The 481986-nt window shown below is 40.7% G+C and overlaps 21 protein-coding genes and 1 non-coding gene across 45 annotated transcripts; 13 read left to right on the top strand and 9 right to left on the bottom strand.

The window, feature by feature from the left end:
* The first annotated feature begins 26008 nt into the window (after positions 1-26008).
* shank3a (SH3 and multiple ankyrin repeat domains 3a) lies at positions 26009-197922 on the top strand. 2 transcript variants are annotated; one of them, XM_071501330.1, is made up of 29 exons: positions 26047-26135; positions 26684-26763; positions 27610-27700; positions 34320-34406; positions 52342-52466; positions 53095-53549; positions 84918-85121; positions 89978-90049; positions 113226-113334; positions 113909-114060; positions 114719-114886; positions 117463-117579; positions 124223-124300; positions 124804-124870; positions 125774-126003; positions 126205-126374; positions 134951-135132; positions 153974-154087; positions 172895-172970; positions 175461-175543; positions 176610-176734; positions 176892-177027; positions 183013-183093; positions 183272-183295; positions 183687-183814; positions 184065-184170; positions 184895-185421; positions 185518-187628; positions 192808-197922. In XM_071501330.1, the coding sequence occupies exons 6-29, from the start codon at positions 53244-53246 to the stop codon at positions 193376-193378; spliced, it is 5937 nt and encodes a 1978-aa protein (XP_071357431.1). In that variant the 5' UTR covers positions 26047-26135; positions 26684-26763; positions 27610-27700; positions 34320-34406; positions 52342-52466; positions 53095-53243; the 3' UTR covers positions 193379-197922. The 2 variants fall into 2 exon arrangements, with proteins under 2 accessions (XP_071357432.1, XP_071357431.1); XM_071501331.1 differs by lacking the exons at positions 26684-26763; positions 183272-183295 and having other exon boundaries at positions 26009-26135.
* A 49-nt stretch (positions 197923-197971) lies between these two features.
* rabl2 (RAB, member of RAS oncogene family-like 2) lies at positions 197972-201804 on the bottom strand. Its single transcript, XM_071501341.1, has 8 exons — positions 201079-201804; positions 200916-200945; positions 200653-200732; positions 200434-200513; positions 199968-200079; positions 199662-199759; positions 199350-199433; positions 197972-199068 (listed from the first exon to the last, which is right to left on the bottom strand). Exons 1-8 carry the CDS (start codon positions 201183-201185, stop codon positions 199000-199002), a joined length of 660 nt encoding a protein of 219 aa, XP_071357442.1. The 5' UTR covers positions 201186-201804; the 3' UTR covers positions 197972-198999.
* Positions 201805-203057: 1253 nt separating this feature from the next.
* Positions 203058-205559, bottom strand: cimap1b (ciliary microtubule associated protein 1B). Its single transcript, XM_071501332.1, has 7 exons — positions 205405-205559; positions 204508-204622; positions 204210-204413; positions 203918-204019; positions 203699-203820; positions 203454-203594; positions 203058-203362 (listed from the first exon to the last, which is right to left on the bottom strand). Exons 2-7 carry the CDS (start codon positions 204617-204619, stop codon positions 203270-203272), a joined length of 774 nt encoding a protein of 257 aa, XP_071357433.1. The 5' UTR covers positions 204620-204622; positions 205405-205559; the 3' UTR covers positions 203058-203269.
* A 752-nt stretch (positions 205560-206311) lies between these two features.
* LOC139627164 (protein tyrosine phosphatase domain-containing protein 1) lies at positions 206312-210802 on the bottom strand. 2 transcript variants are annotated; one of them, XM_071487869.1, is made up of 13 exons: positions 210659-210802; positions 210196-210387; positions 210012-210092; positions 209699-209817; positions 209259-209396; positions 208853-209124; positions 208457-208759; positions 208100-208345; positions 207897-208013; positions 207713-207814; positions 206986-207066; positions 206763-206873; positions 206312-206641 (listed from the first exon to the last, which is right to left on the bottom strand). In XM_071487869.1, exons 2-13 carry the CDS (start codon positions 210384-210386, stop codon positions 206519-206521), a joined length of 1884 nt encoding a protein of 627 aa, XP_071343970.1. In that variant the 5' UTR covers position 210387; positions 210659-210802; the 3' UTR covers positions 206312-206518. The 2 variants fall into 2 exon arrangements, with proteins under 2 accessions (XP_071343970.1, XP_071343977.1); XM_071487876.1 differs by having other exon boundaries at positions 208466-208759; positions 210659-210785.
* A 4791-nt stretch (positions 210803-215593) lies between these two features.
* LOC139634685 (ADP-ribosylation factor 4-like) lies at positions 215594-220387 on the bottom strand. The gene is made up of 6 exons (XM_071501323.1): positions 220013-220387; positions 219005-219085; positions 218768-218877; positions 218158-218229; positions 217154-217279; positions 215594-217036 (listed from the first exon to the last, which is right to left on the bottom strand). The coding sequence occupies exons 1-6, from the start codon at positions 220077-220079 to the stop codon at positions 216950-216952; spliced, it is 543 nt and encodes a 180-aa protein (XP_071357424.1). The 5' UTR covers positions 220080-220387; the 3' UTR covers positions 215594-216949.
* A 187-nt stretch (positions 220388-220574) lies between these two features.
* On the top strand, positions 220575-226748 carry LOC139634676 (transmembrane protein 116). Of its 2 annotated transcripts, none has more exons than XM_071501304.1 (12): positions 220575-221040; positions 221171-221214; positions 221940-222003; positions 222256-222387; positions 223635-223739; positions 223836-223885; positions 224009-224134; positions 224257-224302; positions 224525-224596; positions 224723-224876; positions 224967-225049; positions 225152-226748. In XM_071501304.1, exons 1-12 carry the CDS (start codon positions 221008-221010, stop codon positions 225302-225304), a joined length of 1062 nt encoding a protein of 353 aa, XP_071357405.1. In that variant the 5' UTR covers positions 220575-221007; the 3' UTR covers positions 225305-226748. The 2 variants fall into 2 exon arrangements, with proteins under 2 accessions (XP_071357405.1, XP_071357413.1); XM_071501312.1 differs by having other exon boundaries at positions 220575-221035; positions 225152-226747.
* A 50-nt stretch (positions 226749-226798) lies between these two features.
* neto2b (neuropilin (NRP) and tolloid (TLL)-like 2b) lies at positions 226799-234889 on the bottom strand. Its single transcript, XM_071501289.1, has 12 exons — positions 234494-234889; positions 233053-233109; positions 232693-232851; positions 231751-231999; positions 231502-231549; positions 231211-231338; positions 230273-230374; positions 229886-230012; positions 229386-229499; positions 228764-228894; positions 228594-228686; positions 226799-228494 (listed from the first exon to the last, which is right to left on the bottom strand). Exons 1-12 carry the CDS (start codon positions 234501-234503, stop codon positions 228045-228047), a joined length of 1668 nt encoding a protein of 555 aa, XP_071357390.1. The 5' UTR covers positions 234504-234889; the 3' UTR covers positions 226799-228044.
* A 7943-nt stretch (positions 234890-242832) lies between these two features.
* On the top strand, positions 242833-245234 carry LOC139634662 (uncharacterized). The gene is made up of 3 exons (XM_071501277.1): positions 242833-243090; positions 243181-243283; positions 244248-245234. The coding sequence occupies exons 1-3, from the start codon at positions 242990-242992 to the stop codon at positions 244620-244622; spliced, it is 579 nt and encodes a 192-aa protein (XP_071357378.1). The 5' UTR covers positions 242833-242989; the 3' UTR covers positions 244623-245234.
* A 1374-nt stretch (positions 245235-246608) lies between these two features.
* LOC139634658 (uncharacterized) lies at positions 246609-249264 on the top strand. Its single transcript, XM_071501265.1, has 2 exons — positions 246609-246759; positions 247728-249264. Exon 2 carries the CDS (start codon positions 247735-247737, stop codon positions 248683-248685), a length of 951 nt encoding a protein of 316 aa, XP_071357366.1. The 5' UTR covers positions 246609-246759; positions 247728-247734; the 3' UTR covers positions 248686-249264.
* Positions 249265-251457: 2193 nt separating this feature from the next.
* On the bottom strand, positions 251458-261627 carry terb1 (telomere repeat binding bouquet formation protein 1). 2 transcript variants are annotated; one of them, XM_071501214.1, is made up of 20 exons: positions 260968-261627; positions 260692-260802; positions 260398-260529; positions 259785-259916; positions 259473-259533; positions 259206-259324; positions 258937-259065; positions 258679-258831; positions 258452-258583; positions 258117-258242; positions 257316-257452; positions 256834-257219; positions 256665-256735; positions 256462-256557; positions 255928-256164; positions 254666-254752; positions 254270-254335; positions 253059-253135; positions 251894-252049; positions 251458-251788 (listed from the first exon to the last, which is right to left on the bottom strand). In XM_071501214.1, exons 1-20 carry the CDS (start codon positions 261002-261004, stop codon positions 251756-251758), a joined length of 2478 nt encoding a protein of 825 aa, XP_071357315.1. In that variant the 5' UTR covers positions 261005-261627; the 3' UTR covers positions 251458-251755. The 2 variants fall into 2 exon arrangements, with proteins under 2 accessions (XP_071357315.1, XP_071357318.1); XM_071501217.1 differs by having other exon boundaries at positions 256462-256539; positions 260968-261626.
* Positions 261597-265786, top strand: pdp2 (putative pyruvate dehydrogenase phosphatase isoenzyme 2). Of its 2 annotated transcripts, none has more exons than XM_071501241.1 (9): positions 261597-261739; positions 262151-262283; positions 262402-262617; positions 262804-262923; positions 263001-263287; positions 263410-263515; positions 263600-263836; positions 263923-264222; positions 264369-265786. In XM_071501241.1, exons 2-9 carry the CDS (start codon positions 262203-262205, stop codon positions 264642-264644), a joined length of 1623 nt encoding a protein of 540 aa, XP_071357342.1. In that variant the 5' UTR covers positions 261597-261739; positions 262151-262202; the 3' UTR covers positions 264645-265786. The 2 variants fall into 2 exon arrangements, with proteins under 2 accessions (XP_071357342.1, XP_071357350.1); XM_071501249.1 differs by having other exon boundaries at positions 261598-261739; positions 262435-262617.
* Positions 265787-266269: 483 nt separating this feature from the next.
* Positions 266270-271758, top strand: LOC139634643 (B-cadherin). The gene is made up of 15 exons (XM_071501230.1): positions 266270-266617; positions 267084-267176; positions 267272-267421; positions 267522-267677; positions 267775-267916; positions 268009-268181; positions 268272-268400; positions 268492-268677; positions 268776-269020; positions 269137-269279; positions 269391-269615; positions 269702-269926; positions 270019-270152; positions 270867-271010; positions 271165-271758. The coding sequence occupies exons 1-15, from the start codon at positions 266564-266566 to the stop codon at positions 271414-271416; spliced, it is 2451 nt and encodes an 816-aa protein (XP_071357331.1). The 5' UTR covers positions 266270-266563; the 3' UTR covers positions 271417-271758.
* Positions 271759-272633: 875 nt separating this feature from the next.
* tmem253 (transmembrane protein 253) lies at positions 272634-274731 on the top strand. Its single transcript, XM_071487858.1, has 7 exons — positions 272634-272784; positions 272911-273072; positions 273172-273282; positions 273359-273415; positions 273508-273618; positions 273843-273989; positions 274272-274731. The coding sequence occupies exons 2-7, from the start codon at positions 272911-272913 to the stop codon at positions 274323-274325; spliced, it is 642 nt and encodes a 213-aa protein (XP_071343959.1). The 5' UTR covers positions 272634-272784; the 3' UTR covers positions 274326-274731.
* Positions 274732-276235: 1504 nt separating this feature from the next.
* Positions 276236-359682, bottom strand: frmd4a (FERM domain containing 4A). 10 transcript variants are annotated; one of them, XM_071501202.1, is made up of 25 exons: positions 335123-335578; positions 311398-311463; positions 306610-306704; positions 304535-304627; positions 301465-301549; positions 298269-298325; positions 297818-297840; positions 295262-295345; positions 295080-295145; positions 294929-294986; positions 294605-294691; positions 289992-290068; positions 288888-289026; positions 288585-288726; positions 286712-286845; positions 286490-286612; positions 284795-285026; positions 284496-284552; positions 284132-284369; positions 283649-283807; positions 283053-283385; positions 282355-282935; positions 281026-281128; positions 280475-280546; positions 276236-279869 (listed from the first exon to the last, which is right to left on the bottom strand). In XM_071501202.1, exons 1-24 carry the CDS (start codon positions 335213-335215, stop codon positions 280477-280479), a joined length of 3195 nt encoding a protein of 1064 aa, XP_071357303.1. In that variant the 5' UTR covers positions 335216-335578; the 3' UTR covers positions 276236-279869; positions 280475-280476. The 10 variants fall into 10 exon arrangements, with proteins under 10 accessions (XP_071357303.1, XP_071357262.1, XP_071357271.1 ...); XM_071501161.1 differs by having other exon boundaries at positions 288888-289030; positions 289993-290068; XM_071501170.1 differs by lacking the exons at positions 280475-280546; positions 335123-335578 and adding an exon at positions 359226-359682 and having other exon boundaries at positions 288888-289030; positions 289993-290068.
* Positions 281347-281419, top strand: trnam-cau (transfer RNA methionine (anticodon CAU)). The gene has a single exon. It is a non-coding gene; the product is annotated as a tRNA-Met (tRNA).
* A 22656-nt stretch (positions 359683-382338) lies between the features above and the next one.
* Positions 382339-385549, top strand: LOC139634561 (receptor-interacting serine/threonine-protein kinase 3-like). 4 transcript variants are annotated; one of them, XM_071501107.1, is made up of 12 exons: positions 382339-382490; positions 382710-382885; positions 383015-383327; positions 383433-383584; positions 383675-383724; positions 383989-384147; positions 384319-384392; positions 384506-384557; positions 384669-384727; positions 384927-384972; positions 385093-385335; positions 385425-385549. In XM_071501107.1, the coding sequence occupies exons 2-12, from the start codon at positions 382737-382739 to the stop codon at positions 385430-385432; spliced, it is 1305 nt and encodes a 434-aa protein (XP_071357208.1). In that variant the 5' UTR covers positions 382339-382490; positions 382710-382736; the 3' UTR covers positions 385433-385549. The 4 variants fall into 4 exon arrangements, with proteins under 4 accessions (XP_071357208.1, XP_071357192.1, XP_071357218.1 ...); XM_071501091.1 differs by having other exon boundaries at positions 385093-385549; XM_071501117.1 differs by lacking the exon at positions 385425-385549 and having other exon boundaries at positions 384669-384765; positions 385093-385230.
* A 4123-nt stretch (positions 385550-389672) lies between these two features.
* Positions 389673-392878, top strand: LOC139634552 (receptor-interacting serine/threonine-protein kinase 3-like). 4 transcript variants are annotated; one of them, XM_071501052.1, is made up of 12 exons: positions 389673-389821; positions 390157-390216; positions 390346-390658; positions 390763-390914; positions 391005-391054; positions 391319-391477; positions 391649-391722; positions 391836-391887; positions 391999-392057; positions 392257-392302; positions 392423-392665; positions 392754-392878. In XM_071501052.1, the coding sequence occupies exons 1-12, from the start codon at positions 389700-389702 to the stop codon at positions 392759-392761; spliced, it is 1338 nt and encodes a 445-aa protein (XP_071357153.1). In that variant the 5' UTR covers positions 389673-389699; the 3' UTR covers positions 392762-392878. The 4 variants fall into 4 exon arrangements, 3 of the variants coding, with proteins under 3 accessions (XP_071357153.1, XP_071357175.1, XP_071357164.1); XR_011693987.1 differs by having other exon boundaries at positions 389688-389821; positions 390041-390216; positions 391999-392095; XM_071501063.1 differs by having other exon boundaries at positions 389688-389821; positions 390041-390216.
* An 838-nt stretch (positions 392879-393716) lies between these two features.
* impdh1a (IMP (inosine 5'-monophosphate) dehydrogenase 1a) lies at positions 393717-401607 on the top strand. 2 transcript variants are annotated; one of them, XM_071501037.1, is made up of 17 exons: positions 393717-394710; positions 395383-395481; positions 396101-396149; positions 396806-396907; positions 397077-397151; positions 397298-397504; positions 397596-397683; positions 397787-397986; positions 398154-398244; positions 398356-398451; positions 398604-398747; positions 399051-399192; positions 399297-399440; positions 399530-399613; positions 399892-399908; positions 400030-400944; positions 401009-401607. In XM_071501037.1, exons 1-16 carry the CDS (start codon positions 394475-394477, stop codon positions 400131-400133), a joined length of 1878 nt encoding a protein of 625 aa, XP_071357138.1. In that variant the 5' UTR covers positions 393717-394474; the 3' UTR covers positions 400134-400944; positions 401009-401607. The 2 variants fall into 2 exon arrangements, with proteins under 2 accessions (XP_071357138.1, XP_071357144.1); XM_071501043.1 differs by lacking the exon at positions 399892-399908 and having other exon boundaries at positions 393776-394710.
* Positions 401608-402427: 820 nt separating this feature from the next.
* On the bottom strand, positions 402428-406953 carry prrt4a (proline rich transmembrane protein 4a). The gene is made up of 2 exons (XM_071501023.1): positions 406037-406953; positions 402428-404649 (listed from the first exon to the last, which is right to left on the bottom strand). The coding sequence occupies exons 1-2, from the start codon at positions 406863-406865 to the stop codon at positions 402548-402550; spliced, it is 2931 nt and encodes a 976-aa protein (XP_071357124.1). The 5' UTR covers positions 406866-406953; the 3' UTR covers positions 402428-402547.
* Positions 406954-409920: 2967 nt separating this feature from the next.
* On the top strand, positions 409921-414623 carry LOC139634524 (transmembrane protein 53). Of its 2 annotated transcripts, none has more exons than XM_071501011.1 (4): positions 409921-410195; positions 410744-411010; positions 411921-412161; positions 412315-414623. In XM_071501011.1, the coding sequence occupies exons 2-4, from the start codon at positions 410774-410776 to the stop codon at positions 412674-412676; spliced, it is 840 nt and encodes a 279-aa protein (XP_071357112.1). In that variant the 5' UTR covers positions 409921-410195; positions 410744-410773; the 3' UTR covers positions 412677-414623. The 2 variants fall into 2 exon arrangements, with proteins under 2 accessions (XP_071357112.1, XP_071357104.1); XM_071501003.1 differs by having other exon boundaries at positions 409923-410195; positions 411915-412161.
* Positions 414624-415048: 425 nt separating this feature from the next.
* On the top strand, positions 415049-423512 carry rbm28 (RNA binding motif protein 28). 2 transcript variants are annotated; one of them, XM_071500973.1, is made up of 20 exons: positions 415049-415416; positions 415714-415860; positions 415944-416050; positions 416195-416270; positions 416396-416488; positions 416617-416688; positions 416848-416953; positions 417040-417284; positions 417386-417452; positions 417594-417703; positions 417794-417867; positions 418008-418143; positions 418448-418512; positions 418644-418802; positions 418976-419125; positions 419229-419303; positions 419394-419523; positions 419864-420002; positions 420651-420765; positions 422869-423512. In XM_071500973.1, exons 1-20 carry the CDS (start codon positions 415299-415301, stop codon positions 423007-423009), a joined length of 2325 nt encoding a protein of 774 aa, XP_071357074.1. In that variant the 5' UTR covers positions 415049-415298; the 3' UTR covers positions 423010-423512. The 2 variants fall into 2 exon arrangements, with proteins under 2 accessions (XP_071357074.1, XP_071357082.1); XM_071500981.1 differs by having other exon boundaries at positions 415071-415416; positions 419397-419523; positions 422869-423141.
* Positions 423513-424123: 611 nt separating this feature from the next.
* lepa (leptin a) lies at positions 424124-425621 on the bottom strand. The gene is made up of 3 exons (XM_071500991.1): positions 425502-425621; positions 424687-424876; positions 424124-424598 (listed from the first exon to the last, which is right to left on the bottom strand). The coding sequence occupies exons 2-3, from the start codon at positions 424834-424836 to the stop codon at positions 424263-424265; spliced, it is 486 nt and encodes a 161-aa protein (XP_071357092.1). The 5' UTR covers positions 424837-424876; positions 425502-425621; the 3' UTR covers positions 424124-424262.
* Positions 425622-481986: the final 56365 nt, after the last annotated feature.

Genomic DNA, 481986 nt, shown 5'->3' with positions numbered 1-481986 from the left:
GCACCAACTCCTGTGATCTAGTTGGCGTGTCCCTGCGCGGTCCCTGCTTTCTTATGATGGACTACTGGCGGTAAGCATGACCTGCCCTTGCAACCATTTCCTCAACAACTGCCTGGTAATATTATAAAGAAAGGCAGTCTGAGTGGCCCTTGTGCCTGCTGCCATCCTCCAACTACCCTCCGGCTGTCATCTGCTGCCACCCTGGCAATGCTGCTTCCATAAGTGATTTATTATTTCTCAGACTGACTCCTGTATCACCCCTGCTCTCGTCATGCAGACAGACGGACCTGAGAGATACACATAGATGACACAGAGAGGAACAGGCCTTCACACAGTAAGATGACACACTGTATATATACCAAAATGAAGTTTCTGCTGCATTTGTTGCAATATGAGATAACTGATGTATGCTAAGAGCTAAGCCAAAATATTCAGATTAGAGTTGGACAAGATGAACTCCCGAGATGTGTAAGGATGTTAAGATCTGTCATCTCAGCTGGTCCATCTACTGTTCCGCTCACCTTGGCTCAGTGTGTCCTCAGGGACAGAAAACTCTCTGCTTTGATTGTAAACAGCTCCGTCTGAATTTATAATCATCTGGCATGAGTGTATAATCACAAAGACCAGTTCCCCACATCTACATTTCCATATTCATGCAAATGCTGCTGTCAAAAGTAAATGGTAATTTTTTTCATTTTCAGATTTGAATATTTGCATTGTCATCATTTGTAATTGGAACAGATATAGCCAATCCACTAAGCTACACCATACTCCCCCCTATCTTCTTGTGATTGATTAAAAAGAGAAACAGAGCAATGTTTGGATATAATAAATTCTGACTTAAAGTACTCAGGTTGACACTTTCTTTTTCTGCACTCATTCATACCACTGTGGAAAACCATATTTAAATCTATTCACATATAAGCTTTATCACTCATCACACAGAACAAACTGATGTCAACCACTGATGAATGTGAACAGAATGTATTTCACAGTGGAAGATGTGAACAGGATTGTTAGACCCTTCATTAGCAGCTTCAGTGCTTTAGTCAGTTATAGTATGTGACCGGATCATTCCTAACAACTTTGGAGCCACAAGCAGTAATGAATGCAAAACGCATGAGCTGACTTAATGATTATTTTCCCATTTGAAAGTTTATCTTGATCCGCTGTTGGTAGACGTTGCTTCCTCTGCAGCTCGTCCTGGGCACTGAGCAGATCTGATAAGAAGGTTAGAATCAATAATATGCAAACAAACGAAACGGTAAGAGGCTTCAAACATCAGTCATTTTGCACGTGTGACTCACAGTTTGCAGAGACACAGTGTCGTCACCTAAACAATTTTTTTAGAAATGTTTGCAAATGGAAAAAAAGGAAAAACTTAAATATCACACTGTATTAAGTATTCAGACCCTTTGCTATGACACTTAAAATTTAGCTGACTCCATTTTCTCTTGATCATATTTGAGATGTTTCTACATCCAATTGATTGGACATGATTTGGAAAGCACACATCTGTCTATACAGTCTTCTTCTGGAGGTCACGTAGAATTGAGGCAAGACCTTTCAATCATAGTTTCATCAGACCAGAGAATCTTGTTTCTAAGTCCTTTAGGAGAGGTGAGGCTGCTGTCAGGTCCCACCCCTGTCAAGTGCAGATTGGTGGAGTGCTGCAGTGATGGTTGTCCCTCTGGAAGTTTCTCCCATCTCCACACAGGATCTCTGGAGCTCATCCAGAGTGACGATCAGGTTCTTAGTCACCTAAGAACCTCACCAACAACCTTCTCCCCTGATTGCTCAGTTTGGCCTGGCAGCCAGCTCTGGGAAGATTCCTGGTTGTTCCACAATTCCATTTAAGATTTATGGAGGACACTGTGCTCCTGGAATCCCTCAATGCAGCAGAAATGTTTTTGTAGTCTTCCCCAGATCTGTGCCCCGACACAATCCTGTCTCTGAGCTCTGCAGGCTGTTCCTTCAACCTCGTGGCTTGGTTTTTGCTCTGATGTTCATTGTGAGCTGTGAGACCTGTGTGTGCTTTCCAAATCATGTCCAATCAATTGAATTTAGCACAGGTGCACTCCAATCAAGGTGTAGAAACACCTCAAAGATGAAGAGAATTCGGAGGCACCTGAGCTAAATTTCAAGCTTCATAGCCAAGGCTCTGAATACTTATGACCATCTGACATTTCAGTTTTTCCTTTTTATTAAATTTGCCAAAAATTCAAAAATTCAATTTTAACAATGCCATTATGGGGTATTGAGTGTAGATTGATGTTTTTTCTTGAATTTAGCATAAGGCTGCAACAACAAAATGTAAAGAAACTGAAGGGGTGTGAACACTTTCCAAATGCACTGTACATTGCTCAAAAACGCCATACGGGTTAAATTAACATGGTACCATTTTGATTCAGCTGCATAATGAGACTTGAACAGTGGCATACAGTATCATTCATCCTCCTTGTTACCATCTCCAGTGCCAGATTGCTTTAAGCTTTAATCACATAGAATTCATTTGGTGAGGAGGCAGGGAAGGGCTGTAAATGAATTAACAAGTGTAGCCATACAAAGTGTCTAATTACAGTTTTGACTCTGAATTAGCTTGGCACGCTATTAACCATGTCAGTTTGAGGAGTGACTCTTCACAGTGCTGAATCTCACTCTATGTCAGATGGGTATTTAAGCTATCACACTGCATATCAGTTCTCATACAACAATGTTCCTGGGGTTAGCCTCAGAGCAGATCTAGATCCTTGAATCAATTACTTCTTCAATGCCCACAAACCCAGATCCCATTTCTCTGTGTCACGCTCGATAAAAGCTATTCCCTGCCTTTCTACACTGTCCGTCTCTCAGTGCTGAAGCTGCTTCTCATTTGTCTCCTAGATTTTTAAAGCTCTGGCTATTTCACATTTTGTGAAGTGACTCAGAGCTCCGGTGTGGAGACAACTCCTGTGGTTGTGAATGTCATACTTCACCTGCCATCACATTCACAAGCTGAACTCACCTTCCTCCTGACTGCAGAAAACTAAGAAACACAGTTGATAAATAAAAGAAATCCACATGATAGTAGCACCAAAAATGAACTGTAATCTTTCTGTAATTGAATTTGACTTAAGACACTCTGCTGACATCTCTTCAGCACTTCACCACTGAGAAGCTAAACAAGAGCAATTCTGGTTAAAGTGCTCAAACACCTTAATGTTTCATCTCACAATGAACATAATCTAGCAAAATCAAACTCCATTGCTACATTGCCCTAGATGTTCACTCAACAACTCCTCATCACAGTGAGTTTAAAATGCCTTTACTACTTTTCTGCATTTGAAATAAATTGTCTCTTATTTATGTACAAAAAGTCTGTTTAGATATGCTAATGTTTAACAATTTCAAACAGAAATGATCAATTGCTGTCATTGCCAGAGACTGCTGTTACCCAATACACACACAACACACATCTTCCTCTCTTCTGGGTGAGGAGGCTAGTGCTATGTTTTCCATGATGAAAAGGCTGCATCTACTTTCCTGAGTCTCACGCGGTCCCTGGTGGTTATGTACATCAAATCCTCACAGTCAAGAAAATAAATCTGTCAAACAAAATAAAATTGTTAACAAAAGGAAACAATTGCACATGGGGATAAAGGTGTGTCAGTATAAACACACACACAAAAGAAAAACAATTTTATATTCAAGAGGTCCATTGAGAGTGGTGAGGTAAGTGTTGTGTTGGTTTAAAGTGGATTAAGGAAAGGCATAGCAGAACTAACAGAACTATAACTTAATCTGGATGTATTAATAATCACTGAAGGAGTCCTTAACACTAGTGCATGGATATTACTATGTATTTCACAGGGGAGGCAGAAAATATTATAGCTATGAGTATGTTAATCTATGCTGGCTGTGTTTTGACATCCCACCAACTGTTCTCCTATTGCTGCCTTCTGTCTGTATGGACAGCGCTTGACACTGATAAGCTGAAATCAGCGGCGGCTTTCCTTGAAGGTGACCCTCATCAGATTTAGTCAGCATTGTTCCGTTTCACCATGAATATGTAAATTGTCTTTTTTGGCTCCATTTGAGGTGAGATCAATTTGAATTGGCTTGCAGACTGTTAAATACCCAGAAATCTCATTGACATGAGTGACAGCCGCTGCCCTTCTCAGGTGGGAGAGTGAGGGGAATATTAGGACAGTTGAGCAAGCATATGTAAGTGTGTGTGTGTGCGTGTGTGTGTGTGTGTGTGTGTGTGTGTGTGAGTGTGAGTCTACCAATAAAGATGTCACGCCACAGCTTGAGAGTGGTAATTATCAGAAGTAAATCCTTATCCCCTTAATTCAGGTCTGGTAAATTGCCAACCACAGTTACAGAATTTTGCTGACTTTCAATGCAGAAAAAAAAAAAAAAACACAGGGCGCAGATATTTACTGCACAGTTGAGATAAACAATGGCTGGATTCCTCTCAGGCACACACAGACACACACGCACAAACACACACACAAACACACACACACACACCCACGCACACACACACAGAACACTCCTCAATTATTAATGTAGGTGTAGATTACCCTTGCAGAGAGGGAGAGTTTACACACAGGTAAAAACTGATCTGTTTCACTCTATCTGCCCCATTTCCTATTCCTGCTTTCATCCCCATCAGACCCCCTCAGCCATATCATCCCCTTTGACTCCCCAAGAGGACGTCTGAATCTGCCTCACGATGAAACATGCACATGCACACACGCAAACACACATTGGTATCTAATGACAGACCCGTTGCTGAAAGGCTTGCCTCCTTCCTTTTCTCACAGAGGAGGTATTCAACCCCCCTCCTCTGTCTGGTCTGTTCTAGCCTGGCTAAGATCACCTCAGCGTGACTCAGTTAAGTCTGTTCATCTCCGTTTGAATGGTCAGGTATTGTTTCACCAGCCAGGATCCTCTTACCATGGACAACAAAGAAAGGCCGCTATACACACACACACACACACACACACACACACACACAGGGGAACAGAGCACAGTTTTTGGGTGAACAGCCTGAGAGCAGCAGTCACATTTTCCCCAAACATTCTCCCTAGACTTTCAGAGGAGCAGATGCAGCGTCTTCATGGTGGTTGGAGTTTCCTGCTTCTTCATAACAGAATTCTTCTTTAATTTTGTTCTTTTAAGAAAACTTGTTGGTGGGATTAGCAGTGCTTTCTTCCTGCTTTTTGGGATCATCTCTTCAGGTAGGACAGAGCAAATTAAAATTTTTTTTTCAAACTAAAACATCCCAAAGTGCAGACGGACTTGCATTGTTTTAAGCAATGGTCTTACATGATGTGCATCACTCTCAAAGGTATTTTAATGGACTTAAATACCTCACATTAGCATTGGAACTGTTATAATCCCTTTATTGTATTTTGTATTTCCAGTAAATGCTGACTGGATGAACGATTTAGCTCCATTGCACCAGCAACAAGCTGAAATGGGGAAATCTCTTTTTGAATTTCATCTCCTGATTAATAGTCTGTTTTCACTGGGTCCAAAGTTTGTTTGGAAGAGTTCCTTTTTTTTGTTCTTGAGATGGGTCATAACTGTTGCGGGCCTGCAAAGCGGTGGCATATTTCACGGTACATGATATTCAGCTATACAAATGAACGTAACCTGACATTTACCTTTCATTGACATGTACATCTTAGGCAACAACAGACAATGTTATTCAGAAGGTTGAAACAACAGGTGAGTATGCTGCAATTCCTAAAGCATTACTAAAACACAAATATCTAGAGGCTGAAAATACCAGTATAACAATGTCAAGAGTTCCGGATACATGTGCACATTCTCACAAGTCTACAATATTCAAGTAACTTCAATAAAGGAAGCAGCAGAATAATAAAATATCACTAGGTAATAACACCAGAAGAAAACATACGATCCCCCACAAACAAAAACCGCAATATCCCAGCGTCATTATTAAATTAAAGACACCAAAAGAAAAAAGAAAAAAAGACACAGTGTGAGGAACAGAATGTGAACTGAAGTTTATTTTGTTCTAGTCACAATCACAAGGAAGTACAATAGATAAGAAAGCTATAAGGAGGAAGAAGAGCTTCTCTATGACTTCCCCTCCATAAAAGTTGCCCTGAGGACTTAGAGCTTAGAGCCTCACTAGCCCAAGTTTTAGTATCTTTAATAAGGGCCTTTGGCTGCTGTTAACCTCTCATGCTAAATTTGATATTACCTTTAATAAATCTGGGACAAATTAAAATAACACCTTATATTAAAAATACATCTTAGGTTGAGAGATGTGATGAGAATTTCACAAGTTTTCCTCTCAACAAGCTGCACCTTTGTGCTTCAGGATTGCCCATTAAGAAGCCTCAGCTGGTGAAAGTGTTTATGTGTACTGGAAAAGTGAGTGGATCTTCTCTGTATCCTCTCCTGGTGGCCTCGACATGCTCTGTGCCTCTTTTCTCCTTTTATCACCGCTGCCCTCAGGGTTTCTCTTCACCCTCCTCAACTCCTCCATCTGTTTCAATTAGGCAGAGTGCAGGGTGGAGCTCTGGGGTCGATCACACAGGCAAAGAGGTGCACCTACAGTATAGCACACAGCTGACAAACAGGAGACACTCTGTGCCTGTCAGGGGTTGCACTGTCACAGGTGAGAGTGTGAGGCTGTCATGGCTGTAAGGAACCATGGAACCATTTGGGCACATCGCAACAGGCAGTCAGTCACAATCAGACCATCGGAGACACAACACAAGCATACGAATGCACATGCATTATCCACCAACCCTCACCTCCCCTCACCTGCTTATCTTTTCCACCCTCACCCAGCTCCCTCTCACGCAGATTGGACTTCCCTGCTGCATCATTGTGTGCTGTGCATGCATGAGACTGTGTGTTTGTGCTTTTCCTCACCTTGGATTAGCAGTGGATGTGCCTTCCTGAGGTTCATTCTGGTGTTCAGTGCTGCTGAGTACAGTGAACCCTGATAAGAGCTACTGGGGAACATTACTTTACCTTTGCACACTATGTTTCTGGTGAGTGAGCCAAGTTTGTCTTACTTTACAGCATTCATCTTCTTGTGCTGGATGTTGTGTTAATTTAATTCGATAAAATATTACATTTGGTGCATTTCTGTTCCCTGGTGTAGTGGAATTAACTAACTGTACAATGTGAGAAGACATCTGGTATGCAGACCTATTCTACATTCATAACATGTACAAATTAAGTGCTTTGTTTATAAAGAAGGGGAGTGCTGCAGAGTATGTTAAACAATGTGGTGTGCTGGCTGCAGAATTTAAAGAGCTTAATTCCAGGTCTGTTAATGTCTTGTGTAAATGTCTCAAATTAAGTACAAGGAAGACTAAAAAAATCTGAGCTCTGAGTAGATGTGTATTTAATGTGTGTATAATGCTCATACATGCTTCACTTTTTCAGTGAAGAACAACTATAATTGATATAATTAAACATACACAGTGATGTAACTGATGGACTATGGTAATTTAATGAGGTGACCAAGGAGAAGTGAGATGCCACCTTTGGTGCCCCAATGGCTTATTGCAGTAGAAACAGTAATTATTAATTTACTTTTCAGTGTGAACATTCTTTAATTAGTATGAGGCTACACCGTATTTCACAACTTAAATAACTTTAATACATTAAATCTAGACATTGTTTCTCAAGGAGCTTCAAGAAATCACAATGTTAACAAGTTGCTGTCTACATACTGTGTTATGTGCAGTCTTTGGTCATTCCTAGATGTATATCTTCATAATTAAATAAAAATGAATGGTTGCTTTTTTGGCCACTTGTGGGCAGTTCTCCAAACTGTAAACACAACAGTGCCATATTATCATTTTGTAAAGTTGCTGTGGCAAATGTGTTGCCTTTTTACATCCAGCAGATATGGAGCAATATTAACACACATGTGGATTTTTGACCAACTGATGGTGACAACTCTTTTAGCTGTGCTCTTCTGCGTTCCCCACATAGGTGCAAGCTTTGTCCTGTCTGTCTGGTGGTGTTGGGCAGGGAGTGTACAGAGCTTTTTCACTGAAAACAGCTGCTTAAAACACTGATGAGCATAGTGAGCTGCCATAAAACCAAAACAATAAACTGTAAGATGTTAGAATACTGTTGAAATGAGCTGTGGGGGTGTCACTACGAACATCCCTAACATTACATGTATCCACTTCATTCTTTGTTATATTGATGACAAAATTGAGCTTTAAATAATAGAAATATGCTCATCTTACCTCTTCTGTCCACTGAAATGGTTCTAATTTTTGGGAAATTTGCTTTTTTACTTTCTTGCTCAGAGTTTGAGAAGAAGATTGATGTCTGTATGCTAAACATGAAGTTACAGCCAGGAGACAGTTAGTTTAGCATGTCATTAAGACTGGAAACAGTGGGAAACAGCCTTGTTTATCTAAAAAGGAATCTGAACACTATTCAATACTTTGTTCATTTCCAGCATACTTCTTTTCAGCCAACAAAAATTGTGTTAGCCACTAGCAGCTGCTCAACCACAGTAAGGATTTGATTTGGCTCCTCACTCATTACTTGACAGAGATCATTGGCCTTTCTTTCTACCAGGTGAGGTTGTATGACTTTTAAAGCTCTCAAGTCATGAGAGTTCAGAGAATCCTTAACCTATTAAATTCCTACTTAGTCTTTTGAACTGTTGAAAGATGAATTGGCATTACTTTCAGAGATGTATCGGACTTAGGGTCAGATCATGTTAATTCTGAGCAGTTTTATAATTGTACATACATCCTGTCTGCGAGTCATTTCAGGCTTGACTCTTCATCAGGCTGCTCTCAGCAAGGCTCCCAGGCTGCTGCAATGTAGTCATGGAGGTGATCAAAAGCTTTTAAATCTGTACATTTGTGTGCCCTGCAAATAAGTGTCCCAGCCTCCTAACAACAAAGGGCTCTCTTTGACCCACATGCTCTATCACTGAAATAAAACAGCAGACCTCTACATTCTTGATTGACCTAATGAATGGCAATCAGGTCAGCCAATGGCGCAACAGTATTGAGGGCCTTGAGGGATGAGTGATAGAGGATGTGATACCAGCAGAACAGAGGCAGATGCTCTTTTGACTCTCTGTCAGATACAGCAAGAGATGCTAATGACATTCTCCCTCAAGCACTGAGGAGATATGTGAGAGAAACACTAATGACTCTCTATCTCTCTGGTCACTAGCAAGCCGGCAGACAGCTTGTTAAATCTCACAGCAGAGTAACAAGATGTTATTCAGAAAGTTTGGCGGCAACCACATAGAGAAAATGTCTGGCAATTAAAAGCATATGTGCAATTAACAAGGTCTATGATGAGGTCTTGAAAAAGTTGTACAGAGGCATCCCCGATGTGTGTTTCCCCTTTAGCACCTGGCAACCTCATGTCTGCTTTCTGTCAATAGCCTTACCCTCATCTACTGTATATCATTTCAGAATTAGTTTAACTTTGGGAATTTTGCTGTCTCGTTGAGGGCTAAACAAGAAGATCAAAGCTTATGTGTGTATGCTAAATATGAAGCTACATCCTGGAGATGGTTAGCTTAGTTTAGCATAGAGACTACAACAGAGGGAAACACCAAGCTTGGCTCTGTCCAAAGTTAACAAAATCCACCTACCAGCATCTCTGAAGCTCACTTATTCACGTATAATATTTTGTTTGTTTCCATTTTGTTTAGCTCCCACAAAAAAAGTGTTAAAAGGTATCCCTACTTACTTGATTTTCCTCTGGTTGCCTGGAAACCCTTTTCCAGTCTTTATGCTAAGCTATCCTGCCTGTAAATTCATATTTAGTGCACACTCATGAGAATGGTATCAAACTTCATCTAACACTCTGCATTAAAGCAAATGCGCATATTTTCAAAAATGTCAAACTATTCCTTTAAAGTGATATCAATAAGGAAGTGCATCCTGCACTGTGTTCTGTATTCTGCACTTCTATATTTCAACAAAGGAGAATGTCTTTTCAGCTTTTGCTACCTCCCAAACTAATATCTGTCACTGCTAATGGTGGAAGGCGGAGTAATTGGCTATATTACAGTCTCCTCCTCTGAGAATCCTTCCATGATTAAGAAAATAATCATGCCCCAGTGTGTGATACAGATACACATGCAGGCTCACACACACACACACACACACACACACACACACTCAGTCATAAGAGGTTATAGGATGTAATAGAGAAATAACTAATTTTTAAACTGTTATTCAAAGATGTACAGACATCCATCTGACTCGTGTTTTACTTCATTCTGCGTGCTTGTGACTTTGTGCAGTTTACACAACCTTATTATTCTCTATTGCAAAGCAAGTAGGTAATCAAAAAGTTAAAAACAAAGCTGTTACATCTGGGAAAAAAACAACTACTGGATGGCTTTGCAATATGACAACCCCCTCCTCTCTGGAGAAGATTTCAGCATCATAAAAAAAAACCCCACATGCTTTTATCTAATATCTTTCCAGGTTTTTCCATCTATTTTCTCAGTTCAACCATAAGCAATTAGACTTCACAAAGAGGAATTTCCCTCTCTGTCTGATATGGTGTTTCTCTCTCCAGACATGAAGCTTGTAGTGAATTCTGAGGCCTCTGATTCATCCCTCATTGGCTGAGAAATGTCTATGAGCGGAGCCACCACAGAGAATGATTGACTGTTTGTCTCTAACCCCCCATCAAGGATGAGAGGAGCACTTTGGGGCAATAGTCAGACTCATCTGTCACTTTCAGGCCCCTTCTTTGTCTCTCTCTCCTATGTGTCATTCACTTCTGTTGCAGAAGTTCATTGGACTTACGGTCTATCATTTTAGGAGGTTAAACACCATGTGTGTGTTCACAAAAGCTCCGGTATTTGTTTTACATTGTTTTGATCTTCACGAGAAGTGAAATCAGACACTGACCCTGAAATTCTCCCCAGCTGGATATTTCAACTATTGCTATATTACAACAACAAGTTGAGGTATTGTTGGAAACAGACGATCCAGGGTTGTACAGGTGGTCACACTGCATTGGTATTAAATCTGAAAACAAACTGTAAGTGCACTGTGATTGATGTGTATTGTTTGTTTGAGAGATGTAATGAGGCAAATTAGACTCTCCTTCAAAGTTGTGTTTGTCATTGTGTTCAAAATTTGATCTATTTTCATAAGAACTGGGTCACCACAGAGAAGACTTGCAAGACACTGACCTCAAAACATACTTTGAGGAGATTTGCATAGACTTGAGTTGACATTTAGCCTCTTCTTTCAGCAGATGGTATCTGATTACATTAATTTTCCTCTGTCTACAGACGTGATATAATCTTCTCTTGAATGTGACACCCCACAGAAGCTCACAGGGTTTAGAGTTCAGTGTTTTGATTTAGTCATTTAAATAATTCAACATGCAGATTAAAGGTGGGACAAATTATTAAACAGCAGCACATCATGATATGGTCTCTTGTAGTACATTATCTTATACAGTGTCACCAGTATCATGATCAGGATGGAAAAAGTATTCATATCTTTTAATTAGAGGACGTAGCAATATAACAATATAAAATTTATGAGGGGTAAATATTCTGCATTCACTCTAACATTTAAATAAGAGCAGAAGTATTAACAGCAATTAATGCACTTAAATATATAAAAGTACTTAATAGGCAGCAGAATGGTGTTACGTTATTATATATTATATTATTTTGTCATTATTAATGAGTTAAGATGTGGCAGCATTTTATCATCATAGCTGGTGGCACAGGAGATTATTTTATACAGTCTATGTACTGTTGAATGGTTTAATCAGTAACCATGACTAAAATATTATGGAATGATTCTGGGTTTTCTGTGTTAAGTCAAAGTTTTACTTTACTTACAAGAAGACGTTTCAGTTTAGTCTTAGCTGTTAATAACTAACAAAACTAACAAACTAAACAAAAATTGAAAACATTTTACTTTCCACACTCTTTTTCATCACATAATGCAGATATCTGAATTCCACTGTTATTTATCATAGGTTATGTATCACTCTAATATGGTGTGGCTGCACTGTGGTTCCCACTTGTAATGCTGATTATAATGTTGTTGGTTTATGGGTTTGTTTTTGCAGGGTCATGTGAGTACTGAATCCCAGCAGCTCTGGTGGTTAACACATGAAGGTCATGTCAGAGCCTCTCAGCTGTGTTTTGAGGTGTTTAGTGTCTCTGCTCTATGGTTCACCCCTCCTGCTGATCTAATTGTCACCGTAATGGCAGTGCTGACTTTGCCGCAGGCTTTGCTGTCTCCCTCATTTTAACTGTTGTTTCATGTCTTATTTCTCCTTTGGTTGTGTGTGTCTGCCCTCTATCCCTCTATCTTCAAGAACTGATTGGGCATTTAACATTATCATGACCTCAAAAATACACTCAAGTAAAGCGTTGCTTCTCTACATGTTGTTATGGTCTTTATTTAATGTTTAGGCATCCTTTTCCAGCCACTGTAGACATGATGTGGTAGTGTTGTTACTGATGAGCTACTCTTTCAATATTTCACATATGAGCCTGATGAACCATAACTAACCATAACATAATCATAACATAACTAATACCATAACTGCTGGTAGATGAGATGTTTGCTTACATCTAATAATTGTGCGTGCAGATCAATAGAACAAGAGGTTTAATAAAGCCATGGATTAGTTTGTAATGTAATTCTCTTGTAACAACTGCAACATTATATTTCACTGAGTTTGTCACATAGGAATGTGCATTACGATTAAATGTCTATTATTGGGTAACTCTATGTTGTTGTCATGATTTTAATTGAATGTAATGTTCTCAATCTGTGAACTCTCGCATGTTTCATGGTACTTGAGTGGCATGGGCAGGGTTGTACTGTAAAAACAAATAACCGTGTTTCCTCCCCTTAGGTTTATTGAACACAAAGTTTATACCTTGTAACACTAGTTCTTTGAATACAGAGTGTCAAACGATAAAAGATGTTGGGTGTTGAACATGGCTAGATGGCTCTAATGTTAAAGATCCTTCTTGGTACAGGCTTTGTTAATTGTCATCTTACCGTCCACGGTGAGTTGAGGAGCAGCCAAACATCAGCTGTGCTGCCAGAGCACAAGTGAAAATATACAACCATAGCTTTATTTTATGCAGGTTTTACCCTCTAATGGCCTATATGGGCTTAAGAGGGTGAAGTGAGATGCTTGTACTGCCTGCTGTGACACAGGGTTGTATGTTGGATTATGTAAATATGTGGGCTGTTATCTTTCTGTTAGCGTGCAATGGCATTTCACACACCTTTGTACCTCAGGAGTCTGTTAAGTGGAATATCTGTGCAGCAGATTTGTGTAGTTGTAACATAGATGACACCCAGTCTGGTCACCATCTACTGTTTGTTTTATGTGTCTGGGATCACAGTTAGCACTAGGGGTATGGGAGGGGCATGCTGTGGACTACTGCTGGTCTACCCCCCCTTCTTCTGCATAATAGAAAATAGGTGAGGAGTGATCGTTTGTCCCTGCCTGGTTTGTTATGTCCAAATGTAATAGCACCTATACTTCTTCAGTTCAGAGCTGAAGATGGCTCTTGGATTTGTGGCAACACATCTTTAACTCTGCAGATTCAATTTAGTGGATAAAATCATTTTGACTTTGCGTTGTACCATTTGGGTGAGTATGATTAATCCATCTGTGACAGGTTGTGTTGTGTTCTGTTCATTCATTATAATCACTTACAGACCTGTTGAGTGCTCTTTGTGATTGGATCTTACAGCAATGGCACTGTTGAACCAGCTTTGACTTACTGACCTACTGCACCATGGTCTAAGGTGTCTGAGGCTTGTGTGACAGGCTTGCATGAAAGAGCTGAGGCCTCAAATAAAGCTTTGCACAAAGCACTTCACCTATGCTCAAGGCTACAATATCTAACATTGTTGTTTTCAAACAGTTAACTTTTTCATCCATCCATCCATTGCACTCTTATTAGCAGCCCCTAGCACTCAGCAGTGGTTAACTCAATTAAGTAGCTCCATTATAATCAGTGAGAGCTGAAACAGAAGCCTGAGTTATCACAGAGCTGATGGAGGGCTCGGTCGCAGCTATAACCTGGCCTCTGTGGGATTGGACTCAGAGATGGAAAAAGGCACAGTTGGACAGTGATTGAGGAGCTGCAATTTACATGCTCCAGAGATGTGGAACAAGGTCCCACAGCTTCTGCTCCCAGGGTTTTTGCACATAGAAATAGGGCAGAGAGTGTTTGTCTGCTAGGCTACAACACAGACACACACATTAGTAAACACTTAGAATCAGATCTGTTGGATGGAGAGGATAGACAGCCAGGTACCCTTAGAAAGAGGCAGAGGAACAGGCTGGCAGGCAGACAGCAGTCATGCACAAATGTGCGTGCAAACACACACCGAGTGAAGTAAATGCAATTACAGAGAACTGCAGGGGAGCATATGAAACAATACGGTTGTTACACTTTCAATATCAGCAATATCAACAAATGGCTTAGCCATTACAAATGGAAGAAAATGACTATAATAATATGAATTTGATGATTGTAGTCTCTCTCTGACACATATTACATTTCTGATTGAACTGCTGTGTTTTGTTTTAATATAAATTGGCCTAACCTAATTAACAGTGTTGAAGCTGAGTTCTGACGGTTTATCTTTGAAGTCTTGCCCTCTGCATACAGTTAGAAAAATGCGTCTCATCTGTGGAGCAGCTCCCTCTCTCTGCTCTGTGCCTTGGTAACACGTTCACTCTGATCACGATTCAGCTGTTGGCCAAAAACAAAGAAAACAGAGAAACTCATTACCGCTTTTCTACCCTTCCAGTTGGATTTTCTTCCAAGGGGGAGGCTGCAAAAAGTTTCAGAAATAAATACAGCACACACAGCATGCGTGAGTCTGTCTGTGTGCATGCATGACTGAGTCATGCTTAGTCCTGTCTCATAAGACTTCATCTGACGTAGTTATGGGTGTTGGTCTGGTCTAAATATAGATTCCCCTTAATTCCTTTCACAGTTTTCAGCAAAAGATTTTTAAACATGTACATTTGTCTCTGCAGTTGTGTTGTGGCCATTGATTTCTGAAACTATTTTCATATCTAGATATTAACAGGTTGACATATGTATGCTAAGTGCGTAGCTTTCGATCCTGAAATCCATATTGGGGCAAGACTAACACAGTCCAACCATCCTGATTAATCTCTCACATCCCTCAGATGTATTTCTCTTTATCAGATCTGGACCCAAGTTGTGCCCTCATTGTCTCTCTGCTTTGCCAGAAGTGACCACTGGATAGGCATAGATGGGCAGAGGTCTCATAACCTACCAACTCATCACTGGGCAGAGGTCCAGGCAACCCCTTTAGAGTGAGCAGATCTCTATCTTCTCTTCTCCTAGCTCCCAATGGCTCAACACCACCAAACTGTCAGCTAATAGCTATTTGAGGCCAGAGTCGAAGCTGTGAGGCAGGCTGATAGGAGGAGTAATTAGTGCTCGGCACCACACTTTGGTAGAATTCTTCATCTATAAGGGTGTGTGTGTGTGAATAAAAAAGAGAAAGTAAGATAAAGAAGACAGACAGAGGGGAAGAGAGATGGCTTGTCCTTGTGGAGTCACTGTGCCCCCACTACAATAGACAAAGCGCTTGCATGTAAGGGTGGTTTCCAGACCTCATTAGCAAAATGCCTTCCTGTGGGGTAAAGGTTACAAATCAGAATTCAGACCAGGGTGTCTGTAAGTTTATAGGTAACGTGCAATTATGATGGATGCTGTAAGGGTTAGGACTTTGAAAGTGAATGTATAAGAATAGGATCCTATTGTGTACATATATAAGTTTGTGTGTTCAGTCAGTCTGTCTTCCTATTGACCTCAGTATGTGGTTTTCTTTTCAGAACAGATGCTCCTGGGAAACTTTTGGTGTGTGTGTAGGTCAGTGCTTGTTGTATCTTTTATTAAGTGTGTCCCTCAGTCTGTTTCTGTCCTCTGAATGTCCTGCACAACATTTGTTACTTAGTGACAGCACTGGACAGTGAGGTCAGAGCACAGCGGCCACTGAAAACTTAATGCTGTTAAATACTTTTGGAAGTCCTATACTGGGATAGGACTAATTATACTTGGTGATGTGATTTGTTGCAAAGATCTTTTGCAGTTTTAATCCCATGGAAATATGTAGATCCCTAAAGTAAAATTTCCAGAACAAATGACCAAGCCCATGCTGGTGATGACTGAAGCCCTGTGCTAAAGCTGTGTCATTATAATTTCATCTGTATTTTGATTTTGAATCATAGTTTCTTTTACTTCTTTCACATTACTATCTTTGTCTATGGTTATGAAAATTGGAATAATAGTCACTCTGATCAAGGTTATGAAATTGTTTTCATCAAGGTTATGCATTTTCTGCACAACAACATCTAGTTTTCCCCTCACCACATCAGATAGTAACTTACTTATTGTTGGAGTCAAAAAGACACCCAGACACGTGCTCTAAAGACCCACACTGACTGGCAACACACAATCAAATAGAACTAGTTTCCGACATTGTGCTGTTTTTCTGAGTTCCTATGAACTAAATTAGTCCAGGAAGTAAAAATCATTGTACTTTGTCCTATCACAGTTAATGACATTAAGGTCGCCTGGTTTCAAGGGAGGCTTAGCAGCAGCAGTTTGATTTCCCTGTTGAAGTGGAGACCCTCGAGAATCTTTCACCCTGGAAAACCAGTGAAGAGAAACGCCTCAATAATCATACTTTGACTGGAGCTTTAATCCCCAAACATCTGACACAATTACACCTATTAACACAGGTAATTAAACTCCAAAAAGCACACACACATGCCCCTCATGTATTCTGTGAGCACATGAGTTGAGAGTAAGGCATGTACACGCATGTTTGTGATAGCTGGTTTAATACTATGAGTGAGCAGGCGTCTGTCATGATCAAGTTAATTATAAACTACTTTTATCATGACATGAAGGTTTTTTCTAAAGACATGGGAGTTTTATAACATGCAAGATGATATAGAAACTGCTATCATAAAGGATTTTGAATCTATATTTTACTAGGAAAATATATATCTTTAGAGAAAAATCTCTAAATGCAGCAACACAAAGTCAACACACAACAAACAAACAGCCAGATGAGGAAGATGTGCATGGAGGGCTATCTGAGCTCAATTAATGTCAGCTGGAGTTTGGAGCTGGATTACTGATGCGTTTCTTGCCTCTTGACAAACAGGTGAGTCAAAGAGAGGTGAGAACAGGAAAGGAATACAGAGTGATGGACAGGAGGGGAAAAGGAGGAAATGGAGAAAGGAGGTATGTCAAATCTGGTGCATTGGAAGTGATCTTGGCAGGAAACCTAAGTTACCATAGCGACCTGGTGAAAGCTCTGCAGCAAGAAAGAGCGACAGAGAGAAAGAGTGGAACAGAGAACAGACCTTGAGGTACTGTGTCTCTCACTGTCTTTGTGGTTGATTGCAATATTTGAAACATTGCTCTTATTTAAATGCCAGGTATAAATACAGGTAATTATCACAAGTGCACAGTCAACTCTATCAATACTGAATACTTATAATTGACATAGTTCATGGAGTATTCACCTTAATGAGCAGGGAAATTCAGGCTTCTGCAATTACCTCATCTCTTTCACTATTGAAACCCAGTCAGGTTAATCATAGAACCTGTTAGGATTGTCAGTGCCCAGCTCCACAGTTGGACAATTGCCAGTTGAAAGGATACGAAGCAGAACCACAGATCCATTTACATCAGTGAGCTCTTTGTAATGCGGCTGCTAATTGGTCATCTTTCCTGGGCTGGACTGCTGGGACTGACTCCCGACTTTAATAAGCTTACTCACCAGCATGAAGATTCAGACAGGGGCTCTGCCACACACAACCCAGTGCAAAACACACACACACACACACACACACACACACACACACACACACACACACACACACACACACACACACACATATAGTCATAACAAATATGCACTAGTAATGTGAACACATGACAGCTATAAGAGGACATAGCGCTGTGCAGCCATGCCAACCCTCAAGCACAAACACACACACAGATACACAGGGGAAGTGTCAGAGGATGGGTTTATCTTTCGATGTAAAAGGACCTGCTGGGATTATTCAGAGCTTGATATCCATCTCCCCAAAGCTGCAACAAAAGGCAGGACAAGATTACCAAAACTGCCACATCTAGTCCTTAACTCCTCAAGATGAGTCTTCCTCACATTCTCTTCATCTCTGTTTCTACACTACACTACACTTGGTAGGCTGTTTCTTTTTCAAGTGAATCAGAAAGTGGTCACAAACACCACAGCCATTTTCCTACAATTACAGTTCCCTTTAACACCTCTTAGCAGATTTGAGGCATCTGAGCCTGTGAGAAACTCCTGGTTAAGTCATTTGTTGACATTAGCAGGACATTTGTCTTTAGCAGACACTGATGGACAAATGGGAGTCATTGATTTCCTCTCTTACATCCTGGGTGTCTAGACTCATTCCTGGTTGGTGTTTCTCTCTCTCTCTCTCTCTCTCTCTCTCTCTCCCTCTCTCTTGCTCCACAATCCTCTACAAATGTCAAGCAAAGACATTCCTTGGCCAGTCCCCCCCTCCCCTTATCACCCAGGATTTCTGTGTGTGTGTGTGTGTGTGTGTGTGTGTGTGTCATTGTGTTTGAGTGTGTCTCTGTGTTTGCATGTGTGACTTTGTCTGTGTATCTCTGGGTTGACATTGCTGAAGGGTTGCTTTGTTTAGACGTTCTGGAGAAGCTTAGGAAATGTCACTCAAACTCTAGATAGTACAACGTGACTCACAGCCATCACATTTCTCTACCATCTTACATGAAGTCACCTTTTTACCCACGCGAGGGTGGATGGGTAATAAATCAGTCCATGTTCAATCCCTCTCTACATGTTTCATCCCATTAGGAGAGATTGCCTCTGTTCACCACACACACACACATACATAGATCTGAAGCTCTGTGTGTGTCTGTGTGCGAGTGGGTGTGTGCGCGCCTGTGCGGTGTGTGTTTGTCTTTGGGCCGTGTTATCTGGCACCATGTGTGAAGGAGATTAAACATTTCCCACAAAAATCTCATTCCTCTACTCTGCTCTTTTCCTATGCAATTGTCACCATCGCAACAACTCAAACAGTGCTGTTAAGTCCCAGGGAGGGTATCCAGCCTGTGCCTGTGGGTCTGTGTACACAGGGGTGTGTGTGTATGAGTGTTGGCTTGTCAGCTGAGGGCTACTAGAAGTGGTGAGAGCTTGTTTCTTTCTGCTGCAAGTGATAGCCTTATTTCCATATGGGGATCTCTACAATTATTGATTTAATATTTTCCTGACAGTTGCATGGTATCCACAGTGCCATTATGTGTGTGTGTGTGCAAGTGAAAGTATTATTACAAAGCAGTGGGCCGCTTGTACAGATGTGAAATTGTCTGACAAAACCTTTCTTCTATGTCGCTCTTAGAAATGCTGTGGGGTCGCCATGGTTACCAGCAGGCATGCTTCTCTCTGTTACCTTCAGATGAACAAGATTTTCCCAAGTGGATAAATCAACAGAAAACACTGTTTGATATACTGACCTAAAACATTTATAACAATGTCGACTCATTTTCACTATGTTCACATCCCTTTCTTGTTATTTTTTAAAGCCCATAAAACTGTAACAGAAGCTGTTTGCATTCAGATTTTCACTGTCTGAGGCTCAAGTAATCCTGGATTCTCATCCAGCCAAATAACTTTATCAAGTGTTGTGTCACTGACCACTGTCAACTATCCATTTCAGGCAAAAAGAATAATACATTTAAAAGCTTTAACAGCTCAAAAATTCTTTGATTCCCAAAGTTCTGAGGACATGTTTGCTTTTATGTAGATATAATGATTGATGAAAACAAAATAAAAAACACTCAAATGGTAAGTGCAAGGAAGAAAACTGTAGGTCATCAACATGTAATAACACAAATACCATATAAAGCAATGTTTAATTCAGGATGAATGAAGGATCCACACAAAACCTGAGTCATCTGCTGTCCCTGATTCATAAAACATGCACACACAGACACACACGTACAGCAAGACAGAGAAAACAGGGAGAAGGGACAATGGATAATTGGCAGCTTCTCTTTCATGAGCAAGTGTTTGTTTTTATGTCAATTAACAAAACAAGGGTTCAGCTTAATGAGGCTAATGAGGAAGCACCTCATTTGGCTCTGCTAGTTAAACGATCTGTCAGTGGAGGAACAAAGCACACTTACAGTACACACATGCACTATGGGGTCTTATAAAATAGTCCGTAGAGAAGTTTTGATCGGAGGCTAAACTGAGTTCATATTTGTAATTTGTATGATTGACTGAAAGAAATTACTTAAACCTAAATGTGACAAATGGAAATTTTCCAATAGTGTGTAGTAAACACTTTGAAATGGTTAGAGCAGAAACTTGTTTAAGCCAAAGAAAATATATTTAATAAGCATCATACACCACCTAGTTAGACCAATCAACTTGATTATTTTAATTATTAATCAGTCCAAGTCATCATAACTAATGATGACTGTAATCAGAGTCTGTTTCATGGCTGATGATGAGTACACTCCATTTCCATTATCATTATCATGGGTATGGTTGTCAGTGTAATCTACCCCATAGCGATGCGTTGAAGTTTGATGATGCTGATAAGGCTAATCAGCCATTATTACTGGTGTAGTGACAGTGTGTGTGTCCATGTTCGTATGTGTTCATACGTAAGTGAATTGGAATGTGCGGTTGAGTATGTGTTAGCATGCATATTAGCCTTGTTAAATGACATAGGTGCCAGCCACGTCAGAGTTAGTTCAGTTCAGCTCTTCCAGCGGAAGTGGGTTCGTTGAGACAAACTGTGCAGTAAACTGTAAACACTGCTGCAGCTATGCTCCAGTGAGTGACATAAACGGCTTCAAAAAGAGTTCAACTCAGAACATAATGTGTAATAATCTCCATCAGTCCTCATCAAAGGCACAGTTCAGTTCGTGTAAGATTTCATTTTGCTTCTAAGTTGTATATTAAGAATGTTTGGATTGTTCATCTGGTGGAAAAAAGAAACATGATATTCAACCTGAGTCCTATGTTGACTTACAGTTTAAGTCTCAGTGCATTTTTTCCATCAACTTTTCATTGTCATTATGTAGTTGCCATTTGTTTTGAACAAAGTGACATGAAATGTATTTGACTTGGGAAAGGTTCATTGAAGCAAAATAGCTTTTCTTCACAAAGTGACGCGTTTAAACAATTGATTGATTCCATTCCTAATAACTAAAAGCCCCAAAGGCAGCATTTGACTAGACATTTAACACAAAACAAAATTCCCCACATGCTGTTTTTGTTGGTTTTTAAATAACTGTAACAGCAAAAGGACCACATGACCTGATATTGTCTGTCTATCTGTCTATTGTCTGTAATACAGCTCCAAATTGTGAAAAGTCTCTTTACGCTAGGTAGCTCTGTGGTTTTTGTTGAACCCACAACCTCTTAAATGGGTGTCCTTCACTAATGGCTAACCATATTCCCAGGTCGCTACAGCTATTTGCAGAGCAAATCCTTGATGGTGGGCTAGAGACTGAAGCCCATTCAAATGTGTGATAGCAGGTGTTCCAGGTTGTAGTCATGGTGGTTTGTTTTTGCCTTTCTGTTTGATTACTGCTCCTGTATTCTGCATGGCTGAACACTGAGCCACACAGCAGCGCCGGCTATCTATCTTTCAGCAAAACACACACACACACACGCAGACACAGACACACACACACACACACTGCACACACACACACACACACACACACTGCACACACACACACACACACACACTGCACATACACACAAATACAAGCACAGTGAAACAAAGTAAAGTCAAATTTTTTTTACACCACCAGCTGTTCACACCCATCAAAACTGGCTATCACTGCAGTGCGTCTGAGAAAAGGTGGACACAAAGTAGAATCTCTTTAACATTAATTAACCAACCAACATATAAATATGAATTGACACTAAAGACAGATGCGGCTGTTTAAACATTGACATACACCCCATACTGCAGGTCAGTAAATGGTTTACTTGGCCCTTGTGGCCCCAAAGGCAGTTTAGAGAGTGGGCACTTTGTCTGGTTCTGACCTTCACTTATCAGGTTGTTTATTCACCCAGGACTCCACACATTCCAGCTTGGCAGCAGGGATGTGGGAACAGTTGATGATGGATTAACAGAGGAAGACACTAAGATTGGTTTAAAGTCAGAAGATGAACTCTGTGATTTGGTTCATTATGCTTCCCTCCCCAAACTCTCACATCCTCTCCTGCTCTCTCCCTCCCTCTTTAACTCTTCTCCCTTGAGCCTTTTGTTATTTTCCTCAAATTTTATGTAACAAATTTTTCATATTTATCAGCCTTTTATCGATATCCACAACCATATATCTACACAAATCCAGAGCCCTATCTTTCTGGCAATCATTTTATCTGTCTTTTTATTCCTGTGTTTTCTTTCCATTATCTGCTCAATTTTTCTCCATTTTTACAAACAATTAATCAATCTCCCCCTGCCAGGTGCAAGTCATCCATCTCTCTATCTCTACACCCTTCTCTTGCTCATCTGCACGCTGGTCTGTCTTTACGCGCTTTGTCTCTTTCTCTATTCATTAATTCTTTTTCTCTCTGTCTCCTCAGCGGCTGTGTGTGGAATATAAACTTCACAGAGGAGTCATGTGATGTTGTGATTCCCCTGTTTACTGTGATCATTGTGTCTAGTTATCTTGCATATGCTTGTTTCTATTGAGCCTGGCAACAGCTGATCAATATACTTCGTATGGATGCTCGTCACTGACATTATCCTTCTAAGTGGGCATACACTCAGAGATCAATAACAATGATCTTGCTTCATTTACATCTAGAGCCCATTCACAAAACAACTCATAGAGACAGTAATCCTCAGTAATCCTAATGTAAATTTGCTATAAATGTACTTGTATTGTTTAACAGTATAAAAATAGATGTACCCCAACTATTAAAACATGATATTCCTCCAGAGTCAGAATCAGTATCAGGTTTGTTGCCAAGTAGGTTTTCACATATAAGGAAATTGCTTTGGTGTTTTGGGGCATAACAATAAACATAGTAAGAAGACAACATGCAAAGAAAGATAAAGCAAAAGCAAATACTGCAGGTTAGAAAACCTATAAATAAATTTTAATAATTTTTTAATAAAATATTTGCAATATAAATGTGAAAAATATTGTAAAAAAAATATGAATATAATACAAATGTGTACAGCGTACAAAATTAATGGGGGAATGTGCAATGGCTGCAGTATGAAAAACAAAAACATGCATGAGAAATGTGCAAGTAATCCAATAAAGGATGTATAAAGACCCACAGTTTTTCTAAGCTTTAATCTACCATAGTAAAACCTGCTTCTTGGAACTGTTATAGGTACATGAGAGTGTTAAATAACTTCAAATGTCTGTGATATAGCAGATTGCTTTTTTTTTACTCAGTTCACTCATTCATTGACTCTTCCTCTTTCAGCATTTTATTTACACCATCATCTCCCTTCTCAGACATCCACCTAACCTCCTCCTCACACTGCCACCATCACCTTTCTGTCTTTTACTATTGCTGTAAAAGGGCTTTTCCACAGCTTGCTGGGCAACAGTCCAGCAGAGAGAGATGGAGACAGAGAGAGGACCAAGGGAAAGAGGAAAAAGGGAGCGGAGGGGTGGGGTGGAGGTGGACTGTGGGACTGCCCAGAGGGTTGCTGCTGCCAAGGCGGCACAGACGACGGTTTGTATCTGTGTTTGTGTTAGCGGTCCCTTGTGTCAAAGCATGCAGCACAGGACTAGCTTGCCACATCACAGATCTGATGTTGAGGCTCTGCTGCCAAGGCTAACAGTGGGGCCACACAGTCATCTATCTCCACATACTAACCCACTCTCCCCTCTGCTGCCCTATGGAGCCAGAGTTGAACTGAGCACTAAAGGATACACTAATATATGACACAGAGTGCATTTCAATCATTACAATAGCCATGAGCCGTTTGAGAGGGCACTGTGTGTCTTGCCTTTATAATGTTTAAACGGCATCATATCCTCTCATAGCCGGCCTCATTACAGGCTGCCTTCAGACCCAAGGAGAATTATAATCAAAGGCAGAATCAAGCCCATCCTTTATATGCGACCCTCCAATAACCCTACATCGACATCGTATTAGTGAAGGTCAGTCATGCTCATTGTTCTGCTCTGGTAGGCAGGAAATAAGGGAATAGCAATGGCCTTTCATGCTGGGTGTGCAGACCAGCATGCATTGTTTTGTGCAGGGTGGTGCTAATGATATTAATAACATACAAAGTCTTGGCTTGTGTGCTATTTAAATCAGGTCATATATGATGAGAAGATTTGGCTTGATTCAGAAATTTCAGATGAGTGTGGATGTGGGCTTTTGGGTGCCTTTGGGGGCCTGATAGATAGGTGCTGGTTTCATCTACAAAGATTCCTGTTCATTGTTTTTGCAGAGTCTTTTAAAAGGCAAGGAAACATGAAACTATGCATAGGTGACATCTGGGACTAGCAGACTTTGGCATCAACTTAAAATGCAAAAATGCATCTTCTGCCCAGCATGTGTTCTCTTGTTTGTTGCTATCAGACACACAACACAAGCTCATAAACTCACATACACACAATCTCACATACACATTCACACACAAACACACTCATACACAGTAGCCATAATTTGCAATTTCAGAAGTGTCACAGCTTATTTTTCATAGATGGGTTGACAGCACTTGAAAGAAGGACCTGAAGAATTTTCATCCACTTTCCTTAATTTTAACTAATGCTGTAAACACTTTACTCCTTTTTGTTTTCCCCTCCAGCACTTAAGTCGATAAAGTACAAGGCATGCAGGAATATTCTTTGGCTTGTACATTCAAGTTTTTCAAGTTTCATCTGACAGGTTTGAACAAGGAGGAGATGAATGAGTTAAGCTTTTGGGAGTACTGCATATAGACGGTTATTTCATTTCTTAAAGTGAAGATAATATTTATGAATCTCTAAGAGCAAACTACCTTTAAGCACAGGGAAAATAGAATGCTAAGGCAATAGTGAAGGTAGTAATTAATTTCCCTTTTTTTATGTCAAACTCATATTTGACAAATTTGTCATTGTATTTAACTTTTCTGCACTATATGTGATGAAATCTGGTGATAGAACCACCTGATGTTAGAATAGGCTCCTGTATATATAATTTAACTGAGATAACTGCAAGTAAAAAAAAACAAAAAAACAATTTAAATTAATCCCATTTACAGGGTGGACTCCTATACCCATTTCCATCATTTAACACTGACTGTATTATTGCTAAGATATAAGAGATGATGATTTTAAGAAAAAGAAGGAAAAGCAATTGAGATCTCATTGCTGTTGTTTCTTGAGTGATTCCCTGCTTCACAGAGGCCACAAAATAAAATCTGCACACATGAACAAATAGTATATGTGAACACCTAAACATTATTTTAATTTGAGTTGAGAACAGCTGCCACTCTTCTGAGTAGCTTTTCTGCAAGATTTTAGAGCCTGGCTGCAGGGATTTGATTCTATATAGATACATATGTGTCAGGGAGACTGACCACTGACACTGGCACAGAGATGGTTTTCCAGAGTATCCCAAAGGAATTTGAAGTTTCCATGTCAGGGCTCTGGGCATGTCAAACCAATTTCTTTTTTCAGCCTCGCTTTGTGCACAGGGGCAGGAAGAGCCTTCACCGAACTGTTGCCACAACTTGTATAAGAATACTGTTGTTAAAAATACATACCGTATGTATGTTGTATCATGCAACTTTTATTTTTCTATTTCTTTAAAGGTCCTATAACACCACGATAAAGACTACACAAAAATTATGATGACGCGGTTTTGGCTGTGTTGCATGCAGCGCCTGAGTTGATTTTCAAAATAAAAGTGCCCCATCAATCGTGGATAGATAGCTTCAGCGAAACGTACCTATAGCACTTTTATTTTGATGACAGTCTGTTGCTGACCACCTGGCAGCTAACAAGCTCATCGATATCGTCTCTGAGTCTTGTCGGTGAGAGTCCTCTGCTTCTAGCAACTTCCCTAATGTTTCTTAAGGTGAAGTTCTGTGAGGGTAACGTTACTTTGGTAACATTAAATGATTGAAAATTGTAAATGTGTCCGAAAAGTTTGGAAGTATTAGTTCTCATACAGGATCGTTAATGACGACATGAGCTAAGTGGTTTCAAAGTGTAAAAAGCTATCTTAAAAAGTAAAGTATGTACTGGTTACAGCATGAAATTGCAGCTAATATTACAATTAGCACAGACCTGTACAGTGGACATTATTTTATGTCAAAGGCAGAAGGAATTAATAACATTAATGATGGCTGTATTTAATTTAGGTCTAACATTGAACTGCAGGACCATAATTAATGTTATTATGTACACCTGTGGTTTTTCTGTTATGAAGCCAGAGTGAAATAAGAGAGCACTGTAACATGTCTGTCAGGTGAAAACTTGACAAAAAAGGCTAGTGATAACAAAACCAAAACAATTAACATTCGTCTACGTGCCCCTTAGCAATAGTTTAAACTAACGTAATAAAAGCCTTGCTAAATTTAATGACAGCTGTTTTGACCAGCTGATTGTATTCACATTGTGTAGGGTCAGGATTTCCTCAGACGTTTTGCATTGTATGCAGTTCAGGATGGAGGAAGGTTGGGGTTACAATGCCCCCAAATCTTGTAAGTTAATCAAAGTATCCTAATCTTCTTCTCTATTTTTCTGTTAATGATGACACGGTAGGCTCCTTGTATGTTTCTTTTCTTCTAGTCCAAAACATTTTATAGATGCTAAAAATTGGCTTTATTTATTATTTTGTAGAATAATTGAGGTAAATGACATTAAAGAGTTGTCTATTGGGGATACAAACTCAGACCTATAATATTATGTACAACACTTTTGTCATAAGTTGTCAGTTCATCCTTTATGTTGGTATGCCTTTGTTTACTGGTATTTTACCATGTAGAGCAACGCCACTGTTAATTATTGATGAATTGGACGCAGTTCACTGTTGCATGTCAACATTATACCAAACAAACAACCACTATAGCAAAATCAGGGAGTTTATGTTAAACCTCAGGTTCAAGGGGTTTTAATGGGATCTTTTAACAATCTTTTAACACTTAAGCTAAAGCTAAAGACACATCATCATAGGACTCTTGCAGAAAATACTCTGAAAAGTATGTTTTATGGTATTCAGATGCTATGTCCTGTGCCACCTTCTGGGTTGTCAGATGAATAATAGCATTGAAGTACAATGTAGGCAGGCAGTCTTTCTGTCTATGTCTTATTAAATGGCTCAGTGCTGTGCTCTGTGATTCAGAGTTCTCCTCCGTGTTTGATATCTCATTTAGCATTCCCTGTGTGTGCAGGCCTCGTTATCGTATTCCTATGGAGTGCACTGGCATTTGACATGCAGACACCAAAGACTCTGGCAGCATTGCAGATCAACTGCCTCTCACAGCAGTGTTACCTCTCTCTGTCTCATTGTGTCTCTTCCTCTCTATCCTGTCTTGTCTCTCTCATAGATCTCAAACAGGTGATGGACCTAAGGGACCTGAGGGGCTGTCACTCGCCTAAGTCTTAATTTGATTTGAATCAAATTACTGCGTGTCAGAGGTGAGAGGGGTGTTTATCTATGTGTGGTGTTAGAGATGACAGTGATGCAAGGCATGTATGTAGGTGCTAAAAGGAGAACATTTTGACATTTGAGGTTTTTCTCATTTGCATGGAAACTTATGGCATCTGCAGCTGTTGTGGCAGATAAACATGAGCAGGACATGGCTCTGAAAGCATAAACATTTCTAAAATACATCCTCTGCTCACCAGAAGATACTGTATGATTGAAATGTTTCATCTTTTATGCAAGTCCAACTGGAATGTACCATTTACTGTCTAGTTAGGACTTTATATTTTTGTATTGTCTTGTGTGGTTATGACAGCTCTGACTGTGTTTTTTTGATGAAAGTTCATTGAAATTTGCAAAAAAAAAAAAAAAAAATACTTTGAATGTAAAAGTTCATTCTTGACCCAGCAGTAGAATTTAGAGGAGGGATCTCTCTTCTCGGACAGACAGACATGCAACATATGTTAATTAAACAGAGTACATAACAATAAAAAGGAGGATCTGAATGACAATGTTAGGTAATTTAAGTCCAAACGTACAGTACTGTAGTCCACTTACTAGCATTTTCAGGAGCTTTCAACAGAACATCCCAGGCTTCAGCAGCAGATGCTCAATTGTGATGGTAATTGCTGAGTTGTCATATAAGTTATTTTGTTTGCAGTAATAGTGTTTCCCCCAGGATTGTTTCTCAGCAGCGGCAGGATCGACCATGAGGGGTGGGGGGTTGGGGCATTGGGGTCTGTGAGGTGTACCACTTAAATATCACAAGTATGTGGCTAATTTCGAAGGTTATGTAACTATTGGTGCTACAGAGGCAAGTTTACATACAGTAGACAACTGTAACTGACCACATGTTAGAGTGACTTTATGAATAGATTCATCTTGTTAAGAATATTTCAAGCAAGCTTTCATTTCCAGGAGGCACTGTGGATGCAGTGCAAGCTGTCCATGTTTAATAAGCTGGCTTTTTAATGTTTCTTTGCAAATGCGCATCCTGAGTGACAGGCACAGAGAATGGGCTGGTAAAAACTTTATGAATTTTATGACAGTCCACTGGGATTTGTCTCAGTATGCCTGATGGCCACTCTTACTATGAAGGGTTTTGTTGTATCTTGGTGGTGCGCTGTGTATTACATTGGTGGTCAGAGTAAATATCAATAGATGATAAAAATCTATCTACCTTAATGCTAGCTAGTTAAATCTACCTATCTCTCTCTTTTTTTCTTTTTCTCCTTTTTCTCTCTCTCTCGGTCACTTTGACTGGGTGTCGCTTTATTCATTGTTTCAAAAAAGAGCTCTCTGCAGTTTTGTGTAATTGCAACTTCATGATAATGAAGTGGGATATTTGTTCTTACCCATACAATCTCAAGGGAATCAGTTTAGGCAGTGGCCCTTCATATAGTAACTGGTTGAGTACATGTAAACATTTGTTTCTGACTGTCCAAACAAATAAGTCCGGGACATCACTGTGCTACTATTGTGATGAATCACTTGGCAATAGAAAGCAGTAAACTGCACAGTTGATATTGTGACAAAATTAGTGGCTACTCCAGAAAGGGTCTAGTTGTTGCATTAATCAATAAATCATTAACTTAAAGGGGTTCAAATTGTCTCCAAAATCACTCTAAAACAAGACATAACCAATTATTGTTCTTTGTTTGCATGAGCAGACAAAATTCTCTTTGTAGTAGGGACAGAATTAGTTAAACAGCAGCATTAGCTGTTGAGGTGTTATTTATAGCCTTTGGCGTGTGTTGGGTTGAGGCCAGATGGACAGCTGTGATCCTATTACCTCTTGCCTCCAGATCCTGCATTCCCACAACATACAATACATACAACGTACAATACATCAAAAACCCAGGCTTAAGGCTTAAATATGATATGATTCAAACAAGACAACTCAAAACTGACTGACTTTTTTTTAACAAAAAATTAAACTATCATTTTCAGATTTGAAATTTAAATTTTGCATGAAACTTTGGATCGCTCCACCTGCCATGGAAAAATGCACAGAAAGAAGTGTTTTAAAGATGATGATTTAATGATGATGATAGGTAAAAACATTTAATAGTTTGAATGTTAATTAGTTGAATGTTTTACTGGCTACATAATGGAAATAATTGTCTCTTGGATGCGTTTAAAACATTTGTATCATCTCACTGTTAAATATGTATGACCACTTCATTCTTTTGGTTGGTAGAAAGGGAGACATGGTGAACTGGAGGATAAAAGCCAAGAAAGTCAAAATAATTTGTAAGCAGTGCACCTTTGGAGACATATATACCTTCAGCCAATGCTCTAATAAGGGTGACAGGATTGCAGTTTTTGTCGCCAATTCCAAGTCTGAGCTACCGATTCTGATTTTGGCTGATTCTAATTTTCTTTCAAAGAAGTATAGTTGACAGCTACACAAACATTTTGTAACTTTTCTTTAATGGACAATTCAATTGTATATTCATAATAAAACATTGACTATTAACTATCAAATAACTAGGTGTTGTGACTGGCTTAGAATCAGATAGGATTTATGTGACACCAATCACCAATCATGGTCAATCAAAGTGAAAACTGGATTAATTTGGATCTTTGCTGATTCGTTTGTATTTCAAAGGAGAATTTGTATCTAGTCTTACTGATTTTGACTAAACATTTAAAAACAATCCTCCTTAGTCACGTTTTCCTAGCTAAGGCATGTCTTTGCTCATTTTTTAGCAGCTGATAGTCCAGAGGATTCAGTGTTGGCTTTATGGAGATCAGATATGAAAGTGAAGTGGTGCTTCACCTGAGGCAACACCACTTACCTCCTCCCAAGACAGATGAAATTATGAAAATGAGGCATGATTTGTCATTAACACAACTGAATATCACTCAGACCTTGAAAATGGAGATGCATTTTACTGAGTGAAATCACACTTGAAGTATATTAATTGTCACTGTTACAGGACATGATAATGTACACACAGTAACTATAGTTCAGTCTACTTGTCACACAACTTTTGTTCAGGTATTTGAAATTTTATGAATTACTTACCCAATAAGTATGCTTCCAAATTAATTCTGGGCCGTGATTAAGCATTCCCTTTCAATGCTGAGTGTATTGCTAAAGCACATTTTAAATATGCTTTTAATGTGCTTTCTAGTATTCAGTTATTAACTTTAATTTGTAGAGTATATATATTTTTGTATTATTAAATTGGAATTTCATTTAAATTTTCCAACTCAAGCAAAGGTTAAAATATTTTAGAAAAATGTGTATTGATTCATATTCATGGTAGTCATGAAATACATATATTTGGATAACAGCATCTTAATCTGAGATAATGAATATGTTGAAACATATCAGCATGTACCATGGCAGCCATTGCCCCCAGGCATCAACCAGGACATTGCTAGCTTCATCAGACTCACCATCAGCTCTCTCAGTGTTGTTCAGCTTCAACCATCGGCTGGCATTTACATTCAGTAATTATGCAAAGTCACTTCAGTTGCTGGGTGCAGAGACTGAGGAGATGAGGGTGAGGAGATAGCAAGTACAAGGGCAGATAAGCTGGAAACTAAAAGGCCCATAGAGGCTCAGAAAGTCAAGAGTGATGAAAAGAGAGGAAGGATAATAGTTGTTACAAGTTTTAATGGACTGTTAACCAGTTATTTTGTGTTTATGTTACAGGCATAGTTTTAAGTTAAGAAGTGGATACATTGATTAATACCCCTTTAGCATTAGAGCTTAAATGTTTGTTTGCACACTTGCCTTTCTCTCCTTATGTCTTCCTGCCTTTTATTGTTTGCCTTAGTCACCATCTTCCAGAACATGCAAATTAAATCATAATTATGCAGATATTGTAGACAAGAAAGGCTGCTTTCCATCTTGCCTGGTTCACCATTGCTCCGGCACCTCTGCTTAAGAGTCTGGCTGCTTCCCCAGACTCACTATGCCTTTTTGTGACTGGCCAGCTGGTTTCAAAGTAATGTGCTAAGGTTTGATGTTAAAGAGCCATTTCTTTTCCCATGCTGGTGTAAAATCACCATCTGTCTCTGTGTCAGCTCTGATTTGTGTGGTTTCTCTTCCGCCCCTGACTGTTGAATGAATATGTTTATACATATAATTAGTATTTTATTTTTATGCTATAGCATCCTCTCAAAATAAAATATGTAGCTGTGACACTGTAGAGTCGCAAAGACAAAATCAGCAAACAAAAATTTGTTAATTGAAATACATGAACCAATATAAAAAATGTAAATGTAATGTCAAACAAAGTGCCAGCTTTTGTAACTATAAAATATTTACTGTTACTTATACAATTCACAACCATTTAGGTTTGTTTCCTTGTGCAATGGCACCCACTATACCCCACTTTGTATGTAGTTATATGTGTCGGTGCTCTATGCTCACTTTTTTCAGTCAGTCACTGTAGCACACCATCAATGTTTCACTGTCACTTGCTAATTTCCACTAACTTATGTAGTGGGATGCGTTTAGTAGGCAGGTCATCTGGCCTAAATATGTAAATATATTTTACAGTTCGCACACATCTGTTTTGAGTCAGAAATGCAAGTGAAATGCTTGCATTGTGGAGCCCTCTGTGTTTTTGTAGCTTATTGTGTAGTTATTGTGTAGTCTTTGCCTGGATATCACTGCCCTTCGGTGAGTTAATTGTGAACTGCACCTTTAATGATTTCCCTTGTATCAAAGGCTGGCTTTAGCACCCACAGATCTCCAGTTGCTAATAAAAAGAGGTCATAAACACATGGAAATACAAAGTATTTAGAATAATAATTATAAAATGCAGATATACAGCCCTTGTCTTGCAAATTGTTTCAAAAGCAGCCTCTGAGAGAAGAGATTAGCATGATTTGCATCAGCATATTGGTAGAAGAGGAAAGAGCTGCCTTTACACTAGTGGTTAATTGACTGAATTTCAAATGCATGCATCTCTCTCTCTCTCTCTCTCTCTCTCTCTCTCTCTCTCTCTCTCTCTCTCTCTCTCTCTCTCTCTCTGTGTGTGTGTTTGTGTGTCTTCCTTTATCTCTCTTTCTCCTTGTCATCCTCTGGGCTGAATTAATGAGAGATCAGTGAAAGGATGTTTACAAGATTAACAAATGCCTCAACACTTAGTCTGTGTATATCAGTATATGTCAGTGGGGGTCTGTGTTGTCCCAAAGGGGCTGCAAGGATTACACAAACATATAATTTAACTGCCCTGAATAGCACCAAACTAATCTGAAACTATTGTATCTTTAGTATGATATTATACTACACTATTATACCTGTACAAACTGAAATGAATTATATATTATGGAATGGCATTACTGGCATGACTGCAGATAGATAATTGTATGTGTTGTCCTGCCAACAGAACTAAAACTGACCCTAAATTCATTAATGTTCTGTGCTCAGCCAAGCTTATTATCATATGGTTTTGTATTCTTTTCAAAACCTCACCTTAATCACATTAGAGTGGGCAAACATGGCAAGTTTTTGGTAAATGCTGCTTGATTGTTTTTTTCTGCTGTTTCATTTCCTCTGTTTTTCACGGATTCTTCTCTCAGTCTGTCTCTCCATTTCTCCCTCTAAGCTTTTCTGGGCTTAGAAGTGATTCTTCTAAAGAACATTTTTATACAAAATCTGCCACCTCAATCTGGGACTGTTCCTTCTATGTAAATGTGAGTCACAATTGTACAAGATATTTTATTCTCTCTTTTCCAGTTTTTATGCATTGTAATTAGGCTCATGGTTAAATATTCATATCCTAAAGAATGCCCATAAAGCCAAGAAAATGCAAATACAAAGTAATATGGTGATATGAAGCAAGTTACTGCAGGTAACAGATATTGACCACCTTTCCATATCAAAACATTTCCTCCTCCTCCTGTTTCAATACAGCAACAAAGGAAGTTTCAGTATAACTACAGTATAACTATAATAAGGAGGCTGTATGCACATAGAATATTTACAGAAACACATATACATACAGCAAATGTCCCCTCAAGTTCTAGAGAGCAACAGGTAATCACCATTGGTTAAGAGTAGTGTCTATACCAGTGGGAGCTGTGTGTGTGGGTATAGTGTGGTTTACATGTGCATGTGTATTTGACTGTACAATGTGAATTGGTGTGTGTGTGTGTGGAAGAGATATGCATGTGTTTTTTGCCTCTCATTGCCAAAGGTAGAGCTTTCGGAGCAGGCTGCATGTGTGGGGCACAAAGGCATCTTCTAAAGCCTTTAGCAAAATGATGGCACATATTTTTCCCTAACAGCATTATAAACCTATATTAGCTTCTGTGGAACTCTGAATTGCTCCAACACTCTGTAAATGTGGCATACATTTCTTTGATCGTACAGTTTTGTTTGGTTTAATTGGTATTTTTTTAGATTCAGGGCCAACTCTTGTATGAATTTGCAATCCATTGTTATTGATTTGGTAATAGGTTTAGGTATCAACTAGCTGAACCTACTTGATTTACTTGAACATAGACCCCAATGTTTAACCATTATGGTTGCTATCATAACTGAGTTAATCATTTGGGAACTTGGTAACTTGGGATACACTTCATCTTACATACACATGGGTGTGTGTCTGTCCTACTTATGTCTGTGCTTTTGTATGTTCTCAGAGCCCAAGGAATTTGACCCCATACTACAGGAGGTCTGTTAATTATCCAGAGATGGAAATCAAACGTGTACATCATGATGCATATAAGGTTAGTACCAATTAACTGACCGACAAGTACCGATTGGCAAGGCCACTCATTGCTCACTTTTCATTTCGATCAACCTCTTACGATAGTGGAATCAAGCCCCTTAACCTCTCATGGGATTAGGTCTCCATGACAACCCCTCTGACTTGTGTTTTAATTTAACAAAGAATATATGGTGATAGAAAGGAGAATAAATGATGTGTGGACAGGGATGGGAGGCAGTGGAGGAAACTGAAAAATGGAGGAGAGAGGTATGCAGATGTTAAGGCATGTGTGTGGGAAGGAGGGGCACTGGGTAATGATTCTGACGACGCTCCAAAAATGACAATGCTTTGTATCAAAATTGGCAATGCAGGCACTATTCCACTGTCCCATACAGTCTTATTGAACAACATGCCAGTTAATTTAGTATACAAACAACTGTTTGGAATACAAATAGTATGAACACAGTGAATAGATATAAACATGGTAATGCGTAATAAAAAAGAAAAAAATGTTAAGTTTTTTTTTTTTTCTTTTTTACCATATCCACTTTCAAATAAACTCTGTAAGTACCATCGCATTTTCCTGAATTTGGCATCGACTTGGTACCGAAGTATTGGTGCTCATGACATTGTTAGTGGCATTTTAAAATAACTTGAAATGTGGGCTACTATGATATAGATTGAACATACGACAGTTCAGCTCATTCAGTCTGTTCAGTGTCAACACTTTAACTTTCTCATGTTATACCCTGCATGAGTATGTGAAGGTAAATACACAAAACTGCAAGATTTTTCCTAATATGTATGTTTATACTGTACGAGTGCATTTGTGGCAGCAAACATCTGTTCTGTGTGTTACACACACTGTTGCCCTAATTATTACCACCCCTGAAGGTACTCAGACATTTATGTTGTAAACATCTTGTTCAGTGGCAGGGCCAAGTACACAGTGAGGTCAATGTTTTAATGCACACTTCAGAACATGGTGCACTATGCGTTCACTTTTATCTATAATCTTAGCTTTCCAGAGTGTTTTCCTGTTCCAAATGGTGGGTGCGCTTTGTGGAGCAGGAACAGGCATCCGATGCTAGAGCTCTTAATTCACTACCCCTGAGAAATGGGGGAATCATTTTTTTCTGCTAGCTGAAGGACCGCAAGTTCACATGCAGGCAAATACCCACACTCTCTCTCTCTCACACACACACACACACACACACACACACACACACACACACACACACACACACACATACACACACAAAATACACTCACAGGCAGATGTATATAAAAACACACACAAAATAACACAGATCCCTGTGGACCTAGAAGTGGAGGTATTAGGTCATTATTGTAGCTTTAGAGAAATGAGCACTTCATCTCCAGCCCCTCTCTAGAGGCTATTGATTATCCTTCCCCCTGCAGAGTTGTGTATGTGTTGTTTTTCAGTCTCAGTGCATACTGCACCCTTAAGGAAATGTCATATAAATGTCGTTAAAATTGGGAATCTTTATCAAGTCTCTATATTCTCATATTGTTGCATCTACAGTGATTACAGGTCTCAGGACAGGAAAGTCAGGCTACCTACCTGTTCATTGGTTCACAAAGTTATAGTTAGTATGGATGATAGAATAATAATCAGAGTACTCACATGGCATAATGCAAGTCTCAGGTATCCATTCATGTCCTCAGTATATCCCAAACACATGTATTATTTCTATAACTATCATTGACTAAACAATTCTGCCTTTTTGTCAGCCACTGGCAAGGAGCCCTGCTCAGTAATAACACTCTTTGCTTAATTTGGCACTATGTGTCCAAGAGGCAGCCAATGAATGATCATCCATTAGTAAGTGACCATCAGGATAGCCAGCAAATGAGACTTACCACAGTTTAAGGCTGTAAGGCAATAGTGCCAGACGTGTATTATGTAATGTATTTGTGGGGTATTATGTGGTTTTTCAGGTACATTTTGGCCGGATGCTGTAAAAATGCAACCACATTGTCACTTTGAAACCATTCATAACATCCTCTTCTTTGTATTTTAGGTTTCCTCCCTTTTATTTCAGTGGCTGTTGCATTTAAATGTCTGGCTAATTTTGTGACTGTGTATTATTTTGTTACTCCTCCCACATCTGCCACACTGTCTGAGTAGCATGTGCTCTCCTTCATCTGTTGTCAAAGAGTCTGCCCTCTTTGCCTACGTCACTGTTGTCTCTGAGGTGCATTTGATAATAAAGTTATTTTTAACCGTGCCTATTATTTCCAACATCATAAACTATCCACCGCTCTGGGCCCACTGCCAGTACTGTCATTGCAGTGTAATAGGCAATACATCAACAAGTGTGTATGTGTATGTGTGTGTATGTGTGAGTGTGTCTTATTCAATGAGTGAGATCTCAGCATTTTAAGACATAAAGTGGGCTTGTAGGTATCTGAAATGACTAGGTGTCCCACAGTGCTCATCTTTTTATCTATGGACTACATCTAATTAATGTATGCTGAGGAAATGTGTATAAGTGGGCTGGTCAGAGATACCATGTACCTCATTTTATATACTATTTGTTATTAAACTGCTTTCAATGGCTGTATGATATTGAAAAACTCTAGGTAAATACATAAGGAGAAGTGAAGATGGTAATAGTTGTTGGTCTGGTGCTCTGTGGCATGCAGCAGCCCATGGTTCTGAGAATGAGTTTTTACACCCATTGCCCTGTGCAGTCATGTTAGATATGCTGCTTCTCTCTCTATTGCTCAGCTCCTACTGCTGTACTGTAATTACTGCACTTGGCAGACAGTCACGACACATCGACATCAGACGAATTTGGGTGTAGGGAGGGGATGAGCAACAGAGATGTGGTGGTGGGGATGGGTGTTGTGAGGGAGAAAAAGAGAACCACAGAAGGAAATATTATAGCAGTGTGAAGTTTAGTTTTAGGGTAAGCCATGCCAGTGCAAAGGCAGGTGGGCATATACTTGTAGCTGAGTGTGTGTGTGTGTGTGTGTGTGTGTGTGCACGCTCATCAGTGTGTCAGATGTGACATGGTACAGTGGGTTTTCTTTGTGATAATGTTATTACTAAATATGTAATAATACTAAATAGTTCTTGAGTGACTGAGTGTCGCCTATTCCTCTGGAGTGAGATTTTATTTTATTTTTTCCTGTGACCAACCCAACTAATTAAAGAGTTAAATATTCCTAACTCAGTGTAGTTTATAATTGTCAGTGTAAGCTTGCAAGTTTTATTGCTAAGAAAGTTTATTGCTAGTAAAATGGAAACAAATCATTGTGGACATTTGAGTGTCAAGAAGGAATTAATATGAAGGGAATAGAGGAGCACTGGGATGAGAGAAGACTCTGTGAGTTAACTTGAATTTGCACCCTTTGATATACGCCCTGCACCAGGTATTGCTGGTGTGCAGTGGCAGAAGAGGGAAATAGCCTTTTCAGAATCAATGATGCCTCTCAGAAAAGAGTTTTGCTAATGCATTGACTGCGATCAGGTTTAGGACACATTGTTTTAATGCTTGATGAAGCTGTAAAGAAATAAAGACTTTAAACAGATTAACAAGGACCTCATGGATGTAAGAACTGAATATGGTGGTCAAAAATCTAAATGCCTTGAAATTATGTGCCTCAAACAAGTAAAAATATTGATTCTGAAGACATGTGCAAAAACTGTCCTAAGAAACTGCAATCTGCTACTCTAATACAACATACAGTACATAAGGGACAAACCAAATTTATGTTTCCGGTGATAAATAGTATGAATAATGAGTAATATTCTTGTCAATTGTATGTTAATAGATGGTGGGCCTTTGTAATACTCATTATAAGCACACATAAAAGACAAGGTGAGGCTGGGGAGAATCAGTGACAGAAACATTTATGGTAGAGGGATATGGTAGGGATCCTTGAGTCAAGCTTTTAAACTGGTCCCAGTCCCTGTTTTAACATCCGTATTCAGCTGAACAGGGTTCACAAAAATATTGAGATATCTTTTGTTTCATGTTATCCAGTGAAATGCATAATGGCAGCAAGCGGGCATATTAAATAGTATTTATACTGGCAAGTCATTGACAAATAAAGGCACACAATTAAACCAAGACTGAGGCACTATCCATGAACAAACTGGATGCGCTGAAGGACTTTCAAATGATGCCTCAATGATGCCATCTCCTTTAATGATGTCTTAAAATCTTGAGCATATAAATGCCACATCTTGTTTGCATAACTGTGAAGAGGCTCACATTGAATACTATTCAAGTTTTTCATACACCAATCAACGCAGTGCACAGTGTAATTCACTTCCTCACAGTTTTTGTGATTCAATATTTTACAACCTCTTGTCACTGGAATCTATTTGTATGCAAATTAATTGTGTTACATCAGGCAACTGATGGAGGCACTAGAAACAATGCATGGTTTCAGGCATGCATGATCATGAATGTGAAGTTGATCATATCCATCACTTCACTTGTGCATCTTATTGGAAAGTATTTACAGCCGGTAAATTCAGAGTTAGAATCAGATGAGGGAGATGCCACACACCAAAAAAAAAAAACAACATTATAGGCAGGACTGCATTACATGCTGCTACATTAGGCAGCACAGTGGAAGCTAAACATGGATCAATCAACATGAGACTGGTGCATGGTTGTGTTAAGCTGACACTACAACACTGTAGTGTTAGCATGTTGAGTCAATATAGTTTTGTTTGTTTCCGGCACCTAAAGGCCCTCTTCATACTTTTTTTTCTGCAATATCTCACGACAGAATGCAATCTAGCAAATAATTATGGTATATTTCACAAATGTTATGAAATCTGGGTTATTAATTCTGGACCTGAGACTAAGACTTTTTCAGGCTTATCTGGTTTGTAACTGCCCTTTAGTAAAGTGTAGCTGGAATGGTCAACCCTTTTTTTTTTTTTGCTTCTCTTTCCATTACTCACGGTGATGGGGATGGGTTGGAGCTGAAACGCTGTGTTTCCTCCCAACCTTTATCTGTTTTTATATCAGTGAAGATGACAGAGAGGAAAAGGGGGCTAGAACTGACTAATGCATCTGCAGAGAATTTAACTACTTGAGCATCCCACAGCAAAAACCTCTTGCTGAGTTTTTTTGTTTACATGTATGTTTGCCACATACATACATTTTGAGCTAAAAGTTAACCTGGGGAATTTTGCATCTATGTGTTCAGCAGTACTTTTCACATGTTCCCATTAGCACCTAGCAAGTGCACAGAAGGATTATCTGTTGCCCCACTGGAGTAGTTGTGGATATAGTGATTTTGCTGAAGCGCAACTTCTCATATGTGAGTCAACATAGTGTGTTTTCAAACCAATTACTTGGTTATCACAACTGATAACACCAAGTTTGACAGTGTCTGCCACCACCTTGGCCAGTTGGTGTTGAGTCAGTTGCTAAAATCATACAGTGTGAGGTGTTAAATGATTCTGACCATTTACCTTCTGATCATGTTGCAGCCTCTCATCATCACATAGATCATTTTAAACATTTTTGATTTGTACGATACGAAGTGAGACAACTGATTGTGTGAGTGGTTGAAATCTTTCAGGTTGTGGTGCAGAGCCACAGCTCACCTGAAGTTCAGCTCAGCCTCTAGACAGCTCCCCATCCAATATCTAATCTGTTTGATTTCCTTTTCTGCTCAAATTGCAGCATAAATTAGCAACACAAACTATTCATCTTAAGACTTGTTTTTTGTTTGAATCTCCCGGACAATCTCCCAAACAAGATTTCGTGTTCTTGTGGGACTTGGGGGTTGCCTAGCAACACATTAATCATAGCATGCTGTCCTCTGCGTTTCCTCAGTCATTCAATGTGTGCTCCCTTGTAACTGTCAAGATAAAAAAAACTGTATGTTGGTGGAAGTAGTGTGGGATACTAAATAGCCCACACATAATGGCTTGACTCTGATGTGTCAGACTGCCACTGGACTGGATTGTGACCCAGATACAGTATGTTTCGCTCACAAATGACAAATGTAGATCGATAGTCATAAAAGCTCAGGAATAGATGGCTTAGTAATGGCTTATATCCCTGGTTTAGAGGGATCAAATGGGTTGATCTTATGAATAGTGGCCTACCTTCAGTCTCCTTCTCATTCTGTCTTTCCTTATATGTTATTTCCTAATCAATAGTTTGCCATGTAAACAATCAATAGTTGGTTAATTGTTAATAATTTATGATGTGGAATGGTATCTTTCCATTATAAAACTTTTGCTAAATCAGAGTAAATTAGGAATTTAAAGAGTGGATAAAGTAAATACCAAGTTACTTGAATTATAACAACACAAAATTATGACTTAATTTAAAAGTTTACACTCGCGTCTGCTGCTATACAACAACCAGATGAAATCCAAAGTATTAAACATGGCAAACAGTGGTGCACAATTACTTCCAACATGCTGGACAATGAAAACCATTTTTCCTTTATCAAAGGGGCTCTAGCATCAATAAGCATGAAACAGGTTACCCCAATCTCCCCACTATGGACTCTGGACTTACTGCTTTTTATGTAGATAATACGCATCCCTTATCTACACAGTGGGAGTGACTCGTGCATTGGTCACTGTAGCTAACATCAGTACAGTTGCTGGAAACACCTGCTCAGCTTGGACGGATGTCTCTGGGATGCACATACTGTTGAGCCAACTTTATCATGCTAGGAAATATTTCAGTATTTACTAGATTTGGAAAAATGTATCTATACTAAGCAGGTGGGTGTTGCTTATACAGTTAATCAGCGTTGTGTTGATCACTTTTGGGACTGCACTTATTTTTCAACAGTGCCATAGATGTTGTATGTACTGGACATGTGATTCTTCTGGGACTGACAAGGGCAGTATAATAATTGAACGAGTGCCCTAGTCTGACATCAAAGACAGACATCTGGATCCGTACACAGAATTCAGGGTTGGTGAGTTTCTGTTGTTAACTTCATATCAACAACATGTCGTCTGAATGTTCATGTCAAATGTTAGTGTTAATGTTTATGAATTGTGACAGCTGGCATATTGTGTAGCAACGCCCCTCACACAGTTTTCACAAAGTTAGCTTGTTTAGGCTAACATAGCTAAAGCTCAGTCTTAGTAGGCTACTATCAGTTCAGTCTGTCAAAATATAACGCTGACTTTTAAGTGAGTATTTTCACACCATGGGTCTGTCACCTTGTGAGTCAGTTTAAACTACTGCTTGTAAACTGGCTGTATAGAGGTGTGTGCATGTTTGTGTGTGTGTTAGCACACCAGTTTTTTGCTGTCGAATTGAATTTGGTATTGAGAATAGTGTAATTTCATTGGTATTAGTACTGGCTACCAGAATTCTGGTATCCTGATGTCCCTACTAGCAAACTACACTGCATTTTCTGATAATTACACCACACATGTTGCTCTTCTGCATTTTCAGTTAATATACTAAATTAAATGGCAATCAAGTGATAATTGATTAATGATTGACATCTCTAGAATGAACACTTTTCTTGTTTTCATCCTTCTTAGTGTTAATTTCACATTGTTATAACCCCAAAGTGATTTGTTGCTCAATTTTGCATGGATAAGAGTGCATACAAGCACACACAAAGGTAGAATGCTGTGGGGTTTAAGGGCAGCAATAGAGTAAACAACATGAAATATTTATGACTGTATGGAGGGAGGATGCCAGGTCATAGCTCCACATTGTAGTTGGAGGCATATATTATGAGTTGCAAAATATTAATTCTCCTCCATTATTATTCCATCATGACTTCTGCTGCTTCAGCAGGAATATGGTCAACACTGTCTTACATGTAACTGTCACAGTATATGCACTCTTTGTGCCTTGGGTTATCTAGCTGTTTCTGTAATTGTAGGCCATAATTTGAACTACTAAAAGATTTATGTCACTTCAGTCAGGTATTCTTTTCAGATTCACAGCATTGCAGAGTTTCTATTCTGACTGTGTCTTTTATAGTAAAATATATAGTTTTATACCACTGTGACCACTCTATCACTGCAGAGAGTCATTGGGATTACCCACCAGCCCTCCTGTTGAATCAGCAGCTACATTTTCTGACATGGTGTATATGAAAATAAAGAAGGGAGGCTTTGGGAGAAAGTGCTTTAATGAAATATACTGACTTGGAGTTACTCCCCTATCTAACTGCAATGTCTACATGAACATTCAGATTAAATAAGATGTGGTATTGCTTTTTACCCAGTGGTACATATTGCACTTTCTCTGTGAAAATTGAAGTTTTTATAAGCAGTATGTACCTTATAGAACTCATTAATGTGGCTTTTGTGATGAAAATGTACACAAGGAAAGAATAAGACAGAAAAACACAGATTCAGAGCAGATTTGAATTTATCATGATTGCTACTCAGAAAGCAGAACAGTGCTTACAGTAGCTACAATTAAAAACTCATGAGCAGCAAAGTCATGTAATTTACTGCGAGGCATCTATTTGGCAGATGATGCATCTGACAAGTTACTCCATAATCTTTCCCAATCTGTCCAGTTTGTTGTGTAGACAGTTACAATTGTTGTATTGCATAATCAAAAATATGCTGCTGCTGCCTAATTCCTTTTCAGCAATATATACCTGTCTCACGTTTGCCAATGTAAACAAACATCCAGTCTGAGGGTCATTGCTGAGCTTAGTGTAACATTTCTTGGGTTTTATATTGAATTTTATATGGTTTGCACAATTAACAAAATGTTACATCTGCTGTGGCATGGGAATATTATACAAGTAAGAATTTTGATGATTGTGATATGTCTTACAGTAAATGTTGTTTAGTGCTGTTCTGTAATTTTGCATTACATTGAAATCAACAAAACTGTACATGTATCTTGGATACTAAATCACTAATTGTTGTGGTACTTTGTATGGGTTGACATTTTCAAGCATGTTGCACTTTTGGCTGCACCCTTATTAGTGTAACATATATGACATTTTTGTCTGTAGCAGTGCATAAAAAGCACTGTTATGTACACCAAAACAGTTGCTTCCTTGTAGCTACCTATAGTTCCTCCCTTAGGTGCATCTGGAAAGTATTCACAGCGCTTCACTTTTTCCACATTTTGTTATGTTACAGCCTTATTCCAAAATGGATTAAATTCATTTTTGACCTCAAAATTCTGGTCAAAATACCCCATAGTGACAAAGTGAAAAAAGTTTGCTTGAATTTTTTGCAAATATATTAAAAATAAAAACAAAAAAAATCACATGTACATAAGTATTCACAGCCTTTGCCATGACACTCAAAATTGAGCTCAGGTGCATCCTGTTTCCACTGATCAGCCTTCAGATGTTTCCACAACTTGATTGGAGTCCACCTGTGGTAAATTCAGTTGATTGGACATGTTTTGTAAAGGCACACACCTGTCTATAGAAGGTCCCATAGTTAACAGTGCATGTCAGAGCACAAACCAAGCCATGAAGTCCAAGGAATTGTCACCAGGACTCTTCCTATAGCTGGCCACCCGGTGACCAAGAACCCGATGGTCACTCTGACAGTGCTCCGGCGTTGTTCTGCGGAGAGAGGAGAACCTTCCAGAAGGACAACCATTTCTTCAGCACTCCTGGAGTTTGCCAAAAGGCACCTGAAGGACTCTCAGACCATGAGAAACAAAATTCTCTGGTCTGATGAAACAAAGATTGAAGTCTTTGGCCTGAATGCCAAGTGTCATGTCTGGAGGAAAGCAGGCACTGCTCATCACCTGGCCAGTACCATCCCTATAGTGAAGCATGGTGGCGGCAGCATCATGCTGTTGGGATGTTTTTTGGCAGCAGGAACTGGGAGACTAGTAAGGGTTGAGGAAAGATGAATGCAGCAATGTACAGAGACATCTTTGATGATAACCTGCTCCAGAGCGCTCTGGTCCTCGGACTGGGGTGAAGGTTCATCTTCCAACAGGACAGTGACCCTAAGCACACAGCCAAAATAACAAAGGAGTGGTTTCGGGACAACTCTGTGAATGTCCGTGAGAGGCCCAGCCAGAGACCAGAGTTGAACCCGATTGAACATCTCTGGAGAGATCGGAAAATGGCTGTGGACTGACGCTCCCCATCCAACCTGATGGAGCTTGAGAGGTTCTGCAAAGAAGAATGGGAGAAACTGCCCAAAAATAGGTGTGCCAAACTTGTAGCATCATACTCAAAAAGACTTGAGGCTGTAATTGCTGCCAAGGGTGCTTCAACAAAGTACTGAGCAAACGCTGTGAATACTTATGTACATGTTATATTTTTGTTTTTTATTTTTAATAAATTTGCAAAAATTTCAAGTAAACTTTTTTCACTTTGTCATTATGGGGTATTGTGTGTAGAATTTTGAGGTAAAAAAATGAATTTAATCAATTTTGGAATAAGGCTGCAACATAACAAAATGTGGAAAAAGTGAAGCGCTGTGAATACTTTCCGGGTGCACTGTATAATAACCTTGCAAACTACTGTAGTTTGTCCACAAATGAATAGCTCGGAGCCTGGCAAGATGATTTCTAGCTTGCATATAATAACCTTGCAAGGTTATTATATCTCTTGTTTAAACTAATGTACGATCAAAACCTTTTACCACCTGTGTCACTTTACTAATTCCACAGAATGCTGACTCTCAAAAGCTCTCATTCTTCCAATTCCAGTAGTGTGTGTATAAGTAAATATTAGCTCAAAAAATTGAATGAATGTCTGTCAATATATGAGCTTGTCAAGCCAGGATAAAAGCACAAGTATTTATTTATTTATTGTACATTTTTACCAAAGGATTGCAGAACTAGGCATGTATTAGCATGGAGTATATAGATGAACATACTGCATACTCATATGACAGCCTATCAACTTGATGCTTGGCTTGATGATTCAGAATTGACAACACAGTGTTTGTCACCCTTTGTACATGTCCAAAAGGAAAAACAAAACTGGCAATACCTGGGAATAAGAGTGGGCTGAAACTGCATGTAGCAGTCCTGCGTGCTAATATGCACAAACCGTAATTCCCCGTTGTAGCACATATATGATAGCATTAATTTTTGCCTGCCACAGTGACAACCTTGACCTCCCTAGCATTCCCAACCTTCCTTTTAAGCATGGTGGTGGTGGTGTGTTGAGAGATTATGCAGTGCATGGTATGAAACTGGTCTTAATTGGCTGGCAGGCTTTATGAAGTTCTCTTTGGGGAGCCCCATTGATTATTAATAGGCAGGCTGCATCAAAGAGCCAACTGACACTTGAGCAGCAACCCTGGAAACACAGAGATCAACAGATACTGTGCATCCACAACCTTCTGTGGTCATAGAGAGAATTTATGAACTGACAGACAGATGGTGAAAGAAAGAATTGTATGTGAACAAGAGAAGGCAATAATAGAAAAATCTGTGAGGATACAGTGTGGAAATTGATTTTGGTACACAGGATTTTTTTCAGAAAGTGCGTTTGCCTGTTTTCTTCCATCCCAAATGTACCTTAGCTATATACCTATATACAACTTGTTTTTGAAACCTGTCTTCTTTGATAGATAAACTCTGAAGTCATCAAGAATGTCCAGGGCATTAACCTCACATACATTTGTTTTTTATAATTTATTTTTGTATATCATTGTTTGTATGCTAATAGAACTATATGCATGTGTCTGTAAAAGAATGTGGTACCATAAACCAGTGTCACATAGGCTCCATTGATGCATTGCCAAGAGAGAATCTTTTCTGACAGGGCGTATAAATAGCTGTGTCCTTAAATGTAACCTTTGCAGTATAGGCAAAAAAGCACATACAGTAGGTTTGCCATAACATTAAAATGTTTCTCTCTGTGACATTGTCACATTTCGAGTTCTGTCTGCAGGGGTGACAGATTGAAAAGCCATAGTAAAGGAGCTTGCCAAGCAGGATTTCCACCCTGCCAACCAAATCAAGACAAATATTGATATTATAACTCATAAACAGCATAACATTATGATTACCCTGCTGTTCAGCCTTGGAATATCACTGCAGTTTCCATGTATGTCAGCAGTGTGTGTCTGTATGAGAGAGAATAAGGGACACGTCTGCTCACTGTGTCCATGCGAACTGGATAGAGACAGTGGCTTTTGGATGTGGTGCAGCTACTGTACAGTATTGATTCCAAAAGCTTTTAGCGCATGGCTAATTTTCCATATGGGGCCTCTGCATGTGGCCACAGGGCTGTGGATGGGTCAGGCACTGTTTTGTTTACACTGAGTGGCTAATCCGTGTGAACTGTATGTGTGTGTGTGTGTGTGTGTGTATATCAAGTAGAGACAGAATTAGATTGTGCACGTGTGTATGGCTACCCCAATGAAGCATCTACTAATGTACACACACAAACATGCACTCAACTATATTTGCAGTTCTTTATTCTTCATGTAGTACTCACTACTACTACAGTTAACAAAATAACTGTGATTTTAAGTTCATTCACAATGTTGGTCAACAGATTTTCTGAATCACTCAGCATGCAGTATCCCCCTGGATCAATAACATTTGCCATCAGTGCTCAGCGATATACTTCAAGACCCTGTGATTCCTGGCTACAAGAGGTGCTATGTACTGGATTTCGTAGAGGATGACCTCTGTTAGCAGAATCAGCAAAGTTTCCCAATCTTCTATGAGAGCAGATAGTGTTGCAACTTGGTAATGCCCCACTGTTGCTGATCAATTGCACCAATCACCAGAAAAAATTCCTTGTATGTGAAAACATACTTGGCAATAAAACTGATTCTGATTCTGATTCTGATTTAGGGTGTCAAAACTTTTCCGCTTTTGATTAAGCTTTGTTCTATATACTGTACACCCTAGTCTTTTTTTGGAGATGTTAGCCCTGTTAGACATTAAGCTGCCTTGTTGCTTTCCTTGTCAATCACGTTCAACCTGCCAGCTGGACTTGTAGGAGAGCAACAGTCTTCAGTCATTAATGTCCAGGCCAAAGCAAATCCACCAGCTTCCTCTCAGTATCATTCAGAGCACTGTTAGGAGTTGTTAGCATAGCCAGATGATGCCAAAGCCACTGAGCCATCTATTACACATTCAGCATCTTCCATTATATGAGGGCTGAGAAAGCAGCCTCTTTAGTTTTGACAATGTTGCCTCTAATGCCTCAGCTACACCTTTCCAGTTCCTACAGAGTCATCCAAGTCAACTCAGGTGCACTCTAAATAGACCTTTCTGCTATCCTTGGAGACCAAATTACTGTGGAAGGGAACCCTCCTCCAGCTTCTACAGTGTCTTCCACTGATGGTTCATAGGTGGTCCAACCCAGTCTCTGGTAGCACTTTGAAAAGAGATGCTGCTTTTCAAAAGCCTTTTCCTGATGCAGGGAGATGGTACCACTGTTCTTGTATGTACTGCAAGAAAGTGTAAGTGGAGAGAGAGAAACACGCACACAAACAAATAGAAAACATAAAAAAAAAAATAGAAAACCTAAAAATCAATACAGATTAAAATTAAATTCTATGAATCTGTATCTAATTCTCACCTTGTAATATCATATTGGTCACACTCACTTTAGTCAAGTATTGTGTGACGTCTGAAATTGTTATTCATCATATTTATCTTATCCTTAAGTGAAAATGGATTTTGTTCTCTTCTGATGTCATCTCTATTGAAAGACAAATCAGCCTATTACACCTGGTAGCCTGAAAAATCCCTTCTAACATACAGGTACCACAGAACACCAAAGTAGGCAGCTAAAACCACATTCTCCCTTTTTGTTTGATGCTTGTCAGCCTTACTAATGAATTAAATGAATTACTTTAATTCAAATTCACCATAAGAGGGGGGAAGGTAGCAAGAGGTTTGAAGAAAGAATGAATGAAAATGTTTTAGGGGACAGAGAGATAAAGTGAGTATGTGTATCATCATGTGTGTGAATAAATGTGGCCCCGGGTGACTTCAGTTTGTGAGTGGCCATGACATTTGCTTTTCCAGGTGTAGAGGAGCGTGAAGCAGACTCTGATGGGGTCTGTGAACAGTTATCACATTTACTCCAGGCCACAGGCTGGTTTGTCAAAGCTGACTGTATGTAGTGTTCTCCCTCCCTTGCTTCCACCCTCTCACTGGCTCTCCCACCCTCCCTTTCTGTCGTCACTCTGCAACCCTTTCTTTTTCTTTCACGCTCCCTTTCTCTCTACTTTTTTCTTGGCCCACTGACTGTATCAGCCACATCCTCTCTGACCCTCTCTGCTTCATGCTACCTCAGCCACACTGCTTACCTTTATCTTTCTCCCTCCCTCTGCCCCAGCTTCCTTATTTCCAGTGTTGATGTCTTATAGGGAAGCAGGTAGGGCTGGCTGAAGGCTTGCAGTGGATTTCAGTAGTGCTTGTGAAGGTGCTCATGTATAGTAAAGCTCTATGGCAAAGACTTTAAAAGCCTGGTGGATGGTTCAGATACATGCATACATTGCACTGGATCCATGCACACAGTGCTATGGTCATGAATTATTCACTTTGTTTTCACTGGGCTGGAGCACAAGTGATGAGGTGAGAGGGGGCGCAGAGATCTGAGCTGAAGAGAGAGGAGGCAGTAGCTGTTAGCTGAGGCATGGGAACTAGCCTCCTTATAATTCTAGTCCACTCTCTTAATGTTCCCAAGCCATGGCAGTTAGACAGAGAATCTGGAGTGCAGTGTAAATCTGTAGGTACCCTCATAGATCTAAAAAGGTATAAGACATAACACATTACACTACACACATTATAGATGTACTGGTGAATCTTGTCACTACAAAGTTATAAGGAAAGATGGTAAATGACAATATTGAATTATCATTCAGCCCTCTGTATGCCAATATAATTTTTTTCAGACCAGAGTGAAGGTCCAGCTATTTCACTAAGATGTTGAACCACTCCCAAGTACTGGTCATTGATCAAATTTATGAAGTTTTCAGTGGCATAGCATGGAATAATACATATATATATAAAAGTAAAGTACATTTCTGAATAGATTACTCATACTGTGCACAAAATTGTAAAAACAGCTGCAACTTTTCATCACTGATTAATCTATTGACTGTGTTTTGGGTTTATAGGTTAATCAAATGGTGGAAAATAGTCACAGCAATTTTTGAGAGACCGAAAATTGAGAGACCAAGATGATGACGGTAAAAATCTTAAACCATCATTATCACTAAATATCAAATAGAGAAAAGCAAGGGATCCTCACGTATGAGAAGCTGGAAACAGAGAATGTTTAATATTTTTGCTTGATAATGACTGAGACAATTAATTGATGACTTAATCCTTTTAGTTTTCCAATCATTTCAGCTGTACTTGCAGAATTACACACTCATAATCATCCATATGCCAGAGTTATATGTCGATCTGAAACATTTTACATCCTTTAGAATAGACTGTAGAGGTCTGTGAACTGCACAGGTGAAAATCAAGGCAGATAAAAAGGTGTATTGCATATTAACCCCAAATCTTTGTTCCCTGACTTTTTTTCCTTACCATTTCTCCATCCACATAACTCGTTCCCTGTATGTAGATCTCTCCAAGTGCTTTTGCCTACACAGTTTGTCCTCGTATGATGCAAGTAGGATGAAATTTCTCCCTGGCCCTGCCCAAGCTATCTAGGGGAATCATTGTTGTTTTGGCAAGCCATATTAGGTCCCTTTACCACTTTCCCAGAACTTAATCCTTCCAACTGTGTAATCTGTTCTTATTTATTATGCACTTCATGTACTCTTATAATTCTAAATATCAATCATTTTGAAAAATTCAAGTGTTGCATTTTAGCTGCTGATATTAAATCCTTGTTAAAGTTAAATTTGTGGCTGAAACTAGTTAGGAACTGCACTGTAATTTGTTGGTAATCCATTCTGCCCAGTTTTAAAGTGTACAGAGACCCATTTAGCTAGTATAGTAAGGGCACAGAATCATAAAATGTGAATATAGAGCTACACTACAAGGTTTTGGGGATGAGGTATAAATTTTCCTTGCCCTAAAGACCTGGCAAGCCAAAGTCGCATACAGGTAGAGTGATCTGCTAAATCCTCTAATGTATTAGGGCTACCGGCCATGCTCTTTCTCAAATGCTAATGGGATTACATACTGTAGAGTGTCCAACAGTGGCAGGACGCTCACATGCAAGCCTCTGTAGTGCAGGGAAATACACACAGTTCAACGTCTGCTGGGTAAGTAGAACATCTAGCACATCATTTTCAGTGAGAAGACTGTGTGAATTAGAATGATTTAAGTCCATATATTCTTTTAAACCTGTGATGGGGTTTATATTTGTTAGCCAGATATCTTTCTGAATAATTTGTGTTTACCTCAGCTGAAAGCAAACACGTGCTACCAAATTAGCTCCTTGACATCTGCTCTGAGATGTTCCTGTTCGTTAAGTCTTTCCAGGCCTGGCCTTCAAATGTTTCTTTGCAAATGCATTTCAAATAAAGAAACCATCAGAAGAGTTAATGATGAATGAAAGGATGTTTCCTGCCTTTTTTAATCTTTACTAGTTAACCATAACTAGGTAGAATTTTTTTTAATTCACTGTAGGACTCAAAGGCAAGCAGAAGCTACCTGCAACTTTGAAGTTGGTGGTTTTCTTGTGTGTTACTCGATGCACGAGTTGACGTCAATCAATCAATACACCTCAACTGTCAATATGACAACTTTGACTTTTTGTTTTTATTGACTCTCTTGCATGACATGAGCTTTAATGATGATAGGATCTTCAAATGCTTAAAAATGTATATGAATTTCAGCTGATTTGTGCAGACAAATATTCCATTTCTCTTGGAGAAACGAAGTGGCAGTGTGTCATGCGCTTCTACAGCTCAATACCTGTGTGAGTGCAGTGAGCTCAGTCCCAGGTCACTCACGCTGCAGAACAATGGGCATAGAGAGAGGGCTGGTAGAGAGACTGACACAACAGGTCAGGTAACAGTTGCCTGACTCACCGTTGCGGCAGCCCCATGTAACTTGTGCTGGTATGCCCAATGGCTAGTCCAACAATGAAAGGGTTTTGTTGTACCTGGGTGGTGTACACATGTAGTGCGCAGGCGGTTGTAGTGATTATCAATAGGTAATAACAATTAATCTAAGTTAATGATAACTACTTAAGTCTGCCTTTCTCTCTCTTCTCTCTATCTCGCCCCCTTGTCTCTTTATCCATCTTTTCAAAATAAAAGCCCTCTGCAGAGCCACGTAATTGTGACTTCATGACATTGCAGCGGTGGCAGTAATTTTGCAGGGGTGAGCTGTCACTGCACAGTGTATATACAGGACGGAAAACAGACTTGATATCAGGGGTGTAATCAGCAGCAATGTGTGTTAACGTTCCTGCAGCCTGTATTTTTGTGGGTATCCCTTTGTGTGTCTTAGTTCAAGTGCCCACATTATCTTGTGTATCACTCATATTTTCTCTGAGGTGCTTGCTTCAAATTCCACCCTCCTGTCTTGGTCAACTTGAACAGTTATGTCATTGAGAACACAATGGAGCATAGCAATGACTTAAGCTCACAATAAATAATTTATGGACCTGCCACAAATGTTTCATGGTACATGAGAAGCATGCTTGTTAAAAGGTTGGGCTGTGTAACTGGCAGTATTCAAGTCCATAAGTATTTCTCTTACATATCTCACAGAGGTTGTTTACCCATCTCCTTTGATAAGCATTTCCACTGTTATCTTGAGGTCTTGGATTCAATAGAATATGACAGCATGAACTGAGTAGGCCAGTACTTTAAGCATGTTGGTTGGTCAACGCGAAAACAACAAATCTTTTTTCATAAAACATGACGGTCACAGACTAGAGATGAAGGTCAGATTGACATGATCTGTTTAGCTCTTAATCACGGTCCCAGTGCCAGGGGTTCACAGGGCCTTCATGATGAAACAGTGAATGAAAAAAAACAGCCCTTATGAGAATGAAGAACTCCCACAAAAACCTCCTTTCATCTATGGCAGCTTTCTCTGTCTGTGTATCACTGTGTTTACCAGGGAACCATTTGATCAGCAACACCCCCCACAGATAGATAAAGTGAAGCATGAAGGCCAAATTCTGCCCAGCATTGATCTGAACAAACAATGCCCCCCCATCCGTGCTGTCCTGACGTCACCACAGGGTCAGTACACTACAGCAAAAGCAATAGTGTGTGTGTGCAACATTGTCACAGTACAAACATTGTAGCGTCAACATGTGCAGAGTTCATTGTCATGTGTTACTGGAGAAGTTCCTACACATTTGGTTAATTAAGCATCTTAAAATATATGTAATATCAAACTAAAGTGAAAATATTAAATTGATGTCAGCAATCACATTAAATAGGTAATATTGCTGCTATTAACATTATTCGAAGTTAGTCAACAGTTAATAGTAAAGATCCAAATATATTTATGCAAATGTTGGTTAATCCTCTCTGCCAATTCTGCTGTTTGTCTAAATTTTTCTTTTATGTATTTTGTTCTATTTAAAGACTAAGTGCCTCCTTTTTAGCTAATTGCATTAGGATTATCTTTTGTACAAATTGCAGATTAAAGTTATATAATTTTACACCAGTCTATGAATATAGTTCCTGCAATCTTGCTTTATCTCTGAATCTCTTCTCAGTTTTTTTTTCCAAGTTCTTATCTTCTCTTTGTGTTTTTGCCCTCCATCTCTCTGTAATCTCCTATTACCTCCTCCTCTTTGCCCATTCCCTCTCTGCCACCCTCCTTCCCTGCCTCTCTCTCCCTCCCTCTTCTCTCTCCCAGGCGACTGATGCACGCTACAAGCTGTGTGTGCGTGTAGTGTGAGCGAGTCATTGTGTGTGTGTGTGTATGTATGCTTGTGTGTGTGTGTGTGGGCGTGGGTGTGTGTGGAGAGAGAGAGAGAGACATAGACTAAGCCCCTAACACGGAGCATGCCTCTGCGTCCGGCAGCCGGCAAACATGAGCCACCCAGCCCTCCACGGCAGGACCAGCAGCAGCAACAGCACACACACACACACACACTCACACACCCTTACACACACGCAGCAAACGGCAGCCAGGGGGCCAGCACTGACAGCGGCAGCTCCCGGGAAGAGGACAGCGGCGTTCCTGTTCCTGTCGGTGTTCCGGCTTTCCGTCCCGGTGCACAGCGGAGCAACAGTGCAAGAGCACCCATGGAGGAGCCGACAGGCAATACCGTGGTCATCCGCATTGGTATCCCAGACCTACAACAGACGGTAAGAGCTCGTTCTGTAGCCACTGCTGAAGAGAGGATAAAAGAGAGGGAAGCTGCCTCTCCCCCTGCCTCTCTGGCTGGGTGCTTTCTGCCTCTCTTCTATCTGCTTTATGGATTTTGCTTTATTTCTTTTAAACATCTTCAGTTTTCTCTCCTCTTTCTCTTTCTTTATCATCCTTTTTCATCCCATCTCTCTTCTTTCTATTTTCCCTCTCTTTCTGTTTTTGGTATGCACACTTCGTGGCTGTATTTGCTTGCTGGCTTCTGGGGGTTCCACTCCCCCCTGCCCACTGATGTCTCACTAATAAATCTACCTCTTCATTAACTGGGCTTCAGCTGACTTTGACAACTGGCCACTTAGGATGAGAGCAGGAGAGGGAGAGAGGGAGGGGAGAGGGAGAGAAAAGGCATCAGGGATGAAGAAGGCTATGAGATGCATTGTAAATCCACAGGAAGACACAAAGTAGAGAATCAAGATAGTTATACAGTGGAACAGTGGAACTTTACCTCATCTTCTGTCTCTCTGTCTCTGCTGTTGCTCTGTGCTGAGACATTCTTGTTACTAACTATCCTGTGTCTTTTTTTGTATTGCATCTGCTGAAAAAAATGCCGAACCATTAGACTGTGACATTGATCCTTTCTTCCCTTTATTTTCCTATTTTCAGTATTGACTATGCACTGTCTGTCTCTTCTGAAGTGTGTCTGTCTGTTAGCTGCAGAGGGTGGTATGGAACAGGGCACAGGTCCATATCCTAACCTTCATGTCATTCATTTTTCAAGCTCTGGTCTTGTAGATCATAAGGAATTGTTCTAGCTGTGTTTCTTTTGGCTATACCTGTTTTAAGTACTTCCTTCTTTACTGAATGCATTACTTTATGCATAAATGCAGAGAAGAAACATTTTACCCATCATTGGCTAGAGAATGAAATGGAGTGTTATCAATTCACCCAATCTCTGTCATATAACATATCTACTCTTAACAGTAGCACATATAAGGTCACGCTATTAGAGAGATACCATGTGACATTTGACAACATGTGACAACACAGCATTAAGCTTTTTATTACTAATGTGCCTCTGTGTACTCATTCCTCCTCTCCTGCTCTCAATGTCCTCTGCTAATGGTATAGCAAAATGGAGATTAAACCTTCACAGTCAGTCACTGCACAAGGTCCTCAGTTGGCTTTCTATAGGTGGCTTAGTTTTGATTCTTTCTTGAGACACCGATGACAAAGGCAAGAGGCTGTTTTTAGTTTTTGTTATTGTTGTTATTGAGTACTTGGCTGAAATGACCCATTGTATCTTAGTGAGGCTCCAGTGCTGCATGCCAGGAATAAAGACAGGAAATAAAAGGAGAGCAGTTGTAAAGAAAGCAGAGAATTCCCCAAAGGTGCTGCACAATCGCTGTCTGTGAACAAAAACGGTTTTCAGTCAAGCTCACACACTTGCACACGCACACAAAAACTCACACAAACTCACACAAACTCAGGCCCGCATGTACAAAATATATTATTTAGACACATACAAAGTTGCACTGTTTACATGCACACATATGCACACCTAAACATGCTCTTACATGCATGCACATTTGAGAGTGTGCATGTACTTACACAAACATGCAGACGTGCCCATGAATCCTAATCCCATTACCAAGGGACTTCCCTTAATGTGGTTATGTAATGTAAAGATTAGTTTCATTTTCAAGGAGTCACATGTAGTGCGATATATGGACAATGAGGCAAGAACACATATGGAGTGACATAGTGATAGACAGAATGACTAACAGAGAGAGAGCCTGAAAGTCTGACAGACAAACATAACCAGATGACAGATGGCCAGACTCTGACAGTTTGAATCTTTTATGGAGCAGTCAAAAGTGACTTGTGTGTACTCTGAGTGAGCAGGAGATTACACTAGAATAGTCTGCCTGAAGTAGGATTACACATCTCCTGCTGTGTTTCAAGCCTGGATCAGGAGAATGAAGCACCATGCAAAGATCACACCAGGCAACACTTTTCCTTTTCAGCAGGAGAGAATTGAGGAATGACAGCTCCTGTGGGGTAAAGCCAAAGTATAAAATGGCTTAACCCTCCTTTTTCCTTATTCATTGCCTGGCCGGTTATGGCAAATGTATGATATCATTGTAAATGAGATGTCCAAGACAAAACAGAGTCTTTATGAAATGTATTATTCTTAGTGTTTAGTTAGGTGGTGAAATGGAATTCTGGTGGTGGAAAAAAGTTGGACTTGGCATTGAAAATGTTTTGACTTTTGGTTGGTTAAATTTTGGCAATTCCACTTTTTTAAGAGGATTTCGTGTGTGTAGGCATATCAAATTTATGATGGGGAAATGGAATGGATTTGGTGTTGATTTAGACTAAGCAAAGTCTATTATTACATAAAAGTGTTGCTCACTCCTTGGAGCAATTTTAACTAAATAATGTGTCTCGGGAGTAGAAGACAGTAAATTAGCAGCTGATGCTGCCATTTGTTCAGTCAGACTGTTAGGCAGATTATTTGCAAAGATTGTCTTTTTTCCGTATCATGGGTATCATTTGTCATTTATCATATCCAACTCCACTAACTCTATTTCTATGATTGAAGCAAAAAGAGACAGCTTCCCAATATTGCTAATGGATGTCATTCATCTCTCAAAAAGGGAGGGAGACACTGATATAAATAGTCTGCCCCACTACTCTCTACCTGCGTTCATCCTTATTCTCCATTTGCTTTTTGTGTTGTTCGTCTTTTTGTTCACTCTCAGAAGGAATTTTGCTGTCAGAACTATAACTATGTCAAGATGGTTTTTCTACAAAATGGCAAAAATCACTATTCAGGCCAATAAGTGCCTTCCTCAGGTCTGGGTACTCTACCCGGTAAATCCACCAGTGTGATGGTTCTCTGATATTCTCTGAGCAGTTTATTTTCAGGAACAGTTTTACTAGTGTACTTATGGATGCTTCATGTTTCATTCAGGACACTGGTCTTGATGCCTACGAAACCCCTCTTTCTCTAGCTGGCATACAGTCTCTGGATGCTGAAATTTCGAAAAAATTATTTTGTATAGTACCTATCTAGAATGGCACTAGAATATACCTGGCCAATCCCAAACAATCACGTCCATCCTGCTCTTATAACACAGAAACAAAAGCAGAGCCTTTTATCAAATCGGCAACAAAAATGGGATTCTTCCCCAGCCCATGCCCCATCCCTTCACCAAGTTTTGTGCAAATCTCTTTAGTACTTTTTGTGTAATCCTGCTGACAAATAAACAAACAAACAAACCAACCAACTAGAACGTCACTCAGTACAGCGCACACATTCGCCAATGCCAAACAATCCTACACATGCCTGTGCGATCCAGATTATTATCTGGATATACACCAAATTGTATGAGGTCATAGATCTCAACACCATAAATATGTCACATCAAGATCCATACATTTCCTGAGAAAATTGACAAAAATTTTGAAAAATCTCGCAATGTTTAGGAAAATGATTTAAAAAAATTCCTGGGTCTGACCCTTTCATTTTCCATTTCCTTTATTTAGGGACAGTGTCTCCTAGGTTAATCAACATAAGTGTAAATGTGCTGGAACTGCTATTAGCAAAATATTAAGCTACTAGAAAAACAACAACAAACACTTTTGCTATATAAAGCCATGCAGCAATGGATTGAAAACATAAGTTAACAAGTTAAATTAAAACTTAACTTATTTTGTACTTATTTTAGTACAAAAAATACTGCAGAGGCAGCAGGGCAACATTAACAATGAGCCAGCTGCCCGACCTGGAAGTTTTGCAGGTCTTTTCCTTCTACTTTGATTTAGTATAGGATGACACTTGTGTTCAAATAACTGGTTGGTTAAAAAGTTCCATCCCTGGTTTCTTTGTCCTGGTTTCTTTGTTATGATATAATCAATTTACCAAGTGAATATCTGATGACAGGTAGGGCTTATGTGATGGCCTTGGATCGTGTTCGTTCCACTGAGCTGATAGAGTGCTAACTCACCTATAAAGGTAAAATGAAGATGTACCTCTATTGATACCGCATAGATGAAATTCAAATTGACACAGCAGCACAAAAGAGTATCAGTACAAGGGGAAATAAAGTAAGATTGAAACAGAATCTGAGATAAATGATAAAAATAGAAGTACTATATACATTTATAAGATAAAATAAAACTGGTATTGGGATCGCTTATCAAATCTAAGGTTCTTAATCTTAATCTTAATTGCCATCTACCCACACTATCAGTCTGAATAACATTATGATGTCATTGTTGTAGTTCCAGGTAAGCAGGGTACGAAATATGGGGGAGCCAGGGGGAGCTTGGTTCTCCTTAACAAGACGTGGGGGTGTCTCTAAAAATATTAACAGAGTCATTTTACCATGCATTTTCAAATTTTTTTGTATCTTCATCAAGATGGTTCATGTGTAAAATTCAGCTATGCTAATGTATGGATTGGCTCCTTTAAGAATAGCTCAGTGCGTAGGGTGTGATCGGTGGAGCGGGAGAGAGTGAGTGCAGTTGTTGTAAGTGACGGTGAAGCTGGCAACCGGAGCAGACTTAGAGTAAGGAGTAACTGTAGCAGGGCAAGGTATGCACAGTTTTAGCTGCTTGTCAAAAAATATTTGCTGCACTCCTCAGGACCAAAGCTGGGCCCCTGTGTCTTGCTTGCTGCACTAGAGTTTGAAGTGAAGGGGGAAGCCAACTGTAGGCTTTCCTTTAGTCAGTCCATGTTCAACATTGTTCTGCCATGGTACATAGTAAGTAGAGTGGGAACCAGCTGTTACTAACTAGTTCATCTGTGCTGCTGGTAGGGCTGACCCTGTTTGGTCAATATATTGGTTGGGTGATCTAAATGTGCACAACCAAGAATACAGTGGCTGAAAGAAAATGCTGTTTCTAGGAGCTACATGTTTGATCTAGCACCAAATTGATTATGTACAGGATTGTCGCTGTAGAAAAGATGAGTTGAGACAAAAAATTAAAATACGTTTTCTTTCTTTAAATGATTAAAAGCAAAAGCCTTGTGAGTACAGCATTGATAAATAATCACCCTTTAAGAACTTTTTAGCAAACAGATGTTTATTTACCAGTCTATTTAGCTCTGTTTTTGGTCTCTACCAGCTCCTGTGTGGCAAATAGCTGCTATAGCTGCTACCGCTGCCTCTTCTATCACACTTTCCCCACTTATTTCTCTGAAGTCATCTCTCCCCTGTGTGTGTATCTCCCTGACTCACTGACTTGAGTCGCAGTGATTGGCTAATTAGTGTCACATTAAAATAAAATAGAAACAAAATGTAATAATTCTCAATAATTCATAGGTTATAGGTCAGATACAGACCACAGTCCACCTTTTAGTGACTTCAGTTAGTGACCTAGTCACTAAATGTGAACCAATAATTAAATTTGAGTGCTGGACATCTAAACAGCTAATATAGTATGCTACAAAACTGAATTCAGCTGAGAAGCTGTATATTTAGGTATATTCTTCTCTGTAGGTTTATCACTAAAACCACCCCCTTTGATTTTGTGACATTGTTTTCACATTCACATTTCATTTGATCCATTTTTATCAAAGGGAAATGTTTAGGAAGATGTTATGTACTGGAAAAAAATGAAATAAAATTACATACTTTAGGAAAATCAAAATGTTGCTGCTGTTGTTGCAACATTAATTTGTCAGGCAGACTAAGGCTTCTTGGCTCAATTATGTATTGCAGATATTTCTTTTTTTTTAACATTTTCCTTGGTTCGGGACAGCCCTAGATACTAGCTACTTTCTTGTGATGTTAGTTTCTATATGGAGCAGATGCGAATCAACTCAAGCCCTCGTGGTGTGCCTCTTGAATGTCTGCTGCTGTGATGTTGACCAGCTTCTGCTCTGGGACATTGACTTTCAGATCTGTTACTCACTGTTGGTATATGATGATTGTTTCTCCCATATGGGCATCCCGTACTATTCAGTTTAGCTCATGCTAGGCCTCACTATAGTACTGCACTGCAGCTGGTTTTGCACTGTAAATTGTTCTTTTGACATCAAAGCATTTATTGTTTTGGCTTGTGCCTCCCTCGTATCTTTCATTAGTCTGCCTGCCAGCACTGTGAAGCTTTTGTTTAGAGGTTCCCCAAGGGCCTTCATTATGGGCATCCCATTGAATGTCTTCAGTAGCAAGACCTGTTCTTGATTTTTCTCCTTTAGTTTTCTGAAGTAACACTGCTTATGCCATATTTTCTTGTGCTTGTGGGTGACAAACAAATTATTCTCAGGTATGGTAGTAGTGCTGATTGTCTCCGCAGTACTCATTGTTTTCCAGTTGTGATAACACATTTATTTTTTCCCATTATAGAAATTTCAGTCATTCATTTATCCCCTGTCTCTGGGCTCTCTGTTGAAGTAGGTTTTTTTTAATTTTTTTTAAAATTTTTTTTTAGCAGATTTTGGTTTTATCCGGATGTCTCTGAATCTTTTTCTTGCAACTTATACTGTCAGACTGTTCTGGTTCCCCAGCATCTGATAAGGACCCTGTGTGTTTGTCTGCATATGACTGTTCCCATACCTGTAAATGTACAGCATGTATGTTTGCATGTATGTTGTATGTAGACTATATTATTTTTTCCTTACCCATTGTTTCATGTTTCATTATGTCTCACTTTGATTCATTTGATTATTTCCCTTTCTTTTTGTCTTTCTCCCGTCTGTTCTCTCTTGCCTCCCTTTTCACTGTCTTTCATCCACACTTCATGTGTTTTTCTCTGCTTCTGACTTGAGCCCTACATGCAACAGTGGCTTGACAGTTCCTCCAAATACTCTCACACACACAGATTGACATATGCAGTGTTGGATCTGTGATTGGTGGGCACCTCTCTGGAAAGCCTCTCACGTCCCAGTGTTACTATTTTTAGCTTCATTCACAGTGGCAGCATGGGCACAAGACGTGGCTAGCATACTCCTACCTCCATCTGCCCACAGCACCCATCAAGGGAGCGAAAGAGAGAGAGGGATGGAGAGAGATTTGACCCAGTGTAACACCCCATCCTCTTACTCTCATCACACTTCCCATTCATCCCTCATTCTCCCTAGTGCTCCCTCCATCTGTCCATCAGGTTCTGCCCAAAGAGAGATAACGAAGAGAGGAGGCTAAGGATAGAAATGAGGAGTGTAATTTTATGGCATATCTGAAAAAAGAGTGTGCATTTATTCCAAACTCCCATATGCTGGTACATGCTTCTACTTTCTTAAGTACATGTGTTAACAGTATTGTTGGGGAACTGGGAAAATACTTTGTGATTGTGATGTAACAATAGAATAATGCTGGGGGGACAGTGCATTTGGATACTAATCAATTAAATGATAAAACAATTAATGTTTACTAGAGGATAGGCAATTCTCATTTAACTCTGTGATTGGTTTATTGATCCACTCACCTTTTGGGTTAACTCTATTATATAGCTTCTACTTTGTTTTTTTCTTTTTTTTCTTTTCCTCTCCATTATTCCCTTGTTCTGTTGTTTTCCTGCCTTTGTTTTCCTCTTTCTGAGTCTAGTCTGAGAGGAGCCTGGGAATAGTAGGAGACATTAATATTAGCCCAAGACTGAGCTTTTGTTACAAGTCTGGTATAGATATTCATTGTATTTGTGTAGGTGAAGCACCACTCGCCATTGTGATATTGTATCTATAAGTAGAAAGGAGAGGACGTTTGATTTTAATTTGCAATCTCTTGTTTTAGGCATTGGACGGCTTGTGTGGCCACCACCAAGGGATGAGATCATCTTACTGAATAGTATTTTATGAGATATAAGCTGTCGCTCTCTATCTGTACAGTGAAATATATACAGTAGTAAACACTCTCAAAGAGCCTTTGAATTTGATCCTTGCCATCAATACAATAGCACTATACTCTCTACCTTGCTGCTAATGGGAAAAGGAGACCCCCTGGCAATTTACACACTGCCAATTTACTGCACCACAATAGTGCTCTGCTACTTTCTTCTTAACAGCAAGGGAAATATGTTCCTATTGTTTTATCTGTAGTGACATGCGTCTCTGAGCAGTAGTTTAGAGGTAAGATACAAAGGTAGAATGTCTTAGTTTTTACTCTTGCTGTCTTGTTGTGGTCAAATATAAAAATAATTACAACTTAACTGCTTTTGGTTGCAGCTACAACTCCACACCAAGCTTTATAAATAACTTAATTACACCTGTTTGCCTTCATTGGGTTTTAAATTATAGAATCCACATTCAAACATTGCATAGTCAGACTTGGTAGTGAGGCTCTCCTCTATAAGGGTAGGTTGAGACATAGTTTTAGCACTGTGGTACAATTTTCCACAGATGATGCACATTATGTTTTCATTCCCCCTGGAGCTGCCAGCTTCTCCATCATAACTTGAGTTGGTCACATGGATGCATACCGTGCATTCAAAAAAAGCTTGATAATCCATACTGGGACATTCGGGGAAAATGAAAAAGATACATTTTACTTTTACTTAATTTACATAATCTTCAAGTGTGAAGGTATAAAATTGTCATTTCTAAGTATCCCAGACTATTGGTGCATTCCAAAATGTGAAAATAACTGGTTTTACCTATGGGTTATAAACTTCTTAAATTGTTTACTCTCATCAGCAGTAATAATAAAAACATATACTTCATTTCTTTGCAAATCTCTCCGTGTGTGGGTATGGGTATGTGTGTCAACATGTTTGTGTGTCTGTGTCTCTATGAGTGTTCATATCTCTCTGGTGACTGACATAAACTGTAGATCTTGTTGGCACATTCAGTCTCGCCTGTCAACAGTAATGGAGAAGAGAACTTTAATCAATAATGGTTGTGTGTGCTAGTGTGTGTCTATGCCTGTTTAGGCATTCATAAACACAGTGCCTGAGTGAGGCAGATTGGAAGTAGAGGGCTAAAAAGAGAGTACCTGCCTTTCACATCTGACATGTTAAATGCTCCCAATTGTTAGTTTATTAGGAACACCTAGCCAAAACTAAGGCAGTCTAATACAAAAGTCCTGCAATGAATTCTATCTTCATGATTGTTATAATGTTTAGTTTTTGTTAAAGATGTGTTGAATTGTACTATTTCTATAACTGCTTTGTGCTATCTTTACAGGGGTGTCTATTATTTTGTCCATCCCATCCAAATCAATGAGATTAGGGTGAACAACAGACACACCTCTTTGTATGTTGTAACAGGTCAACAGCACCACAATCTACAGCCTCCAAAATGACCATACAATTGAATCAACACCTCATCAAAAATTGAACGTAATAGCAATCATGAAGGAAGGATTTATTGCAGTGTTGTATTAGACTGTATTAATTTTAGCTAGGTTTTCCTAATAAACTGACAACGTAGTGTATATTTAATCAACCTGTTTGTATGTTTGTGTGTCACTACTCTATGTGCACACATATATGCATCCTTCTTTTATTCCGTAGCATTTTCCTCATTACTCCAACTCCAAACTGGAGTCACTCCTGAAGTAAATCTCGAGAAGAATAGAAGAACAGCTTGTCTCTCACGTCGTACCTCTTATTCTAGTCCACTGTGGTTGTGTATCATGTTGTTAGTAGTCAGCTTATCACTATATTGGATATTGTGTGTGTGTGTGTGTGTGTGTGTGTGTGTTTGTGTGTGTGCATATCTGCATGCAGAATTGTGTGTGCACTTGTTCAGTAATTATAGATCATATTGATTATTCAAGTGGTTCCTGTGGCCAGTGTGTGTAACGGCTGAGAAGTCACACCTGTGTGCGACATGTGTGAATGTGTTATAAATTTGTGCTACCGGGTGAACATTTCACTGTTACTCAAAAATGTAAGTGCGTGTATGACACAGTGAGATGAATTTAAATGTTCACTAAAAGGAGCTCTACACTCAGCTTTATTAGGCTCAGCTAAAAACAATGCAGTCTAATAAAATTATTCCTGCAATAAATCCTACCTTCTTGAAGGTTATTATTTTCAATTTTTGTTAGCACTGTTTCAGAGAGGTGGCGTTACAGCTTATGATTATTTTGAAGACTGTAGTTTGTGGTGCAGTTGTGTTATACTGAGAAATGTTTCTAATATTTGGTTATTATAACCTCACTGATATAAAAGGGCTGGACAAAATATGAATGTAGGATTTGTCACATGGCTGTTGAGTTTGAATGTTTTAGTTTTAGTTAGATGTACCTTATAAGGTGGCAACTGACTGTACATAAGTTATTACAATCTTAGTACAATTGACGATCAACTTAATCCTATGTCCCCTGTTTTAATATTTATACACTCTATCTAAGTTGCATGTTGGCATGCAAAATAATGCAAAGATATCCATTCAGTAGTACATATTAATGATACGGATGTATTATCAAGTACTGTTATGCTCCTCTTTTATATAGCAGTAACACATATTAAGTCAGTTGTTGTAAAATGGTAAAACAAGCTTTCCGGTGAGCAGCAATAGTGCATATGAAATATGTCAAACACAGCTGTGATTGAAGCAAATGGCAGAGAGTAAATCCAGGAATGTGAAATCACATCCAAATGCATAAACTATTTATACTGTATGTGGAGATTTTTAGAAGTACCAGGGTGAAGGGTCACTTAAATTAGTAACACTCTTTGTATCCCATGAAATTATATACCTTTGTTCTCTGTTGTTTTGCATTTTATTTTGAGTTCCATTTTGTGTTATTACCAATAGAATTGATAATTTGATGAGTTTGACCTTTTACAGTTGTTCTACATTAATGACATTCAATTATCTAATGTGGGCTAGACACGTTGATGATATAATTTACTCTAAGACCAGGGAGATGCAATCTGCCTCACAAAGAGTGAAATCTGCCTGTTTCTGTTTCATTATATCTTTGCTTATAAATGTGCTAAAAGAGGGATGGTTTGTGACTGGCAGTGAGTGTCAAAACAGGGACAGAAGATAAAGAAAAATAATGTTAAAAAAAAAAGATAAGTATTTATGTATTGTGTTACTGTGTTAAACCAATTAATCATGAATTAATCATTTTAAAGATGAGAAGGACTGTTAAGAGCAAATTGTTGTGGAAAAGCACTGCAAAGATCTGATGGACAGATAGCCAGGAGACAAAGCAGGGCATCAAAACAGTGATGGACCCGACCTGTGGGCCACTCCTGGCAATGACATTTAAAAAAACAGGCTTAAAGTCAATGGAAATCACACAATCGTCATTGGCTGGTGATGTGACATTATGACATGGGTTCAGACGTGCTTTCCGCATTACTTAAGAAAACAATCCAGCCATACCACAAAAGAGTCTGCAGCTTCATGAACAAAACCACAAACAAAAATTTACACAGAAGAAATAATTTGTGTAAAACAACATAAACAGACCCAAAAGAAAAAAAGCTTGATCACTGTTAAGGTTAATGATGTTGTACCCCAGTGGCAAATGTGTCAAATTGAACGAATAATGACGTTGCCTTTAAAAACGGAAAAGGGAATTATCAATCAAATGAACTGTGGCATTGCTACACAAATGGGAAGATATAGTGATAAGTGTGTGCTCATATTCAGCAGCGGTTGAAGACATTGATACTCTCTAAAAGCTTTTACCAACAACCCTATTGGCCAGTTTGAAAATTCAGCAAGTTTCCTTGGCAACCAGCTAGGGTGCACTGCTCCTTGGCACGCCCTGAGAGTAACTGGCTGATGATATGCAAATTTAAGGAAACAGGAGCTAAAGTGAAAAGAAAGAGGTTGAGAGGTGTGATAAATCTGTCCTGTGGTAAAAAAGGTTTCCTTTTTGAAAAATCTGCTTAAAATGTATACTGTAAGTTTACTTACTGCAGACAGTACTGTGCTGCACCTGTCTGCTGTGCTTGTTAAGATGCAGGGTATTTCTCTGTGTCGTGCTTATGTAGTCCTACACAGGAGGATGCAGAGAAATGAAGTGTATACTTAAAATGCAGTGTGTGTAAGATAGACTAAGGCAGACAGACAGTTTGGCACAAAGAAAGTGTTAGACAGAGCTGCTGAAAAATATCTTTGTAGCAACACCTGTTTCTAAGTACTCTGCGTGTATTGTTGTTGTGTTGTGTACTCTACACTATGTGAGCATTTTGGTAGTCATGGAGTTCTCTCATTCTTCACTGATTGTCTCAAGTCTTTTGTAAACAATTTCCATTAGGGACAGACCCTTTAGTTCCATCTATGGTTGTGGTTCTGTAACAAGTTAACAGTTGACAGTTATAACACCGCATTCATATCTAGAAATGTCAGATTCAGTCATCCTGTGCAAGTGAAGGAGAGTTTGTAGTACAAACGAGGCCAAATGCTGAATTTGAAGTGGCTGCCGGTGGCCACTGACTGGCGATTGCAGCGTGCTTGCTCTTTACAGATTCAGGTCCAGGGTTCTCTGCAGATGAAAGATAAGGTTCCTCTGAGTGTCAGCATTTAAAGTTGCTCAATTTAAAGCTGTTAGAACTACATATCTATGAGCTCTCCCTCTTCCCCCGGCTCGAAGTCACTGATACACTCCCTCTGTTGCTCATTCTGGTCTATGCACACACACACACACACACACACACACTGCCCCTCTTTTGCACTACTACTCACTCTGTCTCTCTAGAAAGTCCAAATTCCCTGTCTGAAAGCCCTCCTGTGTTCACTCATTCACTATTTATTAAATAATAAACACTCAATAGTTTGCTCAATAGTGAGCAGTAAATTCAGATTTCAGACACTTACTTATTTACATCATTTTCTGTCATCACTGTCAGCTGTTGAATTATGCACCTGTGATGTTGGCATCTATAAAATGCGTTATATTGCATAATGGGATTGTTAGCAAAGGGTAGTGTACATGCCATGGACACTTTTTTGTTCAACTGTGGAATTTTTTAGGGCACTGATTTGCTTGGAATGGGTTGATGTGCTAACATTTACATTCATCCCCATTCATAATGGCGTCTCGCACTCTGAGACGTGATGAAAATGAGATTTCATGCTTAAAAGCTCAACCTTGGTCGTCCAAATTGTGGGAATTCTTTAAACAGAGGCCTAATAAAATGGTGCTTTGCATGCTTTGTAAAACTGAAATGGTCTACTACAGCAGTACAACTGCTATGAATGAGCAACTCAGAATAAACATCCTGGTGCTGCCTGTAATCTGTAATCTGTAATTGTCGAGACAGCAGTGCATTATTACACAATTTTGTCTGAAAATGGTTTGGTATCAGTTACAATGCTAAAGTATAGTACTCTATAGTAAATAGGGAGTGATTTCAGACACAACCAGTTTGTCCTGGAATATCTACCTTGATAACAGGTCATTGTTTCATTGAGAACTTTTAAAGTTGGCTTGAAGATAATACAGTAAATTCCAGTCTGTAACCAGGTCTGACATAATGGATGTCCACTGGCCTTCTGTGATGCCGTGACCCATCCAAAATACTCTTAGTAAATTGTTTAAATCTGAAACTAAACTATATAATTATATGCAACATTTGCCAGCAGACAGAACATGAAGAGGTGCAACTTTTATATATTTTGTCATAAATGTCAGTTAGTGTTTCCCACATATAGACTTTACCTGGGCACCTGGCCCAGGTGGATAAGATTGCTTAGTTTCAACTTTGGTAAATCTTTGTTAAATGCCTCATTTGACTCTTTTCAAACAAACTTATTTTTGGCCACACACCTGTCTAAGTGGCGTGCGCTTCAGCAACTGAGTGGGGACTAGAGGCTTCTCTGTGTAGTAGTGTCTATCGATAGCCTGTGTGAGAGACATTTAAGTAACACCAGTTGTGGCATCTACCAATTCCTGTGAGGTATTTAGGGGAGATCTGTTAAATGTAGTTAGACAAAATAAGTTTACACTCTCCCCCTGTAAACTGCATGAGTCTCTGCTTGCACATGGGTCACTCGCTGCAACACTCCCACCAGCACAAATAAATTCTCAGCCTGTGGAAAACACTGTGTCAGTCTTGTTAATCAATTTGTGAATTACTGACAATCTCTTTGGTTTACTGCTGAGATAGTGTTAAATGTAGATTACCCACACACACCTTTGCTTTCTGCTCTCTGCTTTTCTTGACAACAGCCCACTTCAACACAAATTAAACTCAACTATTCATATCAAATGGACAGCATGAATTACGCACCGTGGTCCATAATTAGGGAAACTCCAGCCTCAGCATTTTCTGTGTGAATGGAAGTGTAGTGTGTGTTCACAGTGTCTTTCAAGGTGTCTGAATCTTGATGGTAGCCCATTAATCTGAGTTAATTGAATCAATGCTGTTTTCCCCTCCTTGTCTCAGGGGTGTTGGATGGTAATAGTTCAGATATAAACCCTTGGGTGGTGTTTTCATTTTATGCTATGGGATTTGAGGATGGACTAGAAAGTCCACTGTGTAAAGACACAGTTAGTTTACTCTAGCCAGTAAGGGTTAAGATTAAAGAGAGAGACTTTCTCATGGTATTTAATTGATAATACACCATATCAAACAGATTCTGTTAAAAGTGAGCTCAGCTGTAGTATGTGATTACCAAGAGGGGTCAAACAGATGTGCGTGGATGTTGACTGTGATAGACACAAATGGAAACATGCTGCATTTATATTAGTTTGTCCATAGCCAGATGTGTCCCCATGACACGTTCACTTGTAACAGCAATGTTTCATGGTTGACTTGCTGCATACAGAGATGGGAGAGTGAGACAAAGAGAGCTGTTGTTTGTTAGCACCATAGGTGTCCAAACATATTTCACTGATACTAAATTAAATGTTCTTTAATATTGATTTTGGATTAATTTCAAAGTCTGAGTGAAAGACTTATTTAAAAAAAAAAAAAAGAAAAAGAAAAAAAATAAGATCTATGTGACAAATGTGACATATATATTGCCTACAAACTGTTAAAGCTTAGTCTAAGAAAAAGAAGTTCTTGCCTTTTTAGCACTTGACTCCAAAAAATAAGACTGAAGCATTTGGCTCTGATCCATTGCTCAGCTGTGTCACATATAGTTAATGAGCCTAAACAGGGAGGAAAGACTGTGTCTGCATTCTACACTCAAGAGAATGCCTAATAAATTTGAATTTGGGGTGGTGTAACTTTAAATTACACCACACTAAACTGTGTCTGATTTCCATTCCCCATTCTAATGTGTCACTCCAAATAAGAAGACAGTGACTGTTTCCCACTTAACACACTTGTTGTGACAAATTTAATCAGCATAATCTCAACGTTAAGGAATTTGTTCTCTGCCCAACTAATGGCCAAGTTCATTCCTCTTAAACACAGGTAATGCATCTACTTTAACAAACTTCAGCTGGAACTCTGGAACTCTGTAACTCTTGAAATGCCATTTACTTTGCTAATAAAAGGTTTTAGTCACAGCATGAAATATTACTTATACTCCACTAACAAAGCAGAATGATGAGAATCGATTACTGTTGTTATTGATGAATCTGCCTCTCAATTATTTGTTGTGTGTGCTCTGCAGTAATACACTTTCTGATGCAAAGGTGCACCTTTAAAAAACAACTTAAAAAGTGCTTTGACAACTAAGTAAAAGCAATAACAGATAAAAGACTCTGGAGGCAATATAACAACAGAAAACCATGCAGTAATGCCAGACAAAAGCAGGAAATACAGTACAATTAAAGAGAAAAGATATACAGTATACTTCAATAGGAATGAAAACAATTAGAGAGAGTAGATTCAATAAAAAAGCAATGATAAAAAATGATAACAAGGCAATAAAAAGACAACATCAAGTCTGTAAAAATGGGTTTTAAGAAGTGATTTAAGGGAAGTCCCAGATTCTGCTAGCCTTATGTCTTCCAGCAGGTCAGTCCAAAGCTGAGGGACCCTGTTGGCAAAAGCATGGTCACTTTTAGAGTTAAGCCTTGACTTTGGAATAGCCAGAGGGGCCCCACCTAAGGATCCAGGGTTGCGAGCGGGCTCATATGGGATTAACATTTCTGTTATCTAGCCTGAGGCTGGGTTTGGGCGTGCTTTAAAAGTGATCAGTAAAATCTTAAAATCATTTCTAAAATGGATGGATAGGGAGCCAATGAAGAGGAGCAAGGATAGGAGTGATGTGATATCATCCATTAAAACTAGTAAGAAGCCTAGCTCCTGCATTCTGAAGTAATTGGAGGCAGGAGAGTGACTTTTGGTTTCTGCCAGAGAGGAGGGAGTTAAAGAAGGCAAGTTCTGAAGAGAAATGCATGAATGACTCTCCAGATCAAGGTGTTAGAGTATTGATTTGATGCTGGACCCATTGATTTGATGCTGGATGCTATAAGATATGGAGAGCTGAAAGATAAAACAGTAATAGTTTATATCCTAGTGCTGAGTCTACTAACATATGCAACTGTTATCAGTCTGGACTCCTACCAAACAGAAGGATACCCAAAGAGCAGAGAACCAGAGGAGGATACGAGAAGACAGGCAGTTCATTTGGTCTGTCTGTCAAATAAACTCAAGCTTGTCCATGGTTGACAGCAAGCACAATAAGTGCAAGCACAATGAGCACATACTATAGGGAGTACAGTACAGTTGTTAAATGTATTGAATGTATGATCTTGTTTACAAGAGTACAGACACATGTTAGCTATACTAGTGATCTGTATTTTCCCTTTAGGGCATTGGTTAGGACTCTTGGTTCTCCCTACATGCAGTCAGAGGCTGAGCACTGTTAATTAGTGCATATGTCATCTGGGCAGCGACAGCCAGAGGTCTTGGGAGATGGAAACAGGGCTGTGTGAGAGTCATTACACTCCATCATCTCAGCACTCCTCTCTTCTTTGATTTCACCACTACGTTTCACTCTCCTTTCTCTTCTCTGACGATGCATCACTTCTTGCTAAAAGTCAACAACAATACCCTGTCTCTTTCTATTGTGACCGGATGCCATCTGTGCCTTTAGAGATACAATAGTCATGTCCTGACCCATGCATCATCCTTGCTTGCATAATCACAAACAAACACACATAAACAATACATCTTAATTAGTGAGGCACTTTTGGGATGTGTTTTGAATTCAGATGTGGAATGATGTAATGTGTGTTTGTGTTTGTTTCTACTTAGTCGACCTATTTGCACTTAGTTGAACTTGTGTTCACAATGGCTTGTATTTTTTATTTTCCACTCAGACAAAACAACCCATAGCCTTAACCTCTTAGTTCAAGATTCTCTCTGAGTTTAATGCATTATGTCTCATTTCTATTTCACTTCAAAACAGAATATAGGTCACTAATTGTGTTCATTATTGCTCATGAAGAACTTAAGGCCACACTTGTTGATCAGTTAGTGCAGTTAGTCAAGAACTATTAAATGTTAGCCCTGTAAGTGTAATTAGTGTGGTTCCTCACAAATTGTCTTTAGATGCATAATTAGGCAGGCACAATGCTGCCCCTTGTTTACGTTAAGTTTTTGTTCACATTCACATTACATGCAAAGTGCAGTGTTCCTCATTCCACAGACTGCAGAATTATAAGAACTGATATATTTGTTGTTTTTACAGGCATTAAGACAGACTAAGACTTTAAAACCTAGTTACCTTTACCCTCTAAATGCCCAATGATCCATGTTTAGCTTTAAGCCATCAAATCCAGTGTGGAAACAAGCCACCTTTTCTGTCTCCTCCTCCTCTCTTCATTGCCCTACCATGCTCCACAAGAGTGACCTACAGTTTTCTCTCATCTCATCCCTCAAGCCCCTACTCTCCTGTCAAGTCATTCTTCACTTGGGTCTCTAATTTAAGCAGACAAATAATCAAGGCTTGGCCTTTGATGAAAGAGTGTAAAGATGGGTGGGAGACTGAAGAGAGGAATGTTGTACCCCAGGGTGTCTGATCTCAACCGGTGTGTGAATGAGTGTGACATGGAGGGACACTGATAAAGACAAAAGGCCACACTGGCTGCACGTGTTAACAAATAGGAACACAACCAACACGTGCACTTTCACAGAAGTGAATGTGATTCAGCACTTCTACTGAAATATTGCGGCTTAAGTGGAAGCGAAAGCCTACCAGTAGATAACACAGCTTTCCTGCTGCCATTCCTCATGGTATGATGCCTCAGGTTATGTCCATGCATCATAATCTGATAAATAAATGTTTTAAATATTTTTTGTAAATAATAAATGACAGGTTGTGAATTTCTGAGTGGTTTTCTCAGTTATCACTATTTAAAATAAGCCTTTAATCACTCAGTAGCTATACTACCACTTGTATTTATCTTAACCCAGTAATTTCTTTACTCAATGAGCTAACATAACTACCGAACAATGTCTTAGGTATTGGAGATGTGATTTTTCCAGGACTGACAAGCTCAGTATAACAACCCTACATGCATCCTAGTCTGACATCAAATTTGAGAAGAAGAAGTAGTAAACGATAAAGTAAAGTAAACAATAACATGTGGAATGGCGGCAACAAATGTAGGTGCAGCAACTTCTACCATCAATCATTCAGATTTGTATTTAGGTGTTTTATCATAAAATATTTATGATAGAAACTTTGACATCATGAATGTTACTATTAATCACAAAAGTGTATTTATGCGTGTAGATCTAATTAGGAAAGGTGTTTTTTACCATGTCATGCCAAATACACCTGTGTGATTTATCTGTAAAAAGTTGCTTACACCAACTTAGAGCATAACGTTAATGGAAATTGATGTAGTTTAGTTGTATAGGTCTATATGCAATATGTCTAAAACACATGATAAGGACACAATGATGACAACCAGTTTTCAGACAAAATTCTGTATAATAAATAAATATGCTTCTGTCTGGTTGTTTTATGATCAGACAGCACCAGGATGTTGTCCTTTGAGATGCTCATTCATAGCAGTTGTGCTACTGTGGTAGGCCGTTTCAGTTTTGCAAAGCATGCAGAGCACCATTTTATTTGGCCCCTGTTTAAAGAATTGCCATACATTGGATGACCAAGGTTGAGCTTTTAAGCATGAGGTCTCATTTTCAGCCTGTCCAAAGTATGCATGATGAACGGGGATGCATGTAAACAGTGCAATGCATTCCATGCAAATGGACGAATTTACGTCACCTACGTAATCGATTGTGTCAAAGCATCGTGCTACTGTCTGCCATTTCATTTTGATCTGAATTCTATGTGTAAATTTATCCACTATAAAATGAATGTTAACATTGCAACACATTCCAAACAAATCGACTTATTTATGTTCCAGCCCGAATACTGACTACCAGATTTCTGGTAAGTCATATCCATATTTATACCTTATGGAGGTAGTGTGGAGATTTAAATTAAAAAAACCAAGGAGCTTTGACTGTTTAATTTTGTTTGATTTAAAACTGTAAATATTTCAGTATCGAAGGCTCCAAACTATCTTAGAACTAGAGGAGTGGCTTATTTTGTGGAAAGAAATTTTAATGACAATATATATTATATTCCCTGCAACCCATTTCTTAGGTTACTGTGATTTCTGTAAAAACAGAACTACTTGATTGAACCGCAAGCAGGTGCACAAACACACACACACATGCACACATACCCCTTCTCTCTCTCTTCCCCCTCCTCTCTCTCTGATTCAGTCAGTCCATTTGTTTGTCTTTTTTTTCCGCTGAACTCTCGCTCTCTCTTTCTCTCTCATGCTTTGAATGTTGTATCCAGTCTGGCTGGCTCTGCATTGCAGTTCAAAGGCACAACAGGGGAGAGGAGGAGTTTCTTTCTTAGCCTTTATTTTGACCTGTGGGACATTTTGAGGGAAGACCCTTGTTTTCAATGGCACCAAGGAATAACAACAATCAAACCTCACCTCCACTAAAGCAAACAAACTACATTTATGACATGTACCATTATCACATTATGAGGCAGAGAACTAACTAAACAGAAGACACATGGAGCAAGAGAGAGCAGGAGAGTGGGAGGGAGAGAGAGAAGCTGCCACATCTGAATAGTATACAAACAACTGAAACGCCAGTAACTGGAAATCAGACATTATGTTTACCACAGCAATAAAAGCCCTGTTAAGAAATAAAGGGTTTCTGTCTACTGAAATGCTACAAGGCTTTTAATTTAAAACTGTTAACGGTTTAAAGTGTTGAGTTTGTGTAATGCATAATACAGTAATTTTAATATGGCAAACAAGAGCGGATAAAAACAAGGCATCATACCAAAATACCGGTATGACCAATTAAACATATCAAACAGAGGGAATTAACAATGAAGTCATGCCTTGAATAAAGATTTCCTATTTGTTATTGCTACATAAAAGTTCTCTCATGCATTTTATCTCATCAACTACATTTCTGATTAAGACACTGAGCTGTGATACATTTTAGCTATTACCAATCCAGAAGAAAGATTTCTCTCTCTGAGCCTGTGTGCATGAGGAATGAGCACAGAGACCCTGCTGTTAGTAACAATGGCGGAGAGAACTAAAGTGAACAAAAGTGGTGAGGTCTTTTGCATATAAAGGTGGAAACGTGCATTCTCTCAAAACCTCTATTGAAAGTCCATCACATACAGGCGGAGACATGCACAGTTTTCGACTGCATAGTTGCGCTGCGTGAAGGCTGTAAACCTGTGTTGTAGCCATCTTCTCTTTGCGACATTCCTCCTTTGCCTCAGCTATTGACGTTGCTGCTCTTGCTGCTGTCCCGTGTGTTCCTCAACCTCTTGTGGCTTGTCCTCTACTCCTGCCATCACTACATCTTCCCAGTCTCTTTAATAGAGCAGACTGGGTGTGAAATTGTCAATGTCAATGTAACAGTAACCAAAGAAAACAACCAGTTACACAATCAGATTTTAAGATAAACCTGTGAGAAAAAATGTTATTCCACAGACCATGCAGGTTTAACGTGAACAACTGCCCTCTGCTAAGGTTAATCAAGCTAATGTTAGCTCAACATGAGGGGGAGGGTTGAGTATGAATTTGACAGTTGGCCAGTTCCTAACCATTGTTCCTTTAGGTAAAATCACAGTGTTATACCTTTGACTACAGTAAGTGGTATTTTCTATTGGAGACAGAAATATTGTGCCCCATATTGTGCCCCCATCCACTAGATTTTTTCAGTTCATTTAGGAATTTATACTGTCAATTTGCAGTCAGGAAAGATGGTGTAACCTTCCAACCTCAATTGTGTTGTTACATAAATAATAGCTACTGTATAGCCCCTGGTCCTAGCAATAGTCCTAGCCCTTAATGTCCTTAAATCTGCCCCATGTACATCTGATTTATTCCTTCCATTACTTGTGACCACTGGAGTAAGTTTCAAACTGCTGTGATTAAACGCACAGTGTGTAACTTCTGCCGCCTCCTTTTTTTTTTTTTTTTTTCTTTATTGAAAAACATTCAGGGCAACCACAACGGTGAAGCATGGAGGGCATATGATGTCTTTGACAGGTGACCAAATGAAATTGACTGTTACCATAATTAAAATCATGTATTGCTGTAGGTTTGAGAATTGCTTGAAACATTTGGGATAATGTAAGTACATAACTCAAAAATATATAACATTGGTCTAGTCATTTTTAGACATTTTAATGTGGAAAAGTTACATATTATAACATTAAGTGATTTTTTTTTGCCTTTCTTTCCCATCTTAAAAGCAAAATAGTAATGCTGTTGGATCAAACCTGATGAAAAGATGAGTCCATGACATTGGTATTATAACCAGTGCTGCTCAAATTGTGTGTTAGTCACTCCCATTACATGTTATAGCAAATTGGTTTAGTTGTTTGGTACAAAAACCAATATGAAGCAACCTTAATTCAATTCAATTCAGTTCTGTTCAATTTTATTTGTATAGCGCCAAATCATAATATACATTATCTCAAGGCACTTTACAGGGTGAGGTCAAGACCTTACTTCGTTATAGAGAAAAACCCAACAGTTCCCACAAAGAGCAAGTGTTTGGCGACAGGGGGGAGGAAAAACTCCCTTTTAACAGGAAGAAACCTCCAACAGAACTGGGCTCAGGGTGGGCGGCCATCTGCCTCGACTGGTTGGGTTTAGGAGGAGAAAAAAAAGGGGGCGTCGGGGGAGGAGAGAGGAGAAAAGAAAGAGAGAGAGAGAGACCAGGAACAGCGTTATAGGTAATAGTGTTATCATTGTCTGAACCGTGACTATGGTCTTAAAGGGAGAGGCACGTAGATGTCCAATCCAGTCTTAAAGGGAGAAACATAACCTAATGTGTTATCCTATTTTAACCAAAGTGACAATAGAATGACTGGACCCAGTGTCTCAGTTACATGTGTAGAATTGGCTATATTAAAGAAAAAAGGTAGGATCCTGTTTGAGGGGAAGATATTTAAATATCATAAGGAATTCACAACAGAAGATGATGCCTGTAAAACAAACATTCCCATTTGACTCCTGCAAGTTACTTGACAGTTCCAGTTGCAGCATTGACAGTTGGAGAGGTACAGTGATTGATTTGAAAAGATTGGCTCAACAGTAGACTGTGCAAACTGAGGCTTCAGGAAAGTTATGGTGCCAAGTTTAAGATCAGGGTGATCAATGTGGCAGAATCATCAAACATGTCAAGTGATCTAGGGCCACAATGTGATAGAAGATTGATACTAGATTGTTTACCCAAATGATTTAAAGATCCAAACAGTCTGACAAAAATCTTTCTGTGAAAAAGCAAATCAAGATTGTTTTTAGGATTTGTTTCAAATATTCTTTCCTTTCTGTGCTTTATGTTTGGGGAATTTATCCTTTCCTGTCTTGTCTAAAACCCATACAGACCAATCAAATATCTAACTTTATCTAAAACAGCCAAAATTCATGTGCAAATGTCATGTATAGTACACCTTAAACAATATTAACAGACACAGCAGAGAGACAGGATTCAACAGAGATATTTATCCTTTGTCTATGATCTCCACTGACAAATGGACCCAAAAATTACTCAAAGTAAGGTTGCGACAAAGGTCTGCACAAAACAAAGTAGTTGTAGGCTGCACAGTAACTTTTGAAATTTGGTTAAGATAGCCAATATCTAAGATGTGATAAGACAGGAGAAACTGACAGCTTAATGTTAATTAACCAACTGGCTTTTGTGTAAATGAATGTCCGTGGGGAGTTGTGGTCTGAGGAGCAGTTGCTTTGATTGTGCGATTGTGCCTGCTATGAAGTTCAGCAAGTTAGCCTGACATTGTTTGTGCAGTTATAAGCCAGTACAATGCAGTGATAACCTATTTGGCCAGACAGCTTTGCGTGCCTTGGAATATAGTGATTGAATAGTGATTTTAAATGTATCGTCGATCCAGTTTGGTCTTGAATGAAATTCAGTCGTACAGCTTTAGGTGCATATAATGTTGAACTACAAAAGTTAGCCAGCGCAGTAGGTTTGGGCGATGTTATCCATAGTCAGAACCTCCTATCATCACCCTGTGAAATTGTCAGTAGCCATCACATTATCCTAAGAGCAAGAGAGAAACAGCAACTAAAGAGCAAGTTTTGCTCGACATTCTTTTGCTCACTCTGTCTTGGATACCCTGAGTGATGACAGCAGGATGTTTGTTGTGTGTAGGTGCATGGCACACACCTGTGTGTGTGTGTGTGTGTGTGTGTGTGTGTGTGTGTGTGTGTGTGTGTGTGCACGTGCACTGGTGTTGCCAACATCAGTTCTATGTGCACAATGCTGATGTGAAACTACGGCAAGGCAAATTAAATTGACAAGGTAAATGTACTGTCTGATAATCACCAAGATGAAAACTGGAGCAAAAGAACAGGTTTAATCAATAGCTGATAAAATGAACTGTGTAATGAATTGGGCAGTAGTGGAGGTGTTTTGGCTATTTACTATACGGCTACACTACTAAATGATACTGAGATGTCTTCTAATGAAATTTGATGATTAGATATTATTTTATCTCAACATCAACCTAGTCATGAGTACTGAGATCTCGCCTAGTGTGAGTTTTGCTGTAACTGGAGATTTTTCTGGTTGGAAAATGCAGTAGTTGGTGTTGGAACTCACGACTTCTTCACTTGGGAACTTTTTCACGACAAATTGGTGGTTTCCCTGGAGACATTGTGTAGCAACTGGCTTCACTCGTCCTCTCAGCTGATCAGGGCTTTGGCAGTCAGCCAGCAGGCTTTCTCCATCTGCACCACTCTTCATTTGTATTTGTAGGTGGTCGGTTGTTTGTCTGCATCTCTTGCAGGTTGATACAAAATAAACTTCTAATTAGAGTGGTATTGGCCAAGTAACTGAAAAACTTTCAAAAATCTTTCATAACAAACTGTGATTTTTATATATATATATATTCAGAGGCACTTTCATATCCATTTTATAGTTTGATAGTGGGCAGAGTGAGAAGGGTCACATTTTGGGGTCCGTAACTTTACATGTGCTTATTATGAACTTTAATGGCTGGGTTGTCCCCTGCAGGGCCCTCTCATCTCCAGGAAATAGTTTTAATTTGAACATGCTGACAAAGCCTTGCACTACTGGGATTTTGAAGATGGTGACTGGGAATGGAGAGTTGGAGAGACTATCTGTGTAGTCCTCCTTCTCATTGTAATTCCAGAGGGGTGCTGGGGCAAGAGCCACTGCATATAGACCCTGCACACTCACACACCTGTTTTGACTCATTCTGGATGATGAGAGTTTTTCCATATACGAATCATCAAGGTCGAGGTAGTTTTGTGCTACCAGGTGCAACAAATAAAACCTTCAAGGAAGATGATAACAGTTGGTGGATTGTATTTTAATGGTCTTACAATGGTTTTATATTAATCTTGAACTGTAAATGACACCCTTTGGTCCTGGATAACTTTATAACTTGCTTTGTGCTCCACACATTCTCTAACCAGTTGAAGTACACATACAAATTATGGTACATGTAATAACTAGGTTTTAATTGAGACTATGAAAAATAGCAATTTGAGCCTATGTTGTGTAGAAAGAAGTTTCAGTATGTTGCTGTTTTCTCCACCCTCAGCTGTGTAGACACATGAGCTTGATGTCATTCTTTTACAATGCACAACTGTTAGAAAAACATGTCGACGTCGATAAAAGGAATTGATAAACTCAAAAGCATATGATTCTGATATTTCAGACAATTGTGTCTGGTTCTCAGTTGGAACCATTGGAATTGCAGTCATTAGTTTTAGCATAAGCCCTCAAAGTAATCCTTCAGTGAAACAGTTACTTGGTTTATGTCCTTAAATGAAAGTTTTACTGCTGATGCTTCATTGATTACCAGAGCAGTGTCAACACTGTACAAGCAGGTGTAATGAGATTCTGGCAGGAAAGTACACATGACTCAGTGGACAGGTAGACAGTATGCATAGTGTGAGATTTCATTCTAACGTCAGCTTTGCATTTTTATGCAGATTCAAACAAACTCCATGCACACAACACGCAATGGACAAGGAGACACAGTCAAACAGAGATTAACAATAATAACACAGACTCAAGGACCCACAATTACAAAATTTTACATCTTGTGCTGCTACCTTGAGAACTCAACAAGGTTATTTTGCACAAACGATCAACTACAACTATAGCTGATAAGAAAAATGGAATGTCACCCCATAAAGTTTGATCACATCCCCAGTTTTAGATGCGTGCTTGAAAATGCTGTGAATTGTAGTGTGTACAATAACAGGGGACACCAAGCACTCAATTTCTTGTATAATGTATTTGCACTGAAAGATGATAGTTAAGAGCACCCAAAACATATTTCAAAAACAACAAATAAATAAACACCAAGAGGATGTCTGCCATAGCCAAAATTAACAATCCAAGTCCCTTTTCTTAAAAATGCTCTTTGATCTCCCTCCCTTGTTTTGAGTCATCCCCTATCCTGATAAATAATGAACAGTACCTTACTCTCTCTGTGTGACTGTATTTTATTAGAAGCTGGACGACAAACCCTGATGGTCGGACTGTGTGTCAGGCTAATATAACAGCAGGGGCCCAAAAATGATATTTTCCTGCGTATTGTCTCTAAACAGAGAAACTATTTTGCAGACTTGGTTGTGCATTCAGTTCTATTTAGTTAAACTATCAAATGGCCAAGACCTGTAACTGACATACACGCATACAGTAAATGTGAACCCAGAAGGATTGTTGTTGTAAGATGTACGTATCTCAGCGATGGATGCATGGCAGGCCAAGCGTGTACACATTTCTCATCAACCTCACCAGATGATTTGACTGAAATAAAACCAAATGGCACCTGATACCTGCTCAAATTTTGTTAGCGTATATTTTAACCAAAACGAAAGCTTTGCAGCAAACATGACTTCAAAAGTATTTTTGCGTGCACACCAACAGTCAATTGTTTGTCAGACTCTGATAAATGAAGAGTAGAAGCAGGGGAGCAAAGTTTGTGGCATCATTGCTTTTTATTAAGCTCTTTCAATATTTTTTTTTTTTTTTTTGGTGGGACCAGCTTGTTTTGTTTTGATTCCTATGAAGTGTGTGCTGTCCCTGCTATAGAAATACTTCCCCCTCTGCTTAGTGATATAACAGTGCCCAGACTCCTGGAGGTAATAAGTTTTGTTTGAAGCCAGTATTAAACAGAGATGATGTTCACCTCAAGGAGCTTTTTTTATTTGTCACAGCTTACTCTCCACAGTGGCACTGTATTATTTTTTCTATGGATGTATCAGTTTTCACCTTCTGTAATTACTTAGTCACTTTTGAAAGTGACTTTCATAGCTCTGAGCATTTTTGATTGAGTTTAAGTTCTACACAAGGTTAATAACATACAGGGACATTTTGCCATGATTGAGCTTGTTTTATGGGTGTTTCCATAACTTATGTTTTTTAGGTGAACTTTTTAAGGGTTGACCTTCAGCTGTTGTCTTGCAAATGCAGCAAGAAATTAATTCAGGGTAAGGATGGGAGCCTTGTCATTAAAAAGCATATATGAACCAGATATCCAGTAAATATTTATCTTAAAGATGTCTTGTACCATACCAAAATCAAAACACTCAAAATGCACAAAACCAAAATTTGCACACACAGACACACATGTACAATAGAGAAGACAATTCATTAGGCTATGAAAGCTGATCAGAAGTCCATCAAGTCTTAAGATTATATTTGACACTTTTTCTCTGTAAAGTTACAGTTCTATGTATGTGTTTCTGTTTGTGCATGTCTTTGTTCATTTGTTACTGTGTGGCTGTTTGGAGAGCTCCCTGTTTGGACAAGCATGTCCCAAGTGGCCTTCTTGTTCCTAAACCTTCATTTTCTTCAAACCGCCACCATCTCTCAGTGTAATAGAAAAGACAGCTTCTTAAAGTGAAGATGCGAGCCTTTAAAGCTACACTTGATGTTAGATTTGTTACAGTGGGGGACAAATATCTTCAGTAACAGTACATTAGAAAAGTAGTAAGTGGAGGGTTGGAGTAAGTAGGTGTTGCTGCCTATGGCATCATTATACTTAAGCACAGATTAAACCCCTGTATATTTGTGTGTTACCCTCAAAATTGCTGTTTTGGTTGAATGAACCCACCCAGAAATAATTGCTGCCAGTTATGTAAATAAATTGGCTTTTATATTTAAAGCAAAACTAGAAAAAGTAGTATTAGGTCTGACTATTTGAAAAATAGGCCTATTTTATTTATTTTGACTTGTCAAAATGCTTGGATTGTGGATTATGATATAGAACTGCTTGTTACCACAACCTTTTTTCCCTTCTAGAAACTTAAGTAGACACTAACTGTGCAGCAGTTGTCTACAGTATGTAGTCTGTTTTGTGCAATTTCCAATGCAACCAGACCAACTGAGCATGATAAGTAGTACGAGCATTTATGGTTTACAGTAAATAACACAGGTTTTTTGAGGGTTGGAAGGTGATGAATTTTAGTGATGGCTGTAGTTGATGGCCTCAAACATCCTGATTACATCCCACAGTCTCAGTTTTCATTGAGAAAACTGAATTCCCAGCCTCATCTAGTCCCCTTGTCATGTTGCTACTGTTGGCCCTATTCTGCATTTTAATCTAGATGATAATCTAATAAAAACTTTTGAAATTTTAAAATGTCTTGTTTTCAACTGCTGCTGAAGAGATGCGGGCTTGGTCCTACAGAAGAAAATCCTCTGATAAATTTCAAAACTGAAACTGACATTCATTTAAAAATATTCAAGAATGATGTATAAGAAACACGTCAGGGAACACCAAGTAGAAACAGTATTTTTCAGTCAGATGCATTTTCTGCATGACTTCTGTCTGGGCTCAGTGCATTGTTTGATACTACTGAGCATTCAACCCAGGTCCATAGGCTAAGACAGCAGACTGGTACCTCTGGACCTTCCCTGGAGTGAATTTTCCCTCATTTGACCAACACAACATTCTGTGTGTTTTGGTTTATTTTACTTCATCAGCTGCTGAGATGAAATGTGGTATAGCCTATACTGCCAGGATCATTTATCACATCCCTTCTGTGATCCCTTCACAAAACTGGTTTTCACACATATCACATCCATGCTGATGATGCATAGATACTCATACAAATCCAATGGCCGTAACAAGCTCATTACACTGCATATCGGCTTAAGTAATGAAGGGGCCTGATGTCATAACACATTTGACTGTTCAACTCTGACAAACAGAGATCCTAATGATTAGAGCTAAACCTCTACCATCAAATAAAGTCACTCATTTGCTCCCCTACCCTAAGATTATGTCTGGCTTGCTTGTCTAGGTATTATTTTGGTAAAGCTTCAGGCCTGGAGTGGCATATAAATAAATTTGCTCAGTCAGGTTTTCTCTGTTAATGGATATTTCAAAAGTCTCTTAGTAATATTGTTAGTGTATACTGTAATACTGTAGAACATGCTTTGTATGTGATTACACAAACAGCTACTCTAATGCTTGTTTTCTGTTTTAATGATGTGTCAGTCAGAGCTGCCTGCATACACCTGAATCTTAGCATGTGGATTTCTTTTTATTGCTGTGAGAATTTATCAACAGTTGTGTCTGAGTGTCAGAAACATAGTGGTGCTGAACAGGACAGAGTTGAGGTTCCAAATCAATATTACAGGCAGCAGTGATTGATTTATTACTTGTGGGTTTCTCTCTCTCTCTCTCTCTCTCCCCCCCCTCTCTCTCTGTCTCTCTCTCTCTCTCTCTGCCGTCTGTAGCTCAGGCTCCACAATGTGGTAACTAGAGGGAAGTGCTCTGCCTACCAACAATAACCATAATCCTTAACACTTAGGACAAACCAGAAAACAGAATGGTAATTTATTTAAACTGTTACATTTAGTATGATATACCCACTATGTGAGCTTCATTTAACAGTTAACTAAATTTAATTTAATATCTTAATATTAGTAATTTATGGAAAGTAGACTAAGGTAATATCTTAGAGGGGGGGATTTCAGTCTGTGTATTACATATCCAGTAGTTTATAAGAGTGTAGAAGTTGACCGAGTGGATTCTATGTTTCATATTTTTACACAGGCATTTACACCAATCACAGTGTTTCCCATACATAGACCAACTGCCACAGAATGATTCTGTTTTTTTTTTTTTTTTCCCGTTGTTGTTGTTTTCCCTCTCGTCTATTCTCTCAACGTAATATCGTTCCGTTCAATCATCTCTGCATAGCGCTCTTTCTTTGTCATTCTCGGACACACACGGACACGCACAGACACAGGCACACGCACACACGCACACACGCACACACACACAGACAAGCGCGCATATGCCAGCGGTGCGCGGGAAAATCAACCAGCGCATCACTGGTGCATTCTCCCAACGGTGTCAGTGGAGCGCCACAAATTGCTACCTGGTCTGTGGGAAACACTGAATCAGCCATAAAATTATGACCACTGACAGGTTAAGTGAATAACATTGATTATCTTATTACAATGGCACCTAGTAGTGGGTGGGACAAATTAGGCAGCAAGTGAACATTTTGTCCTTGAAGTTGATGTGTTGAAAGCAGAAAAAAAAAGTGTAAGGATTTGAGTGACTTTGACAAGGGCCAAATTGTGATGACTGGGTCAGAGCATCTCCAAAGCTGCAGCTCTTGTAGGATATTAGCAGTCTGCAGTGGTCAGGACCTAACAAAAGTGGTCCAAGGAAGGAAAACTGGTGAACCAGAGACGGGGTAAAGGGTGGCTAAAGCTTATTGATGCACGTGGGGAGCGAAGTCTGGCCCGTGTTGTCCAATCCAATAGAGCTACTGTAGCTGAAATTGCTGAAAAAGTTAATTCTGGTTCTGATAGAAAGGTGTCAGAACACACAGTGCATCACAGTTTGTTGTGTATGGGTCAGGGTGCCATGCTGACCCGTGTCCACTGGCAAAAGTCCCTACAATGGGCACGTGAACATCAGAACTGGACCACGGAGCAATGGAAGAAGGTGGTCTGGTCTGATGAATCATGTTTTCTTTTACATCATGTGGCCGGGTGCGTGTGCGTTGCTTACTTGGGGAAAACATTGCACCAGGATGCACTATGGGAAGAAGGCAAGCCTGCGGAGGCAGTGTGATTCTTTGGGCAATGCTCTGCTGGGAAACCTTGGGTCCTGCCATTAATGTAGGTGTTACTTTGACATGTACCACCTACATTGTTGCTGACCAAGTACACCCCTTCACGGAATCGGTATTCCCTGATGGCAGTGGCCTCTTTCAGCAGGATAATGCACCCTGCCACACTGCGAAAAATGGCTCAAGAATGGTTTGAGGAGAACAACAACGAGTTTGAGGTGTTGACTTGGCCTCCAAATTCTCCAGATCTCAATCCAATCGAGCATCTGTGGGATGTGCTGGAAAAACAAGTTGGATCCCCCCACCTCGCAACTTACAGGACTTACAGAATCTGCTATTGTTGGCTTGGTGCCAGATACCACAGCATACCTTCAGAGGTCTATTGGTCTATCAGTCGATTGGTCTGTTGGTTGATTGGTGTATACCTGTGAACTGTTCATTTATGACTGGAGACAGAATTACTGCAGCTATTGGTATAGCAGTTACATATTGCCCAGCTTAATTTTTAGAGCATGAATATTGCACACTCATATGTGGACTCAAATTTATGGTGCTGAAATGTGTGTGTTTCTCTAAGAGCTTTTGCTTATATTACAGTTTTGTTTACTTTAGTATGATAACTACCACTAGCTCTGAGGATGACCTTTTGTGAAAAGTTACAGAAATGCTATTTGAACAATGTGAATTGCTTATTATATGAAAAGGCCTAGCTTCTCCCCTGGGCGTGACATTGGAAGTTCAATAAATGCTTTTCTGATGAAAGAGGTCCTCTTTAATATTCTAGTGCATTTCTCAGCTTCTAAATGTTATATTTATGCAAATCAGTGAAATATAACTCTTCATTCTCTTTGTTTTACTTAAATGAAGTCCACTATGTGATATTTAGAAAAATGACGTGCTTAACCTTCCCACCTTTTGCTCTTTTGTCTGCAGAAATGTATGAAATTCAATGTGGATGCTCCTATCTGGCTGTCCAAGCAGCGGATTCTGTGTACTCTTAACCAGAGCCTGAAGGATGTACTCAACTATGGCCTATTCCAGCCAGCTTACAATGGCAAGGCTGGTAAATTTCTGGATGAGGAGAGACAGCTAAGGGAATACCCATTCCCATCCATCGCTCCTGTACCTTACCTTGAGGTAAGTATGGATCATGTGTATGTATGAGGCTTTAGGGACTGTGAGCAAGAGCATGCGGAAAAAGGTGATACATGCCACTACACCATGCATAATCTATCTCATCCTCCAAATAATGATTAGAGGGTTGGGGGTGAAATTTATTTACATAAGAATAATTTACCTATCTTTTATAATTCTTGGTCAGTTTGCATATTCCAAAACTCAGATTTTTCTGTTGCTGATAAAATTATGTTAACATGTTATCTTCTTTGAAAAAGGCAAGCATTTGAACATATTCTGTAAAATATAAGTGAATTATTTCTTGAATAAACAGCACACCATCACCAAAGTTAACAAAAGCCGAGCACCAGACTCTAGCACAGGCAAACAAGTCAACTAATACATACGGATCCAACTTCTAGCCAAATGTAATCAGGTGAAGAAAACAATTCATATCCTGTTTCACTCTTAAAGACCTACTGTACAGCATTGTGGATAAGGATGGGTTGCCCTGGTACAAGTGTTACAGCAAAGAGGGTGTTGTCACACTGATGTATTATTACATGAAGCATATTGCAAAATCTGACATGCAGTGCACCTGTGGCTTTCAGGGGCTCGATGTCCCTGGGATTTTTGGCTTTGGTTACTAATCCAGTCTTGGAGAAAGACTGAACAGATATACAAATAATGTAGGAGTCAATTTCCTTAAATCATGTCAAATTACTTTGTAACAACAAGGTGGGAGTATATGCAGTCCCTCCTGTATTCAACTTAGCCATTTCAGATTGATCTTTATGGGCCAGTGTAGTGGTGTCTTGTGTAATTTTCCTCATACAAACTAAAAACATCGTATCTGTTATCATTTGTAAGTCATCTTGTAAGATATCATTATTGAAGAGTATCCACTGTAGTCTTTTTGAAGACACACACATGCAGGCTCACACAGCATGTGGGTATGGGTGTGTTCATCACTGTGCATGCAGTGTGTTTTTTCTGAACTGATGTGTCAGTCAAACCTAGCAGCAATAATACTGCGCTCAATGACAATGTGTTGTCTGCAGCAGCTGTCATCTCTCTGAGATAATTGTAGTGCTTGTCCATCATGGTTTGTGATCTGAGAGAATCACAGGCGTATACAGATGTGTTGCTGTACAGAAAGCGGTGTAAAGATGTCAGGCGGTTTTCTGACTGGCCGTCTTTATTTTCTGTAGTTTTATTATGTGTCAAGAGATGGAGAGCATAGTAAAGATTTATAATATTGATTTACTTTCTCCCTTGATCCCCAATTTAATCTCAATCCCCGATGAATTGGATGATACTGTTATTAACTACATTATTACTAATGATAGTCCCAGTTTGCTTTGGATATTGTAATACATTCATCTCTTTAATAAAAAGCATTTCTCATGTTTGTTTGTTTTTTGACTATATCAACAGGGATGAAATAAGCATATTGCAACATCATGGTAGGCCTCTTCTTATCTTATTAATATTATTGTCTTATCTCATGGGAGAAACTTCCAGAAGTACAACCTTCTGGTTTGGTTTCCTCCAGACATGACATTTAGAATTGAGGCCAAACAGACCAATCTTGCTTTCATCAGATCAGAGAGTCTTGTTTCTCACAGTCCGAGAGTCTTTTAGCAGCTTTTTGCAAACTGTGGAGAGACTTCTGTCTGGCCTGTCTGCCGTGAAGCCCAGATCAGGGGAGTGCTGCAGTGATGGTTGTCCTTCTGGAAGTTTCTCCCATCTCCACACAGGCTCTTTGGAGCTCAGTCAGAGTGACCATCAGGTCTTAGTCAACTCTCTTACCAAGGACCTTCTCCCCTGATTGCTCAGTTTGGCCTGGCAGCCAGCTCTAGGAAGATTCCTGGTTGTTCCACAATTCCATTTAAGATTTATGGAGGACATTGTGGTCCTGGAATCCCAGCAGCAGAAATGTTTTTGTAGTCTTCCTCAGATCTGTGCCCTGACACAATCCTGTCTCTGAGCTCTGCAGGCTGTTCCTTCAACCTCGTGGCTTGGTTTTTTTTTTTTCTGTGAGACCTTATATAGACAGGTGTGTGCTTTCCAAATCATGTCCAATCAATTGAATTTAGCACAGGTGCACTCCAATCAAGGTGTAGAAACATCTCAAAGATGATCAAGAGAAATGTGAGGCACCTGAGTTAAATTTCAAGCCTCATAATAAAGGGTCTGAATACTTATGACAATATGATATTTTGGTTTTCCTCAAATACATCTGTTTTCGCTTTGTCATTATGGTTTATTGAGTGTAGATTGATGAGGGGAAAAATGTTTTGTTATTTTTTAGCATAGGGCTGCAACACAACATGTGAAACATTTTAAAGGGTCTGAACACTCTCTAAATGCTATGTCATAATATTTTTTTATAAGACCTTGGTTACCCCTAACTATGGAGGATAGAGTTAGCTTCATCCACACACTAGTCATCATGAAAGCAAAACAGTGAATCATTGTCTAACAATGTGAGGTTTTTATGAACTGAACTCTTGGAATGTGAGTGAGGCCCACAAAATAAGAAAGAAGACTAGAAGGAGAAAAAATCATCCATAAAAACTGTTGCTTACAACATGCTGTGTGTTAAATATCTGAGCTGAAAGCAACGATAGAAGACAGGAGGAGTGGGGAGAAGAGAGTAGCCTTCAATGAAGTATAAAAGGTTTTTGGAGCATTTCAGATTAAAAAGCTACACTGCTTTCCTGACTGTGCATATAAACTGATTGGGCCTCACGTCACTGCCTAAAGTAGAACACAGGTTTCAAATGGTATGTACCAGTAAGACGTGGTATACAGTATGTCAACATGAGTGACCTTCCATTTACAAGTGGCACAATTTTATGCCAGAAGAACAGCAATGACATATGCCAATACTTCAAACATATGCCATCAAAACAACAGTTAAACTGTAGTCGCAACACACAAGGAAGCATATCTTTTTTGTATGAGTGTGTACCAGGGGAAGAAGTTAATTTCTGTTGTGATGTGATTTTTGTTGATATTGAGTTTCCGTTTGTTACTTGCTGTCGTACGTTTCTTTTCAATCTGAGCTATACTTGTTTTATCTGTTTAGTTTCTACCATTTTGGTTGTACTTGCAAAAGCTTACACTTAGCTCAATAGCTGTGGACTTAGCTTCAGTTTGTATATTTGTGTGTGTGCATGTGTGTGTGTGTGTGTGTGTGTGTGTGAGAGAGAGCCTGCTATTACTCTGTAGGAGCACTGTGTGTGTCATTGATTGACCAGCAGTTATTCCCTGAGGCCTGTGGTGTGTAAAGATGATTGACAGGTTTGGATTAGCAGCTCGAAACACTCTGTTCTCTCACTGATTTACCCTGTTGGTTAACACTACACATCAGTGGAGAAACAGACGCGCATGCACTAACACACACACACACACACACACACACACACACACACACACACACACACACACACACATGAATACTTGCATGCAGGAGTGCAAAAACATAAACACACACACAAACACACACAAAGAAGTGAAATACGTTGCAAGTCCAGGGCAGTGAAAGTTGTACATTCTTAAAGCTATTACAGGCCAGTCAGTGTTCATTGAAACCTGTCAATTAAACAAGCAGCTTGCATCAGACCTAGTGAATGATGTGGCTTTGAAAAAGTCAGGAAATGGTGAGAGCCCAGAGCTGTAAAGTATAGAAAACAGAAACCAAAACAGACGATTTTGCACTAGTAGTGACAGCACGTTTCGGTGGTTTTGTAGAACAAAACTCTGATGTTCATGTAATGAACACTTGGTCAGATATGTTTTCAATAAAGCATATTACTTTATTATTTATGTGTATAGTTAGAAATGGTACATTTAATCATAAGTGTTCACAACAGTGGAGCGTTGAAGAAATGAAAGAGATCATCTTAACCTGCTGTTTCTTGGAAGACATGTTCTTGTAATGTATGAATTATGTGTATAAATCATATTTGATGGTGATGGATAATATCTGTAAGATTTTCATGATTTTAGTTATGATTTTTTTTTTTTTTTGTCACTGTTTATTAAACTAATAGGTTTGAAATCAGAAGGCCTATCACACTCTTTACCTGGCTTCGGTATTACAGAAATAGCTGCTGGCTACATTGTTTGTGAGAGAATTTACTTCTATAAAAAGAGAATAATGCTTGACCAAAATGTTGTCTAAAACTGTTGGAAAGCCATCTGGTCATGGAACTTTTCAAAGGTAAATTGTAAATAGCAAATTGAATTTCTGTACATGCAAGGTTTGTTTTTTTTTTGTACCTTAGTGTAATCCAGTCACAATCCATGTTGCAACTTGGATAGTAATCAGGAGAGCTTGACCTAGATTTCCACATGCCATAATCTATATCAGAATCAAGATTGATAGCTGCAGAGATCACAACAGCTGGAAAATAGGAAACCTAAGACAAACTCATAAGAATACAGCCTACAAGTTAATCACAAGAAACCCACTTACACACAAACATGTGAACTAATATTAAAAAAACGCAACACCACATACTCATATATATTCCTCCATATCTATGTTTTAGGAATTGCTTTGAACAAAGCAATGGTTAGATTCTGCTCAAATATATATACACACACACAAGCACTTGGTACTTGACCTCAAAACCTCACTCACACAGACTCATCGCTTTCTCTGTTGTAGGACAAGCCAATATTTTATTCAAAAATGATTTGGTATAGTTAGGTCCAAGGTGCTGATACTTTGTGACAAATTAATTTGGAATGGCTTTGATAATTTACACTGTCATTAAGCAATGAAGACACAAAAAGCAAAACAAAAAGAAAGGAAAAATACTTAAACTGCCTTGCCTCTAATGTTTGTTCTTGTTGTGTTTCAGTTCCGCTATAAAAGACGTGTCTACACCCAGACTCACCTGGATGAAAAGCAGCTGTCTAAGCTTCACACCAAGGTAAGATCAAACTCCAAGCTCTGTCAACCTGATATCTAAAGCGCTTTGTCTTTGTGCAGCCTTCTACACTGAGTGAATGACACATTAAATACAATATATAAAACTTTATTTACTTATCTATCATTCATTTTTTTACCAATCCTGCATAATTGCTTCTGCCAAAATACACAGCAGGTAGCAATGTATGTTTCGTCATTGTTAGCCTAATAAAATAAGTTTGTCCTTGGTGGACAGGCAGGGTTATAGGCAGAAGACTTATAGACAGCACAGGCTATAAGGCAGTGCACACTGGCAAACAGAATCAAACATTGGCAGATGGTGGCCAAGGGCAGGCAGGTGGTTACAGACACAAATACAGAGAAGCAGAAGAAGACAAAGACTGGAACTCTGTGTCCCAATTCAGGGGCTGTATCCTTTGGAGGACATGTTCTACGAAGACTCTGCAGCTGTCACAGACTGTGAAGGCCATACTGAATTGAGATCGTCTGGCCTTTGCGTCACCAGCTTTGCCTGCTTTCACTGTTGCGTCACAAAGCACTGCTCCTGTCACCTAGCAACCTTGACAACACTTTTTTTTTTTTGTCAAAAATTTTTGCTGCCATGTTATTATGTCTCCGTGCTGGCGACAGCCAGGGCCAGTGGTATATTGTTTTTGGGTTGTCCAGCCCATCCATGTGGTTGCAATATCTTAGTAACGCCTTGATGGAACTACTTCAAATTTGGCACAAATATTCACTTGGCCTCAAGGATGAACTGACTAGATTTTAATGGTCACAGGTCAAAGGTCAAGGTTGTGGTCACCTCACAAAACACTGTTTTGGCCTTCTGAACGTGATATCTCAGTAGATAGGATCAGTTGAAGGTACTTCTTCAAATTTGGCACAAATGTCCACTTGGACTCGGATGAACTTTGATCGTCAAAGGTCAAAGGTCAAGGACATGGTGACCTCACAAAACGTGGTTTTAGCCATGTGAATGTAATATCTCCTACACCTACAGGGAATTTCCTCAAATTTGGTAGAAACATTCACTTGGACTCAAGGATAAAATTTTGGTAGTCAAGGGTCAAGGTCAGTGTGACCTCACCAAACACTTTTTAGCCATTACTCAAGACTTCACACAGCAATTATGAAAAAATTTCACACAAATGGTTAATATTTTATATGACTCTGGATAAACAGATGTAATCTGAAACCAGTCTTGAGTTGCAGAGGCATGCAACTGCAAGGCGGTAATTCTAGTTTTCATTACTGGCATGCAATGAATCTTGGAATAGCTGGGACCACAAAGGATCCACCCGTTGGAGCCCTCGTCGCACAGGTAAAGAAGGCCACATATCTTGGCTGCATTTGAAGAAGCTCTCAAAATGGGACAGCCTAGTCGCACTGCTGTGACGCACAAAGTCTTCAAATGCAGCCTCTAAAGAATGCAGCCCCTGAATTGGGCTATAGCTTTGGGCTACTGAATAGCCAAGACAATCCAGCAGACTGTGTGCTGGCAACTGTATACACTATAATTAATGAAGTAATGGGGAATGGGTGTGAAAGCAGGTGGCTAATACAAAGCATGACTGGTGGACAGGTGTAGAATGGCAGGTCTGAAGTACCAGGACATGTTAGTAAGTAGAAACAGATGCGGGCATGTGTTTTGATCTGCATGTTTGTGTGTATGTGTGTGCATATGTGGATGTAATGAGTGGAACAGACAGCAGAGAAAATTGAATGCATTTGCATCATACTCAATCAGACAGTGGGAGATTTACACTGGGGAAAATTAACAGTGTCAGTTGTATGTGTTTGTGTGTTTTGTGTGTTAGCAAGAGATAGAACAATAGTTGGGAGCTGCTGTTGGGTACAGGGCAGGAGGCGTTGTGTTTTCTTTTTGTCTATCCGTCCATCTGTATGCCCCATTCCTTGAGGGAATTTTTTTAATTTGGTACAGATGTTCACTTGGACTCATGGATAAACTGATAAGAATTTGGTGGTCAAAGATCAAGGTCACTGTAACCCCACAAAACATATTTTTGACCATAACTCCCAAATTCATGCGCTAACTATGACACAATTTAACACAAATGTGGAAAAGGATAAAATGATGAAGTGATGACATTTTATGTCCAAATGGTCAAAGGTCAACTTCACTGTGACATCATATTGTTCTGCAAAAAACACCTCTGACCATTATTCAATCCTGTATCTCAGTAACAGAGAGTGCAATTGTGACCATATTTCTTGCAACTTTGCTGGTTGGCAGAGGCATGTGCAATGTGGTAATTCTACTTTCCAATAGAATGACAGAGAAAATAACATTTCAGTTTCAATCATAAGCTGATTTTTCATTTTTCATCAAACACCATTAAAACATTCCGCATCACATGATAGTCTGATTATTAAAATACCATAAGTAAGATCACAAAGTAAGATGGTATCCGATGAGAAAAAAAGTTTATATAATTAATTCTGTGCCTAGCAAAAACTGGGCGGTTCATGATTGCTAATTAGCAAACAGTTTTTTTTGTTAAAGTATTACCAAGCAGTCTTGGAAATGTACATTTTGTGTTATTGGTGTATTGATGTCAGGTACCATCTGTGCAACTGTCACATAAATACATTTTGCTTTCTTTACTTCTTCTACAGTTTTTCAGACTATTCAGAATATAGCAAAATACTATTCTGTATACAGTAAATGAACATGGTTTGTGGCCACAGACATTGTTTATGCAGAAATTGGCATACAATAAGGCTTTTGTTTGTCCAAATTCATTGTGAGGGATTTTTCCACATTTACAGTTGTTGAACTGTCCAAAATGTGGTGTCCTTAGATTTCTGCTGAGCTTTTGGGAATTCTTTGCTGTGTCATTCAAGAACTTGAACAAAAGGAGAGAATCAGTGTGCAGGACATACATGGTTTCTTAGGAACCCTGGGAAGTTTAGGCTCATTGTTGGGTTTTCTGCTATTTTGTTCATCTGCTGTATATACAAGGACAGTGGGTGTTTTCTGCTGTGCACTTCTATTGAGAGTGTCAAAGAGAGAGTAAGTGAGAAATAGTGAATGAGAAGCAGATGCAGAAAAGCAGTCATAAGAAGGATGAGTCATGCTCTTACTCTGAGATATTGCCTCTTTTTTAACCAGTCTGGTGTGAGGTGCTGCTGTCTGCTGTGCATCATCACTATGGCAAAGTATACAAGTGGTACTCAACTGGCATACTCAGCCAAGATCAGTTCCTGCCCAGTTGCAATTTAGGTGGTAATTTCGCAATGTAAATCACCTCTAAAGAGAGAATTTGTTGTGATTGGTTAGCCTTGCAGGCCAGTAGAAGGAGAACTTGTAAAATTCTCAAATGGAAAAAAAGAGTGTGATTCTCCCAACCACTATCATTATCTCAATGAGTAGAGACCTGAATGTGTGAATGGCCTGTGAAAGGCACCATGTTGTTTTAGATATATCTTTTTTTCTTTTTGTGAGTAATGACTAATCTAGAACAGCTGTGTTATTGGGGAAAATGAGGGCGGTAAAGAGTAAGTTCTTGTCATTAGGTGACAGTCATTAGGTGATATTGTGGATATCTGTCACAATGCATGTATATATAAAATGTTGGTGTTTATATGTGTATAAAATATTTTGTACAGATGTACATTATGAATGATTGGAAAGGTCTAATTGAAATTACTATACAGTCTGTCTGCTGTAAAAGGCTATTACAGCCACTGTGTCCTCGGTTAGATTAATGTAGGAGGAATGCACCTCATCTTATGGATCTGTTCAGTTCCACAGCCACATCAAAGTTAGATAGTGGTTTGTATGTATGAAAATTTCCATCCAGAAATTACTTTTCGAACTCTGACTTAAGGTAAGAAGTATATAAATGTTTCATAGCAGTGCTTGTAATATCCTAATTATTCACTCATAAATGTTAAAGGCCTTTAACAGGTCTGTTCAGGCAGTGATATTAAAAACAAAATATTCTCTTGTGCTTGGATTGGCGAAGATTAGCATTAAGCAAGTAACATTACAAAGTAATGGGTCATTGACATTTTGCTCTCTCTCTAAATTTGCTTTTGTTGCATAATGATGTCCAGGGGTAGAGGGAAATCCTCGTATTGGTGACTCTTGTAGCCCTGGCAGTCCCGATTATCACTATTTATTGTGCAGCAAGCTGCCCTGTTAGTCAGAGGTCAAGCCATAACCTACTTTGCTAGTATGGAGCTCATTAGCTGCAGGCTAAAGTTTAAAATGAGGTCATAATTGATGGATTTTCCCATTCTTTTTTTCCCTCTTCACCTGACCCAACCAGACCTTCTCACCCTAAAACTGTCCCTGTTAACCACGCTAGGTCGCTAAATAGAACATTTACATAGTATACTTCTAGCGAAAAAAAGAGTGCATGTGTGGTGTAAGTGGTTGTCCATGTGATAGACAACGCTGCAGAATGGGTGGCTTTCTTGCAGTGGCTGTATAATAGACTGTTCAACATCTAAAACTTGATTTTACCCTTAAATTTTCCCATGGGAGAGACAAATGATTTCTTCTTGGTATGACAGTATCACAGTCATACCCTGTATATACAGTATTCCAGTACTACAGTTCAATGCAATAATGTTCCACACAAGTCATAGGGTTGTGTATATTGAGTTGTAATTTTAAGACCAGAGTACCACATTTTATGGCTTTGCAGCGCATCAAAGGGAAATGTTCTAGTTGCATATGTCATTCATTGACTTTTCACAATGACATGTTAAGTCATTATCATGATCACTGCTAGAATTTCAAATAAGTACTGTGGGCATGAACTGATGGAATTTATGAGACCCACTTTCCAGCAAATGAATGAGCAGCTACTCACAGGATCACCTTCTTCTTGCTGTCTTATTTATTAGAAATAGAGTACTAATGGTTTAGCCTGGCTCAGGGATTCATCAGTGCAAATGTATGTAAAAAATTTTAAAAATTATAGGAGGATATTTATAAAATAATATTTAGAAAGTAGGCATGTGAGATCAGATGGTTGTATGGATTGATAGAAAGATAGAAATAAAGGTATACTTTATATATAAATTTAAATAGAAGCCCTAGGCATAGGAAGAGGGTTAGTTGGAGGAAACTAGAGGAGAGGCGTATATACAGTAGTGGAGAGCATTTAGTAACGCACTATTTGGTAATGTGGTCACGGATTCCACAAAGCACACTGCCAGAATGAGGGCATTTTATATGTCTTAATATAATGAACCAGTTGAGAAATTGCATGCAATATCAAATAGTCAAATAAAATATAAAATGTTCTTGCTCTTTTGGATAAAAGTGATGTCTTGTCCAGTATGATTCACAAGCTAAACCAATGCTCACATTATACCACATATTTGTTAGTGTACATGTGTGGGAAAGCATAATTCACAAAAGGCTCCCCTGTAAAACGTATTGCAGAGTAATGCTATTCCTCCTACACTAAAGCTTTGCATTGTTGTTAGCAGCTTATGTATTTATGAATGAGAAATCCTGCATTATTTTCAGTTTACAATGAAACTGCACAGAGGATGTAGCTCATGGTAGGTGTGATATTGTTCTGAGATGCCAGATCCCACAGGGCAATCGTAGAGTGTCTAAACCCTCCTATCACTGCAGTGTTATTGCAGATACAGCCAACATTAAATGAGATGTGGAATTTCTGCATAATACACACACATGCAAACATGCATACAAACACACACAGCTGCATGGCACAGGATGAGAGGATATTTCCACTGGGGTATCCCTCACTCACAAAGCTCCCCTTATGGATAATCCCCTAAACGAAAGAGAAATGTTGTACTTTGAAGAGACAGGTAGAACAAGAACACACATACACATACACAAGCAAATACAGACATGGAACTTGAGATTTAAGAAAAAGAAATTCCGAGATGTGGAGAGGTCTCAGCTGAAAGTGATTGTGCTGTTTCCAATTTGAGATACTGTTTGTACCTCGCTGTTGTGAGTTATTATTGTATTTCTGTGTTGTGAGTTATTGTAGTGATGTTACTTGTACAAACAATTTTTGTATTTAAACATAATAATCTTTTCAGGAACACTAAAACACAAGAACATGACTGTTAGTTAATAGTCATAAAGCACCTACTTTTATGTAACACTTGATTTAGAACATTGCTGTAATAACAGAGCTTTACACCAGCTTCCTACATTATCTGTTCGGGATTTCCACACCTCCCTTTTTTCTTCCCATTTTTTTTCCTTATTTCCTCTCACTTTGGATATCCATATCTTCCATTGTTTCTACATCTCACCCTCACTACCTCTGTTTCAGTTTTCCATTCCTTTATCTCAATGCTTTTTCTCCTCCCTCTATTTTCCCTCCCTCTTCTCCCTCACTCTCTCCCCACCCTTCCTCTGTTCTCGCCAGCATCCTGCAAAATCACCCCTTACCATCTCTCCGTCTGTCTGTGCATGCACAGGAGTCAATGTCTGTGCTCGGGTGAGTGCCAGTATGAGTGACCATGTGAGTCTGCATGTGCTACTTTGACAAGAACAGATAGCGAAGGAGAAGGAGAGAGAGAACAAGAGGAGAGGAGACAAGGAGGAGGGGGACTGTATATGGCCATGTGGAGGATGTTTTGGCATTGGGACTCTAGCTGACCCACGGGAGTGCGTGTGTGACAGGGAGTGCGTCCGTCCGTGTGTGTGTATAAGATGGGATCCGCTCTGGGCAGAAGACAAGCAGCCGAGAGAAGGGAAAAAAAAACAAAAGAAGCCAGGAAGGCCAGACTCAATAGTAAGGTACCCCAATTGCTCTCATCATCTTTTTAATTTGATTTTACCGTCATCCCTGGTGGAAATGCATCTTTTTGTTCCTCTGTCTCTGTTTTTCATACTTATTACTCCCAGTAATTCAGGAACACTCCCCAACCCATCCATGTCTACCTGTCTATCCTCTCTTGCTCTCTCCCTCTTTCTCTTTCTGGCTTTCGTTCTGTTGTTATGCTCTGCTGCATGTTGGCTGTGTGAAGAGCTGGTGCAGTCTTGTCTGAAACCCTGACAGAATGCTAATGTTTTTCTCTGCACTGGTTCAGTTACTAACTGTGGGCTTGGATCAGTGCATCTGTGTCTATTTGTGTGTGTATGTGTGTGTGAGCACTTGATATGTCAGAGGATGTGTTGATGTTTGTGTCAAAATGTGGCAAGTGTGAGTGGTTGTGTTTTCTTTTTGGATATCTGAGTAAGTAGGGAAAACAATTTTTGGGTGTGCATTGTCTCTTCATGTTGTAAACATTCATGTATGCAAGTGTGTGTGGGTGCATGCGTGTATGAAAATGTGACTATGCATGCACATGACGATGTGTGCATAAGGATCTGCCAGTGGGTATCTCCAGGACAAAACTTGCCTTGTGGTCTTTACTGTCTGTTATCACAATGCTCTGCTTGTCTCACATTGCTGTCATAACCTGCTATTGATGCTCTGTGATGGAGACGCCTTCAATGTGTGTATGTTTGTATCAGAGAGAGACAAAGCTGCAAGTAGCTGCAAAGACAGCATGCAGTATCAGCCGGGGCACAGTGGGTAAACTTGTTAAGCTAAGTAACTACCACATACAGTATTTTCTGTAAACCTCCCTTGAGAGTCTCAGAGCTGGCAGTCTTAGTCAGTGAGGGCTTAGCAGCTGGCAGCTGTCAACAGTATGCCCTGTGGGCAATGTGACCTGAGCTACCACACTACTAGGCAGCCAGACCTACGCTACGAAATATCCCACACAAACATCTTTGAACTGTTCATTAGGTCAATTATTGATTCAGTATTTATTGAATTTATGGTGTGTAAAAACCCATTTTTTAGGGCTTAGCACCATGTCTTCTCTGTTGTTTTGTTACTTTTTGTTTCATCTACTTATACATTCAGCTATTGTAACAGCCATTAAAACTACAAACTGCAGTTAATTGTGATTGGTGTCATTTTGTTTTGGCCCTACCTTGTAGAGTGGGCTACTGCTCACACCCTAATGTCTGTGTCCTCTGTATGCTGCTGCTTTTCTAACACGTGTATGTTCTTTTTTGAGAAAATGGATCCATGTACTTTAAAGTTGTTATATTTTCAGCTCTTAATTTTTCACTTAAACTGAGTAGGTTGTGTAGGCTATGTATTTGTGCATGAGAGAGAGAGAGAGAGAGAGAGAGAGAGAGAGATAGTGACTGTGATTAGAATGATTAAATAGAATGAATTGATTCTGTTTTGTTCGGTATGCTCTGAAACCAGGCCATGTAGAAACTATAGCTCCAGGCTATGCATAATACACCCCAGTGAGCTCTGTGTGGGTCTCTGCTCATATGTACTGTAAACTTCATTCTTTTGGGCTTTGTTTTTGTGATTCAAGTTCAAGTATCATGTCATTGCTGAAGTAAACAGGGAGGAATACAATGTCCATAGCACCCCCTTTATCTTAAACCAGTGTTATGGCACTCTGACAGTTTGGTGACAAAAACAGTCTGAAAGTTTCACAAAGTTTTGCACTGACGTGAAAAAGGGTGACATCAAGAAATTAGCAGCTGGAGAGGTCATACATTCAGTTGAAATGTACTGTTATAGCCTTAGAAGAACCGTTGCTAATGCAGGAAATGGTTCAGTGACAACAGACAAAAAGAGTATAAAGGTTTCAGTCACATCCTCATTCCCCACTCTGTGCATCATGTCTCATACTGTATAGACATTTCTGTGGTAGATGCCAGTCATGCACACTGCAGCCCCATGTGTACACCTTGAAAAATACATCTCATTTATTTCCTATTTACAGATAATGTAAACCCAACAAAAATGCCATTTAGCTGGCACTAAGCTTCACATTCTGTCTGCAAAAATTGTGTCTGTCCGTTTCTGTCTATGTGTGTGGCAGGGACATTTTAGACACTGCTGATTTCATCCATCCATCCATTAACTGAACTGGAACTGGACTTGCTGTTCGGTCTTGATGATGTTACGCCTCATTGCCCAAGTTCATTTCACAATAAAAAAAAATAAAACATGGTATAGCTCTTGCTCCATACAGTACTGCATCACACTAGCATAAGACTCCATCATTCTAGGTCAGGCATTATGAACAGATAACTGCAGAATAGGATGCCAGCGGCATAAAATACAATGGAGTTCTAATAATTATCTGACTGAATAAATACACTACCCACATACGCCCTGTCTCCGCCTGCAGCTTACTGGCTGCCCTCTTCTGTTCTCTCTCTGCAGCCCATAGGCCCATTAGCAGCCAAGGCTCAAATGTAGGGGCGAATCGTTTTTGCTATATTTTCAATTGTTTTTATTAGACTGAGTTCCAGTTTACCTTCATTCTTTTTAGATTTGTTTCGTCCTCCGTCACTGCCTACTGCCTGTCTGTTTGTGTCCTGGTGTCAGTTTGTGTGTCTCTCTGAAAGCACATGAGTGGACCTGATTCAGCTCTTTCTTTGTCCGGACTCTTTGATTCTGATGACAGCATGCATTCCCCTCATTCTCCCTGACCACCCTGCTTACAAACACAAATACACAAAAACACATAGTATTGCATACAAGCAACAATAGAGCTCTGTTGTCTTATTTCATGTGAAAGTATTATTGTAACTTAGGCTGTACACTGACTTGTTAAGTATTACTCAACTCAAAATGTATCTGTGAAAAAAATCACCCCCTACAGAGATAAACAGTGGCTGTGAAAATTTACAGAGTTAGCTTCCACCACAGGTAGTTACAATGGATTACAAATAGAGACATGGTGGAAAAATGTACAATAATGTCCAGAGAAACTTGTCCAACCACTTATAGCATTTCAACTTCTCCACTGTCCTATGTTCAGTATTTTCCAAACATTTATAGTTGCTCTGTTGCATGAATACATATTACATGATACATCTCTCAATTATAGTCCTCATATAACATTACCTACCTTAAAAGCAGGTACGTCAGATGGCTTTCATGTTACAGTGTCTCTTAATTGTAATCCATTGTAAATGCCAGCAATTCAAGCCACATTTCAAGCCTACAGGAGTGGAGTGTAAGAACACTTTTGAATGATCTGCCTTTTGTAGAGATCTTGATAATATGTGCTCCTGTTTATGCCTGTGCCTTCTTGTTTTTGCATTAATAGGTTGACAAGTAAGCCATGCTGCCACTGTTGCCAGGAGGGTGGGTAGAAATGGTTGAGCGTACAGCAGGATGTGTTTGGGGGTCCACATACAATAAGCCTGTGCTCTGCATGTTTGTGAGTGTGTTGATGAGTGGGAAAGAGGCAGCGGGTTTTTCCTGCTTTGTTCCAGCCTTTAGCCAACCCTTTCAGAGTTAGCTCACACTGTCCTGCTGCCTGAACTGTAGTTCATCAAGAGGAATACTAGATATTATACAAAGCTAAAACATATTATCCCAGTGCGTCTGAACAGGATTACTCAGGAGACACCATGCTGCTGCGTTCAGAGAGAGCTACAAGGAGCCGGGCCACAGAGGTTAGACACAGCACACAACTGCTAAAATGACTCATGAGGTCTGGAGTAAAGGCAGGTTACTTTCACAGTGGGGCTATGCAGGTAGAGCTCTGACACTGTTCTCCTTTAGATTCCCATAGAGGAAGAAGGTTTGTGGAGCAACATGTAATTTGTAGTGTAGCAATTTGTTTGTTTACCAGCTTTGAATTATCCAGACTTCCAATTTAAAGTTTGTGGCTAGGCATGTACTTTGAATTCTGTTGTAACACAGTAGATCATATGCCATTTACATGGAAATATAATATCCATTTTGACATGTTTGTGTAATTCATTTGACACCAACAACATGATTAGTGTTTGGTTTATGAATTACTCAAATTACAGCAACAAAGAAATGACTGACTGGGTTACATGAGCAGTTCATGAAGAATGACTTGACATGTTCTTTGTAAGAGGCATTGTAAGACAATCATTTGTTGGACGGTCTCCAATTTTAATAGTTTATGTAGAGATAGTGCACATAATATGGTAACCATACTGGTATCTGCACTCTGTATCAGCAGATGACAGGGATCCAGGTAAAGATGAGCTTTAGACTAGAATGCAGCTTTTTAAATGATAAGATCAGGAACCCCCACCATAAACTAGACAAACAGAAACAAATCTTAGTTAAAGGACTCTGTGAAATATGTTTTGAGTGTGTTAATTAGCACTGGACTCTCTAAAATACTTACAAATCCCTTAAAACACAGGGAGCAGGTTATTTAAGACAGGCGTGACGATGATAATCAGAGAGGTATAAGATTGAATTGCATGTTACACAAAAAGATTTGCAGTCAATGATGTGTTGGAAGCTGATGCTATTGTAACAGCACCCCATCACTGAGTGTGTGTTTTTTGTTTACTACACTCATGCATCATGAATAATGTGTGTGTTTAGTGTGGTAAATTATGAATCAGTAAGTGTTATTTTATGTACAAGTGTGTGTGTGTGTGTGTGTGTGTGTGATTTCTTGTGTGTGAGTGCAATAAATTTAATCCTCAAGCCTCCACTGCTTTTTCATGTGGTGTTCGTCTCCCCCTAAGCTTAAAACTGTATCAAATTACTCAGAGATTTATTTTGCTGCTATACAGTAAAGGTTGAAGATTCCTCTCTCAGAAAATCCTATTTCTTGGGATCAAGTCCATATTCTGTCATACAGTCTTTTGGTCTTTTTGTAGCTCACAGCATTACACTTTAAGCCTGTTAGGTATGGATATTGGAGATTACTGAAGCCCTTGCTCTCCCAGACAAACATTCTGCAGGCTGAGGTCCAAACAGACATAGATAGAGACAGAAGTGCTTATAGACGTGCACAGATAAACCGCACAAAGCCAGAAAACCAGTCTGTGCTAACAGGCATATAATGTTAAATGTGCAATCTGCCTCTGTGTGTGTGGTTGACTGCTAAATATTTTAAGTCAGTGTGGAAACCACTATAAGATTTTTAGAAGAATGCTGCACCAAAAACATTTTTTTTGAGTACCAAACACTCATCTACTGAAAGCAACTCCTGCACCACATGTTGCCAATTCATATGCTCAGTATGTCTCATTCATTATTGTGGTAAATATGCTAAAATATGTAAAATGTGCACAGTTTGTTGTAAGCACAGTTAGCTACTTACTTATGTTGCCAAAAACCAACAAAAGCAAATATAGTTTAATTCTGTGATATTTGTAGTGCTCTCTACAGTATTTTTAGACAAAACATAGATTTCTGATGGAAGTTGTGTCAACCAACCAAATCCCTCAAGAACACAATTTTTCAAATGTAACTATACTAAAATAGAAAAAGGCAGGCTTGTAAAATATTTTTCTCCTACTCACTCCTGGCCATCTTTTTTAAATTAGTATTTGTCATGTTTCGAATTGAAAGAACATTTATAATCATTTGGTTGGGAGCGAATTGCATTTCCGTGGTGCTTGAAACACACACACACACACACACACACACACACACACACACATATATATATATATATATATATATATACTCCCATACCCTGCAATTATTAAGCTATCACAATGCGGAGTATCACAAATATATCACAGTATATCAGTACCCTACCTACTGACCAGTAGTATGTAGTTGTATTTAGTATTGACTAATATGTAGAGTGTAGTTATCTGGTGTGTTGTGCCAGGCTGGCAGTAAATTGTTTTGTTTATTGTTCATGCAGCCTGAAAACTGAGAGTTCACAGTGCTTGCCCCCTTTAACAGAAACACAGCACAATGTCTGAGCTACACTGATGAAATACATGAATACACATGTTAAACGTTAACCAATATCTTCAGCAGTTATACAGTCTAAAACAATCTCAGACAATCGCTCAGAAAGAAATACACCTAACCTCAATGGAACTAAGTTATTGTTAACATTGTGTCTGAAAAGTGTTGATTTACCTCAAGATAATGCAGTCCAGTGCAGCACTACCTAAAAATGTTACCACAGAATGAAATTATTGAAGTGAATTTAACATGTTTCAAAATAAATGAATATTGCCAGCTTCAGAAATATAGTATATATTATTCATAGGAGGACTGTAGTATAAGCTTGCAGTTTAGCTTGTACAGGTCATTATAATATTCTGTGCCCTGTATAGCACCGCCATTGAAAAATTAATGCAAAACGTAAACATGTCATCATTATTGGTGTAATATAATGTTTTACATTTATTGAGACTCAAAATAAGTGAACTATAGTGTACAATGCTAGGACAGTCAATATACCAACAGATTGGTTCCCCAAGTTGCTTGGACACCCTCTGGATTAAAGAAACAAATATATCTTTTTTTTTTAAATCCACTACCAGCTGTAGAAATTGATTGTAGAAAGATCATGCAAAAGAGCCTGAGTGGCCGCCCAAGTGTTTGATGTTATGTGCAAACTAGAGAGATTTTACATTGTCATGTATTTGATGGTAGTCAGATGTTGCTCATCCAACATGTTAAAGTTATATTTTGCTGACTTGCCAGAGGCTGTTATACTTTATTTATTCAGGGCTTTAATTTGTCATGGAATTGGAAAAAAAAAGTATCTTTGAGAATCAAAGACTTTGGCATTGTCTGACAGACAACACACATTGTTAAATTTACAGTTTTACACATTTACTCTAAATTAAGATTAACCCAGGAAGTCTTGCTAAAACTTTATGTAAAACCAGTGTTCGACAGCCAGTCAGGAGCCTGTTTGTCAGAGAGCTGTTATTTTTTGTAATTACATTGGCTCACACTCAGGGAGTGTGTACTACGGTCAGCAAGAACAAAGTCTGGGAACAGGCTAAGACCAAAACCTTATGTACTGTAACAGAATTTCAAATCATCTAAAAATAGTTGTTTGCCAGTGTGTAGTGACCCTTACTAACATATCCACACAAGACACATTTCACTGGTTTTTGATGCTGGGCTGGTATTTCAGCAAACAAGAGCTTACCTCCATTAAACCTGGGATGAACTGAAAGAAAAAAGAAAATAAAAATCTCTGATTTGAACAGACTGGATGTAAACTGCACCTGAGCCCAAACAGAATCTGACTGTAGGATTTCTAATCAAATTGAATAACCTTTGACCGTGTTACAATAAAGTACGTTTTACTCGATCTAACACCAGACTAGTAAATTACAGTATTAATATGACCACTCCTCAATGTATTTGTTGAATGTTTCTGTCTCTGTGCCTTTTATTAGCTTAAAGTTTCAAAAGAAACAAATTTTACAGAGAGTAAGAAAGACTAGATCTGTGAATAGAGTGCTGCCCTACACTGTTCTCTGTTCTTATCCTTTTTCTCTCTCTCTTCTTTCTTCTCTCTCTCTTCATGTCTTTGCACTACTCTCCTCTATTCCTTCCCCTCACGTGTCCCCATTTTCTTGTGTTTCTGCCACACCACATCATTGTGTTGCATTTTTAATGGGAACATGCTTCATACTCTGCAACAAATCCATGAATAATGGAGTAAACTGACAAATAAAACTAGCTAAGCCATTTGACTAATTTTTTTTTTTTTTTATTTACCTCTGATGGGAATAGATCTCAAAAGGGGTGACTCTGTTTTGATTACAAAAGAAGATGCATTTGACCAGTGAATGCTTCACTATATGGTCTTGGAGTGCATCTTGGTATGCTTCTGAGGTGGGAGTAAGTCACATGTGTGTCACAAGCAGCTCTTAACCTTTAAGTCTCAAGAATGCCCCAAGTTACTGTGGTAAGAATCAAACAAGACAAGTCAAATCATTGCAGTTGTCATAAAAATGTAAATTCTACTTTCAACATGAACAAAAACTGTTGCAGCTGCTCACACCTTACAGATCTTAGTGATATTTGACATTTTGTGTTAATATAGAGTCTGGATCGGTGACTGCAGCCACCCACTGCAGTAAATAATTATTTTTTTGTCTTATTATTATCTCCAACAAGAAGGTTATGTTTTCACCTGTGTCTGTTTATTTGTCAGCAAAAAGTACTGAACTGATTTGTACCAAACTTGATGGAGGGATTGGGTATAGGCTAGGGAAGGACCCGCATCCAGGAATTTTTTAAATGTGTTGGATTGTTTGGTCTTGGCAGAGGTGAGCATTCTACCGAGTGCCATTCGAGTTATTACTATTACAGTACATCTCAATGTGGAACTTCCATTGTGCTGTGTACTCTTTCCTTCTGCAGTCCAAATTTTAGTATTTTTGGATTTAGCCTCTCCCCATGAGAGCTGTTTTGGGGGCATCACACTAGAAATCACCCAATCATGTCTAAAACAAAATGTAACTTGTCTAAAAAATATCTAGAAGAATGCAAATATTTGATAAAAAAAAAAAAGTCAAATCTATTCAAGTACATGCTCCCCTTAAATTTCAGTTGGTGACTTCAGGCTAAGTCAAATTTTATCTATCTATCTATCCATCTATCTATCCATCCATCCATCCATTGTATGACAGATGCTGTTGTTAGGTAGTACATTACTAAACAGAGCGTGAGTGGGGGTATGAGAATGGAGCCAGATTCTGCATGTATCTAATAGGGAATTATGTCTCTCTTGGTTTGTGTATCTAATTAAAATGCAGTGCCCCTGCAGCGGGACGACCTCTGTACAAAGCATCTGGGAGATGGGGGTCAAGGCCTTACTCCAGCCTTTATATGAGTAACTGTCAACAAAGCGCAGACAGGCAGAGATCAGGAACACTCTGTGCCAGATAAGCGTGTTTGTGTTTGCTGATGTGACTACATACCAGAAGAGGCAGTTTTTTCTTTAAATGTGTGACTGATTGTGTCATTGCCACTGTCTGTCTGTAGAAAGTGTACCTCTGTTTCATATAATGAAAATACTTTAACTAGGATTGTATTAATAAACACGGTCTGAATCTTTAGCCCCTCAATGATGATTTTAATTAGGAATATTATGTTGTATATTCACTGATTTCCTACTTATTTATTTATTAACAGAGTGCTTGCAAGTAATTAATCAAATTAATCACAACAATTTCAGCTGTTTTGCTCATCAGTGAATCTCAGTGACACTGTTGGGTTGGGTTTATCAGACCATCAGTCAGTGTCATGGCTGTTTTCCACATCACTGTCAGTCAGGCTGAATAGACAAGTCACCTGGCATCTGAATAGGCCTCACTACACAGATATGACAGCTTGATGCTGACAGAGTGTACCTGACGAGTTGGAAGCACAAAATAGCTGCATGTGAGTCAGTTGTTGCTGCCTAACTGAGATCAGTGACAGTTTCAGAGTCAATTTGTTGGTAATTATTCGGAGCTAACCTGTGAAATGGCTAGTATGAACTCCTTCTCATGTACTTTTAACCCATTGGTGTATGTCACATGTAGGCATAGTCAATAGCCCTTGATGAGAATATGGTAATATCTTTGACCGTAACAATATGCCTGTCATCACAATACACAATCTTGGACATTACTGGCACTGACAGCAGGGCTCTGTGTTGACAGGGTAAAGCATTACTTCCACGTCCGCTTGAGGCCTATGCTCTTTCCCAACTGTTTAGGCTCTGCTCTGATCATCCTGATGTCTGACAGTCCCCAGAGCATACGCCTGACCCACTGCTCTAACTAACTGTGTTTACTGCCTAAGCAGCTGCAACACTTTAGAGCATGCGTGTATTTCACGGGCCAGCTCACATTAGCCTAGTATATGATCCTCCTGAATAAGCATTATTTTGGTGAGCATTGTAATTACGATTCATCCATGGCACACCGTACTGTAGGCCAGCTGTGAGGGACCAGGGGCTACATAGCCATGTGGTAATGAGTGTAAATATAGGGCAGTGAAAGTGTCTGACACACATACATACTGCTGTATGGATCACACATGGATGCACATGAGCTATTGAACAGGACATTAAGGGTGCACACCTCCTTTCATGAAGCTTTGGCAAAAACACTTTGTAAAAGGAGGAGAAAGACCAAGAGAGAATAGCCATAGAAAACAGACAGTGAGTAAAAGAGAGATGGGGGACAGCAATGGAGGTGGGGCGAGTCGTGTTGTCTCTGCAATTTCTGGCCTCCTACCCAGGCTTTTATCAGGTAGTGGCAGATAATCCCCCTTTACTGCTGGAGGAGAAGAGAGCCTCCTCAGTGTACTGAACTAAAAGAAGAAGCCTTTATCCTCTTTGTCCTGGTAGCTGGAGAAGCTCTACCACTCATTTTCTGCCACTGATTGATGATCCTTTACAAGGTGCTACAGAAAATTCAGGACACATATCTAAATATACAAAAAAAAGAAGTGTGTTGAGGAGAGCAGATCCTGGGTTTGTCAGGTGTAATGTGATGACAACTCCCTTCAATTCTAAGCTCTATGTACTGGGTTTAAGAGTAATAAGGCAGCATCCAATATCCAGGATGGTTCTCCAGACCCTGGCTGCTAGTCAGCTACTAGGAGGGTTAGGGTTAAGTCAACATTAATATTCGTAGTTGGAGTGCCAATTCATTACATTGCAAATATCAGATTATTTTTATTAATAATCTGTCATTATCAAATTCTTTATCAGATACTTTCCTGGAAATTCTGTAATAGCAGAAAAATTTTGTTGCTATTTGTGAAAAGTATGCACAATGACAAAAGTCATGCTTATATCAAATCTTTAGCTGAAGAGAAATTTCTGGTCATATGGAGAGCAGGTGAGGAAACCTCGTGCTAAGCATCAAACTGAATCTGCAGACTATTTTCCTGGTTTAACAAGTTGGTAGATTCCCATAGATTCTAGAAGTTGATTATTGCTGCTGTGCTGCACTGGAATGAGAGACAAACATTCATTTCTTCCTTCCTCTTTCTCTCTTTTTTTCTTGTTTTTCTTACCTCTCTTTTTTCTTGATCCAGCACAGCAGGGTCGCCCCATCCTCATGACTGTAGTGCATGTAAAGAAGCTTCAGTGCTTTTTGGGGCCAATGCGAGCAGTGCTAATGAGCAAATCTGGGTACTTCATTGTGATTTGTGGCCTTTTCTATAAAACCCAATGATAAAGCCTGCAAACTCTGAGACTGCTATTACATAAAAGAGTCACAACCTCAGCAAGTTCAGCCTCAAGCTGATAAATCATTGCAGAGGGGAAAAGGACTCACTTGGAATAAGATGTCAACAGAAATAAGAGGGGAAAACACTAATCACATGACTCTGTTGACCAGTTGATTTTACTATCAAGTAGGAGTATTTGTTGGGTGTTAAGAAATGTTGTGTAAGAATTCTGAACAGCTTGGTGATGAGCTTGTGCACATTTCAGCAGTTTTGGTAAATGGTTTTGGCAGTGTGAACATACAATTTTCCTCTCCCTCAGTAGCATTTCTATTTCAGTAGTTTCACCAAAACATTTATGGCTAGGAATAAAATGTGAGATTCAAGTGGCAATTGAGGTCTATTGCAAGACTGAGGCTTTAATGATGAGCTACATGTTGTGACAACTGTTTCAAAGTGACAGAGGAGTATTAGCTGCCTGGCAGTTTCCTGCTGTGTTGGTAATCATTATTGAATGGCTACTGAAAGGAGATAGGAAGTGTCTGCTTCTTCATTGACCAAAATTAGTATAGAATGACTAAGAGCACATCTTTCCCTCTAAAGGAAAACAGGTGGTCTTTGCTGCTTCTTTCAGAACTGTTCAGAATTCAGGATGTGTGAGGAATTACATCTATAGCTTCTTTCAAGACTGTAAATATCTTTTTTTCTTTCTTTTATCTGGGATGAGCTTCTGTCAGAGTGGCCCTCAACACTTCTGGTTTGGTAATTTACTTTCTTGTTCTCCCTGTGTGCCAACATGTGCACATAAGCATGCACAGGTATCTAGCTATTTATGTGCACATGTGTGTATTGAGCAACACAGTACCACATCTGTCTTCTTTATTTAATTGGTTCCCCTGTCTCTGTCTCTTTGTGAGGTTTGCCCTTCTTCCATGGAGAGGACTGTGGTTCCTATGATGTAGATCCCAACAGAGTCATAAGGAAAACGTGTATTTGTGTGTGTGCTTGTATATGCAGTGGTATTTATGGAGGTAACTGCAACATATGTCCAAATAAGAAAAACTGTAATCATACTGTAGAGATGTAAGAATATATACATGGATGAGACACAGCCTAGTCAGATGAAGAAGAGTTTAAAACTCATTTTAAACTGACATTGTCAAACCTGACTGATCTGCTGGACCCTGCAAGACCCCTGAAAGTGTCTTGTGGTATCTGGCACCAAGATATTAGCAGCAGCTCCCTTAAGACCTGTAAGTTGCAATGTGGAGCTGCCACAGATCAGACTGGTTCCAGCGTATCCCCACCATCCTGTCATCGGTTTGTGGTTTGTCCCTCCTTGGAATGCTGTTGGTGTTCACCAGTGCTGACCAGGAGCACCCAACGAGTCTTGCCTTTTCAAAGATGTGCCGACCCCAGTCATCTGGCCATAATGATGTTGGCCTTGTCAAAGTTGCTTACGTCTTTACACGAAATTCTCTTTACTGCCAAATTCTCCTACATCCAATGCATGAATAGACAGTTCAATTATCAATTAATATGTTGCAGACCTAGACATGGGCCATTGTCACAAGATAAGCAGCATTATTTGTTTCATCTGTAAATGGTCATTATGTTTGGCTTGTCACTGTACATGCTGGATCTTCAAAGCTGGTAATAAAAAAATTATTTGTACTTCACAAAATTTGTGGCATCATGTATTGCGCATTCAGTGACCGTGCTTAAGCAATAATTTTGCTGTTATCTGAAAATAGTTACAGTATGGTTTCAGCAGTGCATTTTCTCAACATTGAGCTCAATAGCAGCTCCACAATCACGTTCCTATTAGTGTGATTTACTGGTGTCTCTGTGTTAGTGGACTATAACATCTTACAGGAGTTAATGTGGTGGTTATAGACACAGCCAGAGAAGCTAACATGGATACAACATTTTGCTCATTATTCACCTTGTAAAGTCTTTGTAGTATATCAAGTTTACACTTCACTGTCTAACAAAACAGTTGTGTTTGTGTTTTTCAAGAGGCTGAGTGAATAATCATTTTAGTTCAATACATCTAATTTCAGGATCTTTGCTATTTATTATAATGTTTATAATGTTGTGTATATATGGTATGATGCTGTGATGATATTACTGGTCCTGGTGATATTTTCCGCCATTGGAAATTAAGGATTTATGGAACATGATTTTATGATTTACTTTGTATGTGGTCCAGTTTATCATCCACTCCTCAGCTGTTGAGTAGTTTTTACAATAGTTGAGGTTTTATTTTTGCTGACACAGTGGTTTGTATGGGAGCAATCTTTTTACCTACCTACCTGTGTGCATGATGTTGCACCTAAGTTAGTTTTTTGCTTCACGCTATGTAATCTGTCATTATAAGATTTATGAGAAAACTAGAAAACAATGTAATTCCACATTCAGACTACTATAAATGTGCACTATGATAGCCCATGAGGGGCAGTAGCCACATTCATATGAATGAAACTTTGCAAATGAATGAATGGAATGGGAAAATGGGAAAATCATTGCCAGGCCCTGCTGCAAGTGCATGCACAAACTTGCATGATGAATGGGAGATAGACCTATCTAAGTGGTTGCTGCTAAAAGTAATAGGTAATCAGTGCACAGATGGTTGAAATAAAATGAACCACTCTCATCTCTGTGCTAGTTGAGGGCTTTTCTGCAATATTTTGCTCAAGCTGGGAGCAAGACGGGGAGATTTTAATTAAGTCAGGAAGAAAGAGAATTGCAGTATCTGGAGGAGGAGGCATAAAAGAGGTACAGGGATTAAAATTTTTTATATGATTTTTTTTGTTGCCACATGATAAAATGTGGACAATTTGGAAATGTTTTGGGGCTTGAAATGTCTTAACATATCTATTAAAACTTTCTGGAAATCAGTTCATGAAAAAGTAACTTTCACTTGTTTTGCTTCTATTTCTATTAGCATTCTATTAGCATGTTAACCAGCTAGCCCTGGCCCAGTCACACTGTCTTGTCTATGTTTGATAGCTAGTCACTGTCGCATCCAGTCTGGCCTGTAGCACTGCTGACAGGCCATAACCTCTTTTATTATAAACGCAACAATGGTAAGTAAATAGTTCTTGATGGTAATGTCGGCTCTGTAGCAATAGCAAAACCTACATTTTTACAGCAAATGATTGGCCTTGCAAAAATAACAGATTGTGTTCAGAGATGCCACCACTTCTGTGCAGAGCTTTGACTTTCAGGTCTGATGTTGGTCAGACTGATTTGTTTTCAGAACATTTAGTCAGTTGTCAGTACGTCATGGTGACTTTGAAAATAAATGCTGTTCTTTTTTTTGCATTTGTGTGCATTGTGTGTGTGTGTTTTACAGAGTGAGAGAGAGACAGTGAGAGAATATTAAGAGTTTATTAAGATCCTCACCAAAACAGATAAATCATTACAAAGCCTTTTTATCAGCCCTCTGTTCAACAGGCAATAAAACACACATCAGATCCAGCTGATTACTGGCAATCATCCCCAAGCCTCTTCAAGGCATTATCCTAGGCATTATGCAGGACACACAATCACACACACACATACACACATGTACACACACGTACACACAGACATACTCAAAAAAACACAACCTTAGTGCTCTTCCCACTTGTGTACATTGGCTGTCAGGGCTGTCTTTGTATCCTATCACCATAACAACTGCCTCACAGAACATCTGAAAAAAAGGAAAAACCCAAAGTGAATTTCTCTCACTCAGTCTGACTTGGAGATGGTGAGAGTAGCAGTCGGCAGCTCCTCGCAGCATGTCAGCATGGTTTTGAGTGAACAAGGAGCGGGCTTGTAGAGACAAACGGGCTGCAGATGACTTAGTCTGAAGAGAAAGAGGGTGTGTGATATGAAATTTGGAAGGTGTTGTAGAGTGTAACCTTTCAGAACGAGGGATATACAGTATATGATGCCACATATGGTGAGTGTTAAAATAGCTGCCGTATTCTGTTTTCATCCTTGCATGTGAGTGTATATATTTATTTGTATGAATTTTGGTTTGTTATATTTGAGCCTTGAGCAAAGTAATTAAGCTGTATAAGATACAATATGTGTATGTGTGTCTGGAGGCTTTTGCACATGTGGATGTTATATAATGACTGAGACTCAGAAACCTGGAGTGCAATAGTAATGAAAGTTCTCTGTGAAGCTCATTTGGGATACTGCAGATATGTGTAATTACATCGTAAAGATACATTTTAGGCCATCATCCATGTTTTCATTGATATTTCATGTTCAAAATTAAACTATAGTATAGTAAATTAGTTTTAATTATTTCTTTTTGTCTGTACAGTACATAGTCATTGATACGTTTTGGTCTATGATGTTATGTCTCACATAGTCTAAGATAGAATGTTGCTCTGAATCTTCAGGCTGTTGTAATCCGTTATGAAATGTTAGCGCTGGTACTTTGCTGATAGCTTCATTTTTCACTCTATACTCTCGGGCTTATACCTATCAGCAGAGGTGATGAATATTTTTAATCATAAGTCACAGAGGAAATTAAGTGGATTTGTATGTGTGTAAAGATGTGTGCTTGTTTTATGAAAATGGTTTTAAACAATCAATATTAGCTCTCAGACACTGCACAATATTATAACCATTAGAGTTGAACTCAAAATGTGACATTGGCCTCAGGTTCTCTCTTTTTTTTTTTCTTTTTTTTTTTCTTTTGGCTCTCTTCTTAAAAAGAAGAGGTGTTCATTTCAGTAGTCTTGCACTGCATGGTCCATGTTTATCAGCCCAGTGTTTACCACAATGCAACTCCCCAGTAGCATTGTAAACAGTGCAACCAAGTAAATGTATCTCGTCATTGATATTTTGCTTGGTGAACATTCTTTTTGTCTGTTCGTTGTGGCTTGGGTGAAAGTTTGAAACTTTTCACATACATGACAATAGCAAGGGGCCATAAAGCTGTATTTTCTGCACCTTACTACACATTTACTTAACAGCCTTTCTGTGTCTTTTTTTGGTCCATCCTATAATAGCTTATATATCTACTGCACATGGTCCATTTGCTTGGCATGACAGAACAGAACTAAAACCTTCAAACACAGAATGAGAGAGCAGACACTTTAGCTTTCATCTCTAAACTGCATTATTAAACATCACCATCCACATGAGTCTGACATCACCCAATCACAGCTGTCTCCTCTATTTACTTCCCCATCCCCCTGTTCCCTTGTCTCCCTCTATTAGGCAAACCTGAAGAAGTTTATGGAGTATGTGCAGCAGAGGAACATTGAAAAGGTCTCAAGGTTTTTGGAAAAAGGCCTGGACCCTAACTTCCATGATCCAGACACAGGAGGTGAGGAAACTATACTAAGAAGTATCCTATCCCTACCCTACTCTAGTTAATTTATTGTCTTTTCTCAACCTTCATTTGTCTTTTCTCTTGTGCTTCCTCTCTCTCTCTCTCTCTCTCTCTCTCTCTCTCTCTCTCTGTCTGTCTTCACAAAATGACCATGTATGGATTTTCTGAAATAAGCCCTCTGCATGATGGGTAAAGCTGGATTACTCTCTATGCTAATCTCCTCATGTTTATGCAAATGTTTGTCCAGCCATAAAAGAGATTTCCCTGTTGGGTGACCTGTAGTTTGACAGAGGAGCTGTGAAGCGAGGGAAACATGAGAATAGGTTGGTTTAACACATACAGGAAGCAGCCACTTAGGTGCACCGGAGGGTGACAATCATGACAGCCAAAGCAGTTATCCAAATGCAGAGTCACTGCAAATGTAAACCCACAGTTTTTATAACTAGGCAATTTTGTCATCAGATATTGACAGCTTCAATTGTGGGATGTTCATTTCTTAGAAGAATGCACAATAATGTCACTGGAAATACACTGATTTTTGATAGGGTTTGCTGCTTGGATTTTACAGAATGTCCTTTAACGCTGGCAGCACAGCTGGAGGGCTGTGCAGAGCTCATCAAGGTGCTGAAGAGTGGAGGGGCACATCTGGACTTCAGAACAAAAGATGGCATTACTGCCCTACACAAGGCTGTGCGCAGCAAGAACCATACAGCGCTTATAGTGAGTACACAACACACACAAACAATCATAGTAGAAATCTGACTCATCTCTTTTATTTCTTTTGCTACACCAATTGTCTGCTTGTAAACTTTCCCAGTGGTAAAGGAGAGTTTGCAGGCAGGCAATCTCTGGCAGAGGGTGCTTGAGCAATTGAGCACAGAGGGTGCTTGAGCAATTACTAAATATGTTAGGCCTAATATGCCCCCTTTGAATGAGCTGGCATACTCACTGAATGGCCTTGCATGTGTCTGGTTTGAGGAGGCTTGTAACCTAAATGAAAGGGTTTACATGAGTCATATAATTGATTTCATGCTGAGCCTGAACTGTTGAAATTAGTTATTTCCTCTCAGTCATTGTCCAAATATTCAATGTTGCTGGGCCATGTAACATTTTGTTGTTGCTGTTGGTATAGTGAGTCTACAAGAGGTTGTCTTACACTACAAGAATGCCCATAACACTTGTACCCCTCACTGAGTGATAACTTTGCTGAGGATTCTGGGTTTTTTCTTGACACACCATTTACATACGGTTAAGAACAGCTGTATAATGCAGCCCCATGTACCAGTGTCTTTAACCTTCACATTGTTTGGTGATGATACTTGCAACATAATGATAGATGGGACTGTATGAAGACCTAACCACCTTCTTTTCCCAACAGACATTGTTGGACTTGGGTGCATCACCTGACTATAAAGACAGTAGGGGGTTGACTCCACTCTACCACAGTTCGATGGTAGGAGGAGACCCCTACTGCTGTGAGCTGCTGCTGCATGATCATGCACAGGTCGGCTGTGTGGATGAGAATGGCTGGCAGGAGATACACCAGGTAATACACACTTACACACACAGATAATGAAGTGATGGGTTATGTGCAGAATACAAATGCAGGTGCGAGGTAAGTGGTGTCACCTGGTTTTCAGAGTTCCATAGGATGGCAGCAAGGACACCTCTACATTTACAGGCTCTCATACATGTGTTTCTTGACTTAAGGAAGTAGAGGCCTGCAGAAATGAGGAGTCACTAGGACCTCTAAGTGAATTGATACTGTTGCTGCAGCTGTATCTAAGTCAGTGCCTGGTAGTAAAAGCGGTGGTGTGTTAAATATAGAAATAATTTCTTGACTGACGAAGCGCAAACACAGGAAAATGTGTCCATTTTACACACATACAGCCTCAAGGCATGCCGAGCTCTGTAAACATAATGGAGGCTAGTGACTACATGCTTGTGACATAAAGACACTGGAGGTTCTTGTACAGTAAATCGAACCAAACAGGCAGCTGTGGGATTCACCCCCTCTGGTACTGGCACTGAATATAACTAAGTGCAGAGGGAAAGTTGAATAGCAGCGTGTTACTGTCATCAGAGTAAGGGAATCAAGCTGATCCTAAAGTTGAGTAAACATGTAATGCAAACATTTGTGACTCCTCTCTGGAGGAAGATTTCTATCATCACTGTCATTCCACTTTATCTGTTGCCACTGTAAATGTAAAAACTAATTTGAAGTGAGAGGTGGAAAGAGGCCCATGCCAGTCAACATTTGCCTCTCACACGTTACCACCAACTTCCTCCTTTATCTTTATGTTATTTTCTTTTATTCTTTCATAGTTACTCATGCACTGGTGTAGGTCATCTCAAGGTCAGCTGTTATTGTTACTGTGATGTAACTATGAACAAACAAACACACAAAGCTTTGCTCTTACAGTATGTGGCACATAAGAAGGATTTCTGTAGATTGAGGCTGTCTCGCTTGCGTCTGTGTCCTCTTGTTTCAAAGACTGATTCCATGATGTTGAGATCAGGACTGGGGGCCAGAACATCTGTTGCAGGACTTTCTGTGCTTTTTGTTGCTGAAGATAATTTTTATAACTCTGGCTGTATATTTGGGGTCACTGTCATGCTGCAGAATGAGTTTGGGACTGATCAGATGCTTCACAATCTTTGTGCGGGTCTTTGTCAGCTATCACTGTCTGCTGCACTTGACAGCATAATATCACCATCACTGTATCCTAGAATATTCTCTATTCTATATATCTCAGTGAGCGTTGTCCCTTTGACTCCCTCTCATATCAGCCATGGACAGCTTTGTCACATTGTTACAATGTATAAAATTTATATTTTGTAGTTGTGAAAATAATCTAAATAACAAATTGGTCCTCTAATATTATTACTGACACTAAATTTACCATTTTCTTCTTTGTTTTTCTTTTTTGCTTTTTTACATGTGCCCTTTTAGTGTATGGATAGAGTAAGAGGTTTAAAGGGAAGGATTGATAGTTCAACACTGAATCAGATAATGTTTCTTTGTTTGAAAATTTAACATAGTGAACAGTAATTCAATAGTCTTTAAGCCTACAGCATTTTTCCCAATTAATTTCTTTCATTTCCTCCTTCTTGTCTCTTGTTTTTTCTTTGTTCTTTCGAGCATTAGTATTCTAGTGGTATGTATTGTGTACGATAGGGACACACTGTGGAAGGTCTAATAACCGACAACAATCCCAGCATCATTTGTGCACTGTCTCACTGCTGTCACACACTCTTAGTGAGACAGAACACAGGACGTAGAGAACAATTGTTAGGGAGAGTTAGTGTGTTTCTTTGTCAATGACAGGACAAAACCAGAGAGTGAGAGGGAGAATAGAGAGTAGAGATAGATAGATGAAAACTTTATTGCTCCCAGTTATGTGAAACGAAGAAGCTGAAAAAAGGCATCACTCCTGCCAGAATAACTTTAACTCGCAGATTTACATTTAGCCTCAGGTACTGTATGATACAAACAAGGTTTTCCCTTGCTTTTATAGACTGTTAACAACATGAAAGAGGAGACTTTTACAAAGGAAGTAGCCCAAGGAAAAACACAAGAAAAAGGTCTTACCAGTTTACATACTGTATTGCTGTATTATTAGTCTGTAACATTCAGGTGGTCTGAATGTTACAGAGACTATTGTTTTGGCTGCTTTTTGAATTTGAGCATATTCAAGCTATTCCACTGTAATCACTGCTCCAACCACATTTTGTGACAAAAAAAAAAAAAAAAGAAAGAAAAGAAAAGATAAATGGCAAAGACTGCTTATGTACACAATTATACACAATTGTGTATATTGTGTCAGTTTTCACCCTTTCTTTGTAGCGCTTGGTCTTCTTACAAAAACACAGTGCGCTGTTGACTCATTTGGCGAAACTGCACATACCTTTTAGATTTTTTGTTTAAATTCAGCATGTGTGACCTTTGTCAGACATGACCTCATTTCTTGTTCCTCCTTAGTCCATTAAATGTGACTGTAAAATATGCTGTCCTGCTCATGTACATTCTTTTTTCAGAGACACTCTGTGATTGCTCCCTCTTGACTTTGTAAGAAAACAAGCATTCATTTTGTAAAAGAGTAAATGTGTGTGTCTTTTCAGGCCTGCCGCTATGGCCATGTGCAACACCTGGAACACCTGCTGTTCTATGGAGCTGACATGAGTGCCCAGAATGCATCTGGAAACACCGCCCTGCATGTGTGTGCTCTCTACAACCAGGTAACAGTTGTCGAAAAAAAATGTCTTACGGCATGCGTGCTTGAGCATTACATGATTTACATTTAGTGCTAATGTTCAGTGCCAACACAGGGGGTAGAGTCATATTTACGTAGCAGGGTGACAAGCTGCAGGTCGGGAGGTTAAATAGCTGTGTTGCATTTACCTTCTCAAACATCATCACTGAAGTTTTTCTGAAGAATCATAGTATAAAGGTACTGTTTGGAAAGTGCATTGGCGTGGTTGGCATGTCTGTATATTTGAACTGTAGCATTATGTGTGGGCATTATGTAAGTATGTGAGCTTTTTTCTGTTTGCTTGTCTTCCAAGAGTTGTAGGAGGCAGTCATTGTGCTGCAGCCTTGAACCTATTGTCTTGCTCAAGGACACTTATGCAATATAGAGACGTACTGTATAGGGTCTAATGATTTGCAGGATAGTCTTCACAATGTTTCACCTCTTTCTGTGTGTGTGCACATGTGCACACGTGTGTACTTGAGTGGCATTTTGAAACAGAGGTAAAGGAAACCTTAGGGTTTTATCCACTGTGTTTGTTGCCTGTTGTGATAATGGACTGAAGGGGGAGACTGAAAATAAGTGATCCAAGTGGGAGTGTGGCACTAAAATGGCCAAAGTTCAGGGTTATGTTTCCCATGTGCACATTAATGCACTTTGTGTGCCTCAATTTGGATGAAAGCAGCAAACTGTTTTTGGTACGGTTTGGTATTTTTGATGCTTTGTATTTAGAATGTGACTGATGCCTTAGAGACTGGGACTGTGTGCAGTACATTACAGGATCATTGTTGAGCTGCCCTCATAAAGAAGAATCATCAGATTCAATTCTTTGTACTACAGTGACAACCTCAACCTTATTCATGAGAGCTGAGGTTCTGTTTCTAAGAATTTTCTTGTTGCTCAGCATATCTAATAGGATGAGGATGGCAGTGTTCTATATTTTCTTTTTGTCAACAAATGCCATGAAAGGACAAAAACCAATGCTTTAGTCTACTCATACTTTCCCACTTCACTGCCCAGTCTGTGGCTCTCATACTGAAAATGTCTTTCTTAAAGAAAAAAGTGGTATATAGTTGTTTTTTTTGCAATCGGTGGAACTTTGGTAAGACATATGGGCACTAAAGAAAAAAATGAAAATAAAAACATAAAAACATAAAAAATATGAATCTAACAGGATTAAGCAGTGCTTTTTTGGGGGGATTATTTTCAACTGTGAATTAATACACGTATGGTGCACTGGAATATTTATCACAGCAGAAGGTTTTTCCATGGCAAAATAAACCACAGTGCCCATGTTCATGGTGATGAAAGTTACCCAGTACAACAGTGTGGATCATTGATGTTATCATCATTTTTGTTAAAAACATATTTATGACTAGCGTTACACTTTACAGGATAAGTTCTTGTCCAGTTTGGTCTTGTTTTGGGATTTGTGTGTGTGTATGGGATTTGTCCGTTTATATTAAAATCTGAATGAATGTGTTCTGTGTAAGAGGTCACTGGGAGATGAGGGCAGTGAAGAACCAACTTACACCTGGGAAAACCATAAGTGTTGTTGTTGTTGTAATGTAGGCCTATGTGCTGCATAACCCTATTTGGTTAGAGGCTGCTTGTAGAGAAACATGTAATTGGAAGAGGCTTTTCTGCTGCTTCATTGGGAAATAGAAAGTATTGCTCAGTTCATGAACAATAAATTAGCACTTTTTCTCCTCTCTCTTTTTCGCATACAAACAAGTGAAAAATGTGTACATGGATGTGTGTGTGCATGCATACACACACACATCCATGTACGTGTGTGTGTGTGTGTGTGTGTTGTAATTTTATCTGAGTATGTGCCTAACTCCAGTCATGAGGAATGACCTGCTTCAGCTGGATTGGAACACCACGGTCTCAGGAGTGAGAGAGGGTGTTTATATGTGTGTGTATGTGTGTGTGTGTGTGTGTGTGTGTGTGTGTGTGTGTGTGTGTGTGTGTGTCACATCAATACTTAATACAAGCTGTTTGTAACACATCCACGTGACTGTAGCCATTACATGTTCCACTTCTCAGTGGAACGTGGACGAGCAGTTGTGCGTCTGTGGAGCAAGAGGAGATATAATGAAAGACAGAATGGATCAGTAGTTTACAGTAAAATTTACAGTTGTAACTTTTTGAAAGTCAACACACTGGTAATGGACCTTGCTCAAGCTCTTGTGTGTGCTACCACTGCTGAGGACGGCTGTTATCCTGCCATTGGAAACTGAACACCATGTTGATTTCATTGATCCCAGAAACAGTGCATCTTAGCAGGGCTCCAGCAGGCTCGAAACAGGCCTGGCTTGGCTTATTATGTACAATCACAGAATTGAACAGGAAACGAGTAGTCCAGTTGTAAAGATCAATGGATTCACGTGGAGAGAGAAAAGAGAGAGTGTAAGAAAGACTGATAGCTAGATGAACTCTGGAGAGATTAGATGAATGACAAGATAACATAATCAGCAACAGAATAAGTTTGATCAAAGTCCCATTCCCAGGATCTGGCTGGCCATTAAAATTTACTTAGTGGGCTTCTATCTTGGCAGATGTGGCCAGCAGCAGTGAATGAAGGCAAGGCAGGGTTTTTTTTTGCCTGGCAGACAGATTCATGAGAGGTGGTTGAATGAAATACTGAGGAAGGATACAGTAAGTAATGGCAAGTGGGGACAACACTGATGAGTGAAAGCTGATTGGAATTATCACAGTTTTTCATGCCACAGTATTTGTAGTGTCTATACTCTTGTCATATACAGTAATGAGGAAGAATTCAGCTCTGACTTTGGGTTTTTGAGCGTTAAATTATGCATTGTCTGTGCTTTAGATGTTAGTCACAATCCAGTGTAAAAACAAGCTCTACATTCAGTGGAGGATGCCAAATCTGCTCTTTCAATTCTAATGAGGAATCCTCTAATGTATAAACATGGCTATGAGAGGAACGGTCACATTCTGTCATTACTGGGGCCAGTTCACTGTGTATTCCTATGTAGCTGAAGTAATCACATCTAGCAAATAGGTGCAGGCGATATGTTGAATATGCTCAATGTGTTGTGGCTTGTTCTAAGTGGGATGTAGTAAAGGACTATATTGCAAACATTGATTGTCACATAATTTTTTTAAGCCATCAGCATAAGACTAGCTTTTGCATTTAACTTTTTTTGCTATCTCCCTCTCACAGACACAAAAATAAAAAAATTGTGCATGACGTGTATATTATATTGTATTTATTAAAGGTTCTGTAAACAATCGTAAACAAACCCCCACCCACCCACCCACCCAGCCCCCCACTTCACATTCTCAGTTAGTGATAGTGACTACCAAACACAGAATAAAAAGTGCTACTGAATAATGCTGCCCTGTGGACACAAGACCCAACATAAAACAATGTAACCACACTAGCATTGCCGTCATATGCTCCACAACTACTGTAGGGATGAAACGCAATTTTGAAAAAAACATTCAGTGACCCCTCATATCCTATGGATGGGGGCATTGTCATCCTGTTTTTCTACTCATCTTTCAGGTTTTACCTTAAATTTGTCACCTGTCTGCAGTTCCAATAGAAAAGACCAAGCAGAGACTACTAGAATCATCATACTGGTTTGATTGCATACATCAAAGGGTATAATTGATCATCTATGAAGTGCTTTAGAGAAGATTTAAAAATAACGAGATACATATTGTGTGTGGCAATAGCCAATAATATTGCAATATTATTTATAGATCATATCATGCAGCCCTACTAGCAAATGACAGTGAGGACTCATAGAATGGTTTTCTTAATGAATTCCTATATGAATCCTTGGAGAGAAGAACAAGACAGATGGCCCACACTGTAATTGGCCTCCATGTGTGCATGGCTGTGTATACTCTGTGTCTGTGCAAATGAATATGGAAAGTCACTAAATAGCAAAAATTCAGCTGATGAAGTTCTCAAACCTTCATTCATTTGATTATTTAAAAAGGCATTATATATTTGCATCAACACAAGACAGGTTAACATACATAGAAATTTAGGTCTGCCACATGGACTCTGTATATCACTATTACAGCGCTAAATGTTTAATTGAAGTAACAAAGATTCCCCAACTCCAACCTTGGTGTATTCTCCATGATTCCTTTTTACACAACCACCCCCATTCAACGGATTTCTTTAATTTCATTTGCGCACTCACCAATCTGTCTTAATAAAACATACAAAGTCAGTTAGCTTCTCACATTTTGTTTTAAATTACTTTGACAATGTTGACGACTGAGAGTGTGTATTTGTCTGTTTTTATAGCTTTTACACACATGGCTGTGCATGAAACTGGAAAATGTATGGGTGATTGGCAATTAGCTAAGCTAATAGCCGTAGGCATTTATCTATATGGGTTTTTAGCTGTTTTAGACACTTAATGGTTGAATAGGCTGTTAGCAGCAAGGGCTAGTCATGCATTATTCACCATCCACCTGCTCCATTTACAAATACCCCCATGTCTTCACCATCTATGTTTACATGGGCTTTGCAGGTTTATGCAGGTTTTCTGTGTTCAAGTTGACATCATAGTCACTATACACCCTGCTCAGGTGAGAGCAGTGATACAGTGCTTACATAGCTGCCATCTATGTGTTTTGCGAACAGGGTGCTCTACTGCATTAGTGTCAGCTTTATATAGTAAAAAGTGCAAGGTCCGTCAGGTATATCCATCTTGATGAGTAAAACCCTATGGACATTATTAACTGAACCACATGTTCAGTCAATCTGTGCATATGTGTCCCTGAATGTGTGACTCAGTGGTGACAGGAGTCACTAGAGTCATTGTTGTGATTATAGAGCCAGGCTAGTCCTGTTAATTCTGCTCTCAGTGTTAAATTACATATCGACCCTCAGCCAGCCAGTACATGGACACATAACCCTCTCTCTCAATCTATGATTGGGCTTTTTTCTGCCAGAGGCACCTGTGCTCATTTACACATAAATGTATATGATGATATTCTGACACACAAGGGAGAGAAATGTGTGGTTATGAACTAATTAGGATGTCTGTTTTAGTTGTGTTGTGTTTCTTGCATCAACTACTTTCAGCCTGTTTTTATACACATATGCTGATTTTAGTTATAGCTTAGCTATTGCTTTACAGACAGAATCTACATTAATACCTTTTATAATAACAATTGTCTTAATACACTCACTTGCATGCTTTCAGGGCATGTTTGTGTCTCTTTGTAAGGACTGTCCATCTCTTTGTCTTTAATATGTTCTTTTTTCTGCCTTTTCTTTATCTTTACTGTAATTAAAAGATGTATCTCAATAGAAACCAGGGCCAGATAGTTTGAGCTAAAATTTTTATGGGGATATAAGTTGAAGCTTGGAGAGTAACAATGTATATCAGCATGTATTTTTAACCTCAAGGTTACCTCAATTGGAAGGTTACATTATTGGTAAGAGTTATACCTTACAGTGGTTGTGCTGCCAGAGTTGCAATGTCACAAGACTATTTTTGAAGTGCAGATGGTGTGTATGTAACTGTGCTTTCTGCGCCCTCCACTGCACTTTTTTTAAACCACTTCTTACCATAAAGATAGCAAAGATGTATATTTTGTGATTTTTAGAAGCACCCCATGGAACTGGCTTGTCACATATTCATATTCATTGCTGCTCATTTTCCCCAAGAGGGAGATGTTAGCTACCAGGTAACTTTTCTTTGCATGCGTCATTAGTGAACACATCAATTTGAATCAATAGCACAAATGTATGCATTTACCATGCATGTATTTGCTTGAATTATTTTGTATATTTGCACATAATTCTGCATCCTCATTTTGATAGTATCATGTAGGAGAATGGGAGTTATGTAAAAATTGATATTTTTCAAATTTCTTCACTGTAATTATAGCTGTGCAAACATAGCAGTCGCTTCAAGTACAACACTGCTGTTAAAACAGAGAAGAGTCCATGTTTGAATAAGGATATCCTTTCAGTGACTCATCTTGAAATATCAAATTAATCCCAGAAGCTGCATAGCACAGGGCTTTCTCAAGGGGCATCCATGTTCTTTTTACACTGCCACTGGAGCTTTATCTGTCGGAGTCATTCTCAAACAGACCTCATACTCCACATTTCTTTTGGAGGTGATCAAAGAGCTGGCTTGTAATACTGCCTCTGGCAAAAACTGTGGCACTGCTTAGCCTGCTAATTGTATTCCACTCCATATTTGACTTTTTAAAACCAAACAATGTCCGAATTGTATAATCATTCATTTTTGTTTCTTTTTTCTCATTCTAATTTTTGGTCTGTTAGTGAAGCTGCCATTAATAGCTGCAGTCATTAAGTAAGATGATTTGATGCTTGTGGTAGACTTTATCTGATGTGACCTTTAATATCCCATACTGATACAACATAGCTAAATTCAGTGGCATGATCCTTTGTAAACCACCCACCTCTAATAGAGAGACCAATTAGAACCTTGAAAATGGCACCCTCGGGAGCTCCATATATCATTTTGTTGTGTGTGTGTGTGTGTGTGTATTTGTTTGTGTGCATTTGTTCATGTATATGTTGTTGCATATGGTAAAATGAGATACAATGACATTTAACACTCCTAGCCAAACACATAAATCTCTCTGTTGTCATTCAGGATAGCTGTGCACGAGTTCTCCTGTTTCGGGGGGCCAATAAAGAGATAAAGAACTACAACAGCCAGACTGCCTTTCAGGTATGTGTGGTATCCAAGAACCACTGTGTGTTAGCATGTGTATTATTGTACCTTTCATCTTTGACATGTAAGAGTTTAATGGATTGAATGACTAGGCCTAGGCCTAATGCTGCCACATTGAATATGTTGATTGCTATTAAAAACTTGAGCAGAATAACAGCTCACACCCTCTCTGGTTTACCATTGTGGCCTGTGACTGAATTCAGCCCTTCTGGTTGATGAAGTCTGTGCGAAATTGACACTGACACAGATTTCCCATGCAGATCAAAGTTCATTTGTTTGTATATTTGTTTGTTTGTGTGGTCCACACGGTGCCCAGAACATTGCCACACACACATATTTTGCACATCCACTACAACAAAGCTCTAAATGTGTAAAATATTTATTAGGAGATTGAGAGAGAGAAAAAAGAGCAAAAATTAATGGTTTTATATTCACTTATTTCAATGAGTTTTTTGTCTTTTTTTCTTTTTCCTATACTCCTGTCATTTCCCCATCTCCAGGTGGCTATTATAGCAGGAAACTTTGATCTGGCTGAAATCATAAAGGTCCACAAAGCATCAGATGTTGGTAAGTTGACAGCAGTGGTAGTATATCACCAGGCTCCCTCAGTGTTTTATTGGTTTAAATGTGACAGGGAGACATCAGATTGAAGAATGGCTGGGCATAGACAGTGGAGATGTTCAAGGAAAGTGATTATAGGTTGAATACACAGGTGTGGGGAAATGAGGGAAAGGAGATGGGAATGTAAGGGATGTGGGGGCATTTCAGGTGTTTTTTTTTGATCACTACTGAGCAGTTTCCCTCTGACATGAAATTACAGGAAAACTCTGCCATCTAGTGTATACAGGATGTAATACCTTTCTTTTTACATAATGCAATAATGCTGTTTAAGTATTTTATTCCTTTTAACTATAGAAAGGTTAGAATAGGAATCACGTATAATGTGTGAAATTTATGGTTTATTTATTCAAAATTTTACCACTCCTGTGTGCTATATGTGTGAACCTACTTTTGCACATTCACGTTTTTCATGATAAGAATATTTAATTTACAGCTACAATAAAAATCCAGTCATTTTATATATGGTTGAACAGTTTTTATTATTCAGTTTTTTGTTCTTCATTCTTCAATGGCCGATATTAAACTGTGTAAATTAATAAGACTCACTACCTTGGTTTAATATTCTCATCTTGAAGGCTTTGCTGCAGAACAATCAGCACCAGATCCAATGTCATATGATCATTTGTGTAAAAGTCTGTATATATCTGCATGAAGACATTGCAAATGGAATCACAGCCTACTGTCAGACTGGTGCAAGCTGCTAGGAAGCTTTAGCAAGCACATTTCATTGACCTTGACATATGTGTAGTTGCAGTTATTCTGTTTCTTATGCTTTCTATAGTTGCTTCATATGATATGGTGAGTCTGCTAAGAGTTGCTCTATACCTGAATATGTCTTTCTTCTCTCAGTGCCTTTCAGGGAGACTCCCTCTTACACCAACCGTCGACGTGTGATGCCTGGTCCCTTGCCCTCGCCACGGTCCTTGCTCCGCTCTGCGAGTGACAACAACCTGAATGGGGACCATGATCACATCCACAGTCAGGCCCCCCGAGAAACTCGTGGCCGTCAGGGTCACTCCCCTGTCCCCTCACTACGCAGTCTACCAGCTCTTGGGCAGCAGCACAGCAGTCTTGGAGAGGTAAGATGGAGCCACTGAATTTTTATCAGTGCCTGAAGCTGTGAGTACAGGAAGCTAGTGATGGAAAAAAATGAGGAACATAATTTGACATAATCTCATTAATGTTGTCCCTTTGTATATTTGTTCTATATGTTACATAAAGGCAACTGCAATGTTATGCACATGCATATGATTCTTGTCTCTTCTTCTGCTCTCTGTCAGAGCCGTCATGGTGAGATCCCTGACAGCAGTCTCCAAAGTACCGGCAGCTCCAGATCTTCTCATTCCCGCTCGCCTTCACTACATCACATGCATGAGGACGACAAGCCCATTCCCAGAAGGTCCCACAGCCATGGCTACCCCCACGGACACGGCCCTCGTGGAAGACTCAGGTCTGTAAGATTTGCTTTGACCTCAGCTCAACTTCATATGTTATTTCCGATATGATATGATTCCGATTGATATGTTATCAACTCAACAAATTTTATAGAGAGCTTTATAAACAAGCAAATTGTCATCCTTCTGCTCCTAATTCATGTCTCATGCTAGTTAGTCTCAGCAGTTCGTCACTTTAAATAGATAGTCTGTGATTGGCCTTGTGATTACACACATACTTTGATATTTAAACCTAATTTCAAAAAGCAAAAAGCCCCATGTGTTGTGTCTGAGTCACTTGTTAGTCACCAGGCAGCATTCTGCATCTTAGACCATCTGCTACCGTCTGCCACTGGTGATAAACATGACATAACATCAGTCACTGCAGAATCTTATTTATTTATTCATACATCAATCCCAGGCACAAATGAAAGTCATTTCATGTTGAAACTGCATCCACCCAAAAAAAGTAATCTATGTAAAGCAAAAAACTGGGAACTGATCATGAGAATGAAAGTTTTATGAAAATAAATTGGGATCAAATTTATATTGGCAGATTGAAACACTGGTCAGTACTTGTCTTTTATAATTGCATTTGGTGTAGCTGTTGTGAAGGGTATGAGGGCAATGATCGGTGCCAAGGTTTCTGTAACAAGCTAGGCAGAAATGCAGAATTTGTCCTGCTAAGATGACAGAGGGCAAATAACATGCTTCAGATCAGTGTGTGTCTGTTTGTATGTGTTAACATGCATGCATACCCACATGCATTCATGGGTGCCTTCACAGTTCAGATATGGACAGATGGAAAGGGGCTAATAATGATCACTATGGGGACCAATTGAAGACTGCCACGCTGTGTGTGTGTGTGTGTGTGTGTGTGTGTGTGTGTGTGTGTGTGTGTGTGTGCCAGTTTGTGTAAGAGAGATTGAGAGACAGTGGATATGTTCTGAAATTAGAGCTATGAGTATGTCATGGATGGACCACTCAGTTCAAAACACACAGTCATTCAATTGATACATAAATTCAGAGATGTAGCTGTGCTGCTGGGTGCGGGAACAAATCTCCTCCCTTGTACACTGAACCATTAGACAAACTGCACAGTAAACTAGGCCCCTGATCACGTCTCAGAGCAAAAGATTGAAGTGGTTAAGTGACACTTGGTTTGTTATGCTTTTTATTATGATCATATGTCAGAGCAAGATCACCTATATACAGGACACATATAATGTAATTCCACGGTGTGGGGATGCCACACACTGTGTGTGTTTGTGTGAAACAGTCTGATGTCTGACAGGGGAATTGCATTACAGACACAACACCAGCCGTCCTCTCCTCTAATACTCTCCTGTCACTTTACTCCATCCATCAAAGACTCTCTCTCTCTCTCTCTCTCTCTCTCTCTCTCTCTCTCTCTATCAGTTTCTACCTTTCATTCTGTCCTTCATACACACACACATAAACACTTACACACAGAGCCATTAATCTAAGGTTTGCTGCCAGAGAGCAGTCACCATCCTTTATTACATCATGTAACATTGACATATCACACACCATAGAAACTAAAGCTGTGAGGTGTTCAATCTGAAATTGAATTATATGAAGTGAATTTGGTTCATTACTAGATTCACACTGCAGTGTTAAATCATCCTCCTCTTTTTCTGTAATGTGTGCCTTGACAGTATGTGCATCGTCCTCTGCTACATCTGGCACTACATTGGCATAAATGTTCACTGAGAAAGATACATTTTATTGTGCTCATTTTATACCAGGTTGATTAGAAAGGGAAAACAATAGAGTTAAAAAAAACAAAAAGGACAGCAGGTTTAGTATGTCCACTGTGTCCTGGCCTAAATGACCTTCTGTACACAGGGAGTTGAGACCTTGTTCTTCTTTGCGCATTACCCTTACACCAAGTATTAAATTGAGGTGAATGTATAAAAAGCCCAAAAATGAGCAGCTGGTCTCCATGGACAGAACCTGCACCCAAGTGAGACTGATGCTGTCCTTGAATATTTTCTCTCTAATATTTCTCCCTCCCCTTCTCTGTTTCCTTCTCTGACCTTCTGTTTATGCCCATGGTAACTCTAGAGGCATCATGGGTACCAGGGGAGTGTGAAATTAGCTTGGCCGGTCAACAGCCCTCCCAACAGCAGACTCCAGCAAGTTCCTGTGGAACTTACCATCGCTTCCTCCTCCCTGGACGTGTGCAGTGCTGTCAGGGTTCAATAGCTTGGCCAGGCTTCAGCAGAAAGTTTAGATGGAGACAATAGAGAGGATATAGATAGGTCAAAGTAGCTTATTTAGACTAAATCAAGAAAGAAGAACAAAGCTTGTCAAGGCAGGTTAAAGCATAGCAGTATGGGTAACAATCACTCAACCTGATGCAGTTGACAATATAAGACATGATGCTTGGTGATAATATGATAATATGGCAGGATGCTTAGAAAATTCTGCTTTTGTCATAAAAGGTTAATGGGCTATGTAGCATGATGTGCAGTCAATGCAAAGGGATGAGTGATCATTGAGGGGACACTGTGAGTCTTAAGACCTAGTCATCAGTCTTGGTATGGAAGAAAATGTCTCAAGAAGAAGAGTAAGAAGAGATCAACTTTTATCTTTTCAATTTCAAGGGTACCACTCTTATTTTAGTTTTCATTTAGTTTCATTTAGTTTTTATTATGTAAAAAACATTATTACATGCCCTCTGACTGGTTTAGACCAGAAATGGACCTGTGAGTTTTTTTTTACATGAGTCCAATTTACTAAAGCATTGGCAGCAGAGGTTGTGTCAAAAAAAATGCAGGTCCCTGGTTGGAAAGATGTTTGCATGTCAGGATAAGCTCCTGCTGCCCTTCATCTGAAAAGTGTGGGAGGAGATTTGGACACAGCAGACCAAATCTTCATTTGAAATGAAGATTCAGTCACAACATTCGGAATCATGTTGGCATGTTGTGGTAGCTGGAGGTGTCATTAAGCAATGAACTGCCATTGCTGCTGATGTGCTGTTTCATGACCCCTCATGGGACATATACAGGCAAAAAGCCCAACAGGGGGTGTCCTGTTCCCTTCACCTTTTAATTCTCTGTTAGTAGCTGTTCTCCTCACCTCTTTTTACCTCCTACCTTTCCCTCTTTCTTTACATTAGTCATACTAGTGGCTGTTGGTGTGTAGATTATCCATGCCATCTTAACGCAGCCAAAGGACTGAGGTACATGAAGAAAAAAGGAAAGGGATAGGGTAGAGGAGGAGCCGGAGATGCAGAGTTGAGCTTCTTCTGCTTCACCTGTGGAGAATTCACATCAATGGAGGACACAGGGGAGTAGTATTGATCTGTGCACATCATAATTCTTATCCGAGGGAGATGCTGATAGGCTAACAGTGATCCGTTTGGCTTTTTATCTTCTGTCTTTGTTTAATACAGTGATGTTATCTGCACAGCCTGGCCACACACAATAAATCAGCGATACAGTCATGTCTTGCAGTATAGAAGCCTTCACAAGGATTTACAATATGTGCAACTGATTCTAAGTCTTGATCAAAATTAGAATGCATCAAACAATGTGGATGTGGTTTACAAATAGTGCAACCCTTTCCAAACATGGTGGAGGCAGTAACTGCAGTCACAGACACGTAGCATGCCAATACCACAGGTACCACAACAACTCTTTGGGATCTTCTGCCACTCATTCTGGTCCAGGTCATGGTAGCAGTTTGATAACCATGTTAGCCCCGATGTCCTTCTTTCCTGCCATATCCTCCAGCTTTTTCTCTGGGATTCCAAGACATTCCTTGGCCAGATTTGATATGTAATCCCTCCAGCATATTCTGGGTTTGCCGTGGGGTCTCGTCCATTTTGATGTGCCCATGAAGTTTTGCTCTGAGTGCCTTCTGCATATCTAAAGCCTTCACCTCATCCCTGAGGGTTAGCCCAAAAACCTTGTTAAAGAAGGTTAATTCTGCCTTCTTGTATCCATGATCTCTGTCTTTCTGGCAGTTCCCAGAGCTCATGACCATAGGTGAAAGTTGTAACGTTGATCAGCTGAGGGCCTCGCCTTCAGGCTTAGTTCCCTTTTACTATGGCAGTCTACTACCTACAACACTGTAGGTGCCAAATGGGTTACACCTGTCAATCTCTCATGCAGTCTAACCTGCACTTGTGACCATGACCACAAGATATCTCAAGGTCATGTTTCCCCATATTCCCTCCACACACCCACAAAACACCCTAAAAAAGATGCCAAAGCATACAACTATTCTCAATGTGAGCTAAGTGGTTTGTTTATCTGAACTTCCTCCCCTTTCTCAGATTGAGATGGAGTTTAGAGTTACATTTTGATCACACCAATTGACCCTTTCTTCTAACTCACTTTCTTAACTAATGCTTGATGATGATGTCTCTGCTTGGCATAAGCTTTCTGTGTACAAACAGATTCACTATTCATGACCTCAATACATTCTGTCCAATAAGCAGAGTCCGCATTCTAGTTCCTCCTTGATATCCATAAACACTCCCACACTGGGCAATCATTCATGTGCAGCAAAGCAAGGACAGGCCGATGATCATTAGGATGCAAAGTGTGATGCTGATTATGACTGAGTTTATAATGGGCTCATCTCACCTTAGGGAGCTGGGCTATTTAAGGAAAAAGCCATTTACCTGAGACAGCAGGGCAGTCATGTGAGAAAAGGCTACACTGAAGCTGCTTAGTTTGATAGCATCTGTGAAAATGGCATTTAATGACATTGGCAGTTGCATCTTGAGCGTTATGTAGGCTGTTCATAGATTTTGACATCCAAACTGAGGCAGCTAGACTCATAATTGAGCTGTTCAAATGTTAACCTGTCTGGTTTATTGATCCCAGTCAGGTATCTGATTGCTGGAATGCCCAAATTTTTGGCTTTAGGACTGATAAGGGCCACTTATCTCAAGTTTGACCAAGTCTTGAAAACACAGACATTTGCTCTTGATTTTGCACAAAATGCACTTGGTTGTTTTGTGGAACTCACAATTTAAAGATTTCAATTAAGTTGAAAATAGAAGTTGTAACCCCCACATATAGTACACTGATTAATGTAACATTTATTGTAACAGATCTTTTTTCAGCAAGATTACTCTAATGTGTGAGAAGAGAGTAAAGTAATAGACAATTGGGGCAATAAACCATGTGTTTTAAGGCAGACAAATTGACTGTTAGAGATCCAGGTTCACTTTATTGACTCATCAGTGCAGTAGGCGATGTTTTTATGCCTCGCCAGTGAGTCGGGGGCATTATGTTTTCAGGTTGTCCATCTGTCCATTCATCCATCTCAGTCTTGTGAATACAATATCTCAGTAATGACTTGCGGGGATTTCTTCAGATTTAGCACAAAGAATCACTTGTACTCAAGGATGAACTGATATGATTTTGGTGGACAAACGTTAAAGTTCAAGGTAACAGTGACCTCACATTTTTGTGAGTGCAATATGTTAGGAACATTCAGAGGAAATTTCATTTCATCTGGCACACACATTCACATGGACATGAGGATGAACTGTTTAGAATTTGGTGGTAAAAAGGTCAACTTCACTGTGACATCATAATGATCTGCAAAAACACTTCTGGCCATTGTTCAATCCTGTAACTCAGGAAGGGGAGATTGTAACTGTATTTCCTGCAACTTGGCTGGTTGGTGGAGTTCTACAGCTGTGAGGTGGTAATTCTAGTCTTTCCATTTATTGACAGTTGCCATCGTTACAGAGGCATAGCTGGTGTCCTAGGAAACGATGGAGTTTTTGTAATAGAATGCATTACAACTTTGTGTATATGTGTGTACTTGTGTGTGCATGTAATGGATCCTGCATCTGTATCCTGCAGAAGCCTCTCTCAATGAGGCACAGTGAAAGAGAAGAGAAAAAGATACAACAAAACAAAATAAGCATGAAAAAAATGTCATGCAATCTACAGCTATACACCACACACTAGATGTCTAAATCATTTGTTATTTATGCAGAAAAAAAGAAGCCACATGTTGAAATTAAATTGATATAAGGATCAAGGTATAATCCTATTATTTATCCTGAAAACAGTAACACATGAACAATAAAACAAAATGGGTACAAAAGAACACTGAGTATTTGTCATGTCCAACATGAAAAAAAAAAGAAATCCTTTAACAATTTTATAAAGCTTTCCGGTCAATATTAAAATAAAGAAAAGTTTTCTGCTAGACTCTTCTGGTGGTCTGATAAACTGTGTTACAGCCAGAATAAAATAATGTAGAGGTGAAATCGAAAATATTACCAAAAGAAATTCATGGGTGCACCATGATAGTAATGTGTGCCATGGTTACTTAGACCATGCAGTGTTAAAGATATATTTAAATCTTACATTGTTGTAATGTTGAATTGCATTTGCCAATTTTAGAGACAGACAGCAGAAACCAGCTCCGCCCCATCCCTTCTGTCTGACACATAGATAACGTGTCAACCGCACCATCATCAGTTCGGCTGCAGGGAGCTGCTGGGGTCAGGCTGTGTGCATATCCTCACAGAAGGTGTATGGAGTGGCAAAAGTGCGTGGGTGGAGGAGGCAGGTCTGAGTCATTGAACTAGATATTACTAAGAGAACTAAGAGAAGAGAAATTATTTGGCTGCTTGTGTTACTTTGACATAGCCTCATCTCCTTACTTCTCCAGCCCTTCATCCCCACCGCTTTGTGTGCTGCTGATGTTCTGTTCGGGAGCTCAGACATTAACATGCAGCAGCCATCCCGGACCCTCAGTCCCTGCGGTAATTGGAAAGCCATCAGCAAGCCGTTGTTTCGATGGAGTAGGGGACAGAGGTGGGTGAGGTGGGGGAGAGCAAGAAAAGCAATAGAGTTGGGGAGAGAAAGAGACAAACAAGGCTTAAAATGAGGAAAGGGGGAGACAGAACAATGGAGAAAGAAGGGGAAAGGGCACAGGAGGCTGGAATCAGGTGAATGAAAGAACGAAAGCTATGATGTGACTGATAACAATGTGCCGGGGGAGGAATAGCAAGAGACTGAAAGAGGATGAAAGGTAAAAAGACAGGCATTTAGTTTAGAGATTTCAAATCACTTGTTATAGTGAATGAACAGGGAATTTGTCTATATCTGTAATACACATAAACCCACTCTTAAGTAAATCAGTATTTTAAACACATACACACATACATAAATATCTTACAAATGTTTTTGATGCTTGAAAGAAAGCTTTGACAGCAAAAGCAGCAGAATGATGCTGCTGAATGCAACTTACACAGCGGCGGCAAAGTGGTGATGAATGAAGACTAGGCGGAGCTCTGCTGCTGCTGTATTAGAATTCACCACCAGAGAGAGAGGGAGAGAGAGAGAGAGAGAGAGGCAGAGAGAGAAGGAGAGAGAGTGAGTGAAGATGCAATGCGAAGATGTTAAGAAGAAGAGGGATAAGAAGGTGAAATGGAAGCAAGAGAATGAGAGAGAAGGAGGGGATTCAAGGCGAAGGGAAAGAGGGAGGAGCGATAATTAAACCAAATGGGCTGGAGCTTTTTGCCCTCCGCCCCACTGCACACAAGCATGCACACTCACACACACAGACACGCACATACACATACTCTCACAGCCTGCCTCAGGGAGCCATGGCGCATGCACGCTCGCAGGCAGACAGGCAGGAGGAGATCAATCGTTCTCTGGGACTAGTGTGTGTATGTGTATGTCAGCGATGTGTTAGTGACATGCTGGTAGTGGCGTATGCCATGCTAGTGGAGGTGCAATGTTAGTAGGAGTTGGGGGGGGCTGTCTGTGTATGTGCTTGTGTGCACGGCTAGAATGCACATAGAGGGCTTGTGGTGTGTGAGCGAGCCGTCAAAGGGGAGGGGAGCCACGGAGCGCAGCAGCAGCAGCAGTAGCAGTAGCAGTAGCACCAGCATTGCTAGAGTGTGTGTGAGCGAGTGTGTGTGTGTGAGGGGTGGAGGGGAGAGGAAAGGCAGACGCGGTGGGACTCCCAGGAGAAAGAGCGGGAGTTGTGGAGCAGACCCAGCCTCTCTCCTCCACAGCAGGAGAACCAGGACCCAAGGACAAGGCAGGATCTGTAGCCCAGCCTGGAGCAGCTGGAACTGGTGTGACACGGGGGATCTCTGTCCTTCTCTGTTGGGGGCTGCTGCTAGAGCCCCAACTCAGGATGTGTTTGACTAAGAGGGGCTTCCAGACGGATCTGAGAGACCCACACAGAGAAGAAAACAGTGCAGTCCCTCTTACCGTTAATTATTTCTGCTTCTACCTCGCTTTGGATGCAGGGGTGAGGGGAGAGATAGAAGAGAGAGAGGGTAAAAGGGAGCAGGGATATTGTCTGTGCTATTAAGGAAGGAAGAGAGGGAATAAGAAGAGGGGGGGTGGTTGGGAGGAGTGTACTCTCCTCTCATGACTCTCCCATGGAATGCTGACTATTGACTGTTGATCGGCAGGCACAGGGACTTGTTTATGAATCCCTCCCTGGCCACCATAACAGCCAGGGGGAGCCACCAGGTTGCTGTCCCGCTGACAACCATGTCGGTGACCACGGGCTTCAGCTACCAGCTCCCTGGAATCACCACAGTAACGTATGTGTTTGTTTACAGCCCCGGCTCAGTGCAGCGAGACCCAAGCCCCCCTCATCACACCCCTCCAGCGCTGACAGGCCCCCGTGGGCCCAAACGGAAACTCTACAGTGCTGTCCCGGGACGTACCTTTATTGTGGTCAAGCCCTACACACCGCAGGGGGAGGGAGAGATCCAACTCAACCGTGGAGAGAGGGTCAAAGGTAGGTTGTCTACTATCATTTGTGTTACTACCGATTTTATCCCCTCGCTTAACCTACTACTGTAACTACTACTTTGTGACACTACTGCCTCTACCCTATATTTCATAGCATGTCAGCAACTCTCAGTCATCCCTGCTGGTGATGTTTAAGATCTCCTGTGAAGTCCATGGCTACATGTAGCTTGTATGACTGTCAGAGTTGGGTTTGTCACAGAATAAAAAAGCACCAAAAGACATTCCTATGCTCTCATACTTCTCAAATACAAAGCACACCATTACTTCACTATGTTTTTCTCTGCAAAGCAGTTATGCAATCTCTCAACCTGGAAGTCATTTCAGTGTCGTTTGAGCTTGACATTGTGAATTATCATTTCATTCACTTTGTAAATGTGCTGTTCTCTGCTTTACACAGAGGTGCCGTGGCTTCGCTTTCATGTGTTTGTGTGTGTGCTTTTGTCTCCATCCATGCTTCACTCAAGACTATGACTGTAATGACGTAGAAGGTAAACTCCATAATATTCTTCTCACCCTGTATCTCTCCCATATATCTCAGAATGTCAACCACACACCTGCCATGGAGCAGTTAGTTCTTGCCCCTGTTTGAATCCACTTAAAATGTGTTTACAATCTCAGTATAAATCTGTGATTACTTCAAGGAGAGGGCATGCAAATTCAAACAGGTCCTGTGTGCTTTCCGTCATTGGTATGCATACCACTGTCCTTCCTTCTCTGTGAGAGTGCTTTTCCCTGAACGTACAACTGCTCTACTCCCTCCTCTTATCACCTGTCCACAGACACCCAGGTCCACATTGACCCCACACCCTACATTCTGTCACGTCACTTTCATCACCATGGATCAAACCCACATTAGCTTAATGGAAACGGTTCCCTCATGTCCTCAGAAAGGCTGGAGAGAGAGGGCAGCCACACTCATGCTGAGACCTCTTATGTTCCATTCAGATCTGCAGAAGCACAGGAAGTACAGCTCAAGGGTCAATTTAGAATTTCAATTTGGATTTTGTGCAAACAATCATGACACACACATGCACACACAGTCTTATCTCTTTCTTCCTCTTTCTTATTCAGTTGCTAACAACACACAAACAGTAGCTTAGACCCACTGACAAGGCCCTTTCTCTCTGCCTGGATTGATATTGAATCTTTCCTAGATGTTTTCTGTCTTCCTGCATCTCTGTACTTACACACCCTTACCTGCAGATCTCCTCCTATATGCTTTGATGCCTCTTCTTCACAGCATTGTGTGTTTGTTTTATGTAGACACTGCTGTCATTTCCACAGGAATTACTAAAACAGACGATAAACAATTCAGACTCATGATTTTGCCAAACAAAACTGAATAACTACATTGTCTGAAACTGTGATGCATACTGATGTTGACACAAATGTTATCAGAAATGTGATGACTCAACAACAGCTAGTATGCCTCCATCTACTGAATGGATCTGCTGTCATTGGCTTTTCTGTTGGCGCACCCGAATCCATAACCCTGCCACTAATGTGAACACAGTGTTTTGCCGTTCTTTCATGTTGGTCATGCAGGAAACAAGCGTACAGTCGCGTAGCTGCCAGCACCATGGCCCAGCCAAGTAAACCATCTGGCTCTGTTATGCAACACTGACCATCATAACCATCACTGTGTTGCATTCACTATGCTTCTGTAGTCTTGGGATATAAACTGAGAAATACATTACTGATGTTAACTGGTTGACTGCCTGGGCAGTTCAGATTCTGTGTGAAGGACTTGTTTTGGTGACCAAATTATGTTTAGTGCATTTTATGTAGCCCTAGGAGGGAGTGACCAGCCCTCCTGGTGCACAAAGAAGCTAGGCTTGAGAAGCAACTTCCTTTAGGGATGGATGACCCTTGGTTTGATACATAATGCATTCCATCTAATCTGCATTCATAAATGGATGAGTTGCTAATAGTAATATGACTCATTTGCAATGGAGGGCATGAGGAGGTAAGGCAAGTGACAGAGAGGGAAAAAGATACAAGTATTTATTTCTTTGTCTCCTGATTAAGGACACAAACATCTACACCTTCAGTGATGCTGATTGAGGTCAATTCTAGTTTACTTGTGTGCATATGTGACTGTGCATGTATGGGAAGTGAAAATCAACAGTGCTGTTTATGCTTTGGTACTGCTTTGGATTTCAAACATGTTGATGATTCAGTTATAGTGAGGTCATCAGCCTCTTTACCCCTCCAACCCCCCAAATACAGTGACACACACACACACACTTCACGTAACTCATACACTCATCTCTGTCCTCCTGTTAATGCTCTCGCATACTTGTTAATCACCAGTGATACCAGAGGAGCATCTTTATGATGAGATCAGACTGGGTAAATCTCACTAAGTCATCTATCTGTCTATGTTTGTGAGTGTTTCAGTGTGTGTGTGTGTGTGTGTGTGATGTGTGTAAGGATCCATAATAACAAATGTAAGCATTCGCGTATCTGTTTATTAGCTTGACTGTTGGAACCAACCAGTGGCCTGATGAGGCAGGGAATATTGTATGCTATACAAGGAAAGATATGTCACACATGTGACATTTGTAACTTAATGAAGACCATTGATTTTGTTCTAATGGGAGACCCACTGTAGCTTGCAGCAGTAGACTGTAGCACATTCTTGGTGAAGTGTGTGTGTAGCTTGGTCTTTATAAATATAAATGTTGAAAGCTTAAAAATTGCACAATATAATGACTTCTTGTTTTTTTTTTGTTTGTTTGTTCTTTTAGTAAAGGATGACTATCTGGATTCAGATGGTAAATACAGCAGAACTTAATAGCAACACTTCCTGTAGTACTTTGTTTTATGTAGTACCCACAGCAGAACTCACTGGTTCTAGACCAGTGACCATCTCACTTAACTAATACATTTGTCTTAACATGAAAGTTTTGATATTGTGATCATTATTTGGTTTTTGCTCACTGCAAGATATTTATCACAATTTGAGTAAAATTATCATCAGATCAAGCAGATTAATCAGCCTAATTTTGCATCTGAAGAATGCTTTCAACTTCTACACCCCATTCTAAGTAAACTGATGGGTCTTCTTCAATTATTTATGGTTTTTATCGCAGTGTACAATAACCAACAGACATTTACAACTCTGACTTATTTCCTGATAAGATTCCCTATAAAAGTTAGACACTGTAGCAGTAACATACATTAGTGTATTGTGTAGTGTAGTGTGGTGGAATAGCGCTAGTATCTTAACTGTGAACAGCCAAAATGTATGTGAAAATTACGCTACCTTTTTTTCAGCTGTGTATTCATTCATTTAATGCCTTATAGCTGACAGTCCATGCAATGATGAGGATAACGCTTATGACATTAGTGATGACGATGATGAACATGAAGGTAAAATGAATATCTTTCTTTTTCATTTTTAAAGAAGGATGACAAAGTGATTAAAACTGCAAATCATTAAGGAAACACAATTATTTATTATTCTGCTAACACAAGTAAATGAAGTGAATGTTGCAGTCTTGTTTTCCCTCTAGTGACTGCAACAACTGAAACTTATTTTTAAGTTCACAACGTTGATCTGCAGTGTGAGCAAGTGAAAAAGAATTTCTGAGACAGAGATCATGTGTAAGTCGAGGGAAGACTCTTAATAGTCCATAAAAGTGGACAATTGTACTTTTTCATCCTTCATATTCATTTATACTAGCACTGATAGATGCACATACAACCCCAATGTACAACAGCTAATAGCTTTAAATGTATATACTTAGTTTCAGTGAATGAATCAGATGCTAGAGTCCCAAATAGCACATGTTTTATCCAACCAGTTTGTCATCCATGATGTAGAATTGCTTGGAAAAACTCTTGTCTTCACTCAGTGATTGTCAGTCCATTGGTCTGCTGTCTGAGATCAATGTCTCTAGACAGCCATTGTCTAGACAAACAGCCCTGATGTTCACCATTTAGCAGGGTCATACACATCCAGCTCTTCAAGCACACTGTTAGTTTCAGGTAATGAGATCTGTTTGTTCTTTCTCACTCACTGACTTCCACTGGACCACAAAACTAGCATGCACTTGGTATCATGGGGTGTTTGCATGTGTGTCTGCTTTTATTGCCATTCAAAAAATGGATGTCTCTAAGATTTTCAGATCAGATTTTGTGGTTTGTATCTGTACATGTGAGTATCTGATAATGTTTACAGAGTGTGTGTGTGTGTGTGTGTGTGTGTGTGTGTGTGTGTGTGTGTGTGTGTGTGTGTGTGTGAGTGAGATGATACCTTTGGTACACTCCATTAACAGGCCCACCAGGCCCATCCCCCAACCCTCTTTTATCCCCTTTCTATACTCATTCCCCTGCTCACCCCTGTTTGTTTCTGCTCTTTCCCTTCATCGATGTAATCTGATCTCATCATTCGGATGGACATCTCTTGAATGGCCTCTTAGTGTCACCATGGTAACAAACGAGGACACATGCCACCGTAACCTGGTCAAGCTTTTTGCACACTTGTGCACACATACAGAGCTACACACAGGTACAAGACATGCATACACTTGCTCTAACTTAACACACAATCACAGCTATGAATGCAGCACAGTCCAGGAACACAAAAACAGATTCAGAGCAACAGATGTGTGTATCAACATGATGACCCCCCTCCCTCCAGGAGCTTTAACTGCACATTCTTCTCATCAACAAGGTGACACATTTAAGAGCATGCTTCTGTAACTGTGTATTACATCTCAGAGACACACACACACCACATACACCTTCTCCAAACGCCATTATAAATCTTGCAGACAGCCATGAAAATGAAACCAGCGCAAGTAACATTGAGATTAGACATTCACAAACATGATTAATGGGGTTTGGCCAAACCCAGTGTGTGCAGAATATTAACACTGCTATGGGCAGTGGAGGATACCTGGACCAGTTATACCGATACAAATACACATCCATATACAGGGTTTATTCCAGGTCTAGCTTCACACATGCTCAGAAAGCAGCTGTTACTGCTGTTATGATTTCTGGGAACACACACAGCATATATAGCTCAGCCATTTACAAATAGTGGTATACTGAATGTCTGCCATTGAACTGCAAAAGCTTTGTTGAACCCATTGTCTGACTGAATGCCTCTCTTCTTGTGTACTTAATTCTCTCCAACAATAGCTACATATATCTGCACACTGATGTGTATGTGTGTTTTAAACAAGATCATACAAATGAAGCAGTGCATACTGCATTATGTTTTTGACCACACAGCTTGCTATTAAGACTAAAATGCTTATGCATCTGTCCGTTACCAAGCAACAGGTGCTTAGTGCATTACAGCTCTGACATGTCATTTTAAGAGTGAAATAAAAATGATCAAATTATGCCTTTAGTGAGTTTCAAAAAATCCATTTGGTTCTGAGAAACAATATTCCTTCACCTGCATATTTTCCCCTTGATTTTTAGAAATATTCCTCCATTTTCTCTTCATCTGCTGCATGCAAATCAGGTTGGATGAGAGCCTGAGTGCTAAGCGTTGAATTTAGACTAAATATCACTGTTAGCTTCCCACAGTGAGCTTAGGGTGAATTAATTAGACTTCCATTCTGTCTGGTAGTAGCATGATGTCTACCGTGTGTGTCTGTATGCAAGAGTGTGTCTGTGTATATGCAAGTATCAGCATTGCTCCATTGTGATTTGCATCATAAAGTGTGTGTGTGTGGTGTGTGCACATGTGTAAATGCGTACATTGTCTGCCTGTGCGCTTTCTTTTGTGTGTGTTTGTCTTTGTGAGCATAGTGTAAGTAATTGCCTCCCACAAGTTAGATAAACAGCATCCTTCAAGTATTCAGCAACCATCTGTCCTAATATCCGAGGCACATATTGAAGAAATGTCTCTCTCACTGGCTTTTTCTTTGCCCTCAGTCTCTGTCTCTGTTTCTTCCTTTTTCTTATATACTTATGTACACATACATTCAATACACAATATCCGTTTATCTTGCCACGAGTAGCATGTACAGAATTATGCAGATTTGGTATTTTTTGTAATAGTCTCTAGTTGTGTTCCACTAATTTACTTGCACTTCATTGATGCAGTGTGAGACCTCACTTACATCACTTACCGTATTTTCCGCACTATAGGGCGCACTGGATTATAAGGCGCACTGTCAATGAATGGTCTATTTTCGAACTTTTTTCATATACAAAGCGCACCGGACTATAAGGCGCATTAAGCGAAACAAAACATTCAGATAAGTCAGTCAAACTTTATTAAACGCGTTCACAATAACTCTCAACATTGTTCAAACCTTGATGAGCGTATTCACAATAACTCCCAACCTTGTTCAGTTGTAACACGTAAAAAAAACACAGTCTGATACCGCTAAATCAAACATTAGCGTATTCACAATAACTCCTTATAGGTCCTTATACACACACACACTGTAATATTATGGTGAAGCACAGTATGTATTACTCCGCGATGCCCCTGACTACGATAGCCGTAATGCTGCAAGTGGTGCGGCTTTGTAGTTTACCAAACATTTTGACAGAGCCCGCGAGCGCCGTGTACCACACAAAATCGCTTCGAGGTCAGTAAGCACAACCAGAATTAATCCATATATAAGGCGCTCCGGATTATAAGGCGCACTGTCGTTTTTTGAGAAAATTAAAGGCTTTTAAGTGCGCCTTATAGTCCGGAAAATACGGTACACAACCTTTGAACTGTGACAGTGTATTTCATGCATTTAAAATTACTGTGCAGTATGGCAGCACTTAAAAGCATAGTTATCAAATGTTTGTGGTAATTTTGATGTTTGTGAGTGTCTGAAGAGAACCCCTGTTGACTTCTCAACATGAGCTCTTTGGCTTGTGTAAACCAGATTGCCACTGGGCAGGAGACTGTAGCACATACAGCCTCTTTAAAGTTATAATATGTAATTATATGTAATGACTAGACCTATATTAGATATATGTTTTTGAGTGGTCTACCTAAACTATCCCAAATGTTTTCATCAATTTCCAACGCTACCACAATCTGTGATTTTATTTGGCTTCATTTCATTTGGTTGCCTGTCAATGGCATCGTATCCCCTATGCACATGCGTCAGTGTTGTGGTTTGCTTGTCTGAAGCTCAAAAGGCAGGAATTGGTTATGGTTTAGGTTATGGTTTGGGTTAGGTTAGGTTGCTCACAATGAATTGAAGTCAGTGCAATGTCCTAGTACAGATAGCTATGCAAATGTGAGCGTGTGTGTGTCTATTATTGATACTGGCCAGGGTCACAAGCCTAAGGCAAGGACGTTGATGCCACAACTAACCTTCTAGCTGTCCAATCAGAGTAGCAGCGGGGTGTAAAGTCCCGCCCACACACCTACCTGCTCCCTGCTGAACACACCACCTGTTCTCCTATTACACTCTCATCCACTTTGTTTTATTTTGTTTGGTTTTTTTTGTATTAGAAACATGCCCATACGGTGCAGGATTATTCAACACAACCCTCTCATTCAAATTAGAACCCATGGTTGCCTACATACATCTAATTTACTGAGATGTAGCACCACACAAAATGCTAATTAGAAACACAGGCAGTTGTAGAGTTAATCAGTATATAAATAAACGTGAACAGGAACACCGCTGCATAAACAGGAGCCATTCACTGACGCAGATACATATTCAACAGAAACACTGATATGCTTTTGACTAACAATCACACTATCATGTACAATGTGACAAACACTTTTTGGGGTGGGCACAACGAGGGCAAGGCTGAACTGACTGAATGACTCCAGATGGTTGTTAGCAACAGGCGTTTTCTGTCCTGCACAGTGACAACCTACTTTGCAGTGACGGGTGTGAAAATCCGCATATAAAGGTCATGTCATTAGGAAGAGTAGCTTTTAACAAGTTTAAAAACCTTGTGTCTTAACCTTCTCCATATGTATGTGGAATATCCCTGAAATTAAAAACAGTCATTATCCTTGAATTCCATGACCACTCACTAAGACAACTCTCCCACGCAGCTATGTGCAATTTCAGTGAGAAGCAGTGTTTTTGTCACATAATAATATATAGTGGAGACTTGGGCTTTGAGCATGGGGGCTGGTCAGCTTATTACAGCATGTTCATTTGTCATGGCATAAACATCATCATTTATGTGACGGCCTGACTGGTCAATCAAACAATTAGGCATGTGATTAACGACTCAACAAAAAACTATCTATCACTGATCTATTAACAATCAACAGCCAATCAATGGTTGGTCTACAGCTAATCAATCACGGGTATACTCTGATGGGGGACTGGGGCGGGAGACATAATGTTTTCCAGCTGTCCGTCTGTCCATCCCCCTGCTCCATTCTCATGATCGTGTTATCTCAGTAACAACTTGAAGGAATTTCTTCATTTGGCACCAATGTCCATTTGGACTTAAGGATGAACTGATTTTGGTGGGCAAAGGTCAAAGTTCAAGGTCACTATGACCTCACATTCTTGTGAATGCGATATATCAGGAACAACCAGAGGAAATTGTATTATATCTGGATCTAACATTCATTTGGACTCAAGGATGAACTAATTTATATATATATATATATATATATATATATATATATATATATATTTTTTTTTTTTTTTTTTTTTTGCTCCTCAAAATCCAGATATGATTTTGTCATATCAGTGTATGTTAATTTCCTGGTGTGTTCATGTGTGCTAATGCATACGTGTTAATGATAATTATCATTACATTTAATATAATTTGCTCCTTTTACTGTGCCATAAGCTGATAGCTGATATTGCCCTCAAATAAGAAAAAAAAAAAAAAGAAGCAGCAGCAAAGAGAGTGGGTAACTATTAGGTAGCCTGTTCTATTTTCGCCTCCACCTGAGGGTCAATACAGAAGTAGAGAAAGAATGAGAGATGGAATAAAAGCAGGTGAGAATGCAAGAAGAGGAATGTCATGTAGCTCCCCTCAAGCCTGGGAGGGAGGGAGGGAGGGAGAAGAGAAGAGAAGAGAAGAGGGATCCCTCTGAGTCAGCCTTGGAGTCCCCCCCCCACCCCCCACTATAATTTACAACACTCCCACCCTCCTTGTATATCCTTTTTCTTTTCTGTAGCCTTCTTCCTCTGCTCCTCTCCTTCCTTTGACTTGGCTGTCATTCACAAAAAAAGCTGTTTCTCATTGTTTCCTTTTTTTTTTTTTCTTAAACTTGTCGAGCCTTTATTTCTTTCAGACTCTCTCTCTCTCCCCCTCTGACAATCTCAGTTGAATGATGATGAGCCAGAGACTGCGCCACTCCCTCGTCCTCTTCTAAGCAAAAGAAGGCCTGTGAGGCTGAACATGCACCAAACCACAGCACATATTTGACTCATAGCAGTGTGACTATCCCTCTTCTCTCTTCTTTATTGGCTCTACCTCATTTAGTCTTGTATCTACTCTGGGGTCCACTCGCCCTTTTCCACATCCCCTAATTGCCAGCTACTTCTGCTTCTCCTCCTCCTTCTCCTCCTCCTTCCATGTCCACCTCCATCCTTTTCATTAAATTCCATTTTTTTACCTATTCATCTTGTTTTTACTGCTTTTTTAACCTATATACTTCTCCAGCTATATGGCTCTACATGTCTTCTGCTCTCCCTCCAGAGAATTTGCATATATCCCTTCAAACATATGTTACAACTAATAATGACCATCCATACTGCACAGCTGTGCATAGTCAACCCCTTTCTCTTCTTTACTGTGTGTGTTGTGTTAGCATGTCTCTGGTTGTGTCAACCTTGTTTCATAAAGATACAACACTCTCTCTCTCTCTATCTCTCTCTCTATTACACTGAATTGAACCGAGGTTTAATAAAGAGTGCAGGGATCCAAATCTAATAACAGCTCCACTCTGGTTATTGGAATGCTCTCCACACTCACCTTCACGCACTTTGTTGCACGCACTTACACGCACTTACACTCACGCAACTATGCAGGCTGAGCAATATACTAACTCTTTATTCAGAAAAGACCTTACTCAGCAAGTCCGTCTTTCACATTATATTCACTTACTGTACATGGCATGCAAACCCACATCATAGTGCCATGAATTATTGTCAGTAAAAAATCATAACAGGGTTTTTTTTTCGAGAGAATAGTAGACTCCCCACATGGGAGCTGACCTAGAGGTCAGTACCACAGATGGGGTCACACTCATGTAATTATATCTGCGTAATTATTTAGAATTAAAAATACCTTGATACCTACTTTTATCAAAATACTCTACTCTTCTTAAAACAAATTTCTGATGCCGTTCAAATGCTAACACCTTTCAATACTATAGAGTTTGTTACTATGTTAAAGAGAGAAAGAAGAAACTGAGAAGCAGAGCACTGGGCATCAAGTGATTAGCAAGGGGCAACAACAGAATGGTGAAAAATTTACACTTGACTGAGTTTCATCAGACACCTGTGTGTGTGAGTGGATGCTATCAAGACTAGAGGTGTAGGTGTATGTACTACCAGGTGTATCTACACCTAATTCCCTATGCTATAATGTCTGCATTATGCAACTATGGAACATGACTGCAGAATGTGTGCAGTCCATCAGTTTAAATGCCTTTCTTTTGGATATAAAACTGCACCAATTTATGTGCGCAGGTACACCACTATTAAACAGAGACAGAAAAAATTATAAGGCGACTGACAGATTTTTTGTAGAGCTGCAGTAAGAATTGTATGCAGCACCTAGAGATACAAAGTGAAGAGGCAGGTTATCGGAACATAATGTTCAGTGAAGCAGTATAAAACCTTTCATTCAGTAGTTCAAGGTTAAGTAGTAGAATTAAATAGTTGCATAAACTCGTATCATCCACTCAGTAATTATTTACTAATAGTGACATCAGAGCTGCACAGTGTTTCCAACAGCAAATCCTGAAAGATAAATGCCAAACTGAACCAACCTTACAGCGGATTAATGCATTTTAAAAGGATTCAGGATTGGATCTCAGAAGAGGAAGAAAATGTGTAATATCTTAGTGAAAAAAAATTTAGGTTAATATTTTGGTATTGATGTAGCTACAGATATGTTATTTGGGCAACAATTTCTTCCTAGACTTAATAAATAATATGTATATGTGGCTTCAATGTGGCCTTTCGGTGTTTGGCATGCTGGATGTGTGCATATCTATGATTGCTGTTCTCTTGACCGAGGCTGATGGAATCTCAAGACGTGTTTATCCTGCTCCATTAATGTTTGTCTCAGATTCATCAGTTAAGGAAATTGACAACATACTCACAAATTTAGTCTTAATTTTATAGTTACTTGTAATTTTAAAATTTCCAAATTGCCTATAAAATTATCTAAATTTAATCAGCAGGCCCACAGAGGCTGGAAGCTATGTTATAAACACAACTTCTCCCCTCATAAAAAAAAAAAAATTCAAGAAGCACTGAGGGTAGAACCCGTCTTAGTGATAAATGGTAGTGACATTATGAATAGTAAATGCAACACATTTGTAAAATATATATATATATATATGAGATACAATCTATGAAAGACGAAAAAGAGAAAAAGCTTCTTGGAACAATATTTGTTTAAGGGATTAAAAGAAACAACGGAAAAAGCTGTTCACTCTAAAAATCAGTGGCAGAATCAGGGCCTCTTGGAGTGGATGCATGAACATCCATGAGTGGATGGGGCCTGAGCTGAACATTTGCCAGGCATTTATCTCAGAACAGTAGAAGCTGAGTCAAGGACAGCTTGCCTAGCACACTTTGGCTGAAGTTAATCACCAGTCAAAGATCCCAGGATAATCCCCAGTGCGCATGTGCAAACCTCTTTGCTTACCAAGCTCCAGCCTTTGTCAACGGGACGCAGTCACACCTACAAAAATGAAATGATAGGTACAACGGCTGGAAGTACGGCTAGCTTGCAGGGACAATACCCTGCTGTCACCACAAGTGGGCAGTAAATTACATGATGAATACAAACACGTATCAGATCCTTTATGGGATAGAAAGCTTTTCTGAGATCAGATGTAAGGAGAAATATCACTTCAAATTCAGTATTGTTCTAAATGATGTCTATTTTTAGCTTTAACTGGGCTATGTATATTCATGTTCACAACTATGTTGAGCACATGTCTGTATTGTTTGTACATTCTAATGTTTTTCAGTAAAGAAAGATTGGAAAAACTCTAACAGCATATCCAATGTGCAGAAATCCTAACATGACATTTTATGGAAATCAAGCTGTATTTTGGCTTTGGCAAGTCTTCCATGGCATCTCTCTCTGAATCAGTGTGAGTGCATCGGTGGCAGAATGCCATCAGCCTCTCTCAGTCCAGCTGCATTCTTTATTGTCTGTTTCTGCAGGCAAACACAGGATCCTGACACACTCACTGCGTGTGACAAATACACTCAGTTTATTAGGAACACCTAGCTAAAAATAATGCAGTCTAATGCAACAGTCCCACTATAAGTCCCACCTACATGAAGGTTTCAGTGTTCAGTTTTTGTCAAAACTGTGTTAAAGAGGTGTTGATTCCACTGTATGATCATTTTGGAGGATGTAGTCTCTGGGGCTATTAAACTGCATTGCGTTATGTTGACAGGTATTTCTATTATTTTGTTCACCCCATTAAAAGCAACAGACACACCTCTTTGTGTACTGTAATACAGTTCAACAGCACCACAATCTACAGTCTCGGAAATGACCATAAAGTTGAATCAACACCTCAACAAAAACTGAGCATTATAACAATCATGAAGGGAAGATTTATTGCAGGGCTGTCGTATTAGACTACTTTAGTTTTAGCTAGGTGTTCCTAATAATCTGACAACTGAGTGTATGTTTGTTTGTGTGAGTGTGTTTTGAAGTCTACTCCTTTTCTCACCAGCTATCACTCATTCATTCATTCATGAAAGCTGCCTTCTGTATGAGTGTGTGTCTGTGTGTGTGGTTGGCGGTGTACAGAGACACAAAGACGATGAAAGGAGGAGAAAGAAAATGAATGACTCAGCTCAAACCAATAGAGCGAAGCAAAGCAAGAATTAAAATGAGCTCAATTGGTCGTCACGTACACACACAGACAGACACACACACACTCAAGCAGGGATGCATTGAAGCTTGCAGACAGGGTGTGTGAAGAGTATAAATAGCTCTGCATCCTCACTGATGCTATTTTTAAACCTGGAGTCGTGACTGACTTAACCAAGGGCAAAACTCAGAGGTAATACACGCAGGCACACACACACACACACACAGAGATCAGACTTCTTGGACAGCCATGAATAACTAAGCGCTTGTCGAAACATAGCTCTTTCCCCATGTCAGTTTGTGTCCTTCTTTAGCTGGCTCCCATCTCTCTTTGTTTTTTCTTTTCTTTCTTTCTGAATGCAAGCCTCTTTTATTCACACTCTTTCCTTTTGTTTCATTCTCTAGGGCACTCTATGATGCCATTCTCCTTTCTGGTCACATTTCATGCTTCGTTTGTATGTTATTTCTATATAAGCTTAGAATTTTCTAGTAATGGCCCAGTGAGATGATGTATCTACTGTGGGAGCATGCTGTGAATTTTTATGAGGCCTTACAATACAGTATGTTGGACAGGGTTAGAAAACAAAGAAGGTCTTACTGTACGGTACGCCTAAGCAGTTACACTGTTTAATTGTCACTCTGTGTAATGTTCAGTCTGTGGAAAGATAAAAATGTGTTTTTTACTACAACAGCGCATAATATTTCATTTCTCATGCTAGCTGACTTCTGATTTGTTTGTCCAAATTTATACAAAACAGCCCCATATAGACTTCTGGACTGGACTTTGGGCTCATTAAAGATGGATTTGTGAGAGATTGAAAATGTTTGTAATTGAATAAAATTGGTTTATTACTGTATGTGTTGAGATGGACAGATGAATTAGTGTTGGACACAGCAACATCAAATCTGGACCATTGGGCAGAGTAAAAAAGTTGCTGACAGATTCAGGTCCTTTTTGCATTTTGATGATTAAAGAATCAAAATTTAGCTCAAAGAGCATCTTAACACTGTTGATGACCAAGTTCAGTGTGTCATAGCTAAAGGTTATCAACATGGTGGCTGTGTGTATGAATCCATGTCCCTCTATATTGTCTGTGGAGTGATTAGTCAGTGTGGCTGGTCTCTGTCTGTAGTGATACAGTTGAGATAGGCTAACCTCTTATTGTTCAGTAGAAAGAAAAGCTGGTGTCCAGCTGAGGTGTTAATTGCCTTATACAGTGAAGTGCTGTTTAATTAAGTCCCAATAGACCTCCATTGAGAGTATAACAGAGTGGAAAACATGGAATTTATCATTTTGCACTGAAGCAATTCTTTAAAACAATCTTCAGTCTCCATTGTTTGCATGAAGTCCCACCTGCAGTAGCTTAATATGTTTCTTTTCCAGACTGAGAGAAGCTGTCACTCATACATCTCTTCAGTATAATTATTCGTACAAAAGATATCCATTAAAGAAATAACTGCATTCTTCATTTTGACCCAGGTAACCAATTCTTGAGCTCATCTCCTATTTCCCAAAACTCAGAAAAGTAGTTCATTCAGTATGAACATCAGGTACTTGCAACCTCAATTTCTACTTCCCTTGCTTGTCCTTCTGAGTCAAAACTCTATTTCTTGTTTGTGACTTTGATTATAGATCACCCTCATGAAAATGTCATTGGGCCATAAAATCATTTCCAATGTCTAGATAGACAAAACATCTACACAGAATGCATCTCCTCACCTGTCATGACAGACTGTAATTTGGCTGTCAGAGACTGAGGAGTGCTACCCACACCTTAGTCTTAAACCACAGAAAACAATACTGTATGTACGGTAGTCACTGGCGGTGTTTAGCTCGGGACTTTTTCACATGGTAGCTGCAAAATTGAAAAATATCAAGACCAACAAAAGTTTTTGCAAGAGCATCTGAAGAGCTAATTTTTCTTGGCTCTCTGCTCCTCTGTGCAAAGTGACAAATGATCTTTCAAACATTCAGGTAGAGATACTGTCTCAGAATGTGACCAAGCAGAATGGATGAATGACTAGAGTTGTTTGTTGTTGTCACACAATGATACCAGCCCATCTCATTGTGTTAAAATGGTCCAATAGGGGTAACAACTGGATCCGTGATACAAAAGAGAAAATTTATAGTTTTTTTATGCCTTTGCACCGGCGACAGTCAGAGCTGGAGGCACATTGTTTTCTGCTTCTCTGTCTGCCAGTCCCATTTTCATGGATATGTCTCAGTACTCAACTTCTTCAAATTTGGCAAAACTTTCACTTGAACTCGGGGATGAACTGATTAAATTTTGGTGGTCAAAGGTCAAGGTCGGAGTGATGTCACAAAACACTTTTTAGCCATTACTCAGGACTTCACACAGTAATTATGACTATATTATATGACTCTGGATAAACAGGGATGCAATCTGACACTAGTCTGAGTGGTGGAGGTATACAACCACGAGGTGGTAATTCTAGTTTGTGTCTTGTAACTGTTGTGACAAATTGTATAGTGTGGCTGTTTACAGGCCTTTTCCCACTACTATGTACAACTGTAGCTCTCTTCATGGCAGCAGTCCCAAAGTGGCCTGGTTGGACTAAAACATCAACATGGCACACATATTGTAAATCCTCCTGCACAGACATGCACTGTTTGAGTTCCTTCCTGCCACTTGGCTCCTGTGAGCCCACATCTGATTCATCACAGGGACAGTTGTCATGCCAACACAGTGCTGGCAAGCACCAAAACAGAGTAGCAGTGTGAGGTAGAGGCTACTCATGCAGCAGAGAACTCTCTGTGGACATATGGAGCATGCATGGTTTGACCTGTAGAAACAGATTTACTAAAAATACATGCCATTGCTTAACACTGTAATTTAGCCAAATGCTGGCAATTTTGATGAAGGACTTCCAAGGAGTGTTGCAGTGGCAGTGAGATTTTGTTAACGTGTGTGTGTGTACTTGTACTTGCTACATAGTAAGGACCAAAAAAAGTATTTTACTAACAGAGTGAGGACATTTTGGGAAAGTGTGGACATTTTGGCCGGTCCTCACTTTTTGAGACACCTTAAAATCACATTTTGAGAGTTAAGACTAGGTTTTAGAGTTATGGTTAGAATTAGGTTTAGGTTAAGGTTTGGGTCAGGGTTAGGGTTAGGCACTCAGTTGTGATGGTTAAGGTTAGGGTAAGGGGCTAGGGAATGCATTATGTCAATGAGTGTCCTCACAAAGATAGAAGTACAGGTGTCTGTGTGTGTGTGTGTGTGTGTGTGTGTGTGTGTGTGTGTGTGTGTGCGCATGTGTGTGCACATGCATGTTTCACCAACTTTTTCTTGACTTCACTGAGAAGCAAATAATTGGCTTGATTTCAGTTTGTGCCTGCAGTATATTCAAAATTATTTGAAGAGGATGTTTGGATGTACATTATGTACGTGTGGAATACCAATAGCACACATGATGAGCAGGATACATTATTGATTGTAAAATAGTGGATTTTGCTAACAGTTACTTAGTGGTCAATTCTGTTCATTTTTTTGGGCGATGATGTCAGGGACAGGAAATGGATTAGAGGTGGGGGGGAGTGAGCGAGCGAGGGCGACCAGAAGCTCAATCAAAGGTTCCACCTTTTCTTTCATGCCTGTCAGAGGGGGACAGAGAACACAGCCGGCGCCTGTCCACTGCAGGGACACCATTACAGTATAGGCAGACACACTGACAGAGACAAAGAGGGGCAATAGAGACAATGTTCTGGAAATCATTCAGAAACAGAGAGGGAGACACAGAGAAAGATGTGTGTATAAAGAGAGGGTGGGGGAGAGAATAAAGAGACAGAGGGAGTATGTTCTCAGGAGACAGGCAGGGTAAAGTTGTGTTAAACTGAGATCAGAGAGGGGGATCAGTCCGTGTATCCTCTGTGTGCTGAGTGTCATGTTTTTTACAGCAGGGAGTCAATAAACAGCCAATCTCCCCTCTCAAACACCACTTCTCTTTTAGCTAGTGTACAATATGTTCAGTATGGCAGAGGCAAGCTGTATCAAGACTTGAACAATATTGAGCATGCTAACTTTTTAGCAATGATAAAAAATTGTCTTGCTTCAGCAGCAATGTAGGATAACAATTTGTAACAATAACTTCTTTATTGGGATAGCAACAGAGAGGAAAGTCTTACGTTTTTATTCATGAAAACTAGTAAATGTTCTGTTAAGATCCAACATTTAGGCATTAATTATATAATATGGCAGGAGAGGAGACAACAGTCAGCCAGGACAAAATCTGAAGGCATGTGCTGGGATTAATACTGTAATTTTAATGTTTCTAACAGCGTTTATTTGAACATGAGTCATCACACAGTGTGGTGACAACAGTGTACTGAGACACACTCATGCTCTGGCCTGTTTCTGTGTGTGTGTCTCAGAATCAGAATCAGAATCAGAATCAGTTTTATTGCCAAGTATGTTTTCACATACAAGGAATTTTTTCTGGTGATTGGTGCAATTGATCAGCAACAGTGGGGCTCTCTAGCCTTGTTGATAAGGCTAATAGCAGATGGGAAGAAGCTATTTTTGTGGCGAGAGGTTTTGGTCCTGAAGGACCGCAGCCTCCTGCCAGAGGGGAGTGTCTCAAAGAGTTTGTGTCCAGGGTGGGAGGAGTCAGCTACAATCTTCCCTGCACGCCTCAGAGTCCTTGAGGCGTACAGGTCTGGAGGGACGGAAGATTGCAGCCAATCACCCTCTCAGCAGAGTGGATGATACGCTGCAGTCTGTTATTGTCCCTCTCCGTGGCAGCAGCGTACCAGATGGTGATGGAGGAGGTGAGGATGGACTCAATGATGGAGGTGTAGAAGTTCACCATCATAGTCCTTGGTGAAGTTGGATGGTGAAGTTGGATGGGGGCACAGTGCAGCACTAAGTTCTCAAGAAAATAATGCATTTGTTACAAGATACAAGGAATTCTGTGAATGGACGATATTTGAGTTTTCACTATCATGTCACTTAGGATGAAATCCAGTTGGTTGCTTCTTGTAGTGCCTCAGGTTACATCATTGTGACATGTCCCCATTCCAGAGTAGAATATGGTTTGGAGGAAGTAGACTACATCATTTAGCAGGTTGTCTGCTGGCTGCAACATCATACTGCTGTATCCTAGCAACCAGTTTAGAAGAAGGGCTTTCTCAGGCAAAGCTTCAGTTCCAGCTGGTGATCTGTGAGGTGTGTGTGTGTGTGTGTGTGTGTGTTTGCTAGTATAATGGATGAGTGTTGTAGATATGAGCATGCCGGCTCAGTCCTCAGGAAGATCAATATCAACTATACATTCATTTCTAATTACCACAGCGGAACTTAGAGGGAATCTGTTTTTCCTTCCCACCCTCTTGCTATCTTTCACCATCTCTTCTCTTCCCCTTCATTTCTTTTTGTGATCTACCTCTGTCTTTCTCTCACTACTTCATTCACCCTACGGTTAGATCTCTGCCTGTCTCTCTCTGTATTTTTCAAATTTACAAATATTTTATTGGTATGAAAGAATTAAACCTATGTTGCCGAGGCACTTCAGTACAGTACGTTAGTTACAGACCAATATTTTCACATTCTGTCTTGTATCAGTGTACTTTATGCTTGTGTATTTGTAAAACTAAAATCTCTCTCTCCCTCTCTCTTGTTTCAACTACCCTCTCCCTCTATGCACACTCCACTAAAATATATAACCTAGAACATAAAAATCTAAATACCTCACTCTGGTATATGGTTCTTTTTTCCAAGACTGTACAGGGTCCACAACCTCTCAATGATGACGTTAATTTTGTTTTATGACAAAATTTGACTGATTTACCCCACCCTTCTTATTTTTCTTTCTCTTTTTGTCAGTGCTGAGTATAGGAGAAGGAGGTTTCTGGGAAGGCACAGTCAAAGGGAGGACAGGCTGGTTTCCAGCGGACTGTGTGGAAGAAGTTCAGATGAGGCAGTATGATCCACGGCTAGGTAAGACATCAACATGCACACATGTACATGTACATGCTGTAAGCTCATACTGTCATACTCATACAACAAGTTTCAATCTTGCTGTAGTGTATTGCATAGTGGTGGTGTGTCCTATATCTCCTGCTATGGTGTCAGAACATCTGCTTAAAGTTATTTAAGCAGGCATTCAAAATATATCAACATTTATGTTTATGTCTCAGGTGATGTAATTGTTAATTCACTGTAAATACCATAAAAATAGAATTGAATAGCAAAACATGGCACTGTAAATGAATTGAGAAATATTTGTGACTTTTTATTTTATGGTAAACTGTCTTCGCTCTGATCACCCTCTTAATTTTCTAATTCATTTGAATTTTATATTTATTTTTTATTTATTTAATTAACCACCTGTGTCAACCACAGAAAGTAAAATAGCTGTCCAACAAAAGGAAACTTTAGTGATCAGCAAAATATTGAACGACAGTGCGCAATTACTTAATTTGCAATTGGTGGGCTACAACCATTTTTGATGAGAGTGTTTTGGCAAGAGTTTATTGTGAGTTTTATGAGCCATGCCTGTTTATTCTCATATAATACACAGGAAGTCCTGCAGAAAGGTTTGTTGGTTGCACAACATTATTGTAGTTAATTTTTTTTAAACTTTGTTTGGTCAGGCAATTGTAATTTATTTTTTTATTATTTGAGTTATGATTCAAATAGTTTACTTATTCTAATACCTATTTCACTTATTGTTATACTACAAAAATGCCCATTTTAATTGTAAAAACATTCAACATCAAACATAAAAACGTTAAAAATGTGAAAAACATTTGTATTTGAACATTTAATTAATACTGTATCTATTACATGTACATGACAATTGTTTGCATCCCTGACTCTATTTTGTTGAGCCCTGTAATACACACAGTATACACCTGTTTTGACAAAAATAGTAAGAAATAGTCTAGTAAGGCATTTGAATAGGTTGCCACACATTGCCAACATTGAGCACTTTCAATTATGCACATGAGAACCAAAATACTAACAACAATCTGTTATACCCAGAGTATTAAAAGCTAGTCTTGCCTCCTTCGGGTTAGTTGACATTTGCTGTCCATGCTGACTGCCGACTGTCTTGAGTTTTTCACCAAAGACAGTCAAGCTTTTAGGGCATTTAATTAGTGCCTAATTAAACACAGGTGCACTGGAAAGGTCGAATAGTTTAGCTTTAGCTTTTTCAGGAAATGCATTAACAAACTGCCGGTAAAATGTCATGTCAACATTTAATAATTTACACATTCCTTGCACGTATTTTCTCAATTTAATAATTTTTCTGTTTTAAAATTTCCTATGTGATTAAAAACTTGTGGCATAATTCAAGTTTGTGTGGAAAGCTCCCACACACAAACACACATACAGATTTACTAGTGTCAAGCTTAGCTCAGTAAATTGCACTGTGAAAGAGTATTGCATGTTTACCTATTGTGTTTTGTAATTAATCCACAGTTTGGACTAAAACTCAGAACCACTCTCACTGTTCCATACAGTAAGGGAGCATTTTTTTTGCCAGATGATAGACCAGACTAATGACCGAAATGCAACAAAAATCATTATACATGATTTTTAGTTTTTATTTTTATTTATTTATTTTGTTGTGTATTTCATTTCTGCAATATTTTTGTCGATCAAACGGTTTCTGTTTTGAAACGATTCTATGTGATGTCATCTATCATTGGGTAGTTATGTATATAAAATACACCAAGAATAAAAAAAATACATACACCATCTAACATTAAAACTCTAGGTCTAGTCTTGCAGTCACTACTAAAATGGTGGCCGTAATAACGCTGGATGTCTGCTTAAAGGTCGGCATTTTTTAATGAACTATTTTGTTTGGATTATACACTGTAAATATACAATGACCATGTTGAACCTTCCATCCATATTACTGGGACAGATTTGTATGAAACCCTTTGTAAACAACTGGGAGTACATCGGATTAATGTGACCACATCCCTGTTAAGACTGTCATTTCATTAGCAGATGGCACATTTTGTCTGCTGTGGTCTCAGGGGCAACTACATGTGCAGCACTGACACTGGATTTAAATTGTGTGCAGCACCAAAAACAGCCATCATGAAAAACATCTGTTCATTGCGTGAAAAAGTTCTGCAGGATTGGAAATGCTGCAGCAAGTACATATATTGGAAATGGGACAAGGACAAGTTTGTCATAAATATCTCCTTATTCCTTTCATGTTTACCATGCATCTCCTGAGACCAATTTCTACAGCAACTGGGGCATTTTTCCTTTTCAAAGAGTTGTTGAGGGATTGAGGTTACCTCAGAGTAGGTGTGAAGAGATGAGAAAGGCCAGAATCTCTAAATACCCCATTTAAATGCATTGTGAGAAAAAGATAGGAAGGTGGGAAAGAAAGGCCCAGATAGTGAGGGAGACGGATGGTGGAGCATACTCTAAAGGACAGCAAAGTGGAGATGGCAGAGCATGTCTTTCAGAGAGGTAGAGAGAAAAAGAGCGAGCGCAATGAGGGAGGGAGATGGGCCTGATATTGAGCCCCACTCACTCATAAATCCTGAAAAACTCAGTACCCTCAGATATCTTTTTCTCAGGGATAAAAAGTGTCTTATGTCTCCTCTGTCCTTCCGCTCTGACACTATGTATTGTTGTTCCTCTATGATGTGAAACAGGGATGCTTTAATCATCAGCATACATTTATCATTACTATGAGTAAAAAGGTTGATAGTTCACCATCAAAAACACCACACACTTTAAAATATACAGTGAAAAACCAAGAACACCAGAAGTGTTGGTTTTTCAGTTACAGTCTTTTTATATCAGAATTCTTGTTTTCTGTCCTTATTGGAAAACATCACAATAGTTTGATGACTCCTATTGAACTCTGATTCAGATGAATCAGGTGTGATTTGAGGCGGCTAACCCCATCATATAAAACAGTACTTGCAGTTAGCTCTTGGGTTGTGGCAGTTTGCACAGAGATATTAAATGAAGAGCTGTGTGTGTTGATGTTTACATTTACAAAGGATGTGGCTGAGGTCTATTTTTTCATTTCTCCCTCAACCTGCTCCTCCATATCTAACAGCACAGAGCAGTCCTCTACAGCTCCGTGTTGCTCTGTTTTCACTAAGCCATGTCCACTTCTACCGATTTTTTAATTATTTTTTGGGGCTTTTTATGCCTTTATTATAGCTTAGTGGAGACTGACAGGAAAGGGGGTAGAGAGAGGGGAAAGAGTTGGACCGGTCGGGAGTCGAACCGGTGACTGCCTGCTAAGAGCATCTTGCGCTCAACATGGTACGCGCCCTAACCACTCGACTACCTGGCCGCCCCTTGACTTTGCATTTTACTCCACTCACGTGTCGTTTCACTCCAATATACATCACATTACAGAATCTTAACACACTGACATTTCACTGTGACTTCAGACTCAAACCTAACTGTGACTAACTGAATAATTTATGCATTAATGGCCAAATGTTTTGAAATGGTCAAAATCTATTACTTTTAGATAAAGGTTGATTTGATTATAATTGTGTGTAATGATCAAACTTAAAATATATTGTACACCACAATATATTTGATATATAATTTATTAACATACTAATTTCCGAATCTACTGAGGCATTTCAAAGCTAATCTCACCCCCATCTCTAAATTCATCAGCAGTGATATAACAGCAAAATAACACAAGATGGCACGGTAACACACACACTGGGAGATACTAAAACACACACACAGTTGTTTATCTGAAGGCAACCACCGAGGCGTCACTGACAGTTAGGGCAATATGTCTCGGCCTAGTGAAGCAGGACAGACAGCCCTGTCAACAATTAAGTAACCTAATACTACTGCTTTCTCTCCTTCTCTCTCTCTGTGCCACTGTACATCATGACTCTGAAAGTTGTATCGCTCTTTTTCTATCTCTGCCTCCATCTCTTTTCTCTCCTCTCTGCCAGGTTTGAAAGAGTAATGACTGAGAAGGGCAAAGACAAAAAATGGGTTGATGGAAAAAGGCAGTTTCAGTTTGTGAGAGCAAGAGAGAATGGGAGAAGGCAGCTAGAAAACAATAAACAGAGACAGAGAGTAAGAGAGAAAGAGAAAGGTAGCAGGTGACCATGTGAAAGAGGCATACTTTAAACCATCACTGACTCTCTTGGCTGTTATCTGTCACCACACTGCTCTTCTCTCTCTTAGCACAGCCAGAGCTACCTGCAGCCACCAGTTCATCTTCAACCAGTGCTCGGGGGGACAGAGAGAGGCAGGAGAGTCAAAGGCAAAGCATAGATGTCAAAGGAAGAAAAAAATTGGAAAGAGGAGGGCATGAGCGACTGATGGAGAAAATGAAGGCACAAAGCAAAGACTATTGATTGAATTCATTAAGGGCACAATGACTGATGCTGTGGTGAAACAACGTGTGTTTTGGAGGTGTGTGGTATAAATCATCGCACTGTTTAACGTACAAAAAAAAAAACCCAAAAAAACAAGAAGCTACTTGCATTAATGTTTTGGATTATGGGTAGCTTTCACTTGGAACAAGGTAGCATTTGGTTGTGTGTGTGTGTGTGTATGTGTGTATATATGTGTGTGTATATATATATATAACAAAAAAAATTGGTAATGTCCGTCTATCTGTTTTTTCAAGCGTCGAGCATGTGAACTGTCTACGGCAGGGCTAACATAAAATGACAAAAGTATTGTGTTTATAATGCATATGTTAAGTGGACTTGAAGCAAACAAACTGAGACCATCCCTAGAGGTGGTCATAGCACATTTACAGTGAACCGAACTGAGATCATTCACTTCAAATGCTCTAAGTTGGCAACACTGCAAGCTGTAAACGCCATTGGGGAAACTTCATCTCAGTCATGTGGCATTTGGCTGACCAGTGGTTGAATTATGTTCAGTCAGTCAGTCAGTCAGTCACGGACACTGGGAGAGGCTGGGCCCACTGTTGTGGTCAAGCCAAAAAGAGAAAACTGTTCTCCTCATACTACTCCAGCAAAACTTCTAAAAAACTATACAGTTGTTAAATCTAAAGAATACGCCAGAATATCTTCACCCATCCTGCTTACGCCCCACTGCCTCTCTCACACACATAGCACACATGCTTCTGGCCTGTATGTGGGGGTTAATGGTAGATGTTTACCCATGGTAATGGAGGGGATAATGATGTGAGTATGAGCTGCTCTTCCCTTTCTAACGATGCAACCAAATTGCCAGGGGCCACTCATTTTCTGCAGTAGCACTGTTAATCCACAATCTGTTGGGATCATACAGCATGCCAGTGAAATGCCCCCCCCAGCTTCCTGTTGCCCCCCAGTAAGAAATTTGTCATGCTATAGACAGACAAATTCTGCCAAATGTTATATGAAACAGTGCTACATTTTTATCAACCCTAGTTTCTGTTATTAGCCTTAATTTTTCTTTCTACCCTGCAGCCTCATATGTCCTTAAGGACTTCTACACACATACACACATAGAAACACACACATTCACAGCATAATAATGCACATTTTTCTCTGTGATGGGATAAGCAATGCTAGATTTCTCCATGGTTTGATATCTTAACAAGCATGCAAACTTTTATTTCTTTTCTCTTTGTGCTCGTTCACTCCGTTCCCTTGCTCTCCTCACACCGCGGCACAGTTGAATGACTCACAGCCGCATGAATCAGCCCAGTCAGATCCAGCCTGAGCTATTTTTAGCCTTCCCATTAAGAAGTTTTGGAGTGTGTCTGCACTCCCCTAGAATGCTTAAACATCAGCGTTGCTGCAGCAGCTGAGACTGACACGGGCAGAGCAAGTTGGAGGGTACGGTGGAGGAGAGAGGTAAGGAGGGATAGAGAGATGGTGCAATGGATTGGTTAAGGATCATACAGGAAATCGCCTGAACTAAAGTGTGAAGCTATCAGCATAGTTTCTGTGTGGGCTTTTTGTAGTTTGGTTCTTCCCCGTGCACATCTGAGGTGCAAGGTCAATAGTTTTGCTGCTACAGTGATGGATTTCAGTCATTATCTGAGCCCATTCAATGGCAGTTGTAGACATTTTTTGAAACTATTTCACAGTGAGCTGCACTATAATTCTTTTCGACATCTTTACAGACATTGTCACCTTAAAAGACGGATACCAAGGGCAACATTTGTATTGAGCAATTGCAAATGCGATTTAAGCCTACTGTACATCACCAAAATATCAACATCAGTTGAGCAAGTATTAAAATAGTAGTATAACATTATATCGCAAATACAGATGACTGTGTTGTAAAAGCTACATTCAGAGCAGCTTCCTAATTAGAAAACCATTTTTTCAGGGTAGTCAAAAAAAACAATACCCCATGGGAGACAAGTGAGACATGCAACAACATACAACATGACTGAGACATTAATACAAAGGCTTGATGAAATACAGATAGATTTACTCAATAATGAATGTTGCATGTCACTTGGAGGGAGAGGTTGTGTTCTTCGATCAATGAAACAATGAAAGATCATTCCATCAGGACAGGAAGCTGCATGTGGATACAAGAAAGAGAAAGAGTAATGGTCAAATAATGCCTGTTATGTGTATTGCAAGTTATTCTTTGATTTCTGTAGTAGTGGGTGCTACATTTTTCATTTAATGGTAGTGGTCAGAGAACAGCAGTTATATGTATGACAGCAGTTGTTTCAATGCATCGCCCAGCTATGAAAATGGGCAGTTAGAGCTCAAACACATCAACATGATTACAAGTGAATTAGATTTTCCTTTCCTTATGAAAAGGCATCTTTTTGCTGTTGTCATCTCTATTTCTTTATTTCAATTTTGAAAGCACTTAGGAACCACTTAAATTCATGTTTAAATTGTTAACTATGTTAAATGTATCTCTCTGGAAAAACCTTATATCACTGGCAGATGTATAAGGCAAAATGCAGCGCATACATACTGTGCATCCCATGAACTCATATTAGAGTGATTGTTTTAATAGTTAAACATTTAAGAAACATGTTAATCTGAGTGTTAACCAACTGTCTATCACCTTTTTTTCTTTCCCCTATCCTTTCACCTTTCTTTCTCTCCTCTCTTGTTATTGTATCTCCCCTTTCTCCCACGTTTTTTCAATTTGTCATTTCATCAGCCTTTCAAGGACAGGACCAATCTGCACCCTTCACACCTAGAATGTCTCCCTAACATGATAAATATGAATGTTTTTGTGTGTTAGCAAGGCCAGTCACACCAAAGACGTGTTGGTTACACCAGCATCTTTCTTCTCACACCTTTTCCCTTTGCTTGCTGCAGAGGAGACTGGAAATCATTGTTATTTCTCCCTTTTATCCTGTATCTTCTTAGAAACTGTGCATGCTTAAGGCTTAAGGGAATTGCTCAGTGGCGCCTGAACAGGAGCTGTGAAATTAGAAAAAAAATAATGGATGAAGTTACATGCCTTAGATGACAACACCTGTCAACCAAGTTCAATATAATTATTAGAATTATATTTTTCAATATTGTGTGTTTTAAAAGAATTATATTTTCAAGAGCATCATTGTCATATGAATAGGAGCCTACTCTATAATTCTCTGATTCACTACTGTCTAATTGAAGATTGTGAAAATCAGAGAGCTTAAGACCAAATCTGTGATGTGGCAAAATGAAAAATCCACTCCATACAAAATAAACAGACTACTCATTCCTAAAAACAACAAATATGGCTTTGATCCTCCAGTGTGTCTTCATTCCTCATCAAGCCCCCTCATGCTCTCATGGTCACCTTGTCCATCTTTGTTATTCATTATAGCAAAAATTCTGCATTTTATGTTATATTGTTTAGATTAATTCAGTCTGTAGTTTTACTGCTCTCAAAGGTTAACCTGAGACTGCTCATAAAAATAACTAACAGAAAAGCATTTACCTTTCAGTGACAAATTACTGTCAGTTAGGCTCTCTCATGGTGCCATAAATTTGTCCGTATGGGCTAAGACTGCAAATCACATAGATAGTGACTCCAGTCAGTAACTCTCTAGTGGCAACTTGTAAAATGCTGTGCAAATATGTAAAGGCTGGCAACACAGAGCAGTGTACGTCCACGTGCATAGAAATGGGCAGGGTTTTTTTTTTTAAACACGTATATGCATATGCACACACACACACTTCAGTTATTGTCTATATTTTGTGTGAAGTCAGCAGATAGATTAGCATTAGCCAACTAATCCATTTTATTAGAAAGAAGGAGAGAGAGTATAAACTACAGGTATACTGTGTGTCTTTGGTATTAAGGTTCAGCTGAGTCAGTGTTATAGACTGGCAGTTCAAGAGGAGGCCTGCCATTTAGAAAATCCACATGAAGTGTCCTACAGTGACATATCTCAAGGTGTTAGTGTGTGTGTGTCTTTGTGAGAGTGTGTGGTTGTTGTTTTTGTTTGTTCACAGCATAGTGATGGCCACTATCTGTACTTTCCATCAGAAGTCAGTCAACTGTGTTGAGCTATCTCTCTCTCTCTCTCTCTGGAGGACAGAGGCATATCAAATCATAATAGATGGCGATGCTATTTGAACAATGAATCAAAGCTGAATCAGGTCTCACAGTAGAGCAGAGACATATCACTTGTGACAGGGGCCATATTGGATGACAGCAGGTCACATGCATGCATGCATGCACACTCACACTCACACAAACAAGTACACACACACACAGACAGGGTACTACATTTTTCTTTGAAAGTCTATTTCACAGTGTCCGGGCTGCTGTTACACACAATATTTGCCTGTAGTATTCGTTGTTACACAGTTGGTTGAATCATTTTGTTTATGTAAGCTCTTTGACCGCAATAACTTGACAGCTTGTGTGTTTCACTGTTGTGTTTGTGTGAGTGTCATATCTAAAAAAAAAATGTGGCAGCACACACACACAGAGCAGCTTACCTGGCAGAGCTGTAAAGCATCCCTCTGACTGGGCATGACTAATCACACACCTGCCTCTACACCAGGACACCCCTGTTTTTCTCTGTCTCCCTGTTTTACTTTCCCTCTCTCCATCTCTCTCTCAGCGTCAGTCTCCCACTCTCCTGTAGAGCTGGAAGGTGAAAATTACAAATCTCTTTTGATTTGAGTCATTTTTTTCAGTTCAAAGTTTCATAGTTACTGACTGTGTAGTTCTTTTGTTTCAAAGCTAAGCGATCAGCACATCAGTAACCGCCTCAGTAAGTAATCGCATCACAGTTGAGAAAGAGAGGAGGGATTGTACAAACCACCAGAACCACCACAGTACCTCCCTTTGTTGTCTTTTAGTAAGCTTTAAAAGACAAGGTAACATGCTGTATGTCATACAGCAGAACTGACAGTGACAACTTTTAATCACCAGTGAGAGTGGTACAAAAAGGTACATAAAGCTACTGATTCAGCCAGTGACATTGATGATTCACTACACTCAGTTCACTTAAAGGATTCAGTGTTAAAGATACATTTGTTCCTGTGCTGAACGCTCCTACTCCTGCTTCCTTTCTCTTTCCTAGAATACGTGTTTGTGTGTCTGTGTTTGTCTGAGTGTCTCTCGGCTTGTCTTGACCTTGACTCAAAGGCGTGTCGTGATGAGCCGTCATAGTGTTTGAAGAGCTTGTACAGTAGTATCTTCCTGTTGTCTGAATTTGACTGAATTATTCAAGGCTTTTTCCACTTGACAGAGCTGAGGTATTTATAGGCGTTGGTCTCTGCCTCCGACACTTACACGGTAACAACGAGCTCTCTGAAGGCTCTTCAACAAACCAACCAATACTGAGGGAGAGGAGGAGAAAGAAAGACAGCAGAGAAGGCGAGATGTGAAATATATGCTGAAGACTGAAACAGAATGGGACGGTTTTCGGTACTACTCACCATGAAAGCCTTATTTCACTCATGGAACAGAGAAAACTGGGAGTCCTCTAACAAGAATGTGGTGCTGAGATATTTTGAATAGCCGACTGCACAAGTGCACAAAATGGATGTTTCGCTTTTAGTTGTCTTTAGGCAAGGATGAGAGGGAGGCCAGACCCAGCTCTTCTCAGTGATTCAAGCTGGGAAATGGACCAGTGGCAGGGTGGAGGGATGACCTCCTACTCAGAGTCTTAGAAAGGGAAAATAGAGTTGAAAAAATGGACTGTTGTCCAGTCATGGTGTCAGATCTGCCGGTGCTGTGTAGCAGGATAGACGGGGTGGTAACAGTCGTGAAGGCAGAGCAACCAAACTCCACATGTCATGACCTGTACTGGGGTAAGTCTCTCTCTCCCCATAGCTCTTTGTACTGTTCTTACATCAGGACAATGACTGGCAGGTCACTTGAAGTCATACTGCATGTAAAATGCTATCTTGTTGGAGAAACTAAAATTACCACCTCTTGTAAATGAGAGAAACTTGCAGTGTGACTCAGCACAAGGGGAAATGTAGCAAGGACAGAAGAGTAGTGTCTGCAAGTGTACAAACTGATAACTTGATTCAGTACAAAAAATACAACACATTAGAAATGGACAGAGTATTTGACTGCTTGTCAAATAAATATTTTACAACAAAGAACTTGTTAAAGGTCTTCTCAGTCATTTTTCCGCGTCTTTGTTCATGGTTTGATTTGCCTCGTCTTTATTTCAGCCCCACCCTGCTCCACAAATCAAAAGCCTTTTTGTTTTATTCTTGAACATTTTTATGTTTGTCATTGAAGGCTCTTACTGATGTGTCCCTTTTCAATATATGTCATGATTATCAAATCAATCCCATTACTCAAACAACATTCTACTGCACTTAATGAAATAAGAGTGGGTAGATCTGCAATATTAACATATAGTGAAAATTCAATACTTGATATCTTTGATGAACTCTTTTCCTTTAGTGCTGGCATCATTAGATCTCATCTCTGATTCTTTTTTTATTTAAAGCCTGTCTTCCTAACAGGCTGTTAGTACTTGCATTGTCATTGTCTTAGTCTGTACTTTGATCAACCCGCCTTGTTACACTGTGAATGCTTATACTAAAAGCATGGTGTTAAGTTAATAATCTCTGCCCTCCCCCCTGTCTCACTCTGTCTTTCTCTTCCCTTCTTAGTTCCTGCGGTGTTAGACAGTTAGTCTTGGTGTGTAAAAGGCTCACTAGAGAAAATGTAAATGAACTGATGATATAGGACTGTCTGAAGCAGAAAGATGACAGCATTGGTCATTTGTTGAAACACATGAAACCACTTACTGTATTTTCACGCTTACCTGGCACGCAGCCCCTTGGGATTGTGTAAATGATGTTGTTTGGACACCAGAGACAGCAGTTCGCTTCATGTCTTGGTTTTAATGGTGACAGTGACCTTTACCTAACCTTAACCATGCCCCTGATTTTTCCATTTAAGTTGTATTCTCAAGAGCTGAGTCCTGATTGATTTGGCTACACCCATGGTTACTGTGGCAACAGCAAACTGGATACCTTGTTGAGGAGTTGGTCATGGGCAGCCTGTTGTCTGCAGCTTTTCATCTAACAGCCCCCTGCAATATTTGAAACTGACTTTCTTTTAAGTGCTGGAAATTTGCTAACCCTGACGACAAATGCACTCTAGCATACACTGTGTACACCGTTTGCAGGTTGGGTTATGCTCGACAAGAACTATTTTGCACAATGTGTTTTCTAACCCATCAGAGGGCAAAAGTATTTATAGCTTTTTTAAATGGCCACACTGAAAGGCAGGGTGAAAAGCCTGCTGTCATAGAGAGGGGTGCAACGTGGTAACCGATTAAATATGGGCATAATTGCTCACATTTTCTGACAGTGTCTCATGGAAAGCATTCATAGGGCTGCACTCTGTTGTACACATGAAAAATTAAATAGCTTTGTTACAAATAGAAAAAGAGAGCTAGAGAGAAGTTCAAACCCAGACTCTTTTCTCATACACAGCTGGCCCATCATGGTGTGAAGTGGGTTTGAATGTCCAATTGTCAGTTTTAGAAAGTTACAGAAATTGATGGACACAGCCCCCCTATTCTGGCACTGGAAAGGTGTGGCGAGGGGGAAGGTTTATCAGTGAGATAAAACCCCTCTGGATTACATGCATGCATCATTTCCTGTGAATTCCTTGTGCATGTATGCATGACTATGCCATTAACAATGAAAACTACTATATAGAAAGGTGATATTGAATCTAAATGCATTGAATAGTTTTAGCAGAAAAACGCAGACCAAAAATTCATGAAAATATTAAGGATTATAATTTTTAGCAAACCTAACTCTCGAGAAGAAAATTATCAATGTAAATGAATTGTGTCTGAAACTAATCAGGACTATTTAGCAGGATATAAACTTTATCAACTCTTTCAGTTATTTTCACTGTCAGTCTGTCATCTAATACCCTTCCCCCTCTAGTTTACTCCATTTCAGTGTCTAATCTGTCCTCCCTGTCTTCCCACTCTATTGTTTTGTTTTTTCCTTCTCATCTTTCTCTTTTTGTTCTGACACTCCCCACTTCCCACTTGATTAAGTTACCCTACATATGCTTTATCATGTCCGTGTATGCAGACAAATGGCTTGATGAAAAGATTTGGTGGTGCATCACACCCATATCAAAGGTATGTGCTCATACAGTTTAAGTTTTGTTACCTTTGATGTTAAATATTATCCTGTAGCTCTAAATCATGTGCATGGTTTATTTGAATTCCTTCTATGTACAGAACAGATCAAGATTAAATTAATACAGAGCCTGCTTATAATTTTTCTTTTGTACTGATTTTCTTTTCCCTCCGTGTCCTCTCTGTCACACTGCCCTATTGTGAGTATGACTAATTTTATCCTGGAGTGAAAAACTAATTCACCTTTCTTTTTTAAAGTCTTATTCAAGAACAGTTTGGTAGAGGAATAGAAAATCAAAAATAGACAAAGGAAGATGGAGAGAAAAAAGAAAATGAAGACAGTGCTCTGTCCTCTGTGCTATGTGGAAGTGCGTTAGCCCACCCGCACGGTCCAACGACTCCCTGTTGGATCTGCGGAACGACAGGCACATTGTATAACAGCACAAAAGCGAAAGAAAGAAAGAATGATTCTGTCTTTATTTTATTTTTTCCACAAGCATTTCCTCACAGGCTGTGAAGCTCTCAGGAAGTTGTTACACCAGAGTCCAGCATTGTTCTGATTAATTTAAATAGTCTTTTAGTATTCAAGGAGTAGGGAGCCCCTCAGAGTTTACTATACACCCTGTTTGGTCTTCTATCCACCTGGTTTAGGAGGTTTACAGGCACAACATGAATGAGGAGGCAGAGAGAGAGAAGGAGAAAAGGAAAGGAGGGATGAGAAGGATGTGGAAGGAAAGAATTAAAAAGTCAATGAGGCTCATTTGATAAGTGTGTGTGTTTGTGTGAGTGTGTGTGTATGTCTGTTCTCAGCTCTTATCAGTGGTAGAACAGCACAGGTTAATTCTCATTCATCAGGGTTCAGAAATGGTGTGTGTGTGTCTGTGTTGGTTGGTGTTTACATGCATCTGTATGTATGTGATGTGCCTTTGTGTCCTTCAGACAAGGACAGTGAAGGTGTTACAGTCTGTCCAGAATGGAGAAGCACTGTGGGCTGAAACACAGATGTTTATAGCAGAACTCTCAGAGAGTTTGCATGTGTAACACAGTGGCAGAAAGAGCTGTAATGTTACAACATGACATACAGCTTGATTATGCTTTCATCACGACTATAAACCCACTGAGTCTGTTCACAGAGTGAACAGACAAACAGCTTATTCTCATATTGTTATGGATGAGTTATTGCTCATTACACAAAACCTAATCTATACCACATTAAGTTTGTAGATCAGACAGATGAACAGCATTTATCTCTGGAAGTTAGTGAAAAATCATGCTGTGCGTAAATTCCTGGGTATACAATACAAAGATACAACAACCTTTTTTAAAAATGGAATTTTAGTATTTTTTTATCTTAAAAAGAAAGTTAGATTTATAGTCATGTGGTCCTGAGAGGAAAAATACAACCTTTCACTGGGGAATCAATGCTTTTTAGTGGCACTGTAACTAACTGTTACCATTGTTAGTAAAATAGAAAAAGTGGCCTTATGGGCCTTTATATTCAGTATGGAAAATGCTTTATTAAGTCTTCCTAAAATGAAAAATCTGTTGTCCTAAGAAGTTATTGCTAAGCTGCTTTGTCGCTTCACCTCTCAGAAATGACCTGTCAATCAAATTGCTGTGGCCAAAAGTGTGATATCATTGTCCCATTGTTGTGAGGTTTCTGTTCTTAGTGCTGCAGCTGTAAGGTATGCATTAAGGCATATAAAGCAGTTTTGACTGAAGCTCTTTATCCGTGCTTGCATTGCTTTAAGATTCTGACATAATCAGTGTGTTCAAAATATACATTCAACATGATTGGTGCAATTCTGACAGGTAATTTTCACCAAACATATCAGGCAGCAGAACCCCTCTCAGCATTTGGTTTTGTACCATAGGAGACTCTCTTTGCACAGTGCCTCCAGTTACACATTCACTTCACCTCACCGTTCAATTGAAGAACACAAATGTTGCCCATCCATTAAGGCTTGTAATTCATGTATTTATAGTTATTTTGGATGTAAGAAGTTTAATTCAGTGGCCCTAACTATTGAACACATCTCAGCAAAGTCTGTGTGTTTATACATAACCTGTATGAAGTTATTAAAAGGAACTGTGGTGCATTTGCTCATTGCAGTGTGGTTTCTGTTCATTGCAATCTGAAAAACAGATTCTGATTCTGATACCGATTCATGTACTACATGTTGTGTTTCTAATTAATCTATTAACACCATCTGTATTTCTATTGCTATGTGCAGCACCTTCTGTCTAATGAAAATGCCCTTATCTCCGGATCTGTCTTAATAAACCACATTCAGAGGCCATCTCATATGTGCACTCACGGGCAGTTATTAAATATATGTTCTATATTTTACAGTGTTTTCACTTCAGTTTTTTTTTTTTTTTTTTTACTATTCATTCATTTTACTTCTGTGTGACTCAAACAACTGTCTTTCAGAATTCTTTTAGTATTTAGTGTTTTGAAGGGCAACAGGAACTTAATGTTTCATTAGTAATATCTCCAAACATTGACAGTATGTCTAAAGCCAACCAGATGCCATTTTTGACATGGTTCCCCAAGTTATAGTAATCCTTTGATATGCTTAATTTTAACATGTATAATAAATTGTTTGCTGAGTGAGTTCATGATTGTCTTTGTTCTCTGGGTTCTCATTATGTGTATCTGCTCCTCTGACAGCCCAGATGTTGTAGCTGTGGTGCATATTGGAAAATGTGTGCCTTTGTTTTATTCCCATCTGGCGCTAAACCCCTGTATTGGAAAGCAAGCCAAAAAAAAAAAAAAAAAGAAATAAAAAAAGAACTGAAAGCAGAACAATAAATCCTCCTATCCTAATTAAGGATTTAGACAAACTTAGTGTCATGTCTCTCTTTCCCTGCCTGTGTGTGTGTGTGTGTGTGTGTGTGTGTGTGTGTGTGTGTGTGTGTGTGTGTGTTTGGGGGTGTGGTTGAGGTTATCTGTGCTATCGGGGCCCTGCCTTTAGATGCTCCTGGGCTGTACAAATAGATGACAGTTGTGATGAATGAGCTGCATTCATCACTACTGCACACACATACACACACACACACACACACACAAATATACACAAATGCACATACCACTGAGTCACACAAAACACATTCATACTCACCAACTCCCAAAATGATCTGCCATTTGGCTGATTCTCTTTTTCTTTTGTTGTTTTTTTTTAAATAAGGATTTTTTTGATGATGTGGGAGGATAACAGAGCGCGCGCGTGTGTGTGTGTGAAAGCTGAATGAGGGCTGTAAAAGACTGTAAAAGTGCAGGAGAAGACAGGTGCTGACTCATCTGTAACTTTCTCCCCAAATATCACCTCTTCTTTCATTACTACTTCCCTCTGCTAACAAAATGCCACATTCCTCCTCCCATGACTGGACATAGAGTACCCTTCTGACCCAGACAAAATACCAACCAGCTCTCTTCTCACTTCCCTTTCCCCCCTTACCTCCTCTGTTAACCAATAACTCATTCTTAATTACACATCTCATTCTTTGATACTTGAACACAGTTTTCATTCTTTCATGTTTTTGTGAGGAGTGTAATTCATTTCCCTCACCCCGCCCTTTCTATGTCTATTTTAGTTTGTGATTTTGCACTTTTCTTGTCTGTGTACAGTCATTTTAGTCATCCAGGTTGTAAAATGTCAGAGCAAATCACAAAACAATTCTCTGGACTTCCTTTTGGCCAAAGAAATCTTATCTTATTGAGGGAAAGGGACAGCAACACCACTTATCTGTGGCTTGCCATAACATCATTACCTCAGCAGTTTCCCAAAACACCTATGAACTCAGTTCTGGTTGCCAAAAGGAAGATACCCTGTGTGCAGGTGTTCCCAACTACATCCTCATCCACTTCAAAAACGTCCTCTAAGGATTTCTCACCTGAACTAAAAAAAGAACAGACCAGATATCAAAACTAAACATTTTTATACAGGCCAGCACTCTGCGTACTTTTGTCCAGACTCAGAACATGCATGAAATTTTGTTGCATTCAGGTGGAGACAGTGAGAAATTTCAGAATAGAAAACACAGGACACCTGTCCCTTCCTAAATACAGAATGACTTTTCAAGCAGATTTTTTGACTGCATTGTTGAACATGTGATTCTAGAAAGATTAAAAAAAAATACACCTAACACCAAAGTAGTTCCAGACATGGCAGACATCACTTTAATTTCTTTGTTAACGGGGTGATTTTTCTATTCAACTAAGCTGCAAGTCAAATACATATCATCACAGCCAGTGACCAGGAGGTGACTCACCAACCAGCTGACTGATATTCTTGCTCTGAGAAGACAAATGCCTTGTAATCAAATACACAGAGCATGGCCTGAGTATCAGGTCTAGTAATGAAGGGCACTTTCATTAAAGCAGCCTCCTTCCTGTGAGTGGGGTATGTGTAATGAGAGGAAAGGAAAGCTACGCATTTGCAGTCATGCTGAAACAAATGAAGGTGTAAGAATCTAAGAGATTATGATTCACACAGCAGTGCTCCTGGAGAATGAAGAAAACAACGCAGGCAAACAAGATTTTATTAGAAAGGCAGATGGTTAAAATTAGGAGCCAGGTGAGAGAGGAAGAGCAGAGGTCAAAGTTAAGCATGACATTGAGAATTTGTGAGTGGACTGCAAAATCCATTATTCTTTTCTTCTGTTGTGTCACCAAGTGACAGTGGATGCAGTTATCAGAGCTTCAAGTTGTTTGCAGCTGACAGTCTGTCACTCACACACACAGTCAGATGGACAGGCTCAAGTGGATCTGAGGATACCAGCCACCTCATTTCTGCTCAGTTACTTTGATGTCCTTCACTTTTCACTCTTTCTTTACATGTACAGGATATCTCAAACAGCTTGATGCATTGGCTTTACTAGATAGCAGACAGTAAAAAGTGACAGGAAACAGAGAAACTGGGAAACATATAACCAATGTGTGTGTGTGCGTATAAATATATACATAAACGCACACATATTATTAGCATCACCCAATGGTTAGCCTCTACTCAGCTTATTTTTTTTAGCTCTTTATTAGGGTTATTAGGGTTATAGGGAAATGACAACAGAGGGCTAAATACTGTTGTTGTGGTCATGTGTACCTTCTGTGTACCACATATGTCTTGATATGTTGCACTAAGACGTTTTTTTTGTTGTTTTTGTTTTTAGTTTTGTAAATTAGAGTTTATGTGCGTCTTGAAAAGGTCTTGGGGTGTGCAGTCAGCAGATTGCTGTTAAGTGGAGGTTCAACGTGCATTATTGGGATGGGGAGAGGGCATCAATCTCTATCAGCACTCCCATAGGATAAATCCACCCACATGCTGACAGGAGCTGCAAACACTCTATATTAAATGAGCTCAACATGGTTCACATTCTAGTGCATTTCCTGCTTGAAAGAAACACTTTCAATGCAAATATTTTAATGTTTCAAAATCCAAAACTTACTATGGAATAATTATAGGCTACTCGGGCAGGTTATGATAAATGAAGCATGTTAATGATAATTACTTCTCTGTGGTGATCTAATTATTCTCTGTGTTAACTACATTAGATTTCTGCTGACATTTTTTTACTAACATTTAACTAGCAGTTTTGGATTTTTGCGAATTTGTAAAAGTCATAAGCAAAACTGAAACTAATTCAAACAAACTGTGTCATTCCAAAATCATATTTAAGCAATACATTCCTGGGAAGTTTCTAGATTCAGCTCATTTTCTCAATTCTTTAAAGGCTATAATCATATCATGCGATCTAAAGCTGCACACTACACATTAGAAGTCTTAATCATTTGTCACTTGTGCAGAAAAAATAACAGCACACATATGGTTGACCTTGCTTTCAAGACACTGCACTGCTCTAGCAATTTAAGCCTTGGATGATGTGTGGATGATTGCAATTGTGCCTCAGATATGAAATCATAAGAATGATTTTGTCAAAATCTGGTGGTATTACTATTCACCATTCTTTTAGTATTCTAGGTAAATCAAAACCAGTATTCTTTTTTTTTACTTTTTTCATATTATCTTCTCTTGAAATTTGAATTTCTCAACATAATACCAAAATCAGGTATATTTACACATGCAAAAAAAATTACCAGAGGAGTTACTGTGTTTTAAAATCTATTCTTTGAAGATGTTTTCAGTCTTTGATGTCAGTTTACACTATTATGGATAAATATTAATGCAGTACTATTGGAGGTACTGGATTGTTTGAGTGGATTAAAGGGCATTTCATTTGTTTTTCAGAGACTCGGGAGGACCGCACTAAGAGACTGTTCAGACATTACACTGTGGGATCCTACGACAACTTCACCTCATACAGGTACAGCCTCTTTCTCTGTGTTATCATGCTACTGCAGTGTGCAGGCCATGTGTTTTAGTACATACTAAACTGTACAAACAATACTAGTCACATCACATACTGCTTCCTTACCTGAAGAGGGCTAATGAACAGTTAGAGTGCTTTGGAGCTGCTGCCATCTGAAGGCATCATGCAGCCAGTGCACCCAGTTCTAACTGTAAATTGCACATGAAACTGTGTTGCATAACTCTGCTTAACAGTACGTTTTTATCTGTATGTGTCAGTATCTGTGCACACACAGGCATAATACACCGTATGCTCTACACACATGTGTTTGAGAACATGCACGGTTTTGTGCTTTATATGTTTATTAGTTACTGCCAGGATATTCTCATTCAATTCCACCCTTGTCTCAAGCTGACATTTATTGTGCAGAGAGTGTGAGTGCTGTGTGTAAGCTGAGGGTGGAATGGCAAGCTATGTGAGGTTTTGTTATGATGCAAATTCTCACTTTAATATCATAGTATGTCAGACAAAGAGACACAGAGCTAGTCTGAGTGAGCACTGTTTCCATCCACTTTCTCAGCCTTTTATGAAATGTCAGGTTCTTGCTTTCTAGGTTTTAGTTGGATTAAATGTCACTTCTTCTATCAGAGCTGAAGGGATTTTGAATTAGCATTAGTACAGGCACAAGTCTGTGATAGTCACAGACATTACATGGTATGTATATATTTTTGTTTTGAAGTGGCTGCAAGTTCTTGTAACCAAATGTAGTTTAGGGTAGAAATATAAAATAAGGTAAATTTCTTGCTTTCCAGAGGTGCCACAGTAAAAACACTGAATGAAATCATAGAAGGTTGTAGCTATGAGGGTTTAAGGGCCAGATGCAACATATGAATGTCTTAGTAAAATACCAGTTGCATATTCCAGCATAAGGCCCATATAGGACAGAAACTTAGTGAGTTAAGCCGTACAGTTTCTTTGATGGACATCTGAACTGCAGTCTGAGGAATATTAGACTCAAAAATGTCAAAGGGCAGTTTTATTTTGAGTAAACATTCACAATTTTGAAATGGGAATTACATGATAGGTTTTAGTTATATAGGTGGATAGAGATTGTGAACAAGGACATTGAGCATTTTGCATTAACATTGCATTTTGGGACATAAAGCAGAGATGAAATCAAAGTGGATAAAAGGATTTGGATAGAAACAAAGTATCATAGTGATGTTGAACCAACACAGTTTTCTGTGCATAATAACTGGTGCAAAAGTGGATAGATAGCTTTTCACGAAACCGAACCTTTGACCTCCCTTCTGCAGAAAGGTTTGTTACGGGTCTCCTGGCTCCAGCAGCAGGAGCTTTGTGTTCCCTTGGTAAGTCTGAGAGAGTGGAGTGTAACTAAGCTAATGGAGACTGCAGCCGCCCACTGAGTTGCAACCTGAACACTAGCTCTCTACATCTGCCTTAGCTGTGACGAAGGATAGCAGATAATGCTGAAAATCACAAATAGTACAAAACTCGTAGCTTTTGTGTTGGTGTTCAGGATGTAAACTAGCTGCAGTCTCTTCAGTCAACGTGTGTTGTGAAGAGATTTGAAAAAACGCTGGAATTTTCTGTGTACACCAAGTTTAAGTTAAGGACTATTGGGTTATTGTGACATGAGGTATGATATATTCAGGTCATCTTATAAAATTTTATTCTTACTTTACTACTCTGCAATAGCCTTTTTTCACATGCCTTATAGTTTACACCCTCCCTCCATATACCTCTTTGTGCATCATAAATATAGATTAAAATATTACAACTCATACTTCCCTTTCATCCAAATGTTCCCAGTCAGTCAGTTTAGTGAAGGACAGGTGGTCTGAATCTTTTTTGCACACACAACTAGCCATCATGCTAAAGACTGCTTTACTAACTCTGCTCTGGTGTTGGCACAAAGGCTTCGGAATACAGATGCATAGCTTGAGAAAACGCATACAAATGTACCTAAGTTCACACCATCTAACAGTCTTCACCTCTCAACAAAGGCAATGATGAACTGCTCATTTACAGTACTTTTGCCTCCTATTCCCTCTGTCATTAGTGGGGGGATAATATTGCAACTGAGCCATCTCTGTCAGTTTCTTTAGCAGAAGTCCTCAACACCCTCTCCAGCTGCTGTCTCATCTGAAGGATCAACCAGGAGATTGATTCACTCTTAGGCCTTATCCTGAAAATACTTCAATCACGAGGACTCTCTATTTTGCCTGCTCACTCTCTCTCACACTCTTACTCTCTTTACCAATTTGTGTGTGTGTGTGTGTGTGTGTGTGTGTGTGTGTGCGCGTGTGCGTGTGTGTGTGTGTGTGTGTGTGTGTACACACACCTCAATCTCCTCCCACTTCTCAACCCCCACCGACCGACCCTATTTACTCTCCTGCCCTTCCTCTCGCCCCTCTCGCCTTGTGCATGTGTGAGGATGGTGTTGGATTCATACCTGCTCTCTTTCTGTTCTCTCCTTCACAGTGACTATATCATAGAGGAGAAGAATGCTGTTTTACAGAAGAAAGAAAATGAAGGATTTGGCTTTGTCCTGCGGGGAGCCAAAGGTGAGATAAACACACACACACACACACACCTTTGCCAAAATATTCCCATTCACTCCCTACCTGTTTTCAACATATATGAGAGTTTTGATGTAAGAAGTAGTTAGTGAATCTGAGTCACTGAGTATGGCTCAGTCTCAATTGTCACTGTGTGAGTCAACAACATGACCAGCTTTGGTCAACATTCAGCTTGTATACTCAGATGCACTTAGGCTTGTGTGTATATGTGTGTGTGAGCGAGTGAGTGCATGATGCCCCTTTGGTGGCGTCATTGTTGGCTGAGCTGTCAGCTAGCTGTCCCATCTGTTCCCCACACATGGCGTTGAGGTTTAGTAGAGACACATTCGTCTTTCCCCTCCTCTTTTATTTCATCATTCCTCTGTCAGTCCTTGTTTTTCTTCCTCTGTGCTGTTATTCCCCTCCTTCATATCCTTCCTGTCCATTATCCTATCAAAGATTTGACACAATCACTTTCATACCTTCTGCATTTGAACAGAAATCGCCTTCTACACATCTCCATCACAAGAAATTCATTTTACTCATGCACGTGCCAGCTCCTTGCTCAGGCTGGTTACCATGGCAACCTCTCTTAGGCACCTTGCCGGGAGTCTGTTACTGCTCCATCACTCACTACCATAGATCTTGGCTCACCCTGCTCTCTTTTACTCACTCTGACTTTTACTCCCCAGGAACCTTAAACACACACACACACACACACACACAAACACGCACTCACACACTCACTGCAGTTCTCTTAGTGGTCCTCTGAGAACTCTCATGGTCCTCTGAGAGCTCTTAGTTGGATTCGCTCCAAGATTAAATGGAGTTTGTAGTAGCACATTCACTTAACAAAGTGTGCTTGTGCACTGTATGTCCCATTTTGTTGAGACATGCATGAAGTTGTGGAAATGTGAGCATGTGTTTGTAGCACCTACATGCATAAGTGATATTGTTAAGGTGCAGCAGGTGACATCAATGCATCCACTCAGGGAAACAAAAACTAGTCAAAAGAAGCTATAGATTTTACTTAACTGTTCTGAGCAGGTTTTCTTTGTGTGTTTCCCCTCAGCTGAGACACCCATTGAAGAGTTCACCCCCACCCCAGCCTTCCCTGCCCTGCAGTACCTGGAGTCTGTGGATGTGGAGGGAGTGGCCTGGAGGGCTGGTCTAAGGACAGGAGACTTCCTCATTGAGGTAAGTTAGGACCGCTCTTCATCTTCTATTAATGGCGTTGAAAATAAAGAGACCCTGACTTACTAGAATTTGGTACAATAGTGCTTTAATGTCAGCATCCCTGTTAACAATAAGGTTAAATGTGTCAGCATGTCTCACTCTGTGTGTTTTCTCTTAGGTGAATGGGGTGAATGTAGTGAAGGTGGGCCATAAGCAGGTGGTGTCCTTGATCCGGCAAGGGGGCAGCAGGCTGCTGATGAAGGTGGTGTCTGTCACACGCAAACCTGAGTCTGAGGAAGTCGTTCGCAAGAAAGGTATCGACCAAAGGAATGGAATTACATGCAAAACAGTACATGCTAAATTCAGATTTCCACATATTAACTATTACATTTTAAATGTAATGCATGTAATATTTATATTTTTTCATCAAATGTCTCTAGAACAGGTGCCAGTGCAATTGAGACATATAAGTTGGTTTCATGTACAGAGGATTTAGGAAAATATGTGTTTGTGTTGTCAAGGTGATTTCTACCACATTTCCCTGCTGTAAATTCATGTGGTTTCCATGTCAACCACCGCTCACCATTACTCAGCTCCCACACAGTCCTGTCACTATGACCTCAGGACTGTGTACACTGCAAGTGTGTGTGTGTGTGTGTGTGTGTGTGTGTGCGCACGCGCGTGTGTGTGTGTGTGTGTGCGTGTGCGTGTGCGTGCGTGCGCACATGTGCGTAGTAGAGGGATGTGTGCACCTCCTTTGTGATTATTGAGACTTACATTCACTCATTTGACAGACGCTTTTATCCAAAGCAACTTACGAGTGAGGAACATCACTAATGCTTCATTGCAGTAGGAGGCAAGCCAAGATCTTGATACTAAGCACTACATCTTTCGTAAGTGCAAGAAATGCACTGAAAGTGCATAATAAATGCTAGTTAGGTATGTTAGAGTAGAGGTGTTAGGAGAGGAGGTGCTGTCAGAGGAGATTCTTGAAGATAAAGAGGGATGACCCTGCTCCAGGATGACTAAGATCTCAGTCTTGTAGAAGTTTAGTTGAAGGTGGCATTTCTTCATCCATTTGGAAATGTCAGAGAGACAGGCTTAGAGCCAGGCTTAGATGTGGGGTCGTCTGGCGTGAACAACAGATATAGTTGAGTGTCATCTGCATAGCGGTGATATGAGAAGATGTAGAGAATTGGACCCAAGGAAGTGGTGTATATTGCAAACAGAAGGGGTCCCAGTGCCGAAGCATGGGTCACCCCTGTGGTAAGAGGATGGGATAAGCACCACTGAGATAGGATTCAAACCAAGAGAGCACTTTGCCAAAGATGCCCATGTGAGAGAATACAGACAGCAGGATGCAGTGGTTCAGCGTATCAAAGGATGCTGATAGGTCCAGCAAGATAAGAACCGAGAACTGGGCTGCAGCTCAAGCTGCCCATAGGGCTTCTGTCACAGACAACAGAGCCAATTTGATGGAGGGGCCCCTCTTAAAGCCTGGCTGATTTGGATTAAAGAGGTCATTCTGTGAGAGGAATTCTGATACCTGCTTGAAAACTGCCCTTTTGATATACTTCGATAAGAATGGAAATAGTGAGACCAGTTAATAGTTCTCCACTTGAGCAGGTCAAGTGAGGGGTTTTTGAGCAGCTCGAGCCTGTTTGAATGCGGTTGGAAATGTTACCGAAGCCAGTTAAGCATTTATCTCATGTGTTATTGCTGGCACAGTCATGGGAGATATGGCTAGGAGGAGATTTGTGGGAAGGGGGTCCAGTGCACATGTAGTAGGACCACTATTGGTCGGAGGTTTTGACACATCATTCTCAGTGAGAAAGGTGAATAAGAAAGAAGATGCGTCCTTGACCTGGGGATGTGGTAGGACTACTACATGTTACACTTTTTGAAGCCTTGCACTGGATGTCTCTGAGAGGTTCAGTTTACTGAGTGTCTGTGATACTGCTGATCTTACTGTAAAAAAGTGGTTTTGGCAGCACTAATATTGGATGAGAAGGAATATAGAAGTGACTGATAGCCCTTGAGGTCAGCAGGGTCTATGATTTTATGCGATTTTCTCTCAGCAGCTCTGAGATCGGTATGCAGCTTTCAGATGGTGTCAGTCAGCCATGGGTGAGGCAGGTTAAAGTGGGCAGTTTGGGTAGATAGAGGACCAAGGCTGTCCAGGCATAAGGTCAGAGTTGAGCAGAGAGAATCTGTGGCATCATCGATTTCTAATGAGGAAAATGTGCTTATAGGAGGTGACCACCAAGGAAAAGTGTGTGGGAGACAAGCTGCAGAGGTTGGGGAGAGGGTGGCAGTTCTGAGAGGCATCCAATGAACCAAATAGTAGTCAGAGTGGGGAGTTTTGACTGGTAGGCAGTCTGTGGCACAATTTTGGGTCAGAATAAGGTCAAGTTCTTTACCAGCTTTGTTAGTAAGAGGGTTGCAGACCCATTTCAGGTCAAATGACTATACTGGGGACAGGAAGTCTTCAGCACTTGGATTGTCGAAGTGGATGCTCAGTAACGGACAACCATGCTCAGGAGTAAAAGACAACAGTGTGTCAAGGTCATCCACAGAATCACCTAGTTCTTCTTGGTAGACGGTAAATGACAACCACAGAAACGTTTACTGGTGCAGTAACCAGAGATACACAGACAGTGATAAATGAGTTTGACCAAGTTGCAGTGGGACAGTACTGTATCAACACAGTCCTGCTACTTACGGCCTTATGGTCTCTTTTAATCTCTCTTTCCCCATCTATTGTTCTCTCTTCTCCTCCTGTCTGAGTCATCTCTTTTGTCTTTGTATCTTTCCTTATGCTTGTCTCTTTTAAATAAGCCTCATCTCCTGTTTTTATCATTTCTTGATATGCCTGATACCAATATATTGGTACTGGAAATAATGTGTGTCTCTATATGACAGAATTAGAAGAGAAGATTAATACCCTTCCCATTTCAGTCAGTTAAATATGAGTCTACAGCCTATAGCTGGCCAGTTTAGCATAGCACAGAGACTATAAACAGTAAAACAGCTTTCCTGAGTTCTTTGCAGAGTTGAACAAAAAGTCCAGCTCCTCTAAGGCTCACTAATTGACACATTATATCTCATTTATTTAACCTGTGCAAAAACATAAATATAAAAATGCCAGTACACCGTTTTATGAAGTTATGTACTAGACTGTTTCTTGGCTTTGACCATTTGCCAGGCAGACAGCAGGCCAGTTGCTGGCTTTAGCATCATATTGAACAGACAGACATGACAAGTGGTATTGACCTTCTTATCTAACTCTCAGCAAGACAGTGAATCAGGATATACACTCCCCAACCACTTTATTAGGAACACCTGTAAACTTGCTTATTCGTGCAATTATCAAATCATGTGGCAGCAGTGCAATGTATAAAATCATACAGATACAGGTCAGGAGCTTCAGTATACGGAAAAATGTGATCTCAGTGACTTCGATTCTGGCATGACTCTTGGTGCCAGACGGGCTGATATAAGTATTTCTGAAACCGCTGATCTTCTGGGAGTTTCACACAGAGTAAACAGTCTCTAGAGTTTACTCAGAATGGTGTGAAAAACAAAAAGCATCTAGTGCGTGGGAGTTCTGCAGACTGAAATGCATTGATACTGAGAGAGGTCAGAGGAGAATGGCCAGACCTTGAGGTGAATGGGCGTCAACAGTAGAAGACCATATTAGATTCCAATCCTGTTAGCAAGAACAGAAATCTACAGAGGCTACAGTGGACACAGGTTCACCAAAACTGGACACAAAATGTAGCTTGTAAATCTGATGAATCTGGATTTCTAGTGATGGTCGGGTCAATAGCATGAATCCATGGGCCAAACCTGCCTTGTGTCAACAGTCCAGGCTGGTAGTGGTGGTGTAATGGTGTGGGGAATGTTTCCTTGGCACACTTGGGTCCCTAAATACCAAACAATCATTGTTTGAAAACCACAGACCATGTGAGTATTGTTGCTGACCATGTGCATCTTTTTATGGCCACAATTTACCATCTTCTAATGGCTACCTCCAGCAAGATAATGCACCATGTCACAAAGCAATAGTCTCAAACTGGTGTCATGAAAATGACAATGAGTTCAGTGAATTTCAGTGGCCTCCTCAGTCACCAGATCTGAATCCAGTAAAACACTCTTGGGTAGGTTTGTGGTAGAATGGGACATCAAGGGCAACAAGAATGTGCAGCTGACAAATCTGCAGAAATTATGTGATACAATGATGTCATCATGGACCAGAATCTCAAAGAAATGTTTTCAACATCCTGTGGAATCCATGCCATAAAGAAGTGAGGCTGTTTTGAGAGAAAAGGGAGAACCTACCCATTATTAGCCATATAACTACCCTTTTTTTCTTTACTTGCTTTCCATATTATGGACAACACAATCATGGTATATGTTTTGGAACTATAAGCAAATATGTATGTATATTTTGCATTTATGTAGAACACCTGTACCTTTAATTAGTGGTGCATGTCCATTGTATTCCAAAGTGATTTTCATGTTGCCTCCATTAAAGCTTGCCTATTTCTGCTTGTGTCTCACCTGCTGAGATCATAGATTTGATAGCAGGTAGGAGTGAGGTGGATTGATAAGACAATAGTTGATAAGAACCCTGTCTTGTGAATCTAATAAAAGATTGGCAGACAGATTCAAGTGCTGAGACACAAACAGTGCAAACTGCTGTACACAAGATGGAGTGTTTCTAGTGATGCTGAGGTGAGGTAGAATGGGATTTTTCACTCCGTTTCAAACTTCTCCTAAATTTCTCCTTTTTTTACATTCTAAGCTGTGTTGAACACCCTCTGCCCCTGCACTGCTCCACCACCGTGACATACTGTGCATATTGTGCTGCACCTTTGCACAGACGCATGCTCACATATACGCACTCACACACACACTTGCAAGCAAACACATTCTCTGCACCATGCGCGGCCTCACTACTGCCACCGTTGCCATGGTGACTACACTGCATGTTTGAATTAAGCATTACATTACAGCAGAAGCATCTCTCTCTCCCTCTAACTCTGTCTCTGTTCCTCTCTCTTTCTCCATCCCCCTCCATCTCCTCTGCACCTTGTTACTGTACCAGAATGTGCAGACTGGTGAGGAAATGAAGATGTTTGATATGGACTGTACCGCGGATGGCGTATGTGCGCTGGATCTGCAGCTGCTGACAACAGCAGGATAGTTGGGCTCTAGTAAGGCACCAGGGCATCCGTTGGATTTAGAGATCTATCGCTCTACATTGGTGCATTGAGTGTTATCTGGTCGAGCTAAGATAGAGTGACTGATCCAGTTGTATTGTGGGGTATTGTTAGGAAACTTGGGTTTGTTAAAGCATGTAGAGACTTCTGTTGTATGTGGTTTTGTGATTACTGTTCGACTGCATGGCATTACGTTGTTACTGCAGACTAATACATGACTGATTTGGTTAATTACAGTGTCTATTGAGACCTAATTTAAACCTGTAACTCCGTGGTTTGCATTTGGAACTAACATTTGGTAATTGTGTTTTATGGCTTTGACTGAGATGAAAACAGCCCAGTTGCCTTCTGTGTATAGTAGGATTGGGAGGCTCCCATGAGCTTTGTGGTATAAAGTCTGCCGCGCATCATTTTCCTTAGCTGATGAATTTACTGTCATCTCTTCATCTGTCAGCCCACATGTCATTATGCCCTCCCTCAGGGAGTTTTCTCTGTGTATCTGCATGTGGTCCAGCATGTGGGAGGATATGCATGTGTGTGTAAGTCGGTGTGTCGGTGTGTCTCTGTCTGATGCACACCTGCTAAATTCCAGACAGGCAGCATATTAAAAGTAAGATGGACGACTTTTTCCCTCTACTTGCCACACACATTTTATTCATTGTGCCTACTGTGGCGGACAAATTCTGTTGTTCTCTTTGCGATGGGAGGATTCGGAAATCTAGAGATGTTACAGAGAGGACTGAGTTGTACATTTACTGCCACTGGGCTCCTCGACAGAGAGGAATTTTTGCAGCACAAAGACTGAGAAACTGAAAGTCTTGGACACAGACTGACAAATTTAAAGACGTTGGACCAACAGAGAACAAAACATGAAGAAGTTGAGCTCCAACCGTAGCCTGAACAAGGTCCTGGCTAAGTGCGAGGCGTCCAGTTCATCTGAATTTGACCAGATCAAAGCAGTGAAGACGGGATGGGCTGGTCGTCTTGGGGATGCCAGGAGGGCACTGAGCCGCAAAACCAAAGGATTTTCATCTCCCTCAACTTCATCCTCAACACCATGCCTTTTCTCCACAGCTCCTCCACCACCCAAGAGAGCTCCAAGCACCACCCTAACACTGCGCTCCAAGTCCATGACTGCTGAACTTGAAGAACTGGGTGAGTGCCAGAGAGCTGGCATGCAAACTCCAAACTCTCCTCCTCCTATTCTGTCATATTTCTGCTTTCCCTTTGTCATTAAAACTTGGTGTGTCTCCTAACTTTTAGAATAGTCACTTCTGTTGGCTTGTTCTTGTCATTTTCCCTCCTCTGCTGACGCTATCTTTTTCCCACCAAGCTTCTGCTCGGAGGAGAAGAGGAGGTGAGTCTGAGGCAAGAAATTGAACCTTCTCTGAACATCATAAAGATAATTTATCGCTGCTGTGTCCATTTAAGCAGTGTTGATTAGAACAGAAGAGCAGAACACTTGAAATACGTGGACTCTCTCTTTCTTCACTTTTTGTCTTTTTTTTTCTTTCAACTCTTAACACTCATTCCCTAATGGTCATCAAGGAAACACAGTGAACTTGTATTGAGATCACAGAGCGCAGTGATTTTGTACAATACCACAGAGCATGATCTCACTATAGTGTATAACTACATTTTCAATCACAGTTTGTACTCATTTCTGTGTTATCAGTATCAGAAATGATGGCATTTTTTCATGGACTTATGTCTTGGGATTTAGTTCTCGCTCATTTCCTTCTCAACAGAGAGACTAGATGAGATGTTGGCATCCCAGGAGTCTATGTTGCGTTCTCAGCCCTCAGAGGCAGACTACAGAGCAGCCACTGTCAAACAACGGCCTACCAGCAGGAGAATAACACCAGCAGAGATCAGTGTGAGTGCACCTACACGCAGCACACTGGCAGACAGCACATACCACTATGCTGGCATATATACAAACTCAGTCTGACACATAATGTTCTCGAAACACCTGGGCTACATGACATGCAATGCTGCACACATGTATGCATGGACTGCTTTGTGCTACTTTGTTCTTGGCATTCTGTATACAGTTTTTTGAGTTTTACTGAAGCTTTGAAGACATTAAAACTGTCTTTCATCTTCTTGGTTTTATTGTGCTGCAGTCACTGTTTGAGAGACAAGGGATGACTCTACATGGAGGTCTTCACCCAGGCATTGAGAGAGGTCACATACAACTACCAAAGGGGATGTCCAGGACCAAGTCTTTTGGTAAAACAATCACCCACCCTGTAAATATTCAAATAAGGTGAATGATAGTGTAATCTTATGTGTAGTATCCTTGTAGGTATTATATTAACATATAGAGAATATAAGACAAAGAAGCTTCGTCCTTATTCATAAATTGCATCACTGAACCCACAAAGAATAACACATAGACAGCAATACAACAAATAGAAAATGCAGTTGATGAAGCTACATTTTAATGAATCAAACTTAAAGTGCCTATTGATAAGGAATAATTTCCTGTCAAACAGATTAACAAATGTTAACAGATGACATAGTTACAAATACGTACTTACATTGCATTACATGTTCAGAATGTGCAAATGTCCTTTTTGAATATTCACAGAAACAGATTTGCAGAGCAGATGTTCAAGCACACAGCCTGTTTCGAAAGTAGATATACACATTTATTATTAATACTCCTGTATTATTAAACATTTCTCCTGTTGTGAAGTACACCCATTAAATGAATGCTGAATTAATTGTAAAAATAGTCAAAAGAATTAGAATTACATATTTTATTGAAGTATTATATAGCTGGGTTTGAGACACCTTATTCATAATTAACTGTGAATTAACAGATTTACGGATGGATGCATTCCAGTGTGCTTTTCGTGAAGCTGTGGATCTGCTGGGCTGGTATAAAATGGTCTTTTTTCACGAGTTTAGACCTCATCACCAGATAATCTGTGCTTTTCCCCCTCATCAGGTGCCACTGAGGAGGATCGGCTGTCTGCTCTTGCAGGCGAGCACCGATTTCCCCGTAGTTCCTCTATGACGGACAGCCTCCGAGACCACTCGCAGCCCCATCCTATCCCTCCACCTCCACAGACAGCACCTCCTCCCCCTCCATACTACCTAGACACTGGTCCTCCCCCAGCCTTTTGCCCTCCCCCTCCCCCATCCAGGACCCAGAGTCAGGGCCATGAGCCAGGAGGACGCTCTAGCTTCAAGCCCTCCTCCCTGGACCTCCCTTACGAGGCTGCTCAGCGGCAGGCCACACACATTGAGAGACAGAAGAAAGCCCGCTCCATGATCATCCTCCAGGACTCCTCCCATCTACCTGTAGAACCTACAGAAATTCCCCGACCTTCTGCTGCTACACCACCTGAGCGAATCAAAAGAAAGGGTCGAGTTATTGACAACCCTTATGCTAATGTGGGTCAATTTAGCATCGGACTGTACACACCCACCAAGCCCCAGAGGAAGAAAAGTCCCCTGGTGAAACAACTACAGGTAGGTTACATGTTGGGGATGATTTCTGATCTTACCTTTTGTGCCAAAGACCTTATGACCTTGACATTTTGGTTGATTTTTTTCGTCTTACTGCAGGTGGAAGATGCACAAGAAAAAGCTAGTTTAGCCTTAGCTGCTGCCCACTCCAGAGAAAGCTCACCCTCAGGACGACACCCACATACCCATGGGCACACACACACCAGCCGTGCAGACTACTACCAGCAGCAGCTGATGGCTGAGCGAGAGCGTATGCGTGCCCAGGGAGAGATGATGCTTCAGGGTAAGGGCCCCTTTGCTGCTGCAATTGCTGGAGCAGTGAAGGATCGTGAGCGTCGCCTAGAAGAACGGAGGAAATCCACAGTCTTCCTTTCTGTTGGGACCATGGAGGGGGCGTCTACCACCAGCTCTGACTCTCCATCTCTTACCCAGTCTCACTCCATCGATGAACGGATGCTTACCCGTGAGCTTGGACAGCTGCCTCCCCCTGCCTTGGCCCTGAGCCCCTCGCCAAGTGGGACCACTTTCATCCATCCACTCACAGGAAAACCCCTGGACCCCAACTCCCCACTGGCTCTTGCGCTGGCCGCAAGGGAGAGGGCACTGACCTCCCAGAGCCAGTCCCCAACTAGCAGCCCAGAGCCTAGGACTAAACAGGAGCGGGCAGGCCAGGGCATAATATTCATTGACACTCAGACCAAAGAGTCTCCACATGAAGGGGCACCCACATCTCCTCCTTTTTCACCTAAAAGCGCCAAGGCACCAGGGTATGGAGTTGGTTCTTCCCCGGCATCAGTTTTAGTTCCCCAGCCCACCAAATCACAGTGGGCCACATCACCATCACCTGTATCATTTCGGCAGGAGATGGAGGCGAGAGTAGAGGAGAGGAAGGAGGAGAAGAGACTAGAAGATAAAAAAAGTATGTTGATCAGTATTATGGATACGTCACAGCAGAAGACAGCAGGGCTAATCATGGTCCATGCCACCAGTAATGGCCAAGCTGTTGGATTAGGTTCAGAACTAGAACAGACCCCTGCCCCAGTGCCCATGGAGCCCAGCAAATCTCCAAGTCCACGGGCTAAATCCCCCAGTTCCACAGTCTCCCAACCCCAGCCCCAGCTCCAGGCCCAGCCTCAAACTCACCGTCCTGCCAGTCCAGCCCAAGAGAAGAGTCTGGCTCAGGGAAGCTCTGAGGAAGATGTGGATCCATACACAGTGACCCTGCCCCCTGTAATGTTGTCCTCCAGTGATGAGGAAACAAGAGAAGAGCTACGAAAGATTGGAGTTGTTCCACCACCAGATGAGTTTGCTAATGGGCTGCTGGCACAGGCACAGGAGATGCCAGTGTCCCCAACTAAACCTGCCACCTCTTCCACAGCCCCTACAACACCAACACCACAAACTCCCTCAACCCCAACAACGCCAATTGTGACCCCCACCCAGCCTCAGCCTCCCCAGCCCCCACCTCCACCTAGTGCAGCAGCTGTCTCAGGGAAGCCCTCTGACCCTCTGGAGCCCCCACCGGTGGGTGAGTCTGGCTCTGCAGCAGACTCAGGCGTGGAGGAGGCTGACACGCGCAGCTCCAGCGAAAGAGAGCGAGACCACCATCTCGAGACCACCAGCACCGTCTCCACGGTTTCCAGCATGTCCACACTGTCCTCAGAAAGCGGCGAGCCTGCCGACACACACACCACGCACACCTCCTATGCCGACGGGCAGACTTTTGTGCTCGACAAGCCGCCAGTGCCTCCTAAGCCCCGACTCAAGTCCCAGATAGGAGGCAGTAAAGGCCCCGTCACCTTCAGGGACCCTCTGCTGAAGCAGAGCTCTGACAGTGAGCTGCTATCACAGCAACAGGCTGCTGCCCTGGCTGCTGCTGCGGCTGGAGGAGCTGGGCTCCCCTCAGGTGGTTCAGCCTCAGTGACTGGACTAGCTCCTACCAAGCCACGCTACCTCTTCCAGCGGAGGTCCAAGCTGTGGGGGGACCCAGTGGAGCCCCGTGGACCGGGAGTGGGGCTAGGTATTGGGAGTTTGGGCAATCTTGGTGGGCTGGGACTGGGGCTGGGTGCAGATGAGGGAGCAAAACCATCTGTTATGGGGGAGCTCAGTTCACGACTACAGCAGCTAAATAAAGACACTAGGTCACTGGGAGAGGAACCGCTGGGGGCATCACTTGACCCAGGGAGGAAGTCACCTGTGACAGGTGCCAGGTAAGATGGTTACATTAAAAGTGATGATTTCAAGTTGCGTTCATATCTCTTATTCATATGGTGGTGGAGACCTCAGACTTATATATACTTATACCACCTACATATAATTCCAATGCCCAGCCTAAGAGAAAATGGTCTTAAATTGATTTAAATTGCATACTTGTCAGACAATATGAGATTAATTCTTTACTCTTATTTAACAAGCCCATTGGACAAGAGACTGCAAACACAAAGGCTTTCATTTATTATTTAAAAGCAAACATATTTTATCACATTGATTTAGAATCTGTTTTAGTCTGGAATCTTAAAGCAGTTCTCTGAAAAGGGGGGCATCTAAAATAATAAAATATAAACTATGCAAATAATTTTTTAAGCCAGTCTACTGATATTGTTAGTCATAATGAGGTCACAGGTCACCAACACTGCTGGCATTGGCTTTCCTGACAATATTAACATAGAAACTTAGTTAATATGTGCTATACCTTTCTGTGAATTATACGGTCTGTTGCAACATCAGTAAGAAGAAAGCAGAAATGAGGCATATAAAAGAAGCAAACACAAACTTGCTCACACAGTGACACCAGGGTTATCTGAAGCTTCTGAAGGACAGTAGTGTTTTATGTCTGTTTTCTGTGGGTTTCTTTGTTCACACCATACTTGAAGGTACAATGAAGTCATTTATATTTCTGCAGATGTGAGGACACCGAAGAGAGTAAACCTTAAGGTTATAGCCACTAGGGTAAACCAAAGCTTTTTTAAATATGTTATTTCCTAACAAGCTTATCAACTAATCCCATTGAAAGATTACAACCCTTTTATAATTTTTGTGCCATGTATTTTCTTTTAAATATTATTTGTTACCTTGTTTGCATCACTTGATTTCTTCACTGACTCAAATGTCCTAAAAAAAAAAAAGATAAAGTATTTGGCCATAGTACCAAGATTACTGGTTTTAGAGATATATAGTAGTACAATTGATGGCTCTGGTCTCAGATCTAAACTGCTCCTTGTTTCCATAGTTACAGCTGTACTGCTTGGCCTCTAGTTAAGTTATGTGTGTTGTAAAGTACATACAGTAGACAATAATAGTCAATAAGTTAGTGTTACTGTGTGTGTGTGTGTGTGTGTGAGTGTGTGTGTGTGTGTGTGTGTGTGTGTGTGTGTGTGTGTGTAGTAGATTATCTGTTGGTGCAAACAAGGTAACAGGGCTCGGAGGCATGCACTTCCTAAAAGCCTTTCCTCATCTCACACACACTCTCACTATAGGGTTCTAACCTATGACCCTGCTAGTAGTTACCCTTCCAGCTTTTCCTTGACCTTTTGTCAGAGTCCTTGTTCAAATAACACATAATACATCCTTATATCCACAGCTCTTTGTAGCCATCACTGATATTATTTCATAAGACTCGAAACTGTAGTTTCCTTCTTATCACCGTCCCTCTTCCCACAGTAATATCAGTGATAACCTCAAAGATTTTAGGATGTATTTTCAGAAGTATTTGGACATGACTAAACTGTAATGGTGTGTCATGTTAAAACCATCCACACATGTTCTTGGTACTAACAGGTATTTTAATGATGAGACAAACAGACAAAGTCCTGACCTTGTCAGAAGTCCTGAGGTGCCACATGGAGTAACTGTCAAATAAATTATGGAGTCTTCTATTTAGATCTACTCATGATTTGTCTTAGGATTTTTCTCAGGTGCATAATAACATGCCTGAGCCTGGTTGTGTTTTTATGGCTTGGCAGGCTGGGAGTTAAAATCTGATGTCTGAAGAAAGAACGCTGTCTTCTTTTGGTTGTCAATTGTACTTTACTCAGCCATGAAATTGACATGAATGGATGTTGATTTTAATGTTCCCTTTAGGAGAGTAGTTCAGATGCAGTGATTTATCTATCCCATCTTAGAATGTAGCTGTCAAAGAGCTCAGGAGTTTGTAGGCACTGTTCAGATGCAGTTCAGTTTGATTTTTATTGCTTTGTCCTCATTTCTGTGAATAATGAGGGTGGAAAATTGCACTATACGTCACTGCTGATTAAGAGGAAGCTGAGAGATATGAAGAGAAACTCTAAGAAGATTGAGAAGATTTCAGAATAGATTTTTTGCAGCCGTCTCATCATATTGCCATCTGCAGGTGGAACTGACCAACTTCACACAGCTGAAATCAAATTGCTTCATGTTTTTTTGTTTCCATCCAGTTGTCAAAATCAATTAAATAGCTGTCTCAGAAAACAAATGAAAAGTCTTTCTAGCTGATCAAGACAAGGCTACTAGTTAATGGCCTTTTATGTTAACACTGGCACTTGTAACCATATTTGTCCACTCTGTGGGTGTAGCCGAAGTCTGCTGCTACTTTGCCTTTGGACATCATGGATGCAAGATTTACCTCCAGTACATGAATGTAGCAATGGCATGTTTTTAGAGCACCAGTTGTTAGTAAATGCCTTAGAAGCATGTTTTGCAGCCCCATCTGTTTGCCAGACTATTATTACTATTATTAGTAATAGTTATTGTTATCACAATAGTTTGGTTAGAAAAGATCACTCGTCCCTATTGTTTAAGGCAATGCATTGCTTCAATATGTACTGTAGTAACTATGTGTCATTAAGGCAAATTCAGCCATTAATCATGTATTTGTACCTCAGCAACATCATGATCTGTGGACGGAAAAGGTGACCATGATATCAAATACATATCAGTACATACAAAATTGTGATTGGGCTTGCACTTTCCATTATGCATTATGCAGCAAATTCATCCCCAACATTCCCATTCTGACAGTGGATTGCCCTTGGCTGTGTGAAAGATGATCATACACACCATTATTTCTCTCTCTCTTTCTCTCTCTTCTTCTGCATTTTTGTCTCTTCACCCACTGGAACATTTCACATATAACACAGGCATCCCAGCACCCATAACTCTAATGTTCTTGCATCAATTGCACTGTGCGCCCCATTTAAACCCCTTCAAAAACCACATATGCTCTTGTATTTCGTCTCTCTTGTATCCACCTCGCTCACATGCTGTGTATCATACATTTGGGTGGTATAGAAACCTGTGGTTCTCATTTTATTTCAGTTGTGCTTTTTGGTTTTCTTTTCTTCTCTGTTTATGTAATTTGCATAACTTTGTTTTGTTTTTCAGTGGTTGTGTTGAGGATGGCCATGGTCCCTGACTGTCTTGCTTATTGGATACTGTAGGTTTCTTAAACCATGATAAAACAGATCAAAATGTGTTGCAATTTGTATTTCTGTATTTTATATATATAAATATATATATATATATATATATATATATATATATATATATATATATTTCCCTACACACACAGACACACATCTAATACTTTGCCAGCAAGATTAGTAGTAGAATGAGTGCAAAAGCAACCACAAAAGTCAAGGGACATGTGCCCTCCTTTTATTGTTTGTTATTGTTTATTGTTTGTTTTTCTTTGTTTGTTCAGTGTTTGATATGTGAATAGTGTGCTCATTTCTCTCTCATGCAGCCCACTGGTCAGATCTCCCAGTGCTTCAGCCTACTCTGCTGTCTTTGTCAGGCTATCACGTCAGCAACACCAGCACACAGGCACACACACACACACATGCACACGCGTGCGCACACACAAGCACACGTGCATACACACACAGTCACACCAGTGCACAAACATGAGACGTGTCAAAGACAGCAGAGTTGGCTGAAGCAGATTATAAATCTGGTTGGCAGGCTGCGTCTCATGGAGTGTTGCTAACATTCTCTCCCATTGCTCTCTCTCTGCTCACCTTGCATGCTCCGCCCTGCTGCTCTGATCTGATTGGTCTAGAACTGACTGTGCGCCCAGGAGGGCAGGACGACTGTGTAAGTGCGCATGGAGCTCATCTCATGTCCATCGGCTCCCTGTAGTCTGATCATTTTTCCAACGTGAGCGCTGCCTGGCTACCTTTGTTCCATTGCACTCTTTAGTCCAAATCTCACCCATGTCCAAGGTTTCAAACACAGTAAAGGGAAAACATGTGTCACACCTGATACATGAGACACTTGGTAACATGCATGAATAAAACAGACATCATTGCACCAACTCTTAAGGCCTTTCCCTTCTGCTTCTCCTGTTTGCACCAAGCTAGACAAAACTCTCATGTTAGCCTAAATCTCCAGTCCATCCCTCTTCTCCTTTCTTCCACCCTTTCCTCAATTTGTTCAAAAATATATGAATGGCTAATCAGCCATCAGCTCTTAGACTGTTTCACAAATGTGTATGTCTGTTGTTTTTTCAAAAGAGGGTGAAAAAATAGATAAACTAGCATTTGCTGAAAGAAATTGAAGTGACTGTTGCTGTAATATCAGATTCCTACTGCTAAAGAATTATTGTGGAATTGTGTTAGTATAGTTCTTCTTCTACATGATGCAGGTGTTAAGATTGGGTTGGTTGATCACTGAGATTCCCTAAATGGTGGTCTTAATGCACTGAATGAAGTGTTAGCTGTTATACACTCATCATTACTTGTCATACGAAGGCACATTTACTAAATGTAATTTTTCTTAAATGACAAGATGTGCAATGCAAAGCTGAAAGCCAATTATGAAATTCCACTCTTAGATTTGCTTACTGTGCCTAGAGTCTGTGTACTGAATGTGTTTGTGCATGTTTGTACTGTATTTGTCACACATTATAATGTGAATTGAGAGTAATTCACAGTAATCACTTCACGGAAGCATACAGTATGCCTTAACAGACAGTGGTTCTTCATTAAATTCATTAGAGGGAAAAGACTCAGTAATGGTCAGAAGGACTGAGTGTGGAATAGGTTTTAGTCAAAGCAGAACAGAACTTTTCTAATACTGCCATAGTTGATGTATAGTTGATGTATAGCTTGAAATGAGGATGGAAGTCTTAAGTGATGTTTCATGACTAAGTAGTAACAAGATTTTTATCCAAAGCTGTAAATAATCTTCTGTTACCGCCAGTGAATGTAGCCTGCTGCTGTGATGTTGCTGTGATGTGAGACTAGCTTGGTCTTCCTAACAGTCTTTAACTTCTATCTTACACTAACTTAAACTTTAGAAGAGCTGACAACAGTCTATATATACTGTATAACCCAAAGCTCTCAAAGCTCCTTCTCTTCTTCTTCTTTATTTTCACTTCACCTTCACCTCGCTCTCTGTCTCTGTCTCCACCAGACTTTTCAGCAGCCTAGGCGAGCTCCACACCATTTCTCAGAGAAGCTATGGCACCACATACACCATCCGCCCTGGCAGCCGCTACCCCGTCACCCGACGCACCCCCAGCCCAGGTTCAGGCTCACCTGATCGCGGCGACCCTCTTGGACGATTCTCGGGCTTCGGCCTACCGCCCTCACCGACTACACCACCACAAACCATCCTCAAATCCTCTAGCCTCAGCCTACCCCAGGAGCCTAAAGAGGTCCGCTTTGTAATGAGGAGCTCCAGCGCCCGTTCCCGCTCTCGCTCCCCTTCCCCATCACCCTCCCATTCCCCTGGCCTGGGGTCACCACTTTTAGCCCTCCGGCCCTTTCACCAAAAACCCCTCCACCTCTGGAACAAGTATGACGTCGGAGATTGGCTTGAGAGCATCAATCTGGGGGAGCACAGGGCAGGGTTTCAGGAACATGAGATCGAAGGCTCTCACCTCCCAGCTCTAACCAAGGATGACTTTGCAGAACTAGGAGTGACACGAGTTGGACATCGTATGAACATTGAACGAGCACTAAAACAGCTGCTAGAGAGCTGACCCCTGCCCTGAGACACAGCAACAGTTAGAGAGAAAGATGAGGATAGAACAGGGAAGATACAGAGTTGATGAAATTAAAACATAGGAGCCGCTCCTCTTTTACTCTGGCTGCTTTTAAGTTCTGCATTACAAATGTTTAACTTGTCGTCCTTAGCGACACTTTACATTCCCATTCTGCATCAATACCCTGCACTTGGCACTGCACTGAAGAGGAGGACACAATACATTTGTCCCCCTCTATTAGGCCCTTAGAGTCTGCCCACCTCCTTGCCTGTAGCCAATTAGATCAGACCTCAGAATGGGCTTTGCTGAGGAGAATCGCATGAGCTCCAATTAAAACATCTGATTTGGGAAAACTTCATTTGTTCCCTTAGTAACACCCACACTTTCTCTCTCACTTTTCCCCCTGTCCTCTCTACCTCTATCCCTCCATCTAGTAGGCCCCTGAAAGCCTTTTGCAGTTTGAGTAAAGGAGGAGGAGGAAGAATTTTTGTTCCAAATAGAAAGCTCAGTTGCCTTTCAAAATATTTATACAGAGATCAACAATGATAAACGCAGGACTATGGACATAGTGCTGACACAGCTCTGAAAAGTGCATCTTCTCTATACCTGCTGTTGTTTTTAAACCGAAGACTTTAGAGCCCAGAGGTGGAGCTCCACAAAGTAAACCATGGGAGAAAACCCCTCCGCCTTGGTACCCAGACTGTGCTATCTATTATATTTGGAGAATGTTTAACCAACACTCGTGGCTTTTTTCATAATCAATTTTTTGGTTTTCCAAAGGGAATATTATATATAGGTATTATATAATATGATATATATGTATCTAAATATAGCTTTCAGAAGAAAAGACAATGTTGCAAAGAGGAAATGTAATAATTTGCGCCTGTTTTTGGTTTTTAGTATAGAAGGCAGAGAGAAATCTTTAAATTTATTCCACCAATAGTTTACTCATTTTTACCAATTATATACATAAATATACATATATATATATATATATATATTTGAAAGAAAAAAGTATATAGATATGGAAATGAAATTTTTGTCATAGGTATACAACTTTCCTTATGGTCACCCTTTCTTGAACCGTAGCATGACGAGTTGCATCATGGTCTTGAACAGAGAGTTTGTTGTTTGTTTTTATTTTCTTACGGTCTTCCTTCATACTAAAGGGCATCCTGTAATGTGAGGCTGAGACCCCAGTTGACACCCATCCCTACTGCTTCAGCTACAGACCTTACCAATGTAGCTCTGTCTCTGATTTATCCACCTAATGAGACAGCCAGTTGGTAAAGGGACCCTTCATCTCATGCCTGTTATCACTCAGGGATGGAAGTTTGGGGCACTAGCATGGTTGCTGGCTGTTGTTTTAATACTATCCATTCCACTTTAATACCACCATGGTCTGAAAAATGTTAGACGGCTAGTTAAAATTTCCATCCCTGCAACCCCTGAGGATGCTTCTCAGACCGCACCTCACAAGGTCTGTTATAGCAAAAGAAGGTCAGGAAATGGAAACATTGGAGGTGGTTCTCATCACCAGTAGAGAGGACACTACCATTGAACAGAAATCTTTTTGAGATTTAATTTTTCCTACACAAGGAAACCTTAAACTACTCAAATAAAGCAAATGTTTGTTTTCCTTAAAATCTACTTTTACCTGGAATATAACCAACAAAAAACCTATCAAATAAGGGCTTAAATGAGCTAGACATACAGTATGTGCCCTTTTGAAATGGCACTACAGGAAGAGTTTCTGTAGTTTATCAGGCTGTGGGGATGGGAAGGCCTCTGTAAGGTCTTAAAGAAAATTCAGTATTTTACAACCTGGCAGTGTCTTGCAACATCAACTGCTTCCCTGTATCTGTACAATTTACTTAGTGAGTAAAATAATATCATAATCGGTGGCAGCCAGAACTCTAAAAATAAGACCCAGGTTGTAAAAAAATAAATGAATAAATAAAAACAACTGAATTTTTCTTTAACAATATAAAAATCTATAATTGTACTTGTGAGTAGCTTCTGCTGGCAGTGAGAAACAGTGAGTTTTATTCACGCAACAAAATTTTTAAAAAAGCATTTTATCCATAGCTTTTCTCTGATAGGTGGGGTAATTTCTATTACCACAAAAAAACACCTTCATACATCAGCAGCATCCAGTCAGTATGCCAAGTCGGTTTCACTTGGCCAGAAGTTGCAACATATTTTTTTTCTTTTCTTCTTTGCTAGCAGTTTGTAAAAGCGGGTGGCTAATATAACGTTTTATCTGGGTTGTAGGAATAGCACTCACTGCCTCACTGTGACCTCACTGATTATTTTACTTCTCTGTCCTCAAACTCATTTGGACTTTTTGTGTTAATGGTTCTTTTTTTATTCTTTTTCTTCCTCTCTTGTTGTTGATTTGTTACCCTCGGACACTGTGGGTAGATTTTGTAGCGTGTGGAACATGATACTTAAATCTTTCACTCATTTGAATTTTAGAGTGACAGAAAAAAACTAATATCCTGTCCATTCTAAACGTACTTACACTTGTAAAAAAGGAACAAACTACAAATATTTGCTTTTTTTAAAAATCACAAGCAATGTATATATGATAGATTTCATATAAATTTTTGAAAAACAAAAAGTATATAGATCTATATATGAATGTTTGGCATATATGCATAGTTAACCACCTGTGGAAAAGGTGAGCAGATTTTATTCTTTCTATGAACTCTTGAACTTTTGAACTCTGAACTATGAACTAGGGGATGATTTGCACAAAACAAGGTGACAAGGTGCTAACATAAAAGCCACCCATTGTTCAAGCGCATGCGTGCATCTGGATTCCCTGAATCTCTCTGTATGGTCGTTCCTCTTCAGCGTGTTTACAGCTGTTTGTATGTGTGCAAATGCTTGTTTGTTTCCATTTGTGTGTATTTGTTTGAGAGCAAAATGATGAGAATGCACACATGACTATGAGAGAGTGTATGGTTGATTGATAGGGTTTACATCATTGGAGCTAGTCCACTATAGCCTTACTGTATTACCATCAGAGATTCCCGGCAGTGGCTGTGTCACACGAACACACACAATACATACAAACACAAAAAGAAAAATGCACACGTACATCTTCATTTCCTGACAGAACATAATTGTTTTGCATTCTCACTTTGTACTTAGTGACAACTTAAAAAAGTGGACTGCCCTCCCCCAAGAGGGAGGGAGAGACAGAAAGAAAGAGAGATTACCATGGGATACTGAATGAAACCATTGAACCATTTTATACTGCAAGACAACTATAACTCACCTTGTAAATGTGTAGGTACAGCTTACGCGGTGTCACTGTTTTGTTCACCCATTCCCAGATGACATTTGCGCTCTTTACTCTCCACTCTGTCTGGCAGCACTCCTTTTTCCTTTTTCAGACCTTCAGTTTCTGAGTTTTGGATATGCTATGAGGTGATCCAGTGAGGAACAAACACAAAGGAAAAATGTGCCAAAAAATAACTTAACTTTTAACTGTATATTGTCTTTGCTTTAGGACTATCTTAGTTACAGCATTCTTGAGCTGTTAGACTCAATAATATGGTGCCATCTCCTGGAAATCTTGAGAACTACAGACATTTGTTAGATCCTTCAGTATTTCCTACAGGTGGAAATACAGTCATTATTATTTTGTAAAGAAACAGGCTATTTATATGTATATATGTATGTGTATATATACATATATATATATAGCCTGTATATCTACCTTTGAGCTTTGCATCAACATTTCTATTTAAATTTTGAGACAAAGTATCACAATTGCTTGATTTTACTGTGATGGTTATTACCCAGCTTGGCTTACTGTTCCCCTATAAATACAAATAACAAATGAAACACAAACAAATTGTACAGTCTGGACTCACACAGGCTGGCCTGGTTAGAAAAAAACAATGCTGTAGTGAATACTTGGTTGGATTGTTGTGTAAGTTTACCACAAATACAGATGCAAAATGAGCAATGTGTAACAGACTTGCACATCATTAGGTCAATTAAGTTCAGTGAAGGGTTATCTTTGTCTTATTTTCTAATCAACAAAGCACAATCTACATAGTGTAGGGGGAGCAGTGTAACCTTTTTAAAAATCCACTGGATTCTGGTCACCCACCAGAACCAGTGATCTTATCATGAAAGGGGTTTTTCTTTCATTGTTGGTTTTCTCCTTGTTTGCACTGTGAAGTTTAGAATGGTGGATGTATCACTGCAACGCCTCAGCCTTGTCTCACAGGTGAACTTCCCCTTCTCAGCATCTGAGGACCAGGAAAATCATCTGCAACTTCTCCTGGTGACTTCTGGACGCTTATAGCAGTATAAACCTCCCCACCCACCCCCTTCATTTTAATACATGAAAATCCAAGTTAAAATACAAGTTAACCAGAAGCTACCTAGTATTCCTCATGCAGCGGAGTTAAGGGTGATAGTGAAGGTTGAGGCAAGATCTGAGATGTTGCCCAGGATATCTCCACCACAGAGATATATGTTTGTTATATTATGTAATAAATTTATAATTAAAACATGAACTGCGTCAAATTCTTGTTCCTTCTGATTTGTTTGAGTTAGTATTAAAACTATGTTCCAGTGTGATTTATTGTACGTAAATGCCACACAAAACAGTCAAATATAAATAGAAAATATACATACATGGTTTCCGTGTACAACATCATAATCATAGAAATAACTGAACTACGTGTCGCCTTGTCCTACAGTGAGGCTTCACACAGGTTCTTCATAGCAATGTTCCTGCAAGCCATGGAGGACACAGCCAGCTGAACATTTCACAGGGCTGAGACCTTCTCAACAGTACAGCACAGTTGATGTCAACTCACACATAACAGCAGCTTATCCTCTAAAATGCTGAAGCTGACTACTTCGTGCTCTTATGCCTGCTGCTGGATCACACACCCAGTTGGAAAGAGACATAATAATTTGGTTACATGGTACATTAAGTTTTCATTTGAAGGGCGCTAAAAAACAGACTACATCATAAAATGAATGCAACAAAGGCAGCCAACAGAAACGGCACCCCGCTGGCATTGCGTTCAACACTACAAACATCAAGAACAGCAGCAAATACAGTTCATAATCACACGTTCTCTTTGCTCTGTGTGAGTTCGTTTTCAATGCCTCACATTCTTATTACGTTACACAAAGTAATTGGTTTTTGTGCTTGAGCAAACATTCAGCCTCACTGTGGGATATTTTACTATTATAATGGTGGATATTATTAGACAAAGTATGAGTGGCAATGCTAAAATAGCAGCTAAATAAACCTGGTAAACGACACAATTCCTAATTATTAACACCAGATTTATTTCCCTGCCAATGTCACTGGACAGATGGGCAGCTACTTAAAACCTGATGAAAGGACTGTTAGCCATCCTCCAGTAGAAGACTTACAATCCAATAGTATAAAAGCAGACCACCAGCATCACATAAGGACAATGTGCTTGTTGATTGTGTCTGCCACAGAGAATCAGAGATCTCTGACATTTTGACTAAAAGAATAATCTATTTGCAGCATCAGCTCCAAAGGAGGACAAATAATCCATACGATCACAGGAGGGTTTGGAGGATCTGTGAAAATGTGTCAGACCAACTCAGGACTCTGCTTTCAATCCATCCTCTTCTGTCTCTGAATTCATTTCCTTGTTCTCCAGGTCAAAGTTCTATAAGAGGGGTGAGACATAATTACATCAGTACAAATATGTTCTCAGTGAAAAACACAACTAATTTCAGCAACAAAGCATTTCCACATGAACAAAAAAGTCATTAGAAAAATTAATTGTGTGGGAGTTCATGAATATGACAGTTCAAATAATGCAGGTTTTGAGTAAGCATCTAAAAAAATTCTATTAAGAGCAAGTATTGCATAATACAACATAATACAATCATTCTTTGCAGTAAACATTATTAAGTTAAGGTAAGTTTAGTATTCAGAGAGGTGTACCTCTAATTCTTGCATTACTTCATCCATGAAGTCGCTGGGGTTTTGCTTGTAGTCCACTGCTCTCTTGATCATCTCTCTGAACATCTGTTGAGACAGTTACAGTCAAACTATTAACATACATGGCCAGTTGAAGTGGTGTACAAAATGTATGAGCTTACACTGAATTATAGGCTGAATTAACATGACTGTTTTATAAAGGGAGCACTGTCAATCCTTGTAAAATTACCTTGCGTGAACTGTAAAACTACTAATGAGCTTGAAATACATGGACTCATAGATCACTAACACTAATGCTCAGAACAAAGATCAAACCTTTACTACGTTAGTCCCATCAGCGGCAGATACAAAGTAAAATGGGATTCCTTGCTTTTTCCCAAAGTTAAAGCTTCTCTGTGTCACCTTCAAATCAGCTGCAGACAAGAAAAAATAAATATGTTCACATCAGTAATTCTAGAGTCAACTTTGTCGGACAAAAAGTAGATCAAATTACCAATGTTTTCAAAATAATAATAAATCATAAATGCAAAACAAAAATGATTACTCATCATGCTGTAACACTTAAAGTGCATAGAATCACAGTGAGAACTGAGTTATGTGCAGTGTCAAAACCAGACCCACCATCGATTTTGTTGGCAACCACACAACAGGGTATCTCGGGTCTGTACTCTCTCAGCTCCTTATACCAGTTGGCCAGATTCTTATATGTGATCTTCCTTTGAACGTCAAAAACCTTAAACAGAAGTACAAAAGAGTTTTGCCTGCTTTCCTGAGTTCAACTGCTGCAATCCAGCAATCATCTGACAAGCCCTTGTTGCTGCTGTCAACACCAAGCAAGCAAATACACATCAAAATGTACTTGAGGGGCTCATCTTAACCAGTAAGCACTGTGTTTATCATTTCCTCTGCAAAATGCATGAAGCATGACCAAGTGATATACAAGGATATATTCTATTCCTGACATCTCTGAGTAAAAGAATGTACTGCTCTCAGTTTACCTCCTTGCAAGTTCCTGCCAGGAAGCAAGAAAGGGCAGGCTAAGTGATTATTGAAAGGCACCTGTCTTGAAACCAAGAGTGTGTCTTACCATAATGCATGCATGTGCTTTGTGGTAGTATGACGGATGCATGCTCTGAAACCTCTCCTGGCCAGCTGTGTCCCAGAAATCTGTGGATCAAAAACACAAGCCATCCCGGCAGTAGCAACAAGATGTTTGACCCTGGCCAATGCTGCTGATTTAAGCTTTAAGGATGATTTTAAGATATGGTCACTGGGAGCATAACAAAAGCAAATACACAGTACATACCAACGGCTACTGTCTTGTTTCCTACAGTGGCTGTGTGTTTGTAGAGAGTCAGAGCATAGGTTGACAACTGCTGGGGACGGCTGCACAAAGCGTTAAGGATCTTAAACCCTTGGCACAAAGGGTTTGCTCAGATGGAGGCATGCCCACTGGAGTTTAATCAGCAGGATCATGTGTAGACAGTGACTGTAAAGACTATAACAGGATGATACAATATGAATTATAAAATAAATGGTACAGACACAGCTATAGCTGCTAAAGGATACTATTCATCCATGAGAAACCTTTCCATCAGCCTAGAAAGAGGGAGAAACAATCTGTGTCAACGCAACAATAGTGCTATTATGAAGGACAACAGATCATCTACTGAGGAAAGGTAAAATGTCATGAAACACAACACATACTCAGATCATCATCACAAATACTTACTTAGATTTACCAACTGCGCTGTCGCCCAGACAGATGATCTTCACTTGTTCGTCTGCATCGTATTTCTTCTGGTCCAGTTCAGGGATGCTGCCAACGTCACCAGCCATTTCCCTCTTCTTTTAATGCTCTGACTGGGACAACTGTTTCAACAAAGACTTGTCTAGCCGGATTTATAATTTAAACACTTGAAAAAACGGAGCTCCAAAAGAGGCTAGCATCCGCCGGCTTTTAACAACAGTAAGCGTTAGCTAGTTTGCCATAGGTTAGCTGAGGCTAAAATCCCGTGGTTCGGCTGGATATCTCTCATTTCACTGGTTCGTCGGTCAACACATTAGCAATATGGATTCTAGCTTGAAGTGATGATAGTACAAAAATGGTCACTGATCGCACTGTGTCGTTACCTTCACAGTGCGCTCCGAGAAACTCAAGGAGGAAACTAGTGCCAGCAGCTAACAGTGGGTTACCGCCGCTAACTGAATTAGCGTCGATAGCATTTGTTAACCAAGGGTACTTCTCCAAATGTCGCCGACTGTCTTGTGTATATTATTCTTCTGTAACACAAGGACAATTGTAACTATTTTTCCACGAATCCCGGGATCCTGACATTAAAGTTTGTATATGTTGCATGAAGTCCCCGACGGTTTTCGTTTCTATGCAACGGAGACGCCCGAAGGACCACGTCGTTATGTATCCTGCTGACCTTGTATGTGCCTGTTAGAAATCCTAAATATAGCGTTAAAATTAATTATGCGTGCATTTATAGGAAACATTTTTCTGTTGCACTGAATGGCAGTGAGGTATTGGGTTTGCAGAAGGGCTCTCATCACTGTCATCATCTAAGATCCTAAGAAAAATACAATCCTCAATTTGGATAACTTCTTATTTTACTGTGATGCATGCCCAAATATCTGAAATCAGAGGATGCCTGGCCTATCATGCCAGTGCCAGTGGGACTCATGGATGTATTATAAGACAATGGTGGGACTAGTCCAGTGACAGTCACTGGAATAGAGTAGAGAATCCGCAAGGCGTGACTGAGTACTGCAGTTTAGCAAGACAGTTTTTGGTAAATTATGGTTAAATTTGTGGGCAAGTGGAATTCCATATCCACTAATATAAGAAAATCAGGAAGTTTTTCAGTGTTGAAAACCAGCCTAAAGCTTTGGCTGAAGTCAACACGAATGTGTCACCTCAAATGATTGCCTGTATTTACTGTATTTATTCATCATGCTTATTTAACTTATCTCACACTGATAGACTTTAATGTATTGTGCTGTTTTATGCATTGTGTTCTGTAGTCCTTTTGTCTTCCTGCACAGGGACAAAAGATTCAAATTAGCTGTTTGTTAACTCTAGTGCTATTACTGTTATTATTAATTGTATTTTTTATTATATATATATTACATTGCGGGGGCATTGCCTTTTGGCTCTCTGTTGGATGGAGCCCATTTGTGCTCAGTGTTTAGATAAGTAGTGGTGCCCACGAGGGCTTGTGGCAGCTCATTGTGGTTAGGCTGAGTAGACTGGGACATTTGAATTGTTCAGTGCACCAAAATGTTTTCAGAATTTGAAGTAATACAGATTTTTCTAACATTTACTTCTTGATAAAATTGTCGCTGTTACATTGATGTTTTATTTGGCAGATCAACAGCCTCTTGTTGACAAACACAGTTGTATCTGATTACATTAACAGTGACTGCACTGAGCCCTGCTATTCTGCGTGCTGGCTCACATAAATAGAATTTAACCTAAATTAATGTTGTTAGTGACACCTGTGCTTTTGCTGCAATTGTCCAATCATAAATGGTTTTAATGCTGCAAGTAACTAAGTGATTTATTGCAGTTGCCTACTGAATATGTGAATTATCCAATAAAAGTCAGTTTTCTAAAACATCATTAAATGGCTGAACTGAAAAATAAAACTAGTTAAAAAATACTCTCTTAAAAATTATGTTACATTAATACAAATGTTAGACATGTGCTGCTCAATCAACATTTTTTATTCTGTGTAATTGACTTTAAATACTGATAGTGGTCATAAACCTGACAAAATGACAAGTACCAATACAACAAGGTCTATAACTGTGGCAATAAAATATGATCTCAGAAATTCTAAGCGGTTTGCCTTTTTGTGCTTTATTTGATACTGCTAAGTGAGTCTTTTGGTTAAAGTAAGTGATCATATGTGACTTTATTCAGCCACATTTGCAATGAGAGGTGTGATGTACTCTGAGTGACGCAGTCCAAAGGAGAAGCTTGGAGCTTTTGCTCTTGTGAAAGTCACCTAGGAGGAGAAAAAATTCAGTAAATGAACAAAAATGCAAAATATTTTGGGCATGTACGATGGTTAAATAGGACATAATGGGGTTTCTTACATTCTCAGGATAGTGTGCACCAGGTCCTGGTTTCTTTGTGGTTTCACCAGGAGCAAAGTTGCGGCCTGTCATGCTGTACTGGGGAGGCTTCTGCCTGTAAAGACAAGGGTCCACAACTTTGTAGGCAGCAGGGCCAGGAGTCTGGAGGGGAAATAAAAGTATAGAGAACAAAAGTAAATCACTAGATTTCTAGATTTTTTTTTTTTTTTTTAAAGAAAATTGCTTTCATGACTGTGCGTATGTACCTTCTTCAGGTCCTCATGGAAGCTTCCATTTTTGCTGCGGCCACAGAGTGAGTAGGTGGGAGCTGCAGATGTGACAACAGTTTTGGGCCCCAGCATTGGGGGAAGATTGTACGTGGCTGGACCTGCAGAATGAGCCATAGGTGAAGTTTATATTCTTTGTGCCATGAAAATTTGTAAGTCACAGCTTAATTAATGCTGACACACAATACAATATGTTACCTGGTATTTGGCTAGTGCTGAGGTCTTTGCTTCTCCCAGACAGAGAATAAGCAGGTGCAGAGTGGAAGATTGCCTTTCCTGAATGCTCTGGGGAGTAGTGGCCTGAAACACCAAAGATAGTTATATAAGAATACCCCTGACACGCAAACTGAAATCACAATAGTCTGAATCATAACAAAACCAGCAAATTATCAGCTTTGGGGGGGTAGTTTGAATGTATCTAAAATCAGCAGTATTTCATTGCCATGTGCTTTTACAAACTGTGTTTTCATGTGTATGGGGTTTTGCTGACCTGGTCCAGGGACCTGGAACAGTCTTGGCTCCTTTGGACGGCTGTGGAGTGAAAAAGCAGGGGTGCCGTCTTGGCCCACTCTGGTGAGGTTGGAGGGGACAAGGTACCTTGGTCCAGGGGAGCAATTAGAACTGGTCTGGTTATGAAGTGCCCCAAAGCTGAACACTGGTGCTCTGAATTTGGTAGGATCATGTTTATTGACACCTTTATTGCAGGAAACAAGGACAGACAACGTCAATTATAGTACTAATAATGGTGTTGGTGGTGAAAAAAGGCTTAATGGTCATTTTGGCTATACCTGTGAGTCCAGGCAGTGCATACTTGGGTCCTGGGCTACCATACAGAGCAGCTATGGGCCCTCTTGGCTTGTGGGGCCTCCAGATCCCAACCCAAGGTTCAGCACTTGCCATTACCTTGAGAGAAAGAGATAGATTGAGACCAAAAGCAAATTGGTAAATTGGCTTTTAAGTTAAATAAAAGAAGTCTAAGTTAAACAAAAGAATAATAACAGGAGTGCTTCTGCTGTCCCATACACTGAAGTGCAGAGGGAAAGCAGTACTTTTAAAAAGCCAAAAATGCACTTATTCACAGGGAGGTTGTGGCATAAAAAAATATTATGGAACGTAGTAGGTGTTCATTTTGTTGTTAGAAATGTGCATCATTTAAACATTCTGCACCATGAGCTGTTCCTCATTCTGATGTCACCAGGAACAGCAATATCACCACCCATTCAAAGCAGTAGTTTTTGAACAATAATAACAGTAATAATAATGATAAAAACATTAAAACATCTAAACTGTATATTCATTTTATAATATTAATATTTCTGTCTCTATTTCTGTGCAAAGTAGCAGGCTAAGTTACTGGATCATAAATCATTCCACTGGTCAATTTCCTGGTAGCAGCTTATGTATCTTGTAACATAGCAGTGAAAATTACATCAGTTCATTTTGGTCATTTAATGAAATGGTTACATTATAGGGAAGCTATTATTTGTCAGTATATACTTACAGGGTGATTTGCCGCTAAAGAGAAACCAATGCTACACCAAAATCATTACAGTATGTATCATATACCCAGAGTAGCCTGTCACAAAACCACAAGATGTCTACAAAGGGCATATGAACTTGTGAAATCAGTGACCGCTTTCAGTTTAGTTCATTTAGACTTCAAAGAAATAGGTAAATGACTTTACCTTGTAGAAATCCTGATCCTGTTGTGAGTGTCCCTCTATGTCAGGTTTTATTCCCCGAACTCAGCATGTGCACTGAACCCAAACACAGATTGTTTAGTGGTTGTCTACTTCACTATGGCAACGTTGCCTTGGAGACGGCTCTTTGACAGGCATGGTTAAAATGGGTTATGTATGAATACGTGTGTGAACAGTGCAGGAATTCCCAAATCGTGAACACATAAAGCACAGTGTGAAGATGGTGTAAGTGATTTATTAGGTGTACAAGGCTGTAACAGGCCACAGGGTCCCACTGTGACACTCTGGTTAGATTTCATCTGGTTGTACTATGGTACAGTAGCTTACTATTGAAAGTAGATATTAAACAAAATGTATTACATTTAACATTGCATGAGTGTCTTGAAATCTAATTTGGTGTTTTATTTCAAATTTAATATCTGTTCCATAACAATATGCAGGAGTGGCCCATGGCATAGGTGAGTTAGGCCTAGGGTCCCACCATTCACCGTCCACCTGAGTCTTTTTTTCTTTTTTCTTCTTTCTTTTTTTTTTCCATAGCTCATAGTTGATTGTGGTTTCATTCATATTCATATATGAGGGGATTTGATCTGAGGGCCTTTATCTGTAACCACACAAGATTAACAGTTGTATCAACCGTTCATTAAGGGCAACGAATGCTCAAAAATTATGACTTGTATTTCCTTATCAGCGAAGACTTAATGAAAAACATTAGGATGTCACAGTGAAGTTGACCTTTGACCATTTCGATATAAAATGTCATAATTTCATCACTTTATCCTATTAGAAATTTGTGTTAAATAGTGTCATAATTAGCAATTTAACTTGTGAATTCACATTATCTACATTTTAGTTGGCAACTTATATGATGTATCTAAAAATACAGAGACAGTTGGTTTTGAATCCACATTTATTGTGTTCTTGTTATATTTTGTGAACAGTATGACAGTGAGCCAGCATGAACACCACCAGCAGCCTGAAAATGAAGCAGCTACATGGAATTGTCAACCATGAAAATTCTTGATTTCTGGATGAAATACTGACAATTTTTTTAAAATGAAAACTGCTCTGATAGTTGTTCTAATATGGATTCTGTTCTTCAAAGTGTAGTATTGGTGTTGCAAGCCCTCATGAGGTATCTGCAGTTGTGGGAGGTTTCTCTCAAACTTGACTTCAGGAGCTTCATCAAAGTCGCAAAGTTTCCCATTTCCTCTTGAGGGCGCTATTGATAAAATGAAACAAAACATTGAATCGTTGATCTCAACTTTACACCCTCATATTAAAGTGTTTCAACAGCACACACGCACACACTTTAATGTATTATAATTCTACAATTGTCTTACTCTTGTAAGTGCTCGAATCAGCCGTTGCAGCACTGCATCTTCTCTGTGTGGGCACAGGCTAGTCACTGTACTCACACAGCTCAGCAGACAATAGATGGTGTGTCTCTGTGGCTGTAATAATATTGAAAAAAAAAACACTTATCTTTAAATCTAAAGAGTTTCAGAGTGCAAAGTTTTCTGAAGAAGACTCAAGAGACAGAGAGTTTTACTTGTGTTTCCTTACCTTCTTGATTACACTGAGAGGCTTCCTGTTTTGTGCCCCAATACACAACCTGTCTACATCATCTGCACTCAATACAGGCTCCTGGATTTAGTTGGAGGAAGCAAAAAGATTGAGAGAGGAATGCTTAACACAGTATGGGCAGTGCAAACTGAAGTTCAGAATATCCACAATTATTTTGGCTGGACCGCAATAACGGGGCTGGCTCTAAAATTGCGAAAGTGGCTGGGCGCTGTATTAGAGACAGACAAGAAAGATATTTTTTCAAATAATTTGTGTTGATTTTGATGCCACATCAAGATTTTAGCAGTGCTGAGCGGCAGCTTGGATAAGGCTTGGAAGTTAACATGTAGTCTTAATGGGCTGTGTTTCAGTCACTATTTCATATTTGTTCAGTTGTCTGACAACAGAAACAGAAAAAACATGTAAATGAGAACAGCTTTATTATAAATTCAGCTGTATTAAAATAATGTATATGTGAACACATAGGAGAGAATCAAACAGATGAGAATGGCTGAAACAAGCTTACGCTAGGCAGAATGCATGAATGACGCAATGAGGTCAGTTGTTTACAGTGGTTCCACAACAGTTATCAACTACATCCTCAATATCTCACATTGACCATTCACGGTCCAGCCATATGCTAGGTTTTAACATAGTGTTGTTAATGTATAGTTCCTGTATGAATTAAGAAAACTGGCATTATGGCCTCTTGTTTTGTGCCACTGACCCTTAATTTTTCCAGCCAGGTCCACAAAAGACAACTGAGAACATGAGGATCTGATTCAGTGACCATTAGAGCCCACCCACAGTCGCTACTGTTCAGCTCCTCCTGTGGAAAAGATGAGGTCAACTTTACAGATCAAAATCAAAGATCAACTGTAAAAATAGTTTTACACAGTTCTTTCTTTTACCTGCAGCAGAGCCGACCTTTGCAGTATGGTTTCTCCTGGAAGACCTTGGTCTGCCATTGCCCTAGCAACGGCACGGGCCACTGATGTTGGGCCTGGATTATGTGGATTTCTGCATAACTTCATATGACAGAGATCATAATGTTTTATTGCATTCACATTTTGTTTCTCATCAGCTTTTTTTCCACAGCAGGAACCATAGTTACCTCAATGTTGGAACTGTATTTGGGAAGCGCCTTTTGCGCTGTGCCTTTCAAGCTCCTATCACAGTTGTTTCTTGTTTTAATGCTGGAAACTGGGATGTTGAGTATATTAGGCTCCTTTTTGGAGGCCTGGTGACCTGGTGAAGGTGTGGCAAAGACTGGACTCAGATCAGTTCGTATCAGATCCTCTACACACCAATGTCTCTCATTTCCAAGTGCTGGGGTGCAGTGTGGACTCAGCTCCAGATCCTTCAGGACAGAATGAAACAAAGTAAGAAAAGCCTCAATGATCAGTTTGATTTTACAGAAGACCTTCAGATAATTCAATTACGTAATTCTGGATGCATAATGAAATTTGACCTCATTTACTGAGATCTTGCTGAGGTCAGAGTCACTGTAGCTGCGTTTGTCCAGGAGGACTTCTCTCTTCCTCTCCAGGAATCCCAACGGCTCATCCCAGGAGGACACTGACCCTGAGCCCACCCGTGAGCCCTTACGACCCTCTCTTAGCAAAGGCAAGTACTGTTTGGCCACCAGGGTCTCCCTCACAGTCCTGCCCAGTGTCCTCAGTGCTGACCTCTTTTCCAGCTCAGCTTGGACCTCTGGAGGAGCAGGGAGACCCAGCGCTAAGCAGGAAAGACGAACACACAGGAGGTACACCACCTAAAGAGATGGTCAAGAGGCTGTCAGTAAGGAACAGGAGGTAAACTATGTGCATGACACAGGATTTATATAGTATAATTATCAAGACTCCACCTTTGGTGTTTGTCTGAGGGTGCGTGCCTCCTGGCCATGCAGCAGTAGTGCCTGTCGGTTTAGATAGTGCTGCAGGGTGAAAGGGGCTCCATGCCGCAGGTTGAGGTCTGGGTATTGGACAAGCTGTGTACCAAGCAAGCGAGCAAAGTCAAACACCTGGCTGATCTGTGCCCGGGTTTGGATAGAGCGAGGCCGTTTGATCCGCACGTAGTGGACGGCCTCACTCGGGCTAATGCGCAGGGTGTAGATCAAGTAACAGGCTATCAGGACACCTGTTGAGCAGCAAAAACAAAGCGGACACACAGTGGCAAAAACAGTGAATACAGATGAGAGCATTCCATGTGCACAAACTGACAAACACAGTGCTTACATAAGTAGTAGATACGGTTTGTCTGTTTATTCCTACCTGTCCTGCCCAAGCCTGCATGACAGTGCACAGCCACTCTTCCTTCCCTCACTGCAAAGGCCAAAACCTTCACCCCATCAATTATGCCAACGAGAGAGGTCACACCAAAATCTGGCATCCCAAAGTTGTAAAAGTAAACTGCAAATATACAAATATTTTTACACATTAATGCATACAGGAACATCATGTCAATCCATATGGAGTAGTTGTATTTGTAGAAACACAGCATACAGTGTAACTTAGAAATTACTGCACCACAGATACTGATACCTAAACTGTTTCTGTTTATGCATATCTCCCACTTTGTGATTAGTACAGATTTAAAAGGGACAGTCAGTGCAATCTTAATAGTGGTAACATGGGACTGTCTCATTAGGGAAATGTACAAAAGTACCTAATTGCAACTTCTATGTTGTGTATTTAATGTATTAAGATCTCACTGTCATTGTCCATGAAGATCTGTGGAGAGTAAGTAAAGCCACTTTCAGGATCTAGAGGAGGTCCACAGTGAGCATGCTCTCCTGGGAGCTGCATGTTGATGATCGATTTGATGTTCAACCTGGGAGAAAGTCAAAATTATGAAGACAATGGGTGACTCTAATGCTCTGTTTGTCTTATAAGTAATATTGCTTGTTACTTAAGAAGCCAATGTCCAGGTTCATAATTCCTACAACTGCTCATGTATCGTGCATATCCGCATACACACAGGAGAACAATAAAGATGCTGCAGGAATAATAATGAACAGTGATCACCTTTGAAACTGTTCTATGATGTTGTACTTCTCAATTAAATGATTGGATGGTCGTGCCATGGCAATTATGTCATCCGTCACCCTGGGATAGAAAGAAGTTCATCATCACTGAACTGCCACTTTACCTTTTTTGCTACATCACGTAACAAAGCAACATCTCTGAGACTGCAGTGCAACTGTCTCACCAGGATGAGAAAAGGCCTCGGATAACCTGTTGGTTTAGCTTCCAGCACTCTGGTCCTTCATAGCGACAGTCTATTCCTCCACAGGCCAGCAGACAGAGGAGTCTCGGTGGGATAGCTTTTACCAGGTTCTCTCTGTACTGGGAATAGGAGGGCCGTGGTACTGGTATGTGTGCGGTCAAAGTTGGCATCATCCTGCAACATGGGAAACCCCCAAGATCAGCCTCAACTATCACACTGTAGATATGAAGGGTTATGCCCCAACTTGACTACTTGGCAGTCTCATATCACATTTTCCTGTTAAAATTAATGAGGTAGCGCATGGCCACTGTACAAGGGCCGTTGACAAAGATACACCTTGTTAAAGTGACAATTTTGATGCTTGTGTGCCAGTAGTTGTGTCTGGAAAAGATATTGAAAATAACCAAATACTTAGAATAAACAAATTATTTAAAAAAAACCTTACCTTTCTAATTATGTTGGACTGTGAGGTTATAAATCCCATGAATGTATTTTCATAAACCAAGAGTACAGGAAAGAGAAGGAAAAGGGTGTTGAAAGCAGCAGAACACACATGTGTTCCTCTACGCTGAACCACCCTGCTGCTTACAGATCCACACACTAACAAAACTGTGCTGACCCAGCTCTGCTAAGCCTGATTAGCTGTCATAAATACATTAGAACAGACATTCACACATGATAGCAAGCCAATTATATAATGCTTATACCTTCACCTGTAAACACTGTACGAATGCCCTAATTACCTAGTACCAGCTAAATCGTCCATCCATGATTTTATTTAGATTGTGGTGCAGAGAAAATACAAATTGCTGATCTTGCTGCAGTTAAGAAACACTCTGAAAGAACAATGTACGGTTGTTCATGTATCCTAGTCTCACATCAGAACACACTAGATGTCTCTCAGTTCCTACTATGTGAACAGATTTAAAGGCGCTATTGATGTGTGGAATGGCAACTTTAAAAGAAGCTGTTGAAAAATAATTAAAACAAACAGATTTCTCTGAATTTTATTTTGGTAGACCGTATTCAACCAAGTGTGACAGAAAACTGAAACATATCGTAGGCTGTGGTTTTGTGTCATCTGACACTTTGTACATCACCTCATGCCTGTGGGACTGGCTATCGACATATCGCCCCCTGCAGTGCAGCAATGGGAACAGCATAATAATGATGCCAGTGAAAGAAGCAATAAGACCGCTATCTTAAGGTGAAACTGTTATTTCAGTGTTTAATAATAATGTGTCAACAAGTGTCTAGGCCCAAGAGATGGAACACAAATACAAGGATGAAGGATGCACTTTCAGCTTGTGGAGACCATGACTTTGTAAAATCACCTACAAGATCAAGGAAGAACACAGACACCGCAGGTGATGAAGAAAAGACTGAATGCAACAATATCATCATTCCATATGTTTCTGGGACGTTTGATGGAGTGGATGAGTGCTGTAAGAAAAAATAGTCAAACGATAATTGAATGTGCAACACTCATCCACCGAGAAATTCAGTTTCTGCATGTGAATAAATTGTGCTTGTGGCAAAGAGATTTGTATTTGTTAAAATAAAAAGACTGAATCAAAACTGAACAAATGATCAGTGGTGAGGTTAAACAAAGACACAATGAAAAAAAATGCTTTTGTGGATGCTTGTGTATTGATACAAAGCAGAAAAAAAACTATAAAAAACAAAACAAAACAAAACTCAGTGTGCAACATTCCAAGCGTGTGACACTGACATTTTGACCCATTTTGACCCAGTTTGACACTTCAGTGTGACACACTGCGTGGGAACCTTTGAGCACAGAGCTGTTTTCCTCTCTCGATCAGTACAGATATTGACAAAGCCATTTCTTCTTTTACAGTGTCTTTGTTTGACCTCATCACTGATCCTTTATTCACAGTCTATTTTTATCAAAGGCAAATCTCTTCGACACATGCACAAGCAATTCAAGTTTCTTGATTTATGTTAAATGTTTAAAAAATGTTGATTTATAACTACAACCATTATAAATATTATCACTTTACAAGGCCTGAGTTGGATTCTGGCATCTGAAAACACATAAGGCAATTTTAAACAGCTCTTCAATTGACTTTGAAATGTTTTTGAAGTAGGACTTAACATAAAAGATTTATCCACCATCCATTTAAATCTGAAATAGCATAAACTATAAGTACAAAAGTATGAAAATTGACTAATATGAATTTACTACTTCTAGCACAACCAGAAAAGTTGACATTGAATAGTAGCTACAGCTAACACCATCTAGAGTCAGTGTTTTTGTGAACATCTGTGTACAGATACAACAGAAAACTGTGTAAAACTGACCCAATTATTACATCTGAATATGATTGGACAATGGCAGTCCAATCACAGAGAAGAGTTCAGTCAGAGGGCAGGTGGTCTGTTGCCTTTATCTCCACCCTAGAACCTGAAGGGTGTAGTCGATTTTCAAGATGGACGATGGCTCTGGGTTGATAATCCACTACACCTTTCAGCATTTTACAGTGGAGATGAAGGCAACAGAACCACTTGCCCTCTGATTGGACTTTTTGTGATTTGACTGTCATTCTCTAATCAGATTAAGGTGTAAAAATAGGGTAAAAAATTGTACTTGTAACTTCAGAGTCACACACTGTGGGGACTTTTACACTCAGTTCTCTGGTCTGTATGTGTACACACATTAACACAATTTGTAAAAAGAGGACAATTGCAGGTAACCAGCTCAACTGAGGGTCAAACAGAGAATGAGCTCAAGACACAGATCAAAGAACACTCAAGACACCTGAGCTGCCCAGTCAGCACGCCTGAGCGGCTGCTTCTCGTCCACCCAGCGGTCATGTGACTCCACTTGCAGCAGGTTGTATTATTCAAGTATAGTAAGTAATTCAAATTTGCATTTTCATTGTCACATACTCATGTGGACGTTCCATGACCATGTTAAAATGAAAATTGAAAAGCAGTTTGAAGATGTCACATCCTTGTGACTTGTCTCATTGTCTGTCTGGGGCAGTGGCAGCAGCTTGTTTTATCAGTCTTTGTACAACACTGTTTTATTTCAATACAACTCAGTGGAAATTTCCAGACGTAAGATTTAAAGAATTTTAAATGTATCACAATAAGTGATAAGAAAGAGACAGGAGTCTGGTAGTTATTCTGATCGCAGTTCACAGCAGAGATGCAACCAGCTGTGGGTATGATTCTCCTCAGCTCAGTCTGCTCCCTCTGCAGCTCCTCCTTGATCCCTGACCTAAATGCACTCTTCTTCTCAGCCAGCAGGGCCCTTAGATCTGGAATCTCATTCAAATACAAAATGTGTAAAAAATTATATCAGGTTGTTGTGTATTTCATCACTTCTAATGATGACTGCAAATCTATTTTATTATAATTTATTTATAAATAAATGCCGGTGAAACTAATTGTAAAATAAAAATAAAGAAAAGTATCTGCAGCAAACATAAACTACATCTGATAAAAAACACTTACCTGCTTTGGATTTGAGGAAAAGCTCTGAAAATAGCAGCTGTTGTTGTGGATTCTAGTGGTGTCCAGTTTTTACAGCAGAAAAAAAGCATCACAACCACCTATTTAACCTCATCAAAACACCCTGCAGTGTAATCCACTCCTCCTCTATCCAACTGTATGAAAACTGTATGAAAACACTGAGGCTGTCACTTAAACCTGAGCAGTGGTCCAAAAGTCCTTTTTACTTAGGAAGGTTCCTAACAGAGTGAAATGACCCAGAAGTGTCTAAGTGGCAGCCATGATAAGAGCTGGGTGAATTCAATAAATCAGGGGTTTGCAAAGTCTGAGACTGTGGGCTTCCCATCAGACAAATCCTGGAAAGAGTAATTGCTTTGTTTCGCTCAATTGCTGGATCGGAATCATAATAATGTTATTTGATCGCATAGACACTTGGGCCAAGATAGCCTTATACTGCTGTTTGACATAACTTAAGACTAAACAAAGTACATAGAAAAGGTCTGTCCTGAGGCCTTTATTCGTTTCTGACTCTGGGAAAGTAGAACACGTAACTGCTGTATCTCTGAACTATGTTTCTAACCAAATCACACAGAGTCAGGATTTATTATTTCCCTTCTATTCACTGAGCCTTCCCAGGAACTGTTGGGAGTCTCTCCAATGAGACCTACCACCTACTTTGAAAACCTCTACTATAAGGGATAAGGAAAGGAGCTTCAGTGCTTCCTATCTTATCTCCTTTAGCATAGGAAACACTGGACTTTCCTTTACAAAAGGAAAGGAGAGAATGCTGTCCCACAATTCCTTGATGCAGCAACATTTGAAGCGATTTACCCCACTGTAGTTTCACCACAGCACACCCACATAAATGTAGACACAACAGAGCACCTATATTCTCCTTTCCTAACCACTTCTCATTGACCTCAATAGTTTTGTACTAGTTTTGAAAAATATACTGCTTGGAATTATTAAGTGTGTTCATCAATGATGATGCCTGCTCATTTGGAAATTTTTTATAAAGATTGTCAGCCTTACATTAACTCACTCTCCTCTACCTATCAAGATTCTAAGTAACTGAAGATAAAACTCTTTTTCTTATTCCAAATAGATCATACGCCCTTAAAATTGGTTGATAAACGTAAAAATTATACTTCTTTCGTCCAGAAAAACCACTGCTCTCCTGATTATTTGTAATTTTTCACGGGCCAGTTTTGCCAGTTCCAATATGGCGGCGACGATGACGTCCGATTCAGTGCCCAATGAGACGTCTGGTTTTGAAAATGACCAATCAAACGAGTGACTTTTGAGACTAAACGCCAAACTTTGAGTATCATTTGTTGTCAGAACAAAGGTCAACTGCAGTTCAGTTCATAAAGGCTCTGTTTCCTCTGACACAGCACTGATTGGCATTTCTGATGGATTGCTTTGAACTCTCCGCTTGTTAGTTTTTACCTGTAAGACACACCCATGACAGCTATAACGCTTTGGTTATCATTCAAAATAAACTTGCCTGTCTGGCTATAATTTTAACATGACAACAGAAGCAGTATGATTTGCTGTACAGATAACTTAGACAAAAATAATATTAATGATGTAAGATGTGGTAGGAAGTGTGGTTTGAAAGTGAGTGATACATTACAAAAGACAGATCGGGGACAGATCTGTGTCTTCACTCACAGGCCTAAACAGACTTGATAGCAAAACACCCCACTTCCTCACAGTTCCTGATAGAAAATGCAAGCTGAGTGTTTTAGTGTGTTACTATGAAAAATAATGTGAGATGCAAAATCTGTGAATTTGGTATTCAAGAAATGTTTTTCATAATGATGATCTGAATGCATTACAGCCTCATGTCAAGGTAATAGGACAACTGCTTATCCCTGAAATGAGTGGAGTCCAAAACAAGTATTTTTTAAACACTGGATTTATTCAGAGCTTTTTTTTGTAAAATATTTTTAGCGAATAATTTTTAAGAGTGGCAGCTCCAGCATCTGCAAGCACAGGTTGGAATGTATACCCAAATAAATTGATGGGCTGGTATGTTTTTGTGTTTCAAAAGGGGTAGAATATAATACAATATACAGTATTTGCCATCAGCTGGTACAACAAACTCAGCAATAAGCACTGCCCAAAAGAAAAAGAAAAACAAACAAAGACAGCAACAGAAAAACATGCTACTTTACTGAGCCATGCTGACACTGGCCTTGTGTCAACACTGAAAAGACACTTCCTTCCTCCTTTTAGGTTAAAAAAGAATTACGGTTATGGAGGACAGAAGAACTGAAATTTTGATTAAATCCTTTTTCATGGTGGTTGTTAAAAAAAAGGAAGGAATAGGAGTGAGGACAAATTCACAAATGTTCAAACAGGATAAAATCCTGTTCAATAGTGAAGTCAAGTTGGAAGCAATCTACACTTGCACTAGTGTGGTTCTGCTACACCACAGCATACATTGCAGCACAAAAGGAAGTGTCCTATTGCATTATCTTGTCTTTCAAAAGCAAAAAAGTCACAAAAGCATCTTAGGTGGGAGTATGACCTAAGAATGAGATAAGGAAAGGATTACTCAGATTTGTGTAAAGGGGGACCAGAAGGCACAATGTTCCATTTTGGATTCATTTAGTGGGAGGCCACATGGTTCCAGGATACTAACAAAATCTGTGAAATCACTGCAATGATCGCCATTCTCATTCTACGGGCTACAAGCCTTTAAAGAAATGATTTGGCATCAGATTGAGGACATAGCAGTGATGAGCAAAGAGTCAGGTCTGCAAGGGAGTCAAATATCCACAAGGGGTTGTAGAGATGAAGAGCTTGTGGCAGCCTGCAAGCAGTCCTTCCCCAAAACTTATATTATCATATCCCCCAACCTAGGCTCGACAAGTTCAAAAATTATACAAGTGGTTGATTACTGCAAATGCTGCCAAGACAGGAGATAAGATGTCAAGTGGAAAAACAACTCCCATTACTTCCATGAAATTATCCTAATAGGCCATTTGCTCATCATGCAATTGGAATACAACTTTTTGCCATGTAAGAGTTTGGGAACAAAGAGAGAAAAGTAGCCAAGAGATAATACAGTAATAGTATTGATAACAAAATTAGAAATATGAGATAGTAAAATTTTCCAAAGATGATTACATTGCCCACCAGCCTTGTCCTTTTGCTGGAAGACCAAATATTTCTGGATTGAGCGTCTGTGCCTTCTCTCCTTTCCTGTGGTGTTCAGTCTCTCTCTCTCATCTGTCCAGTCAATCCTTTATTAGTTCTTGGAAAGCTCTTTGGATAGCCAGTCAAGTCCTTCATACAGCCCAGTGCCCTGGGTGGCGCAGGTTGACTCAATGTGCCACTGTGAGGTCAGAGATTACATGGTTTAAATTAAGAGACCATGAATGCAACTCCGCACATGCTTACAGCTGAATTTTACTGCCTCAGTAGGTATTGTGTTTCTCTTCAGATTACTTACAGTTTTGTTGCGGAGGGCGTGTAGGCCGAGTTTGTCTGTGAGTTCGCTGACTGATAAGGCATTGGGGAGGTCCTGTTTGTTAGCAAACACCAGCAAAACAGCATCTTTCAACTCGTCCTCCAGCAACTACAGGGGCAGAAAACAGATGAGGACATCAGCAATTAGACCTTATGTTAGGGCCAAAACACTTGTGCTTAAAGAGACTTCTAAAATCATAAGAATATTTAAAGACACCCAATTAACATTTTACAAAAACAGATGGAGTAAAACATCAACTGTATAGAAATACAATTAGAATTATGTGCTGCAAAATAGACTGTATAAGAGCACAGCCAAAACATGTTACACTAATTGTGGTTTATATGCCCGAGAAATGATGCAAAAATGGCAGTTTTAGTGTATTCTGTGATCTAAGAAGCTAACTACATCAACACAGCAAACCCAATTTAAGTCTGACTGGGCATTTGTTGCATGTGAAAAATTGGCTGTGATGTTTCAAGGTTAAAATAAAAACAAGCATATAATATAATGAAATTAGACAATGTAAACTGATCCAAAAAAATCAAAAAACTATAAATCCTTAAACTAGTGAGGTTAACCATGCAATCCACATATGAAGAGGTCCTCTTTACAAGATAACCGAGTCTTTATATTTCCCGAAGGCATGCACAAACAGATACAGATCAAGCATTTTTTTAGGACTGTCATCCAGTCACTATGTTCCACAACTCAAACAACACACAGAGAGTCCAGAAAACATAATGTGACTCTGCTGTTGTAACTGGTGTGGGAGGGTCATTCCACATTTAGGAGGGACAAACAATAATACTTTTTGTTCTGATTTAACCCCCATCACAATATGAGACAACTAAGTCAGAAACAGAAACTTACCCTAATGTAATGAAAATATTCTAAAAATCATGACACTCTCTGCCATTCAAAATTACACAGTGCACACTAATAATGCATTACTCGCCCCTGAGCTAAACGTATTAAATACCTACCATCTTTGAAAGCTCTTCTGCAGACTCTGCCACTCTTTCTCTGTCATTACTGTCCACTACAAAGATGAGGCCCTAGATGGGGAAAAACAGTGAAGAAGTTAGACTTACCCTTTTCTGAATTCAATTTAGTTATTAAATGATTGTACAAGAATTAAAACACTGTTGATTACTGTAGAGATAGATTACTGTACGGATTAAATTTTGAGATATTTGGAGAAATGAATCAATTCAAAAATGTGGAAGAAGTGCAACTTACATTAATATAGTGAATCTGCACCAATCTTAACAACAGTTTAAAAAATGCTGACAGTTCATCTTCTTTATAAACAGCAGTGATACAGCCAGACAGTACCAAATACAAATCTGTGGCTGCGTTGGAACTATGCCAGTCGACTGGGAGCGGCTGTTTCAGTACAATACTTGAGTCACTGACTTCTGGTTCATCATTATTGTATTGGCAGTATTGTATGGTATTGTACTGAAACAGCTTCACTTGTTAGAGCAGAAGTATATGAGAGCTGTGTATAACTACTGCCTCTCACTGAAACTGCAATTATTATTCTAAGCATGGGCTTGCTGTTAGACAGCACTGGGACAGTCACACTCATACCTGTGTGTTCTGGAAGTAATGTCTCCAGAGGGGTCTGATCTTGTCCTGGCCACCCACATCCCATACAGTGAAACTGATATTTTTGTACTCTACTGTCTCCACATTGAATCCTTTATCGGGGGAAGAGAAGGGGGAGATCTTTATCATACACGTCTTTTTAATGAGAGACACACATTAAGCAATCAAAAGGAACAAAAATAAACTTAAAGGTAGTGTTAGGTATAATGTATTGCTTACCAATGGTTGGGATGGTGGTTACTATTTCACCTAACTTCAATTTGTACAAGATAGTCGTTTTTCCAGCAGCATCCAGCCCAACTACAGGGAGGTGAAATGTGGTTAAAATCAACATTTGCATTGCATCAGAGGACACCAGAGCTATGGATAACAACACGCTCTAAATTACATAACAAGCGTTTTCCTATAAGTCTAACGTCAGACAGCTGAGGACATGCAATAACAGAAGACATGTGACTGCACAGAGCGAAAAATCTATAGCCTTCTGAGCTATTTTCATTCATTACTGTGGAGGAAAAAACGACCCACAATTATTAGAGTTGACCTTAACATAAATAGCTTTACTTCATCGAGAACATATCACATCCTTGCTGACCGGAAATAAAATTGAAAATGAACGCAGCACAATGGCATTTGACCGTCTAACGTCATGAGGAATAAGTTGCCCAATAACTATTTAACCGAAGTTTAAAAAAAAAAAAAAAAGGCAACGCGTTACCGTAAAACAGATTAGGTTAAGTTGTAAAAGCTATCGTGAAATATGTTTCTCACAGATTATCAATAAACTGTTTTTTCTCAACTGAGTTAGTGTGAGGAAGTTAGGAAGCAATTGTTCGGGAAAGACACACCTGACAACGCCATCCAAACTTCGTTTTTGGAAAAGAAAGATACTAAAACGTAAATACACAGTATTTTAACTTAAAGCCGTTTTCGGGATACAGTTATCGTTGGTATATTTCGCTGCCAAACTTCCTTTAAAAAACACCCGAAATCCGTAAAGTAAGGCTTGGTGGTGAACTCGCTGTACAATCTTTTCAAACAACGATTAATTCAATGGCTCTTATTTGTATTTCAGTTCCGCTTCTGTCCCAGTGTTATAGTTAGAAAGCTTTAGGAGTACACTGCCATTAGAGGCTCATCAAGAACTAGCTAACTACTTGTCTAGCCACGGCTAAAGCTAAAAACCGTGTCGTTGAATAACGACAGCCAAACAAAGCTTTCACTCACCCATCAAAATCCTCATCTGTTTTTTGCCAAAGAGTCGGCCGAAGATTGACGAGATGGTGAGCCCCATAACTGGCCGAGGATGTTTGAGTCTATTGAAATAGCACTTATATTAGCCACAGCGGGGGCAAAGTGTGATAATTTCACACTGGTCCGGTTGCTCTGATTCAGGACTACTGCCACGTCCGGGCCAACGTGGAATCCACGACGTCATCAGTTTGAATCAACTTTATCAATACACACATGAACAACTGGAAGCAGCGACGTTAAGAGCGCACATGTTGTTTTTATTCCACACACATTTCAGCTCCTCTATTTATACAGAATACCCTGTACCACTATTTTTAAGGAGACATGCTTCAACCCAATGGAGAAGACAAAAGACTTGTTTTCATCTCACGATATTAAATGCAAAGTCGGTTTCTACCACTAGATGTCCCTGTGAGACAAACGTTTCAAATGAGGGTGTGTTGTGAACCTACAACCTGGTTACCTGACTTCAACAAGTGAACAAGTAGTCACTGTACTTCACAGTCACTTGTGTGTGTGTGTGTGTGTGTGTGTGTGTATAGCTGGTTATCAATGCCACAGTTAACTGTCTGTTATGTCTGTTATTTTTGGTTGGAAATTTGGCTCTAAAGAGGGTAATAATCTAAACAGCACAGAGGAAATAGCGTTTCACTATTTTTTGCCTGCCTTAATTGTCTTAATATCTTGAAAGACTGGATAGGAAGGACAAGGAATATTCTCTTCCACCTGGGGATTCCCATTTAAAAGCAGTGCAGCGACACTAGAGATACAGTACAAAGGAAGACATCCAAGCACACACCCACAGCAGGTGGAGTCAAAATAGCAGCATGTGACAAGGTGCAGATGTTTATAGAGGTGTGCCTTCATAGGCAAAGGCATTTTCGCAAACGCCTGTTATGGAGACAGATCATTAATCTGTGCACAAACAGAGCGTGAAGTTTGGATACACTGATTATTGGATATCTACCATGGAGCTCAATGGTACACTGAGTGGAGGTCAGGTAGGCATTACACTTAATACTTAACAGTGTATCACAGAATGAAATGAAAACAGCTTCTACGCATGGAAATCTTTAGGAGGGAATTGATTGCCATACATTTCTGAAAATGTGTTTGCATTTTGTCTTTCAGATTGATGTTCTCTCTGTCGTGTACTTAGTGTTTCTCACTCCCAGGTAATAAGCTTCCTCATACTTTTTCAGTCTCGTGCATGAAATATCTTACCAGCTGTATTTACATAGTTGGCTTATTTCATGACATCTGCCAAACCAGTAAGGTAACATGTAACTAGAGGCAGGCTTATTTTTTCTGGCTGAATTCCTCCAGTCTGGCACGTTTCTGTACTATTTAGGAATGTTCCCATTCCATCTGGGCATTTATAGGTCATTGCAACCTTTGTTGCATCCTGAAATTCAAACATTAGGCACTGAATTGTTGCTCACTGGATAGTTGCCGCTGCTTCAAACTTAAGAAACTTCCTTCAGTGAACATAATCACCCTGCTGTTGTGTTTTTGCTTATGAGTCATTAGCTCTCTTTCTTAAGGTTTTGACAAATGAAGCAAAACAAACTGGTGAAGGAGAAATTGCGGGAAAATTGCATGTCCTTTCTGCCTTCAGTTAGTTTTTACAAAGCCAAGAGGAAGTTAAGATTTAACTTGTGCACCGTTTTACAAGTGTTTTTTTATGCAGAGGTCACATGTGCCTGAGATAAGTTGTCTTTGAAAGAAGTCTGTCTCATCCTCAGACACCAACCTATCCAATAAACCTGTCCTCATTTCCTCCTCATTCTTTGTAAACCTAATGCACATGGTCAAGAATCTGATTAAATTTGATGATATGATATGATATGATTTGATTTTGCTGCTACTTAATAGTTCACATATTTCTGATTAACTGCAGTGTGATTGGGAGTTTTTCTGTCCTGGTGGTTTCCATAGTGAAATGGAGGCATCTACAACAACAGGTGAGTCAAGTTGTATATGTCTGTGGATGTGTGTGCCTATATCCTTGTGTCTGGGTTTGGTGAAATGTGCTTTTCTGCTACAGTATTTTTTGGCTGGTTAAAAGGAATTATATATTTTATATTTTGATAGTTTATTGATTTGGTCGTTGCTTTGCACCGTATCACTGCAAGTGTTTTGGCACAGAGTGACTCAGTGTTCAGTGGCTTAAAAGGCAGCGTAAAACATATAGATTTTTGTGTGTTTGTGTGTAGGTGCACCTCCTGGTGCAGCTTGCCCTGGCAGACCTCCTGGCTGCTCTGATCCTGATGTCCACCAGTGCCATGAACAAAATTGGAACCATCAACAGGGTAATCATCTGCCTATACAGCCTGCCACTGTCACTGGTGAGGAACTGAGCTCTTACCAATACAAAATAAATCATTTAGATTTTTCATTCTGGTGGGAGAATGGATCACATCAGAAGTTAAATTTTCTTAAACAATGACAAGAAAGTTGAGAGAAATGTGGAGAGGAAGAAAGGCTTGGCTACAAACATCCACTTAGAGTTTGGTACTCTCCAGCTGAATTATGTGAAGAGTTGAAGATCAGGTCTCAGAATTTCCCCCGAGTCAGTTGGAACTGAGAGGAGTCACGTCATTCTAGCAGTAAAATACTTCACAACGTTGTGTTCGTTATTATTGCATCTATAAAGCGAAGTGGCAAGCCTCGTCTTGTCCTTAGTTATTTAAATGTTATTTTACCCTTAGCCTGAGTGACACTGCACGTTTAATGTTGTAACTACAGTATTATATAAGTGTTACAATTCAAAAATGTTATACTGTGTCTGCAAGACCGACTTGTGACTTACAGAGACAGCATTAACTTAAATCCAAAGTTTTCTGAACACATTATATATTACAGTGATAAGAGTTCAGGGCAGAGTAGACATTGATTTACATAAAACAAACAGAGAAAAGAATGTAATGTCAGAACAAAAACAGTGTTACGCAGTTTCATTCAGTTCAGGTTGTGGATTTGTTTCAGAATGTAGATATGGAAAGTATTTAACCTTTATTACAGTAAAAGTTCAATATTTAAAAATAACTGTGTCAGTTTACATTTCTGAATTGACTGACCTGGAAATAAAGTAAGTTCAAGCCAGAGATTTCTTGATGTTCTTATATGGATGTGTGGACTCCAATAGGTACTGCAATGAAGTTGTTATTTATTAAGATATTTAAGATGATATTAACCCATGATAAACTATTAAAGGGATAGATAGATAGATAGATAGATAGATAGATAGATAGATAGATAGATAGATAGATAGATAGATAGATAGATAGACATGTGTAGCTTTTTAACAAGCTAAAGTGAATAATAAAATTGTCCTCAAAAAGAATCGTAAAAAATGTCCCCATAAAGACAAAGAGCAAGTGTCTGAACTTGGTGGGAGTGTTGTTCTCCAACCTCAACAATGTAGCCTTTTCAAACAAACAGATTTTGGATCTATGGAGTAGGACGACGAGAAATTTGAGCCAGTCAGCAGCTGCAGCAGCATTTAATGTATGCAAAGAAACACTTGTATTTCTGTGTGCTCATTCTGTCAGCTCCATGATACATATTATCACATTTGTGTTTTCTGTTCCAGACATTTTACTTTATTTCATTTCTGCTGGTGGTGGTTTACGCATGGAAGTCAAAGACTGGAATCCAAGGATGGAGAGCAAGACCAGCAGAGGATGAGGGCAGACTGGTAAATTGTCAGCTGCGTTCGTAGATTATAATTTGTCCAGAAAAGAGTCAGGATGGATTCAATAATTTATTTCTCACTATCTGTCTTGGATTACAGAGTCAGTGTAGAAGGAAAATAGTGGCTATACCTGTATATGCCATGGTGTGGTGAGTTTTGTCACTTATTTAAAAAAAATGTAATCCACTCATTAAACTACTTTTCCAGACTTAGTGGATATCATCCAAGCAAATGCAATTTAATTCTGTCTCTCTTTATGTCCAATATCATAGGTTGATCCCAATTGCAGTATACTTAGCATATGTGCTCACTCACTTCATAAAAGTGGTTTTGGTGATTCCGATCACTGACAGATCACTGAGTGGGATCGTCCATAGTGAGAGCACGTACTGCACCAGGTGAGCGCACAACCTTCAAAGACGAACTTCTTTCAAAGTCACTTCTTTCAGAGAAGTTACAGAAGTGAAATAGGTCTGTTCCCCTGTGTTTCTGACCTTTGTGATTTTTCCTTTTTTCTCAGTTGTATTTTGTTCTTGCACGTCTGGAGGGACTCCTGCCCAGATTCTGTGAGTATAAAGCTCTCTCATGACACACTTTTACACACTCGCATTTAACTAGGCTTTCCTGTAAACATTTGTTTTCATTCGCTTTCTTTTAATTCACAGTTGTTTATTATTGCTTCCTTATTGTTTTATTTCTTTATATTGTGTTATTAAAAGGAAGAAAGCTTCTACTAATAAGCAACTAGTAACAGCTGCTATCATGTTTTGTTTTTGGTTTTTAACCAGGAGAAAATCCATGACATTTTCATCACAGTTTTCCTTTTCCTTGTGGTGATACCAGTGATGCTGTCTTGCTCTGTAAGTCATAAAGAATTACAATGTCTTAAAAGGACTGATTTATGATTTTGCAATACTATCTAAAGGCGTGGGCAGTATATTTACATGTGTGTAAACAAATCAGTTTTGTTTTTGTTTTTGTTTCAGGTCATTTACTATCACGTTGGTAAATGGTATGAAAGACATCAGCATCAGAGTCTTTTTCCAGTGGAAGGAGACGGACGTTCAAGACGGAGATTTAAAACAATGATTTCTACATCAAGGAATATGGTGATGGTCATCTTATTCTGTTGGACACCAGGTACATACACAGATTTACAGATCATCTAACTCATTTCATTGGCTCTGATTGGAACATCAGACTGATGTTCAATGTTTCTTCCTCCTGCAGCTCTTGTCCTCATTCTGATGTCCACCCTCGCAATATGGACAAACATTGAACAGCACAGCCTATTTGGCCTTTATGTGATACAGGTACATTTTTGAAGCTCAAGATTTCAAATGACAGGAGACAGAAAGAATTTCATCTGATGTCTGAGTTGCAGGAAATAGCATTATTTATTATATTTTTTTCAGGCTGCCAGTGTGTCCCTGCAAGGTTTCCTGAACAGTATGGTTTACGCCTGGAGACGGCCAAACTTCACAGAGGCTGTTCTTGGGGAGAACACACCCCTGGTGGCACACGGCCGCCTCGCCTTCTTTGATGAATCGCTGAGGAGTTCATCTTGATTCTAGAGTCTAAACAGGCTCAGTGAAATTGTTGGCACAACGTACTGGTCTGAGAAAGAGTGACTGCCTGCACACTTCATCACCGTTTAGACTGAAAGATAAAATGCTCTCGTTCATGGACTGAAGATGATAAGAAGTAGAACAAAAAGATGAAGGAAACTCAAAGACTCTTTAAAGAAGCAATGACTTGTAGTGTTTTTCATTGCAACTGCTGAATTTTTCATGTAGTAAACAAAGTCATGGTAGCTGAGGTAGCATATTTTCGAGTATAAATGGGGACAAAAGGACTTCTGGAAAAATTGTGGACTTCTGTTGTATTTATATGTGCTATTACTGTTTTATCAAAGACTTAAAAGATGTCATAGAGAATTATGGATGTGGTGTTTGATTTATATATTATGTGTTATCAAATTTATTTGTAGTGTTTCATAAGGTGCCAGTTAGCTGTTTTATTATTGACTTGTTATTCAACAGTACCACCACACTCTGTAGTTCAAAATAAGAATGATGAAAAATCCTGTCATTGTTGCAGACTTAGCAGTCCTGTCATTGTTGGGTACTTAGCAGTCACCCTTCGGTCATTTCAGAAGCACATGTCATCTGTGATAATATAGAGTTCAATCTCAGGAGCGTGGAGCATGACAAGAGAAGGAACAAAGTGTCTGCTTTGTCATGTCTGGGTGCAACCACAACTGTTAACTTATCTCATAAAAAATACTGTGTGGTTGTGTAACTGAGGTCTTATATAAGAACTTTAGCTATATGGTCTCACACACGTGCAGGCACGAAGATCAGCACAATCTCATGTTATAGTGTCTCAAACTCCATGACAACATTTGACAGAATGCAGGCCAACCTGTGATCGCCATGCTCACTCATTATCTGCTCCACTGTAAAGCAAACTTGATGCTCAGTTATGACTGTGAGCACTTGCTGAGGGCCATATAGTCACCTACATGGGTTTGAGTTACATATAATAAAACATAAGGGTTAGACATAACACAAGGTTTGTAACAATCTAACAACTGCATGGTTGAATCAGACAGGAGTAACACAGAGATACATTTCTGTCTTTACATTTTTGTGTCAAAAACATTTTTTTTCAATGAGTTTAATATGAATTCAGTTGAGGCAAGAATTACAAACACCTTTGTATGATGGTAACTTTAGCTATTATCACAGATCCAAACATGAGTCATTTTATTGTAATAAAAAGCCACATAGCCTGCATCCCCTGCACCTTTTGACCTCATTTTAGTTTCCTTGGAGATTCATTATCTGATGTGCATGAGACATCCTGCCTATTCATAGATATTGTGACAAAAATAAGGACTTTGCACCACAGTGTTCTTAAAAAACAGCCATACTCAGCAAATATCAAGTACCTGGGAAGACAGATTTGAAAAATCTTGTTCCTTCTAATAAAAGTATTTGGTCAGTCTAGTGCAAGTCATTATATGTGCCTTTTAACAGCATTTATCAGCTGATTGATCATAGTTTTATTCTTTTGGTCATGTGTTGAAAGTAAACCTTGATTTTTTTCGCTCTTGAACATATCAGACTACACTTCAAACATGAAGTACATGACAGGGTTCACTGGCATAAACAGCACCCGTCCTGTAGCAACAAGAGTGCATGTTCATGTGTTTGTGTGAATGCATAGTTGCTCCATTAATTATCTGCCCAGTGAATTTTCTGAATATGATGAATGAACCCTACAGATTTGCTGACTAAACCGCAAGGCTGTGGCCTGGAAAGAACTTCTAAATGTGTTCTGCCCTCCAGTTTCAAGTTATCCATGTACATAGTTTGGCACACTGACCACAAAGCTGTGCCTGTGTGATAAAAGGCAAAGCAATACATACATTTGTGGTCATTTCTGAGACACTTCCCAGTTTTCTAATTCTAGTATATGAACAGGTTTCACAAGTTCATTATCTGATCTTCATTGACATCACCAGAGAGATACAACATATTAAAAACAGTCTATAAAAACAGCCACCTGCAAAAGGGGGACAAAAACAAGGAAACACTTCTATCTAACCTCTAACTTAATTAGTTCAACCCCTTTTCAAGTATATTACTGGCACTCACTCTGATTACATTTTTTCTTTTCTAAAGATTGGCTTTGCTTATCAACAATAATCAATAATCCAAAATTTATTGGAAAGATAACATCTGCTAAGACATTAGTTATTCAGCCTGTTTACAGTCAAAAAAGAAAATAAAAGTGATAGGGTTAGGAGAGCCAGTGGAGGGTTGGATGATACATCACTACAGCAATCGGCTTTATAGGGGAAAGTCCAACCAGCATACCTGTGTGACGCACCCTTTAGAAGCAGGTGCAACTGCTCAGCTGTAAATGGTAATTTTACCTCAGGTGTTTAAACTGACTTGACATCAAATGCAAGACTTTTCCTAAACCAATGGTATGAAAATGTACTGTAGATATATATATTTTTTTAACACAGGTAATAATAGATAAAACAAAAACTGAGAGGTGATTTTCCCATCTTTGCTGAAAATGTAATCATGCTTCCTCTTAAAATATTCTTAATCTATTGTCTTTACAGGAAAATGTATTTAACAAAACACATTAATCACAAGAACAATACACAGCATTGTCATCTGTGAGACACACCCTGTCTGCAGTCTCTTTTCTTCTTTCTCTTTCCTGTAAATATGTGAGTTCTCCCAAACTGTGGCAGTGATTGAAAAGTTGAAAAGCCTAATTCTCTTTTCAGAAGTCCATGGACAAGGATCTTTGCTGGGCCATTTCATAGTTCCCTCTTCGGCTTCCTGCTCTACGCACATACACATCATACCTTGCATCCTCCTCCTCCTCTTCATCCTCCTCCATCACTCTATCCTGCTGCCCCACTGCTCTATCCCCCATACTGTGATGGCCCTGCATTCGGCCTGGTTTCATACTTGGCCAACTCTTCTTACGCAGACTGTTGTTCAAATCCCTGAAGGGAGGTAAGGTGCTCTGAAAGTCACCTCTGAAAGAGGGAAGCTCCATGGATCCCCTTCCCAGGCCATGTGCACCCAGACTGGCTTTGATGGAGTTAACAGAGGCCTGAGATCCACAGTGGTGTTCGTGTATGCAGCGTGAGCCTGATGAGGATCTCCTGAGCGCCTGCAGGGACTGAAGTTCCTCTGATAACTCCCCAAGGTCCCCCGACATCTCCTAGAAAGAATAATGTTGTCACATTCGCAATTTTAAAAGGACATGACCATGCTCAGGTAATATCAATTATATCATATTTAACAAAGTGATCCAACTAACCTTGTCTCTGAGAGTAAAGAGTTCATAATGTGGAGGATCAAACACCTCCTGGAAGTCGCCCCGGTGAAACAGATTATTCTTGCGTACCAACACCTTTAAAATATGATTAAATACAAAATCAGCTATTTCTACACTAATATTCTGTTGCATCATTGTGACTTGTCTTTTACCTTTTTCCGTGGCTGTTTGACTTGCACCAGGATGGAGACAATGAGGAGCAGCAGCACCACTCCCGTAGACACACAGATTATTGTCCCGTGGGTCTTTGTGATCTGGTGAAAAACACCTTTGCTCTTTTTCTCTGTATGATGGAGATGAAGAAAGATAAAACTATGCGCACCATTCACATGCACTGAGAGTCCATCAGTCATTTATTCATTGCCATCCCTGTCAGAACGGTCTGTATCATTGGTTGCCAGGATCAGTTCATAGGCTTCATTTAGAGCCAAAGCACTGATAAACAGACATCTCAATCAAATGAGGTGCTTAAGAGCCACTTATCAACCAAAAGGCCATGAAGGTCTTTTAGCTGGAAAGGTGTCAGAGATGATGAGAGTCTGCTTTCCCTGCCAAGAGGAAATTTTGTAGGAATTTTCTGTAGTGTCCACTGACCTGCATTCACTGCTCTGTTGGATCAGGGTGAAAAAGTACACCAAAGACTTGGGTCAATGTGACACAACAGAGTCAGACATTACATGCATCATATTACTTAACACAACACAGCTCATTGTAATACAGCACGGTGGAATCTCAAAGGAAAAATTACAAAATGCTTTACCACAACAAGGGTACCTTTGCAGTTGCTCTCATCCCAAGGAAAGACGCAGTTTTGTATGCCGTTGCACACCAGCGAAGTGTTGATGCACATGTTACTGTGACAAAAGAATGCACTGCCCGCACAAGGTGCTGAAACACAAACATAGGTGTATCAGTACGTGATGCCAGCAAGCTGACAAAGCAATCAAAGACATTAACAGTAAGAGGAAGTTCATCTATTTCCTGTACTTTTTTTGTTTCTTATTTTTGATTCTATTTATAAAGTATTTATTAAATTACAGATATGCTGCTCTCTTTCCAAAAAGATATATGGAAACTCAGCATTTTGTAGTATTCTAATACATTATACAGTTTAATGCTACTTTACTTTTAAAAACCTGCATTACTGAATAGAAAACATAGAAAGAGAGTGCTATTACAGATCTGTTTGCAGTCCAGGCCACATTCTGTACTTTCCCTCTCAAAGTAAAGTTGTAAAATGACAGAGGTTAAGAGTGATTGAAGGAGAAACTCACGGTCAGCAAAAGATGTGAACAGCATCCGGAATCGGCTGAGGCGGCTTGTCTCATCAGCCCACATCCTCACAACCCCCACACCAGTGTCCAGCATGATGTCATTAGCTACTGTACTACAAAACTTGGCCTGCAAGAAACCACATATTATTTTCTCTCATAGTTTTGGATGTGCAGTTTCACTGAGGCCAAGGTCTGTAGAACAGTTGCTATATATTTCTGATTTAAATGTGATATTAAAAAGGAGCATACAGACTGTTGTGTAGCAGAAGGTGAAAGCAACTCAGAACTGAGGGAATAATAAAATACTACGTGCAACAAGTAAAGTCCATCACATGAAGGGGCTTTAATTTTACAGTACATTTTATAACATATATGATGATATCTTACCTTTAGGTCCTCAATGGCATTACTGCCATCATAAACAGCCACAAAGTTCTTCTTACATTCATTTGAGTTTTCCATTTGGTATTCCAAGAATCGTAGGTAAATCTGGAAGAAGCACCACGGAGGGGATATATGATTCATTTTTCATGCATTTTTGTGAATTTATAGGATTATTATAGGATCAAATATAAATCATGTGGAGCCAGCTTTACTGTATGTGTCCTAACTGCTGGATTACCAATGCCTATGTTTGCTTTATACTTCAGTTGCACATATGTCAAACTAGGGATATACTGTCTGAATGTTTGAGGATAAAGTATGAAAAGCACATTTATCTATGGTTTGTGTGATATGAAGTTTTAATCTACATTCTTTGTCTTTAAAGAATAAGGGAAAAAAACACACATTGCGACAGATGGAGAGACACAGAGGCTGCTTAATGCACTAGAGGCTTTTCAACCACTGTATTATCATTTTGTTCCTAATAAATCATATCCCATCTCCTTAACTTTTTATCTTCCCTTAATTCTTACCATACTTTAATGTCCCCTGACTTCCCTTGTATAATCATCCTGTTATCACTCAGTCCTTGGCATGGCACTCTCTGTGCTGCTTGTGTTACTGTCTGATAATGTAGGAAATGAGTTGTGCATCAGCTAAATGACAAAATTGGTACAATATTGGGGCTGCAACTAATGATTAAATTACTATTAACTAATTATTTTCATTATCCTATAATCTGCCAGTAATTTTGTTGACAAATCGGTTAATTGTTTGGTCTATGGAATATCAGAAAATAGTGAAAAAAAAAACCCAAGATGACATTGACATTTTTTGTTCGAGTAATTGTCTAAAACCCACCATAAAATATTCCTACTTTTGTTCAAGAAGTCAAGTCAAGTCATCTAATCAGTTAATCAACTTATCGTAAAATGCCATACCCTGTTGTTTGTTGGGGCTCGTATAGTCCAGATGCAGTCCACTGCCTGATCAGGCTTCACTTTGTACTCCTCCTCCACCTGACTGGAACGGATCAGGCCGTCAGCCCCAGATAGTTCAAACTGACAATCTGACCCACAGACAGTGACAGAGGGTGATAACAAAGAGGCAGAGAGAGTGGACACACAAGAGAGAAAAGGGGGATTAGGGATGGTGGTGAGGGGAAAGTGCCTTGACTTTGCATCACATGTTGATCTAAAGAAATTATTAAAGTATGTTTGTAGTTGCACTACCTGGGATAGGGTTTAAAAGTCCTCCCACATGGAGATGAAATTCAGGGTCTTTGGGGGGAAATCACAGAGAGGGAGAGAGATATCACACTGATGCCATCATCAGTCAGAATTGATTGGCCAATAACAGCAGAGAAATTTCATTGATTCATTATTTAAGCAGTCCAGATGAACATTCAGTGAGTATCAGGATGGTGCTGTGAGAACATTGCCATACAGGGATCAATAAACCACCCGCTGTGTTTGCATCACCTGCAGTAAAGCTGTACTGGACCTGGAAGCCGATCCCCTCCAGCTCTTCATCACTAAAGAAGCGAATCCACATGAAGCGCCCGCTAGAGAGAACGAGTCCGGGGTTGGCTGAGCCACAGAAGCGATTGATGAGTGGCGAGAAGCTGAATGGACCGTCCCGCACCTCAATGTGGTCAAAACGACACTCAAATGATGCCTCGATGTAGAAGGCGTCGTCAAACAGCAGCTCTATTCTCTGGCGGGGAAGCGCTGATGGAAGCATGGTGGTATGTCACTTCTACTGCCACAGTGGTCAGCCAGGGAGATAATACTACTATAGAACAGTGAAAAAATATCTGCTCCTTTCAGATTTCCTTCAGAGTTGCTGATTTTTCACACTTTATTACTAGATCAGACTTTTGTGGGCTTTGTTTTTTGGGCTCCAGTAGCAATTACAGGGAAAGTGTCGCACAAAATGACAGCAAAGTTTGATATATACTTTGGTGTTCAAGATAATGAGATAAGATAAGTGTGAAAATGTTATGGCAGCCTGGCAGCTTGTTTGTACTTTAACAACCATAGAGGGAAAACTTTAGCATTTCACATAATGAGTTGGTCAGAAATTGGCTTTGTTGCTGAGAGAGACAAAACAGCATAATTTGTGACCAATTTATTATGAGCAATGTTGATGCCATTGTTGAGGGAAGGAGGCAATAGCAACAGCAGTTTGAATTCTTGGTCTTCTTACACACACACACACACAAACAAACAAACAAAGGAAACAGTGTTGGTGGTGATGTTTGCTCTCCATCAGATTCTCTTTAATAAACACCAGAGCTCCCAACAGAATCTGGTCTAATTTAATGTCAAAATCTGTAACATTCACAAAAATTAGAATAGGAGCTTAACTTTTTTTTTTCACAGCAGTGAAATGATCAAGCTAAGGCACATATTGTTGGTTACCTTCCAGAACATAAAGGCACTCCTTGTTGGGAGGGTACGTATTCGGGTAGTTGGGGGAGCTGAAGGTGCCACCATCTGCGTTTCGTACCCAGTTCCCACAGTGACGAGAATGCTGTGGCTGTTGAGAAGGTTTGACTCCTTTTGATCCCGCTCCTCCATCTGCAGGTGAAATGACATCCAACTGAGACATGACATTCAAATGTACAGCTGATGGTACTCCACAAAGACTATAAACATCTAAGATGTTGCTGTGTATTTACGTGTGTAAAAACTTTGCTAATCTATAGTTGAATTAGAACATATGTCTTGATTTAATGTAGTCCTTCTTTCAAGGGAGAGCAGTGAAGGTATCAATCCTACCTTTAGTCTTTTGTGCCAGAGCAAATCCCTCCTCAATGAGCAGGAGAAATATCCAGACTGTAAAAGAAGTCCAGAGTGTGTGAGGGGGAACAATCAAAGTATAAAGGAAAGAAAGAGAGAGAGACAGATTTGCAGGATTTTTGTGTCTGCTCATTCTCTCCTCTGAATCCCTGAAAGTATATAAGAGGCCAGGAGTGTGGAGTTCAAAAGCTTGACAAGGACACGTTGGTTCCTTTGCTTCCTCTTACTCCTATTTCTGCATCATCCTTTTTCTTTGTTGTTTTTTTTGAAGGTTTCTGGATGAGAGCTGAGACTGGTGACGGTCTGCCGTGTTTGCTGTGCAAGGACGTCTAATGGCAAATAAATATAGTGTCTGTTTCATGAAACCATATCTTGTGCCACATTTGTGCCCATTACATAAAATATGACCTAAATAGAGCATCTGGCCTGAGGGCAATGGACCACTGAAATTTGCTTTGAGTTTTCACCAAAGTGGCAACTTGACATGTTGGCATATTGCTGTGAACCTCCAATGACAAACCGCAAGTCACGAAACAGCAGTGCTAAACACTATGTGCTGATTTCTGGCCAACAATTCTTTTTCTCAGAGATGATTTATTGGTTGTGTTCACATCCTCTTAATGTTTTATTCCATTTTGCCATGTGTTATGTTAAATTAGTAAATTTAAAAACGATACAAGGATTACCCTCTATCCCTACTAATCTTGAGAAAACCCCAAATGAGAAATCTGCAGTATACTGTCACAAATACACTACTTCTTACAATGAAGCCATGGCAAGCAGAGCAAAATATTGTGACATTTACCTATGGTGTCACTGTCAATACTTCCAGTTGACCCTTAATGGAAAAATGAAAGGTAGGTGTGTGTGTGTGTGTGTGTGTGTGTGCGTGCGTGTGCGTGTGTGTGTGGAGGAGGACCTGAGACAGCAGCTTAAATCCTCCTCCTGTCCAGGCACTGGCCCACCGCCCAACAGATTTTTATTTATTTTTTTTATATATGATATCATTCATTTTTATTTATCTCTTTAATTCTCTCGCACAAAAAACAGATGTTAAAGCAGAAAAACATGGTGCATCGGGAGCTGTCTGCACTACAGGAACTTTCACACCCAACACATTAGTTTGGCGTTTTAAGCGCTGTGGATATCGGAATCACTGTACAGTTATTTATTTATTTATCTATTTGTTTATCTATTTATTGATTTATTTTTTCAAAACAAAGTAATTGTGATATCAGATCACATTTGAGCGCGGATACCAGAAGTTTGTGAACAACGCAAACAAATGTGTCAGAGGAAGAAAAAGACTGATCATATTAGATACACTTACATCTCTCTCTCTCCCCCCAGACACAGACAGGAAAGGCACAGTTTCACTGAGCGCCCTTCAAATCATGCAAATATGAATAATCCCACTCACCTACATGCATCCTCTCAGATGAAGTCCGTGTTCTGCTTTTGGATTTCAAACTTGACCAGCTTTGTGTCACTCACATCCCCCTGCCCGTTTAAATCAATGGTCTGGATTAGCGCATGTTGGTGCCACTGATTTCCAAGTCCCACTTTCACCTTTTCATCCTAATCCTGTTGGTCAGTGTGAGAGAGGTTTCTGGGGCAAAAAAGGGCTGATGAAGAACTTCTGATTCATCATCACCGTCTTCACTTATGGAGAAGGAAAAACTGCCAGATGAGCAGAGTTTTCCTGCGCAGAGACTCTGTTACCGCAGAGCTGAAGTCTGTATCAGTCTGAGACCTCCCCTCTGAAATAAACAGATGATCCGTCTGCAGCTGCTGGTGGTTTGAAGATTGGGCTCAGTTGGCGCGATGAGGGGGGGGGGGGGGGGGGGGTGATTGCGCATGTGCATAATCATACATGAGAAATAAGTGATAATCCTCACATAACCTGTCTGGCATATTGATGAATTGCATTAGGAATTACCTTTTTTTTATATATATATATTTAATTAGCTGATATATGGCAAGTGTCCAGAAGGACACACACACACACACACAAACACACACACAGGACACTTGTGCCAAAGAGCTCAGTGGGCATAAATCAGTCACACATTGCATTCCTGTGTGTGCATTTCTATGCAGAGCAGAGAGCAGGGCACATTCACTGTTGTCTTTTCTCATTTTTCTGGAAGGACACACAGTGCCCGCAGCCTTAAAAAAAAAAAAAGAGCTGGCTGGCTTCAGAAAGATGAAAATGGAAGCCAAGAGTTGGTGGGATGGAGATTTTCCTTTGATGTGTTGCCTTTTAACAACAGAACCTATCACCAAGTCCAGTGGCAGATTTTGTGCCTCAGCAGCTGATTGTAATTGCTTTGAATCAGAGGCTTTGGACAATGTAAGGGTGGTCCTGGCAGCCAAAGGCAATCTCAGTCTGACAGATGCCTGAGTGTAAATAAGTGATACATTCTAATGTCCTCCCATCCTGGCCTTTCACACTCACACTTAGATGGTCATATACATCTGTAGTCTAGCCAAAGAAGCACAAGCCCATGACCCCAAACAGCAGGCATTTTGATTTCTAACATGATGACAATTGACAAATGACAATTAAAGGATGATGGTAAATGCTAAAACACTGTGTGACAGCAGCACAAGTATAAAGGAGTCATAAAGTCACTGAATTGACTTAGTAACACAGCAATATCTATCTAAAGTTTGTAAATGTTAGTTAACAAGTAGGATTGTATCAGCAAAACACCTCACTGGATTGAAATGAGTAATGCTGTGTTTCATTGTTTATGAATTCAACAAGGTGATCAAAACCTTGTCTGCAAGGTGACTAGTAATTACTGTCATAAGATAAATCACATAAAACTGTATCAGAAGAATCAGAAAATGGAAATACTACTACAATGATAATAAACACAACTACCTAAAATTTTGAGCACAGCAATTAGCAAATGTACAAGTGTAAAGTGTAAATTCCACCACTTTTTTCTGATGATAATGACCTTTTCCGTCCTTGTTTCTTAGACTTTATGTTTCTCACATAAGACTTGGCAAACAAATTTAAGGAAGACAGGAGAGAAACAGCAGCCACCAAACTTCACAAACAACCGTCAAACCACAAAGCAACACATCCTATCAGACAGCCCAGGGGCCATATATTCAGAGTCTCCCAGGCCATCATTATTCAGTAAGGTGGGACCAATTTTTCCTCTGCAGTAACAACCTCAGGGTAAATTAATTCAGAGGGAGATGAACAAACTCAACCACACAATATGTACACACCATCATAAAGTTGCATCATCTGGGCCTGTGTTTAAAAATGACACTGTTCCCTTATGATTGATTATAAAGTGAAAGCGTTGCCTCAGAGACGCATGAATCATTTATTTTATAGGATGCATTTGGTTTGGAAAGGGACTGCTGAGACACTGCCTCATCCTGAGCTGCGTGACATTTGAACCACAGCAGGACAGTGCGAGTGACGGGTAACGACCAGAGGCCACAGTTGGCTACTATCACTGTTTGACACCTGTCTGTCCATCACCCAGCCACTTGTAAACACACATGCAAACTAGAAAACCAATACACATGCACCTTTGTTTACCGCACATCAAAGGTATTAAAATCTGCATCAGTTGCCATGGCAACCGAGCTGATGTCGTGCTTGTTTCTTCTAAGGCAATCGGGGACCTAGGAAGCAAAGGTTTTTATGGGGTTTGACAGAAACAAGGATGAAAGTGGAACAAAGGACAAAATCTCCCCGTCTGTCTACCTGCGCTGCTGCTGCTAGTGGCAGGAAAGCTTTGTGTTATACTAACCTAAAGCTAGTGGGAATACTGTGTTTTCTTTTAATCCTCCCATTAGTTACTGTAATGTTGGGAAAGCTTTTGTAATGCCGAAGTGTCCTTGAATCTTTAATTTGCCTCGTCATAGCACATTACTGCAGCTCTGTCATTCTTCTGCATACAATATGGCAAAAAATCTGTTTTCAGGGTGTTGCATGTGTGTGGATTCTCTCTGTAAGAACTATTCAACAAGCTGAAAAAAATGGTATTCTACCATCTGAATGCAATGTTCCCTTTAAAAAAAACCCTGATTTGCTTGATGGTATATGCATGAAAACAAGTGTGTTGTTTTGTATTTACTGAAATGCAACTGAAGCTTTGTAGAAAACTATTGTCATTTATTTTGGCAAAACGATGTATGTCAATCTCATCTCGTTGAAAAGCTCTGGAACAGCAGCGAATGGACCTTATGGTGAGGTTATTTTGCCAAGTGTTGTTTTCAAGTCAGACTTTTAAAATGCTCAATAACTAGAAATTCATTTACAATTCCTTGACAACTGGGCAAAATGTATCTGCAGAGGAAGTTCATGTAATACAATTAAAAGCTCCAGAGGAGATTGTTGTGCCAACTTTCAATCTTAACATAATGTCTGAATTTAAAAAATGAACAAAACCCACTATAAAACATTATGTCTCCTATTTTTGGCACATGAAATTTTTTGATACACACATGTAACCCTGCCTGTTCTTTTCTCTTATTTATTTTGGATTCAATGACACTTTGTAGCAATAGTAAGAGGTGCATGATGATGGGCATGATTGCACCCAAGTAGAACAAAGAGTAACTGCACAGTAGAACGTCATCTCAGTTCCAGTCCCCAAAATCTCATATAACCTAATACTCAAAAGTACAAAAATTCCTCCAGCAGCTGTAGATAATACCCATACATGACATGTAAGAAAAGAGGCCAACTGTGATGTAAAGATAACCAGACTTTGTTTTGTAATATCACAACCTTTTTGGCAAACGAATGTGTAACCATCAATAGGAAGGCATAGACAGGAGAGAAGAACTAAAGGAGGACAGTGAATCCTAAATTGTTCATTTGCAGGACAAGGATAGTAATTAGCATTTTGATTGGAGTCTTACCCAAGCAAGTGATTGCTCCTATTAGTGTGTGCTTAAGGATGAAATTAACATCTTTAATTTTGGCATAGTCCACGGTTGAGTGAGCCAGGTAACACTGCTGCACATTCCCTCCATTCTTTCTTTTTGTTTTCCCTGCTGTAAATGAACACATGCATGTACTGTCTGCAGGAGTGCATGTATGTGCATGTGCGTGTCTTGTATTGAAAATCACTTTGCTTGTCTGAAAAGAACAATGAGCTTTCAAGGACAGGGTCATCTTTAAGGTCAGGGATTACACAGCAGGACGTTTCATGCAGTTCAACAGACACATGTCACAATGGGGTTAAGAGGTTTCCAAGTACATAGTAATGCACTATCTGGACTTGCTTTGAATCCGTGCCAGTGTTGCTCGATCTGCTTGTTGCAGTAAAACACAACAGATTGCGGAACTTAGAAGAAAAGCACTTTTATCAGCTTCCAAAGAAAAGTCATTAAGATACCACCACGAGTCTGTGATTGGCAGGAATCCCTGTGGATTTGGCCTATTATTGTTGATGAGGAAGCACAGTAACCTACAAGTCCCGACTTTAATAGGGTGGAACAGATTACTGCTTCCAAGTGACTTCTCATTTATCATCACATTGATTTGTTTTGTTTTTGTTTTTGTTTTTTTTTGTCCACTCAGACACATTTTGGGGTGACAGATTTTATTGCCCCTGCTAGTGCCACAAGCATTTGATGTTACAAGTGTAGATTATGTCCCAACTAATCACCCGCACAGTCCACTGTGTTAAATCCCACACTCCGCTGGGGACACAAACACAGGTCATGTTGCAAAAATACTTTCTCCTCCACATTTTTAAAGCATAATTTACTTTTTCTTTAAAGGCTATTCATCAAGAACATTCTCTAATTTTACTTGAAATTTAATCATCCACATAGATAATTCCTTACATAATAGTCAGATTAAGTTTCAAAGCCAGACTGTCCCTAGAGACCCAGTCACCGAGAGTAAACACAAATATCCTATTCCTAGACAGATTTAGATATATGTGATAGCATTCAGCAGGAAGAGCTGATGCTAAACTCCATTCTTATCTTTGACCCATATGACAACAGATTAGACTAAGAAAAAAAATCCATTTCAAGATAAGGTTGGTTGGTTGTGAGACATTAGAGACAGAGCTCCCTACACTTTAACCCCAATCCAGTTTCTTTACATTTAATGTATTCTTCTCTGCTTTGCAATCTCTATAATCTGTCTATGCTGATCTTCAGCTTCCGTAGATAGTGGTATCTTTTCTGTATTTACTGTACACAAATTCACATGTGGTTTATTGTGTGTGGTGACGTGTTTGACATTTTCCAATTCATCATATATAGAAGGACTCACACAAAAACAACCACACACACACAAACACACACAAGCAGTTTACTCAGAAAATGTCTCCATTGCCACTAATCTGCCATTTGTAAACCTTTAGTTTCATGCAACTAGATACAAACTTATTTACTCTCATTTCTTCTTCAAGTCTTTTGCTCCTTGTGAGATCAAACCTAAACTGCAGGCAAGTGTAAATTAATATTTTCAGATGAAAGCAATGAGGTATTTTGTTATCTGGGATACGACATCTGGGAATTTGTTTCTTAAGACATCCTCATTCTCAAAGATCTGAAGTAAACCAGGAATGAACAAACACTGTTACTAAAACATTTTTAACAAAGCACACTACAAGTGAGGAGAGGGGATTTGTGGAAAGTTGATGAGCTGATTTTTGGGTGCATTGCTTAAGGGTAGAACTTGTTTACCTATTGGCTCTGCAAAAAAAAAAAAAAAAAAAAAAAATTACACAAGACTTTCTAATTATCAGGTCAAATACAACAGATGATGCCATACACTGTACATCCAATGATTATTTCAACAATAGAAACAGCCTGAAATATTACTCCAGAAAAAGGGTTCCCCCTTTAATAACCACATTTTCTGTCTGTTTTGCTTCTCTGCCGTCAACTAACATTGACATTAGGTGAAAATTAATTAGTCAAAATTCAAAAATTCAACTCGTTATCAATTTTTATATTCAAGTTGTGTGCTTTACATTTGGGTACCATTACCAAAATATGGAAAGATATCACAGATTAAAGAAAGAAACTACACAACCGTGTCCAACTCCAAACATTAGGTCCAGCATCCAGCACGGCTCTGCACATCAAGTAGTAGACATACGTAAAGACACGCACTTGTAAATGTGCACACACATGGAAATAATATGATTCTGGATGCCATAATGAGATGACATTGGGTCTTTCCAAACAGATAACGCCATTCCCCTCATGACCAGTGGAATATCTACATTCAATTTAAACACTCTGCTCCTCCTAAATCTTACAGCATATGGCCAATCACAAGGATGCTTCGGGACAGATGGCCAATGGTAATGACCCTTATGCAAAGTACAGTTAAGCCCAGTAAGACAACTAGAAGATTAGTCTGCTTCTCACCAATTAGGGCCCTTGGAATAACGTGAACAGGAGGAGATATAGATTAGATTAAGTGAAAAATTCAGCTTAGGTCACTTGTGTTTTCTACATTATAGATTCTCACCTGCCCTATTAAAAATTAAATATAAGGAGAGAAGAGCGTTTTGCAATTCTAAATATATATATATTTTTAAATGGGTTCATTACAATATTCATAAGTTTTGAAAAGGAAGAGTCTTCATCCTGACATCGGCATAAGACCTATGTTAAACAAAACCACAGTGCTGATGCTCTCATGTCACTAAGTTGATCAGACATTTTGGCCATGTTCGACCCGTAAATTCAGCAGGCAAGTAGAGCAGTGACAAGCTTTACTGCAGTAGCAAACAGAAATCCTCTTAGCATGGACTGATCTGTGGATGTGGCAGCAAGCCTGGAGGAGGATGAGTTCAATGCCACTTAAGGTTCCTCAAAGATTTTTTTTTAAATGTTTCGATCATTTTTGTAATGAATTTAATGATTTTAGCAATGATGGTAATGAGCTAATAATGATGATGAATTATAAATAATGTTTCTTTTGTGGTACCAAACAAACAGTAGTGCTGTTGATGCACATAAAAAAGATGGGTAAGATGCAGGAGAGCTGTCTGGGACCCTTACGTTATGCAAGCAGGCATGTCTTTCACTTCAAACCAGTTAAATCTTGGCTAATAATTATCAGTTTGTGCTTAGTGGACTTTTTAGTTACATTACATAAGAGAAGAAATGGGTTACAGGAATGACAACATCTATTAAAAACATGTCTGTTGAGAAACATCTGTTGTAAATAATAATAATAACATGATGGGAAGTTCTGAGGATATTTTTCCTGTGATCCCAGTTCAGCCCTCTGATCATCTTTCCTAAAATGCGCTGAACTTGAGTGCTTTAGGGAAAATGACATTGTGCGTGCATCTGGCTGTTAACATGCTCTTTGCCTTGAGTTTTTTTTTTTCTCCCTTTTTCCCCACTTTTTAATTTAGTCAAATATACAAAGCTGGTCTTTGCAATCAAAGCCTAAGCACTTGTAGGAAGGGGCTTTAGAGACATAATTAAAAGGCCTGAGTGAGAGAAGACAGCTTTGGGTACAAAGTCACAGAAAGTGAGAGCCTGATACAAGGTTGCTTTGAATATCAGACACTTAAAGAGGGTGATAAAAGAACAGAAAGGAGAAAAGGGGCAAAAGTGAGGAAAAAAATGTATCATACGACTAGTGTGGATTAAGAAGCACAGGGTTAGACGTCATTAGTGCTTCTCTATGTCCTCACATACCCAGAATACATTTCAGGAGTTAAGAAACTCAAAAAATATCAGTATCTGTCCGTATCTTGAAAAGGAGAGTGAGAAGTACGAAAAGTGGTGTTGTTACTGGAAAGAGACTCAATATACCAATCCACATTTGTAAAGGAGAAGCAAGAAACTAATGCAGAAAACTTAAAAACAAACAAACAAATAAAAACCAAACTCAAAACTTAAAAAAAAGATGAGCTCGTACAACAGAAAGTCCAGGGTGAGAGATGTGACTTTGGATGATGAGACTTTGCAACACAGTTTTGATTACACACCCCACCACACTACTGCAACACTGATTAATTCCAACAACGACAAACTGTACTCTGTGTGTGTGTGTGTGTGTGTGTGTGTGTGTGTGTGTGTGTGTGTGTGTGTGTGTTTATGTAAGTGTGCTGATCCATTTGTAGGAGATGGAAGTAAGTGAGGATAGCAAGAGAGAGACAGACATTTGGTAATTATGGTTGAGCATATTATACGGTACCACGTTTTCTAAATCACACACACACACACATATATATATATATATATCTTTACTTGTTTATTTTTTTTTTACTTTTTTACTGTACCAGTACTATAAATAAATGTATATGTAGTTCCATTCAAAGTCACTTCAGTTAAATATCCAATGGGGTTTCTGTGATGTTTCAATTCAAAAGTTAGTTGGGATGTGTCTAAACGCCAGTGATGGAGAGTAAGAATACCACAGTTTTTGGGTACTTGTTCACTGATTTTCCATTTTCTACCAGTGTATAGCCTCATTCTACTTCACTATATTTACCAGCCAAATATTGTGCTGTTTACATTTCTACACATATTTGTTCTTTTGTCAGACTAGTTTGCAGGTTCAGTTAAATACAGAAGATATTAGCAATAAGAAAATAATCTCTAGATTAATTTACCAAACAAAATCTGGAGTGTAAAATGTGTTTTTAAGGGAGAACTGAAGGGGTTTGATGTCACTTAATGGACCGGCTGAACTCACACATCCAGCTACACTCACTAAATGCAAGAGCAGGGATTATTTGCTCTTCACGTCTTGAGGACGGTCTGTGCTGTTTGTCCGCTCGGCGGCGCTAGAGGCCCAGCTACAGGCTTCAGTAACACTCGCACTTGTGCTCACTGCACGGTGGGTAACGCAGCCTTACCGCGGGTCCTGTGACACGTCCATGAGATGAACACAGGACTGTAAAAAAAAGCTGCACAGGTTTAAACAAAGCCAAACATGTCGGGCAGACACCGGGTGCTGCCGTCGTGGATGGCGAAGGAGGAGGAAGTGAAAGAAAAGGAGCCGCTGAAGAGCAGCAGGAGACGGAGAGTTGCGAGGTAATCGACGTGAATAACAAAACAGAGTCTGGTTTGTACGATTTAGTCTGTTGGGTCATTTGAACAAATGTGCCCTGGTGTGTTTTTCAGAGCTGCTTTCTACTGCATGAACGAGAAAGAGCTGCTGGAAGCTGCTGCGTCGTATCTTACCAGCGGTGCCTGCGAGGATGTGGCTGTTCTCCCGCACCAGAAGGTGGCGCTGCTTTCTTCCTTTTCTTTCTTTTCTTTTTTTAAAAGCTGTTAAAACATTTCCATATTGGAAAAAAAAAACCCAGAGACAGTTATTGCAACATATGAATGAATAAAATCATTGTGCAATGAATATAACTAGGACTTAAGAGATAAATTAAACTCACACAAGCCAGTACCTCAGTGCTTCGTATACATGTCCAAACAACAGAGAAAGTCCAAAACTGGAGAAGCAAGTTGAGCATCATTTATAAAAGGTTCTTTAGACCATCATTATCTACAACAGAATTATTGACTCAGTAACTATTATATAGTGCTGGAAGAATCAGAATAAATACTAACTGGATAATCCATCTTGCTGTTTTTTCCAGGTTTTAGAAACAGAGTTAACAAACTTAAACACATACAAATGCATTCCAGGTTTTGATCATCTGTACACCAGAATATTGTCTGTCAAGCTATGTCATAGAAAATCTACTCTCTTAAATCACCATAATTTGTACTTCACACAAGAAAATGGGATTTACTTTCCACTTCGCCGAGATCACACAGCTCACACGCACGGTTTTGCTCCTGAGTGTCTCTGAATCTGGATGGACCAACATCAGTGGCCAGAGGTAGAATATCGGCAATGCAACCATAGATTTTCATAATTTTTTCTTCAAACTTCAATAAAGGTTCATGAATGAAGTATAAAGATGAGGACATGCAAAAATTGTACCGTATATATGAAAATCAATTATATTTGGAACATTGTTACAGGCTTTTCGCTTTTTCAAGTATATCCACAATACACTTTGTCCACTTATAGTGTATCTAGATGTAGCCCCAGTTTGTGCTGTACAGATAACTAACATGTAAAAAACAGTTTTGAGTCATATCTTTCACTATTTTTCACAGAGGATATAAAATGCAGGTTATTCCCTGAACTATTGTCTAAAACATGAGTGCCTGTCCTGCCCACACAGGTTGCATTTCAGAAAAAGGGAGGAGACACCACTGTGAAAATCAGGGAGAAACCTGCCTCTTCAAAGACAAAAGCCAAGCCAGTGATGGAGGCTTTAGAGGAGGAGTCCTCAGACTGCAGCGATGCCCAGGAGATGACATATGTCTCAGAAACAGACTTGGACATTACTGAGGTGGAAACAGTGCCATACACCGAGAGCCAGCAGCATCGGGGACTCGAGGCTCAGAGGTCGGGACCAGTTCAGAATCACAGTGGTGTCATAAACGTTGAACTGGAGGCTGAGAAAAGAGAGGAGCGCTCACAGATGCCATCAGATGCAGGGGAGGAAGAGGATGATGATGCCTTACGGCTTGTGCGAGAAATTTTTTTCACCTGATGATGAACTTCATGGAATACCCCTGAGATGTGTTTGCAACAAAGGAAAAATATACTCTTTATAAGGGAATGTTACCTGAATCACAATTTGGCACAGCTGAATAAAAACTGGATGAGAGACTGACGCTAATCACCAACAGTTTTGCATCAAAATGAGTTGTTAACGCTGGTTGCTAACTCACTTTTGTTTTCGAGATAAATAATAGTGCTGATCCTTTGATACTCAGTGTGAAACAAACTGTTACAGTATATCACTGCAGCTGTTTTTAAGTCTGTGTGTATGCATGTTTCCATTTACAGAGTGCTGGACACTTTACTCTGAGTTTCTACTCATTTACTGAGCACAGTACTGAAGCTCCACCTGGGGCCTCTTTGTGTGAGGGCTAAGAAAAAGATCATTTCTGTGCAGGAATCAGTGTCAATGAAGCAGCTCCAGTTTTTGTCTCAGTTAAAGCCTTACATTCATACTGACCTGGAAAATCATAGAGCATTTCAATATACTGTGTGTTAACTAGGCATTATAGATAACAATGTGTTCCCGTTTATTCAAAATGTGTTTTTTAACAAAAGAAAGGTGAACTGAAATACAGTTATTAAAATATCTATGAGGTCATCTGCTACAGTTCTTTTGGTTTTCATTATCATTTGCCCCAAAGCAAAGATTTAGCCACTGTTTAATGAAAACATATCAAAGAATATGTAATAAAATAATTTCATTATTTATAATTTCATTTACAAAAAAAACATAGTTTGGTTATACCAGCATCAAACACACTGTCTTCATGATCCAAGTTCCCCTCCTGTTAACAAGGTGAGAACTGTCTGTTCGTTTTTCTGCACACTAACAATTCCACTCAGAAAGCTCAGGCAGGGACAGTTTGGACCCGTCTATTTCCAGTCAGACATTAGCCTCCTCCCTGATACACAGGTCAGCACAGTTGTGATCACCAGCTCAACCTGCACACCCACACACATATAGAACCAGAGGGTCAGGTCTTCCCAGGTTACATATGGCTGATTGAGTAGCAAAAAAACAATAAGGCCAGTCAGGATGAGTAGGCTTGATGCAGCCTGGCAGGCCATGCTAAACCACAGTGCTGCTCTGTCTTTGGCATAGACTGTTAACAGCATGGCCAGCAGGGCAAAGGCCACCAGCACCACTGGAATATATAAACCCAGGATAACTACTGTTACAGTGATGTTAATTTTTATCTCCGCTTCAGCTCCCCAGACAGGGGAGCAGTACAGTCCACCATATTCATGTGTTAGACAAATCTGAAAGGGACTGATGAGAACATCACTGGAGAGGATGAACACGCCGGCAAAGATCACAAGCGACGTAAACACCTGAATGAAGATGAGCAGGAGAACCATTGAAATCCAAAAAGAGTGCCCTGTGGGACTCCTCATGGAGGGGGCAGTGATAACTGAAGCCTGGTGAGGCCCTTTCATCTCTGACCTGTAGATTTAATATTCATATTGAAAGAAATCAATACAAACAAACATTTTACAAACAAAAAAAAAACATCTAACTTACAAAATTGTCTATAAATTTAAGATTTCCGCATGAACTTACCTCATTATTGTCCCGAATGTCAACCTCTCAGCCCAACACACCTGTGCTACAGCAGTTAATGTGTCAGAGGTTTATTCAGCTTTCAGTGGGTCAGCTGATCAGCACGCTTAGGCTACTTGCACATTGCCTCTTTTATGAAACCAACATTTAAATCACCAGCTTTTGTTAAAATACAATCATCGGTTCAAAAAGATCTGATGGTGATCATTTTTGAAACATGGTTTAGTGGTGATCATTGTGTAAATTTAACACAGGTGTTGCCGGTTTTGAATAAATACCGCTTCACTGCTCCATATTAAAGCTTGACTGATTCAAGACAGATGTGCTGTATACGTATTTTTATTGTTTACTCACGTTTGCGAGGCCACGGCGTTAGTGCAGTCGCTTGGTTTGGGGTCGGTGGCGCGCACAGGCCGTGGACGCGCACGGCGCGCAGCAGCGTCTGTCCCGCAGCTGGTGCGCGCCTCCGCAGTCAGTTTGACGTGCGGACTTCTCCAAGTCGAGAGTGCGAGATCATCCACTGCGTTTTCTACTTTTGCTGCAACGCATAAAGGTTCAGAAGGTTGGTTACTTATTAGTTACGGTTATTTATTTATTTTTTTTCAACTGCAAATTATAACCTGAGTTGTTTTGAACTTTTCTACACTTTGGATAGTTTTAAAAGTTTTTTCAGGAGAGGGAGGGAGGCGGGGTCGTCTGCAAGTTTCTTTGTTCGTTTTGCTTTGACCAGCAATTAGTGGCAATTAATACAGAGATATTGTTCACGTTGATAATAGTTATAATCGGGATAGCTGTCATGGCATTATGTCAAATAAAGACACTGTGAGAATTGCACGTAGGTATGCGGATCTTGGTTCTGAGAGAGAGAGAGAGAGAGAGAGAGAGAGAGAGAGCTAACAAGGTGTGGTTGTCATACAGAATAATTAGAAAATGCAAATACAGGGAAAACATCAACCGAAATTGTCCTGCATTAAGAGGCAAACGATTCATTTGCGCTTCTAAACTCGTCCAGGATTTATTTTTCATGGATGTAAAACATAAACCTGAGGTGACGTGCACTCTAAAGCAAACATGAAAGAAAGAGTCAAACAAACAGACTTTAAAACTTTAAATTATCCCAGGGCACTCCAGAAACATTCACCCTACAGACACAGGTCATCTCCCAGCACAGTTTAGCACATGCTGTACATGCAGTCCAGGAAGGGTTCAAAGGAACATAATGTACCAAAACACACAAACTGGAATATGTTTGCTCAATTAGTTAACCCAAATAAACTTAAATACTTACTAACATAAATGAAGTTTCTCTCTTTACTTTTTGTTGTTTATGTAACCTTGAGCAATCGAGCATTCATGAATTTGGAAGATTTTGGAAATTTGACTTAACCGACTTAACCAAATTAATTTTATGTAATATTGAGCTTAATATATAAATACATTGCAGATTTTCTTTTTACAGCCACTTAAAGAACAGAATTTGACATCTAATTATTTAAAATAATTTTATTCTTATTTTGAACTTCACAACAGGTTGATCATGGGAAACAGGTTCAGCAGAAGGCGGGACACTCCAGCCAGCAGTGGTGAAACTGCCACCACCGAACAGAAAGCTGCAGAAGAGCCAGCAGCGCCTCAACCAGCAGAAGGGTCTGGGATAACACAGACTCAGGAGGCCGTTGAGACAGCCAATCTAGATGTGGTGGTGGGAGAGTCAGTGACACAAGAGGTGTGTTTACCCTCTGAAGAATGTGTATCAGAGTGTAAAGAGGTAGAGGCCCCCGCTGCCTCAGCTACAATAAATGATGACGAACCAAAGGAAACCCCAGCTTCATCCCAACCTGAGCCTCTGGTCTCAATCAGCGAACCATCACCTCCAGAACCGGAACCTGTTGCAGAACCAAAACTTCTTGCTGATGCTCAGCTTGCCCCAGAACCAACCCCAACACCTGCTCCTGAACCAGAGCTTTCCTCAAAGACGGAGGCAGCTGTGCCTGAGCCCATCCCAGAGGCAGAACCAGACCCAGCTGAGGCTCTGGAGCAGCAGACAGACATGCTTACCCACGAGTCTCTCCCTGAGCCAGTGCTTTCTTCACCCCCTTCAATTGACCTGGGTGTCCCCGATGTCACTCCCCAACCTGTTAACACTTTTCCCTCCCCAGGTCCCATTCCTGACCCAGACAACGCAGACGTCCCCTCAGATATCCCAGCGACAGAGGATTGCCAGGACAGCGCTGAGGCTGCTGAGAGTTCCATGTTTGAGCCGGAAAAGCCCGTGGAAACATCAGAATCTCTGGAGGTGCCGATGGTGGAGGCGGCAGAGAATTTGGAGCAGCTTGTGAGTGATGTCAATGAGGAGAGCATTAGTGGACTTCTACAGAACTTGGAGCTGAAAGGAAATGACCTTGTCGCTGACCTCATTCCCAGTGATGTCAAGATCCCTGATGATACTCCCATCACAGATATTAGCACGTCTACTGAGCTGATGTGAATCCACTGAGAATTCATTAAATAAGTGAATGGATATTTTTCTGTGAAACCCTCTTCACCTTTACCATTCATGTTTTTTGATACATGTTTTTTGATACATGTATACAGCCATATATTGTGTGTGGGTGATGAGTAAAGGAGCTCAAACAGGATAGGGGATATTAGTGTACTTAAGTGTATTGATGGACAACAGAGATCTTCCTCTATGCAAATTCACCAAGCAAGAATTTACACGTATTTCTTGTAGGGACTTGAAGAAAAATTACTATTGCTATATCACAACCTGAGAGAGAAAAAGACTCAAGTATAAAAAAAATCATGTTGATTGAGTGAACAGTAAGAGCTTTTTGAAGTGGATAACTCACAAGTTAGTTAAAAACGACAGGCAAGGGACAGTAGCAATGCAAACCAAAGATGGAGACCATATATACCTATGACGATATAGAAGGATACAACTATCCAATAAACATTTTTGCTTTAACATACTTATGTTTGGACTTTGCAACAAGAGGGGTGGTCATCTCCTTATCGTATTTTCAGTAGTGGCTTGCTTTTGAAAATAAAAATATTATTCCATGTGTCCTATGGTCATGCACCCTGTTTTTTTTTTAAACTAAAAGTAAATATTGTTATTCTATGTTAGAGAATGGAAATGAGGAAAAACTAGAAGTTCAAGATAAAAGCGAGTTGATGTGATATTTAACATTAATTCACCAGATGACCACAAGGCTTCAGATGAACAGTGGCTGTAGGCTCGTCCCATCATTTTGAATGTGGAATGTGACCTGGCTCGCCAAAAACACAAGCGGTGATTGCCAAGCGGGGATCTGTTAAATGAACATATTGGAGCGTTCTCCATTACAGAGCATGTTAAACAACATGGGACACAATGCACACATGGAAATCAGATTCCAGCCAGCACAGCACAGATCATGTAAGAGAGACAGCGCCTTCTCACAGTCTCATGGGAGAGAGGACGAGAGGAGGGAGGAGGAGGGGGAGAGACGAGGCCACATTCTTTCCAGAGGAAGGAGGTTTTCGGGGCCCTGGGTCAAAAGTCTTGAGTGTGACTGCGTTGCAGTCCATGAGAAATCTGCTCCTCACATGCCTCTCCCACCACACTCCCTCTGCCCTCACTGGCTTGCTATCCCAACGTTTTGACAAAGTAGTTAGTCGACTGGTCTGAGAGGCCACTTCAAAAATGAAATGAAACTTAATAAAATAACCACTGACTTTGGCAGTGTGACAGGAAGAGTACTGGTTGATTCTGCACTGTCATCAAGATATAAAACGAGCAGCTGCTGACAATGTTGAAAATATTTAATCTATACTGAAAGATCATTATGTCTTATCCAGTTCTATGATCCATAATCATATTAAGTCCCACTCCCAATAAACGTCTTGCCTTGTCCAGTCACACCTAACTTAACAGCCTACGCCTTAGGACATGGTAAACGGGTCTTGTGGTTTCTGCAACACACGGACGAGTCCCCATGGAAAGGGAGAGGCACTCTTTGGACAGTGATCTCAGTCAAGCTTGCCTTTGGTAAAGCATTTTTTTTAAACTAGAGCAAATATTATTATATGTTAAAGATTTAGAGAATGGAAATGAGGAAAAACTAGAAGTTCAAGATAAAATCAAGTTGATGTGATACTTAACATTAATTCACCAGATGACCACAAGGCTCCAGATGAACAGTAGCTGTAGGCTTGTCCCATCATTTTGAATGCGGAATGTGCTACTTCTTGTTGCACACTGAGAATAGATAAGCAGCATGATTTGCACTATTTGTGATTCCTGTCATACCAGGAGTTTTCAGCTCAATAAACAATGTTGATTTCCTGTCTCTCTATCGACCCTGATGGCCAAAGCAAAACCAAAGAAAACAGAACTTGGTATTTGCTTCCGTGACAGTATATGTCAAGGAAGTAACACAAATATGATTTTTAAAGGGTTTTTTTTAGGGTCAAGCGGAAGTGCAAGTAATATTTTTTGTTTTTGGATCATTCTTCTATTTTACCCCTGAAATTATCTTGTTAAAAATAAAAGGCAAAAAAAGAAAGGCATCAAACTCAAATACAAAAACACTACACACATTTACTTTATAGTACAGTACGTTCTGTTTCATAGCTGCTGAAATGGACAACCCATTTTCATGGATTACTTAGGTAAAATCACCTGACCATACTGTACCAATTTCTGCTGAAATAGATTCTCTGACATTGTGACTATTTAAAAAATAAAACTTCCACCTTTATTTACATCTTTGAAAATTAAGGTTCGATTTTATCCAAACTTGTGTATAAATGTGACCTGGCCTAAAATGAGGTAAACAGGACTGGTGTAAATGGGTGCCAGAATGTTTAGTTCTGGGCCTTCTAACTGCCACAACCCATGAAAATATTGTGCAATTGCAATCAAATCTGGCAGGCGCACAGTGCATGTGACAACACAATCGTACTGCACAATGTGGTGGTGATTCATCAAGAGGTAGTGCTGCAGCAAAACAAGCATTTCACTAAAATGGCTTATACACAAGGTTATACATCTAATTCACTCAGAATTTTAAATATTATAAATAATAATATTATTTTAAATATTATAATATATATATATGTGTGTGTGTGATGTGACGCGCATGTTCATAGAAACATACACATTATAAACAGTGATCACAGCCACATTTCAATTTAAAAAGTTTCTGAAAGTCTGTTTGTATGAATCAAGTTACTTGACAAAGACGATGCTGACAGATTAATTAAGACACTCAAACACCTGTTTTTGTTTTAATATATAACAAAAAAAAAATGATAGGAATATCTGTAAAAACACAAACAACTGCTGCAGAAACAATCTTTAAGGTAGTGCAAACTATATACAAAGTACTAAGATCTAATAAATACTAAGATTACAATATATTAGAAGAATATGGAGTGTGTACAACTTTAGATAAATAATTTTACAATCAATACAGTGTTTTGAACTGGATAGAATGAAAGCATTTTAGATATTGCAAAGCTGTTGATTTGGGCAAATATTAATGGTTTGCCCCAGGATCTCAGGACTAGAATTATGCACAGCCAACGTCCTGGGTTTTATCTCTCTGAAGGCAAAAACAAGAAGAGAAAGTAAGGCAGTTAATCTCAATGCATTTTGATAGTTATTTTGAAACAACAACAACCAAATTTGAAGATTGTTTTCTTGTTACCATTAGCTGCCTGTATTTCTTGGCCAGGTCAACATTGGTGCGTCCAGGTTGGAAGGGATATGACCACAAGATAGAGTTCCAAGAGAAGCCAAATCTCTTAACTCCGCTCAGTAGGTAGCTCACCTCCTCAAGGCTGAAGTCATTCCTCTTCCTTCTCTAAATTTTATAACAAGAATGACAGAAAAGACAAAACTGTCAGACAGATAGGAGAGCTTGAATTATGCAACAAGTCATGTGCAGGGATGCACACTTGACATCATTAAGTATAATGCCTGCACCTCTTCTGTGTAGTTTAGCCTGTCACAAGCTACCCGACTGCCAAACTGCGATTGTACAGAGTAACACTGTATTTGTTTTAGCTGTTAATGCCTTTTTCCACTGACACATGGCCCTCTACTAAAGCTCTGCTGAATAGAATAATAAAAAAGTAAATAAATGAAAGAGTGGGAAATGTGCATGCAAAACTTCTGCTTTTCATTTTAGTTAGTCCTATTAAAAACAAACCACCCAGGCTGCCTGTGTTAACCAATGTTAATAGATTCTACTGGTGGTTTTGCACATTTCAATCCATTAACTACAAATGGTATAAATCACTCCCTGCCGTCCTGCAAAGCAATTGCAAAAACAATTTATATTTGAACTCCCACACTTCGGGCAGCAATTGGTCTCAACTTACTTCAGTAAACAATAAAGCTCAATCAGCTTACACTTGACTGCAAGGGTTGTTTTGAAAGTCCTTCTGTTAGTATATTCAAGTATGTTCTGACATCTGTGTGTTTAAGTTCTACTGCTGATGATCAACTTTGTACAATGCAAGGGGTGACCATATTAATTAATAATTTTCAATTTCTAAATAAATAAACACAGCCAGTTCTTTACTGTGCATCTCAAGCAAAGTTTTAGCTGATTTTCATACAGGTCTGAAATTCAGGATAAGCTTTGTCTTTGACAAAATACAGGAAAATATCTTTTCTCCTTTGTGCCATGGATTCGAGTATTATTGTTTGCAGCATCTAAGCATTGATATGACAGTGCAGTGCTGGAGCAAAATTTGATGCACTGAAGCATACAAGTCACGTCAATAAAAAACTGCTGGAAAACCTGGCAGGCCATATAAATATCAACACATACATTTTTATCAGAAAATGCTCTCTCAAACTCTTACGGTAGAGCAGTGATCTGTGCTGGTCCTCAGCTCATCATCAGGAACACGTGGTCCACTTTTATTTCCTCCTATTCTCTCTGTAGTTGAAACATATAACAGTTTGCATTTGTGCGTGTGCCTGCGTGTGAAAAAGACTGAGAGGAGGTCTGGTTTTGCAACTCATTGTGTTACTCAACATCACATCACCTGACCTGACTAAATACACACTGACAATTTCTCTTTTCACTCTTATCCTACTCCTAATTGGAGTGATATTACATGCCTATAACAACTAATACAGCAGACATACAAACAACAATACAGAAAGAGAATGTGTGATGAATGAAGAGGAGGCAAGAGAAGAGGAGAAATGGGACAGAAAGAAGTATATAATGGGAAGAGGACCGGGATGGAAAAAACAGATGAACTGGACAGAGAAAGAATGAAAATGTGGACTGTGCAGTGGAGGAAAAACTATTTTAAGTGTGGACTCACAAAGTGAGCATTGGAAAATGCATTTGGCTGAGTGCTATAAAGATATAGTAAATCTCAGCCTGACAGCACAGAAAAACTGCACTCCACACCAGTGCCTCTGCATCCATAATGCAACACTAAAGCAACTTTTAGGCAACAGGAAGTCTGACTGAGATCATGTGAATTGGCAAAATTGGAAAATAGAAGGAGAAAGGGAGATGGATGGCAAATTCATCCACAAACTTTTGTGTATAGTATATACTTTAGAGTATAGTGAATGTAATACAAGTAAAGAACATGCAAAATCATAAGGTTGAACACATTCAAATTCCTCTCCATTTACTGCTATGTCATTGGCATAACACAAAAGCATCAGAGCACACCCTTTAAATCTTTCTCTCTCTTTCTTACACACACACACTCACACACACACACACACACACACACACACACGATGTTACACAGAGTGTGAAACAGCTTAATACAGCTGTGCTGCTCTGGCCTGCACTGTGAGAACACTGGCTGCAGTTCAACATTCCTTGTGCTCTTTGGTTTGTCTCCTGCCAAGAACACACTGCAGAGGACAGCTCCCACCACAGCCTCTCAATCATAACATTCACACATCACAACCTACTGTAAACACTCATATGTGCTATCATATGTTTAACTTCAGGAAGATGCTGCCTTTTTGGATATGACAAATATAAAGGACAAAACAACATGCTGCTGTGATAAGATCACAAATATCACATACATACCAGTCTTGTTATAGGAAGTGAATGTCTCCTTTTTAGCTCCCCTGTGCAGTGGAGTCAAAGCAATGCCTATGAATTGGGGAAGAAGACAACACTCAAATAACACAGTTGAAGTACATTGTACATGTTACATCAATTGCTTACATCTAATAATATCAGGAAACTGCTTGCAAGTACTCAAATCACTTTTTATCTTTCAGGAACAACCTCCTGTGACACACAAACTGCTTTCCACACTTGTGAGTTGTTGTGTCTTGACTTTCTGTTCAATTACTGTTCAATAGTTTAGTTCTAATAGACAGACTTGATCTGCATGGTTGAGATGATATTTTTTATGTCTTGTCCTTTGAGACACTTGTGTTAAAAGCTACTGTATATAAAAAATGATATGCTTCTTACCATTGTGCTTCTTCCAGCGGTGTGCTGGCAGGGAGCTCTCACGTTTCCCTTCTCCTTTACGTATGGGAGTCAGGCAGATCTGTTTTACTGGGGAGTAGAAATCAGACATTTTATAGCAATAGTTAAAGACAACAATGTATGCTTCTTGATGGGATTATTAAAATAACAGATATGAAGTAATGGCCAAGGACAATAAAACTGATTACTTCATAAAAAACAGTTTGGGACAACAGCTACAAATATGATGCATGCTTACTAAGGTTCGCTAATGTATAATCAACTTCACACAGGATCTCATATATTCAGTCATTAAGTTCTTGCTTTTATCTTAACTTAGGAAATGCTCTCAGATAAAGTTTAGAGGAGATGTCACTAGTCCCAATATTTTACAAATACAACCTTTTAATACTGTCAAGAAATGAAAGCTTGCATTAAGCACAACAACCATGATTCAGTGTATCTATGACAAAGCACATACAAGGAGCAACATCTGAAATGTAGCCCACCCATGTTTTAATAACTGTATATTATATTTTCCTGTCAAATGCAGCAATATTCGGCCCATGTTGCATTAGCAGGTTTGCTAATGCTAGCCTTATTATGTTATAGTGAGCCACTGGAACTTGAACAGCCAAGAGAAAACTTTGAACACACAGGTGCCTGGTAATTTTGAGCACCCACAAGAAAATACTGACTCAGAGAGATAGATTTGAGTTTTAATTGTGAGAAAAATTTGTGTCCATTTTAATATTTAACTCTGTGTACGCGTGTAACAAAGCGGCTTTAACAATTTTTAGCTGCTAGACTTGAAAATAATGTATATGTGTTGAATAAAACATACTCAATGGTAAGACACACAAGCTATAGTGACTTGCAGTGAAAAGTTACATCTTAATTAATACAGTAGATTCAGTTCATTTTACTTGGTTACTGATCTGTCCTTCTTTGGTGATGAAGTGGTTGTTTTAAATGATAAACTGATTGATCCAATATTACATTGTAATATGAGAAAAATCATCTACAATAAACCATTATATAAAATACATAACCACTAAATATTCTACAATCTTTAGGAATCAATCCAAAAAATCCAAAATAAAATTGCTCTCCTTAGCATAATCATCATTTTCATAACTCTGTTGTGCTTTACAGGACCTAGTGCGGCTAGAAGGTGCTCTTTGACCAATCAGACTGTGAGACTGGAACTATACCGTCTGATAAAGTTTTTTTTATGTGTTAATTCAAATCTTGAAGCCTCTTACCACTCCAGTATTCTTTGGTTCTTTGTGACTCTGTTGATGAAACTCTCTCAGATTTCTGGCTTGTCAGCTCCATAGTGTTGTCCTGGTACTCTCTCCTGAGCAGAAGGCTGCAGTGACGAGTCCTGAATTGCTCTGTAGCTGCTTGGAGAGCCTTGTGCATTTCACAGCTGTGACTGCAGGAACTTTGAAGAGATGCAAACGTGCGACTGGTCACTTTCTCAAAAGGCAACACACAGCCTGAAAAAAAGAGAAGTGAGGAATGAACATAAGATCCATTGCTGACTTTACATTGATCAGCAGAGTGTCCCCTTAAAGCTCATAAGTATGAATACAGTTATGATTGTTTGTGTAGCCTAGGCTTGGTCAAACCCAAGCTTCTCCAGGAAGTAGAAAGACAAATTGTACTTAAAATGTCTGGATCTAATTTGATATAACTCTGAAGATGGGTGCAGTACAGTATAGTAAAGGAAGACCAATACAAAATGTCTTTGGATGGAAAGCATTTTGCTGAGGTGTAGCTTCGTGCTCTCCTACCTAGACACCGGGAATGAGCAAGTGGGTGTTCCTCCGCTGTGATTTTCCCCACCTTACTCATCTCCTGGTCCTGTACCTCTGAACATAGAAACAGTACTTGAGAAAAAAAAAACATGGTATTACGACACATCTACAGAAAACAGAAATAAAGCAAATTGTTATTATAACAGTGTGTTAAACACATGAAGCAGTGACCTTCTTACCTTCTTCATCAGTACATTTACTCTCTTTTGGTGAACTGTGCCTCACTGGTGCGGGGAGCTTAAACAACTGACTAAACAAACAAACAAACAAAAACAGAAGAAAAAAGTAATTGTGAAAGCCACAGTTTCATTTGAATTTTACTGATGAAGAAGTACAAACTGTACGAACCTGTGTGCTCTGTGTGGCTCTCTGCCTCCCTCTAGTGACCGTACTTGAAAGGAGATTACGGGCCCAGAACTCTTGAACACTGAACACCTTTCATGCTTTCCACTGGTTTTAGCCTTGTCCTCCTGAGTACTTAAATTGGAGGTCATGCTCTTCATTTGACTGTCATTCTTCTTCATGATCATATTTCTAACAGTTTTGAGTTTAATGCTGGTGTCACACTCTTCCTCTATATGCTTGTGAATACTAGTCTGTCTATATGTTGTTGGGTCGGTTGTAATGCTGTCCTTATGCTGCAGAGATAGAGGTAGGGCTGGAGATAGAGATGGTAGAACAAATCTTTTGGCTGAAGTTGCTAAGTCTTTGTCTTTCTGGTCATCCTCAGCCTCCTAAAGATGAACATTAACACACATCAGATATCATCAAGCCACTGTACCTGGTGATTGAATTACACTCATGTGAATGAATGCATGTTTAAACTGTGCCTGTTTCTTCTCTAGCAGGTCAATCCTGCGCAGCAACTCCCTGGCTGAGCTCCTGAAGCTTCCCATGTTTGTCAGAGCCTCCATGTTTTCATCCTCCCCATGTCTCGCTATGAGATCAGGCACTCCCAAGGACATGGCTTCATAGACAAAGATAAACAAGTCAAACTATTCTATATTCAACCCACAAATTATTCAATCATGCACTATCAAAAGTAGAGGAAATCTAGTGAACTAATTCAAATATGATAGAGTTAAGTGAAGGGAGTACAGACACTATTTTAATACACATATTCCACACAAACTAGGTTAGAGAAGAAATGAACCCTGGTCTTTACTGCTTCAACTTCACTTCACTGAGCCACCCTGAACTCAGAGTTACATGTGATGCTTTCAACAGTATCTGTCATTTGTATTTAATACACAGAGTAAGAAAGCTCATTTAAATTATTTAATGTTTCAAACATTCAATTCACACTGGCTGACTGTACTTATAACTGAAGGGTGGGAGAACATTTTTTTATGGCAATAGTTCAAATGAACAGCCTGTATTAACTAATAGTGCTGATAAAAATGTCACTCTGAAGCTATAATAATAACATTATGGCCCTAAAGTTAGCTAATGTAGCAATTTAACCTCACTTGTCTCAGTGGCTTTGGTTTTAATGAACAAATAATATAGTTTGGGTATTTTGAAAGTGGTTTACTGTATCCTCTTCAGTTTAGAGTCCCATCTCAAATGATAAAACGACAATGACTGTAAAATAGTTGCATTATGATACAAACGGAATTGCCTTGACTTACTAGCCTGTTTGCAGGTCTGCAATATGAATGTTGCACCCTTCCGAACCTCCTCACTTGTGTCCTCTGTGAGTAAAGTTATGATAAAGGGCAGGCCTCCACACTGCACCAACTGTGTCTGGTGCTCCTCTACAGACGGGAAGAAACACACAGTTGGTAAAAAATATTTGGGTAGCATAAATGATCAAGTTGTAAGTCCCTCTCAAGGGAAGACAGAGTACTGAAGACTGTAGCTGCGGATGGCAGTCTCTAAAATGTGTAAAATATAAAAAGGAAAACATACTCCAACACTACCGGAGAACATTAGACACAAAAAGCAGACTATAGTGCAGTCTTACCAGAGGCCTCAGTGCAGTGGCCCAGGGTAAGTAAAACTGAGAGCTTGTCCTCAGGATCCAGGTTCGGGCTAGCCAGCAGGGATAAGAGATGGGACACTATGCCATACTTAGCCAGACCTGAAGCCAGCGCAGCTAAAGAGAGTAGATTGTCAATGGAGAAGGAAACAATGTGGTTGTTTGGGTGAACTCTTACTGCGCATGTGTTTGTGTGAGAGAGCAATACGCACAGTTATCAGTAATACAAGCTGACAGGGTCTTGCATATAGTGACAGAAAGTTGGCAAGACAACAAGCTCACATCTGCCACAGACGTTAGACGAACCAGTGAAAGAGTGAGAGTTTCCAAACCCCCCGAGGCAGAAAAACTCTCCTGAACACGGGCTGCAGAATCAAACAGGTGATTCATTTTCAGCAATTTAATCATATGGATTTCAGTTTCAATTTAGATGTTTTACCTAAACATAAAAAATCAAAGGTTTCACTTACCATTGTTGGAAACTGTCATTGCTATGAAGGAACATATTGACTGGAAAATCTCTGTGTGTTGCAGAGCAATCTGCTGAAGCCAGATTTTTATTATGGGAAAGACTGCCACACAAATACGCTGACTGTCTTCTGCAACACAAACAAATACATAATTCATTAAGTAGTGGTTTTGTACTGGTTTTACTTCAGATATGTCAGGATGACAAGGGTATCCGTGTTTTATGTATTAAACTGCTCTGTACAAGGCACAAATACACAGATGACATTACCATTCTGAGGGTTGTTGACACATCCACAGAGAGCACTAGACACAGATGTCCAGAGTTGGTAGGTGTGCGTAGCATTGGCTACAATTGAAGTAGCATCTGTGGGGAGGGGAAAAGTGGTCCTGCAAAAAACAAACCAAAACACACACACACACACACACACACACACACACACACACACACACACACACATATACATAAATTTGAACGTAGGGGCTTCACTTTTGTGGATTGGTGAGACTGATATCTAGCTACATCACTGAAAAGTACCTGAAGAGAACCAGTAGAATATCCAGGCAGCCAGTGGTTTGGGCTAAAGTCTGTCCTAATTCTGCAATAGTACACAGACACACAAGGACTAAAAAGGTCTGCATAACAACATCATCATACTCTCACAAATCTTATATCAAATTTACTTTTTCCCCCTGTACATTGTGTTCCCAGATGTGAAATTGCTTTTATGAGCTTGAAACTAAACCACAGAACATGTCAAGTTAAGTAAGAGAAAAAAAGTGTACATAAATTAGACAGCCGATCCTGTAGGTGTAATTCTTTATGTCAGCAAAGGTGCCATTATCTTACTGTTGTTAGCTACCAACGCAGACAGCAAATAGATGGACACTCTCTTCTGTGTCAGTGGGATGTCATCTTTCATCAACCAACCAGCAAGGTCTGCAAATGTCTCCTTTCTGCACAGAGAATTCTTGCAATACACTACAAGAAAGATGATCAATAGTATTAAACCAGTATGTAAAACTTACTTTGAAAGAACTTGCATTTGAAAATACCACATTACACAGGCTTGTTGTACATGTCTCAAATAAATTACATATATGTTGGATCTCAATTCAGGACCACAGGTTTTAATGCCCACATTTAGAATCTGAAATTTTCATAACAGGCCAACAGAGCTGTCCTTTGCAGTCAGATAGGGGGTACAGAGTTTGAAAATTCAATTTATTCCAGCACCCAAGTTATTTATTGTACCAATTTGTCAGCTGTTTTACAAGTTTACAAAGCCAACCCAAATACATCCATCACCTCTGTCCCTGTACAGCTAGACTGTCTAATTTGGGGAAAATGTGAACATTCATCATAGGCTTCAAGTGCTGCAAAGGACACAATTTCTTGGACTGCATCCTTCACAAGATGCAACCCTGAATTGGGATTGTGCAACGACTACGGACATGCCTACCATTGGCCTCTACCAGTGTGCCAAGCGTAAAGAGTGCAGCCTCCTTAACATCGGAATGAACAATACTGGATTTGGAGAGGTTATACACAAATGCCACGCCTCCCATTTCTCTCAGCAGGTCCACATTATCCTCTGAAATAATGAAAATTTAAAAATTAAACAGACACATGAAAGGTATCATTTCAAGAGGTTATACTGATTATGTAATCAATGTAGATGGTTAGTGTATGTATGAAATGGTTAGGGGCATAACAAAGTCATGGTTTATTTCTGTCATTAATGGTTCACTATTACCTCTCTTTTCACAGACTGAGTGAATGGTGAGAAGAGCTTGTTTCTGTAAATCAGGACATTTCATCTGAAATTTCAGACACTCAAGCAGCAAGCTGAGATCTGTCTTTATGGCTGAAAGCAGAGTGTTGAAATTAGCGGGGCCTTGTTAACCAGACAGACATGCATTTGTAAATGTGCTGCATGTTGCTACATTGGCTACGTCCATTTACAAATACATACAAATACATAAATAAATACAAAATGTGCATAGTTAGAGTTAGCAACAACGTCACTTACTATTACGGCTGTTGCTGAAGGCAACTGTCTTATCCATTTTCCTCTTTTTCCCTCAGTGGTTTCAAAGCCATGAACAAAGATTAAATGTCACTCAAGTAACGGTATGGCTAAAACTGATATTACAAGTATGCCATCTCTTATTCCTCACTTCAGGATAAAGTGTTCCTTTGTGCTAAGGAAATGCTATTTTTTTTAATAAGCTGCCTAGCTAACAAAACGTAAATAGTAAAGTTAACTTTAGTTTACTTTGGCTAAAGCTGCCGTTCCATCAAATTACAGCGTTTCCTCAAGCTAATGTCCAAACTTTTGCTTTAGGAGAAGCTAACCCCCAATTCTAACTGAACAAGGTATGTTATTGTGACCAAATATTAACTTCAGCTAAAGTTAGCTTCTGCGTTTGTCTTCCAGAAATCTCTGTTGGTGATGGAGCGACGGCACGTTACCATAGAAACAAACCAGGCCTGCCCAAGCTTGTGTAGATTTAGACGCAAAACAGTCGCCACATTTCAAGTTACCTAACAGACAAACAAAAATTCAATTTAATTCTAAAGTAACCTGTTGGACCACGGAATATTAAGTGATTTGATGTAAAACATCGTCTATTTCAATTGCTTTTATAGTCTTTCTTCCCCCCCCCAAATGCGACCAGTAAGTACTACACACGGAATCCAACGGCGTTGTCAACGTCACAACGTCAGACGTTGTGTGACACGCCGACGTTACGTATGAAGTTGGTGTTTGACAACCGACATTGATTCATCCGTAGATTGAAGTATGTATGAACTGGATTAATGAAGCGTTTATTCAGTGAATTAAACATATGCACCATATCAATATCCGTGTAGACCTTTAGCTTAAGTACATTTGTTGGTATAACGGAGGTCGCTATTATGTTAAACGTTAGTGAAGCTAGCCAGCTAGCAAGCTAACTTTACGTTTTACGTGTTGTCAATTTAGCGTTATGTAGCGAGGTTGCACCTATTAACATCATGGACATTTCATAAGAAGAGATATGCTGTGCGGTATTGGTGTAACGTTATAGCACATTGATTACGGTTTTAATTTGAAGCCGGCTAAATCACAAAACATCTAGCTTGTGATCTAATGACGTAAGTTCCTTGATTGTCAGGTGTCACTGGTGCACTGGTGTGACTAAAACCTTATTTCCTTTTACTGTTGACAGACATCGAGGTGATTAAGTTGCACAACACCCTGCCGACAGCGTTGCGTTAGAGATGTCTGGTCGTGTGTACGCCAGCATCCTTCAAAGAGCTTCAAGCTACACACTGACACTTTCTTCTAGTACCCCATTCCAGGTTTGTATCGTGACTGCCTTCTTGCTTAACTCAGGCTATTATATTTTTTGTTTTCAGTTTCAGCTGTATTTACAGCCTAGTATATTCTAATTTGTAATCTCTCTTGTTTTTCAATCAGTATGCCCAAGTTGTAGCATTTTCTTCTTCTCAGCCCCGACCAGCCCACATTTCTCACTTCTCATCCTGGGGTATCTTCAGACCAGACCACTTGTGCTCCAGTGGTGAGGAGTCAGGAAATTGGTCTCAAAGAGGGCGACACCTCTCAACTCGTCAGGATCTAGACTTCCAGCTCGGCCGGGTCCAAATCAATAGTATTCTGCGATCTAATGAACAGGTAATACATATCAGTGTCTTCGTCTCAGGATGAGGAAGAAAATGGCACACTAAAAAGGCATGCTGGATATCAAAACCTACAGTATTTAAGCAGATTACTGAGGTAGCAGCAGGATGATAAAGCTTGTTGTTTCTATACATTCGTCTGTTTACATGTATAACAACTAATCCTGTGCATATGTTTCAGATTGTGAGTGTCCCAGAGTTTGATGGCAGGGGACTGAATGCAGTGAGAAAGTTTGAGAGTAACCAGCTAGCTGCTAACACACCTAATGAGGACCGTCGCAGTGCAGCCACCTGCTTACAGGTATGCATCCCTTTGTCTTTACATCCATCTCCCCACTTTTCTCCCCCTTTTTCTAAAATTATCTCTATCTTTTCTAGTCGAAGGGCATGCTCTTTGGAGTGTTTGATGGCCATGGGGGTTGGGCGTGTGCCCAGGCTGTCAGTGAGCGACTGCTGTATTACATAGCTACTGCAATGATGCCAAAGCAAAGCCTGGAGGAGCTTGATAGGTGCATGGAGCATGGCAGACCAGTTCCTCCCATTTTGAAGTGGTACAAACACCATGCAGACTTCAACTACCGTGAATCTGCTTCGCTTTACATTGACCACCTCAGAGTTTTCTGGCAGGAATTACTAGACAGTGAGGAACATGGTGAAGGCATGAGGTAAGTATTCCTGTTTGTCCATATACATACACAGACACACACACACACACACACACACACACATACACATATATATAGATATATATACATTTTCTATTTCCATCATCTTCCTTTTCTTTCAGCCCTCTGGATGCTCTGGAATGTGCTTTTAAACGGCTCGACGCAGACATCTCCTTGGAGGCTCAAGTCCCTCTTTCTAATGACCTGATGAAAAGCACAGCCATCCAGGTAATAAGATAAACCTTCCTTTGCTGCTTTTGTGTGTCAAGGTTACACAGTGTTGATTCATATGCATCATCATCATCTGTTCAGGTTGCATTTGCTGGTTGCACTGCCTGTGTGGCTCATATTGACATAGATGGGATCCACGTGGCAAATGCCGGTGATTGTCGAGCAGTGCTGGGAGTCCAGGAGGAGGACGGTTCATGGAGCGCTTTACCTCTATCCCAGGACCATAACTCACAGAACCAGGCTGAAATGGAGCGGATCAGAGCCCAGCACCCACCCTCAGAGAGAGACACAGTGGTCATAGATGACAGACTGCTCGGGGTGAGAGGTTTTTGACTGAACAGGCACTGTACAGTTAACATTTTAGCATAAAAGTCACTGATCCTAAACTTCTATCATGCCGTCAGGTCCTGATGCCCCTGCGTGCGTTTGGTGATGTGAGATTCAAGTGGAGCTTTGAGTTGCAGCAGAGCATTTTAGCCAGCCTGGAATCTGGAGTGGATCTTGACTCCCTCAACCTGTACCAGTACACTCCACCTAATTATCTAACTCCACCTTACCTAGATGTGACACCCGAGATAACATATCACAAGCTCAGACCTCAGGACCGCTTCTTGATCCTTGGCACTGATGGGCTGTGGGATGAATTAAGTAATGAGGAGGCTGTACGACTGGTTGGAGAGCACCTGAGTGGGATTCACCTACAGGTTTGTGTGAGGAGTGAAGTGAGGTGTTGTTATTCCTCTGATTCACAGCACACAACTTTTTTATAAACCACCTGAAATTTTCCTTTATTTTTACCCTGTAAACCGGTCCTGTAAAAATGTTTCTAACTGTCCTCCCTGTTTTTCAGGCTCCAGTTTCTCCATCTGAGAGGCAGCTGAAATTGGGTCAGATGCATGAACTCTTACTGAAACGTCAGGCCCGTGCATCTCCAGCCCTTGACACCAATGGTGCCACGCACCTCATCAGACATGCTCTCGGCACAGGGGAGTATGGAGAACTATGCCAGGAGAGACTGGCCTCTATGCTCGCTCTGCCAGAGGACCTGGCTCGAATGTACAGGGACGATATCACAGCTACTGTGGTGTATCTGAACTCTGACCTTGCTAGACCTCACCTCAGCTAACAGATCATTTTTTTAATACAGTGCTGGACAGAGATATAAATTTGGGATACAAAAGGTAATCATTACAACCCATTGCATAAATTGATTTCTCAATTTTTTAAATGAAGGGACAGTTAAAATCACAATTCCATAGATTTAACTTAGGGTTACATATTCATATTTGCATATTCATCAGGTCAAAATACATATTTCAGTGCAGAAAAAACATTTGGTCCTTCCATGTATTCATGATAGACATTTTATAGACATCTAAGTTGCAGGTCAAAAGTGGAAATGTTGGGAGAAAATACAAGGCTGCAGAATAATGCACACACTCACTTTGTTCCTTGTCTGCATTTTTGTGTCCATTTGTCTTGCAGTTTGCTTTAGAGAGTCCATCTTGATTTCTTTCCTGTTTACTTTACCTCTATGTAAGCTGTGAAGTATACTTTTAGCTGGTGGGATTGCTGTGAAAGCAAGAAATCCCTCTTGTGTTGTTCCTCTTGTCTGCCATTTTGTTAATAATTTTTCTTTCACTCACTTTTTTGGCACCTAACTAGATTGTAATGCATTATTATTATTATCATTGACAGTTCAGGCTATCTATAGTATAGTTTTTGGTGTTGTACCAAGATAAGTAATAATTTAATGAATTTACTTTTTTTTATATCTAAGAATTTTAAAAAAAAAGGCTCAGAGGTGGCTCAGAGCTCGGACATGTGATACAGGGATTTTATGTCGGGTGTAGTCATAGCTTTTATGTTTCTGTACTGTACTAAACTAAAGATTCTGTGTTAAAGCTGTTAACAATAAACCTTTAGGTTGAGTGAGCGAATTGGAATTTACATGGAAGGTTATGCATAAAGCAGTGCAGCTCAGTCTTTCTGCGTGTACTTGAACTCACCTACACAATATGATTCACATTTTCTTTTTTCACTGCTTCCATACAGTTTGCATTTTTCATTCCTTTTCCTCTTTTTTCCCACCTCTCCATACTACTTCAACTGCTTCTTCAGCAACACAGTTATGCCACCAATTCTGCATTTTCAAGTTTTGTCTAAATGGCCTGTCTTTAATGTGATGATCAGATGTATTTAGTTTGACGATACACTCACTGGAAGAAAGGTATGGAAGCCTTCATATTAAACAATTGACTATTTTGATTTGCTTGTGTTTTTTTAATCACAAACATTTGGATTAAAAAGAGATGAAATACAAAGCCTACTTCATTTTGAAAAGTGCAGAGAATGAGACATCTAAAGATGTGTGGGAAACAGAGTTTTCAAAATAAACTGCTAATGTATTCGTTGCTCATTGGCATGGGATATAACCTGAACCTCAAGTGTTTTGTAAACATGTGCATGCTGTCCTCAGAGAAAAAGTTCAGCCCCAGTGGTCCCATTATCCTGCCAACAAAATCAAAGTGAGGGTTTGTTTTAATGCATGCCATTAGTAATGCATATTTTTCTGCATTTCAAGTTCCTTATTTACAATTTAGTTTATAAAGAGTTTATAAATCCATGTTCCAGAAACATCACCATTTTTTAAAAGCTGAGAGTGGGAAGCGTTACCTGCATAAACACACACCTGCATGTCTGAAGGTGCCTGAGGTCACCTCTAGCGTCTGTGTTTTTCACAAGCCCTTCACTGATAAAATCAAACAACTACTCAGCATCAGTTGGGTAGAAAGTTGAGTAAACAGGATTACTGTTGCCACAGGCAGTTTAAAGACTGAATACTTCAAATGGATGACTGTATATTGGGTCTGGAAAAGAAATCATGAATTATACTGACTGAGGAACTCTGAAGGTGAAAACCCCTCAAAAAGGAGAGTTAGTAAACTTGGCAGTCTGCCACTGGAACAAAGCAGCAGATCCAGTCCAAAGGATCAGTTCAGTGACGGTGGAGGACAGATCTGTCAGGTCTCTGTACTGAAGGAGATGATGGGGAACAGTACGACTTTGAGGGTGCTCTTTTCACTTTGCCAAGTCCAGGTGAGTGTTTGACACAGCAGTAATAACCTCAGTTTTGTTTTTTGTTTGTCCTATGACTTGTAAATTCCTCATGGAGTCAGAAACTGTAGACTTACTGTTCAGCCCAACTGTATGTTATTTTGTTTTTATGTTGATTTATTTTCATGTTTTTCACCAGATATATTTTTGTCTTAATCTAATGTCTAAAATATTTTCTCTGTTTCTCTTTCTAAATGGCTCTTTGTGTGTTTTTAAAGCAAAACCTATATGTTCATTTTGTATAATTCCATTTTATATGTGTGTATTTGTGTTTGTGTGTGTATGAGTTCATTATTATTTAATACTTCAATCTCAAATATAAAATATTTATGCCCTCCTATAGCTGAAAGGTATTGCACCCCCATTATGACCCCCATTATGACTGCACCCCTGTTATGACTGTGATACAGTATGTTCAGCATGTCATTGGGTAATGTCTGTTCCTCAGTGTTTGGCTGCTCTGGCTGTGACAGGGATGCAACTACACTGCAATACAAACAACTACTCTGATAATGGAAACCTGAGAAACAGGAATCTTGAGGTAAATTCACAGGTCATTTTGTAATCTTAAAATTGCTTTGTTAGATTACAAATACCTGACTTGCGATCCTGATTCCTGCTTCCTGATTCAAACAGAACATCTCTGACAGGGACCTTCAGCAGCTCTCCACCATTCAGTTTCCACATGTGTCTGGCAGTTTGAAACGCACAAAGAGGGAGTGGGTTATTCCAGCAATTAACTATCCAGAAAATGACAGGGGTCCATTTCCCAAATTTATGGTGAAGGTAAATACAGCAGCAATAAATTATTTACATAGTTTTGAATGAATTTGCATTGAATGTACTAAGCCGCCTTGACTGAAATAGTTTTAATGTTGTGGTTTAGATTAAGTCAAGTAATGGAGAAAAGGTGGCAATAACCTACAAGATCTCTGGACCGGGGGCTGATCAGCCCCCTAAGGATGTTTTTACTGTTGATCGGCGATCTGGGGTGCTATACGTGACACAGCCACTGGACAGGGAGAAGACAGCCAACTACACTGTGAGCTAAAACAAAGCATAACCTCAGTCTTAAGTACAGTATGTCTTAATCCTTATGCACAAGTACTGTTATAGAGTATATGTGGTGTGTGTTACAGCTGTGGGCCCATGCAATGAATGAGGACAATGAGGCTGAGGAGCCCATGGAGCTCATTATCAATGTCATTGACCAGAATGACAATGCCCCACAGTTCACTCACAGCTCTTTCTATGGCCGAGTGAGCGAAAGCGCTGAAGTTGGTGAGAAAACAATTCAAAGCTGGAGTCCTCTAAACTTTACTTGACTTACAAAAAATGTGAATCTCAAGTCACTTTTGTACTGTTGTCAACAGATGACCCTGTCACAAGGGTAACAGCAGAGGATAAAGATGAAGCAAACACAAACAATGCAATCATTAGGTATCGGATAAAGGCTCAGATGCCTCAAATGCCCAAAAAGGACATGTTTACCATAAACCCAGTAAGTGGAACCATCAGTGTGGCAGCAGGTGGACTGGACAGAGAGGTAAAGTAATCATACAGTGTGAACACTACTCCCTTCTTTCCAAGACATCCTCATCCCTCATTTCCATTGCTACTCACTTCCCTGTGTTAGACTCATCCAGAGTACGAGCTGATCATTGAAGCTGCTGACATGGTGGGGGAGGGGCTAACGGCCACCTGCACCGTTATCATTAGCATCACTGACAGCAACGATAATGCTCCACAATTCACCGTCACTTCCGTGAGTTGAAAAAGCCCAAATACTTCATAATGATGTTTAGAGAAGTTTGATCTGCAGCTACATTTAGCAGGTTTGTCTTGCTTTCTCTCAGATGTCAACATCGGTCCCTGAGAATGAGGTCGGAGTGGAGGTTATAAGGCTAAAGGTCACTGATGAGGATGAGTTAGGATCTCCAAATGCCAACACTAAATATTCAATAATTAAAGGCAACAAGGGGGGAGACTTCAACGTCACCACAGGCTCCAGTAAAATGGAGGGAATCATCACCACAGTCAAGGTCAGAACATGTCAGTCCACTTTTATTAATAAGTATTTCTTGTTTTACTCTGTGCGGAGTACATCATACTTTTCCCCTTGCTCTCCACCAACTCCAAGGAGCTGGATTTTGAGAGCACCCCCATCCTTACTCTGCTGGTAGTGGTGACAAATGAGGTGCCGGCTACGGGGCCAGTGTCTACCTCGACAGCCACAGTCACCGTAAAAGTTGTGGACAAGAACGAGCCTCCGGTTTTCAGTCCAGCAGAGATCCATGTGGGCATCTTAGAGGACTTGAAAATGGGGGGGTCTGTGGTTGACCTCAGTGCCAGGGACCCAGACAAAGCAAGGAAACAGACTGTTAGGTAACAGAAAAAACCTACGTACATGCTGTTTACCTGTCAACACATGTATGTATATGTTTATATGTACGTATGCTGTTCTATTTTAGTTCTAATCAGGTTGTTTCTCTTGCTTCCAGATATAAACTACACAATGACTCTGCAAGATGGCTGAGTATTGATGAAGACACAGGATCAGTCAAAGTGAAAAGCAGCATGGACAGAGAATCACACTATGTCAAAGACAGCAAATACACAGTCCTAATTTTGGGTTATGACAATGGTTATAATTTTGATCTTATATAACTGTCATAGCATCCTTTCTACTTATCTCATTTTTTTAACCCTGACTGAACAATAACCCAGGTGAATGCTTCTTTTTCAATGCTTCTAGATATTGTCCCAGCTACAGGGACAGGTACTCTGGTTGTGACATTAGTGGATGTGAATGATCATCGTCCTGTGATCAAGCAGAGGAAAGTCAGTCTATGCAACAAGGACCCTGTTCCTGTTCATCTGGATATAGTGGACCTAGACGGACCAGGTCATGCTGGGCCGTTTACTGTGGAGCTTCAAGGAGAGCACAGGATCAACTGGACTATTACCACCAATTCCACAAGCAAGACAGCTCACTAACAGTATACATACCCAGTAACAAGATGTAAAGTCCTGTGGTGTTAATTCTGCATCTTTTGCCCCTTGCAGGCAATGTGGCAGCAATGGCCCCAAAACGTGAGCTGTCACCTGGAAACTATTATGTGCTCATGCGTATCTATGATGTTGGCTTGCTCTACCAAGACAGCACACTGGATGTAGAGGTGTGCGAATGTCAAGGGGCTGTTTCCACCTGCTTTACCTCACATCCTGCCCCTCGTCTGCACGTTTCTTCTCTTGCAACCTCAGTTCTGGGAGCAATCCTTTGTCTCCTGTGTATGTAGCAAGTCTTTCTTATTCACCTTATGTCCTAAATTTGTTTTGGTTCACTAGTGTCTTTACTTTTACTATTTTTCTTTGAACCACAGTGTTGCTTCTGCTGCTGCTGTTGTTGTTGAGGTGGAGGAGGAGGAGGGCAGAGAAGGATGTCTCCCTTCTTGAAGACATACCCAGAGACAACATCTTTCACTATGATGAGGAGGGAGGAGGTGAAGAAGACCAGGTGGGAGCAAGAGGGTGGAGGGAAGAAGAGACATTCATGACACTAGAAGCAAATTGTTGCTGTACTTACTTATGTAATTGTTATCACAGGACATCTGTTTCGTCAGATGTCTTCCTACACTGGCTAAGAGAAGTTTTTTTCTGTCTAAAACTGAAAGGGTGGGAGTTGGTAAGAGCCTTACACATGTAAGTTAAATTATTTTGACCTAGACTAGTTTTACTTGATTTAATCTTTATAAAAGCCACGAGTAAAAGAGGCTATATTGATTACAGATCCACATGTAGAGGTCCAGTAGAGGATAGATCAATCTACTGGGTCTACTTCAGGCTAACAGTCATCATGAGAGAAATAGGTCCAAAGGCCAGAGAAAAGCAGAGGGAAGTCAAAATGCCTGAGGTGCTTGTAGGCAGACTAAGGTAGGCAGACTAGACAGTGAAATAGCTGGATAGTAAGAGCAACAAAGCAATATGGACAGTCTAGTAAAGGGATAAATGTTGGCTGAATGTGTGGAGGTGGTGTGGAGGCAGTTGGGTAGAAGGGAAATATTCATTTGGAGAGTGGCAGAGGAGACTGTGTTAGTGATGCAACAAGACATATGGTAGATAAAACACACACTCAAACCCTGAATCAGGCTAAAGTTTGGGGCTAATTTTGTTGAGGCTGCTCTGTGTTTTTAAATGATTTAAGGGCTTAAGGATTTCTTTTTTTCTTCAGGAGTATGACCTGAGCCAGCTTCACAGAGGGCTGGATAGCCGTCCAGAGGTCTTCTGCACTGATGTGTTTCCTGCTGTCCAGAGCCACCCACACTACCGCCGACAACTCCAAGCCAATGAGGAGATTGGAAAATTTATCGAAGACGTGAGTGCTGTTAAGATTTGATATATTAGACCCAAATCTTAATTGTTTACAAGTTGTATAAGAGCATGAAGATCTGCAGTTTGTATCAGTGCAGTGTTTACTGAATGTTTATTCTAAGTGCTATAATAAGGTGCTTCCTTGGTTTCCCCTGTAGAACATGCATGCTGCAGACAGTGACCCCACAGCTCCTCCTTATGACTCTCTCCTGGTGTTTGACTATGAAGGCGCTGGCTCAGAGGCGGGTTCGCTCAGCTCCATCAACTCCTCCGACTCGGACGAGGAGCAAAACTATCAGAGCCTGAACCACTGGGGGCCACGTTTCAACAAGTTAGCTGACCTGTACACAGGTGGGATAGAGGACGACAATGACACAGAAACATTGCCTGGAAAAACAGAATGGGTCTGACATACCCATGTGTATTTAAAGCCCTCAGGTCCTCAGAGTGCTGTGACCTTTTTCTGCGGCCTCATGTGGCTTTTTCCTCGGCAGAGGTCTGAGATGACAGATGCACGTGCTCAGTTAATGCATCACTCTTAGCCTTCCTAGTTTATTTTTTTCACTAGGTTGTTTCTGGAATTTGTGGGTACATGATGCCTTTTACAGAATAAACAATATTTATTAGTATATGTGTCTTGAGCTCACAGTGATGATGTCATGTTAGGTATATTGTTTCACTTGTTCCACGCTAAAACCTCAATGTACACATTAAAATAAACATCATTTACTCTGTATTGAGAGACAGCCTTACTCGGGAGTGCTATTGGATTTGTATTCCATGGATTTTTCAAAGCTGATTCGAGTAAATATAAAAGTGGGAAATATTTGAAGAAGTGAGTTTGAACAGGAGTTGGCTGTTTAGTGCATTGTCAGGCCTGTATTGGAGCTCAGAGTTATGCAGCACCAAGATCAGACTCTGCCTCAGCATCATTGAATGATCTCAAAGATAAGCTTATAATAATAAGGTAATACCGGTGCTTTTGTAAAAATCCTGGGTTGGCATCAGAGCTGCTGTTCCTCAATTATTTCCCTGATATCTCTCAAATAAAACATTCTCATGCATTACTGGAAACTCTTTTTGTCATAACACATCGCCCAAAGTTTCTCAAGGCACAGTCATAAGTCTTATTATATTTTTATTTTTCCTTTCTCTATGGGTATCTGTATGCTCTGTGTCTCTTGCTGCTGTGTGTATGAGACACTGTTGCTGCATAGGTGACGAGTGCTGAACTTGCACTGTGGCCACTGTGAAGGATAGTTTTTCATTATGTCTTAACATTTTATCCTGTGTTTTTAACATTATTTAGTTCATTTGCTTTTATTTGTTATATTTTATGATTGAGTGTCTTTTGAATTTACCTTACAAATAAAGTTTGGGTTTTTTTGTAAACTTGGTTTGTGTTGTCATATAAACAAGAATGTATTTTGGCTCTTGTACTATATGAATGGAGTTGGGACACAAAACATAATCTCAACCTGTCTTTGAAATTAAACCAGTCCTCTGATACCACAGTAAGCTTTACCAAACTGATAAGTTGTTTTTGTCATGACCAATCATCTCCCTGAACAGCTTCCTCAAGAGTGAACTTTAACCACTCACCGTCAACCAGCTCAAGTGAACTTTGACCCTCTGGAATCACTGTACTACACTGCGGAGTGACAGTAGCAGTGAGAAAACTGTATGTGTAAATGTTTCTTATTTTAGTCAGATGACATTTCCTGTTGATATGAGGGCGTGCGGATAAATGAGTAAAAGCTTTACAACATTTGGGGAAGGTAAGTGTCCATGTAGACTGAAATCAAGTGTGAAATCTGATCTGGTATGTCGAGGTAATATATGGGACGGGTGTGTTCAACATTCATTCTGTTTTCCCACAAGTTACCTTTTCTCTTCCATAACAGATGACACAGAACATGTTTATGGAGGGGCTGTACCATGTGTTTTTTAAGGAGACACCCGCAACCCGCCCACAGACTCAGGTTGCCAATGATGAGGAGCTGGGCAATGCCAGGATTCATCGGTGGTTCGGGACTGTGGTGAACACCAGGCTTTTAGTCACTGGGGTGAGATGCTGTGTTCGTGTGCTTGTCCAAACCGTTGGTAACATAGTTTATTGGCTTTTTAAAAAGTCTGCCTGCTTCATCCCCTGTGTGTCCCCTCAGGTGGTTCAAGTTCTCAGTGCTTTAGCTTGTATACTAACCACGGTCACCCATGCATGTGTGAGCTACAACTGCTCTGTCTCCATGACAACACCAGTGTGGTCAAGCCTATCTGTGAGTTCACTTTTTGCAAATCTTTTCGACAGAAAAAGAGTCCAATTCTGGCACGTAACTGTTTGTGTTGTTACAGTATGTGGCTGCTGGGTGTCTGGCAATGGAGGTTCAGAGGAAAGCTAATAAATTAAAGGTAGATGCTTTGTTTCATATTTTTTTATTGTATAACTTTTTTTTGCTTATGTTATCACCTGCCTCACTTGGTTTCGTATCAACAACAAACAGATCATCACCCTGATGGGTCTGAACCTCTTTAGTCTACTGTTTGGATTCTCTGCTCTCCTGGCCAACAGCCTCACATCTACACAGCTTGTCGCACTCAACACAAACCAACAGGTAATTCTGCAATACTTTGGATACTGTTAATATTAATTTGTGGCACGGAAATTGTGTTAAGATAATTCTGTTTGTTTTTTTCAAAAGGTCCACCAATACCACAGGAAAGCAAATCCTTAGTGCTATAAAAAGCTAGTTTTAACTGAATCTGTGAAAAGAAATGCTTTCTGACCTGTGTGTAAACCACCTTTCTTACCCACTCCCTGTTGTTATTTCCTCACCAGCGTGCTGGCTCATATGTGGCGAGGGGGAGCTCCATAACATTTTCTGTACAGTGTTTTCTGGCATCTGTCTACATAATTTTCCTGTCCTGGAGAGGCCTGCGTCGCTACAGTCCTCCCCATACTCAGACCTACAGCCGCCTCTCACAGGTAAATATAGTAGGATACGATACACAGAATAACCAAGGAATAAGTGAAGATTGGTTCACCATTAACTTTGGCCCTGTCGTCATTTCCAGTTCTTGAATAGTCGGAAGTACAGTTTAACTATATCAGCTGTTGTCCATTGTTTTATGGGAGTTGCACTCTAAGTAAACTTCCAGCAAAACAAATCATAACTACCAAATTTAGAAAGCATAACACTTAGTCTGGTTTATCACAGATTGGGGGATTTAATTCCACCTGATAGTTCTTTGCTCTTTTTTTGAGCAGGATCCAGATGAAACCAACGGACCTCTACTGGAACAAGTAGAATTTAGTCTGTGAAACTCAAAGATCTAAAATATCTTTTTTTATTTACTGTTCATGTGTCAATTTTGCTGAAAAATCCATAAGGGACATTCAAACTGTTGTAGACATACTCCTGCTTTACAACTTTTGTAAACGTAGTTACTGTTGCTGATCAGGGACTGTATACATTTTTTGTGCACTTTTGGGTTAAGAATGTTTTAATATGTGTTGAAATTATATCATACTGCCTGACTGGTGACTTATAGTATCATTTCGCCCTCTGAAAAACTTCAAATTTACTTATCCAAACAATGAAGAATTGCATTAACAAATTCAAAAGCTAAAAAAATGAACTGCATGTTAAATAGATAATGGTGTATACTGAGAACCACAATGACTTGTGAAACTGCAATTTTCTAATAAAGTTTACATGCTTGTTGAAGGCTGTGATATATTGAAAAATTGAACTTGACATCACATGTCGTAGCTTTCCAGTTTTGATCATTTTCACAGATGCTGCCCTGTGGTCAACACTAGAGGGCAGCGTTGCCACAGGTTTTTCAAGTTGAAATCCAGTCTTATAAACAGATCAACTTCTTCTGTGTAAGAACAAGAGGATGAAATTGTTTCACTTAAGACCATGGATGCCTATTTAATATCTACTGTTGAATATGGAATAGATGCTATACTTCACAGTTTTAATCTGCTCACTGAGTGTGAATAAATCTTCTTGTTCAGTAAGCCTCCATTGATTTCTTCATGTTTTGAACTGATCCCAGCACATATTTGTATTGAACTAAAGGAGATTGTGAATGTGTCCTACGTTAAGTCTAAACCTAATTCCAACCTTAAGCATAAAACCAAGTTACAGCCCCTAAAACTGCCCCCTTATGGCCTAAAACTCAAGCTGGTCCTCACAAAGATAGATTTCCAAAACTACACAGAGTACAGACACAGTGAAGGGTGTGGTGTGTTTGAGCATGTAAATGATGGAGGATTTCATTGAAAATATAAAGCAAGGTCATACACCACTCTTGTAGAGCACACACACATGCTAACCAACTTGTGTGAGTGAAAGAAAATCACAAAGCAGCTAGTTTCTCACGGCATGTCTGGCTAACAGCTTCCAGCTGTTGCCTGGTTGGGAGAGCTGCTATGGGAACACACCGAGTACAAAGAGTAACATGGGATTCATTAGTAAATGGACACAGAAGGAGAATAAAAGAAAGCAAGCTGATGAGGTTTGGTGTCCTCAAAGAAACTGACAAATGATTCCTCTGGTAGAAACCGTTTTCCTATGTGGTACAACATCATAACTACTGTCTGAGTGTGTGTTACAGCCTGTATAGCTTGTGTTTCATGTGAGAATTCATGTAAAGTTGTACACAATCCATTTGTTCAGATGTCTGCATCTCCTGTCAGTGCATTTGAATTGTTCTATGTTGCATTTACACAAAGAGGGATTGTTCTGTGTGATCTGAGTTAACAGCCAACCCATATGACACTGTGGCTTGCAAATCAGAAAAAATGTGTGGAAAAAAAACTGCCGAGATGTCTGCTTTATGTGCAGCTGTTTAATCTTGTGGTCTGCTGTTGGGTGATGAGTAATATCTGTTATCTTTGCAGTGTATCTTCCTTTTGACTCCACAGGAAATCCTCCTTTTCCTTCTCTTGGAGGGCCAGAGTGTGAGAGGGAAGCAACCGAGGCCTGGATGTGATGACAAGAGAGTGAGTGTGTCCAGAGGAGAGGAAGTGGTGACTACATGTGGAGATTCCCTTTGATTAGTCTTACTGGTACTCTGACCTTTCAGCTGAATGGCCTGGGAGGATTTGATCAGAGCCACCTGGAAATGAGTTACCAAATAACTTCATATTTTTGATTTTTAAATAATGGAAGAGAAAAAAAAAAAACAAACAAAAAGAAAAAAACAGACAAAGGCTTAGTCTTGAGAACATTCATCAATAATTTATTTTTCTTACTCTCAAGAACCACCACGGCTTCTCATCTTGAAAATTCATCATCAATTTCCAACAACACAGTTTTGAAAAATGTAAAGTTACTATACAAATTTTTAATAGAAAAAAGAATAAATTAACTGTGGAATTCAGTTTTTTTTCTTATCAATTCCACATTTTTTTCTACAACACCTTTAATGTATTGTTACAGTTGAACAGAACTGATAAAATCAAGTTACATGCTCTATTGTCTGGTAGGGGAAGTGACTACTATTAAACTGTTTGTTAAAATAAGCTTCATTTTGCACAACTGGTATTGAATCTATCGATAACAATGAAGAGATGTCTAGATCCTACGTGACAAAGCAGTAACTGGTCATTTTGTAGCACCTGAAGGGTTTTTACGATGTCAGAACTAAAAAAAAACAAAAACAATACTGGTTCATATAAAATGGAACATTGTTAAAACAATGAATGTGAATGTTAAAAACCCCACAAAACCTTCCAGTGGCCCTCCGTACATACAGGAAAAGACTGATAAAAGTAAGTTCATTTCTCTTGGAGTATTATAAAAACCTCAAACATCTCTATGGAGCACAGAAGATATGGTGTGTTTGGAACTACAGAAGGAGGCGACGTCACACTTCATCACATTGGGCTCAGGGGTCAGAGATCACCACAAGGGCAAAACAGGACTCTCTGGGGATGGGGCGACACTACGGAGCAAGACGTGCTAATGTTAGCGTATAGAAATCAGATGCTGGATGTCTTAGGGGTTTTTGTCACTGGATCTGTATGGCATGCATGGGATTGTGTCTTTGGCGCACAAAATCTGGGCGCAGACTTTCAGTGAGAAAGGCTGGGTCAAACTTGAATACACTAGTGATGGTAACTGAGTGGTGAGTGCTGGTTCCAATCCTGGGGAAAGACTTGTCAAATTTGACCAGGCATAGATGGATAACTCTTGGGGAACCAGCCATGCACGGGGGCATGGGAGAGGGCTAAACCTTCTTATGAAAATAGTCTGGAAAGTGACAGATTACAACAACAACTGACGTCAGTGCATAAAGGAAACACCACTGTGAGAGACAGGCTAACATACGTACCATTCCTCCCATGCATTACAGCATGATACACAATTTATCCAGACATGATGGTGCAATGAGACTGAAAAAAACATGTCCGCTTCTCTCTGTCACTGAGAATCACAATCTGTCACAACCTTCATAAAATTAACATCTGATTAATTTAGACTTTGTGCAACAGTGAAACGATGGTAAGCATTATTCTGCAGCATAAACATAGTTCAAGGGAAGATAAGGGAAACTGATTCAGGGACAGCAACAACATGCAGAATTCTACTTCCTTTGTACAAAACCAGGTGTGCTTTCCTAACCCTGTTTTGAATATTTGATTGATGATTGGGATGTGTGATAAAATAATTCTCTTCATCTTAGAGGGTTTTTTCTCAGTTCTGGATATGGCTTCTCTTCTGCCCTGACAGTGGGTTGTTAATTATTAATTAATTGATGTCCATGTACTGTAAAAAAAAAAACCCAAAAAAAAAAAAACCAACACTATTCACACCTCGTCTATGGTTCCATCTTTTCTAGTTGCCCCTTATGCACTTTGATACAACTCATCAGTGAAATATTGAGAGTGGAAAATGCAAACATACCAATAGTAGCTCCAGCCCTCATAGACACTGGTAATGTTGTGCTCTAAGACCGAAGTAAGACTGACTAATTCCTTAACAATTCCCCCTGATGCCAAATCATAGATTAGAATGTAAAGTTACTTCTAGCTACTCTGCATTGCTGCTGTTTTATAGAATGGCTATAGACTGTTGAGATTTGAAGGGGTCTGTAGCTTGAAGGAGTTGTTGCTGTTCCAGCACTGAATACAGTACAAATATAAAGCACCAACATGTTTGGCACATATATATTAGTATTCACATGTGCTCATAAATGCAAGTGTTCTGACTGTCAGCGTGTGTTCTGGCCAGCATTGAGCTCAGACTGTCTGTGTTCAGTCAGGATCTCTCCTGTCATGCTGAAGAGATGGAGAGACAGACGAGAAAACACAGTGCTACAAAGGGACTGACAGATGCACAGCATGGTGTCAATATATAAAACCAAGACCAAAAGCGAAGAAGAGACACTAGTGATAAAAAGAAAAAGATGAGTCACTTTAGAGATTTATCACTGAATAGCCTCAATATCAAACTACGAGTATTGCCAAAAGGTGTCAACAGCCTTTACTTTCAGGGTTGAATGTTGAAATGTTGCAGTGAGTGTGACTGTGTGTAGCCATGTTTAAAAAAAAATCACCCTTCAACCCAACCCTACGCACTCTGGCTCAAATACTGTTCATAATCCACCATGCGGCCAAACAAACTGTAATGGACATATAAATCTTATAAAGACCAAAGACATTAAATAAAAATGAATGATGAAGTCACTGAAGAAAGCATAGATAAATGCCAAACCCAATAACCACATAACTCCATATTCTCCCTGTGATGCACTAATGATCCTTTACTCCCAGCATCACAAGGCAGAGAAACGGCAAAATGCCTACTTCAACTCACTCTGAAGATTCAAACCAGTTCATGTACTTGTACAATGTTTGTTATTGCTATAGTCCTCATCATATCCCAGACAGAGTCCCAGAAACCATCCTGATATTGTCACTTTGAATTCACTCATATGGTTGACTGACAGTCACTTTTCTGTGGGGGGCACCAGCTCACTGGACCCTGGTGTGACCAGTCAATCCAGTAGTTGTCTTTGGTTGTGGGTTAAACTGAGAGGAGTTGAATTTATCATCAATGCTTATCCAGATTTTTTGAAAAGTTTCTGTCATGTTCTTTTTTTATAAATATGCAGGGAGAAATAAACAAGACAGCCAAACAACATTGATGGGAATAATGAAATCCAACACAGTTTGTTTGGGCCTTGAAATGGGTTTCAAACTGGTGGCTCAAATCCAGCAGGTATCCTCTGATTGGGTGGCAGTGCACTGGAGTTAGTAAGGTTGGGGGACCAGAGATGAGATATGAAATACATCCTGGAATGGCCAGTGTTGATTTTGTCAATTTTGAGTAGTATGTTTGATATTTTTCTGTGCTCTCTCTCCTTCCATCGCTCCTTCACCCCTTGCCTGTTGCTTGTGCGCTGCGGAGGGCGGGTAAAGAAAGAGCTCTGTGGTGCTGTAGGGCAACAGTTCAACAGCTGAGGCTCAGTCTGTCCTGTAAAACCAGCCCTTATCAGAGCCTAGTGAGTGTGTCCCTGTCTGACTGAGCTGTGATAGAGGGGGAATAATAAAGAGGTGATGGGATGGATGAAGGGCAGGATATGGGGAGGAGGAAGGCTCATGTCCAGTCCACCAGTCCGGTCGGGGCAGGGTTTTTGTAGGGCTTTAAGGATGAGGTTGTTGGTTGTCGATGGGTAGTAGTGAGGGACAGTTGAGAGGCAGTAGGAGAGGGCAATGGTACTTTTCTGGGCCCCTAAAGGAAGGTCTCAGACCAGGGTTCCAGGTTTGGCCTTATCGTGTCCGTACCACTGCACATCTGCCAGCTCTGAACACAGGGGGCTGCTTAGAAAACAGCTGTCACTGAAAGACCTGCAGAAGAAGAGAGACCAGGATCACACTGACTTTATAGAACAGAGCTTCTCATTTTAAAAGGCAAATCAATCAAACATCTTTAACACTATCATCTATATGATTTCTAGTGTTCATCTGCTTCTGGGTTTTCTTTGTTAAACAGTGTTCTCTGTTACGACACATACAGCACATGGTTGAGTATTTCTATTAGTAAATCCTGTAGTGAATGAGCCACACTGTCAGAGCACGGAGCAGAGCACATGCAGAGATCAGATACGGATGCAGCCAGAGAGGGAGTACCTGACACACATACCTCCACCATCAAAGAGCAAGAAACTGTGAACCCTCCTCATTGTCAGCCCCTCCACAGTTGATGATATATGTGACTAGTAAACATGTCGCTTGAGTTCATGATGCTTTTAGAGGCGTGTATGGGCAAAGTTCTCTGAATATCTGATTGATGTAAATTTGGCACTGCTGTTACTGCTGTGTTTTTCCTTTAAGGTTATTTATTTATTTCTTTTCCTGTTAATTTAGTTTTTTGCTAAATTTCCTGCTGCTGTGTTTTCCCGAAACTAAGCTCTAGCTTTAGACCACTGGGAGGCCGAGACCACAGACAGTACCTCTATGCATCAGAGCTGGGCTGAGGGGGAGACTGACAGACGTCCTCAGTAGGAGAGCTGTCTGCTGTGCCTCTAAACCAGGAGAGAGGACACACACACAAGGGAAGGAGGGTTAGTATAGACAGAAAGAGAGACGGGAAAGAAATGACAATATTAGGTAACAGAAAATTGCTCCAAAAGGAGGTTGTGAGAGATGACGTGAAAAACAGAGGGCAAAGTGAAGAAACAAAGACACAAAGATGCAGTGAGTGAAACATTAACACAAACAGCAGAAATAAATGACAAGCCAGGAGGAGTGTTATAATTGAGTGAGAAAAATGTTTAAAAAGAGATGTTAACTCAAAGTCACAGTGAAAAACAAGATCTGCTTACACAGATACAACAGACAGTCAAAGCTTGTGAGGATGTTAGAGTGAGGTTTGGACGAAGATGGTGAGAAAGAAGCTCAGAGGGCAAGATACAGTTTGTCCTGAGTTAAGATAAAATCATATCTTCAAACATCTTGTCACCCTGTTTTAGCCGCTTCATGTGTGCGTTGGTGTGTCTCTTACCCGCTCTGCCAGTTGAGGATGTGCTGTGGGCTACAAGGGGGTGTGGGAGTGGCTGCGTGTTCACTGGAGGGCGTCATACTCCTCTGGCTGTGAGGGGATGCAGCTATGGGGAAAATGGACAGTTAGTAATGCTGATACAACACATGCAGCATGAGACAGAGACAAAGGAATCAAATGTGCACATACGCAGGGAAACAGACACACAGTGACTCTAGTGAGGTGATGGGCATAGGAATTTCATCTATGCTGCACACATGATGTGGGGGGATGTGGCCTCGGTGTCACAAAGACAATTTGGCTCAGGGCTTGACCACAGAACCAGCCTCGTTGGCGCAGTAGGCAGCGCGTCAGTCTCATAATCTGAAGGTCGTGAGTTCGAGCCTCACACGGGGCACTGTGTTTTCCTTTTAGACTTTATCTGCCTTCTTGAAGCAGCTGTTTTCATCTAAGATCTATCAGACATAGCTATCACAACTCACTCCCATTTAACTCATTCACAATTTACAGACTCCACCCAACTTTTTGAAGACATCAGTTTGTTTATCTTCTGATGTGTAAATTTTGTTGGTGAAGTGAGATGTGATATTGCTAACACAGAGATTATGCATTGATCAGAACATTTGGATTTGCTGCTATAGCGGCAGAGGCAGCCACAGAAGAACCTAAAGTAAGAGAATCTACAGTTTGATTGTGAATGTGATGTGATCGAAGTCTGCGAGGCCTTTGTCCAGTACAGAATGTGGACATTTGGACTGAGCCTTACTTAGCCTCTCAGTAATTAAAAAATTTGAATACACTGTGACTTCATTTAAATTAAATATAAATAGTGAAAGATTTAGTTACTCAGCTAGTGTTCTCAAGCATTACCACAGATCTCCAAAATGAAGTCTGCCTCTCATTTATGGGACTTATTTTTGTAATCTCAAGGTAGTGAGTTCGAGCCTCACACCGAGCTGTGTTGTGTTTTTTTGTTTTATCCAATCCACTGTATATTTGCTCCCACAAATTAAATTTATGAAGCCATAAAGTCTCATATTAACATCTAATAGAAACATGAAATTACTCAGTGTCCTGAGTTATTGTGGGAACCTCTAAATAAGCACAATGGACACACGAGTACAAGTCTTGTTGACACAGTGGGCAGTGTGCCAGTCTCATCATCTGAAGGCTGTTTGAGCCTCACACAGGGCAATATTTTCTGAAATGGACATTTGTTGTTAGAACCTTGAAATAAACAGTTAATCTAAAAAAAATGGAAACTTTTATCTAAAACATTCTCTTTTACCCATATGAGTAAACGTTTGTTGTGAAGAAATGAAGATGACCTACCTGGTGAGCCCTTGGCGAGTGTCCCTACTCTACTCCCTCGTCCATGTCCCAAAGTGCCTTGCTGTGACCCTGTCTCGGAGGAAGTGGATCCTGAATGTGAGTGACTCCTCTCCTTCAGGCTCCCTGAGGACCTCTGGTACCAACACCGCAGCTCTTCTGACACTGCTGCCCTCCCCCCTCCTCCTCCACCACCCTCTCGCCCCAATGACGGAGTCCGTACGATCTGAGAGCGTGACGGCGTGAGTCGGCCACTCCCCTCTCCTCCCTCCTCTCCTCCCCAAGCCTCCTTGTACAGTCCCCCGGCTGTGTAGGAGCTGGAGGTCTTGAACTGGGCCTTCACACTGTAGTGGCCCTCCTGATCACTTTCCAGGCTGCGCACCACCACTGGGTTGGGGCTGCCCTCCACGTATAGTGGGTACTCCTTGATGCGGTACTGGGAAGAGGGCTGGCTCTGGCTGTGGAGGTAAACTCCGTGGTGTCCCCCTCCCATCCCGCCTCCACCAGAGCCTCCACCAGAGCCATTCTTAGCTGCCAGGTTTGGCATGGAGCCGGAGTTAGAGGAACCCAGATGTCCTGCAGACCTGAAGAGAGAACAGAAGTCAACAATGTAAATCTGACAGAACTTTCTTTATATATCCGTACAGTACAAAGAAGTTGTCTCAAGAAAACTTCTTTCCTTGCATCTCCCCCACCCTTACCTGTGCCTTTGCCTCTGCCTCTGCCTGGCCTTGGAGGGTGAGTCCTCCCCCAGAGTAGAGTAGTTGGGGTTGCTGCCGGGGGGTCCACCAGAGGGGTAGTAATGCTCTGAGCTGCTTTGGCTGGTGCAAGATGAACAGTCGTCCAATGGGTCAGAGCCATTGGAGCTGCGTCCTGGGCCCAGGAAGAAGTCAGGGCTGCCCAGTGTTCCCAGGTTGTGCGGATGTGCGTCGGTGTCAGTCGCGAGCAGTTTGCCCTGGGATTCAAGGCTGGAGCTGCGGTTCCTAAAGTGCTGAGCAAGACTGTGCAGACGTGTGGGACTGATGTCCACTGACCTGTAAGATGAAGATCACAAACAATGAATATAAGTGCTGAGCTACTGTTAATTTGGAAAATGAAAAAGTGGCAAAACAGAATTAGTGTGAGAGCTGCAGGAAAAGAAGTCCTGTGACCCCATTCCAGTTGGGGACCACACAGTACCCAGAGTTTTAAAGACTTCTCATTACTAGGTATTTTTACAGTTATATAATCTGTTATGTTTACCAGAGTGATGTAACTCTTGAATAACCATTAAACAATTGAGGGTGTAAAAACTGACCTAGTGGAATGTACATAGTGTGGGGTCCTGGACCTCAGGTCCGGAGTTGATGGCATGCTGGACTGAGAATTCCAGTGAGGGAGGCTCCTGATGGGGCTGCTCTGCAGAGAGTTACTACCCCCTGCCTCGGCACTGCCAGAGCTTGGGAAACGCCTGTGACTTAAGAGAGGTGCAAGGAAAATGAAATTCACTAATAATATATTCCATTACATATATACTCCTTTCACATAGGCACATGTTATAAACCTGTATTTGAGGCATTCATGTACAGTCACTGACTGCAATTGTACTTCCACACACATTATTGCTAATTTTGACTGAATGAGTTACATTTGAGATGGCTAAACTACACCTTAAATGCACCTGTGGCTGTTGCAGTGTAGCAGCTGACTAAAATAATTGTGGGTAGCCTCACAAATAAATATAGTGTTAATATAGTGTGGCTCTATTCTAAAAGGACATACCAGATAAACTCCCTCATACCTGGAGTGAGAGGAGCGTTTTTTGACTTTTTCATAGGGCTCATCCAGTGATGATTCGCTCCACATCTTGGGTTTGATGGGTGATTTATCGTAGTCAGAGCGTGTGTAGTGCAGGTGTCGCAGGCCGTCCAGGGACTGTGGTGGAGGGGGCCGACTGTGAGATGGTGGCCGTGGAGGGAGGCCCTTGTGAGGTGATGCTACTGGAGAGAAGGTGGGGGTACCTGTAATTTGAGGGTCATCTGAAACAGAGAAATAATTGAAATAAGAGCACTCTATAAATCAGATGGAATTGCATTTAATTTCATCATTACCATGAGCTACAGAAAGTGCAGAAGTATAATGTGAAGGATTCACATTATCATTACCATCATCCAAAACCAGTGCATCAGACAGTGAGCTGTCTTCCGAACCAATATTGGCTTCTGTAGGACAGAGAAACAAAGGCAAGATGTTAGAGACTGTACAATTACAAAATCAAAAAGACTAAAAGCACCTTTTCTTGTGTTAAAACAAAAACAGCCTCACTATCCATGTGTGGACTTGTATTACTGCTCCAAACAGTACTTCAGAAGAATACTGCGTATGTGTGCAGTGGCAACTAAAGCTAATAAAGTGATATGAAAACAATCTGATTTTCCTGTAGTGAACAGGGGAATATTGATACCTTCTATGATAAGCGATGCTCTCTGCGTCGGCTTCTTGCCAGAGCGGACCCGGTACTCATTGATAGAGTTCTCAATTTCCTGTAGCTTCTTCAGTGCGTTCAGATAAGAAGTCTTCCTCTGTTTCTTCAGCTTCTTACTGCTCACATGAGGATCACTGGCAAGACGCCTGGCTGCCTCTGTAATCTGGGACTGAATGGCAAACTCCCGCTCCAACCGCTCCAGCTCCTCTTCCTGGGATAAGCACACACACACACACACACACACAAGTGCAAACTCTTGAGTTATGCAAGCAAGCATGAAGATATTGGATTTGCACACAGTTTTAGCAACAGAAAACTTCATACAACCCAAAAACAACAAAGCTTAGTTTGCAGACACGTATTCAGACTGTAACTCTCCCATGCAACGTATTTGGTTAGACACACACACAGCCTTGCCAGAGAAAACACACTGAGGAAATCATTTATCTGTGCTGCAGCCCCACATTTTCTCACCACTGGATACTCTCTATTGAGACTCTCTGTCCCCCAATAACAACACCTCTCCATCAATCCATCCTCTCCTTCTCTACACTTCTCCTGAGATTTGTGGAGCAGAGACTGTAAGAGGAACCAAGTAAAGCACACACTGTCACGCTGCAAATGTAAACACATATGCAAATATTACATATGAGTGCAAAATGTGTATCTATATACTGCAATATGTGGTGTAGTATACTGTTGTGTAATATAGTGTAGTAGAACCTTGTAAATATGATTGTAGATAAGGAAATAAACACACACAGTGTACAATCTGTATGTAATGTGTGCTCTCACATGACAGAACACACCCACTTTCCTCCAGAGAGAGAGAACAATGATGTATTCACTCGGGTCGACATCTTACTGGACTACCTCAGTTCTGAGGAATCCCTCTCACACAACAGTGCCTTCACACTACTGCCAGAGCAGCTTCTGTTTCTGTGTGTGTGTGAGTTTAAGGTGTTCAGGATAAATTAAGAAACATCTTTCTGCTTGCAAGGCAGTTTTGTGATATTGTGTCCCTGGATTCTTTACAAAGCATACAACCTCAGCGACACACTCCCACACACGCATGCCTGCACACAGGCAGACACACACACAATCCTACTATCACCACTTCCTATGGCGAGAATGCTGCCAGACTATTTTTAGAAGTTTCGCTGCTCTGGAAAATCTACCCGTGGCACAAAAAGACAGCAAGATAAAGATACAGTACAACTACTTTTACAAGGTCCAAGACGTCTCAAACTGTGGCTTTTTACTGCTTTTAGTTTCCTTTGCTTCCTTAATAAATGGGTAGGGATCAATTCACTTATCTTTAATCATCAATCATCACCCCACACTGTCTTTAATGAAATTAATCCTAAACTATCTTTGATCTGTACTGAGCTTTTAAGCACTTGTTGTGATCTGTAATGCCCATCCTCTGTTAATAAATCTGTCATTAACATTACAGCCAGCTTAAAAGGAGATAAACACTCTCTTAACTAATTAGCGCTTCATTCAACATCTTCCAATTACTGCAGCCAAGTGCCTGGCACAGGTACATAGCAGAGTGTATTTGATTCAAATGCTGACACCTCTAGATGACCTCCTGTTTTCATTTAGCTTGTGCTGGAAGACTGTAGAGTGTGATAAAGTGCTACTGAGGACAGTTGAGAGCTGAAGCTTCACCTCTCCCTTAGGAAGAATTTTCTGCTCATCCAGTTTGAAGGCGGTACCAATCTTTCGTCTCACTGTGGGCGGCTCCTCTCCAGGATCTAGAGGATATTCCTTAGGAAGCTTTCCTGTCAGCTCCTGGAAAATATGAGAGGGGGGAATTAAGTTAGAAAAGAAAAGCTAAAAAGTCATTTAGTTTTCAAAATATTTAACAAATCTGTCAGTGTTTTCTCATACCGCCTCTCTGATGCAGATGCTCTTCAGTTCCTCTAGTCGCTGTCTTAGTGTTTCCTCCAGAGCTTCCTGCCTGGCCCTCAGCGCTGCCAACATGTCCTTCTTAGCTGTCTGGGAGCTGTCTGATTCTTGAGAACCTGCAGGGTACACACAGTGCACAATTGAGGGCAGGAGTCTGGAGCATACCTGTGTGTGTGTGGCTGTAGTTGGGGGAACTTCTTTTGAGGAAGATTGTGGAGGGGAGGGAGAAATTATGCATGCACCTGCTAGCCTTTGCAGGATGTTTACAGGAAGTGAATGGAACATTTCGATAAGGAAGCTGAGTTTTAGTCGTGTGTTTGGGCGAGTGTTTCAAGGAAAGGGTAGTTTAGGGCAAAGTCTGTGACGCACAATTTCCAAGGCTCTAAGACGGTGCCAGTCTTGTTTATAACATGCCCTGTTGAAAACTACGCAAACACACACACACACACAAACATTCTGTTTCTCTCTGTTGCTCTCTCGGCGACTCTATGCGGTTCACAGTAGGGTCAAATGAAGCAACAATACAAAACTAACCGCTGCTGAAACAGTTATGGAAGCAAGAAATATCAAATGGCTCTCTATTGTTCCAAAAAGACTATATTTAAATTCAGTTTTCTGCGTCCATTTAAGTGATGTTAAACAGGCACATTTCTGCAGCATCTCATTTCAAGCCATGAAGATTTTAAATTCATCATTCCAAATCTACTGTCTAGATCAGTAATGTTGCCTGTGGCAGAGAAGGACAACACATACAGTATATGTAATCTCAAAAAAAGTTCCTGCATACTTAAAAGTGATGGACAGTGTTTGTTCTCTAAGTGCATAGATGTGACATTACTGCTCCTGTCATTTACTGTTGCTAATAGGTGGCCTCCAGTCAACAAGCAGTAGATCATGAAATCAACACACTGACACAACACCGAGGAGACAAGTGACAAGACTCAGCAGATAAGACAGAGACACACTGTATGTTATGGGGTAGGGGTGGAACTAAAGAAGAACAGAGAGGAGGGAAAGGGGAGATTAGGAGACCAGGAGTGGATAGCTGAGGAGATAAAGGGAAGGGATTAGGGAGGAAAGCAGAGATACATGTATCTATACTGAGAAAACAGAGGTTAGGGAAGAAAAAAATCTGATCAGATGAAAATGAGTAGAACAGGCAGGACATGATTACTGAAAAAGAATACTGTTCTTCACTCCTGACAGTAATTCATTCAATAAGGTGTGCTATACTCTAAATAGCTGACCCCATAGCCATGTCCACACCCACATATTTGCCTTTTCTGATGTTGCTTTGGTTGAGTGAAAGTAATTTTATAAGTGAATAGCACAGCAGTAGATAACAAGGTTAAAGTATTTGTTCTTTCCAAGTGTGCAACACACTTTGCACGGCTGTTTAGGTTTAAAAGGGCATTTTCCTCTCTATTCTAATTCAGATTGGCATTGTTTTAAAGGCTGTAACAAAGTTGAACACTGACTTGCTGACCTTTTCATTCCTGCACTCACTAAATTTAGAGGGGGCAGGGGTCTCTGGAGGATGAGTCTGTGTGACATGGAGGGTGGGAGTGGTGCTCTATACATACAGAAAGATGCTGGGTGGGGTGTGTGTACAGTATGTGTGTGAGAACATTCAGCAGAGAATCAGTGGCCTCTTTCCAGAGGCAGCTGTTTCTGTCTCTCCAGTTGTCAACGAGTCTTCCCCTCACCACCACACAGGCAAACACAAAGAAAAGCACACTCACATATCAGTATTTCTCTCTCTCTGTCAGTCTCCTTCTCTCTCAATCGCAATCACACACACACACACACACACACACACACACACACACACACACACACACGCATATATACTGACCTGAGGAGAGCAGACTGCCACTGCTGCCACTGATAATTTTGCCTTTACTGCCCATGTTGGCCAGTTTGGAGGTCTTAAGAGTTCCTGTTTCTGTAAGGTCTATAGCGATCTCACTCAAACTCCGGGCTGCATGGATCTTCGACTGGATAGACAGGAACAGAAAGGAGTCGTCAAGGCCCATCCTTAAGCAGTTTAATGGCAACACTCTTGCTGACAATGCTTGCAGACTTTGCTGTATCGCTTCTACATCTCTAATCATGTCTGTGGTGTGTGTTGAGTGTGTTTCTTGTGGGACTGACTGACCTTGCTCTGCTTGCGGTCCAGGTAGAACTGGTGTTGGCTGATGGCCATGGCCCAGATGGACTTGATGAGAGCAGGACAGGCGTACCAGGTATGCACAGCGATGCCACTGTGGCCAAATGTCCTTCTTGTCACCGACGCCCTACAGTAGGAGTGGACACAAGGCCTCCTTATATACACTGAATACAAAGGATAGCTACGCATCTACATCTGTGAAAACACCCAACCACCACCACTACTACTACCAACGAAATTACTACTGCTGCGGCTGCTCTGAAGAAGGACAAAAAAATATTAGAGGCTTGAGAGAGCAAACCCGATAGCGATATTTTCTGCAAAGCCACACACGATGTTCCCCATTGTTTACTCATCCTTATTTAAACACACATCTGTAGCTGAGCAACAGACCAGCTCACCCAAAATGACAGCTTCCTTTAAAGAAAACACCACTGCTCTCTGTTTCACCCTGTCAGTCTCTTTTTCTCCAATTCCCTCCCTCCCTCTGTCTTTAGAATAACACTCCACATATATAGCCATGTTAAATAAACACAAGAGAGGTCACTTCCTCTGCAAAACAGCTATCACTCACCCATCTATCCTTCTGTGGTCAACTATCAAGGGTTTGCCCTGTGTATGTATGTATGTAAGACAGAGAGCACATGAATTTGTGCATGCATGTGGCTGCACAAGTGTGTTAATAATCAGGCGATCAATCTATGTCAGGCTCCACCGGGACATCCCCAATATCTTGCCCCATTGCCAAGACAAACACTGCAACCATTACAGAATTAGATTCCAATCTCTCCTTTCCTGCACTGTACTGTATGTAGCTTCAATCTTCACACATTCACATATGGCACAGTGGTAATATACAGTAAGTACTACTGGAAAGCATCCATAACTAAGGGAAAATTGTGTCACTTCCAAATATTGGCTGGTGAGAATTCAACAGCAATAACATTCATTCAATAATGAGGGACCCCTACGAGGTTATAACCAATGAGGAGTCAACTTTACATCCTTAAAAACACAGATAACAAAATAACAAAATTAATAAAAGCACTGTAGCAAGTTGACAAGTGGCTTAAATTTGTGATATAAATTTACCTCCTGGGGTCATGAACTTCCACTGAAAACTTCTTCTCTCTGAAGTAGAGGTTCTCCAACTGACGCCATTGGAACACCTGAGGTATAGGGGAAACACACGCTCTTCAGAGCTGCTCATACAAAAACACGCTTCACATTAAATCCACACAGCTTTCAGCCAAGTCCTCCTTCCTTTTCTCTATATGTTCCAATTTGTTTTGAAAAAAAAATGCAATGGATAAGGAGGAGGAGAAAAAATGAACTGAAGCCGATGAAGAGGAGGAGTTAGGAGCAGAGTAGGGAAAGAAGAGGACCTAGTCTGGAGCTCTCTGATCAGGTCCAGACCAGGCAGGCTTGTCCACAGCGGATCTCTGCTCTGGATGACCTCACTCTGGAGAAAGACAGCGTGAGAGGGAGGAGGCTTTCTTTCCTCCGCTCAGATTTACTTTTTTTCTCTTTTCCGTCCGCTTTATGAACCATCAGCTTCTCTTTAAATGAAGTTAAAACCAGCTGGGCGAGAAAGTTTCCCCCAAGACGTACTCCACAGCATGTGTGTATCTTAAATCCTCCCAGGCGCAGGGGAACAAAGTTTTTAGATGGTGGGTGTTCACCATCTGTAGGCATGTGTGTGTGTGTGTGTTGGTGGAGAGAAAGTGTGTAAAGTTAAGTTTCCTCCTCTCCTGGAGCTTTGCTGTGAGAGTTGAGGAGGGAGGGGGCGTTTATGCTTCCCCTCCTCCTGACCCCTCCTCCCTCCCTCAGGGACTGTGCTTCCTGCTCTGGGCCCTGTGGTTGGGAGGTGTGTGTGTGGGGTCAGGGGAGGAGTGATGAAGGGGGAGAGAAGCCTTCTGTGGCCCCTGCAATTGAAGTGCCCTTGCTTTGTTTAGTCACACACGCACACGCACACACACACACACACTCACAAAGTCTGGGTCTGGTTCTTGTTTCAGAAAAGGTAGAGTATGGGCTGTTTCAGAACACAAGAGGGCCTGCATCTATCAGCTGGAGCAGGCCTGCAAACACACTCACAAACCTCTGGTGGCCACTGACCAGCTATTAGTGAGGAAAGTAAAACTGAGCTGCAAGAACTGACAAACAAGAGAAAAGAAACAAAGATCGCAGCTATGACAGGATGAGGGAGGAAAAGAGGAGAAAGGGAGCTAAGGGAGGAACAGGTCACAGCCTAGGAATTTTAACAGCCTGAGAAAACAATGGACAGAGGGTGAGAGGGAAGAAAGGGGAGGAGGGTGAGAAATATTATGAAAAAAGTATGTAAACACAGCCTAATGTATGTATTTATGTGTTGCAGGAGTTATGTACTGATGTGTATGTAGCGAACAAGCATGAAGAAAGCAAACTGGTGTTCTTATCAAAACTCTTTCTGTACCGTACATTTTAAATGGAGTGTGAAGTGCTAATGTAGCATGGTGCTAAATATAGCGGGCAGGGTAGATAGTGAGAGGGTGACTGTGTGTATGTGTGTGTGTGTGTGTTAGCTACATGTGGACCAGAGCTGTAGAGATAAGATAGGTGTTTGTAACTGTGTGTTTAGGCACGAGACCACTAAAGCTGGCCTCGCAGAGCTGCTGTGGCTTTGAAAGTGGACTTTGATGTTTCAGGATAAGCTATACGTGCACATGTGTGTAAATATAAGGAGAACGTTAACAGCAGTCACAAAGTACAGCTAAGTCACTCAAGAGTTTAAAATTAGATATTTTTGTTGTGATTACAGTACTGCTTCAAAAAGCGCTCCAGTTATATAATCCTATTGTGTTAATGAAACCTTTGTAGTCTTTCTGACTACTTTGTGAATATCTGATAAAAAACACGCTGACAGCTTCTTTCTTAGGAAGCTGGCGGGTGCTTCTGTTATAAGGGCGAGGGTTGTGCATGTATGCGTGCGTATGCTATAAATCCTCTTCCTTTTGACTGTAAAACACTGGCACATAATGGCACAAACACACACAAGCAGAGGAAGTGACTGGTCATTATTCATAAACAACTGGGCGCTCACTGGCACAGACCCACGTCTGTCTCATAATAAAGTCTCTGCACCTGAACACGAACACCCATTGCAGATGAAAAGGTCAGATGTGATAGAGTGTAAAGGCCTTTATTCTGTGTAATGGACTCCCTGGCGACTCTGGGAACAATAGAGTTTAGAATAGAAGAATAGAGTAGTTTAAATAGTGTAGGCCACAATAACTGTGAGGCAAGGTATTATTCCTTTCTAGAATTGGACCTGAGGGTCCCAAAGACCATTGTTTCACCCATAGGTGGGGTTCTGGTGCGCAATACTATATCCACCAGTTGTCATGGAGATGAAGATACACTCTGGGGGCACTTCCTGTTGTTTGTATATTGGTTGTGGAGTTTTGGAGGGATGACATTTGTGGAAAAACAAATCAGAACAGGCTGTATTGGCCTATTTCCTCAAAATGAAACACAGACATCAGCTGAATAAGTCACTGGGTGTGTACTTTCAATCCCCTGCAGAAAAAATTTGAATTAATATGCAGTGATATGCATACGAGTATTTGGAACCTTCTTGCGGCTTCATCACAGTGTTGACAGAAGCTTTCCTTTGTTAGCCATAAGTCAATCAGTCAGGTAGTTAGTCTATAACCTCTGCCTAAATGAGTCAGAGCACACTAATGAGGCATTAGTATGGTATGTGGTTAGGTTGTAAACCCCTGTCTGTGTGTACTGTATATGTCTGCATGTGGCCTGTGGTAAGCAGAGGGGGAAAACTATTTTAACATCCCCAAATAAACGTGGAGGGTGCGGTAGATGGTTTGCATTTAGAAACAACAGGAACTCCCCTTGTAAAGAGACTGATTAAACACAACTGTCTCCAGCACACACACACTTATTTTAGTACAACTTGAAATCACTTAGTCACATATTAATGGATAAAAAAGGTTTATGTTGAAAACATAAACCTTTTTAACTATGACAAAAGATGGTAATGGGCCCAAAATATCTCGTAATTAGTGTCCTGCCTCCATCTCACTGAGTCACAGTACTGAAAACTTGAACAGTGATAAACTAGTGATTACACTCTGAGTCAGTGGTTACTGGTACTGGACTGGTGGGCTGATTGACTAATAACCAAATCAGCTGCTTTTCCTCCAGTCTGTGTAAACAGGGATGACCCTCATTAGTGACATAACATGGAAAGCTCCTGGTGACCTCTCCGAGTCTCTTCCTGTGAAGCAGCCTTATAAAGCAGCACCACCCACCTTCTTTTCTTTGCCTTATCACTGAAAAAAACCTTAACTGTGTTCACTGGGGGGTTTAGTTAAACTTGATTTTGGTAGTGAGGAAGCCCAGTCTCTTCTTCTAAACACACTTGTGTTTATGTGTGTGTGTGTGTGTGTGTGTGTGTGTGCGTGCGTGTGCGTGTTGTGGTGAGGGAGAATCAGAAAGAGCAAGAGGGAGAGAAGACAGTGAAGGGGGTCAGTGCTGAAGCTTAGTGAACCAATGACTCACACTGACTGTTGCTATGGCAGCTGAATGCTTGATAAGTCACTTGTGTGGGAACGCTGTTAACTCTTTCTTCCCTCCACCTCTCCGTCTCTGTTGTTTCTGGCATCACAGGGTGTATATATATATATATATATATATATATATATATATATATACACACACACACACACACACACACACACACACACACTGTGTGGTAAAGACACACATGATTTGGATTCACAGGCTTCCTAGCATGATCTGGTATTTGTGTCTGTAAGATAAAGTGGATTGTATTGCAAGTGGACTGCATTTTTTTCCATCACCATGGTGATTTAACACCTCTGATTTGGAGTACTTGGGAATGAGGCAGGAATGGGGCTTGGTGGTGAGACAGTCATTTAGGCTGGAATGTACCAAACAAGACACACGTGCACACACAGTGCTCAATGTTAGTGGCAAACAGGAAAGTTGTGGCAGACAGGAAGTGTTCATCAGGATGGTGAGTTCAGAGTCCATTTCAGTTCCTGTCTGTCCTTTGTGCATTTGTTAGTGAGTGTGTGGGATTATGAGCAACAGTGTGTCGTTATATGTGTGTCAGAGCCTCTTGGTGATCAGTCACTATGGAGGGATGCTGTTAACCCCATTAACAAAGCTGAATGCCAGAGCTGAAACATGACTGGGGGTCAGAGGTGAGTTAAGAAAGGCTTTCCACGCGCCACTGGATGTAGCGACTGGGAGGAGGACTTCATCCACAGAAGGACAGAAATAAAAGCAGGACAGGATGTAAAACATTCCAAGACTGAACGTCTCCAAACAGTAGTATTTGTTCTGCATTGTTCTTGCTCTTCCCAAACACAATATCCTCACTCACTGAATGGAAAAAGGGACAGTGGTGACAATAACATTGAAAAACTGAGAACAGACATTTCCCTCTGAACCAACACATTATTTATTATATATACAATCGTCTTTAAAGATGAGGGTGAAGGAACTGGGGGCCAAAAATGAAAAGATATCTTGGAGGTCGTGACTTTTGTATATTGTGTTAATGAGGCTGTGGAAATTATACAGATTCATGTATTAATGCTCACTGAAAGGAGAGCCAAAAGCTGTGCAGTGGACAGTGTAGTCGTGGTGCAGAGAGAACAGAGGGAGCATCATCTCACCTTCCGGGGCTTGACCTTGTCCTGGTGGTCATACTGAAAGATGCCTTTATAGCTCAGACCCAACCACCATGGGATCCCCTGCTTGTCCTAAAACCAACAATAGAAAATACCTCAGGAAAAGTTATGCATGTGTGTGAGATTGACAGAGAGAGAAAGAAAAATATAAATAGCATAGTAATAGTAAATAAAGACAGAAATACACAGCACATTTGTTTTGAGCTCCATCCAATCTCCATATCCAAACTGCCTGCTTGCAGGTCCAGAGTGAACAAAATGTGTGTGGTGCATGTGTGTGAAAAGAAAGGCAGAGTAGTAAAACTGTACCTTTACAGCGTAGTAATGCACTCCATATGTGGGCAGAGACTCTACAATGCTCATATAACTGTAAGGAGCAGAAAGACAGAGATGTAAGGGTTACAGAGAACACAGCCTTCCATACAGTGGACAACAAAACCAAAGACAAACACACACTTACTTGACAATAGCTTGCCCTCTGGACTGCCCACTGAGCTTCTTGTAATGCTCTATGACCCGGTCTTCACTGTAAGAGAGCACAATAAGGAGTAAAAAGAAAAGTTATTAAGAGGAGGGAAAACAAGAAGATGAGAGCTTGTGTAATGTTCTGGTGGTTTTCTGGATAATGGACTAGTCTCTCACCAGTAGGCCAGAGATGGGTGCTCCTTGAGGGCCTGGGTGGGCAGAGCAGGCAGCTTTTTCAGGTCAGACCTGGTTGCATCATTACTGGAAGGGAAAAACCACAAGACATGGTCAACACTACCTCTGCAAGAACGATCATTCTCTGCTGTAGGCCTAGCACTTGCAAAAACTGACTACGCGATACCACTGAGCTGTAGAAAGATGAAAACTTTCAATAGTTTAAAGCAAAACAGAGTATTTCCCAGAACTGTCTTAGAATTGTAATGTTAGCTTTGGAAGAATGTGGAGAAAGGAACTATGTTCAGTGAAGAGGAATGAATACTGATGGCCTAAATGCTCTCTATTTCTGGGACTGGGCACTGTCTATTTCTGAACAGCTGCAGAGACACGGACACTTGGAAACACAGGAGAGAAAAAGGGACAGACACACAGACACAAGCATGTTAGATAAACAAAGAAAGATAAAAGGAGATAAAAACAGGGATAGAGGAGGAAAAGATTAAGACAAAGAAAGAGTAAATGAGACGGGAAACCACACAGAGAGCCAAAGAGACTCTGCCCCAGATTCTGTTTTCAGACCTCCAGTGGCAGGAGGTCTTAATACCCCACTCTAATCCCTTCGCCTCTCTCCAGCCTTTGCTGAGGCCCTGGAGGATTGGGGAAAGCCCTGGGAACATGACAATCTATGAGCTAAAGCCCTGGAAGAGATCCACCCCATCTACCCTGCCCGGCTGTTCTCCAATGTCTGGACACAGCTGTGAACATAGATCTGTTGACTTTCATTCAAGTAACTAGTCATTAGGTGTGTGTCTGCATTGCACATAATGAACGAGCTCAACTGAGTAAAAGAATGGAACAAATGCAGTAGGTGGACCATGGCCTTGTGACATGTTCATCTTCACAAGTGTCTAAATCATACTATATATTCGGTCTGAAAATCTTATTTTTCTTTAAACAGTTTTAAACGGATAGGTAAACTGAATTTGTTTCCAATGCAGATTCACTTCGCTTTTACAAAACCTGTAAAATGACTCATTAGGCTTATATCACTAACACCAAGAAAATTACTCTTGATTTAGAAAAAAACATATTTAGAGAGTCAACAAATCAGTCATCATAATAGGTATTTTTAGAGGAGCATAAGTGATAGACATCGTGAAACTTAATATGGAAGACTGGTAGAGTGTATGGTAATGAAGAGTCTTCTGAGAGGTATGTGTGCAGGAGAAAGGGGTAAGGAAAGTGGGAGGAGGGTGAAAGGAATGTCTCCAGAGTGTGTCACATTCCAGCCCTCTGCGGGATACTGTGTTTATTTACTTCGCTCACCGGCGGAAATGAGGTCAGAGGTGATTGCTGTAGTCTGTTATCTGTGCTACAACAAAGGGATGAGGGGATGAGGGATGACACACATTTAGGCCAACATCACACAGATGTTCGTCTCAGGATTCACATGTGGGCTGTAGCTCACATTAAACATGAACACCACTGTAAAGCTACAGGATTTACCTAACTAAGACCGATAGTTATGCTGAAAGTTTTGAACAGTAGTTGTCAATAATTGGTCATTCTTTAAATTCATGTTAGGACATATTTCATGTCCCCATAGTGAGCTCTGTCTCAAATTGGGAGGAAATAGGTCACAACAGACACATTTTGTCTGTCATCACACACACACAAATACATGCAATCATGTGTCTCATGAATGGTAGCACAGCTTAAAAATGACTGAACCATGGATGGCAGGAAAGATGGAAGGAGAGATGTAAATCAAGCTCAGAAACAAAGACAGTTCTCAGTGATGCACCTCAATGCTCAGGGGAACAGACAGACCGCTGATATCATCTCTATTGTCCCTCTGTCTGTGCCTCTCCCTTCTGAATCAACATGAATTAACCCAACTACTCCTGTCACTAGGCAGGAGACTATTTGACATTAAAATTGGAAAAGAAGAGTGGAAGCTTGGGTCATCATACATCCTGTACACAAACCAATTAGAGTCAACTCGCATTGTTAGTTTTAAGTCTGCTGTATGGCAGCATGTTGGCTCTAAATTAGGAAAACAAGAGCAATACAACTAAGAGGATAAAGATGGAAAAGAAAAAATGTGCTTCACCACCACAATGACTCCTACAGAGCTATATATTACATGTGAGTCCTCAACGTGGTTTCAGAGGCCTTGTGACTGTTGTGGTCTGTAACTGCACTCTCACTTTTATGAGGGAGTTTTCCTGGGTTGGACCAACATGATTACACATTTGATTTCCTGGTGAGTGAACCTGGTGCAATGACTGTCACCTCCTGATCTAAAATGACCTAATCCACAGCCTTAAATGGAGACAAGGTTTACCATAATCATAATTAACGTCATATGGATTTTGCATCATAACACCATGACAATGTAGATGGACAAGGAGACGAATGGATCACTATATGTGAATAGCTGCTGAGCAAGTGAATAAGGTGTTTTCCTTTACATATCCCCTCTAGTTACCGAAGGTGAGGAGTCTAATATGCTTTGCATGTACATTACATAATGATGATTACTTGTGTGCTTACCTGGTGAAATCACCTTTAGCCTCCTGTTGAAAAGAAAGGGAAAGAGAAAAGTAGTAAGAGGAAATTTTACCTATACGGATATGTGACCATAAAATTTGTGTTTATGTTCTGTTCTTTTTATAGGTGAACATGCAGTCAGGTCTGCTGCGCTGGAATCAGAGAGAAACATTACACCTCCATCTAGAGTGGAACCTCTCAAGGCCCACAGAGCAGATACCTGATACTGTGCATCTGCACCTATGCAGAGGGCACACACACTCACACAGAAACACATGCACACAGGCAAACCAATCAGCCCAGTCTAAGTGTAACATGACCTCACAGTTAATGGACTAACCTACTCTGATAAAAGGGAAGGGAGAAAGAAAGTGCTGGAGCTGAGAAGAAAAACAGGTATCTGGACAGACATCCACACCTACACATACACACACAGACATACACTCTATCTTACTTGTAGAATATAGGAGGCCAATTCGAAGACAACATCACTGTCCACTTCAATAAGCTCCTGCAATAAAAGGAGAAAGGAGAAGAGAGGACGGGGCATGAATGAAACATTTTCTTTCTGCTGGCATCAAGTAATTAAAACATACTGTGCTGATGTTCGGGAAGAAAAATGGACGTGCTTCTGATCATCATCCACTTCTCCAAGATGGGTTGGTTGCTCCTTTCATCTTCCCACCACTCCCCCTCTGTTTTTCCTCTCTCCCTTCTCTAATTTCATGACCTCTTCATGTGGATGGAGCTCAGAGATTAGAGGCAAAGTGAAGGGGGTTGGGAGAGGGGGTTTAGGGGTTGAGGGTAGGCATGGATGCTCCGGTTACTGAGAACGCAAAATATTTTTTAAAGGTGTTTGTTTTTTTAAATTGCATTACTGTTTTTTTTTAGTTTCTAAGACTGGAGAATCTGGGAGAAAGGGGATGGAGAAGGAAGGAGGCAGAAAGGTGCAAGCATGGATAATTCAATGTGTGTGTGAGAGATTCTGGGCTGCATTGAAATTTCTTTAACTGAACAATAATCAGTGTTTTATGTTATGTACTTACACATCCACCCCTCATGTGCTTGTATATATGCAGATATATATATGTAGACACAAACACACACACACACGACTATGCTATGTGTGCATTGAAGGGGGGAAGGATAAGGGTTAGTGGGCAGTGAGTAGTGGGTCAAGCATGCCAGGAATGTTCCCTTCACAATCCACCTCTTAATTGGCTGGGAGATCAGACAGCCAGGATGAAACACTAGACAGAACAAACCCACCCTGGGTGGTACATCAAGGGTGGCTAAAAATCGTCACACACTGTGTGTTTTTCTACTGTATAGATTCCCACCGCACACCAGAAAATGTTACTCACTACTTACACAAACAGTTACCGCAAATCCTGAGCTACTATGTTGTATCGGCTGCAACATGTTTACTTAAACTCCTTTGCCTGTGTCCCTCTGGGGTTGTCAGGGTCATCTATCACTGGAACTAGTAGGGAGATCATTTGTACTTCACACTGATGTCTGGCTAATCTTCTTATCAGGGGTGACATCTGATAGATGGCCAGATAGAGGTCAGCTGTCTTCTTCAAGGACATTTTAAAAGAGCTACTGGTGTGACTAAACCAGATACCTTCTGTTTGTGGGACAGTCTCTGTCAGACTACTTGGTTACACAGTCACTGCCACTCAAGTTTCAGCCTTTTAATGGTGGGAATTGAGGAACTGTCCAAATTGTCTGAACCATCGGCATCATATGCCCCCAAGCTTATCAGTTCCTTTTATCTCTGCATGTTTTTCAGAGCCAGGTGGCAGTATACGCTCACTGCACAAGTTGGATAGGGCTCTGCAAATTAGACAAGGGCCCCACCTCCCTGTTAAAGCAGGTGTCAATGTTTACAGCTACGATGAGAGTATGAGGCAGAACTATCCTTCAGGTCACGAAAAAAGAAAAGAAAACAGCATGAGAGTGAATTGTGGGAAGGTTAAGTTGATGTGCATCTGTCTCTATCTGTCTGTCTGTCTCGCTAATTTAGCTGGGCAGTGTGTTAATAATAAAGCTGCAGCCATAGCCTGTAGGCTTATGTTTACATTGTATAGCCAAAGCTAATTATATTATATTGACTAATCACCAGTGTTATCTCGTACTGTCTTATCATTTCTACCATTCATTATTTATGTTAATATTCACTTATCTGAAGATTCTATAGAACTGATTCTCTTTAATAAATACTATTTGTTTATACCTCATTCTGTTCTGCGTATGTTTCCTTATTCTTAGACTGACAGATGGAGCAAGCTGTTTTAAAGGAGGGGGGATTGTGCCGGTAGCACTGGGATGTGAGGTGACATTGTGCCAAAAACCTGTGTAGTCTCCTTATTTTTCCAGAAAACTCAGCAGGAATCATTAAGGGAATCAATGAAGAATCAGGCTGATAAACAAAATCAATGATGGAACTGGTATCAATAAAAACTTATCAATGCCCATCCCTATTGCTAACTGGTATGGTAAGACCTAAATTTGCATATGGTGCTTAAAATGAGAGTCTGTAACAACTTGGCTTAACCTATACAACCTTAAGCCTCCAATGTAAATGTTCTCAAGGTTTGATTACTAATTAAAAATGTCAGATAAGCAAGGATGCCCTTATATCATTTGTATACAAGCTCTGTTTTACACTAAACTTTTCATCCTTTCAAAACTTCGAACATCATAAGTAAGAAATGCTAGCAGTGTGCCCATTCATTAATGATACACTATATTAAAATGTATTGAACTTGAATTTGATTAAACTTATTGACACTTTCAACACAGAAAATAATGGGTCTTATGACATTATCTTCAACTTTTTTTGGGACATTTCTGGCCAGTTATTTTCCTTCAGGACACATACGCCATCTTCTGGACATAAAAAATTGTACATTAGACAATTAGACATTGTACACTAACCAGGCTTCAGCATATCTAGCAGGTAGACTAATGACAAAAGAAATGAGTTGGTAACTGTAAGGTTATCAACTCACTACTACTGGCAGAATGTGAAGCAGTTAACCAAACAAGACAGTCTCCCCTTAAACAAACATACAATTTGTACATTCTCTGAATGTGATGTTTTCAGTCACTAAATATAGAAAACGCATCTATATTTGTCTAATACTTCCATGTGCCCTTTGCCTTCGGGAATATTATATGTGCAACTTGCTGTTAGTGTCTATTTCATTTTGTAGTTTAAATAGCTGAAATAAATATGCTTCAACACTGACAGATGGCAGTGAATGTGTCAAATTATTCACTAGTTGCTGGAATGTGGTGCAGCACATAACATGATAGGTAACAGCTGATGCAAATGGTTCATATTTTCTGCTTCACCAAATCAGAGTGGCACACCGAAGCCCAAGCTGGCCTCTTGGGGCATCTCTTCATTTAGAACCAAAAATGGGCTAATAAAGTGGCATGCTTCTGACGACATGAAGGCCCCTACTCCACATAATCATAGTGCTCCAGCCCAGAAGCAAACCTTGGTTTTAGATACAAAATTTCAAAGTATCCCTACTGCCCACATTAGCAGCACTTCAGAATAAACAATACATTCCTCCACTGTCAAAAGAAAACTGTGTTGGCAATTTACATTATGGAAACAAAGTAAAAGAGTTTACCTTGTAGATGATGGACTTGGCATTAAGAAAAAACAGCTCAATAGTGGCATTGTCCTTCAGGTAGGATATACTCTCTATGTAGAATCTGAAAACATAGAAGAAAAAGCCTCAATAGATTTGCAACAGTAAAGGGAACAAGGGCATTAGTTGACCTTGAATCCTAAAATGAATCCTATGAATCCTATAAAGAAGATCAGTGAATTGTGTATTTGCTTCAGAAACAAAAAGAAGGACAGATCCAACATGCAGGCTATGACTGATGTGACAGAAATGGTGCAATGACCAAAGTGACCAAAGGGGGGCACACTACACCAAAGGCTGACCTGCATACCAACGTCCTTTCACTTCCCCTTAAACCAGTTCTCTCTCTCACCATGGCGGCTGGCCATGATCCACTATTAGTTTGTAAGTGTGCGCACATTCCACAATCTGAATGTGCGCACACACTCACAGGCAGATTGAATGTGCACATGATGCACTTCACACATTGTCTACCTCTCTGCATCATCAGCAGTGTGTACTGATTCCACATGCACATACAGTACTAACACACACACACACACACAAACACACACAGAGTCACATACTGGAAAGAGAAGCACAGTAACCCACTTCTGCAGAGCAGTGAGCAGGGAACTAACATAATAACGCAGTCTAAATTTAGCTCGTGAATGCATGCAAAGCCAGAGGCGAGCAAGGATGATACAGTAGGAAGCTATTCATTGTCAGCTCCTCTCTGTTGGAAATGTACATCAAAAAGATGCTATATAGTACAGATGCTCTCACGTGCCCCTACTTATTTTTTGGTGATGTCTTTTCTCAAACCTCCCATAGAATCAGCATAGAATTGAGCAGTGGAGCATATAGTCACATGTACACACACACACACACATTAAACACTCAGTATATGACTTCATGTATCCCTGTAAAAGTGCATAACATGACCTAAGCACATGTTCCCATGAACATACTTAAATGAATGCGTTCGTGTGTGTGCGCATATGAGTGTGTATCGGTATTGAGCGAGAGGGATTGTAGGAGGATCAATATTGGAGGGCTTAAATCGTGTTACCCATTGAGCTGCAAGAGAGAATGAGAGGAACCTTGTCAATATTCAGTGGGAACATTTAATTAAAACCACAGTGTTGATGAGCCATGCACACACACACACACACACACATGCACGCTGCCAGCACAGCAGCTGGAATGCAAAGAGGTACCCACTGAATCAGCGGGAGGTGGGCATCTGCCTAGCATTTACAGGGAACATGAGCCTAACAGAAATACCACATAAGCATGCAAACATATGACACAAATGCACCTGTACAAAGACACACACGTACACACAAACACACAAAAATCCTTATGATAAACAATATGTTCAGACTGATAATGGATTCAGGCCTGACATTTGGGGCTGATTGTTGTTCTATTACAGCCCTGAAACTGCATATTTGTGTTGGCTATGTGTGCCTAAGAAGTAAGGTAAGGATGTGTGTGTGTCAGAGAGAGAAAAGGGGGCGGGGGGCTTTGGGGGTGCAGTCAGTGTGACATTTGGAGAGATTGAGGTTAGAGATTGAACTGAACTGCAGGAGAGAAATGGGGCGATGAAGCCTCAAAATGGTGTCAAAGTTCACAGCGTCACAGTGCCACTACCACATCCTCAAACACCTATTAGTCTATGCAAATACACACATGCTGACCCTCCCCCTGACCACCCCAACACCTCCTCCACAGAAACACACATGCATGGCTGATTTATATGGTTCTATATCTAAGATAGAGACAGGGGAAATGTTGGAGCTGGTTAAAACAGTAGTAACAGCAACCAAATATACTTATCTGCATCTTTTGATAGCAACACTGTCACAATGTACAATGAGGCCATTGTTGATTAAATAGGCTTTCAATAGGTCTATGTGCCAAGGAAATGATTTCGATATACAGCAGTCTCATTGTGTCATTACTTGAGCCATAAATGTCAACTGGAAATGACAACTCTAGTGACATTGTTTAGCACCGTTAATGTGCGTCACGTTACTATGTACGTTGCTAACCAACTCTCAGTCCCTGGGGTGTATATGACATCATTGAGATATGGTGGGTACAGAGAACAACCACTGGGCCCCTCACAAAGCCTTGGCTTTGCCTTTCAGGTTCTTACTGAGAGTGCCTGTGTGTGTGTGTCTGTGTGTGTGTGGGAGGGCTGTGCATTTTGATTTGAGGATAAGAAAGATCAGAAAATCTCTTCTCAGGTCAGGTGCCTTTTTCTTTCTATGTCAATAGCCTAGTGAAGATAAAGCAACCACGCACAAACAAAAAAACACACACACACACAAACACGCACTCTCTGTATTTCTATCACATCTACACACATGATCCAGGGCCTGTGAGTGAGTCAGGACTGTTTTATATATGAGTGGGGCCATTGTGTGAACAGAACAAAGGGCTTGGTGAGGAGTGTGGGACTGTGGGGTTATTTCATAACCCTGTCACGACAGGTCATAGAAGACTTGGCTTTTAACTGAGGCGATGACTCGAATTCAGCAACAGCAATAATAAGAACCCATTGCATGGGGTTATGCCTTTTCATAAGTTGAGTTAAATACTGGAATATTTTTTACCCTGTTTAGCATTAAATTCATAAGTGAGTCTGCAACTGTTTTTTGCTTCTACATGTAAGTGCACAGAAATGATAAGGCTTCTCTCCTCATGGGAAAGCATTCTGCTGTCTTGTTTAGAGTATAGCACTTTGTAGTCACCATGAGGCTATGTGATGGGATTTGCATGCAGCGCATACTGATGAGGTCTAAGAGGCACATGATTGGCTGAGAGGCCCCCGTGGCGGGAGTTAAACACTGAGGTCAAAGCAATTTCATTGGGGCCTGTCATAACTAACCTTGTTAATCTGCTCCTATTACCACATGAATGCATGTGCATAAACAAATACATATACAGACACAACACTCTCCATCTTTCTTCCTCTCTCCAACTTACATTCAAAGAACATCTCCAAAAAGAGACCGTGGTATGTGTGAGTGAAATGCTTTATTACTGAGGAAAAACTCACCTGACACAGAAGTAGAGGACGATGGGACCGGACTTCTTGGGGAACTCATGTTCTAGTACCCTGCGGTCCAACTGCAGCCAGCTAAAATGGCCCCTGATGAGACAGAAGCGCAAAACAATCAATCAGTGCTAATATTCAGAGATGTCTGAATAGCCAACAAGGATACACAAAAGCCTCATCTCATGACACTGAATATTTCCTCCTGAAGACTTAGCATTTTGGTTTTTCTGTTACCATTCCTTCCCTTCTATTTCCCCCACTTCTCTCCCCCTCGCCTCTGATTTCTCTCTCCCTCTCCAACAGAGAGGAAAACTGCAGAGACAGCTTGTCACCCTGGTAACCCTACATGGTCTCCTGAGCAACTGAGCAACATCTCTCTCAAAGTCGCCCTCCTTCTGTCTCTGTCTCTCAATCTCTTCCTTACCCCACCCCAGCCCACTCCCCCACACACACAGTGTCTCGACCACTGAGCAGTCAGATCTGAGGCGTCTGCTCCCCCCAGGCACACCTAACAAATCTACACACCATAGAATTAGCCCTGGGGGACTAAGACTGCAAAGCTGATGTTGCTTTACTGGACTGACATTGGCTACAGAATGTGTCTCAGCCGTGTAAATGCCATAGAGCAGAGGCCAGTCTTGCTTGACATCATCGGGTGCAGGAGATGAAACAAAAAAGAGAGATGCAAAGGCCATGGAAAGGTTTGCTTCTATGTAAATCATTTGTGTGTCTGCATGACTAGTTCTGTACTGTAATGCTGTGGCACTTCTGTCTTTCTAGGTTATAAAACAGAGTAAAGTCAATTTTGCATTTCAAGCACAGTTCTCATAACAAGCCCTCTGGCAGACATAGCCTCATAACCTTTTGCTGGCGCAGGGATCTGTTTCCCATACAATGACTTTAGTTGGTACTGAACTAACATGATATGATACATACAAAAATTAATATTACATTATTCATTTATTATTTAGGGTATAACACCAATAATAATAAAAATAGCAATATATATGTTATATAATAATATAATAATCCATTTGTCCACATTTGTACAGCAAGGCTATTGAATATTTTTAGGTTATGGTGACTTTTCATGGTGACTACCTTCCTTTGACTGCATCTTCTGTCATTAATGATGTAGTCACCAGGAACTAAGCTTCTAACCACAGCTGCAGTTCAAACTACACAACTTTTTACAGCGAAGGTTTGGTGGAACTATGTTTTTTTGGGAAACGTGTCGCTTAAAGATGATTTGAATTATATAAGTTACCAACGTAGTTACCACGATAGTTCAAACTATGGTTTTGGGAAACACTTGCACAATAACTGCATGGTTCCAACTATGTTGTTATCATATTTAGCGTCTATGCTTTTGGGAAACAGACTCCAGAGCAGGACAATCATAGCCTCATCCTAACATTGCAATCCTTTATAACTAGGGAATTTATCAGACATCAGTTTATGGTTGTTTATTCATAGAATATCTAGTTTTTGAAGGTAATTGTCAACAATTTTAAATCTAGGACCCATTTCATATCTTAACAAGCCTGTGCAGAACAACAAACAACATAGTTAAGTATATAAAAGCACACTGGACCTCAGGAGAAAAACTGCAGCCAACAGCCACATTTTACAGCAAAACTCAAACAATGTACTGGCAAGTTTTCATTGTGGCACTTCTGTACATGGTGCAGCATCTTGCTAATGTTAACTCAGTATCTCAAGTATCAAGTATCTGACAATAGCTCTTGCCTGTTCAACAGTTTTCTGTTGACATATGCTAAAAAGGTCAACAAAAGGGCACATACAGTTTAAGGAGTAGTCGTGGAAGAGTCATTTCACATTTTAAATCATAATCCCAAAATAGAAAGTAATTAAATGTAGTTGGGCTTTTTTTTAAGTAACCGAAAATCAAACCTGCAACTACATATTATACTTAAAACTTGACTGAAAAACAATGACAAACCCATTCTAACAAACAGAGGAAAATGGAGAAATAGTGCTGGGTTACTGACTATTGCTACATTGTTACTACATCATGTGCTTTTCAAGGGTATTAATATTTGAATGTGACTTACGTTTCATCTGTGTATGCAATTCCAAAGTACTCCTTCTCCTTGAGGTTGAAGTGAGAGGCCACAAGGTCCAGCAAATCCTTAGCCATCAGCTTGGGCTGCAGGAAGACAGACATATTGGTATTGCTCTCCTTATGTATGTTTATAACTTGTCTTGTGTATGAATGTAGTGGTTTATCACACTGTAGTTTAATTGGAACAAGTACATGTGGTAGAGTTGTATATTAATGTATTCTATCAGCTATTGATTTACTGCAATGACTAAGCATTCTGACAAACACTGGGGAAAAGAGCAAGAGAGGAGGAGATAAATGAGAGAGAGCGCGTGAGAGAGATGAATGGAGTGTGTGGATGTTGCTGACAGTGCAGGTACCCTGCCCTTCCCCTCCCTCTCTCCTTTCCGCCTCTCTGACCCACACCTCTAATGCAGAGTCATGGCTCTGGGCTGAACAACTGTACTGCAGGGAGAGGGCTGCAGCTAGCACAAGAGCTTGCAAGCTAGTTAATACTGCGGAATACTGTCTGAGCAATACTGTATGTGATGACAAGCTTCACTCATCACAACACTCAGAGCATGCAAAGCATCTTAAAGCCAAGCAGAGGCCGGGGACTGCTGCCATATGCTGCTGGTTTGTGACATCCTGGGTAACAGAAGCATGCCCCACCCTGAGGTTAACCATGGGTGTGCCTCACTGCCTACATTTTCATTACACATACACACACACACAGACACAAATATACATGCATATATGCACACATGAACCCATGCACAGAATGCAAGCAATCCACTCGGGAGGAACATATGTGCTGCAATGTATACATACAGGATGGAGGAGGACAAGAGGAAAACAGACTATGTATGTATAAACACACAGACACACACACACACACACACACACACACAGGTACTGTATAGTGCTGGAATATATTTTCACCCAGTGGTGTATTAGTGTGCACATTCTTAATAATCTCCCCCTGAGGTCCTGTGCTATCTGCTCACTGCACAGCTACAACTTCAGTGACAGAAGCTACTAGGAGCTATTTTAAGCCAAGAAGGTGATGTCATGCAGAGAGCAACTATACACACACACACGCGTGCGCATGCACGCACGCACACATCTCCAGTGACCTAGATCTCATATAAGCGCGACGCCTACAGTGATCCTGCTACACAAAAAGGCTCTGGAGAGAACAGAAGTGATAGAGAGAGCTTGAGGAGAAGCTAACATATAGGTTGACTGTGCCTTCTGACATTCAAATCCAAGTGACTTATGAACCAGATGATGATGTTAAATACAGAACAGCAGGGCTACTGTGCTAAATGATTCAGCTGTTATGCCGCTTTGGCATACGTCTGCTTCTGTTAAATGCATATTTACATCAAGAATAATAAACTCACCTCTCTTGCTTATAGAATGGTTACATATAGTTTAATATGGCACGAGCAGTGATTGATGTGCTGGCCTATGTTTAAGTCCTGATCTGTCTGACTCTGAAGTCCCATCCACAAAGGCTCTTATTAGCTGTGTTGTTTCTCCAATTGGGAGAGCAGCCATTCATGAGAGCAACACAAGGCCTCTTTGAAGTGCTCAAAACATTTTAGATGTGGAAATTTTAGGTCTAGTAGCAGGCTATCTTTATAGTATTAGCAGTAATACATGTTTTGGTTCAGTCTGAGGTACATTACAGTGGTGGTCTCTTATTACCACACAGCAGTCAACTGCCTTGGCAACAATATCAATTAAACATTATCCATGCCACCGCAGCATAACAAACAGTTAGCTGGGTGACAGTGACACATGGACACTGCAGTAACCTGTTGGAAATATGTCATGGAGATAAAATAAAAACACCCAGATATACCGTTGAATATTGGAAGCAAATGACTGAAGATGAAAAAGAACAAGGCAAGGACTTTTGCGAGGTTAGGCTGAGCTTCTTGCCTCAACATTGTTGTGAATACCAAGCAGACTGTAAAAATCACATGGACTGACCCGATCATATAATTGAGTTAGGCTCTCTCCTCAAGTGACGACTCAGCCTCTCCTCACACATGCACATATCCTGACACTACAGCCATCTGTGAGCTGGCAGATACATGACGGACATGTTTTAATGTTGTGGAAGATACCAACAACAACAGAGACAATGAATGACAGGTAATATAGTAAGTGATATGGCACACTAAACACACACACAATAACAGAGACACACACTCCAGACATATTCAGAAAATCTATATATATACATATATATATATATATATATATATATATATATATATATATATATATATATATACACACACACTCAGTATGGAGTCATCTATCAGACAAGACAATAAAGCTTCCTGCTAGCTTAGGCAGCATTACCACTAATAGACATTTAGCCTGTGCCTCCTCAGCAGCACAGGTAATTAACAGCACAAGAGTTACAAGGAGGTGCTGGTGAAGCGGAGACATGCTGGAGCAAACCCACAGACAAGTGACAAACACACAAGAGAAGCTCACTGACCTGGCTAGCAGCAAGTCACGGCCCAATCTCTGCAAACAGCTAGTCAGGCCCAAGGTACCTTCTTGGTTAGATTTATGAGACACTAACTGATTTATCAGTGTCAGTCCTTAGAGTCCAAGGTTGGGTAAGGAAAGGCTTTAGCCACATGCCTTTTATTAACTGTATCATCATCAAAGTTTGGTTATGATATCTCAACTAACACTTTGGCTACAGACTTATGCTGTAGCACTTCTCTGTCATGGTAAAATATCAGGCATCTTCCACTGGCATGGAAGCTTACTGCTTAATACTCCATTCTCTCTTCACCCTCCACTAGTCTGGCATTAGGGAGTGATAGCCATATGACTGGCACATATTTTCACCTAGTGATGTATTTGGTGGTTAGCTTCAATCTTTACAACCTGGTCAATAGGTGTGTTGGCCCTCTGGTACATAGTTCCCTGCCAATGAGGCATTGCTCCATAAACAGACCACAGAGGACACGCTATCAAAGGTAGGAGGAAGGGGATAAGGAAGAGGAAAAAGGTGAACAACGCTTCTGGGATTAAACAGCTGCTCAATGTTACAAGCCAGTGACAGAGAAGAAGTGAGATCCAGCCTTTCGGAGGCTAGCTAGCTGGCTCGCTGGTGTGCTTGGCGTGGCGACAGGAACTTAAATGAAAACCTCAATGGGACAGACCTGACCACAGTGCTGTCAAATGATCAATGAAGACATGAAATAGCCAAGTGGAGCATGTAATACTGGAGCACTGCCTGTTTGCCCTGCTTATGAATTATGATCATCCCTTTAAGAAATCCTTTTTTCTTTTGCAAATTAGTGAAGGACTTGACTGCTTTTTAGTTGACTTAAAAACTAAGAATAACATCCTAATTCTCTGTGGTCCTGGTAACAACTCATTGGCCTACTGTGCATCCGCCCAACGGAGAGAAGCGGGGACAGGGGGCTGAAGACAGAGAAAGAAACAGTATGCTGATTTAAATGGCAGTGATTTGTTAATAACATCCACTCTTCCAGTCTTTTTGTTATGCCTCTCTCTTGCTAATACCATTGCCAAACTTTAAAGATACCATTTGCTACCACTGTGTATATCATGTGGTAAACAGAAAAGACTTTCTCACTTAGAACTTGTCCTAAAGTACCTGTAAATCTCTTTACCTAAGACAACGATTACTGTAATGTTTTTATTCTACGCTTCAACTCTCTTCTTGTTTATTTCCTTGTTATTTCCTTCCCTGGTGGCCAAGAGGATGAATAATGAGCGGAAGAGGGGATGGATGGATGATGAGATATGGAGCAGCTGTGGTTGTATTTAGAGATTCAGAAGGAGACACAACCAGGGAAAGGCAGGTAAAGGCAAGCAAGAGGCTGAGTGAGAAAAGAAGATATGGAGAGTGAAGAGTGGAAAGTCGGAGAGACGGAGAGAGAAAGAGAGGGAGTGTAGAAGAGGAGCAGAACGAAGTACCACTTTGAAAGAGAGGATCAGTTCTGGCAGAGTAATCAAATCAGAAAGTCAGCAGACCTTTCCTCGGCTCCCCCCTCCATTTTCTCCTCTCTATTCCCTTCACTTCAGTGTCATCTCCTGTCTCTCCATTCCTGCGCTCACATCTCGCTTTTCTCTCTGCCTCTCAATCTCCTGAGTTTCTGTGTCAGTCTTTCTATTCTCCACTTGCTCCTCTTCTCCTGTTCCAGGGCAATTACCTTCTTTTGTCTTTCTCTCTTTCCAGAGGAATTGAGTAAAGGTCAGACCTAAGACGAGCTTGGGAGGTTAGGAAGAGTAGACGGAGCTTCTTACGAATGCTTTGGTACTTGAAGCCAAACAATGAAAGGTTTTATAGATGATCAAAATGAAGCACCATATAATATAAAAAAACAAATAAGACAAGCAAATATATAGATTACTGAGGCATTCTGGGAAGGGTCAGGAGGGATGAAGAATGACCACTGAAGCATGAGTTTGGGGCAAGTAAAAGTTTATGTTTAGGGCATGAGTGGGGCTTTGCTCTGTTTCTCAGTGCATACAGGGAGAGCATATTAGGGCAGGGTCTGCGGTGCTCACGCCTGTGTGTGATTTTGTGTGTGTGTGGAGAGATCAGGTGAACATCAAGAAAATGCAAAGTCACCAACTGCCGACCACATTTCCCTTGGTCAGCAGTAATCGGGTCCCTCAGGACACCAGACATTTCTTCTCCCTCGATCTAAGGAAATGCGAGTCTAAAAAGAGAGAGGGAGGAAGAAGAGAGAGAGAGAGAGAGGGCGGGAGGAAGAGAGAGACTCACCTGTACAAGGAGCTCCAGCTTCCTGTCGTCCAGGAGATGGACCTGACATCGCCTCCCCTCTGTCATCTGAGAAGCAGAGAAAAAAAGACAGGGGATGCTTGTTAATATGTATTACATCTTACAATGATGCCGATCAAAGGCAGTCTTTTGTATGGGTATTCACTGATGCCAGGCATAGGAGGAAAACTACTTTAAAACTATACTTGATAGACATATATTCCAGTTCACCAAATCAAACAAGAACATGATGCATCCCCACGTGTATTATGTATGGGAGACTTGGAGTGTTTATGTCTGTGTGAAGTCTTAACAAGGTTAACTGAGCAAACTACACACAATGAGCCAGTAGAGACAACGTTCTGCGCTGCTCTCTTCTTCATGGAAATTTGCATGGAAAAAAGCAGGAAATCCATAATCCATCAGTGGACAATGACCACAGTGAGCAAAGCTGCCTGCTGACAATGTTCATTCGAGTGTTTGTCTGTGTTGTTGATACAAGGTTTGCAGAATAGAGCTGCAAAAAAAAAAAAACAACTGATAATATCCATCTGCCAAGTCCATCCGTAAACAACGAAGCAGGTGCAATGATGAAACAGTCAACTGTGGGAAATGTGTGCCACAAATTAGACCAAACATTTCACATGACAAAGCCATTTCTCCAAACCTGTCTGAAAGTTTGCTACTGATCAAATTCAAACAAATACGAGATAAGGATTAAACATTCACAGCAGGAATAGAGTTAGACCGCCAAGAAAAGATGTACAAATTGTGCCAGTGTTCAGCATGCTGGTGTATGTTTGTGTGTATGTGTGTCATGGTGTTTTCAGCACATGTGGAGTTTCTCCACGATTCAACAGGAAGCGGGGACCCTGAGGAACACAAACACCCCCCTGGCTCCTCCCACACTTCCCTCACATCTGGGAGATGGGGGGAGAGGGGGTGGTGTGTGTGTGTGGGTGTGTGGAGGGGTGGGATGTAGGGGTAAGAAAAACTGGAGAAGGAGAGAGAAGAGAAAGGGAGAGAGAGATCTGCATTGTCAAACATTCGATGAGCACTCCCATCAAAGCACAAATGACATAAACATAAGCACAAGCGTAACCGGTTTGTAACTCTTCACCAAATGAAGGATCATATTGGCCACCTGAGGCTCCAGCAATTTGGTAAGGGTGTGTCCAAAACATGAGTATAACCTACACCAACTTTCTCACCACTCCTGCTGGCACTGAGGTGGGAGGTTGGAGGTGAGAGTTTAGCAGAGAGATGAAAACACCAGAAAAAGAGAGGAAAAGAAGTGACAGAGTTGTGTCTCAACACTCATCCCTGTGTGAACTCTGACTACTGGTGTGTGTGTGTGTAGGTGTGTGGATGGTGTGTGTGTGTGTGTTTGTGTGTGTGTGTGTGTATGTGGCTTCTAGCTACTTTGAAGGTTTCAGTTTACCCTCCCAGTCACCATTGATCTCCTGTGGTTCGGGGGTTTAGATTGGGTGCACCTGTGCACACAGTCAGTGACACACACCCTTACATTTTCCAGCGTTGTCTTTTGTTTTCATCTCCCGTCTTAGAGTTACATTACCTTTCCAAAATGTTCCATGTTTATACTGTATACAGTGATTTTAATTACTACCATGACTACTGAGCAGTAGTTCAGTGGTGCAAACACAATCCATAATAACTATATATAGATAATACAAGAACCCTAATGTGGCAGGTATATAAAAAAAAGTTAGTACAAAGTTACTAGACTGTATGCAAACATGTAATTTCTGAAAACATTTCTCTGGGTCTTTCTCCATTATCTCCATCACTGATCATGTGGTAGAAGAGTATACTGACAGTATACTGACTAAAAATATCCTACTAAAGTATCTTGTCTGTAGAATACTTTAAACTGCAATGCAGACAGTGTACACACACACACACACACGAATACACACTCTCTCACTGGCACTCTGCTTCAGGCACCTGGGAATAGTACAAACCTTAATGTCAAGGTAACAAATCACTGCCTGCAGGCTAAAATTAGGCAGCCCAATCCGGCAGAAACAGACGCTTATCGGTTTTAGTCATAAAATTCACTTCGTGGTATTGGACACATGCTACTGAGTCTCTATCTGCCATGAAACCGAAGTTTCTATGAATAGCTTGTTGTCATCAAACCGGGTTGAAAAAACAGAAAAATGTGGAGTATTTTAAGTTCATGTGATGTTGCTGCACCATGTTGCGCCATGTATAGTACAATGAGATTTATAGCACCAGACTGAGCTCTGATGCGTGTTGTAAACATTATATTACAATGTTGTTCAGTTGACAGTAGCAAAGGCTTAAAAAAAAAACACGAGGTCTAGTCCCGTTTGTGATTCATGCTCAGTGTTTCACACCAACATTTCTCACGCATTGCTAGTCAGGGTTGAATTGGCTGACCAAACTACCTCCTCGGCCCTGACTCACCGACAAGACATGAAGAGACTGAAGGGAGATGAAAATGAAGAATGTAACCCAACACTACAGTGTAAAGCAGCCATGTTCACAAACGTCTCATTATATCGCCACAATTACAGAGGTGCACACAGACAGCTGTCAGTGATTCCTGGTCAGTGTCGGCAGTGCAGCGACGTTATCATTAGTTCCTTACCTTGCAAACAAACGCTCCCTGCGAGGCTCCCACACAGAAAAAAACGGCTCCAACAACACAGACAAAAAAAAAAAAAAAAAAAATCCGATTTATTAATCCCAGAAAGACACGAGTCGTGTTACTGCCAGAAAATCATCAGAAAACACCCCCTTTCCCGGCCGGCCTAGGGGAGGAGGCACATCAGCATCCATGTTAGTGACCATTAGTGAGTCAGAAGCGACGCAGCTCGCCGCGCATCCGCCGCGTCCTCCACACTCCGCAGAGCCGCTGCCTCACATCCCCGCCGTCCAAGCTACAGATAAACGGCGACGGCGCAGCGTTTTCCAGGGCTGGCTTCCCTCTCTCATCCCTCCTTCCGAAAAGCGGAGAGCTTCTCACACGGGTCGACCACAGCTCACACACACACTCACACACACACACACCCCTCCTCCTCCTCCTCCTCCTCCTCCACCTCTCCCACTCCCCCTCTCGCTACCGGCACCGTGCACAAACGGTGTGTGGACGTGCGGATAGCAGAGGAGCGTACCAATGGTCAGCAACCGGGGGGCGACCGGAAGAAATGGGTAACAGTCGACCGTATTCCCGGCTGTCCTCACTTGCCAGCTATGTTTCTCTCCCTGTCACCGGAGTTGCTTGGAAAACACGGGAATAATGGAGGCAAGATGTGGGGGCGGGGAGAGGAGGGGATGAGGGGAAATTTTCTGCAGCGGCTCACAGCCATGAGAAACTGCAGACCTCGCTCTCTCCCTCTCACCGCGTGTGTGTGTGTGTGCTTACAAACCCAAACAGACATCCGTGTCTGCAGAGCACACCAATAGTCTGCCGTTAAAAAAAACACTGGTACACGGTTGATAAGTAACAATGAGCAGTGAACACAGTCTACAAATCAGCTGCACATCAATACATTGTACTCTTTGTGGGGGAGGAAGGCTTCCCTGAAGAGACTCTATCCTCATATGACTTTGACCATGTTGTTATATTAAACCTATACCATTTGCATTTTGATAGATTTACATAAGCCTGAAATTAAATACAATTAGATGGTAATCTTTTTTGCAACAAAATATGAGCTTCAGTTGGATTTCTCTCTCTCCAGCTTGTCACTTCCTGTCTGCACATTTAAACACAAATCTCCTTGCTCTCCAGTTTGGCTTGCATGAATGATTTCTGGCCTTCATTCCGCTGCAGCCGTTGGACTGACTTTCTCTCTTTTTTTGTATGACCTAAATTGGGCACTTGTGTTCACCTTACACAGCTGGAGCAGCAGCCGTTGAAACCACAAGTTGTTAACATAACAAAATCAGTCCAGTTTTTGGTACCATAAATAGATATTAATGTGTGCTGTGAAGGCAGGGATAAGCCTATACATAATGTCAATAAAGTCTTTGAATCACCCTGCAGGCATAGGCTAGTCTGTTTTCTATTATTGTATTACAACATGAGTAATCCCCATGTTATGAAAACAGTGTAAGGCCACATGTAGCACATGCACAATATACATACATACTGTATGTCGTATGCATTAAGTTAAGCTGTCAGCACCTGGCAAACTTGACCATTTGTTGTCTAAAGATCATCTTCACTTTTCAGAGTCTGTGTCATAAGTACAGTTTGTGAGCCAAATGCAGTTGCACCGACAGTGGATAATCTTAAAATTGTAGAAATCTTCAAACATACTCTCTACCCGTACAATAAGCAACATGTAGATGCAATTAAGTATAATGTGCTTAGCTTGAACAGTTTTGCTGCTACCATAGCATGTGCTGCAAGCCCAAAATTCAGCTTACTTTGCTGAATGTAGAAGGTCACATGAGAAACGAGGAGGTGTATCCTTTCCCCTCCTGCTGGATTTTTCTGTTTCTGGATATTTTTGGCCTGTTCCAGACACCGGAAACTGGCCTGTCCAACTTAAACGTCTCCAGATGACTCTTTCTTTGGCTTTAATGCATACACCCGTCCCTCCTTCTCTTTCTCCGGTTAAATACATATCTCCCTTTATTGGTTGCTTCCTCAGTTTGCTATCACAAGGGCCCTGTTGTTTGACCAATGCAAGGGAGGGAGGGAGTAGGACACAATGCAGGCAGTGGAGAAACAGGGTAAAACTAACAAAGACGGAAGAGAGGGGCAAAAAAAAAAAAAAATGCAGGAGGAAGGTCCTGGACACTTAAACTTCAAGAGTTTATGAATTATTGTTCCTGTATGGAACAATAATGTGACTACCTCCAGAGAAGCTGAGCGAGAGGGGGGTAAGATTTGCAAAATAAGAGCGAGGGATAAAGGAAGGAGGACAGGAAGCAAAGCAGTGTAGTGAGTGACTGCACAGCTGTTTGTCCAGTGCTCATGCCCCTTAACTTCCCTACACATGATCACCTTTCAAGGACCTACACAGAGTGTTGCCAAGAGGCACAAGGTGAGAAACACTTGTAGGTGTGACATATCTGGGCCCTGACAGAGCCTTGTTATGGAGCCAGTGGGCTTCTATTCCGGGCCGAGGTGTGGTCGTAATGAGGTGCTGATCTGGTGTATTTGTATGGAGTAAGGGTCCAAAGGGGAAAGAATCCAAATGGGTGAGGTGGGTTTACCAGGTGCTGGGTATTAGAGTCAGATTTTAGGGTCGAGCAGGGGACCGGGGGTTGATGCTCTGTGCTGGAAAAGGTAACCTATATTGGTGGAATGTGATATAAACAGCACTGAACGGTTAATTGGAGCAAGATGGAGAATCTCTTTAACCCTGGCTGCGCAACGCTGCGGTAGGCAGACAAGATTGACACACGCACATACTCCATGCTCTCGTTCTCTGTCTTTGTCTGCGTCTCTCCTATATTTATGGAGACTAAACAAACACACACTCTTAAACACGTCACTTTGAGAGCGAGCACAGTCTGACACAAGCAGTCCTATGATGATTTATGACGCTGAGATCATTATGGCTGAATAAGCTCTATGACTCGTCGTCAGCTTTAATGTAACAGTATCTGCATATGGTGCAGATTAGATGTCAACACAAGATTCAGCAAAACATAATGTAGGTTTCAATACTCTAGAGTTTCAGTTCGATGGGTTATTGAAAACCTGATGGAAAAATAATAGCAGGGCCAAATCCTGTCCTCTTCTCCATCTAGCGCCTCATGTAGCAGCAGAGTGAGACGGAGCAGGGAGGGTCATGGAAAGGCAGCCAGGAATGTCTAGAGAAATGACTGACTGCGAGAGATCTGTTTTGTTTGTTCAAGTGTATATATGTGTGTGTGTGTGTGTGTGTGTGTGTGTGTGTGTGCACGCATGTTTTTTTGTGTGTCTGTGAGCTCCACCCTCCCTGCCCGTGAGTGACTTTGGAACTGAAATGTGGTTCCAGTTAGGCCGTTTTTAAAATCAGAAACACACTGGCACTTCAAACAAACAGCAGATATTTCTGTAGCCAGCTCTGCTTTGTTCCCATTTTACTACAAAGCTCCATTCCCAGACTTTACCAAAGATGTTTCCCTTCATTTTTAGCTGGAATCACAACTTTGACTAAAACTGACAGAGGAGACACATGTGAACTTTTAATGGGAAAATTGCTGTGAGATGTTTATAGGCACAATGAAGAAATCAGAAGTAATACTTAACAGTTGATTTTGTGTGATCTAAACTTAAGTTGTGCTGAATCGACACAATTGCCTTCACATTGTTCAACTACTCTGCCATATGCACCCGGAGGAGCCTCAATCCAGGCATCATGGCATCATCTCCTGGCTTCTTGCTGAGAAGGAGACATACAAAAGTTACTTCTTACATCTTCACTACACTTCTACAGCTTGCTGTCATAGCTATATAAATGGGTACGTATATGCAACAGCAGTGACAGCAGTTATGTATTCAGCGACAGAACAAACCATAAAAGGCCTCCTAAATAATATGCAAAATGTAAGCCAATGATTTGCTGTGTGTTATAGAGAGAAAAGTAAAAGGGATGAAGCTAATAGAAGAAGGCAGAGTTACTATTTTGTATCACCACAGTAAATTTGAATATACCCCGTAGTCATAACACTAACAGCCTCGCCTTTTTCTGGACAAATTCCTGATAGGCTGAAATTCTTCTCTTCATTCTTTTCAGATTATCCACTGAAAGGTCACATTTTCTGATCTTAAATTCATTAAATGCATTTTTGAAAGTCCAGCATAACTGTGTCATTGATTTAACAGCGAGTGTTATCTTGTGCTGTAAACTGAAACTCTACTTAGCTGTGAAGTAGTAATAAAAGGCTGTGCAGTCACGACTTTCTTTTTTCCTCATCTATTTGCTTTCCTTTCCTCTCTCTTCCTCTCTAAATCCATAATAAACTCGATCTGTTTTTACAGTTTTTTGTTGTTGCTCTCATTGATGCCAAAACTGTGTGGCAGAAAATAACTGGCTCACATAGATGTACACGCGTGCACAGGCACTCATATAGAGCCTGAAGTTATATTTAATATAAAAAGCTCTAAAACTGGACCACAGCAAATGTCTGCCTTCATGACATACACACAAATAAAAGTCTGAGCAGCACAGAGCGATGATGCTGCGCCACAGTGTGTCGCTTTGAGAGCAAGTCACCACTGGCCACTGTGATTACTCTGCATGCAGGTCATCTGTCCTTAATGCTACCAGCAGTTTGAATGTGTTTGCATTTGTGCTTTTATGACGATGACCTGTATTCAAAATAGTCAAAAAGTATTATGCTACTTTGCCTATTTTCCAAAGGAGGGAGAAACCGGCTTTCTTTCTTCCTCTGGTCAGCTTTGCCCTGGCCTTTACTGACACGGGTTGGACATTCCTTGAATTCCAGACCGAAGAGAGCACTTAGTCGATAAAACCATTATAAGCACCACTGTTGTGTGTGTCTGTGTGTGTATCTTTGTGGGCGTGCCTCTGAAATTGTGGCCATACATCTGCTCTGTGTTTTGCTTGAAATAGATCTGAGGTGATTCAGTAACTGAAGCAGCTTCCGACGAAGGACAGAGGACAAAGTGATGGGGGGGGAGGGGGGATGAGGCAGAGCCCTGACAGTTTAATAAGAAGAGCTGCGAGGTTCAGGGCAGATTGGTTCGAGTGATGTCATGTCTTCAGGACTTTTTATCTCAATGAAACAGTCTCAGTGATCATGGGGGTTGATCTGCAAGGATCTGGCCAGTCAATGTGTGTCTTTGTGTGTGAGTGTGTCATTCACAGGGGAAGGATCTTTTACCCCTACACCTCCTCTCTTCATTTATAATTTACACAGTGAGAAATCATTGTAGACCTGAGTGACCCTGTGTTCACTGATACTGTCAGCAATGTATGCAGAAAGACAGTGTGACGTAGAGAGGGGTATTTGATTCTGCACTGCCTATAGTATTCTGTATCTATAAATATGTGTGTGTGCGCATGGATGTGTGTTTATACACTTTAGTCTGTCTGTAAACCCGCTGAACCTTGTCAATTCACCCTTGACCTCTCTTTATCTCTGTCTTGCTTCTTCTGACTCTCCTTCAGTTTCTCATAAGCAAATAAACAAAACACACACACACATGCACACACAAACTCTCACACACACTTTTATACACAGCTCATGGCCTAAACTCAAGGGCACTGTGCACTGCAGAGCTGTTGAACTCCAGTGGCCTCTATCCCCTATCCTGTGACTGGATAGAATACCAAACACCCTAATCATTTAGCATGCTGAATATTAAACAGTCTGTCTGCAAAGTCCTATGTGTGTCTTTGTGTGTGTGTGTGTGTGTGTGTGTGTTTATGTCACAGTCCTAATATATTCTACTGGCCCTGAGACCAGAACAGCAGGAAAGAGGGGAAAAGGGGTTTTGGGTAAAAACCGCCTAAATCCTCTCTGTTCTTTGCTAATTTTGCCCTTTTGTGTGTGTGTGTGTGCGTGTGTGCGTGTGTGTCCTTCAGGGGCTCCAAGGACCCTCCAGGCTAATTAGGGAGACAGCCACAGAACAACATCACTCAAGGTACCGGCTTTACAGGAGCTCAGTGAGCTTCCATCCACATTATAACTCTTAGATTTTAAAAGCACTACTGAGTGGCATGGACACAACCTCCGCAGTCAAGTGCACACACACACACACACACACGCACACATAAGCCCATGCACATAAATGTTTGACCAGCCTCACTCCCCCGTGCTCTCAAGCCTAAGATGCAAACAAAAGTTGTCATGACAACTTTCTGGAAGATCCAGCCGTCTCTGTCGTGCACTCTTTGCCAGAAATGTAGGGCACCTACAGGAGGAGGCATTGTAAGACAACACCAAGACACTGTGACAGGAAAGGGTATGACCCAGAAGTAAAAGAGGCATGAATTGAAAGTTTCCCTCACAAAGTGATTGGATCCAGCTGATGACAGCATCATGCTCCTTGGACGGTAGACACAGGAACCCTTCGCTCTAAAAAGTCAACATATACAAAGCCAGACCCCCATACCCCCCCAGCTACTCAGGCCTCTATGGCATAAGTGGGTTTATGTGCAAGATCAGTACAGGGAGAGGTAAAAGAAACACAATCACACACTTCAACTGTGAAGACAGGGAGGAAAGGAATTCACAGAGGAAGAGTCTGGAAAGGGTAGAGCAGACAGGCAGAACAGAAAGTGGAAATAAACTGAAGACGAGGCAGGTAGACAAATTGAGGCAATGTGATAAAGAAAACAGAAGCAGCAGAGAGATAAGAAGAGACAGTGTGAACACGCTTCAGACCTTTTCTTCATCTTCCCCCAGGATCTAGTCTGGGGTATTCTAGTGACAAATAGAGGAGTGAAAAAGGGAGCTATATGCCCCTCTACAGGCTCTGTCCTGCAGCCGCCACTGTGCTCTACAGTCGGGATTTATCCCTCCATAGCTTTGGCTCAATGTGACTGTGCTCCATTACTACACACTTGATTCCTCTGAGCCAGGGTAATGAAAAATGACCCAGCTCATCTGCAGGGAAAGCCCTTTGGCAAGTATGTGTGGTCTCTGTGTGTATGTGAATGTGTGTGTGTGTGTGTGTGTGTGTGCAATCCCTCTCGTCCAAAGGGAATCCTGTCATTGTAAAGGTATTGAATGTCTTCCATTTGGCCATTTCACCTTGGGGAGTGCCAGAATATGAAAGCAGGAGGTGGAAAGCTTTTTCTCAGGACATAAAAAAAACAACCTGATCAATCACATAGCAAAGTTACAGATTACAGAGAACTGGGTTCATTCTTTAGCTTTAGTGGTTGAATAATTACTTGAAAGCTTGCACATGGGCACACATGACATCTTTCTACAGTTTTTCTGAGTGTCAAATTCATGCAAGCATACTTTAGCCTACAGGTGTGCATACCAGAGAAACAGAGAGTCTGAAGGCATTCAGTGTTAAAGAAGTCAGAAAAAAAGTCATGAGAGCCTACATGGATTCCTCCAGCTTTCACATTTATCTCTAAATGATGACCAATATGACTTATTAAATATAGTATAGAGTGACTGTACCACCCAAAGGAACAAAGCTGCACCTTGTTCAGACATCAGTGTCATATTTTCCACTCTCATTCATCATTAGTTAGTTTTTTGCAAAACTTTAAACCTCTGTTCGGTAATCACATGTGACCACACTGTTAGCGGATATAATGTCCATACAAACAGAGGATCTGAGAGTCCCTGAGAGGGATTTCCTCAGATATTCACCAGATTCTCCTGGTAATCCTCTGGGATTACCATTCTATACTGAGGCCCTAACCTCTGAACTTAAAACATTATAAACCCTTATATCCTAATCACTGATGCCGCAGTTAAACCCATCACTTCACTCAGTAGAAGAGGACCACCTCCAAAAACCTCATCATGTCCGCTCACTTGTGGCTCTGGCCACAACTCAGACACACTTAGAGGATTTTAGAGGGATACCAGCCAGATTTACGAAGTAGGCCTCTCAACCTTGGCCCAGTGTAACACTGACCAGATATCACAACCGATGTGTTTTTATCATGTTTGACATCTGAAATAGTCTCCAACATCGCAAGTGATATCTGGGAAAGTGTTGATATTTGGCGATTAGTCCTTTGCGATGGCTGTATGGTACGCGTGTGAGGAAGTGAGTGTGAACATGCCTGTAATTAATCAAGTGAGTGGCCATCCGATCAAGTAGCGTGCCATATTCTCACATTACCAGAGAAATTAGATTCTGGCATGGCTAAGAAGCTTATGCTGCACTGTGACTAAGTGACATGGCACGGGGGGGGGGGGGGGGGGGGGGGGGGGGTCGCGCTAAATGTTTAACATGTAACAAGACAGCAAATCTCCAATAGACTACTCAACACATTTATAGCAACAAAATATGAATGACAGATAAAATTTTGATCATGATTTATGATTCATGGAGTGGAGTTCGTGGAGTTGTTTCCCATGGTTGAACTGCTGATGAATCTGTACAGGAATTTTTTTCCCAAGTCCTGACTCCAATGAGCCCCCCCCCCCCCCCCCCCCCCTCCTTTTTTCTCTATCACTTATATACAGACACACACACAAAGACACACACACTTACACTGACACACTGGGTATTTGATAAACCTGGGAATGGAGCAGTGGAAATGTTTTCCAGGCAAACTATGCAAATAAGACCTCATCCCCAGGGAGACACTGTAAACGGCTTCAACCACCAACAGAATCTACAGAGGGGCATTTATGTGTGTGAGTGTGTGTGGGCCTGTGCAGGGATATCAAACACAAACATGCCTCCGGCTAGTTGCAAACAAATTAGAAAATTACAACAACAAAAAAAGGCAAAGCACTGGAAGAATTTGAGACAATGTCCATTCTGGCCCTCTCCTCCCCCTCCCATCACCAAACCTCTCTCTCTCGGTTCTGGGAAAAGATTTTCTCACATACAGATCCTGACTTTGGCAATGAGAGCAAAGATGGCTGCCAGACAGGGATAGTGATCAAAATTTTTCAGTAGGAAGTCACAAGTTCAACTTCAACCTCTATAATTACTTGGCTGGAAGACGGGAAAAAATTAATAAGGTTGGGAATTAGCAGAGACACGCAAATTTGCTATTCTGGATATTTGCCTGCTTGCGTGAGTTTATTTTTTGAAATCTGTTCCGTGGAACTAAGAACAAATGGATGATAAATTGAACATGAGAGTCAGAGAGACTTAACAAACTGAATCGAGTACAGTCATATCCTGATGCAGGGGAGCTGCTGGCAATTACAGTGGACTCTTCTTCCAAGAAATCCACTTGCTTGAAAACACAGCGTCTACAGTTTATCAGACCACAAACAAAAGACGTAACTTAACAGACATAAATGAACCAGCTCCAGACAGAGGGAGGATTGTGTGTCTTGGTTATTTTAGGGTTTTGCTGCGGTGTCTCTGCTTCATATCATAATGGGCTGGGGCACGTCAGTGAAAGAGGAATATGATCAGTGACAGAACTATTCTCACAGGAAACACGGGACCAGATGAGTTCAGTGGGAGTAAAGTGGCCTGGCTTTCAATCCTAAATATGAAGCAGTGGAACCTACACACACACACACACACACATACGGCAGTAAGGTCTAATGAATATGTATGATAGATGTGACATAATGATATAAAATATGCATAAAACTTTTCAGTGGGATTGCGTTGCTAGGAAACAGCTTGGATCATAGTTTATTTGCCGACTGGGAGCACCAGCTTCCTGTCAGCTACTGTTATTAGCAAGCACTATAACAGGAAATAAACTGGGTCTATCTAGGATGTTTATCTTGTCAAGTCTGAAATTATCTACAGGGATGTTGAACTTGCTGAGGATGAATTTTGCTTAACAACATGTCACTTCACATTTGTAAGAACGAAATGATGGCTTGTAGAGACTCCTGTGAGTTGCAGGACAGCCATGATGACAGATAAATACAAAATTCTTGCAACTCAGGGGAAGTCCAGCCACCTGTATAGTCCTTACCCCTGCTTCTTCCCCACACAGGATATCCTGCCTTTGGGATGGGGTGGGTGGTAAGAAGGGGGGGCGGGTGTGAGAAAAATGAGAGGCAAAAAACAAAAAACAAAATACAATGTACACAGCTGAAATCAATGCGAATGGCAAGCAACACGAGAAATGACAAACAATTACCCAGAGACACTGTCTAACACGGCACAGCGGAGCACTGCCCTCACATGCCTCTGTACTAACCCTGTTTAAAGGGTCACACCACCAGAGGAAAAATGTGTGACTTGAGGCTGTTGAGTCAATATTATTCAGCCTGATGTATGAAAGTGTGAACACATGGCCACGTTCTCTCATGAGAGAAATAAAAGCACATCTGTGTGAGCAAACAACATTTCACAAATGTTGCAGTCTGCTGGTTAATGCAATGCCACAGCTCAATCAAACGGGCTGCGGCTCCACCCAACATACAGAGCACCTTGAGCATAAAATTATCACCTTGACATATGCGTCGCACTCTGGAGTGCAGGAAAATATCTGGGCTAGTGTCCTGATTGAGTTTGTAGGACTGCTGGTGATGGATGCCCTCTCCAGCGAGACTTGAAAGGAGTGTAGAGAGAGGCTTAAATAAAAAATGAAGAAGTAATTTAAGTAGGAAAAAAAAGCAAAAGTAGAAAGTCAGAAAGGAAAAAGATACATGAAGGAACAGGTTTAGATCAGAGCAGTGGTGCGGAAATGTATTTTCATTTCAGGAGGAAAGAAGAAGGTGGAAAAGGAGTGGAGAAAGTGGAAACAGGTTGATAAAACATGAAGACACAGTTAGTCTTGCTCTCTCTCTTGTTCTCTCTCTCTCTCCCTCTCTCTTTTGTGTGTGTGTGCCAGTGTTGTGAGGCTGGGTATCTCATTAACAGTAATAGAGGAAGCCAGGCAGGGAGGTAGTGCAGTGAGCCAGGGATATCCCCATCCTGTAGCCTGACACACTGACCCCCTCCCTCCCTGCCTTTGCAACTCCCTTTACTATTAACTGCTCCACCTTGGACCATACCACCTCATCAGGCAAGGGGGAGATATTGTATGTAGCTCATCAAAGCCCTCGTCCAGTGGATGTTTGGTAAAGTGTTAAAAGACCTCTGTTTGATCAGAGTTTTAGCTTGGCCTCTTTCAGACTAGAGCGTCTCTAGACCAGGCGGGGGTGTTAAGGATGGGTTTGTCTTAGGGAGGCCTGGTAAATTATTTCAGTTTCCTCTGATTGTGTTACCTTCCCTCAGGATGCTTAAACCTAGGAGCCAGATAAAAACACATGAAGACAAAAGTTAGAATAACAACACCAGCTTATTCTCCTCATGAGAATAAAAAGGGAATAAGAGCAAAGAGACAGGAAAACACATGGTGAGTGTGTGCGTGTTTATGTTTGCATATAGATTACATGTGTGCATGTACATAAGTTACTCCACTGATCATTTTGTGCTTTGTTATCTAGAAACAGGCCTGGTGAGTCTCTCTCTGTGAGACTGTTGGGTTTGTCCTGGTGGTGCCAGCTGCATACAGGGCAGGTGATGTGCATGGGGAATACTAATGGCTCCATGAAAGCCCACAGTACTGGTCCAGACATGGCGGAGTGAATACTGAGCAACCATTTTGCTGAATCACAGCTAGACAAACACAAGGCACTAAAGATGCAGTCGGTTTTAATAAAGCAATTAAAATAATTGAAACCAGTGAAACTGTTCTTTTGAAGCAAACTGACATATTTAGTGCATCAAAAGTTACCATGGAGTTAGATTAAACGTGTAAGATGAAGGAGGCATGGTGACCAGAGAGCCTATAAAACCGTGTGTGTGTGTATGTCTGTGTGTGTGTTTTGTGTGCAAGCTTCCCCCTTTCACATATCCACAGCAACACTTACAAGCTTAACAGCTTAGTTCCTTGCTTCTTAATAGTGACCCTAGCAACACAACTTCCTATTCAGACTTTGTATCCTGAACACAACAACAACAACAACGACAACAACAATAAAAGAGCATTCTACACAGGGGCTGCGATGTAAAACAAAGCACTTTTCAATGCAAGAGATTAACACTCCACATACACGTGAGCAATATGTTATTAAACTTTGTCAGCTTACGTGTCCCATTTCACTGGCAGGAGCACTGCCACAACATCTAACCCAGTTCTGTCCTCCATGCTTAATGATACAAATTAGTCTTGTTTAACTCTGCCCCTCACTCTGGCCCTGGTCTATTACCTGAAGGACATACCTGGCCTGCAGCACTGTTCACTGCCTTTATCTGTCCGTCCCGATCCTTGACACAAGCGTAGATTTATTCATTTATAATAGCATCCTGTACTGGATACCCATCTCCACAGGTGGCACAGCATGCAGACAGACAATTGGTGCTTGCAAATGTAATCACCACCAGAGTAAAATCTTGACAGATATACATTTATTTAGATTTAAATGGGCGATAGATGCCCTGTGCAAAGTGCTTATTTGAATGCATGGATATGCACATGCACATCTAGTTCATGTTAATGTTTATCTAGTGAGTGTATGTGAGGTGGAGCCTACCTGGTAGAGTGGCCTTGAAACACACCTGTGTGTGTGTAATAAGTGCAGGGGTCCAGGAAGGTTCCTGGCATGCACACGAAGGCGGCGGAGGGCTGTGGAGGTGAGAGTCCACAGCAGACCCTGCCGGGTACAGACCACCTCGTCTAGACCCAACAAGACTGCTTCCATTACTGCACAGACTGACACCAAGCTCTCTGTGATGAGAGACACACCACCAGAGGTATGTACAGCAGTACGAGCTGATATCAGTGGGATATCCACAGGTATCGCATTTGCAAACCTTTATTTGAACAGGTGAGCCATTACAGGTAAAATCCACGGAGGCCCAGGTAATGAGAAGATGTGATTAGCCTTTATTGTCCTCTTGATACCACTTAGCGCCAATAGATAATAACTGGGTCATCTCTAGAGGTAAGCCACAATAAGACACGATAACCCTGCGGCTTTCTCCTCTCCTGCCTCTGTCCCTCTCTGTCCTCTCAGTCTCTCTGGGATTCAGCGGTCTGATGCCTCCTCAAGGTCAAACCCTGCTTGTCCTTCTGCCCCAGTCCCACACAGACAGTGGTCCCTGCTGACTTTTTCTCTCTTCCTCCTCCTCTCTCTCTCCTTCTCTCTGAGGCAATGCACCCTCTGTTCGCTGGTCTCAGCGCCACAAACACAAACATTCCCTCTAAGGAAATGCAGCCGGTCTCTTAGTCTCCCTGACTGGTTGTTGTTTTTAAAGCGATATGCACTCTAATACTGCAGCTCACATGGAGAGCAACCAGCCCCCTCACTCTCTCTCACAGCCATTCTTTTCAAAGGGGGGGGAGGGGGGGTGCACACACCTGGTCAGGCTGGACACTGTCTGTATGCTTCTCATTCTAAATCTAGAAACACACTGAAACACACACACACACACACACACACACACACACACACACACACACACACACACTCACATAAATACTTTACACAAGCATTCATGCATACACAGACAAAAATAGTCACTGAACTGAAAAATGCTGACATTTGGTCTCCAAAGACATGAGCATGTTACTTTCTGACAGCGCTGGGACTTTAGCCAGAATGATGTTAAATAAGGAAACATTTTCCTCTCAGCCAGTTTTCCCAGGCTGGAGTATCCTGACCTGACCTATCAAATTCTTCCAAAATTTAAAGAATATGCAAGCCATCTGTTACTCCAACCAACACCACACATTATCCTCCAACACAATGGGAAAAGAATGTAAATATAAATGATTACACCAAACTTAATTGTTTATTTGAGACAAAAATCCACAATGAGTATTTTACATTTGATTACACACACCCATTTACAACAATGGCCACATGGAGGCAATACAACCCCCATATCCAAGCTGTGCCAAGCCCACAGTGCCTGTGTGTATACTCTTGCCAGTTTGTTATAAACTCTGACTGCCAACAGCCCTGCTGAAACAATACAGCTTTAATGATCAATGATTACTGTGTTATGTGTAACATAAATGTTAAAAAGATTATAAAGTCAAGCACAGACACATACTTATTCTACTGACAGCTGACTGCCCATGATCTTCTGGGTCTCTAAGGAGTTCTAATATGTCAATCGTAACATTTAATAGAAAAAACTTAAATGCTTAATGGTTTCTTAGAGACAAACTGATTCATTTTTTCCACTTTCCTTCCATTTTCCTCAGAAAGCTCTGATCAATAGAGACTTCAATAACTCTGTACTGTACAGTAATTCTCTGCCTTACAACCAGACCCACTCTGACTACGGCTGGATTAAATGGCCTTTCCTGGCCCACTCTGATTCATGGAGGGCTTTATCGATGCAAGGGGTCAATCCTGTACTGCTGAGCTAGTGTGTGTATATGTGTGAGTGTGTGTGAATACAAATTGTTGCGATTGTTGTTACGAGTAAGTTACTGCCATACGATTAATCAACTACAGTATACTGTGGAAAGAAAAATAAAAAATGTGTTTTTAGCTTTTCCCCAATGAGAACAAATACTATCTGTGTTATTATTGATGCTGTGGGAGTGGGAGCACATTCTACTGTATTTTTCTGTCTCTTTCTCTCTCGCTTTGTGTGCTACTTTCTTTTTCACTCTATGTTTTGCACAAATGGCTAATTGAAAGGATTACAGAAGGGTTCATTGCACAAAAAATCCTAATCCCTAATAAGGCAAAACACTCTCATATCTGTTTAATTTTTCATTATTTCAACGACCACATGTTCCAAGATCACTCATTCCACAGTTTCCCATCCCTCTATCTCTGGGCCTCATGTTGCGTTCTTAGTGGTGTCTTGAGAAATCCATGAGGAATGTGTGAATTTTCCAAAATGAATCAGTTTGGCTGGAGCTGCACACGAAGGGTGGAGACATTCACGTCTCAGCCACTGAAATTTACGAGGGATGTAAATATTTGTTGTGGTGGGGAGGGAGGTGGGAGGTTAGGTATGACAGTGCACTTTTCCCATGAGTCTATGTGTTTGCAATGTCCCGCTGAATCCTGGGAAAGGTCGTGCAAGTCCTGCGATGTAAACAGACATCGCCAGAGTGTCAGCTGGCCGGCTATTAAGACAGAGAGAGGAAGACACTGTTGGGGATTTTACAGTCAGCGTCGTGATGGACAGATGGAAATGACAGCCACACAGTGAGATAATCTGTGTGTTTTTTCATTCTTTCTCACACACATTCATCCACATATTGACGATGATACGTAAACCTACAATCTGTTCTGAGGTCATCCCAGTCTTGACACAGGCAGGAATTCTGAAAATCCGCAGTAAACGTTCATCTCTACTCCATCTCCTGGTCTCACTATGCTCTTCCACCCCTCTTACTTTCTCCTACCTCCATCTCTCTCTGTCTCTCCCTCTTTCATCTCTCCCTCATATCTCTCTCTATCTCTCAATCTTCTCCCTGCTCTCTGATCTTCACTCAGGCGTGTCATACTAGAGTGCAGGCTGTGTCAGAGAGCGAGAGGGAGAGAGAGCAGTGGAGGGAAATGGGTCACAGACGCTATAAATTCACTGGAACATTCACAACTGAGGCACTCTGGCACACCAAGTCACTAAAACAGTTGTTTGTGTACAAGAGAGTAGAAAGTGCAACAGACACACATGTACTACTCGTGTACTTCTTCTCTTCTTTTGCTGTGATTTTAAAGTGACATAAACCTGACATCTGGCTTGTTTGCAGGCTAACTTTCCTCCCCGGCTCATTTTAAGCACATGCCCACGCCACAGTCACCGTGCGTCACTGAGACAGAGATGATAAGTGACATTAGTGTATAGACTGAATCTGAAATTCAATTCCGATCAGTCTAGTTGAATGTGATTGTATTAGAGGTGCAAGTGGGAAAATCAATAACATAACGCAATGGGGCTCGAGAGAGTGATGAAAGCAGGGAGCTCCTACGTGTCTATGTGTGTGTGAGAATGTATGTGCATGCCATGAGCTTCGGTTTCCCCGTTCGTGTGTGCGCTTGGAATAATTAAAATGAAAATACTGTTTACAGTGCATGCGTGCAATGAACAAACCCCATGATGACACAAGACCTTTGAAGTGCTGGGACGTGTCAGTCTCTTAAGCATAAAAGTTGACCTAGTTCATATGTTATATGCTGTAATATGCTATACACAAGTACAAAGGGATGTTTGAGGGATGTTCAAGAAGAGATTCATACACACACACACACACACACACACACACACACATATACACGCTCTCTCTCTCTCTCAAGCTAATCATTCTCTCCACTTTGCCTGGCAGATAAATATTAATGAGGATTACTATGTTACTGCAGTACACCCACGGGAAAACAAGAGGCTGCACCTCTCTCACTCTCTCTCTCTTTCTAACCCTTTCCCGCTCTCTCTCACTTTGTCACTCACGCCCACACACACACACGCCCACACACACACACAGTCCTGCTGGCTCCAACATCATCAACAAAGTCTTGGACATATATTGTTTCATTTTCTCCCAAATTTCCTTTTTATTCTGTTATAGCAAGATTCACACACAGTCTCTTCAACACACACACACACACACACACGCAAACTATGAATAAACCTCTTCATATGAATGAGTCACAGACAGTGCCTCCTCCGTTCTCATTGGGTCGTGTTATCTCTGTCTCACAAAGGGCACTTTTGTGCTGGGATATTTCAAGAACATTTTGGGGTCTCTACATCCTGTTTTTGGGACATGGAATTTAACAGACTCTTTCCCATCAACCCACACTCGTCTTTTTTCTTTTTCTCTGCTCTGTCTCTCTTTCTCAGAAGGATTCCATGCAGCCATTTCTGAGAATAGAGAAGCAGAGATAATGAAGAAATCAGTCTGAGCTCTGCATGGAGGTGGCAGAGGATGGGAACACACACAAACACACACACACACACACACACACACACACACACACACACACACACACATCCATCCATCCACTGGGGATGTTTTGGCAGAGGACAGAGGAGTCCTCTCTCACCATAGCTACCCTGCTAGCAAACTGTCTCCATAGAGAAAACACATTATCAGCAGCTCACTGCCTTCGGCGTTCACTCACAGTCAATAGGCGATCATCTCCTCATTGTTTGATCATGCTCTGTACAGATTTACTTTGAACTCGGACACAGCTGTGTGTCTATAGGTCTGCGGGTTGATTTTGGATGGGGAATAAAAGATACAAAAAAAAAAAAAAAAATCAGACCAGAGAGTGATGAAAGAGGCGGGGTGGAGAGAAGGGTGGGAGTCTCCCCTGTCTCTCCCTCCTCCCTTGCTCAAAAACATTCTTCCTTCTGCGCTGCCTTGGGGAGAAAAGGGGGGTCCCCTTTCATGCTGAACAGGGTGTGGTGCAAGAGGGGCCTACAGGAGCCTTTAGCTCCAGTTATTCCCACCTCTCTCTTTCTTTTTCCCCACTTTCCCCTTTGTCTCTTTAATTGGACTGACTGACCACAGCTCTCTCACCTACAGTCCTCGGGGCTGGTTGAGATCCCAGGGAATCAATACTGTAGCGAGGCAGAGCAGCAGCTGTCGGGGGAAAATCTCAAAGCTCTAAACTGTTGTTTGGTCAAAAAATAAATAAATAAATACATAGAAACAAAATATTGCTTCTTTGGTTTTCCACATCAGCTTCACAGCTGCTTAAATGAATCCTGACTCTAATTTCGAGACAATTAGATCAGTCTGATGAGAAACAAGCGGAGTATCACCCTGACCCGCAGAATGCCGGAGTCCAGTGCTGACCTTCTCTGTGATTGGTGCAGACAAGATGTTTAAATGTAACGAGGATCGATTAGTATTCCTGCCTCACCACTTGTCTGGCTGCCTCTAGCTTTCAGGCCTATAGTGGTAAATTGCAGTCTTGCTATTGTCTGTTTGCATTCCAATCCTGCTCATGAATGTGTGTTTTGAGCGTGGGTTCATGTCTCTGTATATGTGTGTGCCTGTGTGAACTTTTCCCTCTCTGACAGTGATCCACCCCTCCCACCTTTAAACCCTTACTCCCCTGCTGTGCCCCTGACAACAACATGTTTCCTTGGAGAGCAATTTAGCCGCCTAAAATCTGAAATGTTTTTCGTCAGTGTAAACGCACACATCTTGTCTTCCCTTTGTTTGTTTGTTGTTTTTGTTCTTAATTTCACAGAAAAGAGCTGAGCAGCTTAATTCGATAGCAGGATGACAAAGGCGGAGGATAATCCTAATTCAGCCTGCTCACAGAGGTAATCTAAACAGAAAACATCCCTAAAAAGAAGCTGTTTTAAATTGTCAACACCAACTGTGCACTTAATCATCATGGTATTAGTGTCAAGATACAGTATAGTGTTTCTATCTATAAACCCTTCCACTTTCTATAAACCACATCTGTCACTGCTGCAACTTTTACTTTCTCAAAACTGCTGAATGTTGTAAAAAAAAAAGTTGTGCAAGCTGCAGACAAAGGGGACATAAAGGGGAGAGATTCATGACACGTCAAGATATAAAGAAGAAGAAGAGTAGAAGGGGAAGGTGAGGTATAGAAAAGAAGATGATTCATGGAGAAAAAAGGGTAGACATCAAGTTCGTCTCCTCTTTTATTGTTGTGCAGTTAATGAGGCGTGTTTTGTTCAGATGTGTCATAGCTGTTGGCCGTGAACAAAGATGACTGTGTTCTCCCTGAAGATATTACTCAATTAACTGTGATAGAAACCCACATCCATCAGGAACTTCACGAACGGGAGACAATTCATCTGCATTAGTTACGTGACAGGGCACAGATGAGAAGCAATCTGGAGGGTCCATTTTAAAAAAAATACCTTTCCAACAAGTTAGAGAATGCTAATGATTTCGCAGAAAAGTGTTTAACCAGCAGCGATGTGCCCTGGCCTCTGCATGCTCGCTGGGAAATGCTGATGGATATGAAAAACTAGTGTGCAAACTGCTTTTAACTGGATCTACGCTTGCAGCAATAAACACTTCCACTATAACATTCCCCTCCACTCGGCCAGCTGCATATAGATACAGATTTTGTCAATATTTTTTTCTGTATGCATGTACGCAATTGCATAAGGGGGAGACTGGATGATAACGCAATGAGTTATCTAACATGACATGTCAGAGCAGGACAAAGCTGCAGCTGTGTATAGAAGTGAAAGTATTTCAGAGCCTCGCTAAGGACATGGGAAAGTAAAATCATAACTCAACAGACAGTCAGCCTTTTTGGAGCCTCTGGGGGAGAAACCGGTAAATCACTGAGCTCTGTTCACCTGCCATCACTGAGGAGAGGAATCAGTCAGACAGCATGGGAGGATTTCAATTCTCTTCTTAAAAATGTGTTCTCTGCCTGTTTGGTTTAATAGATGATGATAATGTGGAAATCTGATGCATTTACTACCTTACACAGGAAGCTGGTGCACATCCATCTACCTTTCCAGCACAACAGTACAGTGATGTGAGTGAGTGCATGTAAATCATCATAACAAGTAATCCCCGTCCAGCCTGTCTACACACAGCTGGCTGCGAGAGGAATGGGAGGCAGAGAAAGACTTTCCTCCATTCCTGTGTGACAAAATCTGCTTTTCTCTGTCAATTAAGTAAATTTGTGCACCAGCCAATCAACCTCTGACATTAACATTTACATTTACTCATTTGGCAGATGTTTTTTTTATCAAAAGCGACTTGGAAGAGAGGGACATCACTAAAACCAGCAGCAATTACTCCTCTAAAGGACAGTGATTACTTACTTTCCTCCAATCATGCACCATTAAGACAGCAAGCCCGACTCAGTTAGATCACAGTTCATCAGTTTACCAGCCACTGTAAAATCACAGACACTCAATCGGAAGACTTTGAAAAGTGAGACCTGAAAGGATCAGAACAAGAGTTTATAGCAGTTACGTTTCTGTTGATGCAGGATGGGAATATGTATGTCTGCGCTTATTAAAGTGAAAGCCGTTTCATCCAACATACAGTAGCCACACTGTGGAATTTATGATAGCATGTGTGAAGTATGTGTGCATCTGCGTGCATTACTGTATCCTCTGTGCACACATGCAATCAAAGAGAGAACTACAAAGCGAGTGGCGATTCTCAGAAGAGCTCATGGCATTTAGAAGTCACATTCCCTCAAAGAGGTGTGTTAATGAAACTAAAGTCACATTACATCAAGTGGGAACACTTTCAAAAGCGAGATAAAATTCAATTCAATGTGATCCTATAAGCGTCGCATGATTTTTCTAGAAAGCAGTTTGGAAGCCTTGCTCACTCATCGCCCGAACACACACTCTACTTAAGTTTGATTCACTTAATGCCAGTGTTCTTACAGCATGAAAGCATCACAGAGAAAATGCATGGGGGAATCACACACACACACACACACACACACACACACACACACACAAATGCACACCCAGCTGCAAATGCATGTGCTGCTTTCAGTCTGCAGTTTTCACATGGTGTGAACAACTTCGCTGAAGAGCAAAAAAGGTGAATCACCTGGCAGGTTACAGCCTGTCTTTTCAACAACATAAAGGTTAACTTTGCAACACACATTCCACGTCTAAGCTTAGCTGGAAACTATTATCTTCAGTCCTCAGCCCACACCCACCACATTCACACAAACACTGGAGCTTCTGATGCCCCGACACACAAAGTGATTTTCACTGTATAAGAAGCCCAGCACTTTAAATCAAGCTGAAGGCAAGGATATGCGCAGCTTTGTTTGATAAAAGGAGGCTTGCTCATGTCTCTAGTCAGTTCAATTGGACTGACGGTGACAAGCAAACAAGCTGCACTCAAACACAGCTCTCCCACAGTGAGACTTCCCTGTAACCTTGAAAACTGAGGACGGCAGTGGCATACGTTAGCAGTGACAGAGACAGACTGAGCAGTGGAAAGACTGACAGGCTCAGACTGTCAGGAAGAGAAAAACACAGAGGCATTGTCCACCGCAGAGATTAAAAGCTTTGCTCTTGACTTGCCTTCCACCAACTCAAATCTAATACCGTTCCCTGGATTAGCCAAGAACCTTTTTAAATCCCACTTACACACACAACAGCAAGGCGAGACACGGTCACAGAGAGAGGGAGAGACAAAGTCAGAGAAGAAGAGAGAAAGTGAAAAAGAGAAATTCAGGGAAGCTTGTGTCTTACCCTCTCTCCACTGTTCCTCCGTAGAGTCCCCACCGGCAGCTTAAGCATCAGCCGGCGGGTTCTCCCGGGTGTCACTGCACCTTGGACCACCATAGTACGCTCCAGAGTGTGCGTGTCCGTGGGTGTGTGAGCATGTGTGCAAGTGTGTGAGGTGGGCGTCCTCGCCGTCCCGTCCAGCCTGGCAGCCTGGGTTCACGCGAGCTTGCGCGTGGGTGTGTATGAGGAAAGAAGCTTGTGTGATGAGAGTGTGTGTGTGTGTGTGGATGGTTTTAGCAGCCCCACACCCAATCCTATGTGCCTCTCTCTGCTTCTATTTCCCTCTGTGTTAAAACATTTCCCATGCTGCTGCTCCGCTCAGCTACGATCCACTCCGCCGCTCAGGAGGTGAATGAGTGTGCGAGAGTGTGTGAGAGGGAGAGGGAGAGCGCTTTGTCTCTCCTCTCTCTTCTCCAGCTCTCTGGCAGCTCCCCCTCCTTGCCTCTCACACTCACTTCCTTCAGTTGGGGGCTTAACCAGGTCACTGGATTAATGTGATGTTACGGCTGTTATTAGCATACGCACTTGTGTCACGTGATCCAATAATAATTGTGTCTGAGCATATATACCCCCACCAACCACACACACACACACACACACACACACACACACACACACCCATCCCTTACAGGGGATCACGTGGGGAACCTCAAAAGGAATATGGGATGTTTTGCCATCTGGTAGGGAGATTATCTTTGAAATCCAACATCCAGCTTTCTCTCCCTGCACTGTCTGGAATAGGACACAAAGGGAGTATACACACACATACACAGACACACGAACAAGCATGCAGCCGAGAAGTCAAGCATGCACAATGATGTACAGATATTGACCATCCTAGCACCTAGGTTCATTGTCTGCATGCAGAAAAGTGCAGACCTGATTTCCCCCCCCCCGACAAAGTAGTGGATTCCTCGCTGTGAGGTTCTGGCTCTTGCAGAAATCTTTCATCATGATGGCTGCAGCCACAGAGCTGAGTCAGTCCTCTATATCCACCATGGTGGTCTTTACATGTCCATTACAGCTATTGGACTCATGAGTTACAGCTGCAAGTAGTGACTTACTGTCATATTCTCATCATCACTCACCGCTGAGCTCTGTTTGCCTCTGCACATCAATACTGAACTGTCAGCTGATTAATTTAAGTGGATATACACACATGCAGTACACATATGCAGGCATACACAGATGTCCAGTATGCACACATGTACAGCAGGTTCACATATATAAGAGCAAACAGATTGGTAGTTCAGGTAGTTGTTGTGAGCCAGTAGCTGTGGATTATAACCAGTAAGATGCAGCTTGTTATCACAGTTATGAGGTGATTTGATGCTCAGTCACAGGGTATAAAACCAGATTAAAGCCCACAGTCAAAACCAAAACAAGCCTTTTCCATCCCCCATATCATTTCTGTAAGTGAGGACCCCCCATGGCTTTAGTGACATGATAGTGTATATGTCACACTCACACAGACACACACTTACCCACACAAAAACCACACACATTGTGCTAAAACAGAGCGACAAGCATACAGGAGAGAATCCTCTGCAGTGGTAATCCCCAGCAAGCATTATTTTTTCAATACCCTGGCCCACATCAGTGTGTGATTGGCTGTGGCCTACATGAGAAATATCAGAGGGCTATTTATAAACTTTGTCTGCATACATATACAGGTCTTACAGAAGACCTACTGGAGGAACAGAAGAAGAAAAGAAGGAGGAAACCAACAGATGAAATTTTGTTGATTTTTGATTGTGTGGTGTGTGTGTGTGTGTGTGTGTGTGTGTGTGTGTGCGTGTATGTGTGTGTGTGTGTTTGATGTTAATTCAAATTGTGACGACAGAGATTAACTGCCACTGCTGATTCGTGAGACAAAACCCTGCTGCTTTCATAGTGATTTTGTATATGACACCTTGACAGGGAGATGACAATACACCCTCCTAATTGAACAGTTTAAGTATGATTTGTTTTTGTTTGCTCTCCTCCGCACCTCACAGTTTTTTTTTTCCTTTAAACATTTTTATATTCCACCGCCTCAAATCCTGTGAGGTGATAAACCCTCATCTTGACAGGAAGAAAAAATAAAATAAAATAAAAACACCATGTTTCTATTCTTGATGCCCAAGGCTAGTTGCATGATGACCCATTTCAGTCAACAAGCACACAGAAATAAAGGCAAATAGGATTTAGACTTGGTAATAAAAATATGTGAAATACAAAACAGCATACATAATAACGCATGAAAGAAATCAGGCAAAAAAAAACTGGAAGATTCTGACGAGCCTCACTGTACTGGATCAGTTCACAGCAGCTGTCCTCAGAGTGAACTAACAGCTATTAATACATTTAAAAAAAAAAACAGCAAACAAGAGGAGAGAGTGAAAGAAAGGAAGAGAGAGAGAGAGACGATCACTACCTGGTTATGAAAGATGCTAATGGGGGAGGTGCAAACAAAGCACCTGGATTGTCTGGGTTTTATTTTTGCACTGTGTTTTTGTGTGTGTGTAAGTCTGCCTTGTCTGTGTTTGTAGTTGCAATAATAAGAAGCAGTGGAGCTCAATTGTAGAATCCCAGCATTGTTACGCATTAATTTACCCTGATAACCCAGCCAGTCTCTGCCCACGGCTGTCTGACTCATCCCTATGGTCCTGCTCCTCACTGTGTTTGTGTGTGTGTGGGTGGGTATGTTTATGGAAATGCCCTCTAGCTGGACTCTCGCCCCATCCCACCCACTAAGGGAGGGGGCTGAATGTTTATGTTTCAAGACACCACAAATTACAAAGGGTTGAGTTACAGCACCATTGCACAAAAAAACACAGATAAACAGTTATATTGCCTAAACAATACCACCATGACAACATAATTCAATTCATTTCTCACTCTGTGCTTCTGTCTATGCCTCTAAGTGTATACCAGTGTTGTCTTTCTCTATCTCATGAGAGTGAGATGAGCAGAAAGCGGGGTCTCCCACCCTTCATCGGACCAGAACTAATCATAATGACTTCTCCACAGGGGAGCATCCAGTTCAATTATCATCCCCTTAGCAGTGTCTGTGTAAGAAAGCCTGGGAAACACTTTTACATGCTCAGAAAGGTAACAGATAGCCCATGAGATTTTGAGGAAATTGGGGCATTTGTGTGACTCATTGTGAAAACTGGGGCATATTTGTGTTTTGGAGAGATTTGGTAGAACACCGGGACAGATCGTCCTAGTCAAACTGTGTCGCTCCACACAACATCTGCTCAAACCTGCTGGGAGGTGACTGCGTGTGTATGTGTGGGTGTGTGCACATACTGTATATTTGCTTGTGTGTCCTTCAGTATGATTAACATTTCAGCCATTGGCTCCTAAGGAATGTAGGCAGATGGAAAAATGGTGAATATTATACAGTCATCGATGCCTTGATGGAATTAGAATATATCATTCCAACGGGCCAATCAGTAGTCTATTATGAGAGTAGTAGCAGACTTGAATGGGCTGCTAGACAAGCAATTTGCTCCGGTGAATAGCATTCAAGGCTTCTGAATTATTCACCCATGTCTACTGGAAATCTTATGTGTGTGCTGGACCAGAATCTGGACCTTGCACACAAGGAAAGTGAAGGTTGAATAATAATAACTTATTAGTTTGGAGACTTACACATAAAACTGGATCAGGTTTTTGATAATTACCTTTTCTCTATTTATTTGGGTGGTTCTGCAGTCAGAGAGAAGACTAATGAGGCAAGAAACTAAGAAACACTTTTGATTGCTAACTCTGACTAAATTATTCAAATTTGATTCATACTATGGAGAGAATTAATGTCCTCAGAACTTTGTATAATGTGTTGTATAATGTTCTTTATTTTTAATTGTATATATTTATTTTTGCCAACAAAGATGATTAAAATAAGAAAAATTGGTAGTCAGTACCAATGCTAACAAAATTCCATACCACAGCAGAAAATGGGGAACACACAGTTTGCTAACACACACACACACACACACACACACACACACACACACACACACACACACCTCCAACACAGTAGTGTTATTTCAATAGTGTTATTTTTTTGACCGACTGAACATTAATGACAGTCAGATACTGTTTCCAACTCACATTATGTTAGCCTGAATATGCTAACATTATTCATGTTAGCCTGAATATGCCAACGTTACAACAATTCACAACAATATCTGTAACATTTCAGGACATGAACATTTAGAAGACATCTTGTTAATATGAAGATAACAACTGAAACTCACTCACCCTGTGTACAGATTCACGGGTTAGTGGCCCTCTTGGCATACTGGCTTCAGTTTGCCTGTAACTTGTCCCTGCTGATCTGCATCAAATACAAAATGTCTCCATACGCTAGTCTTGGTGTTTTTCTCCACACGTTGTGGTGGACCTGTTGCTGCACCTGCGCTTGCTGCTGCTATTCCACTGTTGTTGTTGTTGTTGTTGTTTACTGAGACTGCCTTCTTCTCCTCTTTGAGTTTGAAGTCAGACTAGGAGCTTGTAGGGTTATTATATAGCCCTCATCAGTCACAGAGGAATCACATAGAGTGTTTGCTTTAAGTCTTGACTAACACAAAAAATATATATTCATCCTTGACGGAAATAGTTCGAATGGCCAAATATTTGGTGAAAACTATAGTGTTTTAGGAGAGATGGACTAAAATATTGTTGATGCTGGTCTGCACATTGGATTTGTTCACTAAAAGACAGGAAAACAAGAAAAATATAGCATCACCTGATTTTAAGGTTGCAGAGAAAAGGCTCTGAAATTGTCCCACATTTATGCCTTGGTCCTGAGAGGACTTGACACGATGACTCCAGCCTTATACAAATCAATACCACTATCAGATTAATGTAGATGACTGTTTGGTGGAGAGAGAGGCAGAGCAAGGGACAAAGAGGGATAGAGGGAGAGAGGAGAGGAGAGGGAGGAGGTCAACTTACTATAATTGAACAGCTTTGTCACTGGGCAGAGGACACACCCATTACATAACAGAATGGTCACACATAATACACCCAGTCAATAGCCTCGGTCTGAATCAACATATCTACAGTCGCACAATAAAAAGAGAATAGTATGATGGAGAATAGGTTATGTGTACGTAAATAGACACATATTGTACAATGTCTTGATACAATAGTCACTGAGGAGAGAGTACAAGCTCTTGGTATCACTGCGTCACAGTGTTTGGGCCCCTGGCAGAGCGAATGCTGACAGACACCACAGACCCTTTGTGGCAGAACAGCTCTCCCAAAGATATGAACTAGTGCTTTATGGCTGCTGGAAGGAGAGGACACAGCACTGAAAAGACCATCTCCTGAAAAGAGCAAAGCAGTACAGCTGTGATGGAAACAATCCCATCCAGCTGAGGTCTTCTGTCAGAGGAAACACAGGGAGATGGAGGGGGGAAAAAAAAAGAGATCTGGGAGGGAGAAGACTGAGAGATGTTGAGCCCTGCCTCCAGGCCTGGATCGTGGAGGGGATGAGGATGTTGGGGGAGAGGACTCGGGGGGAGGGGAGACATTTGTGGGGTGCATGAGGAGGAGATTCAATTAAACTACACAAGGACTGAATGCATTTTTAATCACGCCGCTTCATTTCCTGACGTGACTGTCAGCCTTTGTGCAAGACTGTGAGGCATCCTCTTTCAGAGGAGCTGCCATCGCTCTCTCTCTCTCTCTCTCTCTCTCTCTCTGTCCTCCCCTACAGCTCACACAGCTCAGTGGACCGGCAACACAATACACAGCAGCTTTGGTAAGAGCTGATATGACACTATGAAGAGACATTTTTAAACAGCATAAAAAAAAGAAGAAAATCCAATCACAAGATTCAGATCATGTCACTATTTCATTCATGTCGAAAGGTCCTGTCACTGTGTGTGTGGTAAATGGGACCTCTGGGCACAAATATCATGGAAATATATAGCTATACACTAAGTCTAATGACTAAAATGAATAGACATGATTTCTCTAAATGGCAGTGCAGTGTTTTTTGAAAACATGAGCTGATTTTAATGCTGTTGATGGGTTTTCGTACTAGATTTCTGAATGTTAAGCTGGTAGGCATGACTTTGTAACCATGTTGCGTGCAGTCATGTGCTTTAACTCTGTGACAGCGGTCTTGAAAGCAGGAGAAATAACAGTGTTGACCTGAAAAAGCTACAGTCTACAAATGGCTCTGCTTCGACTCGAGCTTCCTACGAGCGATCAAGGCAACAAAATAGTGACCTCCTTTTCTTGTAGTGAAAGAGGTTGTAAAGAAAGTTCATAGCCTTGGATCCTCTCAGCTTTTCTGAATCATTCATATGCAGTGCTTTGCTGATGAAAATAGCTGTGCACCCTTGAATATAGCTGTACACTCTGCTGCATAGTTATGACTCTGGAAGTCCTTTTCTACTAGAGGCTGAAGAAGCGCTGTCATTATTGTAATATTCTTCTGACGACCCTGGTCTTTGTGCCTGGCTGACTTATTTCACACTTACAGAAACAGAAAATCTATGCTGACACCCAGTTAGATTCACAGAAGTCACTCTACACAGAAGTTCGGAGTGCGGAGTGTAGTATTGCTGTTTGTTTCTGGCTTTTGTACACTCTGACAAAATGTTTTCACTAGTATAAGTTACGTGGTCCATGACACACATCTACTGCTGCTAAGCCTTCCCATAAAGTATTTAATTCACCCTGCCTTTATTTGATGGTTCACTGAAATAGACTTCTTAGCTCACGTCTGTGTGTCTTCACAGTTGGGTGCGTGTGTTTGTGTGTGGGTGCATGTAGAAGTACGCATGTACCACCATATGCCCGCTCGGTGAGCAACCAAGCTGGAAAGGGTGCGGGGGATTTGAATATTTCTCATTTACGTATGCAAAGTGGCCAGATAACCCTCTGTTTTCCAGCCTTTTCCAGCAATTAGAGAAATAATAAATAAATAATCAAGAAGTCTAATTAGGATGCTGAGAGGAAATGTAGAGGAAGGAAGCATTTTCTTGACTTCCATTTTTCCATCCCACATGCAGTGCATGAATAATCCAAATCCTGTTGTGGCCATAAACACTAATCTTTATTGCCTCAGTGATAAATCATCTATTGGATATAAGAAAATGACCAAACCTCCAAAATAGGTTGATGGATTCAGGCATCAAATCCCTGCATATATCAGTGACACTCATGCCCTGCAGCAGTGGAATGAGTGCTGATAGTGCTCACTGGAAGCAGAGTATATCTCAGGAAAGGACAGATTCCTGTTCCCCCCCCAACAGATGCCTGTGCCTGTAAACAATGTTAAAGGGAAACAGCAGCTTAACGACCAAACTCATTACAGCAGCCGGCAGATCAAAGCAACTAGGGATTCTGATGTCGTATTTACAATGTGTGTGTGTCTGTGTGGAGGTAGTGTGTGCCCGCATATGAGTATGTTTTTGTATCCAAACGCGTGTGAATGCAGGATGCATTGTAGAGCAATTTTTCATTCCCACAGCCTAAATGCTTTGTAAACCACAGGGGCCTGAGTAATCTACCTCTAACCAACCGACACGGGCAATAGAAACCTGACTATCACATCCATCAGACTTTCCTTCTGGTATCATTCCTCTTTCATCCCTCATTTCCTCATTCTCAATCCTCACTTCCTTTACGTGGGAGATTTCATTCACTCCTAATCGAAAGATTTATGCCGATGCACAGATAAATATGAATGGTGCAGACCACAGAAAGCATCAGTAAGGCCAGTATCAAGATTTAATGCTTTGGAGTTTTTTGGATGAAAGCTCCTCATGTGCTGAGTAAACACTCACAGCTACAGTTGTTGCTCAGTGGGTTAACCCTGTGTTGAGTCATGTATAGGCCATGTAGTCCAGGTTAGATTCTTGGTCAGCCAGTTTATTCCCTAAATCTCTCTGCACAGATTTTGATGTTTAATCAGCACCTTTTTTTCTCTGCCAATTACTGAGAGAGCATCTGGAAAGAGGCATGAACATATGTTGGCCTCTGGTCTCCAACTGCAATTATGCAAGAGGTCGAAGAAGAGAGAAGAATGGTGGCGAAAGACTAAAACGCTTCAGTTAAATGACAGGCAAATACTGTGATTAAAAATAAAACTGAACAAAAGAAAGAGTGGGCAAACTTACAAAAACATCCATAAGCATGTGTTCCAGGGTCACCTCTAAGTCCTCGAGTCGAGCTGCAAGAGTCATCGTTCAGCTGATCCAAAAACACGCCACTAAGTAAGAATCTAGATTTAGGTTTTTCAACAAAAGTCTCAATCAAGACCCAAACTCGGGTTTTCCAGCTTGCTTCTCTTCCTCTGTCCTATTAGATGTTATTATGGGATATTGACAGATGACTTAATGGAAGACGTTAAGCCATGTCATCCTTATGATATCCCAAGTCTCCAAAGAACCATGTCATGACAGCTTCTAACAGTCCAACCTTCTTTGTCCACACTCTCCTTTCATTCTCCATCCAGGGTGGCTTCCCAAACAATCAGCTGTAGTCCAAGTCTGATAAATAAACACGTCTATCGCCACTAAACTTGGCTCCAAAAACTGTCTGGATTCCGATCAGGATTCCAACTGTTTCCAAAAAGGGTGTGGGGTTCCCTTTAAAGTGCCCTCAGTCGCTCCTTAGTGCAACCTGTGGTTACTGATAAGGACTTTGTGACAGACTAGAGCCTTGGAGTCCCCTGTTCAGATCTGATTTATGATCCATGTAAGAGATGAAGACGCTGACAACTCCCTGGCAGAGGGTGGGTCTCACTGTTCCTGTTAGGATGCACGGAAGAGAAGAAGGAGGAGGAGGAGGAGGAGGCGTATGGCTTGATGGGAAGTCATGTGTCTGTTTCATTTTTTAATATCTTCCTATCTCACATTCTCTAAGTTGTTTGAACAGGATATCTCCTCCCTCTTTCCCCCCGCTTTCTCCCTCTTTTTCGTCTGTGCCCTTTCAGGTCTCTGTCCACAGTGGCCGTCTTTGTGTGGAGGGAGAGCCTGGGGCAGCTGATGCCCAATTCTGGGTGCTCTTGGCTGGGGTCATCCTCTCTCACACTGGGCCTCTCATCAATGGGCCATTGTAGAGGCCTCATTAAGGGTTGGCCCTTGCTGCTGAGGCTCCCATAGACACACAAGGAGAAATCAACAGCAATATGGCCTGCATCTATGACTGGAAGCTTATGTAACAGTGTGTGTGTGGGGGGGAGGGGGTTGTAGAGGACAGGGCATGTGGGGTAGAGGGCTGATTGGGAAGGAGAGGGGTGGGAGGGATGATAAGGGTGCATGGCACAGGGGGACAGTGATTCAGTGAGTGAGGAAGGAAAGCAGAAGAAAAGAAGGGAAGCAGGGGGACGAAGGATGTTGGTTGGACGATCCATGGAAAGGGGTTGTTTTTGTTTTCTGGCAAGTGCTGGTGGAATGTCCCCCCAACCTCCCCCTCCCCACCCCCCATTCTCTCTCAGTTAACCAGACTTAGAGAAAGAAAGAATCAGAGAGATTGAGTCAGACAGAGTGGGCTATGGGAGGAAGTGAGTTTAACTGAGCTGTACCACCAAACAGGATATGACTGTATGTAGTTATGAGCTGTAAGGAGAGAGACTGTGTTTGCATGCACCATAGACTGCAAATAAAGATGGACCTTGGTGACGTCACCCATGGGTTTCTGAAGAGTGGTTCTGAAGCTCAGAGTGGGCTTCTCCTCCGTTGACATTTTGGCAGTACCTGACTCCACCTAACTCCCAGTTAATCCAAAAATGGGCGAAGAGGTGGAGTGTGTGTGGAGCCAAGTGGCTGTAAACATGTTTATTTCTGATGTAAAGTTGGGCATGGGAGTCTATGGGAATTGGCTGGTCAGCCTCAGGGAGCCATTCGAAGAATTGCGGTTTTTGGCACGTCTGAGTTGGCTTCATCTAGTCAGTAATCAGATTTCTTAGTCATCCCTTACAATGCTTTTTAGCCACACTCTGTAGTGACTGGACCACATTTTCTCTTAAAAGGGCATTCCACCAATTTCACACATGAAGGTGATGTAGAGTTATACTCAGCCTGTGTATGTCTTCAGTAGCTCTGGAGGAGCCTTGCTAAGTCTGAGAAAATAACCCTAATGATGTCACAGTGATGTCATTGGGTTATCTTCAGTTATGTTTGAGATAACATAAAACATTAAATATTTATGCATATTTAACAGTAAGGGAACGTCTAATGAAAAATGCCTTTAAGTTGCATTATGGGAAATGCAGAATGTTGTGTTTTTGGAGTTTGAGACAGGAACTAAACCATCTAATCTGATGGTCACATCTCCTCCTTTCTCTTCAAATCAAACATCTTCACTCTTTCGCTTCCAAGTCTCACATTTAACCTTTTTGCACCTGCTATTTCTTTCTTCTTACTTATCTCTTCTTATCTCTCTCTCCCGTCCTCCTCCTGCCCTCTTCCTAAGCCACACAGACCCAGAGTGCCAATGACCTTTGCCCTTTAACCTCTCTTGGGTGTGAGGTCGACAAGAGCAGCCACTCATCAGACCTCGCATCAACTCTGTGGAGCAGTGGGGTGTGACCAAGTCTATTGAACAGCCGTGATTTCGTGCACTCACTCTCTCTCTCTCTCTCTCACACACACTCACACGCACACACACACACACACACATAGACAGATTTACATAGACACCATAATACACACCACTTGGTGTTAGAAACAGAGTGCACAGATCCATCAGTCCTTTGTTGCCCTCAGGAGGATTTCCTGTCTTCCTGAAGTCGCTTCTAATGCTGTGAATATGTAAGACCCCACCATTAATATTATCCCTCTAATTCTCATCTGCATGCCGCTCATGCATTATAAATACCCTCCAGCATGGTGAAGATGGACAGTCTATGGCGACTAAGACTTGTGAGGCAGGTGGCACGTGGAGTCTGAATGCAGTGAAGAGTGTTGAGATCGGCAGGTAGCCTATCTAGACTAGCATTTGCCATTAGTGAAGAGCTTAACCCCCAACAGAGGGGCAACACAGGACATCATGTCCCAGTGTGACTCTTCGTTGCACGGTTAGGGTTAAAACCCAGATTTCTGTGTGTAATCCAGAGTGTGTGTGATGCTGTATGTAGGTAGTGAAATGAATCGTTACTAATGTTTACAACAGCCATTTCAGAGAGAGTTAAAATATCACCTAATCATTTTCCATAATAATACACAGACGCAAAGAACACATTATGTTCCATTCACATGTACTTACAAATGCATATTACTGTAAAAGAGGGAGTTTGAACTGCCTAGCTCCTGTTTCTGCACATGATTTATTTAAATGTAAAGGTAGAATTTACAAGGATCCCCGCTGAGTCCTTACCCACACTGCCTCATGAACATTATCATGCACACATAAATAAACAATAACCATCACATGGATTTATACATCCATATCAAAGTGTAATGAAATTGTAAGATTCAACAAATGATTTATACAAATGATTTACATTACCAAACCTCAGGCTTGCTATATATCACCCAGGGTTAGCTAAAAATCAGCTTCACTACATGTGGTACCTTAAGATGAAACTGGCTGAAGCAGTCTGATGTGTTTTTCCATCGTTCTCCACCACCAGCTTCCACATAGAAGTTGTCTGTCCCGGTAATCCAGTAAGCAAGAACACCAGAGTGGTGGCAACTGCAGCAACTCAGACTGTACATCACAAATCTGGCCTTAATGAGCCTCTTTGATTCTGATTCATAGTAAAAGAAAAACTCTGAGGACAGTTTGGCTCTTTACATCTAATTTTGAGAAAGAGTACAGAGCGTACGTCTGTGTGAGCCTGATTGATTGCGATGTGCACCTGGCATGGAAAATAGGGATATGTGCTAATCAAACTCTGGGCAATCTTCCAAATGGTTTGAGGTTTGCACATACACACACACTCACAGTCAAAAATAGTAACTATTCCAGACATGTTGTTAAAGCCTCTTAAGCACCTGTTTGCAGCCAGCTGTCTAAAGGGTTTACTGCCAGTCTTATACACCGGGCAAGTAGGTGTTAAAGTGTGCAGAGAGTGCAACACACAGCACATCATCTGCTCACAAGTCCGCCAAATTACCTCAAATGGTTTTAATGACTCACAATATGTCACACTGTAAGTAAGTATCCCTTTGTTGCATTTTTCTATGCTGACCACTCTGCCTGAAAACAGTATTATTAACATACACTATCTTCATATAATGTAGGTCTGGTTTTGTCTTTCATTATTTTGATCTTTTTGCTGACAGTCGCTCCGTCTTTCACGTTTTTTTCCTCTCTATTCATGTGCCTCTTTTTGTCAGCCTTGAGTGATGAAGGGCAGCAGAGTGCAGATGAAAGAGATTCTGCTAAGTCATTCTCTGCAGCACTGTGAGTAATCTGAATTCTGCTGTGTCACTCTGCACCCCAAATCTGTCATTGCACATTACAGTGAATGGCTCTCTCTTATTTTTGTGTCTGAATGTGTGTGTGTGTGTGTGTGTGTGTGTGTGTGTGTGTGTGTGCATAGAAGTGTGTGTGGTTTCTAGAAAGACCTGTCAAAAGAGACACAGGTGCACTCCATTATCTTATGTCATTCTTGCTGCAGTGAAAGTCACCTTGGGTTTGAAAGTTAGATGCATTCATACTCACGACTAGCCAGAGAAAATGTTCTCTGGAACATTTGAGTAGAAAATGAATATGCAGGGAAATCAAAAGGTATTCATAAAACAAATACACACATCTTCCACCTTTTCTAACTTGGTCGGAGCTTTTACTTCTGTCTCCGCTGTTCTACATAGGAGTGAGTGTGTGTCTGAGAGGCACTGAGCAGACAGAATGCGACAGAGGCATATTTTAGAGGCTGGTTGTATGTAGGCACTGGATTGAGTCACGCTCCAGCATTTTCTGCCCCAGTAAACTTAGCCCACTTTACCCAGTGCTGAGAAGGCTTCCCAGCCTCCACCATGCACAGAAATAGACACAGAAAGACGCACACGTACCAAGCAACACTGTTAAGTGGGTAAGAAAACACTGTTTCCCTAACACTGGTTTAACAATTAACACTCTAGTAAGCAGGCAAGCCTGTCTGCCTGCAAGACTGCACAATTTTTATGAATTACTCTAGCGTGCAAACAGCACACTCACATCAACTTAGGATCAAGACATGCACGTGAGTCCCCAAACCCAAAGTCCACATACTATTAGGAATCTGATTTGTAGCAGCGCGAGCGTTAAATGTTTGATGATACAGCTACATATTTAATCTTAACAGGCCAGATCATGAGGGGAAATGGGTTATACATGATCGTACTCCCCTGGGAAAACACGGGGATACTGGGAAAAGAGGGAAACATAGGTTAACACACACTTTAATGTGTAGTCTCTCTCTTTCTCTCTCTCTCTCTCTCTCTCTCTCTCTCTCTCTCTCTCTCTGTGTGTGTGTGTGTGTGTGTGTGTGTGTGTTTTAATATGTGGAGAGAGAATTTCACCTACAAAATATCCCAAAATATCATATGTGACTGCAACTAATAATTATTTTCATTTCTGATTCATCTGTCAATTATTTTTTTTAATAGGTGTAAAAAGGTTCCCAGAGGCAAAGGTGACATCCTAAATAGCTTATGTTACTTGAAGATATTTAATTTACAGTGATGCTTGAAAAATCTAATTTGTTACTGTTTCAGTTGTTGTTCTGACTGAAGCTAACAACTGAAAACTCATGAACTAATGTAAGTTTTCCTGTATTCCTAACACCCTATCCAAGCTGTTTTCATTCCTCAGACCCATTTGTCTACATGCAGGATGCAGCTGTGCTTATAACCCTCATAAACCTCTCAGCCCCTCGTAACTAAATGACTCTCCTTCTTTATAGACAATGAATCATTATGATACCTCAGCCATGCAAACCACAAACTAACAAAGTATGCACACAAACAAATACAAAGTACAAAGAGGATGCACCTGTGCACACCGTGCCAAACACACACACACACACACACACACACACACACACACACACATTGCACATTGCATTTCCTTGTTCTTCTAATGAGCTAACATGACCTACTCGTTCTATAATCCACAACACACTTGCATGCTTTCTCCCAGGAGTGCAGTAATCCGAGCCAGACTGTGCCAGCTCCACCTCATGCTGCAGGCATGAGACTAGGCTGCTTGTTACTGTACAGATGGGCCCCACACCTATGACAGGTGCACCAGATCCTCCACTGCCACACAAACCAATGGTGACTGCTGGCCAAACGACTTTGGCAGATTGTCTTTGTTATTATACACAGGAGGACAAGGAGGAGGAGTAGTAGGAGGAGGAGGGCCCTTAGGGTTCAGGGAAGGAAAGACGTAATTTGAGGAGATTGTCTCCACCTCCTAACATTACTCCAGGCCATCCTTCTCATCATTTCAAAGGTAAAATGTAAAACATTAAGGCATTTTGCAGACTTATGTTTTTTTGTGTTTCATGTATTTTTTGTATGAATATCTGCTTTTAATTTTCTCTGTCTAACTCTCTGCAAGGACAAATAGATGGGATCCAAGAAGGAGTGGGCTGACAGAGCACTGCCAGACTGACCCCCTGGGGCCACAGCCTCCATTGAGGTCCCCTGTTAGACAGACCAGTGCACCTCCCACCTCTCTTTCTCTTGCCTTTGTCCTTGCTACACCTCCTCCTTGCTTGCACCACAGTCAGAAAGAAGATGTGCCGTGACAGCCAGGGCTTGATCAGTCCCAGGTTTCACTCCAAGCCAAGGTCCTGTCCCTTGGTATTTACCACTTATTTACATTCAGCTCCCGTTAAAGCCATGATAACAGAGGAGCTGCTGAAGCCATGAGAGAAGGGAAGCAAAAAAAAAAAGCAGAAAGCTGACACATGAAAAATTAAGGTCTGGAAGTAGAGGGGGAGGATTTATTGGGGAAAGAGCAAGGGGGGGGGGGTAAATCCCAAGTAATTGCCCCTCCAGTAGACAGCAGGGCCAACGGAATGGCCGCTTGGTCACTGACAAAACTCATAATTATTAATCAAGTGCAGCCTTTAACATATGCTTCCTTCCTTCAGTCTCTTTGTCCCTCCCCTCCTTCCCCTCTATCCTTCTTGACATTTTCTCTCCATTTCTCTTTCTGCTTTCCCTGGTTTTCGTCTTTCGTCTGCTCATTGTCTCCTTCTCGGACAGCAGGAGGAGCAGGATGAGGTCATTAATTATACATATAATAGTTCCCTGGTCACAACACACACACACACACACACACACACACACACACATACACACACACACACACACACACACACACAGACACGCTCTCCTCTCTCCTCCCTCTCCACCTGGTCCCCTCCACAGGCCTGTGTGTTTCTGAGAAAGCTGTGATGACAGATGAGAGGTGCTGTGGAGTTGTCCAATAAAACTTGGTGTTTATTGGGGCCAAACGCCCGGTACTCACATACAGCAGCAGAGCAGCAGACCACTACTCATTAGAGCTGAAGGTCTCCACTTATTGGCTCCATACATCAGACAGAACACAGCAAGGAGGAGGCTGGTTGCATCTAGCAGCCAAGAATCTTAAGCGATGTCAGGAGTTTGTTTTTTTCCACCAGTGCTCACATACAGCAGTAGAGAGCAGCACAGTCACAAGTTCAACTGCCAGGAGGACCTGCTCCTCTTCATCGGTGAAACTGAATCACATGATTTTGGGAGGCCATGGGCAAGGCAAGGGAATCCCATCACACAGTGCTCTCTGGTGGTCAGACTGTGGAATACATCTCACAGGTGAAAGGCTCTGGAAAAAAGCTCCAAAAGGAGGACAAAATATCACACATCTTAGGAAAGGAGATTTGACGGACATCAGGGCACATTTAGTAGATCTTAAATAGGACATGACTTCCAAGGAGAAAGGAGAAAGGTCATAGAGAGACAGTTAACAGTAAAGTTCCAACATGCTGATTACCACACAAGTGGTGTGGTGCTTCTGGGAATCAACACAGCTTTTTCTCACCAGAAATTACATTATGATTTACAAAGGTGGTATTTGTGCAGCACTATTATTTGGAAGCGAGTGTAAATAATAATTACCTACATCCAACTACACCCACTTCAGGACTTGTAGGATAGCATTCCATATGAGACTGATGGCGTACTGAATGAAAGGGGTCAGACTCCTTTTTATAATCTGCTTTATATCTATGTATTATTGGGAATGCCCTCAATTTTGTTCAACCGCTGTACAAGAGTCAACCTAGTTTAAAGAATGTCCTACATTTGAGAAAAACAAGCTTAAGTGTCTAATGTTGAAAACAGTTTCAAGGTTTATATGTTCACACATGAGCAGAGAACAATATTCACTTTTAAAGAATCCCACCATGTGATATAAACCAAGATATAATGAGATACGGTGAGATACAGTTATTGCCAAACTGAAAACAGACACCTACATTGACTCACTGTGTCTCATAAACACACATCCATATTTAAAATCAAGTATGTCAGACAACTTGCAAAGGTGCACATACAAACAGACTACACAGCAAATAACAGCAGCTGTTGCCGAAAATCAGACACATCCACATACAAACACCTCTAGACATGTATTAATGGCCTTAACTGCAGTGGCAGATGCTCACATCTGTTCAGAATAAAACACACATGCATACATGCACACACACAAACACACACAGGGGTGAGTTATAAATCTGACACACGTCACATTTAATTGTTCTAACAAGCAGTAATGAGAGCATCGGGGGTCAGCGAGACACTTAGGATGATGTAAGTATTCCTGGGAGGATGGATGAGCATCAATCTGGCAACCTTGATTTCATATTTGGGTTTAATTCGGCGTAATGGCAGCTGTCTACACATGGGAAAAGGGTGATAATAGGATACTTGGCAACCACTGCACAGTGTTTGAAGCTAGAGGACTGGTGATGAAAGGGGAAAAAATGTGGGGTCAAATAAAACACACAGTACCACCTACACGTAGGTGATGAGGCAAGAAAAGGGGTAAGCTTGGAATTATTATTCCAATTCTGATTCCTCACACCAGTTGAAATACACACACCTATGGGAAGCAATCCCCTGATGTAGGGCCCTTTTAGACAGATATATTTATTAAAAGCATGTTTCTCGCTGCTGCATTTCCCCCCTGAGAAGCCCCAATAAGATCACTAAAGCTGGAGGAGATTGGTAAACTGCCAGTGGTGTCATGGACTACTGCTTCAGAAAATCAAGAGCTGAAATCAAGAACGGCCCTAAAGATTCTCCTCCCCCCTCCAAGTCCAATTTGCCACTCTGAGCAGATTTATTCCTCCTCCTTCCTGGAACCTTCACCATCACCATTTCTCATTCTATCTCTCTCCTTTTCCTATCCATCCATCCATCCATCCATCCATTATTCGAGCAGCTCTGAACCTACTTGCCCCAGCCTCACTGTTGGAAGCCTGACAAGCCAACCTCAATAAGGCTGTCTGGTAGCAGCATATGGGAATGTACATCTGGAGATGAGCGTGTACACGTTATGAAGCATGCAACTGACAACTTTGCATGCGTGTATTTGTGGGTATGCACATTTTGTGTGTGCATCTGTGTGTAAGGGAACGTGTTTAGTGTCTTTGTGTCCATGTACAGTCACGTAAATCATGAAATAGACATTAGAGCAATTGAGCATAAAAAGTGCAAATGTGAAATGTATGAAATAGATCTTACTGAAATAACTGAACTCTGGAAAAAGAGGTGAGGAAAGCTATTCTACTGAACAAGACAAAAAAAGTAATATATTTACAAAGTGGTCTGTCACAAAGTGTTATTACTTTATCTTTTACTTCCTAAAGAGAGTGCACATTTGATGAAAAAAATTGCATCATTTGTATTTTTTCATTTCTTTTGGGTTTGTTTTTCCTTCTTTCCACAATTCTGGAATGACCAATTCCCTCTGTACTGCAGTTTTCGTTGCAGCTAACTCCCTCTGTTGGCCTGGGGAGGGTGTAGACCTCTGATACGCATTGAGTAGCAAGTTGCGTCTTCACCAGGAGGCAGTAACACATGCGGACGTCCATGTGATCATCTCTAAATGAGTGCACAGCCAGCCAGTAGTAGCCATCAGCACAGTTACAAAGATATAATGGTTTGTGGCTACCTACGTGCTAATCTGCCAATTACACTTACAGGAGCACCTGAGCCAGAAGCCAGAAACAGCACAGCCAGGGATTGCACACTTGAGCTCCAGGCTGAATTTGTAATTGTAATAGAGCCAGTGCTCCTCAGTGCACATGAACAGGTCAGAACTAGAACAGCGTAGTTGCTGCCAGAGAGCAACTGTGACTAATAAATGTTGAGTCTCTTTACAGTGTGTTTTTCTGTTGATATACTTAGTGTACTTTTGAGACTAGGTTTCATAATGCATGGTCTTCTTTTTCCTCTGTCTTCTCTTTCCTTTCTCTTCTCTACAACAACACCTCTCTCCCTCTCTCTCTCTCTCTCTCCCCTCAGGACAGTGTTGACACCAGTCCAGGGCTTGGTCAGCCAATCAAATGTGAGGAGTCCTGCTACTGACTGCTGCCATCCTCCTCTCTCCTCGTGTAAAGAGGTCACAGTTCAGAGCCCTGGGGAAGGCGTGAGGAGATGGAGGTAGGATGGCTTAAAAGAGCAGAGAAATGGGCTAGAAATGGTGGGTCTCTTGCGGGGTTGAGGTGAAAAAAGCAGAATAAAGAGAGGGGGAAATGCTTAAGAGCTCATGACTGAGGGAGATTAGAGAGTAATAGGTAATGGGGTGAGGGGAAGCAAGACACTCTATTTCCTGTGTGAGTGTTTGCATGTGTATTTGTGTATGTGTAAAATTGTCTGTGGTGTGTAGATCTACTGATAAGGTGATGTATGATACCTGTGTAATGCAGGGTCACCCTTTGCAGCAGGGGTGACACTACTAATCCTCTGCTCGTTCATCAAAGGTGTCTGTGTGTGTGTGTGTGTGTGTGTGTGTGTGTGTGTGTGTGTGTGTGTGTCTCTGTGTGTGTGCATGCTTGCAGTTACATTCCAGTATACAGTGTAATTGCTGCTCTGATTCTCTGAAGGCTAAAAGCAGTGCATGGGAAAATCTCTTGGGACCATCTATTCTATGCAATTACACAGATAGAGTCAATAGACATAATACAACTGCTGGAGGCTCTTTAAATGGTTTGCATGGTTTTAACACTGACACACAAACACAAATGCGTTAATTGAAGTATGGTGTTACGGTGAAATTTTCATTACGATACTACTGTGTCTTGCTGTGTCTTCTGCCTTTCTTTGTAGACACTTGACTAATTTTACCCTCCCATCTTTCAATTGCCTTTCTTGGAAATAATTTAAAAAATGCCTGTGGACTGATGACAGCCAATGAAGTGGAAAATCTGCACCCTGTGTTTCCATGACAACGCCTAACATTAAGTGCATCACTGGTTTGCTTCTCTGGTTGCTCAATTGCGCTCTGATTGATCTCATCGTTCGGGCCTCTTCATGGGGACAAGAGCACATTTGACATGCTTGACACAGCAGGGTCACACACACACATAAACATACAAAAAAACGCACACATACAGACACCATCAGAGATGGTATATAGGCGACATGCAGTGCCAGATCTTCAAACAGGGAAGAGAACAAGGGGAGATGTGCGGCTGCGAGGAAACGCTTCAAACAGGGAACTGTGGGAGTATCTCACTCTCTACATGGCAACCCACTGATGTCATCTTACACAGTACGGCAACAGTTCTCTTTGTCTTTATCTGCTGTATCAAGAGATCACAAGCTAATAAATATTATGTGCTACAGTTAGCTTTAAAATGAAAAAGTTTGGTCTGTTTTGCCTTAATTAAATATCAAAACCATATAATACATAATAGATAAAGGAATATGCTTTCTTCCAAAATAAGACCACTGACTTACAGTCATTTCTTTTTCAAATTAGATGTGACTTCATTAGCAACATAAAATCTGTTGTCCCTATTAGAGACTACCCTTGACAGTGCACTTATTAGGCAAAAACGACAGCTGGGAGATGGGGCTCTACATCCAATCAGTGTGTGTGCTTGTGTGTGTATGTCTGCGCCTCAGCATGTGTGTTTGTTAGCATGTGCCCCATGTGGTTCCAGTCACTAGACACCCCCCTTTCTGCTGCTTACTTTGGCCTTTAAATGCTGCCAGCTAACCTACTGTGCATTGACTGTGTGTGTGTGTTTGTCTCAGTGTATGAGTGGGTTGCCAAAGGCAGTCCCACCTTGTGCTGCAAATCCAAACCCCACCAGCCCTGCCTTTCTCTCCTAATTATTTTCATCCAAGCAGCGAGGTGGCCAGCTTCAGGGATGTGGGTCTGGTCACTTCCCTTTTGGCTGCTTCGCCCTCTCCTCCGTGCCACCCTGACCTTAACCATCCTGACAGCCGTCTGCCCGCTAATGAAGCAGGTGGATGGATGGATGGCGGGGGAAAAGAACGAAGGAAGGAGTGGAGAGGGTGTAGGTGTTGGGGTGGGGTGGGGAGGGGTGGAGCCAATGTAACAACACAGAGGAGGGGAAGGTGAGAGGTGTGTGTGTGTGGGTCATCTAAACTGTCCATTTCTTAATGCAATAAATATGTGCATGTGGGCGAGTGTGCATGTATGTCCAAGCCCTTGGCCATTTCTGTAATGGCTCCATCTGTCATGGGCAGCTGGACATAAACACACACACACACACACACACACACACACACATACACTCTCATGTGCACAAACATGACCCAAGGAGGACAGAGCCTTGAGATGAAGCAGAGAGTGACACTGTGCCGAAAGAGAAAGTGAGCCAGCAGATAAACGACGGGTGAGAAAGGAAGAGTGGAGGGGTCGCTTTGATTAGACTGATAGAGCATTGACAAGGTTAATCTCTTTGTAACTACTCCCTATTGATCCAGTAACACACAAAAGGAGTTGACTGGAGAGCTGATATATACACACACATATGCACACGCACTAAATAATATGCGCACAAGATGTGCCATGTGACAGCACACGTCCTCAAGAATAAGATTTCTGTGACGCTAGAGCTCCTTGTTCTACTGACCTATATGCATATATTACACACAACTGGGGATGTCGACAGGGAACTGTGTGCGTCTTTAGGTTCGTATATGCCTGTCTGGATCTGTCCCTTCCCTTTCATCTTTGCTGAAGAGACATTATACAATAATAAGAGATACACTTAAGCAAAGTTTACGGAGATGGAGGATAACAAGGCCAGTTCTTTCAGATTACCACAGGATTACTTTGCTCACTATATTCTGCACTCATTGCGTGTTCGTGTTGACCTGCTTTTGTGCTGTACGTAACTACACAAAGGCAACACGGACGCACAGCTCACTGATGCTTGTTTTATTTCATTTTCCTGCTTCACTGCCCATTACTGTCATCCTAAATAAAGAAACAGATAGGAAGAGTGATACAGAGCGCTGGAAAAAAAAAAAAGAAAATGTGCTGGAGTGAGGCAGAGGAGATACAAGTATAACTCTTCTCAAGTCCACTAGATAACCTGCACAGCCAGCTCAGCACAATTTTAGTGAGTGGAGGATTAGGAATGGTGCAGCTTTTACAGGCTTTTGCTCTTCCATGTCTGCTATCTAGGGTTGAAGTCACCTTTTTTGTAACCCTGTGCAGGACCTAGAGTGATGCCATCTTACAGAGACAAAAGAAATAGATTTTTTAAACTTCTTCCTCTTATTTTTTGTCTTTTGAAAGGTTTGGTTTTATATGAGCAAGAAAGAAAAATTGCTTCCATATAAGCTATTAATGGGATGCCACCAACACTTTTATATGGATAAACTTTGAAGTTATTTCTCTCATATTTACCACAGATACTGTTTGGCTGTGAGTATACACTGCACTACTCCACTGAAAAGATGGCTCAGCTCCCACTGTGAAAACATTTTGTCAGGGGTTTGTTTCCCTCCTTACATTTCTCATCTCTGATGTTGTTTACAAGTGAACTGAAAGATTGGATGGAAAAAAAAAAAATCACAAATCAAAGGTTGCTGTTCTCAGTAGAAATGGCGCATTAAAGTGAAATTATGCAGTGTAAACTTTGAGAGACTCCTGCACTGGCTCATCATGCTGTGATTCATTCACATAAATCTAATAAAGTGACTTTGATGCCGAAACACATATTGACTGTGGGGCATGTGAAGCTCAATGTGGCTGATGAAGATAAATGCAAAAGTCATTTAGTCACTGAGAATGATTCCCACAGCTCATGGGCAAATCTGGCCAGGGTGGTAGACAGCACAGATATAGCAGGCTTGATTCCATGCCATATCTTTGAAGCCAAGTCTATCTCCAAACAGCCCGCTTACTCTCCTCTTTGGATTAGATCATGGGCCGATCTGCAAATACCAATTACAGTGCTCATGCTAACTGCCAAAGACACAGCGAGGGCCAGACAGACGGACAGACAGACAGATGGACAGGTGGGCAGACAAATAGGACGGAGAAGCGGGAGCAAGATATACACACAATCTTGGCCTAAAAGCAAAAAGTGTGTACAAAGGGGTCCAAAGCTACAGTGAAATGAAGAGCAGAAAAAGGACGAATTGCGAAGGTGAGAAAGAAGAGGTGAGCAAAAGGGTGTACTCATGTGTGACAACACCATCAGGTCATCCCAGTGGATTAACCCTTTCAACACCTTCATAAGTCGCAGCTTGTGTGGGAGGCACTATATAGTTCTGAGCTCATCCTTCCTATCATCAATCAGACTTAAAAAATACAAGCTAATTTCCACATGTGTAGCTGGTGGAGGATGCATCAAGAATTTATTTTTGGTTGTATAGGTCTGTACCAGTGGCAATAAAACAAAGAGGGGGAAGGGAGGGATGCATAAGAGAGAGCCAGGTTGCTAAATCATATCTGTCCTCTTGGGGAGAATGGGAAAGGAAAAAAGAAATAAGAACGAGCATAAACTAAAAAAAAATGGCAAAAGAATATTGTTTGAGGATGCTGATGCCAAATAAGGGCTATATTTCACAGTCTACCCACTGTAATAGGCCAGTAATGTCTGAATATGGTTGTAATTGTAAATAACAAAGACAAAGTCATGCTCTTCCAAAAAATGTAATCATGCCTTTATAAATATTAATGACGCCACTACAGTTTCTATATTAAGGTACCTTGTCCAGTTAACTCTCCCTCTCCTACACATGACACACATTAACTCTGAGGTTTTCATCTAAAATCTCGGACAGGAGGGAGACACCTCTGAGAGTCAATTACTGTCCCCACAGATGTGCTGGATGTCACATGCAGTCACATAGATAGGGACAAATAGCCTACTATTCTGATAACAACACACATTCACTAACACAAGCACACACACACACACACAATTGTCTTCTTCTAATAGCCTGTCTGTATGGTACGGACATAGACAATCACTGTTAAACAGATGCTGACCACAGTCCGCTTTGAGACACCAACCTAAAAGCTCTCATCTTAGACAGACATGAGTATATAACAGAAGATCGTGTGTAACAAGAACAATAGTGAATCGCCACTTTCAGACATTCACCCAATTCACTGCTCAAACAGTTTCTCCCTTGCACCTCTTTCTCCACGCCTTCTCTCTCTATCCTAAATCAAAAGGCCAGTGGTTTGTACTGAAGGGAGATAGGCACCACTCTGAAACACTGAGTCATTCTTTCAAAGCAACCCCTCTGTGCAAGGACACACACACACACACACACACACACATACACACACACACATACACACACACACACACATACACGCACACACAGATTGCATGTAAACTGTAACTCTATTTCTTTTTTCTGCAATGCACATTTTTCTAAACTATCTGAGACCTCCTGTGTCTCCTACTCACTCCCAGCATTCTCCCCATCGCCCCTAGCAACGCTGGCAGCTCGGAAACTTCTCAGCTCGAGTTCTAGTATCACCGTGGCGACTGATTCATTGATTCATTTCAGCGGTCCACCAGCTTGCAAGACATGCTTATCTCCCAATATACCATTCTGGTGTTGGATTCCTGTGGAGAACACTGTAGCTAGGATGCTGTGGAATCCCCATGGTAACCTACCCGTGTCCTCATTGGAGACAGCAGTCCCTCCATGGCTGATTCGGTTGGTTCCAGTGGGCTTGGGTCCCCTCAGCTGTGTCAGTGTATTATCCCAGTCCGCAAATAGATCCTGTTAGAAACGCTGTCTCATCCTCAGAGTGAACATCTCTACAACGCAGCTCCCTACCCACCCAGAGAGCCCGGCGAACTGACAGGCACACAGAGTCTGTGTGAGTGTGTGTGTGTATGTCTGTGACATACACACACACACACAGTGGGAAGCAGGAGGAGTGAGGGCTGTGCCAAACTTCCAGTGCTTCTCCTCCTTCCGCCGACCTGTCTGTTGGTGTGTGATCCTCCTCTACAAAGCACTGTGGTTTTAATGTGCAGTGTCCATGGAAGGTCTCTCTCTCTCTCTCTCTCTCTCTCTCCTTGACTTCTCTCGTTCTATCCCCCCCTCTCTCTCTGCCTGTCCCCTTCTCTCTCACTCTCCCTCACTGCCTCCAGCTACATTTGCTCCCTTCAATGTGGCAAATGATTGCAGGTTTTTTTCTTGGTACAGCTCTCCTGCTAGTGCTCTCCCTCTGCTCACACTCTCCTCTCTCTCTCTCTCTCTCCTCCTCTCTCTCCTTCTGTCCTTTCTCATCCTCTCAGCTTCCCATAATGCTTATTTCAGACCTCCTCCTCACTGTCAGTTCCTTGTTCCCGCCCAAGCCCCAAGCCGGGGGGTCAGGCAAAATGTACATTTATAGTGTGTGTGCGTGTGTGTGTGTGTGAAAGAGAGAGAAAGAAAGCAAAAGAGAGGCAGAGATAGAGAAGAGAGGGCACTCTCGGGGCCACTATTGTCCCTCCAGACAATAGTGGCTCTTTATCGCCTAGCAACCTGATCACCCTCTATTCTCTTAATAGACAAGGCATGAGTCACCCTCTCAAATACACAAATACAAAAAAACACACACTCACACAAACCTTGTCCCTCCTTTGCACACTGATACCCACAGCCAATACACGGCTACAGCTGCACCATAACCTACTGTATGTTTTCATAACATGTGACAGGTCAGTCAGCATGTTGTAGACTGTTATAATTGCGATTGGATACCATGATCACATCATTCTCTAAAGGTTTCTGGTTTGTTCTCTATGATAGTGCTGCCATTACAGACAAACTGGAACAAAAGGGTGATGGCTGAGTGCCACTAGATATGCATCTTGTGTGTGTGTGTGTGTGTGTGTGTGTGTGTGTATGTGTGTGTGTGTGTGTGTGTGTGTGTGTGTGTGTGTTTATTAGGTCTATGTTAATGGGCTTCCTTATAAATGGATGAAAACATGGACAAATCATCACCTCTGCTCCGAGCTGCATCTTGCCGTTGCCATAGCAACAATGGGAGCACAGAGAAGCAGAGAAATTGAAATAAATAAATAAAATCTGTGCATTCCTGTGCCCATTGCCTTTCTCAGTCCAAGTGTCTTATAACTAGAATAAGACTCACTGCCTTGACAGCATGACATCAAGTGATGAGCTCTGTCTCTCTCTCTCTCTCTCTCTCTCTCTCTCTCTCTCTCTCTGTCTGTCTGTCTTCCTTTCTCTCTGTCAATTATTTTTAGGCTGGCTTCTCTGTATTGACCCAGATAAGACAAAAAAAGCATTTCATTAACCAAATTAACCACAATGGACATTACCGATGAGGATCGCTCATTAGATTTCATGCACAGTATACCATACTCTACCATGTACCACAGACCCTTATTCGCATGTTTATCATCTCCAGTTACTAACCGTAATGGCCCTTTAATGTGAATTCACAAATAACATATCAAGATAACATGAAATCATTTGAAAAACGAATATTCCCATAATCATCTTTACCACAATATGGCAAGACAGGTGGATGGCCCACTGGTCATTGGGGCATCACTGTGCAGTAAATCCACAATACAAATACAATGTATGGGTACAAAAACAAAACCATACATTCTTAATCACACTTAGTTAAACCACATCAGTCCTGAGAAAAACATCTGTTAGTCTTTTACATGAGAAACATGCTGATTTTGTGTTCAAGTGTGTGTGTGTCTGTGTTACTATACTAACTACATTTGAATCCCCACAGCTGGTGGTCAGTAGCCTGCCGATTGATTTGTGCTGACAAGCTGAAGATGTATGGCGACTGTTACTCCTTCACATTACCATCCCACCAACGAAAAAACAGATAGACCGGAACCTGCTGTCGCATAACAGCATTGATCGCAGACTGGTCTGGATGACACAGACATCTCAGCACAACAATGTGTGCACCAGCTCAATAACATTCAGCCCGCAGGTGGCACAGCCACTGTGGCCTTATATATGTGTGTTTGTGTTAATGTTAGCAAAGGTAATGTCAAGTTGAGTTTTTTAAATGCAAACATTGATGTTGGATCGAACATGAAGACTGCATCTTAATTTCAATTGGACACAGAGCCTACAAGATTGCGTGATCACAAACATGAATGTATGCTACAAAGTGAAACACTGCTCAGGGGCCTAGAAGGTGAAACTTGATGCAATACTCATTATCTCAGAGCTAATTAAAATCTAATTAATGAACCTCCATGAACAGGGTTCGTAGTCATGTATTTCATTTATAAGGCATATTTAAACAGGAGATTTCCCATAGGAGAACATTCCATGGTCCACTTCACATCAGACAACTTACCTCTTCACAAAAAATGTTGCCATCAGACCATATGATTATATCACAGCACACACTCACACACACACATCAAGGACACAAAACAGACAGAGATGAATAAACACACACAGGCATAGACACACACTACATCAAGCCCTAATTCGCTTACACACACTTATTGACGATGTAAAAATTGGGTAAGTGCCGCAGAGGTCTCTATAGGGAGGCAGTGGGAAGAGCTGAAATCTCATTATTCAGGTGACCTCTGACCTTAGAGCAGTGGTAAACCCAATGTAGTCTCCTAAATGTAAGCTTTATAAATAAACCTCAAGCACCTTTACCTCTCACAACTCCCCGAATATCTTTTCTCATTTTTGCCAAACAGTGCTTCATGTTATCCATTTTGTATTTTTACTCTTTTTTTACTCTCTCTCTTTTCCTGATGCTGGCTGAATATATATTGCTACTTTAGCTTGGCCTACACTGTGTTTATGGGGAGGATGATGTTTTTAGGCAGAACTGTATCTTTGCCAGTAAAGATATTATTTCAGGGAGAAGCGAGGTTGAAAATGTGTTTCTTTTTTTCACCAGGCTGGATGTGCATGTGTCTGGCAAGCCACAGTAACATACAGCCCCATATTTCACCATCATGCATTACTGCTGACAGTGAATGTTAACCTGTCAGCGAATCCCACACATACACACACACACACACACACACACACACATACCTCGTCCCTGCCCCCAACCTTTCCCAGCCACTATTAAACCTGCACATAACCATACATAAAGGAGAGAATGTGTGGATGGGATATAGGGGGTGATAACCATTACGATCACAGGACAATACTGCACAGTGCAGTGCACACTGCAATATACTGCACATTGCCCTTAAACCCATCCCCACCTCCTCTGTCTCCCCATCCCCCATCTCCCATTTCCATTACCTCCTCCTCACTCCTGTCCCTATCGCCCCATCTGGACCCCAAAATGAATCGCTTGTGAGTTTTTACATCACACAGATGTAAACTGACACACGTTGGTCAGAGTGTGTTTGATTTATCGCTCTAACTCCATGTGGTTTTTTTATTCTGCAGTATTCACTTCTTGCGACAGTCCTTTCCTTTCTTTTTTTATGCGGCCAGATGAAAATGTTACTGTGTAAACAGCATTTGTACTGAACACATATGTAAGAGAGCTGCATCATGGACAAATGTGAAAGTGGTGTGTAATTTTCTCTGGCTGTTTGTGTCTCTATTGAGAGCTGCAATTACACTGCAAAAAGCAGACGTCCAATGGGCTGAGGTAATTAGCCGCTGCTAGACAGACTGTAACTTCATGGGCAAACAAAGGAATTAATTGCAATGATTATCAATTAAACCACATCACAGCAAGAAAAGGAGCATAAGAGGTTCTGTTCTTTCTTTTAGAGCTGCTCCAATCCATGCTTCAACCTGATGTCTTTTTGTCTTTTAATCTGTTGTCCCATCTGCCATTATGGCTGTTCCAATTCTGTACTGTTTACTTAGCCACCAAATTTCATCCAGGGAATCTAATAGTGTGTGTGTGTGTGTGTGTATTAAACCAAGATTGTATCAAAACTTACCTGGTCCAGCAACCAGGTGACCAATCTGAACAAGAGCAGGTTGACAGCCCAGTGGGACAAAATAACAAAGCGAAAGAGACAGAAAAAGAGGAATGAAATGAGAAAGAGAGAAGTCATATTCATCGTTATTCACTGTGTGTGCCCAGGCGTCTGGCTGGGAACAGATAGACCCATGAGTCAGTGTGTGACCCTGTCACAGCATTACAGCTAAATCAATGCCACAAGAGAGGGAACTGCTGCTGACTCTTATACGCCAGACTGGGACTTCTTCTCTACACTGACCAATAGCATCGACTCAGGAGGGAGTTGGAGATACAAGATGTGTGCCTGTTAACAATCCCTGTCGATACTGAGGGTGGTCTGATGGAAAAACAGATAGACTGGAACCTGCTGCTGTGGGTTTTACATGTTGGGTGGAAATTTCAGTTGGAGGCATACATGTTTCATTGTTCTGAGATGGAAAAATAATCCATGGTTTGTTTTGTTTCACAATGTCAGTATTAACCAGGAGTCGACCACTTTATTTCAGCGTCAAGACTGAACCATTTACAGAGGCAAAAGAGAAATCTGCTAAATTAATATTGACAGAGGTATGTGGTATGTATCTGTGGGATTGCAGTAGTAAGCCATGAAGAGTGTTAATTACTGTCCAAATCAATTAACCACATTATCATCATTAATAATTTAAAATCCTCATTCCTGGTGGAGACTTGAGGTAAGCTGCAGTACAGTAGATGGGTTAATCCAGGAATTACTCAAGCAGTAATAGAATGTAATCTTAGCAACTCACACACATATTGTACTTCAATGCATACTGAAAACTGAGAGAGGTTTGTGGTTGCTCTAAGAGCTTTCAACAAGATTTTAGTGCAATTGGTTACTGCTGTTTGCAGTCAGACTCACAGCCAAGGGTGAGATTTACTTTGATAAATTGTGAGTATGAAACTACTTTAGCCTATTTCCAGAGCCAAGGGTCCCGGCCATGTTTGAGAGAGCCAGGCTGATTGTTGCCAGAGGGAATTTGTCTGACATCCAATCTAAAGTTCATTAAACAGCTATCCTGGGAAACATGCTGCACATGCACAATGCTGCACACACATACAGAGAGAGAGAGAGAGAGAGAGAGAGAGAGAGAGAGAGAGAGAGAGAGAGAGAGAGAGAAAATGTCCTCCACCAATATGCACAGAGACATACATTTGCTATGTGTGGCTGCCCTCATTGGCCTGCAGTCCTGGAGGTAGTTAAAGGGAGAGAGGGAAAGCCCCTCTTCTCTCACACCTCACCACAGCTCAGAGGGAGGAACATCTTATCTCACTACTGCAGAGAGACAGAGAATTAGAGAGGGAGAAAGATGGATGGGAGAGGGTAATGTGAGCAGGGTTTTGTAGTAGAAGGACATGAGCCATCGAGAGAGAGAGAGAGAGAGAGTGGGCAAGAGAGAATAACAGAGAATATTTGATCAATCTCATTTCCATAGCTTTCATGTGCCAAGGAAACAACCTTTGTGGTCCAGATTCAACAAGAACATAACCATCAGACTGACATACATTCACATTTCTTCCCCAAGAACACACCTCATCTCAGCTTTATAAGCTTCTCTTAGGTACAAGTGCATCCAAAAATCAGCACTAATATGAAAACTCTGTCTTCCCATCCCCTTCTGTATGTGTACATTGATGTATTGATTATTGGGGCTCTAAAACATTTTAACCTTACGCACATTTTTGTGAGAAGGAAATGTGAATTGGTTTTATTCATCCAAAGCCATGGTATAAGCGTGCACAATGCTATGAAGTCACTCCAGAATGGTCTCCTAGCAACTGTTGTCAGGGGCAACCAGCATTCTCTGCAGACAGCACAGCGAGCCTTGCAAAAAGAGAGAGAGAGAAGGAGAGACATATAGAGAATGACAGCGTGGTTGAGGGTTGACCATGGCTAAATTACTGTTTTCTGTGTCTTTATGGCGTTAACAGCATAGCAATCTTTGCATCCCTGATCCAGACTCATCATCTACCATCATGTGACCCTACTGACAATGTATTGGTTCATGAAAAGCCCATTTCTATTCACATAGCTCTGGCTTTGCATGTTTAGCATACTGATTTTGTTTGCAGGCACGAACACCCACAGAAATCTGACCTATTTCGATATTACTGACACATGCTGTATACACACACACACACATGCCCAAAGCATGGCCAGACGCTGGCTATTGCATGGACCACTCCTGTTATATATCACCCACCCACATTCACACACTGCCCTCTACTGCTAATCCTCAAACAAAACATGCAGATACAGTATTTCCTCTCAGCTCAAATAAAGTATGACAAAGTGGATGAGAATTTGACTTTACAAATGCAATATAGTGGATAAAAAATCAATTAGCATATTGTTTACCAAAAGTTGATCTTTTTCTTCATCATGGATAATGTAAATTATTATTATTATTATATTGAAAAGATCTGGATTCCCATCACTTCCTGGAATATTAATACAGGAAAAAAAAATCACATTCATCTCTTTGTTGTCTTTGATCTGACTGTAATTGAATTCTTGTCCAAGAGTCTGTGGCACCAACATACATAACATCCATCCATCCATTAACATGCCATCAAGATACTAATAGGATTTCTTGGAGTGAAATTGCTCTTCTGTTTCAAGATGTGATAAAAAGTGACACAATTCTAAACTGAAAATAGAATTGTATTGAAGGTAAATGGTACTACCTGGTTTTCACTGCTGGTCAAACAGCAGGACATGGCGAGGACTGTAAATTACCTTCAAAATAATATACATACATCACCTACCTCCAACGATGCAGGAATGAGATACAGGAATATTTTAAACCTGTGTGGATAAACAGTAATTCAACATTAAAATACAAGTGCTCTGAAATCATCTAAATGATTGTTAACATCAAAGTTATGTGTTAGAAATTGTTGCTGTAGCTTTTGTTGGATTTGCCATCAGTTTGTTTGTTTTTCAGGTCAAAGTTGGATTATACAGATTTTGTTTTGACTGCTACACTTAAATTGAAGAGTAGCAGAAGAGATGATGGAAATAAATGACAATAAAGGATGAGATGGAAACTTTATGTATGCATATAGATACCAACCTGCATACAAATAAAGATTTGTATAGATTTGAATGTTTCTACAGCAGATGCACGAGGAAACAGACAACTGCAAAACTTGAATTACAATCGATATTTTCTGTCTACAGCAAAAACAAAACTTCTCTTATTTTGGAATAAATTCCAGACTATTACTTTGTAGGTAAGAATGTTGACGCTGTAGTCACTGATCACTGATTCATTAATCCATACCATAATCCATATGCACAAACGGCTAGCGCCTGTGGGGAAACAGTAATGTTATTTTTTTTAAGTTTTAAAGATTCACCAGCAGCAGTAGCCTAAAGCCTGGAAAAGCAGATGTTTGATTCAGACGATTTGGAGCTTTTAGCCCTGGCCCGGCCTGATAAAGGGATGATGTGGGCCGAAGGATAAAATGTTCACTCCTTCCTCATCATCTGCTACTGAGATCCCTCTATACGTGTCAACATGACCCCTGATGGCTCAAGTAAAGCTGCTCAGTGGACAGCACTCTATGATTGTGGTCTGGACATATTCTCCATGTGAATGGTATCTTAAAAAAGCACCCACAGTCAATCCCTCAGAAGAAAACCCATAAAAAATAAATGCTGTGATTTATGTGGGTTGTTGGTAAGATTTAGATGATCTGTTAACACAGATTAACTTCATTTGAATTTTACTTGAATAATTATGAAATAAGGGCTGGTTAAAAAATGGTGTGCGCATGCTCAGATGTGATGTTGTTAGGCGGCATTAGCGGCTGCTGCCTGGGGCGTGTCTGCTGGGTAATACATTATGCATTACAGAGGGGATTAGCGTGGCTATGGTCTTGTAATGTTTAAAATCAGCAGCTCTGATATCAATCATATCAGCCTGTTAGCAACACATAGCTGCATGAACTGGGACAAAAAAAATCATTTAGCAGTCACAATCAAGAGCTGCTTTTACACTGTGTGTTTACAAATGCGAACAGACTCATGGGGAGATGCCATTTGCAGTAACATGCTGAGAAGACGCATCCACTGTTGACCTTCCTGCTCCCTGACCTGCTCATAACTCCAGGGGTTTCACATTTTAACTAAGCATCTGTGCTCAGATCATCTCAATAAATGTCAAGACAAACTACACAGACACGCGACTCTCCCACCTCCAAACCCCAGGAATCCAGTTAGTCCTGCAAAATTCTCAGAACACTGTTAAAAGCACAAATAAGAAAAAATCAATCTACCTGTATAGAGGGTATCAGACTATATTTGGATCTGATTTAATAGTCTTTATCTCCCTCTAGAGGCAGGCAAGAGAAGCTGTAAGGAACAGTTCACAGCGTATGTCGTGTTCCTCTTTCTCTTTGCTCTGTCCTGCTCTTTCATCATCTTGCTTCCATCACTGCACTGTGGTGAAACATCTGAAAAAAGTGCATGGTGGTAACATGCCCCATATTTTTCTAAATCCTTTCACAGCTCTGCTATCATGTTTTAAAGAGGAACCACTTTCATATTTAAAAACATGAAAAAACCCCACCAAAAACACCATTCCTCCTCACAGACCGCCTCCCACCAGTCATTACAAATCTCTCATCATGAGACAAAAATAAAGATCTGTTAAACATTCATTTGAATGAACAAAGTCGTATTGCTTTTAGATTTTTACTGCAGTCTTACATTGATAAGGTGCAGGCCACCAAACTTCAAATCAGTGTATCAATCATCATAAAGCATATAATTCCTTCCTTTTGACTACAGATTTTGAGGAGAAAATATTTATTTCTGTGCGTATATTTAAGGGTACCTTTGGAGGTAATCATACATTAATTGATTTGTCAACTTTTTGCTGAGCATTGAAAGGAGAAAAAAACAGACACATTTTCTAAATGCTTTGCAGTAGGGCAGTTGTTGCTAGGACAACCAAGGCCACACTTTCGTCATCCTACCGAGGAGATGTCGAAAAGCCCATCTCTGAGCTGGATCACGTTCACTGCTGATCAGACATCTCTGTTAGTGGCTAATGTGATGTTTACAGAGACAATGAAAGTGTATTTGAAACTGTCAAAATTGAACTGGTGCAAAAATGTTACTGAGAAATTCATTGTGGCACGATTCATTAGATTAGCAGGAACAGATGAGACAAGTGGTAGCGGCAGTGCAAGCGTTTCTCAATTTGGGTCACATTGCTGAGAAACCATGTTGCTTCCTATTGCGAACAGGATGATAATACTTGCCCGCCCTCTTCCTGGTTTCACTTTCTGTGCACATGCCTTATTACAGTAAATCAAAAAGGAAAGTGTAGGTCGTCCACCCCTTCCACCATTTGCTATGACGAGCCACTGAAAAATCTCTGTCACACAAACAAACTTCCACCGATAAACACACAAACACCTACACAGTCAGACACAGTCAGTTCAGAACATGTTTCTAGTTTTCACTGAGTATTTGAGTATCTAGGATAGTTGATTTTTTAATGGTGAAAAAAATGTAAGCAATGGTCCAATTATCACATTGCAGAGTGAAGAAGCTGTAATTGGTGAAATACAACAGAATACAAATACAAGGCCATTTGTTCTCACCCCGAAATTATGAAGAAGTGCAGCAAAAGTTTACACTGTGACCCAGATGAAACACAACACACAACAGCTATCAGACCATTATTTGAAAAATGAAATGCTGTAAAGTCTTCCTCGTTATTTTGGGATTTTGTTTTTCTCCGACTCCCACAATGTCTGATACATTGGATCACCTGGTGTGAGAGGGTGAAGTGAAACACTTGTACTTCCATCCTTGAAAGCAGGTGAAATTTTGAACTCAGAAATTTTGTAAGCCTTGCATAATATGGTACATGCGCAAAGTGATTCATACTGACTCTCCATGTTTATCTTGTAAGTGCTGCTAACAAGACAGCTCTTCATTATGACAAGGACCTGTTCTCTGTTAAATCGCTCCATATGGAGGACAGTCAGCCCCACTGGGACCTGTGTCAGCCAGAGTGTGAAACGTCAGAAGCATGCACACTGCAGAGTGCACACACAAAAATACATATACACATGCAATGAGATTCACAGCAACAAACATACACAAAGGGAGTGAAAATGAACTTGAAAGAAAATGGAGACTGCTCTTTCTACTCAGACATCTGTTCGGTCCCAGAGACAGATGGTGAGCCAATCAGACCGCCTGGTGCCTCTGTTACTCCCATGCCACCCTGCCGCCCCTCCCCTAAACCTGCATCTTGGCACATATGACAGGTGGCACCTTGCAAATGTGACACTGCTGCTGCCCTGGAAAATAATTTATGTATTCATTACATTAGCACAAGCATGCAGCAGATAACCAAATGGGAATCCAGGCCTGCCTGGTTATCCTTTTCTTCACTGCTAAAATTCACAACAAATTTATTTCCAGACAGTTCACATAGATCAAAGGCAAGAGATGAGACCCCAAACCAATAACAAAAAGCAGTAGACAGAGAGCACTTATTGACCCCCTCCTCTGCTGGTGAATGCAGTGCATACACCATACCCAGAGGCTTGCTTCAGATTCTGCCATGATTGATTAAACTGGAATACACTGAGCTTATTGTGTTTTGATGCTGCAACACCAAGCAGAAAACCCTCATTTATCTACCCTGAGAGGTTTATTTCCACGGCAGCTTGACCTTCTAAAGGGGACAGCCGTCAGATAAATGCCACATGCAGGTTTTGTTGTGGGTAATGTCCTGCAAGCAAACTGAAATAAGATGGGAATCTTTTAAAGCTGCTGCAGGAATTTTATCTAAACATTTTGTTGGTTCTGAAAGTATTGACTGACTGCACCATATAGCAGGCAATGGCTGTGTGTGTAGGGGTTGTGTGTAAATATAGGAGTGTGTGTGGGCGATAAGAAAGGAAAGATGCAGTTCTTCCTCATGCTGCTGTTCAATCAATGAAATGGCCAGTATCTTACGGTGAATGCAAATACACATCTCTGCCCACATTTATGCACAGACTCACTGATTCACAGCATTGACCCAAGAATTGCATAATTAGCAAACCATGTTTAATCTGAACTATTTCAGTGCATTTCAATGCACCTGCAGAGGTAGAGAGAGCAGTTCAATAAACATCAGGATGGAAGCAGAGAGACAGAGCACAGACTTTGATGAGCATCTCCCAGAGTACACACACTGGGTCATGTTCTGCTCATTAAAGGCTGTTTCATTAACCCCTTCCTCATATCTCCTACACAAGCTAAGCTCAGCTGATAACCTGGCTCACAGCCGGTCGGCCATTAGACACACAAGGAACACTGTCACGGTCCACTGCGATCCTGCCGCATGCATTAACATGCAGGAGGGGATGTACTGCATACACACACACACACACACACACACACACACACACACACACACACTGCAAACACTTCACATATTCACACCTGAGACCTTCCCTTGGCTACACACAAACACTCAAATGACCACAGCTGAGCGTGCAGAGACTCTGGTGAAGTCAATTAGAATTGAGGCGCCTTCACCTCTGCAGCTCATCAATAGTCCTTAAACAGGCTGCAGTGTAAACAGCTCAAAAGATTTAATGGTATTCTGTGGCTTCTCTCCCTCTCTCTCTCTTACGCACACACACACCAACCCTTATACATCTATGCATGAGGTGAGAGGTGAGACCCATTTCTCTTGCTTGCGCTTCCTGTGGGTTACTCTTGCTCGCTCTCATTTACACATTTTCTTACTCTCTCACCCTAACCAAAGTGAAAGTGGTTATCAACTTCAGTAAAATCAAAACAAACAAAAAAATAATGTTCAACATCTGTAACTAACAATTTCACAGACGTTAGAACCAAACAGAACAAAGCAGGAGTTTCTTGATGGCGCTCCTTTGATCTAATACAGGCTGATCAATTCTGTGATCATGGACAACATTCAGAGCTGTACACCCAAGAATCAAAGCTCCAATCAATATCAAACTTCAGCTGTGTTCATGACTTTGTGGACTCAGCAAATAGGTGCATATTCAACCTTGAAGAATCATATTATGTAATAACTTCCAAATAACAACATTAAACTGCATTAAACAATGTTTCATAGCAATATTAAATCAAACGTCTATGTGTAGAGGAATCCGCAAACTACACTCACTGTTTTGGCTGAAACATCTGCACTTGTACTGTAGCTCACTGCTTTCATCAGCCCTATTCCCAGCAAGCAGTTGTTTTTGACCAAAGCAAATAAATAAATAAAGCCACTGCATCCACCTGCCCAACAGCAATGGCAGACAAAGTCATCTGCTCTCTAATGTTAGCTGGTGAAGAGAATCAGGAAAACTGATCCCAACGTTTTTCTCAGGAGTTGGAGGAGACCAAACCAGAGCTATGAGGAGAGTGAAGGCCGGGCTTATATCGCTCAGGTATCCAGAAGCACGACTCCTAAGGGATAACATTGGTCCATGTCTGTTGCATATTTGCAAACACATTAGCCATAAAGTTATAACATAATAATGTGGTAATAGGTAGTAATGAGGTAATATAAAAATGAATAGGAACCTCAGCAGGCTGTGTCACTATTAAATTGTCTTCTGGCTGTGGCCAAATATCAACTAATGGCAAAACTTGCTGTGTATTTCAAACTGCTGCTGTTTTTGTGTTTTTCTAACATAGGTGTTCATTTCAACTCTCTAACCCATATATCAAGTCTTCTTAGTTCAATATATATATATATATATATATATATATATATATATATATATGATCTTAGTTCAAAATACTCAACCTCCACATTTTGCTGCTTTGTTTAACCTAATTATTCAAAATGAGCCCAAGTGAGGTGTGTTCAATTTTTACAGAACCTGCAAATAATTTCAAGAGCATTAGAGTTAAGGATAAACACTCAGTCACATTGCACCGAGCAAACAAAACAAACAAACAAACATCCAAAATTCATTTTCAGACACTGTAAAATTTGAATCATTGTTTTCAGTTGAATGAAATAAAGAACTGAAGCTGATTTAATGTTCCTTTTTCCAATGGGAGAACACTTGGCAGTTGCACAAGGTAAATTAACTAATTAACACCTTGAAATCACAATAATTCATAGAAAAATACAAGCATGTGTATGAATTATATTAAACATTGGATTAAAGACATAGTTTATGTTTTAATATTCCTCCTGAAACTATAACTCCTGAAAGATTGATTTGTAGCCATAACCCCATAGCTTTAAAACACACCAACTTATTCATACAACTCAAACACAACTGTCAGGTGTATAACACTGTTTATTTCATTGTCATTAGAGAAACAACAGACTGAATACAGACAGCATGGTGAGTAGTGTAAAAAGATTTTTTCTGTTCTTTCCCCCTGCAGCAACTCCAGAGCTTTAGTTAGCTGACATCAGCACAACCAGCTCCTAACATCACTCAAGCATGACTGTTCTGCAGTCAGACTGCAGTATTAAGGAAATGGTGAACTGTAAAATTGTTATTATCATCATCATCATTATTGTTGGAGGGGAAACCAAAACTGTAACAGATAAGTGAAAAAAGGAAGTATGGAAGAAGAGGAGTAGGTGAGGACTGGACAAGAACATAGCATGAGATTGTGAGACAACAGTAAAAAAAAAATATGCGCCAGTGCTTCTCATTCATACTAATCACCCATACGAGGTAGAAATGTATGCAGGATACAAATTGGTTCAGCAGGTGAACTTTGAAATTACAGTTACTGCATTACTCTGTACTGATTGATTTTTACTTTGTATGTTACATCCAGGGGAACCACAAAAACAAAATTCTTTCTACACTTATGTAGGTCTACACACACACACAAACACACACACACACACACACACACACACACACACACACACACACACACACACACACACACACACACAATGTTGTCTGCCTCTCTGCCTCTGCCATTGTTGCAGGGCATTAATCAATTATCTCAGTATGATGTCATTCTGCTAACCCTCCCCCATGCTGTTCAGCCCTCCTTCATTTATACTCTGGCTGCTCTATTATAGTGTGCATCAGATCCTGAATGGATCTTATAATCTTATATTATATTGAGAGAAATAATCTCTAAACATTGATAATAAACTCATGATTCATTATCTGGTCTACAATGTAGAAATTCAAGGTTTAACGGGTATAAGCAGAAGCTAATGTACACTGCAATTAAGTCACATGTATGTAGCCAACATTCAGTACATCACGTCATAGAGCAGTGATTTGATTAGCGTTGAATGAATCCTCTGGCTTGATCACACTGAGTCATCTGGTCTCCATCCTCAGTGACAGGATAATTGAATGAGGGATAGTAATGAAGAGACATGGGCGCCAGCATGAAGGGCAACATGAGGTCTTTGTTTTGGAGTTTCTGTTTAGTTACAGGTTCGTAGCTGGATGTTTGCCTGAGTATAAATAACACTTCCATTATGAGGTTATTAACATGACTTCACACACAGCAAAGTGCAAGCCACACACTTACAGCTTTATAGATGTGATAATTGCTTTGGCAGGTGTTTGATGATGTCATGCACCATACCCAAGCTGCTTCGTGCAGGAAACACACAGACGACCTCTAACATGTATGCTGCAGTGAGGAACACAAAGTTGTGAGCTGCTGTTCTCTCACTGTATGCAGAGCAGAACCCTCCAGCAATATGAAGATAATCCACTTAGCTTATGGGTGTGTGTCAAGACACCAAATTGCCCTGGTTTCCTTCATCTGTATTTGCAGAGACTAGTGTAACAGCAAACAAAATTCATGTTGATCAACTGCCCCTGCACATGGAAAAAACACTCTGACAGAACAAGGGATCTGCAAAAAAAAAAAACAAACTGAAAAAAAAAGGCCAGAGAAGTAAACTGAGATAAACTGTGTTCCCATTTTGACAGTCTTCTCTAATTATAATTCCATGTGGCCCTTTATCAGCATGTGTAAAATTTATGATAAATCCTGGATTAGCTGCATCAAAAAAAAAAAAACAAACCTTCTGACTGGAGCCTGTGAAATCTTGTTGAATTTAGACTGCAATTATTGGTTTTATTTAGCTCCCACACTAAAGGGTACATATTTAAAGCAGGTCTTCACAAAACCTATATTTAGTTTAACTTAGTTGACATTTAATTCAGTATTTCAGGGTACCCACCAGGGTATATCCTTGGTGGAGGTAGCTAAGAGCTGCTCCTCTTGGAGCCCTCAAGAGCAGAGCTAATCAGCTCAGTGAAGAGTGTGGGGGCAAAGACTATAGTTGCGCCAGTTCTGATTCTGCAATCAAGAGCACACATATTAGTTTGAACCACAAAAGGAAAAGGCTTTTATGTAATCACCCAAGTCCAGGATCAAAATAAATGTCTCTCTGGCGCTGTAATAGTCACTCATTCCTGTTTAGGTCAAGGACAAAAAACCTAGGAGAAATTTAAAATCCCTGTGATCTCAGCAGTGAAGCTATAGCTTGGCCCATTGAAGTCTAATGATAGTATCTAGTTTGTGATCTGTTCTAATATCAGATGACATCATGTCTCTGTGTGTCTTGGCTGGAGACAATCTTGTTATTGATCTCTACATCCTTCTCTATCAGGCCAGGCAGCCAGAGAGAGATCCTGTATCTGTCCATGTAGATACAGCTGACCTGAGACCCCCCATACATCTACAAAATGTGCCCATATTTAATTAATCCATGAAAATTAAGTGTGTTAGAAAAAAAGACTATAATTCCCCTAAGGCTCATTCATCAGTTTCTCATCCTGGTAATACTATTTTATTGATTTAACCCATTCATAACAATATTAGGATACTGGCCGTGATTCTCACACAATAGGCTCCCCTACTTGGCCCAGTTTCTATGACAGACATGAGACCATTCAATTTTATAGCTGAGCTGCTGTAAGCCTTGGCCAATCACATTACCAACAGAGCCCTGAGGAGAACTAAAATACAATTTACTGCATTTGTATCCGCCAAAACTGAAGCATGACAGAAAAGAAAAGAACAAATCTATCTATCTATCTATCTATCTATCTATCTATCTATCTATCTATCTATCTATCTATCTATCTAGCCATCTAGAATGTACGTGATGCAGGTTATTTGTTGTGCTGTCATTTCAAATTATTTAAAGCAGCTCCTGTAATTACTGCAGGAGATAATCACTTAAACACCTGAAATATTAATATACACACAGGCAGGAAGCATGATCAATATTAATTTTGGCTCACTGACAGACACAGACACACACACATGCACACACACACACACACACACACACACACACACACAACACAACACAACACACATACGCCACATAAACTCCCATTAATAATTAAGATAGGTTCAAGCTCTGAAGACATCAGCATGAATACAAATGCCAGGGATTTTGTGGACACTGAGCTCTGAAATTAGTGATGAAAATTCACCACAGAACAGATTTAAGTCATGTTATTCCTTAGCTCTAGTGAGCTTACAGTAACAAGGCATAAAGAAATCACTGCCAAAGACAACACCAAAAGAGCAAATGATGTCTACACTGAAGTGTCTTGCTCATCGCCAACTGAAGGAGACTAAAGCGGCTCTGAATGGTGAGGAAATTGTAGATGTGGGGCTCTAATCAGAAATGCAACAGTGACAGTAAAAAGTTGTGCTAGCTTGCTAGTTTTTCTATGTGAGTTGGGGTGAGAAAAAACATCTGAGGTGACAGCAAAGCATTTTAAGGCTGTCAGCTATGACAGTAACAGCACTTGTAAGAAACGCCCTCTATGCTAATGCTAACATATGCAGAGGCAGTGCAAAATGGAGTCAAGGGACACCAACTGTCTGCTATATGAGTCGATGCTCAGCAGATTAACCTGTTCATGTCTCCATGCCATACAAGGCAAAAAAAAAAAAAAAAAAAAAAAAAAAATTCCTTATGGATGACTTTGTTTTGGTGGAAACAATCCCAGAGGTGGCAATATTCGTTGTAGTGTGCTACTTTCTGCAGAAACAAAGGGCCACTTAACTTTGTCATTCCTTCTTGTATTCCTGCCATCTTCACTCACACTTCCTTTTTCATCTTTTTTTCTCTGCCCTGTCCGTCATCTCTTGCACTGCTACTTTTACAGCCTCCTCTCCCTCAAGTGGGGTTCATGGCCTATCGCCATAGTAACAGACAGCCATGACAGGTGGAGATAGCAGGTAGTGCAGCGATGCATGACTCCCCCTGGGACTGCAGAATGCCAACACTATAGAATGTGAATGAGCAGAACATGCCCCCTTATACAAAATCACCCAGTGCACAGGTTGCACATTCAATTCATTGAAGCTTATCATAAGAGGGGTCCGCGCCTTATCTGTATTCTACACACGCAGCAAAGCCACACTGCCATTGTTTCACTGTGCAGCTGGACAGAGGAGAAAGAAGAGTTCAGTGGATTGATGCATGTGCTGTGTTTCTATTTCATCACTCTCTATGGCCAGATCTGAACCAGGCTGAACCAGGGAAAGCCAGGCCAATCTGTGTCAATGAAGGACTGGATGCTACACTAACAAGATCCTACAAATCCTCTGCAGCAAAACTGGTCTCTCCATAATGTGTAATTGAACTGGTTCAGTCCCAAAGATGGGAAAAGATCACACGCTGATCTCTGTCTCACACATGCATACACAGAGAGCAGTCTTTTATTTACATACACATACTGCAGACACTAACATATCATTTTTTTCACACATACATGTGGATGATAAGATTCATGTATTAAATGACATTTGTCTCCATGCTCTGACACCATGTTCAGCGCCGCGCCCCCATGGCTGCATTAGTCTGTCGGACATTTCTCCCACACTTGACCATTGCAGTAGTTGCACAAATGGAGGACTTAGACAAAAGCTACAGTTTTCACACAAGTTTCTTTTGTACAGAAACAGCTTCTGATCCTCACTAGAAAGTTATCACAAGATTTCAAACTGGTAGATGGTAGTAAAGGGGAGGAGCAAGCAAGATCCCTTTTAATAAGTTGACAGCTTACCTCCTGCTTTAGTGGGTGGATGAGCATTTGCCATGAGGGGAGAATGATGAGAAAGGCACAGTAGAGGAAGAAAGAAACAAAGACAACCAGGAGAGAGCGACGGCAATACTATACCGCTCCAAGACTCACCATTAGCAAACACACGGCTGATTCAGGGATGAGTTGGACAGCCATGATGGGATCCTCCTATAGATTCTTGCAAAAAAGGAGCCTCGCCAATATCCTGGATGGACTCTCCTCGTTATTCTCTTCGTTCTTCCTTTCTGGCTCTTCAGTCAGAAAGCAAGTACACCTCTGTCCAGATGAAATATTTTGACTGGTCCTCCCACTCCCTCTGCTTTTCAGTCAGTGCTGCAGACAACCTCTAGTCTCTAATTGTAATGCCACAGTCTCTGGAGAGCCTGAGACTCCCTAGACTCTCAAGAGTGAAAAACAATCCTCCGTCTTCCAGTTCTTTGATCTCAGAGCACAGCAGACACCCCCCCCCCACTCCTCCTTTCACTTTTAAAACACTCCCTGCAGACCCCACACCCACCTCCCCCAAACCCCTGTGACTCGGGTGCCTCTTGCTAAATGCTCGCCTCCCTCAGTTGCTGCCTTCTCAACCTGCCTCTCAACACAAAGCTCATCCAGGCGTGCACGTGGGTCTATCTGCTTTCTCCTGAGGCTGTCCTGTCGCTGCTCCAGAGGATGCAAACTGCATCAGAGATGCTCCCCAGCTTGAAGCACTCCTCCACTATGGTGGGAAAGACAGACGCTCACCTCACTTCTCCACTCACAGATCCAGTCCAGAGAGCTCCCCTTTACACCAACCCCCCGCCTCACATATCATCAGCATGAGACAAGGGCAGAGAGGGAAGCGAAGAAAGGAGAGTATAATAAATGGTTTCAGAAGGACAGAGGATGAGCCAGGAGGAGAGAGATGTGTTGTAGAGAGCAGCTACTGGTAAGAGAGGTCCACACTGTGCTGAGCGTAAATGAGGGTGGGAGGAGAAGAGGGAGGGGTGAGGGCAATAGAAATGCAGAGAGTGAGAGCAGACCGCGCCTATCGATGAAAAAGCAAGGCAGCATGGGATATGAGTAAATACACCTCAGCTTGCTTAATGAAAGGGGTGCAGATGTGAGACTGTGCACATATCGTATCCAAAGGCACCTGTGCTTCAGACTGTGATTTTTCTAGCTCATTGTTTGTCATTAATAATTTGACAGACAACAGCCTCAGCATGGCTTTTGTCTTGCGTGTGCAGGGAGGGAGCATCCAGGGCAGCGAGACAGAGAGAAGGTCTGAAATCATGTAGACTGATGACTGATGAATGCTATAAGTTGAATAAAAGCAAGGTTCAGTGCAATATTGTGAACATGCAATTATCTCCATTGTGGACAAATGTGTATGCATACTTGTTGCTGTTGCGTGTCTGTGTGATTGTGTATGCATGTGCACTTAAAGATTCAAGATTTCCTTTAATGATGATTTTTATGTAGGTACATAAAAATTAAATTGCATTTTGCATCAAAACAAACATAGTAAAAAAATACCTTACAGTGCAATAAGCAAGCAAATAACAACAATAAATAGTAATTAGAAATATAGTCACAGATAGAAGAGTGTTTGTCAAAATGACAGTGCTGAATAAAGTGCAGTTGTTTGAAACCAGTTAAAAACCAGTTCACATGTTGAGAGAGGGATGAGAGGGATCATTTATGATGGTGACTCCTCTGCAGATGCAGCGCTTGTTGTAGATGCTCTCAATGGTGCCTCGGTAGAAGAGCGTCATGGCTGGAGTGGGGAGGTCCGTCCTCTTCAGTCTACAGAGGAGATGGAGGTGCTGTTGGGCCTTCTTGATGACAGCTGTGGTGTTGTCACTGGAGGTCATGTTGTCAGTCAGATGCATTTAACTCTCTCTCTCAGTGGAGGGTGAGGACTGGAATTAACCCTCCTGAAGTCAGTGATCATCTCTTTGGTTTTCTCTGTGTGTATTTTGCACCAAGTTGCCAGCTGCTCCACTTCACTTCTGTATACTGACTCATCTTACTGATGAAGCCTACAACTGTGGTGTCATCAGTGAACTTTATGATATGGTTGGTGTTGAAATTTGCAGAACAGTCATGTATCAGCAGCATGAAAAGAAATGGGCTCAGTTTGCAGCCCTGAGGTGATCTTGTGCTCACTGTGATTGATTCAGAGTTGGTGCTGCATAACATACTGCTTGAAGCATTTCATGGCTATTAGAGTGAGGGCTACAGGACAATAGTCATTCAGACAGGCTGGGTTTGGCTTTTTGGGCACAGGTACTATGGTAGCGGACAGGTGGGCACTTTGGCTTGGCTGAGGGAGATGTTGAATATGTCTGTGAAAACATCCTTCAGTCCTGCACAGTCCTTCAGAATCCAACCTGGTATATTGTCTGGTCTGCCAGGTTCATTTTGGAAAAGACCCTCTTAAGACTGTCAGCAGGTAGCTGGAGTGCCTGGTCGGTGGGTGATACTGGAAGCCTTTGTGCCCCCTTGTTGTTGGTGACCTCAGACCAAGAGTAACAGGTGTTGAGGTTATTTGGTAGGAAGGGGTCATTACAGTCGGTTCGTACAGTGGGTTTATAGCCTGTTACTGTCTGGAATCCCTCCCACAAGCACCATGTGTCCCTGTTGTCTCTGAAGTACCTTATCAGGTTTTGCCCATATATAGTGGCTCTTCTCACTCTGGGCCTATATGCAGGCATCAGCATGTCAGTCAAGTGATTGGAGTTGCCAATGTGGGTGTAGCAGGATGATGAGCATTGTGGCCCTGTGTTGTCAATTTGAAGAAGATGGCACCTAATTGCCTGTCTCCCTCTGGCCAATGGCAGTAGCGAGAGGGGGATATAAAAGCTGGTAGGTGTCACCGGATTTCTCTCTCTTGCTTGCGGAGGCCGAGGGCACGTCACTTCCGATTGCCTCATCCCTGTCCTTCTTCTGTTGGTGTTTGCAGGTAGGCTAGTGGTGGCTACGCTACCAGTTTGCCGGTGGGTCCTCTGTTTCATGCACTGAGCTGTTGCTGAGGTGCGCATGTGGCAAACGGTGTGTGTGTGCGTGTGTGTTTGTTTGCAGGTCGCCGCCGCAGAAACAGCACAGCCTTGGCTCCTTCCCCTCTCCTGCGTGTGTGGACAGAGGCAGCTGGATTGGTAACTGCTTTACTGGGGGGGGGGGGGGGGGGGGGGGCAACTGTATCGGCTACATTTCACTGCCCGCTTGACCACTGCTGCTTTGCCTACAGGAAATTGCTCTGCTTATAGAGAAATAAGGTGTGTGTGTGTGTGTGTGTGTGTGTGTGTGTGTGTGTGTGTGTGTGTGTGTGTCTGTGTGTCTTGCAATTCATAATTTTGGTTAATTGTGTGTATTGTGGTTACGCTTGAGCAGGTTGCAGATAATGGCTGTCTATCCAAGTATGATTCAGTTTGTTTTGTATTGATTTATTTACCCAGTTTAGTTATTTACCCTTTTTTGTATAATTAGGTTTGATTTTGTTTGTATATATTGATGTTTTTACACTCTTTTAATTGTGTGTTTGTCCTTTCAGAGGTCGAGACTGCGGTGGTGGATGTGGTGTCCTCGGTGGCGGTGTCTCCTTTGTGTGCTGTGTGTGTGCTTTCACCCCCCAATCTTCACTATTGTGTGTGTGTGTGTGTGTGTGTGTGTGTGCGTGTCACGAGTGTCTGGGGTGATTTTCCTGGGACCCCTTTTACTCCTTGGACCCATCTCCCTACTGGTAATCCTCCACCCTGACTGGTCTCCCTTATTTCCCTGGTAACATCAGTGTGGATGCTATTGGATTCCTTTTATTATTCAATATGTTTAATAAAGTGATTTTATAACTTGACCTCATCTCTGCCCCGTTGTATGACGGATCTGAATGCCTTTAAGATTATAATAGTTCCCTGGGTGAAAAACAAGCTGCAATAGTGATGACTGCTGTCTGCTCCTGTGGTAGGTAAAAAGGGCAACATTTCACAGCCAGAAACTCCACATCTGGAAAACCCCACCAGCTCAATTCCAGAGTCTGATAAGTTTTCAGTCATCCACATCTAGGTGAACAAGGGACTGCTTCTCTAAAGGTACTCGTTCTCCAAAGGCTGGTGTGATCTAGCTTGGTGTTCAAGACTTAAATCTTTAAACATTGTTAGTAATGTAATACCATTATGTTTTCTCGAAAGAACTTGTAAGCTAGTTGTAACAATTGACATGTGAGTGGGTTATTTGTTAAAAGTCTCACTAAAACAGTGGTAAAGCAAAAATGCAAAGGGCAGCTAGAGTGAGAAAAGATAATTCACATTTCACTCACAAGACCTTTAAAGTGTTGTAATTTGTCAGCTTACTCAGTGGTGAATATAAAAGATGCAGTCTAAGCAAAACTGAGAATTGGCGACACCACCACTTAAGATAACAGATCTAAAACAAACTTCCTTTGTAACTTCCTCTCAATGTCCCACAGCATGTTATAACCACTTTAAAGACAGTAGAAAAATCTTTCTGCTTGTGGCTACATTTCATTACAACAATCTCTACTGTTAATGCTGTTGTTTGTATTGTTGTATTTATTCAAGGGCCCTTTTATTTTAAACATCATTATTTCTTTCTTTGTAGAGAATTCCAAACAAAGTATTTTGATTCATTTTTCCCTCAGTTAAATGTTTTCTTCTTCATCCAATTAATAAATGACTAACAGGAAGTGTGACCTAAACTATTTCCAATAGCTATACTTCATAGGCATGGTCAGACCATGCCTGGCTCAAGTTTAAACCCCGCCCCTCAGCAGTTGCATGAGGCTGCTTGGGGAGCAAAAACAGGAAACTGCAGCTCTCTTCGTCTTGCTCTCTTCAAGCTTGAGCGTGACAAACAAACTCTTGATTTTTTATGTGGACAACACATTAAGGGATTCCAGGTGAGTACAAGGCAATAATATAATGAGAACAAGACACCAGATAAATGTTGATGAAAACATGTGTGTCAGTACTTGTTGCTGTTTTTACTCACTCTCACTGTCAAAGCAAGAACCAAGTACAAGCAGTAATTACAATGCAGTGTATACAAACACATGTATAAGTGGCTAGTAGTTATGTTTCATTTCTTTTTTTCATGTCTTTTTCCTTAAATATAATAGATTTGAAGGTTGCATTTTTAGCAGGAGATGGTGCTGTTGTGCCATGATATTGTTGGCCGTGAGAAGCTGGAGAAATGGAAGTTTGCCGGCTCTGGGGCATTTGGTTATGTCTACAGGGCCAGGCACAAGGTCTGGAAGTATGTTGTGGCCATTAAGATACTTAAGGACGGTGCTAGGTAAATGTATAATATCTACAAATTTTATGGATGACTTGTTTTAAATTATTAGTTCATACACACTTAATACATCATAACTAGTAGTTCAAGAAGCTCTCTCTCTTTTGCTTTCTCTCCCTCCCTAATAAGGTTTACTGCACTGGATAAAGAGGTTGAACATATGGATAAGGCTTCCTGTGACTATGTGCTGAGCGTTTGTGGAATTTTTGAGGGATTTCCACCATACGAAGGATCATCCATGACAAGGGGAATAATTACGAAGTACATGGACAAAGGATCAGTGCAGACTCTGTTGGACCTGCCTAGCCCTCCACCGTGGCCTCTGGCTGTCAGATTGGTCCATGAAGTGGCTCTAGGCATGAACTTCCTCCATGACAAGAAACTTTTGCACGGGGACCTGAAACCAAGTAATGTACTGCTGAATGAAGATCTTCATGCCAAGGTAGAGTGCCATGAACCTAAGCTCTTTAGTTTTTATTAAATAAAGCTTATTTGAAGCTTATTTCATTGTTTGTTTGGTGTTATGTGTCCCCTTTTTCCTCAGTAGCTAGCAGACTTTGGTCTGTCCAGGGTTTCAGCCAGTGCTAGTAACAGCAGCAGAGAAGCGACAGGAGAGGTCGGAGGCACATCCGTGTACATGCCTCCTGAAGCATTGCTTGATCACTTTATTAAACCTCATCATTCTTTTGACGTATACAGGTAAACATTCAAATCAATACTGTTAAGCAGAAGTGCTGTATTGTTCTGTTTGAACATGTTACTGAAAGAATCATTCTGTCTCTTGATCAGCTATGGCATCTTTATGTGGTCTGTTTTCACTGGGAAAGAGCCCTTTCCAGGTGTGTAAAATTCATGTCATAGTCTTAGCATTTTCTTCGTCTTTGTTGGTTTGTTGGTTTGCTTTTTAAATTTAAGCATATGATCTTTTATTCAACAAAAGTCACTTTATTTGGTAATCACTGTTTCCCTCATAATCACTCATCATCACAGTACAACTAAACTGAGCACAGTGCATGTTAATTTCACACATATGTACAAACATTGCACATATGTATTTTTGCATGTTTTAATGCATTTTTTTCATTATATCACTTGTGCTACAGGGGCTTGTAGGCTTCTTTTGGAAGAGAATGTTGGCAGGGAGAAACAAAGACCTCCCTGTCATAAACTTAAAGAGAGGAATGAAAAAGGGTTAAAAAAGCTGGTTGCCCTCATGATCAGGTGCTGGGACCAAGAACCCGCCAATAGGCCTGCCTTTGGTGGTATGTATTTGTCATGGCAATATACATAGGCTATTCACTGTCCACCATAGTTGAACATTTGCTACAAGATGAATGTGACACTTACGGCTGCGTTATTTGTGAAGCTGCTGTTTATTCATGCACACTATAAGTTATATGCTGTGTCTTCTAAAATGAAACTTTGTGTTTCAGAATGCCTTGACGACACTGAGGAAGTTTACTTAATGCATGAGGCTAAAGTTCGTAAGGCAGTCGATGAAGTCTTGGTAGGCTACAGTCATAAATTTCATCTCAGAAAATGAAAGTATTGATTAATCATGAATTATAATTTATAGGAAACACTTCTAATTGGTTTATTTCTATATCCTCCTTGTTTTAGGATTCATTAGATCCACATTCAAACACAAGTGGCAGTATTCGTCAGACACAAGGTAGATTGTTAAATACTGTTTATAGGGTTGGATGAGTTGAATCTGATAAATGATGACTTTACCTTCCATAATAAAACATCATGCAGCTGTTTCTTTCTCTTTTGTTTTCAGAGCAGTCAGAGCCACATGATACTGTGGATAATATCAGAGCCGGAATGTTTTCCAGACAGGTATTCCAAATGCACTTTGATCACTGCCTCACCAGAAGGTGAAAAGAAACAAAGTAACTGAGATTGAGTAGTAAACAAACAAAATAAGTCAGATTAGGATTCATATTCAAATGTTTTAATGTTTTTTTTCTTTAAATGCTATCATGCAATGCATGTAGGTTATTAATATAGATAAATAGCTTTTTACTTTTGCCAACAGGAATCGGACACTGTTTCTACTGAAACAATGAGTGAAGCAGCTAAAGGTGAGTATTTTCGTTTAAAAAAATCAAACACGTACGACTTTGTCATTTATTAAGTGTCACATTTATAATTTAATCACGCTTTGTATTGCCATGCTTTCATCCTTCTTCATTTTCAAACAGCAAAGTTCGTTGATGACAACATCCTGGTGTTGATTCAAGAAGTCTCCAACGTAATGGCAATAGTACAAGAGCTTGGAGACATGGTGCCCCGTGAGATCCGCAAAACAATCGAACATACACTGAATGACGAGGAAAAAATGAGAGAGCTTTTTCACACTGCATTACATTCAGGGGGCGAAACCGTCAAAGCCGCCTTCTACACTGCCCTCAAGATACATGAGTCCAAACTAGTGAAGCAGCTCAGTACGATATCCTCTTCTTAAAGCAGACATACACAATTTAATTTAATACAAGTTATTCAAGTTTTTTTAATACATTTTCTTTTCTCTCAGGTGGATAACTCTGAAACTGGACGTGCCAAGGACTTTCCCTGCTTCTCCTCCTCATTTGTTAACATTTTACTACAACTCATGAGTGTAATTTCTTGAATAAACATATTTTCCAGAAAAAAAGACAATTGTGTCTCCTCACCCTCTCTTCTTTTTGTTTGTTCAGAATGTAACATGGTGTGTTGTGTAGTGGCTGTGGCTTAATTACCAACGACAAGTGTTTTCTACTGTTGACATGAAGGAGCTTGTTTCTTTCAGAGGCTTTTCTGGTTCAATCCCTCAGTAACTGTCACAAGCAGTCAGTCAGTCAGTCACCTGCAGTTGAAGGTGTCGAGGGCAACCTAGGCAACAAAATTACTCTTTCAGTTTAATGTGCAGGTTTGTTGTTTACTGTTCTCACGCTGAATAATGGTCCAAATTATGAACTGTTGAAGACAAAAAAAAGTTTTGTATAAATATATTGTTACATTTAATTAACAATATTCTTTTCACTCGCCTATTTTGTTAAATTGCTATATGCACAAGGGCCTCAGGAAAGACGCCACTCTTAAATTTAAAGTATAGAGAATCATTTCCAACAGGTCTCCTCGACGTCTGCTACTGTCAGTTAAGCTCAGCAGGCACCAGGAGAACAGTGTGGAGAGCAGCTCCCAGCCTTAGGGATAACTGAGCAGCATTCTGGTCCTCCGGAGGAAGAATCTCTGCCACCTAAGCAAGACCTGACTCTCGTCCCCAGCAGCTGCTCATGCCTCCAGCTGGGGAAAATACAGGGAACTTTAAGTTTGTTGTGTCAAGATAGTGGGCTTCATCAGCAGGTTGGCTAAATACTCTGCCACCCTGCCAGAGGACCTTGATGGCCACCAAGGATGAGTGCTGAGAAGCTGGAATACAAACTCTTCTCTGGCCAAACAGCATCATTTTAGGAGACTGTTGCTGCTGCTGCTTCTGTCTTTTTAAGATTTTTTTTCATCTGTTTCAAACAGATATTGTGAAATCTTGTGAGCTCTCGTGAACTCTTGCATTTTTGGCCATTTTGGTTTAACTGCAGTGCTGGCAACCGAACAGATGGCAGGACAGCTTCCTCCCATGTCAGGTGTGTCTGAAAGGTGTGCGTGTGAACATGCACTCAAAGCATGGCGTGTTTATGAGTGCTTATAATCGAACAGCAATCTAAGTGTGTGTCGATTGGGAGCCGCTGGGGCCACTTTTGATGTGGAGTGTGAGGGTGTGGTTTTGTTAATATGCATGATATGAGTCAGAAGTGCTTGAAGAGTGTGTGTGTGTGTGAGGTGGCGGGGCCCTGTGGAGGTCGTAGCCCTGGATTTCCAAGAGATGAAGGGTCATGGTTAAGACTGGTTTGGAGATGGGGAGCGGGACAGTTACCAGATTGATTAAGGGAGGATTGTAGGAGACATGGAACCAGCACGGCCACGCATCTCAAACAGAGATGGGGAACAATCTCATCCCTATGGGGCCTATGCTCACCCAACGCCACATGGACATGGGCATGAGACAGCAGCCCAGCGATACAGTGCTACACGAATCCAAGCTGGATATGAGCCAGAAAGGTTAGTCTCACACTCACCACTCCGCATAGCCTGTAAGGTCATGACCTTAACATGACTTCAGACCTTCTTAGCCTTATAACTCGTAAACAACGTGTCTTCATCAGCAACTGAGATGTTTTCTGATGTTTAGGATACTTAGTAGACTTGGCTTTGCGCTTTTACAAGCCCAATTATCAGCTAACTGGGCAGCCAACCAAATCCTCTTGCCTACTGTGCTACCGTCACAAGTGTATAGAAGGAGTTTCCATTGACAAGGACGGATTCGTTTGTTAGCATTTCCTGTCTCAACTCCAACATTTGTAATAGGATCTGGCTAAAGCATGTGTGTCCAAAACAGAGGTGAAGAGAGACGAGCAAAACAGCATGCATGTTCATATATCCAGAAATCCAGAAACGTCTATATATCCAGAAATAAACGGCTGGCTAACTAAACATGTTATTTTTTTAGTGAAAATAGATTTGCCTATGATATAGGCACACTGCCTGCAATCACAAGAGGTAAGGTAGAGTGAAAATTTAGTTAAAATAGTCAATAAAATGTTCAAATATTCGAAATCTACAAGAAGTAATACAATTAACGCCAATTTTAATCTGCATGCAATTATCTCCATTGTGGACAAATGTGTATGCATACTTGTTGCTGTTGCGTGTTTGTGTGATTGTGTATGCATGTGCACTTAAAGATTCAAGATTTCCTTTAATGATGATTTTTATGTAGGTACATAAAAATGAAATAGCATTTTGCATCAAAACAAACATAGTAAAAAAATACCTTACAGTGCAAAAAGCAACAACAATAAATAGTGATTAGAAATATAGTCACAGATAGAAGAGTGTTTGTCAAAATGACAGTGCTGAATAAAGTGCAGTTGTTTGAAACCAATTGAAAACCAGTTCACATGTTGAGAGAGGGATGAGAGGGATCATTTATGATGCTGACTCCTCTGCAGATGCAGCGCTTGTTGTAGATATCCAGCAGAGAGGCAGTGGGGCACCAAGGATCTTTTCTGCAGGTCTCACTATCCTGTCCAGTCTCTGTCTCTCCTCTGATCTGTTATTATCAAACAAGGAAGTGATGCAGTATGTGAGTATGCTCTCAATGGTGCCTCGGTAGAAGAGCGTCATGGCTGGGAGTTCCGTCCTTTTCAGTCTACGGAGGAGATGGAGGTGCTGTTGGGCCTTCTTGATGACAGCTGTGGTGTTGTCACTGGAGGTCATGTTGTCAGTCAGATGCATTTAACTCTCTCTCTCAGTGGAGGGTGAGGACTGGAATTAACCCTCCTGAAGTCAGTGATCATCTCTTTGGTTTTCTCTGTGTGTATTTTAAGTTGCCAGCTGCTCCACTTCACTTCTGTATACTGACTCATCTTACTGATGAAGCCTACAACTGTGGTGTCATCAGTGAACTTTATGATATGGTTGGTGTTGAAATTTGCAGAACAGTCATGTATCAGCAGCATGAAAAGAAATGGGCTCAGTTTGCAGCCCTGAGGTGATCTTGTGCTCACTGTGATTGATTCAGAGTTGGTGCTGCATAACATACTGCTTGAAGCATTTCATGGCTATTAGAGTGAGGGCTACAGGACAATAGTCATTCAGACAGGCTGGGTTTGGCTTTTTGGGCAAAGGTACTATGGTAGCGGACAGGTGGGCACTTTGGCTTGGCTGAGGGAGATGTTGAATATGTCTGTGAAAACATCCTTCAGTAGTCCTGCACAGTCCTTCAGAATCCGACCTGGTATATTGTCTGGTCCGCCAGGTTCATTTTGGAAAAGACCCTCTTAACACTGTCAGCAGACACTGGAAGCCTTTGTGCCCCCTTGTTGTTGGTGACCTCAGACCGAGATGAACAGGTGTTGAGGTTATTTGGTAGGAAGGGGTCATTACAGTCTGTTCGTACAGTGGGTTTATAGCCTGTTACTGTCTGCAAGCACCATGCATCCTTGTTGTCTCTGAAGTACCTTATCAGGTTTTGCCCATATATCGTGGCTCTTTTCTCAGCATTATCAGCATTTCAGTCAAGTGATCGGAGTTGTCAATGTGGGGTAGAGGGGCTGCTTTATTTGCGTTGTTGATATTTGTGTATGCAAGATCCAGTGTGTTCTTTCCTCTTGTTACACAATCCATATGCTGTAAGAAATGAGGCAACACAGACTTTAGACGTGCCTTGTTAAAATCACCAGCAACAATATAGAATGCTTCAGGAAGGGCAGTCTGCAGCTGACTGATGGCATTATCTAGTCCTCCCATAGCCTGCTTTTGGGGGGGGGGGGGTGTTAACCCACATGTCACTCACAAGACCTTTAAAGTGTTGTAATTTGTCACCACCACTTCAGATAACAGATCTAAAACAAACAGTGTCTTTTGTAACTTCCTCTCAATGTCCCACAGCATGTTATAACCACTTTAAAGACAGTAGAAAAATCTTTCTGCTTGTGGCTGCATTTCATTACAACAATCTCTACTGTTAATGCTGTTGTTTGTATTCTTGTATGTATTTAAGGGCCCTTTTTTAAACATCATTATTTCTTTCTTTGTAGAGAATTCCAAACAAAGTATTTTGATTCATTTTTCCCTCAGTTAAATGTTTTCTTCTTCATCCAATTAATAAATGACTAACAGGAAGTGTGACCTAAACTATTTCCAATACTTCATAGGCATGGTCAGACCATGCCTGGCTCAAGTTTAAACCCCGCCCCTCAGCAGTTGCATGAGGCTGCTTCGGGAGCAAAAACAGGAAACTGCAGCTCTCTTCGTCTTGCTCTCTTCAAGCTTGAGCGTGACAAACAAACTCTTGATTTTTTATGTGGACAACACATTAAGGGATTTCAGGTGAGTACAAGGCAATAATATAATGAGAACAAGACACCAGATAAATGTTGATGAAAACATGTGTGTCAGTACTTGTTGCTGTTTTTACTCACTCTCACTGTCAAAGCAAGAACCAAGTACAAGCAGTAATTACAATGCAGTGTATACAAACACATGTATAAGTGGCTAGTAGTTATGTTTCATTTCTTTTTTTCATGTTTTTTTCCTTAAATATAATAGATTTGAAGGTTGCATTTTTAGCAGGAGATGGCGCTGTTGTGCCATGATATTGTTGGCCGTGAGAAGCTGGAGAAATGGAAGTTTGTCAGCTCTGGGGCATTTGGTTGTGTCTACAGGGCCAGGCACAAGGTCTGGAAGTATGATGTGGCCATTAAGATACTTAAGGACGGTGCTAGGTAAATGTATAATATCTACAAATTTTATGGATGACTTGTTTTAAATTATTAGTTCATACACACTTAATACATCATAACTAGTAGTTCAAGCAGCTCTTTCTCTTTTGCTTTTTCTCCATCCCTAATAAGGTTTACTGCACTGGATAAAGAGGTTGAACATATGGATAAGACTTCCTGTGACTATGTGCTGAGGGTTTGTGGAATTTTTGAGGGATTTCCACCATACGAAGGATCATCCATGTCAAGGGGAATAATTACGAAGTACATGGACAAAGGATCAGTGCAGACTCTGTTGGACCTGCCTAGCCCTCCACCGTGGCCTCTGGCTGTCAGATTGGTCCATGAAGTGGCTCTAGGCATGAACTTCCTCCATGACAAGAAACTTTTGCACGGGGACCTGAAACCAAGTAATGTACTGCTGAATGAAGATCTTCATGCCAAGGTAGAGTGCCATGAACCTAAGCTCTTTAGTTTTTATTAAATAAAGCTTATTTGAAGCTTATTTCATTGTTTGTTTGGTGTGATGTGTCCTTTTTTCCTCAGTAGCTAGCAGACTTTGGTCTGTCCAGGGTTTCAGCCAGTGCTAGTAACAGCAGCAGAGAAGCGACAGGAGAGGTCGGAGGCACATCCATATACATGCCTCCTGAAGCATTGCTTGATATTTCATGTGAACCTCATCGTTCTTTTGACGTATACAGGTAAACATTCAAATCAATACTGTTAAGCAGAAATGCTGTATTGTTCTGTTTGAACATGTTACTGAAAGAATCATTCTGTCTCTTGATCAGCTATGGCATCTTTATGTGGTCTGTTTTCACTGGGAAAGAGCCCTTTCCAGGTGTGTAAAATTCATGTCATAGTCTTAGCATTTTCTTCGTCTTTGTTGGTTTGTTGGTTTGCTTTTTAAATTTAAGCATATGGTCTTTTATTCAACAAAAGTCACTTTATTTGGTAATCACTGTTTCCCTCATAATCACTCATCATCACAGTACAACTAAACTGAGCACAGTGCATGTTAATTTCACACATATGTACAAACATTGCACATATGTATTTTTGCATGTTTTAATGCATTTTTTTCATTATATCACTTGTGCTACAGGGGCTTGTAGGCTTCTTTTGGAAGAGAATGTTGGCAGGCAGAAACAAAGACCTCCCTGTCATAAACTTAAAGAGAGGAATGAAAAAGGGTTAAAAAAGCTGGTTGCCCTCATGATCAGGTGCTGGGACCAAGAACCCGACAACAGGCCTGCCTTTGGTGGTATGTATTTGTCATGGCAATATACATAGGCTATTCACTGTCCACCATAGTAGAACATTTGCTACAAGATGAATGTGACACTTACGGCTGCGTTATTTGTGAAGCTGCTGTTCATTCATGCACACTATAAGTTATATGCTGTGTCTTCTAAAATGAAACTTTGTGTTTCAGAATGCCTTGACGACACTGAGGAAGTTTACTTAATGCATGAGGCTAAAGTTCGTAAGGCAGTCGATGAAGTCTTGGTAGGCTACAGTCATAAATTTCATCTCAGAAAATGAAAGTATTGATTAATCATGAATTATAATTTATAGGAAACACTTCTAATTGGTTTATTTCTATATCCTCCTTGTTTTAGGATTCATTAGATCCACATTCAAACACAAGTGGCAGTATTCGTCAGACACAAGGTAGATTGTTAAATACTGTTTATAGGGTTGGATGAGTTGAATCTGATAAATGATGACTTTACCTTCCATAATAAAACATCATGCAGCTGTTCCTTTCTCTTTTGTTTTCAGAGCAGTCAGAGCCACATGATACTGTGGATAATATCAGAGCCGGAATGTTTTCCAGACAGGTATTCCAAATGCACTTTGATCACTGCCTCACCAGAAGGTGAAAAGAAACAAAGTAACTGAGATTGAGTAGTAAACAAACAAAATAAGTCAGATTAGGATTCATATTCAAATGTTTTAATGTTTTTTTTCTTTAAATGCTATCATGCAATGCATGTAGATTATTAATATAGATAAATAGCTTTTTACTTTTGCCAACAGGAATCGGACACTGTTTCTACTGAAACAATGAGTGAAGCAGCTAAAGGTGAGTATTTTTGTTTAAAAAAATCAAACACGTACGACTTTGTCATTTATTAAGTGTCACATTTATAATTTAATCACGCTTTGTATTGCCATGCTTTCATCCTTCTTCATTTTCAAACAGCAAAGTTCGTTGATGACAACATGCTGGTGTTGATTCAAGAAGTCTCCAACGTAATGGCAATAGTACAAGAGCTTGGAGACATGGTGCCCCGTGAGACCCGCAAAACAATCGAACATACACTGAATGACGAGGAAAAAATGAGAGAGCTTTTTAGCACTGCATTACATTCAGGGGGCGAAACCGTCAAAGCCTCCTTCTACACTGCCCTCAAGATACATGAGTCCAAACTAATGAAGCAGCTCAGTACGATATCCTCTTCTTAAAGCAGACATACACAATTTAATTTAATACAAGTTATTCAAGTTTTTTAATACATTTTCTTTTCTCTCAGGTGGATAACTCTGAAACTGGACGTGCCAAGGACTTTCCCTGCTTCTCCTCCTCATTTGTTAACATTTTACTACAACTCATGAGTGTAATTTCTTGAATAAACATATTTTCCAGAAAAAAAGACAATTGTGTCTCCTCACCCTCTCTTCTTTTTGTTAGTTCAGAATGTAACATGGTGTGTTGTGTAGTGGCTGTGGCTTAATTACCAGCGACAAGTGTTTTCTACTGTTGACATGATGGAGCTTGTTTCTTCCAGTGGGCGAGAGAGAGAGAGAGAGAGAGACTGGGTAAGAGGCTTTTCTGGTTCAATCCCTCAGTAACTGTCACAAGCAGTCAGTCAGTCAGTCACCTGCAGATGAAGGTGTCGAGGGCAACCTAGACAACAAAATTACTCTCTCAGTTTAATGTGCAGGTTTGTTGTTTACTGTTCTCACGCTGAATAATGGTCCAAACTATGAACTGTTGAAGACAAAAAAAGTTTTGTATAAATATATTTTTACATTAAATTAACGATATTCTTTTCACTCGTCTATTTTGTTAAACTGCTATATCCACAAGGGCTTCGGGAAAGACGCCACTCTTAAATTTAAAGTATAGAGAATCATTTCCAACAGGTCTCCTTTAAAGGTTCTGCCTTTCGTCATACACTCAGAGGCACTTGTGTGTATTTCTTTCTCTGTCTGTCCCAAAGGACCAAAACTTGCCACGTAACAGTATTCTGGGATTTGACCCTTGTTTCATTCACAGGTCTGTCTCCTTGAGCTCTGCAAACACACACACACACACACACACACACTCATACACACACACCTTCACACCATGGTAATCCTCAGAGGGGAAAGTGTGTTTAAGTGTCATCTTGACCCATCCTTCTCTTCCTCAGTCCTACTGCCTCACTCCACCCTACACACCCATCTCACCCCACCCCATGCTGTATTAATGCTCCCAATCCTCTTTGTGGGAGAGTGACGTCTGCTACTGTCAGAAACAGAGTTAAGCTCAGCAGGCACCAGGAGAACAGTGTGGAGAGCAGCTCCCAGCCTTAGGGATAACTGAGCAGCATTCTGGTCCTCCGGAGGAAGAATCTCTGCCACCTAAGCAAGACCTGACTCTCGTCCCCAGCAGCTGCTCATGCCTCCAGCTGGGGAAAATACAGGGAACTTTAAATTTGGTGTGTCAAGATAGTGGGCTTCATCAGCAGGTGGCCACCCTGCCAGAGGGCCTTGATGGCCACCAAGGATGAGTGCTGAGAAGCTGGAATACAAACTCTAAACAGCATCATTTTAGGAGACTGTTGTTGTTGCTGCTGCTGCTTCTGTCTTTTTAAGATTTTTGGGGAAAAAAAAAAAGGTTTTTTTTCATCTGTTTCAAACAGATATTGTGAAATCTTGTGAGCTCTCGTGAACTCTTGCATTTTTGGGCATTTTGGTTTAACTGCAGTGCTGGCAACCGAACAGATGGCAGGACAGCTTCCTCCCATGTCAGGTGTGTCTGAAAGGTGTGTGTGTGAACATGCACTCAAAGCATGCCGTGTTTATGAGTGCTTATAATTGAACAGCAATCTAAGTGTGTGTCGATTGGGAGCCGCTGGGGCCACTTTTGATCTGGAGTGTGAGGGTGTGGTTTTGTTAATGTGTATGATATAAGTCAGAAGTGCTTGAAGAGTGTGTGTGTGTGAGGTGGCGGGGCCCTGTGGAGGTCGTAGCCCTGGATTTCCTAGAGATGGAGGGTCATGGTTATGACCGGTTTGGAGATGGGGAGCGGGACAGTTACCAGATTGATTACCGGAGGATTGTAGGAGACATGGAACCAGCACGGCCACGCATCTCAAACAGAGATGGGGAACAATCTCATCCCTATGGGGCCTATGCTCACCCAACGCCACATGGACATGGGCATGAGACAGCAGCCCAGCGATACAGTGCTACACGAATCCAAGCTGGATATGAGCCAGAAAGGTTAGTCTCACACTCACCACTCCGCATAGCCTGTAAGGTCATGACCTTAACATGACTTCAGACCTTCTTAGCCTTATAACTCAAAAACAACGTGTCTTCGTCAGCAACTGAGATGTTTTCTGATGTTTAGGATACTTAGTAGACTTGGCTGTGCGCTTTTACAAGCCCAATTATCAGCTAACTGGGCAGCCAACCAAATCCTCTTACCTACTGTACTGCCGTCACAAGTGTATAGAAGGAGTTTCCATTGACAAGGACGGATTCGTTTGTTAGCATTTCCTGTCTCAACTCCAACATTTGTAATAGGATCTGGCTAAAGCATGTGTGTCCAAAACAGAGGTCAAGAGAGACGAGCAAAACAGCATGCATGTTCATATATCCAGAAATCCAGAAACATCTATATATCCAGAAATAAATGGCTGGCTAAAAAAAACATGTTATTTTTTTAGTGAAAATAGATTTGCTTATGATATACGCACACTGCCTGCAATCACAAGAGGTAATAGAGTGAAAATTTAGTTAAAATAATCATTCAAATATATTCGAAATCTACATGAAGTAATACAATTAACGCCAATTTTAATCTAGTCTTAACTCTAAGAAGCTGTGAAGTTAGTTCATTATATAGATCATCTACTCATTGTTATATTGTTACACATGTGTGTGTTTCAGCATGGCAGACTACTTGATCAGTGGAGGCACAGGTTATGTTCCTGAAGATGGGTTAACAGCACAGCAGCTCTTTGCTATTGGCGATGGACTAACATACAAGTGAGTAATGCTGATAAAAACACACACACACACACACACACACACACACACACACACACACACAAACAGATACATTTTACTGACCCATTTTAAGGTATTGCTAATACACGCAGATACATGCACACAAATGGCACATATGCATGTGCACACACAGAATTATGCAATGTCTTCCATTAAATGTTTAGTAATATCAGTGATGACACATCTGCTTGGGTTTTATATGGAGGATTATAATGAGTAATACGACTTTCAAGGATGACTCTAAGTGGTGTCAGTCATTAAACGCAGGGTCGCTGTGTGTGTTTGTGTTTGTTTGTGTGTGTGTGTGCTTGTGCATGTGGTGTGTTAATGGGTGATGAGCGTAGTTTCCTTAATGGAGGTTATGTGCAGGGTTCATCAGTGTGCAGAGGATAAATACAGGACATTGCAGTGAGTTGAAAGGCTGACAGATTATGTCTGCTCACTATTAGCTAAGTTTAGAAAACTGCAGCTCTGTGGGAATGGATACTGTTCACATACACTGCAAAAGCTTTATGATCCATGTTCATGATAGTGACTGTCACTAGTAATATTGATGATTAATGTAGATAACGTTTCTCTTTTCTCTCTCCCCTCTCAGTGACTTTTTGATCCTCCCTGGTTTCATAGATTTTACCTCTGATGAAGTGGTGAGCATTACACTATCCAGCATATCACAGTCCACATATACTGTTTCCTTGATTCATTTGTTTGTAGATGATAGCACTAAGGATAATTTCTGTCATGTCAGTCCTTTGAGCTACAAACATATTCTTGTCCTCCAGTGTTAGCTGATATTTTATGGTCTTCATAATAATTCAAAAGCACAGTCAGGTTTTGCTCCAATCCTTGTAATTAATCCTTTACTTGTTGTTATGTTCATTAGTGAATGGTGCTTGAGCACAGGGTTGTTTATTTGACTTGCTTTGTTTTTGTCTTTGCCCGCTCTGCTGGGACATTAAATTAATTTCATGACTTGGTCACATGGGTTATTGCTGAAAAGCAGGTGTTCAAAACACACGCACACCTGCGTCATCTAACATTCAGTAGGTGAATTCAGGGACTCAGCCTCTAATGTGTCTAAACTCTGATGCCTTTGTGGTGCAACTGTAACACTGTAAAGCTGTTGTTTGTAGGAAAGTTGTATCCTACTGATTTATCTCCCAGCATCCAAGAACACACCTTTGGAGTAATTTAGAATATGTTATAGCACAACATTTAAGATTATATTTTTTACTTACTTAGCTTTGTGTCCCCCTCAGTGTTCAAGATGATGTTTCTGTTTCCAAATGCACCACACTTTTAGGATCTAACATCTGCACTGACAAGGAAGATAACCCTGAAGACACCTCTTATTTCATCTCCCATGGATACAGTCACAGAGTCATCGATGGCCATTGCCATGGCAGTGAGTACACAACACAATCTTATACATAGCATGCCTAATTGTTCACTCAACTTAGCAACAACCTGCTCCACAGTCTGTGGCGAGTACACCAAAACCTTCTACCTTTGAATGTTATTTAATATGGGATTTTCTTACTTTTGCCCCTCTATCTCTAATTGGCTGGTTTCAGTTGATGGGTGGGATTGGAATAATTCATCATAACTGCACCGCTGAGTTCCAGGCCAATGAGGTGCGCAAAGTCAAGGTAAGCACAAGCAAGTCAACAAAGACATGAATTTCGAGTAGACAGTGAAAGTTATCTGTGACGCTGCAGCACCATCAAAAGCTCTCTTTCAGAATATTACACTGAAATGTCCTAACCACTCCACACTGTGTTTTTGTTCTTGCCAGAAATTTGAGCAAGGCTTTATTACAGATCCGGTAGTGATGAGTCCCCGACACACAGTGGGGGATGTGTTTGAGGCCAAGATACGCCATGGTTTCTCTGGGATCCCTGTTACAGAAACCGGCAAGATGGGTAGCAAGCTGGTCGGCATTGTCACCTCCAGGGACATAGACTTTCTGTCTGAGAAGGACCATGACAGACCCCTGGAAGAGGTTTGCATATAACTGATGTGTTTATATGTGCATGTGTAGCAGAGCATGCAGTAGTATGAAATCAAATCCTTTTAATCTCTTTATGATTCAGGCAATGACAAAAAGGGAAGACTTAGTTGTTGCACCAGCTGGAGTCACACTAAAGGAGGCCAATGACATACTGCAACGTAGCAAAAAAGGTAAATTTATCAAAGTCACTCTACTGTGGAGCCAAAGTATTCAACAACACACTTGGACATTTTTCTTACTTTGTGCACTCATATAACACTCTGACTCTTTTAGGTAAGCTCCCCATAGTGAATGACAGTGATGAACTGGTTGCCATCATTGCTAGGACTGACTTGAAGAAGAATCGAGATTATCCCTTGGCTTCCAAGGACTCTCGCAAGCAGCTGCTGTGTGGGGCTGCTATTGGTACCAGAGAGGATGACAAATACAGACTGGACCTCCTAATGCAGGCTGGGGTGGATGTGGTAGTCCTGGTAGGTTTTAACTGAGGAACGATTTAGTTTTTGTTTAATCTATAATTACATTCTGAGTAAAAGCACATAATGTTCCTATTTATTGTTTCAACTCAACTTTAAACTTTGAATGCATTTTATAGGGGCTTCATCTTTCATTTAAAGTATTTCAACTATTTTAACTACAGGACTCCTCCCAAGGAAACTCAGTGTATCAAATCAACATGATAAACTACATCAAACAGAAATATCCTGAACTTCAGGTGGTTGGAGGAAATGGTGAGCTCATCCTCTGTCCTCAGTGCTTTCTTCTGCATTTGTGGGGTCAAAACTCCCTCATAACTATCGCTTCCTCATTCAGCTCTTTTCTGTGTCTGTGTCTCCCTCTAGTGGTGACAGCTGCACAGGCTAAAAACCTAATAGATGCTGGTGTGGATGCCCTGAGGGTGGGCATGGGATGTGGCTCTATTTGTATCACCCAGGAAGGTATGATATTTAGGGCAGTATTGTGAACATATTTAATTATTTAGATAATTAAAAACTACCTTTTTTTAAGTTTATACATCATACTACTAAACTAAAGAACATGAAATATTGTGTAGTTTTTGTGGCACACTAATTTTACTCCTGTTCCTCAGTGATGGCATGTGGACGGCCCCAAGGAACATCAGTGTATAAGGTTGCAGAGTACGCACGACGTTTTGGAGTGCCAGTAATTGCTGATGGAGGCATTCAGACTGTTGGACATGTGGTGAAGGCTCTAGCCCTGGGGGCTTCTACAGGTAGAAAAAAACTGTATTTTCCTGATTCATCAACTCTTCATTTTCATTATATACTTTTAGAACACTCAGTAGACATTTCCATGCAATTACATATGAGGCAGAGATTGAAGATTGCATGGCTGATGATTCGTAGTACTGGTCATTTAACTATATTTTCACTACTTTTTCAAAATAAGAGCAGTGTTCTGTTGTTGTTGTTGTTCTTTGCTTATTTGTTGCAGTCTTTTTTGCCCTTGCCTGTCGTCCTTTGTAACAAGCACAACTTATTTCCATTTTTTTGTCCCATCATATTTCTGCCTTCAGTGATGATGGGGTCGTTACTCGCGGCAACCACTGAAGCTCCAGGAGAATATTTCTTTTCAGATGGTGTGCGTCTGAAGAAGTACAGAGGAATGGGGTCCCTGGATGCCATGGAGAAAAATAATAGTCAGAAACGTTACTTCAGGTGGTGTTACAGGGGCTCTTGCTGTATAAAACACAAAAATCTACAGTCAGAGGATGTCACTGTGACACATTTGTGAATGGTTCTTTGTGTGTGTGTTTGTGCAGTGAGGGAGATAAGGTGAAGGTGGCTCAAGGCGTCTCAGGCTCAGTACAAGATAAAGGCTCCATCCATAAGTTTGTACCTTACCTCATTGCTGGTATCCAACATGGCTGTCAGGACATAGGAGCCAAGAGTTTGTCTATTTTACGGTAAGTGTGAAATTGTGTGTGTGTGTTTACAGTAAGTTTAGATTGTGTAAGGGCATTCAACTGGTATGAGCTGTGTGTCTTTGTACCAGGTCGATGATGTACTCTGGAGAGCTGAAGTTTGAGAAGAGAACCATGTCTGCTCAAATGGAGGGAGGAGTTCACGGCCTCCACTCGTAAGTCTGACCTCTGATGCTAGAGTCACCTTCTCCCCACCTCTATGATTCCTTCGTACTCCATGTGTTTCATTTTTGTGATTTTTGACTGTCTAAATATTTTATTGGGAGTGCTGGTTTGGTGACATCTGTCATCATCTGTTTCCTCTTGTTGTCTAAGCTGCACTTGTATTCAGTCCCTCTGTCAGAAACCTTTTATTGTCAGATAACTTACCTGCAGTTAGCAGCATCAAATTATCTTCTCTCTTCCTCTTTTCTTACCCATGCTATCATATTAGATATTCTTTTGTGCCATGTAAGTACAACCATGACACCTCCATCTTCTTCTTTCATTCATTCATCTCCATTCAAGACACAGACAGACATCACAACACAGAAAATGATAAAACTAAACTTTTTTTCTATTCCAAATATAGTTACGAGAAGCGGCTTTACTGAGGCGGGAGGAAGAGGAAACGCTCGATCAGGACCTAATGTCCCGACCCCAGCAGCTATGAGCAGATGTACTGGGCGCATGTGACCAAACTACATACACAAGGCTGTTGTTGCAGACTCCCCTTAAAGTATAGACAAAACAACAAACCTCAATCTCAGTATGAAGTCCAAAGGAGAGCCAAAGAGTTACGCCCATTATTAGACGCAACTGCACATGAACCCTTTGTCTGTCTTTCTCCTGCTGTGGCCAAGGTGTAGTGAGGCTAATGTAACGAACCACTCTGCTGATCCCTTTCCAAAAGCAAATGCATGTCATTAACTACTTTAGGATAAGCTTACTATTGCTGACCTAATGAGAGGCCCATCTCCCTGTTGGCCCCTGAATTGCTCCCTGATACAGAAGATTATACAATAAACCTCGCAGAGTTGCAGCCCTATATTTCCATGCTCATTTAATATATCACACAAGATATTTTCGGCAGGTAATCAGGCAGTTATATATTTTATTTACAGAAACACAAAACATATCAAAAAGCACACTGTCTTTGACATAATGTTTTAAATATTTAATATTTTATTTTATTAAAACAGGAAATAAACACAAATGTTTAACACCTTTAATATAATTTTCTGTTGATGTTAAAAGCAGGCTGCACAAGTGTGAATAATCTTAAATTTTATGTAGCCATGGTCATTTTTACTAGCTTGCAACATAGTGCATAAAGCTTACTGGGTGACAAGTAAACACACAGTACACACAGGACAGTTCCTTTGATTTCATTGTCTGCTTACTGCACTTGGTGGTTTTTGTTGTGGCCATTTCAATGTAATTTCTTTATCTCTGAAATTTGGCTGTTACATGATGGATGCTCTGCTCTGGTCACCCGGCATGTAATGTGCTGCACTGTTGCAGAAGGGAAGCTTGGCATCAGCCTTAATTCACACATACACATTTGTAAGAAGGTGTCCCGTACAGGAGCTACCACATGTAATCTCACTCTGTATTTTCCTCTGTTCATTTTATTTGGAGTAGAAATCACTGTTGAGTAGAAACAAACTGTTTGAGTGACAAGACAGGAGAGTATCCATGCTTTACATTACAATTACCCGATTACAATCTGATTACTAGTATCTGCTTATAATCTCATACATTATCCTCAAATTCATAATACAAATGAGTCGTGACATTTCATTTTGCAAAAATACATTATTTGTATATACCTATTATATGGCTATCAAGTGTACATAATACAGAGAGTTATCCGTCTTTTTTCAGGATCAGTATTTAGAAGATTATAGGTGAGTCAATGACATAGAGCTATTGAGTCGGTAGAGTAGGCTAGTAACAAACCAGTCGCGCAGGTTAGATTTATTTCTTTGTAGAATGATAATCAGAAAGATTTTTTCAGTTTTAAAACACGATTTTGTCTTTTTCTGGAAGGTAATCAACATCTTTGGTATTTCATATATTGCTCTATGACAAACACTGGATCTGAATTTTGCAATACATTGCAACCAATTAAATGAGCTATTGTTCTAGTTGACTACATTATTTGACAGTTTATTAATTAGAATTACGGAATATACAGAGAATAAATTGTCTTCTTCTATCATCCACACAAAGGCTTTAGAATGATATTTACTGTGAATAGTTATGGCATGAATAAAGATCATTTTGACAAGAGCATTTTGATGTTGTTTTAAAATTTTTGTCATATCTCCAGAAAATTTTGTCATGCCAGAAATATAGCAAAAGTTGCTCCCAAGTAGTTGATTTTTCTTAGACCACTGGAGGGCAATAAAGTAAATATATATTTAGTAAAGTAAAGTGGTATTTAGTAAAGAGAAATACCACTCAAATGGTTGGCTAAGCAAGCAACACAAACTCATTCGGTGTAAATATAATTGTTCCTCAAATTTCCATGTTTATTGCACCACACTGAGAGAACATATAATGCTATAAGAAAAGTACTAAATTCCAAAATCCTCTGTTCATGATGAAGTTTACCAACTCTGTTCACAACTTAATGGACATCAAGGTGCTAACCATGTGTTGGCTAAATATTATGCTTCACTGTTACAAATAGACTGTAATTTAGTGCCCTCTAACGATGAGATTTTAATTTCTTCATATTGTTTACCAAGGTAGATGGAATTATCATATGTTAATAAGCATGTCTTACTTTTACCTTTTCTTTTGTTGTAAACACAGCAGTACATCAGCTGTGTAAAATGAAACTTTTTCTTTGAATCTATATTGTTCCTGATGCTTAACATTCATGAATGTCAAAGTGGAATATTGCCACAATATTTTAAGGGCATAAGTTGCTGAAAACAGTTTGACAAAGTCAGCAGAGAAAAAAATCTTGACATTGCTTTAGGTCATTATTTCACCTGTATGACTTTTATGAGTTACAATTTAAATCAGTCACAATTAGAGTCTGCTATTTCTGTACAATGTCAGGTGTATTCCACTCAAAATTGGACTTTTACAAGTTGCTACAATTCAATGGTGTCACTGCAAACACTCAGAGCATCAATTTGTCTGCACACATTGACAAACTCTGCCTGTACAGCCAGATCCCATTCCAGCTGTTTGCTTTCACTCAGGTGTTTAGTTCCTGCCAGTCGGCCAGAACCCTGCATGTCTTGGGAGGCCAAGCTCAGGGTTCGGTAACGCCTGTGGTAAGACAGGTGGGGGATTGCTCGTGGAAGACTGTGCTGAGCAAAGTTTTGCCCTCTGTTGGCCCAGGAATGTGAGCGCAGCTTTCCTGTCTCCTTGGGATTGCTGCACAGACCCTGGGTTGATCCAGAGACACTCTCTTTCCAATCCCATTGCTCTGGTGTCTTGCTGTGCGATATCAAAGAGCCATGTGGCTGCGAAGATCTACAACTGGGCAGAGCTTTCTCTTGATCCATGTCTCCACAGGAAGAGGTTCGATATAAAGCATTTTCCACAGAACTGGGACCTTGCTTTGATGTGCCTTGGCTAGGAGAACTCAAGGAATAGCTTGAAGAAGTATGGAACAGCCTTTGCAAACCAAAAATACTTTGAGAGAATAGGGACTCACTGAACAGAGCCTGGTCAATACTGCGGGACAAGTCTATGGGAGATGGGGGCCGCAGGTCCACAGTAGAGTCAGTCTCTAGACCCAAGCTATCTAGTGATGATAGTTGAGACTCAACTGCATTTTTAGGCTTGTGAGGTGGGCTTGGGGGTGTAGGCAGAGGTAGTATAGTAGTCTGTGTTTGGCTGGATTTGGGGAGATAGACTAGCCCATTTCCAGGAGGATCCACCATTGAACAAAGAGGAAGAACCTCTGACTGTCCCTTAGTGATGACATCACAGACCACCAGGTTTTCCTGCTTACTTTGTGACAAGGAATCAAGTGAGGAGAGGACAGGAGAGTTTGCACCTCCATGAGAGGGAAGGGTGAGGCCTCGTGAAGGGGAGCTGCAGGAGAGGCGAGACCATGATCCTGGCCGGTGGTGAGTTATGGTCTTGATAGAAGAGTTGTTGTGACAGAATAGAGGGTGTGTACCAATGAGAGACAAACCTAGACACACCCCAATCTCGCAGAGTCTGCAGCCTACTTGGTAGCCCCACCAGGACCAGGGCTGGAATCCATAGCCATCAACCCCACCTAAACCAAGGGCATGCAAGATCCCATAAAGCTGTAGACCTCCACACCCCAGCAAACATAATGACGCTCCTAGTCCAGCTCCTGCTGCCCTGTGCCAGTCCTCCACTTTGGCAAAGGGGCAGTTTGCAGGTCGCATCACTTCAGGAGATCCTCCAGTCTCTCCATTGTCATTCAGCCTGTAGATGTGTTTTGTGTTGACTCTTATTAAGCAGTAGAAGATGAGGTAGGAGCATGAGAGAAAGATGGTTAGACACACAAACAGACCGTGAGGAGAGAGCAGGATCATGGTGGGGAGGCGGTGGAAGAGCTGGAGCAGGCCAACGCACCCTAGAGAGACTCCAAAATGCAAAAGGGACACGCAAAGTAACAGGCGAGGTTTGGGCAAGGCAGAAAATGAGGTGGAAATAGCAAGCGGGAGTGAAAGATGCATGCGTGAACGCAATGAAAGTAGGAGGAAGGCCAGGGAGAAGGCTGAGATCAAACAGGGGAAGGGCAACTCAGAGAGCATCAGAGAGCCCAGAGGGGGAAGACGATCTTGGTGACTGTAAGCATCATAGAGCAAAGAGAAAGCTTGGATCCCTGCAAATGCTAGGAGGAACAAGTGCAGGAGAGTGAAGTAGGGGCTTCCTGGGGGACACCGCAGGGGAAGGCCTAACAGACAGACCACAGAGATTAGGCTGAACACAGTGAAGACCGACCCTAGTCCATATATGTGAGCTTCCCATGCAAATCCCCAAGTGGCGAGGGCAGAGTTCCAGTCCGAATACAGAGGGACGTAAAGGCTGGGGGTGAGTGCCAGTGAGGGACGCAGAGACTCATTGGGAGTAAAATCATCTGGGTAGTTGGGAGTCCAGGACTGGTTTGTTGTTTTGCAGGGTGTGGCAGATGTGTCCATGGTACCATCAGGCGGCAGTGTACTACTGGTCTTTGAGCTTTGAGCTTTGTCCCTGGAGTCATCTGTAAAACAAGTACAATAAAATAATGTGTTACCAATGTATTTGTTGTGTCAACAGATAAGAGATAAGAAATTTTATAGCTAACAAATTTTATTAATGACGACATAAATGTACCCACAATGATATAAACAATAAATACAGGCCAACGTAAATTACATTCACAGTTTTTATTGTCCAAAAAGAGAGTATGGTGGAATCTGCCATGGGTAAAGTTAATCCATAATAAAACAGAGTAGGCTTGTAGCAGGGAATCTCTAACTAGGTCACAGAGAGTGGGAGCATGAGCAAGTAGTGTGTGGGTGTGTGTGTTCATTAAAGAGAAAGAGATGTGTGTTGATTAGCCAGTATTGACCTCATTGCTGCTTTCATTTTGGGTGGCTATTATACAGCATGGTCAAGAGGTGTTATTCTATCTTTAATGTTGCATTCTTTCAGGAAGAATCTGCAGATGATGACCATTCATTTCTGACTATGATTGTGTCACCAATAAATAATTTAAGTATTTCATTCTCAGTGAGAAGAAGTGGAATAACCTCCAGCGTAAACTGTGTGAAGCCATCAGAATCCGGGAGCCCACTGTCCTATTTCTGGTCCTCCATTACTCATGAAGTGATTGTGTTGATGTAGAAGCAGCAAACAAGCAGAGGGAAAAACAAGGGATTTTCTATGTTCATTTCAAAATCAAGAAATGCATCTTGATGTGACACAAGTACCAATAAATTACAAATTTTGGTAATATTTGGTAGTTACTTAACAAACTTGATGTTAGGCTGAAAATTATGCCTAGTATTAAATATATAGGCAGATTGAGGAAGGGTCATACTCACATATTTCTGTCAAAGCCCTCCTCCCCCCTATGCTTGTGGACACAGCACATCATTTACTTTGACAAGTGAGTGCCATTGTGTGTGTGTGTGTGTGTGTGTGTGTGTGTGTGTGTAGCAAATACTGCATATTCAAGAGTGCACCGCATTGTCCAATAACCTTTGAATGTGGGTAATGGACACTGGTTGCAATGGAAATAAAATGTTTCTACGCTAACAGTGGATAACTAGGATAAAAAGACTGAGAGCACAAGACAAGGGAGAGAGGATTGGGGAAGAGCTAGGGAGATATTTTTGAGGAGTGAAAGCTTGAGGGAGTGAAGTGATGCAAACCATCCTGTGAATGTAAAACAAATGTGTCTGCCAGCAGAATGCATATCACAAACACTGCAGTCACACATCGATTTAGAGTCTTTTAGTTTAGATATTTCATGAGGACAACACTATAAATCATACTGTTCACAATAGGCCATAAGTGACAAATGTTGACTGTGACTGGTGTCAGGATTGGTTAATGATGAATACGCTAAATGCTTCAAATTTTATTCAGTGAAGGACTCTTACCTTTTTCTGCCTCCATGCTAACAGCTCCTCTGTTTATACGGTCTGTAATATCAACCAATACATCTCCAGTCTCTTTCACTGGGACAGTCCCTTCCTCTGTCTTTCCCTGTGTGGTAACAGAAGGGCCTGTGGTCCATCCCCAACTGCTAGTGGCAACAGGCTGAGTGGTGCGCTCAGTGCTGGGCCCAGGTCCAACAGACAGCGGTGAAGTTGAGTCCTGGTCTGGGCTGTCTGATGGAAGTGAGCCAGACAGAAGAAAAGGTAAGTGGCTGTCAGTCGTCTCATTCTGTGAGGCTGGGAAAGTTAGCTGATTCTTTCCAGTTTGTGTAGAATTCAATATAGATCCAATGCTGGTCTCAGCTGACTGATCCTTGAATATTTGTTCCTGGGTAGGTTGAGGTGATACTGCTCCTGATGAAGACCCCATTGGTTGTGTACTCTCCTTAGTGGTAGCATCTTCTATAGCACTCTCTTTGGGTCTGGATTCAAAAAGTTCCTTCTCACCGGGATACACAAGAGATGCCCCTGTGCTCTCCTGTAAGTCAGTGTATTCCCCAATCACACCTTGTCTGTCTGATTCCTCGGATGACGATAAGGGCCAACTCAAAGGTAGATCCAGAAAGTCAACATACTCGGGTCCAAACAGGGGATTCACCGGTGCTAAACCAGATCCATGAAGTCTCTGTGAGGGCTGCGTGAGATGCTGCACTGCCGTGTCTGTGTCTAGCTGTTGTGTTTCCTTGACATTTTCTTCAGTTACGGCTGTGACATGAAGTGAGAGAGGCAATGAGAAGGGAAGGAGAAGATAAAAATTCCACAGAGAGAGCATGGTGAGGTTTCTTAAACTCCACTGCAACGGTCACATGCCGTATGTTTGTGGGGTTATTGTCCAATCACATGTTTGACAGGTCTCTAAAGTCAGGTCTCCAAGTATTGTATGCTTAACATGCCTGGTGATAAAGGAGAGAGAAATTACATTCAGTGCAAACACTTATCAAATACTGTGTATTGCTTGGATATCTGCAATAAATAGCCTTAGCCTCTGCATGAGGAGTACTAAAATACAAATACTGTATAAATACTGTACTGTATAGTGTAATACTGTAACACTTGAATACACACATGAATACCCTTTACCCTATAAAGTCATGTTACATACACACAGCACAAACATTAGCGTGAGTGATAGAGCTGCATTCATGATGACAGCACACGAAGAGACATTAAAGACACAACTGCTCTTTTTCCCATAGCCAGTCTCGTTTCAGCATTCTTACCTCATCAACAGCCCACTCTGCTGCAGCCTCTTTAAACATATATGCCGCTCTGTGTTGCTGCATGCCTGCAGTCTCTCTCTGCGTAGCACTCTGTGTCCTTTCATACTCACTGTGCTGTGCCCCTCTTCTCTTCATCAGACAGTCGACACATGGGACAGACCCCACCTCCTCTTGACAACCCCCGCTGTCCCACACTTTGCCGCTGCACTGATCTGACAGTGAGTTTGACTGTTTGCACAGTCCCATTCTCCCAATTCTGAGGCATCGTCCGCACCACATTGGGTATCATCTCTTTTATAGTGGCATAGGAACTGTACTACTGTCTCTCTTGCCAACATACACTCTTGTGTATGATGGAGCCTACAGTATATAAAGAGAAGAGAAGAGAAGAGAAGAGAAGAGAAGAGAAGAGAAGAGAAGAGAAGAGAAGAGAAGAGAAGAGAAGAGAAGAGAAGAGAAAAATATGTTGTAGGGGCATAGAAAGGCTCATCAACCAACAGGCAGGCACTGAACTAACCAATGCTACAGATCAATACATGCCATTTAGTGTAATTTACAACTGATGCTGTGCCCTTCCTCGTAAAGTAGCCCTCACATCAGCAGCTCTGTTTAAAACACGTCACAGCAATGGATGAAGCAGAATATTCTCTTTCTATAGCATGCATGCATAATGCATGATAGTGGTTACTTCTGTGTGTACATAGCACCTCCTCTGAACTTAGCTCATGTGCTTTTTAGCAAAGAATTGTTAAACTGTGACCTTGCTGGCCTATCAATTATTGTGGCAAGAGCCATGAGTGTTCTCTCTCTGATGATGCCATGTTACGATAGCTTTCTTTACTTTCCTCCCTCCAATGTTATCAGACTTGTTCATGTGTTCTGTTTTTACCCAATGGGAGAAATCTAGTAGCCTCATGGCCTAATTCAATTCCCAAGGATGGTTCCAAAATAGACACTGATCTACATACCTTTGGATGCATTTAGAGCCAGAGAGTTTAAAGCACAGTCACGCATTGTATTCTTTTTCTGCCTGGTTGATGTAAGGATCTGAAAAGTCCTGTTTTAAACTCTCCACTGACCACTGTTGAATTAGCAGAGCACAGGAATTTTCACTCCAGGATTATTGTTGTTGGGGCACTCTGCCAGATGCACATTGATTTTTCCTCCATCCAAAAGAAATTACATAAATAGGGATCAAACTGCATCCCAAACAAACCTGCCAAACACATATTTTGCACAAAACGAGAGATAAAGACATACACACTCATTCTGCATGCCAAGAATAGTGTGGGCTGCGACATTATATACCACAGCCAATAATGAAGAGAGCAGTTTACCAACTGTCTCCTAAATTTTATCTTGCCTCTGCACAGGCTTCTGCCTGCAGGATAAAAAACTTTGCTTGTAACAATGAGATTCAGATATCACATAAGCACGGACTATAAGACAGCAAAGGCAATTTCAGACCATTTAGGCAGTCAGTCAGTGGTGAAGACTTATTCACTTCCCGAGGGGTGTGAATAACCTGCTGTCTGATGAGGATACAGGAAAGCACCAACCCAGCCGTAACTAAAGGGGCTGCAAAGGGACAATGACAGGCCAAACATATGAGCTCAGTGAGGGACATGGCCAAATTATTGCCGCCTCACACTTGCTATACTAGCTCATTGGTCAACTGGTTTCTGTTTAGACAAGTCATCCTCCAACAAGACAAAGTCAGCAGGGACTGGGGTCCAGCTGGGAATGTGGACAATCAGGACAAGACACAGAAACAAAGCTGCTCAAGCAAAGAGGAGGATAAAAGCAAGAGATGGCCCTGGTTAGGACAATGGGTGTACATAAGACAAAGTTTTTAAAATATATAGTTTCTGTATGTTTCTGTATCCTAAACATGTGTGTGCAAGCATGATCATAAAATGTCCAACAAAGGAATTCATAGTTATCATCTTAAATGTTAGTTGTTCATGGTGAACAAATTGTTATAAAATTTTATCCCTGATGTTTCAGGTCTGGCTGATTTGGCAATGTGGTGACAATCTAAGTCTTTGTTCCACATTTAGAGACAAATCTTTGATTCTTTGTAAATTTTATCCTTAAATGTATCCATTTTTTTAATGTGTTTGTTTCACCACCATTGGAAATTTACTTGTATGTCACTGGATATTATGTGGAGGGAGAAAATTCAAATAAATAGGCTACTGGGGAGATAAGGCTGATGCCACACTCAAATCAAACCTGTGTGCTTTTTGCATGAGTGAGCGAGTTCAAAGCAAATTAGTATTGACTATGTTACAAACAATTAATATGACACTTTTAATGTTGGTCTGTATATGATACACTACAATTCCATACCATACCAAAAAAAGTACAATAACATTAATACAGACTTCCATGAAATAAAATAAAATAAAAAAATCTAAATTATTTAGGAAACGAATGTGCACAACATAAATATCAGCATTAATTATAAATATTTTAATATCTACTTCTAAAAATCTTCTAGAATCATGACACCAAAAACTACTGGACCTATAATAAATTCTCTATTAGCACATCAGACACATTATATGAATCCCTAAATCACCATGATTTGTAATAGTCAAGAAAAGACAGCTTTTCACTCACAGACAGATAGATAGATGGGACTGTTTCCCGAAGGAGGGCAGCAGTTCGCCTGAGATGCAACAGAGGCGAAAACACCAATGAAGAAGAAATGCAAGAGCGGATACGCTCCATGGTCTTATAATACATCCATGATACATTCATGTCTTTATTAATAAGTTTCACAACGACCATCCCTGCAGAGGAAAGAGGACTTGTTTCCAACTAGCTAACCGTACACTACTGGCTACAATGTGTTAGCATCACAAAACCGAAACCAGGTTAGTAACTTGGCCAGCGGGCATAATCAAGTAAGGGGGTTAAGATTTAATGGTAAAGTTACGAACTGTTTTAAAGTTTACATAACATAGAGTTGGATTCCCTACGGCGTTTTTACTACGTTAGCGATATGTTCGCACTGTGTGTGATCATCTAAGAGCACGGTGTGGTCCTTCTTAAAAAGTAGGACAGATACAGTTATTCAGATTACCTAACTGTGATTGATGTATGTTCAATGTGGGGTTTATGAAATCAAATCTGTGAGCTAACTTGAAATTGTAAACACACACGCCAAAATAAACCTAACATGTGTGCTCACATTGCTAAAGCTATTATTAGCTTGGTAACGCCTGGTCACAAACATTTACGGCTAATACTCCAGTATGATGTTGACACAGCGCCACATGGCAGCATGAACACAAACTTGCTGCTCGCTTTCACGTTGTCATTTTTACGTCTGTTGTTTTTGTATTATTATTATTATTATTATTATTATCATCATTCATTCATTCCTCCCCCCTTGTTTCCCTTTTTCCTGCAAACACTCTAGTCATCTTTAATCCGCCGGATAGCAGCAACTATGTTGGCTAGGACAGCCCTGAGCAGAGGGATCACAGCCCACCGCCTCAGTAAGAATATCACTTTCTACGTGAATGAAATAGCACCTCCAGCCTCGGGATGTCAGACCAAAGCCTCTGAAGACCCTAAACCCCTTATGCTGATGCTGCCGTGGTTGGGATCGCGTCCCCAAGCTGTGGCCAAGTATTGTGAAATCTACTTCCGCACCGGCCTCGATGTGCTTGTAGTGGAGAGTGGGGTAAGGACAATAGAAAACAGTCACCAAAAAAAAAAAAAAAAAGCACATTAAGTTGACAGTAAACGTAATCAGTTCTTGGCATCACAACCACAAATCATTGTTATATGTTAAAATGAAGATGACCTCATGATGATTGACTCAGCTGTGTTATGATTTATGATGAAGTTTTAACAGCATGTGGTTTCCCCTTCACATAGTTAGCTTTTTGCGTTAGCTATGCCCCTGTAGGTGTAGTGGACTGTGGTTTCTGAACGAAAATAGTGTGTAATCAAGACAAGAGTTAATTGTTAACCTCACCAAGTGCATGGTGACCTTGACCTTGTTGTGACAGTTCACACTTATGTTTAGGAGTGATCCATATCCCACATCACTGTGAACACACCTCTGACCTGAAACAACCCACATGCACACATTTACAACAACAAACAAGACATATGCCACCGTCAGTGGTGCAAAGGCTGATTTCAAAGATTATGTGTTGTGGAGGTTGTATGGCTGTATGGCAGTTGAGGGCGAGCCTGAACAATTCAGAACTGTGGCTGAAATAGCAGCTATTGCAGGCAATTTTGTGTGTTGTGTGGTTGCAGTGAAGGACTCAGTACAGTCTGGTGTTACACTGTGGTCATTTAGTGTGGTCAGCATTAAACTGACCTAAAGCTGCAGTAAAGTACTGACATATTTAACAATGCACCATGAAAGGCAGGGAAGAAGAAGAGTACAAGCTGGTAAGCATGTATGTAAACAATGCAGGTTTCAAGGCTTGAAACATTTACCTTAGTGTACTTTAGTAATCACAATATATAAATGTATGAAGACTTAGACACATAAGACACTGTACAGTGAATAATTATTGATGTGATTTCATTGTGATTGGTTTCACTAATGGAAAATTTCTGCACACAAGGTGCAGGAGTTCCTGTGGCCTCGCTGGGGTCTGGATCATGGAAAGAGTTTGCTGGAGTTGCTCCAGAGTGATCGCTTCGCATCCCGCCCACTACTTGTCCATGCCTTTTCTATCGGCGGCTACACATTTAGTCAACTGCTGGTACACGTGTCCCAGGACACACAGAAATATCAGTCGCTCACAAAGAGGATCAAAGGCCAAGTCTTCGATAGCTTGGTGGTGGGCTCTCTGGAGAAGATGGCCATAGGTTAGTTCAGTACTAACATAATTTAATCCATCCATTTCTTCTCATTAGTTTCCATTATGCACAATCACACATACAGATGATACATGTATGAATTGGAGTGAATGCTTGTTTCAGTGCAAATGAATGAAGTGTGGTTTTCTCCTTTCTGCCCAGGTCTAGGTAAGACTGTATTTCCTCGTTTTGAGACACTGGTCAAAAATGTAAGCATGCTATACTTTGACATGTTCAAACACCAGACAGTGGACTACTTCAACACGAGCATCGATGTGTTTTGGAACACTCCCATCCCCGCTCCTGCACTGTTCTTCTTTTGCGAGAATGATGCGCTAAGCGACGCACGAACTCTGGAGGATTTGATTGATTACTGGCGGAAGTCTGGGATAAACATCACAGCGAAGAAGTGGGAGAATTCAATACATGCAGGTCACCTAAAGACGCACCCACAAGAGTATCTGGCCACCCTAGACTTGTTCCTGCATTCACTTAACATCTCTCCATTGAAGGCCAAAATGTAAGATGGTTTAATTACAACCTAATGTGGCATTGGGTTGACTTTTCTTCTTGTTTGTGTTTAACCTAAAATGTTTGTTAGCTTATGGTGTGTTGCTGAAAATACATTAATTAACGATACAGTCAGTTCACAATTCTCTTCATATTAATTCAAGTCTGACAAACTGATGGGAAAAAAAAAAAGAATTTATTCCTCATTAAGCATAAAAGGTGAGACTGCAGTTTCAGCTCACAAAAAAAGTAAAACAATTGCAGCGCTACGTCCGTGTAAACGATACTCTTAAATCACACATTGTTACCTTACCATCATAAAGGCAAATTCTTAACAGAACTTATCAGTTATCAGTTTCAGATGAAATTATTTAATTTTGAGTCAAAATGTCATATGTGACTGCACAGACCCAGATATTTAGCAGTCTGTGTGAGCTCAGCAAACTTCGCCAGCACAGTCATCCAGTGACCGCTTTAAGTGACATAAACAGCTCCTGTGATCAAATACACTTCATTTAATATCTAAATGCGCCATGCTTGTTTTGGACTGAGAATACAGATGCTGGAAGGCACCAGCATCAATGCACTCCAGTCTAAACCTGTATTGCCCATGGTGAAAATTACTAAGCTTTAGTTCGTACTGAGATCTTTTTTGCAAAAAAAATAGTACCAAATGTAAATCTTGGTGCTCTTGATTCCTGATTAATACAGCCAACACAGTAGACCTCGTTTATGAAGGATTGTACATTTGCTATTACTGTAGGTGTGTCTTTCTATGGAAATTCTGTGGCACACAGGAAGTACTGTACTTTTGTTTTCTGGCACCAGCAGCGGTAGTTTAGGATACACAGAAGAAAAACAAGCAGAGAAGTAATTAATGTGAATATAGCTCGAAGCTTTTTAAAGCTTATCATTTATTGACCTGATAAATAGAGACTAAAAAAAAAGAGTGTTCCAAATGCCACCATAGCAATCACTGCTTAGGGACAAAGATGTTAGGACGTTCAGGGCAAACTCTTCAACAAAGTATCTGTTTTAAGATTGTCTGACGCTTGCTTCTTTACTCTTCATTCTGTTTACAGGTGGTTTATTGTACTCTCGTGTCAGGAAGTAAACATACTGAATTGCTTTGAATAAGTTGAATATTTACGCTGTAGATTTACATTTCTCACGTTGGCACTGTGACAGTGAACAGAGGGAAACGAAACCTGTTACTTGTGAAATCATCCAGTCTTTTCCTGTCACACATTCAAAGAAGCATCTCCACATCCCAGTTATCTGTCAACGACCCGAACATCTTGGGAAGATTTTGTGTATACACATGTAGCCGAGAAGGAGATTTTTAGTGCAATATAAAGCTCATTTTTGTGAAATCTAAAATGAGCCATTGTGCATGCTCGGTTTTCTACAACACACAACACACGACCCTTTATATTCAAACAAAAAATCTGTATGGGACCACTGATTGTTTCAATGGTCAGCCAGTGCCTTGAAGAATACCTCTTCCTCCACAAGGAGTTCCGCAGCGTAGGTGTTTGTTGACAAGCAAAAACCCTATGATAACCCTGACACATTTCCAGTTCATACGGCTTCTTCAAACAGAGATGTCTCCAGAGACCTTTTTCAGAATTTCTTTACTGAGCAAGTCACATTATACACCCACTACCTGTGGTACCCATCAGTTATATGGCTGTTTACCAAAGCTGTCAGACTTTACCTGTCTTCACTTTTTCTGTTAATATGAGCCCTGTCTGTGACTGTTACACTACACCAGTTGACCTCTAAACATGTTGAAGGTGATTTTTTGAACATGAAACAGTGGCTGATATCGGAAAGCTTTGTGTTTCATAACTTGAACATTTCAGATATTTCTTGTATTGTGCAATTATATTTCAAACAAGTTTTTATTAACATATTAATTGTGCCTTTTGTGTGGTTTGAAAATAAATGTGGGAACAATTTTTTGAGGTTGATGATGTTTTTTTATAAGACTAATTATAGTGCCCTATAATTTCCACCTTGAAGATGCATATACAAAGGTCGTTCATGGTGACTGTAACAGGCTGTTGCTGATGGGGAAAAAATAGACTGAAGAGAAACTGGAATAGCATGTCTTGTCTAGTCTAGTAAGTAAATTTAAGCCCAGCTGTGACAAAGAACAATGTAGGACTTCATTCATGCCAGCTGCCTGGTCACAATTCAACAACAAGTGTAAGTATATATTCAGTACATATTTGAGATTATGTTTTTTTTTCTTTCCTTTTTTCTTAATTGACTGAATTTTATATATTTATTTATGTTTTCTGATTACATGACAACATTTTGATAACGTTAACGCCGACACCTCCGGGGCCGCAGGCGGCGCCGCTGAGCACATTTCTGCTGGTTAACGCGAGAAGTGACAACTTCCGTTAGTTTTCTAAGATGTCTGCTCACACATGTAAACATGCGACTGCTAGTTTGCGTGCAATTTAAGCTGTGACACGGATTCATCCCGCAAACTCGTTTAATATCGAATAGTTTGATATTAACTTCCAATGCTGGCTTGTTAACAAACTAGACAATAGCTTGTGAGTTATTACCGCGCCAGACAGGCGAACATTATCGTGCTAACGTTAGCTTAGCATCACAGAGCCATGCCAGCTCAAACCATATTCGTTCGGTCTCTACCAGCCACAGCCTCGAATCAGCGTCTTGAGGAAATATTCTCTGAAATTGGTCCGATAAAGCAGTGCTTCGTGGTCAGAGAGAAAGGTAATGTCACTGTCATTTATTCGGGGACTTTAGGTACACCTTACTTGATATTCTTGCACGTATTAAGCAGATGTGCTAGTTAGCACTTAAACCAAAGTCTCCTACTGGTAAGTTGCAAAATGAATGAATGTGTTACAAATGCAGATGTTTTAGAGAGTTTTCCCAGCTGAAGCTAAGTGGAAATATGTCAATTAGACTGCCACTAGAACCTGTAAATGCCTAAACCTTATTGAATAGAAGCAGGGCAATTACAACACAAATGACAACATAAATAACTTATTCTCATTTGTAAACCAGGCACAGAAACATGTCGGGGATTTGGCTATGTCACATATTCCATGGAGGAAGATGCACAGCGAGCCTTGAAAGAAGTCAAAGACTACGATGGACAGAGGCTTTTTCTGTCAGTAGCGAAGAAAAAAATAAGAGACAAAAAGAAAACAGGTGTGTATGAAGACATGTCTCCAAAACTTGCAGCTGTCTGGGAGTATGGCTACTTGACAACCTTGCCCTTGTCTTTCATTCAGCACCTGAAGAGCCGACTGCAGCACCAAAAGAGAATGAGCATAAATCTCAGGGCTTCAGGAAAAATCCACAGAGAGCAAAACTCATCATAAGGAACCTCAGTTTTAAGGTACAGTGCGCTACAAGATTCTTAAGCAACTCAAGAACTGGCAAGCACACTGTGATCCATTCCCTGTAATTCATAGTTATTTGCTGAGAACACTGAAGACACTTGTTGCTTGACCTGTAGGGTGATAAATGTCTTGTGTTATAGTGTTCAGAAGTTGACCTGAAGGAGGTATTTGCCAAGTTTGGAACAGTTGTTGAGGCCAAAATTCCCCTGAAACCTGGTAAAAAAATGCTTTTTATTTTTACAGTCATGCCAAGCAACATCTTAAATAGTCATGTGACTGTTGGGTAATGTCCTCCCTGTATTTATTCTGACCGTTTTTTTGTTGTTGTTTTTTTTGTATAGATGGGAAGATGCGAGGATTTGCATTCGTCACACTTAAAACTGTGCCTGAGGCAGCAAGAGCAATTAAAGCTATGAACCTGAAGGAGATAAAAGGTGAGTGACCGAGGCACTTTTGTTACTGTTGTGTGAGACACACAATTTGTTGTTGCCATCCCACTTTGAGTGAGAAACTTTTATTTAGCTTGGATAGTGTGACTGCATATTTAAACGTGTTTTAACAGGTCGACAGGTAGCCGTTGACTGGTCTGTACCAAGGGAAAAATTTCTTGCCACACAGCAATCCCCAACTGCAGGTAATTTTTTGCAAGAATAAACAACTATGTCTGCCTTAATATCTACAACACATTAGAAATAAAAAGAGAACACTTTGTGTGTCCTTGTAGTCATCAGAAGATATGTCACCATCAAAGTAAAGATAGTAATCATTAACAATATTTTGTTTATCTCCACAGGAAATAGGAATACAGAGGGAGCAGCTGGAAAACAGTCAGACTCAGGAAGTGACACCGAAGATGATGATGATAAAGATAAAAGCCAAGCGGCACCTGCAAAGAAAAAGTGTGAACCCAGATATTTGTATACTTCTGTTGATATACCACAAGGTGTTAAAGACTGGTTAACGTCACTGGTAAATTTTGTGTCAGACCTTTCCACAGAGTCAAGTCGAAACCAGCTGTGCAGCAGCTGGATGAAACCCAATCAGATGATGAAGATGATAGCAAGGAACAAGACAGTGATGAGGAGGATGATGATGATGTGTCCCAGGAGGGAGAAGATGATGATGACGACGACGACGACGATGATAATGAGAGTAACCTTGATTCAAATGAGGATCAAGATGAGAGTCTGGATGAAGAGGAAGATGAGGACGAAGAAGAAGGAGAAACAGGTATAAATTCTCAGCGTGTTTTTCATATTGCATGTAATGTGAATACCTTCTTTCATAAGAATCCTGTTTTGATCTGGCTTGTCTGCTGTTTTTTACTGTAGCTCAAAAGAAAACCTCAAAGAAACTCCTCCCTTCAGATGTGAAAGAAGGCAGAACAATTTTCATCAGGTTGGCGATTCTTCTCCCGACTTAACTTTGAACCTGCTTTCGTTTATTCCAATTGGCCTCATTTCTCAATTTAAAGAAGAAATTGTTTCATCCTTGTTATGTTATCACCACTTTTGATCATCTTACTCTTGGCTGAATTAGGAACCTGTCCTTTGACACAGAGGAAGAGGGTCTTGAGGAAGTTCTCCTGCAGTACGGGGAGCTCAACTACATAAAGATTGTTCTCCACCCAGACACAGAACATTCAAAGGGTCAGTCAGCAGTGCCTGAGTAAAACACTCTCTCCCTCTTGTTTTAGAAAACAGGCTGATTGACTCATTTTTGGTTTGTTGTTTCGACAGGTTGTGCATTTGCTCAGTTTAAGACTAAAGAGGCTGCAGACAGATGCATAGCTGCAGCACAAGATGAAGCAGAGGTAATCTGCAGTCTCATGTACATGAATACTGAACAACAAACCATATGTATTCTGCCCTTTTTATGCAATGATATCATCAGTTTTTTGTGTTTTGTGCGGTGAGTCGATATCTTGTTTTAACACTGGGTTGTTTGACGCAGAATGGCGGCATCCGTGTAGATGGCAGAAAGCTAATGATTGTGGCAGCAGTGAGCAGAGAAGATGCTGCCAAGCTGAAGGTCAGTAAGGTGAAAGTGGAAACGGGCTCGAGGAACCTTTACCTGGCCAGAGAGGGATGTGAGTAAACCTATTTCATGCCCATTTCTTACTCATCTTTACTTGTGACCCTTTAATCTCACAGACATATTTGATTTGAGGGTACTGCTTCATGTAGATTTGATGTAATTCCTGGCATTCCATATGAAAACTGTGAACCCAGGTATCCATGTGAGATGCAATGGGAAGAAAGCCATGTCTGACTTGTGAGGTCCCTGTTAAAATATTAGAATATGGTTAGTTGTCACTCTCTTTTGATGAATTGATTCTAGATCAGTTCTAGCTCTTATGCTGTTTGTTATTCTCTCCTGCCTTCAATGCCCAGTGATCCGTGCTGGAACCAAAGCTGCAGAGGGTGTGCCTGAAGCAGACATGATCAAAAGAACCAGAGTGAGTGCATTTTTCATCAACATGAATTTAAAGCGTGATTATCAGAGATGGGGAAGTTGATTTTACATCTAGACAAGTCTCAAACTACACCTGAATCAACTCATGTATTTGGTGTTGTCTAATTCCCTTAGTTTGAAGAAATAAAGAGGACCAAGCTTCGGGACTTAAATGTGTTTGTGTCAAAGACTCGCCTGTGTGTCCATAACCTGCCCAAGTCGGTGGACAATAAAAAACTCAAAGCACTCTGCCTTCAAGCCATTAAGGGCAGCAAAGGAGTCCGCATCACAGAGGTGAGAAGGGAGAGGAGCTGAAGGGATAATTTTTTTGTTGCAGCTTTGTAAAACATTACTGGAAATAGTTTTCTTGGAGTGGTATTTATGTGTTGTGTTGAGTGCCCAGTCGGGGGTATTGTTGTCACCGTATTTATGCTGTCTGTGCATGTACCTCCCGTTTCTCCTTTAAGTGTCGAGTGATGTATGACAAGAAGCCACAGAAGGGTCAGATGATGGGACAGTCATTAGGCTACGGCTTTGTCCAGTTCCAGGACCATGAACATGCTCTCAGCACACTTCGTTACCTCAACAATAACCCTGATATCTTTGGGTCACACAAGGTAAATTTTTGCATCAGAGTGCTTTAGAGCTGAAAACACTAACAGTGTGTTTAAAATCAGCTTTTTATTTCCTTTCCTGGTCTAATGTTGTGTCATCCTGCAGAGACCTATTGTTGAGTTCTCCCTGGAGGATTCAAGGAAACTGAAAATAAAAGAAATGCGACAACAGAAAAACAAGGTGTGTTTCTATCAATTTGTGTGATAGTTGCAGCTGAGAATTCTTCTGAATTTCTAAATGGAAAGTAATCCTATGTGAATGTTTTTTCAGCAGTTCTCCCAAAATTGTCCTCTGAAAAGAGGAGTAAAACCTCAGCCTCAGGCAGCTGGAGACAGACAAGGACCTAGGAAAGGTGAAAGAACGGCACAGTCCTCATCAGAGCTGACAGGAAAGGATAGAGGTATGAAAATATTGTTCGGCAGTTGGACTTGATGTTTTAATGCAGACAGGCTCAAATGGGTTGCTGTTCTTCTGGACACATCCCTATCAGTGATATCATGGCTTATGATAAATGATGCAGAAGACTTGCTGTGATACAAACATGCTGTTTCCGATGCTTCTGTTAACCACGTAAAAAGTGATGATGGAAAAAAACATTGCACTGTGACAGGACAGCACACTTGTGCTGAGGAGAAACCACTTTAACTTGCTGTATTTCAAACTTTTTATTTTTTCTGTTACCATTTACATCCTTATTTGTTTTATTTTCTCACTGTCCACTTTTTTGCTGTGTTTATCAGCGCCTCCTCAAAACCAGAAAAAAGACAGAAACTATTCCGGCTTCCACACCAACCCTGAGGTTGAGCATGTAGATTTAGCGAATGGAAAGAAACGAAAGAAGGTTCTACCTCTGCCTTCTCATCGGGGACCCAAGATCAGGTACAGTTCTTATTACCTTTACTAGTCTCTTGTCTACAATACTCTTCCTGTCACTCTGTCACTGCTTAAGCGGATAGATCTTGACTGCAAAGTTTGTGAATCAATTTTGAATCATTTTATAGAAATTAGACAAACAGTTGCAAAAAAAAAAGGCATGAGAGAAATCTTCTTCTGTCACATCAACGCAAGTAGTAAGTGTGGTAGCAGGGGGAGGACATGATGTAGCACTGCTGGATCACTTCTCATAATTTTTTAACTTGATACTACACTTGTTATTTGTTTCAACATTATATTTGTGAATTTTTCTCTGATGTGTTTGACAGTCTGCCTTAACCCAAGTTCACCTGTTTAAGTATCAGCACCAAGGAGTGAATTTTATTACTGGTATGACCTGGTTAATGATAACTCAGAACCTAGGTGCATTTCACTCCAGTTACCACACATCCACATATCCCAGCTTGTGTATTTGATGTAACCTGTTTTGAGCTGTCAGATACAAACAGCTCTTTAAAACACTTCTATCCGTTCATGTAAAACAGTAGGCAAACATTGCCTCTAAAAACCCCATATGAAAATACTGACTGTGACTCAACACAGTCAGTATCAGCATCAGGACTAAGTTACAGACTATGAACTGTTCTTTTGCAGAATGCGTGATAAAGGAAAGCAGCAAGCTCCACCAGCCAAGAAACCAAGACCTGCATCCAACAGTAGAGAGCGCCAAAGACGACAGATGGAGAAGCCCACACAGCCCAGAAATCAGGTCTATACATACTCTGTTGTACATGCTCATTTGTAATCTGGGGTCATTCTCACATGGCTGAGTAGTAGCTGCTGAGGCACAGATTTATTAGAAACTATTAAAAACTGTGGCTTTGTCATTACTAATTTTGAAACTCCTTAGGCTGAGACCAGTTGAGTAGACTCGTACTTCAAAGGAAACATGCCAAAACCAAATACAAATCCTAAACCAAGCTGCTGCTTAAAGTCTGTATGGCAGTTTTTGAAAGATTTAACAGTACAACAACAAAAATGAACTGGATTTAAAGTCCCTCTCCAGACATGTTTTAAACTATTTAAAAATATTCCGCAATGATAAACATTTTATTTAACATGGTTTTCCGACATAGAAAGTGAAAAAATCAAAAAACTGGGGCTGTGAGGACATCTACTCTTACTTCCTCATTGAAAAATCTGGATCGGGCCTTATGCCCTGCCCACCATTGCTGCTTGAGCTAGGTTGACAGGTGAAACAGCAATGTCTATCAATAGGATCAGAGAGACTCAGCCACATATTTGAGCCTCAGTCAGACCCAGATCCAGAGTTTTTGAGGAGTTTATTGTGCACCAAAATTGGTGAGTAGAAGATGTATCAGAACGGTTAATGTAGTTAATTGGTTGTGTTGTTTGTTGGCTTGTAACAAGCAGTGGCTGACACAGTATTAGTGACTGTGTTAATGCAAACTGTCTCTCTGTACTGACAAAGTTTTTGGTTTATTTTGCCCTCCCCATGCTCCCGAAAGTTGACAGGGTTGGTTCCTTAGTTATATGACGTATGAATCCCTGGCTGTCTGAATCCGTTTTTATCAGGCTGTCATTGGTTCACTGCAGTTCCAAGGTGGAACATAAGTAGCCATGTTGTTGACTGCTTGTACTATATAAAAACATCACATGGACATGTCACAAGGTTCAAAACTTGATTTTCATTGGAGGCTTTAAAGCATTACAAAATGATGCAGCAGATTCACTGAAGACTGCTCATACATGTTTTCCAGTTGTTTAGTCCATATAAAATGTTTCTATTTTGGCGCCACCAACTGAAATAGTAGTGGGATTACCACAATACTGTGAAGAATGTAGGCTGAAAGGCAGCAGTGAACATTACATTAAACAAGTAGCAAGTCATAGAAGCTGGTTGAAAGTAATCAGGTATTTCACCATGCACACTTGATCTGTAAAATGTTAACTCATGCTTTAATATAGATTCTCTCTGTTTTATACATTATTAGATGTGCACACAGCCAAATGTCTGTAAGACCACAGGGCTGACTTTGAATAAAAGCAATACAATTTGAGTTTTGGACTGTAAGAAATGAATGAATTAAGATATCTATATCTAATCTATAAGTGGGAAACAATAAGTGTTTTTTTTCTCTGTGGCTCATCCAGTATGTTATTGAACCTTTGTAGCAGTAGGCAGATTTATCAGCCAAAATGGTGGTTATTGCTGATGTATTGGTATTGGCACATGCTGTATGTCGGCTAATAACAATAAAATTCAGCACAGAAATACTAAAGATAATTTTGCGATAGTTTAGAAACAGTGTCTCCATTGCACTTGTGTTACTTCGTAGCAAGTTCTACTGTGTTGTGGTTTACACCCTGATCATTCTGTCATACTTGATTGGCACCTAGGTTAGAGTACTGGTGGTGAAGTGAGAATTTTTTTCCCTTTTTTTTGGGTGAGCCAGCCCTTTAACTTTACACACTGGTAGCTAATGAATGTATAACAAAACATGTTGGAATGTAACATTCTTTAATTTGATGTCATGACGCTTTGACAGATAGTGCTGGTAAAAGCCTGCAACGTGGAGGGAAACTCTTCTTGATTTACTGTGTGATTTCTTTATACGAACTGTTCCAGGACCGTGAATACTGATACATACGTTTGGTACATAGGAAGACAGACGATCTGAAGTCAGGGAATAGGGGGTTTTGTACTGACAGTACACACCGTACACTGTCAGCATAAAACAGTCACTCTGTAAATTGGGAAGGATTACGCTCTTGGGGGCTATAATATAATGTGTTAACCATCGTGATCACACATCATAACTGTCTTTATTTTGTTGTTTTTTTCTTTCAGAAGGTTAAAGCAGCAAAGAAACATTTCAAGAGCAGGGACGGGGACCGCTTTGACAGCCTGGTGGAGCAGTACAAGAAGAAGCTGATGGGTAACGGTGACAGTAACAAGACTATCAAAAGAAACAAGTGGTTTGATAGTTAAAACTGTGTGTATGTGTGCTGTATATTTGTATTATTGTGTCTATGAGAGAGAAAATGTGCTGGAATCTTATGTCTTGATGGCTCTATATTTAACATCCTGAGGTTTTACAATAAATACAATAGTTCTTTTGTGTCAGATTGTACAGTTTGTGGTGCCAATGTGTTAAACTGTATTGGCACTTCTGTAAACCTGTTCCTGCATTTCTGTGATTCATGCTCATGTTTGTTTTTTACCATGAAAACATGGATAGAAATTTTCTGTATCTTTTTAAGACAATACACAAAAACACTTGAATTTGTGTTTTATTGCGAATCTTAACATTTTTGTATTACATCCTTATTTGTTGCAGGATTCAAAGATGTGTCAGTTAATGATAATGGCTGCCATTATGTTAACTTTTTTTAATGCTAGTTTTCAACAGGAGTTTTAACACTTTCCACAACTCTGAATATACAAGTGGAGTTAGAGATGGACACCCCCAAATAACATTTGATATCAAGCTGGTCTGTGTTGGTTTTTTCACTTCATTCCGATCAATCTCATCTTTCACTCATTCACTCATACAACATTGACAAACTTGCATAGACAAAACAATTGTTTTGTTAAATATTTATTCATATTTTAAACCAAATAGTTATAAAAAAAACTGTACAACCATCAGCTGTACAAAAATATACAAAACATCAATTGATATAAATAGCTATTTTGGCAGACCTGCATATATTGCACTGAAAAAAAGTTGCCCTTTATCCTTCCTGTTCAGTCCTAATTCTCATACAAACACATCTGTTATTCTTGGCAAGTTTCCTTCTGGTTTTCAGGAATTTCCAAGCATGACATCACTGTTCACTATGATGTTTCCTTACACTGCAAATTCAACTTCAGGACTGAATTAGTGTTAGTGATTATTTTTTTTATTTTTTTTTCTTTGACCCAACAGCGGAGTCACAACACAAACCTATGAGCAGCTGATTTACCTTTGTGTGCAAAGTATGCTGTAGATCAGTTTTGCTGCAGACATGCCGATGAAAAGACAAGATATTTGTTACAAAATACATATCTATAAAAAGTAGATAAATAAATACATATGTATATAAATAAGTGCATGTTCAAGAATAAATGTCCTTCAAAAAAAGAAATATCGCCAAAGTTCAACATGGCCAGGGGGAAAAACCAAGTCAGACATCACTGATGCAGACTTGTCCAGACAATCAGGCCAACAACTTAGTCCCAATGGTCCTAATGTCTGTATATCAGCAAGTCTCAAGATGATCCAGATTTTTCAGCAGCAGATTGAGGAACTCTTTCACTCTCAGGAGAGCTTCGATGCTCACCGTGTGAATGAACTCCTTTCGACTCTGTAGATACTGCAGCGGCCCCGACACCGAAGGCTTTGGCCGCTGCTCACTGCAGTGCCCCTGCCTCCACTGGTTGAGGTAACCCGTCAAAGAAGAGATTTCAAACTTGACCTGGGAGACCCCGTTAAAGCTGTCAGAGATCACACTGTTGTAACCCTCCAAGACCGTCACTATGGAGGACAGTCCATCCAGATCATCAGCAGGTGGACTGAGAGTGTGGCCAGCATAGACCTGCAGCGAGTGTGAGAACATGATTAAGTCCACTTCTACTTTCTGTAAACATTTCAAATGTGATTATAAACAGAACTACAAATATTACCTGGAAGTCTTTGTCCAGCCTGACAACCAGCTGTTCAGCCATCCATTTCACTTTAGATTTCATCTTCACTACTTCTGCTGGCAGAGGAGCAGCTGTGCACAAACTTAAAACTTGCAGCAGAGATAAGAGGAGGGCCAGAGTGTAGTCCATGTTGCCCGAGATGTAGAGAATTCACAAGAGCACAGTATACCTAGGAGGAAAATGGAATTGGACATGATCAGAGATTACGCAGGTTATCCTGCCTTTTGATGCTGTTTGTAGATCTCTATCTTTCACTTGCTGCTTCATCATTATGTCATCTTACTAAGACAGCAGGAATGAGTTCATATCAGCCATCAGTCATCAGTTTATACTTATCAACATGCTTCCTTCCAGTAATTTACACAATATGTTTGATTATGGCAGCAAATATTTGTGATAGAGACACAATTTCTGGCTGTGTAAATGGTACAAAGATCACTGACTTTGGCTAAAGCTATCTTTCTCAACACCCACTATTCCATTCCCCGGGCATTTACACCTCTGCTACAGGCTGTGTAAAGAACAGACCGAAGGGTTAAAGCTGATAAAAACCTCAGCTGGAGCTATGACACACACAATCAATAACAAACAAGAATTTCTCTTAAAACAACACCTGACGTTATTTACAGCATTTAAAAATCCCAGAGGAGTATTTAACTCGTAAAAGTTTGAAGTTGAACAAACTGAAATGAAGAAACTGTGAACTGTAAACACTGATAGTGAAACAAAGATGGAAGAGCCGAAGCCTGAGTACAAGAGGTGGTGAATGAGATGAGGAGGAGAGTTGGTCTTACCTTCGCTGGTGTCTGCGTGTATGCCACTCTTAGGCTCCATCAGGATATCTTATAGTGGAGGGCTGTTGACTCATCTCTTACTCACCTCTCTCTGACCCCCCAGTTCCCCCCTCATCCTCCTCCTTACTTACCTCTCCCCATCTCATACCCCTGAATCCCCTGGTGGCACTGTAGGGGATAGGAGGCAAGTTGAATATGCAGTAAATTTTTTTTTGGTAACTATCCTGTGACATGCTATTTGGGTCACATGGCAAAAATGTAGACAAACAATATCATCAAGATTAGTATTTGTGGAGGCTGCTGATTTTTCCCTTTAGAGATAGCTGGAAAAGAGTTAAACGTGTCTTAGTCTCAGTAGCAACTACATAACTTCACTGGAGCGGTATGGGTTAAGTGCTATGTCAACAAGCACTACATGTTGACATGGTAAATCCAGAACTGCACAACACATGCATTACAGATAGGAATAACTAATATTTCTAACTATGTGACTCCAATGAAAACCTCTGCAGTTTGACTGACCAGTCACCATGCCTTATATGTCATATCCTGTTCTGACACGTACTCATCTTCACTGCTTATTCTGAGCATTGCATAATGCCACCAGGGTCCAACAGTTGCATGTGTATTTGTTTAGCATGTACCATAACAGAGTGTGTCCAAGCACACCTGGTGTGTTGCAGTGCCAGAATATAAAGACAGAAAGAATAAAAAACGCCACAAAAAAGAAAATACAGCAGTGATATGAAAAAGATATAGAGATTGTCCCAGAATATGTCTCCTGACCGATATTATGTTTATTCTCGGAATACAGAGCGACAACTTTTTTTTTCATTTTTGTTCAATCAGTTGTCAATACACATACAGTATTTGAGTCACAACATAATTCACATATACTGTGACATTTGATAAGAGGTTGCAATAATAAGAGTGTAAAAAAAAAAAAAAACATATTTGTCATATTTTCATGCAGTCTAAGATCTGAGCTAGATACAGAATGGACTTCAGTGGGTGTTTGTCTGAACATTAGCACATTTAACCCTACAAAATCGTTATTGATTTTTCCAGTTTGACAGATTAGGAGTATAACCTTCTGAAAGTTGTTCAGGCAGCAGTTGTGTTTCTGCCATAATGTCCTGAGCTAAGCAAAAATGGTTATATTTTTCACACTTTTTTTCGCACTGCACAGGATTGCAGGAATTAAATATTTGTTTGTTGGCGATGTTATCACACGTCAGGGTTCCGCTAAATAGTCTACAGTCAATGAACAATAGCGTTGTCATGTAATAAGATAGATGCCATATGTTTCTAATGTGTGCCACATTTCTCTGTCGTTTGAGTTTCATATTGCTCTAATTCACCGCTCTTATTGGAAAAGAGTTTTGACATCCATGTATTTTTCAAGCACAGTGGCTATTTTTGGAAGCAGATTTCTGTTGTTGCTCCATGGAGAAGGAGGGGAGTGGCTGTGCAGAGCAAGTTTCTGTTTCTCTGAAGCAAAAAGAGGTCAGCGAGGCCAAGATTCTGTGTATGTTGGAGGGGAGGGGTTGGAGGGGTCTGCAATGAACAAAACTTGACCACAATGGTAATTTCAGTTTTCTCTCAAGGTAATTTACAGTAAATCCTCCATACTGTTTATCACCTCATGCACATGATCCAACATGCTGACAGCTTACACGCACACACAGATACAGAGGTCTCATAAAATGATTAACACATGGTCATTGCCACGCTTTGGGCAAAGTAAACAGATGTGATAGGATCTGAAAATGGTTCGGAAAAAAACATAGTGAAGGACATATTTCTGGGAAGAAAAGTAAATGGGTGACAATGTCCCACTTGTATTTTCAACGGGAATAGTGGATTATTCATGAAAGAAAAACATGAAGGAATGAAGAGACTGATTAAATTGGATGGACAGTTTCCAAATAATGTTAAAGGTTTCTTAAGAGTTGTTCTTCTGGTGCTACAGGGAGCTCTTGCCAGCAACAGAGCTGACATCTGGGATGAATAAAAACTATTTTTAAATCAGGATTTTGTCTGCCAGTATGTGACGTCTCAGTATACAGGAACCATTTTATGATAATGCTAATAGTAGTGGTCAGTCTTGACTAGGCTAGGTCTATCATTTAATACCACCCCACAGTGGAATACGCATCCAGTGTATCATGTTTGCAAATAAGCAGCATCATGCTTTATTTATATGTTTTAGATGGATCTGTGTGGCATCTGTGGCGTTGTCAATTTGACCACAAGAGAATTTTCATGCCTCTTCGAAGTAAAAACAAAACCCCTAATAAAAAGGGTGAGTCAAAGTTATTTCCTCTTCGCCAGACAGAGTTGTTAGTTTATGATCTGTTAATTTACCCAACAGTTCTCACCATGCATAAGCTACTTCCAAACAGCAAAGACACTCTTTTGTGGCTATGTTATGAATCACTGCTGAAACAAACAGTAGCTCCAGAGTTTTGTGTTTGGATTCCCCTTTGATCACCGAGAATCAATCGGATTTCGTCCCCGAAGGACATGAAGCCACATCGTGGAGTTTGACAGAAGGACGCTGCAAGGCCTCATTAAAAATTCATGAGGATATTGTGTCACATGACTTATGGGAGCATATGAGTCACATCCTCATAAGAAGTGTGTGCTCCTCTTTAATCTGATTCACACTTGCACACATTGGAATACTGCATGTATAGTATAAATTAACCCTCTAATGTTAGGAGGACAGGTGTGATTACTTTACCAGTGAATGACATAGAATAATATACTGACCTATAGGATAAGATAGTGATTGACCTGTTCCTCTAGCAGCAGGGGCTGAGCCATGTTAACAGGCCTCACACAGCATCGGATTACTTGTCCAGATGTTGCATGGAAACCAGGAATTCCACTCAGCAGGACTGCCCTGGTTTAGTCACAGGAATGACGGGAATTCACATTCAGTGATCCTGGACGTGGTGCCATGTAAGACGGAGTGTTGCTTTCACCCCAGAGTCTTGAGTGACGTTAACGCTGTAAAACTGGTATGAAAAGACCTGAATCAGCATTTCATTGGGGGGAGCTTCAGAATGAGCCAGAGCTCTGCAAATGTCCAGTCAGAGCAAGCAAACTTCTTCAAAAAAAATATCATGTTAAGCAATGCTGCATGGTAGCACAGGTCTTTTTCAAGTAGCCTATTACAAGATTAAATGAAACTGAGTTCATGCAGACTATCACTTGTAAAAGAAAAGTTGGCTGCTGATGCTCTTTCCCACTAGCATATTATCAAGAGGCTTTATATTTCTGAGAATGTTGAATAATACATCTGAGACGTGTTTACTGTAATCCCTATTCCAGCCAGTCAGATGTCTGCAGTGTAAAAGGTTTTGCTGGAATTACCAAAACTGATTTATGATAATTCAGTTGTTAATAAGGAGCTAATTTATCTTTCCACAGTAAAACAGAAAACTCTGCATCACATAGAGACAAGGCCATCACTGAAGATGATATGACTTCATGTGAAGTAATTAATCTTTTTTTTTTTAATTATTATTTTGTTGACCTTTTTTGTACTATGGGATAGTGTGTGCTTCATGTGACTATAAATGTATTCCAAAATATATCATCATATAGATAATGCTTGATAAGTGAAACATGGCATTTTAATAAATTTTAATAATAAAAGTAAAGGTCTGAAATCAAAACCATCCCATAGACACAATGCATATTCATTATTATTATTATATACATCATTATTCAGGCAGTCTCTCTCTCTCTCTCTCTCTCTCTCTCTCTCTCTCTCTCTCTCTCTCTTCCAACCTTTTGTTTTGGTTGTATTTGGGTTATCTTTAGCTTAATTTCCCTTTTAGTTGAATAGAAGAAAACAATTCAAGGGTGTGACTCAGGTGTAGTCTCCCCTCCTTTGTCCTACATTGAGCTGAACAGATCTATGATCTGTGAATGTGTATACAGCTTCTTTGGCCATAGACCAATTAAACTGTTGTATGAAGACAAACGGTGTGAAATGATGACATGTGGCATGGCAGGAAATCTATAGTTGTATATATTCCTAGACATTTGGGATTTGATTTGTTTACAATTACAGTTGAAGCCAAAATTATTAGCCCCTCATATGAAATTAGACATAACTCATGATTTCTCCATGGAAGTGACCATTAAGAACAAGTGTTTATAGTGTATTTGTTTCCAAATAACAAAGACAAAATGTCCACTAAGTTTATTAGGATATTTTAATGATACACTGAGTTGAAACAAGAAATGGCAAAAATGAGACGTCCAAAATAATTACGCCCCTGGCCATAAATAGTCAGTAGTGTACCCTTTCTGAGCCACAACTGACAACAACCTCTTAAAGTAGTTCTTTACTACAGTTGTGGCCAAAAGTTTTGAGAATGACACAAATATCAATTTTCACAAAGTCTGCTGCTTCAGTTTTTATAATGGCAATTTGCATATACTCCAGAATGTTATGAGGAGTGATCAGTTCAACTGCAATTAATTGCAAAGTCCCACTTTGCCTTGAAAATGAACTTTATCCCCAAAAAAGCATTTCCACTGCATTTCAGCCCTGCCACAAGAGGACCAGCTAAAGTCATTTCAATGATTCCTCCATTAATACAGATGTGGGTGTTGATAAGGACAAGGCTGGAGATCAGACTGGACACTTTAAAAGGAGGACAGTGCTTGACATCATTGTTCCTCTTCTGTTAACCATGGTTACCTGCAAGGAAACATGTGCAGTCATCATTGCATTGCACAAAAAGGGCCTAACAGAGAAGTTTATAGCAGCTAGTAAGATTGCACCTCAGTCAACCATCTATCGGATTATCAAAAGCTTCAAGGAGAGAGGTTAAATTGTTGCCAAACAGGCTCCAGGGCGCCCAAGAAAGTCCAGCAAGTGCCAGGACCGTCTCCTAAAGTTATTTCAGCTGCGGGATCGGGCCACCACCAGTGCAGAGCTTGCTGAGGAATGGCAGCAGGCAGGTGTGAGTGCATCTGCACGCACAGTGAGGCAAAGACTTTTGGAGGAAGGCCTGGTGTCAAGAAGGGCAGCAAAGAAGCCACTTCGCTCCAGAAAAAACATCAGGGACAGACTGATATTCTGCAAAAGGTACAGGGATTGGACTGCTGAGGACTGGGGTAAAGTCATTTTCTCTGATGAATCCCCTTTCCGATTGTTTGGGGCATCTGGAAAAAAGCTTGTTCGGAGAAGACGAGGTGAGCACTACCATCAGTCCTGTCTCATGCCAACAGTAAAGCATCCTGAGACCATTCATGTGTGGCGTTGCGTCTCAGTCAAGGGAGTGGGCTCTCTCACAATCTTGCCTAAAAACACAGCCATGAATAAAGAATGCTATCAGAACGTCCTTCGAGAGCAACTTCTCCCAACCATCCAAGAGCAGTTTGGTGATGAACAATGCCTTTTCCAGCATGATGGAGCACCTTGCCATAAAGCAAAAGTAATAACTAAATGGCTCAGGGACCAAAACATAAAGATTTTGGGTCCATGGCCAGGAAACTCCCCAGATCTTAATCCCATTGAGAACTTGTGGTCAATCCTCAAGAGGCGGGTGGACAAACAAAAACCCACAAATTCTGACAAACTCCAAGCATTGATTATGCAAGAATGGACTGCCATCAGTCAGGATTTGGTCCAGAAGACAGCATGCCAGGGAGAATTGCAGAGGTCTTGAAAAAGAAGGGTCAACACTGCAAATATTGACTTGTTGCATGAAATCAGTGTAATTGTCAAAAGCTTTTGATACTTATGAAATGCTTTTAATTATATTTCAGTATACCATAGAAACATCTGACACAAACACCTAAAAACCCTAAAGCAGCAGACCCTGTGAAAATGTAATATTTGTGTCATTCTCAAAACTTTTGGCCACGACTATAGGTTGGCACAGGTTTCCTGAGGGATTTTGGCCCATTCTTCCATTGCAAATTGTTCCAGCTGCTCCAAATTGCATGGTTTCCGAGCATGGACATTCACCTTGAGCACTCGCCACAGATTCTCAATAGGACTGAGATCTGTGCTCTGAGCGGGCCACTCCAGGACTTCGGTTTTGGTGTCCTTTAGGAACTGTTGAACCAATTTTCTTGTTAGAAGACCCAGCGATGACCTAAACCTAGACTAAGAGCAGATTTCTCTATATTATCCCTCAAAATTTCAATATAATTGTCTTTTTTCATGATGCCATGCACCCGAACAAGACTCCCTGTGCCTCAGGCTGCAAAACAGCTCCACAGCATGATGCTTCCACCACCATGTTTAACTGTGGGAACTGTGTTCTTAGGGCCTCTCCCTTTCTTCGCCAAACATAAGCAACATCCATGTGCCCAAACAGTTCCAGTTTAGTCTCATCAGACCAAAGCCAGACTTCCAAAAGTCATCTTTACCTTTTAAATGTTCACGGGCAAACCTCAGTCTGGCTCTGATGTGCTGCTCTTTGAGTAAAGGGGTTCTTCTGGGACAATGGCCCTGAAGCCCCTGAAGAGCCCTCACAACTGTGTTCCTTGAAAACATCAACCCCAGAAGAGGCCAGGTCAGCAACAATCATGTTGGCAGATGTCCGGGGGTTCTTGCTGGCATCTCTGACTATTTTCTTTCTTAATTTTATTTATTTTATTATCTTATTACCAGAGTTTTTGAAATCTTGCGCTTTCAACCATGTCCTGGTTTGTTTCTTATAGAGTCTCTCCTTGAACTTACAACATACAGCTGTCCTAGACACTGTGAAATGCTTGGAAATGGCAGTATAGCCCTCCCCCTTATTATGAGCCTCCACTATCTTCTTTCTGAACTCAAGACTGTTTTCCTTTGTCTTTGGCATGGTGAGTAAGAGTTGTCCCTCGCAATAATGTGCTCAAGTGCCCTGTTGGAGTCCTTTTATGCTGATTGACAGCACAGGTGTTGTTAGGGAGCTGATTAATTGATTAGGTGTGTTTTAAAAGCAAAAATTCACAGGGGGGCTAACATTTTTGACCACCCCATTTTTCACTATATTTGATTTAAAGCAAGCTAGAAAATATATTTTAATTCCAAAATGTACCAAAAGATACTTCTTGCACTGGAGTATGTTTTATCATATCAAGTTTTATCAATGCTGCAAACATTGGGCAGAATTTTAGGAAAATGTTCCATAATTCCTTGGGGGCTAATAATTTTGGCCTCAACTGTACATCGGGGTAGAGGGATACTGCAAGATACAGTATGTACTACAATGGCTACCAACTCACCGGTTTTATAGTGTTACATTAAAAATTGAACAGGGAAGGAGTATGCTGTGATTTTAATGAGACAGATGTTAATTTCAGCAGAAATATGATTAGTTTATGAAGTAGTTCATGTGAAAATAATGAGCTAAAATCACCAGACCAAGTACTACATTTGTATTTAAATTTGAAGTAATAAGAATAGAAGGTCTAGTATTGTGCAAGTAAAATGTACTGTGTAATTCATGATCATGTTTAAGACCAGATCATACAGACAAACAGTATTCCTAATGAAATTTAATTGCAAACTTTATTCTTTAAAAAAGTCATAAAATGTACTATGTTGAAGCAGTAAAGAAAATCAAAGTAGAGTAGAACAGTGACATGGTAATTGGTTGCTGGACTGTCCTTTGTCTCCCATTGCTTACATTGTAGTCGCTTTAAGCTGGGATCTCTTTGTGGACAGTGTGGATGGGAGCAACAATTACAGGAACCAATAACATATGGGTAACTCAGTATTATCTTAAGGTAGACCTGATTAAATGTGAACCTATCCTTTAACATTTATGGGAAGATAATCATGATTAATAATAATAATAATAATAATCAAGATTTTGTGTTCTGGTGAACTGTTCCCTAACAGGCTCATTCATAGTCCAGTTAAACTAGTCCTGCTTTTTCTTCATTTTTTGTTCTATTTTCAGTAAGAAAGTAAACGGGATGTGAGTGCAGCCTAATGTGGTAGAGGGATGTTTTTTTTTTTTTTTTAATCCAGGGATATGTCAATCATATGACAGTTCTACACATGCATATCTGTGTTGCAAAAGTACTCAGGCATTTGTCACCAGAGTATCGCTCGACCTCAGGTAAGTCTCATTGGCAGGTAATGGCAAATGAGATGGTCACCCCACAGCAGGTTTAAGAGAGCATTCCCTCATATCTCTTTGAATTACTTAAGACCCAGCAGGAGGTCAAAGGGAAAAGCCTCCTTTGAAAAACAGGTTCTTCTCATGTTTATACCTCAGAGTGAAATTTTGAGGAAGCAGCTGCTGAGCTTCAACTGGAATATTGTAATCACTTTGTATGAATGAACTGCAATGCATGATGAGAGCAACCAGAAAACACATTTTCACAAGCTGCAGCTGTTGAGAAGATTAACAACATTACAAACATTGAAAAAAAAGACTTAAAATAAATGTATACCATTTTCTGATTCATGATTTTGTTGCTGAAAAACTGAAGGACATGGCAGGTGTTTTTCTCATTGTTAATGGAACCTATGTAGTCTGGACATAATTTTGCTGACGCTCTTGATACGGACACTGACAACATGCTTTTAAAAGAATATATATTCATCTTCCTTAATCTTTTCCCAGCATGTTTTAACAAACAAAAATACTTCAATGACAAAGCAGGTCTAAAAAAGAGTTCTAGTACCTTGTGAAACAACTTGTAACTAGATTACATCTATTCCTTTATCTTCCATGAACATGCAAATATTCTTGTTTAACTGCTTGACACAAGTTATTCTATACAAGAAAAAAGAAAGTTGGATTTCTTTCTACAAGCTTAATTAAATAGCTCTTGAGTCAGTGGATGATGAAGAATTGTTTAATAATGTGTTTGCGTGTGTGTTTTACTGGAAGCAAAATTGCATCATTGCTGCGTAAAAGTGGTAAAACAATTGATTTGCACCTGTTTTTTTTTTGTTGTGCACGATACCACAGAAATTCAGGAAATGACTAATAGAAGGAAATGACAAATTTCTGCAGGAGTTGTTTATTTAGTTGGGACGTGTTCACGAGAGCTCAAAAATCCCTTTCTTCCATAATGCAACATTGTACAGGCTGCTTACACACTGGCAGCGACAACAGCTTCCCATTCACTCTGTTGACAAACTCATACTTTCACATTTTCAAAACGTATTACACATTTATTATACAGCCAAACACGTGGATAAAAGAGAAGAAATGTTGTAAGAGGGTTACATTAAAATATCCTAATTACAACCATGAATAGGTGCAGTCAATTACTAATTGATAACACTCTATAGGTGCAAAGACAAACTTCATCAAACTCCTTGTCATCATCTTAACTGTGTCCATGGAACTTATAATATAGTAAATAGTATAATTTCATCAAAGTCAAAAAACTTGAGCAACGGTGCCACCTTCTGGAAAAATGATGTGATGCCTCACATGCGTTCAGAACAGGAGTAATGGGTCTCAATGCTGCGCCTCAGGAAAGAGAAACCTGCTAGTTTTCAGTCAAACCAACTGAGCCAGAGAATGATTTAGATCTTGAATAGAAGTTTAAACCACTTGCTTATCACTCAGGCATCACTATTCTGGGTAATGATGACAAGATTTATCTATATGAGCTGTTGCACCATGACACGTGTATTGCCAAAATGACTACTTAAACCACACACACATTTTTTGTGTTGGATGGGTCAAATTCAAACAACACAATGCTATTTCACAGTTATATACATTTATACTTAATAGATGTAAAAATTAAGAAAACAGTGGTCCAGAGTATATAGATTGAGCTCAAGAATTTAAATATGAATTTTGAATTGTATGCAAATCTTCCCTGATGTAAGGGTCCCTTGCAGATGCTTTTTGGGGTAAGGGCTTCCTGGATAGTCATTTGACAGCAAGCCCAGACCGCAAAAAGACCTGAAAAGAACAAGACCACTCAGCTGACATCATGGCCACGATCGTACACAGTTGATGTGGATCACAGCATCTGAAACACACAGTTAGGGATCCATGAGATCAAATGTAAATTAGGAACAAAATGTTATATATAACAACCCTCACTGTGATTTCATGTTTTATTTTTGTATCCTTTCTATTAGACCAAATGGCCTCAGATAGGACATAAACCCTGCACCTAAACATGAGGCAGAACAGTGATAAATTTAAGAATTATTTTTATTATCTATTGCCTTGGTCAGTTTGGTTTGTATTGTAGGTAAATGTTCACTAAAATCACAGATAAAATACACATATGGCTCGTTCTGCCACAAGCAAAAATGCATCAATTGTCAGCTTGACCTCAATTCCCTAAATGTGGTGGTGTACGTGCCTTTTCTGACACATTTCACTTCATATGACCACAAAGAAAAAAGAAGAAAAAAAGGAATATGATAGCATGAAGTGGTATTTAGGTATTTCTTTTACACAGAGGTTCTTGTTGTCAGGTCAGCACCAGTTGTTCTTTCTGACGTCATCTAAATGTTTTTGCAATTACTGTTCATTATGTTGTTTTTACCTCTTAGACATAATTTTGTTTAAAATCACATTTTAACATGCTATATAAAAAGGACTGAGCAGATTATTGCTTTACAATTACATGCATACATATATTTGTTTCTGATTTTGAATTGTTGGCTGATTCTGACTTTATAGAGAGAACACATCAGCCATGTGTAGTCACAGACTGATGTTAACTGAATCAGTCACTGATCATTGTATTTACACTCTGTCTGCACTGGTGATCACTGATTGACCACAAATACAGCAAAAAAACGGAATGAAAAGTGAATCAAAAGACCATGTGGGAAAATGTCCTGTACGCCTAATCCAATACACAGTCACATATGTATCTTCCTCAAGCCTATCAACAAACAAATAGCCATAACTTAAAGCAAGGAATTATACCTATAGATTTGTGAAATACTGGTTTCTACACACTTCCCTAAATTCCTTTTTTTGTGATTTATCCTTATGATACCTTACACTTCAGAAAGCCAGTAAATGACAATGGGGTGTAACATCAGTTGGCACGATATAAAACAAAAATGCACGTGAGATTGACATATTTTGCTATCATACATATATACATACATACATGCATATAACAAAGGGAATTCAATGAACCTGGATCTCCTGTAAATAAAACTGAAATGTCCCAGAGCATAGCTTTCTCATAGAATGAATGAATATTGCTTGTGAAGCAGAAATGGGGAGGGGGGGAGGTCAAAAAGATGAGAATATAGGTGTAATGTGTGGAAGTATAGTTAGGAATGAGGTCAGAGTGGGAAAATCTGGATTCCAGGTGATGGAGAGGTTAAATGTGGACACACACTTGCTGTTGAGCACACGTTGGCGTAAAGGTGGCATGCTGCATGAACACAGACAACAGGTATTATTTATCTAACCGATCATTATACAAAGAAACGTTATTTTTCAATACACCTATCACCTAAACAGTGGTCAGTTTACGTCATTTCACACAGGTGCCATGTAGCAAAAACTTGGAGGCTGCAGGAAAAGGTGAAATATGTCATGTGTGGAGCATATAATTGATCAGAAGGTAAAAAAAAAAAAAAAATCTGTATTGCTGTTCTGGGTAAAAATGCTCTTTGAACAATGACAGACAGAGTTGTCTCGGCCAGTTTTATGAAGTGCTATTGCACTTAACGATGATGCTGCGGCCAGTGCGGACAGGGGAGAGTGGACCACACTGGATGAGCGTCATGTGAGCTGTCCATGGTTCTGAAACCAGCCTTGCCGGTAAACGCCCTAAACCCCCCCACTCCCACCCCAACCACCACCACCACCACCCCCACCTCCTCTCACGACACTGTGCATGTGTGCGCTCGCGCGCATGTGTGTGTGTGCGTGTGTGTGTGTGTGTGTGTGTGTGTGTGTGTGCGTGCGCGTCTGTCTGTAATGAGTGTGTCTGACAGTGTGTGTAGTGTATGTGAGTATGTTTAAGCAGGAACACCATCTCATCTCCTTGTATGCAACATGCGTCTCTCTTGGGGTTTTTCTTGTAGCAAGGGGTTGCACTGTCAATTCATCCTGCCTATACCCACGTCACCTGGCACCAGCCTACTTACAACCCACTGAAAAATAACCTTCCTCTAATCATGGCTGTGCTCGCAATCAGTGGGAAATGAACACACGGATATGACACCACGGACGCTTGACAAACACTTTGAACTTCCACTGTAAAGACGTGATCCACAGGCGAATTTAAAGTTTTGGAAAAGACGAAATCTCCACGCATCACCAGCGTTTGGCTGCGCGCGTCGGCAGGTCGCCGAGCTGCGAGCAACCATGACGCGCACAATCTTCAGCTACAATAACTGATATTCCTCTGACTACCATACGAATCCTGATCAACAATTTAAAGACAAGAATCTGGCACATGAATGCAGTCTTGTGAAACACAAGAAGGGATGTGAGAAGAGAGAAAAGGTGCTCGTTACCTCTGTGCGTCTAGAAGCGAATAGGTCGGAACTGTGTAAAGCCCCTGAGAGAAAAAATAGGAAACAGAAAATACAAATAAAACAGTATAATTACGTGTCGCTAACAGCAGAGACAGATATACAGCACATAGCGTTACGCAGGGAAAACAACACAATACGGACACAGAGATCACACGAAGAACACTCAGCCGAGGCTGTGTACATCAAATCAAATCAAAACACACAAATGATCTCGAAAATGTTATTCCACAAGGCTACAGTCACTGGCAGGTATTATCCCACAGATGCGCTGTGGATGAGGAGGAGAAAAAAAAAAAAAGCATCCATATATACACACCTCCCTTACTATCGCTGAGGCTCGAAGGGTTGGGGCGACGTGATGCCGCTGTGATAATTTTCACTTCTGCATTTTGATTCACCTCTGTTTTCGATGCATTTTTGAGGAAATATACTTCCATTTTGTACTCGTTTCCATCCTTTCTGTAGGAAATACTGCAAAAGCCCCAAATGGAAGCCACTCAATTCCTCCAGTCTGCGATTGACCCGCATTGACGTCATTGCGTCATTAGGTCTCCCCTGGAAACACGGGGCTCCCAAAAATAGCAACACATTAATTCAGCCTGCGCTGGGGTTGGCTTGGCGGGGGTGACTATTTGTATCAATCCATAACCCCTCCTCTGATTCTAAGCAATACTACAGCCCTCTCTCTCGCTCTCGCTCTCTCTCTATTTCTCTCTCTCTCTCACTCTCTCTCTCTCTCTCTCTCTCTCAAGGACGAGCTGATCACGACTCATAGCTATTTTTGGAAAAAGAGAGAGAGAGAGAGCGAGAGAGAGAGAGAGAGAGAGAGAGAGAGAGAGAGAGAGAGGTGGGTGTGATGAGAGACGCCCGCACCTCTGCTCTCCTCTCTGCTGGCTGGCTGAGAAACAGAAACAGCACCACGGGGATAAAAATAGCAAAAGAGCGGTCATCCAGCCCAGCCAGCAGTGGGGGTGTGGGAGGAGAGGCAAGACCCTAAACCTAGTTAAGGGCCATCAAAAAGGCCCGAGCATCGGCCACAGCGGCCCTGCCCGTCACTGTGAGGTGGAGAATCTTCATTCATTCATCCGTTCATCCAGCCGTTCATTCATCCGTTCATTCATTCATCCATTCAGTCACTGCAATCAAGAAAGAACTGTGCACTGAGGTGATGTGCAACATCGGAGAGGCTGATTTCGGCTGATGTTAGTCTGTGCCACAGAGTTGAAATGTGCCAGCTGGCCACTGAAACTGCATCATCTTGTTTGTCCCTTGAAGCCCCAGATTATTCATTCATAGAGCAGGGGCGATGTATGACACAAAACCACTCACATGTGCTGTAACCAGGAGGAGTTTGTGTGTGCCTGTGTGTTTCACTGTAATCTATTCATCAATTTGCTTTTTGTGTCATCTCTCTGGATTGAGACAGATGCTACAGACAGATGTTATAACCATGTGCTTTCTGATTGTTTTCAGGCTCATGTGCTATACCAGCACTGGTTTACAGAATTTATTTTACTCCTTACTTCAATTCATAAAATACCAACCGCCAACACAGTCATGATAACAAGGAATATCATTGTTTTAGTTTTGATGGTGCAGTATCTGTCTTTAAAAAAATAGCAGTATTTACAATGGCCATGTTTAATCTATTGCACAGAGTGTTGATTGTTTTTTGCCCACAAGTGTTAATCTTAAACTGCTGATGCCATCTACTGGCTATTTAAGAGACCTGCATTTAACAGAAAACTCAGTTGCATCATCCTTGAAGCAGCACAGGTGCAAGCTCTCTGTCTCCCGACCTGGTGGTGCAGTTTGGTATTACACAAGCATTTGGAAATGGTGGGGTGGAAATGTGATCTGCTTCCTTTCTCACTCCCTTCTGCCCCACTTTAAATTAGGATACAGATTAATGGACACCCTGCCTTTTTAAGTTTACTTGTATTATCCTCTGCTGCAGACAGATTAATGCTGGTTGTTTTCTGACGAGCAAAGATCTGCAGACAATGAGAGCAGAGAAGAACAAAACCAGAGGACACAAAGTGGCATTCAAGGAGCTTTGCAGTGGGCTCCATAAACAGCAGGTGGCAGGAGGGAGCGCTATCAGGAGGCAAACCTGTTGCAGCACATCCATAAAGTATAGTGCAGCTTATGTAAGCTTTTTTTTTTTTTTTTTTTCTGATGGGCTGCCAAAGCATGAGCCCTTCAAGTTGTAAATAACTGTTTGAGAATATGCAGGCCGACTGTAGCACTGATACTTTACAGCTTTACACATCCTCATCCTCATCCTCCCGCCACGAGGAGCCAAAGGCCTACAGGGCAACACAAAAAGACAGTTTGTTAGATTTGTTTCCTGCGTGGCAGAGAAGAATGCTAATTGTGAGGAGTGAAAGAGGGAGGAAGGGTTTTCCTCAAACACATACTGTTCTCATGTGCACATCTGTATGTACAATTGAGAACCCACATTATTTAGTCCCAAAGTCTGCTCTAAATTTTCCAGCTCATCTCTTGCTAATGTTTGTCTCTTATTATCTCGGCTCTGGGGACTCATCATGAGATCCACAGTAGGAGAAACAGTAGACAATTTGTATATTACAGCACTGAAACCAAAATTGCCTGTCTTAGTGATCAATTTCAGAGGCTTTCAGCATGTTTTTAATTGCACCATTTTGCACCCATATGGTTCAAATATAACACAGTAGGGTACCTTGGGAGACATCAGTGAAATCGTCTTGAGAGAAAATAACAGCAGCAATATCTATCCCCAGCCACAGAAATTAAGAGCAGACACTGGCATCCATTACAGCTCCTGACGGTAAGCAGTTTAGCTCAGCCTGCTGTAAATCACTGCCACTGGAGATGCGCGCTCTGCACTGGCTTTATGTGTGGTTTTATCTCCACATAGTCCTGATTTATCAGCTGTTGCTTTTTGGCAAGGAATAATGGCACCACAGCTTCACCTGGTGAATCGCCTCTGCACGAAAGAATTTATTGATTTATTCACCAGAGCAAGCTATTCTTTGCATACAGTAGGAGGTTTCAGAAGTTTGTCCTGCATCAAAAGGGTGTGTCTCTCTTTAATAGCCTTATAAAGGCACTGCAGGGAGACATACACTAGTTCATTTTCAATTAGCCAGAGATTCGCCTTAACTGAAGATATTAAAGAGGAGAGTAATGCTGTTGTACAAGCCAATAGTCTGCGAAGGCTGGAATCTGCTGAGTGTGCACTGTGCACACGCAATACACAGATGCTAACACACACAAGCCCACATACACAGTTGCCTAGTTAGAAGCTCAACACACCGTTACCGGCTGTATGTTCAGTTAAGGCCACACTTGTCATGCAATCAGAGCCACTTATGGGCGAAATGGCTTTACAGCTGCATTTACATGTTTTGCTCACTGGGTTGCCCCGTATAGATCTCCAGACAACATGCTGCACATTCCACGAGGAAGACCATCAAACCCACACAGCATATGTAAAAGAGCACTGAACAGATTCACATGAGATACTGAGTACATGAATACAACAGACAATCCCATAGAGCCCTATATTGAAATTGACCATTTAAAGTGGCAACCTTGTTGACTTGTAAAAATGTGCTTGGTGCCTGTTTGACTGAGATACACTAATATGATGCCATAACTCACATTTCTGGCATGTACTACTGCCAGCTTCACTAAGAGCATTAAAACATTTTAAGACACATTTGGCTGCATATGGCCAGCAAGCATTGTATAATTCATGCATCTTTAATGTATAATTCATGCATCTTAAATGATCTGTACAATTCCTGGTAGTCCCCTGGAGTATCCTGTTTCATGTATCATACTTGTGCATGTGTAACTACAGTAGTTCTTCCAGATGAGAATACCACTGAGCCTTATGAAGAATTGAATGTCCCTGTGGTCAACTGAGACATCCACTAAGATGCTCAAACTAGCATTCCTGAATGAGAAAGACTGGGCAACTGGATTTACATGTGCACATGTCTGCTTTTAGCCAGCAGCGCAGCTCTATGGATGTTCTGTTGGTCAGCCTGTCACTGGTCTAGACTCAAATATGTATTGGCATGAAATTTGGATTTTGCCAAGAGGATGAATCTTAATGACTTAACTGTTACTCCCCTGTCTTTTCATGTCGTGCCATCAGCAGGTCAAAGTCCTCACTCATCCAGTGAAATGTCTTAATATCTACTGGATGGTTTGGTACCACATGTGGAACAGACATGAATTGTGAAACAATTAGATGAATTACCATGGCATTTAATACACACATTCACACACATCCCCTTAAAGATGAATTATAATAACTGTGGTGATCCCCTGAAGTTTTATCTAGTGTGGTCATCAGGTCTAAATTTCCAATTGTGCAATAAGTTAGTTTGTAAGAAAATACCCACAGAAATTATCAGTTTCAGCTGCACTTTGACTTTAGTACTAATTAGCCAATGTTAGCATACTGATACCTTCTAAAGATCGAGTTATGTGAGACATAAAGTTGCTCTTTACCTTGATACAACTATGCCATGTCTGTGAAGTAGCTATGTAGTAGGTTAGCTCAGGAGAATCTATATCAGAGCCAAGTTCCATTAATTACCTTAAGAGAGGAGTCTAAATGGGTTGATTGTTCAGGGAGTGAATTAGCAGAAAAGCTATTGACTGGTGCAGAATGTGGACATCTAGGATAATTCCAGTAATTACTGGTCACAAGCTACAGTATGGTAATAACTGGAAGAAGGCTACAATCAGTGTATGCCTCCAGCATCTGTGTTTTACCTGAATTACCTGCATTACTTACCTGCTGAGTAGGACAGGAAAACAGGACCCACTGAGGGAACGTAATGCACTTCTCAGCATAATTGCAGAAATATCATATATCATCACTTGTATGAGCATTCAGTGTCCCACTGTTTGGCAAATACTTATAAAGTTGCATCATTCAGAGAAAAAGAAATGAAGTTCTTTGTCAAATAGTGGATGGAATGCCTTCATATTCTGCCTTGTAATGTGATGGATGATGAAATGCTGGCCTAAAAACCAAAAGTGAACAAACAAAACAAAACAGCAAACTCTGCTGGAATACCCAAAGGACAGTCACTAGAGAAGGAAAAGGGAGATTGATATTCCATCAACAGTGTTTGTTTGTTTTGCTGTAAATCTATTGAGAATATGCCCACACATATTAATGGAAGGAAAACTCTATATGAGCTATTTTTTCTTGAAGATATCAGTCAGCAGTATTGCAGTTTAAAACAGAGCCATTAAACTTGCTGGAGTTCTGTAGTCCATCACAGAAAGTGACATTAATTTTGAGTGGATGCAATGTAAGTGCAGATTTACACAGTAATGTGCTGGATTTCTTGGAATTCGGTTGGAAACATTCAGATGGGAAACCATCAATGGGTTAAGGGCAAACAAATTTCTCAAGGTGACTGAGATGTGACTGGGAACAACTTTGAGACATGATGATTGCATCACAGCATGTGATGTAAAGTTTTCATGATATGAAGTAAATGGGCTAAAATATGTAAAATCAGTGGTGTGGTCTTTTGACAAACAATATGGTTATTTTACTGCCATAGGCCTCATTCACAGAAGATATTTTAACAGTAAGAGAAGCACAGTTGTGTGTTGAATGACTCTAAATACTACACTACCTCTAGCATGAGCCACAGTAGTGACTGTGTTAGAGGTGAAGTCGGACAGAGGCTCAGGGCTGTAGTGTATTCAGAACACATTGCAGTTTGGAACAAAACACAGCACCATCGCTGCTGAATTGATCCAAAATTAATTTAGAATTCCAAATTGATTTAAGCTGATGAATGTATTTACCAAGGTTTACAAAGCTTAACCTCTACTGTCAGTTCACCACTTGCAGCACGAGCCACAGAATTTTAAGCTTGATGATTGGATGTCTCATACCGCAGTGTTCCTTGGGCCACGCAGATGTCTTCTCACCTAAAGATTTTATGTAAAAGAACTTGTACCTTTGACATTTTATCAATGAACCATACCTCTTTTTTGTTCATGGTTTGTAGTGGTAATTCAAGAGAATTTCATGTGCATCCATGAGTTGAAAATGCTCTCAAGGCCAAATACTGAATATATGACACAACCCTGTCCTATTTGCTGGTTTATGTGGTTGCATATACCATTTCTTTTCTACCACTTTCCTGTCTTTTTACTTAGCATTTTCTCTCTCTGCCTTCTAATCCACACGCACACACACACACACACACACACAAACACACACACACACAAAACAATACAGCAGTCACCTGGCTGGGACTGCCTGGAGGGAAAATGTCAGTGTGATCCTCTCATTCTCCACCTTCTCGGTGGGGAGTCTGAGGAATGTGTGTGTGTTATGTGAGTGTTTGTGTGTGTGCGTGTGTGTATGTGCGCGAGCGCGCATGGGTGCCTCTCTGCTCTTGTGTGTTCATGCATGGCGCACATAAGTGAGGAAGCAGCTGGAGTCCCACCACTGTTATCAGCCCTCCTGAGGGACGGGGAAGGACACTGGAGAACTGCTTGTGTAGGATTCATTCTACATGTGGTAGATGTGATGGAGGACGTAGTAGCAACCTTTGTCCTGTGTGAGGCAGCAGAGATACAGCCCTCTGTTCCTTCATGACAGCACTGTGTTGACTGGCACTGCCGCAGCACTGACACACATGAAAGCATGCGCACACACATATGTGCTCACACTGAGACGCTCACTGGGGCCAGCGTGCTGGACACAAATTTAGACTGGACGCAGTAGATCACTGGGTAGTCGAGCCTCCTCATTCCAAACTGACACAGATGGCGATGGTTTATAAAGTATGTGGAGGGTGAGGAGGAGGTGTTGACGGAATGGGAATTGTTATAAATCTTTGTCATCTATGGAACAAAGAGATTTCATCCCACCACAGCAGACGAAGGCTGTTTGTGAAACCTTTGTAAGACAGCGGGGACACATGTGTACGCGCTTGATTGATGGTAATATTTAACTTGAAGAATTGGAAATAGGGTTAGGAATGCGTTGAGGCAAGACAGAGTGGGCATGAAACACTCTCCCTCCTGAAACTGCGCTTAAAGGATAAATATGATTCTGTCCTTGAGGAGGAAAGGGAAAGAAACTGCAGAATTTGACAGTGTCCTCATGAAATGGGGTGAGTGGAAGTCGTTCTGTGAAATCATTCATACACTGAGCAATTCTTCAAGCACTTATCACAGAGTGATTGACTGTCGGGACATTTTCACTTCATTTTAGGTTCATTCTCTTCGGCCATGTGGCCCTGTGGAAAGTGACAGGCCACGCATTGCTACCTCTTGCCCCAACAGGTGGTGCATAATGATGTGTTTTGGCCACACACACACAGACACATGCACTCATGCAAACACACAAATCGAGGGCATGTAATCAAGAACACCTGCAGCCTTGGCAGGTGACACTAAAAATTATAAATATTAAATGGTAATTTGGATATGCTAAATATGCAGCATGCTAATTAACTAAAGCGAAGGCGGCGAATGTTTTAACAGTGAGACTCATTGGGTTTCTGCTTTGCTATTCTCATAAATAGATTCATGAAGCAACATTAAAATGTCCACTCAAGGTCTGCTGAAAATTCACTCAGCAGCCAAGGAGTTCCATGGAAAATAATGAGAGCTGCCTGTTGGTGATCATGAAAAGGGTATGCATACTGTAAATCAACTCTTTTTTGAATATACCTCTGCCCTCTGTGTCCCTCTCCCCAACAGTCCCACATGCTGACTAATGGTTTATGTGTTTGTGAGGAGGGGCCTGGAGAGGTCAGAGCAGGGAGGCTGAAACAGAGCTGTGTGTTTGTGTGCATGCACGGCTTGAATGCCCGTGCGTGCACGTTTACCTTCGTGTGTGTGTAAATCTCACAGCACAGCTCAATAATGAGTGGCTGATTAATGACTACGGTGCTCAGAGGGCACCTCGTCGTCCTGTGGCGCACAGGGGCTAGACCGAGCCAACATGACACACACACACACACACACACACACACACACACCTTTACTCACATGTTCTCTAGCATGTTTTCTCCTTACTCCTTCATTATCTCTCATTAACTCTTGCTGGTTAAACTTACAACCTGTAATCCTTTTTTTCACAGCAGATATTTCAACTCATTACAGTAGGAAAAGCACAGGTTTTTGTAGTAACATGAACGATGGCTCTGTTCTGTTCAAGTGTTGCAGTATGCCATGGCCGTGTGACAGTGAGTCAGCATGAACAACATAAGGATCATGAAACCAAGGCAACGAAATGGTAGCCATCATTTTTTTTTTTATTTACACCCGTGCTTTACCCACTGTGACATGTCAAAATGTCTTCAAAGTGAAGAGTCCAGGAAGCAGCTGACCTCAGAACATTTTAGTTTGCGTGTGAAGCTGCCTTTCTTTTGTTCTGTGACCTTCATTTGGAACAAATTTCATTTTAGTGCAACACTGGCAGGAGTCTTCAAGTAAATATAAACAGGATTACATCCAGTTTCAACAGGCTGCTCCATCACTACATATTTACTCCTAGGGAAACCTTTGCTAACCACCGTGACAGCCTGAAAACACAACAAGGAAAAACGAAAACATCCTGTTAGCTTGCGCAATGCTGAAGTCACATAACCGTGCAATTACATTGTGGAAGTGTAAGTTTGCCAGATGGTTTATATTTGTTTGTTTGTGTGAGTTTCTTGCATGTGTGTACAGTACTTTTAAATTGAAATCTGTGACACCACACTTCGCAGGAGCACAGCAATCAGCTCTTGGAAATCTAAATGGTGAGCCATTTGGCAGCCTGCCTCATGTTCTGACTTGTGGGATGTTAAGTGGCTTACCAGCTTCCCCTTAAAATCCCATGAAAGCCCAGTCTCTGTCATCAGCAGTCTAACTTGTGCCTAGAGTCTTGGGATTCAAGATGGCATCCCATTATTGTTGACAGCAAGAGACTTAACTGTGAGGGATTACTAAGAAGAACACTCCAAAGGGATAGCATCTTCATCAAATATAATTAACACGATTCCTACATTTGCCAAGCTGGAGATAAGGGCTGTGATTAAAGAAGGCTGTGTCAAATGTCAAATGTGCAATGGATGCTTAAGCCCTTGAAACACATAGATTAATTAACCATGGCATTTTAATTTCCACAGCTCCAATCCCCATTTTGCACACACATGTAGAGTCACATGAAGTGTCATGATTCATGTATGGAAAACTAGCCTCTCACTTACAGTTCGTGTGTGTGTGGGAAATGTTTGCACAATTTACCCAAACAGTGTCAGTGTCAAGTCTTCTTAAGAGCGAGAAACTGCAGAGAGTGTGCTTTTACAAACCCAGTGATTACTTTACTTTGAATGGTAAATAGACAGACAAATGGTAATACAGCAACGACTTTGTTGGGTAAAGACAGACAACATCTTACAAGCTCAATTTTCTCAACAAGAAAATAGTCTGAAAATCATCCACTGAGAGTCGGTTGAGCCCAGCTGCTGGAAACCGGACCAATTAGTAAACTACAGGGAGTGTTCAGATGATGATGTGACACACTATTTCTTGGCACCCCTGAAACTATTTAATTTAGATGTTATAAATATAAAATGAAGCCTGATTGTGCAACTGCATGGTCTGTTTTATTCCCAAACTGATTTGGTGGATGTTGTTTCTACAATTTAACCCACACCAATATACAACAATGTAATCCATACACAAATGTAATATTTGTACGTATATTAAATTTCCATAGATGAAATATATGTGTATATGAAGTAAAAATATAGAAATGTACAAATATGTTAAAATTATACATGAAACCTAGTGGAAATTGCAACAATTTCATATATTGACATATATGTCATGCAGTGCCATACATGCAAATATGTATGTTTATGTATGAATGATTATATTGTAGAAATGTAAATATCCATCTCAAAGCATCTCAACATAATCTGATATTATATATGTAAAGATAAAAAAAGACTTGAAATTTTATAACAAACATATATATATATATATATATATATATATATATATATGTGTGTGTGTGTGGCAATATTACTTGACAAAGGGCCATAAGGCCTATAATTACATTTCCATGTGGAAAATTAGATGTCATGATGCTATGAATCAAAGCTTGTTTTTGTAGATGTATTCAAAATTGTTTTTTATCAAAAAAATAAGATTATACACATTAAAGACAACCTTAGTATAACATAGAACAGGTGCAGCCAACCAGCAGTAAGAAGGGATTCATGAGTGAAGGATGGAACTGTCAGTCATCTATTAAGCACCTGAAATTTTGTCCCCTTGTGTCATGGTTTTAGCAGAAGAAATGAATGAATAGGACCTGTTGAATGGCTTTTTAACTCACTAAACATACCACTGACTTTTGAACTTGTGAAATTTAAAAACTGCAGTCATGACACTGGAATTCTGCTGCTGCTGCACTCACTTTTAATGTTTGGAGCTCTGACTCTGTCATCCACCACTGCAGTAAGAAACTTTCCCGATACAGTGAATTGAATTAATGTGACTCTCTCTTTCACAATTGTCTGTCACAAGCAAATGCCTGTTGAGTGTTGCCAGACCACAATGATTGTAGCAAGTGGTCTGGCTTTGTGAGGCTAATAAAATGTATCTTAAGTCATAAAAAGTTTAGCTGAGGATGACTTTTTTATGGATGGATGATTGAGTTCAAGGTTACAAATGCTGAACATATTGTCTGCCTCAGCTGTTGCTCTATCGTAACTATGGGGGAGGAGATTACAGCCACTGATGTTGAGATTTTATTTCCCAGGCAGGTTACAAGGAAGAAAAAACATATTTACAAGGACAGTCTGGCAAGAGGTTAGCATCTTGGCGAGAAAGGTGAATGGATATCTTGTTTAAAGACCAATTCAAAAATCATTGCTGATTTATATTTACAGGATATGTCACTAAAATATTCACTTATGCATCAAAACATAAATGTTTCTCAACCAGTGACTCCATGTGCTGTTGGCTGCTGTTGACAGATGCAAAATTAGATTTTCTGGGTGGCAGGTTGAGGTAAGTGGTGCTCGTGCTTGTACACCAAGAGGTAGGAGAGGTCAAAAAGAAGGGGCTTTGTGTTCACTTTGCACTGGTGACTTTAAACATGAGTGCAATCCATCAAACACTCAGGTGTGGATGAGTGAAACTGGTCTGTGTGTGATGTGCCTCTTTTTTGTGGGATAATGATGGAGATAGACTGCAGGATGCTGTCATACAGTAAACGGTCCTTGACAAGGAGGTCTGTACTCAGTGTATGCACCTACACACACACCACCACACATGCACAACAAGAAAAATACAAGTACATACAGTATGCACACACACACACACACACACACATAAAGACTCATATGCACACACAGACTGATCTGCAGTGTCACAAGCAAGTGATCAAAAGGAAATTGCAGTGCGCTTTGGGAACCCTGATGGAAAGGGGGTGAAATTAAAGAAGGTGCTTAATTCAATGTGACACATCCATTTACACAAAGCAAATGGCTATTACTCACGTGTACATAGACTTTAAAACTCACCACAGGATATATGAGGAACCTGGTGGGTCCAGATAGAATACAACATGGACATGTGATGTGTAACATGTAGTAGAGGTTATAGTCTATTCAATCCCACAGTTATCGAGCAGAGAAGAGTAAGAAGTCTCACTTGATTAAATCCAATCCCCAGTCTGGCTGTGCAACATGCTTTCATAAAAAGGGCACATTGATATTCAGTTACTCTGCACATATACAACTCTCTCTGAGAATGCTTCCCATTTCAGTGTCTGCTAATATGTTGTGATGCCTCACATTTTCCTATGTAAATATGAATCAAGAGCAATAAGCTCCCAGGCAGGTGATGCTGAAGTCTCTGTCTTCCTGCATAAGACTCCATGTGCAGAATGAAACAGACTAAACACAAATTACACAGTAAACCTGCTCTTTTGCCACTGATAAGCCAAAACTAGAGCAATGAGCTGTAAGGAAATATCAGTACAGGAGTGTGAAATATCTCTGGAGTTAAAATGGTAGCCTCAGTAAGGCTTGCACTTTTGTGAAGCCGCCACTCGAGGTCTGATTTACAGCCAGTCCATGTTCAGCTTTCCTATAGATGGCCTCTGGCTCTCCAGCCTCCCAAATCCCTGAGGAGCCAGAACATCTGTCACTGTGGACTGATTCATATGAAACACACATAATTTCCCAGGGAATGACTAGTCACTTTTTGGGAGGAACAAGTAGAGAGGCAAAATATGAGTTTGGGTTAAAAATGATCTCAATAGAGGGATAGAGAAAGAATAGAGCCTAACTAGAAGTACCAATTCAATAATGTGAAAACACTCATTACAAGTAGAAGTCCTGTATTCAAAATCCTACTTAAGTAACAGTACAGACGCATTACAGACGTAACAGTACAGACATAAAAGTACTCCTTCAGAACAATGTCACCTGTGACTGATATGACATAATGCATTGTTACATAAGCAGCATTTTACTGTTGTAGTTTGTCATGATGTACAGTATTTTAGTCAACCCCCCTGTATTTTTTTTTACTTTTCTCCAATCTTTGCATTTTAAGGCTATACAACTCATAGACATCTGAAATGGGACAAGGGGCCCCAACTGCACACTACTTTTTTGTAAGGGGTCGCAAGCCAAAAAGATTGGAAATCTTAAGCAATAAATTGCATACAAAATAATTGTACTATTAATTTCTTATGTCAAAAATATGCTTAGTTACTTTCCAGTGCTACTTGAAAAGGACACAGAATGTGTATGAGAGAGATAAACAAAAAGAGATGCTGGAAGAAGCATTTAAGAGGCTACTGCCTCTTTTGGCCTGTTCCTGTTCCTTATAAGTGAATGTGCCATCCGTCTAGTTCATTAATCGGAAAATAAATTCTGCTCCTGGAATGATATGGATAATCAATATTCATGCAATTTCATAGCACAAGACAGTGACAATGTTTTGTGATTTGTGAGTTTGTTTTAGTTAATTTATCTAATCATTTATTTCTTTTTGGCATTTCCCTTGATCCACAGGAATAGTTAGTGTGTTGGTCCAGTACTTGAGTAAGCTGTACTACACTGCCAGTTTAAGATAACAGTCTATAGAAAAGGAGAAATGATCTTACACTATTGCACATTATACACTTATTGCTCATTATTCCTTTCTAAAGGCCGAGCTCTAACAGTATAAAGCCTGTGACAACAGCAGCAGCTGCTCTGACTTGCTTTGGCTGTGGTTCAGGGTTTTGCTAGAGCTACGGCTGCAGTTATGGTTGTTTCTATAGTGTTATTGATATGGCTATGGTAGCTGTACTGTGGGTACTTTAAACTGCTTCTCTTAACATTAGCTTAGACAGCACCGCTGAAGGTACCCTCCAGAGTTTTCTTGTAAACAAACATCTTAACATTCAGTGTTACTCGCCAAAACATAGTCACCATCCCTATATTGTTTACATCCATGCTCACTAGCAGGCAGGTGAGCTAGCAAGTCTTCTTTCCTGCCTTTTCTGACTCATTGCAGCATTTCTGAGTGCATTACCACTACCTGTAGCTCAATGGGATAGTGTAACATCATTGGTAGGAGGGTATATTGTGTGCACACACATATGCCCAAATTAGCATCGTTATGCACACACACTGATAGAAACTGCTCCATAGCACTATTAAAGGTGAAACACATCACAAGTTACCTTTAAATGAGACGCTTGCCCTGTGCCTTTCTCAGTTTTGACAGATGTATCATCAAGTTTCACCACAGGATTCAAGTTGAGCTTCACCACAACATTCAACCAGTACAACCAGTGGTGAGCCCCTGCATGTAGTTAGCATTACAGCCATTAAAAACTAACATGTCACCATAAAAGTCAAAGCAACAACCATGCTACATCCATCAAAGCTCATTGCATCCCACCCCCATCTGAGGTAATGCAAACCTTATTGCAAAGGAAGGCAAAAGTAGAGCAGAAGAAATCCCTCTGTGCCCTTTGAAGGGCTTTGTTGATATTAACTCACACTAATTAAAAAAGGTCATGAATAACACTATAAAGTTCACTTGATGTAAAGATCACAAAGATTCAGGAGTCCAGGTGATCACATATATCATTATACTATACTAAAGGCAAAATGCCTTTAATAAAAAAAAAAAAATTAAAAAACCTCAATCCATAATTACATAAAATTCCATACATAGTTTCACTAGCATGGTAAGAGAAAACTTACTTACAAGTTTCCATAAAGGTGAAGATCATTTCCAGAACAGACATGAATGAGCTTCCAGCACAACTGTTGCCCTTCCTTTAAATGTTTTCATGATGTGTGTCAAAGTTCGGCGTTATCAGTGTTTTATTCCCACTCAATTAAAATGTTTTTTTTTGTAAAGGCTTGAAGGAAACAATAGAGATGGAAAAAAAAAATATACACACTCTCTCATCATTTCTCCTTTGCTGTCTTTCTAACTCACTCTATTTCTCTGCCCTAATCCCCTGTTCAGCGCGAGGTGTTTCATTCTGTGCCTGTCAGCAGTTTGAAACGGCAGGCTCATATCCATTCATGGCATTGTGTTGTACAATTACACTGACAAATGCTTGAGTGATTTTCTTGGCGGTGTTTCATTAAAAAAAAAAAGAAAAGAAAGAAAAAATAATCCACAGTACAAACGGGGGGGTAGCTAGAGAATAAAACTGTGTTTTTCCACTACAGGGTCCTTCTCATAAATATTGTAATTGTCCAGTGATAGAAAGAGAAAAGGCAGCAAGAGATATTTCCAGTTTTCTGGTTAGTACAGGAAGCCTTAACTTGTCTGCAAGCTGAGCCTAGGAGATAATAGGCGAATATCTAAACAGTATCTTCATCATTATGCCTTCCCATAAAGGGATGACAGCGCAGTGTAAAACATGCAGATTTAGCAGACAGAGCTGTATGAGGGGAATAATAATTTTGTGACGGTTTGCACCATATTTAATCTGAATAGACAAAGAAAGTACATTACATTAAAACGTATGTGGAGATGTGTGTTTGTGTTGCAAGTCTCGGATGGGTACACATTTTGACCTGCACACATGCACACACACATAGTGACAGGGGACAGATAGCTGGAGATAAAATTAGTGTTCCTTATTCAGGTTCACTGCAGTTGCATGCAGCATGGGCTAAAATGGTTTCTGTCATTATTCCAGTTACAGTAAGGTAAGGGTTAGCTTCCAGGTAATGAATGCAAGTTGCTGTGTGAGCGTGTGAGTGTGTGTGTGTGCGCGCTCGCCTCCATATGTGAGTGTGTCGGTACAGGCAGCAAATGTTATCTCCGAAATAAATGAAATTGTGAAGTGAGTTGCAGGGCAATCCTAAAGATAACACAGAGTGGCAGCCAGCAGAGCGGTGCTAGGCTTCTCATCACCTTTAAATCATTTTTTATGGTTGTTACCCATGCTGCAGGTGAACACGAGCTAACACACACTGACTGAAGCTCACACAGGCAAGGGAGCAACTCATGTCTATTAACAAGACAATGGGTAGAGGCAGATATCATTATTTTAACATTTATGCATGTTATTGTAGTGCAGAACATTGAGATGCAAGGCTACATCCCACCACCGTAACATGATTAATTAAGATGCCAGTTGGTGGGTTATTGTGGGTTGAGCTGATTAGCATGGTCAAAGGATTCAGGCAACCCTGCTCTGCTGAACTAGACAATGTTAGCAAAGCAGCAGACCAGCACGACACAAGGTGCAGCAACCACAAAGACAGCTATAAACAGAGACAGACAAATGGAGATACAAACACAGGCAGACAAGTGTGTGGACAGACAGGCTGACAGACACATAAATACACTGAGAGAGTGGCAGCAACATTACTTTTCATGCTAATTAGCTGTCTGATCAAGTGGCAGAGACAAATATAGGTGGCAGGCTACTGGTGGCTTGTTCTTGGTGAATCAAAATATGCAGAGAGGATAAAACGGCTTTAAACAATAAAAGATGGCTTTGTGTTCTGCGGAAAGCTGATGCTCTTTTCAGCACAGTGTTAACAACATCTTGAATAACAAACTCAAAGGTCATTCAAGGGCAAAATTTCTTATTACTGCATTCTATTCTATACTTCTCAATACTTCTCATTCCTCTTTAAACTCTCTTTATCTTTCCCTTCATCACTGTCTGTTTGGAAGGAATATTTCAGAAACATTTTGGAGAACATTTTGCAGAAAATTAGATAAGAAGATCAATACCGCTCCATGTACAGTACAGTAAATGTGAAGCTGTCACCAACAGTAAATTAATGTAGCTTAGCATAAGACTTGAAATAGTTTAACTGGTTTTTTTATTGTTGTTTTTTTTTTTTTTGTTTTTTTGTGTTTTTTTTTCTGGGTAGGTGCAGTAACTTCCTGGAATCACACAACAAAACAACATGTTTTTTTTCTCTTGTTTTATATCAAACAAATGGGATGTGTTAATCCATGAGCTTTAGAGGTGTGATGCTGCTGAACAGAGTCATGCTCAGATGTTTCAGCCTGTGTCCAGTCTTTGTCTAACTGTCTACGGTATAGCGGTGCAGCTTCATATTTAGAAAAAGTGTTTTTTCTAAATATTTCTTTTTACTTTTCCTTTAAATAGTAGTTTGGTAGGAGGGAGTTGCTCCTGTGTCCCATAAGATGCAGAAAAACTATACAATGTATATACTTGTAAATAAGACTCCCTTTTCACTGTGTAAAAACACCTACAGGGCCACCTGCAATCATTACTGTAAACTGCAAACAGAGTAAAAACTCCCTTTATCGCCTATGTTGTCACAAACTGTTTGAGTTTCAGCTCAGTGCTCAGTGGCACATAAGTTCCCAAGGTGTTACAAAACAAATGACCTGGTGTAGTATTATTTTGATACTCTGAGGGTACATGGTGTCTCTCACACCAACTGCGTGTTCCCATTTTATAATTTTTTTTTTAATCCTTCAGTTGTTCTTCCTCTCCTTCCCTCCATCCTTCCATGCCTGGCTCCTCAGTCATTTTTTGGTCCCAGGGGTGGGGTGGGGTGGGGGTTTTGGGGGGTGGGGGTGGGGAGGTGGTTGGGGGGGGGGGGGGGGGGGGGGGGGGTTTATGGTGGAATCTAGGACACATGAAATATTAAAATCCTTCTTGGGTAGTCCTCATCATCAGCATATGTTGCTCTCATCTCTGGTTCACTGTCTCTTTTTCTTCTTTAGCTGCTCCCTCTGTTACTATTCCTCCCACTCACAGTGTCAAAGTTCTTTCTGCGCTCATTCGAACAGAGCCCCTCATCCATTCATTTATTCACTCACTCATTCAGTTAGAGAACTAAATATAGGTCACTCAACTAAAAAAAAAAAAAAAAAAAAAAAAACTCTTGGCCTCTTGCACAGTGTTTTGTTTACATGAGTGGCATTATTCCCCTGAGATCTATTTGGCACCATTAAGCATTTGGCCTATTCAGCAATACCACCCCCTCACTGGCATATCTACTGCTAATTACTTTGTATTCACGCAAGAAATAGAACAGATTTTTTTAAATATAATGTGCTTGATAGCTCAAAATATTATAAACCCAAAAGCAGATACAGTAATTAGGAACTCAACAATATTACTAGAGGCTGAGTTTTTCAAATGGTTTTATGCAACTTCATTAGATCTCTCATCATCATTTCCTCTGGTCAGCATTTCTTCTCTTGCCCTCACATCTTCCGTGCTCTTATTAAGTCCTTATGCATACTGGGTTGTTATTTTCAGGTGGTTGTAAGAGAGAAGAATGTACTGAATCACCCGCTTGGGAAATGAAAAAGAGATGAGAGAGAGAAAGAGAGATGAGAGCAAGAGATGGCCCATAAAGGTAAACTGGGCAAATGGCCAGACATTTAAAGTCTTCCTTTAGCTTCATCAGATAAACAGGTGTGCTGATGTAGAGTGCCAATAAGCAACACATCCGAGCTGAGGGATTTATGGACAGAGGCTGTTCATTCTGAGTGTTGTTTGACCTTCAGGAGCAATCTGACACTCTGTTAAGCCTGCCCCACTTAGTTTCATTTGGCTGTAATTGGCTTAATGGCCAGTAGACATGATAAGAGGAAAAGTTTCCATCTAAAAGCAGACTTGTTCATGCTGCTACCGAGAGGGATCTTCACTTGGTGGAGTGAGGATGGAAAGTGTGTAGCTGTTTGTTTGTTTGGGACTAAAAGGAAAAAAGTGATTTTCCCTCCTGGGGCAGAGCAGTTTCCTAAACACATTTGGAGTGTTTTTCTCAAGTGGCTCAGCAGCAATCTGTGTACGTGTGAGCGTGTGTGCGCACGTTTGTGTGTGTGCCACAGCTACATTTTGTTGATGATGCTGTCACTGCTGTTGGCATCTTGGATGCATCCCAGAGCCTCTCCAGGCAAAAGCAGGGGACGATATATCTTTTCTCGCGTCAGAAACACACACACACACATCGTGTAGCTTCCTCCCTTCTCCTCTCCCATGTGTGGCCTTGGTGGGCTGTCTGGGCTGTAGTAGGAACAGAGAGTGTGTAACTAAGCACATCCTGTCAGACAGTCATGCTATCTTCCCCTGGTCCAGACCTCAGCTTCCCTTCATGCTCCGTTTGCCTGTTATTCTCAGGAGGCGGCTGCTCTGAATAAGAGGCCCTGCAGTAAGGAAGGAGGCTGCATTACATTACAGTTACACACATCACCTCACCCTGGTCCGGTCTCAAGGTGAGTGGTGTTAATAGGGAGATGATTTGTTTTTCATACTATTTAAATTATATCTTTCATTAGAAGCAATCACTTTATTATATGATCTAACTGACACTTAAAAGGGTGCTTGAACGTCATCAAGGCCACGCAGTTGATGGACTTTTCACAAGAGACAAGTTACCAGAATGAAGCTGTGGGGTTCAATGACCGATTTCATTGCACTGAATTACGAGCAGGAGCCTTGTAGGGGAAGTTGTTCCTTCCTGTCACCCACGTCTTGTTTGTCCTCCTTTCACTCCATGTGAGCACTGCCGTAAAATAGGAGTGTTGGTGTACAGTACTACCAAGGCCATCCCCAGCCCCCACCTCAACTCTGCCTCGGAACCTGTGACATGAGATCTGTGGATGAGTGACACTTTACGTTTGCGTGTCAAGTCAATTAGTTACATTACACTTCAAATTAGTTCTTAACAAATGTAACCACAACCTCTTGACCATAGTTCTTATACAGTGCACTAACAGTGTGCAGTGCGGTTTGTGCGTCTGGCATGTAGCCACTCGCTGTGTGTGTATTAGGTGTCTTCTGACAGTCTCAAGTAAGGGTTAGATGATTGATGAGATTCAGTTAAAAGCTGGATTCTTATCATTCAAGTAAAACTGCAGCAATGTTACGGTTTTGTGATCCCTTACTGATTCCCATTAAGTAAATTCTCTTTTCACTCGACCTTTCCCCTGAGGGAAAGTCACATGGAGCTGGTGTAATGTGAGGCTGAGATTCTTTACACTTACAGTCTGCTTTGAGAGGAGCAAGCCCTTAAAGCTGGTGGGGGAGTCATTGTCTTGCTGAAGAACATAATCCAAATATCATAAACAGCTGGAGACTTCACAGATGTTTGAATGTGATTATGTCAATCGAGAAAATAAAGTCTGAGAATTGGCCCCGATCCTATGTGTTCCTCATTTGTTCCCGAACAGTGGCAGGGTGTTAATGTTGTTATAAAATGATTTTAAACCACATGCATTCCCATCATTAATATATGTCAGTGCTATAAATTGGCTGTTACCTAAAAGTGCCAACAGCTTGGATCACATGGAAATAGAGAGAGGATAAGCAGATAAATGTGAAAATACACCTCCGAGTGAACCAAGATAAGTTACAAATACAAAGCAGCAATTTCCTCTTTTTATTCATGGATATTTCCTTTAATTGTGTACCCTACCCCCTAAACTGTCTTCAAATCCTATTTATTAGAGTAATCAGCGCTCATTAGCCAGGTAGGTAATATTCAGGTTAGAATGACCTACTTCTGGGGTGTCTTTGAGTCCTAGTACAGGAGGAATTTCTTCTTGAGCAGTGACTGCTCCTTGAATGTAAGAGGACCTAGTTGAAGGTGATTTCAGTGTCTATTAAGAATATTTACTTTCCATCCTCCTCAAGAGGTGCTCTGTGTCTGACCAGCCTAGAGGAGGACATGGGACTGACCCAGGTTCACGGCCTGAGAGCTCTTGTGACTAGTCATGATCCCACTCTGACCTGGATAAGCAGCTAAGAAATATATATTTTGTATCCCAAGCTGACAAGCTGGTAGGCTAAAAAAAAAACAAGCAATGCTTTGAGCTTCTAACACTTTTAGCTGAAAGGGTCATTGCATGGGCCATATTGTAGTGGAGTTACATTGTTGTTACCCTGTCACAGGGGTAGCCTCCACTTCAGCCTTCACTCACCTTCATCATCTTCATCATCAAATATACATGTAAACACAGTATTTTGTGCTTTGCCGAGAAAGCCCTGTAAAAAAGCTCCGCATTTGATCCTAGCCCTTCAGTTACAAGGCACACCTAAAGACATTCAGGCATAGGCACAAATGTTTAAATAGTGCCAATGTGTACTGTTCAACACTATCTATTTGTTGTTGTTGGTATATGCTTAACACATCTTTGAATTTTAATAGTTTCTATTTTGGTTTAGTGAATTGATATGTCTTCCATGAGTTGGTATCATTTTGTTTCAAGAAATAGAACTGACTTCATTTCTGAAAACTAGTCATATAATTACATGTGCACATATTATACAACCAATACCTAACAACAGCAGTGGTTCCTCTACCACTCAGCTGCATAGTTTGCATGCAAGGTGTCACTTTCAGACACATTAACTTCACTGTGTCTGTGTCTTTCACTCATCATTAGCAGAATTACTCATTACCCAGGGGTATAAGGGCCACAGTAGTTGATGTAACAGAGGTTTCAGTGTCACATTGAATAGATGTGACTAATGATGACAGTGTCACAGTACATGAGCAGAGACATATTTGTGTTTGGCTCCCCATAAGGAAATGAGTGTCCAGGGACAATTCACTCACCAGCAGGGGCAGCGTTCTTGTTAACATCCCCATAATTAAGAGCACATGCTTTAATAAATAACTGACAGACACCGCAGTATATGCAAACATATGCTAAAGTATGCTGTGTGTTGATGTAAACACACACTCACACGCATCTGTATCCAGAGCCATGTGTACATAGTAGACTGCGCTAAGGAGCTTGTAGTAATTAAGCATAAGTGCTCTCTGACATTCATTTGCAGCATGCTGCAGGTGGAAACAGTTTGGAGTACCCAGACAGTGGAAGCTGAAGAGATGTAGTCAGGAGGGCTCCCCTACCTATGGTCACAAACTTTGCATAGTGACCAGAAGAATTGTAATGACAACACAAACTGCTGAGATAAGCGTCCCTCAGAGTGTGTCTTGTACTTAAGGGAACATTGCAGAGCTTGTTTATCTGAGAGGAGCTCGATGTTAAATGCTGCTCCTTTGCATTGAAAGGAGATGGTTCATGTGTCAGATCAGGATGCCTCCCATACACCTCTGTGTGGAAGTATTCTGGGCACGTACAGCTGGAAGAAAACCCAAGACAGATCCAAAATATCCTGGTGAGATCGTATATCCCATTTGGTATGGGAGTACCTCAGGATTCCCCAGGAGGAGTTGGAAGAGGTGGCTTGGGAGAAAGCATGTCTGGGATTCTCTGCGTAGCTTGCTGCCACTGCAACCCAAATTCAGATAAGCAGGAAAATATGGAAGAATGAGTGTGTGGGTGATCTGTCTCTGTCTCTCTGGCATCGCTGGTGTGGCTGGAGGAATCTGCACAAAGTACAGGCTGAGTGGTAATTCATTTTAAGGCAACTCTTCCTCCTGCCTTTTTCATATCCACACACCAAGTAGAGATTCAGGAATGATGTAACATTGCATGAGACAGAAGTTTGAGCCATAAACAGAGCAAAATAAGCACATTTCTTCTTGGTATGCAGGCTGATTACCGTTAGACCCATAGTCAATATTCAAGATATAATAAGTGTGTGAAAACAAGCCCCATGAACCACATCACCTACGACTGAATGCTGACGAATTTCTGTAAACTAAAATAAGTTCAGTGCAAAACATACAATGTCCCTCTCTTCTCTTCCTGTTGCTTATATGCAAATGAGACCCAGGTAATGTTTGTTGTTTTTTCCAACTTAACCTAATCATATGTGGAGCATATGTCTCCATTTCTTTAGAGAGAGAGGGAAAGACAGAAAGAAAGGGTAATGGTTAACATTTCCTTCAGGGGACTGAGATAAAGTCGGCAATTTAAACAGAATCACTATTTCAACTGCACTGCTCAGAAAGTGTGTTTGTATGTGGTGGAGTTTTTCCTTAACTCATCCTTTACAGTCTGCTTGTCCGTGCTGTCTACTGGCAGCAGGGCAAACAAGCCTCAATCATGCAGCAAAGTGAAAGTCAATATATTCGTGAACGGATCTGAGTGAGATGCCTAAGGCCTATAAAAATAATGGAGTGTGTAACATTATTCCGGGCACCCCAAATGGAAACAGCCTTAAGGGGGAAATATCTAGCATAAGACAGCTCCACTCATCTATGCACAGCAGGGAATGCAGGGGAAAGAGGGTGCGATGTGAACACTTACCTGCGTCGGGAGACCCGCAGCCAAATTTAGAATATTACAAAGCTTTGCCTCATTACTATTCTCCTCTCCACTATAATCCTCCCTCATTGTATGTGGATGTAAGTGCATTTTTTGTGCATGTGTGTTTGTGTGTGTGTTAAAATATTGTTTTTCTTTTTCCCCTGGTGAACCCATGCTCACACAGCTCTCTATGTCTGCATGTATTAGGATCCTGCAAACAAAGAGGCTTCTCCTAAGATAGAACAGAGGAACAGAGTGTACAATGTTTGGGAAGTACCACTTTAAAACTGAAATTTTATTGTCTATATTTTACATGTATCAGTTCAGTCCAGCTCATGGAACACTTGTTTTTCCAACCCATGTGCTCAAGCTGAAATAGATGAATTGACAAATATGTTAAAAGAAAAAAAAAAAAGGTCAGGGGACTTTTCATGGCAGCTAGTCTCAAAAAATTCACAGTGGAATCAAATGTGCTCGGTTTTGAGACAGGCCTGACCGCTCTGTGCAATACAGCATGTTTTCAAAGCTAGTCTCTTGAGTTAGGTTGTCTTTTAGAGTCAGTGTCAGGAAGGCCAAGGATGACAGAGTTGTCACAAAAAGAAATTCAGTCACACACTGTCACAGCCACAAGGACACACTCTGTCTTCATCTGTCTTGTTTTAACAAAAGTTTCTTTTCTTTTCCTCCTCACTTTTGTTGACATGTGTGTTTCTCTTTCACCTTTCTTTAACTTCTCGGTCAAGTGAAAAACGGAATTATTCTTCTCTGAACACAACAGGAAAACTCAATCTGTTGCCTACTTTATGCTTTTAAACACACATTTTGTCATTTTGACACATGCTCCCTACACAATGAGCACAATGAGATTATTTGAATATTACATGTTTAAGTCCCTGTTCGGTATGGAGCCTTACAACAGGGGAAAAACAAAAGGGGAACTGTGACTGACCACAATAAAAAGGTAGGTGGAAGAACTTGTCTGACCAAAATGTTTGGTCCTCCTGCACGATCCCCTGACTTTTCCTCTAGCACCACCAGCAGGGTGGTAGGGGGTTATTGAAATGTCTAGACAAAATTGCCATGAAATTTCAGACATTCCTGCTCTCCTCAAGACGAACTGGGAGAAGTTTAGTGATTAGTGATTTTAATTTGTTGTCTATTACCAAATTAGGGTGGCCCTGAGAGCTCAACATACTTAAAGTGATAGTTTGAGTTATTTGTCATGGGGTTGTTTGAGGTAGTCAAGCATAGTCAGTGTGTTAGCGCCAGTAGATTCAGATCAGTGCGCTCTCAGTAAGAAGAGGCAGCAAGGATCTGCTGAACTACTGTATTCCTAAGCATGCAAATATACACAACACAACCAAATACAAAATACGAATACATGCACCGGTTATGTTGCAGATATTTGCAGCGCAGGTGTTGTCAAATTAATGCATGGCATTGAGCTCTCAGGGCCACTGTAACAAATACGTAATTACTTTCCCTTTAGCCTCAGTTCTATTTTGTATTTAGTGCTAATTAGCAAATGTGAGCGTGCTAACTCTGTAAACAAAAGTTGGTAAACATTATGCCTGCTAAACATCAGCATGTTAGCATTAGCATCACTGGAAATGGAAATATGTTGCATTTGATGTTGTTTTATGTGAACATGTCATGAACATGCCATGCAACAACTTGACAGGGGGAGCCACTATGCACCATTTTTCTCTGTCATCATCCGTTTTTTGGCTCTCTGTCTTCTCTTCTCCCTCACTCAGTTTTTATCTGTCACTCTTTTCTAACTAGGTCACCCGAATCTCACCTCGCTCCAAAACACTGAAGCCGTATCACCAGCCATCTCTGTGTCTCCTTTTCTGCTCTCGTTCATTGGAAGTGCTGCTCCTTGGTATTTCATGGTTCACATTCAGTGCTTCTACTTCACGACTTTGTGTTTCTTGCAGCTTCGGACTGCATCGAGGCTTATGTGGTGAGTGGCTATGTACGAGGCACCGAGATATGTAGCAGTTTGGAAGCATACTAATCACCCACCATCTCTTTTCCTCTCCACTTTTATCTACACAACCCACTCCACCCTCATATTTAATTTGTCCAAATATTTCTTTCCTCTTCTTCCTCTCTACAACCAAGCTATGATGCCCTTGCACTAATTCACTCAAATACTATCTAAGTCTTTTTGCTTGATCTCCTTTCTTATCATTATTGTTTTCCATCTTGCTTCCTCCCCCACCTTCCCCGCTCTTCCCCTTCTTACACGTCAATCATATTGCTCAATAGTATGCTCAGTACTCGTGGCAGGTTCCTTCTCTCCTTCCACTCTCTAACCCTTTCTTTACTTCTATGTTCTTCATGTTCCACCCTGTGTACCACCATGTGTTGAATGACATTAGAACACACACATACCAAAGTACTGAGACACGGAGATCGGGCAAGGAAAGAGAAGAGAGTGTATCAACCCCCTACAGGGCAGCAGTGAGTGATGGGCACCCCCTCTGAGCGAGGTTCTGGGGTTGCCTGTCACATGCAACGTATCTGGTGCCAACACACTCCCTCTTTGCGCTCCATAAGCTGCAAAACTGTCTGTGGCTTGTGTGACAGCCTTAGTGTCACTTCCAGAGTTTTCTCCGGAGTCTTGTTTGTCTCTCAGTCGCATCCTTTGATTTCCCAGCAATAAATGGGATAAAGGCACCTTATTTAATTTGGTAAAAATACATAATTTAGCACATTGTGTGTCTATAGATTTATTTTAAACTGTCATGTGCTGTGCTATTGTCAGGTGTTTTGTTTGGACTTTGCTATCCTTATTAACTTATTCTCTTTTGTAATATGCATGGGGTAGCTCTTTTTGTGGATGCTATTGTGGTTTTGTAATTGCTGTTACTTGAATCACTCTGCTGGTCTATTGTGTTAGCTGTTTTCTCACAATGTCTGTGTGACCTGCTTCTTTACTGTAAAATGTAGTTAATTAATTTTATTTGAATAGTACAAGAGTACAGCTGAAAGCTGCTTTCAAGTTTCAATTTAACAGTGTTTAGCAGCCACACACACAGTCTTTTTCTATTTACTTGTCCCAAATGTGCTGGTGACAAGCGTAAAGGCTTTAATAACATTTCCTAAGAAGGACCTCATCTCTTCGTCATGTATTTTGCCAGCTGAGCACTTCCCAAACAGTGGATGTTACCACTCCAGAAATACAGTGCAGTTCTTTACTATATTGCATTAGTCAGCTCATTGATGTCAATAGAGGAGGTTTAGTACAGTGATACTTTTTAATTAACATTGTTTACATTCACCTTGCATCCATCTTAACATTGATCTTGCAAACAAGGCAGCTATTTGCCAAAGAGAGTGGACAATTCCCTGTCCCCTAAAACTAAAAGCAACATATCGACCTTCACATCCCTTATCAGCCCACGTCACACATACGCACACATACTAACCCCCACCCTCCTTTCCAACCCCAATATGCACACACACACACACACACACACACACACACACACACCTCCCTCCTGACCCATCTAATCCTTAATTACCATGTCTAATTAGGCCCTGACAGCAGAGGTCAATCAACTAATTACAGAAACACAGGATGAAAGGAAGATGGAACAGAGGACCAGTCAGTCAGAGACCTCACAGCCATGATTAAAACCTTAACATTGCCATCATCTCTTTAAGCACACATATGTACTGCCCACCACTCAACCTCCACTTCCACTGAATTATATGTGCAAGCTTCAGGAGAAGAAATATATACATACACACATACATGTAAGCTCTCACACACGATAAGTACATGGACAGTAAAGGGTATACTGTGTGACAGGAGATTCCCCCATAACGCAGCTTGCCTTCAGGCCGCTCACTCACAACTGTCACTTCCAGCCTCATCTCTCATTGATCTACAGCTGGAGACCCATGCTGGGTACAGCTCAGGTCGATCTATTGGTGGTGTGTGTTTGCGCGTGTGTGTGCAGTGAGTGAGTCAAGTAATCTCTTGTTTTTGTTTTTTTTTTTTAGGTATTTGTGTATATGAATGTATATATTTATGCACATGAAGCATCTGTGTATGTGTACATATGTGTGTACACATATAGTATGCTGGAAAGTGTACACATTATTGTGTGTGTGTGAGTGTCTTGTGTTAAGTTAAGACCTGGATCAATATGTGTTGAAGTATCTTGTATTTTATAGCCGCATCAATACTAGGATCAGTGTCTTAATCAGCAATGTGTATCTGGCCTGGAAACAGAGTCTCCAGGGAAATGCTGTTTGGAACACCATCGCAGTTTTGACGCAGGCAGTCCCACAATTCCCCCCACCCACTGTCATCAATGTTACATTCATGTACAGCGAAGCAACTATAGGATGCAGCATTGTTCAGACTAAAGGCAGTTGATTTGCTCCTCATAAATGATCCCTACATGATGTAACAGATATTGGAACTATTTATAATTACACACATTGCTGTGTGTTTTGCTCCTACAGACTTGTTGGCAGGCTTGTCAGTTAGTTTTATGAGCACATTAAGGGCTGCCTTACATAGAGACATGCTGAAGATCAAAAACCAGAAAAGGGGAGCAAAAATGAAGAGTGTTGTTTTCAACAGCCATAGCAGACTGTAATTTTAATGGCCAGACATGGAGACACCTAGAATTTTCATATCAACATTTGTCCCCCCTGATTAAAGGATAAGGCAGTCAATAGTTTATATTGTTGTTATTGTCAACAGATCCCGTGAAAATACCAAAACCAGCAATGTGCTAGTATTATACTTTATAATACTTTCTGACCACCTTACATCAAAAATATATTTTTTCATTTTTGAAAAGGCTCGGTAGAATTACAAAACCTGTGGGCACGGTAGTTTTTGACAAATCTTACTTAAAATGAAGTATTGTTCAGTTGTTTTTTGTTGAGCTTTTACAGTTGCATGAGTGTGGGATCAGTTCAAATTAAACTACAGTACACATATTCATTATAATGACAGATTATGTCACTCAGTGCCAGAGTGTGATTCACTGTTGTGTTAATAATAGTTTTTGGACAAAAACAGAGGTCTTTTGCACAGATGACAATGTACATCAGGCTTTGGCTACACAAGAAATACTTATTTTATTTTATTTTTATTTTTTTTCTTGCTAGCTACAGTATGTTTTGCTAAAAAGTAGTTTTTCTCAAACAAACAGACACAAATAGTTGTGTTCAGTGGTGATTTGTGGACTTAAAACGTCACTTTGTTTTATTTATGCATTTTCTCATTTTTGAAAGGAAATAATGGAAGTCATGCAGTTATAAATTTAGCTCCAAATGAAGTTAAACTAAGCATGTGAAGCACTAAATCTGAAGGTCATTTAGTTTCAAATAAGATGAGATGTAAATAAGTAAAGGACCTCAATGTATAACAACACAGAATACGCCTTTAGTTTGAACTCCTTTCGTTTATCATTTCTTGTCATTATCATCTCATTTCATCATTTCATGTCATTATCAGTGGTAGGTGAATGCCAGCTGTTGTGATTGGCAGGAGGTGAGGGTGAGAAACAGAGGCCGGGCTGGCAGCAGGGCTCAGAGGCACTGAGTGGGTAAAGGGGCGAGGCAGGTAGCTCGGGGGATGTTTGGGTGAAATTAAAAAAAGATACTAGAAAAAAGACGACAACACACACTCTTCCTCTTGAATTTCAGTTAATTACGCTGACTGTTAGTGCTTACGTGTACGTGTTTGTGGAGCACAGAAGTGAGTGAGTTCCTGTGGCTGTTAGCCACTAAGCTAACGGGACTAAGGATGCTAATCAAGTTACAGGTGGCTCATTTAGTTTATCGGCTAGCAGCAGCTTCCTCAAGTTATCTGGTGTGACTAGTTCGTAAAGTCCAACACTGCAATCAAGGCCGGGAGAGCTGTGTAGGTCCACTGATGAAGACGCTTGTTGGAGCCATTGATGAGCAGAAATATGGGGTGTGATAACTGACAGAAAACTGGATTACAGACCGGCCTCCACTGCCGCCTGCTACCCTGCTGACTGCCAAGTTTTCTTTCCAGGATGGAGACAGAACCGTAAGTTAATCTTTCCTTGCTTTTACACTCTCTGGGTTTTACTGTCAGTCACATTGCACCAAGGTGTTCAGTGCGTGTTGGAAACAAATCTTTATCATCGAGTCATCCAAGTGAATTGACTTGTTGTTACAAAAGTTGAAAGGCACTAATAATTTGTTAACTCATTCATATATATATAATAGGCTGCTGAGCTATTTTCCTAATGTGCAGTACTTGTATGGGATAGTTTTGTAGTGAAAAATCAGTAAGTTGATTTGACTTGAAATTAATGTGAAAGCTTGGACCATAATCAGATCTGAACAGTGGGCGTGTGGACAGTGACGCTTTCACTTACTTATGTACATGCTGAGGTGCATTTGCATGGTGCTGCGTTCACTTGCAGATGTACAAACTGTGGTGCACTTTAACAGCAGTACTTAGCACAGGAAAAAAGTTAATGAACTACATGACCTTTGACCTGAACGGGACAAAGTGACTGAAAGGTTTTGCCCTTGTGAACACAATATCTCAGGGAACTCTTTACGGCAATCCCTTCACATTTGGCACAAATGTCCACATTGACTCAGGGATGAACTGATGAGAGCAAAAGTTTAATGTCAAGGGCACTGTGATGCACAAATTCACTCAGCAATTATGACAAAATTTCACACAAATGGTTATTATTTTATATGATTCTGGATAAACAGGGATACGGGGACTTGAAACTAGTCTGAGTTGCAGAGGCATACAACGGTGAAGCGGTAATTCCAGTCTAAGTTTGGTTTTAATTAGTTACTTGATGCTGTAAGAAGGGTTTTTAATGTCATGATTGACTGTTGTGTGGGTGGGAATATAGGTGGGACCCCAATACCACAGCTCCACCTTCTGAGCTCTACTGAGCCGACTCTGGCTCCAAACAACATCACCAGTGTAAGATGGCAGCACCCGTGTCCAAGATATTTTGGCTTCATTTTTCTACAGTAGGAGGAAGTGGAGACGTGTCATCCATATGTACATACAGTCATTGTCTGTGGCTCTTGCGTTATGTGGCACACTGCTGCCTGGCAGTGTATGACCATCGGCTCGGCCTGCAACGTTGCACTGACATTATTGCTTTTAATTTCAGTTGGACTTGTAAATATTAGAGTTGTTTGTCAGTCTTTCCCAAGTTGGACTCTCCAAATCACACTTTTTTATTTTAGACTCCTGTAGGGGCTCAGAGACTGAGACCACGTGTTTTTTTATTCCAGAAAAAAAAAAAAAAAATCTACCAAATTCAATTTCCCAAGATCCTTCACATTTTCACACCTGGGTGAGACCCTCCACTCAGGTACCCAGTTTCAACTGCCATTAGTTGAATGTACCCTACATCCTACCCCTCTGTGCTTTCTCCAGTTTGTTGTTAAGTATAATTTAAGTTAGTTTGGTTCAGTTACTTTAGTGAGTTTAGACACGACTGGTTTGACATTTTTCACTGAAAACCACAGTGGTTTTTGTCTAGAAGGATGAAAGAAGACCAGTTTCCTTCCCTCTGTTTTTCTTTAGCACCTCCTTGTCTCTCCAGTCCCCTTGCTGTTCGGTCTGACACATTCAGAATCATTCCTGCTTTTGCTGTTGACGCTAACAGGTGGCTGACTTTCTGCCTGCACTTATTTTATATATATATATATATATATATATATATATATATATATATATATATATAAATATATGTGTGTGTGTATAAAGGCTTATTATTACAGTGTTAAAGTGTTAATAATGTTACTGATAATATTCTTTATCAGTCATGGATCTTAATCCATTGTCTGATGCCCCCTAAAATACATTTTTAAATAATTAGATTAATGTCATAAATGTGCAACAGCTAGTTGACTACTGGTTGACTAGGAAAGTGCTGACACCGGTTCATCCACAGTTAGCTTAAAATGACCAATACAGTTGTCCTGTTGATGTACTTGTTGGGCTGTATTTGTAACTGGGAAGTTGCCTGTCTGCATAATTTGTCTCAGATATTGTACTTGTATTTGATTGTAAAATCACTCGTCTGACTTGTCTCTAATTTTCTCCTGTTCTTCCATCTTTTCCCACTGCTCTCTGCTCCTTCCTCCCTGCAGTGGAGAAGTGCATTAGCAGAGATTAATAGAAGGTAGTCATGTTACAAATCATCCGCTGTGCATTTCCCTATTCATCCTCCACCCCTCGCTTACTCCTCACCTCCCTACTTCTCTCACCTCTTTCTCATTCTCTCTCTCGCCATCTCTCTTTCCCTTTCTCACTTTCCCTCTCATAAACAGCAGAGTGGTCAGATTGCTGGCCAACCTAAAAGAGCAGACCATTTATCCACCTCTGAATACTGGAAACCTGCCACAGGTGCAGTGGGGCACAATAAGTCTTTCTCTTACGAATACACAAGAGTGCAGAGTGCTATCCATAGTGTGTGTGTGGGTGTATGTGTGGATGTGTGTTTGAGTCCATGCCATGATTTGGATGCAGGTGAGATAAATAGTGATGCTGGGCAACCTTTAAAACTGGCTCCATAGACAGCCCTCATCCAGTATGCCCCTTTAGGTCTAGCCAAACTGTTTTTCTTATCACCCCCCCCCCCCCCACACACACACACCTCCTTTCTCCATCTCCCTCTCTCTCTTTCTCTCATCTCATCTGTTTGTGTATTTCAACACCCCTTTCTTCTGCCCTTCTTGCATTTTGTTTGACTCCCCTCTCGCCTCCCACTCTCCCATGGTTCCTTTCTTCCTTTCTTCAAACCCATCTCCGCCTCCTGTCTTTGCTTTCCTGTGCCAGCGTGCTGCTCATATTTGTTGTCTTAGCAGCCCTCCTCAGCAGGGGTTTTGTATTGGCTGTAATAAGTTGTATTTCTGCTCTGTGCCACCTGTGTCAGCTGGCACTCTTCTCCTTCTGCCTCATGTCACACACTGAGTTCTTAATGCATTTACATCCCGACTGCTGGGAGGCAAGTAGGTGTTTGCTCTGATGTGCGTGTTTGTGGGTGCGTTTTGTATATCTTTTTGTTAAGTGTTTGTTGATGTGCTTGCGCATGCATGAGGATCTCATCCCTATGCTGTCATATTCACATCTGAGTTGGACTCCATGAATTTCAATGCGATGTTATCTGTGGCAGCTGGTGACAGTTCTTGATATGTCTCCAGTGCTCCCTACACCTCCAGACATACAATGACTTACATATTTACCTGCTAATCCAGCTCGATGACTCCAGCTCACTCTCCACAGGGACACAGACACACATCTTGTAGATTTGCTTATTCACACCAACAGACTTGTGTGTGTGTGCAATGAAGTAGAAATACCTCAAATTAGCTGCAGTCATGTTCTTTCTATCTTTACTTGAAAATCACAGATTATATGAGTTGGAATGCTCCTTTTAGTTTTGTCATCACATTTACCTTGAGAAGATGATGCAGAGGTTGTTTTGCAGTACCTTTGATACCTTATTAGTTTCCCTGTGATTGAAAAAAGAAATTTTCTCGTTGTGGTTCGTGTTTTTGGACTTAGATCCAGCTGCGTTCAGCAGGCGGCCATCTGTGCAACCGTGGTTTGTGGGGTAAATTCCCAGCAGCAGTATATCAGAAAGTCTGTCTGGCTGATGAAAGGATGTGATGAAAAGATGTGATATGTCTTCAGTTGATGAACTCCCAGCAAAATTATGACCTGACGCAACCTGACTGCTCCTAACTGACCGAATGATTGACAAGCAGGACGTGCAGTCTCTTATCAAGAGCACACACTGACAGAGAGGGACACTCAGAGGCCATTTCACAGGGGATGTGTGTCAACAATTTTGTCTGGAAAATGACACACTGGATGCATTTATCTTTTATTTGTACAAAATGTGAATGTGCCTCACTTCAACTTGAAGAATTGTGTTGGCTTTGTGGAAGACAAAAATTAATCTTTTTGAGGGTAATACTGTTTGTGAAGATTGAGTTGATATAAAAAAAAAAAATCAGGTCAGTCAATCATCATACACTTAAATGTTGAAACTTTAACTTGATAAATAAAAAAGAACATTAAGTTCAGTAGCTGTGCATTGTCATATAACTTTTACAGAATATGAATATTCTGTGAATATTTTAGTTACAACTCTATTAAGAAAGCAGATGTGTAAACTATTTTATGTTATTAAAAGTCAGTAAGCTGATCAGAAAACGGCAGCATATTGGAGCGGCTGTATAACTGTCCACATTAAATCATTGAAGTTGTGGGTTTGCAGATAATAACTATAACATATGTTGATGATGCACACTTACATATTGTACTACTACTGCATGACTTGACAGCCTCTAGACTTGTCAGTATGGAGGTGCATGGTCAACACATTGTACCTGTGTCAGTGCTGCACTAATGGTCTTTCACACTAACAGAGCAGCAGGAGCAAAAGTGGCTCTGCTATGTGCCAATAGAACACACAACAAGATAGCTGCTGCTAACCTGAACAGCCAAGTTCAATTGTGTGATGTACTGTGTAATGTGAGGTCAGCATATAAGACTGTCAGTAGGCAGGCGAGTGGAGAGGAGTAGAGCGGGGTGGACATGGTTGCAGCTGAAAGGGATTTCCCTGTAGTGGATAGGGATGCATATAGGGGAGATTTCCAGCGATTAAACAGGCCCAGCATTATGTAATGGCATTATATAATTGACACACTTAACTGTGGGTCACATCTGAGCTGTAGCTGTGGGACAGACAGAGAAGTGTTTGTGTTTCCATGGGAGATGTGTGAAGAAAATCAGGAGTTAGAAAGAAAGCTTACCAGAAACAATGCCTGTATAATTCAAAGACTTTGTTGACAGCAGTTTCCCCCAAGACTACAAATTTGATAGAAAATATTTACAAGAAAAGAAATAACTCAGCTATTTAGCAAGTTATATTAAAGAGGAACACCATCAAATTTACACAGCAAAATCTGTTGGTAAATACCACTGCATATGTGAAAAAAAAATTGTATAAAGCCTTTTCTGTCTCCAGTAGGAGCTGCGTGGAGCCTGATAATCTGCTCAAATGATGTCGCTTGAGTCAGAGTTGGGGTTAAAGACTACAAGTTTAAAAGTATAACATGTGTTGGTGTGGAGTTACCAGACCTCTGTAGCCCACTCCTCATCTCTACTTGTGGCTACATTAGCAATTAGTAGCATAACACACCTGAATCTCAGATAAAACTGTCAGGGGTAAAGCTGCATTATGGGAAATGTAGGCGCATCACATACACATGATAAAGCTTAGGCATCATTTTTGCCTTAACCTCACACCATAACGGCACTTGATGATGACTCACGATATGCCCGGAAAGTCCTATGGGTGCTTTGCTAATAAAAGCATTGTTACTGTAGGTATACCTTACTCCCTGTGCATTTATTTTCAACAATAATGATGAGAACATATCCAAGGAAGATTTTATCATAGAGATGGCCCAGGTTTTTGAATTTCTGTTCATGAACTTGAGTTAAAATATATAACTACTGAAGCCATGGGGGAAACAAAGTGTTATTTATTAAAACCTAAATTTACCTCAAATAAATTGGAGTAATTTTCCCTCTGTGAAAGTGTGATTTCATTTCTTTCATTAATTGGAAGGATTATACAATTGAAATTTTAGTATTCATTACACTGGGGTGGGTGGGTAAGGTTTTTAGCCTGTAGCTTTGCTCATACCTCTATAAGTTGTATTTTGTGAAGACAAGTAGTCTGGGGTATTGGGGAGGTAGAACATCCCTGCTGTAGTGAACAGATGCTCAGAGGACAGGGATTTTTCATCCACTACCAAGCAAACAAGCCGCTGTGTATCAGCAGAGCAGCAGACTGGCCGGGACAAGAAAAAGCCCTAAAATTGCCTCAAAAATGATAAATGAGTAATTAAAACAATTAGCAAGCTAATCTTTCATTCACTCTGTATTAAAGTGTTCTATGTGTTTCTTGTTGGTTATATGCATAGTATGCACAAATATTCACTCAAAAACATTATTTTAGATTTGCCAAAAATGTTATTTGGATTAGGGAGGCATCTCTAGTTAGTACAAATGAAGTGTGTATGTGTGTTTGTTTTGTTTCTTTGTATGTATTTATGAGGAAGGAAGAGAGAGCACATTAATTTAAGTAAACAAATCAAAATTGTTTTGCTTTGGGCTTATTTATGTGAATTTGCTGGTCCATACATGAAAATTCCATTTTGGCTTCACACACCTTCAGGTAGGTCACAGTACAGGTTCAGTGACATAACAGCACCCAAGGAACTGGTAGGCCAGATGTGAAATTTGTGAGGCACATCTGCCTATAGCCTTCACAGTCATTGTTACTTCCTACAAGCATCAAACACTGCTTGTGCCTGTCTGCCTGTTTGCCAGTGTTAGTCACACTACACGACAGGAGGTTAAAAAAAAGACCAAAACTCTATGCAACCAAATTTATTCGTTCCAATTTTTGATCTATCTCTGCAATTTAAAGGGCAGCAGAAGGCAGACACTATTACTGTCATGGGCAGCATGAGTGCTGATTTGTTATTTAGATTGAGATTTTCATCCATGGTACGCTGTGTTCTTTAGATGTCGGCAAAGTTGAAATTTTTTTCCACTGCTGCTGTTCTCCCATTAATGTGTATGTCTGTGTGCTGATGGTGTTTGTTGAGCAACTCTGAGTGATTACCGTGTAGAGCAACAATACAGGCTCTCTTACCACGGCGAATTAAGCCAGAGTGCCAGGCCCACAGGGAGAACTCTTCATCAGAGGACCAAGGAGAAGATAAAAGACTGCTACAACTCAATCACTATCTGGTCACAGGGTTTAACAGGAGACAAAACTCACTGTGACACATGCAATGCATCTAATTACCACAAGATACACAGGTGGAGGCAAGAAACAAATGCAACACAACAGCCCAAGGCTAGAGTTACAGAAGAAGTAATAAGAATGTGGTATGCAGTGCTGTATGAGTGACTTGGCAATGGATACAAACTACAATATATAAAACATTGAGAAGACTCTAGGACAGACAGTTGTGTCAACACAAACAGATACATGCACACATATGATGTATACAGTTGGATGCACATGCCACGAATCATATCTACTTTGTCTCTTGCTCTTAATTTTTTATGCTCCCTCCCAGATGCTCATGCACATGAGCAGACAAACAATAAACACTACATGAACCCGATACTGTGATTTCTGCCTACAGTCACAAGGTCAAGCTGATGAATCAAACAGCCGTCCCAGTACACACTACTTCCCTACGGGATATGAAAGGCCTAGACAACAAGCATGCTGCCGAGCCCAAAGCGCTTCCACAACCCCACAACCAGGACCTCTGCTGGGAATCATGGCAGGAGACACTCCCCGTGGGCTGGAGCCCTTTGGAGATGTACACTCAGCAGCAGAGGATCAACACCTGCTGGAGAAAATAGATCAGATTAATAAAGCCAAGCTGTTTCTGCAGCTCAGAGACAAGGAGGGTGACCAGCATGGCTAAATCTGCTCCTCTACAGATTTTTTAATGTTACATAGTTATTCTTTGGTATGCTGAAAACAAAACATTTCATTGGGTAAATTCAAATGTGCAGTCAAACACAGGACCTAATTACTTTGTCAAAGTTGTTCCCCGGACATGTTTTAAACTATGTAAAAATACTCTGCTATGAATAATATTTTGTTTAAAATGGTTTTCCCACATAAAAAATTGTTTATTCACTTGATTTCACTTAATCCTCTCACAAAAGTTTAACATGAGGGGATGATGGAGTCTTTGCATAACACAACACAACTTGCGCAGTGAGCATATACGTCCACCAAGCTCTGAAGAACATGCAGGCATCAATAAAAGGTATTGATAAGCTCGGGGGCTTACAATTCCGATGGTTCAGACAACTTGGGACTGGTTCTCAGCTTGTTCTGGTTCTTGATTCTCATCCCTAATTTTAGCATATCTTTTTGGTCTGTGAATTTCAAAGCTTGAATTCCGGTGCTAGAGTCAGGAATTCACATTGGGACCACTCAAGCAAGTAATGCACGCACTTTAACTATGTGTACTGTGAGATGTCTCGCATAAAAGTTTATTTCTCATTTTCTCCAACTGCCTACTACTTTAATCTCATTCATCAGTATACTCTATATTAGAGTGACTTCATTTTTTAGAACTACAAATACCATACTGCCATATCAGTCACACGGCCTTTCTTTCCACTGGTGAGACATCGCACCAGGTGAAACATACTGATAGCAGCTCCACACACAGCATGACAGGCAGAGGAAATGAAGCAGAACCATAGATCAGAGTAAGGAGGAGGCTCTCTGAAGGACGGATTTGTCAAGCGTCCCTCGACCCACATGCAGATAGATTGGAGGCAGACTCATTAAAAATAATTGTCCTTGAAACGTATGGCCATCCAGACCCTGAGGAATACCTTTGGCTCTCAGGGTTGGTTATTGAAGCTGACCACAGTAAATCAGCCCCAGCGGCTGTTGTGTCGACAGCCTGGGAGAAGATTAAGCTGGTATCTCAGCCATCGGGAGAAACCTGGATTTACTGCACAAAATAACACAGTCACAGACCACATAAGTCAAGCTAAATGGATGTGTGTGTTTCTGTGTGTGTGTTGATGTCTGTCGGTGTGTTATGAGAAACAGTGCATTGATCAGTATAATTACACACTGCACCCTCAGAAAGAAACCAACACATTAACCTTTGCTGTGAAAGTCAAATGTTGGAAATTAATTTTCTTGCATCAGAGTAGCTGTGTTTCTTTGTCACTCCTGGCCTACAATTGAAACCTTAAATTGTATCTTGAGGGCCTGTCAGATGTAAGCATGAGACGCATGCTAACATTTCTGGGACATAACAGCACAGTGCATAACGTCTTACTGTGCCCCATGAAGGGTTGAGAGATGATAGTTTGACTCTAACTTCTGTCTCGTTCCAGACACTGATTACTCTCCGAGCAGTTAACTTGGAGCTTCAGCTAATTAGCATCAATGGTAATTAGCGGCGTCGTTAAGAGCCTTATAATCAACTTTTCTCCTTCACTCATTTGACTCCCTGGGGCTGTCAGGTCTGTCTGTGTCGGTTCCTTTTCCTCAGCAGGGCAACATACATTATACATGCTGTGTTACCGAGCTTATTTTTGTGAAATGATGACGCTGAGTCAGTTTGAAATTAACTCAACAACAGCTCCCAAGCACTCTGCAGTCATGTGCATTTCTTAGCATGGATGATCGCTGTCCATGGTGCTAAACTTTGGCAGGCTGTGGGTGCATAGGCGACAGCTCCACTGACCCACAGATACCCCCCACAGGGGCACCTCAAAGACTATAAAGCTCTGTGAGGTAAATTCAAGTACAAGGTCACCTCATTACTTGTCAGTTCACAGATATACATGTTTTTGTTTTTTTTAATTTACTAATAGTGGACAGTTTGTCTGTACATTATTTGAAGAGAAAGTAAGAGTTATCATAACCATTTTTTTCATAGCTGTGCCATCAGTAGTTTTAGTTTCTGTATTAAGCAACAACACTAAAAAGTTCAGTGGAGCACACAGATGAACGAACAAGTTAGCCAAAAATATTTAGTGGAGAAACAGAAGGTGAATGATAAAATTATCCAAATTGTCTGGTTTATCACACTGACTTCTTGATTCAACTCTGTCCCACCGTACTTAATTGTAGATGCACAAATGAATTATTTTCCTGTACAATGAGGGATATTAGAAAATTAAAGCGGTAGCTAATCAGGATAACCGGTTGACATTTTGTTTGTTGCCCTGTTGGATCCCACGCCAAGATCAAGCAATCTAGGGACCAGTGTGCAGGAAGGCATGAAACAGTGCTTGGGAAGGAGCTGGGTATCACACAGGCAGAGGGTGAGACCAGTAGCAGATGCTCAGGGGCAGAACAGGAGCTGACACAGGAAGTGACAAGAAGCTGACCAAGACCCCCGATGCAGGAACAGAAGACATGTTGCTTAGGACCACCAGCTCAGGAAAAGGTGAGACTGGGACCCCTGACACCAGAACAGGTGAGGTGTCAGCCAGGGTGGTTGACCCAGGAATAGAGTCAGGAACAGACAGGTCGACAGGGACGTCCAACACTGGAACAGATAATGTGTCAGCCAAGGCCCTTGATGCAGGGCCATTAAATGAGGAACGAGGGACATGTTGCCTGGTACCCCAATGGTGGAACAGGCGATGCATCAGCCAGGGTGGTCAGTGGAGGCTTATGGTCACTGGAAAGCCGGGGCTGTGGATAGCTGGGCATTTGGGGCAGTGGCTTGGGCTGGAAGCTGGAGACTAGGCACTGTGGCTTGGGCTGGTGGCTGGCAACCTGGGCCTGATGCCTGGGGTAGAAACCAGAAACCTGCGTCTGCAGCTCGGGCTGGGAACTGGGAACCAGGGGCTGAGGCTTGGTTGAACAGGTGGTTGAGGTGACAGACTGAGGAACAACAGGACAGGGATCCAGGCTAATTTCCACCTAAAACAGCTACCTCTTGGGCAAAATCAGGGTACCACTTCTAAATGGCAGCCAGTAATTTGAGAAAATATGACTCCTGATTCAAAGAAGGGTCCCTACACACATAGAAGTCCTTCCAAGTGAATGGCCAACTGAAAAGAGACTGTTGGGTACATCATTGATCAGTTTGTCCTGTTCTGTTTGAAGGCTAGTAGGACCCAAATGCAGATAACAAGAACGGGATAAGTGGGGAAAAAATGTTTTAATAGCAAAATGTGACTTAAAATAATAAATAAAATGAAAATCCAGGCATAAACACAGGAACAAAAACCAGAAGAACTAGATGACACGAGAAAATTCACAAAAAAATAAATTTTTTTCCCTTCTTCTCAGAATTGGGCCCCTTTTCCTTCTAATTTTGTACTCAGCTGACAGAATCCAAAAATCTGCAGCTACCACTGCCATAAAAATATCTTTATTGGCTGCTAAAGATGTAGTTGTTTAGCTGTCATGGACACAAATCTGTTCATATTGAGCACACACACAATGTGTGTAAGCAAACTGTCCAACCAGCAGGATACAATTTTACAATTTCTATTTACACATATTTTCATCAAAGGACCCAGCTTTGCCTCATAGTGTAATAGGAGGCAGTGGATAGATGTTATTCAGGCAATTACTTTACAGGCAGTGGGCGTAGGTGAGAAGTTGCTAAACCCCTCTTGGGACATTGGCAAAACTGTGTGTGTTTTGGCTGAATAAGGCCTAATGTGTTGGCATGTATTCATCCTCAACTAATCATCAAAACACAAACACCTACTCACTCTCGAAGTGGAGAATCACAGAGTTCACGCAGGCTGTTGTCACACCTGTTGAATATGGAACAAACCATGTGTGTAAGAGTGAGATAGTGTGCGTCTATGTGTGATTGTTTTTGTATGTTTGTGTTTATGTGTGGGTGTATGGTATAGAGTTATGAATTCTAGTTTGTAACATAACAAGGCAAGGATTACCAAGCTAGCACTTAGTCTGATGAATAGTGGTCGGATGAAACACAAAGAAAGAAGGTCGACTCCACATTACAACTGTATGCGTTCATTGTACTGATAAAAAGAAGCTGTATATCAGTGCAACAACAGCTTCTAACTTTGGTAATTTTTTTGTTTCTTCGCATGAAGGATCTTTTACTCCTCACTGAGATGAGAAAAATTCTCTACCCTTCTGGACCCCCAAAATCCAATTTTACAATATCAGAATGCCTTGTCATTAAGTTCAAAACAATACTGACTTTCTACCATTAAAATTTAAATTTAAAATGTTTGAGCTTGAATTAGTAAACAACAACCCAAAAGCACAGGACAACCTAATTTTGTGAATTTTAATTTGCCAGTAAATTATTTGAAAGTGATGATAACAGAAGACAATTAGGTGGAATGAGGTGAAGAAATGTACTTTTAAGCTAATTTCTCTTCCTTACAAGAGTTACAAGTGATTAGCTCTATAATAACGTGATAGACAATATACATATTTATTGTGTGTGTGAATAATTGTATTTATTCCTTTATTCTGTCTGTCCTCATATTAACCTGACTATGATGGTCTTATCAATGCAGAACTGTTGCCAAGATACAGGCAGAGACTAGCCTGTTATTTAACTGACCTTCAAAAAAAAAAAAAAAAAAAAAAGTTGACAACAGTGTTCCTGATCCAATGTCAGTGTGCACAGTTAAAACTAAATAAGTAAAAATGTGAGGCAATTCACTAAGCTAATCATCACCACAGTGTCTAAGGTCAACCCTTGGGGCTGTGTGTTTTATTGGGGCATCTGGAGGGTCTCACACTGCAAGTGAAACGAAACAGTTTCTCCCCTGGATCTGCTGTGGCCATCACTCCCTGGCCTGATGCAACTAGATACAACCGTCACCCTTCACTGAACCTGCCAGCCAAGGCCATTTGTTTGCATAAGGGACCTGCCAGTAAAGCCATGTTAGTGTGGCCACGGAATTACTGAAACTGCAATCGCAAAATACATTCACGGGCATGCACATACACACACACACACACACACACACACACACACACACCTATACACATTCACACACACATACACAAACCGTGACACCAAACGGTGGCTGTCGATGGGGTCTAGGTAAAGAGCCACTTTACCATCAGCCCAGGTGATAATGATGATGCTCCATCAATGCCAGAGGGCTGGAGCTGAGGCAATATAAAGCATACACATACTGAGAAACACACACACACACACACACACACACACACACACACACACACACACACACAAGCACACACGATAAAAATGATCTCCTGTCTGTCTGAATATATGGCTGTTAAATGAGGGTAATTACTTACAGTATATTAATCTCTTTTTCTCTCTTATTAGCCCTTTGCTCCCTCTCCCTCTGACTATTCTTGCTGTCTTTGACACATTCAGAAACCTAAAATGTAAATATTATAATGCTGGTAGTGTAAACATGGAGGCCTTACAAAGTTAGTCATTGCAGGGCAGAGGATGGCAGTTAATGAGAGGGAAATAGCAAGATAATTCAAAGCTTGCAAAGTAGAGTGGATTGGAGAGACATCAGTCAGCATGGCTAATGGCCACCACACCAGTGGTTTGTATCACAGGTATCAGGATGTTTGTACATGCAGGTTGAGTGAATGATCATTCAGAAGACCCTGACTGAAAATGTCAGAGGTGTTAAATATGCAATAAAATGCATGTTTTTGCCTGAGTATGAATGACAGATGGCAGGTTCTTTATAATGAGAATTCTAAGTAAACACACTAGTCTGTTATTGTAGTATGATGTAGGTGTCCAAAAAGATCCACTGGAAGAATTTCATCACATTGTGTTTTTATTTGCTATATTTTGATCATATTTAATGTGCATTTGTGTGTATGTGTATGTGCAAACATAGCTTGATATTTGAGTGACACCTTACTAAATTAATTTCACGTATACGCAGCTCTAAGCTTTCAACTATCTCTCATTTCATCAGAGAAGTGGGGGATCTTTCTTTAGGATAATAATGAGGCTCTGTGGTGCTATTTTGTGTTTGGCTAATTTATATCAGTGGTATAATAATATATAATCTTCCCTTTGTATTTCTCTTTGATGGAGATACTTAAATTTTAAACAGCGCCATGAAATCTGGTGATCTAATGCAGATTGATAAATGGTGCATTGTAGCTAGCTCCATAAATCTATCAATGAATTAGACCTCATCCAACATTCTGCTCTAACTGATAATATGCTATGCATAAACTCTCACATAGTACATGTATCACTGCTGCAAACCTCCATTTGCTGGCAGGAAGAAGAAGACTTTGATGTTGGGCCATTAGGCTTTTTAGACAAGAATGGTGAAAGTGAGACATTACCACCTCTTAGCAGAGAGAGTGGCTGGAGCAAGAAAATGACACTTTCTTCTCATCTCTCATTCAGTAAATGGGGTGAATTATTTCTGTCAACGCATGTATTACCTCCCACCCCACAACCCATCACATGCATACACAAACACACACAAACACGCACAAACACACACAAACACAGGCACATACCCTTGGAGGCTTGCATTGTTTGTTGGGAAATAAATCAAAATCATGTCAAGTCTTATGGCACAATATATCGTGATCCACAACTGTGTGTGTCCAAATGCCAAGGACAGCAGGAAATAGGATATGTGTCTTAACCACTAAAAATTTTTTACACTATTCCAAATGCATGCAGTTTATTTGATGATATGATACAGATGCAAGAATTATCCCTGACCCCCTGCTCTCTCTACCAACATCTTACAGTTGTTGAAGTAGCATGAAGGACATCACTAAATGTCTGTTGAGTACTGCAACCATTAGGACAACAGAGAGGGAAACAAACATGAAGAAAACTTGAAAAATCATGTGAAAATAAACAAGGGCAAAGATTTGTACACATATGCTCATGCTTTCTCTCACTCTCTCTCTCTCTCACTCTCTCTCTCTCTCTCTCTCTCTCTCTCTCTCTCTCTCACACACACACACACACACACACACACACACACACACACAGTCACCCACAGTCCCTCACATGTCTCGCCCACAGCCCTTCTGGGCTTGTCTCCATGGTAACAACAGCAGGGATGGTGTCCTTGGCAGAGATGGAGGGATGGAGAGATGGAGAGATGGAGGGAGGGAGGGAGGAGGGGAGAGAGAGAGAGAGAGAGAGAGAGAGAGGGGAAGCGGAGATATAGACACTTGTTGAACGCTCAAAAGGATGCCTTGACATTCTGAATCCTAATCTGTTGTATATGATGTTTGTCCCCTCCTGTGTTCCTTGCACCTCTGGCTCTCTTCTTGTTTCCCTTTCAGTGTGATTGAGATGTGAACCAGTGATGCAACACATTTTTTTCTTAAGGGATACCTTGGCATTTTCATTTTCATTCAATAATTTTTCTTTAAGAAGTAGTTTCAACCGCAAGGACAATGTTTCTGTGTTTGTAGCCAACTTATTGTACACTGAAAAGCTTTATTTACATTCTTTAAGTGCCGACCACTTTTGAATTTGCCTGGAGTGTATGTAATACGCACACATTAACAATTTACATTATGTTCTGGCCTGTGCCAAAATCTGCTTTAATGGAGGGCTCTATTGTTATAATTTGGATTGCTTTGACAAATAAGATTGTGGTGAAATGTCATCGTGCCCTGTAGGTAGAATACCCAAATGAAACTCAGACTGGTTCTCACACTAACAGCAGAATGTCGTTAATAATCAAAAAGCTCCACTTGCCATTCCCAGAGGCAGAGTCATTCTTTTAAATCTAAGCTGTGAGTC

This window comes from Trachinotus anak, unplaced genomic scaffold (assembly GCF_046630095.1).
Source record: "Trachinotus anak isolate AG129_WGS33_773 ecotype Australia unplaced genomic scaffold, CSIRO_AGI_Tana_v1 ptg000002l, whole genome shotgun sequence".
In the NCBI taxonomy this organism is placed as follows: Eukaryota; Metazoa; Chordata; class Actinopteri; order Carangiformes; family Carangidae; genus Trachinotus; species Trachinotus anak.
The sequence above is the reverse complement of the archived record's forward strand: the minus strand, read 5'-3'. Positions and strand labels throughout refer to the sequence as shown.

What these genes read in the sequence shown, in the direction of transcription:
- cimap1b (XM_071501332.1), bottom strand. Translation starts at nt 204,619, where the DNA reads ATGGCAAGTGCTGAACCTTGGGTTGGGATCTGGAGGCCCCACAAGCCA. An exon ending in CAGCACTAGCCAAATACCAG is followed by an intron (nt 203,821 to 203,917) that starts GTAACATATTGT and finishes CTCATTCTGCAG; the next exon opens with GTCCAGCCACGTACAATCTT. An exon ending in GTGCACACTATCCTGAGAAT is followed by an intron (nt 203,363 to 203,453) that starts GTAAGAAACCCC and finishes TTCTCCTCCTAG; the next exon opens with GTGACTTTCACAAGAGCAAA.
- lepa (XM_071500991.1), bottom strand. Translation starts at nt 424,836, where the DNA reads ATGGACTACACTCTGGCCCTCCTCTTATCTCTGCTGCAAGTTTTAAGT. An exon ending in GGCTGGACAAAGACTTCCAG is followed by an intron (nt 424,599 to 424,686) that starts GTAATATTTGTA and finishes CACTCGCTGCAG; the next exon opens with GTCTATGCTGGCCACACTCT.
- LOC139634676 (XM_071501304.1), top strand. Translation starts at nt 221,008, where the DNA reads ATGGAGCTCAATGGTACACTGAGTGGAGGTCAG. An exon ending in GAGAGCACGTACTGCACCAG is followed by an intron (nt 224,135 to 224,256) that starts GTGAGCGCACAA and finishes CTTTTTTCTCAG; the next exon opens with TTGTATTTTGTTCTTGCACG. An exon ending in CAGTGATGCTGTCTTGCTCT is followed by an intron (nt 224,597 to 224,722) that starts GTAAGTCATAAA and finishes TTTTTGTTTCAG; the next exon opens with GTCATTTACTATCACGTTGG.
- LOC139634658 (XM_071501265.1), top strand. Translation starts at nt 247,735, where the DNA reads ATGGGAAACAGGTTCAGCAGAAGGCGGGACACTCCAGCCAGCAGTGGT.
- LOC139634524 (XM_071501003.1), top strand. Translation starts at nt 410,774, where the DNA reads ATGTTGGCTAGGACAGCCCTGAGCAGAGGGATCACAGCCCACCGCCTC. An exon ending in TGCTTGTAGTGGAGAGTGGG is followed by an intron (nt 411,011 to 411,914) that starts GTAAGGACAATA and finishes TCTGCACACAAG; the next exon opens with GTGCAGGAGTTCCTGTGGCC. An exon ending in TCTGGAGAAGATGGCCATAG is followed by an intron (nt 412,162 to 412,314) that starts GTTAGTTCAGTA and finishes CTTTCTGCCCAG; the next exon opens with GTCTAGGTAAGACTGTATTT.
- LOC139634643 (XM_071501230.1), top strand. Translation starts at nt 266,564, where the DNA reads ATGATGGGGAACAGTACGACTTTGAGGGTGCTCTTTTCACTTTGCCAA. An exon ending in CAGGTGGACTGGACAGAGAG is followed by an intron (nt 268,182 to 268,271) that starts GTAAAGTAATCA and finishes TCCCTGTGTTAG; the next exon opens with ACTCATCCAGAGTACGAGCT. An exon ending in GAATCATCACCACAGTCAAG is followed by an intron (nt 268,678 to 268,775) that starts GTCAGAACATGT and finishes ACCAACTCCAAG; the next exon opens with GAGCTGGATTTTGAGAGCAC.
- impdh1a (XM_071501037.1), top strand. Translation starts at nt 394,475, where the DNA reads ATGGAGGGTCATGGTTATGACCGGTTTGGAGATGGGGAGCGGGACAGT. An exon ending in GCTGGATATGAGCCAGAAAG is followed by an intron (nt 394,711 to 395,382) that starts GTTAGTCTCACA and finishes TGTGTGTTTCAG; the next exon opens with CATGGCAGACTACTTGATCA. An exon ending in TCAGGTGGTTGGAGGAAATG is followed by an intron (nt 398,245 to 398,355) that starts GTGAGCTCATCC and finishes GTCTCCCTCTAG; the next exon opens with TGGTGACAGCTGCACAGGCT.
- neto2b (XM_071501289.1), bottom strand. An exon ending in ATGCCATTGAGGACCTAAAG is followed by an intron (nt 230,013 to 230,272) that starts GTAAGATATCAT and finishes GGTTTCTTGCAG; the next exon opens with GCCAAGTTTTGTAGTACAGT. An exon ending in TCTTTACTCTCAGAGACAAG is followed by an intron (nt 228,495 to 228,593) that starts GTTAGTTGGATC and finishes TATTCTTTCTAG; the next exon opens with GAGATGTCGGGGGACCTTGG.
- shank3a (XM_071501330.1), top strand. Translation starts at nt 53,244, where the DNA reads ATGCCTCTGCGTCCGGCAGCCGGCAAACATGAGCCACCCAGCCCTCCA. An exon ending in TGTCTAAGCTTCACACCAAG is followed by an intron (nt 90,050 to 113,225) that starts GTAAGATCAAAC and finishes TCCCTCTATTAG; the next exon opens with GCAAACCTGAAGAAGTTTAT. An exon ending in CCACAAAGCATCAGATGTTG is followed by an intron (nt 124,871 to 125,773) that starts GTAAGTTGACAG and finishes TTCTTCTCTCAG; the next exon opens with TGCCTTTCAGGGAGACTCCC.
- prrt4a (XM_071501023.1), bottom strand. Translation starts at nt 406,865, where the DNA reads ATGCTCTCTCTGTGGAATTTTTATCTTCTCCTTCCCTTCTCATTGCCT. An exon ending in TAGCATGGAGGCAGAAAAAG is followed by an intron (nt 404,650 to 406,036) that starts GTAAGAGTCCTT and finishes CTTGTTTTACAG; the next exon opens with ATGACTCCAGGGACAAAGCT.
- LOC139634561 (XM_071501091.1), top strand. Translation starts at nt 382,737, where the DNA reads ATGGTGCTGTTGTGCCATGATATTGTTGGCCGTGAGAAGCTGGAGAAA. An exon ending in ATGAAGATCTTCATGCCAAG is followed by an intron (nt 383,328 to 383,432) that starts GTAGAGTGCCAT and finishes TTTCCTCAGTAG; the next exon opens with CTAGCAGACTTTGGTCTGTC. An exon ending in TGGGAAAGAGCCCTTTCCAG is followed by an intron (nt 383,725 to 383,988) that starts GTGTGTAAAATT and finishes CTTGTGCTACAG; the next exon opens with GGGCTTGTAGGCTTCTTTTG.
- LOC139634552 (XM_071501052.1), top strand. Translation starts at nt 389,700, where the DNA reads ATGAGGCTGCTTCGGGAGCAAAAACAGGAAACTGCAGCTCTCTTCGTC. An exon ending in TGGGAAAGAGCCCTTTCCAG is followed by an intron (nt 391,055 to 391,318) that starts GTGTGTAAAATT and finishes CTTGTGCTACAG; the next exon opens with GGGCTTGTAGGCTTCTTTTG. An exon ending in CAGTATTCGTCAGACACAAG is followed by an intron (nt 391,888 to 391,998) that starts GTAGATTGTTAA and finishes TTTTGTTTTCAG; the next exon opens with AGCAGTCAGAGCCACATGAT.
- rabl2 (XM_071501341.1), bottom strand. Translation starts at nt 201,185, where the DNA reads ATGGCTGGTGACGTTGGCAGCATCCCTGAACTGGACCAGAAGAAATAC. An exon ending in AGGTTTCTCATGGATGAATA is followed by an intron (nt 200,733 to 200,915) that starts GTATCCTTTAGC and finishes CGCTTTGTGCAG; the next exon opens with CCGTCCCCAGCAGTTGTCAA. An exon ending in AAGCACATGCATGCATTATG is followed by an intron (nt 200,080 to 200,433) that starts GTAAGACACACT and finishes CTTCTGTTTAAG; the next exon opens with GTTTTTGACGTTCAAAGGAA.
- terb1 (XM_071501214.1), bottom strand. Translation starts at nt 261,004, where the DNA reads ATGGATAAGACAGTTGCCTTCAGCAACAGCCGTAATA. An exon ending in CTTCAGCAACAGCCGTAATA is followed by an intron (nt 260,803 to 260,967) that starts GTAAGTGACGTT and finishes CTCTGCTTTCAG; the next exon opens with CCATAAAGACAGATCTCAGC. An exon ending in CACACTGGTAGAGGCCAATG is followed by an intron (nt 259,917 to 260,397) that starts GTAGGCATGTCC and finishes TCTTTCTTGTAG; the next exon opens with TGTATTGCAAGAATTCTCTG.
- pdp2 (XM_071501241.1), top strand. Translation starts at nt 262,203, where the DNA reads ATGTCTGGTCGTGTGTACGCCAGCATCCTTCAAAGAGCTTCAAGCTAC. An exon ending in GTGCAGCCACCTGCTTACAG is followed by an intron (nt 262,924 to 263,000) that starts GTATGCATCCCT and finishes TATCTTTTCTAG; the next exon opens with TCGAAGGGCATGCTCTTTGG. An exon ending in GAACATGGTGAAGGCATGAG is followed by an intron (nt 263,288 to 263,409) that starts GTAAGTATTCCT and finishes CTTTTCTTTCAG; the next exon opens with CCCTCTGGATGCTCTGGAAT.
- frmd4a (XM_071501129.1), bottom strand. Translation starts at nt 335,215, where the DNA reads ATGGTGGTCCAAGGTGCAGTGACACCCGGGAGAACCCGCCGGCTGATG. An exon ending in TGCATTACTACGCTGTAAAG is followed by an intron (nt 294,692 to 294,928) that starts GTACAGTTTTAC and finishes TGTTGGTTTTAG; the next exon opens with GACAAGCAGGGGATCCCATG. An exon ending in TGGCAGTCTGCTCTCCTCAG is followed by an intron (nt 286,846 to 288,584) that starts GTCAGTATATAT and finishes TGTACCCTGCAG; the next exon opens with GTTCTCAAGAATCAGACAGC.
- tmem253 (XM_071487858.1), top strand. Translation starts at nt 272,911, where the DNA reads ATGACACAGAACATGTTTATGGAGGGGCTGTACCATGTGTTTTTTAAG. An exon ending in CAGTGTGGTCAAGCCTATCT is followed by an intron (nt 273,283 to 273,358) that starts GTGAGTTCACTT and finishes GTGTTGTTACAG; the next exon opens with TATGTGGCTGCTGGGTGTCT. An exon ending in CCTACAGCCGCCTCTCACAG is followed by an intron (nt 273,990 to 274,271) that starts GTAAATATAGTA and finishes TTTTTTGAGCAG; the next exon opens with GATCCAGATGAAACCAACGG.
- rbm28 (XM_071500973.1), top strand. Translation starts at nt 415,299, where the DNA reads ATGCCAGCTCAAACCATATTCGTTCGGTCTCTACCAGCCACAGCCTCG. An exon ending in AGACACAGAACATTCAAAGG is followed by an intron (nt 417,704 to 417,793) that starts GTCAGTCAGCAG and finishes TTGTTTCGACAG; the next exon opens with GTTGTGCATTTGCTCAGTTT. An exon ending in CATCGGGGACCCAAGATCAG is followed by an intron (nt 420,003 to 420,650) that starts GTACAGTTCTTA and finishes GTTCTTTTGCAG; the next exon opens with AATGCGTGATAAAGGAAAGC.
- LOC139634685 (XM_071501323.1), bottom strand. Translation starts at nt 220,079, where the DNA reads ATGGGGCTCACCATCTCGTCAATCTTCGGCCGACTCTTTGGCAAAAAA. An exon ending in AACCACCATCCCAACCATTG is followed by an intron (nt 218,878 to 219,004) that starts GTAAGCAATACA and finishes CCCCCGATAAAG; the next exon opens with GATTCAATGTGGAGACAGTA. An exon ending in CAGAAGAGCTTTCAAAGATG is followed by an intron (nt 217,280 to 218,157) that starts GTAGGTATTTAA and finishes CTGCCCCTGTAG; the next exon opens with TTGCTGGAGGACGAGTTGAA.
- LOC139627164 (XM_071487869.1), bottom strand. Translation starts at nt 210,386, where the DNA reads ATGATGCCAACTTTGACCGCACACATACCAGTACCACGGCCCTCCTAT. An exon ending in TGCAGGCTTGGGCAGGACAG is followed by an intron (nt 209,125 to 209,258) that starts GTAGGAATAAAC and finishes GCTGCTCAACAG; the next exon opens with GTGTCCTGATAGCCTGTTAC. An exon ending in TGATTCGAGCACTTACAAGA is followed by an intron (nt 206,642 to 206,762) that starts GTAAGACAATTG and finishes TTTTATCAATAG; the next exon opens with CGCCCTCAAGAGGAAATGGG.
- LOC139634662 (XM_071501277.1), top strand. Translation starts at nt 242,990, where the DNA reads ATGTCGGGCAGACACCGGGTGCTGCCGTCGTGGATGGCGAAGGAGGAG. An exon ending in AGGAGACGGAGAGTTGCGAG is followed by an intron (nt 243,091 to 243,180) that starts GTAATCGACGTG and finishes TGTGTTTTTCAG; the next exon opens with AGCTGCTTTCTACTGCATGA. An exon ending in CTGTTCTCCCGCACCAGAAG is followed by an intron (nt 243,284 to 244,247) that starts GTGGCGCTGCTT and finishes CTGCCCACACAG; the next exon opens with GTTGCATTTCAGAAAAAGGG.